The following is a 576,716-nucleotide window of genomic DNA, read 5'->3' as shown; positions in this document are numbered from 1 at the left end:
TTTTTAAGGGCAGGCAGTGGTCCCTGGGACCACTGCCTGCCTTTAATAATATTTTCGCCTGCATTTGCAAAAGGAAAGGGGTCCCCTGGGGGCCCCTTCTCTTTTGCGACCCCATTACCACCCTCTTGAAGAGGTTGGTAATTTGCTAATGTTTTACAACCGCAATTGCGGTCACAAAACATTTGTAAATGGGGTTGCGCTCACTATTAGGAAGGGAACACCCCGTCCTAATAGCGACTCGCAATTCCAAAACAGCGAGTCGCAAATAAATTGTGACATGCTATTTTGGTATGGAACATACCCCTATTGGTTTTTGAATGCACAAACGGGTTCGCAAACCCATTTGCGCATGCAAAGACCATCGTACATCTGGCCCCTAGTTTTCTCAGCAGATCATTTCTCATGCCATCTATAGCACTCAAATAGTTCTCAAAAATACGAACGCACTGTTTCCATTCTATATCTGGTCTACCATTCCTTTGAAGAAAAGGCAGAGGCTAGACTACATTTTGACTATTAGCCATTTTGTTTAAGTATTTGATGAACAAATAGTATTTACCCAACACATATCTTTTTTCATAAATCCTCCTGTGTTTGAGAATACACCAGCATGCGCGCAACACCCATTGGACTCAAAGGGCTTCAGCCCCCGTGGTGTGTGGCAGCCCGGGATGAGGCAGCTTTCCGGGTACACACACACCCGCACCCGAGTACTTCACAGGTCTTTAAAAGACCATTTGCATGTTAATGAGGCCTTGCTGTTGTTTCACCCCTTATAAGACCCCCTGCAGCTCCACTCTGCCTATTGCTCACCCCTTCTAAGATCCCCTGCAGCTCCACTCTGCCTATTGCTTAAAGATTCAGCCCCCCCCTGAAATTTTTTATTAGCCCCCCCCCCCGAAATTTGGCTCTAGTTGCGCCAGTGCTTAATTTGTGCCGGTGCTCGCCGGTGCTTAGCACCGGCACTTAAATATCAGGGCCGGGTCTACTCTACATGGATTGCTGCACGCACTTCATTGATTTTTATTTTTGATATGGCACAGAATGTTATGTTTTTCAACTTCTCGTAAGCACTCCCGAGTGACTCAGTCTCACTCCCAGCACGAAGCTGTGATGAGCGAGCCGCCTGCCCTGGCTGAGACAAGAAGAGAATGGAGATTCATGAAGGAATCTCAATCTTATTAATGGCGTGGCAGCTGCGGCCCCTTAGTTCAATCACAGTGTTGAAGGTGGGATGGGGACACTGATTTTTAGCTGGATTTTGGACCTGCGGAAGTTGGAGCTGTGCGCAGTAGGCGCGTGCGCAGATCTTTTCAGATTGCGCCCATGGAAACGCGGCCACGCCACACCCAGCATATCCACACGGCCACACCCCACCACCGAATCCCCAACGGCCATTCAAGCTAGCCAGCGCGACCTCACCCGATCGCCCGATGTCAACGTGAGGACTGGCAGCAGTACTGGCAACAGCACCAGGTGAGGCAGGCAGGCTGGCAGGCCAGGCCTAATCAGTTATGAGAAGAGCAGTGTGAGTGGCGTGCAGTCAGTGTGTTTCCGGGCCGCTCACTGGGCCCACCACGAACGAACCAGAACCAAATTTAAGCAAGCATGGCAGACCTGCAGTGCAGTACTGATGAAGTTATGTAACTAGTAGAGGCGAGGTAGCGTAGCCGCCATGCCACGATGTCAAAATTGCAATAATATGCCGTGGATGGGTGGCGGTGTCCCATGCCAAAGCAACGCTGCATTTTTGGGGGGGAGCATGGTTGTGGCGTGAGTCAACGGTCGTTAGGATGTTTTTCAAGGCTTGATAATTTAATAATGTTGATGCATCGTTATGTCTCCATTATGTCTGTAGGAAGACTGTGTCATTTATTTTGAATAGATCTTAACGGTGCGAATGTTGCAGAAGTAAATCCGTAGGAATAGCCCACCTCTTGTTTTTGCCAGGAGCTATAAAGCTTTTATATGTGGGAGTACTGCCATGTTCTGCCCCTAGAAGGCCTTTGTGTTTCACACATGCCCACGGTAATGGCTGCGCTGTTTAGAGAGTCAATGTAAAAGTTCACACATGAGTGACCCGGCCAGATCGAATTGTTGCTTGTTCGTCGAGTAATTAGTAGTGTTCATAGACGTGGAAATATTCGCACCAGCCAGGTTAAATTACGCCTTGCCAAAATGTATAGATATGTTTAAGAATCCTTTTAGCCCGTTGAGCAATTTTAGATTTAAACCCTCCTTTAAGAGCCTTGGATGTCTGTCTGTGTCAGTGTTTTTTCACCTAACAAGTGTCACATCTAAATGTAAAGGGGGGGCCGCTCGGCCCTCCCGCCCACATGGCGGTGCGGCGCCCCCCCTCCCCCGGCCTCTCGGTGGTGGGGGTGCGTCGCGGGTCTATGACGTGCGCGGCGCGCCCCCACCACCGATAGGCTGATGCCTCCCCCGTGACCCGGAAGCAGCTGTACAGCTTCCAGGGCAGGGGGGCGGGTCGGCCGGGGGGGCGGGCCGGCTGGGCCGGCGACCCCCTGGTGGCACAGTCCCATAAGAGGCCCGGGGAGCGAGCTGGGCGCCCTCTTGCCCCTGGCTCGCTCCCCGCATACCTCGTGTGCCTCACGCTCGGGCGTTTAATTTTCTTTTGTTGTTCAGGTGGAGACGATTCCTGTACCATTCCTGTGCTGGAGGTGAGCATCGTTTTTCCACCATCCTGCGGAGAAGGAGGCGGCGGCGGGTCGAGCACGGAAGCGGAGCTCCGAGTGCGGCAGTAGCTGGGGGCACGATCGGAGCCAGAGGCGGCAACGGGATCGGTGTTGGCGCTGCCGAAGCTTGCAAGTGTTTTGTGCGCCTGGACGATTTGGTAAACGCGTCGGTGTGACCAGTGCTGCGTGGCCCCCTCTTCCCCTCACCCCTGTAGCTCGCTTTTTGACGGTTTGGTAAAGCGCATCGGCCGCTTGCCCTGCACCTTTTACGAGGCCTCCTACCACGCGTCCTCTGCCTGGTCTGCTCGGGGTGGGGACAGGGAGTTGTTGGTGCCGGCAATAGTTGTGTTTGGGGACGGTGGTGTTATCTGTCCTTGGTGCCTCAGTACAAAAGAGTGGGATAGGAAGCATTTAGTATTTTCCTTGTTCACTTCCAGGACACTGTTACTCAGTGTAGGGGGAGTGCGTAAGGTTGTAGCTGCGAATTAACTGGGGCTCCAGCGCTGCGCAACTGTTTTAATTTTGTGTTCTACAGCTCCAGCGTTCCCAGGCACCGGGAATGATTCCACAAAGTATTTCCAGGTTATTAATATTTTGTTCTCTCGTAGGAAGCTAGACTCTGGTGCTTCTTTCCGGTGGCAGACAACAGATCACGGGCGCAGAACACAGCAATGGGCGGAGGACACACGTGGCATCGTTGGTAAGGGGAGTGAGGCGGGCCTGCACTTCATTGCTTCTGGGGGGCCGCAGGGCTTGAGACCTTCCTACGAGGGGTTGGCGCTCGCCCACACGCTAAGACTAGCTTGGTGTGTTTGCGGTCACAGTTGCATGGTGCTTACGGCCATCTTCACATCCTCCATCTGAAAGAAGGTACAATTGTCGGTGTTTGGCTAGGATTAGATTGCATTGCGATTGTGGAATATGCCGGGGGCACAAGTTAATAAGAGTTCCCGCATGGAGCAAATGATGCAGGCTATGATGCGCAGGATGACGGTGATTGATAGGCACTTGGGTAAGGTGGATGAGTTAGGTAGGAGTGTACAAGAAAAGTAACAAAGCTGTTCCTAAAAGTGGGTGAGACAGACCATGTAGTGTTCAAGGACAGTTTTTATTTGGATATCGGGGCCCTCACACAACCATCAAGATGTCGTGAATCACGTACCCCTCAGGATGTGGAGAAGTGTGGCTCAGGGGTTAGAGGCGTTAGAGGCGGCAGACCTGGAAGCTGAGATCGGTCCTGGACCAGGGTTCAATTCCCCGCCTCGGCGGGTCTTGGGCTAAAAATTCCACGGACTCGATAATTGTCGCCCTGGTGCCTCCTCGACTCACGGGTTCACACTCTGCGACTCTGAGCAATAGCTTGCTTAATCTCCACAACGGCCCCTCGCGGCGGGATGCCTGACTTTCACCTTGTGGATACCCTGCTATCTCACAGGGGAATACCAGGACGGGTTCCCTAAGCAAGCGCCGGGAAACCCACAGCGGGTAGCTGTGCGCTATATAAGCTCAACTACATTTACATTTACATGTATCGTGTCATCATCGGGCTGCTCCTGCGTCGAGTGGGCTGGTGCAATACTATTTTCTTCAACCACTTGTAAAAAAGACCGCATCTTACATACAAGACACCTCAGATCTGCTCAGACTCCTAATCGGGCTGCCCCCTGTGGACGAGATCACACTTCTAGTAACCCTAGATGTACAGGCCTTATACACCAACATACCCCAGAGGGCAACTCTCGATGTGGTAGAAAGTGCCTTGAATCACGAACTTTGGGAACACAACACCCCCATTAGCTTTGTCATGGATTGCACAACTTTAGCCCTTACAGAAAATGTATTTGAATTTAAAGGCCAGATTTACCAACAAACACAAGGAACTTGTATGGGCAGTACATTTGCGCCAAGTCTAGCGTGTCTGTACATGTCTGATTTTGAGACTCGCCATATTTTTCATGACTCAAATCCATTTGATGCTGACATATACCTTTGGAAGAGGTTTATAGACGACATCTTAATACTATGGAAAGTAGAGATGGCAGCTTGCATTGAGTTTTGTGGTTGGATCAACACCCTTGACCCACACCTTAAATTTTCCCATACGGTGTCTGAAAACAATATCTCTTTTCTAGACCTAAACATCAATCTGCATAGAGGTACACTGTCAACAACGTTGTACAAAAAACCAACAGACCGTAACAGCCTGTTACTCTACTCCAGATTGTTTGAAAATGGCCATTTTCTTTTTACAATAGATACACTTCTTACCTAGTGCAAGACAAGCTGCAACGAAGATGTCTCTTTGAGCCACATCTATAACAACAACATTGTCTACTCTTCGGTTTACTCATTTTAGTATTCATAGCACACACCGAGTTATCATCAAAAATACAAGCAAAAGGGGAATGACTCTCAAAGCCTTTGAAGAATTATTATGTCTCTCGATACCCTATGCTATGTCAATGACTTCAGACAAAGATGGATTTCTTCAAGTCAACAATCGATTTTATGTTTTCTTTTAGAAACAGTTGAATAAGAACTGATCTCTTATATATGTTTCAGAATTATTTTCAAACTCACACAAAGCAAGCCCACATAGTGCTGCTATGAACTGGTCCATCACTACTCTGTTTGCATTTAAATAACTTGTGCCATTCTAAAGCACACCAGATTATTCTGAATACTACCTTTGCATTATTTCCTTAGCTTCAAGGTAGAAATACCAAGTCATATCCTGTCTGGTAAGAGTTTCTACTTTTGGGAGGTTGTCAAAAACAACTGGCCTGCTAAGCCTATATGATTAAATAAGAGTCCTAGGGCCAGATGTACGACGCCCAAAATAGCGCCTCGCATATTGCGAGTATTTCGCGACTCACAATTTGTGAGGCGCTATTTTGGATGTAAAACAGTGTGTAACACACTGTTAGCGATTCCCAATGGGCTCGCAAATTGAGAAGCTCATGGATATTAATGAGCCTCTCGCAATTTGCGACCCCATTGGGAATGGCAGGCCCACCCAGGTATGATGGCCTGCTGGGCTCAGCAGACCACCATGTCTGGGACTGCTTTTAAATAAAGCTGTGTATTTTAAAAAGGGCAGCCCGTTTTCCTTGAAGGAAAACGAGCTGCATTTAAAAATTTAAAAAATGGAACGTTTTCGTTTAAGTTTTTTAAGGGCAGGCAGTGGTCCCTGGGACCACTGCCTGCCTTTAATAATATTTTCGCCTGCATTTGCAAAAGGAAAGGGGTCCCCTGGGGGCCCCTTCTCTTTTGCGACCCCATTACCACCCTCTTGAAGAGGGTGGTAATTTGCTAATGTTTTACAACCGCAATTGCGGTCACAAAACATTTGTAAATGGGGTTGCGCTCACTATTAGGAAGGGAACACCCCGTCCTAATAGCGACTCGCAATTCCAAAACAGCGAGTCGCAAATAAATTGTGACTCGCTATTTTGGTATGGAACATACCCCTATTGGTTTTTGAATGCACAAACGGGTTCGCAAACCCATTTGCGCATGCAAAGACCATCGTACATCTGGCCCCTAGTTTTCTCAGCAGATCATTTCTCATGCCATCTATAGCACTCAAACAGTTCTCAAAAATACGAACGCACTGTTTCCATTCTATATCTGGTCTACCATTCCTTTGAAGAAAAGGCAGAGGCTAGACTACATTTTGACTATTAGCCATTTTGTTTAAGTATTTGATGAACAAATAGTATTTACCCAACACATATCTTTTTTCATAAATCCTCCTGTGTTTGAGAATACACCAGCATGCGCGCAACACCCATTGGACTCAAAGGGCTTCAGCCCCCGTGGTGTGTGGCAGCCCGGGATGAGGCAGCTTTCCGGGTACACACACACCCGCACCCGAGTACTTCACAGGTCTTTAAAAGACCATTTGCATGTAAATGAGGCCTTGCTGTTGTTTCACCCCTTATAAGACCCCCTGCAGCTCCACTCTGCCTATTGCTCACCCCTTCTAAGATCCCCTGCAGCTCCACTCTGCCTATTGCTTAAAGATTCAGCCCCCCCCTGAAATTTTTTATTAGTCCCCCCCCCCCGAAATTTGGCTCTAGTTGCGCCAGTGCTTAATTTGTGCCGGTGCTCGCCGGTGCTTAGCACCGGCACTTAAATATCAGGGCCGGGTCTACTCTACATGGATTGCTGCACGCACTTCATTGATTTTTATTTTTGATATGGCACAGAATGTTATGTTTTTCAACTTCTCGTAAGCACTCCCGAGTGACTCAGTCTCACTCTCAGCACGAAGCTGTGATGAGCGAGCCGCCTGCCCTGGCTGGGACAAGAAGAGAATGGAGATTCATGAAGGAATCTCAATCTTATTAATGACGTGGCAGCTGCGGCCCCTTAGTTCAATCACAGTGTTGAAGGTGGGATGGGGACACTGATTTTTAGCTGGATTTTGGACCTGTGGAAGTTGGAGCTGTGCGCAGTAGGCGCTGTGCGCAGGGGGCAGCGTGCACAGATCTTTTCAGATTGCGCCCATGGAAACGCAGCCACGCCACACCCAGCATATTCACACGGCCACACCCCACCACCGAATCCCCAACGGCCATTCAAGCTAGCCAGCGCGACCTCACCCGATCGCCCGATGTCAACGTGAGGACTGGCAGCAGTACTGGCAACAGCACCAGGTGAGGCAGGCAGGCTGGCAGGCCAGGCCTAATCAGTTATGAGAAGAGCAGTGTGAGTGGCGTGCAGTCAGTGTGTTTCCGGGCCGCTCACTGGGCCCACCACGAACGAACCAGAACCAAATTTAAGCAAGCATGGCAGACCTGCAGTGCAGTACTGATGAAGTTATGTAACTAGTAGAGGCGAGGTTGCGTAGCCGCCATGCCACGATGTCAAAATTGCAATAATATGCCGTGGATGGGTGGCGGTGTCCCATGCCAAAGCAACGCTGCATTTTTGGGGGGGAGCATGGTTGTGGCGTGAGTCAACGGTCGTTAGGATGTTTTTCAAGGCTTGATAATTTAATAATGTTGATGCATCGTTATGTCTCCATTATGTCTGTAGGAAGACTGTGTCATTTATTTTGAATAGATCTTAACGGTGCGAATGTTGCAGAAGTAAATCCGTAGGAATAGCCCACCTCTTGTTTTTGCCAGGAGCTATAAAGCTTTTATATGTGGGAGTACTGCCATGTTCTGCCCCTAGAAGGCCTTTGTGTTTCACACATGCCCACGGTAATGGCGGCGCTGTTTAGAGAGTCAATGTAAAAGTTCACACATGAGTGACCCGGCCAGATCGAATTGTTGCTTGTTCGTCGAGTAATTAGTAGTGTTCATAGACGTGGAAATATTCGCACCAGCCAGGTTAAATGACGCCTTGCCAAAATGTATAGATATGTTTAAGAATCCTTTTAGCCCGTTGAGCAATTTTAGATTTAAACCCTCCTTTAAGAGCCTTGGATGTCTGTCTGTGTCAGTGTTTTTTCACCTAACAAGTGTCACATCTAAATGTAAAGGGGGGGGCCGCTCGGCCCTCCCGCCCACATGGCGGTGCGGCGCCCCCCCTCCCCCGGCCTCTCGGTGGTGGGGGTGCGTCGCGGGTCTATGACGCGCGCGGCGCGCCCCCACCACCGATAGGCTGATGCCTCCCCCGTGACCCGGAAGCAGCTGTACAGCTTCCGGGGCAGGGGGGCGGGTCGGCCGGGGGGGCGGGCCGGCTGGGCCGGCGACCCCCTGGTGGCACAGTCCCATAAGAGGCCCGGGGAGCGAGCTGGGCGCCCTCTTGCCCCTGGCTCGCTCCCCGCATACCTCGTGTGCCTCACGCTCGGGCGTTTAATTTTCTTTTGTTTTTCAGGTGGAGACGATTCCTGTACCATTCCTGTGCTGGAGGTGAGCATCGTTTTTCCACCATCCTGCGGAGAAGGAGGCGGCGGCGGGTCGAGCACGGAAGCGGAGCTCCGAGTGCAGCAGTAGCTGGGGGCACGATCGGAGCCAGAGGCGGCAACGGGATCGGTGTTGGCGCTGCCGAAGCTTGCAAGTGTTTTGTGCGCCTGGACGATTTGGTAAATGCGTCGGTGTGACCAGTGCTGCGTGGCCCCCTCTTCCCCTCACCCCTGTAGCTCGCTTTTTGACGGTTTGGTAAAGCGCATCGGCCGCTTGCCCTGCACCTTTTACGAGGCCTCCTACCACGCGTCCTCTGCCTGGTCTGCTCGGGGTGGGGACAGGGAGTTGTTGGTGCCGGCAATAGTTGTGTTTGGGGACGGTGGTGTTATCTGTCCTTGGTGCCTCAGTACAAAAGAGTGGGATAGGAAGCATTTAGTATTTTCCTTGTTCACTTCCAGGACACTGTTACTCAGTGTAGGGGGAGTGCGTAAGGTTGTAGCTGCAAATTAACTGGGGCTCTAGCGCTGCGCAACTGTTTTAATTTTGTGTTCTACAGCTCCAGCGTTCCCAGGCACCGGGAATGATTCCACGAAGTTTTTTCCAGGTTATTAATATTTTGTTCTCTCGTAGGAAGCTAGACTCTGGTGCTTCTTTCCGGTGGCAGACAGCAGATCACGGGCGCAGAACACAGCAATGGGCGGAGGACACACGTGGCATCGTTGGTAAGGGGAGTGAGGCAGGCCTGCACTTCATTGCTTCTGGGGGGCCGCAGGGCTTGAGACCTTCCTACGAGGGGTTGGCGCTCGCCCACACGCTAAGACTAGCTTGGTGTGTTTGCGGTCACAGTTGCATGGTGCTTACGGCCATCTTCACATCCTCCATCTGAAAGAAGGTACAATTGTCGGTGTTTGGCTAGGATTAGATTGCATTGCGATTGTGGAATATGCCGGGGGCACAAGTTAATAAGAGTTCCCGCATGGAGCAAATGATGCAGGCTATGATGCGCAGGATGACGGCGATTGATAGGCGCTTGGGTAAGGTGGATGAGTTAGGTAGGAGTGTACAAGAAAAGTAACAAAGCTGTTCCTAAAAGTGGGTGAGACAGACCATGTAGTGTTCAAGGACAGTTTTTATTTGGATATCGGGGCCCTCACACAACCATCAGGATGTCGTGAATCACGTACCCCTCAGGATGTATCGTGTCATCATCGGGCTGCTCCTGCGTCGAGTGGGCTGGTGCAATACTATTTTCTTCAACCACTTGTAAAAAAGACCGCATCTTACATACAAGACACCTCAGATCTGCTCAGACTCCTAATCGGGCTGCCCCCTGTGGACGAGATCACACTTCTAGTAACCCTAGATGTACAGGCCTTATACACCAACATACCCCAGAGGGCAACTCTCGATGTGGTAGAAAGTGCCTTGAATCACGAACTTTGGGAACACAACACCCCCATTAGCTTTGTCATGGATTGCACAACTTTAGCCCTTACAGAAAATTTCTTTGACTTTAAAGGCCAGATTTACCAACAAACACAAGGAACTTGTATGGGCAGTACATTTGCGCCAAGTCTAGCGTGTCTGTACATGTCTGATTTTGAGACTCACCATATTTTTCATGACTCAAATCCATTTGATGCTGACATATACCTTTGGAAGAGGTTTATAGACGACATCTTAATACTATGGAAAGTAGAGATGGCAGCTTGCATTGAGTTTTGTGGTTGGATCAACACCCTTGACCCACACCTTAAATTTTCCCATACGGTGTCTGAAAACAATATCCCTTTTCTAGACCTAAACATCAATCTGCATAGAGGTACACTGTCAACAACGTTGTACAAAAAACCAACAGACCGTAACAGCCTATTACTCTACTCCAGTCATCATCCTCGGAGTTTGAGAGACAACTTACCTATAGGACAATTTCTTAGGGTGAGACGCAATTGCAGCAACCTATCAGATTACAGGGTGGAAGCAGAAAAATTGGCTAGCAACCTTAGGGCACGTGATTACCCAGCCAAACAGATAGCTTTAGCCAACAAGAGAGCTCGCAACAATCATCGAGAGGCATTGTTGGAACCTAAAACACAAGCCCCGACAGAGACCCTTACATGTGTCACTTCATTCACCTAATCAGATTACCAAAATAATAAAAAAGCACTGGAACATCTTGAATACAGGCACAATGAATCTTGAGGTCCCAAGGTTTTCGTTTAAACGTACAAAAAACCTGAAGGATACTTTGATTCACACCCGTCCACGCTTACAGGGGCAACCAATCCAAAGACAACTATGGAACCTACCACCTGTGACTGGGCACTACCCATGCGGCTCCTGCACAGTATGCCCCCTCACTGCAACTCACAAATCTGTCCTATTTAGCAGTAACTTTAAATGGGAACTACGCCGCCACACGAACTGCAATACAGCCAATTGCGTGTATTTGATCACATGCCCTTGCAAACTACAATACATAGGCATGACAACTCGCCCAGTCAAAACGCGCATGACTGAACACCGCAGTAACTTTCGTTGCAGAAGAATCAACACCAGAATGTGCGTACATTTTCTAGAAAAGGGACACCCCCCAGATTCGTTTAGATGGCTAATTTTGGAATCATTCTCCAACATCACCAAAGAAGCCTTACTAGTTAAAGAACAAAGGTGGGTGTACAGATTGGGCACTCATGTTACATGTCCATCCCTTGGTCCTCCCTTAAACCACCTTGAGAACAACCCTCTCTGCGACAAGCCATTATTCGAATCGTATTATTCCCCAACGTCACAAAACAAGCCTTATTAGAACAAAGGTGGTTTTACAGATTGGGCAATCCTGTTACAAGACTCTATCTTTGGTCCTTTCTTAAACCACCTTGAGAAAAAAGAAAGAGAAAAAAATCCCCGGCCCTTCGATAAGCCAATTATCGAGTAACCTTCTTCCTGAATGTTATACCCATACATGAATTTCTAGCCTCAAACATATACAACCTTCCTCATTTGTAATTACATCACCCTACCAATTTGAGTATGAAATTCACCCTCACTCAACTGTAGTTCGCTATCACACTAATGCTTGGGCGGTGCAAAGGTTTATGATTTCATAAACAAAAACCTTCTCTGTTAGGTTAGATATTTAATCTAATCGAAATTCATACTTGTTTAAGTACCGTCTTCCAATAGTTAGACATACAGACGACCACACCTGCCAACGAGTTAACGACTTGTATACTCTGAGTCCATCCCCCATTAGATAGATCCTCATTCAAGATGGCGACCTAATTGAACCGCCAACGCAGCTTGTCACGTGCGAGTGGTTTCACCACTCCCATTTCCGCTACTGAGAGGAAAACACCTCTTTTATATATCCACGCGACACTTGAAACGCTACCACCCAGACCTGGTAGAGCGGGGTAGGTTTACTGGAGACACGGACTCGGTGTGTCTGTGAGTATATGTTGGAGCCGGCCTCGTGGCGTGGTCCTGTTCCCCCTCGCCAAGCCGCACGAGGTCCCCTGCACCTCAGGGCTCCTCCATTTTGGATTGTACGTGACTCTGCGCACCAGCCTACGTGACCCCGCTTAACCCGGCCTCAGCCCCAGCAAGCCCCGACATCAAGGCACCAACAACTGGCCAGGGGGTACCACGTGAACACTTCCCCACTCCCGGCGGAGGGCAGTATCGATGGGACCCCCAACCGTCCTTCCACACCTAGGTGCGATCGCCCCACAGCTCTCCTGGGCCTGGCGCCTCTCCTGCTGAGCATCAGGCCGCTCCCGACCCGGCCTCTCCGCCCCCCCGGGCGCAAGGGTCCGGACATCAAAGGGCTCCAGACCTATATCTGGGGCGACCCTGCAACAGGACAGCAGTTGTATCCCGGAGTCAAGAGCCCTGCTGATCGGATCGCGGCTGACCCTACGGAGAAAGGCTCATCCTGGAACCACGCTCTGAGCCCTGCTGACTACGTCGCGGCTCCACCGTGCTTAAAGACCTTCACGAACCTTTGGGGCCCTGCTGACGCTGTCGCGGCCCGACCTTGTTGAACTTGGCATCAGAGCCCGGCTGAACTCGTCGCGGCTCGACCGAAGCGGACCTACCACCGGAGCCCTGCTGACTGTGTCGCGGCTCGACCCAAGCGGAACTACCACCCGAGCCCTGCAGACACCGTCGCGGCTCTCCACGTCCGAGCTGCTTTGAGACCAGCACCTGCCGCTCTGATCCCCGGAGCCACCTTCGGCCTAACGCAAGGTCTGGCGCAGAGCTTCCCCGCACCAGGCTGGTACTAAGACTGTCCCGCTACCCTGTCCCTACAAAGACATTGAGACTCTTTCTGGATCTCTCGATCCCCCTGTAAATATTTCGAATGTGCTACTATTGATAAAGTACCTAGATGAGCAACTGATACGGAGTCCTGTGTGGTGGTGTTACTGGGCCTAGTACGATCATAGGAGAAAGACCTCTCCTAGGAGGCTTCTTAGCGGCGCTCGGCTATAACTTTGCGGTAGGAAGGTGCCCCGGAGTGGGCCCCCTGACTCCCCGGTGGTCCCCCCTCCAACATTTGGTGGCCAGCGACGGGATCCGAGCCAGACGCAATCGTACAGGCAAGTAACGCACCCGCTGCCTAACCAGACGGAAAAAGAAAGAGAACCATGAGCAGCCAAGAAACAACCGTGGCCGCAACCTTCCAGCAAGAAAGGTTGGAAGAATACACCCACAAAGAATTGAAACAATTCTGCAAGGACAAAGGGATCCCAACCACAGGATTGGGCACCAAGGAAGAAATGCAGAAAGCCCTGAAAGCCTGGGCAGAATCCGAGGCCACTCCACCCCAAGGCGAAGGGACCTCGGCCCGGGACGAAAACCTGCCGCCGACCATGACCCCGGCAGATGGGCGACGAAGCATCCCGGAAGCCGGCCTATCCCACGAAGAAATGCGAGAACGGGAGAGGGTCCGGACACACGAATTGGAACTCGCACGACTCCGGCTGGACGGTGAACTCCTGCTGGCGGAGAAAAAGTTGGCCTTGGAGCGACTACGGCTGCAGGAGGAAATCGAAGAAAAGAAACGGCATCGAGAACTAGAAGAGAAACGGCTAACCCTCGAGCACGAGAGGGGCCTCAAGGAACTCGAACTGAAATCCAAAACGGGGGAGACCAGCACCCCCGGATCCCGGGACGCTCTGCCACTGACCGAGCCAAAGGTTCATATCCCCAAGGATGTCGTCAAGGAGTACTATAAAAACGACGACATCCAGCAATGGTTCCGAGCATACGAGGTAGCCATGACCTCCCATCGGGTACCCCGGAAGGATTGGGGTGCCGGCCTATGGGGGAGGTTCCTCAGCGAGGGCCGGGATACCCTGCTGCAACTCCCCGACGCGGTGATGACCTCGTACGACCACATGAAAGAGGCCCTACTCACCCGCTACGGACTATCAGCCGAGATGTACCGGCAGCGCTTCCGGGACTGCAAGAAGCTCCCCGGTACCACATGGGTCGAATACGTGGACTTCTTCAGCAGAGCCTTTGAAGGGTGGATAAGAGGGAGCAAGGTCACCTCGTACAACGAACTGTTCGACCTCATTGTCTGGGAGCACCTCGCCAACAACTGCTTTGTCGAACTAAGGCAACACCTCCTTGACAGCAAACTGACCGAGCCCCGGAAGCTCGCCGCCGAAGCCGACCGATGGGTCAACACCCGGGTCCCCCGGAACCCCGTGGGGGACTACCAACGGAGTACCACGGGACCTCCTCGCCAGCGGGGCGGAGGAGGAGGGTCCCACCGCAGTCGAGAATTCCCGGCCGGGCCGCCCCGAAGCCTGCCACGAGGCCAAGCCGCCAACCACACGTCCCCGACCCTGGTCCGTAGGGGGACCCCCATCGCCAGGCCTGGACCCCGACCAACAGTGACCTGCTTCGGCTGCCAACAGACAGGCCACTATGCGAGCGACCCGGCCTGCCCCGTGAACCGACGAAACGGGACCGCTGGGCCCCCTCCCCGACAAATAGCCGCCGCAGCCCTGGGGGAAGGAGAAGAAGAGGAGGAAAACCGCGACGTCGGGTCCCCCGAGTGGGAACCGGCTGCCATGTCACTCGTATGCCTGGGCACCCGAGAAATGGTGCCCCGAGCCCCCATCCCGAGCAACACCCAGAAGTATCAGCAGTGGGTCACCATCAATGGGCAACGGGCCGAAGCCCTCCGTGACACTGTGGCCAGTGTGACCGCTGTCCGCTGCCACCTGGTGACCCCCGAACAGATCCTGCCGCATGTCCTATGCCCTGTCCGGACCGCGGACAACACCGAAAGCATGTGCCGGATGGCCCGGATCCCCTTCGAGTGGGGAGGAGTGTCAGGCACCCTGAAAGTAACTGTCCGCGACGACGCTCCAGTGGACTGCCTCCTGGGGAACGACCTGGAGAGCTCCCCCTGGGCCCAGGTGGAGCGCCGAGAGCATCTGGGGATGCTAGGGCTGCCCGAATGGGCCTGCGCCACCACCCAGTCCATGACCGCCCAACCAGCCGCTGCAGCGGCCCCCGTCGAGCCTGCGGGTCCAGAACTGCCACCCTCCTCCGGCACGGAGGAGCCTGACGATGAGGCCGGGCCATCCGAACTTTCCCCCGACGAGGCCGCCTCCCTCAGCGAGATCCCCGAGCTGGCCCAGTGGCGCCACGACAGGGGCCCCACCCGCGAACAGTTCCAACAAGAACAGAAGGCCTGCCCATCCCTCGAGGGGGCCCAACAGCAAGCGGCCGCCCAGGCCACGGGGGACCCCACGGGAACCCACTGGATCTATTGGGACAATGACTTGTTATATAGCGAACAGAAAGTCGCCGAACTAGGAGCCGGCCGTGTGTTGGTGGTTCCCCTTCCAATTCCGAGAGTTCCTCCTGAACCTGGCGCATGACGTGCCCCTCGCCGGACACCTCGGGCGAGACAAGACCTACAGCCGCTTGGTGACCCATTTTTATTGGCCCCGAATGTGGAGAGACGTGGACCACCACTGCCGGTCCTGCCAGACCTGCCAAGCCAGCGGGAAGACTGGGGGTCGAGTCAAGGCCCCCCTCCAACCATTCCCAGCCATCCACACCCCGTTCGAACGGGTAGGGATCGACATCGTGGGGCCCCTCGACCCCCGAACCGCCCTGGGCCACCGCTTCATCCTGGTACTGGTCGACCACGCCACCCGATACCCAGAGGCCATCCCCCTCCGAACTGTGACAGCTCCAGTGGTGGGCCGGGCCCTGATGGGCATCTTCTCCAGGGTGGGGTTCCCCCGAGAAGTGGTGAGCGACAGGGGTACGAACTTCATCTCGAAATACATGAGATCCCTCTGGCAACAATGTGGGGTCACCTACAAGTTCACCACCCCTTACCACCCCCAGGGGAACGGACTGGTCGAGCGGTTCAACAGCACCTTGAAAGGAATGATCAAGGGCCTGGAAGAGCCCCTGAGGAGGAGATGGGACGTCCTTCTGCCATTCCTCCTGTTCGCATATCGAGAGGTTCCACAGAAATCCCTGGGCTTCAGCCCCTTCGAACTGTTGTATGGGCACCCCGTCCGAGGGCCCCTCAGCCTGGTCAAAGAGGGCTGGGAGGCGAGCGTCCAAGATGCCCCCCCGACGTCTACAGGTACCTCTTGACCCTGCGGAACCAGACTCGGAAGTTCCGGGCCCTGGCAAAAGCCAACCTCGAAGCCAGCCAAGAAGACATGAAACGCTGGTATGACGAAAATGCCTCGACCATCGAGTTCAAGCCGGGCCAGCAAGTCTGGGTCATGTCGCCCGTGGACCCCTGCGCCCTTCAGGACAAATGGACCGGGCCCTTCAAGGTGGTTGAGAAGAAGAGCCCCGTCACCTACTTGGTCGACATTTAGTCCCCAAGGAACCCCCTCCGGGTCCTACACGCCAACCGGCTCAAGCCCCACTTTGCCCGAACCGAACTAAGCCTGCTGCTGGCTACCGACGATGGGGGCGAAAGCGACTCCGAGCCCCTACCCGACCCCCTGGGGTCCTCGGACCAAGACGGCTCCATGGAGGGCGTCAAACTCTCCACCACCCTGACCCCAGAACAGCGCCATGACTGCCGGCAGCTGCTGCAACCCTTCGCTGCCCTCTTCTCTCTCATGCCCGGGGTGACCCCCTGGTGCGTCCACGACGTGGATACCGGGGACAGCCCCCCTGTGCGACACCGCCTACAGAGTGCCCGACCGGGTCCGAGCCTGCATACAAACGGAGGTCTCCAAGATGCTCGCCCTCGGAGTCATCGAGCCATCCGACAGCCCGTGGGCCAGCCCTGTGGTCTTGGTGCCGAAGGCCGCCGCCACCGGCACCCCCCCGGAACTCAGATTTTGTGTGGACTACAGGGGCCTAAACGCAGTCACGAAAACCGATGCCCACCCCCTGCCACGGGCAGACGAGCTGATCGACCGCCTAGGGGCCGCCCGCTACCTAAGCACTTTTGATCTCACCGCTGGGTATTGGCAGATCAGGCTCACCCCCGGCGCCCAGGAACGACCCGCCTTCTCCACCCCCGATGGGCACTACCATTTTCGGGTGATGCCCTTCGGTATGAAGAACGCCCCAGCGACCTTCCAGAGACTGGTGAACAAGGTCCTGGCCGGACTAGAAGCCTTCAGCGCGGCCTACTTAGACGACATTGCAGTCTTCAGCAACCACTGGGCCGCGCACCTAGGACACCTCCGAGAAGTCCTGGCCGCTCTCCAAAGGGCCGGGCTCACGATTAAGGCCAGCAAGTGCCAGATCGGTCAAGGATCAGTGACCTATCTGGGCCATCAGGTGGGGAGTGGCCAGGTGGCGCCCCTCCAGTTGAAGGTCGATGCCATCCAGGCGTGGGAGCCCCCCGCCACCCAAACAGCTGTCCGGGCCTTCTTAGGCCTCACAGGCTACTACCGGCGATTTATCAAAGACTATGGCAGTATTGTGGGCCCCCTCACGGAGCTCACTTTCAAAAAGCAGCCCAAGACGGTGCACTGGACACCCCGCTGTCAGACCGCTTTTGAAACCCTCAAGGCGGCAATGTGCGCTGCCCCTGTACTACAGGCCCCTGACTACGGCAAGGAATTCGTGGTTCAGACAGATGCCTCGGAGTACGGGGTTGGGGCGGTCCTCTCCCAGATGGACACCGAGGGCCTCGACAGACCTGTGGCCTTCATCAGCCGCCGACTGCTGCCCCGAGAACAGAGGTGGAGCACCATCGAGCAGGAGGCCTTCGCCGTGGTATGGGCTCTCAAAAAACTCCGGCCCTACCTTTTCGGCACCCACTTCCGAGTCCAGATAGACCACCGGCCCCTGCGGTGGCTAATGCAGATGCGGGGCGAGAACCCCAAATTGTTGCGATGGTCCATCTCGCTGCAAGGGATGGACTTCACCGTAGAGCACCGGCCCTGCAACGACCACGCCAATGCCGACGGCCTATCCAGATTCTTCCGCCTCGGCGAGGAGAACCCCCAAGGAGATGGGTGACTCTCCATGCCTTCAGCTGGGGGGGACGCTTGTTGGAGCCGGCCTCGTGGCGTGGTCCTGTTCCCCCTCGCCAAGCCGCACGAGGTCCCCTGCACCTCGGGGCTCCTCCATTTTGGATTGTACGTGACTCTGCGCACCAGCCTACGTGACCCCGCTCAACCCGGCCTCGGCCCCAGCAAGCCCCGATATCTGGGGCGACCCTGCAACAGGACAGCAGTTGTATCCCCGAGTCAAGAGCCCTGCTGATCGGATCGCGGCTGACCCTACGGAGAAAGACTCATCCTGGAACCACGCTCTGAGCCCTGCTGACTACGTCGCCGCTCCACCGTGCTTAAAGACCTTCACGAACCTTTGGGGCCCTGCTGACGCTGTCGCGGCCCGACCTTGTTGAACTTGCCATCAGAGCCCGGCTGACCTCGTCGCGGCTCGACCGAAGCGGACCTACCACCGGAGCCCTGCTGACTGTGTCGCGGCTCGACCCAAGCGGAACTACCACCCGAGCCCTGCAGACACCGTCGCGGCTCTCCACGTCCGAGCTGCTTTGAGACCAGCACCTGCCGCTCCGATCCCCGGAGCCACCTTCGGCCTAACGCAGGGTCTGGCGCAGAGCTTCCCCGTACCAGGCTGGTACTAAGACTGTCCCGCTACCCTGTCCCTACAAAGACATTGAGACTCTTTCTGGATCTCTCGATCCCCCTGTAAATATTTCGAATGTGCTACTATTGATAAAGTACCTAGATAAGCAACTGATACGGAGTCCTGTGTGGTGGTGTTACTGGGCCTAGTACGATCATAGGAGAAAGACCTCTCCTAGGAGGCTTCTCAGCGGCGCTCGGCTATAACTTTGCGGTAGGAAGGTGCCCCGGAGTGGGCCCCCTGACTCCCCAGTGGTCCCCCCTCCAACAGTATAAGAATACTTTACCTAATGGCTTGGTTTCTAACTGAGAGCATGACCGATTATATGGGATAATCCGGACTAAGTCCGTTGGTATGGGGATTCTCACGACAAGAAGGGCACACTAGAAACATAGGGTTCGAAGCATTTCAAAGTGATTGAATCTCCATTTTTCACTACGAGAGGACTACACTAGAGACACAGGCTCCGAAGTATATTGAAGTGATCCAGTCTCCAAGTTTCACTACGAGAGGGGACACACGCATACACAGTAGTTTGACTTATACAACATCTTCGTATATATGGGGTGAATTTTGGAATAACAATAGAAGAGAGAGAAAAAAACGACAAGCTCCAACAAGTCTAAACTATATTTTAACCAAACGAACATCCTCAAATATAAATGAGACATGGGGGTTCTTCGTAATTGGGAGTCTGATACAAACCACAGCTTTCACGTGCTCTTTGGCACTAATAGTTGTGACTCTTAACCTGTGTCAGTTGAACATGCCATATGTTGTTTGAAAGTAAGAGACTAGGGGCTATATCATTCTTGAGCCTTACAACTCTGAATCTAACTTTTACCGTTTTACGATCTCTCAATATGACAATATCATTCCATCTCTGGTTTTACAAATAAGAGAAGGGGCTTACATAAACCTGGAGTATTGTGGTTTTAATCATTTTCGATCCATTAGCTCTCTCACTATATAATTACAGAACGTGAGGAACTCCTTGCATAGCCTACCAGGAACTGCAGGGTACTATCCTATGGATTTCTTAGGGTAAGTTCACCAATAAGTTCTATTTCCAGTTCTAGCATGTATTTTATCACCTGTCAGAGTGATCACTTCACGTGGCTCTTGCTCACTATGTATATATATTTTTTCACTACGAATAGAGTGCACCATTACCATAGCTACACTCAATTGCTCACGAGATACACCATGTAAATATACAGTGACTGTTTATACGCATTCTATAACCACCTTGGTCTTCCTCTCCAATCACAGGTAGACCGAGCTACAGGTAAAATACCAGCTATGTTTGAGAATGCTCACTGTTAGTTAGGATATACAGTTTAGATTCAAATGTAGATAGAAAAAATTTTTGGGTCCTGAAGAATCGCAAGAGTATTCCTCTATCTGAGCGAGAAACATGTCGACCCCAATGAGGCAGTGTATATAACCTAGCCCATTATCCTAAGTTACTAACACTCAACCTCACAGTTTTTAATTAGGCGAGGAGGCTTCCTAATAAATTGATTGAGAAAGCACTCCGACCCCTATTTTAGCAACTATTGTCTTTCATCTACATCACTAAAGAACCCCACACTCCCACCTCACCCAGCGGCTGTATTGGATAAAAAGATCTCCACAAGAGTGCTCCCTTAACAAGAGCCCATCGGGTATTGCACCAGCCCACTCGACGCAGGAGCAGCCCAATGATGACACGATACATCCTGAGGGGTAAGTGATTCACGACATCCTGATGGTTGTGTGAGGGCCCCGATATCCAAATAAAAACTGTCCTTGAACACTACATGGTCTGTCTCACCCACTTTCAGGAACAGCTTTGTTACTTTTCTTGTATACTTTAGGGCATGCTCAGCTGGACCTCCCTCGCAAAGCCCACTACGCCCCCCCTGTTCATTCTTGATATATTAGGTAGGAGTGTGGCAGAAATTAATCAGAGGTTGGACGGGCCTCCTGGTCCACAAGGCAGGCCAAGAAGGATAGTCAACCCACCACAGCCTAGAGGTGATTTTGTCACCCCTCCTAAGAGGGGCAAGCCCAAGAAAACTGCACGCACAACGCCCAAGAATACAGCTGAGGGGGAGGGTATGCCAGGGGGAGTGCCTAAGGATGCTCCTGTGATGCCTCCAATGGCACCGGCGGGGCCAGCTCCTCTTATGCCAGCATTGCCGGTTGCCCCACTCGGGGTCCCCCTGCCACCCCCGTGAACATTGCCCCCGTCGGGGTCCCAACCCCCCCGAATAATGTTGTCCCGGTGGAATTGGCATCCCAGATAGCCGCCTTTTTACCCTGGTTACAGTTGGGGGGGGGTATTGCCATCCTCTCAAGATCATTCAGCAGAAGCCTTGAAACTGGTTGAGATGATTAAGTTGGCCAGGGCGGGGGAAGGGGCACCATTGGCACCAATTACTCCCCTAACAGGTTCCGCCAGCGAGCAGACGGCAAAGAAGGATGGTGCTACGTCGCAAGGCATTGACAGTAGTAAGGAGGTGGCTTTGCCATTACTTAAAGATGGTGCTATGCCCTCAACGAAGGAGAATTTGGGGCAGCATGTGTCTCAGGCTGTGAAAGAGATGATCTGGGCGGGCAAATATATCAACATTTTCTCCTTGCTGCTCGATAATAGGGAACTTGAATACGCCAAGTCACAAAAGGAATGGATGTTGCCCAGTGAATGGAGAACAGAGTTGGTTAAGTTCAGAGTTGAGGAGACATTTGTTAACTGGATGAGGGCCTTTTCCGTGTTTAGTGCCATTACAGCTGAAAGGTCGCCCAATTTACAAGCTGAAATGGCCTGCTACCAGAGCAGGATTGCCATGTGGAGCGAGACACAAGTGGGGAATGGGTGGAAGGAATATGACATTTCATTCAGGAAAGCTAAAGAATTCAATCCCTCTCTAGCATGGGATGTGGTGGATTCCTTGTCATGGTACTGTAGTAAGGACTCCCTTAATACGTACATACATTGTTAAGTTAGCATAACCACGTTAGATGTTAGAAAGCCATCTTGCTGCTTTTGCGCACGACACTGCGTTTACATGTTATTGCTTAAACAAACTGCTGACTTGAGCTTCGCCTCACACGAGAGCAATCTGTTGTTACCATCCAGAGCTCTGCGCAGCGACCTTGGTCTGTACATGATGTGACAAACAGTCTGGGTTGTTAGACAATGCATGTTTTCCACTCTAGGTTGATCAACCCACTATTTAGCCATAACACACAGGCAGCTGCAAATACCTGAAAGTTGGTGCTTTTAATATCGCAGACATCATATTTAATATTCAGACCGAAGACGAGCCTTCCTGCAAGAGGACTCCTGATGCTCCTGTGATGTGATTTCACTAAGCTGATCTTTGAGGTATGGGTTCCCCTATTCAAGCCTAAGAGACCTTCTATTAGCATAATAATAATATTAGCTTCTTAGTAAAGGGAAGGTGGTAGTATCCACTGTCATTGTAACATGATAACTCCTTTTATATTCTATGGTATTGTAATGATGCTGATGGTTTTGATAATAATCATTTGTCTGCTTGTATTAGCCAAAGTACTGCATATGAGGACACGTGGTCTATAAAAATAAACTCTTTTTATTTTCACTGTGTCTCTGTTTTATTCTTGTTGTGGACTGATGTAAGAATAATATACGAACAGGTATTTCCGATTCCCACCATTCCTGAGAGTACACTAAGTAGCTTGTTCTGGGTTGTCTTTTCATTGGGATCGCCGAGCCAAATCTCGGATAACGAATGGGACACTTATGCTAGCCGGATACTGGGTTCTGGGTTCTGAGGTGAGTTTCTGGTACACCACAATTCACTGAGGTCCTGGGGTTCTACGCATAGTTCTGTGTATAAGCAGAATCCCTGCAACATGGCGCACCTAACGTTTGGTCTATGAGTTGAAACGCCCTAGTAGTGCTTATATTAGTCCACAACACCCTCATTCTTGTTTCCGGATAACAAGTCTGATGGATTTAAACCTACCTATTTCTGTTGATATAGGTTTCTTCAAGCTTGATCATTATAAAGGTTATTGGACCCTTGTGCTACTGATTACTTCGAGTGTAGCTTGTCCTTATGTCGGTCGATATTGCGGCGCAGAGCCATGCAGCTCTGAAACGTCATTTGACGCAGTATGGAGTGCCGGACACTGGCATGAACGTCATCTTTGTGGTAGGAGCCGATGCGGCATATCCTTATGAGTTATTCTACTCTTGGGTGACGATTCCGGCAGTGAGTGAGGACGATAATACCTTTCATACTTACACTGCCACTGCCGTGCCAGCGAACTATACGCCGTATAGGACACAGGAAATACCTATATCTGCTTGGCAGCATCATATTTGGTTTAATGGCGCCCTTCCCCATGTGGTTATACCGCTGAGAATGGGCCCTTTATCAATTGCAGGGGCCACTTGGCCGGTACTAGCGGATTTACGCCTCATCCCCGTTACCTCACGGTGACGGTGGCTGAGTTGCGTGTACTGCACACTGCCCTTATTACGGTATATAGGGCGTTGGTGCAGTACGTGTCGCGCAATATGCAGGCGGGGGCACCTGCTGTTGCGGGACAACCTACTGATCACCACGCGGTGGTCATTAGTCCTGTTATGGTTAATTCTGTTATGGGCAAGCGCCCCCAAACTAGGGATGATTTCCCCTTTTGGCTTGCTGAAAAATTTGACCAAATAGAAGCGGTATACCCGAATACATCTCCTGTGGAGAAACACAGGATCCTTACCATTAGTTTGCCTAAAGACTTAGTCCCCGACATTGATGATTGTGTAAACTGGGGCAAGGTCTTTGCAGCGACGTACTCGCAGTGCTTTGGCACTCCGTTTATGTCGGTACTACCCTCCGTTATTAAGCGTGTTCAAGATAACCACGGTGCGGAGTCTGCGGTAGAATTAGGAATGCGGCTCCTCGGACAGTTTGACCTGGTGGCTTCCATGATGATGTGTAACCTTAAGGGTGATGCTATGCAGTTCCAAGTTCGTAATGAACTGAAGAAGGTTGCTGAGGAGGATAAGCCGCGGGAATTTGCAAAAATAATCTCGTCTGCGTACAGAGATTTGGGTCGTAGCTCTTTAGGAGTTAAACCTGTGGTCAAAACTCCCGAGATTAAGCAGCAGGGTAACGCGGAAGCCTCTGGTAAGGATGACCGTCCAAACTTTCCAAAACAAAGTTGGCGGTCAAAACAACAGGGAAAGCAGCAGCAGAAACAGGGCTCTCGGCCTGCCTCTCCGGTTCAGTCAAGTAGTGAACGCACTTATGATCTGCGAGATCGTGCTACTATTAAGTCTCCTGATAGATTTCAGGTTTCTGAACAACGTTCTCCTCGTTCTTCACAGGAAACATCGGCTTCACAGTCCGGTGGCGGAGGCGGTGGCAAAGGTCGGGGTGCTCCACAAACACGTGAACAGCCCCGACAGACTGAAGGAAAAGGCAAGCAGGACGAATTTGCACGTCAAAGACCCCCGTTTCAGAAGAAGAAAGTGGCTGCTCTGACGGCAAGATATGCCTCAGATAGTGCGGACACGGCTTCGGAACCGGACATGGGCGCTGACGCTACTGGACAGCGCAGCGGAAAGTACCATAGTCCGTCAAGCTCTGCGTCCATTTCTGGAGGTGACAGCAACTGATATATTGGTTGCTGTTGAAACAGCTGATACCAGAGTGGCTCCCCCTGACAGACTTTATGAAATAGTCTTATTAATTGAGGGTGACATACAACGTACAATAAAGGGGATTTTTTGGGATAATCTGACTACCACATATGATATCCTCCTAGCGGAGGCAGATTGGCCCCCAGCTTTCATTTTAGAAGCTCCTAGAGGGGAGGAGGTAATCCTCCCGTCCTTTGCGCACACAGTGCCTAAGGACCAGGCTGAAGTGTACGCTGGGGAGTGGGCGCTGGCGCTTGCGCCGGCGGTGTATCGTACTCAGGTGGGATGGGACCGGTTGTCCCCCTGCCATGAGATTCCATTGCGGTCTATGCCCCAGCCTCAACCCCAATATCCCATGCGTCGTGAAGCTAGGCCACACGTCGCGGCAATCCTTGAACAATTGGAATATCAGGGTGTTATTGAAACTTGTGTGTCTCCTATGAATAACCCTTTATTCACTGTAACGAAGCCTGACGGCTCGTACCGTTTGGTTTTGGATTACCGGCACCTAAATTCCCATTGCCGGACCTGCGCGGTACAAAATACTCACAGCTCGGCTCTAGTCGACAGTCTCGTGCGTAAAAGATTTAAAACGACACTTGACATTTCCAATGGCTTTTTTAGCCACAACCTGTCCACACTGAGTAGCCAGTGGACGGCGTTTACTTCGGGCGGCAAACAAAAACAGTTTACGAGATTGGCCATGGGCTACAAAAATAGCCCTGGCGTCTTTTCCGCTCGCGTGGTTTCTCTCTTAGAAAGAATAGACCCCGACGCATACTCCTATGTTGACGATATATATCTTACGGATGATGAGCTGATGCCACATCTGTCTCGAGTCGAGAATATTATAGTGAGTTTTGCTGACTATGGCTATAAATTCAATTTTGCGAAGTCTCATATCGCGGAATATACAGTGTTGTTTTTGGGCTACGAGCTCAACAATGAAGGTAAGGGATTGGCTCCTCACTTTCTGGAGAAGTGCGCATGCTTGCGTGCTCCCACAACACTGAAAAAATTACAATCTCTGCTGGGCTTTCTGAATTTCGGCCGTACGTATATTCCTGATTATGCCCAGCGTATCAAGCCGCTTTACGCATTGGTACAACCTTCTTTTTCGAAGTCTAGCTGGCAGCTAGAACACTCTGCTATTTTACAGTCTTTACAGGCTGATCTTCTTGCTTCACAGTACTTGCTGACGCGTGATAACCGCACTAACCTGGTAATAAGAATAGTACCAGGCGCCGTGGGTTTCACGTATTTGACGTTTAATGAGGGCGATACAGTCCCCATTGCGTATAAATCACACTTGTACACCTCTGCTGAATTACGTTTTTCCACAGTCGAGAAAGTTCTGACTGCGGTACAGATGGCGATCCTTAAGGAACGCGCACTGTCGCATGGGAAACAGATTCTGGTTGTAACACCGTATCCTGCCCTAGAGGCAGTGACTAAAGCAAGTGTACCAAATTCTAAAGCTTTGCATCCACGGTGGATACAATGGGCCACAACTCTGACGTCGCCAGATGTCACTTATATCTTTGACGCCTCATTACAGACTCAAGAGTACTTGCAGTATGAATTCGTTCATCCGGCTCCTCTGTCTTTGCGCCCGCTCGAAGAATACCATTGTGTCATATACACTGACGGCTCGGCGCAGCCCGCGATTGGATCGAAGCACGCTTATTCTGCGGCTTGCGCAATTGTCGTAGGTACATTCGTAAATGGTGAATTCCAATCTGATGCAGTGCATACGCAGTCATTGGGTGATTGTACCGCACAATTGGCGGAGCTTCGGGCTCTGGTGCTTGCACTGGAGTTTGCTGATCCCCGAGTCACGACTCTTATAGTAAGTGACTCTTTTTATTGTGTCCAGTCCTACAATGACAACTTACACTTCTGGTCTCAAAATGATTATCGAGATACCAAAGGTAGCACAATTAAGCATAAGTTGCTTTGGGTTCGAGTGGCAGACTTTAAAGAACGTCTCCCTCTCGTGAATGTTATTCACACTCTTGGTCACCAACGACTTGGTGTCCATGCTGTCGGTAACAGCTTGGCTGACGAGGCAGCAAAAACCGCAGTGGCTACATACTTTGTGGCAGCAGTTACAAGATCCAAAAGTAAGATTGATGATGACATCTTGGCAGCTATTGCTGCTACAGAGAAGGGAAGTGATTACCCGAAGGGTTTTCCTTCTCGTTATTTTTATCATTTAAGTCCTGATAACGTCCCGTTAGTGAGGATTAACGACGTTGGTGACAGAATTATTCCCAACGCGGACTGCAGACCATCTCTGATACTAGCGGCGCACGAGGGGTTGGCGTCAGCCCACGCCGGTGTGTCCGCTACTATATCTCTGTTACAACAACGTTACTGGTGGTTTGGTTTATATAAACAAGCGCGCGCTTATGTTCTTGATTGTGACATTTGCCAACAGATTAAACCTTCCACTGTTGCGCGCCCACCACAAACACAGTTGTATATATCTAATAAGCCATTTGGTTGTGTTTATTTGGATCACTGCGGTCCTTTTTCTTCTGATACTGCGTACAAGTATATCTTGGTTGCAGTGGATTCGTGCACACGTTTTCTCTGGGTATGGCCACAAAGGAGTGCTGACTCACGGACTGTCATCAGGGATTTGCGTGTCTTTGTGGGAACTTTTGCGTGTGGTACCTTCCATTCTGATCAGGGCCCTGCGTTCGCCTTTAAGGCTTACAAGGAGGCTATGAGAAATTTGGGGGTCCTAGTCAAATTTTCGTCCCCCTACCGACCTGAGGGTAATAGTGTGGTGGAGCGAATGAACCGTGACTTAAAGCAATCATTGACAGCACGTGTTTTAGGCACAGGCCGGAACTGGCTAGCCCATTTGTATAACGTCCAACGTGCACTTAATAATCTCCCTAGAAGGTCTCTGGGTGGGCGGACCCCATACATGATGCTCTTCGGAATCAGAATGTTTGTTCCAGACCTTGATGGTCTAGACATGGCGGCGTCGACCGCACCCTTTGACGTAGATGATCACTGTGCTGTTTTGCAGACTCTACAAGAAGCCAGAGACACTCTTTCGAAGGAACACTTGCCCTCCACGTCTGAAGCTGAGGTTCAGATTCCGGTAGTCGGCTGGCTACCCCGAGTTGGAGACCTGGTCCGTGAGAAGGTGGAGAACAAGAAGGAGTTTGGCCCCTCTTATCGTGCACCGGTTCCAGTGCTTGGAGTGCAGGGTACAAGAACAGTCATTTTACCTCCACTTCCTGGTCGAAAGGAAAACAGGTACATCTCTATTGACAATGTCAAACTTCAGCGAGTGGCCGATTCTTCTTAGTCTGACTCCAACAGTTTCATGCCAGACGATGCAAAGAAATTCAGTGTTGGTTCCTGCTTCTAACACCTTGTCTGATGTTGCCTTCGAGATGCAGTCAGTTACTGATCCCTTGTTACTACCACCGGCTGGTGGTCTGCCCGAAGAGACTGAGTATGCTTATCCTACAAATGGTCACTCGCCTGTTTTACAATCTACGGCGCTTGATCAGTCCCGTTTCTCCTTTGACTCTAACTCATTGCCCTCCAATCCCCCTTCGAACATTGCTGTTTTTGCTAGTTGGTTTAAAAGACATTTTTTGGTTACCCCTTGGACATACATCTGGCTGTTGCTTTTCAGTGTTTTTTTGTTTATGTCCATTGGTTTTGTAATAGTGTTTTTCCGTTTGGTGGATGGACACTATCTCAAAGAGAGATCAACAATTAGACTTATCAATGGAACTTTGGCCCCCCACTCCTCGTCCCACATCATGAAAAGGGACCAGACTTTTGTGAATATTACTGCCTGGCCCGTCTTGGATGGAATCGCGTGGGATGCTGTTAAATTTCAAATTCATGGGCCTACAGAGGTCATTAATGTACCTAATGTATTTCGTGTTTCTATGGGTGATGTGGTTAAGCAGAACATACGTTCTGATGATTGGGATGTTCACGCCATTGAAGCACTGTTTTCAGATTTGAAATATTATGCCGCTTTTGATGCTGAAGATTTATATGAAAATGCGGCTAACTATGCGGAGCAGTATTGTTTTCAGCATTATGGAAATCACTTCCTGCATAAAGCAAATACGTTTAGGAATTTTGTAAATTTTACCCAATGGGAACACTGTCCCACCCCCTCTTTTGGCAGTTCACCTACATTAGTTGATAAGTATACTTATTTTACTGATTTCAGTGTTTCCGACGCGGCATCCTTTTATTTTAAGGTTATGCCTGAGTCTGCCTCGAAGGTTAGACTGACCCACACCAAATTACTTTATTCTAAATCCTTTATGGATGAGTTGTCAATCAAAGGTTATGATCTATGGAAGGCTACTATTGATCTTAAGTCGGTTTGGGGTTCCAAACCGTGGCAGGTTCAGGGAACTGAAGCTTTACACCGTGCCTGTCTCGTGCCAAATCATATGTTGTTTTTAAATTCAACCATCTTCCAAACCACCTGTTTCGGATTGGCCACTTCTAAAAAACTAAATTCACCTTCTGTGCCGGATCTGGGCGCTTACCCCAATTGGGATAACCACACAGATCTGTCCCTTCCTGCTTTGCAGTCATTGGTTTCTAATACATCTTTCAATATTTCGAAATTTAGTAGTGAGGGATGGTTAATTTGGCAAAGCAGTTCTGATACCTGTCAACGTCGTTTTCTAGGGCTGAAACCTGGGTATACTAAGGAACGCGTAGACCCTAGGTTTGAGTCGTCACATACAGTAACTACATACTCTGTAGGGAAATTATGTCAGTCCTGGCTGCGACATTCCACCTTGGCATCTGTCAAAGTTCATTTATCAAAATTACATGACAAAATAGATTTGAATGATTTTGTTAAAGGTCCTGTGGGTGGCAGAACCAAAAGGTGGGCGTATGCTATTTACAACGAAGTATGGAAATTGTCGCAAATTGAGGCGGCTTCCAGATTGAGAGCTATTGATCAGGCTAATATGGAAAAGGTATTAGCGGTTATTGACAACAGCATTAGCACTTTGTCTTCTCGAATTTATACATTAGGCAATATTGTTTCTTCAATTGTTGATATTGTGCATGATGATATGTCTGTGTTGTATCATGGTCAGAACCAGTTGCGTTCAGTTATGCAGTTTGCATGGACATTACAAACGTTAAAGGCAGGAAAGGTCCCCTGGGACTATCTGAATACAACGTCTTTATTTCTTCCCTTTAACCTTACTGACAAACAGCAGTTCATGTCCATGAAAGATGCTACATATTCATTGTTACATATTGAAAAGTTGGAGCCGTTACCTTTTTCTGTGGCGGAATTGGATTCAGCCGTGTGGTTATTACATGGGTTGATCACTCTCCCGTTCGCGCTTTTTAAGTTTACGTCCTGTATGAAACACTATGCTCTGGGTAGATATGAAAAACTGGGTACCGCTTTCATACATGAGGTTTGGTCCCTCCCTTTTACGTATCGATGTACAAGAGACGGTACTGAGGTTTATCTGAAAGGTGAGGAATGTACAACGACACCGGATCATTCTGTCGTGTGTAGGCACATTCAGTTACACGGTGCATGCAATGTACAAGCCCCGAATTTGGCCTGCGTCCTAAAAGGTGTCCCAGTGCCAGTGATTACGCCATCTTTCACGCTGCTTGCAAACGGTAGTTATTTAATTTTGAATAATGAAGCTTGCTGCGGGATGTTAGTGGGAATCCCATATATAGTAACTGTATCGCAGAGAGTTGTCTGCTGCAATAATGTTCTATTTCCACCCCCGCATGGGCGGCTGGATGTTTCCATCTGGCCTTCGATTCCGACCTTGAAAGCAGAGTTCAACAAGATGAGCAGAATAAGGGCTCTATTGTCCCAAAAGGAGGTGCCATTGACTTCCTCCCGAGAAACATTTGTCCTTCACGTAGCAAATACGCGCACTGAGGTACAGGCGCTTTTGAATACTGATCTTCCCCTGCATTTTGGAGCTTTGATCCAAACAATTTTCAATGCCTCGTCCACAACCGGCCTGGCTCATTTTTTTAAACTTGTGGGCTCGGGCCTCGTGACCTCCTTCCAAACTATTTTTGGTGTGATTCCGGCATATTTTCATTCTATTTTCTCGAGCATCTTTGGAGGTGTCTCGCTGATTCTGGCGCTGGTGGCAGGTGTGCTGCTTTTGCTTTTCATACTACGAAATGGCTGCTCTTTCTGTGCCACACGACGACCTGTCCCGTCTGCATCTTCTTCGTGACAGGATGCTTGACTTTTATGGTACGCTGCCATTGGCGACTTTGAGCCTGGCGTATGGATTATCCTTCCGGTACTCCTACTTCACCTGCGTACAGCCTGTCTTTCACTGCCTAGATTGTCCCTTTGAATGGCCTCTGGATTTGTGCTTAACCAACACGGTGTCTCCGGTGCCGGATTATGATCGACTGATGAGGCCCTTAGTGTCTCACGAGTTTGCCTGTTCTGGTGTTCGGATTATGGCCTGTGGTGCGGCGCATGGTATCCTGGGTAATTGGGACATCGCAAGGGCTGCCTATGACTTCTTGAATATGAGCTATCTGGAGGAACAATTCGGATGCCCTCTGATCGTGCTAGAGGCTCCGCTCATTGAAGAACATGTATGTTCCTTTTCTTTGATTAATTGGATGGCTGAAACTTTTAGTGGCTCTGCAAACGATTTCTTGTTGGAAGCAGTTGCCACGTATGCTGCATATACGTTCATGGATTGAGTGAACTGTCGTCCACTGTGTTTTGCTCCCATGTCATTACCTGTGCCTTTGGACTGCTGCCCGAAGCAACGTTTTTTTATTTTTTATCCCATTACACGTTTGAGGTTTTTTGATTTTTTCTCCCCTTTTCGTTTTTGATTTTTTCGGCCTTTGCCTGAACTGAAACTTGTTTTTTAATTGAATACGCCTTGTTCTGCTCTGTCGAAACTGAACTCTGCGTTCTCTATTTTCTTGCCTACTGTAGGAGAGTAGGGTCTGCTATCCTATAGTCACCCCAAATTTTTGCTTTTTGCTTCACTGGTTTTTGATATATTGAGGCTGTGGGCCTGCCAATCAGACCCCCAGCCTGCTGTTCTCTCTACTAAATTTACACTATGCACCCTAGGTGCATAACCAATTGGAAGTAGATCACCCTGTGAGCCCCTGTACCAGTGTACACTAGGTACCCAGGGCATTGGTGTATCTAAGGCCTGCCAGGGGCTGAAGCATGTATTATGCCACCCCAGGCTTGGCCTAATAAATTTGACACAACTGGCTGATCACTCAGCTGGGGTAAGTTGGTGTAACCACCTCTTACTTAGGTTGAGGAAAAGTAGGTCGCACACCGCTCGTCACACCAGCAAGTTGCCCCAAAGGACTGTGGGAAATGTAGTGGCGACGGCGGGTACGCCTATGCCACAAAATGTAAATAGAACAGTATGTGTATGCGTTAGCCATCCCTGGACACGTGTTTCGAGGTAGTTGCCTCTCGTCAGCAGGGAGCAGGTCAGTGTAAAGGGGTGCCGCGTGGACTGCCAAATGTAATTAAAAGCAGGTCAAGTACCTCTCCTGGCGCGCAGGTGCAGACTCAAGGCTCGTCAGCCCGTTGGCTTAAGGAAGCCGTTTAAATTGAGGAAAAGTAGGTCGCACACCGCTCGTCACACCAGCAAGTTGCCCCAAAGGACTGTGGGAAATGTAGTGGCGACGGCGGGTACGCCTATGCCACAAAATGTAAATAGAACAGTATGTGTATGCGTTAGCCATCCCTGGACACGTGTTTCGAGGTAGTTGCCTCTCGTCAGCAGGGAGCAGGTCAGTGTAAAGGGGTGCCGCGTGGACTGCCAAATGTAATTAAAAGCAGGTCAAGTACCTCTCCTGGCGCGCAGGTGCAGACTCAAGGCTCGTCAGCCCGTTGGCTTAAGGAAGCCGTTTAAATTGAGGAAAAGTAGGTCGCACACCGCTCGTCACACCAGCAAGTTGCCCCAAAGGACTGTGGGAAATGTAGTGGCGACGGCGGGTACGCCTATGCCACAAAATGTAAATAGAACAGTATGTGTATGCGTTAGCCATCCCTGGACACGTGTTTCGAGGTAGTTGCCTCTCGTCAGCAGGGAGCAGGTCAGTGTAAAGGGGTGCCGCGTGGACTGCCAAATGTAATTAAAAGCAGGTCAAGTACCTCTCCTGGCGCGCAGGTGCAGACTCAAGGCTCGTCAGCCCGTTGGCTTAAGGAAGCCGTTTAAATTGAGGAAAAGTAGGTCGCACACCGCTCGTCACACCAGCAAGTTGCCCCAAAGGACTGTGGGAAATGTAGTGGCGACGGCGGGTACGCCTATGCCACAAAATGTAAATAGAACAGTATGTGTATGCGTTAGCCATCCCTGGACACGTGTTTCGAGGTAGTTGCCTCTCGTCAGCAGGGAGCAGGTCAGTGTAAAGGGGTGCCGCGTGGACTGCCAAATGTAATTAAAAGCAGGTCAAGTACCTCTCCTGGCGCGCAGGTGCAGACTCAAGGCTCGTCAGCCCGTTGGCTTAAGGAAGCCGTTTAAATTGAGGAAAAGTAGGTCGCACACCGCTCGTCACACCAGCAAGTTGCCCCAAAGGACTGTGGGAAATGTAGTGGCGACGGCGGGTACGCCTATGCCACAAAATGTAAATAGAACAGTATGTGTATGCGTTAGCCATCCCTGGACACGTGTTTCGAGGTAGTTGCCTCTCGTCAGCAGGGAGCAGGTCAGTGTAAAGGGGTGCCGCGTGGACTGCCAAATGTAATTAAAAGCAGGTCAAGTACCTCTCCTGGCGCGCAGGTGCAGACTCAAGGCTCGTCAGCCCGTTGGCTTAAGGAAGCCGTTTAAATTGAGGAAAAGTAGGTCGCACACCGCTCGTCACACCAGCAAGTTGCCCCAAAGGACTGTGGGAAATGTAGTGGCGACGGCGGGTACGCCTATGCCACAAAATGTAAATAGAACAGTATGTGTATGCGTTAGCCATCCCTGGACACGTGTTTCGAGGTAGTTGCCTCTCGTCAGCAGGGAGCAGGTCAGTGTAAAGGGGTGCCGCGTGGACTGCCAAATGTAATTAAAAGCAGGTCAAGTACCTCTCCTGGCGCGCAGGTGCAGACTCAAGGCTCGTCAGCCCGTTGGCTTAAGGAAGCCGTTTAAATTGAGGAAAAGTAGGTCGCACACCGCTCGTCACACCAGCAAGTTGCCCCAAAGGACTGTGGGAAATGTAGTGGCGACGGCGGGTACGCCTATGCCACAAAATGTAAATAGAACAGTATGTGTATGCGTTAGCCATCCCTGGACACGTGTTTCGAGGTAGTTGCCTCTCGTCAGCAGGGAGCAGGTCAGTGTAAAGGGGTGCCGCGTGGACTGCCAAATGTAATTAAAAGCAGGTCAAGTACCTCTCCTGGCGCGCAGGTGCAGACTCAAGGCTCGTCAGCCCGTTGGCTTAAGGAAGCCGTTTAAATTGAGGAAAAGTAGGTCGCACACCGCTCGTCACACCAGCAAGTTGCCCCAAAGGACTGTGGGAAATGTAGTGGCGACGGCGGGTACGCCTATGCCACAAAATGTAAATAGAACAGTATGTGTATGCGTTAGCCATCCCTGGACACGTGTTTCGAGGTAGTTGCCTCTCGTCAGCAGGGAGCAGGTCAGTGTAAAGGGGTGCCGCGTGGACTGCCAAATGTAATTAAAAGCAGGTCAAGTACCTCTCCTGGCGCGCAGGTGCAGACTCAAGGCTCGTCAGCCCGTTGGCTTAAGGAAGCCGTTTAAATTGAGGAAAAGTAGGTCGCACACCGCTCGTCACACCAGCAAGTTGCCCCAAAGGACTGTGGGAAATGTAGTGGCGACGGCGGGTACGCCTATGCCACAAAATGTAAATAGAACAGTATGTGTATGCGTTAGCCATCCCTGGACACGTGTTTCGAGGTAGTTGCCTCTCGTCAGCAGGGAGCAGGTCAGTGTAAAGGGGTGCCGCGTGGACTGCCAAATGTAATTAAAAGCAGGTCAAGTACCTCTCCTGGCGCGCAGGTGCAGACTCAAGGCTCGTCAGCCCGTTGGCTTAAGGAAGCCGTTTAAATTGCTTTTAATTACATTTGGCAGTCCACGCGGCACCCCTTTACACTGACCTGCTCCCTGCTGACGAGAGGCAACCACCTCGAAACACGTGTCCAGGGATGGCTAACGCATACACATACTGTTCTATTTACATTTTGTGGCATAGGCGTACCCGCCGTCGCCACTACATTTCCCACAGTCCTTTGGGGCAACTTGCTGGTGTGACGAGCGGTGTGCGACCTACTTTTCCTCAATTTAAACGGCTTCCTTAAGCCAACGGGCTGACGAGCCTTGAGTCTGCACCTGCGCGCCAGGAGAGGTACTTGACCTGCTTTTAATTACATTTGGCAGTCCACGCGGCACCCCTTTACACTGACCTGCTCCCTGCTGACGAGAGGCAACTACCTCGAAACACGTGTCCAGGGATGGCTAACGCATACACATACTGTTCTATTTACATTTTGTGGCATAGGCGTACCCGCCGTCGCCACTACATTTCCCACAGTCCTTTGGGGCAACTTGCTGGTGTGACGAGCGGTGTGCGACCTACTTTTCCTCAATTTAAACGGCTTCCTTAAGCCAACGGGCTGACGAGCCTTGAGTCTGCACCTGCGCGCCAGGAGAGGTACTTGACCTGCTTTTAATTACATTTGGCAGTCCACGCGGCACCCCTTTACACTGAATTGCTCCCTGCTGACGAGAGGCAACTACCTCGAAACACGTGTCCAGGGATGGCTAACGCATACACATACTGTTCTATTTACATTTTGTGGCATAGGCGTACCCGCCGTCGCCACTACATTTCCCACAGTCCTTTGGGGCAACTTGCTGGTGTGACGAGCGGTGTGCGACCTACTTTTCCTCAATTTAAACGGCTTCCTTAAGCCAACGGGCTGACGAGCCTTGAGTCTGCACCTGCGCGCCAGGAGAGGTACTTGACCTGCTTTTAATTACATTTGGCAGTCCACGCGGCACCCCTTTACACTGACCTGCTCCCTGCTGACGAGAGGCAACTACCTCGAAACACGTGTCCAGGGATGGCTAACGCATACACATACTGTTCTATTTACATTTTGTGGCATAGGCGTACCCGCCGTCGCCACTACATTTCCCACAGTCCTTTGGGGCAACTTGCTGGTGTGACGAGCGGTGTGCGACCTACTTTTCCTCAATTTAAACGGCTTCCTTAAGCCAACGGGCTGACGAGCCTTGAGTCTGCACCTGCGCGCCAGGAGAGGTACTTGACCTGCTTTTAATTACATTTGGCAGTCCACGTGGCACCCCTTTACACTGACCTGCTCCCTGCTGACGAGAGGCAACTACCTCGAAACACGTGTCCAGGGATGGCTAACGCATACACATACTGTTCTATTTACATTTTGTGGCATAGGCGTACCCGCCGTCGCCACTACATTTCCCACAGTCCTTTGGGGCAACTTGCTGGTGTGACGAGCGGTGTGCGACCTACTTTTCCTCAATTTAAACGGCTTCCTTAAGCCAACGGGCTGACGAGCCTTGAGTCTGCACCTGCGCGCCAGGAGAGGTACTTGACCTGCTTTTAATTACATTTGGCAGTCCACGCGGCACCCCTTTACACTGACCTGCTCCCTGCTGACGAGAGGCAACTACCTCGAAACACGTGTCCAGGGATGGCTAACGCATACACATACTGTTCTATTTACATTTTGTGGCATAGGCGTACCCGCCGTCGCCACTACATTTCCCACAGTCCTTTGGGGCAACTTGCTGGTGTGACGAGCGGTGTGCGACCTACTTTTCCTCTTACTTAGGTGTAGTATACCTATACCTAACCTTAAATGGGACACATGTTAACCTATAAGTCACTCCTATGGCAGGCCTTAACAATCCTGAAGGCAGAGTGCTTGGTTCCATGTGAGATGGTGCTCTGGCATGAGCTGAGCCTGTCTGCAGTGGTCGGAACAACTTCCTTCTACTGTTTCCAGATATCGTCATACCATATACTCTTAAGTGCATTATGAACCTCGCGGTTAAATGCTAACTTTGGTTTGGCTTTATCAAAACATGTCGAGTAAGGTGTCATACGAATTGGAATACTAACCCCTCGCCAATTCTGGCGACGGGGTTAGCATTCCACCCTTCTAGAGGGACACGACATGTACAGTACCTGAAACCCGGGTAAAATCAGACATAGCCTCAGCTCCACAAAATGGATGCTGCCACCACAGACACAAGTCTGCCCTCCTGCTGCTGGGAGTCCTTCCAGCTTGGGAGGTGTGGACAAAGGGTTTCCTGCCAGGGGAGGTGCATGCACCACCCCAGACAGGATTTTGTGTATTGGTCAGGTAGGGCTTGAAAGAAACCAGACATGCCTGAGGCTCACAAGGAGCCTCGGTGCATATGCCAGTTCAATCCGGTCCTGGGGCACACCAGTCCCGGGCCTGGGGCGAGCTGGACAAAGGATTGAGGGTGTAACCACCCCCCTTCCTGGTCCCACCCTTAGGGAGGGACCTAGCAGGTAGTCCGGCCCCTAGAATCCGCTTAAAGGTAGGAGCTGTGTCCTAAGACTTCAGACATCCTGGAATCAACTTGAAACTAAGAAGAAGACGGGAACTTCGACGCTCTGCCGCACAGAGGACTGAAGCCAATCTCCCCTGTGGTCAGGGAGTGACCACCTTGCTAATGCAAGCACCATCCAGCGAATCAACGTCTGCTTTGCCGCCGCCTCCCGCCGGAGCCCGAGCCCAGAGACTGACAAGACCTGGACCTCCAGACCTCTCACCGCCCGATCCACAGTCCCTGAAAAGAGGAGACCCGTGGAGGCACCGAGACACGTGGAGTCAGCCATCTTGAAAAGACCATGACAAGCTGCAAGCGCAACAACCGAGGCTCCCTCCAAGTTGTGCTTTGGGATCTGAGAAGCCCAACCCTCGAGCAGCATCTGCACCAAAGGTGAGCCCTCCAGCATCTCCACGATCTGCGTGGGGCCCTTCTGCATTTTGCCACTCGACGCGCCTAACCGGTTGCTGGCCTGCTGGCTAGTGGCCATCTTGGCGACGAACTTCAAGAAATACACCACTGGTCTGGTTGCTCCAGACTGGCCCTTGCTCCCCTCCAAAGGAGCAATCCCTCTGACCTTGCTGGTCAGAACCATCAGCTTATTTCATCTTCCCCAACAATTGCTTTTGCCAAGGCTTGTTTGCTTCGATCAAGTCGCCGACACCGCCGACAGCGAGAACCTGCGTGGGACAGCTCGTGAACCGACTCCTGGACGTCGTCGACCTTCAGGGACCACGTGGCTGCAGAGACAAGCTACACCTTCCTTCCTGTTTGCACCCGACATCGCCTGGTACCCACCTGGTGCCACGCTGGTCACTGGCTAGTGACTGTGAACACTGTCCCCTCTGCTTACAGGTCTTCAACATCTCCGATCCACTCTGGGATCCACCGCATCTCTTCCGGACCGGCCGCCTGCAGCATCTTTATCCACAGGCTCCATTGAACAGATAGAAGAAACCCGACGCACTTCGACGCCTATGCACCCGCTTCCTGTGGGTGAGGTAAAGCTGGCACTCCGGTGCCCAAGTGTAGAGAATCATCTCTAGTGTCTGTGTTTCCAATCTTAAGTTCCTAGTCCATCCGGAAGATCCTCTTTGCAGTAACATTGTACTTTTTACGCACCCATTGAAAACCTATGGGAGCTCGCGTGTGACTATTTGCTCTGCACACGCAACCCGTGGACCTCCTGGTCACTAACTGAAGTTAGCTCCTTGTAGGCCCAGCGATTCTAGAGGCCCTAGGCCTTTTCCCTTTTCTGTTCGTGGTACTTATACCACTATTTTAGTATATGGTTTGAGCGGCCACCAGGGCCTATCCATATAAAGTGCAACTTCTGTGTATTCTACTGTAATCTTGTTTGACGATTTGTGCTCCTGTGCTCATAAAGAGACTAGGGGTTACTTTGAGAAATAAATACATATATATTTTGAATATATATCTGTGTGGTGTCTTTTCATTGGTATAAAAGGGGGTTGCATTTGGTAAAACAGCTTGCTTAACACGTTTCACGAGTTTAGCCTCAAAGACTGCTTAGCCTACGCTACCACTAGGGCAGCTAGTCCGAAAAGGTTGACTTACAACCACACCATAAGGGTTGCTTGGCATGGTACAAGGTGGTCACTTTAACTAGTGAACATCATATACCAGGCCAACTTCTCACACCTACAAAATAGTGCTTCGATCAAGGGGGCATGTAGTAAGGACTCCCTTAATACGTACATACATTGTTAAGTTAGCATAACCACGTTAGATGTTAGAAAGCCATCTCGCTGCTTTTGCGCACGACGCTGCATTTACATGTTATTGCTTAAACAAACTGCTGACTTGAGCTTCGCCTCACACAAGAGCAATCTGTTGTTACCATCCAGAGCTCTGCGCAGCGATCTTGGTCTGTACATGATGTGACAAACAGTCTGGGTTGTTAGACAATGCATGTTTTCCACTCTAGGTTGATCGACCCACTATTTAGCCATAACACACAGGCAGCTGCAAATACCTGAAAGTTGGTGCTTTTAATATCGCAGACATCATATTTAATATTCAGACAGAAGACGAGCCTTCCTGCGAGAGGACTCCTGATGCTCCTGTGATGTGATTTCACTAAGCTGATCTTTGAGGTATGGGGTCCCCTATTCAAGCCTAAGAGACCTTCTATTAGCATAATAATAATATTAGCTTCTTAGTAAAGGGAAGGTGGTAGTATCCACTGTCATTGTAACATGATAACTCCTTTTATATTCTATGGTATTGTAATGATGCTGATGGTTTTGATAATAATCATTTGTCTGCTTGTATTAGCCAAAGTACTGCATATGAGGACACGTGGTCTATAAAAATAAACTCTTTTCATTTTGACCATGTCTCTGTTTTATTCTTGTTGTGGACTGATGTAAGAATAATATACGAACAGGTATTTCCGATTCCCACCATTCCTGAGAGTACACTAAGTAGCTTGTTCTGGGTTGTCTTTTCATTGGGATCGCCGAGTCAAATCTCGGATAACGAATGGGACACTTATGCTAGCCGGATACTGGGTTCTGGGTTCTGAGGTGAGTTTCTGGTACACCACAATTCACTGAGGTCCTGGGGTTCTACGCATAGTTCTGTGTATAAGCAGAATCCCTGCAACAATACAATCAGATATCTGGGGGGGGCAGCAGCGATGGGGGCAACCGGTTCACAGAAAATATACCCGGCCAAGCCGGAACAGCCCTTTCGGCATGCGCAAGGAAGTGAGGTACCAGGAAAGGGTAAGGGTTGGGGGGATAAAAAGGGCGTATGTTGGGATTTCAACAAACGGTCCTGCACTAGGGCAGCGGGCACATGTAAGTTCAAACACGCCTGTTCCTTGTGTGGGCACCCCTCACACCCCGAGACCTCCTGCAGATTTAAGGGTGGCAACCAGGGCTCCAGGGGGAGAAGGAAACCTGAATAGACTAGAGGAGGGTTTAGTATCGCACACTCCCATTGATGTCATGGCAGTGATTCCCTGGCTGAACAGATACCCAGATCACGCAGCGGCTAAATTACTTCAGGAGGGATTTTCTTGGGGTTTCAGGATACCGGCACGAGGGTACACAGGTAAGACTGAGTGTAGGAACCAACTGTCTGTAAAGCATAACCCAGGGGTAGTGGCTGCAAAAATTGAAAAAGAATTACACCTGGGTAGGTTAGCAGGACCTTTTGACGAGGTGCCAGTGCCCAACTTTGTTTGTTCCCCACTTGGTGTTGTCCCTAAAAAAGAGAAAGGCGAATATAGACTCATTCATAATCTCTCAGCCCCAAGGGGGGCATCCTTGAATGATGCTATAGATGAGAATGTCTGCAGTGTAAAATATGCCTCTTTTGACCAAGCGGTGGTGTTGCTTAGGGGCCTGGGTTCAGGGGCATTGATGGCCAAGTCTGACATAGAGTCTGCATTTCGTCTTCTCCCCGTGCATCAGGGGGATCACCACCTTTTGGGGTTCAAGTTTGATGGGAAGTATTACATGGACAAATGCATGCCCATGGGTTGTTCGATCTTGTGTACCTATTTCGAGGCGTTCAGTTCCTTCTTGGAATGGGTAATGAGGCAGGCAACCGGGCATCAGCAGGTCATGCACTACCTGGATGACTTTCTCTTCCTGGGCGCGGCTGGGTCCCAGAAGTGTGCACGGGCATTGCAGGAATTTTGCGTGCTCATGCAGGCTTTTGGGGTCCCGCTGGCGCCGGTGAAGACAGTGGGGCCAGCTACTTGCTTAGAATTTCTGGGCATTGAAATAGACTCTGTTGAGGGTTGTTTCAGGCTCCCAAAGGAGAAGGTGTCTAAATTCAAGGCGGCACTACACGCGTGCCTGGCCAAAGAGAAGGTCTCGTTACAACAGCTTCAGGAAACAGTGGGCCAGTTGAATTTCGCGTTGAGGGTGATACCAATGGCTCGCCCCTTTTCTCGCTCAATTGCGCAGGCTATGAAGGGCCTGCGAGAAAAACACCACCGCACTAGACTGTCGCTTGAGGTACGCCAGGACATGCAGATATGGATGGCATTCCTGGAGGACTTCAACGGCAGGGTTGTGTGGTCCGGCCCCCCCACTACTTCAGCAGAGTTAGGTTTATGGACTGACGCTGCTGGGAGTGTTGGGTTTGGTGCCATCATTGGAAACAAGTGGGTCACCCACAGGTGGCCGGACGAATGGGTGTACAGTGAGTTGACAACCAACATTGGTTTTCTGGAGCTGTTCCCCATTTGGGTTGCATTAATGGTCTGGCCAGAACTTCTGCGTAACAAATCAGTGATATTCTGGTCAGACAACATGACGGTGGTGGAGTGCATCAATCAGCAAGCGGCACGCTGTAGGTTCATACTCCGCCTCTTGAAAGAGATTGTGTTGAGATGCTTGAAATTGAATGTTATATTCAGGGCAAAACATGTACCAGGTGTCCTTAATAATGCAGCTGATGAACTCTCTCGCCAAAAAATGCAAGTATTCAGGGAACATCTTCCATCAGCAGAGCCTACACCGACACACTTCCCGTCAGCGCTCTGGCAGATTGGTTCCCCAAATTACAGGACCTCGTGGCTGCTAGCTTAGCCCCCAAGACAAGGACAGCGTATGAAGGGGCGTTTGGTTCATATTGCACTTTCTTGGGGCGTGACTGGGAATCCAAATGGGCTCTAGAGAATAGTTTTACAGATTGTCTGGGTAGATTGCATCAGGAGGGTTGCTCAGTGGCCAAAGCGAACAGGCATAGGGCAGCTGTCTCCTTCTACGCACAGGCAAAGGGAGTAAAAGACCCAACTAACAGCTTTGTGGTGCGGAAGGGTCTGAGGGGCTGGCGCCGCTTACAGGGCAGCACGGCTGACACTAGGAAACCAATAGGCTTGGGGAGGCTGACAGCATTACTGCCTGCATTGCATGACGTCTGTAGCTCAGACTGGGAGATACAATTGTTTAAAGCAGCTTTCACATTAGCCTTTTATGGAGCGTTGAGGCTGAGCGAGTTGGTGGCAGCCTCCAAGGCAGATAGGCAGTGGGGTATCCAATTCCTGAACACAACAATACAGGGAGACACATTGTGGGTGACAATTTTGAGATCAAAAACTGATCAGGAGTCGCGGGGGGAGACTGTGGTACTGCACAGGGCGAGGGCTAATCCTTGCTGCCCGGTGCATCATGTGGAGAATTTTATCAGGCAGCGAGGTGGACTGTTGGGTGGGTCGCTCCCATTACACGCTGACGGCACCCCTTTAACCAAATACCAGTTTAGAAGAGTCATGGAGTTGACTATTGCCAGGGTGGGCCTTGACCCGAAGGAATTTGGCACACACTCCTTTAGGATAGGCGCAGCCACTGAGGCAATCACAAGGGGTTTGCATGTGAACAGTGTTAGAAGAATTGGGAGATGGTCACCCAATTCCAATTGCTACAAAACGGTATGTGCGGGTACACATGTTGTAAAGTACCTAGGATTTTTGCTGACATTGGGTTGTTTTTTCTGGTTTTTGCAGTTCCTTCGCTCTGTGACGCAGGCGGAGAGCTTGCTTCGGGTCATCATCAGGATTCATCGGCGACTCATCGCGGCGTGAACAGTCAGGAACACAGGACGCGGTCAGGCAGGGTTTGGATTGTTGGTCATTCATATGTTAATCGTGCTAAAAATGTCTTTTTTACAGGCAAGGGTAGAAGGGAGCTAGAGCACAAAGGTTGGTCCATCTCCTTCTTTGGGAGGGGGAGTCTATGCCTCAGTCAGTTTCGGGGATTCTTTGCGGAGTTGGTCGCCCAACATGCAGCACCACCGGCGGTGGTGATTCTTCATCTGGGGGGAATGACCTTGCTAGACTGGGTAGGAGGGTCCTCCTGGAAGAGATCATCTCAGCAGCGGGGTGGGTAAGGAGGGTGTGCCCTGACTGCACTGTAGTCTGATCCCAGCTGATACCGCGGCTGCAGTGGCATGGGGGTGATTCCGTCAGGGCATTGAATCACTCGGTAAAGAGGATCAATACCAAGTGAGAAAAACTTTTCCGAACCACGCACTTACAGACCATCCCACACGGGACTATTTGGGGGGATGAATTGTACTTACAGGATGGGGTCCATTTGACTGAGGCAGGGAATACAATATGGTGTGATAATATCCTAGCTTGGTTGAAGGGCTTTGTGAGGTAGGGATGACCTTCAGGCAGGAGTTGTGGGGGGGGCCAGATCGTCGGGAAACAATGCTGGCCTGTGGCGGTAAGGTCATGATCGGTGAGCAGCAATTTAAGGTCCTAGGGGGGGCGTCACCATCCACGGAGGGGGCGGCCCAGGGGGAGGGGCCACTGGTCCCTCCTAGAACTTCAGGGGCAGGAATATCCGCTAGCTGCTAAAGATGCGGGGGAGGGAGTCACGCTTTCCTTAGGCTGGTAGCCACCCCGCACATACATCATGACGTCAGCAAATGACGCAGAGTGTAAGGGCCCTCCTTTTTGGTTAAATGGAGTTCACAATGCCGACGGGGTAGGCGGCCCCCTGTCGCGCATGCGCACCTGTAGGTAAGGGCGTGGCTAGTAGGACTTGACACCGGTTAGCGACCTTGCCGTCGGGCCAGAAATGTTAGAATGCAAAATTCAGGCAGGATGTTAGATTCGGATAGGAAACACGCTGTATTAGACTTTTGTTAAGGTTAGCCTTTGATATTTGTCTTCAATACTGTAGATCTAATGTGATGAATTTTGCTTTTCTTAACATATTGATGTAATGTTGATATTTCATCCTTTATTGTTTTTGTATAATAAATACGGCCGGGGGGTCCCTGACCCCCCGCCTTCCAAAGACAACTTGCTGATGTCAATCCTTCAAGGTGTGGTGTGGGAAGCTGGGAGGGGAGGGTAGCCAGTCACGGACCATGTGCGTGTGTGATGGAGGGCATGACAGAGAAGGAAAACAAAAGTGAGGTGCAAAAGAAATGACATTTCTATAACAGGACATGTAGTGTCATAACTAAACCAAAGCGAAAACGAAAAGTGTCAGTTCAGAACAAAAATGTGGTTAGAACAAGAAAATAAATGTTAAAAGCACAGATACAACTTCATTGCACCATATTTTTTTCACACGTGCTGAATGCGGGTCCTGTATTGTTTTTGCAGAGCGCAGTCAACCCTTGACCCCCAAAAATGATAATTAAATACCAATTACAATAAAGCACTTAGAACTAATGTGATTCTTTCCAAAGTCTCCAAAGGGCATGATTTGTGGCAGCTTTGCGTTTGTGCTGAACTGGTTGGTGTAGCAGCAAGTAACTGTTTTTAGGTCGAGTAAAGCTTATTTCCATCTGCTTCCGGCTGGTGGAAAGTGTGCACAGTAAAGCATTGGGGATTCTTATTTTTTTGTTTTATATAGTGCGAACTTGACCCAGAGGTATCAGAGCACCTTACATGAGCACCAATTGCATTACAAACAGACACATTATTTTTTGTTGTTAGGCACGGGGAGATTAAGTGGTCTGCTCAGAATCACAGGATGTTGAGTGTCATTGCCGAGACTCAAACCCGGTTCCCCAGCTTCGAGGTCGACTACTCTAGCCCTTAGGCCACATCCTCACTATGTTCCTATACCCAGAGTTCGACTGGATCAGAAAATACACAATTAGGGGTGTGGCCGATATCATGCAAACTAGATTATTGTGCTTAAGAAATTCATAAAGTTGCATTTAAAAACGGAAATTAAAATAGCAAAATGTTACATGAGACCTGTGCACAGCACAGCCAGGCAAGACACACAAACTAGCATGCTTAATCAATAGTGATGTAGGGAGTGTGTCATGGGCCCTAGTAGTCAGTGCAAGGAAGGATGTGGGTCAGCACTGAGAGTGTCTATAAGGGAAATAACTTTTTGTTCTCGCAAACTGAAGCTGCAACTAAGTACTTATAGAGTATGAAAGCTTGCAAGAGAAGCAATGGTGATGATAAGACTTAGGTGTCCCGAGGGTGTGTAGGTGACTGTCCGTATGAAAAATAATGTGCTTAACAAGTGCAGCTTTTTGGTGTTCTAACCCCAGTCTGGTAATTGGCAAGCTATCTGTTTTGGTCACCTTCCAATGTGCTCTCTCAGGTGCGAATAAAAACAAAGTTTACAAAATATTTATTAAAATCTTTAAATGTCTTTAAACTCAAATAGAGTTGTTATTTTGGTAACAGTTGTTTTCCTAAATTCTGTTGTGGAAAGAAGACTGCTTATTCTCTTTGCATCTGTTATATAACACAATTGCAATTAAACCTTATTCAGTTTATTTGTTTAGAGTGTTTTCAGAACATTTTGGTTTATTTTGTCACATACGCTATGTCAAAGTTGTATCCTTGAACTCGTAGACTCTGTTAAAAATGGCATACCCCAGTATTGTCCTTTCCCCAAATGGGCACATAGAGCACTGAAATTGTCCCTTTTCAATGCATTAGTGATTTTAGCTAATTTATTCCAAAATTGTGCTTGAGATGCACTTTTGATTTAATCTTTTTCAAAATTATCACAAGGCAGGGGAATCTCCTATCAAAACCTTACTATGAGGAAGGCTCCTTTGCTGAAATTCAGATCGGTTATTACATCTGACTTTTAGCAGTGCCTAGTTGAGGATGTGGGTGGAGCTAATAAAGTAAGTGGGCGGAGCCAGGAGAGGACGTGGGTGGAGCTGGGGAAAGTAGGTGCGGCATCTGACAAACATTTGAGCACCTGCACTTCATATTTTACAAATTAAGCACTGAGTTGCGCCTCTGTACAACAGTATATATAAAACAGACTTCTCACTGTAACTCCTATCAGTTTTGCTAAAAGCAAGTTAAGTAGATTGGCCCAAATACGTGTATACAAAGGCTCGACAACATCGGCACTGAGGTAATATCCGTTAAGCGTTGGATTTCCAACTTGAAATGGCCACCGATATCAGGGCATTGAGGTAATGTGCTGTTCCACGTCTCCAGCACAAATGAGTGTGACGTACACCTGACATCACAAAATTCACACCAGAATGGGAGCGCACAACCACTTTCACTTCGAACGCTACTCACATGCGCGCCTATGTGCATCAGAGCATGACGTTTGGCTGTTTGCTGGTTTTTGGACTATCTGGGAAAGTATTATCCGTTCCGGAGTACCGCGGGCTCCCAGGAGGCGGCCCCGTGATTGCCTGCACCTGCTGCTTGTTCTCAGCGCTATAAAGCACAGTCAACTGGCCTACTGCGCAGGATCCTTTGTGCCTGTTTACTGGACTATTTGGAGAAGGACTGCTCGTCTCAGAGTACCATGGGGTTCCAGGAGGCGGCTCCGTCATTGTTCGCTCCGGCTGCTCGTTCTAAGCACTATAAAGTGCAGTCAACCGGGCTGCAGCGCACATCCTTTGTGCCTGTTTGCTAGACTATCTGGAGAAGGACTACTCCTCCCAGAGTATTGCGATCTACCCAGAGGCGGCCCTGTGATTGCCCACACCTGCTCCTCGTTCTAAGCTCTATAAAGCACAGTCAACCTGCACGCTCTGCAGGACATGCCTGGTCAAAGCCCTGGCCCAGGGCAGACCCGTCCTTGCCTCTCATTGCCAAGAAGAGCCAGAGCAGGGCCAACCCATTGGTTTACAATGTGGAGATTTTTTTAACTTGTTGGAAAACGTAACTGGTATTTTTTTATAGTTGATGTGTATAAGTCCCCAAGTAAACCAAACAGCTGAAATAGTGTGTGCGGAATTGTGATATTCTTTGCACTTCTACACAAAAATCAAAATGTATTATCCAGGAAGTGGTAAATTAGAAACATAGAGGATAATTTAGGCCTACCATATGCTGTTGCATAATTGTTTAGTTATAAAAGTTCACCTAATTTCAGTAATATCACCTGCACCAGCGATTAATTCCGAAGGTTGGATATGGCAAGGTCTAACTTGTTGAACGTGAGGGTTACAATTGACAATGGTTAAAAGGAAGTTAATTGGAGGCCCGCGCTAGACGCAATAACTTACGCTTCGTGGGCTTCCCGGAAGGATGCCAGGGCACCTCCATGACCCATTTTGTTATGCAGTGGCTCACAGATCTCATGCTGGAGGATATGCTATCCACCTGTTTTCTGGTGGAGAGAGCCCACAGGTAGCTGACAAAGAAGCCACCCCCTTGGGGAAAGCCCGAGACCAGTGATCGCTAAATTGCTGAACTATGCCGATCAAGATGCCGTCTTGCAATTCGCCAGATCACACAAAGATAAACTTCTGTTTGATTCAAGGCCCATAATGATTTTCCCGGACTGCACAAGCCTGGTGCAACATCAACGTCAATCCTTTGAGGCTGCGAAGCATAGGTTGAGAGACCTCAACATGCAATACATGCTTCTATATCCAGCCCGGATGCGAGTCATATTCAATTGCAAGTCTCACTTCTTTGACACACCGGAGGCTGTCTTCACCTGAACAGATGAGCGGGCTCACCTCAAACCGCACGTCACCGCCACCGGAGTCGGACTCATCCCGGGGCTCACAGCGTAACAGATCCCGAAGGGCCAAATCAAAGAGGCGACATAGATCTGGTTCTGATCGGCGCTCCTCCAGTCCAGAAATTGTATCCTGAACTCGACGGACTGACAATGCTCTATGGCTCTCATTTAACACGGATTATGCAACATTATGATTAGCCTGTTCCTCGCTGAACACTGAACCGGCGTGGACGCCAAGCCAGGGGGCTGCCTTGCCCCAGACATTTACATCCCCCCTGTTAATGTTTTGTGGGTGGTTTGGGTACTATTGGCGGAGGGGCCCTAGACCCCCCTATTGGGGGCCAGGTGTGTCTTTCGCCGCAACACATGCTCCTTGTTTATGGCAGTATCTACATGGGGGAGTTTTGGGAGGTTGTTCATTGGGATAGTTTCCTTGTTTTCACAAGGGCAGACTCACTACCTAGATTCCGACAAATTAGTTCTAGCGATTACACACACAGACATTAGATGACGGCACAAACTGGCTCCTCCCCACTCGGAGACCTAACTGTGGTATCCTGGAATGTCAGGGGTTTACCCAATAAAATCAAAAGGGGCGCTATCCTTCGCCTAAGAGATACGAGGCCGACATTCTGCTCCTACAAGAGACCCACCTCCTTGGCACCAAACCCCCCTGCCTGGCCAGATTTGGGTATCACACTATATACCATGCAGGGTTCACCAGAGGGTCTGGGGGAGCTGCCATTCTCTTACATCGCCGAGTCCCTTTCGTACACATAAATCACTGGGAGGATTCAGGTGTACGATACATCATATTAACGGGCACACTGCATGGAGAACATCAACATTGGCAGTATTTATGCTCCCCCTCCATTAGGGAACACCTTCATCGACAGGATCTCCAGGCTATCGGGAGAACTCCCAGAGGGCTTGACCCTCCTAGGCGGCGAATGGAACAATACCAAGTCATCACTAGATAGACAGCGTAGCTCAGACAGCAACCCTCCAGTGGGTCCCTCCAAATTGAACCTCCTTGCTACTACACTGGGCTGGTCTGATATCTGGCGTGAATATCATCCTGCCAAACTAAATTATACCAATATGTCCACTGTGCATGGCTCTCAGTCCCGACTGGACTACTTCTTTACGCCTCGTGCCTACATCCATAGGTACGCACATCTATCCCATCTCCCAAGAGGGCTTTTAGACCATTCCCTGGTTACTCTCAAGCTCCACACCAGCTCCCGTAAACCCCCCTTTAGGTGGCGGATGTCCCTGTGGTATCTTTGAGACTCTGACTATCAAGAAATGCTAACCAGGGCAGTTTTGGATTACCTTGATGCTAATGCAGACTTGGTCCCAACTAAGGGTATCCTCTGGGAAGCCCTAAAGCCCACAATCCGCAGTGCGGATATCAGCTATTGCACCAATGAGAAACATACACAATTAGCGCAGCTGGCTGACCTGGAATCACGCCAGGCCAATCTGGATCTCTGTCCCTCCCTCCAACGCAATTTGCTACAGGAACTATAGAACATACAGCAATATCTTATCGGTGAGGCAAAGGAAATCTAGCTGGCGTCACAGCATCGGATATATCAATGAGGGGACAAATCAAGTAAAATGCTTCATAGGCTTTGCCAGGTAGACAAATCCCACGCTAACGTCCCCACACTTCGCTGGCCGACGGTGCCTTGTGCTCATCTCCAGAAGCAGTGGCCAAAGAATTCACACATTATTTCTCAGCATTATATGCATGCCATGAGCAGCTTTCAGAGGCTCAGATAGCTGAATTCCTCAGAGATATCCCACCCGAAGACTTACTGACCAAATGCGAGACCAACTAGACGCCCCCATCACAACAGATAAATTAAGCGCTGCCCTACTTGCCATGCACCCAGGGCGGGCCCCAGATCCCAATGGATTCCCCATGGAGTTCCTTAGACCGTATATGCACACACTAGGCCCACATCTATTGGCAGCGATACACAAGGCCCAAGATCAAAGTATGTTACCCCAGGATTGGTGCCACATGGAGATTGTCCTATTCCTCAAGCCGGTTTGCCCACTGGAAGATCCCTCTTCGCACCGTCCCATTTCGCTTATTAATTTTGAACATACACTTCTGGGCAAGGTCCTTGCAGACCGCCTACAGACTTGCGTATCCGATCTGATTCACCCAGATCAATCTGGCTTTATGCCTTACCGGGCCACTCCTCATAACATTCGACGGGTGCATAATGCCATGGCAATGGCCCTAGTATTATTGGCCGACATCAACAAAGTATTCGATTCTCTTAGTTGGGTATACCTCTTCCAACTCCTTGAAGCTGTCAATTTTGGCCCGCCCTTCTTAACATACATCCGTTTGCCTCCACATAGCGGGACATCGATTGGCCCTCTTCCCTATCAATCGTGGTACGAGACAGGGTTGTCCCCTGGCCCACTCTTATTTGCCTTGGCCGTGGAACCTTTAGCAGCATGGGTCTGCAGCAACTCGGTACTCCTTGAATTTGAATTGTCCCAGCCACGATCATATCGCATCATGCTACATGTGGACGATGTCCTCTTCTTTTTGACCGACCCGTGGATCTCGGGACCACGTATCCTACAGATCCTCTGAGTATTTGGGGAAACCACGGGGCTCCATGGCAACCCCACCAAATCAGTGCTTTTCCCGGTGTGTGGGGACCAAGGATGTGGCAATTGGGCGACGCAGTTATCTCACGCGACTGGGAGCTTCAAATACCTGGCCATTTTCATGTCACCTTGCCAAAAGATTTCATGGGCGCATAATACCAATCCGCTAATTACTAGTCTGGGGAATTAAACAGCAATATGGTCCTCCCTCCCACTCTCATTATACGGGCGCTCCGCGATTTTTAAAATGGTCCAGAATTCTTTATAGATTACAAAATTTCCCTTACAACATACCGCGAACTTGGTTTGCACAAATCAAAGCCATATAAATAAGTTCCTGTGGAACAGAAGGGCAATCCGCGTGGCGCTACATACATGCGCACAATCCACGTACTTTGGTGGCATCGCAGCAGCAGACGTATATGCATACTATGCCCCTCCCACCTGCTCATTATAAATGAATGGTAGTATAATTCCCCAACAGATCCGGCATTTGCGCTCGAGCATGCGGCAACGGAGGGGTTCCCCTTCTTCAACTCCTGTATAGCTCACAAAGCCAGGACTTTTTACCAGTGGTTCGACTCTGGCGTTACACGGTTGGGAAGAAGGGGTGGCACAGCCGCCTGACCCAGACAACCCCTCTGTGGCATGGTACATACCTATGCCCGGTGACGGCCCTGACAGAGTTCCACAAGTGGGACTTGGTGGGCATATCCACTCTAAGAGACGTGAAGCAGGGCACCATTTTGAAATCCTTTCAACAGCTACAAGAAGTATTCCAGCTACATAGGACACAATTTTACAAATATCTTCAATTGTGCCATGTGCTGGGCCCTCTGATTCTCACTCTGGAGACCCTGCCTGAATTCCATCCTCTCGAGGGCCGCCTGTTAATGGGGGACTCATAAAATCCGACAGATCTAGCAAACATTGACAACGCAAACTCGAACAACACTTCACAAGACTAGGAAAGCATTGCAGGATGACATACCAGACCTGACGGACGATGACTGGGCTGAAGCCATAGCCAGTCCACGGGGTGCGGCAGTGCCCTCACGCTACCGCCGCATACAATTTAAGTATATACACCGCGTGTATTACACTTGATCCCGACTCTGGAAGATGGGAGTTATCCTATTCCCCATATGTCTGTGATGGGAGAGGGAAGAGTGGACGTTTCTTCATACAGTTTGGAGCTGTACAGCACTGCAGCCATTTTGGTGGAGGGTCTCGTCCTATCTGGGCAATATACTATCATGGGATCTCCTGCTTGACCCGAAGCTCTTCCTCCTTCACAGTACTGATAGGATAGGTGGAAACAGGTACAAACAGCACTTACTCTTTTTGGCCCTTACTATCACTAAACGTGACATTGGCCAGTTGGGGGAGGGGACGTCTCCTCCGACAATAGGTAAATGGAGCAAAGAAATGGACAGGTACATGGGTGCTGAGATTGCAGTGTTTCAGGCCTGAGGTTGCCCCCAGAAACATAGGAACATTTGGACCAACTGGGCGACATAGCGTGGTATAGACCTACCCCCCCTTCCATCTTTAGACCCCTGACAGGAATTGCCACACACACAAATGACTACTGAACTACATTATGTTACTGTCTGTGCCTATACCTATGTAACTTCTTCACAATCACTGGGAATTAGAAATGTCTGCACTATGTTCATGTTGATTTACCTGCAAGTTGTGCAGGAGTTGAAAATGTTTATATGCCATGGTACTCCTGATTTACTTTATTTTCTAAATGTGATTACAGGGCTATGGCCCAGACTGCATCAGGAAAACCAAATAAAATAAGATATTTGAATAAAACGACAGAAGAAAACTACTAATGAAAATGCCAACTATCTAATGGATGCTGTGGAGCTAATTGAAAGTGAAACATTTAATGTGGAAGAAAGGCTTGCTACACCAAAACAAGCTGTAAATTAGATTTTATGTAACTCTGCCGTGGACCCTGCAGAGGATACCATCCCTAAAGAGCCATCTGCAGTACTAATACCTTTGAAACCTTTTTTTACAGATAAATAATCCCCATGTGTACTTAACTAATCACTAGACCTAATCGAGCTTTCGCCTACTCAGCAATCAAACTCACCACCAGCTAAGAAAAGTAAGCAACCAGGGGGATTGCCAATAAACCAACCTAGGCCCCTAGTATTGCAGGAAAGAATGATATCCCTAAGGGGGCCACAAAATCAAGATGTAATCATAACTAGGAATTTAGAGCCACTCATAAAAAAGTTATGAACAAAATGTGATAATGTAGAGCGGAAGGTCCTTGTGGAACCCAAAGAAATTAAAGAGAGGGTGGTTGCACTTGAGAATATAGTTAGGAATTCAGAATATTACAGAAGGATGATGTCACTAGTTCTATTGAACAAAGTATGAACAGAGCAGATTACCCCACTAGGTTTGAACATTCTACGATGACAAAATTGGCTCAAGCGCCTTGCCCCTCCGCAACACAAAGACTTTGTAATAGTGAAACTGGCATCATGGTGGGCCCATTGCTTGCGTCCTCACAGGGAAGGAAAGTGATATCTTATCATCATAGATCAAACAGGGTTGGGTCCTGTTCATCTACCCCAGCAAAAGTTTATTGACTCTCTGATGCTTTTCCCTATGTTATTGTCCTGAAAGGAGTCCTTAAAATAAAACTGTACATTAAAGAAACCTGGACAGACCTGGTCAGACCTAAGAAACAAAGTAGCCCACTGGATGTTGAACTTCGGCCTAAACATTAATCTTCTTTTCCATTAAATTATCATGGTCAGAAGGGCGAAATGGGTGCCCAAAAATTAGGAGACTGGGATTGTGTTGCCATAACCTTTCAGGACTTTGGAACATTACGGGGATTAGTTATAAAATGAATAATACTGAATAACAGGGCTATATCGATTCTGCGCAACTACAGTGCTTACAGTATACTTGGCGCTCACAACCACTTTGTATTGATGGTTTTGCCACCATATATACACCAGCAGTACCATCACTTCATGGGCTGGCCAAAGGAGGCTTGGCAATTCTAATATCCACAACAGCTCCAGTTTCACTAAAAAAGACTTACACTGAGTCACCTATTTTACAATTGGCCCTTTTGGAAATTCACAATAAGCAATTATTTGTACTGATACATTTTTATGACAATATTTTTAACACTACAAGCTTTACAGTTGTGGAGGAGTTTGGCACTGAGCTTGCTGATTTTGTAAAGGGATGCAATACTGATTGTGTTTATATTTGGATGGGAGATTTTAACATCTGCAAGTGTCGTTACTCCGCGCTGTGTATTTGGCTTTACTGACACCTTAGGGAACAATCAGGCCCACTTACCACATGATAGATATGGGAATCAATCAATGAATTTCTGCGTAAATATAATCTAGAAATACTAGAGCCAAATGAAGATGAAGAAAATATACCAGTATCCACTTTTCAAGGGAACGGAAGTTCATCTTGTATTAACCATATGAGAATGTCATTGAATGGCATGGAGCACTGTCGCTGTTAGAAGCCCTTCCCCATGGAGGACAGTAGCGGGATTTGGACATTGGCGACGAAGGTTGGGGAGCTTTTCCAGGATGGGGAGCTTCTCTCCTTTGAGGATTTCAGCGTGGACTGGGACATACCAAAGGGACATTTCCTACTATTTGGAGCGGTTACGGGAGCGATGAGACGACATTGGAGTACGGGATAAACGGAACCGCTGCGACACAACACCTGTGAATACATAAGCCTGGTGGGTGGAACCATCAAGGCCGTGGCGTGCCTCTACAGAGCCATAGGGCGAGACTCCATACAACCGCTGGACAGATTAAGACACAAATGGGGTGACGACATTGACAGGCCACTAGACAACAAGGACTGGGACAATATTTTAGAACGAATCGCCAAAGTATCTCGAAACGCCCGGTTTAGCTTGATAAGTTGGCGGACGCTCGATGCCCGAGATGCCATGCGCAGGGGGCGACTTTCGCTCATATGGTGTGGAGCTGTCCCTCCTTAACACAATACTGGCAAGAAGTTACACAGGTGACAGCGAGGGTGACGGAGAGGGTGGTCCCCTGCACACCTGCCCATGTACTGCTCCACTTGTTCCCACACACTGCCAAACTCAAGAACACAGCTAGGTTTCAGTACCTGGCATTTATCCTGGCCAAACGAGAAATAACCAGTAGCTGGAAGAAACCGGGGGGCCCCAACATGCACAGAAGGAAACGAGAGCTGGTGAAATGGGCGGGATGCGAGGGCAGGGTCCTGCTTAGGAATGCACAGCGCGGAGTGGGCAAGCTGGAACGAGCTCAGGCATGGGAGGGGCTGATGGCGGACTTGGCAAGAGATGGTGGGGAATCGGAGGCTTCCACCCCAGAGAGACCCCCATGTGGGAAGTTGGCCTGATACATGATGTCACTAATTCTAGTGTACACCTTGTATCAGTCCAAACAACCCTTATGGTGATTGGTTGTAAAGTCAACCTTATAGACCAGCTATCCTAGTGGTAGCATGGACAAGAGCAGTATTAGGCTAAACTCTGAATGGCATGTGAAGCCAGCTGTTATACCATATGTAATCCCTTGAATACCAAATGAAAGGACACCACAACAGATATATATCTAAAAATAGAAAGTAAGTGGTATAAGAACCACTGTCACGATCACAGGATAGGCCTCGGCCTAGGGAATCGCTGGGGCTACACTATACTACCAAAGGTTAGGAAGTGGGAGGCCCACGGGATTCAGGTGCAGAGTGGAAACACTCACGCGTAATGCGTAAAAGTCGATAGAAATAGTAAGTATTAGAATTAAACAGTTTTAGGACACTTCTGGAATAGCTAGAAAGTCGAGACTTGGAAACTAGACCCTAAGATAGTCAATACCCTTGTGAGCACCGGAGTACTCAAGTTACCTAGCTCACGGGCTGCGGGTGCATAGGTGTGAACTTGCGTCGGGTTTAGTCGTTGACTTCTATGGATGCCTGAAGGAAAGTTGCTGACAGGCAGTCAGTGAAGAGTGTCCGGTGGATCCCAAGGATGGGATCAAGAAGGAAGGATACCTGCAAGCAGAAGGGACAGAGTCTAGGTCACCAGCCAGGAGCCAGGAAGGAACCAGGCGATGTTGTGAAGATGTAGGTAAAGAGGTGAAGCTTGTCGCAGCAGCCACGGGTACCAGGAGGCGTCGAGGATGACCAGGACCAGGAGGCAAGCTGTCCCATGAAGGCTCTTGCTGTCGGTGGCGTCGATGTCGAGTCAGGACCCAACAAGCCTTGGCAACGGAACCTACGCAGGTTGGAGGACTTGCTTCTGGTGCAGACCAGGAAGGTCTGGGGTGCTTCTCTTTCACAGAGGAGCGGGTGCCAGTCTGGAGGAGCCGGACCAGCAAGATGAAAACAAAGGTTCGTCGTCGCAGAGGCTACTAGCCAACGGGCCAGCAACCGGACAACACGTCGAGCAACTCAGGTGCAGAAGGGCCCCACGCAGAACACGTGAAGTGTGGGGAGCTGATCTTCTTTGCAGATGGTGCTCGGGATTGGGGCTTCTCAATTCCCCAAGCACAGCCTCGAGGAAGCCTCAGAAGTTGCGCTAGTCAGTTACTAGCCACTTTTCCCAAGTCGCTGGTCCCACGTCTCTCGTCACCTTCACGGGTCTCAGCTTCGCTGCAGATGTGGATCTGGGTCAGAGGTGTCTGGAAGTCTCGGCGCTGGTCAGTCTCTGCAGTCATCCCTCGTAGGATCAGTCGCAAAGCAAGCAGCGGTCGCTGGATTGTGCCTGGTTGCCCAGGGTGGCCACTCCTTGGCCACAAGGGAGATTTCTTCAGTCTTCTTCCTGAGGTCGAATGTCGAAGATCCAGAGTTTCTGTTCAAGTTGCAGATTCAGGATAATCTCCTTTAGCAGGGCTCAGCTACCTACTGATATACTGGGCTAGTGGGCTGGGCTGCAGCCGAACATTGGCGGATGGGACCAAATAGGGACATCAACTGATATATTCGCCTGGTAATACTCTATTCTGTTGCACATTGACATCCTGAAAGTGGATATAATGTTTGACATGCAAAAGGCAATAAAATGTGTTAAAAAAAAATTTGAATGGCATGGAGCTTTTTAGGTCTCTTTCTGTAGAATTTACTAGTTTTAGTGACCACGCTTATCTTACTTTAACTCTAAGCATTAAAACCAGGAAACGTGAAGTCACCCCATTAGTATCCAATATTGTTGTAGCAGGAAATAATGGAATATTTATTAAATGGACTGGGATTGATGAAGAGCCCATGCTAGAAAGGGTGATAAAAGCTAACAGTTCAAGATACACTATCTGTACCAAAGCTGAATCCTCCCCGACATGGTAGTGGCATCGTTTGGAAAGATTACATCGTCCATAGCTTCTATCCTAAAATGGTAAATAAGAGTACTGAGAAGATTAGCAAAGATTGGGTTGACCATTAATGTACATGGGCTAACCAAAACTTAAGAAAAGCCTTACAGTTGGTCCCTAGGGACAAAGCTGAGGTCAAACAGCTCAGACATATCTATAAACAGACCTTAAACCGGAGAAAGAAAAACTTGAAAGAGCAAGCATGGGCTAACTTGAATCAGGTGGTCGGTAGTAGGAATTCCACTTTATTCTGGAGGGTAAAAAATTCAGCTTTGTAGCTATGTAGAGACATTGTTTGATCCAAGGGATTGGATAACTCACTTTGAAAATATTTTTCATGCAGGAAGTAAAAACTCAGATTTAATCACATGCAAATCTACCCTCATCCCCCTAAAGTGGGTTAGTATGGAGAAGGTCACATTTGCAATTGACAAAACCGCACTTGGAAAAGAACCAGGCCCTGACGTGGTTCCAGTGGACTCGTACAAAGCGTACATGACTGTAAGGAAGACCGAGTCAAGGAAAACAGGAAGTGCCCGACGGGTGACTGGGACGCCTCACACAAACCGGAAACACTCGGCGGTCTAGTGTCAGCAGACCGGACCGGGGAGGAGTTTCTGATGTCACAAGCAGGGGACGGCCTAAGAGACGCAGAGACGGACATCGGAGGAGACGAGGAGCGCAAGAGGAGGAGCAGAGGAGCGGAGGAGGGAAGGATGAAGAAAGAGGGAAACCAGAGGAAGAAGGAGGATGGGATCGAGTGCACCGGAGAGGAGGAGAATGAGAAGAGTGTCCTGCATATTACCCCCAGGCCCGGTGACTCACATGACGGTGTGGACGCCACAGCCCTGGACACGGGTCGTGACTTAAGGCAAGTACCCTTGAGGGGCTCGTTCTGGTGGGGGTAGTGGGGAGGCACGTGGTGAAGAGCACCTGTGTCACTGGCTGAGCTCACACTACGGGCGATACCCTCACGCTTCGCCTCCCTCACTTCCCGACGACTGGTGAAGGTTGCACCATATAGAATCGCCATAAGAATCCCTCTGGTAACCCCAGTTTGTGTTTTATTTTTTCCACACTGTGACCTGAGAGACAAGCCGTGTTGCCCTGTGGACCCCAAGACCTAAGGAGATCCTAAGGAAGGACAAGGAGGAGCCTTGGGAGAGACTGTCCTCATCTTAGTTTCCCGTTGCAGTATTTTTTTTTTTTTAGGGGGGCTGACCTTAGGGAGTTCTAAAAAATCATTTGTTTTTTCCCAGGATAAAACTTGTATCCAGTTCAAAGGGTAAACAAGCCTTAAGATAATCCACAAAGCATTGTTTTTTTAGGTGAGATTCTAGGCATAATTAAAAAATGTAAGCTATTGTAAGAGGACATATGTGATTGCTATGATCAATGCATGCTACTGACTGAACTTGCCAACAAGTTTCTGCGCATTTAGTTGAGCTGAGTGGTCTCAGGCATTTATCAGGCCCAGGTCTAAATATAGCCTCACCAATAAATTAAGAGTGCAGGGCACCAAAGAAAGTATATAGGGCCATATGTAGGTAAGTGAAATACCGAATTTTACCGAATCGGTATTTAGAAATCGGTATTCCGTATGTACCTAATTTTTCGGTAAAGATTACCGATTCGGTAAAATTCGGAACATGGTTACCGATTCCACAATACGACCGGTATTCCTCAATCGGTATTTACCGAATCGGTATATACCGATTCGGTATTTACCGAATCAGTATTTACCGAATCGGAATGTACCGATTCGGAATTTCAAAAACACATCAATTGAGGAATCAGCCAATCATGTGCAACCAACACCCCTCCCAACCAGGAAGTGGCCACACCCAGGCAGGTGCACATAATCAGAACCCACTGAAGAGGCAGGGAGTGCTGAGGAGTGCAACAGAGCCAGTGCCTGAACATTGTTAACTGATCCTGCACAATGGCCAGCCAGGACACAGATGGAGGTGAAAGGAAGAGGAAAATGAAATTCAGCCAGAAGGAACTGCAGGTACTTGTGGAGCAGGTGGTGAACCAGCACAATAAGCTTTTTGGAAAGCAGTCCCTGCAAGTTGCAAAGTCTGAAAAAAGAAGGATCTGGCAAGGAATCCAGTCGCAGGTAAATGCCATTGGAGTGACCCCCCGGGACATTGATGTGCTGAAGAAGCGGTGGTATGACATCCGGATCATCACCAAGAGGAAGATGGCTGATATTAAAAAACAGGCCAGCCAGACAGGAGGAGGAAGGAACAGGGCACCTGCCCTGACAGACCTGGAGCAGCTCGTGGAGTCCACGATAGAGCCTGAAAGTGTCGTTGGGATTGGTGATGCAGACAGCTCAGCCAGAGCTGCTACCAAAAAAGGTAAGAAGCATGCGCAGCATTGTGCCCCCCCTTCCCCTATCCCAAATCCCCAATTGGGCAATGTGATTCCCACTCCAGTACAGGTTTTTGTTCAGACCAGCAATGCATTATGGGTGATGTAGTCAGGGAAACCCCAGGAATTGCACCAAACAACAAGGCATGTGACACACATCTGCGATAATCAGTCAAAGGACAATGAGATAGTGTTGCAGAAATGTATTATGATGTGAGCAATGCAGGGCTGCAGGTACACTGAGCTAATGTAAAGTTTCTGTCCACAGGCGACACATCGCGCAGGACTGCTCAGGAGAAGGGAGAGAGGGCACCCCGGAAGCACATCACTGAGAAGGCCACCACGAGTGCAGGGCACACAACACCACCAATGCCAGCCTCACCACCACAGCCAGCCTCACCACCACAGCCAGCCTCACCACCACAGCCAGCCACGCCACCACAGCCAGCATCGCCACTACTGCTGGCCTCACCAGCATCAACACCACCTGCAGTGGTGAGACCTAGGAGGCGTGCTGTTGCCAGACTGCATGTGTCCGAGTCCTCCTCAGAAGACTCGAGGGGGGATGAATCAACCACCGTGCCGCTGGATGATAGCAATGCTGGGGTGCTGTCCACCGTTGAGGGAGTACACACAGGTGCCAGACGCCGCCGCAGGGCTCGTGTGAGCAGTCCGCCTCCACAGGGTGAGAGCCATGGTGTCTTCGGAGGGCTGGAGGCAACCATGGTGAAGGTGCAGCGCCTCCAGGGGAAGGCAATACAGTCGGTACAACGACAAATGAAGTGCCTCAATGATAAAATGAGCAACATTGACAGGGGCATTTCCTCAATGGCTGAGGGCATGAGGGAGATGGCTGCGGGCATGCGGGACATGTCCCAGTCTGTGATGCTGCTGTGCAGTAAAATGGAGGAGGACAGAGCAACACGGCGAAGGGAGAGGCAGAAAATGGAGCACCATACGAGGGAAGTGAACCGACTAGCTACTGCCACTTCTCTACTCTGCAGGCGCTCCGTGGCCATGCAGGAGGGGCTTGCACACTGCAGCACTGATGTTTCTAGGGGGCTGGTTAAGGTGACCACTGCTCTTGAGGTGCTGCTGACGAGCCAGTCTGCCAATACTGGTGCTGTGGTGGTGTGGACAGCGAGGACACGACTAGTCGGAGCAGCATTACCCCCCGTGTCTCAGACACATGGAGGAGCAGCAGGCGGCATGGGGCTGCCACTGGTCCCACAGCCAGTGAGGACAGTCAGTCACTGGCATCCCACACTGTTATGCGTGGCCGCAGACGCTGATGCAGGCCACACGGCCAGGACAGAGTTGGGTGAAGTAACCCATGACTTCCTACAATGGATGTCACCAATTTGAAAGCCCCGTTTGGCTGTTTGTGTTATGGCGTAGTGGCTACAAATTAAAACTACGTCATTGCATCCAACAACTGGCTGTGTCTCCTTACTTACTTAGAAATAGTTGCATGTGATCTCTGCCCGTCTCTCTCTCCCATCTGTTGCTGCTGGCACTCCTGCTGTGTTTGGCTCTGGCTGTGCAAAATCATCATCATCCTCCTCAAAATCGGTTATTTCCACTTCTGTACCTTTCTTTGTGGCAAGGTTGTGCAGCATTGCACAAGTAGCAATCATCTTGCAGCAGATGATGGGTGTGTACTGGCGTGTGCCTCCGCTCATGTGGAGGCAGCGGAACCTGCTTTTCAATAGTCCAAACGTGTGCTCCACCACGTTGCGTGATGATTTGTGTGCCACATTGTATCGTCTCTCACTCAGGGTTGATGGGTGTAGGTAGGGAGTGAGGATGAATGACCGCATGGCATATGCACTATCGCCTAGGTGAGAAAGAGGGTGCTATTAGTCACACACACCAATACACATTCATCTGCGGTAAGTATTAGGGAGTGTCACAGTGATTTACCTAGCAGGTATCCTTCTCCAAATTCTCCCGCAACCAGGCGTGTGTAGATCCCACTGTTCTGGAAGATGTAGGAGTCGTGGGTGCTCCCAGGAAATTTGCCTATGATGTCAGTAATTATGTTGGCAGCATCGCAGATTACCTGCACATTTATGGAGTGGGTGGACTTTCTGTTCCTGTAGATATACTCAGTGGCTGCTGGTGGGCAGATTGGAATGTGTGTGCCATCGATGCATCCTATGACATGCGGGAACTGTGCCATCTGGTAGAAGTCTGTCTTGGTTTTCAGCAGTTCAGCCTGTGTGTTTGGGAAGCTAATGTAGTGTTGCATTCTCTGCATCATGGCATCCAGGAACTTCCTGAAGAAACGGGACAGGCAACTCTGGGATACCCCGCCTACCGCAGCTATCACCCCCTGGTAACTGCCAGATGCGAGTAGATGGAGGCTACACAGCACCTGCACATGTGGTGGTATGGCGTGCGCCCTTGTTGTTGGATGGTCCAGGAGTAGGTGCAAGTCCCTTATCAGGTCCATGATGGTTTGGGGGTGTAGCCTGTACCTTTCATGTATCTCAGCCTCAGTCTGTTGGAAGAGTGTGATGCGCTGTCTGTAAATGCGCTCCTCCCGTATCCAGATCCTCATTCCTGCTGCCTGTAGACGTAGGCGCCTTGCAATCACATACAGGGCCGCCATGGTGATCACGCTGTTGCATTTTGGGATTGCTTATATGCACTTTAGCTGATTACCACCTGCTTTCACTCAGTGTTAAATTCCGACTCTTAAATTCCGAATTTCATGCAATTCGGTAATACCGAATTTACCTACATCTCTTTTCTCGTTTTACCATTTCCTATTTACCGATTCGGTAAATAAGAATTCGGTAATTCCGATTCGGTAATTTAGAATTCGGTAAAGATGAATCGGTATTTACCGATTCATAATTACCGAATCCTGCTTTTTGGCCTCCTACATTTCAGTCGCCGAAATACCGGTCGGTAATGTGATATTTACCGAATTTCGGCCGTTACCGACCGGTATTTAGCTACCTACATATGGCCCATAGAGATGACCACCCTCTCTTATCTTATAGAAAAACATCAGGCATATTAACCTATTCAGTTGGGAGATAAATAAACATATATGTAGCAACAGTGGTAGAAAGAGACACATAGTGCAGCCCTTATTGGGAACTTTCCCATCACGGCAGCATAGTTTTTTCTGCACGACAGTTCCTAACATGAATACTTAGAAACAGTAACAAACATGACATAGTGACAGAAATGCAATCATTCAAAAAAAGCATGCATGCAAATGCGAAACAATTGATGTGTGTAGGAAAGTAAGATCTGCTTCTTATGGTTACCCCCACTTTTTGCTTGATGTGATGCTGCTTTTGACTAGTCTGACTGGGATCCTGCTAATCAGGACCCCAGTCTATCTGCTTTCTCACTAAATAGTTGCATTCAGTACTTAGGTACATCCCAGATTGGATACTGGGGTACCCTTATAAGTCCCTGGTATATGGTACCCATGTACCCAGAGCCTAGGTACCCCAGAGGTCTCCCATGGGCTGAAGCATGCATTATGCCACCCAAGAGAGCCATACAAAACGGAACCACAGACCTGCCATTGCAGCCTGTGTAAGTTGGTGCATATATCACTTATTAAAAATATAGGTTTACTATTTCTAAGGGTCCCTGAACTTAAAACCTATAAGTCAGCCCTATAGCAGGCCTTTAGAATCCTGGGGGGAGGGTGCTTGGTTCTAAGTGAGAGGGTGCCCCTGCATGAGCAGGACACCCCTGCAGCCTGCGGAGTCCATTCTCCCAGGTTGTCAGTGATGCAGCCATATGCTATATAGAGGGGCACCGCATAAATGCCCGGTGACCATCTCGAAAACAACTGCAATGAATCCTATCATGTTTGGTATCGGTGTGGGAGGTATGATTCCAAGCACTGAAAGAGCCCTGTTAGGCTCTCAGTGTGCCCGGTACAAGCCTTCTAGTCACGGACAGCACAAAATTGTTGCTACTGACCAGGGACACATTTCGTCCCTCCTGCTGCTGAGCCAAGCTTGAGTAGGGAAAGGTAGAACAATAGGTATCCTGTCACAGGGAGGTGTGACTACCTCCCAGACAGGATTTAGTGTATAAGGGCTGGGTGGGTGCGCTTGCCAGCACCTGAAAAAACGCACGAGGGGCACATTTGGTGTCCCTGTGCATAGTCCAGTTCAAACCAGCCTTGGGAGCCGTTGGCTCCCGCTCTAGCACGAAACCGGACAAAGGACATGGGAGTAACCTCCCCCCTGTCCAGACACTGCCCTGGGAGGGTCCCCTGAATCTTTCCAACCCTCTGCTTTGGGTACTTAAGGGCTTACCTGGATGGGATAAGATTCAGAAATGACACCTCTGCAGTTCTACCGTCTGGGCACTCTGGACTTTGCTGGACTTGGGCCTGACTTCATCTCCCTTCCAGTCTGCTGCATCATCCAGGAACCTTCCAAGGCCTGTGAAGCATCAAGGACTGCCGAAGTAATCTCCCTTGGAGTGAAGGAGTCACTCCCCTGCATTCGCAGGCACCGCAACTAAGTCAACCGGTCTGCAGATCCTGAGCTCCTCTGGAAACCGTGGACTCTGCAACACAGCTGGTAGTTGTCCCCAGCTCCTGAAGCCTGCTCTACCCTCTCACCAAGTTTGAGGTCAGTAGTCCTCGTGGGTGTTGAAATAACCGAACCCCTGAGTGCTGCGTACCCTTTGCAGTTGCACAGGCTTGTTGACATGTTTGAAAGAAGATCTTCGGGCTCCAAGTAGCCCCAACCTCGAGCACCACCAGTGACAATAATCTCTGGCCACACTGCATCGTGTGCACCGTGGCCTACATCTTTTGGTGAGCTTCTTGAGGCCTCTCGCGACTCCTGTGCCTCTGACCTGTGGGTCCATTTGAGGGTCAACTTTGTTTTCCTTGAGCTCCCCTGATTACACGAGGCCTGCTCTGGCTCCCCTGCTTGTGGTGAGTCCCCTGGACCTTGCTTGTCCCAATTGTTCACCTTCTTGACTTTCTGCGTGAGTTGCATTTGCCAAGGCATGTTAGTGCTCCCGCTGGACACAGGCCCCTCAGCACTCAACATCCTTCGTGGGACAGCTCGTACCTGATTTTCCTGGGATAGGCAGCTTGGGTACCATGGTATCCATGGGTGGGGGGGCTCTCCAACCTTCTGTCTTCCACGAGGTTTCTTCAGGGTCCTCTGGGAAGGGTCCCTAATCTTTAAAACTCCAACCGCGACTTGCACGGAGCATGCAGTCGTGTTCACACACTGCACACACACTCCGTGGGGTCCCTATCTACTTACCTTGAATGGTTCTGCGTGTCCCCAGCAATTCTACGTCCTCTCGACATTGTCCTGACTCGAGTCGTGGTCCTTATACCACTTTCTTAGTATATGGTGTGCCCCTCCCCCCCCCGGGTCACACTAGTGCTATTTACTGTGATTTCTTTGATTTAGTATGGTGTGCTTTGTGTCTATCTCTGTGTGGGAGATACTGTAACGTACTAGATAGTGTTATTTAATAAATACATATTTTTAGAAATACTTTGTGTGGTTTTTTTTCATTTAATCTATAGCATAGATTGCATTCTGGTAAAACAAGCCGCTTTACACTTCTTCAAGACTAAGCCTGAAGGCTGCTCTCTACAGCTACCACTTAGATAGCTTTCTAAGGTTGTCTGAGACCTCTTAAATCACCATAAGGGTTGCTGGACTGGTGCAAGGTGCCCACTTACATTAGTGGACATCATATACCAGGCCAGCCTCTCACAATCACATCGAATGGTACATAATTCAGAAGCTAAAACAGAGGCATGTAGATATGAGCAAAGCACTGCTGAAATATGAGCAGTGCTGGGTATTTCACCTCCACACAGATAACCGAGGTTTGAATGATGATATTGTGTGGGGTGCTCTGGTAAAATATAATACGTTGGAATAGGTGGTCCCAAGGTGGGGCCTCCGTTGATTACCCCATCAGCTGTGCCACCACCTTATGTTAAACCCCCTTTATTTTTATTTTCTGCTCACCTGAAAAACTGGCCAGATTTATAGTCCTACGAGGGCCTGAATTTGCATATACTAAAACCTCTAGGAATCTTCAATATCTAACATATATGTGTTCAAAAAGTTGCGTTTTATTTTTGGATAAACTTCAACTTCCAGCATCCTCTCTAAAGAGGGCACGCACTGCACATACTATGATGCGGACATGCCAGTGAGTGCAGTGGGCAGAAGGAGGAAGTTTCCTCTTTCCTACTGATCGAACCCACCCTTTTGCCCCTGGCAGGATATCCAGTTGGAATCAAATGGACAATCCCACTTTCTGGGATCACAGTCCTGCTCACAGTTGGGAAACGAAAACCTCATATCGTACGCTCTTGCGGGCGGGGCAAAGTCTAGTTCGGCTCCGTGTTTACCACAGGTGGTGCTTTTTTTGGTCAATTAACAGAGAGGGGAACCACCCTTTTGCCTTCAAATAGCAGTAGCCGCTTGGTCCATAGTATGCATACCACATGCGACTCGCTCCCCTTACAAAACACTCACTCCCCATACCTGTCACATATTGACTAAACAGCCACTGTGATTGGCCCATGGCATAGGTTTATTTCACATAAAAAGTGTTTTCATTATCCTCTTGAACATTAATACTGCATAATGACATAATCACTTGATTAGACCTATAAACAATTACATGATATAGCAAGGATGCAAGCTATGCAGAAAGTTAGGAGGGGGGAAACTGGCTTTACATTCACATAAATATTGCATTAACCATGAAAACACGTTTATTGTGTAGAACACCCAGTGCTTGCTGTGCTAGCAGGCCCCAACTTGCACAGGCCTCTGGGTACTCCCCCCACGGGCATCCGAAAGCATAGTAGTGTCACATTGACCAGGAGACATTCGTAGCAATTATACCAACCTCTATCCCAGAGGCCATACCACACCAGGGCGCTGCATAACGCATTGGCCCTACCGGGGTTCCTGATCACATGTGCTCCCCCAACGTTCCTTTAAAACACACAGGCATCTCGGGTAGGGCAGGAGAGTCCAGGACCACCAGCAGGTCAGTCCCCCCTCCCGCCAGCCCGAAACCCCCACTGAACGCACTCCCTGCCCAAGGGTTAGTCATTCCGTACCAAAAAGTCCACATCTCAATGTCTCCTGCTACTTTTCTGCCAAAGAACCCCGCCACAGGGTGGGAAGCTCACTGGCCCACTCGCCCTCCCCCTCCTTTAATTTGGCCGCAATATACCTCATCAATGGCCCCTAGAATAGTCTGGATGAATAGTTCCTGGCCCTTGGGAGACATGTGTACCCCATCTTTGTGGTAAAGCTTGGCATCAGCTACCTGAATCAACTTGTGCCTAATAGTGCGCATTGATGAGCCAGCATGGATTTTAGAGACTGCGTGGTTCAAATTTTTAACTGAGTCGTTAACCGCCTGAATGGGAGCACCCCCGGCCATACCTGTTGTGGTATTACCTCCGACCACAGAATGATAGTAGACGGCAACAGCTTCCGTACCTGAGACAGCCTGCAGAATAAAGCCTCTTTTACTCCCCTCCGTCCATAGGGGATCATATCATTGCCGCCTGCATGAATAATATGGACGTCCGGGTTGGGCAGTTCACTAATTTCGATAGACTTTCGCAAGTGATCAAGGAGGTCTTTTAACGCATTCCGCCAATGCCTACCCAGTGATGCCTGAATCCTGCTGCCAATTGCGTACTTTCCAATTCTGAACCGCGGAAATAATGACCACACCAACATACTTGTGTCTGTGGACGACACACCGCTGCAGGTGAAGAAAGACAAAAGGTGGGAGAAGTTACCAAAAGGTCAAGCACAGGGGAGATTAGTAGTGGAGCCAAGAACCCCTGCCCTACCTATGCCAGATGGGGTCTTCCATACCGCTAAAAGCACAATGACTTCCACCTGCCCACCCTTTTGAAGGCCTCCGGTAACAAACCCATCGCCGCCCATTAAGGCCAGGGAGCGTTGGCATATGCGTGTGAACTGGAATCGAGTCAGCGGGGCGCCATCAGCATGCAGCAACAGACGTGTTTCCCCACCCTCCAGCCGCAACCGTAGGAATGCTTGTGTCAGAGCCACTGGACAATAGGGAGCCCCGAAGCCGCACGCAAACATACCCATGCCCATTTTCCCAGCGGGTCTGTCTTGGATCTCTTAACTTTGACCTGTAAGGTGTCCACTGTTACTATCAAATCCGACACATGGAGCCCTGCCCCGGGACCCCCTTTTGACAGTGCAAGGAGTTCAGAAATTCTGAATGCCCCAAAGAAGGCACGCGAGTAAGCTAGGCTGAACAAGCACACCTCATAGGTTGATATGCAGTCCCGGGGTAATATCCTCAAAATACGGGACAGCCTATCCACGTCAATAGGCCTCCTGCTGTCATCGACCATTCCCTTCATGGCCCGGCGCACCCTAGGATCCTTAGTTCGGTCAGCTACCCCTTCCAGCCCTGCGAAGAAGGCTATGGCTGATAAATGCCTGCGCACTAAAGACAATGATTTGCCAGATCCCCGCTGCTTAATCAAGAACTGCAGTACCCCTTGCGGTGTAAAACGACTATCCGCCCCTGATGGGCCTAAAGATGCCATATGCACCTGCCATGCATGTTCGTACATGCACTTAGTCTTGGGAGCCAATGAAGCTGCTATCAATTTGGGAGCAATAGGGCACCAAGCTTCCACAATTCTTCTGGACATTCGTCATCCTCATGTCTGCACTAGGCCACTGCGCTCGGAATTCTGTCAACTTAGTACATGACAGGGCATCAGCTACCACATTGTCAACACCTGGCACATGCCTAGCAGTAAAATAAAAATTACACACAAGGCAGCATATGATGAGCTCTTAAAGCAAACAAAGCACCAGGGGGCATTTATCAGACTGATTGTTGATCACTAACACTGCAGACATGCTGTCTGACCAAAACACTACCCTTTTGTTAGCTAATATAGGCCCCCAAACGTGCAAGGCTACTACGATTGGGAATAGCTCTAGGAATGTCACATTGTGAGTCAGCCCGGAGGACACCCACCCTGCTGGCCAATGTTTCATGCACCAACTAGTGCCACAGACCGCGCCGAACCCTACGCTGCCTGCTGCATCCATATAGAGCTCGATCTCCGCATTGGATTGGGCTAGCTGCTGCCACAGCAGGGTTCCATTAAAATTGGACAAGAACCCCTTCCAGGTGAGCAGATCCTCCTTTACCTCAGCAGATAATCTAGTATGGTGGTGTTTTGCCTAAAACCCTGTCATAGCCCTCGCAATGTTCCTGGAAAAGACCCTGCCTATGGGTATTACTCTAAGCACAAAGTTTAGCTGCCCCGCTAACACCTGTAGTTGATGTATGGTAACCTTCTTGGCGTTCAGACAGGAGTCAATGGAAACCCTGAATGCTGAGACTTTCTCCTGCGGAAGCCTACACACCCCAGCCACCGTATCAATCTCAATACCCAGAAAAACCATACAGACCCTCCGTCTTATCTCCCGCCAAGGGAACTCCTAAGGACTGAGCTAATTGTTCGAAGCCCAGCAAGGCCTTCCCACAAGCTAGTGAGCCCGGAGAGCCCAAAAACAGATAGTCGTCCGGGTAGTGCACTATGTCCTGTGTCTGCACCAGATCTTTAACCGCCCACTCGAGGAAACGACTGAAAGCCTCAAAGACAGAGCAAGCAATAGAACACCCCATTGGCATGCATAGATCAACAAAGAAGCACCCTTCAAATGTAAAACCCAGCAAACGGGTGTCATACGGATGTACCGGTAAAAGGCAGAAGGCGGCCTCAATATCAGATTTTGCCATCATGGCCACTTTGCCAAACCCCTGCAGTTTGTGGATAGCAGTGTCAAAGGTAGTGTACCGAACTGCACAAAGGCCGGGGTCCAGCATGTCATTAACTGATGATCCTGGCGGGAAAGATAGGTTATGAATGAGACGGAATTTCCCAGGTTCCTTCTTAGGGACCAAGCCTAATGGCGAACACACCAAGTCCTGACGTGGTATTGAACAAAAGGGGCCAGTGACCCTTCCTGCCCGTACCTCTTTCATGATTTTTTCTCTAACAATCTCAGGGTGACGAAGTACTGACAGCTGGTTTTTGGGGGGTACTAGCGAAGGGAAGGCACTGGACGGAATGCGAAATCCATGCTTGAAACAGTCATACAACAGTCTAGCGTCTTGCTGAGAACTATACCTGCCAAGAAGATGAGCGAGCACATGCAAACGGATGGGTGTGGGTACTTTGTCAGGCTGAATAGAACTAGCGGCTTTTGGGGTGCTGCTCTCGAGCTTTTGCCAGCTTCTTGAAACACTTGGCCTTTGGGTGACCTTGGGTCCCACAAAAGGAGCATAAGTGCTTAAATTTGCATGCAGAACCCCTATTGCATTCCTTCTTGTTGTACTGCCAGCAACCCTGCTTCTTGTCCCCAGCCCCTTTGTCAAAGCGAAAGGAATGTGGGGGCTTGGCTGCCGTTGGTGCCATGCAGAATTCAGCATGCCAAATGTTTATCTCTCTTTGGTCCCATGCCATTTCAGGCCTAACTGCCTTCATCTGTCTGAACTTCATGTCATATTGCAGTCAAGCAGTACCAGGGAAGTCGGAGGCTGCAGCATGGATCATAGCCATATACCGGAACAGCTGCGCGGCCACTGCTGGGAATTTTTCTACCAGGATAGCTGAATAAATAGAAAACCCTGTCACCCAGTTCCTGATGGACCATTCCACCCATACCTTTTTGTGTTTGGTCTCCCCTTCCTTACCAACCTTGCCTTTTCCCTGAACTACTCCTGCATTGATTAGGTCAAAAACATTGATGTATTCCCTCCTGAAGATTTTTTCTTTTGTTTCCGCTGTTACGTGCCAAGTAATAGCTGCGGATGGGGCTAGCGCGGGTGTTGTAGAAACGAAAAGCATTGAGCTCACAGTGAGGGAGGCCTGCGTAGTAGGGATTGGTGTAGAGGAAACCACTGGTAGTGGCGCTGGAGTAGGAATAGCAGGACTGCTGACAGGCAAAGCCTGCGACGTGGAGGAAACAACGAGTGGTGAATGGGCCGCTCCGGCTAATTGGACCCACACGTTAGTTGCCCCGCTGCCATATTGGGTTACTGACTGAGTAGCAACCTGACCAGCAGGCTGAGACCCTACTGAAACACCAACCTGCGCTGTCAAGGGCAATGGCTTGGTCATAGGAGTTGCAGTAGGATGATGAACTTCCCCGTTCACCTGTGTGCCCCCTGTCCTGGCGCACCGGGTGCTGGGTCCTTGCCCTGAGCATCACCTGCTGGCCTTGCCTGAGCCTGCCCCGTCGATGGGCCACCCTTTGTAAGTACTGGGGGGGGGGTTCCCTGTAACGGGCCGGGACCTTTCTCTGCCGCTTGGTTGGTGAGGCTGCCTGTGGAGGCCTTTCTTCCGGCCCATGCGATAGCTTCTGGAGGGCCCATTCTATTCCATGCGTCTTTGCTACTTTCAACAATTTATTGAGCAACCTAAATTCCTCCTGCGTGGCAGTCACGTCTTTGGCAACCCGGGAGCGCTTTGGTGCCATGGCTGGGATTGAGCGTCTGCTTATGAAAGCACTACATGGAATAAAAGAAACATGACATTAGACAAAAACTGCCATGGCAAAAGCTTGCTGTGGTAACCCCCATAGCGCAACCCACGTCCTCTGAATGTCCATCATCAATCATATACCCTGCCGGCCTTTAAGCTTGAATAGAAAGCCTTACCCTGTCCTAAGCCCTGGAAAAACGAAAATCGGCGCCGAAGCTACAACATGAATTGTACACTCAGGTCTAAAAATGGCCTAGCAGTTGTACTGACATAATGTATCTAGGTGGATGAGCACATTTTAAAACTACATCAACCAACACTTCAGCACTTCAAAGGAGGCTTAGGAATCTAGCTGACTGTAAGCAACGAAAGGTCGCAAATGCGATCACCCCCCTGACAGCCTTTCCTCACCGTCGTGTTCACATAACCTTTAGGTGAAAATTCATTTATCTAAGGCCCACCAATGAATTCCGGCGGGAATTCACCACCGCTCTAACCCTTTATCAACAAATCCTTCCTTTCCGAATCCTGTTTCTCACATGCAGGAAGCGCGCCACACGCCTTTCTTGGAAGCTCTACAGTTGAGATTTACACTCCTCTGTGCAGGGTCATAGTATCACCATTGGCATCCTTTCCCACCCCTCCAACATAACATATATGCAAATAAATAAATACACAACACATTTTTTTTGTTTGGGTAAAGTTGCTGCAAGTTTATTACATACACCGTTATGTAATAGGTGGGTTATCTTACGGACGATCCAAGGGCAGGCAACCAGCTGGGCCGAGTGCCCGCCTGATAAGCCAGGCAGCACTGGGGCGAACCCCACCTGTGCTGCCCTTACAGGTGATCCTCTTCTCGGATCACGTGACACTTGATCCCTTATTACTCACGCCCCTTTCAAGGCGGAGCGTAGGATAGCAAACCCCCGGTTGTTCAGGCCCACAACCGCCCGGAGGACTAAAGGGGTGCCGACACGGTTTTCCAGGAACCTCACATGAGGCTCCTGGGATTTGGCTCTGGCACGCCCTATGGTGCCGCGCAGAGGTACCTTTCTGTAACGCCCTGCTTCCAGATCGCCCTGTAACTCCGCCTGCAACGATAAAGAAAACATTACAACATTCTCTTCCTCCTGCCTGCCACAAACCACACCGGGTAAGCAGTAGGGAGGGAGACGGCGTGTCAGGCACGCAAAAGAGGGTGCTAACATGGTGGGGGAGGCATATATACCCTCCCCCAAGTCCTGGCGCCCAGGAAGTAATGCCCCTAGCGCGCCCCGACCAGGCTGGGGGGACCCCACCCGGTGGGCCCGATTCACAGAACTAACTTAAGACAAAATCCTAAACTTACTACCATTTTCGTATTCACAGAAGGCACTTACTCATTTTGGTATTCACAGAAGACACTTACTCATTTCGGTAATTACAGAAGTTAGGAGTCCTAACTTTAGGACTCCTAAATGCCTTCTGTGAATACCGAAAGTCTTAAAATTAGGATTTTTCTCAGTTTAGGAGTCCTAAAGTTAGGCCTCCTAACTTTACTACTACTAAACAGAGAAAAATCCTATTTTTAAGGCTTTCGGTATTCACAGAAGGCATTTAGGAGTCCTAAAGTTAGGAGTCCTAACTTTACTACTACTAAATTGAGAAAAATCCTAATTTTAAGACTTTCGGTATTCACAGAAGGCATTTAGGAGTCCTAAAGTTAGGAGTCCTAACTATACTACTACTAAACTGAGAAAAATCCTAATTTTAAGACTTTCGGTATTCACAGAAGGCATTTAGGAGTCTTAAAGTTAGGACTCCTAACTTCTGTGAATACCGAAATGAGTAAGTGCCTTCTGTGAATACCAAAATGAGTAAGTGCCTTCTGTGAATACCAAAATGGTAGTAAGTTTAGGATTTTGTCTTAAGTTAGTTCCGTGAATCGGGCCCCAGAGTCCCTGCCCCTGATGGGGATGGGGGTGTGGGGTGCCCAGGTGACACTAGAGTGCTAACCTCTCTAGTGGCCCCCTGTGGGGGCCTCGGCCAGCCGCAAGTTGCGCCCTCTGTAAACTATTCACGATTCCTACCGAGTTCCCACAAGTCTCCCAGAGAACAGGATAAAGCTATCGCACCACAAAGAACAGCAAATCAACGTGATAAAGATATCACACCAAGAGTAGATAAAACAAGGTAACAGGTATCAAATCAGTAACATATCAAAATACAATGATCAGCGAGCCAAAACAAGCCTGCCTGGTGCATGCTGCTCAGCGGGGATACTCACCACCCTACCGGCAGCCCCAAAACCAAGCTCTTTGCATGCAAAACCGTAATTTTTTGCGACAAAACAAAACCCCCAGCCCTTTACTACATGCAGCTTCTTAAGCTGAACAAAAACATGCACAGCGCTTCCCGAGGATACTTTAAAAAAAACCCTGGTCGCGCCAACCAACGGTTGGTTGCATGTACTCACCTCACGCAACCAACCTTAAACACACGAAAACAAAAGGAAAAGAAACCCAACGCCATGCGCCCCCCTCCAGACTCCCCACGCGGCAGACCGGCCTACCGACCTGAGCCGAGTCGTGGCAAACCAAAGGACGCCGCTGCAGAATCCTCGACCAGCTGCAGATCACTCTCCGCACCCCGATCCTTTGCCACACGAAAGGACGCTGCTGCAGATCCCTCACCACACCAAAGGAAGCTGCCGTACCAAGTTCTTGCGAAAATGCCGTAACTGGCTGCCGATCCGTCTTCAGTAGTCTCTGGAGGGGACAAAGAGGAAGGTTCTGGAACTGCTTGAACTTTTATCCCCATCTGGGAGGGCTAGCATGCCCTGATGATGTCAGCGACAGCCCCCCTTCCATGAACTGCTTCCGGGGCACCCAGCCGAGAACGTCACTCCTGCCCGAGATACAACTAAAGGCGCTACCCCCCAAGGTGCGGGTGGCGCCAACTCATTTGTACCAGTGGGATTTTCTACGGAGGCACTGTAGGACCAATGAGGACGTTTTAGCTTGATGCAGTAAGTCACTCGAGATACAAGTAATTTAGAGAAAAAGTATGCAAAACTGCTTTTCTCGCATTCCTCACTAACGGATAGGGTTATTAACTAACATAAGCCATAATAATGTGTTTACTCACTTGTCTGCTATAATTTCTCACTCCACTCTTTCTTTACTTTTACCCTACAATGGGATCACACCCACAGAGAGTGACTGGAGAAGGTATCCACCCCGAACAGACCACGAGGTTTAGCCTTTAATAATTTGCTAATAATAAAAACATGTTGAGGGATGACACTTGGGGTCCCAACAGTTACGAGTATTTTCATATATGCATTCGTGCCCAGATTCTGATGTAGAAAGCATTTCCGTAATCAAGTCTATTTGTGATAAGAGGTTGGATGACCAAATGCCTGGTGATTAGTGGGATCCACTTGAAAATCTTGTGTAGCATTTACAGGATGTTGAAGCATGATGAGGAGATGGCATTGATCTGTCTGCTCATGGAGAGGTTGGTGTCAAGGATGTGAGGAAATTCGATTTTCGATCTCGCTTGTATTCAGCCACCATTTTTTTTTGTGTTCCACCGCCATTTTGTGTTGCCCTTACTCAGGCAGCACAATGAACGAAGTTTTTCTGCTGATCTTACTGCGACGTGTCAAATAACCTTCTGCCTCTGTTTATGAGACTGATGTCAGGGACTGGCTGAGTCCACTAATCCTCGTCTGGTTTGACTAAACCCTGTCTCAACTGTCTGTCGGTTCACACCATTCTTTCCTGACTTTATCTTATCTTCTGGCCTTCGCTATTCTCTACTAGTATTCTCTCATTTCACAACTGTCCTACAAAGCATACAAATATGTCCTGCCACCTGCAAGTTGAGTTGTAGACACTACCACTGATTAACTTGTGGGGAGGGGTGACAAAAACAGTTGGAAGAGAGGTTTATTTGGGTTACTTGATATCTTGTGTTCAAACTTTTCTGATTGGTTATATCTTGTTTTCAAACTCTTCTCATTGGATAACCATGTATGCATTGGGAGTGTTCTTGGTGAATCTATGCGCTATAAAAGATTGTGCGCCACGGAGTAAAGTGGCAGTCTCCTAAGAACATACTGAGTGTACTTCTGGGACAACTGTACTTAGCTGCAGCTCATAAACCTGATCTTCTACGCTCAACAGAATGTCCTGTGTCTCTGTTCAACAAAGCATGTGAACTCAGGTGATTAAGGCGTGCCCTGCGCCGCCAGGCCCATAAGGCCCTGGTTCTTCAGATGATCGTTAGGTTCTAGGAATGATCTGCAGAGGTGGGGGGGGGCTGAGTTCAGAGGTCCACTAATAGGCGACACAGGGGGAGTGGTTGTTGCTGAAGATTAGGACTTCGGTTTTGTCTGTGTTGAGTTGGAGGCAGCTGTTTTTCATATAAGGGTCGATGTTGCTCATGCAGTGGCCGAAGTTTGCTTTGGTGGTGCTGGTTGAATTGGTAAGGGAGAGGATGAGCTGTGTGCTGTCAGCGTAGGATACTATGTTGATGCTGTGGGCTCCAACAATGTCCATGAGGAGCGCCATGTAGACGTTGAAGAGTGTTGGGCTAAGCGACGATCTCTGAGAGACTCTGCAGATGGGTGTTTTTGGGTTTTGAGGTGTGGGGGGGAGTCTAACTCATTGAGTTCTGTCAGTGAAGAAGGAGGATATCTACTTGAGGGCTGGTCTGCAGATACACAAGTACTGAAGCGTTCTGATGATTGACGTGTGGGAGAACGTATTGAAAGCTGAGGAGAGGTTGAGGAGGATGAGTGCAACCATTTCTCTTCCGTCGAGGATGTTTCTGATGTCATTGATGGCCACAATGAGGGCTGTCTCTGAACTGTGGTTGGTGTGAAAGCCTGATTTAGAGGTGTCTAGGAGTTGATGAAGTTCTAGGTGGTCTGCAAGTTGGTATTGATGGCTTTCTTCATCACTTTAGCTGGAAAAGGCAGGAGTGAGATGGGCCTGTAGCTGCTGAGTGTATTGGGGTCCGCTGTTGGTATCTTCAATAGGACACTGACTTCTGCATTTTTCCAACAAGATGGGAAGGTGGTGGTTATGGAGGTGCTGATGGTAGCGGTGAGCACTGAGAAGATGATGGTACTTTCAAAGTTGTACATGAAGTGAGGGTATAGGTCTCAGGGGACTCCTTAGTTGATGGTTTTCATCAAGGCAATGCTTTCTTCATTCAAGAGGGGCTTCCAGTTGCTTAGCTGCTGTTTGGCAATGAAGGAGGTGTCCGGCTGGTTGGGGGAGTTTGTATTAGTATGCTATGGGTCAAAAGGGTTGTAGCTCTGTAGATTCTGTTTGAGATCGCTGCAGAGTGCTTGGGATGGGATGGTGTTGTTGGCAGCTGCGGGTACGAAAAACTCCTTCACAATGGTGAAGCGTTTTTTTGCTGTTGTTGGAGCTGGCTTTGTGTCTGAGAGTTGTGGCCTTTTTCTTTGCATCTCCTAGTTGTTGGAGATAGAGGTTTAAGGCAATTTTGTATGTGGATCTTGCAGTGTTGTCTAAATTTTCTCTCAAGTTGTATGCAGTTGTGCTTGTACTCACTGAGGTAGTGTGTTCCAGCTGGGCCTTTTGCTGTTTTTGTAGGTCTTTCTCCTGGTGGGAGTGGTGCGGTTGGTGCAGTTGGTGAGCCATTTATTGAAGAGCTTGGTGGCGACATCGAGGTTCCTGGTGTGGTTGGGTTGGGTGGGTGTTCCTTTAGAGTCTTGGTCCAGAGATAGACACCCTGCCCAAGCAGGAACCACCACTCTAGTCAGGGTAAGCTAGATACCCACTAAAAGATAGCCTGTGCTCACCGTCTGGTGGCTTGGCACAGAGCAGTCAGGCTTATCGGCTTATCTAAAGAGGCAATGTGTAAAGTGTTTTGTGCAACACTCACACACAGTAAAACAATGAAAACACCACACAAATACTCCACACAGGGTTAGAAAATATATTATATTTTTATGAATAAAACAAGACCAAAACAACAAAAATCCAATTAGTAGAACCAGAGTTATGATTTTTTAAAGGGTAAATCAAAAAAGTAGTGCTTAGTAGCAAAGAGCGATTTGGGGTTACTAGAGTTCACGCTGGACTGGGATAAAGCCAAAATTCAAGCTGACCGCCATGTATCAAACCATTATTGAGCTAATGACCCCTGAGCTGGGGTGGTAACTAATTTACAAAGTGGAAGAGTTCCCTTTAGGACACCTTTCTCTTTGTAAATCGTGTTGGCAGCCTCATGGGGGAGAAGTTTTCCTAAACTGAAAATACATTTTTAAACCAGCACTGGTTCCTTTAAGGAATGGGCTGCTTTGGAAAAATAAATGGTTTCCATGTTTAGGTCTTGTATATACTTTAGTATATACTTATATATTAGTATATACTTATATGTGTATGTACTTTGTGGGCTCTGGAGATCAGCCCTTGGATTTGTTGTAGTGCTAGAGGCACTCTTGTGGTTTGACACCCGGTGATACCTTTGACTACCATTATTTTAACTGACTTTAGTGTGTTATTTTATCCTAGACTGTCCTGCATATGCCTGTTTCTCTTACAGGTTTCTTTCTTGTAATCTTGCTGTCTTTAAGTTGGAGCTTTCACAGAGTAGCCTTGCCAAGAATAAAACGTGTGGAATGTGCATTTGAAAGCATGAAAGGGAGAGAGAGTTGTGGAATGTACTTTTTGGTTTCGAAGTGCAGTGTTGTGGGCAGTGATGAACACGTGCTCGGTGTTGTACATTGAGAGATGAAGTGTGTGAATCTCTAAGCAGTTGTGCACAATTGTGCATTGTGTTGTACATTGATGAGAATGGTGAAGTTCTTACTATTGGCTTTGACATGGCCACATGTCATCCTTTTTTCCTGGCTTTGCTTTGCTTCAGCTTTTCTGCGTGCACAGCAGCGCCTGCATTGCTTGGGTTATTCACGTTCAAGGTCTTTTTGTTTTTGTGAGGGATTGTTTATGTACCCGGAAGGCTTCGTGTGCTTCGTCAAGATAAAGGCTGGAACATGCGAGTTTTGGAGAAGGTGACGTGAGAACTCCTTCCTGCCATGGGAATGCTTCCCAGGAACCTGGCCAGTTCTGGATAAGATTCCTCTGGCCCTGGGGGAGGTCGTTCCCAAACCTTCTAATGTGTTTAAAGCTGAGGGTTGCTGACTCGGAAACCGAGATTTTAGAATCTGAACGAGGACGGACGCATCTATTTCGGGACAACCTGGTTGCTGAGCTCGGAACCCCGGTTGTGACTCCCCCGGTCAGAAGTGGGCTAAGATGCAGATGCAGTGTTTTTGCACCATGTGAAGTGTTGAGTTTTTATTATTGCCATTGTGATGTGAGCGAGTGTGCTTTCTTTGTGATGTGTGAGTGAGTCAAGGTGCACCTCTAAAGTTCTCATTTGATCTATTCAGTGTATATATCTTTCTGATCTTTTGCAGGACGTCCAGTATATTTGCTTGAGTATTATCTCATATTATTTGCTGCTTGGTTATTCATCAGTATTATTCATGCATTATATTTACCAAGTGTGTTATTATTGCTTGCATATAAACATATATATCTCTTTGTGTATTTGAATCTTGTGCATTTGACATCTGGGAAAACCTTTCTTTTAGAGAGCATTGTGTAAAATAAAACCCCAAGCCTTATTCTAAGAGAGAGAGTCCTTGCATTTTGTGAAATAAAACCCTTTTCTAAAGTATTTGCTGCGCTGGGTGATGGGCTACCGTGTGGAAGATTCTGTATTATCTGATAGGCTCAAGAAAAACACTTGTCTGCTTCTGCGTAGGGACTTTTTCTTTCTGTTCAACTGCCTCTATTTAACTTTCTTAATAGAAAAGGACCAGTAGAGGTCAGTAAAATACCAGAATTTCTTTCTGCTGAGGGACTTTCTTTTTAAAATTTTTCTGGAAACTGCCTCTATTTAACTTTCTTGATAGAAAACAACCAGCAGAGATCAGTAAAATACCAGAATCACTTTAGTATTCTCTAGATTCCAGTCCATAGAAATGGTCTTCCACGAGCACCCGTAGACAATAATATTTTTTTCATATCTTGTATTTTCAGCGATATGACCACCGAAGGCCCTGATTTTGTAGTAAAAATAGAGCTTTGGACTATACCATTTCCCGCTGAAAGGCAATATTTCTCTCCGTGTGTTCCCATACCTGGCAGTGTCACGCAGTTTTGTGCTTATTTTCCCTCCATGTTAAAGAACAGTAGATGTTTCAGCACCCTGGCTAATGTGCTGCATAGCTAAATACATATAAGGTCCCAAAGGCGAAACCAATTGCATTGCAAATGCTTGTTTAATGCAGTCATAGAGATGGTGGTGTGCTGTCCCCTGCAAGCCACCATCCATGTGATTACAACCAATCACAAAGGGTCGCAAATTGGCACTTGCCTAATGGTTTTTAATTAGCGATATTGTTCTACAACCCCCTGTCAATCAGTATTTTGTGAACCAACTTAACAGTACATAGGTCAGTTTGCAAAATACTATTCCATTCGCAAAAAGTATGCGCAGAATTTGCAACCACTTTTTGTACGTGAAATAATACATCAGGACCATCACATTCATAAAGAGATGGTTGCCAAGGGTGTTGACTCCTTGTTTGCAGTTTTACATGGTGTTAGGACATGTTGAAATCTACATTAGGTATAACAAAATTAAATTTTTGCTGTTTAGACAGCAGTCGGGTAAATAGTGAAGTAGCTCTGCTATTTGCCTGACTACTGGCCAAGTTATGCATACTGTCTACTATTTATTCAGCTACTTGGTGAATATTTATCTTTCAAGTTATTTGCAAGACCAAAGGCAATACAGGACATCGTTTCTGCTATTTAACCAGCTGCAGGGTAAATATTGAAATTTCTTTGGTACTTGCCAGGCTAATGTTCAGCTCATCACCGCCCCCACCCACAAGGCAGGATACAAGCTTGACCCCATCTTGGCATGAGGGATTAGCATCCACTTCAGCCACATCACCCAACCCCCTGGACTGACCACCACTGTGTACACTTCTCTTTCAACAATGCCACCGCTCACAAACCCAAACCACGCCCACCGCGAAGGAACTGGAGCAAGGTCACAAAGGAGCACATTAACTCCACCCTCAACCACGAACCCCCTCCCGCCTCGACCGACGCCAACTCAACATCCAAAGAACTACACCAGTGGATCACTAACTGCGTAAAAAGCTTGCCCCTCCTTTGCAACCCCGACAGTCAGCGCCCCATGAAGGCCACCTGGTTCACCACCAACCTTCAAGAATCCAGACGCACCTGCAGACGTCTCAAGAAGCAATGGAGGAACAGCGAAACTACTGAAGACCAGACTACCTACAAGAACGCCATGACAGAATACCACCAACTCATGAGATCCACCAAAAGGACCTTCATCTGGAACAAAATTCTCGCCAACTTCAGCAACTCAAAGGAACTCTTCAGCATCATCCAGGAATTCACCAAACCCCCCAGCGAAGCCACAGACGTCACACCCTCCCAGGACCTCTGCAACAATCTTGGCTCCTAATTCCATCTGAAAATCAACGCCCTCTACAATAACTTCAGTTAACAGACTCCAGAAACCACTCCTTCACCCAGCAATGACAGCCAGCCTACCATCGCCGCCTGTACCCCGGGACCACTGAAGATACCGCCACGACCATGAACAGCACTCACTCAAGAGCCCCCACGGACCCATGCCCGCCGCACATTTTCCACAGAGCCTCCACCGCCATAGCACCCGAGTTACGATGCACCATCAATGCCACCTTCGAATCCGGCACATTCCCTGCCACTGGAAACACGCAGAAGTCAAAATCATCCTCAAGAAACCCTCTGCAGACGCGACAAACCTGAAAAACTACTGACCCATCTCTCTCCTTCCCTTCACGGCAAAAGTCACTGAGAAGATCATCAACGCCCAGCTGACTAACTTCATCGAGGAGAACACCATCCTTGACCCTACCCAATCTGGATTCCGCAGCAACCACAGCACCGAGACCGCCCTCCTTATCCACACATTCCTCCCAAGGCCACACCGAGGCCCTCATCCTACTAGACCTATCCGCAGCCTTCGACACAGTCTCCCACCGCACTCTCACACCCAGAGTCCACGACGTCGGCATACAGGGAACCGCCCTCGACTGGCTCCACTCCTTCCTCGCTGGCAGAACCCAAAGAATCAGACTCCTGCCCTTCCTCTCCAAACCCACAGAGAACAACTGCGGAGAACTCCAAGGATCATCGCACAGTCCCACACTCTACAACATCTACATGTCCCCCTCGCCGCCATCGTCAGACAGCATGGACTCAGCATAGTATCTTACGCCGACGATACCCAGCTCATCCTCTCCCTCACGAAGGAACCCGATGCCACCAGACTCAGCTTCCAGGCAAGAATGAAAGATGTTGCATCCTGGATGAGCAGCAGCTGTCTGAAGCTCAACAGAAGTCCTCCTCATCCTCGGACCCACCCCCTCAGTTTGGGACAACACATGGTGGCCCACCACCCTCAGCAACCCCCCCACCCCCACGGAACACGCCCAGAACCTAGGCATCACACTCGACTCCTCCCTCACCATGACCCGCCAGATCAATGCCGTCACCTCCACCTGCTTCAACACCCTCTGCATCCTTTGCAAGACCTTCAAATGGATCCCTCCGAATCCGGAAAGGCCGTCACCCATGCACTCATAACAAGCAGACTGGACTACGGAAACGCCCTCTATGCTGGATTCAACAAATCCCTGCTACGCAAACTCCAGAACATCCAGAACACCGTGGCCAGACTCGTCTTTGGCATCCCACGGCATAAACACATCACCCAACACCTACGATACCTCCACTGGCTCCTTGTCGAGAAGAGAGTAACTTTCAAGCTACTCACCCACGCCTACAAATCCCTCCACAACACTGGACCAAAATACCTCAACAAAAGTCTTCTTCCACGCACCCAAGAGAAACCTCCGTTTCACCTACTTCACCCTTGCAGAAACACCACGCATCCGCAGAACCAGAGCAGGCAGAAGAGTTTTCTCCTACATCGCGGCAAAAGCTCCAGATCAACATCAGATGTTCCCCCACTGTGCACACCTTCAGGAAGAGCCTCAAGACCTGGCTCTTTGGCTGCCTCGGAGCTGCACCCCTCCCCCCAAGCACTTTAAGACCCTCACGGGTGAGTAGCGCGCTTCATGACTCCCTGATTGATTGATTGAATGATCAAATAATTTATAACTTCTGCTATTTAACTAGCAGCCACATAAATAACTAAGAATATTTGCCATTTGCATGACTGCTGGCCTAATTGTACATGACTGCTGTTTTGCCAGCAGCTTGGCGATGAGTGAAGTTTTTTTGTTTACTTGACTGCTGGCCAAATAGTACAAAACCTCTGCTATTTAGCCAGTAGCCAGGTAAAAAGTGAAGTTTGCTTGTTGTGTGCACAGCTGCTGGACAAAGTACATAATCTCTATTATTTAATCAGTGGCTGATTAAACAGTAGAGTAAATAGTGAAGCTTTTCTGCTATTTGCACGGCCGCAAGCCAAATAGTGCAGAATCTCTACTATTTAGCTAATGGTGGGTAAACAGTGATGTTTTTCTGCTACTTGCACGACTACCAGCCATATAGAAAAAGAGGCTGGGTAAATAGTGAAGTTTCTCTTCTATTTTCAAGGCCGCTGACCAAATAGTAAATCATTTCTACTATTTAGTCAGCGGCCAAGTAATTAGCAAAGAAAATTCACTGTTTACCTGGCAGCCGAGTAAATAGCCGCTACCAGTGAACTGCCTTCCACCAGGAACAATTCAGTAGCAAAATAGTCATAATTGGGAGTCAGAGGCCGCCCTCACACACCTAGGCCCCAATGTACTATTGACACCTACGCCCCTGCTTAGAGGACTCTTGTTTCATTTTGCCCCAAAGGAACAGTAAGAACAGACAGGAAGGAGGCTTTATCACACAAACAAGTCCACAAGTATTTATTTTATAAACAACTGTACAAAAATATAAGACATTATGTGAATAAGCAAGAATCCGAGCCACGAGAGGAATTGAAAGTGGAAAGAACTATAAAAGTGAATTTTTTTAATTGCTGCAGATGTTTCAAGAAACTATTGGGACAAGGCCCCAGAAATGTGAATAGCGTCCATATCAGCCTACTGGCTGTTATCACTCAGTGATTACCATTTGTTTATCTAGGGTACAGATAAAGCAACTTACACATGGACATTGGTGTGCTATGAGGATGTAGGATTTGAACCCCAGAATGCCCATTTCCAGCCCAGTTTTTTTCAACCATTGCAGCCCATTAAATCATAGGAAGATGGCAAGAGGCTGGCACATACCCACTTTTATTTAGCTTTATCTCTACGTGATAGCAATGGCTGTATGTAGATGCCTTCTGTGGACCAGGGGGCCTAGATGATTTATGTACAAGTATATTTTTTAAGGGAAAAGCATCAGTTTATGTTGCAGAGCTGGTAGTTTTATTTGACTTCCTGAAGAGATAAGTGTTCTTGGCGCTACCAATCTAAACAAGAGCGAACTGAATTATGGACTCTGCAACATCGCAACTTGTTTTAGGCCTTTAAAAAACTAAGGGGCATATTATCAAGCACGGCGTTAACATTATCGCCGCTTTAGCGGCAGAAAACTGCTGCTAAAGCGGCGATAATGGGCTTGATAATATGCCGCAGAGAATTCCAATAGAAGCCCATGTTGACACCAGAACATGGGCTTCTATTGGAATTCTCGAGGGCATATTATCAAGCTCATTATCGCCGCTTTAGCAGCAGTTGTCTGCCGTTTCTTGATAATATACCCCTATAATAAATTCCTTCCCGTTAACGCTTTTATTTACAGGCGTCTAGAGAGCAGCAGCTTATCGAGGTCTTGGCGGGGGGAGGGTATCCACTTCCGGGTTGCTGAGAAGAGATGGGTTATCACAGTCCAGGTAAGGAAGGTGATGCCGGTGCTCATGCAGGTTTTCGGGCCAGCACACAGTAGTATTCGGCAACAAAGTCCACCTTCGTGTCCATGGAGGTGACTCCCAAAGTCTCCAGAATCCTGTGATAAGAAAACAACACAAATGGGCGTCAAGATGTGTCTGTTGGGTCAATGGCATTGAGATCGGGCACCATATCAGACAGACGAAGCTCTTCTGGAGGGAAAATTCAAACAGGATAAGAGGCCCTGCACGGAGAGAAAACTGAAGAGAACAGAGAACCCTGCTCTGATAATTCATGTTAACAGAGCTCGTACCAAGACCGAGGAACCCTGGAGAGCTCTAGCATTGATAGAAGGAGAAATGTACATACATCATAATCAAGGCTCCCAGTTTCCTATTTTTACAGCTAAAGACAGACAGAAAACCACCAGTGTTTTGTCTGTATTTGTTCCTAAATGAAGAAAAAATAAGGGCCATATGTAGAGTTTGAAGAATGGGATACTGTGTCACAAATGAGGTGGAAGACCATCTGCTGCATAACAAGTGCATTATAGCCTATAGCCCAAGTAGGACAGTCATGATTTCCAGGCCAAGGGCTCTGCAGACTGAGTGGGGAGTATAACAGGTTTTCTAATGCAGCTTTAAACAGCCTCAGATGACCATGCATATATACCACTATGGGAATGTTTTTCTATGAGAATATTGCATATGAGTGATGCATCGTTGATGTCTTCTTTTAGCACTAAAATGCTTCAAGCTTTGAAGTGCTGCTGTGCCCTCATCAGATAAATAAAAATAGAAATACACCGGACACAGCTTCATTTTTTCAAACATAAAAAATAGATATGAATAAAACCAGTTGAAATCAGCAAAAAATAGATGTTGATAAATATACGTGGAAAAGTTTACAAAATAAATTCATAGAACCCGGAGCCCTAATGATAATATTGGAGAGACAAAAAAATTGAGAGTTTCACAAAATGTAGAGAGTGCACTGGCTGTATCATGCTGGATTGTTTAACTTGAAGTCGATGAAAAACCAGCAGCCTATATACGTACTTTTTATGTATATTGGTGAACTTTTCTTTATTTTTTTATTTGGCTGGTTTGTATAGCGCCATCACCTCGCTTTTCTACCAGCACTAAGAGCACTAATAGACCGTGGGGGGACTCACTGGGTTTGGAGCCTTGGTAAAGAGCGGTGCATCGGCATTTGAGTAATGGGATTGTATGTGCTCATTGGGCTGAGTACTTTGCTTGATGGTAACACTTCACACAGACCCCAAAGGGGCAATAAGACTACTAAGTCTTCCTTCAACCTTAATTACCAAAAGGAGTGTCATATTAGACAGCTAATCCCAGTCCTCAGAACAGCCTTTGGAAGGCTTTCTAAAAGGAAATCATAATAAGATACTTTTGAAGAGCCACATTTATTTATGCAATATATTTTAAAAATGACAAATACCTGCTGCCAAAGCAATTCTTATAGTTCCGGGGGACTGGAATAGTCTGAATCTGAATTGTCACTGTCAATTGTCTCCTGCAGCACGGGCTGGGGCAATGGGATTGCACAAGCTGCCAAGATGCACTGAACTTCTGACAAGGGACCCAGCGTATGTTTTTACAAATTAAGCACTGTATACAGTAGAGCTGAAATTCAAATTCTTACTATTTTCAAATGTGGAGTGTTTCAAAATATCCCTTTTTTAGCCAGCCTTATGGACAGTTAAGTTTATAGTTTGCCTTTTGCCAGGTTAACTACACCTCCAATTAAATCATATGTTAAAGTCTGTGTATCCACCTGAAAATTGACCGCAAACAAAAACAGAAAACCTTTGTTGCTGAAAGTTATGGCACCAAAAGCAGCTTTTTTTCTATTCCTTAGAACTTTTTAAGGGATACATACTGATGTATTTGGGTAAAATAAATATATGGTGAAAATAAAGTTAATCTGCCTCATTATTGTTATTTTAAAATTGTTGAATTTCTGTTACTCTTAACTAAAAACACAGTTTTTGAATACTCAATTTCTTACTTTTTTTGTGTTTTTGGCAAGAATTCTCTTGCTCCCTCTGGGTCGAGAGCCTTGTAGGTCTGGTACATGTAGAGAGACTCAAGGAAACCCATCAATTCATTCACTGTCATAGGAAATGTCTCAGAAATGTCATCAACTCTGCAAGAAAACATCTCGTATAAGGATAGTCAACAGGCTGATTCAACAAAAGCAGTGTAACAACAATCATTCGGTGCGCCACTAAAATGAGAAATGGGATGCACAACATTTCAGTGATATAAAGCAAGGTTTGGAAAAGGCAATTCATATTATTTTTAAACGTTTTTGCATATTACATGATTAAAAAACTGAAGAAATAATATACATTCATAGATTATTTGATTTAAACAAAGTGGTACTCGTCCTCTTTATTCTTAGGTGAAACAAACAGGACAGGCACAGAATTACAAAATGACTGCTGTGACTGAGTACCATTCCAAAATGGCCTCCATACTATCTAAGATGGTACCTATATTTCGGCGCCATTCAAAGTTAGCTCATATGGCTACATTTTTACACTGTAATTTTGTGACTATTACTGTTCTGAGAATTTGTGACATGCCTGCTCACTAGGAGCTTTGCCTAGAATGTACTACAGGGCATAGTGGCTGCCTGTGGTGAAGCACATAAACCAACGTGCACAGACCTAGGGACACTCAGACACATATACATGGGCACACAACGTAAATTCTCTAACCTCTTTTTGTCTGTATATGGTACGGCTTCAAATATCAGCTGGTATTTGTTTTGGATATGGATAAAACATTCATGGGCATACTTAAAGAGGAACTCCATGGCCTGTAGAGAAAAAAGCAAGGCAGTCAGTGTGCTGCAGCCTTATGATGTTGCATTTCCTCAGCATTCTCTTTACTTCTAATTCTGCATATGAAAGTCTACATGTCTAAGTCTAAGTCTACATGTTGTCACATATACTATTATAATACAGTTGAGTGCACATTGTGTGAGAGAAAACAGCGTGCATTATTTAATACATTTACATTTGAAACTACACTCCATAAATAACAAGCATTTGCAATGCAATAGGTCTCACATTTGCAAAAGTTTGAGCTATTGGCATTGTAAATGACAAACCTTTTATCTATGTGTTGGATTTGAAAACAGATAAATAAATGGCATTGTCATTTACAATGCCAATAGCTTAAACCCTCCCATTGTAAATGACAATGCCTTTTTTATGTTTTTAATAAAAAACATATAAAAGGCAGTCATTTATAATACCAATAGCTGAAACTCGTGTAAATGTGAGACCTATTGCATTGCAAATGCTTTTTTTTTTAACTTTGCTTATGTGATGGCAAAAAATATCCAGCATAGTGAAACACTAACTTAAACGCTGAGCCTTCTTCCAAAGACCAGTTCCTGCAGAGTCTCCCAAATAATTAGTGGCTCTTATTTGCATTGGATATTTCTCGTTCACTTTACACCCTTTTGTGGGACACTCAGAGTCAGAGGCGCAACTAGAGACAAAAACCAGCTTGCGATCCACCAGTGGGTCGCGACTCACAGTTTGGAAAACAGTAGGATAAATAGTGCACAAATACAGCACCTGCACTTGTGTGAACAAGTCATGAAGATGTTAGGGTTGTTACTATTACTTTTGAGTTGAGGCTGGCACAACTGTTCTTTTGGGCAGCAAACACCACCGACAGAACACAGTAACCCCTTGCATGCCCGCCCCTTTCCCCGCCCAGTGCCGCGCCTTCCATTAGCGGGCGGAGTTCATGACGAGCTGGACTCGTCATGGGCACAGCGCCACCGCAGCCCATGACGAGTCCAGCTCGTCATGGGCACTGAAGGGGTTAAACAAAACACTGAATACATATCAAACTCAGATGCAATATACCATATAGCTAGGTATCACTGGCCAAGGCACCTCCTTCTTTCCCTCTCAACTGCTTAACTTCATTTGACTTTGGCCTGGGTAAAATGGGCCCTGGCACATGCAATTTGGTCCGCTTGCCGCAAGTATTTCCAGAACTACCGGCAAAATGTTTAGTTTTCCACTTGGGTACTCACTCTTCCAAAGACGCAGGGCACTTTTTAAACTTCTTCATTGCAGTCTGATGCTCTGCATTTGCCCTTTGAGGTGGTACCCTGAGGCAGCTGCCTACAGAGGTTTTTATGGAGCACTGGAACCGAGTCTATTGGGCTAAATTACCTTTTTTTTAAAGTTGAAAAACTTTAAGTAAAACATGCACAGAGTGCAAAATACTCATGTATTACCGTTGTTGGGTGTGGGGGTCCTTGACCTGTGAGAGGCAAGCCTCGAAGAGGGGCAGCTGGACACTGATAGGGGAAGCAGCGCTGCTGAAACATGATCCGATATTACAGCCTCTCTCAGTTAAGAAACAAGTCCCAGCGGGCCGACCGTGTGAAATAGAAAGAGATAAAAAATAAAATAAAGTATAAAATGGTCACCTCAGGATGAAGCATATAGCTCTTGTTTGTTTCCCGTCTGCATATATTTATTGTGCAAAGACAAAAGCGTGGTGGAGCGTGAAATGACCACGCTGGCAAGGAGGGCGGTGTGTTGCTTCTGTAGCAACCACACATGCCCACCCATCTTCCCTTACAGAAGAGTCAGTCCATGACCACAACGGAAACAAACAACACAAAACTGACCACAACAGAGTGCAGCGGCTGACCGCTGCATGAGCCACAATGCACCAACAGTCACACCACGCATCGCAAGATCAAAGGATTATTTGGTGCTCGCCAAGGGATCGAAGCTTACTGTGATTTTTTGACCGAAGATGTTAAAAGTCTGCAAAGGTGGCAAGATTAAGCTACCACGCAGTTGAAAGATACCCCGTGCACACCGTCTTTTGGTGGAAGGTGCACCCACCTGCCGTGAGCAGAAGAGTTTTTCAGCTTTGTGCTTTGTTGAACCTCTGTCCTCTCCACGCGTCTGACGTGTACTTGCAAAACAAATCCCCCGCCTGCAACTTTATATTCAAAGTCAGCGCTCACGACGCATTGCCTTCTCCAACACCAACAGCGACACTTAACTGCTGGATGCTAAAACGCGAACGAAACGGTTTAAAACAGGTTACTACTTACCGAAATGGATAACTTTCGCAGGACAACGCTTCTATCGTTAGTGCACGTAATCGCGCATGGGCCAGCGGTTACTCCCCCTCGCAGCTGCTCTTTAGCATATATTAGCTTACGCATCGTGCTTATTTGCATAGACAGCCTGCCTACGCCGCCATGTTAGAATACGAATCTGTAGTGAGTAAGGAGCATTAGAGTGAAACGACGCAACATCATGTGACGTATGCCAATAACGTCTTAGTTGCCTGCATGCTGAATGCTTTTACTTTGTACGAGCGGGAGCAATAATGCTGGTGATTAGTTTCTAGTAGACACAGTAACCCAACCATGCGAGGCTGTGGCTACACGTGCACGCGCCAGTGGGCTGAAGCGCTTCCCCAAACGGATTGCATGGCGGCACGATGCACGTGATTGTGCGCGTGCTCGCCATGCAATCCACTTTTGGGAGCACTTTGAAATGCCCCTCTTACTAGAGTCTCGCCTAGCGATTGCATAAACGCAATAGCTAGGCGAGACCTAAAAATAAAAGTAACAGACCAGGTGCAAGCCTCTTAAACAGTTTTGCCACCTGCCATTAACACGGTGGTCCAATTTGAAGTTTCCATTCACAGTTTGGAGTAGATTAATATTTTGGCGGGTAACAATAGTTCGGTTTTTTACATAAAAATGAGTTGAATTGTAAAAAGCAGGATCATCTGTGAGCTATCCATCTGAAGCTTGGGTTGTGATTTGGGACATGATAGAGTACATGAGTACTACATTAAGTAATCTGTTGTAGTGCCTGGTTTCGTTTAGCAGTCATCTGTAGGAACAGATAGTTATTGGTTCCAATCCAAGCAAACTGGACTGAGACGTCATTCCAAAGCAGATGTACATGCAAAACAGTTAAAAAGTAAAAATAAAAGTAACCTAATTTTCTAGTCTGCATTATTAGAGGACTTCATTTTTTTTGAGTGCCGTCAGCATAAGGGACATAATGTTATGCTGTATCACCATTTGTTATTACCCTTTGATTGTACACTTTTATCGTTTAACTACTGGGTGTCATCTTCATAAGGCTCTAGGATTTTCATTGGACAGCTGTGTTTGTGTGTAGTTGTATTTGAGTTGTGAAGATTAGGTAAATCTATATATTATGCAGTAATAGTTCATATTTTATTCAAAATAAAATGTGTCCAAGCCTGTCAGAGACCTCTGTAGTGTACTATGTGTATGGATGGATATGCCATAGGAATTGGCAGTTTATTTTTTTGCCTTGGAGTTGCCTATTGCTCAGCTTGAGAAGAGGGTTACCCAGAAGAGCATTTCAACCGAATAACACAGCTTTAATGAATTATTGTGCACTTAAGGGTGTGACATGGGTAAGCTAGCTTTTTTCTAAATTATTATAAAATGGAAAGAGTTCAGAAACCTCCACCTCAGACCCTGTCCTACATGTTTGTAAACTAAAGATTAAGAATGAGTTATGTTCTAGCCCTCACCTCCTTGAAGACGGCAGATATATGCTCTGATCGGTCCTTATAGTGCAGAGGAATGTACCCTGACAAGGTGTGCAGAGCTAGGCAGCCATTTGGTTTGAGTACACGATCCGCCTCCTTCATGAACTTCTCGAAGTTGAACCAGTGGACCGCTGTCGTAGACGTGACCACATCCACTGACTCATCTTCAAATGGCAGCTGGTCTGCTGCGGAGATGCTGTAAGAAGAGGTGAGCAGCTCAGAATGTGAACACAAGAGCGTTTACACCAATCATTATTTAAAATGTAACAAGACAAACAGATTTCTTGTTTTCACATTTTGGATGATCTCCAGGGATGGTGAGGTAGAAGTTATAACTTCCTAGTCTTAATCTGTATATATGCATTGTACGTGTAGTACGGTGAGAGGACTTGAGGTTTTATCTTTTCGGGGCCTTTAACAAGTTTTTGCAAACTGCCGTTCCACCGCTCCACCAAAGGTCGCCCTGCCTGCCAGATTATGACTTTTTGGTAGTCTGGCAGGAGGGCAGCATGGTGGTCCTATGGTGGTGCCTCTTTTACATGCGGCAGTGCCAATAAAAGAAGCACCGCAATGGGACCCTACTACAAGGTTCCTGCACGGCATGGACTCAAATGACCATGCCGTGCAGGAATCAATGTGCATGCATACGGGGGGCACATGTTATGCCCTCCTGTGTGCATCCACATATGTTTGAGCCACGGGGAGGGGGGGGGCTGTGGGTCCCCTTTTGTTTCCTCTCCGCCAGGGTTTTCATGGCGGTAGAACCGCCATGAAAACCCAGACAGGGAAAAAACTCGTAATATGCTTGGCAGGACCATGGTGGTCCCGCCAAGCATATTGTGGCCTCTGACCACTGCTCCTACACCAGGGAATGGTGGCTCCTTGGTGAAGCTGGCAGTCCCAGGGAGGTGTGGCTGCTCGAGTTGTAATCGGGCAGTCGGACCACAGGTGTGCCGGTGGCTGGATCTGCCACCACCACGTCACCATGAGTCTGACAGTCCTCGGACCTCCAAACTCATAATAGGGCCCTTAGGGTTTTGCAGAGTACGGCATCCTCAAAAAAGTGGTCCTGTCTGTTGTATTTAAAATACCATGGACAACAATGCACTTGTAACATAGTAAAAGACAAGAAATCTGCAACTTCTTGGGGGGGCATTCTGCATCCACCCAACTCTAAATAGGCCCCTTACTGTCTTTGAGGATTCCATCATAAGACTGGACTTACCAGTAAGTAATGTTGGACTCCAGGGTGTTCTGTTTTGCTTCCGAGATCTGAGCTTTGCTTACATCAACTCCAACCACTTTCTGAAAGTATGGTGCCAGGCCTCTTGTGCTCTGTCCGGAGCCGCAGCCGACATCAGCTATGAGAGCAAAGGGGGGCTGTCTCTGTAGATGGAAAAAAGAACACTCCATTAAGTTTCTTTCCCCTTTGATTTCCCTTCAACCTTCTTGAGGCCGCTGTGACAGTTGTACACACATTAAATACTTCCTAACATAGGGCAAATTCACAAACTGTATTTTGTAGTTTGTTAAGTAGTATTACAGTAGTACTACTCATGTGCTATCAAAATGTAAAGCACAACCCTAAGGCATGAGACCTGAGCTTCCGCCTGTGCTCTCTATTGTGGGTGGAGATTTCCACCACACTACTTGAGATCTAGTACGCATAGGCACGTGAATTGGTAATAAAAGTTAGGGGACACCAATGGTAAGGGCGCGAAAATGTGGAATAAGATTTACTAAATGAAATGGGTTAGGGAAGTTTAAGGAGGAGTTTGAGGTTATGGAAGTTTAAGGAGGAGGTTGGGGGGACATTCTAATACTGAATCCACATTCTCAAAAGAGTAATATAAATGCAGTTCTCAAATATAAACTTTTACAGTTACTACTACCCTACCTTGAAGTAAGTCAAGAATCACATATGGTCAACTACTGGTACTGCAACAAAACTCCCATAGAAATCAATGGAGGGGAGAAATTTAAATAACATCCCATATAAACAAATGTTAAATAAATTAAATTAGATAAGTATTTTTAAAATATTGAATTATTATGTTTATTTTTTTTATCTAATAATAAAGCTAATTTTGTATGAAACTTTTAAAGTTTAAAAATGAAATATAAAACGTTTTTAAATTAAATACATAACTTTTAACCAAGTTTACTAAATATTAAATAAAAATGTTCGTGAGGGCAAGCACATTTTTAAATTATTGTTGAAAATGTATATTTATATTTATGGATAGTATTTATGGATGACATTATTATATTTAAATTACGGTATTACGGAAAGATTTGTCCCAATGACATGGAGTAATCAGGAAACTTGAAATGTATTTGGGCATACTGTTGGGCAATCCAAAACAATACACCCTTTTGTTTGAGTTGTGTAATGTGTATGTGAAAATGATTCTCAGAGGCAGAACGTTCGGTATTTTAGGGCATTTTCTACGGTGAATTGCAAACATCCTCAATAGTTATAGTCTTCCACACAAATTGTTGTTCATGACTCACTGGAACCAATGGCCCATTTTCCAGCCAGATACCTACTATGGATTGTAGTGGTAGAATACTTCATTTAACTACTTTGATTAACAGGTAAGAAAATAATATTTTATAAAAGGTATGCAGAGGCCTGCAGTGTGATTTCCCTGCTGCCATGGCCCTACGCATGCAAAGTAACACTTATTCCACAAGAGAGAAAACACCCTCTCCCCTGGCTGCCATCTCATCCTCACTTCAGCCAGTTCAAGGTAAACTGACCCTGCCCTGAAGGAGGTAGCCCATTTTCGTTTGTGTTGGGGATTACCAGTGACTCCTTATGACCAAGGAGGCAGTGCTATAGTTCTGGGGATATTTTATACAAAAAGTGTTAGCTCCATTAAAATCAACCAGGACTACACCTACCAGAATCCGTTTGACTGTTAAATGAAAACCTAGAACTGAAGCATTATGTCCTTGGTGACAAGGAATAATCTACTTACGTTAACTTCTCTCTTCCCCAATCTCCCTTTGCTGCAAGTACATACAAGCTTTGGTAATGTGTTGCAGCTCATAAGTCAAGAACCTGTGCTCTTTTCTCTGTTTAGATCCCCACAGGGGCCCAACACATGTATTGCAAATCTCTGTGTAGCAGAGGCACCAAGAGTGCTCATTGGTTGAGATTAGAAGCTTCCACTTGTCACATTAGCCAGTTGTAGTACCTGTATAGTCTTTTTTGGGAAGGAAAGGTGCCATGATTTGCACTTTGGGAGTCCAGCGCTGTCCTCCAATCAGTTTAATGGCTAAAAAACGAAATTGCGTTGTTCTGCTCTACAGGGAAATGTGAAGATTTCCCTCTGTCTATTTTGCCTCAGTCCCCTCTTGATTTCCCTCATCTGCCCTTTAGAACTCATCCTCAGCTCACCTTTTCCTTGAGGTAATTGTAGACCATTTCAGGGATCTCCGGCGAGGAGGCGAACCTGTACTTGTGGTAGAGTTGCGCATGTTCTTCACCCTTGTGAGAGTGGATGCTTGGGTTGGAGATTGCCTGCTCCTGAAAGGTTAAAAAAAATAGTCTTATTTGTGTTTTCATGCTTTACCAGTTACAACAAATGCTTCATTTATTTTCGCCATTTCATATTTTTGCAACAAATTTGTCAACATATTCACAAATATTGAGCTTGGCAAAGGAGTATTTCATCCCATTGGTTCCTGTATTGTACGGGATGCAGCACAAACCTAATCACACTAGAACTTGAGATTCATCCATGGTTAAGGTAGCTGTTTAAACTATACAGACCACTGCTCTGTGGAAGAGGACCCCGCCCAAGATGTTTTTTCCAGCCTCAGGCAGGATGCATGAGTTCTGGCAGAGGCTTGACATTGATCAAGCGTTACTTTTATGTTAGAACTACCAAGTGATGCAACATTGTTATTATCTGGCTAATTGGTCAATAATTAATGTATTTACCTGCCTTTTTTTGGAACAAGATCTGTAGAGTGTACATTTATATACTCCCTTGTCGGTTCCTACTGGTTCTTGTCAAAATAACAGAGATGGGAAAACAGTTGGATTTAGCAGACCTGGTTAGGTGTCTTCTTTTGGCTATTGTAGCTTACGAATATTTATATGAAGTGCACCCAGTGGAAAATGGATCCCCATTATTGATAAAAATATAAGATGACATAATATGACAGACTTTCATCCTTCCAAAGTCCGAAAAATGAATAGCATTGCAATGAGTGACAGTATTATCTACTGTTGAAGCACCTGCTGTGGGAGAGAATAGTTTGGGGTTGCGTGCTGTACAAAACAAGGAGCTAGGACACAGCAACAGATTTTGCTCTGTGTGTGATATAAATTATTAGTATTACCGTATTATTTCTTCCAGCATGCGAAGCACAGCTTACCTTTGGTACATAGATTTCAGGTTGTGGGAAGAAGCGATCTGGGTGTGCTCGGATCTCAGCGCCCAAATTCTGCATTCTGAGGAGAGATAGTGCTTCGAGTGGTGTCTGCCAGGCACTAGAAGGTGAGACTGTGCCATCCTGCCGTTCCTGCAGGTATATATGGGTAAGGGAAGGTAGGGCGGCCCCCAGAATGAGTGGGATTGCTTGGGTGTGGGCCCAGTGGCTCTGGGAAGATCAGCATTAGGCACCCAGCCAGGAAAACAAGCCCTCAAACTGGGGCTTTCCCAACACGCTATCAGGGCTCCTGACAAGAAAAGACAGCTCACATTTTTCTTGTATTTACTTCCGCTGACATGCTCTGCATAGATTTGTCCTAAGGCATTTTAAGTCTTTTTTAAAGGCACTCTTCTTATGTACTTAATAATGTCATTGCAAATTTACTGAGCTGACAGAGTGCAAAAGAAGCGAAAGTCATCACTGCAGAAGATCATTTTATTTCATGAGAATAAATTAATGATATCACAAAAGTTAACATGCATTTTAATGATGTTAGGGGAAACAATCGGTCCTGGTCCGAAAACGCTGTGATTGGGCTTGTTCTAGGAGAAGACACAACTGAAAGTATTGCATCCTATTTCAGCTCTTTGGGGGCTCAGTGCGTTAGAAATATGCTGGAGACATTAGAAGCAGTTACAGAGCTCTAGAGAATCTCCTGTGAGTTACAGGCGGTGAGATAATATTCCTGAGTGACAGAAGGTACTGAATACAGCTGAATATAGCTCTTTTCAAATAAAGCTTTCATCAGACTGACTGCTGAGGAGTGTCAGTCACAGGACTACCAAGAGACTGAGAAAGTATAACTGCTTTGCCACACACTCCAAAAACGACACTGACGTCCCCTGCAAACATGAACACCTCCAAGAACTGCTGCACATCCAAACGCCATGCATCTGGCAGATAGATCCCTGATGGTGAAGGACACACAACAAGGCTGGATATTGCCAAGCTTGAAGTAAAGAAAGCAATGACCAGAAGGCAGCTCCCCCATGCTGCACACCAGAACTCTGGAGTTTCATCACAGCATAGACCTGGCATATAGCTCCCCTCCACTTCTGGAAGAGGGTGAAGACCCCTATTCACAGACGCCTCATCCATAAGCAGATCCACTGAGTACCCATCACGGGAAGAGCTGATAGCCAGTCTTACCCCACCTCTCCTTCCATTGTAGGGTGCTCGGTTGCTGTATAGATACTTTCTGACTATATGAACACCCATAAACTCATACAAACTTATATAGTGAAAACAGTCATATAGTAAAGTGAGTTTCAAAGTCTCATATGCCAGTTATGTCTGATCACTAGTAAAGGATGCAGAGAGATCCACTGCAGAGAATTATTATAGCTCATTCATGAAGGAATTTCAGCATATAAGAAGATGCCATGTAGGTGGCATCCACATTTCAAGTTGGATTTGACACTTTAACATGTTAGCAGCCATTTTCAATACATTGAGTGTACTTAAGGATTATGTGATATAATGAGGATATGGAACTATTATTGTGGATTTTTTACTTCTAGATTAGACGTGGTAGCAATACTGCATCAAAGCATAGGATTGGGTAGACACTCAATAGGTTACACCCACACGCTGAATTGGTTTTCCAGGCCACCCAGGCCTTTGGCCACTGTGAAGCCTTCCTTCTTCGTTGTTTGGGACAGTCCCTGGTTTATGAGTAGTATTTGTAGTGAGAACTGTCAATTGTCACCAGTGTAGCAACACAAAAGGATAGTGGACAGAATGCTGAACATTTTCAAACATTCACCCCCAGTCACAAATCTAGGTTAAACCCATAGATTTTTTGCTCACCACACCAATCCAGTTTGGACTCAGCCATATGCAAATTAGTCTTGACCCTGCTCCCCATGGGAACAGTCAAGCAGGAACTGCCAATCCAGGACCTCTCTGCAACATCAACCAGAGTTTAGTTATTTTGACGCTGTCAAAAGCAGTTGACAAGTCCATGGGAAGTCAAATGCCCAAAGAGAGTTTTGTGATTAACCAATTGGAGAACACTAGTACTTGCTGAATTAATGTGACAGGAAAGAACCAATTTATGTGGCAGGACTGAATAAATTATGCAGCATCAAAAGATAAATTATGTGGTATAATGCAACACATTTTGTAGTAATTTAACCTTATCAGTTTGCCATATTTACACATGTTAACACTGTTTGGGCAAAGGTTTCACTTTCTTAGTACAACTTTAACACCCAAATACAGTAATAAGCAACTGAAAGATGACCAGTCAACCTTTGCGAAGGACCTTCCTCTGCGTAACAGCTCGTGTTGGCTCATTTGTAGTAACTTTTGATCTGTTTTAGCTAGAAACTATTTTTTTAAATCTGCAAATTACAGCAGAAGGTGGATTATGTGCCAAATCCATAATCATGCCTAAAACGCTACCGCTACTGATTCACATAATTCCAGTTGTCCTATTTGTATTTGGTAGGTGGGATAACTGGAGATCTGGAGGAGAATTTGAATGATTTAGGTGTTAATGGGATGGAATTAATCAGGAGAGCTGGCCTGCTGTAGAATCCAGGCATGCTCAGCATATAAAGTGGGTGGGAAAGTCCAACAGAAGGAATGTGTCACCTGAGGTATTTGCTAATTGAACTTGAAGCTTGAACTGAAACTTCCTCTCCCCCTGCCTAGAAAACGAATCTGTCCTTGTTCAATATAACTGGTGTTCATGTAAGGTTCTCCAATACCCTTGGGCCACGTTCATTTACAATCTGTGTTGATAAATGCAACCTCCTAAAACCTGAACATTGTCTGAACCAGAAGATGAAATGAGCCACTGAATGGTTCTCATGCATGCACAGAGTCACAAGTATTACCTTATTTATGTAAACAATTTTATGTACCTCTCTACAAACCTTTTCTCTAAATCTAGGAGCTTACATCACAAGTTCTTCTTGCTCTGCCTTCCACCTCAGAGTCCATGACTTCTGAAAGTGTTCATGTCCTTTCCATCCTGTAGGAGCAAGTGATCAGGGGTGGTATTTGGTTTTCAGCCATGTACACGGAAGCTGCACCCTTCACTATAGTCTTCTCTTCTATTCACTTTTTCCAAGTCAAGAGGGATCTCGTCTTCGACGGACGAGCTAAGATGAAGCTTATCTTTAAGAAAAACAATGCATTTTAATATTCAGATTACCATGTGACCAACGGGAGCCCTGTTTGGCACATTTAGCCTAGATTTGTCGAACCCACATGCTCGAATCTCAGTTAGAATGATCTGCCATTTGATCTGTTGAGGATGATAGATTGAGCATCATATATGGGAGTAATAATAAAACCTGTTGATAACATTGTGAAACAGCACATGTTTCTGGGCTACATGTTGGGTGCTATAGCCTCCAGGAAGTTCAGGGTATGTTGGAGGTGGATGTGAACCATGCTTCCAAGATGAGAATTGTATATAGGTTGTACTGGTATGTCTAGAGCATCAATGACTATGGATTGTGCATTAACGAGCAAGAGTTGCACTACTTTTACTACTACAGGTAAAATGCCTGTGTTGGTGAACGGTATATAGATTAGGGTATTGGTGTTATGGATGCAGATGGGTGTTGATTTTTATTTTGTCTGTGTGTGAAGAGTGGTTTTTAAGTAATGCCATGTATGTGCTGCAAACGGTGCTAATAGATTTCTTCGAAGGATTGGGATTTTTATCTTGGCCCCTTCCTGGCCTGAACAGGCCCAAACAGTCAGCACAGCAACCTTGGCTTTATTCGCCCTTAGGCAAGAGCAGCCAAGTTTTCTCTAAGTTGCTTTCTCTTAAGTGAGGAGAAATCTGAAACTTCCTGTTTTAGATGCTTTTAGAGTCGGGCACCATCCTCCAACCCTCTAAATGTCCCAGGATGCCTCTTAATCTGAGGGTTGAATTAGGGCACCAGGGTCGAAAATTAGAACAGTTGACCTTAATTCCGTCCTTTAAAGGTGTGCTGAAATCATGATCTGTCTTTTCTTTTTTATTTCTCCAGGATTGAGGTTCATCTGAAAAACACCCTTCCTCAGTCAATTCATATTGTGCATTTCTCCACACTTAGGGCCATATGTAGGTAATTTATATTTACCGATTCTTAAATACCGAATTTTACCGATTCGGTATTTATGAATCGGTAAATATATTGTAGGTAAAAAAATCGGTAAATTTTACTGATTCGGTAATATTCGGTATTACTGATTCGGTATTAACCAAATCGGTAATAAGGAATACCTTCCTATACATTCCTATGGGCCCGGAGGCCCATAGGAATGAATGGGAAGCCATTGACTATTACCGATTCGGTAAATACCGATTCGGTAATAGGGGAAGCAGATTCAAGGGTGGCAGGGTGTCACATTGACACCCTGTTGCACCCCTGAATCGTGCATGTGTGCACATGTGGCGCACATACATGCCCTAAGGGCATGTATGTCTGCCACATGGCATATCTAGAAAAGCACATTAGTGCTTTTTAACAGGTATTCAGTATTTACCACCAACCTGTAGTTGGTGGTAAATAACGAATCATTGAAACAAACAAGCACTCACTTGAGTGCTCCCTACATAGGATTTGAGGATTCGGTAATTTACCGAATCGGTATTTTACCGATTTCTTAAAATACCGATTCGGTAAATTACCGAATCCTTAAAACCTGCCTCCTACATTGGAAAGGGCTAAATACTGGTCGGTAACAGGAAAATTACCGATTTTCGGCCGTTACCGACCGGTATTTAGCTATCTACATATGGCCCTTAGTTCCAAAGTGGCTGCTGCTATTTTGAGAGCGGGACATCTAGTTTCAAAATGGTACCCAACTGACATCCTGCCCTCCCCAAGCAACTGCCATGGTGTCACTCATCATTAGCATCTGTGTTTCTCTGGATCAGTCATCCCAGACTGCAGCATCTCCATTACAGACCGCTCAGTGTGGTATCTGCCTGGTGGCAGTGTGATGCAGGAAGGCTCAGAGAGCCGCAGGCTAATGGAAGCTGGGGAATTGGGAATTTGGGCACACTGGCCACTTCACTGCAGTTTCAGCATTGTCAGCTCTTTGCCTCAGCTGCATCCTGCTACTCTCATGGCTACATCTCCTGGTGGGCCCGTCATATGTGCGTGGCAGTCCACAAGTATTCAGATTATCTTGCTCCACAGTATTAACTTACCCATTGATCCAACACTCTTTAATATTAAGTATACCATACATTCATACATCCCACAGTAACTCTAAAGAAGACAAACATGAACAAGGAACTCATTTAGATTTCTTTTTCCAGACAATGCAGAATTGCGACACATACTTTCTTCTTAATATGAAGCTATTACCTCAGATGCTTCCAGCACTGCCTAGTTCTCCTACACCATTGCACCAAAAGTTTTACATTGTAAACACACATAAGTGGAGGATTAGGTGGTGTGCGTCCTTGAGGTTGCTGCAGGTGTGGGCGTCACCTCTCGAATAAATGATTTATGTAGAGAGATAATAATTAGTTGTCAAGAAGCAGGTTCGAAATTTCTCTTTTGCTCAACTGGTGCTGGAAATAGAACATGTTTTAAATGTTTCCGTAACATCGGACAAAGGACATCTGTCTGAGGGAGCAGCAATTAGTGCCAATATCGGCAACTGTTGTCACAACACACATAAGTACATAAATAAACCACACGACACATATGTAGGTGGAGAAATATTGCTGCAGGTTTATTAGCATAACCAATATGCAAACATGGTGGGTTATCTTACGGGCGATCCGATCCCAGGGCAGGCGAACCCCTATGCCGCCTGCCCGTCTGATAAGCCTGAATCACACCGTGGCAGTCGCCAATTGGTGCATACCAAACCTTGGGAGGGGCCCCCCCCTCCCATCAGTGGACCACCAGTCCACTTGCTTACTCACGCCCCCCCGGTAAGAGGTGGGCGGAGCGTATTATGGCAGCCCCCGGTTGCTCAGACCCACAACCGCCCATAGGACTAACGGGGCGCCGTAGTTCTTCCAGGGGACAACGCTAGACATCCCTGGGTATCCTGGCTTAGCACCACGCTGTGCTGCTGCATGAAGTACCCCTTGGTATCTGCAGACTCTGGATCGCCCTGTAACTCCTCCTGCAACACAAAGTAACATGTTAGAAAGCCTAACCCCCCGTAGTACCTCCGTCTGCTGGGTAAGCGGAGGGGCGGGCAAGGCGAGACGAGAGGGACAAGAGGGCAAGGAAGGGGCAGGGACAGCCTATATACCCCTGCCCCCTCCCCCTCCCGCCGGAAGTAGCCATTGCCGGACGTCTTCCCTGGCCGAAGACCAGGAACTAGACCGGCTGCCCCAAGTGCCTTCATGCGGCACTAAGGCGGCCGCCCTTTTAGGGGGGTTGCTGCGCAACTCCCCCGGGCAGCCTTGCATAGTACCAATATCGGCAACTGTTGTCACAACACACATAAGTACATAAATAAACCACACAACACATATGTAGGTGGAGAAATATTGCTGCAGGTTTATTAGCATAACCAATATGCAAACATGGTGGGTTATCTTACGGGCGATCCGATCCCAGGGCAGGCGAACCCCTATGCCGCCTGCCCGTCTGATAAGCCTGAATCACACCGTGGCAGTCGCCAATTGGTGCATACCAAACCTTGGGAGGGGCCACCCCCTCCCATCAGTGGACCACCAGTCCACTTGCTTACTCACGCCCCCCCGGTAAGAGGTGGGCGGAGCGTATTATGGCAGCCCCCGGTTGCTCAGACCCACAACCGCCCGTAGGACTAACGGGGCGCCGTAGTTCTTCCAGGGGACAACGCTAGACATCCCTAGGTATCCTGGCTTAGCACCACGCTGTGCTGCTGCATGAAGTACCCCTTGGTATCTGCAGACTCTGGATCGCCCTCTAACTCCTCCACAGCCTTGGGAGTGGCCACCGTCACTACCAGGGCCCCCCACCAAGATAGACCTATTACTTACAACCTGTTGCAGCCAAAGCTTCCCCTATGTCCAGTAGGAAAAGATCCATGCCTAAACTAGAGAGGTGCACCCCATCTCCCTCCAGGCACCCTGTGGACTCGGCGTGTATAAGACCATGCCTGATGAAGCCAAAACCTCTTATTGTCGGGCTTCTCCCAGGTCCAGCCAAAACAAGTCTTAACCAATACAGGACCGGAGGCCAGCATGCCCCATCAGGACAGGTGCCCCCATCCATTCTAAACTCCCCATGGATTTATGAATGAATTGACCTGCCTAAAAATAGGCGATGGTCCAATGATACCTTTGCCTGGCTGAAGAACAAAACCTATGCCAAGCCACTCCTGCCAGGAAGTGCCAATGCGAGTGTAGTTAAGAGTTGACAAGCTCGCTCTACTTCCTCTTTCCTCAGTTATCTGAGTCTAGCACTAGTCGGAGTATGACCATCACCTTCCGACAGTCACCACCCTATGTGAAGCCTTGCCCTCCCAAACTTCTGCTAGCACACCAGGGAGCAGACAGGACAGCGTGACCCAGGGGGGAACCAAAGCATAAATACCTCTCTATGTTGAATACTGGGAATGCCAATAGTTCTCCTGCTACTTTGTAGCCCAAATATGTTTCCCAGAAGTTTCCCCCAATCATATGGACCAAATCGCCCCTGTTGGAAGGCCACTTCCACAGCCTGCATAGCTGCCAGCCAGTGCTGGAGGGCGGGAGAAGTTGCCCGTTACCGTTACTCACATCAATGGTACCTGTTTCATCGAACTCAAGGACGGGCTACTAACTGAGCTGACCAGGCTCCGTCCTTGAACCAGAGGTCAGACCCAAGCCCCTCTAAGTTCTGATGCTTCACCTGCCCGTTAACACGAATAACTGAAGCAACTGAACCACTTATCGCCGTGCTACATGTCCTCTTGGACAGGTGCACGGGCACCTGTCCAAGTATCCAAACGCAACCAAAAAGTCCAACCGTACCCAGAACGGTAACCCCCAACTGGCCTGGAAGCGAGACAGACAATGCTACTGCATCAACACGGTATGTCCTTTGCCTATTCCATGTCTGGCTGTAAGAGTTTTATGACATTGCCAGTCCCAGTCCCGGGTGAAAATAGGAGCTTTACAGCTGCTGGTGCTAATGATGGAACACGTGGCCTGATGAGGCAGAATGTAATTCCCTTGCTACTGCTGTGCACGAACCCACAACCATTGGCTCTCCATGGTACAATATCTTCCTGCTAATCATGGTTTCCTGGGAGGATGTTGACAAGTCTATGTTCAAGAAGTCTAACCGTATCCTGAACAGTAACCCCCAACTGGCCCTGATGCGAGACAAACCATGCCAAGGCACATAAGTGATTTTAATAACTAATAGCAGGTCTAACAGCGTCAACAGGCATCCTAAGCTTACAATAGGAGTGTTGGAGTAAGGGTATCCAGTGAGAATAAAGATGACAGCCTCCCATCTGACCAACCGTGTTGGGAACCACTCCTGTATATTCTATTTCAAATGGTCCCTGTTGACCTGTCACTGCCTGATGTACGTGACCTAGGTACATGGTCCCTTTGCATGGCGGCATGCCATTGAGACAAACATCCAATCCCCGATAAGTACCACTACCTGCCTACGCTACAATCTTGCCTGGCATTCCTCCATGCCCGGATATACCATGCGATGATTGCTCTCCTCCGTCACTTGACCCGACCATACTTCGAAGAACAAACACAGCGTGTAGAAGCGGCCTGTGACCTGCCCCAAAACTCAACGGAATCATCCTATGAGCCGAATGATGCGCGAGCTCGCCGCCAACCTCTGTCAAAGCCTGCCAACCCCACCAGTATTTGGACCCCTATTGCTCCAAAATTTGAGGGAAGGTGGGGGGAGGGGGCAGGGAGGGGCAGTCTTGTCTGGAGATGTGTGTAATGGAGGACATGTGTCCTAGAGTACCTATTGTTTGGGTGCAAATATCAGTACCACAAGTACCGGGTGTGTTTAATACTAATAACAGTACTAACAACTCAATCATCGTCTTAAAACCGTGTGTGACAAACAGGGAGATTAAAGGCAGGCTAACCCCAATGTGACACAGAAAGACCCACCACGCGGCTGTGCCCCAAAAACCACCATCCCGCATCAAACAGACCTGATGGAAAGACAACAAGAGCATAACGCTCTACACCCGCGGATAACCCAGGAAATAACCAATCGTTTCACAATCGAGTAAATAACAACGGACATCCTTTCAGCGTCTGAAGGCCTAGCCATTTCAGAAGTGACCTGGGGACCCAAGGCCAGGCATCAGTGCAGGCCTCGGCACCTGTGGTGTGGTGTGGTCTGTGGTGTGGTCTGTGGTGTGTGTGATCTTTGCCCACTTCAGTGTGAGCCAGGTCCCGCGATGCATACTGTCTTCAGGATCGCTAAAGCACACGTAAACTGCCCTAGCTGTTCCCTGCCGCTAGGTCATCCTATCCTAAGGAGCCCCAATGAACGACCCGGGAACATTAAAACTCCTTCAACACTAAGCTTAACTCTTTGTTTAGCATAGGTGCTGAAGGCAAAGAGACACCTCCCACCTGCTCCCGACCACAGCAGTGAAGCATCCCAGAAGCACCCGGCTAATATAAAAGACCCCGACAAAACCGGGGGAGCCCTGCGCAAGCTACAATTGTTTTGCAGGGTTAAAACTGGTCTGCAGGGCTACCCAGCTTCCTCAGGCCTGGCTATGGCATACAGACCGGCCACCAGCACACCACGCATTTACTAGGTGTTCCAAGTCCACTCGGTCTCATTTGCCAATTAAACAAAGCATTGCAACCCAGCCTCCCCAAACCCAGGCCCAGTCCCCCGCTGCGGCACGAAATACTATCAACCAACCTCCCATCTCTCCTCACGTGTCCCTGCAACCAAGGCCCCATCTGTTGGCTACGTCACTGCTTCTTAGATGCCTACTATAAATGCTCCCCTAGCAGCTCAGGCAGAAACTATGGCATGCAGGCCGGCCACTGGCACACCGCACATATACTAGGTGTCCCGCTCCTTGAAAGCCTGCATGGTCACCATTCATGGCGTTACTCTAATGCGCATAGAGAAATACATGTTGGTTATACAAATGTCTGTATGTGAGCGCAAAGGTGATAAACATGAGCTCCAGTTACATGACATACTGCGCACCTGGCATCGCATCTCTATATTTACTACGCGAAGAGCACTACCTACCCAAGCCCATCTATCGGCTGATCAGTGCTTATAATTGCATATAGTGAAATAATTCCCCATCATAACTCAGTGGCAAGGCCCACCGAGTGCTATTCTACCTCATGTCAGCCTGCCTGCGCGTACGACAGCTGGGCTGTCCCCCCACACCAGTAAACAGGCAATTCTCTTAGGAAAGACACCAACGGCGCCGAGTGCGCCCTGCGCAAGCTTCAAGTATTGAATAAGAGTTAAAAAACTGGTCTGCAGGGCTCCCCAACTAGCTCAGGTTTCCATAGCAGGGAGACACAGTAAGACCTGCAGCCCACTTGTAGCAGTTAATTTACAGGTCCTAGGTACAAATAGCACCATATAATAAGTACTTCTTAGTAAATAAATGTGCGAAATAGGTGTATTGAATTTTACCAGGTTTAAGTGGGAGATCACAAACCTATACTATTGGATAGCAGGAGTTGAAGTGTACAGTGCCCTGTGGCCGACTAAAACAGGTTCTGTTCCAGAAGGCAAAACATATAAGGGAAATAGAGCTGAAAAAACCTATGGTAAGATCGCATTATGGGCTAGTGAGCTCACCAGGATTGGAACATTACCTTAAGATAGTCACACGCCCTTTTCATCAGTACCTGTTAATTAGATTCCGATTTAACATAATTCACCTTACATTGGGAGATTTCCCAAAATGGGGAATACCGGATAATGCTGAGCCCTGTAAGTGTGACAATTTTTCAATACAAGATACTCTGCATTTTGTCATGTTCTGCGAGTATTACGCAGACATTAGGAAAAAGTATTTGATTCCAGTCTTAAAGGGAGCAGGGTTTGTCCAGGTTAGGCCGGCACTTATTTATCTGCAACTGTTGAGTAGTGCCCGGATTATTTTTCATGTTGCAAATTTCCTAGTGGCAGCCGTGCGGATTAATAATACGAAGAAAAGAGCAGGCCCTATGGGTGCTGTAGTTTGTTTATGATTATTGCAGTGACTTATTTTTAGCTTATTGTATATGGAATTGCTCACTACTTTTATGTGTAGTACGTAGAATGGATTTTAAAAGAAATTTTAATGTATTATTTTAATTATGGATTTGTACTATTGTGATAAATACTGTATTTGTGTCTTTTTATGATCTTAAATTATCGAATAAAAGTATGTGACTGACTGACTGATATAAGGGATGCCACACAATGGTCATGTCCTATAATCTGCCGCATAGCCATTACTGGTATACAATTACCATACACTTATCAAAAATTGTTCAGAATGTCGCTGTGCTAAGTATGTCACATCTTGATAAAGAAAATGGGGCACTGCCTTCCAATGGAGCCATGGTATGAAGCCATAAATATTAGAGATATTCCAAGTCAATCATTATGGGGAAATTAGGCAGGTAGACAGGGAAATGCAGTTCAGTGAATCCTGCTAATACTAATAACAGTATGAACCTAGTTCAGGTATTTTAATGCTGAGTTAAATCACCTCCATTGAGTGACAATTCCAATCAATGATAAGGTGCTACATGTGACGGTGCAATGAAAATGAAGGTAAATGATAAAATAGTACAAGTACAAGTATAATACATATAAAATATCTGTTTCCCAAATAGCAAGATTGCAAGAGTCGCAATTTTAGGGGTGACCCCCCAGTAACATAGCGCTGCCTGCCTTAAGAAACTAATTTGCCCGCAAAATAGGCCCTAAACTCGTTGCGAAGGCTGCAGCATCCTGGTGTCCCCCTTTGGGCCTCCCATCCAAGTACTAACCAGGCCTGACCCTGCTTAACTTTCAAGATGAACCATGAACGTGCAAATTCCAGAGGAGCCGGCTGCCTGCGAGGTTGCCTGACTAACGCTTAATCACGATCCTCAGCAAGCGCAAAGGGTCCAAAGAGCAACACTAACAAGCCTTGCAGATTCCCCCGAGCCAATAGCGTAACATCGTGCCCCTCCAATGATCGATAATGAGCGGTAGACAGTTGTGGCACAACGCAAATCTTCCTTTACTACATAAATTTGGCAAGCCTCGCCGCTTCCTTGATCGATAGTGCGTTGTACGAGATGAACAATCGAGCGCCCAACACAAAATAAGTTACTACATAACAGCAGCGAACATGCTCCGCTGCTCATCATGCCTCCTGTGCGTGGAATGACTCAAATGCTGTAGAACTCACACTCTCGCGGTGAAACGGCAATGCTGTGGCAAAGGGGCAGAGCTTCACGCTGTACTGTAAGACCGTGGGGGGGGGGGGTTGCGCAGCAGGCCCCCTCCTAAAAGGGCGGCCGCCTTAGTGCCACAGGAAGGCACAGGGGTGAGAGGTCTAGTCCCTGGATCCACCAGGGGAGACCCCAGCAGATGGCTACTTCCGGCGGGGGCGGGGAGGGGACAGGGGTATTTATATGGTCTCCGCCCCTTACTCGCCCTCTTGTCCCTCTCGTTCGCCTTGCGGTGTGGTCGTCGTCGGGTCCGGCTTTGTTTGCGGTGAGTGCTGGCCAGGAGGGGTCATTGCCGAGTTCTGTCTTCCTCCTTATTCTCCCCCTTTGGCCATGCCCGGCGTGGTTGTCCGGGTAGGGGCAGGCGGTGTTTCAGTGTTGGTCGTGGGGTTCGAGGCCGGGGCCTGACCTGCGTCGATTATTGTTGGGACCCATGATCGGGTCTCGTTGTCGGCTCGTCACATGTTTCTGGGCATGTCCTGCCTCTGCCTTTGTGGGGCGGAGGGGTAGTGTGTTGGCGGCGTGGGTTGTGCCGCATTGCGAGGTGCGGAGCCTCTCCTTTGATTTTCTGGTCGCGCTGACCCCGGGTTGTGACGGGTGTGGGTCGGCTCCGGTGCTGGATCGCGTTGTGCCACTGGTCGAGTCCGAGTTCGGGCAGATTGCGTGAGGCGGCTTGTGCTGCGGGTGTGAATTGTTTCCGCGGCAATTACCAGGCCTCACATAAATGCCAAGATAACTCGTGTGATTCATTATCTTCATGGAGAGCGAGTGGGATTTTGTATAGTTGAGGCTTTGACTTCGGTGGAGTCCGTGCAGAGGGTTAATGTGCCTGCTGCAAAGAGCGTGTGCCGAGTAGATTACAGAGTGCGTGTGATGTAAGTGGGTCAGCGGGTTGCTGTTTTCAAAAGAGGCATCCTTTTGTTACTTGCAAATTATAAGTTAAGGTCCTAATATGCAACAGTGAGCTACAAGCGTTCACCTGGAAATGCGTACACACCGCAAAGCTTACATTATTAGAATGTTGATTAATGTTGCAGAAAGGGTTAATTTGGCTAGAGATCGACTAGGAGCTTCTGATTCTTCACAACAAGCAACCTTGAACTGTACTGCCTGCCAGTAGGGATGGCATGGTAGTCGGGGGTTAGCTCTGTTTTTCGCGCGCTCTTCTGTGTCGGGGGGAAGCGCGCCTTTACCGGGCCAAATGGTTTCTTCTGAGTGCTCGCTGAGCCGAGGTTTAACGGCGCCTCCTGTGCCAGAGTGTGCTTGGGACCACGGGACTGTGCAGCGTGTTCGTGAAAGCGCCTGTCTTCCTAGGAGAAGGTTGGGGGTTAGAGTCCCTTGTGTGGTCGGGCTGCTTTTCGACGGATTTCAATACCGGCATGAACGGTGGCACGTATATTCTGCCTTCCTAAGTCCTTAGGACGGTATTGTGCACATGTATGTCAGTATTAAGCATTTATCCGGTGCTTAGCGCGCTCACAGGTGGACGGAGGCCGGGGCCGATGGCGGAGCGCGTATGTAGTTGCCTGGCAGGGCACGCCAACACCGGGGCTACGGACGGCCGGAGCGGGTTTGGTGTTGCGTCCGCGCGGCCATCTGCGGGCCGCGCTCGCGCCTTTCAATAATATCGCTCCCCTTCCTGCCCAGCCACAAGCTCGAGCGTGCCCCAGGCGGTACGGCAGCAGGGCGGTTCCTGCCTTCTCCAGTGGGGCTGTGGTCACTTGCTGCCTTGCCAACACTGGTGCAGGCACCCCAGGCTCGGGCAGCGAGGTCCCGCTAGCTAGCGGCGACATTGCATTTTTTTTTTTTAGAAGCCCCCTATCTCCCGGTGTATGCCTGTGTAGTGCCGCACCAGGGCAAGGCCAAGCGGGCATTGCTGGGGCCACCTGCATGATGCCCACTTTTCGGATGTATGTTGAATGACGCTGGCAATCCACGTGTTGGCCCCGACCCGACGGTGAGAGGATCGGGTGCCATGAGGCGTTCCTGTGCCTCCGGGTAGCGCTCGCGCCACATGTTGTGTGCACCCATGTGAGCGGCATATTCACTTTGCCCATGGTATCCTGGGCTAGAGTGCTCGATGGCGGGTGCCCTGCCAGGCGCAGCATTCGCTCGGGTCGCCGGCGCTGCGTGGTGGATCCGCACTTTGCAGTGCTGCGGTCCGGGTTTCGAGCGTCGCGGTCGCCTGGTCTCTGGGCATGTCGCTTGTTTCCCAGGCCTCATTGCATTTCCCAGGCCTCATTGTCATGGATGGCACGGCTCGCCTACCGCTTCGTGTCCTGCTTATGGTTGTGCGGTGCGCAGGAACTGGGCTCCATCCTCCGGGCCATGGTGCGGCGGTCAGTGGGGACTGCATCTCGGCGACGTGGGCCGGGACGGATTTCCCCCCTTGTGCTGGGTGCAGGGAGGAGGGGTGATAGAGATCAGGGTGTGTATAATATTCCCACTACCACGGGTAGAGTAATCTCATAGTTACACGCACATGCATACATCATACGCTAGGGCCCATTTCACTACACTAACATACGCTCAAATACTCTACCAGCAATAAACCTGTGGAAAGAAAAACTCCTAATCACCCTGCATCTATATCGAGGTCGATAAGATCTGGTTTTTGTGACTGTCCTTAAACATAATCTATACAACATATACAGCAATGATCAAAAATGTAAACCCAATAATTGACAAGAAAGAATATCCAACACCATGTTTAAAAATTATATTGCTTTATCTAAATTAGTCAAAGGAAATCAATCAGAGTAAATCATTTTCTCATAGTTACCTATTCTAGCTAAATGTCAGAACGGGTCAGGACAAGTCTCTCGGTAAATGTCTCTCAAGACGAAGTCCCTTCAGCATCGATCCTCAGCAACGCAGATTCGGTACGCGGCAAAGGCAAAATGGCAAGTGGCAAAAAAAACCCTCTCTAGGCTAACATTACTTATAGTGTCTTAAACAATGGAAAGATACATTGGAAACATAGAAAAGGTTGTAATGTCCGCCGGACCTGCTGAGCAGAGCGAGAAGGAAAGGATGTAACATCGCTACATTTTGAAAATCTCCGCTCAGGAAAAGTTCACATAATAAAGACTACGGAACAGGAACCAAGAAATAAAACATGTATCTTATTAGTTCTACTTCTCCTCGGCAATCGAGCCACAGTTCAGAGTTTTTCTCTAAGGCTCCTTTGTTTCCCAAGGCTGCCAAGGACATTTTCATTTCACTTGGAGATCTCCCAAAACTGCTGCTGTCCTCATGGAAAGTTTTCAAACAAGCAAGCAAGGACCATGGTCAGTTAGCTTCAGGACCATTTCCAGCAGGGGTCTCCCTCGTCACAGTTTTCATATTATAAATCACAGCCAGGCTTACAAATCGGCCATCTTTTCTAGGCCATCATAGGCCTCAATAGACCATCTTAATTAAAAGAAACAAAAACAACGTTACCACAGCAGAATGATTAAACAGTGTTAACCCCACTAATACCCTTATGTGTATGCATCTATCTAGCACTTGCAACATAGAAAAGCATTAATTCGGAAAGCATTTTGTGCTCAAAAATAAACAGCACATAGCAACGTTTAAACATGAAAACACGCACGTTAATTTTAAACAGCACATTTATGCGCACCCACGTGTAACTCTCTCTTGTTAGGACAAACGGATTGATTAATATAAACGCACTTGCACAAGACAAATAATTAATTGCTAGTAATTAATAAAATTAATATGACAAATAGACATGCCAGAGCTTCAAAAGCCACTGAATTTTCAAACTGAAAACTCTGCTCCAGCAATCCCCCCTTTGGTGATTTTATCACCAAATAAACCCAAAAAAAAAAAAAAAATTAGTGAAAATTTAGTCCCATTTTAGGAGAAATCGGAAATGTCTTTTTCCCCTTACACAACATTACACACCAGTCACTCTTTCATCATCCCTTTTTGTCTCTAAGTAAACACTCTCCCTCAATTCTTCTAATTCAATTTCTTGAGGTTCTCTTTTCAACCTCTTATTTTTCTTTTCTTTATTCAATTTCTTCCTCCCTCCCCTGTTTTTACAACACACACACACCAATCTTATTATCAATAAAGCAACAATTATACAAGTTAAAGGAAACAATATTCTACCTATAATAGTACTACCTATTTTTGCAATAAAATCCTTAACAGCTATCATTTTATTAGCTATTTTAGTCCATAAACTCTCAGCTTCAAGTGGTACTAATTCTTCATGCAAATCAGTAATATTTTTGATATAGACCTTCAGGTCTTTGCTTTCGTCTGGAATGTAAGTGCAACAATGTTGAACTTTCAGCATTCCACAGACTCCACCCTCCTTGGCCAATAGAATATCAAGGGCAAGTCGATTTTGCATAGACATGGCACGTACGGCACTTAATTCCGTATTCACCAAAAGAAACCCTCCAGCGGTATTTGTCGATAAGCGATCAACCACTGTGGACAGTTTCCGAATTCCATAAGCATTCAAAGAAATTCCCACTGCTGGAATCAAAACCCCAAAAATGTCACCCACTATTTCAGACCAAGTTTCTCTCTTAAAACGCATTAGTAAATTAATATGTTCTACATCTGTTATTTTATCTATATGAAAAATCTTTGGAAAAACCAGGCCCACATAACACGTGCCATACCAATGGTCAGGCAACTTGTAATAAGCCTTGTTCCCACAAACATAGTACACTCCTGGAAAAATTGTATCTTCTCCACCTCTGAAACCCCAACCTGTTGCAATGAAGTATGTATCATGGCACTCACTAGTCCCAACAAAATATGTATCATATTGGGATTTCCTTCTTGTAATACAACGATTACCTTTCTGTGGTGCATCTAAAGCTCAAGTTGGACTAGCCCCATTCTTCAATTCTTTTCCCATCTCAATGTCCCAAATTGTCTCACTCACTTTATATTTTCCCGCTTTCTCATGCATGTTCAATCTCCTTTCCTCTACCATATCCAGAAAAGCTTTCTCCTCTCCTTTCAAACTGCAAGTTAAATTATTCTTAAAAATGTAATCTAATGTTAATCCTTTTTCTTCAATAAAAATCTCACCAAAAGTGTTAGCTTCTTTAGCTGGATTCAGCTCTTTGTTCATTGGCAAGTGCCCAAAAATACTATCTCTGTTAGACATCTTATAATCTACTTTCCCTAACAAATAAAAAACACTACCTAAAATACTACAGGAAATACCATATGTAGCTGGTAAATGATGATAAGTAACACCCTCTGAAACGGATGCAGGTAATTGCATACAGACGTAGCAATCCCTTACTTCCATTGTTTTCACATATTCATATAACAATTTTGAAAAAACATTACTAGAAAAGTTATTAATTGACCTATCTTTGTGTATGTAAGTATTACTAATTCTAATTGGAACTACTTTTTGCGAATTCTTCTCTACATTTGTCATATTCTCTGTATGCATCTCAAACTCTACTTTAAAAGTAACTAATAAAACTAAAACACCCCATAGAAGCATTAATAATCCAGTACAGCAGCAGCACATTCTACACCACCTTTTAAAGAAGGCACATCTATTTCTATTATCCTCTATGTTAGCCATTTTACTACTTTAGTTTAGCCTCTACTACTCCACTACTGTTGGAACTTTTTCAATTCTTCAGCAAATTCTTCAGCTTTCAGTTTTTCCAAATGATCTTTTCGTTCACTTAATCCAAGTGAATCCTTCCTTTATTCAGTTTGGATACTTGTCATTCTTCACTTCAATTTCTTCAACATCAAATTGTATTAGATCTCCGACATCAAAATCCTCAGTACTCGACTCTTCTCCAATGTCAGTCAAGAGTACTTTCAGAATTTCACCAGTATCTTCCTCAACCACTTCTCTCAAGATCTCTTCCGGATTATCTCGAGTCACTGTTTCTTCTTTTCCTCCTTCAGACAGTGCCACATAAGACCATTCCGGTGATCTGTACTTTTGGTTGGGTCTTCTTACTCTTTTTATTTCTACTGGTTCTTTTGATTCCTTTGATTCTTCTCCTTCAGCTTTTGAACTTTGACTCGAAACTTCATTCACTTGTTCAGCTTTCGATGTACTTGCTCTTATTATTTTGTATCTCAGCCTCTTAACTCTGTTGTTAGGCCAACGATCTCCTCTTAACACCTTTTTCGGCTTTATTTCTTTATTACTTCTTTCTCCAATCCAAGTTCTCTTTCTCAGAACTCGACCCTCTGTTTGTTCATCCTCATCATCTGTTTCAAGTGCCTCTTGTTTCTGTTTTCCAGCAGCTTTCTTCTTTTCCACAGATTTTTTCACCACTGTTTGAGATTTCCCTACTTTTGTCCCTCCTCGAGTCTCCGACACGCAATCTTCTTGCTGTCTACTTGTCCCTTCACCTGGCTCATCAAGATTGTTCCCTACACCTCCTCGGGGGTCTTCCGCAATCTGTCCCTCTCTATCTTCTTCTGACCCTACTTCTTCAAGTATAATCTCAAGTGGTTCTTCAATCTCCTCCTCTTCTGATTCAGGAGTAGTCTCTGTGTGATTTCTTTTTTCTTTTCTTTTTCCTTCACTGCTGTTTGAAACTTCAGGCTCTCTTACAGAATCTGATCTCTTCTCTGATACTCGCAGTGGTTCATTCGAAGCTTTTCCTACTTCTTTCCCCACTGATTCTGTATCTTCATCATCACTGGAATCTGACTCTTCAAAATACTCTTTACCAGTCCCTTCTTTTGGGTTTGGAACTCTCAGAGTATGACTTGCATGTACCCAGTGTCTCACTCCAGCACACTTTACTGCAGTCGTCGTAGTCAGAATAACTTGTCTTGGCCTTCCCCACCTTGGAATCAAGCAATTTCTTCTTCTGTGAACTTTTATCCTCACCCAGTCTCCTGGACTCAGATCATGGGCTTGCTTCTTCTCAAGTGTGGTAGCTTCTTCTCCAACCTGGTGAAACACAGAATGAACTGCGTCAGCCAGGCCTTTACAGTAATCCAAAATCATGTCATCAGTTATTGTCACCAACTTATTGACAGGCACGAATGCATGGCGCATTGCACGTCCCATGATTATTTCGTGCGGACTCAAACCAGTAGTTCTATCTGGAGTAGATCTCATAGTCATCAGAACTAGAGGTAAAACATCTGGCCATTTCATGCCAGTGGCTAAGCACATTTTTCCAATCCTATTCTTGATTGTGCCATTAATCTGCTCAACCACACCAGAAGCCTCTGGTCGGTATGCACAATGTAGCTTCTGCTGTATTTTCAATGCTTCACAAATCAAACTCATAAGCTCATTTTGAAAGTGTCCACCTCTATCAGACTCAACCGTTACTGGAAACCCGTACCTAGGAATCAACTCCCTTAACAGTAACTTTGCCACTGTTAATCCATCATTTCTTCTAGTCGGGTAAGCTTCCACCCACCTTGAAAACAAACAGACTACCACTAAAACATACCTCAGTCTGTTTACTTGGGGCATTTCAATGAAATCAATCTGTATTCTTGTAAAAGGACCTCCTTCTCTGCCTATTGTCCCCAGACTCACCACTGTCTTTTTTCCAGTGTTAAATTGCTGACAAACTAAACACCTCTGACAGATGCTTTCTGCAATTGTCCTGAACTTTGCATTGTACCAGGTCTGCTTGAACGACCTAACCATCGCATCCCTCCCCAAATGTCCCTGGCCATGATACATCCTTGCCATTGACGACAAGATGGAGTTGGGCATTACTGGTCTGCCATCTCTGTAGACCCAAACATGGTCTGTTTCTCTTGGAGCACATCCTGCCTTAATCCAATCTTTTTTCTCTTCCTCTCCTGCCTCATCTTGCAACTGTTTCACTTCATCCCATGTCTCTAAAACATTAGTAAACATCACAGAGAGTAAAGACATTTCCCCCTCTCTATCCCGATTGATGGACTGATTTGTCTTGGCACAGTATTGCGCAACATCGTTGGCATAACGGTTTCCGACCGTTATAAAATCCTCCCCTTGTCCATGGGCAGCACATTTTACAACTGCTAACTCCTTAGGCAGCTGTATCGCCTCAAGCAATTTACCAATCATTTCAGCATTCTTTATCGGAGTTCCACTCAATGTCAAGAAACCTCTTTGTAGCCAAAGCTGGCCAAAATCATGCACCACTCCAAATCCATACTGACTATCAGTCATTACAGTTGTCCTCAAATCTTTCCCAATTTCGCAAGCTTTTGTCAATGCCACCAATTCAGCAACTTGCGCAGATTTCACTCCTTTCAATGGTGATGCTTCCATGACCTCTGAAACTTTGCATACCGCATATGCTGCACATAGCACACCATTATCATTTCTCAGGCATGATCCATCCACAAACAACACATGATCACTCTCATCCAAGGGTAGATCCCTTATGTCTGGTCTCGGTTTTGTACAGTAATCAAGCACATCCAAACAATCATGATCATCTTCCATTTTCACACCCACATTTTCAATATCTGGCAAAAGTGTCGCTGGATTCACATTTACACATCTCTCGAGAGTCACATTTGATGCTCCCAGAATCACTTTTTCATATTTAGTCAACCGACTATGTGACATGTACTGAGTTCTGCTTCTTGTCAAAAGAATTGCCACATTGTGAGGTACGAATACCCTTACAGGATATCCCATTATGATTCCCTCACTCTGTTCCAGGCTTCTGCATGTTGCTGCCACAGATTTCAGACAACCCGGTAAACCCACAGCTACAGGGTCAAGTGTCGATGAGAAGTACGCAATAGGCCTTCTCAGTAATCCATGTTTCTGAATTAACACTGAAAGTGCACATCCATTCCTCTCACTGCAGTACAACTCAAATTCTTTCTCATAGTCAGGCATACCCAAGGCTGGAGCCTCACACATTTTATTTTTAAGCTCTTCAAATGCTGCCATTTGTTCTGCATCTAGATCCAATGGATCTGTCATCTCACTTTTTGTCAGTTTAATCAGTGGCTTTGCTATCAAGGAAAAATTAATTATCCACTGACGACAATAACCCACCATACCCAGGAACATTCTCACTTCTCTCTGGGTTTTTGGAGCTTTCATTTCTCTGATTATTCTGATCCTGTCATCAGTCACTTTTCTCAGACCCTTTTCAATATTGTGTCCAAGATAATGCACCTCTTTCTTGCAAAATTGCAATTTGGCTGGAGATACCTTTAACCCTCCATCTGCCAGATGATTCAGTAAAGCTATGGTATCTACTTCACAAGCTTCACGTGTCTTTGATGCCACCAGTAGGTCATCAATATACTGCACTAGCACGGAACTCTCGGGCATGATCAAACTTTCCAACGATTTCTTCAATAACTGATTGAATATCGAAGGACTCTCCGTATACCCCTGTGGGATACGACACCATGCTAAGAGTGGCGTAGCGGAAGCGTGCTGGGTCGGTAATCCAGCTGACGATGAATCGAAACCATCCTCTGCTACCAGGAAATTGATAGAGATCAGGGTGTGTATAATATTCCCACTACCACGGGTAGAGTAATCTCATAGTTACACGCACATGCATACATCATACGCTAGGGCCCATTTCACTACACTAACATACGCTCAAATACTCTACCAGCAATAAACCTGTGGAAAGAAAAACTCCTAATCACCCTGCATCTATATCGAGGTCGATAAGATCTGGTTTTTGTGACTGTCCTTAAACATAATCTATACAACATATACAGCAATGATCAAAAATGTAAACCCAATAATTGACAAGAAAGAATATCCAACACCATGTTTAAAAATTATATTGCTTTATCTAAATTAGTCAAAGGAAATCAATCAGAGTAAATCATTTTCTCATAGTTACCTATTCTAGCTAAATGTCAGAACGGGTCAGGACAAGTCTCTCGGTAAATGTCTCTCAAGACGAAGTCCCTTCAGCATCGATCCTCAGCAACGCAGATTCGGTACGCGGCAAAGGCAAAATGGCAAGTGGCAAAAAAAACCCTCTCTAGGCTAACATTACTTATAGTGTCTTAAACAATGGAAAGATACATTGGAAACATAGAAAAGGTTGTAATGTCCGCCGGACCTGCTGAGCAGAGCGAGAAGGAAAGGATGTAACATCGCTACATTTTGAAAATCTCCGCTCAGGAAAAGTTCACATAATAAAGACTACGGAACAGGAACCAAGAAATAAAACATGTATCTTATTAGTTCTACTTCTCCTCGGCAATCGAGCCACAGTTCAGAGTTTTTCTCTAAGGCTCCTTTGTTTCCCAAGGCTGCCATGGACATTTTCATTTCACTTGGAGATCTCCCAAAACTGCTGCTGTCCTCATGGAAAGATTTCAAACAAGCAAGCAAGGACCATGGTCAGTTAGCTTCAGGACCATTTCCAGCAGGGGTCTCCCTCGTCACAGTTTTCATATTATAAATCACAGCCAGGCTTACAAATCGGCCATCTTTTCTAGGCCATCATAGGCCTCAATAGACCATCTTAATTAAAAGAAACAAAAACAACGTTACCACAGCATAATGATTAAACAGTGTTAACCTCACTAATACCCTTATGTGTATGCATCTATCTAGCACTTGCAACATAGAAAAGCATAAATTCGGAAAGCATTTTGTGCTCAAAAATAAACAGCACATAGCAACGTTTAAACATGAAAACACGCACGTTAATTTTAAACAGCACATTTATGCGCACCCACGTGTAACTCTCTCTTGTTAGGACAAACGGATTGATTAATATAAACGCACTTGCACAAGACAAATAATTAATTGCTAGTAATTAATAAAATTAATATGACAAATAGACATGCCAGAGCTTCAAAAGCCACTGAATTTTCAAACTGAAAACTCTGCTCCAGCAGGGGCACAGTTGTAGATGGTTTGTGCATTGGGGGTCGGCGCGCCACTGTGGGTCACGGGTGACTGTGGGGCCTGCTGGTCTGATCTTCGCCGTGTAGAATGAACTCTTGTGGCCCTGGTTCAGAGTCACAGAAATATCAGTTAACGCTGTTTTCTCTATTAAAAGCAGGCATAGTGTCCTGATAAAAAGGGGGCCCAGAAGCGTGGGGAACATGCGTGTATAGGGGCTAACTTCTTTAAGGCTCGATTTCAGCACCCTGAAAGTATCACTACCTGTAGTATTTGTACTTCGTGTGTGTATAGACCAATGCTAAAATCCTGCATCAGTTGTAATTAGGACTTCAGCCCGCCTGCAAGAGATTGTTTATTTGTTGTTACTATGCAGGATATGGTTTAACTTGGTTGAAGACTGTTTAGTTATCACCATCTGATTATGGAGAGGAGCATAGTTGAGGACTGCCTCAAGTCTTTAGTTTTGACTAGGCCCTATTTAAGAACTCTGCTTCATGGGTGTGATATGATTTTCATCTGGCAAGGAAACATATGGAGAGGGCTTTTAGGGGACAAGATAAGCTGAGTGGCACAAATTGGCAACACAAGCAAAGGTATATGTGTCTTTTCAGCTCATTTAGGTGCGGGCGGGGTCCGCACGGGGGGCCTGTCTTTTTTCCAAACTGCAACACGGCAGCAATAAGGGCCCTTCAATTTCTGGTGTTTCACAACAGGGGTACGATCTTTTGGGTTTGTTGCGCGAACTGGTGCATTTTCGGATATGTATGTTTCATTGGCTTTATTATGCTGGCGATAAGTGTCACTCACACTTGGGTTAACTATCACTCTTCACACTGTTGGCGAAAACGTCACACATAGCAAAATTAACCTTTGGCAGTATTGTTCAATGTGTTTGACCCCACTCTGGTGCCATCCATATCCGAACTAGTGCATCCATGGGTATGTTAAAAAAAAAAAAAAAAGTCAGGACATCATGCAGCGAGTCTGGTGATTTGGGTCTCGGCCACGTGCGTGCGGGCAGCCCTTAGGGCCTAATCTTCGCCTACTGGTCAGACAGCTGTGGATTGGTCCCCTGAGCAGCGGTCTGTTGGGAATGTCTGCGAATGTGTTAGACATAGTGATGGAGGCCATGTTCGGGAACTGAACCCTGGATATGGCCACGTAGCCCCCCTTGTCATGAAGTTATCCAACTTCACCATCCTAGGTGACCTAAATCTCCATCTAGAGGACCCATTGAATCGTTTAAGTGGCACATTTTTATCTGACTGCGAAGCTATCAACTTAACACTCCTCAATAAAGGTCCCACCCATCAGGCTGGTCACCTACTTGACCCTGTCCTTTCTAATATTCCGCTTGACTGTACCTACCCCGCCCTTCCCCTTGACTGGTCTGATCACTATGCCATTCATTTTACCTTGCCTGCTAATTTCAATAGGTGTCCGCCTCTCCCCGGCACGAAAAACCACCTCAGAGCCTGGTCCAGGCTAGACATTCCGGCCTTTAACGCCTCTTTGACGGCCAGCTGCCCCGATATCAATCTCGGGTGCATTGCTCTGGCTCAGGAAGTCTCGCATTGGCTTACATCCAATATTGACCACCACCTTCCACCACGCCTCAGGCCATCCATCTCGCATCTCGTTCCCGCCCCTTGGTTCACAGATGCCTTAAAAGCCACCAAATCTAAATGTAAACATCTGGAGAGGTTATGGCAGAAATCATACGCACCAAATGACAAACTAACTTATCGTGCAGCACTCAGGCAATACCATCAAGCCTGCCGAAAAGCAAAAGCACTGTTTGTCTCACAGTCGATTAATAAGGCCAAAAAACCGACCAAAAGCACTCTTTGCTATGGTCAAGAAATTAGCTGGCTCTAATACTGTCCCCGCACCACCCGCGCTAGGGGAAGCAGAATGCAATGAAATTGCTGACTTTTTTATATCTAAAGTCGAAACTATCTACAATACATTGTCTCTTGCTTCCTCTACACCTTTGTCAGACTCCTTCATCCGAGCCTCACCGATCCCATCATCCCAGGACATTCTAATCTCTGAATGGCCTTTGCTTGACCCTAATTCTTTGTCTGCTAAAGTTAACTCAGGCTCTCCCTCGGACCCAATTCCGTTGAGCATTCTTCGACAACTCTCGCCTGATGCTCTATTAATTATTCAAGAGCTCCTAAACTCTTCTTTGCGGGAATCTATTGTCCCTAACGAATGGAAAAGGGCCTTGGTAGTACCACTTTTAAAAAAACCTGGTGCCGATCCCAAAACACTCTCCAACTTCCGGCCTATCTCCTTATTGCCCATGTTCTCAAAGATCCTGGAGCGACATATCAATCTGCATCTTACTTCTCATGTGGAGTCCACTGGGTTTTTACATCCTTCCCAGTCAGGCTTCCGTGCCCAGTTCTCCACTGAAACCACTCTATTGGGGGTTACTGAGAATCTTCGCTTTCATCTTGATCACGGTCAGACCACGGCGCTTATTCTTTTAGATTTAAGCACCGCTTTCAATACGGTCTCACACTCCATCCTTCTGAAAGCACTGAGAACTGCTGGGGTGTCTGGCCCTGCTCTTGACTGGCTGGCCTCTTTTCTTGACCATTGCACTTTCCAGGTTGTCTCGTCTGGCGCCTCTTCCTCTGTTCGCTCATCGGCGCATGGGGTTCCGCAGGGGTCTTCACTTAGCCCTTTGCTTTTTAATATCTACGTGAAACCCCTTGCTTCCATCGTTGAAGACTCTGGTCTTTCCTTGTACTCATACGCCGATGACACCCAGATTCTTTTCTCTCTCTCTTCTGCCACTGCCAACTCCCCTTCCGCTCTTAAACTAGGACTTGTTCGAGTTGCAGAGTGGATGCAGGCGAATCTCCTGAAACTGAACGGAGATAAGACGGAGGTGCTCATTCTGGGCAAGCAAAAGCACCTCTGGGGCCCTTCACATTGGCCGGCTGAAATGGGCCCCTTGTCTGTTCCAGTGACTCAGGCTCGCAACCTTGGATTCATCATGGATGATGCACTCTTCATGCGACATCAGGTGGTTAAGGTAGCGGCCACTTGTTTTTCTATTCTAGGGTGGTTGCGTAAAATCCTGTGGATGCTCCCAGTAGGATCAAGACGCCAGGTGGTCCAGGCTTTAGTCACCTCTCGCCTGGACTATGGCAATGTGCTCTACCTTGGCATCACCCATGAGCTCCAGCACAAACTTCAGCTGGTTCAGAACTCCGCGGCTCGCCTCCTTTGCAGGGTCCTGTGGAAATCCTCTATCTCTCCTTTTCTCAGTGACCTTCACTGGCTCCGCATTATTAACCGGATTAAATTTAAGGCCCTCTGCTTTCTGCACAAAATCAAGCAAGGGCGGGCCCTCGGCTATCTCATGGCCCTGGTCCAACCTTACTCTCCCCTACGTGCCCTCAGATCGTCTACTCAGGGCAATCTTGTAATCCCCCGCTAGAGAGGTATTTATGCCTTGGTCTCTACCCCTGGGTAACGCTGTCCTGTCTGCTTCCTGGTATGCTGGCAGTGGTTTGAGAAGGCTAGGCTTCACATAGGGTGGTGACTGTCGGAAGGTGATGGTCATACTCCGACTAGAACGGGACTCAGATAACTGAGGAAAGAGGAAGTAGAGCGGGCTTGTCAACTCTTAACTCCACCCGTATTGGCACTTCCTGGCAGGAGTGGCCTGTCATAGGCATTGTTCTTCAGCCAGGCAAAGGCAATATTGGACCATCGCCTAATTTTTTAGGTTTCAGGTCAATTCGGCCAAAATTCCACGGGGAATTTAGAAAGGATGGGGGCCCCTGTCCTGACGGGGCATGCTGGCCTCCGGCCCTGTAATGGTTAAGACCTGTTTTGGCTGGACCTGGGAGAGGCCTGGCAATCAGCAGGTTGTAAGTAAAAAGGCCTACCTTGGTGGGAGGCCCTGGTAGTGACGGTGGCCACTCCCTAGGCTGTGGAGGGCGATCCAGGGTCTGCACATACCAAGGGGTACATCATGCAGCAGCACCGCGGGGTGCTAAGCCAGGATACCCAGGGATGTTTTAGCGTTGTCCCCTGGAAGAACGACGGTGCCCCGTTAGCCGACAGGCGGTTGTGGGTCTGAGCAACCGGGGGCTGCCATGTATGCTCTGCCCACCCCTCACGGGGGGGGGCGTGTGAAGCAAGTGGACTGGGGGTCCACGGATGGGAGGGGTGGCCCCTCCCAATATTTGGTATACACCATTTGGCGTTGCCATGGTGACTTTAGGCTTATCAGACGGGCAGGCGGCATAGGGGCTGGCCTGCCCTGGGATCGCCCGTAAGATAACCCACCATGTTTGCATATTGGTTATGCTAATAAACCTGTAGCAATATTTCTCCACTTACAATACAGTGTCGCGTGGTTTATTTATGTACTTATGTGTTTTGTGACAACTGTTGCCGATATTGGCACTAATACAAAACGCCTACAGATCAGAATGGTCACACCCTATAGATCCTTGAAGACTACCCCTTCTGCTGTAGGCCTGCAATGACATACCCGCCGAGACACAAAACAGGCCTCCCATCCAAGTACTAACCGGGCCCAACCCTGCTTAACTTACACACAGTGCCCTGGAATCACCACAAGACTAGTGACTGCATATGAGAGCGATGCTGAGGGAAGAACAATCGTGCGCCCAGCGCTAAAGATATCCGTCCATAAAGCAGCAAACCGCTCTGCTGCGCTGGGGAGCGGGCGAAAGCGCGCCCTGGTGGCCTGGCTTTAGGCCTAGTCTCGTGCAAACACTAAATACCCCAGCCCCAGGTGCCGGTGCCCCCCGACAGGGCCTGCAGGGAGCCTCTTGAGTAGCTTATCAGTGATACGCTTGAGCAAAGCGCCGCCACCGCGTATACAACGCCAAGATCCGTTCTTCATCACACTGACGGCGGCCCAACCCCTATCGAGCACGCGAGCGAGCTTCCCGAGTAGGAGCAGGCCCCCAAAATCTGCGGCCATCGCAAACAGCCCACAGGAATATCAGTGCGCCATGGGCCCGAAGGTATGGGAGCGCTTTACATATCGCCGCATATACATTTACACTCATAGGCGAGGAGTATATTATAATTGCCCCTAACAATCGTGAGCCCAACCCAACATAAGTTACTACATAACAGCAGCAAACACGCTCCGCTGCGCATTTTGCCTGCTGTGTGTGGAATCACTCAAGTGTTGTAGAACTCACACACTCGCGCGGTAAACGGCAATGCTGTGGCAAAGGGGCAGAGCTTCACGTTGTACATACAAAGCACCAACGGATCAGAATGGTCACAACCTTTAGACCCTTGAAGACTACCCCTTCTGTTCTAGGCCCACTATGACATACCCGCCGAGACACCATGGGCGGGGGAGGGGGGCAAATGTGCGCACTGATGACCGGGCTGCAGGTAGGGCCTAGTCCCGGGTAACACTCATGAAACTAGCCCCACAAGTCAAAGTTGGCTAATAAATATATAGATTGCATGTTATATAGCGTGAACTCGACCTGAAGGTAGAGGTGCGCTTACATGAGTCCCCCGGGGCAAGAACAACATGCAGGTACGGGGAGATTAAGTAATTTGCCCAGCATCAAGGGATGTTGACACGACTTCGAGGCTCGAACTCAGGTTTCCAGCACCAAAGTCGGCCAAACCACTCGGCTGCTCCAGGTGAGGCCCGAACTACAACCTCGGCTTGGCTGAAAGCAAGTACTGCTGACTAAGTTCCACGCGCTAACCGATTGCCCCACTGGAGCTCACAGCGTAGCCGACGGACCACATCCTCCCCACCTCACCGTAGTTCCCGTACTAAAGCACTGCCCTTGCGGGCTTTTTTTTTTTTTTTTTTTAATCACGCGTTCGGGCAAATAACGCTGGGGGGACGAGAACCTGAATCGTGCATGGCACGTCGAGGCTATGAGGCCTTTATGATCGTTACCGATAATCAATGAAGTCCGGTGAGATAAGTGAAAGCCTATTTCAGCCGACATCTGGAAAACGTACATCTACAGGGGGGCGGCCCATCCACGGAGATAAGTGCGGCCATCTCATGTCATCCCTACTGGTAGGCAGTATAGTTTAAGGTTGCTTGGTGTGAAGAATCACAAGCTCACAGTCGATTTCTAGCCAAATTAACCCTTTTTGCAACATTCATCAATGTTCTAATAATGTATGCATTGCGGTGTGTATGCAGTTCTAGATGAACGTTTGTAGCTCCCTGTTGAATATTAGGACTTTAAGTTATAAATTGCAAGTAACAAAAGGATGCCTCTTTTGAAAATGGTAACCAGCTGACCAATTTACACCATACGCACTCTGTAATCTACTTGGCACACGTTCTTTCCAGCAGGCACATTAACCCTCTGCACGAACTTCACCGAAGTCAAAACCTCAACTATACAGAATCCTGCTAGCTCTCCAGGAAGATAATGAATCACACGAGTTATCTGACATTTATGTGAGGCCTGCTAATTGCGGCGGAAAGAAACGCAGCATCCCCAATAACAACCAGTCACAGGGGAGGGTCGCTCAAAATTCATCCTAACCGGCCTCACGCAAAACCTGGACACCTGTGGTACCAACGAACCACGTGAAACGACACGGCGTGGAGGCTCTGCGAAAGGGGCAAAACACACCCGGACTACTCGGACTGTGCTGGATTGCTACACCCCCGCCACCAAAATCCCCATCAGGGGCAGGGCATGCGAGACGGCCATACCAACAACACAACCTCCGAGCTACAAGCTCCACGACTCACCGCACACAGAAGAGGGGCACCAGCCAGACCAGCGGGCCACCCCGTGGAACCTCGCGAGCAAACGACGGACGGCGAGTGGGGCCAAGGCGCGCGAGTCACGACCAGGCCCGGAGATACTAGCGACGAGACGACGCAAGCCCTTCAAGGCGAGACGAGAGGGACAAGGGGGCGGGGACAGCCTATATACCCAAGTAGCCATTGCCGGACGTCTTCCTTGGACTAAGACCAGGAACTAGACCGGCTGCCCCCAGTGCCTTCATGCGGCACTAAGACGGCCGCCCTTTTAGGGGGGTTGCTGCGCAACCCCCCCCATGCAGCCTTGCAGAGTACCTGGAGCCGTATTACACAAAGTGCCCTGGGGGCGTAACGGGTGTTTACAGAAGATGCTTGTGCGGCCCCTTCTGTAATACCAATAGCTCTGGTGCACGTAAGGCGACAGCGCTATCATCAGGGGGCGTTCCCTCAATTGTATGGGGGTCTGCCCATGCAAAATATGGAATCCCTTTGCCTCTGTGCCCGTGCCGTATTACAGACGTGGGTACAAAGTCAAAGAAGCTCTCGGGAGGCACACTGACAGTGTGCCACCTAAAAGGTGGAGCATTGTCCGTGCACCCCCTGACAGCAGTCGTCTGGAAGGTTGAGAGAGGGGCCCATGGACCCTGCAGACAATCCCTTGCAGGTGGGTGCAGTCACTGACTGCACCTGCCTGCAAGGGGATCTCTAATTCCCCTTCCAAGTGCAGGTGTGTTGTCGCCTGCACTGTGAAAACACGGAGTGGCTTTAAAGCAGCCGTTCCATTTTTCACAGGAATTGCCAGCCCTGGGGGCAGCGCAATCATGATAATATGGCGCATTTTCATTGTCTGCACAAGGCGCACCTTTTAAAAGGTGTAGGGAGGTCTTTGAAAATGCACCTGTAGTGTAATACAGCCCCAAGTCTCCACGCCACTCCTGCCTATGCTTAGCGCCAGTGTCTAAAGCCTCGCCTCTCGCTGTGAGACCCTAGTCCTTCCGGGTTCAAGGCCGCGTTCCACCTCCTAGTGCTTGCGGTTATTGTAATTGATTTTTTATTGGCACCCAGCATAGTAATTGTAATTGGTTTTTGGTATCGGCATACAGCATACTGAAGTTATTAGTTCACATTTGCCCTTCTATTTCATAACGGTGTTTGTTCTCTTCTGCTCTCCAGAGGTTTTTCTCCAACCTGCTGGTTCCCACCCCCAGCCTACCACCTCCCTGACAGCCCCTCCCATCTCCCAAGAGTACTTATGAAGGCGACTGTGCAGTTGTGCCACCGGCGAAACAAAGTGGTGCCAAAGGAGATCCCATCTGCGCCCATCCATGCCTGGACCGAGCCCAGAGCCAGAACCCCTGGCCCTCCCACCATCCACTGCTACACTACCGCCGAGCTTCTGATTCTGTACCCTGGTCACCGCAACAACAGATGCTTCATGGCATTTCCGTGATCAACACAAGGACCTTTCACCTGCTGCCACTGCACTTTCACCTGCCACACAGGACCTGCTACCCACACCGAGCCCCCCACCGCGCCCGATCAGACAACAAAGAACAAACCGGAACTACTCTGATGCATCCTGCTCAGCGACCACTCCCTCTGCAAACATTCTACTAAAATCTGGGATACCATCACCACCCTTTTCCAGGATGTTGCCTTCATCACTGAAACGTGGTCAACCCCTCTTCGGACCAAAAATTGCCACTGCCACCCTGATGGATACCAGATGTTCTACTGAGACCGCACCTACAAACACGGTAGGGGCATCGCCATCATCTTAAGGGAAAACATCTGCTGCACTGCCATCAGCGACGAACAGACGCCTCTCATGGAACACCTCAACTTTTATCTGCAGACTGACGCCAAGATCACAATAAGAGAGACCCTCTCCTACAGGCCCCATGACCCCATCCAGTTTTCTGCAAATCCATCTCCAACCTCGTCACACCCCTGGCCATTGACTCCCACCACTACATCCTACTCAGCTACCTCAATTTCCACATCAACAACCCCGCCAACACCAAAGCCGCCACCCTCCTGGAGAGCCTGAACAACATTAGCCTCACCTAACTTGTCGCTGAACCCGTGCATAAAGCCGGACATACACTGAACGCTATCTTGACCTCCAGCGACTGAAGCAAACTCACCTGGACCAACCTCACCATCATTCATTTCATCATCTCCAATGCCCAGCATACCATCACCATGCACTAAAGCGCAACCTACCGCAGCTGGGGAAAGGTAACTGATACACAATGGATACAAGCCCTCAGCAACACACAAGCAGACCTTGACCAGGCCGTCCAGAACTTCTCTGCCTGGATCACCAATTGTGCCGACAGACTCGCCCTGCTGAAACCAGTGAGACCAACCAAACCTCAAAACAAGCCACTTTATACACCCTAGAGCTCATAACTGCCAAGCACAGCTGTAACTAACTCAAGAAGATATGGTGCACCACCAAGAACTCATCCGACAGGGCCGCTCACAAAGCAGCCACCAGCCACCACCACCAGCGCCTCAAGAAAACCAAGAGAACAACCATCATTGCACAAATCAACACCGTGTCCAACCACACAAAGGAGCTCTTCAGAATAGTCAAGGAATTCTCCAACCCAACAGCAACTGAGAATACCATCCACCCCTCCCAAGAACTCTGTGACACACTCTTGGTTTTCTTCCACACCAACATTTATACCATCTACAACAATTTTGACATTCAACCCACCTTGCTCAGCCTTGACAACCTCAACATCCGCCTCCCAATGAACACCAGTTGACTGATTACCACCTGGTCACCACTCACCACTCACCAACCACAGCAATCTCAAGAAGTACCGGCCGATCTCCCTGCTCACTTACACAGCAAAGATACTCGGGAAAGCCATCAACCAACAACTCATCAAATACCTGGAACGTAACCACCTCCTCGATGCCTCTTAATCAGAGTTCCGAACCAACCACAGCACTGAGACCCTGCTGATTACTGCCACAGACGACATCAGAACTCTCTTTGACCGTGTAACAACCATGTCCCTGATCCTACTTGACCTCTCTCTGCTGCATTCGAAACCATCTCCCACCACACCCTTATCAACAGACTCCACATCGGCATACAGCAAAACGCCCTCAAGTAGATCACCACCTTCCACACAGGATGCACCCAGAGCACCCAACTGCCCCCCTACACCTCTGCACCTAAGGACATCATATGCAGCGTATCTCAAGGATCATTCTTCAGACCCACCCTCTTCAACATCTACATGCCCCCGTCGTCGGATCCCACAGACTCAACATAATCTCCTATGCAGACGACAGTCAACTAATCCTCTCACTTACCAAGGACCCCTCCAAAGCCCATTGCTGGAATGCCATGTCTTATGTATCCAAATATATGAGAGACAACTGCCTCAAACTCAACTCCGACAAAACAGAAGTCCGATCTTCAGGATGAACACTTCTGCTTGGGACCTCAGCTGGTGGCCAGCACAATTCGGACCTACACCTACACCAACCAACCATGCACGCAACCTCGGTATTATCCTCAACAGCTGACTGACCATGAAACAACTCAACACAGTCGCCTCCTCCTGCTTCCACACCCTTTGCATGCTCCGAATAATCTTCATATGGATCCCTATCAACACCAGACAGACTATCACACTGGCCCTCGTCACCAACCACCTCCACTACGACAACGCTCGCTACGCCGGAATCTTCACACAGCTCCTCAGAAGACTTCAGACCATACAGAACGCTGCTGCCAGACTCATCCTAGACCACCTCAAACGGACACATATCATGCCATACTTCAGAAACCTCCACTGGCTCCCCATCCAGAAAAGATGCCAGTTCAAGATCCTCCCACACGCTTACAAAGCTCTTCGCGAACAAGGACCATCCTGCATCAACCACTGACTAAACTTCCACTTGCCCTCAAGGCACCTGCGGTCTGCCTCACTTGCCCTTGTACACAAGCCCTGCATCTGCCCTGGAATGACCTCCCCTTACCCCTCTACCTTCGAACAGCACCCTCCCTAGTGGACTTCAAAAAGAGCTCAAAACCCGCCTTTTCGACTGGCTGTGACAGAGACACAGCTCCATCTGAGCCTAGATACCCTTAGGGGGGATAGTGGTGTGCTTAACAAATGATTGATTGATGAATGATTGAGTATCCAACTCTTTTACAAACGTGCACTTAAAATAATTTAGTCACCAATCTCTGCTTCTAAACCTGTGGCAGAGGTAAATATGCAATAGGAAAAATCTCTAAGAGAAGCTCTGCACAGATATGGACCAAAATGTGGAGTTGATCTGTGATTGCACTTGAAAGATATACGCTCAGGACTCCGGCACTCTTGGAGATTGCTCACTGGTTCACTCATCACATCCATGAATGCCTACCACGGACACATACATTGCTGCTTCTGTTGAATTACCCCACAGTTTATGAGCAGGTCATTGAAGCACGCCAGTAGGCAGATGGGCTTCACATGGGGCTTCTATCATGGCATTCGGGCATGTCTATATTGGACTATTAATGAAAAAGGACATACATTTGTATGGTGAATAATCATAATGAATCATGTAGTATTTTTATGTGAATAATTAGTGTTCAATAAATAAAAGATGAGGTTTGGTATATTGTATAAACAAATAAACACGTTTTACTCCCTCTAGAGTAAAATTTGCAGTGCATGCAGGACCAGGAACCAGGAAAGCATGTCATATTTTTGATGCAACATGTCCCTGTCCACCAAACCACTGGACTGTAACAGAAGGGCATCACTTTCATTGGTGCAGCAGGTGCAGAGGCACCGGCGCCCACAGGCCTGGGGGGCCCACTGATCCCTGATTATTTATATAATTTATCATTCAAACAGGAACCAGTGAATCTATGCCCTTCCTTGCACTAGGGTCCACGACATACTACCAATGCTATTACTGTAAACATTTATTTGTCAGGAATACCTGAGAAATTCGCAATGTTTTCCATCCTCACCTTGGGTTATGGTACTTTCTTTGTCTTTTATGTATCTCTATCACCCTCTTTTGGGGGTGCTGTGGTAAGGCCCACTGTGGAGACTTTGAATGAGTGATTTATAACAGGATGACCATACTAGAAATTCCCTTGAGTCCCTCATTTTTGACAGAACTTATGGTAAAGTTTGTGTTTCGTCTCTTTGCTGCCGGTTTGGCACACCTGCAGGACTCTAGATTCTCATGGAATCACGGAGTTCATGCAGTGAGCATTTTGATTATCACAACTATGAAGAGTCCCAATGTCTGGATGTGATGCTGTCCAGTGCCTTTCCTGCCTGAATGCGTGACCGCAGTCTTACTATATGCAGACGATGCAGTTCTGTTGGCAAGAACTGCTAGGGGACTGACGTCTCTGTTGAATGCCTTTGTCCACTTCATGGAAGAGTTAGATCGTTTGATGAACGATAAAAAGCTCCACATGATTTTTGTTGGCCTGCGTTCCGCAAAATCGTTCACATTCAACGTTGGGCCTTCTCCTGTGCCAAAGACCATTGTGTTCTCTTATCTGGGCCTGTTGTTCGATTCTGCCTTAAGTTGGCATCTTTTGGTTACCAGGAAGATGGAGGTATTTTGTTAAGGCAAACACTGCTGTTTTCAACTTTGCATCATGGCTGGGCAGCAGAACCACTGGGGCTGTTTTACAGATTTATAGGGTTAAATGTATCTCTAGAGTTGTATATGGGAATGAGATCTGGGGATACACTAAACTGGATGAGCTGCAAACGGTTGAAAACACCTTCTTGGGACATTTCTTGTGTGTCCCATAAACTGCCCCAACATTTTCGGTGCACGAAGAAATGGGAGTGGCCTACATAACTGACACTATGGCCTTTCAACCTCTTTCTCTCTGGGTGAGCATTTGGTCCGGGCCTGGAATCCAAATGTGTAAGGAAATTATAAAGGATTTTCTGTCTATTGACCATTTCATTCAGATCCCTTGGTTTAAATATATTTGAAACTCCTTTTTAGGTCTCGCCTGAGCCAGCGCATGCGCTGCTCTGCAAGACATTTAGTAAGTGGGGTTTTCAAAGTGCTACCACACGCTTTTGCTGGCCTAGCACTTGCGGTTCCGCGCGCGTGCACACGCGCAGCCGGCAGCTTTCAGCGCCCGAGGCGCCATCTGGAGCACGATCACTTTCACTTTTGCCGCTGCTGCGCACGCACCACTAGGGTGCTTTTTTGAAATGTCCTTTTGGCGATTGAGGTCCGACATGCATTCTATACGTAGGCGTCCCTGGCCGCACCCATCCACTTCCGCCCTGCTCACCATGGCAGCATGTCACATTTTCAGCCCTTGGAGTGAGCGGGCTTACCCATCAGACTTTGGGTGTGTGTATGGTCATGTTAATCAAATTAGGCAGAGCCAGCAACTTCATCGTTTAAGAAAGGACTCTTTCCCAGGAGCCCTCTTAATGCAAAACTGCTGTGTTAAGTAGGGGAACGTGGGCTATTGATCTCCTGCGCCGCCTGTCCTACATTGAGCAACCAGACTTGCGAGAAAAAAGTATCTTTTCTTTCACACGCATGCTCCCCACTCCCCCTAACAAAAACTACCTTTCTCTTTTCCTCCCTGCCGCACCCCGCATATTCACCGCCTGATCAGATCAGGCGGCAAATATGTGCATTAAACGCCGATAATTCCATGTCCACACAGTTATTCACCATTCCGAGGGATTCAACTCGTCATAGGAGAAATTCCATGAATCGATACCGGCCGGTAACCAAGGCACGTCGGTTGAAGTGAATTATCGTGATCAGCTGATTTAATTAGAGATTAAAAACGTAGGATTTCATTTCAGAACCCATCGTTTTCAGGAGTCTGTGTGTATATGTGTATGTGCACACAAACAGGCTGTACCCACATAACAGGTGTTACGTCTTCTTTTGCATTCTTTTTCAGTGAACTTCCCATTTTTATTGGCCGGGTAGGGCATTTTTGTTGTTTTACATGTTTTTGGCTAGTTTTGTTACTTTCTACATTTCCCCTTAATACTTGGAAAAGGAAGAAATGTGACCACGGTGATACATTACCAACTGCACAACTAGTGATTTTTACCTAGCTGATTTTTGACCTGAGTTTTAATCCTAGCTCTCTCTGAAAACGTTGTCATCTCGGTTACAGTACTGTTGTTACCTTATGTCGCAGTTTCCATATCTGGCAATAATGAGAGCCCGAGAGACACGTTAATGAATTCCGGAATTAAAACATGAATAGAAATACTGGATATTACTAGCTACTCTCTGCCTAACCCTTGGAACAACTGTCAAGTCCTTTAACTAATTCGGCGCTCTGCTCTAGATTCACTGATGTGACCTCTTCACTGACACATCACAGGATGCGCTGTTTTATTGCGGGATCACCACAGCGCCACCGAGATCAAGCATTGGCATAGCCAATAGGTCTCACCTTTGGGAGATAAGTGTTTAGCCATGCAACAGTTGATGTTCTTGCACCAAGGATATTGTGCTGCATAACTAAATACTTATAAGGTTCCAAAAGCGAGACCTATTAGTTATGCCAATGCTTGTTGAGCCTAGGAATGGTGGATCTATTTAGCAACCCAGATGGGATTTGTAAGAAGGATTATAAACTGGTGAAAGAATTTTTTTTAGATGAAGGTTATCGGTTAGGGTTGAGGGTGCTTTATTAAAGACCATTGTTCGCCTGTGCCCTTCACTGAGCCTTAACTTTTGTGTGTTAGAAGTAGGTATGATTGGTTCTTATTATTAAGGTTTCGGCTGGACCTATTGCCTTTTCTTGTTAGCCTACCCTCGTTGTGGAAATTGGGGCCATTATCTTTTGTCCTGTGGCTGTAACAATAGGTCCCCGCAGGACACTCTACATTTTACCATGTTTTGCATTTTTTATGCTGGTTCCAGGAAATTATACCTTTTCCCTATATTGAAAAGTGCCAATTTTAATGAGATTTGACCCACTTTAATTTATTTGCAGATGCTTATAGGAGATACCATTCTTAACCTCCATAGCTTTTCAAAAGTTGCTGGAAGGTTGAGAAAGAGCTGTGATTGATTTTTGGATGTATAGGGCTGTTTTAAATAAATTGTGGGTTTTTTATATGTATTTTTATATTTTGTATGTTTTTAGGTTGCATTTTATTGGATGTGTTATCCGAATTGTTTGTACGGATTTTATGGTTTTTATTCTTAAACCCGAATAAAGCTGATATTGATTGTTTGATTGAGTCTGCAGTCTTGTGAAGCCCCCTAGATCCAGATCACATATTGTGCATGACAGCTTCAAAACGTCCATGAAAGTGCAAGCAGTATTACATTTGAGCTGTTAATAGATGACAATTTTGGTATGTGTCGTAAATCGGTATAGTGTGACGAAAGGGCAAAGGCAGATATCAATGGCAGAGCAATCCCGGACAATAGAATATTTGACTGATACTTCAACATGCACGACCACCATGGTTATACCCTGATGTTTTTCCATGATGTTGAGTCAGGAACAAAGTGGGGATCTGTGGTCAGAATGGGGCACCAAGCACTCACCTGTTTGATGAGCATGAGTTTTATCATGTCACCAGACTGACAGTGGTGGCAGCTGGATGATTGTAGCAGTGCAGCCTTTTTACCTGTCATCAGCTATGGAAAGCGGCCTACCAGAATATTCCATATTTTTTAAATTGCTCTTCCAGTCCCCTGCATGTCCCTCTGGGACAGGGATGTCTTGAGTGTGTACATCACTTGCATGTTATTTATATGGAGGCATATGACAGATGTGACTGTGACCACATTGGTTTCTAATTTGTATTGGCTTAACTTTACTGGTGTATAAGCTGGAGTTTTGGATCGAGAGCCTCATACAGCAGACGTGGACTGCATGGCTCTTCCCAAAACATTCCTAGGATCTTTTATAGTGGGTCATACTGAGGAATGTTACGGAAGGAGACAGAGACCCCCTTTGAAGTTAAGGAGTTTTCACCTATGCTATACTGACCCATTGTACTCTGGAGGAGGCTACCTTCACAAATTAACAGCTACCTAAGAGTAGCAGCCTAACTTGCCATGTGCTCCTATTTTTGGGGTGCTTCTGCCAAGTCCCCATGTATTCCTGCTCATATTTGTGACAAAAACCATGGCAGGACCTGAATGCATGGAAATAACAAAGAACAGAACTGTCTAGAACCGGCCACAGAACTGAACTGATGGAATAAACTAGGACTGGCTGCAACTGGCGTATAAAGATGGGAGGGAAACTTCCAGTCAGGATGCCAAGATTTACTAAGCAGAGCACTGTTACATGAAGGTAGGATCTATGCTAGTCCTGTAGATATGTCCAGATACCTGATTGCAGTCAGTACAAGCAATATAGCAATAAAGAACAAGTTGTATAGGTCCTTTTTTTTTTTTAATTTTTTATTTTCATTATCATAATTGACACATAGATACAATAAAGCAAACAACATACAGAAATATACCTCGATCATATAAGAAAAGGAAAAGAAAAAAGGAATTGGAAAAAGAATCGGAAGAAATAATAGCAAGGAGAAGGAAAATAATAGTCGTACAATAATACAGTAAACATGAGGGACCATATAAACACAAGTAAATATAAGCACAAAATGATATAAAATTATATAATCAGAAGGCCATAGGTCGCCACAATGCTTCTAATTTAACTAAGGAACGAGTTCCCCTAGCCTTTGCCAGAGCGGCATCTAAGCCATAAGTTTCTTTGATAATAACCCAACATTCATCAACCAACGGAGGTGTGGGAGAAATCCAAGACCTGGCAATAGCCAGTCTTGCAGAGGCCATCAGAATTGAAAAAAGACGTGCTATATCTGAATGATTCTCCTTGTATCCCAACATAATTTCAAGATCAGTCAGTGGTTGATCTAACCCAAGTTTGACCTGAAGTAACTGTTCTATTTTCTGCCAGAAAACCGTAAGTGCTGGGCATGAAATAAACATGTGTAATAAATTAGCAGCATATAAACCACACTTAGGACAATATTTTTTATCTCCTACAATATTTCCTTGAGCCCATTTAGCTATTCTAGACGGTGTATAATATAACATACAAGTAGTACGAAATTGCTGAAGTTGCAGATTCACGGAGTGCACCGACTCCTTCACATTACCTAACGCTTGTTTAATCATGTCGGATGAGACCACTACACCCAGGGTTTGACTCCAGCGTTCGGCTAATTTTTCATTACCATCTACTTTGTAACTATGTAAATGTGTGTACATCATACCTATTAGAGATTTGGTCTTTCCTCCATATATACAGTCCCAAACATTTGACTGAATGAACTCAATTGCCCCAAAGCTTGTAGTCAAGTAGTCTCTTACTTGCAAATATTTTTTTAAAAAGTTTATCGGTAGCTTATACGTTACACGCAAGTTTTCAAATGATTTGATTCCTTTCACATTATAGATTTCGCCCAAGTATGAAATTCCATACTTAGCCCAGGATTTGCCAGCCTGATCCTGAAAAATCTCAGGAAACAATGGATTCCCCCACAATGAAAGTTTATTGTGAATTATTGGTAGTTTACACTTAGAAGACATATCTCTCCAAATATAAACAATATCCCTCAAGGCCTTAAACTTAACTCTCTTGAAGTAATTTGGATCGTTTATTCCATATAAAAACATGTCCCTCTGATTACCTAAAGTAAGCTTAAATAATGAATCATTCTGGTCTAGACCCAGCAAACAACGAAAACGACCAGTAAATGAAGCCCAGAAATACATTTTGAAATCCGGGAAGCCTAGTCCTCCTTGTTCGTACGAAGATTTAAGTAGCTCAATCGCCCTCCTAGGTTTTTTATAGCCCCATATAAAGCTACTACATATGCCCTCTAATTTTTTTTAAAAAATGTTAGGGATTTTCAAAGGAATTGAACGGAACAAATATAGAAATTTGGGAAGTATTTTCATTTTGATTAGGTTGCATCTTCCAAGCAATCCCAAAGGAAGCCTATGCCAGATTTTAAGCACCTTAGTAGTCGCCTGTAAGAGTGGTACATAATTAATATCTATAATCTGATTAACTTAGCTGCTATTTTAACCCCCAAGTAAGTCACAATTGTATATGCCCCAAGAGTAGCTTTTTGAATCCCGGGTGTAGTTAGCACTTGAGTTTTATTAACATTCAATTTATACCCTGAGACATTGCCATATTTCTCTGCTTCGTCGTTAATCCTAGCCACGGCCACACCTGGATTAATAGCATAAACCGCTATATCGTCAGCGTATGCCGTGAGTTTAAGTTTGAAAGAACGGGATTCCAACGGATTAATATGTACACATGATTGTAAAGTCCGTAAAAATGGCTCTATATACAAAGCAAAAAGCAATGGAGACAAAGGGCATCCCTGTCTAGTCCCGCATAAAATCCTAAATGGTGCTGATCTAGATCCCATATAAGAAAGATTGGCTTGTGGATTGCGATATAAAGCCTTTACACATGACTGAAACTGCATACCTATACCTATCTTAGATAACAAAGCCCATAAGAATTCCAACCTTACACGATCAAATGCTTTTTCAGCATCTAAAAGGATCATACCAAAGTCTATTTTCTTTTGCTCTGCATAATCAAATGCGCTAATAGCCATATTCACATGAGCAGTAGTATCCCTCCCTAAGATAAACCCGTGTTGACTTTCAGAGACTAAATCCGACATAAGCGGAGCTAAGCGGACTGCCAAGATCTTTGAGAATATCTTTGCGTCCGCGTTAATAAGGGAAATTGGCCGGTATGATCCACATTCAGTCGGTGATTTGCCCTTTTTTAGAAAGAATACAATCTGTGTCCTATTCCATGATGCTGGAACCTCTCCGCTAATAGCCACAGATTGTATTACTCTAGTAAGTGGTAAAAGTACAATCTTTTTGAAGGATTTGTAAAACTCCAATGGTATTGAATCAATACCGGTAGCCTTCCCAGTAGGCAATAATGATAATGCCAACTCGACCTCCTCTAGCAACACCGTTTCTTCCAGAGTAGCAATTTTCTCAGAATCTGCAGCTTGGAAATCACTATTATTAATATACTTTAATACCTCGTCTTGGTTAGAGGCCCATGTCAAAGAATATAACTGTTGATAAAACTGCGAGAATTGTTCTAAAATATCTGAGGGTTCCGTATACGTTATCCCATTCGCTCCAATGATAGTGTTAATCTTAGTTTTAGCTTTTGTCTCTGCGGTCTGGTAAGCCAGTACATGTCCTATATGCTCCCCATATTCGTATTTTTCTAAACGATGCTTACAGTAATTTACAGCTATTTTTTCTCTTAGAAACTTTTTTACTGCAATTCTTGCATCAATTAATAGTAAGGACATGCTATCCTGTGCCACTAGATCCTTATTCTTAACTACCTCCACATGTTGTCTCTCAACATTACGCAGATTAAGTACTAGAGTCTCCGTTTCATTTTTTCGTTTTTTATTCTGATAAAAGATGTACTTTTGTGTAATGCCACGAACAAACGCTTTCATAGCATCCCATACAATTATTGGAGATGCAGTCCCTGTATTAATTTAAAAAATTTCCTCTAGTAGCTGAGTCGTACTTAACAAATATTCATAATCCGTCAGCAAGTACCTAGGGAAGGAGAATGGCCTAAGTTCTTTTTCTGCAGTTTTAACCCCAAAAGAAAAAATAATAGGATTATGGTCAGAAGTCACTCGGGGACATATCTCCATTTTTGATGTTGTAAGTAAACTGTCAGACACAAGGACCATATCAATCCTAGAATATGATTTATGAGGGGCCGAATAATAAGTATACCCTGGTATTAAAGGATATATATGTCTCCAAGCATCCTTAACAGACTGAAGCCTTATCATTTGTAAAATTGCTCCCCGGGTTCTACGCATTCTTAGATTGAGCCTTTTCCCCGTAGAGTCTATATAATAATCTATAACACAATTAAAGTCCCCCATAATTAATTTATCCCCCTCCCAATTTAACAATTCCACATTGAGAAACTCAAAAATAACAGGGTCATCCACATTGGGGCCATATAGAGCACAAATCACATATTTTTTAACCCCTATCTCCAGCTGGGCTAATGCCCACCGCCCCATTGATCGGCTTGCTTTTTCATTACTTTGCAGTTGAACCTTTTATCTTTTAAAATAGCCACCCCCTTTATAGATACTGTTTGAGTAGTACAAATGATTATATCCAACCCTAAATCCATCAATAAATTTCGATCTTTAAAAGACAGATGTGTTTCTGTTAGAACGACCAATTGAGGCTGATACATTCGTAGCTCTTCTCGGACTAACCTTCGTTTGATTTTGCTATTAAGACCGGCCACATTACAAACCAGACACTTAACCCAACTCATACTTATTTGCTATCTTTTGGATTAATCCTCCTCCTCCTTCTGTTATTGTCAAAATAAAATGAATTAGAGTATATACTGTTTTTAATCCGCTGTTTTGTTTATTTCGCTTATTAATCAAAACAGGAAAAGCTAACAAAAACCTTCCCCTTTCTTTAGACCCACAATGTCCTGATGATGATGATTTCCTCCCCCCATTCAACCCCATACTCCCACCCTCACCCTTTCCGGATATCATTAAGTTCTGAGATCTAAGAGTGACACCTCACCCTGTCTCTTAGAAGAACCCTCACCCTATTAACAGCTGCCGCTGGAGTGGCAGCCCTATAGAACAGCAGCAATGTTGGTCAACCCACCCCCTTTCGTTTCTTAACACAATTTCTGCAATTCTGGTTAAAAAAAAAAAAGAAAGCGTGAGAGAGAGAAAGAAAAAAGAAAAACCAAGGGTATCATAGTATAGTATTAACACTATACATACATAAGTATCACAAAAAAAACCCAGTCTATCCCTGTTCGGCAGCTTCTGCCCGCCATTTAGCCACTGCCAAACTAGTTTCCTTTTCTTCCAAGAAAATATAATTATGACTACCCTTAAGAACTTTCAGACGTGCAGGCTCTTGTAAGAAGGCTTGGGCGCCTAGAGCTTTTATAGGGTCAATAAATTGACGTAGTCTCCAACGTCTGTCCATTGTAGCCTTGCTTAGATCTGATCTAACTAAAAAGGTGAATGAATCTACTGATACCGGTGTGTTAGGTCGTGCTTTTGTTGCCACTGCCTGTCTCAGTAAGAAGTTCCCCAAGTAAATCAAAAACGGACGAGGGTATTGCCCACCCTTATTCTTCTGAGTTGATGGTAATCTGTGGACCCTTTGAAGTTGGGAGTCCCAATCCCAGTCAGAGAGATCAGGAAAGGCCTTTTGAAATAATTTGACCATAAACCCCCTCGGATCCGCCCCCTCCGCGCCTTCTGAAATACCAAAGAGTCTAAGATTCTGTCGGCGCTGGCGATTTTCAATATCCTCCAGTTTGATTTGTATGCCTGAGATCTGTTTCTCGTGTTTTTTAGCAGAGACATCAGTAAGTCCTGATAGTTCTTCAGTAGCTAAAACTCTCTGCTACAGCTCCGTGAGATCTTGAGTTAGCCCACCAATTTTATCAGTCATCTCCTGCAAGGATTGTCGGATCTTATTATTATCCTCCCTAACCTGCATATAGTGCATCTGTGCCTCTTGCCTTTGCTTAGTTAAAGACTGAAGGATCAAAGAAAGTGTTGGTGCCGCACACTCTTGACTACCAGTCGCCATTGCCTCGGGTAGAGCCCAAACGACATGGGCTTCCTCTGAAGGATGTATGTCTCTATGATTTAAAGATGTAAACTGCCCTCCTTCTGGAGTCCCCTGCTCAGAGCTAGCTACTGCTGTCGAAGCACCAGAATGGGGTTTCATTGTATTATCCTCAACAGAGCTGGCACCTGAGAGTCGTAATGCCATGCTTCTCACACCACCCTTTGCTTGCACCCATTTCCTAAGAGGACTATTATCCGAGATAGCTTTTCCTGATGCAGGTACAATATGTGTAGGAGGTATATTTTTTTTAGATTTGTTTTTAAGTTTGCCTTTACCTTTTCTGGCCACAAATGATTTGCCCGCGGTCTGACCTAATGACTCTGCTGGCTCCACTACATCTTCAAATGAGCCTGAATCATTAGCTTCGCCGTCATCCTCTCCTTCTTGCATGATACTATCCTTTAGCAGAGCCAAATTATGCTGCTCACCTTGACCATCTTGACTTATACTAGCGAGAATGCTACATGGGCTCGTCAAACTAGCTGACTCCGGTGTATCCTGCTCGTATCTACTGAGCCCCTCAGCAGGCTGTGCTGCCCCTGACGTCTCAATTAGATGACTCCCAGCAACCTCGCCACTACTAACACTGAACAAGTTACCATCACCATCATTGTCCAATATTTCCAAAGCTGAATCCGAATGGAGGGCATCAGTACTCATCCCGACAGTGTTAGTATTGCAGTTTGAAATCGCAGTAAGTAAAGTCTCAGTAACATTGTTGCCAGAAGAGCACTTGCCTGCCAGAAGCTCCGGCACTCTCCCCGTCTGCAGTAAGTGCGAGAGTGGCTTGCTAGTCGTAATGCCCGGTTTTTCCTTCGTGACGGTTCCTCCAAGTAAGCCTGTCTCTCCTCTTCCAGCAAAATTACGGCCAGTGCGAGTGCTCCTCGGTGGCACTTTCGGCGGCGTCATCCTTCCCCCGTACCCGAGAGTCGAAACAGCTACCTCGGGCGAAAGACCAGACCAGTTGAACGCCGAGTGAGCAAACGAGCACCTCGGCGAAAGACGATAAACTGCCAGCAGCCGTACTAGTGACCCCCGGCCAAGTTTTAACAAGAGAAGCTGCCACATTCGTTCGGCTCTATCGTTGCTAGATCTCTTTCTCCCTCTCTCCTGGAAAAACGCTCAGTAAACCTCCAATGCGCCCATTACTGCAGAGGGTAAAGGGAGACCATCAAACTGCTGCTGCTCTCCGTGGCGGCTTCAATCCGCCATCTTGGTTCTCCCGCCGAAGGTCTGACAGAATACTACAGGACGTATAGGTTCATATATTCATGAGTCTGGTGAGCTTTTAATACACCTTATTTACTGTGCCTCTGGGGTGGTGGTTTGATTCCCAGCTTCCTGAGCAGTGATGCTCATTTTGATCTGGGCCTGAAACAGAGCACAACAAGAATTGCAGCTGATTCTGAGTAGACAATAGTGAAACATAAAACAATGGGAGCCTATTTCACAAAACTATTTGCATACTTAAATTTAATTTAGGTGCACAATTGGTTTAATTTACTTGCATGAATCCATATTTGGTATTCCAAAATATGGATTTACACTTGTAAATAGATTTACCCACAGATACATTTTTGAGACAGTCGATCTTTCTCCTGGAGTAAGAAAACAGAGTTCAAGTGAGTGAACGCCCTGTTAAGTTTGTACACACCCATTTACAAGTTTCCCTCCTGTCCATTTCCACCCTGAAAATGATTAGGTACTTACTTATTTCAACAGCAGGAGTAAATCGTTTATTATCAGGGGTGGAACTGAGAGGCCGCACCACCAGGTGTTTGGGGAGTGGGTCTTCAGGAAGAGGTTGTCTATCAGAAAAAAGAAAAAATAGTGTTGCATTCACTCATGCAAGACTGCTTTGGCATAATCGTAATTTGAACTCACAAAATAATTTCAGGAGTACTCCAGGCACACTGTGACAGTTGCAGCTTCCCAGAAATGCTTGTGAACTACTGGTGAATTCCAAAATTCAAAACAAAGGCAGACTGGTAGAATGTTATAGCCTTATAGCCCACCATAGAGCTATACTGGTCATTAAAGACCTGCTCCAGCGTTAAAGGCCTGAGCTGAAGGCGATGGACTTTAACAAGGGAGCGGAACCTTAATGCCAGTTGCCCAGCTACAGAGGGCTATAAGGCTATTAGAACATTTTGCCACTAGAGGGCAGAATGTTCTAACAAACAAAACAAAGACCTCACAGAGCCCAAAGGGATTTAAATCCCATTGTCTTCACTTGCGCTCCTAACATGCCAATGTGCTAATAGGTATTTGTGAATCTTTGCTTGCCTGTGGTGCCCATTTGCATATTCCTCTATTCAAGCCAGCTCTAGGGAAAGCAATCAAATAAACGATAAATAGAGAAATACAATCCAAAAAAAACAGAGTATGGCCGCTTGTCCTGTATTCTTCAACTTCAAGGGGACAGCCTGTTGGAAAATAACTCACATTCCTTTAGCTGTTGGGGTACATTGTGACATGCTCGCTTCATCCTGGTTTACTGTGCCCTCTACTGTCAATTGTCATTGCCCCAATCTTTATTTTATTGTTAATACCAATAATTATGAGTTACGTAATACCAAAAGTGGAGAAAGCAGTGGTGTAGCTTTCAGTAAGTATCAGATAAATGCATTTTCTATCATTTATTTCCTGACAGGTGATTAATGGTGCCCAGAAGCAGCAGTGACAAATCTCTGTTATTCAACTAATTCAAGAAAAATGCCAACATGATTTCAGCATATGCATGGACTGGTTTTCATGCACTTAAAGCACTCCAGGCAGGGTTAGTCATCAGCTTTTTCATCATCAACACTAACGTTTGTGGTTTAAGGTGGTGGCAAGAACCCAAGCTGAGTTTCTGTAGTCTGTAGTCTAGCAGGAGGATTTATTTAGCTTCTAGCAGGCAGGTGCAAGTGAAAGCACACACGGACAGACTCCACCATAGCAGAAGTTAACCAGTAGCTCAGCCCAAATCTAACTGGAAGGTCTATCATCCCAGTGTTTCAGGGCATCATCTCACAGCCTACACTAACCTAATACACATTATTTACTCACCGCTGAACGTTCTACTAGAAGGATTGAAACGGGAATATTTTCTTTTGGATACGACTAGGCGTCCATCATTTTACAGTGCGAGTGTGCTCGGTGCTTAATAAGTTGGCTTTGCAATAAGATGAACGTACTCCAAATTCTCTAAAGAAACCCGCATCTGATCCTGGTCAGCACCCTTGGTCACCCTAGGGATTCTAGAATGGACAACTATAACTGCCTAAAATAAGAGACAACCTCACATCACACCGCCTCTGGATTTTAGCTTTTGCATTCATACTTTACATGGCTTGGCACTGTCCCTGAAGGTCCATTTTTCATTTAATATCTAATTCCAGGTATTTCCATGGGCACATTTGTTCCAGTGGAGGAACCCTTGGCTGATGAAAAGCATATTGTGGATCGTCATCTGTGAAACAATAAGCTTGAAATGGCTTCTTCTACATCCAACGGTCACTTAGTTCAACCAGGTGAAGAATAGGACAAATGTCGGTCTTGTAAGCATGGAAGGGGCACCATGCCTGAGAAAGCATTGCTGGAGTATCTGTCTGCATCCGCTCATTTCTATTTTGTAAATGTGGGGCAAGCAATATGTATATAGCTGCAATCTATTTATATAAAATAATATGTTCTCCTTATCCACTGTGTCCTAACTCACATTTTGGCCTATCATGGCAATCTAATACTTATAGACACACAGCTCATTGCGTAGCCATACATTTCAGCCTACACAGCAACAACCCCCATGATTACCAGTGGCGGCTCCTCGGCTATGGCATATGAGCATCGCTCCCCCTGCCAGCAGCCTCAAAACTTCGAAAAATAAAACAATAATTAAACAGGTTGATTATTTAATTTTTCTTTCCCGGGCCGAGTCATGGTGGCATGGCCTAATCGGTAACAGGCTGCAGGAGAAGTGGTACACACTGCTGTCAGTGCACGTAGGTTTGGCTGGCCGTCTTAGAATGGCCAAACCACATGCGCACTGAGATCTCTCCAACCTGAGCTACTTTGCCAGGTTGGAAACAGCAGGAGCAGTTTCTCTGGAAGTGCAAATCCACGATGCACAAACCAATCCTGATGCTGATCTCATGCTACAAGCAGCATGAGAACAGCGTCTGGATTGGCCACAGGGGAGTCTGGGAGCCTGTGCTACAGTGGACTGGAGCTCCCCGCCGCTGCTCCCCTGCAGCCCGCCCCCTTCCTTAGTCCCGATCCCCATTCGCCGCCCCGCTCCCGCCTCCCAGCTGCTCCTCCCTCCCACTTGGTCATATATGGCGGGGACCACGCGTACGCGCAGCGGGCGCGCCGATTGTGCGCTGAAGGTGCCCCAAAGGCAAGCCCGTCTGCGCCCGTCCGCGCCTGGACCGCGCCCAGCGCCAGGACCCCTGGCTTCCGACGATGCCAGCCCACCCGACGGACTTACGACGCCACCACCCTCCACACACTCAACGCCGGCCGGAACCCCACCTGCTACCGAGCCACCGCGAAACGCACCCACGGACCCTTCACCTGCCAAGCCTGCAGATTCACCTGCCTCCGAACCTGCACCGCACCCGCCAAGCCAGGCACCAGCAACGATCACCTCAAGTGCATCCTGCTCAACACCCGCTCCGTCCACAGGCACGCCGTCGAACTCTGGAACCTCCTCGACACAACATCACCAGACGTCGCCTTCCTCACAGAAACCTGGATGAACGCCTCCTCAGCCCCCGACATCGCCATAGCCATCCCGGATGGCTACAAGATCGCCCGGAAGGACCGTGTCGACCAAACTGGAGGAGGCATCGCCATCGTTCACAGAAACACCATCCGCATCACGACCAACTCCGACGACACCCTCACCGCTGCCGAGCACCTTCACTTCCAGATACACACCGATCCCAAGACCACCCTCAGAGGCACCCTCATCTACAGACCCCCAGGACCACGCACACAATTCAGCGAAGCCATCGCAGACTTCGTCAGCCCGCACGCCCTATCCTCCTCAGACTAAATCCCCCTAGGAGACCTCAACTTCCACTTGGAGAACAACAATGACAGCAACACCGCCGCTCTGCTGGACAAACTCGCCAACCTCGGACTCAAGCAACTGGTGAACACCCCCACCCACTACGCCGGCCACACGCTTGACCCCGTCTTCTCCGCCAGCAAGCACATCACCTTCAGCCACTCCAACGGACTACACTGGACAGATCACAGCTGCGTCCACTTCAACTTCAGGAGAACCACGACCCACCACCACCCGCAACAGGTTTCCCGCAGAAGCTGGAGCAAGATCACCGCCGACCAGCTCACCACCTCCCTCAGCCAGAACCCTCCCACCAACACGACGGACCCCAACGAAGCAGCCCGCAACCTCACACAGTGGCTCACCAACTACGCCGATGACCTCGCACCACTGAAGAACCCCCCCAGCAGACACGGCAGCAAGAAAGCCTCTTGGTTCACCGACGACCTCAAAAACTCCAAGAAAACCTGCTGCACCCTCGAGAAAGCCTAGCGCCACGACCAGACAACAGAAAACATGACAGCCCTCAAGAACACCACCCGCAAACACCACCAGCCGATCCGCACCACCAAAAGGACTACATTCAAAGAACGACTGGACAACAACTGCCACAACAGCAAGGAACTCCTCAGCATCGTTAAAGAGCTCTCCAGCCCCAGCGCCTGCAACAACATCATACCCTCGCAAGACCTCTGCGACTCACTCGCCTCGTTCTTTCACCGCAAGATCGCCGACATACACAACAGCTTCGGCACACAGACCACGAATCCAACCGCCGATCCTGCCCCCCCACCACCACCCTTTGCACCTGGACCTCGGTCAGCACCGAAGACACCACCCGCACGATGAACACCATCCACTCCGGCTCCCCAACCGACCCCTGCCCACACCACATCTTCAACAAAGCCGACTCCATCATCGCACCCCAACTCCGGGACATCATTAACAGCTCCTTCGCTTCCGCCACCTTCCCGGAGAGCTGGAAACACGCCAAGCTCAGCGCCCTCCTGAAGAAACCCACCGCAGACCCCACAGACCTCAAGAACTTCCGCCCCATCTCGCTCCTCCCTTTTCCGGTCAAAGCCATCGAGAAGACCGTCAACAAACAACTCTCCGCCTTCCTCGAGACAAACGGATCCCTGGACCATTCGCAGTCCGGTTTCCGAGCAAACCACAGCACCGAGACCGCCCTCATCGCAGCTACCGACGACATCAGGTCCCTGCTCGACAACGGGGAAACAGCTGCCCTCATCCTCCTGGACCTCTCAGCAGCCTTCGTCACCGTATGCCACCGCACCCTGATACAGCGCCTCGGCAACATCGGAATCCAAGGAAAGGCCTTGGAGTGGATCATCTCGTTCCTCGCCGGTAGAACCCAGAGAGTCCGCCTCCCCCCGTTCCGGTCCGCGGCCACCGAGATCATCTGCGGCGTCCCGCAAGGATCCTCGCTCAGCCCCACCCTCTTTAACATCTACATGAGCCCCCACGCAGTCATCGCACGCCAACACAACCTTAACATCATCTCCTATGCAGACGACACCCAGCTGATCCTTTCCCTCACCAACGACCCCGCCATCGCCAGAGCCAGCCTCCAGGAAGGAATGAAAGACGTTGCGGAATGGATGAAGCTCAGCCGGCTGAAACTGAACTCAGACAAGACGGAAGTCCTCATCCTGGGAACATCCCCCTCCGCCTGGGACGACTCCTGGTGGCCCCCTGCCCTGGGCACAGCCCCCAAGCCAACGGACCATGCACGCAACTTGGGCTTCATCCTGGACTCCACCCTCACGATGACCAAGCAAGTCAACGCCGTCTCGTCATCCTGTTTCAACACCCTGCGCATGCTCCGAAAGATCTTCCGGTGGATCCCCGCCGACACCAGGAAGACGGTCACCCAGGCCCTCGTCACCAGCCGACTGGACTACGGAAACACCCTCTATGCTGGAACCACAGCCAAACTTCAGAAAAGACTCCAGAGCATACAGAACGCCTCTGCACGACTCATACTTGACATCCCCCGCCACAGCCACATCTCGCCCCAGCTGAGAGACCTGCACTGGCTCCCCGTCAGCAAGAGGATCACGTTCAGACTCCTCACCCACGCACACAAGGCTCTCCACGACATGGGACCCAAATACCTCAACAACCGCCTCACATTCTACACACCCACCCGCCAGCTCCGCTCTGCCAGCCTCACCCTCGCCACCGTCCCACGCATTCGTAGAACCACCGCCGGAGGAAGATCCTTCTCCTACCTGGCAGCCAAGACATGGAACTCCCTCCCCACCCACCTACGAATGACCCAGGACCAGTAGCGGTTCTCCACCCCCCCCCCCCCCCCCCCCCCAGCGCCTTGAGACCCTAACGGGTGAGTAGCGCGCTTTACAAATACCCCTGATTGATTGAGAAGAAGAGAGGCGATGTGGTGGGCAGCAAGTAAGATCTTTTTTTTTGTTTTTCGTTTATATGTTCATCATTATCCATAGTCTCTCTCCCCGCCCACCGATCTGCCCTGAGACCAGCTGCTACTGATGATTCTTCACTCTCCCTGACGCCTGCATGACATCAACCATGCTGTGCAGCCTCCACAATAAATGCCGTTTGAAACTATGTCTCCTTAACCCAGCGATGACCGCACACTTTGACAGCTGACTACACATGTAGGCTCCCCTGAGACCGGATATTATTATTTCAACCCATTGCTGGTCTTCCGTTAAGCCCTGACCACAGACTTGACCGACCTTACATACTCTATAGAGAAGTTTACATATACATGTAATCTGATAACAATGCTATTTTTCCTGCTTAATTTACTTTTTCCTCTTTTCTCCTAAACAAAAGGTTCATTAATGCAGACTCTGTTTAATACTGACAGGTGTTTTCTTGCAGGTCTGTTTGTCTTGATGGTGTTATTTGAGTGTCTTTATGATGTGTATTTTAATATGTCTCATTACCTTTGGCTATAGCTTTGTCCATGCTCTAACTTGATGGTTATGATTTGAGGCACATAGCCCATCGTCTGTGGACAAGCGTCTAACTCAGGCACCCACCTGTCATGATTATTTGCTGAGATCACATTTTGCCACTTCAACAGAGTGGTTTCGACAAAATGTGAGTCCAGTATAGATTGAGTCACCATTTTATCATTTCTCAATGTTAGGCATGATGTAATGACAACAAATACATTTTTTCTTATCATTACGTTTGTGTTTTCTCTTTAGATTTTTATCCCTGATTTCTTCTGTCTCGATACTAGTGGATGCTTGCCAGTGTCTTCACTATTGGTTGAATATTTTTTCCTCTTATTTTTTCACTTATTTAGTTTTTTGCTGGCACAATGACATCAGTAGTGCTAATGAATGCCTTCTCACTTACTTTAAGGGTATAATATTGGCAGGTAGAAACATTTTGACCTTCTTCCAACCTTTGGGATGAAGTATCCAGCTTTCGCTTTAACCTCTAACCCTTGGGCACATGTATTAGATATTTTGATTAGTTCCACCAACAGGTAGTTTTAATCAGTTTTCTGTACACTCCACTCTGCGTCCCACACAAATACCATTAACTTCATCGGACTACCCCAAGGTGTACCAACTTATGTGCTCCTCTTTCTACATGGAGAGTTGTAGCCCACACCACCAGCATCCACCAGTGGTGTGAAAAGAGCCCCTAAGATGAAGCATGACACCACAGGGTAGGTGAGGGTGTTGTCCTTTAACTTCCAAGATCTAGCCATTCACACTTACACCTCTGTTAGAAATGGGGTTTCTAGTTGTCTAGGGCATACACCTAAGCCATGCATAACCCACCACTCTAGCCAAGGTAAGTCAGATACACACGTAAGATAATCTTTGCTCACCCTCTGGTTGCTTGGCGCAGAACCGGCAGGCTCATCAAGGAGGCAATGTGTAAAGTATATGTGCAACAAGTTAGTACACTAATACAGTGAAAGATACCACAAAACAATCCACACCAGTCTTAGCAAAATAGACAATCTTATTTAAACAAGACCAAAACAACAAAATTTGAATCAATACTTCTAGAGTTATCCTGAATTAAAGCAGGTATGCAGTTGTATTGCTTTGTAGCACAGATGTGTTTCTTTAAGGGGATTTACGATAATTCTAGTTCAGGAGTAGGCATTCAAAAGCTTGTGTGTAGCCAATGCACGTGGGAGCGCTGGTTCACTTCTATTCCTGTACTTGTGGTAAGTTCCATGAGGAATGTAACAAGTGATTTTCCCCAACTGCAAGGAGCGCAGTACGGCAACACTGGGACCGCTTGGGTCTGATCCAAGGAAGCAAAACAAGATATGTGCAATCCGCCGCATGGAGCGCAGTACAGTGATACAGCGACCGCCCGGCTCCAGTTATTGGCAAAGATAAAGCAAAAGGGTATTCAGCTACGAGGAGCGTAGCTAATTCCTAAAGACCGCTCTGGTCTGATCTGATATCCTTCAAAACGGTACATTCAGCTGCATGGAGCGTGGCAACCAAACAACAATGACTCTCGGGCCCAGCCACCATACTAAGATCGTACGGGCACTGTTAGAATCCAGATTCCCTGGTTGGCACAGGTAGGTACTTATACCAAGCAGGGGACCTTTCCTCCAGTCAGGGTAAGGGGTTACACTCTAACAATAACCCCTGCTCACCCTCTAGGTAGCTTGGCGCGAGCAGACAAGGCGTTATCTCAGGCGTAATGGTTAAGCATTTGTGATCACATACAACAACTTAATGACTCTCCCACAAATGGACTCCACACTGAGGTATCAAAAATGGACTTCTTTATACAAGCAGACGTAATACAAGACCCAATAACGTGTAAAACGGGCCCACAATACTATTTGTTCAAAGCGTTCTTGGTTACAGTTCAGTTCAGGAGGTCTGTGCGCTTCGTGCGCGTTGGCAGGCTCTGGTGGCGGTAAGAGGCTTGCGAGCGGGGCTCACAAGTGTTGGCAGCCGCTCCGGGTGACACGCGCACCTTGCGGTGCGAAGGGGGCACAGTACCTTAGTCTTTGTAGAAGTTCAGCACGGACAGCGCGGTGAGTCCTCAGCACGCGTGTACGGCGCGACGTCCTTTCAATCGCGGTGCGAGCTACGGCTCGAAGGGGGCCTCAGTTGCGGTGCTCAGGGGGACGGTGCAGATGTACGGTACACTGGCTCTTCGTTGCGACGTTCGAGCCAGACCTTTGAGGACGCGCCTTTGTTCTCAGTACGATGCGAAGCAGGCAGTGCGCTCTGGTGGGGAGCCACGTACCAACCACTCTATGGGCCACAGTCTGCCCTCAGCAAGGGTAGGGGGGCACGCAAAGCGGCACGATGCAGAGAGGCAATTCGAGTGTCACGAAGTCCTTCCTTTGCGTTGCGAGCTACGGCTCGGGGGCCTTAGTCACGGTGCTCGGGCCGGGCAGGGGGGCACAGGTTTGCCAAAGTACGTGCCGAGTTGGGAGGGAGGAGGCGCACACTTCTCTCGGCGTCAGCTTCACGGGGAGAACGGCGGTTCTCAGAGGGGGTGAAGTCCACTGGTCCTGGGACTTCATTCAGGGGGCAAGCTCAGCACAAGCCCTTGGAGACCTTAAACAGCACAAGATGAAGCAAAGTTTCTCAGCAATCTTTCTCCTCTCCTTCAGCAGCAAGGCAACCACTGCAGGACAATCCCCCAGGTCAGGGACAGTATTCCTCCTACAGCTTTTCTGGTTCCTTCTCCTCAGGCAGAGGTTCGTCTTGTAGCAGGATCTAATTTCTTAGGAGCAGGGCTCCTACATTTATACTACATATCTTTTGTTCTCCCAGGCCAGGGGGGCCCTTGCCTAGTTCAGTCCAGTTCTGGAGCACTTTGTTTATGCGATGCAGGCTGCTTCATTCAAGGTGCAGGGCAGAGTCATCAGACGCTCCACAGGGGGCGGAGCTGGCATTGTGGTGGCAGAGCACAGTCCTATTCAGAGCCCAGGTGCGCTCCTCCCACCCATCCCACCCATCTACCTGCCAATCGTCCTATTCCCCACCAGGCTACCTAGCCCTGCCCATCTGGGTTTCCCCAGGCCTGTCACTCACGCAAGCCAGACAGCAGATACACATCACGCAGAGGCGAGCAAAGGCCAGCTTTCTAAAAGCGGCATTTGCAAACGCGGAATATTAAAATAAACCTTACTAAAAGGTGTACCTTATTATTCTGAGTTCAGGGATACTAAACTCGATCTTCTACCATGTTCCCTGGGCCTGTTAGGATCATAGGATGTAACAATCTTAACAGCCCATTCTGGCCATGAGAACAGGGTAGCCTTACAATAGTGAAAAACGAAAATGGCTGTAATTCACTATTAGGACATGCCACACACACCAGGGCTTGTCCTACCTTATGCTTGCAAAGCACCCTGCCCTTGGGCCTACCATAGGAGTGACTAACATGAAGATAAGGGAAGGTTTAGGGACTGGCAAGTGTGTGCACTTGCCCAGTCATCATGACAGTACCAGACTGCACGCAGGTTCTGCAATGGCAGACCTAGACACAATTTACCAGGCCGCTTCTGTGGGTGGCACAACCCGTGCTGCGATCCCACCAGCGGTATTTGTATTTACACGCCCTGGCACTCCTGGTGCACTTTACTGGGGTCTGATAGTAAACCAAATAAGCCAATCATGGAATCCAACCAACATATACATTTGACATAGGGAGCACTTGCACTGTAGCACTGGTTGGCAGTGGCACAGTGCTCTGAGCGGCCAACACCATAAAACCACATGAGGCACAGTGACAAAAAGTGGAAGGGAGACTCACGCCAAGGTGCCAGGTCTAACACGTGTCCCCTCCAGCTGAAAAGTGGGGAGAACTACCCTACCCCAGGGAGTTCCTCATCACTAAGGCGGAAAAATCTGGACAGACCGTCAGCATTGGCGTGATCTGTACCAGGGCGATGTTCCACCGTGAAATCCATACCCTGTAGGGAAATGGACCACCTCAACAGCTTTGGATTCTCACCCCTCATATGCATCAACCATCTGAGGGGCCTGTGGTCTGTCTGAACCCGGAAGTTAGACCCAAAGAGGTAGGATCTTAGCTTCTTCAGCGCCCAGACCATAGCAAATGCCTCGCGCTCAATAGCACTCCATCTCTGTTCCTGTGGAAGTAACCTCCTGCTAAGAAAGGCTACAGGTTGATCTAGGCCCTCTTCATTAATCTGTGAAAGAACAGCCCCCACACCATGCTCTGAAGAGTCTGTCTGAACGATAAACTCTTTGGAGAAGTTGGGAGCCAAGAGCACGGGCGCCGTGCACATAGCAGCTTTCAGGGCCTCAAAAGCTTTCTGCCAGGTGTCAGTCCAAATCACTTTCCTGGGCTGCTTCCTAGAAGTCAGCGCTGTCAAGGGGGAAACGATGTTGCCATACCCCTTGACAAACCTCCTGTAGTACCCGGTGAGACCTAGGAAGGCTCTCACCTCTGTCTGGGTTTTGGGCGACTCCCAATTCAGGATGGTTTCTATCTTAGATTGAAGGGGCGCCACCTGGCCGCTCCCAACCTGGTGCCCCAAGTACACCACGGATCCCTGCCCGATCTGGCACTTACTCGCCTTGATCGTGAGGCCTGCCTTGCGCAGCGCCATCAACACTTCCCAGAGGTGGCGCAGGTGTTCTTCCCAAGTGGAGCTGAACACTGCGATGTCATCCAGGTAGGCTGCGCTGAACGAATCCAGTCCAACCAACACCTGGTTGACCAACCTCTGGAAGGTGGCAGGGGCATTCTTCATCCCAAAGGGCATGACCCGGAACTGGTAGTGCCCATCTGGGGTGGAAAATGCTGACCTCTCTTTGGCCCCATCGGTCAAGGCGATCTGCCAGTACCCAGACGTTAAATCAAACGTGCTGAGGTAGTTGGCAGCCCCTAGCTGATCTATGAGCTCATCAGCTCTGGGGATGGGGTGTGCATCAGTCCTGGTCACCGAATTGAGTCCTCTGTAGTTCACACAGGACCGGAGTTCGGGTGTGGCTCCCGGCGCTGCAGCCTTTGGGACCAAGACCACTGGGCTGGCCCAAGGACTGCTTGAGGACTCAATTACCCCGAGGGCAAACATCTTGGAGACCTCCTCCTTGATGCAGGCCCTCACCATGTCAGTCACCCTGTAGGCCTTGTGCCTCACGGGGGTACTATCCCCAGTGTCCACATCATGGACGCACCAACCAGTGACACCGGGAACCAGGGAAAACAGATCAGAAAATTGTCCCAGCAGCTGGCGACAATCATTCTGTTGCTCAGGGGTCAGGGCGGAAGAGAGGATGACCCCATCCACTGACCCATCTTGCTCCTGGGCTGACAGGAGGTCAGGAAAAGGCTCGGTCTCCTCTTCCATCCCAGCATCTGTTACAAGAGCATGCCCACTTGGGACCTCTCCAAGTGGGGCTTGAGGCGGTTGACATGTAGGACCCTTAAGGGGTTCCTAGGAGACTTCAGGTCCACCACGTAGGTAACAGGACTCTTGCTCCACAACCTCAAAGGGACCGGTCCACTTATCCTGGAGCGCACATGGCTCCACGGGGGCCAAGACCCACACCTTCTGTCCAGGCTGAAGCTCTACCAGAGTGGCATTCTGGTCGTACCACTGTTTCATCTCCTCCTGGCTGGCTTCCAGATTTGCCTCAGCAAGTTGCCTGAATCGCCTAGTCTGATTCCTGAAGGCCAGCATGTAACTATATACATTCTGGGGAGGTTTCCTGGGAGATTGCTCCCAGCCTTCCTCGACCAGACTTAGAGGTCCTCTCACTGGGTGGCCGTACAGTAGCTCAAAGGGACTGAACCCCAGAGACTTCTGTGGCACCTCACAGTAAGCAAAGAAAAGGCATGGTAAGAGGACGTCCCACTTGCGCCTCATGGGTCCTTCTAGGCCCATTATCATGCCTTTGAGGGTTCGGTTGAATCTCTCAACCAACCCGTTTCCTTGGGGGTGGTAAGGTGTGGTGAACTTGTAGGTTACACCACACTCTTGCCAGAGAGATTTCATGTATTTGGACATGAAATTGGTACCCCGGTCAGACACCACCTCTAGAGGGAATCCCACTCGGGAGAAAATTCCCATCAGTGCACGTCACACCACGGGGGCCGTCACTGTCCTCAGAGGGATGGCTTCCGGGTACCGGGTGGCGTGGTCCACCAGGACCAGAATGAACCTATTGCCCATCGCTGTCCTGGGGTCCAGTGGCCCTACAATGTCAATCCCCACTCGCTGGAATGGGGTACCGACCACAGGGAATGGTTGGAGTGGAGCCTTCTGCTTCCTTCCACTCTTCCCACTTGCCTGGCAAGTCTGGCATGTCCTGCAGTGAGTGTCTAAACTCCTGTGCATTTGAGGCCAATAAAAGTGGGTGACAAGCCTTTCAAAGGTCTTGTCCTGCCCCAAATGCCCTGCTAATGGCACATCGTGAGCCAGCCCCAGTAGGAAGGCTCTGAAGTCCTGGGGTACCACCAGCGCACGGGCTGAGCCAGGCTCAGCAACCTTAGGCTCTGTATACAGGAGGTCGTTCTCCCAGTAAATGAAATGTGACCCAGACTGATCACCTGCGGCCTGGTCTGCAGCCTGGTGCCACATACCCACGAGAGAAGGGCATTCTTTCTGTGCCTTGCAAAAGTCCTCCCTGGTCGGACCCCCTTCCTGCTGCCAATGAGTCAGCTCAGGCAGGTCTCCCAGTTCAGCTATCTGTTCCCCTGTAGGTTCCAGGGCATCCCCCGCAAGGTCTGCTTCCTCCTGGACCGTGGGAACTTTAGGGGCCGGTTTCCCGCGCCTCCTGCTCCTTCTCTCTAAGGCCGGTCCTTGGGCCTCCCTCTCAGGCTCCAGGACCTCTTGAGCACCTCTACTCGCTGCCATGGACCATGTGGTGATACACGCCCAATCCGGCATACCCAACATCGCCAGGTGAGCACTCCGCTCCACCTTAGCCCAAGGTGAGATCTCCAAATCGTTCCCTAACAGACAGTCTACAGGCATGGCGGGCCTCACAGCTACCTGAAGAGTACCAGAGACCCCCCCCCCACTCAAAGGGAACCTGAGCCACCTTGCAGTGACTCTCTGTGTTGTCAGCGGCAACAACTGGATAGAATGCTCCTAGGACAACCTGCTCTTGAGACACCAGGTGACACTTGACAGCTGTCACGCTGGCTCCTGTATCTCTCAGAGCTTCCACCCTATGGCCATTTATGGTCACCCACTGCCTGTACTTCTTAGTGTTATCAGACAGCTGGGTTTGGGGGACCACTGCACAGTCTCCTAATGAGACAAGGGACATCTCTGTGGGACCCCACCCACCTTGGACACCCATCTCCGCCCCCAAGGCTACACTAGTCACCTGCCGGGGTGGAGCACCAGTGGGTGCTGGTTTACCAAACAAAGGACATTTTAAATAAGAGGCATAATGCCCTATGTTACCACACTTGTAACATTTGACGGGCCCCTTCTGAACAGGAGGACCTGTCGGGGCCCCGGTCGGTTTCTGGGGTGGGGGAGGCTGAGAACCTTTCCCTTGGTTCCCTTGGGGATTACTTTGGGGCCTTTTTGGGAACTCCCTCTGGTTACCCTTGTCCCCCCCACTCCTCTGCTGGGGACCCTGCCCACCTTTAGCGGAATCCCCCACGTGACCCTTGTGGACCCTGGTACTGATCCAGCGGTCCGCCTCCTCAGCAAGCTTCCTAGGGTTAGTCAGCTTACTATCAATCAGGTGTTGGCGTAGCTCAGGAAAACAATTACTGGACAAGTGCTCCCAAGCCATTAAATCAAGAAGCCCTTGAAAATCATCAACCTTGCTACCCTTCACTCAACCATCCAGTGCTCTGCAAAAAAAAGTTACGTACTCCACATACGTACTGTTAGGAAACTTAGTGCAACCCCTGAACCTTTGTCTATACAACTCAGGGGTCAACCCATACCTAGACATTAATGCTGCCTTCATATGGGGATAGGAATTATAAACATCATAAGGTAAGTCTAGCAGTGTGTCCCGCCCCTCACTAAGGAACCGTCCCCACAACCCCGCTCCCCAATCCTTCTCAGTGACCCGGTGGGAAGACATGGCTACCTCATAGGCCTTGAACCACTGCCCTATGTCATCATTCTTAAAAAATTCCTTAACCACATCCTTGGGTATGTACACCCTTGATTCTGCCTGCACTGATGGTGTGCTGCCACCAGAGGGAGTGGACTCTAAACTTTTAGCTTTCAGATCCAATTCCCTCAACTTCATTTCATGCTCCATTTGGATTTTTCTCTCTTCCAGAGCCAGCTTTTTGATTTCTAGCTCCAGTTGCCCACTCAATTTAAGTTTTGCCATCTCCATTTCATGCATCCTGGTTTCTTTCCTGTCTGCCAATTCTCCTGGCGACAGGCCTCTTCCAAAACTCCGGACGCTTTCTGCTGGTTCAACAACTACCACATCTCCAGGTGCCCTTGACTCAATCCAGGCTCTCAGTGCCTTGAGTAGATCTGCCTTGAGCTTACATCCAACAATGGGGACTTTGAACTTTTTACAGAAGCCCATCAGCTGGGCCTTGGTGTAGCTCTCCAGTCTCTCCTCTTCCCAGTCAACATCCTCAATTTCAGGGACGACAGATGCTGCTCTCTCCACAATTACTGAATCAGGCATGGTTTCTTCCAACAATGGCGATTTTCAGCAAAACAAAAATTAAAAAGTATGTGGCTACGTAATGGGTCTGAACTCACTATGTGGTGTTTCAAAAAACTGCTGTACATAAATCACAAATGCAAATTCAGGATCCTCACCGCTGACAACCAATGTTAGAATCCAGATTCCCTGGTTGGCACAGGTAGGTACTTATACCAAGCAGTGGACCTTTCCTCTAGTCAGGGTAAGGGGTTACACTCTAACAATAACCCCTGCTCACCCTCTAGGTAGCTTGGCGCGAGCAGACAAGGCGTTATCTCAGGCGTAATGGTTAAGCATTTGTGATCACATACAACAACTTAATGACTCTCCCACAAATGGACTCCACACTGAGGTATCAAAAATAGACTTCTTTATATAAGCAGACGTAATACAAGACCCAATAACGTGTAAAACGGGCCCACAATACTATTTGTTCAAAGCGTTCTTGGTTACAGTTCAGTTCAGGAGGTCTGTGCGCTTCGTGCGCGTTGGCCGGCTCGGGTGGCAGTAAGAGGCTTGCGAGCGGGGATCACAAGCGTTGGCAGCCGCTCCGGGTGACACGCGCACCTTGCGGTGCGAAGGGGGCACAGTACCTTAGTCTTTGTAGAAGTTCGGCAGGGACAGTGCGGTGAGTCCTCAGCGCGCGTGTACGGCGTGACGTCCTTTCAATCGCGGTGCGAGCTACGGCTCGAAGGGGGCCTCAGTCGCGGTGCTCAGGGGGACGGTGCAGACGTACGGTACGCTGGCTCTTCGTTGCGGCGTTCGAGCCGGACCTTTGAGGACGCGCCTTTGTTCTCAGTACGATGTGAAGCAGGCAGTACGCTCCGGTGGGGAGCCACGTACCAACCACTCTATGGGCCACAGTCTGCCCTCAGCAAGGGTTGGGGGGCACGCAAAGCGGCACGATGCAGAGAGGCAATTCGAGTGTCACGAAGTCCTTCCTTTGCGTTGCGAGCTACGGCTCGGGGGCCTTAGTCACGGTGCTCGGGCCAGGCAGGGGGGCACAGGTTTGCCAAAGTACGCACCGAGTTGGGAGGCGCGCACTTCTCTCGGCGTCGGCTTCACGGGGAGAACGGCGGTTCTCAGAGGCGGTGAAGTCCACTGGTCCTGGGACTTCGTTCAGGGGGCAAGCTCAGCACAAGCCCTTGGAGACCTTAAACAGCACAAGTTGAAGCAAAGTTTCTCAGCAGTCTTTCTCCTCTCCTTCAGCAGCAAGGCAACCACTGCAGGACAATCCCCAAGGTCAGGGACAGTACTCCTCCTACAGCTTTCCCGGTTCCTTCTCCTCAGGCAGAGGTTCGTCTTGTAGCAGGATCTAATTTCTTAGGAGCAGGGCTCCTAGATTTATACTACATTTCTTTTGTTCTCCCAGGCCAGGGGGGCCCTTGCCTAGTTCAGTCCAGTTCTGGAGCACTTTGTTTATGCGATGCAGGCTCCTTCATTCAAGGTGCAGGGCAGAGTCATCAGACGCTCCACAGGGGGCGGAGCCGGCATTGTGGTGGCAGAGCACAGTCCTATTCAGAGCCCAGGTGCGCTCCTCCCACCCATCTACCTGCCAATCGTCCTATTCCCCACCAGGCTACCATGACCTGCCCATCTGGGTTTCCCCAGGCCTGTCACTCACGCAAGCCTGACAGCAGATACACATCACGCAGAGGCGGGCTGAAATGGTTAGGCAAGCAAAGGCCAGCTTTCTAAAAGCGTCATTTGCAAATGCGGAATATTAAAATAAACCTTACTAAAAGGTGTACCTTATTATTCTGAGTTCAGGCATACTAAACTCGATCTTCTACCATGTTCCCTGGGCCTGTTAGGATCATAGGATGTAACAATCTTAACAGCCCATTCTGGCCTATGAGAACAGGGTAGCCTTACAATAGTGAAAAACGAAAATGGCTGTAATTCACTATTAGGACATTCCACACACACCAGGGCTTGTCCTACCTTATGCTTGCAAAGCACCCTGCCCTTGGGCCCACCATAGGGGTGACTAACATGAAGATAAGGGAAGGTTTAGGGACTGGCAAGTGTGTGCACTTGCCCAGTCAGCATGACAGTACCAGACTGCACACAGGTTCTGCAATGGCAGACCTAGACACATTTTACCAGGCCGCTTCTGTGGGTGGCACAACCCGTGCTGCGAGCCCACCAGCGGTATTTGTATTTACACACCCTGGCACTCCTGGTGCACTTTACTGGGGTCTGATAGTAAACCAAATAAGCCAATCATGGAATCCAACCAACATATACATTTTACATAGGGAGCACTTGCACTGTGGCACTGGTTGGCAGTGGCACAGTGCTCTGAGCGGCCAACACCATAAAAACACATGAGGCACAGTGACAAAAAGTGGAAGGGAGACTCACGCCAAGGTGCCAGGTCCAACAGGCACCTAGCGGGAAAGGAAGCGGCAAGGTCACTAAGACCGCTCGGGTCTAACCACAACACCAAGGCAATCACAAGGCTCAACATAGATGCGGGCGGTCCCTTTATGGGAGTTACGGTAAACTTCTTGCTAACACAGTGGCTGTCTCACTCTCAGCCTCGACCGGTAGTCGGCGAGCCGCGCACATGGGACCCATGTTGGTCAGAGGTACAGTTCAAATGTGCAGACAGGGCTGGGGGATCAACCCCAGTAGAAGGAATTTCACCACTGTTTGGCCCTGGGGAGCCTGGAGAGGGCATGCTCAGCTCGTTGCAGTTGCTAGTCAACCGGAAGGGCACCCACGCCGCTCAAGGCTCCCATCGTTGACTGTGGCAGGGCGTCAATCCTCGGTGCTTGGCCCACAAAAAGGTGCTACTTACTGGCTCTCAGAGCAAGAGCGCTTGGTAAGCAAAGAACAATAACGCAGACTCGCTGCAGGCAGGAGGGTGCAGGAGCTGCAATGAGGCACCGCGCTCGATCCTTTGGCCTTACCAGAGCTGGTAGCTTGGAGCGCTGGTGCTGGTCACTGAGTGTTTCCAAAGTTCGAGAGGTACCCTTACAAAAGTAGGGGACACGGTTCACTATAGTATGATCATAAAAATATCCCCCACATACCGATTATTAAACCTTATTGAATTATTCACATTAATCATAACTCAATCACTCTCTGGACTCATAACACTGAACTCAAAGATATGCAAAAATGTATGATATTTATTACATTATCCCAATGTACATATACAAGATCATTAAAACAATTCAAAAATACTACTATTAGACTTAAATATTTGACTTCACTTTCCACGTTATCTGCTTGTCCCTTCTACATCAGTATATATATATATACATCAACAGGCATATGCATCAAACATGTCATTTGCGATTCCTTATTAGCGAAAAATAAGGATTCGCTAATAAAGAAAAAGTGATTCCTACAAATTCCTTAATTGCGACTCGCAAATTGCGACTCGCAATTAAGGAATGGCTCCTCATTCATTCCTATGGGCCGACAGACCCATAGGAATGAATGGGAGATTGCATGCGCAATTTGCGAGGACCGATCGGTACTCGCATATTGCGCATGCAATTTCAAGGGTGCAAGGATTTCAAAATGATACCATGCTGCACCCCTGAAATAATGATGTGCACCCATGTTGCGCACACACATGCCCCAATGGCATGTGTGTGCGCAACATGAAACTTTGAAAAATGCACTAAAGTGCATTTTTCAAAGTTTTTGCAAATTACCATCAAGTTCAACTTCATGGTAATTTGCGCCCCCTATTAGCGAAATCGCTATTCTAAAGTGGTTCCTACATTGCATTTAAGGAATCGCAAATTGCCGATACCCTAACCTCTTCGCTGCGGCGCAAATTCCGCCGCAGCGTGCTGAACATTCCAATCGCAGGCGTGGTCATGACGGCTCCCAGCCGTCGTGCGCACACGCCCACCGTGACTCATGACGGCCGGGAGCCGTCATGAGCATGGAAGAGGTTAAATGCAATCGCAATTTGAGCAATCGCAAATAATTGCGAATCCTCAAATTGCGAGTGCCTTGAACCTTGATGCATCGCAAACGTCCTTTTTGCCGGCGCAAACGGACGATTTTTGCGAATCACACCGTTTGCGCTCGCAAAAATGGTTGATGCATGTGCCTGCAAGTGTCATAGGATAAAAAACAATTTTGTAAGAATCAATTAAAAAAAAAAACATATACAGTATGCAGTTAGTCAAAAGAATACAAATATCACATGCATTTAAAAATGCTAAACAGCATGTTGTTGTCGACGAGGCATTTAGATGGATGAAAATTGATATACCACCTTTTTCAGGACTCTAATAAATATAATATAGAAAGGGTACACCCATATCTTCAAAAAGACTACTATGAGAGAGTGGACGAAGAAGTAGAACAACCTAGAAGTAACTTTCACCCTAAAAGAAGATCTGGGAAAAAAACGTGAGTTTCTCTGATACCTCTTATACTAGTTCTGAGTCTGAACACGAAAACTAGACAATCAAAGGCTTAACAAAGACAGAAGGGAAGGTGGAGCTAGTACCAGCAGAGACAATACACTCACTTTTTGGGGCAACACCAGAGGAGATACAATCTGAACCCAAAAGGGAGGGGAAGAGGACGGGGATCCTATCAACCCCAACCTGGAACTCGGCGAAATCAATATATGAGAGCAAGAAGCCAAAATAATTGGGTATACTAAAGGATGATAAACCCCCCATAATCAATCTTTCATCTAGAAAATTAAACCAAGAGAAGTTCAGGTTTCGGAAAAGGGGTTAGGCTTCGCACCCAGCAATAGACCTAATAACTATGAATAGAGAGGGATTTAAATGACCTATTCAGAAAGATTAGTTACAAATAATTCTTTGAAGGTAAGGATCCACAACCTATAGACAATAGGTCTGGATTAAAAACACGGTCCACTTAGACCCCACAATGAAACCTAATAGGTAAAGCGGTAGAAATGTTTGAAAAGGTAGTCAAAAAAGGTATAGAGGACCTATTTGCAAAAAATTTCAAAACTAGTAATAATTTACCCAAAGTTCAAAGGAGAAGCCTTAAAAACCTGCCAATGTAGGTTAAGCCTGGGGATAAGGGAGGAAGTATTGTGATAATGAATACTGAGGACTACAATAGGAGGAGGTACTCACTCCTTGATGTAGAAGCACATTATAGGAAATCCAGCTATAATGAGTGGATAGAGTTGGGCAATAAGATAACTAGGTTACTGAGATTTGCTAGGGATGATGGGATCATCTGTCAACAAGTAATGAACGCCCAATAACACCAGCCCTTAATGGGTTACCATAAGTTCATAAAAACATCAGTGATCCACCGATGAGACCGATCATTTCCAGTATAAACTCTTTGACGGAATCCCTTAGCAAATATGCTGATCACTTTTTGAGACCTTTAGTATCTGAACAATCATCATATATAAAAGATACAACTGATATGATCACAAAATTGAAGGTACCAATTTTGACCCAGAGCAAAAATGGTTGGTCTCCTTAGTGATTGAGTCATTATATACTAATATACCTCAAAAAGACACAAGAAATTATCGGAAAAATGCTTGAAGACAGTGAGGGATATTTGAATCCACATGCCAAATTCATATGGGAATGTGCAGAGATGGTTCTGAACAATAATATTTTTTTATTCAATGGGGATTACTTCTGCCAAACTAAAGGGACCAGCATGGGGGCTACATGTGCCCCAAGTCTGGCCTGTTTGTATGTAGGTAACTTTGAGGACAAACATGTTTTTAATGAAGCTACACCATTCTTTGAGAATGTGAAATACTGGTCATGATTTATAAATGATGTTTTTTTTCATATGGCAAGGCGAGACGAGTACTTTAGATGAGTTTATTCAATGGATTATTTGTGGAGATGTGAACTTCCACTACGAGTCAAACAGTCTGCAATTTCCTAGATAACAATATTAAGGTTATTGATAAGAAACTGGAAGTAGAATTCTATACAAAACCGTCTGATAGGTACACTACCCTGCATTATATGAGTAATCATCCATGCTCTCAAAGGATAATATACACTTGGGACAGTTTTTATGATTAAAAAGAAACTGTACCAATTAAAATGACTTTGAACATCATGTATATCTCTTTAAGATGAAGCTGCATAACAGAGGATACCCAAATAGGCTGATTAGGCAGGCTTACAAACGCGCTAAATATTATAACAGAGAGAACTTGTTTGTAGATAATGATAAGAAAGAGAGTAATCAAGACCAAAGGATAGTTGCCGTTACTAACTTCTTGAGTGCAAGTAACAAAATTAAGAACTTTATAAATGATCATGGACTCTACTGAATGGGGATGGAAAATCTAGTCGTCCTAAGCCCATATTCCCATTCAGGAGGAATAGAACTATTCGGAATGAATTGGTTCACACATATAAGGAAACAAGGGTGTCCCAACAAACAAATCTTGTAAACGGCAAAAGAGTAGAAGGCAATTTTCCATGTGGGAGTTGTGTCAATTGTGAATCCATGATTAAAGGTACCTGTATTGAATACAATGGCATGAGACATCAACATAAATCTCTAATGAAATGTAGAACTAAGAACATTATCTATTTATTAATTTGTCCTTGTGGAAAAGGCTATGTAGGGGAGACCAGCAGAGAAATGAGGACCAGACTAAATGAACATAGGTCAGCCATTAGAACCAATAAAAAGAATGCACCCTTGACTGAACACTGGCAACAAAATAAGCATACCGTAAAAGATATTAGATGGGCAATTTCGGAATGTATTAGATGCTCAAATAGAGGTGGTAATGTAGAAATAAAAAGAAAAAGAAGAGAGCAGTTTTACATGAGTAAATTTGACACTTTTAGGTCAGGATTAAATAATAGAGAGGAATGGGAGTGTCTGATACTTTAGAGAATATTGGTTTAATTTCTATGATACCCAGTATGAGTGGCCCCAACTATATTAATAGAGCCTTTAGTAATCTTGCAGGAAATCTGTTAAAAGGGATGGAGCAAGGGTTCATAAAGAAGAAACTTGCTTGGATGCAATCCTCTCAAAATAACGTGTAACACTTTAATCAACCTGTTTGTGAATACTAATAATTGCATTACACACATTATACAGTATCTAGGGGATGCTTGCCTATGTGTATTACTAACCAGTAACCCGAGTGTCATTTAAATGGCCGACAAAACGCGGGAATTTCACTGCGCATGCGTCTACTGCATCTACGTAGTATGACGTTTTCTATGCTTGGAGGGAAACATTTGCAGCTGCGCAATAGCTTTAAAAATGGCCGCTTGAGACTTACATGTTAATGAGCATGTTTCTGTTTAAACTTAAATTACGTGTTCTACTAATAGCTAATGCGAAAGATATATATAAGTAAATGGGATTAGAGTAGAAATAGGTGGTATACAGTGAAATCATTTATTTCCGTATTCTAACATGTCCTTCTCTGACTTTATTATTAGTTCGTATTTGGGCCTTGAAGGGTGACTGAAATCCCTACCCCACTTGGTCTGTGCGCACGCACACTGAATCCTGCCCGGAACCATGATGACACTGTTGAAACCCAACCAAGGCCAAGCTGGGGAAAAACTCATGAGAACTTAACCCATCGACCCGGACAAGAGCAACAAATATTACAAATTGTATAAATTGTATTGATCATAATATGAAATGCAGGTGGGAATACAGCTTTGGGAAAGTAAATTAAGGGGCAGAAACATAGAACAAAGAACCTAAAGTAAAATATTACATTTAATATGGTGTGATGAACTCACCTCCTTGCCCTGTCCAATCAGAATAGGGGAAAACACAATATTGAAACATTTGGGGGTGGTACACGAACACAGAATAGTATAATTGGGGCAGGTTAGTTAGTTAGATGTCTCAGATCCGTCATTGACTCTATGCAGTCAGAGTCACACAGGTCAGACCCGTCATTCCGACCCATCACAGACCCGACGCGTATGCTGCCACAGACGCTGTCCGAGACACATTTTCTCAGACCCTGCAGATGCCAGAGACCCTGCGCGAGAGATCGAAATACTGATCGATAATCAAATCACCTAGAAGGGGAGTTGCGGAAGAGAACATCGAGGAGAGTAGTGCCAGAGAGGGGTACGACGCTGGCGTTTCACTTGGAGGAGGTCACCTTCCCGGTCCTGAACTTATCCTGATCCTCTGTCTTCCACCTGTCCCGGTGGACTCCATCCGGCCCATCTTCAAGGAGTTGGGTTCATCTATTACCCTAGATAAATATAATTGTGTGAAATCTGTCCTTGTACCTGCTCTCTCTTTCCTCCCTTTACAGGTACTGTCATCACAATATTTTATTGAGACTTATTATTGAACAAAACTTCATTTCTTACCTGAATGAAACTCGATGTTAACATGTATTTGATCTCTGACTCGCCAAATTTTGATTAGATAAAACTTTTAAAACTCATTTAGTCTGTGGTTATTTGAGAAAAACTTTAAATGTTATTTTCTACCTATTCTAATAGCTACTAGATTCATTGACCAGAGGAAATTCATTGTCAAGGAGAGTTGAGTGGTAAGATTTGGGTAAAGATAACAACATCTTGCAGGTAAATCAAAATTGACTCAGGCGGTACTACTAGCTATTGTATGAACATTTATGGGCCCAGGTGAGTATATGGTGTGTGAGTAACCCGAGCTGGTAATCCGCCGGATCACCAGATAGATAATAAACAGAATATAGTTGGTCCTGTATCACATAGGGAGCATATTTAAGGATTATCAATACAATTTATTAATGGAAAAGAAAAATAGATGCAGCAATCACGTTAACGGAGGGAAGTAGCTGTCATGCATTTTGATTTATTGGCAAGCAAGAAATTCACTGCTACAATGACAACTAGAGGCCACTAATAAAGTTACGCTTAGCCTGTAATGCAAGAGAGGCATGAATAAAGATCTTAGAAAAAAATGATACACGTAAACCGTGATCACGTACAAGTAACACTGAAAACAGAAATAAAAGAAGGACTGCAAATCAAACACTGTTTCAATTGAATAAATAGAAGCACCCGATCGGACGGACGGGAGCTAAAAGGCAAAGTAAGTGTTGTTTAAGTTCACCGCGCTGCGTTTTTTAAATTAATTCTCAGCTTACCGTATTTCAAGCATATGTTGGTAACTGCCTCTGGGTTTTAAATATAACGGCATTATGCAAGTCGTTTGGAGATTCTCCCCATAAATCTCTCTGATAATGTGAAAAAACCCACCCTTAACAACTGGGATAAGTGTGGCTGTGTTAAGTAACCCCCACATTGAAATGAAAAGTTTGTGTTACACTTCCCAGTTTTGCAAGACAAGGTGGTACCAGGCCTATACGCATAGTACCAGACACTCTGCATGAAATTAAGCAGTTTTATAAAATAATCGAGTAAACAATTACACACAGGAGAGTTCTGTGCAGAAAGTGTCTGTCCAATAGGGGCCATTAAATTATAAACTAATAACCTCCTATCAAATGCAATATTAAACATCTAAATAAGGAATGCTGAGATTAGTGAAAGTTTATATAAGGTGTGTAACTCTGGAATAAATATAGCTTTGGATATTGTCCATTGCCTTTAGACACCGAAAGGGTGCTACAATCAAAATAGGAACAACCACTGCTGATTACCCATAAAGTGAGGTTTTAAGGAGCCCTAATTCACCAACCATGACAAGTTCAAATACGTGGTGAAGAATTTGAATAAAAGGTGAGAGACATAACCATTTGAATGTAGTGTATGTATAACAACCAAGGGAGTAAATTTAACACACGCTCTTGAATCTCTTAGGCTACACTCTCCACCCTTAGCAGAGCAATCTTGAATCAAGATAGATTCATGAGTATTCTTATGGAAAGCCGTTCATGTCAAAATTACAGATCCCCATATAAGGCACCTCCTGAAATGCATAGAGTGCTCCAAAATAAATTTCACACACACCAGGATGAATGTAAATTGTGTCAAAACAAATATGAAACCTGGCAGAGTGAATGTGCTACTTAGTGATTAATATGAATAACACTCACTCAGAATTGAATAAGAGATATAATGAAATATATATCAGTCAAACTAAAATGAATATGGCCCTCACTGTAAATAATATAGCTATCACTGAAGCGAATGCAATAAGCATCAAGAAGAATTGGACATTTCTTGAATTGACGTACATATGCCAAGATGAATATGACGTACATTGAAATGTATATTACAGATTGAAATGGCTATAAGTTAATCAAATGAATATGTTATATTATGAAAATAATATTATGCACATTAAAATAATATAACATACACTGAGATGAACATTACACATGTTGCAATGAATATGAATTGCTTTGAAATAATGTTACTCAGATTGCAATGAATATGAGAGATACAGAAATTAATAGGAGATGATTTAAAATAAATATGGCTTGTGTTGTAATTAATATAATCCCTATTGAATCGAAATTGGTAAGCCTTAAAATGAGTATGACCAAAGCTGAAATTCTCATGACATCCATCACAATTAATATGGCATGCCTTGAAAATAATATGATATATATTCAAATGAATATAATATATATTAAAAAGGGTCAGTTGCATCTTAAAATGAACATGACAAATGTTAATATGAATATGACATCCATTGAAATAAATATAACATTGATTGAAAGAAATAGGACACATTACAATAAATATGGCATGTGTTGATATAAATATAAGCTTTATTAAAACAAATTTGACATGATTTAAAATGAATATGAGTAATGTTGCAATTAACATGACATTTATCACAATGAATATGGCTTGCACTGAAAAAAAGTATGATTCACATTAGATTGAATATGATATGTGTTGAAATGGATATGACTCATGTTAACATTAAAAAAAGAAGTATTCATATGAATGTGACATCCAGTGAAAGGAATATGTCACATGCTAAGATAAATGTGACATGTGTTGAAATGAATATGAGTCTCATTTGAATAAATGCAACTTGCTTGAAAATGAATATGACCAATGCTGAAATAAACTGGCCTCTGGCAAAATAAATATGACATGCTTTGAAATGTTTATGATAAGCATTGAAATGAATATCACATATTTTGAAATGGATATGACTCATGTTAAAATTAATATGACACGTTGTATTATTAATATTACATCCACTGAAATGAATATGACATGAGTTAAAAGGAATATAACACATATTAAAATGAATATAATATATGTTGAAATGAATATAAACTTTATTGAAATGAATTTGACATGTTTTAAAATGAATATGAGTAAAGTTAAAATAAACATGACATTTATCAAAATGAATACGGCTTGCATTGAAAGTAATATGATACGCATTGACACGATCATAATATGTGTTGAAATGGTTATAATTCATGTTAAAATTAATCTAAGATGTGTTAATATGAATGAAACATCAATTGAAAGGAATATGACACATGCTAAGATGAATATGACACACATTGAAATGAATATGAGCCCCTTTGAAATTAATTCAGCATGCCTTAAAATGAATATGACCCAAGCTGAAATTATAATGAAACTTGCAAAATGAATATGGTATGCTTTAAAATGAATATGATACACATCAAAATTAATATTGCCTCTATTTAAATGAATATGGCCTATGTTGAAATGGATATGACGCATGTTAAAATTATTATTGCAGATACTCCGGAGCTCTGCATCGTCAATGAGACCTCCAGGAGTTTACTGAGGGGCCCCGCTGGACAAAGCCACCGTCATTGACACCAAACATTGCCTGCTGACGAAACCCGCATGACATTGAGAGAAAAAGAACCAAAAAAGTGACTACGTCCAAAGGTAAAGTTTTGACCGGCCCAAACCCCCAAGTGCATCTGATCCGCTCTTCATCATGGTGGGCCTGAATTTTGACTTGGTCCTGGTCTGGTGCATCCACATAGCTGCAATTGGCACTTTTAACTTTTTGGCGCTAGAAAGCACAGTTTTACATTTAATCTTTGAAAATGTATGTCTCCAGTTCCCTACATTGGATCTTTGTCATTTTGGTGTCATTTTAATCATAAAAATATTTCCTATTTTAATAAATTGGCGTTGGACTTTTATTGTCTGTAGTGTCTTTCTTATTTAGTGTATTGGTGCTTTACACACCTGTCTCCTAAGATAACTTTGCCTGCTCGTAGCCAGCTATCAAGGGTTGAGCAGGGGAATAACTTATCAAGACCTTGACTGGGCCTTATATTGTTATTGTGGTGTTGATACTAGCAGTAGATACCTACTTTCACCTACTACCAAACCACCATCCAACAATCGCACACCCCAATCCATTGGTGGCCTTGCTCGGCAGGCCCCACGCTGCAGCCAAGGAGGGAGAGAGTCTGTGGCATGCACACAGTTGGCATGGGAGAAAATCTGTAGAAGGCTGGGTTGCCCAATACTCTATTCCACTGAACAATCCTTGCATCACTTCACTTTAATACTGCTGACTAAAGACAAAGTTGTCCTGTAGAGGTTGACTAAATGGGGGATCCACTGACTAAGTAAGCTATTCCATACCATCCAATTTTTAGGTTTCCCAAAAGCTGATTTGCCCCTGATGGGCACAATCACCTACTTTTGCTTTCGTGCATTGAGTGGAGAGCACTATCATCTGTTTCCTGAGACGCTGCTGAATCCAAGATATTAACCATGTTCTTAAATCAGGCGTGCAATGTCTGTAGGGCTAAAAGAGCTTTAGGTCCCTTCTTTCGTGTGTCTCAGCCCGGGCTGCTGCAGCTCCAGCTGCTGGGGCAGATAAGTGCTAGAAGTACTGGCTTTAGGTGATTCCACTTATTTCTGTACTGGTTGGGACATCAAAATGTTATGTTATGTTATGTTATGTTATGTTATTTATTCATTTCTATAGCGCACGGCTACTCAAAAAGAGTGTCCCGGCGCTTTAATGGAGAAAGAGACAATACTGCAACATAAAAAACATAACACCAGATAAAACTAACAGAAGAATGGGCCAGAGATTCACGGAGGACCGGCTGCCGGTAGACATCCTGTCAGCTGGCAACCCGAATCAGGAGACTGAAAGTTTGTTGCAGGATCAGCACTTCATTTATTTACTCCATTCTCAATCCCTGATTGATGCCATAATAGCAATAGTTTAGCTTATATCTGAAACCCTACGGCAGCCGTCAATTCAAAGGTGAGTTACTCCAGGTGCCTGGGATTACATCCTGCATTCAGACAACTCGCTCCTCATTCTCACCCTTCACTTTTACGATCACCCTGCACTCACAGCAGTCCCACAGCACTCACACTGCTCACCAGGCACTCAAACTCCTTCACCCTCCTCCTACCCTGCACTCACACTTGCACACCGCTCACCCTGCACGTACATGACACTCCACTCACTTGTAACTTTCACTGCTCACCCTACACTCACAGTGATCACACTGCACTCATGCTGTCACCCTGCACTCATACCATTCACCCTGCTCCTAACCTGCACTCATACTTGCACACCGCTCACCCTGCACGCATATAACACTCCACTCACCTGTAACTTTCACTGCTCACCCTACACTCATAGCAATCACACTGCACTCACGATGTTACCCTGCACTCATACTGTTCATCCTTCTCTTACCCTTCAATCACACAAGCACACTGCTCACCCTGCACTCACAGCGACCACACTGCACTCATTCTCCTTGCTTTGAACTCAAGCCGTCCTCCCTCACCTTACCCTGCGGTCAAATGAGCACACTGCTCACCCTGCACTCACAGTGAATACACTGCACTCATGCCACTCACCAATTACTCACGCTTTTCAGCCTGCACTTACACGATCACACTACTCACCTTGCACTCATTTGATGCTTCACTCACCTGTCACTCTCATGGCTCACTCTGCAATCTTACTCAAACAAGCACATCAATCACTATGCATTAATTCCTCTCACTCTGTTCTTTCACCTGCACCTAAACTCATCTGTCACATCACTCACCCTGCAGTCACTCCTCTCACCCTCTTCTCACACTGTCACATCGCTCACTGTGCACTGATAGGTACTCCTTTCATTCACGCAGCTCACCATTCACTCACATGGGCACAGCCCTCACCCTACACTCACACCATGCAAATAAGCACAGCACTCACTCTGCACTCACACCACTCACCTGCACTTCCTCTTCTCATCCTGCACTCACACAGACAAACCTCTCAGCCTGCATTCCATATAGGCAATCTGTTCATCCTGCCTGCACACACCACTCACTCTGCAGTAACTCCTCTCACCATGCACTCACCCGTCACTCTCACAGACCACCCTTCATTTTCACCGCTCAACCTGAACCACACACAGGTACACCACTCACCCTGCATTTAAACTGCTAATACCACCCTGCATTCACTCCTCTCACTCTGCACGCACTCCTCTCACCCGACACTCACATGGGCCCTCCTCTAACATTGCATTTAGCTCACCCAACCCTCACATTAGCACATTTTTTACCCTACACTCGCACCACTCACGCTGCACTCCTTCATACTATTCACCATCACCAAGCACTTAAATGAGCATACCTCTTATTCTGCACATATGAAAATGACACAACTCTCAAGAATATAAACATATTTCTATAAAGGCACCCACAGAATACCTGCTCTTTCCAAAGTAGTAAATGCCTACTAAATTCCATCTGCAACAACGGGGCTGGTGCAAGAGGGGAGAGCGGACTGAGAATGTGGGATTGCACAAGGTTTGGCACACAATCCTCAATCCAGCACCATATCCATAGCCTCAGCCCTACAATGGGAGGCTTTGAGGTGTGATTAAGGATTGTGAGACATCTTCAGCCATTCCTAGTTTTCCATTCACCACAATGCTTCATTCTGGGACATGTGGTGTTTCTTTACATTGTAAGTTGGGTCTCAAAAACCCAAAATGCAAAGTGTTACATGATAAAATCCATGGTTGCTGAAGAATTCAAGCATTTTATTGGATGCTGGGATATTACATGTTGTATGTAGATTAGTTATTTTCCAATACTGTAACTGTTTGATCCACACGTGAAACCAAATATAAGTCCTGTACAGCTATTTTAAGGAAGTGCACTTTTCATTCACATCATACTTGTACCAAAAATTGACAAGGCAATATATTATCATTTTTGGATACCGTGTAGAGAATATGTTTTTATTAAGCTTCACTTAAAGGAAAGGCAAGTATAGCAGAAGCAGCCGAGCAAGCTAATCTAACACAATAAAAGCAGATTGACTAATGGAAGTGTGAGTGGCAGTGTGTCTGTGTGTGAGTGTGACAGAGTACATATGTAGGAGAGAGTGCAAGACATATTATGAGAATGTGTGTGTGAGAGAGTCTGTGAGTGTATATGTCTTATGTGTGCAAGTGTGTTTCTGGAGATTATTCTTGCCTTATTGACAAAGGCACTAACAGCATATGGATGGGATGTGTTACCTATGGCAAACTGTAGGCCCCGATATGCTTCTATTAAGACACCATCATTGGCTGAGGGGACTTGAACTGTCTAACTGAGAAAGCCGATTGCCCATTCATACCCAGCGGCTGGGACACAGAAAACACGCCGCCACACCTGGCTGAAGACCTTGACATGATGCATGTGATTCTTAGCATATGGGGTACCCCTGACATGACATGAAATTCTGTCACTGTCATATTGAAAGTACTCCTTGGCATAAGGGGTTCACCCATGAAATAATGATGACCTTGGTATAGTGGAAGTAATTTCTGACTTAAGACATTTGAAAAAAATGTGATCTGCTATGAGGAAAGGCCAGGTTTCCCTGGTGCACCATGAAAGTACTGGAATATTTCATGAATGCCCTATAAGGGTCTGTGGTGTTTTAGCAAATTTTATCCCAAACCTTTCAAAAACATTCTCAGACCAGAAATCTACTCTCCCTTAAATCATCTACAAGAAATCTGTTAACTTGTTTTTGCTTGCTGGAATTTGGGGGAAGTATCACACCTCACCAGTAACATAGATCTTTTCCCTCATATAATGGCTAAGAGGTTAGCTCTGACCCCATTTCTGGAAATGCTTGTCCTGCCCAATTCCTGGGGTCAGGACTGGTGTTAGGGCGAAGGGACTAATGCAGCTGCACCTGGCGTTAACTCTGGTGGGGGCGCTGAATTTTTTGTCTAGTGGCTGTTTTGACTCACTGCAAAGTAGCGCAGAGGGTTAATGTGCCTGTTGCAAAGAATGTGTACCATGCAGATCACACAACTGAGTGTGAGTGAACCGTGAGTTACACTATAAAAAAATGAAATGTACATCAGAGAAAGGCTAATGAAAGATGTAGTGCAGTATTGGAGAGTGGTAGTGAGGGAATAGTTTGAGAAGGATGTTATAGGAGCGGAGATCACCAAAAAAGCCTGTGGTAACTGGTGCCACCAGTTCTCGAGCTGGCCCTGGCTGGGAGTCTTAGCTCCCCCACAGTTTGGGTCTAGTTGCGCCCCTGTCTTAAATGCACAGATGGCTAGACAACTGGTAACCAAGCTCTACTCCTCCATACAGGCCAAGCTCTCAACACTAAGGCCTAGTACCAAGGTGATGTGGGATGTGGACCTGGCAGATCTAATTACGGATAAGGAGTGGCCTTAATGTTGTAGCAAAATTGAGGAGCTATCTCCGTCAGCATATTTACACCGGACATACCATACTCTCCTCAAACTGATTACTCACAAATTACAGGCCACTCCAGGTGTGTAAGGTGTAACGCACTATAAGTGGGCTTCCTGCACCTGAACTGAGCATGCCCACTGCTTGCTAGCTACTGGGGCTAAGTATTTCATGTTCTAGGAGCTATACTAAGGTCACGCCGTGTGACAGTTCACATTGATGGCACTACTGTTGGCAAAGAGGCGTGTGTCATGTATGATGGGTAGGGATCACATACCTACTTTGAGGACCTGGTCGCATTATATGATATACTACAATGACCAACTGGAACTCTACTCTTCCACTATTCTCCATTGTGTCCAACCCAACAACATGTGGGGCCCATTGCAAGCTTACTTGTTAACTCATGAAATCAATGTCATCGAAATCCATTAAAAATGTGGCCCAACATGCAGAATGGGGGAGGGATGGATGCGTGATGGGAATGTACATACACATTGATTCCTGGACAAAAGCTCTAAATGTAATAGTACCCGAAGCGCCATCTTGGCCCCATTACAGCTTTGATTAATGCCACTGTGCTTTGGAGGTGCCATCCTTATGTGTGAAAAAGATGTTCTGGGAAAAGAAGGATCCTGCTGGACTGTTAATGTATTAAATGACATGCTGTCCCATGTGTTAAGGTGCTGTCATTTACTACAGGAAAGTGTACTGTTTTGCATACAGTTGATATAACACAAAAGCTAATTTAAAAATGAATTAAAACATTTTCGTTACAAATGGTTTAAATATGTCAAATCTTGAAATTTATATAACTAACAATGAAGCAAATAATACTGTTGTCAAAATTAATATGGGCATCACTGAAATAGGATATGAATCACATTGAGTTGCATAGAGTACTGAATGAACTGGATAAGGACGTGAATGAATTGGATATGGTGAGCTGTGTGTATAACATGTACTGAAAAGCACATGACACTGACAGCCAATCACAGTGGACTTCAATGCAAGTTGCAGAGCTCACTTTGCACACTGAACAGGGTGCTGAGCAAGAGGAGGGGTTTGGACAGGAGCATATTGAAAAAAATGTGCAGAAACAGTAGCAAAAAGTCCAGTCACACCCTTCTCTCCTGTGCTGTTTGGATCACAGAGCAGTCAATCTCCTAGAGAGGAAACACCTACCAATGATGGCCCTGTATGTGGTCCTGCCCCCACCCTTGCACTCCTTCCCATAATTCTTTGCAGGCCTTCTCTGTGTACGCAGCACGTGTTTCCTTTCGTAGGCCTCGCTAATTGTGCAGAGGCTTTTGCTCGAAATTGGCACTGGCACTGATCAACTGCGTGCCAGTGCCCAACAGCCACTCCAGTCAACAAACCCAGCCCCTCCCAGACTTCTGAGCCCTGCAGCCCCGGTGCTCCGTCACAGCAGCAAGAACAGAAATCGGACTGCAAGCAACGGGTATGTAGACACAGAGCAGAGGCGCAATTAGAGCCAAATTTTGGGGGAGGGGGGGTGGGGGGGTGGGGGGGGGGGGGGTTGGGTGCTAAGAAAATTTTTCGAGGGGGGCTGAAACTTTAAGCAATAGGCAGAGTGGAGCTGATTTCCGGGGGAGGGGGAGCTGAATCTTTAAGCAATAGGCAGAGTGGAGCTGCTGGGGCTCTTGGAAGGGCTGAAACAACAGCGAGGCCTCATTAACATGCAAATGGTCTTTTAAAGACCTGTGAAGTGCTCGGGTGCGGCTGTGTGTGTGCCGGGAAGCTGCCTCATCCCCGGCTGCCACACACGGGGGGGGGGCTGAAGCCCCTTGACTCCAATGGGTGTTGTGCGCATGCTGACAGGTGTAAAAACAAACGGCAAATTCAGTTGTAAACTAACGCTTACGACTGGATTTCGATTAGGGACCTCTTTCAGTGTTTTTAGTCGTAAGGGATGAGAACATTCCATTTGTGATGACGGACACCCTTCGTTAGCCTTTTCTGGCATGTGCGTCGGATAGCATAGATATCATTATCATTAAAGTACCTGAAAGAAAAATACATTTTGAAAGTGTGCAGACGGAGACATGCTTGGAGGAGGAAGTGACGAATGAATGATGGAGCTCTGGCATACGTGGCGTCCTGCAGGTCTGTACTCGGATGCCACCGCAGCACAGCATGCTTTTCTCAGCGCTTGGAAAAAAAGTCGGCGACTTCTTTTTGGCCTATATTGAGGTGCATTGGCAGCGCTATGTTTGTGGTCCCAGTAGTGAAATAGCAGCAGGCGTCGGTGTGCATTGTCAGACCTATGCTATATGTTGGTTTCAGATAGGCAAAAGCAGGGGCTGCTGCAGGCCTAGACCCAGGAGCCCTGGCAGATGCAGAGCAGTGTGTGAGTTATCAGCACTGGAATAGCAAGGGCTGCTGCAGCCCTGTAGTGGGGGTGCACTGACACAGCTGTGCATGAGAACTCAGTGCTGGAACAGCAGTTGATGATGCAAGCCTGCAGTGGGGTGCTTTAGCAGAATTTGGGGTGACAGACGTCCCAGATTTGCAGTCACTCCCAGTTGGAGAGGGCACATTAATTACAATGTAGTACAAGTTCACGATCTCACCAGCCCTCTCCTCTGGGACCTACGGCCAATTCTTTAAAGAGCCGTGTGTGCTCCCTCGCCCCATTCACACAGCAGGATTTAAAGAGGGGTGAATCTGGGTCTCAGGAGCCCATCTGCCAAGGTCAAGCCTGGCCCTGGCACGCATCACCCTATTGGAAAGGGTGCATTTCATTGGATGGGTGTCAGAGGTTTGCACAATTCAATATATCCATTCCCAATTGAGGAATGCAAATCATTCCTATCACAGGCCCATGGGCGCCTCCCCGCAACCTTCTGCTCCCCATCATAAGATATCATTCCTTTTTTGTCATTTCCTTTCTGATACTTGTAGTATACCTTTGTCATTACAAACACAGGACTAGAGCTCCCAGAATGCAAAAAAAAAACTGGGATGCATGTGTGCTGTTAGACAACTTGAAATTTCAGTTCTCTTCTTATGGCTAGCCAAAACCTTTTTTTAATGGGAAAAAGTTTGCAGCCCCTAAAATGCAGGCCTTTTTTGTCTTTCTTATGTATGTAATATTGCTTATGGGGCTTCCAGAGGGTGAAGTGTAATCTTTCATTTTTCGGTGCCAACAGTAGTCCTACTCTAAATTGGTGACTTTACACTCATTTACAATTATATATACCACTCCTCATCTGAACTTGTTATACAGACTCAGGCAGGCAACTAGAGCCAAATTTCGGTGAGTCCAATGGGTGTTGCGCGCCTGAATGTGATTTTTATGATTTCAGTAATCTACAGCAAACAGATAACAACACTGACACAAGGCAGGTTCTATGCCAATCCCGGGAGCCTGGAATTATAAAAATGTAAGCCCCGGTTTATTTTCTCCCTGCTCAATAATCCAGTGCTTCTTATCATTCTCTTTCAAATGCTCTTTCCTCCTTACTCGCTCTATTCTCTTCTTCGTTGTTTCCTCTCTCTTTTTCACTCCAATTTTCTGCCTCGGTTCTTTTCAGTGCACGGCTGTTCCTTTCATGCCTTTCCCTCCTGCTTTCAGTTTGTCCTTCCTGCCTCTCTGACACATTCACTTCCCGCACTTCTCCTTTGTCTTCCCATCTCTTCTATCTTTGTCTCTGGTTTATATTCCATCTCCCCACCTCTCCTCCTCTTCTCTTCCCTCCTCTTTGCCCCCCTCCCCCACTTCAGCTCTCAAGCTCTCACCGCCCGATCTATTTCCGCTCGGGAACCTTTCACTCATTCTCCTCGCATCTCTATTCTCCTTTCCCACCGCTCTCTACATCTTGTACTCTTTCTCCCTTCTTCTCCCATCTCTTCTGCTCCTCTTTTCCCCATCTTAACCTCGTTCTGCCCCCTCAAGGCCTCTCCCTTCCTTCCCCTCTTTAGCCTTGGCCTCCTTTCGCACACCTAATTCTTCTATCCCATCTCTCTTTTGCCATCTCTATCTTCCTTTCCACCCTCTCCATCTCACACCTTCCATTTCTTTCTGACCTTTCCCTTTCTAGCTCCTTCACTCTTCCTTCACATCTCACACTTCTCACCCCTTCTTGTCTCTTCACCATTCCTCTTCCTCCAATCTCTCTTCCCCTCACCTCTACATCATCCAGCCCTCCCCCGTTCGCGCCCCCTCACTCTTTGTCCCTTTCCCTCTCCATCGCTTCCAATCCTCATCCTCACGTCTCATTCGCAGCTCCCCCTCTCCACGCTGCACATCTTTCCGTCCCTCCCCCCACACCTCCTTCGCCTGCTCCCCCACAGGATGCGCAGGTTGGACGAAATCTCACTTTTCCGTCATCTACCAGAGATTCACCATGGGTGGGAGGGGGGGCGGGGGTTACTTTTATGAGTGAAGCCGCGCCCTGTTCCCCACGAGGGTGATGTGCAGGAATACACATGTGGGGCCAACATTCCAGCAGGTTGGGCGAGATCTGTTAAAAAGAGACCTCCCCCCAGCTCCTGAAACATTAGACATTGTTGTAACGTGTATCTGCTGATGCCTGCAAAGGCCTAACAAATATGCCACACATATTGACATTGCAGACAGCTGTCCTGTCAGCACAGACACCTAAAAGGAGCCTCCTTCCAAGAGCTGCCTAACCGTCCAAATTTCGCGGGCAGTTTTGTAAAAATCGCGGCATTTTTACAAAACTGCAGATTTTGCGATTTTTTTGCAAATCGCGAAATCCTGGAGGTTCTGAACAATGAAAAGTAATAGAGGTACTATTTACCAACCAATGACATTCATTTTATAGAATCTAGGAGGATGAAAGGCTGAGTGAGCCCTGCTGGGATTCTAAAGGGTGGCCCAAAGACTTTAGTGGCATTTCTACAGGTGCGTACACTAGCCCAGCACTGATGATAGCCCTTGGCGCTAGGTGACAACTCTCTGTACTTCTAGCCAGGGTGGAATATTCCAGAGTTCATAACTTTATCAAGCCTCCCAAAAAGTTTACACTGCCCCACTACCAGAAACAATAAAGGCGCATATATATTATGTCTCGCGCACCAGCTATCTACCAAGCGCCTTCTGCATCATGGGCTCTCCCCTCCTGCCATATCTCTTGTGTGCTCTGTACCACACCACCTTCGGCCCTCCCTGTCCTTTCATGTCATGCTTCCTCACCCTTCTACGGTCTTTGACACCCTCCTCCGTACCCCTTGACATGCTCTCTACCCCCTACCATGCTTCTTCCGTGTTATGCTTCCTCTTTTCTGCCAAGCGCTCCTTCAATAATATCCTCTTGCCTCCCTCCCTAAAATGTTTTTTTCCTGCCTCATTCTCCTTCACTCCCTTTACCTCGAACCTCAGTGCGTGCCTCACCCCGCTCCAGCTCCTTGCCAAGCTCCAGCTGCCCTCCCACCCCATAACCCACCAGGATCATGATTCCCCCGCCAGACCCCACCGCTGTACTTCATCCATTCCTGATCCTGCCTCATCAGGTTTCTTCTATAAGGACAATGTTCCACCCTCCTTCATGCCCTCCCTGTTCATTCCCCCCTCATTCTCCTTTACCGTATCTCCACTCACTCCTCTCTCCACCATACTTTCTCCTTCATTCATTTCCATGCTGTCACCATTGCTCCCCCTATCACCGCTCTCAGCCTTTCTTCCTCACAAGCCCCCCTTGTGCCCCTTCTCTGGCAATTCCTGTCACCTCGCCGTCCCTGAGTGCTTAATTTGTGCCGGTGCTTAGCACCGGCATTTATTTTTCAGGGCCGGGTCTACACTCTACACAAAATATTGATAATTGGTTGAACTGCACGTTGCTTACTACGTTCTGATATGGGTCCCAGTCTCCCCGGGGAAGAGCTCATATCTCATGTGACTGCGTGTGTTTAAAATATTTCAAATTGGAGGACGCTGCTTGCCGCGGCCCAGTTGGCCGCCTTATTGTGAGCCATACAGTACTGCCAGAAGCTGCCTGAGCCCCTGTCTCGGCGTAATTTAGGTCACACCCCATTTTGAAATTGTTCAATCAATGGTGAAGGTTTGCAAGTTCGCCCCTGCTGGCGAATCGTCAAATGAGTACCCGGAGTGGCCCAATGAGCAGTGTTTTTGCTCACGGCCCGCCCAGCATACTGTGCAGCCGCAGGCCTATTCAACCGACGACAGAAGTAATCATCGTGTCGAGCAGCAGGCCTCCTTCGTAGATCACTTAAAACTAAAAAGGCTGTCCAAGTAAGTAATTAATTTAACTTTGTAACATGATGGTAGTGGTAGTGTATACGTAACAGAGCAGTCAGAGAGTCTGTTTTTAGACAAACTGTGGCATTTACAGTTTATCACTCTCATAGTCATTCTTTAAAGCTAGGTTTTATTTTATCCTGTTATTTGCTTGCACTGTATAAATGAAAATCAATATGACACTTCTAAGCTGCACTGTTTTCTATCGAGATAGCACATGTGCTGGAGTCAGCATTTGTGCATCTGTGCAGAGCCATGATTATGTGAAACACATTTTCAATCTAGGATATTTCACCATTCATGTTTGAACTGCTCTTGTGGAAAAGGGCAAGAGAAGTTCTGATGACAGAGACACCATGGCTCGGAGACAGATAGCTTGTGATTCCACTTTTGAGCGTATGTGGGACATTCTGTGATTGGGAATGTATCCTACTCATATTAAACCTTTAATAAACATATCCATCCATTGTTTGGATTAAATAATGTAATAAACTGTAACTGGTCAGTGAAATACCAAACAAATACTAAAAATTGGATAGTTTGCTCTTTCTGACCACACCTCTGACTCCGTCCACTGGCCCAATCCTTGGGTTATTCCCGCCCTCTGATTCTCTGCCTACAGTTCCCCTACTTTTTTTTCCCCACTTCGACCACAGGTTGAGTTCAATTATGTTCTCTCTTCAGTTCTCTTAAGTGGGTGCTGCTTTTATTCAGGGACCTGTGCCCCGGGTTTGCTTGCATGCCATTTGCAAGACTCTAGCTACCACAAGCCATACACCCATCATAAAATAAGCCTTTCTTTCGCAACATTTTGCAGATGTCAGCCTGCGGCCCTACAAGGATATTTGATTTATTAATGCTTCTTTATTGGAGGGTCCGGTGCCTCCGGATGGGGTGTAACACATGAAAAACTTGACAGATGGCTTTTGCAACAGATATTCTCCATTACAGCCTGCTGGGAACTATGAAAGCGGACAAACAGCAAGTCCCAAATGTCTTGAACCCCATGCTTCCTCTGGAGGAGCAGTGTTCTGTTAATATGACAATGTTAATTTTTCACTTTGTTGAAAATACCCAATCGTGCTTCGCAGCCACACATTCAGAGTAAATTGTGCATGCCCCTATTTCTTTTTTCTGCAGCGTTTGTATGTATATTAGGCAATACTTCAGTGATTATTTTTCCTCAGCATTAAAATAGCATAAGCCCCCCCGAGTGCAGAGCTCCAGGGGACCCCCTCAGCAAAAGTGGTAGGTGTTGGACAGGGGGCCCCCTCCCTGTACTTTGCAGGGGGGCCCCCTCTTGTTTCGTTACGCCACTGTAGGAACCTCGACTCGTGGCATTGAAATATTTGTTGACCGGGAGCCAGGAGGTCTTCCCTTCCTCTTGTGGGAGGAAGCATCAAACCACGGAGCCCTCTCAGGGAACAAACCCTGCTTTTCGCCAGTTTTAATCAAAATATGCATTTGGTGGCAGTCCACCTCGGGCGGAGGTGTGAATCGGTTTCTTTTAAATGTTTTAACGTGAGACTACTGGGGTGAAACAGGTCGATGAGAAAGAAAGCCCTGGGTGCCATCTGTGTTTGAATAAACGCCGATTATTCCTAAAGGGAGAGTATTTCGGTACCTGGAACTAGAGAATGCAAGACAACGTACATATTGAAATAACATAACACGTATACTTGCATCAAAAGCTGTGTTTTCTGTATGCACTATTACCTGAACCACGATTATATATTTCGAAGTCACTGTATCGTACTCTGGATATACATATTTCAAAACAAACGGGCACCCGGGCTTGACAAAGAACTTTTATTCCCTGAGGCAAGCAAATATTACCTCCTGAAACTCAGCACAAAGGCCAAGAGCGTGGTTTATGTGCTGTGTGGGGGATGGGGTCGAAGAAACAAAGATGATTCAGCACTAAGAGAAATACTATTTTACAAAGAAATATTAACACTTGGGCAGTGAATGCTGGTGAACGTTTGTCTTTACCCCCTCTGATTTCATGTTCTGTTACTTGGGAAAATGTGTGTATTATATGTAAAGATGACCCCCAGGGAAGTGACCATTTCTTATCACCTTTAATACCTACCTGTGTTGGGGAAATTATGTAATAATTGCGACCCACTCAGCTCATGATACGTCCTTAAGACAAAGGCATCTACAACTTCAATATTAATTAGTGACACATTTATTAAAAAACTTAAATTGCCATTTACAAATGTGAATCTTTAACTGCATGTGTGCGCAACACATATACATCCTATATGCTACTCAGTAAAATTAATGGGGTTTGGAAATAAGGTTAAGGAACTTGTACAATTGCAATGCATTTTAAATGTGTAAGGATCTATTAAGTTTCCAGCTCAAACTCCAATGTTATGTTTTGAAGGAGGGGGGAGGGCCAAAAGCCCAGTAAGTACTGGATCCACGTGTGACGCCCACTCTGCCCGGTAGCGTGATGACGTGGGCGTTGGTCCCTAACATAAGCAATGCCATTTGGAAATTCAAGAAACAATGGTAGGAATAAGCTGTTGCACCAGGGTGGCCAAGCTCATATCAATCCCTCTACTGTACAGTGTATGGGACTGAGAAGTCCCTATTTAGCTCTCTGATTGATTAGAACAACCCAGGGCTGTTTGGGAGTGCGAAACTCCTTGTTATTGCCATCTCTATGCCGGCCAAACTGAAAAGCTCTTCACTTGCCCCTGAGCTAAGCTAAGAGGACTGGACCTAGGCTGGATTCTAACACGGGCGGATGACACTGAAAACGAAAGAGCCCCAGCGGTTCAATAAAGCGTATACATCATGGGTCTTCTCAATGCAGAGAAATTCCAAATTCGGACTATAAATTATCCGCTGGAGCCCGCACCTCCCTTATGTCATTGGGTAAATAACCCCAGGGTACCCCAAACTCAGCGCAGGCCGGGCGCTCCCCTGCGGGTGAAAAAACAACAATTGATGGACAGAATGCAGAACAATGTCATACATTCACCCCAGTACAGAGATCTGGGCCTAAATCCATCGTTTTTTTGCTCACCATGCCTTTCCAGTTTGAACCCAGCCATATGCATATCAGTCTTGACCCTGTGCCCCATGGGAACAGTCCAGCCCGAACGGCCAAGCCAGGTCGTCCCTGGACTGGAAACAAGCATCCTAGGACCGATTTCGGGCTTTCAGCCCTCGTCAGCCAGGATAGCTTGATTCCAGTGGCATGGTGAGCACGGGACTCACGTCTGAGCATACCCGTCCCACTCGGGGTGACAAATACAAAGACAACAATTGATGGACAGAATGCAGAACAATGTCATACATTCACCCCAGGACAGAGATCTGGGCCTAAATCCATCCCATCTTTTTTTTGCTCACCATGCCTTTCCAGTTTGAACCCAGCCATATGCATATCAGTCTTGACCCTGTGCCCCATGGGAACAGTCCAGCCCGAACTGCCACGCCAGGTGCCCAGGGATGCTTAGGTTTGGCAGCAGAACCGACTTTCATGCGTGTAGCAGGTCACCGGCGTCGTTAGGTAGCCCACCCTGTGGGTGTTGGGATCAAGACCGTCACAAGTCGGTATTACTTGCTCCCATAACTGATGACGCATGTACACCTCATGGCTGTATGTGATATGGGCTACCAAGCGGTGTGGGCCGGGTCTGAGCACCGGCAGTTACTTCCAGGGGGCCTCGAAACGGGTCTCTATGGGGCTCTCTTTTCTGGCCTCGCAAAGGTAGTCCGGTTTCTTTTTTTTTTTAATTGGAGTGTAGTGAGAGCTTGCACGTCGCTCACTACTGAGAAGTGGAGACGTCATGCCAGGTGAGCCGTGTTGTAGGGGAAGGGAAATCCTTTAAAGAGAGCCATTTTCTCTCAGGATTTCCCTTCCCTTCTCCTTTTGCAGCGCATTAGCAACATCATTGTGGGGTGCTTAGGAGAGAGACGACCAGGCGCGCAACGCCCATTGCCCCGGGCTGAGACAGCTTCCCGGGCACACACACAGACGCACGGGAGTACTTCACAGGTCTTTAAAAGACCATTTGCTTGTAAATGAGGCTCTGTTGTTTTTCACCCCTTTTTAGAGCCCCTGCATCCACACTCTGCCTATTGCTGAGAGAATTAGCCTCCCCCGAAATTTGGCTCTAGTTGCGCCTCTGGAGACAACCACAGGCAGCCGACCCTGCTCTGACCTTTCACAGTGTCTTGTTTTAGTACTATGAAAACACACGCTTTGCCTGGCTCATTTAGTTCTCACACCCCTCTTTAATATGAAGATAGTAGTGTTGGAATTACCTTTATATTCCTATACTGTGCTTCACATGGAAATATAGAAGGGCAGGTTCTCACCACCCCAAATTAGCTGTTTGGTATGCTCTCTAAAATGTAAGAACTACAGGTATTCAGTATCTGTCAGTTACGGCCAATTTAAATCAGTGTTCCTATATAGAAATGGACAAAAGTTTATGTTTCTGAATTAGCGTCTTACACTGAAAAGCTGGTTTACATTTCTTTCGCTGGATCAACCTTTGTTTAAAACAAAACCAGAGAAGGGGGTGTACTATGGTCCACAAAGAGCAACTGAAAGCTTTCTTGTTCTTTATCAGAAACATCTGCCTGTCAATGGTTATCACCAGCCTTTTCGGCCCATTAAGAGGCTGGGTGGATGAGTATAATACGGGGTGTTTAGTATCGGGGGAGGAGGGTGCACGGAAAGAAGGACAGATAGGTGAATTAAGGACGAGTGGATGGATGGCCAGATGGATGAATGGATAGCTAGATGGATGGAAGGATGAATGGATGCATGGACCAGTACTTAGGATAGTAGGGTTGGCTGATAGATGCTTAGGATAAAATCTGGGACAGATGTATGAATGGATGTATGGGCGTATGGATGGCACAGTGCTTAGGCTAGGCGGGTGGGCTGATAGATGCTTAGGATAGGTCCAGGGACACATGTATGTATGTATGGATGGATGGATGGATGGATGCATTAATGAATGGATTGCTGGCTCGATGAATGGATGGATGGAAGGATGAATGGACCAGTACTTAGGATAGGCGGGTGGGCTGATAGATGCTTAGAACAGTTGCAGGGACAGATTTATGTATGTATGTAGGTAGGAATGTATGGATGGATTCAAAGATGTTTGGATGGCACAGTGCTTAGGATGGATGTATGCAGGGCTTTAAGTGGACCGGGTCTGAGCACCGGCAGTTATTTTCAGGGGGCCTCGAAACAGGTCTCTATCGGGCTCTATTTTCGAGCCTCGCAAAGGTAGTCCTTTTTCTTATTTTTTATTGGACTGCAGCTAGAGCATGCTCATTTTGTGGAGACCTCATGCTAGGTGAGCCACATTGTAGGAGGAAGGTAAATCCTTTAAAGAGAGTGTTTTCCGAAGGTAGGATAATTAGAGGGGATTTTCTTAAGCACACAATGCTAGTTATCTTGATTTAGACCACACCCTACTTGGATAGGCCACACTCCTTTAAGAGGTTTGCCCCGCCCCTTTTAGAGCACCCCCAGTTTTTTCCCCCACTTAAAGCCCTGGGTATGGGGCTATAGACGTGTTAGTCCCCCTTTAGAAGGGGTCAGTAATTAAATATATAGACAAAAAAGAGAGACAGATAGACAGACAGACAGACAGATAGACAGATAGACAGACAGACAGACAGACAGACAGACAGACAGACAGACAGATAGATAGATAGATAGATAGATAGATAGATAGATAGATAGATAGATAGATAGATAGATAGATAGATAGATAGATAGATAGATAGATTGGAATGCTTTACCATAAATGATTTGGACCTTGCACATGGTACACCCTTTGTCGAATAGCCGTACGTTGTCTAATTGCTCTACCAACAGGGTCAAGAAGATGAAGTCTATTTCTCACTCTCCATCTTTGAATTCTTAGTCCTCTACCTCTCAAGCTTCCACTTACATAACTTTCTCCCGAATCAGGCGTTGAACTTAGAATGTTTATGATTTGTTGATCAAGCTCTGCATCACTTATATTGGTAAATCTATTTTCAGAAGATGTGCACAAACCCATTTCAACTCTTCGTCTGTAAAGAGTTGAGGAACTTATGTTCATACATGATGCAATCGATGCCCATGAAAATCCAATCTCCCATAGGTACTCCATATTTTCTTTTGAAACAAGAAACCTGCAGAAACAGGATTAAAATAGACTGTAAAAAGCCAGTTGCAAAACACTGTGACTGAAATAATAAAATTGAACTTACCTTGGCCTTCCTACTCCTTGATTTGCTGCAGGTGTATGGAAAGTACTCGCAGAAACAGCTGACAAACTGGTGACCTTGTTTTCAATGTTTGTAATGGAAACAGAAGTGAGCCTACACAACTCTTCCAAAATGAAGCTCACAGTGATGGTCGCACTTCCAGAAAGATTGTAGGCCGTTAATACGGCAATTAAAATTTCCAAATGGCTCTCCAGTTTTCTCTGCAGGTGTTCCAAACAATTTATATCAACACACAACAAAGCTCTATCTAAAGCAAAAAAGCATGATTTTAAAGAGGTGAGATAGTCTACAAGGTCATCTGATAATGCCTCATTTAAGAAACAAACAAGCAAAATTAGCAAAAAATTAAATGTAGAGGCATTTGTTAAAGCCATGATCTCTAAGGGCTAAAAACTGAAGGACTGAGCATTTTCAGAAGCTGGTTTTCCTGTTTGACTTGTCCTGCATTTTGATTGGGCCACAATGTCATGTGCCTTCCAGTGCTACTGAATCAGGCACCTCAGTATTATTTATTAATCTAGGCAGTTGTTGGTTAACTGTAGCAGTCCCTTTTATTTTATGTGCATATCATATTTATCATAGGACGTCATTGTTGATTAGGTGAACTACACATTAATTTCAGTCCATGCTATAATCATGTCAGTCCAGATTTTATTTAATTCATTTGACTTTATTATTTGTTTGGTGTGTGATACACTAATTCTAAAATGTGTCAAACTGATGTTAATGTAGGTCATAATAATTTCAAAATGTGTCATACTCATTTCCAATTAGGTCATATTTATTTCAATGCATCCGATTTAATGTGCATCATGTTAATCTTAAACCAGGCCATATTCATCCAAGCCTAGGTCATATTATTTTAACAGTCATTTTAAAAAGTGTCACATTCAATGTAATATGTGCCATATCGATTCCAATGAATGTGGTATTCAGTGCAAAGCTCCTCATATTCATATCAGTGTGGGCCATATTCATTTAAATTGCACACCAAATGTATTTCAACTAGAATCATATTTATATTAACGTGTTGTATTCAGTTCAGTGTTAGTCATATTCATTTTGACACTAGTCATAATAATTTCACCTTATATTGTATTCATTTGAACATATGTCATATTCATTTGAACATGGCTTGTATTCTTTGCTGATTGTCTGACATTCCTTTCATGTCTGTCACAGTCATTTGAAAAAGTGTCACATTCAATGTAATATGTGCCATATCGATTCCAATGGATGTTGTATTCAGTTCAAAGCTTCTCATATTCATATCAGTGTGGGCCATATTCTTTGTAATGCACATCTAATTCATTTCAACTGCAATCATATTAATATTAACATGTGTCATATTCAGTTCAGTGTTAGGGATATTAATTTTGACACTAGTCATATTTATTTCAAATGATCTTTTATTCATTTGAACATGGGTCATATTCATTTAAACATGGCTTGTATTCATTGCTGTATGTCTGACATTCACTTCATGTGTTTCACAGTCATTTTTAAGAGTGTCAAATTCAATTTACTATGTGCCATATTTGTTCCAGTGTGGGTCAAATTCATTTCAGCACCGGTGTATATCATTTCAATAAGATTTATATTCACTTTTTTTCTTTTCTTTATTCTGCCATGTTTCATTGATTCCAATGCATGGTGTATTCAGTTTAAAGCTTCTCATATTCATTTCAGTGTGGGCCATATTCATTTAAATTGCTCACCAAATGTATTTCAACTGGAATCATATTTATATTAACGTGTCATATTCAGTTCAGTGTTAGTCATATTCATTCTGACACTAGTCATAATTATTTCACCTTATCTTGTATTCATTGCTGTATGTCTGAAATTCATTTCATGTGTGTCACAGTCATTTTAAAGAGTGTCAAATTCAATTTAATATGTGCCATATTCGTTCTGATGTGGGTCATATTCATTTCATCACCAGTCTATATAATTTCATTAAGGTTTATATTCACTTGAGATCTTGTTGTATTCTTTTCAGCAACAGTCATATTCATTTCAGCATAGTTGCTATACATCTTGGTATACATTTTATCAAATTCAGAGTGTGTATTATTCCTATTGTCCACTAAGTATTATATACACTCTGCCATGTTTCATATTTGTTTAGACACATGTTACATTCATTCTGGTGTGTGTCAAATTTATATTCACTTGAGATCTTGTTATATTCTTTTCAGCAACAGTCATATTCATTTCAGCATAGTTGCTATACATCTTGGTATACCTTTTATCCAATTCAGAGTGTGTATTATTCCTATTGTCCACTAAGTATTATATACACTCTGCCATGTTTCATATTTGTTTAGACACATGTTACATTCATTCAGGTGTGTGTCAGATTTATTTAGGAGTACTCCATGCATTTCAGGAGGTGTCTTATATGGAGATCTGTAATTTTGATATGAACGGCTTCCCATATATTCTTCAGGAGGTAAAGAAGTATCCTTATATCTAAATAGATAGGAACTTTCTATAAAAATAAAACTAAGTGAAATAAATATAGTTTTTGTATTATAGAACCATAACTAATTGAGAAGTATGAAACTTACCATGTGCTAATCCTGAACAATCAGACGAAAGGTAAATAGTGAATATTTTCCTGAGGCTACATGGGGATTAATAAAATATTAGGCTATTTATATAAACATAGAGACTTGTGAGGAGATCAGAGAAAGAGACAGTATAAACTTCCTTGGTATAATAGTCATGGCTGTCAATAGGTTAGGAATCAGGGTAAATTTAAGGTTATCCTGACAGGGATATTAGTGCGATTGAATATACTGAACTCTGTATATGTAAGTTTTTTTGTATAAACCAGATAAGTAATTATATTTTATGTATATCCTTGATAGATGCTTGTTTTAATTTATTAGAAGAAGGTGGTATATCGATTTTCTTCAACCGAAACGCTGTGTCAACAACTACATGCTGTTTAGCATTTTTAAATTCATGTGATATTTGTAATCCTTTTGACTAACTGCATACTGTGTATGTTTTAAAAAAAAATTGATTCTCAAAAAATGCGTTTTATCCTATGACACTTGATGTATAAATATAGTGATGTAGAAGGGACAAGGAGATATCGTGGAAAGTGAAGTCAAATATCTAAGACTAATAGTAGTATTTTTAAATTGTTTTAATTATCTTGTATATGTACATTGGGATAATATAATAAATATCATACATTTTTGCATATATTTGGGTTCAGTGTTATAATTCCAGAGAGTGATTGAGTTATGATGAATGTGTGAATTGAATATTTCAATAAGGTTGAGAAATCGGTATGTGGGGGATAATTTTATGATCATACACTGGTCACTGAGTGCAATGAGTTGGGCACTAGGTCTTTGACGTGCCAGAAACCTCTAGGAGAACTGGGGGCAAGCCAGCAAGGCCTTGGAGTCACTTAGGCTAGACTAGAGGTTGTAGAGGGTATGTTCAGTCCTCCATCACTGCAGAGGTATCAGGCAGCAGGCCAGCACAGCAGAGCACAGTGCAAAGTGGCAGTCCCTCCTGGCAGCACACCATTCAGCATGCAACAGGGTAACACAGCAAAGCAAGTAACAAACTGGCAGCCCCTCCTGGCAGTACAGCTCCTCTTAGCTGCAGAGTCTCTTCAGGACCCTGAAGTGAGGTTTGGGTGTGTCATAGGTCCAGTACATATACTAAAATGTGTCTCTGAAGTGGAGGAGACAACAAAAGAGGCCTTTGATCCTCAAAAGGTCCCTGCCTTTCTTCCCTGGCTCCAGACACACTACAGGGGAGTGTGCAGCTCTTTGTGTGGGGACAGGCACAGCCCTATTTAAGTGCAGATGTCAGCCCTTCCCTCCTATTCTACCGCAGGAAGGCCCATCAGCATGGTGATCGGCCATCAGGATGCAAATGTCAGCCCTGCTCCCTTTGTGTGACTGCCTAGAGGGAATGCCCAAAACCCAGCTGTCACCCTAACCAAAACGAGTATTCAGAGACAGTTAGAGACACAGAATGGTTAAAGTAAGAAAACTCCAACTTTCTAAAAGTGCGATTTTCAGACCTGAAATTAAAAAAACATCTTTATTAGAAGATGTGTTTTTAAATTATGACTCCAGAGACACCAAACTCCAAGTTTCTATATGCTCCAAATGGAAAGTTATGCTTAAAAGATGTCTTGAGGCAATCCCCATGTTAACCTATGGGAGAGATAGGCCTTGCAGTAGTGAAAAACGAGTTTAGCAGTTTTTCCCTACCAGGACAAGTAAAACTCAACAATACATGTCCTACCTTTTAAATACACTGCACCCTGCCCTTGGGGCTGCCTAGGGCCTACAGTAGGGGTGACTTACATTTAATAAAAGGGAAGGTTAACAAGTAGGTTAACTTGCCAGGTCGAAATGGCAGTTTACAACTGCACACACAGGCTCTACAATGGCAGGCCTGAGCCATGTTTAAAGGGCTACTGAGTGTTTGGCACAATCTGTGGTGCAGGCTCAGTAGTGGCATTTCATTTATAGGCCCTTGACACACATAGTGCACTTTACTAGGGACTTACAAGAAAATTACATATGCCAATTGTGGCTAAGCCATTGTTACCATGTTTAGAGTACAGAGCTTATACACTATAGCACTGGTTCACAGTGGTAAAGTGCCCATAATCCTAAAGCCAACAAAAAAGAGGGTCAGAGAAATAGGAGGAGGAAGACAAAATGTTTGGGGATAACCCTGCAGAAATGGTCAGGTCGAACAATCTCCATAGATATTTACCTCTGGATTGCCCTGCATTCTTTCAGAAACCAAGCATTTTTTGTGTGGTATTAGCAGCTATATTCAGACACTGGCAAGAAACATGACCAGTTCCCCTTATTTTAATAAACACCACTAAATGGTTTACTCATATTATTTGTTCTTTATCTAACCGTTTGAATGCAGGAGGAAAACATATGTAACAAAGCGAGAGACAAATTGGGCCACATTGTCATGCATTAATGTAGATATTTTCCCTGTACTTCTTTTATAAATATGGTGCAGCAGTGCCAATGCTGGCGTTAGAGCCATCAGTGCAATTAACTGAGATATTATGGAAAATTCAACAACCACGGAAAATCTACAGTCTTATCTCAAACTTAATCTAACAGTTAATAAATTACATTCACCTGATAAAAATGATTAACATGTTTACCATAATACCATTCTACTTTTTTATGTTTTACACATAGACATAATTTTTCAAGAAAAAGTGAGTGGCTCCTGTAGGTAAGGTACATTCTTTTGCAAGCTTTCATGTATTCAGAGTTCAAAAAAATATTTATTTTGAGTTTTCCAGTGTGTTTTGAATCCTCAAGGCATGGCAATAGAGCACAAAACATGAGGAGCCCTTTCAGTTGTTGTTTTTTAAATGTATTTATTGATTTTGAAAGAGTAACTTTTCGTTTTTTCAAAGTTATTAAAAATTCCAATTTTAGTTTTGTACAGTGTGTTTTAGATCCTCAAGGTATGGTGCCAGTGCGCCAAAAAGAACTGTTTAGTTTTTTAAAAAAAGAAAACGTATTTTTGATTTTCAGAAAGTAAAATTGTTATGGCAATCCGGTGCTTATAGCAGGTCTTTTGCATATCAGGCAGCTAGGCACAAATACAACTTTGAGGATTTATCCAAGCAATCAAGTGAGAAGCACCTTAAACTCGAGATTTTAGCAAAACCATAAAGCTAAAGGATGGTCTTTGTTTTTAGAAGAGACACACAGACGACGCTATGCGAGTGATGTATCGTGAAGAAAAAGCGCTAGGCAACTCAGACCGTTTGTACACACCACAGCAGCTGGCATTGCATCACAGATCACCAGGTTTAATAGCTGAGATGGTGGTCCTCTTGAAGATGTTAAAAGTGTATGTACACTTGATGTGGGTGGGAAAACCATTCTAGTTTTTTGATGAATTTCCAGATTAGGAATATTTTAATGTAGTCTTCTTTGTGTGTGTTTTCTTAAATGAGGTAACTCAAAACATCAGAGGGGTTCACTGCTCACTGTGGAGAACATGGCGGCCGGCTAGAGGTAGGTCGCGGGAGCTCCAGAAGTCAGGAGTTTTTTTGTGCCCGGAGGGATGTGACAATGGGAGAGAATTAGCATACCTGTGGTGACGAGATGGGGACAACGTGATTTCTTCATCCAGGGAGGAGGGGGGGGGTTCCTCAAGCCTCCTTTTCAGCAGGGTGGCCATGGCGCCCGCTGCGATTCGCAGTTGGTGAGAGCGGTGCACGAGCTCCACAGGGGCCAGAGGCAGAGGTGCAACTAGAGCCACATTTGTTTTGGGGGTGGGGGGACCCAAGAAATGTTTTCGAGGGGGGCTAATTCTTCAAGCAATAGGCAAAGTGAAGCTGCAGCGGCTCTAAGAAGGGCTGAAGAAATAACAAAGCCTCATAACAAGCAAATGGTCCTTTAAAGTCCTATGAAGTACTCAGTGCGGCTGTGTGTGATTTGAGAGTTCAGAGATAAACCAAAAAGAAATAAGATCGGCATGTGACAGGCTGGAAAAAAAGTTTGATGAGTTAACAGGAAGGACTCAGGTGTTGGAAGAATCAGTCCAGGAGTTAACACTCCACACTGGGGCAAATAAGGAAGGCATTAGATCCCTGAAAGAAAGGTTGGCTGGCATTCAAGAAAAGCTGGAGTCCTTTGAAAACAGCCAAAGAAGAAACAACTTGCGCTTGATGAAAATACCGGAAGGGGCAGAAGGAGACAATCTTAAAAACTTTGTGGTGAAGCTAATTAAAGCTGGGGCTCAAGATAATTGCTCAGAGCAGGATATCTTCAATGATATCCAGAGGGTACATAGAGATCCTTTTAACCTAACCCCCAACAGAACAAAGCCCAGGAAAATCTTAGTCAACTTCCAAACGTATAATATGAAAGAAGAAATCCTCTCTTAAGTCATTTAAATTTAAAACGCTTAGGGTGGATGGTGTACGCTTTGAAATAAGGTCAGATATATCAAACATTACAGCAAATAAGCAATGGGATCTAGGGAAAATGCTGGAACCCTTGAGGAAGTTAGACACCACGGCACAGTTGAAATTCCCTGCTACGTTGTGAGTGATGTACAAAAATAAAATGCAGAACTTCAGGTGGGCTGAGGAAGTGGAAGAATTCATAAAAACCATCTCCAAGGCGGGGATTAGTTAAATCTGCGTAAGGGCTTGGGAGGGGGGTCTGAACTATCTTCTGTTTTGTCTGGTGGGCCTGGAGGCTGGTATCTCCCCTTCCGTTACCCCCACCCCATTTGTATCATATTCATTTTTCAATCTATCACATTTGAGTTATATTACACTCTTCTTTTATTTCATTTTGGGTGTTTAGACAGTATAAGAGATCCCAGTGGCACAGCCAAACCTTTTTTTCTTTTTTCTTCTAAGTTTTAATCCCGACTTCAGGGGGCCCCATAGGCTTAGGCCATGAGGAAGGAGGGTTCTCCTGGTTGGGTGAAAGCAGGGGCTGTGGGAGTAATAGGGTCACGGGGTGGGGAGCATCGGGGAAAAAAATGTAAAAAGTGTCCTCTTCGATTAGATACTGGTTATGGTACCTCCAGTCAGATTAAATTTGGGAACAAGGAATGATCAGTGGTCAGACAGTCCAAGTTGAAATTTTATCTTGGAATGTAAATGGCCTAAGAGTTAAAGCTAGGAGAAAAAAGATTTTGCAATATTTGAAGACGCACCAGCATAGATAATTATCTTACAGGAGACGCACATTACTGAAAGTGAAATGGGGGAATTATTTAAGTCTAGAGGCTGGGTTCAAAGGGTCATCTGTACTAGTCAATGACTGACTACAAAGGGGCTGGCTATCTTGACCAAGAAAAATTTGCATATTACCATAGAACATAGCAAAGTAGATAGGGCAAGAAGATGGGGTGTTGTGAAGTCAAAATGCTAATATCAAAGGTTTACCTTGGTTGGATATTGTGGCCCAAATACAGAAGATCCAAGTCCATTCAGAGGAATGTTGACTGAGCTGTTGAATTTTCCTGATTTCTTCATCCTGGCCGGTGGTTTCAATGTTTATTTATTTATTTAAAAGGTTTTATATAGCGCTGGCTGGACCCAAGGGTATCAGAGTGCTTTACATTGGTTTAATGACTATCAATCAATCAATCAATCAATCATTCGCATTTATAAAGCGCGCTACTCACCCATAAAGGGTCTCAAGGCGCTGGGGGGGGGGGGGGGGGGTCAGTGCTCGAAGAGCCAGGTCTTGAGCTGCCTTCTGAAGGAGAGGTGGTCAGGTATGGCGCGGAGGTGGCTGGGCAGCGAGTTCCAGGTCTTCGCTGCCAAGAAGGAGAAGGATCTTCCTCCGGCGGTGGCTTTGCGGATGCGGGGTACAGCTGCCAGGGCCTGACCGGCGGAACGTAGAGTGCGCGGAGGGGTGTAGAAGGAGACGCGGCTGTTGATCAGTTTGGGTCCGAGGTTGTGGAGGGCTTTGTGTGCGTGGGTCAGGAGTCGGAAGGTAATCCTCTAGTTGATGGGGAGCCAGTGGAGTTTTCTCAGGTGTCCGGAGATGTGGTGGTGGCGAGGGATGTCCAGGATGAGTCTCGCGGCGGCGTTCTGGATTCGTTGGAGTTTTCTCATCAGCTTGTTGGTGATGCCGGCGTACAGGGTGTTCCCGTAGTCCAGGCGACTGGTTACGAGGGCGTGGGTGACGGTCTTCCTGGTATCGGTGGGGATCCAGCGGAAGATCTTGCGGAGCATGCGGAGGGTGTTGAAGCATGCCGAGGTCACCGCGTTCACCTGCCTGGTCATGGAGAGTGATGAGTCCAAGATGAAGCCGAGGTTGCGTGCGTGGTCGGTGGGTTGGGGAGTGCTGCCTAGGGCGGGGGGCCACCAGGAGTCGTCCCATGCGGTGGGAGTGGGGTCGAGGATGAGGACCTCCGTCTTGTCTGCGTTCAGTTTCAGACGGCTGTCTGTCATCCAGTTCGCCACTTCCTTCATTCCTTCGTGAAGTTTGGTTCGGGCTGCGGTGGGATTGTTAGTGAGGGAAAGGATGAGCTGGGTGTCGTCGCCGTATGATATTAGGTCGAGTCCGTGGTTGCGTGCGATGTTTGCCAGGGGGGTCATGTAGACGTTGAAGAGAGTGGGGCTGAGGGAAGATCCTTGGGTTACGCCGCAGATGATTTCCGTGGCTGTCGATCTGAAGGGGGGGAGGCGGACTCTCTGGGTCCTGCCGGAGAGGAAGGAGATGATCCATTCGAGGGCCTTGCCTCTGATGCCGGGGTTGCTGAGGCGTCGTATCAGGGTGCGGTGGCAGACCGTGTCGAAGGCTGCAGAGAGGTCCAGTAGTATGAGGGCCACGGTCTCACCCTTGTCGGTCAGGGCTCTGATGTCGTCCGTGGCTGCGATGAGGGCGGTTTCGGTGCTGTGGTTGGCTCTGAAACCGAACTGTGTGGGGTCGAGGGAGTCGTGGGTTTCCAGGGCGTTGGTGAGTTGAGAGTTGACAATTTTCTCAATCACTTTGGCGGGGAACGGCAGGAGAGAGATGGGTCTGAAGTTTTTGAGATCGGTGGGGTCTGCTGTGGGCTTCTTCAGGAGGGCGTTGAGCTCTGCGTGCTTCCAGCTCTCCGGGAAGGTGGCGGTGGTGAGGGAGGCGTTGATGACGTCTCGAAGGTGTGGTGCTATGATGTCGTCGGCCCTGTTGTAGATGTGGTGCGGGCAGGGATCTGATGGGGAGCCGGAGTGGATCGAATTCATGGCGCGGGTGGTCTCCTCGGTGGTGGTTGGGCTCCAGTTGAGGATGGTGGTGATCTTGTTGGCGGGTTCTGGGGGGGGGGGGTTCGCGTCGGTGGTCGGGAAGCTGTTGTATATGTTGGTGATTTTCTGGTGGAAGAAGGTCGCGAGGGAGTCGCAGAGGTCCTGTGATGGAGGGATGGAGTTGTTTTCTGCGTCCGGGTTGGAGAGCTCTTTGATGATGCAAAAAAGTTCCTTGCTGTTGTGGGCGTTGTTGTCCAGTCTATTCCGGTAGGCGGTTTTTCGTGCGGCGCGGAGGTGTTGGTGATGTTGGCGGGTGGCGTCCTTGAGAGCTGAAAGGTTCTCTTCGGTCTGGTTGAGGCGCCACGTCTTCTCTCGGGTGCGGCATTCTTTCTTGGAGTCTTTGAGGTCGGGGGTGAACCATGAGTTTTTCTTGTGGTTGTTGGTGCTGGCTTGAGTCTTCAGGGGGGCCAGGAGGTTTGCACAGTCGGAGAGCCAGTTGGTGAGGTTGTTGGCGGCTTCGTTTGGGTCGGTGGTGTCGGTGGGTTGGTTCTGGGAGAGGGTTGCTGCGATCTGTTCTGTGGTGATACGGTTCCAGTGTCTTCTTGGTGGTTGCTGAGTGTGGTGATGCACGGTGGTCTTCTTGAAGCTGAAGTGGACGCAGCTGTGGTCCGACCAGGTGAGTTCGGTGGTGTGGTTGAAGGTGACGTGTCTGCTGGAGGAGAAGATGGGGTCGAGTGTATGTCCGGCGTAGTGGGTGGGGGTGTTGACAAGCTGGTTCAGTCCCAGGTTGGCGAGGTTGTCCAGGAGGGCGGTGGTGTTGTTGTCGGTGGGGTTCTCTAGGTGGAAGTTGAGGTCTCCTAGGAGGATGTAGTCGGTGGAGGAGAGTGCGTGAGGGTTGACGAAGTCTGCGATGTCTTCGGTGAACTTGGAGCGAGGTCCTGGTGGTCTGTACATGAGGGTGCCTCTGAGGGTGGTCTTGGGGTCGCTGTGGATCGTGAAGTGGAGATGTTCGGCGTCGGGGAATGAGTTGTCGGTGTCGGTTGTGACTCGGATGGAGTTTTTGTGCGCGATGGCGATGCCTCCTCCGATGCGGTTGGTGCGGTCTCTCCGGATGATTTTATAGCCGTCGGGGATGGCTATGGCGATGTCGGGTGCCGAGGAGGGGTTCATCCAGGTCTCGGTGAGGAAGGCGATGTCCAGGTTCGTAGAGTTGATGAGGTTCCACAGTTCGATGGCGTGCCTGTGGACGGATCGGGTGTTGACCAGGATGCAGTGGAGGTTGTTTCCGGGGGCGTTGTTCTCGGCGGGAGCGGAGTGGGTCCGATGGCAGGAGAAGCGGCAGTTGTTGCAGGTGAAGGATCCGTGGGTCCGTTTCGGGGTGGCGCGGTAGCAGCCCGGCGTGCGGCCGGGGTTGAGGCTGGTGAGGATGGCGGAGTCGTAGGTCAGGCGGAGGGGGTGGGGACCAGGGGTTCGGGCGCTGGGCGTGGTCCAGGCGCGGACTGGCGCAGACGAGCTTGCCTTAGGCGCGCCTGCGGCGCGTCCGCTGCGCGGCCTCGCAGCGGCCGCCATATAAGGGGGTAGCCGGGGGGGCGGGGTGAGCTGGGAGGCGGGAGGAGGGCGGGTAGGCGGGAAAAGCGGCAAAAGGCGAAGGCGGAAGAAGCGGAGCAGAGAGGCCTAAAGGACGAAGCGGCCTCAAAAAAGCGGGAAAAACGGACGGCGAGGGGGGGGGGAACGGCGAGTGGGACAGAAGGCACAGTCTTACAGGGGTACAGAGGGCAATAAACGGGGGGGCGCAATCACACGGGGATACAAAATGCAAGAAGGGGGGAGAGGGGAGCACAAGCACGCAAGGATACAGGAAGCAAAAGGGGGGGCGCGATCACACTGGAGTACAGAATGCAAACAGGGGATCACAAGCACACAGGATACAGCAGGCAGAGGGGGTAACAGGCGGATCAGCAAGCAGAAGGAGGAGAAGGCAACACACAAGAGCTGGTGGCGCTGCGGGGACAGGGGAGCGACCTACCCTGAGGTCAAGGGTCACTACCACTACCTCGCAGCGGCCGCCATATAAGGGGGTAGCCGGGGTGGCGGGGTGAGCTGGGAGGCGGGAAAAGCGGCAAAAGGCGAAGGCGGAAGAAGCGGCGCAGAGAGGCCTAAAGGACGAGGCGGCCTCAAAAAAGTGGGAAAAACGGACGGCGAGGGGGGGGGAAAACGGCGAGTGGGACAGAAGGCACAGTCTTACAGGGGTACAGAAGGCAATAAACGGGGGGGCGCAATCACACGGGGATACAAAATGCAAGAAGGGGGGAGAGGGGAGCACAAGCACGCAAGGATACAGGAAGCAAAAGGGGGGGCGCGATCACACTGGGGTACAGAATGCAAACAGGGGATCACAAGCACACAGGATACAGCAGGCAGAGGGGGTAACAGGCGGATCAGCAAGCAGAAGGAGGAGAAGGCAACACACAAGAGCTGGTGGCGCTGCGGGGACAGGGGAGCGACCTACCCTGAGGTCAAGGGTCACTACCACTACCTCGCAGCAGCCGCCATATAAGGGGGTAGCCGGGGGGGCGGGGTGAGCTGGGAGGCGGGAGGAGGGCGGGTAGGCGGGAAAAGCGGCAAAAGGCGAAGGCGGAAGAAGCGGCGCAGAGAGGCCTAAAGGACGAGGCGGCCTCAAAAAAGCGGGAAAAACGGACGGCGAGGGGGGGGGAAAACGGCGAGTGGGACAGAAGGCACAGTCTTGCAGGGGTACAGAAGGCAATAAACGGGGGGGGCGCAATCACACGGGGATACAAAATGCAAGAAGGGGGGAGAGGGGAGCACAAGCACGCAAGGATACAGGAAGCAAAAGGGGGGGCTTACAATAAAGCAAAAGAACAATGAGGTAGCATTCAAAACCAATTAAAACAATTAAAAACAACGCTATTTTTACACAATCTAATTACATAAATTTCAATAGGCTACAGCAAGTAATGCGAAGTTAAGCTAGCGTGAAAAGGAAAGGATAGAGAAGGGGGTTAGGATGTAAGAATGAGGGGAAGCTATGGATGGGGGTGGGTAAGAAAATACCAAGTAGGTCTAAGCAGGGCCAATGAGAGGCATTAGTGGGAGAGAGGTAATAGAAAAAAGGAAGGTGTGAAAGGAGGGGGAGAAAGGGAGTCAGGAGATCAGTAGGGGGGACCCTAAACAGTAGAAAGCTGAGTTGGGATAAGTGCCCGATGAAGGGGGTAAGGACCCCAGTATTTGGTGAGGAGGTGTAGTTTGAGTTCTTTTTTGAAGCTGAAGTAGGAGGGGTTGCACCAAAGTTCTTTAGGGGGGGAATTCCAGATGTTAGGCGCATTTCCAGAGAAGGAGAGTGATTGTGTAGATTTCTTGTTTAACAGAGGAGGGACAAGAACAAGAGTGTTGGAGCTCCTCATCTCTCTAGAGCAGCCCGCTTTGTGGAGTTTATATGAGAGATACAGCTGGGTGTTTAGATGCAGGGCTTTGTGCGTAATGCAAGCGGTCTTGTAAGTAGATCTGCCTTCAATGGGAAGCCAATTGAGGGCTTTGAGGGCAGGGGAGATGTGATCGAACCGTTTGAAGTCGGTAATGAGCCTAGCAGCGAGGTTAAGCACAGATTTGATTGGGGCTAAGTGGGCTTTAGGTGTTCCAGAGAGAATAGCATTACCATAGTCAATTTTCGACAGGACCAGTGATTGGATGACTAATTTAAAGTCATGAGCAGGAATGAAGGGTTTTATCTTCTTGGGGTGATGGGGAGTGAAGAGACCGCTTTTGGCCGAATTTGTTATGTGGGAGATAAGAGTAAGGTTCTGGTCAATGTTAATTCCGAGGGATTTAACTGAGTTGGATATGATGAGAGAGCAGTTGAGAGCTGTAAGGTCAGAAATCCAAGATTGAATGGGGAGTGAGTTGTTTTTAGGGAAGAAAAGAATGATTTCAGCTTTTTTAGGGTTGAGTTTGAGGTGGTTGTAGTAGAACCAGGATGGAATCTTAGTCAAGGCGTCATTGAGGTGAAGAACGCCAGAACGGGATTGAATTTTATAATAAAGTTGAGTGTCATCGGCGTAGAGGTAGTAATTGATTACCGCTTGCTTAAGAATAAGGGTGAGGGGTTCCATGAAGAGGTTGAATAGAGGGGGGAGAGAATAGAACCCTGGGGGACACCCAGGGAGGTGGGCATAGGTTTGGAAAGGCAGTTGTGGATTTTAATTTGCTGGGTTCTGTGTTGGAAAAAGGAGGTGAACCGTTTGAGGACTGAGCTGTTGAGGCCAAAACGATCTTTAAGAGTGTTAAGTAAAGTAGAGTGGTTAACAGTATCGAAAGCAGAAGAGAGATCAAGGAGAATGAGAAGGGAGGACTTGCCCTTGTCGAGGTAGTGATGGATGTCATCAATTATATTGAGCATGGCCGTTTCAATACTACAGCCCTTTCTGAAGCCTGAATGTAAAGAGTCCAACAGATTGAATGTGTCAATGTGTTTATCTAATTGGAGCAGGGTGCATTTTTCAAGGGCCTTAGAGAGAAATGGAGGGATAGAGATAGGGCGAAGATTATTTAGGTCATTATGGTCAGCAGCAGTATTTTTGTGATGTGATCCTAGACAACATATTGGACCGCTCGATTAACAGCAGGGCAGCTATAAATAGTAAGATGTTGTCCTTAATGAAAGTCTCCAATAAACAATTGGGATTGTGTGATATATGGAGGGAGAAGAAGGGAGCCAGGAAGGGGTTTACGTACAATAACAAGAAAAATGGGCACCAATCGAGAATTGACTTCTTTTTAATTGATCAGAGGATTACAGAGTTTGTGCAGGATATTACCCATGTAGGGGTCCATCTGTCAGATGACTCTGCGGTAACACTAGTCCCTATTTACAAGTTTAAATCAGAGGAGGTGGACTGTGAACCGTTCTCTGCTGCTGGATGAGGAAGCCACTAAAAAGCTTAGACTGGAGACCGAGGAAGTTTCCTACATTAATGCAGATAGCGCCCCAAAGGGGATAATATGGGATGCTTATAAGGTTTTCTGAAAGGGAAATAACTTCCATACAAGCTTTAAGAACAAAAAAGTTAATAGCAGAACTAGGGAAGCTTAAAAGTAGTATTCAGTTGCAGGAACAGGAGCTATTACTTGCTGCAGGGGAGAGTGAGAAAGCAAAACTACAAACCTCTCTTCATGCCTCACAAACGGAACTCTCTGGAGTAGTAGAAGACAGATTAAGGAAAATGGAGAGGTTTGTGGGAAATTACTAACCTAGAAAGTCAAGTCCGAACAAACAAGGGGTTCATAAAAGAAATTAGCTGTGAGACATCTGGCAGACTTTTTACTAATGGCAAAGAAATAGAGGAAGCATTGCACAAATATTTTGGGGAGTTATTGCAGGAAGGAATGGGAGTTACGGAGGAGGAAGTAAAGACTTGGCTGGATCAGGGTGCCCCATGTAGCATCAGTGAAAGCAGCAACAAAATGATTAATAGCACCATCACTCCTATAGAAACTAAGATTGCAATTAGGGCAGGGAAGTCGGGCAAAGCAGCAGGTCCGGATGGGTGTCCATTAGAAATATACAAACTACTGGAAGAGGTCCTTTTGGCATTTATGACAAAGCTGTTTTTGAATATTTTGAGAAGGGAGCAGAAATGCCAGCGTCCTGGAATGAGACCATAGTAACTAATTCTTAAACCTGGAAAGCCCGTAAATGTATGCAACTCTTACAGACCCATTCCCCTACTAAATTGTTATTAGAAAATCTTTGCAGAAATGTTGGCAGAGAGGCTGAATGGTATGGTGGGGGGCCTTCTGCATAAAGATCAGAAAGGGTTTGTAAGAGGAAGGGGGATACATGAATTGACACATAACTTGGTAGGGGCAGCTGATATAGCTACTACCTATGGGCCCCTCTTGCAGATATCATGCTGGATGCTACAAAGGCATTTGATCGTGTAAATTGGGCCTATTTGCAGATAATATTGAAGATGTGTAATCTAGGCGAAAACGATTGTAGGACCATAGCAAAGATATATCGAGAACCCAGAGCCAGAGTTTTGGTAAACGAAAATCTTTCTACGCCCTTCACTATTTCGAGGGGATCTAGACAAGGGTGCACTTTATTTCCTCTGCTTTTTAATCTATATATTGAACCCTTGGCAACAAAGAGTACGAAAGAAAATTGAATACTTCCTTCCTGGTATAACGGCTGGGAGATAAAGGTGGCCTTATATGCAGATGACCTGATGGTATATACCTCAGACATGCAAGCAACGGTTCTGCTACTAAACGATTTAACTTTACAGTTTGGCTGCATTGCAGGCTATGCAGTAAATAGGGCCAAAACAGAGATTATGGCTTGGAATTTAGATACAAACCCTAACACCGTCAAAAGAGAGATGAGATATTTAGGCATAAGGATCACCCAAGGTAATAAAGATCTCCTGGAGGCAAACTTCTCCAGGGTGACGAAGGAAGCATGCAACCTGATGCTAAGCTGATCGCATCTACCCTTGACTGTGCTAGGAAGAGTACATATGGTAAAAATGTCAATTCTCCCCAAATTTACTTTCCTATTCCAGGCGATTCTATTGACCTTTAATGTGGAGTGGCTCAAAAAAATGCAGGCTAAGATCAATAGTTTTATCTGGGCTTCAAAAGGTCCTCAGATTGCCTGGAAAAAGATACGAAGAAAGAGAGACCAGGGGGGTCTGTGTTTGCTGGACCTGTTCTATTACACCGAGGATTTTCTTTGGAGGAATGGGAAGGTGCTTTTAAGTGAACCTGATGGCTCGGAAAATGGCAAAATATTTAGGTCAATGTTATCAGATATTGCGGGATGAAAACAAGGATTTATGTTTAAGTTTGAAGACCCTAAGTATTTTTAAAAAGTGAGACTTAAGGTCTTACAGAGTCTGGCAGAGGTATGGTATAAGATCAGAAAGGAGACAAAACTCACCTATTATAGCGGGCTGGCCCCAATATGAAATGCCCCTGTTTCCCCTGAGTGGACTAAGAACAATCTGGCTGCCCCATTAAGGCAAGCAGGAGTGATGAGATGGGATCAGATGATGGACAGTTAGTTTCCTGGGTTAAATGGACAGAGATAACTAACAGTAACATTTCGAGGTCTAAATACCTTCAAGTCAAAAGCTGGTATCAGTCAGCTGCGGTGGAGATAGGCTCCTCAAATGAACTAGAATTTAGGCTGATGTGAGATGTGCCAAGGAAGAAGGAGGTGGCCAGATGGTACTGGTTACTGGTGGATCTAACGGACGGTGTTTTCAGACTTCCAGTTGACCTGTGGAGAAAGAGCTTGCCGGGGATGCAGCCTGAAGATTTATGGCAAGTATCTTTTAATATTTTGTACTCCATTGTGCGTCCCGCAGATTTAAGGGGGAACCACATCTTTTGTCTACATAGGGTATATTGGACACTCCTTAAGTTAACCAAGTTGGGCAAAGGAACAACGCCGAAGTGTGCAAAATATAGCCTAGAGAAAGAGGACGATAGCCACATATTTTGGGAGTGTCCTGTGATCCAACATTTCTGGGACGATGTGAGTAGATGCATCTCAACTCTACTTGGCACTGCACTTCAGGTAAGCTGGGCTCTTTGGGGTTCCACCGCAGCACGAGAATCTGTCAAATGATGAAAAAAAGACATTTTTTTATTTGATCCTTCTTGCTTGGAGAGAGATTTGCAAGAAATGGATAAACAACCTACCTCTAACCGAAGCAGACTGGGTAAACTCTGTGAAATATATCATCAGGTTGGACACAGCATTGGTAAAAAAAAGAAATTCATTTTGATCCCCTATTCTAAATTGGCTAGATCATTAAATGTTAGGAACCCATCCGGGGCAAAGACACGTCCAATTATTATGCCTTTTACATGTCTTGTCCTTATACCTCTCCGGGGTGGTCTGCAGTCTGCCATATGGCAAGAGCAGATAACGGAGGGAGAGGTTTTATGGGATGTGATGATCCTTGGGTTTCAACGAATATCTCTGGCAGGCACTGGTTGAGGGGGCCCCCAGAGATCTGACTCCAAGGTGCATGAGGACATTAAAAAATAAAAGAAGAGGGATTCACTTCTTGCATCTCGACTACGCTTATAAATTGTGCCTTTGTGTGTCTGGTAATTGGGGTGGAAGTATGAAGTGATGTATAAAAGTAATACTTTTTATCCAGTTAACGCAAAAACACACCTTTGTGGTATGGGTCTACCAACCATTATTTCATTGTACAATCATATGTGCTCTGGCATACTAACAAGTATACTAGTTTAGAGCTACAAAATCTTGCAGATCCTCGTATTCCACCAGAATCTAGACCCTAGTTGCTCTAAAATTTGCTCCTTTTCCAGTTTTAGTTCTTCAGATGCAGAAGATACCTAAAGAAGCAATCTAATATATTGAAGCACAGTGTGGCTTCTTCGCAGGGGTATGCAAATGTAATTAGGAGCCACACACTATTATGTTAATATTACCATTGCTAAATCATGAGCAGGATAGTTATAGTTGAATAAAGGGAACGTTGGAGTTACTAGTTTACCTACAACACTTATTGTGCCACCCACTCAAGTATTGCTTTTAAACAAGTCTCAGGCCTTACATTGCATCGTATGTGAAGTTTTAAACTGCTAATTCAACTTAGCAAAATAACACCTTTGCCAGGCCTAAAGCATCTTTTCTAATACATCTGAGTCACCCCTAGGGTAGGCCCTAAATAGCCCTTAGGGCAAGATCCAGTGTTTTAAAGAAATGTTGGACATGGTCATTTAAGGTTTATATGTCCTTGTAGTGGAAAACTCCTAAATTTCGTTTTACACTACTGCAAGACCTACCTCACCCATAGGATAACATTGGGGTATCGTATTACATTTAATAAATGATGACTTATTATCACTGTCAAATTTGGCCTGTAAAGAATTGCAATTTAAAATCCTGTTTCATGGTGGTTGGACTGTAGTTCACAATTCTGTAAATCCCACTTTTAGAAAGTTGGCATTCTATTTGGTGCCTGCAGCCTATGATCTGGCTCCCGTTGCCAATTGGCCTTTGTGTATTTCTCCCAGACAGTGTTACAAAGGGGGACTGAGTGTTGGCAGGATGGGCTAGGCTGGGAGAAGTGGGGTTGCACAGCCCCCACTTGCAATTCAGAAGAGGTGTCTCACCGCACACACAACTTCACGCTGGCCTTGTGTTACTCCAGACATCCTTGAGGCAGGAAATTCTAGAACCATCTGATAGGGAATTTCCAGACTTTTCTTCCACTTCAAAGCTGATACCGGATATAAAAATAGGACTCTTAGACCCACTCTTCAGTTCACTACTGGACTCTTAGATGACTTCCCTGCTGTCTGAGGCCTGCTGTGTACTTCAGAGGACTACCCTGTTGCTCCAAGAGGTCTGCCTTGCTGCCTGAAGCCTGCCCTGTGTCTTTAGAGGACTGCCCTGATGCTTGAGATCTGCTTTTTGTACTTGAACCTAGGACTCCCAGAGTGACTCCAAGGGCTAGTAGGTTGACCTCCTGCTCAGAGCAACAGGAAGGGAAAAAGGCTCCAACCATATTGAGCCTGCACCTGGACAAAGCTAGAGTGAGCCCTAACCCTCCAAATGGTGCCCACCCAGCCTAGGACACTTGGGAGTGGTGATAAAGGAGCTCAACAAGCCAAAAAACTAAACTTTGGACTTAGAAAATAGCCCAAAAGAACTCTGAGAAAAAAAGAAGAGACCGCTCATTTGTCGATCCACCCAAGGTGCATCGCTATTCGGCTCCCGCTATGTTCTTCTTCACAGCAGTGGTAGCCAACTCATGGAACTCTTGTCAGCTACAGCCTGTAGCCTTGTTCTGCTGGAGATCTTTGACTTCCCAAAAAAACGGAGTCAAAATGAAGAAATCTTCTCAGCAACCTCGTCCAGTGGCTCCCTGAGAACCCCTCCTCCTCCTCAGGCACTGCTGACTGCCTTGCCCTTCTGAACTTTACCTTTTCAGACATGTTTCTTCAAAAATTCTCCCACGTCCAAAGGTAAGCCGAGACTGGGCCCAATCCACTTTGTGTAGCCAATCCGCGCTCCAGTGCGGCAGGTCTTAACTTTAAGCTTTAACATTTCTACTGATTCTATTTTTGTCGTTTTGATCCCAAGCTCTGGGGGCATAGGGATATTTCTGCCTTGCTTGTTAGTAAGAACTGCTTCTTACGTCAGCTATTGGAACTACCAAATAGAACACCACTACTACCACTTAGACTTGACCTGGGAGTAAGGCCTATCGCGGAGGGGGGGGGTGGGGATCAGGACCTTTCTTTATTGGAGATGGATCAGGACCTCGCCAGAACTGTATTCCTATTGAGCTGGCCTAAAAAAAGTGTTAGGGATCTCAGGATCGGGAAGCATACCTTGGATAAAATATATCAAAGATACTTTGACCAAAGTAGGGTGTGCGGATCTGTGGATAGAACCAGGGGTCACTCTGACAGTCAGTAAGTCACTGTTAAAGAGGAGGTACCGGCAATACAAAATGGACCAAATGCTGGCATTCTCCTCACATGGCTCCCTGACTGACTGTTTCCTTATGATTAGGTGGACTACAGCTTGGAACAGTTTTTAGATGAAATGGAGCCTCCCTTGGCTCGAAAGTTGTACATGCAGTTTAGCTACAGCACCCTACCAATAGCCTCTTTTACTGGCAAATGGGTAAGTAAACAGAGCCATACAGGATACACCTGCTTTAGTTGTGGGGCAGATGGGGAGGCAGATGGAAATGTTCTGTTTTTCCGCCCTGCTTATGTCAAAAATAGGAAAACATGGATTATTCCTGTTTATCACCTTCTAGGTGCCAGGGATCATCTAATCACTTTCCAAATTTTAAAAACAGGGGTTAGGCAAAGTTTGGTTATCGCTGTACACCGTTTCTTATTTGCAATATGGAAGATTAGGCAAACGATGTGCCTCTAGATGTCTGTTTATTTAAAATGTATGTATTTATTATTCATATCCATTTTTATCCTGTTTTACGTTTACTGTATGTATATGCTTTTCAATATTTCATGGGGTGTAATTCATATCATACAAATGTATTTCTTACTTTTATGGCATACAGCCGAAATAAAGTTAATAAATGTAAAACAAACAAAAAAAAAGAAATGTTATTCCTGAAATGTTACTCTTCTTTTCTAAATTAGTGTAGGATTTTTCTTGTGTTGTGTTTTCACTTTATTGCTTTTTGCGTGCTGCATAAATACTTTACAGATTGCCTCTAAGTTAAGCCTCATTGCTTTCGAACCAAGCTACCAGAGGGGTAAGCAAAGGTTAATTTACTGACTTTTGTGGTTCACTCTGACAAGAATTGTGGCAGTTGGTTGAGAAGGGCTCACAAAAGATTAATAGTGCTGTTAACATTTGTATTAAAGCTATAGTAGACATAAGAGCAGCGTGGGAAGTCCAAGGGAAGGGTTCTAGCACCTATTAGCAACATCATGCCAATAACTTTATGAGTCTTGCTCTTTTCCCAGGCTGCTCTCAAGAATTTTGAAACCTTAATAATCACACTTAGGTTGGTTGTTGACTGACAAAAGCATTCAGCATTACCGACATCGCTGACCTTATGATTCCAAAGCAGGGAGTTTAACCAATATGACCTGTGACTTGTATGAAAAGGCAGATAAGCTGTTAACACAATTCTTTTTTTACTGGTAATGCAGGCAGGGTAGCTATCTACAAGAGATTTTTTGACAGGGTCCAGTAGAATTTTACTGTGGAAATGGGCAGGGTCCTCAATCTTAATTTATTACACAAAGTCTTGTAAATCAGCTGTCAGATTACATCAAGATACTCCTGTTTACCGCCTTTGAATTTTAATTCCTTATGATGCATTTCCACACCACAACCTCATATTTCCAAACTTCATCCCAGTGTGGCTTTTTTACCTTAGATTTTGCATCTCTTTGATGCTGTGCCTTGTTAAACCAATATAGAGCAAGACCAAGCTTAAACAACAATCATCTTATAGAAGCAAATCATGAAAGAATGTTGAAGTCATCCATTCTCAGAATGTCTCATAGATTTTTAATAGAGCTCCAAGTATACACCTGTCCAAATGCAAACCCAAATGACTAGCAGCTTTAGATCAACATAAGCAGTAATGTGAAGGAATTCCAATTCTAGAAGAAGGAGGACCATCTGCAGAGGAACGTACCTCTGCTGTTTAAACTTCTACAGTGGTAGAAACAACATCTCCCCTTACTAAAACTGAGAATTGCACCATATGTTTTCCTTTGAATCATTTCAGACTTGGTTAGATGGGGGTTCAGCAGGTCTTATATGGGGTTTCATTCAATACACAAGTCAAGAAATAAAAGATTTGAATATCTTTACAGATAAATGTAATGGCGTATGGGAAACTGACTTATCAAGGGTCCCTGATATTAGGCGTTCTTTTGTGCCTATTGGCCATAATGCGCCAAAATGCTCTCACGACCTCAGTCAACATAACACGCCCCCCGGATCTCTTAGAGCGATCTAATTTAATGCACGCTCCATCTCTAAACATCCCATGGAGATATGGAGCGTATTAGATCTAAAGGATCCTGATATATGTTTCGTTACAGAAACCTGGCTTCAGGAACACGCCTCTTCGGATGTACATGTCGCCTTCCCTTCACAATATAAAATCTTCCGAATTGATAGCAAAGAGAAAAGAGGGGGCGGTCTGTTAATTGTCCACAAAGATGTTTTAACGGTCACCATTTTGGAAAATATAATGAGCACCCTACTAGAAATATGTATCGTTAAGATCACTGGCCTTTCAAATGGTTCTTGGTTAGCGGCATTGGCCCATCGACCCCCCGGTGTAAAAGGAAACTTCCCAAACCAGCTATTAGAAATGATTGCGCCCCATGTCTTGGCCTCTGATCATTTCTTTCTGATTGGAGACTTTAATTACAATGCAGAAATGCTATTAAACCCAGACACTGACAAATTAATTACTAATATGAGCTCTCTTGGTCTTGCTCAGTTGGTGGTTGGTCCTACCCACCGCGCCGGTCACACATTGCACCTTATATTCACGAATGCCTCTGAAATATCTATGGAACCCCCAGAACCGTTGATATGGACCGACCATCATCTATTGAAATTTGCCATTCCAACTGTTTTAAAAGAAAAAATTTACTTAGAGAGCGAAGTTGTCTTGCGCAGATCCTGGCGCAAAGTCACCCCTTCCCTTTTTCAAAAAAACTTCTGCCCTGATCAGATTGTTTTAGCAGCTAGTATCAACCAAATGGCATTACAATTTAATAAAGACATTCTGACCACCCTAGACAAAATTGCCCCTTTACATAATGTTAAACCTAAGACTAGAGCCGCCCCTTGGTTTACTGATCAACTAAAAACCATCAAGAGTCCGTGCAGAATGGCTGAAAGATTATGGCGGAAAAGTAGAAGCCCTGCCGACTTTGAAGGCTATAAAAAACAGCATCATATCTATATGAACGAAATAAAACAGGCAAAAAAATCCTTTCTGCTGAAGCGGATCACAACGGCAGAAAATTCCTCCAGGGATTTTTTCCATATTTTAAAAGAATTTACTGCTCCTACAAACTTGCCCACTATGTCTGTATCCCAAAACTGGACAGACTCTCTATCTGAATTCTTTGAAGAAAAAATTATGAATATCCACCGGACGTTTTCTCCCATACCTAATTATACTTGTCCTGAAGAACTGCCTTGTTTTTTACTGGACCCTCCAGGTTTTTTAGATAAATTCATCGAAAGTGACCACAAGTCTGGCACTTCAGCTATGCTAAAGATAAAATCTGGCTCTCCTGCCGACCCTTTTCCCTCAAAATTCTTTTCTATAATGGTACCCACAGTTTTAGATGGCCTGATTGCACTTTTTAACAAATCTTTTTCCGAAGCGGATTTTCCTTCTGTTTGGAAGGTAGCCAGAGTCAGACCTATTCTAAAGAAGCCGACAGCTGATCCTAAGGTGCTTCTGAACTACCGACCCATTTCATTACTTCCCTATTTTGGGAAAATACTGGAGTCCCTTGTAAACCTGCAACTGGTAAACCATCTGGAGAACCACGGACTCTTAGACCCCTCTCAATCCGGTTTTAGAGCATCACACAGTACAGAAACGGCATTGATTGAGGTCACTGATAATATCAGATTAGCCTTAGATAAACACCAATCGGTTATCCTCGTCCTGCTATTTCTGTCTGCTGCCTTCGACACCATAAGATCCTTGAACAAAGTCTCTGGGAGGTGGGTGTCAGGGGGAATGCTCTTAAATGGTTTATCAGCTATCTATCAGAACACACAACTACCGTCCAGATGGGAAACTTTGTTTCCTGTGAAAGACTGGTAAAGATGGGAGTCCCTCAGGGCTCTATTTTGAGCCCCACCCTTTTTAATCTTTATATGACCCCTTTGGCTGAGGTGATCAGATCTCATGGATTTGATGTCATATCCTACGCTGATGACACGCAGATTCTGATCACCTTAGGTCCCGACCCAAATGACACCAAGCAACGTTTTAAAAACTGTCTTGCCAATGTTGATAGTTGGATGAGATCAAACCATCTCCAGCTAAATGGGGGCAAGTCAGAGATCATGCTTTTTGGTAAAGCTATCAACCACTGGTCACATGACAGGTGGCCTTCCAGGCTTGGCCCTTGTCCTGCCCCAAAGAACATGGTCCGTAACCTGGGTTTCTATATGGACGACTGTCTATCCATGCAGAGCCATGTAAACAATGTCGTTGGCACCTGTTTTGGTGTCATGCGCAGCCTTCGAAAGGTTTTTAGATGGCTCCACATGGAGGCGCGTAAACCCCTTACACAAGGATTGAAAATAAATAGAATGGACTATGGCAATGCATTATTGCTGTCAATAAATGAAGATCTCATAAATAAACTTCAGGTTCTACAAAACACTGCTACAAGGTAGGTTCTTGACCGCCCTTATAGATCTCCCTCTGTAGCTTGCCTAAATACTCTCCACTGGCTCCCGGTAAAAAAGCGAGCCCTTTTTAAAATACTATGTCTCACTCATAAGTATATGTATGGAACTGGTCCAAAATACTGGCGAACAAAGCTACAGTGGTATCATCCGTCCAGGACACTACGCGCCAGCGATGCGGCATTGCTGACTCCCCTTAGAATTAATACCGTCAGGCAAGGGGGCCGTTCGTTCTCCTTTTTGGCACCATCGTCCTGGAACAAAATGCCTTTCCATCTTCGTAGCATACCAGAACATAGTAAATTCCGTAAAGAGTTGAAAACCTGGCTTTATGCAAATTAGATCTGGTCCGTTTATCAGAGCTGTCTGCAAGCGCCATGAGACTTATGTGAGTGATATGTGCGCGATACAAATGCCCCTGATTTGATTTGATTTATATGAAATGCATATGACCAAAGATTAACAAACATCTCTGTCCAATATAGTGACCTCATCTTCTGCAAGATAGCATGATCAGCTTCTTCTCCTTCTCCTGGGCTGACCACACCATCTGTATCACTTAGAAACTTAATGCAAGATAACCCTGCTACGTTATGCAGATTTGTAGCGTGCACTATCAGCCGGGAGGATATCATGGTGTGAGCAGGTGTGAGTCTAGTCAAACCTAGTCCTAGTGGGACTACTCAAAAAGCCAGATCTTGCGGAATTCTAAAAGTCAGGAGGGGGCTCTTACATATAGTTGCAGGTTATTCCATGCTTTTGGAACAATGTAGGAGAAGGCTCATTCGCCGATCTTGTTTTACGAGTGCATGCTACCTCTGGATCTGTTTTCCGTATGTGTGGGATGTGCACAAGTAGGTGTACAGACGAGAGGAGGTGTCTGGAAGGTTTGTGAAATCAGATGTTATTGTTGAAGTATGCTGGGCCATTTTTATGTAGTGCCTTGAAAGAGTGGGTGAGGAGTTTGAATTGTGCTTGTTTGCATATGGGGAGCAAGTAGAGCTCCTTCTGGTGTGGTGTGATGTGAGTGCAGGGTGAGAGTAATTCTGGCAGCCACATTCTGAATGGTCTGCAGCCTTCTGCTGAGTTTTTTATTGATCCCAATATAGAGGGTGTTTGCATGGTTCACCTTGCTTGCGACTAGGGTGTGTGATGTTTTCTAGATGTTAATTGGGAGGCATTTGAAAATCTTCTTCACCATCTTCAGGGTATGGAAGCATGAGGTGGTGAAAGGGTTGACTTGGAAAGTCTTGTCGCGTTTGCTGTCGATGACGATCCCAAGGTTCTTGGTGTGGGTGGTGGGGGGTCGGTCCTAGCTCTGTTGGCAAGGAGGCAGACTCCCACAGTGAAGTGCTTATCCGAAAGATCTCAGTTTTGGTCTTGTTGGTGTGCAGCTTCAGACAGTTGGTCTTCCACAAGTGGGTGATTTCAGTCATGCAGGCATTGAACTTGATCCGGATACTGCTTGTGATGTCAGTGAGGAAAGGAATGAGTTGTGTGTCGTGGTGTAGGAGAGGACATTGATGTCATGAGAGCAGTAATGCTGGTCAGAGAGATCATGTATGTGGCGAAGAAGGTCGGGCTCAGAAAGGATTCTTGCAGAACTCTGTAGATGAGGTCATAGGTGTCCATGGTGTATAGTGCCAGGTTGACAGGGTCCTTCTGGACAGAAAGGAGCAGATATATTGCAGTGTGTGCCCTTGGATTCCAATTCTGTGAAGGCATTGAATGTGTATGGGTGGGAGTGCATGTCAAATGCTGATGTGTGGTCCAGAAAGATGAGGGCGACCGTGTCTCCTTCCAGAGACATGCAGATGTCCCCCATGGCAGTGATGAGGGCAACTTCTCTTCAGTGGTTGGGTCTGAACCAGACTGGGTGGTGTTGAGGAGTTGATGGTCATTGAAGTATTTGATGAGGAGTCAATTTACTTTAATATCTTAACTGGTAATGGTAACAGGGAGATCGGTCTGTAATTAGAAAGCATTGAAGGGTGGGCAGAGGGTTTCTTAAGCAATGGGAGGACAGTTCTGTGTTTCCAAGCATCTGGGAAGGTCGCAGAAGAGGTGGAGGCATTTAAAATGGGTGTGAGCATTCACTGAAGGAATGCTGTCTTCTGTAGTAGGCCTGGTTGGGGTAGGGGTCCGATGGGGCCCCGGAATGGATGGACATGATGATGGTGGTTTCTTCTAGGGATATGATGGGTCATGTGGTTAGCATTTATTCTTTGGATAAGATCAGGAGACATGTGTTGAGATCTGTTCAGTCTGGTTGCAGGTTGTAGTTGCTGTATATGGCAGTGATTATGTTGTTGAAGAATTGAGAAAGATTGTTGCAGAGGTCCTGCGAAGGAGTGGTTGAGTTGGAGGCGGCCGCTGGTGAATCTTTCACAATGGCAAAGAGTTTTTTGTTTCTCTTGGTACTGGTATCAATGCGGTTCACCAGAGCGGCACATTTGGTGGTCCGGATTATTTGGTGATAGCGTCTCGGGGCGATTCGTACATGCTTCTGTCTGCATTGTCCTGGCTGATCTCCACTTCTGCTCCTATTTGTTCGAAGTGGACTTTCATCAGTCTCAGTTCCTCTGTATACTAACTGGCCTTGGATCTAGATATTGTTGTATTGCTGTGTTTGAAGGTAGCCACGGAGTCATTGCAGAAGGTGATCCAATTCTTGAAATTCGTTTTGCCTTTAGGGAGGCTGTTGCCCTGTTCGGGTTGGTGGGTGTTGAGAGTGGTATTCCAGTCCTTGTCTTCCAGGTAGAAATTCATGTTGAGCTTGAACTACAAGTGTTCTGTATTGGAGGATGACATGTCTGCAGAGGTGGTGCAGCTGATAGCGTTCTTGTGGATGATGGAGATTCCACCTCCGGGCTTGTGAAGAATGTCTTGGCTAGTGATCTTGTAGCCAGGGTAAGGTGGGGTGGTTGTGGCAATGTCATGTGCTGAAGTGAGATTCAGTCAGGTATCCTTGAGGAAAAGTAGGACTGGGGCACAGTCGTGCAGCAATTCCAAGATCTCTGTGGCATGTTTGGTGAGTGCGCAGGTGTTGAGGAGCAGGCATGTGAGTGCAAAGTGTTGTGTGGGTGGTTGCAGGACTGTGTAGTATGAGGGAGTGGGTGTTGGGTGCATTCCCTGTAAGTGCAATGAGTGTTGGGTGTGGATATCTTAATATGGAAATTGATGCTTTCATCGATAAAAATGAAATCTTATACTTATTAATGGAATCGTTCATTTTAAACTCCACATCAACCTTGACTCGCAAATATGTGGCCAAGCAGGCCCTGAAACATAGGCCCGGGATTACTGATTGATAAGTCACAGGTGGGAGGGTGCATTGCTGGCAGGCAAACAGTTGGGCAGGAAACTATTGATCGATCACACACATAAGCGCAGCGATATTACAATGGTCTGGGGAGATTGTCCCAATAAAGCACACATGGGAGGGGGTATATGCGCTCCTGAAAACACCATAAAGTCAGATGCCACATGATTTAGGAACACATAGCCTATCAGAACCTAGCACAAGTAATGACAATGTGCTCCCCATGCCGGACATCTGGACGCGGTGTCCACTGGCCACACTGTGCCCACACAAGCTTCAGACCCACCTATAGTAACCATTTGACCATTAATTTATTACTTCAGAGGCAGCAACCAGCATTCCTTACCATATATGGTACACCGGAAACTTTTAAGACCTATCATGTTTTGCATATAGAATGGGCATCTAATGATTGTAAATTGAGTCAGTCCTCAGACCTTGTGCCTGTAACTGTTCTCCCTGCCGAACATTTCATTAAATAAACTGTTCATGTTTTGCCAAACGCCTCTTTTCTTCAGTTTTTTTCTAAGGATTTTAACTCAAGCAATATTTTGGCGAGCCACCCTAGGAGGATCGGAACCTTGTACCGGACTGCAGTTGAAGGAAGGAGACCCCACTCAGACAGATTCACGTTTGCACAAGAAAGGTGGGTAGACACCGTAATTGATTGGAAGTTCTGCTGAATCACCGGGGCAGAGGTCCTTCCTGAAGCAGCCACACAGAGGGTAAGAGATTATATACAAACCTAAAACATAGTCGAAAGCATTTGGCACATGGAAAACTAGGGAAAAGCCTAAAAAGATAACTTGAGCACCCTGCCACTGACAGGGACTGGCATATTACCTATTTTATATGCCTTAACTGCATCAGCCATAAGGCGGCCTTGGAGGCATTCCCATGGAAGTCACCTTTTTTTGATAGCGGATGCTAGCTAAGGTGAATATAGCTATTGATAACTCACAGGACACAAATTTTTCTGACATAGCTATCCTGATTGGGCGGAGTTGGCAACTCAGTCTCATCGTTTTTTAGTTCAATATTTTCCCAGTGCTAGAGAGGTTTCTAAAACACCCATAGTATCTGGAAGGAGTGTGGAAGGTGCATCTTGCTTGACCCTGGGTGATACAGGGCGGAATTCAGATAGCGAAAAATTGGACCCAGGTAGCTGGGAGTAACTTGTGTAGCCAAGAGGGGCTGGTGATTCCAGAGTTATTATGGCACGGTTTCCATGATTACCACCTTTGACTAGGAGCGGATAGTGGCAGACTATCCAGTTCCCTTAGGAACGTATTCCACAGTAGCCTTCTCTTGATAAAGGATAATATGTGATGACAACATACAACGTTTTTTGACACAGTATTTTTTTCTGTAAACCATTACTGAACTGTATTATTGTATGTGATGATGTTGCATTCATTGTTTATTGAAAACGGCATAGTGTGAAAAATTGAGATCGTGCAGATGCTATTCTCACATATTGCATATTCGCCCTATGTTACAAAACGATATACGCATTGTATCTTGTTCTGATTTTAAATGCTCATTCAAACTGTTTGATATAAAATTGTCAGTGCTGAGCTCCTAGTACATAATTTGTAAGAATGCACCATGTACGATTGCCCATACGATTAGACAAACAAAACTAGAAAAACATCATTTGAGTTGTAGTTATTTCCAAATTAGCTAACATTGCAATGTAAGTAAGTAAGTAAGTAAGTAATTTTTATTAGCATAGTTACTTAAAACCATTGCTGTACAAAGTTGATTAAGAACAGGTATGATAAAAATACAAAAATGACAATTCTAAATAAAACAGAATATAATTTGCACGCTTCATGTTAGTAAGGTAATTTCTTCTTTCTTTATTCCCCTCATGAGTTCGTATGGTCAGTAATGTCAGTCGACAAGCAGTGTTGAGTCAGTGATACAAGGACCATTATAAGATAATTTTTGGCATCTTTCTTTCCACTGCCTTCATAAATTTTACAAAGCTGCAGTTCATGCGAGGATCGTGGGAGGAAAAGCAAGCCAGAATTGCCTTTCTACGTGTACGAATCCCTTGCTGGTTGAAGTGATGTTTCAACAGGAGTTTTCGTTCGTCACGTAGTTTCTCACAGGAGCAGATCAGGTGCAGCATATCCTCTTGCCCTGATCCACATAGCCGACAGAGTGGCTCGATTTTTTTTTTGATCCAGGTTGGAAGATTTTGAATGCAGGGGAGCAGGCCTAACCTGTACTTTAAAAAGCTCATTTTGGTGGATTTAGGATATCCCTCGCCAAAATAGTGCTGTGGTACCTTCTTTAAATACGAATTTAGGATCATCCATCCATGCGTTCTTTTAGAAAGGGCGGCCTTGTCGTGAGTCCATGAAAGCTGTTTGATCGATTTTTTGACCAGTTTTTTGAAAGTTGTATGATTTGATGGGGTATCCCAAAGCTGCTCTAAACCAGTATTCTTCAGGCTGTCCCGTAGGAACTTGGCTGCCGCCGAGGACGGGTGTTGGACTAACTCCTTCCACAAGTATTCATTTAATGATCCTTGTGTCGATTTCCTCACTTTATCCCAGGCTATCATGTAGGCTCCCTGCCTTGCTAGGATCTGTTGGTCAATGCCAAATTCAAGCCTAATTTGAGCTGGTGAGGTTTGCTTGGGCAAGCTGAAGATGATCCTGTAGGCAGCTGTTATGGTGTTATCAAGGGTCTTGGCGTCTCTTCCTCTAAGCACCTCACTCCCGTAGGTAATTGTTGGGAGAAGTTTAGCGCGGATTACTTGCGTCAAGGGCAGGAGAGACGGGCCAGAAAGTTTGTTGTTTAAAGATTTTAGAGAAATTGCCAAAGAAATCCCTTTCCCTCGAATACTTGTTTTTTGGACTGAAAACTGCCCTCCGTTATCAATCTTCACTCCTAGATATTTGTATGTTGGCGTGTCTCCGATTCTTGTTTTATCCCAATACCATGGTGTTGATTTATTTCTTTTCTTGCTGATGGTCATTGACTTGGTTTTCTCCAGATTTATTGTGAGATCGTTTTTGCTTGAATAGCATTGTGTTGCGTTCAGGAGGTGCTGAAGTCCCACCTTGGTGTGGCTTATAAGGACGATGTCGTCAGCATAAAGTAGGCAAGGTAGTTGTAGTCCTCCTAGTTTGGGGCGTGGGAGTTGCAACCATTTAAAATAGGGACAAGGTCACTTAGGAACAGATTGAAAAGGGTGGGGGCCAGGACGCAGCCTTGTTTCAGGCCCTTGTTGGTCGGTATGCGCCTGGACAGGACGGAGCCATCCCCTACCTTTATCTGTATCCAGGTCTCTGTGTGGAGATTAATCAACAGGTTCAAAAGGGGTCTAGGTATCCCCCAATCATTTAGTTTAGACCATAGAAGGTTCCGGTTTATGTTGTCAAAAGCAGCCTTGTAATCAATGAAGCAGAAGTGTATGGGCATTTTGTTGGATTCTGCCTTATCTATTAGCAAGCCCATGCTCAAGATGTTCGTCGTTGTCCCTACTGCTTTGGCAAAACCAGTCTGGTTTGTTGGGATTAAGGATCTCTCTGTTGCCCAAGCCGTCAGCTCTTCTAGTAGGATGCCTGCAAAATATTTTGCCTCAATGTCAATTAGGGCCACCAGTCGATAGTTTTGGGGGGAAGCCTTATCTCCTGCCTTGTGAATTGGGGAGATAATAGAGCCCTTCCAGGAGCTTGGCAAGATGTTATTGTGACTTATCTCCAAAAAAAGTGGTTCGAGGGCTGTTGCCCAGCCTGCCACATCTTGTTTGTAGAGGATTGGCGGAATACCGTTCGGCCCTGGTGCTCCCTCTCTTCTTCCCTTCTTTATTAAACGCTGAATGGTGTTTTGTAAGTTCGGCAGATTCTCTCTATCATTTTGAGGCTGCCCTTCTGTATAATTTGTGCTGTCCCTCATTAGTGGTTTTTGCGTGACAAGCTCATGGTCCTGGTTGTGACCCGCAGCCTGTTGAAAGTGGTTGCCAAGATAGTTTGCCCATTTGTCCTCTGAGATGTTAGATGAGACCCCATGGTGCATAGGTCTTATGAATGTGTTGATTGATTTCCAGAACCTTGCCCCATCGTTCCGTTTGATATCAGAGTGTAGTCTCGCCCATAGGTTGTCTTCAGCGGATTTGTTTGCTTCCCATTTTGATTTTTTCAGTGTTAATTTTAATTTCCGTAGTTGATCACGCTTTACTAGGTTCGTAGAATACTGCTGAAGTTCTCTCATTGTACGATAGATTGAGGTTTTTATGCCTCTGATTTTTCTTTTATGTTCTCGGGAAAATTTGCACGATCTTCCATTGCTTAATTGTGGTTGTATTTTAGGTCTTGTGGCGTACATTGAGATGGTATCAGTAAAATGTTCCCAGTTTGTGATTTTGCTGTATCCAGTATAACTACCAAAATGCTGTATTGCTCTTTCCCCTAAAGCTCCGTCTATTACTGCTGAATACTTGATTTTTTTGAAATTGACAGTATGGGTTGACTCTTTTGGTTCTTTTGAAAGTTCGAAGTTGGGTTTTGCAATTATAAAGATGGTTTCTTGGGGGCAATGATCGCTGTCTCCGCTGCGACCTATCTTATATGATTTTAAAAATTGAAATAAAGGAAGTGAAATGAAGGTATAGTCTAAAATACTGCTTGCTCTTGTTGAATGAAAAGTTGCAGCTGGGGGATTGTCTCCGGATGTCCTTCCATTTAAGGCCCTGATGTTGAAATGGACCAGATCTTCCAGAATCTTATTACCTAGCTTTGTTTGCTTGGAGATCTGTGAAAACGCTTGTGGAGGGATGTCCCAATTTGCATTTTGAATTTGTAGGTCAACTTCTTGCGTAGCGCCCATGAGGTTGAGATTGAAGTCCCCAGTGAGAATAACATTTGTTGTGGGTCTTTCCCTCATGCAAGACTCCATGAAGCTGCAAAGATTTTTAGCTTCTTTTCTTTTCTTTCTCGGGTGAATGTAGACATTGATTAAAGTAATATCATTTTCGGTGGGGCCTGTTGTAAGTTGTGGCAAGTGAATGTTTACCGCCAGCAATGCTGTGAGGGTTGGACCAACTTCTTTTGCTGTCAAAATGCTTGTGGCTGCTATGTAAGTTACTAGACCGCCTTGAAGGTGCCCATATTTGGCTGTCCTTTTTGCAGCGGTGAAAAAGCGTAAGTAGCCGTGTAGATGCGGGGGGTCAGCAAGCCATGTCTCTTGGAATGCCACGACGTCGAAGTTCCTGATATATGTCATAAACTCTGAGTCTGATATTTTGGCGGCCAAGCCATTGATATTCCATGAACATGTTCTTAATGAGTCGGGTGCGGCATCCCTTAACTTGGGCCCGGTTTGTCATTCGTTGTTATTTAAGGTTCTGGCTATCCATCTTGGGTCAAGCAGTCCCGATGATTGTGGGTGTTCGTCTACTATGCGACGGGCGCTCTCGTTGTATTGATCAACCTTTTCACCTTCTGGCCCTGCCGCGCCTCTCAGGACCGAGTTTCTGAGGCTATTAGTAGTAGTTGATTCTGCCTTTTTTTCCACCGGGGCAAGAATTTCAGGGTATCTAGGCTTTACGTATGGTTCTATTGTGATTCCCCAGTTTTTGAAGGTTTCTGCCTCAGCGTATATTTTTTGTGAGGTTGCCAAGGTTGTCCAAGTTGCTTTTGTTTTTTCTCTTCCTGTGTGCTCATCGACTACAAATTCAATGGATACCAGGTCTGAGCTTTTTACTTCTGCCAGAGAGGTGACATGAGATAGCAGTCGCAGGATGTTGCCCCTATTCAGTATGTCATGTCTTCCTTGCGAGTTGTAGTTCGGATTGAACCAAACAACGCCAGTTGTGTGACCTTGTTCGCTTGTCTGCTCGCTCTCTGTTTTTGGTTGGCTGGATCGCATGTCCTCTACTAGTCTTATTGCAGTTGTTTTCATTTGGCAAGGGTTAGATGCAGTGATTCTTAGCTCTCGACCAGGTATTTGGCTTCGTACCAGAGCCTGAGCGATTCTTTGTTCATTTGACTGTCCACCCTCCTTTTTGAGGGGGCTGAGACGCTTGTCCTCTACTAAGCGTTTTGCGTTTGTATTCGCCTGAATTGCGTTGGGCGCGGTTACTCTTAAGTCACGACTGATTATATACTTGGTCAGTACTGGATGCCCGGCTGAGTGGCGCGTTTCGCCTGGCCTGGAGATGTTACATGCTGAATCCATTGGCCCTATAGTAGATGTTGTTTCTTCTTCTCTCTTCGTGGGCGATGCTCCTTGGGTTTTTTTCAATGGATTACTTGCTGATTGCCTTATATCTATCTCTGCCTTTTCTGATCCCTGATTGCTCCCAGGATGTTCTTGGTTTTTTGTTTGCTGTAAGTTGGGATCGTGCTGTCCGCCACTTTTTTGTGCTTGATTCACACTAGATTCACAGAGAGTTTTGCGAGCTACACCGGATTGGAGATGTGAATTTTGTGTACCTATTTCGAGCTCTTTTTGAATGCGAATCCCGGGTGGTTCCATGGTTTTTGTTTTGGGGTTAATGTGCCTCCCCGTCTTAATAGGGGTTTTTGCCTTAGTGGGAGTCTCAGATGTGCTAAAGGCTTCATCACTTTCCGGTGGGCACAAGGCATGCTCAGATTGAGCTGCGCCTTGTTCCATGGTTGGAACATTCCAAAAGAGGTGCATAAAGCCTTTACGTTGAGAAGCAATTTTTTGTTTCCTGCCTTTACGTTTTTTTGCTCGTCTTTGTTTGGCGTTCGTTATTGGGCTTTCTTTTTCTTCCTCGGGGTTTGCAGAGAGTGGCATTTCTGTTGTTCCGGGTGCACAGATCCCTGTGTTTATTGCTCTTGGATTGCAAATGCCTTGTCTGTTGCTCACCGGCGTTTCATTAATCCTTGAGTTGTTTGTGTCGGCCACAGTGGAGCTGTTACGAGGGTTGCATTGTCTGTACTTGGATGGCTTTCTAAGCTGTGTGCACAGATTGCTCAAAATCGTCGGTAAGGTTGCCAATTTGTTGATAATTGGGCTGCATCCGCACCCTTCTATTGTATTCCCAGATCCTTGATTCGGCTGAGCCAAATTGTTTTGAAGAAGCGTGTTTAGCGTGCCCAATTTCCCGTCAATGGCAACCACAAATACAGCCAGTGTGTCAAGTAGCGTCAGTTGAGTGTCCATTTTATCCGATTGATAATTGAGGGCTTCTACTAAGAGTTGTATAGTATTAAGCAGACTGCACCAGGCATTTTCATGCTTTGGAATTTCTTCATGAGTGTCAGAAGTTGTGGGGCTTTTTTGACCCATCTTTGGTGCCTCCTCGTCCGTCACTGGATGTTCATATGAAATATCGCTTATTGTGATAGGCGTATTCAGCGTTTTGATGATTGACTTGCTTTTGCCTTTGTCTTGCGTATATGCAGCTAGAAGATCTTCCCATTCTTCCTTTCCCAGGAATGAGGATAATTCGGTTGCCTCCAGTGGCGAGGTTGATAACCTATCTGTGCGGGCCATGTTCTTGCCAGGCCTCAACATGCTTTCATGGTCCATTACTTGTTCAATTTCAGTTAGGTTTTGGTTTCTCAGAATTGGATCATTTATTTCCCAGCACTCTTTTTTTGTATTTTCATTTGGGTAGTTGTAGTTGCTGGGATGCTTTATAAGTTCTTTGTTTTTTGCTATACTATTCATAGAACCGTTGGCTTCGTCTCCTGTGCCAACTGTATTGCCAACTGTATTGCCCTCGCAAGAGGTTTCATTGAGATGGGTGCAAGGGACTGTGAAGCTTTTGTAAAGAATATCTGTTGGACAATCTTTTTTGTTGTTGTTCTCTGCCCTATGCACTTGGATCAGATTTGCTTCTAAGAGGATTTTTGTTCCTGACAGAGGCCCTTTGGTTATCCTGCCCCTTGTAGTGCAGCTTTCGTCACGCTGAGGGGTTGATGTCACTTGTAATAGCCCCCGAACCGTATGGCAGGGGCTTCCGTTGCTTCCGTTGCTGTTATTGACTGGTTGCAGGCCAGAGCACTGCACAGGCTGAGTAGGCTGAGATGGTTCGATGGGTTGCTGTAAGCCTAAAGATTCATTGGTGTTTGAGAGAAGTGTGTCCGCCGCATTTTTTAAGAAATGAAACTTTGTGTAGATTTTCGGTTGGAGCAGTGCAATACTGGTTTTTGTTCTGCTGCCTTTTTTTCCCTGTGTCAATTGCTCACTGCACAGGCTATTAGAATTGATGTTTGTTAAGTCAATTAGTGAGCCTTCCTTCTGGCTTAATTGCCTAGATTTAGACAATGGCTTTTCGCTTGTGCCATCCAGCTCATTCTGTGATGCTTTGCCTTTCTTACCTTTCTTCATGCGGTTATTTGCCCCCCCTTTGTTCATGGGGCAACCGCGGATCCGCCCTGATCTCATATCGCTAGGGCTAAGCGTGTTAAAAGCGTGTTAAGAGAAGCCCAATAACAAGCAGTCAGGGGAATGTCCGAGCAGGTTAAATAGGATAAATAGTGCTTAGCAGTTAACTTGACAAACGCCCTTCAGTGGTTTTAGTGGTATCAGACCACTATTTACAACCAGGGCTGCTGACGCCTTAGTTCGCTGCGCCTCTCTGCTCTGCACCTCCTGCTCTAGTTTACCCCCTCTGCTTTTTTTTTTTTTTACATGGTCCTCACCGCACTTCCAATAGCTAAGCGTGAGGGTAGAAAGGTAGAAGCAAGACCCGCTCCTTAGGTGAAGGAGTATCGCTGCGCTCCCCCCTTTGCGCTCACCGTAAAGTACAGATTCACCGCTGTGCGTTCTCCATCTCCAATGATTTAGTGGTTTAGTGGATGCTTGATGCAAGTCCCGTTACTGGCCGTCGCTGGCTCTGCGGGGCTCTACGGAACAATGGCGCTGCAGCAGTGATTGATAGCAGCTGGTGGTAACGGTGTCTGGTGGCGATGCCTGTACCGGTAAAAGCGGTAACGGCGATGGAGATGACGGCACCAGCGCCGCCTCAACTCTGCTCAGCTCCGTTTCTTCGATGTCCGTAACTAGCGGTGGCAGTAGCGGTGGTGGCGTCGGCGCTGGTTCAGCGCCGCGCTCTCTCTCTCTCTCTTGCTCCTCCGGCTCCTCTGGCGTGCGACGTGCGGTGTGCTGCAAAGCGTGAACTGGATCGCCTCAAGAAGAACTTCTCAATGTGACAGGCCGCAACCGTAAGAAGCAATGGCTGAAGTATATGTGTGGACTTCTTCTGCCACTGCGCACTAAGGGGTTGTATTCTGCTGGTTCCGAAGGGTGCTTTCTCTCACGCGCTCGTCTTTCTGAAGAGGGTCTGTGTTTTTGTGTGACGGTTACAGTCTTTTGACTAGAGTCCTGCTGCTGCACTGCAATTGCAATGGATTACCCATTAAAGCATATCAAAACTAGTTTCCCCAAATAGAAAAAGAGAATTAATACATTTTGCCAAGAGTGGCATTTACACATGAAGGCACACACATTTCCCTTGACTAAGGAGGAACATTTGACACTAATAATTGAACACACTAAAACACATATAATGACTAGAAATGCAGGACAGGCAGCGGCGTAGCTAGGGGGGGGCGGTGGGGGTGGTCCGCCCCAGGCGGCACTGTTTTGAGGGCGGCGGCGGCCGCGCGGCACTGGCCCGTTGCGGCGGCCTTTATAATTTATTTGGGGACACTGACAGGTGACGCAGGGAACGCAAGGTCACGGGACACGAAAGACTACGACCCCTACATATACCCATATTTATGAAATACGTTTCAGACAAGAAAAAATCCACCAAGCAATCACCAGTGCCTCTAGGCTCAGTGGAACCTTTTTATTCAGCAGACGTTGTTAGCAAAAAAATCTAGACAACTGTCGGGGAAGCCAGCTTCAAGTCCAGCACTCTCTCCTGAGAAGAGAGTGATATAGAAAGCAAACAACTACAACTAAGGTAAGGAATAATCAATGAATATCCGCAAAAAGGCTTTTTTGCAGAAGTCCAGTGTTTCTCAATTTGTGGTGCTCTTAGAGACAGAGGTCATAAAGAAGGTAATCCACAAATATTTGTCGGCGTCCCCAAACGTTCACTACGCAATGTGTCTGTTTAGATAGCTTCAACAATGACTCATTAAATCTCACCATGGAAATATATTCATAACACGATATATTTTTCTGTGTTCCGAAATGTTTTCAAAATAAACGCTTCTTAATGTATTTAATTGTATTCATCAAATTTGTTTAGTCCGTGTATTCATGATTACAGTAGATGTTCCTACCCTCGATCTGCCGTGCATGCAGAATTAATGTGCCATGCATTTAATTTAGGGATCTGCAAATCGGCAACGTTGTGTTCTTGCAAATTTACCTAACATCTATGTACAATTTTGCAAATTCCATCAAGCTGTGAAGTTTTAAGTTTTATACTGTCACAGATTTGAAGATCCCGGCTTTTGCAACGAGTTATATAGCAGATGGCGAATTTGCAGTGACAAACTTCATACATTTGTCATTGTGCTTATAAAAGCTCCGCCAAAGGGAATCTTTTAGAGAAAAAGTTTGCCTGCATTTTTCACCTTGGCTGAGTTTCAGCAGAGTGTAAAACGTTTCTCGGGGCTATGAAAAATTTCTTGCACGGCACAGAAACAGATTGCATGGGGAAAGGTAAATCAGGGACTTTGCAGCTTGTGTACAAACCCAATCTAATGGGGATTCATCCAATCATGTGTGCTCATCCCAAAAACTTTAAAAATCAAAAATAAATTTTGTTTTAATGGTGCAGAGCATGATGGGGTCACCTTCCTTTGAGCATTAGAAGCCTATGAGGACATGTTAAGGAGGAGGAATATGTGATATACTATAGTGAAAACGTATACATTATTTCGATTTAGTTTTAGAGCTGGGCACCCTGAAAAAAATAAAGATCTGGGTTGAGATATATAGATCTATTCTTATGCCTCTGGTCTTTGATTAAACTTTTGTACTACTTGAAATTGAAGTGTTATATAGGGAGAGAGGGAAGAGACGATATGGGTGGGGTATTGAGGATGCATTGTGTGTCCGACGAAAGACAATGTACTGTGCAATCTTGGACTGTGCACTTTCGGAAAGGACTTGCAATGGACATTAAGGTAGATACCATTAAAGTAGTTTAATGGGCAGGATGTGACCCCTGCTAGGTCTAGGGCACTGCTCTGATTGGGGAGACGCTGACAAAAGACACATTGACAGGTGGGTGATAGAAGGTGTCCTTTAGCACTACATTAATCGGGGATCAGTTTGACAGGACTTTGGCATTACTACACTTTTTGAGGGCAGTAGTGACACAAAAATATGATATATCAATTGATATATCAACGTGGTGTGTGTGCTGCAGGCGGAAATTTCAGCGGCGTAGCTAGGGGGGGGGGGGGGCGGTCCGCCCCAGGCGGCACTGTTTTGAGGGCGGCGGCGGCGGCCGCGCGTCACTGGCCCGTTGCGGCGGCCTTTATAATTTATTTGGGGACACTGACAGTGTACCCAAATAAATTATAAAGGTCGCCGCAACGGGCCAGTGCCGCGCAGCCACCGTTTGAAGTACAAGCACTGCTCACATGCTTGCAAAAAAGCAACAAATTGCCGCCTGCAGCACACGCACCACGTTGCGAGATTGGGCTACGGCTATTTGGGCGCGCGGTGGATCCCCGATGACGTGGATGAATCAGCTAGGGTGCCTGACACCCCTTGATGGGACCCGTTTACGAATATAAAGTGTACTTTAAAGGTAGGAGAGCACAGTGGGTCTGAATGGGCAGTTTTTCAAACCGGAGTGTAGTGCAAGCCCGGTTCTAGGGGGTGGGCCGGGTGGGACTTGGCAATGGCAATGAATCTGCAACCGATGTACAACAATAATAAAAAATGTTCAGATAACTGGTGATTTATGATCTTGCTGGAGAGCAATCATTTGTCTGTTGCTAGTTTTTAAATGCAGATAAACTGTATTTTATGTGGGTAGCTCGGTGGGTTACAGCCTTTGTCACAGAGATCCTTGTGTTCCTTGCCGTTCAGAAGTTACAATCCTAAAATAGGACAGTGACCTCAGAACTGTCATCAAAGAGCTGCAGACAAACTTCACCTTTTTTTTGTGTTGTGATATAGTTAGAACTTCTCCAGTCTTTCATTATTCTAATATTGCTAAAAGAGTTTGTTTGGGCAGTTATACATTTTTATCAGTAAAGCCAACCCCCAACCACTGGAGTACTCTTTAAATCCTGAGTTTGTGCGTCTCCAGACCAAAGCCTTGTAAAATATATTGCCCACCAGTATGGATGACATGTGACTCCTACACGTGTAATCCTCATTGGCCTATGTGACATTCCCCGTAGACTGATTTATTGTCTCTGTGTAATGTGTGCGTTATGTAAAGTACCGTGACACCCTACACTGATATGAGTAGCGCAATACAACGAATGGAATGCATATGAGAGAGGGGCAACAGAGATGAGGGGCCCTGGTTAAAGGTGGCAGTGAGGGAATACGAGGAGCTGGTCATGGGGTGGGGCAACTACAGAGAGATGAGGGGTACTAGTGGAGGGTGGCAGTGAGGGAAGCCAAAGAGGAGGTCATGGGGTGGGGGTGGGGGGGAACTACAGAGAGATGAGCGGCACTAGTGTAGGGTGGCAGTGAGGTAAGCGAGGAGGAGGTCATGGGGTAGGGGGCTATGGAGCGATTAGGGGCACTGGTGGAGGGTGGCAGTGATGGAGTCTGAGGAGGAGGTCATGAGGGGGAGGGGCTGCGGAGTGATGAAGGACACTGTTGGAGGGTGGTAGTAAAGGTATCTATGGAGAAAGAGGTCATTGTTAGGGCCCCAAAAAAGACTTTTGCACCAGCACTAAATCCAACCCTGTCATGGCCTTTCTTTTTTCGTATATTTAATTAACAGTCGGGTGATTAGGAAAACTGTGAAGCATACTTTAAAGTGCATGCTAATTACATTTACTGCTATATTCAATGCTTCAAGTTTGAAGGTGATTTCACTAATGTTTTTTTACCAGGAATAATGAAAATGCAACTGGATGGTGGCTCATATGGGGCTGGGGCCCAAGGTCAGCTGTGAGATAAGATGCACTGAAGAGGGGTGGTAGAAAAGTCAATAATCAAGCCTGTAAGAGAGCACGCTGCAGAGTCTGGGGTCAGGTGGAGGTAGTAATGAAGAGGGATTCTTCCTGAAGGCTCGCACGGAGGAAGCCTGAGTAGTGTCACTTGCCTGATACTCCCACCTTAGAAATCTCCTCTTCCCATCAAAGGGACAATACATGGAGAAAAAAACACTTTTTGAGAGTAATAACATTTAGAAAGAGATTTGGAAAAGAGTGTGTTTTACTGGGCCTTGGTAGACTAAGAAAAGATAAAGGAGGGCTGGAAGCAGGCCTGGCTAGACATATAAGCGACAAATCGGGCCTGTAGTAGCCCACCCGAATGCACCCTTGTCCCACCCAAATAAAAGTTCCTGGAGCCGGGCCTGGTGTAGTGTGTGAGTTTTGGTGATATAATGTGAGGGTAGAAGGAGTAATTTAAAGGTTGGATAGTTTAAATATAGGATGGGTTAATATAAGGCAGAGGTAGTAGGAGTATGAAGTAGTTTGGGTGTTGAAGGGGTAATTATGTTTGTATGCATTTACTGATCTAGCACGTTCTAAATTCAGTACACTTGTGAGCAGATTTACTAAGATTCACACTATGCAACTATGTGCAATAGTCTCCCTTGCACAACCAAAATTAGCATTGCATTGTATTTACTGCGCATTGTGCCACAATGATGGCATCAGCCACACACATTCAAATAACTCTGTTATTTGTGACAAATATGATTTTTAATTTATGCAAAGACAGAGAAACAATACTTTGTATGAGTTTTGTGTTTTGAGTAAACCCTTGAATGCAGTTATTTTGTGCAGACAGCCTCCTAAGGGTAAATTGGGCCCTGTGTGTAATTTTAGCAAATATCACACCTAATATGCTTTGAAATATTTTGGCATTTCCCATTGTCTGTTGTTTGTACTGGGCTACGCTAGTTTGTATGGCTTTAGTTTAGTTGATATGGCTTTGCTTGGAGTTCTAGGCCTGTTGGTGTGGTTCCCACCCCATTACACCCACTTTGCAAGAATTCTAAGGGGTTTTGTGCTACACGACTAGAATTAGATTACTCAACATTATGTTGTTACATATATATTATAATTTATGGAATAATAAAATGTAAGAGGAGAGAGGGTGAATTTCAATATCCGTAAATAAGACCAGTTCTAGAAATCCTTGGTATAGTGAAAGGGAAGGGGCATGGGGTATTGAGGCTGACATTGTGACATCGAAGATTTGCTCAGGTAAAATGGGTCATGCTGAGTGCGCAGGGTAAGTTGATACTGGGAGACTGAGTATAGGAGTAGTAGGTAGGAAGTGGGGACAGTTTGAAAGTTGGAAGTATTTAGAGGTCAGGAGGGATGTGACAAAATATAGGGTAGCTTTGGTGCTGGGGAGGAAGTTGGAAGGGAATAGTTTACAACTGGAGGTAGTTTCAGCATTGGAGGGGTAGTTTGAAGGTGGAGTTCGCATGAAGGTAGGGGTAGTTTGTTTGAAGGGGTGACTTTGTTCTAGAAGGTAGTAAATGGAGATACTCTGACTGTAGGCAGAGTTCTTTGACAATAGGAAGTAGTTTGAGTGGAGAGGTAGTCTAAAAGTATGGGGTAGCGAGAAGATGGGGTAGTTTTGGTGTTGGAGAGGTTGTTTTGGTGCAGTTTGGGTGAAGGAGGTTAGGTTCAAAGGGGGGATCATTTGAGCATAGAAGTGCTAGATTGAAGGTAGAAGGGGACAGTGTGAGGGAAGATTGGGATATCTGATGGTTGGGATAGTTTAAGGGGCAGTATCGGGTAAAAGTGCATTAGCCCTGGCTGTGTATTAGTGCCATTTAAAATTAGTTTTAGCCACACTGCAAAGCATCTGCACTGCTGTACAGCAAGGCTACAAAGCATTGCCAAAGCAATAGCTCTCATAAGCAAGACCTTTTGGCTTTGCCAGTGCTTGTTTTTGATTACAGCGTCAGCTCAGCAAAGTAAGTCTGTGCTGAAGTGGACATTTACAGCTGAGTGAATGTGGCAAGCAACACCTGTGTGTTCTTAGTAACACACACAAAAAGAGCGCGGGGCGATATGAAAGTGCAGAGACCTTGGCATTACTCACGTGCTAACGAGAGATGTTTGTGAGGACAGGCACATACCATGATATCAGGACTCACATTCAGTTACTTTGCTTTCTAAACTTTCAGGAATATTGAAACGAGGCACCTTGGGTGCAATTCATTTTAATATTACATTGGGAAACTAAACTGTTATTAGTATACATTGCCACGGTTCCTTCTGCAGATTCCGTGGGTTGTCCCCTGCTAGTATACCCTTTCCCCCCACAAAAATATGAAAATATTTCTATAGATTTTTACATCTTTTTTGCGGGCATGGGGCTGTCTGTAGTGACAGGTGCAGGGTCAAGGCTGTCTCTACGATGGGCCACGGGTCAGATCCCCTTCTGGCCTGGTAAAAACGGAATTTTTCACATTCTACTGCATTCTCTGGCCTGACACTCCAGCTTATTGAAATGCTTTCGGAGCACTGACAGTCTTTAAAAACTCACATTACTATACTGTAGTGACCGTAGGCGACACTGAGTTGGTGTTGAATGCTCTCTGTTTGGCGGGAGGGAGGAGTAGAATGGTTACACTGCTCTCTCCTGGGATGGGTGGGGTCAGGGTATGTAGTTCTTCCGCGGCTGGGGCAGTGGATGGCTCCACTGCTCTCTCCTGGGAGGGGCACGTGGGATGGCGTCTACTGAGCTCTCATGAGGGGCTTGGGTGGAGTGAGAAGGCTTCCACTGCAGGGCTAGTACTGCCAAAACTGCAGAACTCAAGTTAGTCTAGTGATCAGGTGCATTGGACTCACCTGTAGTATCCTGAAGGTCCTGCCAGGGGAATCGTGGTTAAACCCAGTTTGGTGGACCGGTCTGCAGATATTGCTGAGGTCACGGACGGGGTAGATAGGGGACAGGGGACAAGGGTCCTGCACAAGCTGTGATGTTATGAGTGAGATGTCACAAGCAGAGTAGGTAGAACTGATGTAAGTTTTGGGTTTCCTTCTGCTTTTCCTCAGCGGCGTAGCTAGGTGTGGGCCGTCCGCCCCAGGCAGCAATATTTTGGGGACAGGGGCTGTCTAGCCCTGGACCGTGTCATGTATATGCATGTAACTTTCATGATCGAGGTAACTATTAGCGGCGATACTACGTGTGTCTCGGACCTCTTTCAGGTGCTCGCTGTCCTTTTTCTCCAGCACCCCCCAGGGGGGCGGCAATCTGAAGGATAGCCCAGGGCGCCAGAAGCTCTAGCTACGCCTCTGAGGACAGGAGAGAGAAAAAAAGAATCAGTGTTAGAATTATCGGCCATCTTTGAAGAGGTTCAAACCGATAACCCCACAATGCAGATAGCGAGCAAGGTGTCAACACCTCCCCGAGCATATGCAGGGATGGATGTAATCACACCAGCTCCCTCTGCATTAGGCTATTCAAAGCCAGCAAAACGAGGAGCCCCCCCCACCGAAAGAATGTCATTTAGGTCTAAGCCAAAGAAATACAAAAGCAAGCAAGCCTAGACATCTCCTGCACAGCCCAAGTCCCTAGGGAAGGTACCCAAAAGCTCAACTCTCTGTCCACCATGCTCAATATGTGACAACTCCAAGTGGAGTAAAGTACATATTCCCACTGGTTCAGGCGAGCGTAAGCGAGTGTCAGGAAAGTTTGTGGCGGTTCTCGATAGCGACTCAGCAAGCTCGGGGGATGAAGGGAGCTCCAGTCCCGTGGGAACCAATGACGAGGGTGGCACTACAGGGGGTGCTCAGGTAGCCGAGGTGGAAATGAGAGCGAGTTTGAAAGCGAAGCCAGGCTAACAAACCAAAGAGACAGGCCTGATGGCACCAGGAACAGAGGCATGTACTGATGCTCGAGAAAGCATGCAGAAACAGGAGTTAGAGCGAGTGTACAGGACAGACCACTCTTTTCATGAGGAAAGCGGGGCCAGTTCAGGGGACAGCTCTGGGAAGAGTTGGATGCAGATTTAAGGCTACTAGTAGGCTTCAGAGCCACATCGTCCAATCGACATAGGGGAGGGGCTGACCAGGAAATAAAGGATTAAGGCAGCCTGGTGGTTACCCACCAGTAACACAAGAAAAACAAAACAGCACCTGTGCGTGCATGTGAGGGAAGCAGCAACAAGGATACGCATTGCTCCTCATGGGTGCACGACAAAGGTAAACTAACCCCGAGGGCGATAATAGCTAAAAAGGATGACAAGACTGTTGCGTACCATTTTGCGAACTATTTGCAGATTGGACTGAGGAGAGGGACCAATATGACAGTTCTTGGGCGAGGGAAGGATCGTTTAAGCCAGATGGCTGTAGCGGAGGATTGCATCAAGCATGAAGGGGGAAACCCTAGTTGGGACTTCCTCTACATGCAGCAATGCCTCGCAAGATGGGAACGCTATGTTGAGGAGAAACACAGTCACCTAGAATGAGAGTGTGCCCGCTACTGCAGAAAGGCGTGGCGGGTATTTCTATATGTGCCATGGGCCCAGATGGACAAAGAGGGGTTGAGAACAAAGTTACCATTATTGCTGGATGGGGCAGGGAAATGGAGTACATGCTTTGAGAAAAACACTGTAGGTATCAGCCTAGCGATTAAGTGTCTGCTAAGCAGTTTAATTGGGGAGCAGACTAACACGGTGTTCACCCAATTTCGCATTCCAGCAATCACGCTAACAAATACCCAGCATGACGGGCCACATTTAATACACATAGGCACTGGATCTGGACTGCCCTGCGAGAAATTTTCCCTGACCGCCCAGATGTAGGAGGGTTAATGGTAGAGACCATGAAGCCAGAGGAAAGCATAAATGATTTCGTAAATAGAATGAAGAAAAGATGGGGGCAAGAAACTGAACAGCCATGGGCCAATATGGGCCCACAAGTCATATCTTTCTATGACATTTTGAAGAAAGGGTTACTGTAGGAGAGTAGGGTCTGCAATCCTATGATCACCCAGATTTTTTGCTTTTGCTTCATTGGTTTACGACTTTCTCCGGCTGTGGGCCTGCCAATCAGACCCACAGCCTAGCTGTTCTCTCTCGAAATTAACACACCTGTACGTTAGGTGCATCCACTAATTGGAACTGGGCCGCCTTGTCAGTCCCTGTCTCAGCATACCACAGGTATCCAGGGCATCGGTGTACCCAGGGCCTACCAGGGGCTGAAGCATGTATTATGCCACCCCTGGAATGGCCGCCCAAATCTGACACAACTGGCTGCACGACAGCTGGGGCCACGTGGTGTAATCACCCGTTGCTGTAGGTGTAGTATTCCTACACCTAAACCCTAAAATGGACACATGGATTCCTATCAGTCACTCCTATAGCAGGCCTTATCAATCCTGAAGGCAGAGTGCAGGGGATCATGTGGGACGGTGCTCTGGCGCGAGCTGAGCCCGTCGACGGCTTGCGGAACCAAGTCCTAATAGCCGTTCCATGGTGACGCGGGCCAACTACTTTTAATGCAATTGCTAACTTTGGCCTCACCTCACCTATACATGTCGAGTAAGGTGTCATACGAATGGGAATACGAACCCCTCGCCAGTCCTGGTGACGGGGTTAGCATTCCCCCCTTTTAGAGGGACACGACATGGAAGTAACCTTGAACCCCGGTTAAAGTTGACTCAAGCCTCAGCATCACAAAATGGATGCTGCCACCAGACACAAGTCTGACCTCCTGCTGCTGGGGGACCTTCCAGCAAGGGGAGCTTGGACAAAGGGTTTCCTGTCGAGGGCGGTGTTAGCACCGTCCCAGACAGGGTTTGTGTATCCCAGGTAGGCAGGGCTGAAAGGAAGGTGATTGCAAGTGGCACCCCGGTGCTCACTGTGCATAGCCCGGCTCAAACCAGTTTCGGGGGCACACCAGCCCCTGAGCTGGCGCGAAGCCGGACAAAGGTTAGGGGTGTAACCACCCCCCTCCTGGCTCCACCCATAGGTAGAACCTAGTCACGGGCCAGCCCCTTTTCTTAGAATAAAGGTAGGAGCGAGTCCCCTTCCCAAATTGGATAATCAGATAATCGGATAACTCCGAATCACGAACTACTTTCCACGAAAGGAACTCTTGACTATTTCTGAAGACTCTCCCTTGTGGCTAAGGAGTAGCCACCCTGCACCAGCAGGCACCACCTAAGCGCTTGCGGTCTTGCTGTAAGTCTCTCCTACGGATCAAGACTGCCCAGCTCGACGAGACCCGAGTACCCTGCCATCTCTGACCTTTTACCTACCTCATCAGCCCAGCTGAGAGACGTAGGTGTGACGAGACCTGCGGGACCGGCCATCTTCAGAACCTGCACGACGCTTATCTAGCACGCCCACCGAGGGACCCTCGAGTGAGTGCACCTAGGGTTTGAGAAGCCCTAACCCTGAGCAGCTCCAGCATCGAAGTCTGCCTCCCCGGCATCCCCGAGATCTGCGTGGGGGCCCTTCCGCTCCTTGTTGTTCACCGCGTTGTTCGACCACTTGCCGACCGGCTTGTGGCCCTCTTCACGACGCACCACGATTGTTTCATCACTAGTCTGGTTGCTCCAGACTGGCTCTTGCTCCCCTTCAACAGAGGAGTACCACGGACCCTCCTGGTCCACTCCCGACGCCATCTTGACTCCCCCGCTTGGGTTGCCACTGCCAAGATCCGCTGCCCCTGCCTGGGCCCAGCATCATCGACAGCAGACACCTTCGTGGGACAGCTCGCCCTCCATCCTGGTCGCCGCCGCGCCTCCTGGCCCGAGGAACAGCCGAGTCCGATGTCACCCACTCACCTGGTCGAGGTGACTTCAGCCGGTACCCTCCTGGTACCCACACGATCGCTGGCTAGCGGTTGAGAACTGAGTCCCCTCTGCTTTCAGGTTTCCTTCATCACCGATCCAGGCGTGGATCGCTCTGAACATCGTCACTGGTCGCCTGCCAGCAACTGCTTCTTTCAGGCTCCTGAGACTACACGAGGACTCCCGACATCTTGCCGAACTTCACGCAGCCGCAGCCTCCGGGCTAGGTAACTCGAGCATCTCGGTGCTCCATCGCAGGTTCGCTCTACAAGTGTCCAGTTCCTTTTTCGTTTAGTCCCACTGATCGGATCACTCCGGAATCAGTACCTCCAGACTCTAACCATTCGCATTTCACTGTTAGTGTAGATGGTTTCTCGTGCCCCTCGGGCATTTGTGTAAATTGTGCAACTGAAGTATTTTTCCTAAGAGTTTTGTAGTGTGCTTAGCTCCCTGACTCATAAAGAGCCAGGGTAGTCTTGTTATAAATAAATATCCTTTTATTTTCATAACAACTTGTGTGGTGTCCTTTCACTTGGTGTTCAAGGGGTATATGTGATGGTAAACAGCTGGCTTAACACGCCCTCTAGAGTTTAGCCTAAAGACTGCTCGTATCCACGCTACTAGGATAGCTGGTCTAAAAGGTTGACTTACAACCAATCATCAATAAGGGTCGTTTGGAATGATACACAGTGATCACTAGAATAGTGAGCACTACATATCAGGCCAACTTCTCACAGTTACCCACCAAAATTCAGAGTGGGCTAGGCAGCATAGTTGGTTTAGATACCAAACCCAGGTGGGACATATGAGCTCACATACTTCACTTACACAAGAAAAAGCAAGAAAAGGATAGAGAGAGGCAGGAGCAAACCCAAAAGACACAGCAAAATTAATGCACCAAAAGTTGAAAAAGACGGCGCTTGAGGGAGCAGCAATGGCTGCAGTCATGCACATGGTACCAGTTGTAGCCATGCAGATGGCACCAATCACAAGGGAGGCTCCACCGCAAAACTTTAGAGCAATTCAAACCTGTAGTTCGGGAGCAAGAACAGACTATAGCAGCAGGCTGGTCGCAACCGGACATTAGTGTTACTATTGGAACGCAGCGTCTCATGTTGTTCTAGCAACCCGGAAACACACGACGTGCTGCTACGCAAAGGAGCCATTGTTTTGACGTCTCTCCGTCTGGAACACAGCGTCTCCTGTTGTCCTAACAACCTGGAAGCGCACGACGCGCTAATACGCAAAGGAACCATTGTTTCGACGTCCCTCGTTCTGGAACGAAGCGCCGTTCACAGGATCAGTGAAGAGTGCGGCGAGTTTACTTTGCGAGGGGTCCTTGCCTTGGGCTAAGCAGCGCTGACACGCACAGCTGTTCAACAGTAAAGGCATTATTCAGCGTGTCTTTTGCTAATCTATTCGATAGTAAGTACGTTATCCTTGCCTCAGGCTAAGCAGCGCTGACACACACAACTGTTCAACAGTAAAGGCATCACTCTGTGTGTCAAGGGTGTCCTTGTCTAGGACCAAGCAACGCTGACACACACAGCTTTTAACAAGAACAATTAATTATATTGACAACAGCAACCCTGATTCACAACTTGGGAACACATAGAGCGCATTATTCACAGAGCGCAGAGAGCAGAGACATTATTCAAGCAGCGCTGACACACGCAGCTTTTCAACTGTAAATGCTTTAATTTGCGTGTTGTTTTGCTAAGTTACGCTGATACACACAGCTTTTAAGTGCTAGGAGTTTCTTACAGTGTTGGTCAAGCCTTGCGTATAATAAAAATCATCTTTTAATGTTGGCCATGCAGCGCTGACATGTACAGCTAAGTAACATTAGGAACAATTCTATGTATACTGCAGGTGCTGACACGTACAGCTTCATTAACATTCACATTCTCATTACTCAACTTAAAGTCATTTGTGCAGTTTGCTTGTTGTACTTATTCGACATAGCATATTCGGCGTGTGAAGTGTAGTATGTGGTGAAGTGTATTTTGTTAAATAAGAGGAGATCTGTAGTAGTTATAAAAAATATATATATATATATATATATTTTTTTTTTTCTTGAGTCATGCAAAATGTTACGGCTGCACCGTTTTTTTTACAATCTCCTGGTGATCCACCTATTAAATGGTCTAAGTGGAAAGAGGTTTTTGAGCGATATGCTCGAGTATGTGGCACTTCTCTCAGTGTTGAGAGGAAAACGGCTCTACTAATGCACTGTCTTGGATCTGAGGGTCAAGATGTTTTTGATCATCTTCCTGATGTCCCAAGCAGTGCTGCTACAGGTCTGAATGAATTTGAACAATGTATGTATAAGCTTGATGCACATTATTTGCCCAAAGTTAGTACTATTTTAGAACGCTATCATTTTGGTAGACGCATGCAAAAAGAGGGTGAAAGCATAGAAAATTATGTGACTGATCTCAGACGTCTAGCCTCCACTTGCAAATTTGATATCCTGATTGAAGAAAGGATAAGAGATCAATTTATGCTTGGTTGTATCTCTGAAAAAGTGAGAGATGAGCTTTGGCTTAAAGACGAACCGTCTCTTGATGAGGTCTTGGTTATAGCTAAAAGAATAGAACACTCACTTTTTAAATTGAGCTCGAGATTTGATATTCGACTTGTCTTTAGTCTGAGATTTCATTAAAGAATCAGTAGGCTTCCGAGACACATTTGTATTAACTACTGTAACCTCCGGTTGGCTCTGGTAGTAGCTGCTAGAAAACCTGATGGGTCTCTGAGATTGTGTGTGGACCTGAGACAGCTTAATAAGTGTGTACTGGTTGATAAGTATCCTCTCCCAAACATATCTGAGCTGTTGAGTATGGTGGCAGGGGCAAAGGTTTTTAGTACTATTGACCTGACGTCAGCGTATCATCAAATACTGCTTGATGAGTCTTCTAAAGATTTGACGGCATTCGTTACGCCTTTTGCGACATTCAGGTTTAAAAGACTTCCATTTGGGCTGGTTTCCGCCGCTTCTGTATTTCAACGGGTCATGGAGAAGGTATTGGTCAATATACCTGGTATTTGTATATATCAGGACGATATTTTGGTGTATGGTTCTGATGTGTCTGAGCATGGGAAGAGAGTTAGACAAGTGCTAGGTAGACTTGCTGCCCACAACCTGACAATTAAACTTGAAAAATGCAAATTTGGCTGTGTAAAGATTGACTATTTGGGACATACCATAAGTGCTGATGGTGTGGTTCCAAAAGCCGATCTGGTAAATACTATTAAAGATCTGATGGCTCCAACTTCTAAGGAAGAATTAATGCGCTTTCTCGGCATGGCTGAATAATACAACAAATTCATAAATGTTGGACAGGCCACATGAAGGGCTCGCTCCCCCCCCCGCATGACAGGGCCCAAGCCCCGGACCCCCAGGTGTTACCCACAAAAGCAACCCGCACCCCGTCTCCCGACGGAACTCCTGCCTCCGGACATCCATGTATCATGGGGCCGAACCACTACCGGCTCCCCCGGCCGGATCAGCCGCCATCTTGGACACTGCACCACGAGGCCGCGTGGCCTCAGCTCGACCCTAACCCTGGGCCTGGCCAGGCCCCGACATCCCGGCACCACCATCCACCCAGGAGGTGAACGGACCACTTGGCAGGTCAATGGGAGAAAGAACTGTCGATGGCTCTCCCCCGCCAGGTGCCGATCGCCCTCCAGCTCCCCCGGGCGCTGGCTCCACCCCCCTGCTGGGTGTCTGGACTCCCTCATCCCGGACCTTCCGACCTCCAAGCGCGAGGGTCCGGACATCAAAGGGCGCCAGACCTATAACTGGGGCAGCTCCAGAGCAGGAAGGCAGTTGTATCCTGGAGTCGAGAGACACCGAGAGAACTCAGCCTTGACGGACTACCGGCGCTGCCGTAGCCCTGCCTTGTGAACTATCGTCCTGCCTGCTGGCGCTGCCGCGGCCTTCTACATCCTCCATCCTCGTCGGGACCTGCTGGCGCTGCCGCGGACCGTGTAACGACCACCTTCATCGGGACCTGCTGGCGCTGCCGCGGACCGTGTAACGACCACCTTCATCGGGACCTGCTGGCGCTGCCGCGGACCGTGTAACGACCACCTTCACCGGGACCTGCTGGCGCTGCCGCGGCCCGTCCAAAGCTAGAACATCGAGCTCGAGGATTGTGAGCTATCCATCAGACCATCTCAGCTACCAGATTGGTAACCAGACTGTCCCGCTACCCCCCTTTCCCAAACCAAGAGACTAGAATCGAGGGGACCCCTGAGTCCAGACCTCCTTGTACCATTCCAGCGTACCTTAAGAAATCGCTTATAAAGAACGTTAAATCCTATCCTTGTGTGGTGTATATCTGTGGGGGGGAAGTTACGCATCTGTACGATCGCTGGAGACGGCTCTCCCCGGAGACCTCTCCCCTTGTCCTCGGCCGACCCTCCCGGTCCGTCTAACATTGGTGGCCAGCGGCGCGATCCGAATCAACGCGTAATCGTACAGAGAGTAGCTCACCCCACGACAAAACCACGATGTCAACCAAAGAGAGCGGATCCACCGAGAAATTCCAGATGGATAAATTGGAAGAGTACAGCCATCGTGAATTGAAACAATTCTGCATGGAACTAGGCATTGCTACCACCGGCCTGAGTACCAAAGACGATTTTAAGCACACCATTGAGTCGTGGGCAGAAACCGGGGTCGCCAGATCCCCAGACCAAAACGGTGCAGCATCGGAGAGGAACGCCACGGCTCCCGAGGAGCGAGGAACGGGCCTCTCGCAGGAAGAGATCCAAGAAAGAGAAAAAAACAGACTACATGAGTTAGAAATGGCACGACTCAAAATGGACGGTGAACTAAAATTAGCCGAGCAAAAACTGAACCTAGAACATCTGCGGCTCCGAGAAGAACGGAAAGAAAAACAGAGGCAGAGAGAGCTCGAAGAAAAAAGATTAACATACGAACACGAGCGCAAACTGGCAGAAATAGAACTACGGAAGCAGAACAAAGAACCGGAGGTGCCCGAACGACCGCGCACCCCGGGAGCGACAGAAAAGAAAGTCCACATCCCCAAGGATGTCGTCCGAGAGTATGTCCGAGAGGACGACATACAACAGTGGTTCAAGGCCTATGAGATCGCCATGACCTCCCACCGGATCGATTGAAGTGACTGGGGAGCCGGCCTATGGGGGAGGTTCGTCAACGAAGGCCGCGATGCCCTGCTACAGCTCCCAGACCATCAGATGTCATCCTATGACCACATGAAGGCTGCCCTCCTCACCCGATATGGGCTCACACCCGAAATGTACCGCCAGAGGTTCCGAGACTGCACCCGGATCCCGGGTACAACTTGGGTGGAATATGTCAACTATTTCAGCCGAGCCTTCGAGGGTTGGATCAAGGGAAGCCACGTAACGACCTACGAGCAACTTTTTAATCTCATGGTGTGGGAGCACCTATCTAACAACTGCTTCGTCGAGCTCAGGCAGCACCTCCTTGACAGTAAATTGACTGACCCACGGCAACTCGCCGCCGAAGCTGACCGGTGGGAAAGCACCCGAGTGGGCCGGAGAGGGCCACACGAGCAGAACCGGAACAACCAAGGTCAGCACCATCCCCGAGGAGGAGGAGGAGGCCAGGGGCGAGGGAGAGACACCGTCCCGGCCGCTCCCACTGCCAGCACCCCGCCCCCGGCCAGCCGGGGGAACCCCCCGATGCGCCCGGGGTTCCGAGCCAACGTCACGTGTCACCGATGCCAGCGAGTCGGCCACTACGCCAATGACCCGAACTGTCCACAGAACCAAACTCCAAAACCCCGCCAGGTAGCGGCCGCCGCCCTGGGGGGAGAACAAATCTCCGAAGAACAAGAAGAATACGAGCAGGCACAACAAGAGTGGGAACCGGCCGCCATGGTTCTAGCGTGCCTAGGGGGAAAAGACATGGTCCCGCGGGCCCCCCTACCCGCCAACACCAGAAAATATAGCCAGTGGGTGAACATTAATGGGCGCCGGGCCGAAGCCCTACGTGACACAGGGGCCAGTGTGACGGCCGTCCGCTGTCACCTGGTAAAACCAGAGCAGATCCTGCCGAACATTCTCTGCCCCGTCCGCTCAGCCGACAATTCCAAGAGTCTATGTCAGATGGCCTGCGTCCCCTTCGAATGGGGAGGGGTCTCCGGCATGTTGAAGGTGACGGTCCGGGATGATGCCCCCGTGGACTGTCTCCTGGGGATTGATCTTGAGAGTTCCCCGTGGGCCGCCGTCGAAAGAAGAGAGCACCTGGGGATGCTGGGCCTCCCGGACTGGGCGTGCGTAACCACCCGGTCCATGGCCGCCCGTGCCATCCCCCAACCGGAAGAACCAGAATGGCCTGCACCTCCCCCCCCGATCGCTCCAGTAGAGGACACCGACTATACCGACCCCCCAGAGCAAAACCCCGAAGGGGTCGCCCAGCCCCAGGACCTTCCCGGCCTGGCTCAGTGGCATCCAAAAGGGGGGGCCCACCCAGGAACAGTTCCGCCAGGAGCAGAAGACCTGTCCCTCCCTCGAGGGACTCCGCCAGCAAGCCGTCGCCCAGAGCGCAAGGGACACCACCGGAGCCCATTGGGTCTATTGGGATAACGACCTGCTATACAGTGAACAGAGAATCGCGGAGTTAGGGGCCAGTCGAGTGCTGGTGGTGCCCCTCCGTTTCAGAGACTTCCTGTTGAATTTGGCCCACGATGTCCCTCTGGCTGGACACCTGGGCCAGGACAAAACCTACAGTCGCCTGGTGACCCACTTTTTCTGGCCGAGGATGCGAAACGACATCCTCAACCACTGCCGGTCCTGCCCCACGTGCCAGGCCAGAGGGAAGAGCGGCCGCAAGCTCAAAGCACCTCTACAACCCTTCCCAGTTGTCACCACCCCGTTTGAGAGGGTGGGGATAGACATTGTGGGGCCCCTGGACCCCCGCACAGCACAAGGACATCGGTTCATCCTGGTGCTGGTGGACCACGCCACCCGCTACCCCGAGGCTGTGCCCCTGCGAACTGTAACAGCTCCGGTGGTCGGCCGGGCCTTAATGGGGATCTTCTCCCGGGTGGGCTTCCCCCGAGAAGTCGTCAGCGACCGAGGCACAAACTTTATTTCGAAATATATGAAGTCCCTCTGGCAACAGTGCGGGGTCACCTACCGATTCACGACCCCCTATCATCCTCAAGGAAACGGACTAGTTGAGCGATTCAACCGCACGCTCAAGGGAATGATTGGGGGATTGGAAGAGCCCCTCCGTTGCCAGTGGGATGTACTACTTCCGTGCCTCCTCTTCGCCTATCGAGAAGTTCCCCAGAAGTCCCTCGGTTTTAGCCCTTCCGAACTCTTGTACGGGCACCCTGTGTGAGGGCCCCTCAGCCTAGTCAAAGAAGGTTGGGAGATGGCCCCCCTAAAGACCCCTCCAGACGTCTTCAAGTACCTCCTGGCACTACGCAATCAGACCCGGCGATTCAGGGAAATGGCAAAAGCGAATCTTGAGGCCAGTCAGGAGGACATGAAAAAATGGTACGATCAAAATGCCTCCTCCGTCGAATTCGAACCTGGTCAACAAGTGTGGGTGATGTCCCCCACCGAACCATGTGCCTTGCAGGACAAGTGGACGGGGCCCTTCAAAGTGGTCGAACGCAAGAGCCCCGTCACCTATCTCATCGATATGGAGTCTCCCCGGAACCCCCTCCGGGTCCTCCACACCAACAGACTCAAACCCCACTTTGTGAGCTCGGAACTCAGCCTCCTGATGGCTACAGACAGTGGAGCGGAAGAAGACTCCGAGCCTCTCCCTGATCTCCTGAAGACTCAGGAGAAAGATGGTTCCGTGGACGGGGTCCGGCTCTCCGAGGCCCTCACCCCAGAGCAGCGCCAAGGCTGCCGGGACCTCCTGCTGCAGTTTGCTACTTTGTTTTCCCTCACCCCAGGGGTCACCCCCTGGTGCTTGCACGACGTGGACACTGGGGACAGTCCCCCTATCAGACACCGGGCATACCGCGTACCAGATCGGGTGCGGGCCTGCATCCAAGAGGAAGTGTCCAAGATGCTCACGCTCGGGGTCATCGAGCCCTCGGACAGCCCCTGGGCCAGCCCGGTCGTGCTGGTCCCCAAAGCTGCTGCCCCCGGCACCACTCCTGAACTCCGATTCTGCGTCGACTATCGGGGCTTGAATGCTGTCACCAGGACCGACGCTCATCCCATCCCCCGAGCGGATGAATTGATCGACCGCATGGGGGCTGCCCGCTACCTCAGCATCTTCGACCTGACAGCGGGCTAAAGGCAGATCGGTCTCACACCCCGAGCCCAAGAACGGTCCGCCTTTTCTACCCCCGATGGCCACTACCACTTCAAAGTCACCCGACGGAACTCCTGCCTCCGGACATCCATGTATCATGGGGCCGAACCACTACCGGCTCCCCCGGCCGGATCAGCCGCCATCTTGGACACTGCACCACGAGGCCGCGTGGCCTCAGCTCGACCCTAACCCTGGGCCTGGCCAGGCCCCGACATCCCGGCACCACCATCCACCCAGGAGGTGAACGGACCACTTGGCAGGTCAATGGGAGAAAGAACTGTCGATGGCTCTCCCCCGCCAGGTGCCGATCGCCCTCCAGCTCCCCCGGGCGCTGGCTCCACCCCCCTGCTGGGTGTCTGGACTCCCTCATCCCAGACCTTCCGACCTCCAAGCGCGAGGGTCCGGACATCAAAGGGCGCCAGACCTATAACTGGGGCAGCTCCAGAGCAGGAAGGCAGTTGTATCCTGGAGTCGAGAGACACCGAGAGAACTCAGCCTTGACGGACTACCGGCGCTGCCGTAGCCCTGCCTTGTGAACTATCGTCCTGCCTGCTGGCGCTGCCGTGGCCTTCTACATCCTCCATCCTCGTCGGGACCTGCTGGCGCTGCCGCGGACCGTGTAACGACCACCTTCATCGGGACCTGCTGGCGCTGCCGCGGACCGTGTAACGACCACCTTCATCGGGACCTGCTGGCGCTGCCGCGGACCGTGTAACGACCACCTTCACCAGGACCTGCTGGCGCTGCCGCGGCCCGTCCAAAGCTAGAACATCGAGCTCGAGGATTGTGAGCTATCCATCAGACCATCTCAGCTACCAGATTGGTAACCAGACTGTCCCGCTACCCCCCTTTCCCAAACCAAGAGACTAGAATCGAGGGGACCCCTGAGTCCAGACCTCCTTGTACCATTCCAGCGTACCTTAAGAAATCGCTTATAAAGAACGTTAAATCCTATCCTTGTGTGGTGTATATCTGTGGGGGGGAAGTTACGCATCTGTACGATCGCTGGAGACGGCTCTCCCCGGAGACCTCTCCCCTTGTCCTCGGCCGACCCTCCCGGTCCGTCTAACAATAAAGAATTTTGCTGAAGTCACATACAACAAGGGGGTGAGATTTTGTTGGGATGAATCTTGTGAGAAGGAGTTTTGTGAGTTAAAACAAAGGTTACAAAATGCACCTAATCTTCGAAATTTTGATCCCACCAAAACGTCTATTATTTCTACTGATGCAAGTTTAAAAGGGCTTGGTGCGGTCTTGTATCAAGGGGGTACTGCTCCTGAGAACACCATCATGTTTATTTTGAGAAGTCTGAAAGGGGCTGAAGCCAGATATTCAGTTATTGAGCGAGAAGCTTTGGCAGTTTATTGGGCTGTTAAAAAGTTCAAAAAGTTTTTGTGGGGTACATCTTTTGTTGTAAAAACTGACCATAAACCGCTGTGTGAAGTGTTAACTAGCAAAGGCATTGATTCAATATCGCCGCGAATTTCAAAATGGGTTGTTGGTTTGCAAGGATTTGACTTTGTTGTCAAGTATGTTCCTGGTAGTGAACATTTTGTGGCAGATACGCTTTCAAGATTGGTACCGACGGTTGAACCAGAGTTATTAGACTCTCAAACGGATGTTGACTTTATTAATTCTCAGGACTTTGTTTGTGGGGTAGATTATGAGGTGATTTCTCACGAACGGTGGCTAGATGCTTGCAAAGCTGATGCTACCATCCAAGAGGTGTTGAGTCTCATTTGTAATGGTTGGCATCACAAGGAACAGGGTGGTTCTTCAGTGAAAGATTTTTGGTCAGTGAAGGATGAACTTTCTTGTTGTGATGGTTTATTGTTGAGGGGCCATAGATTAGTACCACCCTTATCTCTAAGAAAAGAATTACTAAATTTAGCTCACGTGGCGCACTTGGGTATATCCAAGACGAAAGAAAGGTTACGTTCTAGTTATTGGTGGCCAGGTATAGATATTCAAGTTGAACATTTAGTTAGAGAGTGTGTTCAATGTACTCTCAGTGAGAAAGGACTTAAGACTAGAACTCAACCCATGGAAAAAAGATCTCGTCCTAGTGGTCCGTGGAAAGATATAGCCTTGGACATTCTAGGACCTGTGCATGGGGATGGTTTGGACACTTTTGTTATTGTAATCATGGATTTGTTTTCTAGGTGGCCTGAGATATTTTGTGTTAAGAATGTAAACACAGTAACTGTTATTGATTGCTTAAAGAAGCTCATTGCTAAGGAGGGTATTCCTGAAACTATTCTAACCGATAATGGGGTTTAACTGGTTTCTAGTGACATGGAAAATTTTCTTAGTGGGTGTGGAATTGTGCATAAAAAGTGTGCTTTGTATCATCCAGAGTCAAATGGCACTGTAGAAAGATTTAACAGAGTTCTCAAAGATACTATCTCTTTAGCAAAACAAAATGGGCTTGATTGGAAAGAAGAAATATCAAAAAGGGTTTGCTTATATCGTTTTGCTCCCCACACTACAACGGGGAAATCTCCTTTCTTTTTGTTTCGGGGAAGGAATCCTGATACGTTCCTAGAGCCTCCTTGGGTAAACAAATTTCTTTCGGCTAATGGGGGGATTAACGATGACACTTCTTGGAAGAACAAGAAAGATTTGAAGTGTCTTAAAAGCAAAGAAAACTATGATGCTAGACATGCTGTCAAAGCAACAAAAGTTTTGGTTGGTGACATGGTTAGGATTAAAAAACCTGGGTTTTGTGTTGCTGGTTCTAAATATTCCAAACCCATCAAAGTGATAAAAGTTTTTGATAATGCAATAAGAACTGCTGATCACAGGGTATGGAATTTGGGTCGTGTTGCGGTATGCAATAAGAAAGATGATGCATATTTTTCTCAAGATTTGTCTAGAAAGAAAACTGTTCCTCAAGTCATAATGAGACCTAGCAGAGTTTCACGCACTCCCTTTTATCTGAAGGATTACGTTGTGTGATGTTTGATTGTTCATTGTATATTTATGCAATATGTAAAGGAGGGAGATATGTTGTAATATGCTAATATGGGTGATGTCACTCATGACATATTGGTGAGGTGTTGGGGTTCTAGAGTGAACTCATCATGAGCTGGTGAGAAGAATGTTGTGGTGAAGAATGTTGTAGAGATCTGGTGATGGACCTGCAGGCAGTTGGATGGATGAGCTGTATTACCTGCATCTTCAATTAAACCTTTATTCATGACTACAAATGGATTCTGGATCTTCATTCAACCCATGAAGTGTACATTTTAACACTCCTTTTTACCAAAATTTGTATTAGACCAGAAAGGACTGCAGACAGCATTGGAGGGGGGTCAAAAATGTTTACTTGCTTCCAGGAATTCCTGGTTGTTGTGGGCTGTGTCAATCCGGTGTCCACACTAAGTTCGGCATCGATAGTGATTCCAAGGGACCACAGAATAATCAGGTTGCCTAAAAGTGCCTACAAAAACTAGGCTCCAGTCTGCTGCTGATCTCCCAGAATGGTGTTCACTGGCCACACCCAACGGGAAAGGCATTCTGACAAAGGGGACAGGAAATTGTTTAAAAAGCGGACACCCAGGTCCCGCAGCCAAAGTTAAGTTGGACATATTCCAATCACCAAGCCAAAAGGTACCCATTTTCGGGCATTATACCTACCCTTAACAATTCCTTCATGGCGTATAGTCCAGAAAGTACCCCTAAATGCGCTAAAAGCCTCTGAATCAATGAAGGCCTCCCTTTCTGAATAAAGCCTCCTCGGCGATGGGAACTATGTTCTTCTTGCACCTGGGATGATGGCACCATTAAACTCCACAACCCCCACACACGAGAGTCAGTAAGCTAAGAGGTCTCAGTGCAGGGTGACGAGACATCTCAGATTTGCCCAGATAGTCACTTTTTTTTGGTCATCTGCCCTGGCAGATTTTCTTGGATTTTTGAGAGGCCCCACTGAACCAGCCTTTATGAGCCCATAGTTCATTTATGTCCCGTAGTGTCTATGGGTCTGTGTTTGCTCTGTTGGTGAGCGCTGTCTTCAAGGAATTCTGCATGCCTCTGCGATGTGAAATTGTAAGCCCTACTATTTTTGTGAAATGTCCTGATTTTTGGGCTTTAGAAATCTGGTCAACCTGCCGCTGTGGGATGCCAAGCTCAAGACACCAGTTGGGGGTTCAATCAACCTATCAAGGCGGAGTGGGGTACAAGGCTTCCCAGTCTCTACCCTTGCTTCCAATGCACTGCAGGTCACAGGGTGTGCCCTTTCCAGGATTAACCCCATTCCAAGCATAGTCTACTCACATTGCTCCAACCTTGCAAGGACCATCCAGGAAATAGTGGGCCGTGACTGCCGATCCCACAGGGGCGGTATAGGGCAGAGGGGAAGATTCACAGAGCAGCCTCTGACCCTCTCCCAGCAGGCAAGGGAAACAATGAATGATGTCGCTCAAGGAAACGCCCAAAACTAAAAGTGCAACCATCTAAAATTAGCCCAAAAAGAAGATTCCAGATCAGAAGGCGCGGTCGACATCAGCCAAAGCCAGGTATCTGAGGCCACGAGGAAGGGCCATGTTGCACACTAAATGCCGGGAACAGGGAGATGCACAAGCACAAAAACGTGTTCACAGGGCACGTGACAAACACCAGCAAAAACAAACTGCAACACGCCCCTCTTCCCACATTTCCACCCACATATAGCAATCACATAAGGACTGAAGTACACAACTCATAGCGAGTGCAACTGGGGGTAATATCAAAAACAGGTAGCCTCCCAGCACCGAGCGTGGTGCCTTTGGTAAAACTAGTGACACCCATAGAACTACTGCTAAAACCACAAATCTATCCCTCTCTTCACAAACCTACCAAACACCGATCTGACTGCCCAAAACGAAACCGCCAGAGAAGGTCTGAAAACACCCAAGTAGGATTCATTCCCAAATGACTATAAGATGTTTCTAATGGGGGTTGCCTTCCAATACCTCACTAGATCGCAACTAGTAGGTTGTTGGGATTACACCCCTGGCGTAAAATACAGGGACTCCGAAACCAGTAAGAACGGAGCATATGTAACTAGCTAAATTAAGGATCATACAAGTTCTTTAAAAAAAACAGGTAACCACAAAAACAACAAAGTGCACCAATGCTGACTTGTTGTTAAACACCATTGCCCAAGAAAAAGGACATTGCCAAACTTGCGTGAATGTAAGGAGGAAAAACCCACTGACCCTCAGCGAGGAGGTCTGCTTAACCCCTTCGGTGCTCATGACGGAATGGTTCCGTCATGACCCACGGTTGAGCTGTGCTCATGACGGAACCATTCCGTCATGACCACACCCGCGCAAGATTCCGTCAGCACAGCGGCGGAATCTGCGCAGCATCGAAGGGGTTAACACCGGTGTGGGTGCACCGTTCCAATGTGCAGTCGAGGCGTTCCATGGCGATGACACCCTTGAACTAAATAATGCGAGCATTTTTTAACTGGTCAGAAGAATCACAGCCACCAGAGAAGCACAGCTGACTCCCAGATGACCCATACCTTGAACTGCAGTATCGCGACAACAGTTATGTATATGGTTCTGTACGATCTGCCTACGGTCGGTAGCCCCACACTTGAGGAAGTGCTGAGTAAAAAGAGATTCGCTAATGGGGAACTACACCACCTGCATAGGGACCTCTCGTACATCACCTACAATTCCACTAAACAGAACACCAGCATCCCACATGCACTGCAGAGTGCCTTTCTGCATAGCACATGGTACCAGCGCATGATGACCGTTGGTTCCCAAGCATCTGCCAGGTAATTATGTCTGCTCATTGATCTCACATGCTGTAAGTGCAGATAGACTTTACTTATCTCAAGAAGTAGCTCCCGAAAAAGCAAAATGACTCATTCACCTCTATCTATACAGAATAAGAGCCAAGATCCAACCCAACAAGATAGAACGGCACAATGTAATTGTAAACCTAACCCAATACAACACCAACCCAACAGCGCTATACATCCTCACTGAACCCACTAAATCATATCATAGTCATAATCATAATCATATCATAGCCAGAACCTTGTCTTGGAATGTCAAAATGGATATCAAACAAGCAGAAGTACGGGGGACTTATTAGATGGCTAACTTCTTTTTCCCCACAAGTTTTATTTCTTCAGGAGACCCACCTTAAATGCAACTCCCCAAAACATTGTATTCCTAAGCATTACTCAAAGACACATTTCGCTTCAGCTGAGCTGGCGGTTAGGGGGGTAGCCGTGTACCTAGGTAAAGAGATAGAATGGCTGGTTTCTCAAGTTATCAGGGACCCTAAAGGTAGATGGATCAGTGTAACTGACAATCCCATGATTTTATGTTTTTTTAACATATTTGATTTGTCAAATAACACATATAAAGCAGAGCGCTGTACCCCAGAGACTTCTGCAGCATCAACAAACACCATTTTGACTTTGACTATTTTTATGTGTATACAGGAAAAAATGAAAAGCAATACAAATGAAACATTAACAAAGTGGCTATAACCTCCCCAACCGCCCCCATTGCACTGCCGTCCACTCCAGAGCACCAAAACAAAGCAAGAGCTTTATTTATACAGGTATAATGTGTTATCACCCAGAAAGCAACTTTTCTGCCTCTCACTAATAAAAAGAAAACAAAAGAAGAGAAAGGAAAAGTTAAACCGGGTCAAGATGCCGGGCCAGCGGAGCAGGCTCTAACTCCAGGCCACGGTAGTCTGCCCAGCGCTTCTAAATTTTAAAGTGCTTACGTGGGCACCCCCTGGCCACAAACATAGGAGTCTCCAAGCCCATACAGAAGTCCAGGCCGTTTTTCCATGTAGAGACGGAGGGCGCCATCGTCACTTTCCAGGCCCTGGCAATACGGCAATATCCCTTTTAGCTAGGGTAAATCCCAGAAGCATGAGATGGTGTTTGTAAATATTGCCCCCAATTCCGTCCATACCGTGCAGGAGAACCAATTTCGGTGAACAGGGAAGGTCCCAACCCAAAACTTCAGAGAGGAAGGCTATTACTCAACTCCAGAATTGCGCCAATGCGGAACAGTGCCAGACAGTATGTAGCAGGGTACCCTCCTCAAGACACACCAGGGAAGCCACCAAACCTGCCCTCCACAGCCTAACCCTGGTATAATATACACGATGGAGGTATTTGAACTGGATAAGCCGTAAGCTCATCGCAATAGCTGCCCATCTCAGGGAGGCCAGGGCCTCTGTCCAGTCTTCCTCCTCCATCGGGCCTACATCTCCCTCCCATGTCTCTCTAAGATGCTGCAACGAAGGGGAGCTCTGTGTAACTAGGTACTAGTAGATTTTGGAGATCTTGTGATCCCGGAGATCCCCCATAAACACCTTTGCCTCCGCTGGACTGAACTCTGCCAGCGTCTCCAACCCCTCTAGACTAGGGGAAATAGCATGCTGGAACTGTAGGTATTAAGAAAATTGTGTTTTAGTCATATGGAAGTCTTTTTGTATATCTTGGAAGGATTTCAAGACAGGGCCCGCATAACATCACCCAGGGTAGAGATCACGATATTATCCCAATCGCGAAAACCAGGCAGAGCAGCCAACTGCGGCAGGCGCCCATTGTGCCAAAGAGGGGTCTCCCGAGTCAACCTATTCCACTAACCCATCCTCCGTATCGCCTTCCTCCAGATCTGGAAAACAATCCTCATGGCAGACGACAGGGAGTGTCTCAACTGTGCAGAGTAGAGAATTGTGTGTAGGGTGTGGTCCCCCATGCACCTCCGTTCAACAACGTACGCTGGATCAGTCCTATCCCCATTCCACCATTCTTTAAGGACTAGCAGATGCGAGGCCATGTAGTACAATAGAATATCAGAGGTTGACAACCCCCCACAGTACGAGGACTGAAAGCAGGCCTGCAGGGCCACCCTCGCCACCCCACCACCACAGAGAAACTGACCCAGGGCCGCATTAACCTGACGGAACCACCTTGGAGAAATCGGATATGGATGGTTTTGCAATTGTTACAGCAATCGCGGGAGTGAAACCAACTTGAAAATGGCCGACCGGCCATATATAGATAGGGGCATGTGGGACCAGGTACTAATATCCTCCCGTACACGGTCCCATACAGGTGCCAAATTTCTATCCCAGGATACGGTAGGTGAATCCGATAGGAACACTCCCAAGTATTTCATCCCCCCATACACCACCTACACCTCAGATGCCCAAGAGCCGAGATTCCCCTCTCCACCCAGGACCCAGAGGGTAGACTTCCGAGGGTTCATGTATAGGCTGGAGGTCTCCCCAAAAATCTGCATGATGCGTAGCAGCTGCGGTCCCGACCTTTCCAGATTAATGAAGAAGAACAGCACATCGTCCGCATATAGGGCAATACGATCCGACAGTCCGTGTGCCCATTCAAGACCAGTCACTTGAGCGTCGATACGCACCCTGGCAGCAAGGGGCTCCATCGTTAACGCGAACAAATAGGGAGACAGTGGACACCCCTGCCTGGTGCCCCGACCAATGGAAAACGTAGAAGAGACAGAACCCGCCATGCGCACAGATGCGGTTAGATATGTATATAGTAGGGTTAGATAGGACAAGAAACGTGGTACTATGTTCAACTTGCGAAGAAGTGCGAATAGGTACACCCAGGTTAGAAAATCAAATGCCCTGTCCATATCTGGCAGCAAAAGCGCCGCCCGCTCCCCCAATCCCTGGACGGTTGCAACAGCAACGTGCGCCCTGCAAATATTATGACGGGTGCCCGTTGGGGCATAAACCCGGCCTGGTCGGAATTAACTAAGGAGCTAATATACGGCAGGAGACGGTTGGCCAATGCCTTGGCCAAAATCTTGGCCTCAACGTTTAAGAGGGAGATCGGGCGGTACGACGCATGTTGATCGGGAGGTCTACCAGGCTTGTGGTAAACCACCACTTCCGCATGTCTCCAGTCACTAGGCAAGCGACCCCGTTCCCTGGCCTCTTCCACCATCTTGCGGTATTGGGGACCCAGCTGCAAGAAAAAACGTTAAAAAAATTCATTCGGAAACCCTTTGGTCCTGGGGCCTTTCCGGGGTGCAGGTCCCCTAGGGCGGCTCCCAATTCGTCCTCTTGAGTGGGCGATCTAACTCCACACTCACTTTGTCTGAAAGGGCCTTAGGCGGAAGGTCATCTAAGAAGCGGCCTATCACCTCTGCCGATAAGCATTCCTTGGGGGCATAGAGATCTGCGTAATACGTGGCAAAGCTCTCGGCAATAGCCGAGGAGTATGAAATGGGTATCCCGTCCGGTCCTACAATACTAGGGAGAGCCTGGGGGCAAAGTGACCCCTGACACAGTCTGTGCAGCAGCTTGCTAGATTTATCTCCCCACTGATAGATCCTGATACGGGTCGCCAACCATGCCTGGCGGGCCTCGTCTAGTAGGAGATGCGAATAGCCCTGTTGCACTAGTAGCAATTGGCGGTGAACCTGCCAGCCCCATCCTCCCGACTGCGCACCTCCAGCCCAAGAATTTCAGCTTCCGCTCGTATGAGGGAATCCCTGTGCGTTCTACGGGCCGCCGTACAGAAGGAAATATCCACCCCACGAATTGTGGGCTTCATTGCCTCACAAAGAGATTTGGCCCCAGTTACCGAGCCGACATTAAATGTCAAATATTGATTGATGGCGTCTTCCATATGTTCCCTATAGTCCGTCTTCTGGAGGTTCCAGGCCGAGAGGCGCCACCTAAAGGACCCATGTGTCGTCCCCCCCCGCATAGTGATGGCCACCGGCGAATGGTCTGAAAGCCCACAGGGAAGAATATCGGCTGCCACCAACCTGCTGTCAACCGCCCGGGGAACAAATAAGTAATCGATGCGGGAATATGAGCTGTGTTCTGCCGAGAGGTAGGTGTATCCCTGTGTTGTGCCATATAGCCTACGCAAAGGGTCCACCCAGCCAAGGCCCATCGCAAGGGAATGTAGTTTGGTAGGGTGTTTGGCCTCCAGTGAACCCCCTGGCCTCCACCGATCTCTGGCCTCATCCATCACATCGTTCCAGTCCCCACCCACAACTGCCAACCCATCGGGTAGATCCACCCACAAGGTCACAAGTCTCTCCACCAACCCCCAGGACAGTGGCGGTGGGGCGTATACACTAACCAGTACCACAGTTTTGTCACAAACCTTACTCTGCAAGAACAGGTACCTGCCCTGAGTGTCCCCCATGTCTTAACATGCGTGTATGAAACCCGGCGATGGATCAGAACTACGACCCCCTCGAGACCCCCTCACGAACCCTGAGTGGAAGACATGAACATAGCCAAAGCGTTGAAAGCACAGCGCCTTTGTCCCCATGAGGTGCGTCTTCTGCAACATTAGAATGTCTGTGTGGGTGCGCTTTGCCTGTTTAAGGATAGCCCCGCGTTTAATCTTGTCAAGCGCCCCTCTGACGTTCCAGCTGATTATCTGAAGGGACCCAGGGAGATCTTGTGAACTACCCAACATAGCTGCCATTGGATGGCTCTATACAGACCAGCGACACAGATGACATCATACAATAGGCGCAAGATGACGCTGAAGTAATTTAAGACAGTGCAATCGAAGAACAAAAACCCCCCAAAACAACCCAACAATTCCCCCCCACCCTATACCTCAATAACAGTGAAGTACCTGTCGCGACAAGCAGAGCAGGCTGACCCCAACGGGAGGTCCCACCCCTCACCCGCCAATGGATCCTCAACTTACAGCCCATTGTCTGCTGGCCCTCTCTCTGTTCGTTAAGGTCCCAAAGAGATACCGGCCTTCTTCTGTTCTTCTCCGGTCGAAGCAGCATACCAGAGACCCTGAGACCATAGTCCCATCCATCGGCTAGTCCGCTGATGCATGCTGCCATGAGGCCGACCCAGCCCGAGAGGAGGCACCACATGACCGGGAGCGCCGTCTGGACCTGGAGCGCCTGGTACCCCTCCCCTTCAATTTGGGCTGATTCCGGGCCACCCTGCTCGAGGATGAGTCAGACTCCCTCCCGGGTGGTGTGTGGGGACGCAGCCGCACTGTCTCATTGGTCCACAGGAACACCTTCTTCGGTGAGCTAAAGAAGTGAGTACGGGATCGATACACTACCCGCAATGTGGCTGGATAAAGCAAAGCATTGGGAAGTTTGAGCTCTCGGAGGCAGGCTTTAGCCGCCAGGAAAAACTGCCTCTGCTGCTGAACCAATTTTGTATAGTCGGAAAAGATCAGAATGCAGGCATTGTCAAATAGTAGCAGTTCTTTGACCCTAGGCTGCTTCAGGATAGCGTCTCGATCATGATAATTGAGCAGCTTTGCAATGATGGGCCTCGGGTGAGCTTCCGGTGGGGGCTTCTGCATTAAGGCCCTGTAGGCGCGCTCCACCACAAAACATTTGGATAATAACTCCGAGGGAAGCCAGCGCTCCAGCCACTGAGTAAGGAACCGCTCCATATCCTCATTTTCGCATCCCTCCAGAAATCGTACGAAGTGTAGATTGTTGCGCCGAGCCCTCCACTCGGCGTCCTCCACTCTCAATGCTAGTCCACGTTGGGAGGTCTCCAAAGAAGGCACCCGCTGCTGCAGGGTGGCAACTACATCTTCCACTCCCGAAATTCTTGTTTCAGTCTCAGTGATGCGTGCAACCTCATTCCGTAGGTCCTGCCGCAACAGCATGACGTCGGAGCCAACTGCCCCAATTTGGGCATCGAGAACGTCCCTGGACTGGGTGATAGCAGCCATGAGAGCGGCATTGTCGGGCACATCTCCATGAGTCCCCCCTGACGCCGCTGCAGAGGCCCCCGGACCCGTGAATTTGTCAATTGTGCTCTGCTTGGCCGATCCTCCTCCTGGCTTATCTTGCGGGTAGCACACCTCCCCTCGCCTTGGACAATGTACTGCTCGTGGTCAGCGTAGCGCCGTTAGGATATGGTAGGCCATCTAGTCTGGTCAGAAGCAGCAAGAGTATGGGAGCACGGCCCAAGCGGCCCAAACTGACCGCCGATCACAACACCGTTGACGAGGAATACAGGTGAGGGTCAAGGAATCCAGATCCACCAGGGCCGCAGGCACAGACCACGCCCATCTACCAGCCTACTCCTCAGCCCCAGGGACCCCTCTCACTGCCGCCTCCAAGTCAGAAATCAGGGAGGACCCGCACCGGCCCCGCTCCACCTCCCTGCGGACCCCTCACACTAGGGCCAGCACACTGTAATGGCCCAATGGAGAGGTCCGGAGCCTCGTTGTGTGCCCATGCTGCCCGACCGGTCACCCCTGCAAGGAGAACGCACCACCAACCAGGAGGGGAGCAGAGGGCCTCCCGCCGGGCTCCAAGGATCTATAGGCACCCCAAGGAGCGCAACTGCTCATGTCCTCTGTCAGAAGCCCCAGGAGACGCTCGCACGGGCCGACTGACCACCGATGCAGGCGCTCTGCGCAGCGGGAGGAAAAGAGCACTATGCTGGGCACTTGCCGGGCGGCAGGATGCGTGAGCGGGCACACCCTTTACCTTGCCCGAACTTCGGGCCACGTGTGTTGGCCCCACAGCACCTCCAGGCGGCACCCCCTGCAGCCCGACAAAGCCGCTGAACCCCCCGATTCGTTCGGTGCAGGGGGAAAGGCAGAGGCACCTGGCTAGCAGGAGGGGCGTCGGTAAGTGAAAGGCCCCGATCTCTGAGGGCCCCGGAGGTTGCTGGCGTGGCTCGACAAGCCGCCGATGCGAAGATGTTGCTGGGCGGGGGAGGAAGGTATGCACATGCCGAAATCCAATGGAGGGCCGCTGGCACCATCACGGTTTGGGACCCAAACAAGGACCGGTGGCTCACCAATACCGCCACGCGCTCCCCCGGCGCCTCTCCCTCGCGATCCGACATGAGACAATGAGACTCTCCCTGTAGATGCTGAAGAGGTGGCGAGGCAGCCAACCCCCAGCAGGAGATGCCCGGCTGGGAGGCACCCTCCAGGAATTGACCAGCCTCACCCACGCAGCGCCGGGAGACCCAGGTAGCGCCTTAATCCAGATCCTGGCTCCCACACCGCCCACAGGCCCTGCCTTTGGCGGTCGCCGTTCTGCCGCTCCAGGCCACGTCACGGGTCGGGACTCAGCCCAAGTGTGCAGCGCCAGTTCGTGTCCCTCCCAGCGCAGCTTTGAGGCATAGAAACAGACCGGAGAAGCAGGATATTGAAGGATAAAGTTTGAGGCTGGACGGAGCTCACTTAGCACACGTTAGCCATGATAGCTCACTAAGCCACGCCCCCCAATCCCATGAATTTGGTGAATTATTAAGCCCAAATTTCAGATGAACCGGACGCAATCAGCTAGATCAATGATATGGCTATGGAAGCAGTTAGGCCCAATAATTATAGGGGGAGATTTTAATGTTATCCAGAACTTTGTCTTGGATACATCTTATAAAACAAAAAAACAATTAAAGCTGAAAACAAAAAAGGTGATAAACATAATGAAGCAGGACTACCAATTGATAGATCCATGGAATACAGACCACTAGGGAATCTCGCAATATACGTGCTTTCCGTGCAGTTTTCATACAGCTTCCCGTATTGACTATTTCCTCATTTCTCTTTCCCTAACATGTGTTGTTTCAGATATTTGGGCAAACTTATTCTCGGATTACTCTTTGGTTATCACTGAAGTGGAGTTGGAGGTAAGGAAAAGAGAGAGGTCCAGGTGGCAGATGGATCGTAAATGTCTTGCTAATCAGGAGTGGTTAGAAGGTATGATAACATTTAATGGGGAATTATTTCAGTTGAATAAAGGTACAACATCATTGTTTGCAGTTTAGGGAGCTTTGAAGGCAACTGCCTGGGGGCAGATAGTTGCTTTTATCGCTCAACAATCTGAAAATCATGCAGAATGTATAGCTAAGCTCCAATAGGCAGTGGAAATTGCTCAACAGAAGAGGAATAGCTCCAAGGGGCCTAAGCTTTTAAAAAATACTCAGCTAGGTAAAGCTAAACACTTATTGAGGGAATATTTTATTCTAGAGGAGATCATTAGCTCAAGAAGTTTCCAACAGCGGGTTTATGAGGAAAGCCAGCTGATTGGTAAATTTCTTGCCTGGTAAATGTGGGATAAACATGATGCAGCGCTAGTTACCGAGCTACAGAAGCCAGGGACTGGGGTAATGGTTTGTGACAGAGACGAAGTGTCAAATGTTTTCTTACAATATTATAAACTTTTGAACGAAAGTAAATACTCGGTATCTCATGAAAGTATATCTCAATACTTTCAGTTTATTAGCTTACCACAGCTGAGAAATGCCCAGGTAGAAAGAATGGTGGTGGACATAGAGTGGTGTAGCTAGGCACTTTACTGCCCATGGTGGTCCCTGCCTTTGCCGCCTCGCGACAGATAGCAAAGCCCCCCCTTGCTACGCCAATGTGGACATATGCCTAGTGAGAAGGCTTGTGGAAACAATGGTCTTCCGGCAGAGGTTTTTAAATCATTTGCTGACGAGCTTACACCATTTTTGATGGAACTTTTTAATTTCATAAGGGAAGGAGTGGAGGTTCCTTCTGTTTTTAAGGAATCAACGGTTGTTACTTTTTTTTTAAAAGGGTATAAATACAAGAGATGTCAATTCATATCGACCAATTTGTTTATTGAACACATTACAAGCTTTTAGTGAAAATATGGGCAAATAGTATCACTTGGGCAGCCCATATTGACCAGAAAGGGTCTGTGGCTGGTAGGGTGATGTCAGCTAATACAGGCTTTTTAGTGCATGCACTAGTTTATTTTGAGGTAAACCAGACCCATGCAGTCATAAAGATGGTTGATGCAGAGTAAGCATTTGACATGGTAAATTAGGATGGTCTAAAAAGGGTTGGTTTTCCTTCTCAATTCACCGTAATGCTCTGGAATTTATATCAAGGGACTCAAGCAAAGGTTTTGGTAAACTCTAATCTAGCAGGGGTGGTCGATATAAATAGGGGAACGTGCAAGGGGTGTCCTCTGTCCCCAGTTTTATTCAAATGTTTTATAGAACCATTGCCAGTGAGGATTCGGAAGGATGAGGGGATAGAGTAGTAGGGATGTCAACATTTTAAATATTTGTGTCTGATATTATTAAAAACCCTGGGCCAGAAGAGCAGGTCTTCCAAAAGCTGTCAGAAGAGTTCAAGCAGTTCCAAATGATCAGTGAATATGAAATCAATCATAGTAAAACAGAACTGCTCTTATTTAATACCTCTGTAAGTAATTTCTCCTATTCTCTTCAGCAGCAGGCTCATTCTCTCAACCCAATACGATATTTAGCGATACATGTAACAAACCGCTATTCCCAGCCCTACCAATTAAATTAAAGAAGATTAAGGATTTATTGGACAAATGGACACTTCTTCCTCTTACACTAATAGGGAGGGTAGTCCTTATCAAAATGTCCATTTTACCTTTGTTGATATTTCTTTTTTCAAATGTCCCTATAAAAATTTGCAAGGCCTATTTTAAGGAGCTAGAGGCACTCTTCCAGTGCTTTCTTTGCAACAAGAAAAGCCTTGAGGGTGAAACTCTCAGTACTTCAACTAGACATAAGTCAGGGCGGACTTGCATCACCTCAGATGAGGACCTATAATGAAGAATCTATTGTGGATATATTAGTAAGAGCAATTGGGGCTAAGGGGACGGTAGATTGTTTTTTTCTAGAAACAATAGCCCAGAAGGCGGGATCTCAGCTCCTGGTCTTTAAGAAAATGGCAAAACTCCCAAAAAAACAAGATAGAAAATTGTGAAGGAATTTCGTGCGAGACTTCAGGCATTCTACATATCAAAACGTATATCATCAGGCTATGAGTACTTAGTGCTAAATGAATGTAATTATGTAGACCTAAGAATACCATACATTCATTTAAGATTTTGGAATGCAAACGGTTTTAAAGAATTAGGACACTTCTTGGTGAGGGGTAAATATATCACCTGCCAAGATCTCTATGCTAGGTGTGGTGATCAATGTAACCATTTTTTCTAGGGTTTCACCAGTAAATTCCGTTTTTTTAAAAAAATTGCCCTGTTTCTAGCTTAAATTCTCACTGGCAATATCTGCTCTGCATAGGTCAAAACATAGGGGGATTGGTAACTGATATAGATTATTCTGAAACCTAGGAAGTAGTCACCAGGTGAAAAGTGTGATAGAAAAATACTGTATGTCGACACAATGCACATTCTTAGAGGCAGAGTGGCAGTCGTCATCACTATTAGGCCATAAGGCGTTAAGAGCAGCAAATTTTAAGAGGATGTCCTTTTTATCCCGCTGGATGGCATACTACACTCCAAAGTATCCAGCTGTGGATGATCATTGCCTTTGCTGCCAGCAACAAGGAATAGGTGGTTGGTTGCACATATTTTTTACCTGCCAGAGGGTTGCACAATTTTGGGAAAAGGTGTTTTTATTTGCCCTTAGCCTTGGTTTCCAGACTAGGATCGATCCAGAGGCCAGTGTGGCACTCTGCAGTTATTTATGTCAGTGGCAGAGCATCGTGATAGGTAAAGGGGGTCAAGTGTTTATTGTGCTAGCCTCTTTAAATTGCTAGCTCATTGATCCACAGGAACTGGAAGACATCTAGAATACCAAGATATCAAGAGTGGCATAATAAAACAATTTGAATGGAAAAGCTTGAAGAAGCATATGCAAAGAGGGCTGGGGGTATACAAAAAGATTTAACGCCTCGTGGCAGTTTGTGGAGGCAAAAGAAAATGCGAGAGTAACGGGGTAGTTATTAAAAGCACAACTGCACTTTCAGTGAAGAAAGTTGCTGTACATGTACTATGTAATATCCTTTCATTTGTGCTGATGGCAGCTATATTACGATTATGAATGCACCGTCGCACTTTGTGTGTGGACTGTTTTTTAAATTGGTACCACACAAATCCCCTATGGGCTCTGTAGTGGATGGCTGCTATTGCATCTGTATCTTAGGCACAATTGCACTTTTTCTTTGTTGACTACTGTAATACGAGTATCTTACAAAAAGATTGCTTAGTTTTACTTTAGGGAGCTGCCCCTCCTTTCTCCCTATTTTTGTAGCTACAAACTATTTTTCGGTAGTCATTTAAGGGCAAGGGACTAGCGAGGCAGCAAATGTAGCTTGGTGTGAAGGTACTTTATTGTTATATGTATGATATGGGTGCTTTAAATGATTGGCCATTTCTGAATAATATTTGATCCCAATTTTTGTAATTGATGAGTATGACATTAACAACTATTTATTTATTTTCTATATTACTGAATTGCCTTCTCTGTGATTGATTGATCTATGAATCTGCTCAATAAAAAATAATTTTTAAAAAAAGTATACCATTAAATCATACTTTCCTAAATCCCACAGTAATTATAAAGAACAGAAACCTGAACAAGGAACACATTTATTTTTTATTTTTTGGACAAACCAGAATTGGGACATGTATGTTCTTCCTATAGTGAGACTTTTACCTGAGATCTCTTTGGGAACGGCCTAATTCTTTTACACCATGGCACAAGGAAAATTAAGATCGTGAAAACACATAATTGGAGTAGGTGAGGCAAAGCTTTCAGGTTGCTGCAGATGCGGGCGGCGCCTCTCGACGAAGTGATTTATTTAGAGATAATAAATGCTTGTGCTGAAACAGCTTCGAGACTTTCTGTTGCTTTACATGTGCAGGAAATAGCAACAAGGTTGAAATATTTCCAAACCAGATGTAATTATTCTTTTCCCACACCACCAAGACGGGAGACACAAATATATTGAGCAGCTAGGCAACGCCTTTTCTCTTTGAAGTCTGTAGGAATCCTTCCAAGCTTTTCCTGAAAGGCAAGTACCAGTAAAAGGGGAGTAGATGATTAGAGAAATGGAGAGTACTGGCATGGACAGTGTGAGATAGTGGATTCATTGTCTAACTTTATCTGGACACCTGTAGGTACACCCAGCAGCAGCCTGTGCAGGTAAGAGTGGTGGGGCGGTAGGGCTGGGTGTGGGGGGATTTCGACAGACGACCACTAGGGAAAATGAAATAATAATGAATTTTCCCTCAGCATTGTCTGTTGAAATCTCCCCCCCACTCGGCCCCACTGCCCCACCGCTCTTACCTGCACGGGCCACTGCTGGGTACACCCCTTTCTACATGGGATCCACAATATCGAGGTGCCGTGGCATCAAAGGACGGACATCAGTTTAATATCAAACTCTTTCCACAAGCATTTCCTTCAAATCATGTATTCACTAGTCTCTGCTTCTAAAACCATTGGCAGAAGTAAATATGCAATAGGAAGCCTCTGTAAGTGAAGCTCTGCATACGTCTGGACAACAAATGTGGAGTTGCTTTGTGATTGCAGTGGACTCCACCACACATTGAGATCGTGCACTGGTTTACTCACCACATTCATGAGTCCTGCCGCAGTAAAACATATTGCTCCTTGCTTTGTATTATCCCATAATGTTTTAGCCAGCCAGGAGGCAGATGGGTTTCACAAAGGGCCCCCGTCGTGGTATTGTGAGTGGTGGGCTTGTCACTTACCTCCTCCTGAGAGGTGCCCCTAGGAGAGTTACTTTCTCAAAGATCAATAGTCGTGAGATTGGTAGTCTTCATCCTCTGGTGTGCACTTGCTGCCAATGACAGTGACTTTCAGCATGTGTAGACTGGCCTTTACAGTGCTGTGAATGGCTTAATGACATGCTCTAGTATGTTAACCAACAAAACATCTTGTCCCAACTGAAATCTATTAGACAACAAACTATTTTCAAAAACCTATCATGAAATGAAACACGAAAGGAAGGCTTTACGAATTGCCTGTTACTCAAAACACTTTTGTTTATTTCATATTCTTATTTTTGTGTGAACAGCAATTTTAATTTACAAAAAACTGTACATTGCACATACAAATATATTCAAATCCAATGACAACAAACTAAATAAAACCCTAGCGGATTTTTACATTCAATCATCAAACATTCTTGGCCAATCCATTCATACCAAAAAACAACATACACTGAACTAAACGGTCCTTTTGACACCTCTCCCTTTTAAACAAAAATTGTTATCCCCACTTTATGCGTATTGTAACATGTTCTTTCTTCATATACAATTAAAGAACAACAAAAGCATTTAGGGCAGAGCTTTTAAAGAGGATGTGCGAAGGACCGACTGGTCGACGCGTTTCGAACCTCTATCTTTATGAGGTTCTCTCCTCAGGACCAATGCACCGCTAGTAAGCCACTGGATCTTGATGACACACCGTGAAGAAGACTTCAAGTGGACAGTGTTGTCCAAAATTGAGAAAGACCCACGGGGCGGTGACCTGGAGGGACTCTTGAGCCAACGAGAGGCTTTCCTTATCATGAAATTCAATACGACAACTAATGGTCTCAACGAAACAGCTGAGATCTACAGACCAATCCCAACTTGATTATGCCCTTGTGACCGTCCTTATAGTAATGGACATAATAGTGCCTCAACAATTGCGCAGCTTTGTTTCACCAAGTTCACCGTTTTTTAAAAAAATGCCAGGTCGGCATCATTCCGGCAGAGAACTACATTTCCCACTTCTCCGTTAGAAGTGACTACAGTTCCCATGAGCGAAGGGCAACTTTTGAACCCGGTGAAATCCATCGCATTCACTTCCTGATCGGGTGAGGTGTTCCTGATTCGTGTGCACGGGCTCGCGGCACGCCGTTAACTGTGAGGAAATCAGGTAAGCGAAGGATTGAACCCTTCCCGTTTTTTACATCTTTTAATCACAAGAGTCGTCAGAATCAGTTGAACATTCGTAATGACGACGTCCTTCATTTTGATTTCGCATTTCAGTTCATGTTGGAAGCAAAAGGAAAGGGACACGACTAACTAAAGTCAAAACTACGGTGGCACGAAAAATTACATCAGCCCCTTTGATGAATCAGACCACAGATTGCAGGGTGAGCGAATATTAATGTAGCTGTTGTGATGTCCGTATTTGTTTGACATGTTATAAGAAAGAATGACACTATGAGTGGGTACAGTTTTATATTTGGTTTTTCACAGCTCCGGCTCTAGCTGGTTGAATCGTATGAAGGCCAAAGCAGGTCAAGGTTCCATGCTGACACTTGTTCGTAAGGTGGGTGAGCTAGGCCGCTGGTGGGGGCTGGCTTGAGTTCTTAAACTGTCCACCGGTATTTTTTATTTATGTTTGTATTTTTGTTTGTATTGCAGAAATTGATTGGTCCTGAGGAGAACCTCATAAAGATAGAGGTTCGAAACGCGTCGACCAGTCGGTCCTTCGCACATCCTCTTTAAAAGCTCTGCCCTAAATGCTTTTGTTGTTCTTTAATTGTATATGAAGAAAGAAAATGTTACAATACGCATAAAGTGGGGATAACAATTTTTGTTTAAAAGGGAGAGGTGTCAAAAGGACCGTTTAGTTCAGTGTATGTTGTTTTTTGGTATGAATGGATTGGCCAAGAATGTTTGATGATTGAATGTAAAAATCCGCTAGGGTTTTATTTAGTTTGTTGTCATTGGATTTGAATATATTTGTATGTGCAATGTACAGTTTTTTGTAAATTAAAATTGCTGTTCACACAAAAATAAGAATATGAAATAAACAAAAGTGTTTTGAGTAACAGGCAATTCGTAAAGCCTTCCTTTCGTGTTTTATTTCATGATAGGTTTTTGAAAATAGTTTGTTGTCTAATAGATTTCAGTTGGGACAAGATGTTTTGTTGGTTAGTTTATTCGGCTCAGTCCGGCTGATTATTTGAGCCAAAGCCCAGTTTTGGTTTATAGTGGTTTGTGCGGGCGAAGGCCCGCGAGGCTGCACTAGTGGTTATAGCTAAAAAGAAACCACGATATTTGCACAACTTTTGTTGTCAGAGATAGGTGCGGTGTGTGAATTGGACGTTTGTTTAACTGTGTGTTATTTGTTGTATTGTGTTTAATTACGTCATTGGTAGTCACTTTAGTTTTAACTCTAGAGTTATTAGTGCGATGGCAGAAAAAGATGCCTTCGCCTATAGTGAGGAACATATCCAGAACTTAATTCGAGAACCCCCAGTCTTTGCTTCAGCCACCTTAAGTGTCACTGCAAAAACTCAGAACGAATCTGACAAACTCATTAGATTACGCAAAAAACAAATCAGGACGGACTTACATGGGCATTTCTTATTACAACATCTAAAAGAAGGAACAATTCCATCGGGACTGCAGATACGAAATATCCCAGTAGTATTCATCGACGATCCGATATACAAGAAAGGGTACAGCTGCATTGAGACGAAATGCAGCCGGGATTTAATGGTGTTGACTGTTGAAACAGCTCACAGGCTGTCATTGTTACAATTACAAGAGATAGCAGACCTGGAAGCAGAAGTCAAAAATAACCAAAGCCTAACTGATGCCAAAGCTCTACTAGAAAAAGTTGAAAAGGAGATATCGGACTTTAAAGACTATACAGTTATCCAAAAAAGTAACAAATTCGAGGTTGATAAAAAGAATTTCTCTTTGGAATCCACCTATCCGTATTTAAACAAAGATTTTTACATCAACAACGAATCGAGAAATTATCTCCAAAATTACCGAGGACGATCAAGAAAGAAATTTATCACCTTTTCTGAAACAACATCTTCGTCTTCAGGCGGCGAGTCGGATGACAATATAGGGACAAACACAAACCCAAGATTAAAACAACAAAATCAGGATCAACAAATAACAAATCAAGGGTCGCATTTTTTAGCACGAGGCCAACGACAGGGCAGAGGACGCCTACGTTATTCCCAACCGTGGGAAATGCGAACTCGCCGTCAGTACTACAGGAGTTAGTTCCCTCACCGGTGTTTAATTTGTCCGATAAAATCCTAACAGAAGCTGAATTGTCTATATCAGTGGTTCCCAAACTTTTGACTCCTGAGGACCCCCATTGAGTCACCACTGGAAGCCGGGGACCCCCAAGCAATTTGTAGGATTTAAATTTCAAACATTAAAACAGTAATTCGAAAAAAATTAACACACGTGTACACACAAAACAAATACTCGATTAACTAATGATTTTAGATGCATATTTACAAGCCCCTATCACCATGGGAACATCACTTTTTTGAGACGTTCCTGTGGCGATAGGGGCTTCGCCTTATTTACAAGGCAGCGTTAAGCCACTTAACGTGGCTTAACGCTGCCTTGTAAATAAGACTCCCTTTCACCCAATGCTTAGTGTGAAAGGGGTGGGCAGTGGGTGTTGCGTGGGCGTTTCCCCTGCAACACCCATTGATTTTGACGCGGCCCCCTATTTACCAGGGCAGCGTAAATGGGAGGCAGCGCCAAAATTAAGAAGAGAGAAAACCTGGTCTTAACTTGGCGAAACAAGGAGAAATGCTTAATTTCTCCTCGTTTTTGCAAAACGCCTTGGATTGTTTATATTCAGCAAGGTGACCCTTACTGCACATCAACAATCAGCACACATAGAAGTGACAAAACGAAATTTCAAGATTATTTATGTGCAGGAAGGGGGACCTTCCTGTACATAAACAATCTTCCCCTGTTAAGTGTAGCGCCAGCGCAGGGTAAACGCAGGGCTGCACCATATTCTTGTAAATATGGTGCAGGCCTGCATTTCTGAAGTGGCGGAGTGTGTTGTTAAGCCAAGGATAACAACACTTTCCGCCACTTCTCTTGTATTTTATATTGAAAGAATTTGCAGGAAAACAAAAAAAGTTAATGGGAAAGTTGGTGCTGCATCTCCATGACTAACTTTTCAATGGTTAGTTTTATTTCACAGTATGAGGCTCCTGCTCCTGCCAGGGCCAGACTGGAAATCCAAAGCAGCACCGACAAATTATTTCAGACCAGTCCCAATACGGTGCACATCAAGTGCAGTGAGTGAGCCTGGCCACTTCAAAGGGGGCTTTGGGAGGCTCTCCCCCCAAAACATTCAGGAAACAATGGTGCAGTCTACAACACATTTATCATTATATATTGAATTGTATTAGCTTTTAAAGAATAGTAAATAAAGACCTGATTATGCACCAGAATACGACAATATTTCTGGGGGGTCTTCAATGATTCCCCCACTTTCACCCTCCAACAGTGCTTCTCATCTCCCCATAGCCCCTCTGTCACCTGTATTTCATTTTTTATAGCATCTCTCATACCATTGTAGGTTGTCAGAGCACTTTACATCACACACATATTGAGACAGTGAATCATACGTGTAAATCAGTGTATAGATAATGTTACATAAGGAAAAGGGGACTACAAGGTGTAGAATTCACATGTCATTCATACTGGTAGGCATTGCTAAAGAGTGCTTGGTCTGGAGAAGCACAAACTCAGGATTCAGAACATAACACAGTGGTTAGCATTGACTTTAACAATAAAAATGTATTTCCACCCAAATAAACCTTTTTAGCAGCATCAGGATAATGAAAGACTGGGAAAAAACATAAGTCACTAAATTGTACCTTGCAGTTTGCAAGCAGCTGTTTGACGACAGTTTATAGGTCACTGTGCTAGATTACGATTGTCCCTTATGAACTGCACAGTAACAAAAGGATCTCTCTGACAAAAGCAGTAACCCACTGACCTATGCATATAAAATACTGTTTTTTAAAATGCATGGTACACGTTCTTTGCAGTAGGCATATTAACCCTCTGTGCTACATTAGATAAGTCAAAGCTGCCACTGGACAAAACTCTCTTCTCTCTCCAGCAGGGACATTAATCACTGGTGTTATCTTGACACTTTTATTGTTCTTTGAAAACTGCTAATTAAACAAGATACTTTGCAGTGCTTTCAAAACTGCTGCCTGCGGACCCCCTAGGAATGTGTCAGGGACCCCTGGGGGTCCGCGGACCACAGTTTGGGAAACACTGGTCTATATTATCTAAAGGACTAGGATTCGTACCATCCAGACCAACGGACTTCGTCAAACTAAAGTTGGAAATAATTGAATTCTGTCGGAAAGTTCGGCTCAAAACGTTTTTCCAGGATACCCCTGAAACATCTACAACAGAGATAACAGGATTAAGGAGAAAATCCTTGTTTTGTCCATCAGGCCCTAAAATCCCCAAGGAGATCAGCACTTTTGAAAAGACTATCCTATCTGGGATACAAGCAATGGAAAAGAAAAAAGGCTATATTAAATATAATCTAGCCAAACAAGAGAAAGACGCTTTGATAGCCCTCAAAAACGACAGATCCGTGGTGGTTAAACAAGCGGATAAAGGGGGCGCAGTGGTTATTTGGGACCTGAATAAATATAAAAAAGAGGCGTTGCGCCAGCTAGGAGATGTAGACTGTTATCGAAAAATTTCCAAGGATCCAACCAAGGAACTTCAAAATCAACTCTTTCAAATTATTGAGGAAGGGTTCACACAAGGCTTCGTTGGCCCAAAGGAACGGATTTTTCTAGAAAATAAGAATCCTAGGACGCCTGTCTTTTATGTTTTGCCTAAACTACATAAGAGTGAAGTTGACCCCCCTGGCAGACCCATCGTTTCAGGGTGCGAGTCACTTATTGAACCAGTCGCGCAATACATTGACTTCTTTTTAAAACCTTTCATCAGCGACATTCCGGCCCACCTGAAAGATACCACAGCCTTTTTGAACAGAATAGCGTCGGTAAAGTTTGACAACAAAAATCAATTGATGGTGACACTTGATGTGGTGTCGCTTTACACCCAAATACCCCAAGATCAAGCGTTAGAGACACTTACGTGGTTCCTAGACAAAAGAGAACGACCAGTCCAGGTGCCATCGGAATTTATTTTGGCACTTGCCAAATTCGCACTGTCTAAAAACTATTTTTCTTTTGAGTCCCAGTTCTTCTTCCAAATAAGAGGCGTGGCGATGGGGTGTCCATTCGCCCCAGAGCTAGCGGTGCTATTTATGGGACTTTACGAAAATAATTTCATCTATAATAACAACCCGTACTCGGCAAACATTTCCAACTACATGAGATACATAGATGATATCTTTTTAATATGGTCTGGAACACAACAACGACTAGACGAGTTTGTAGGATGGCTTAACGAACGATCAAGAGATATCAAATTTAGTTGTTCGGCATCTAATCAATCAATCACATTTTTGGACGTCAAAGTAGAGAATTCTGAGGGTCAACTAGAAACCACACTTTTCAGGAAGTCAACTGACAGAAATAAGGCACTCCATTACACCAGTAATCATCCTCGAAGCTTGAGACAGAATCTACCATACGGACAGTTCCTACGGATCCGTAGGAATTGTTCACAAAAAGATGAATATTTTGTCCATGCTAACAAGCTCAAAGAACGTCTGATGGATAGGGGATACCCGAAAAAATTACTCAAACACTCCCTTAAAAGAGCTTGGTGGACCCCAAGGGAAACTCTGTTAGAGAGCAAAGGAAAGAAGATGGTTAATAGGCCAGTATGCGTGACAACGTTTTGCCCTAACTCACACCAACTTCGCAAACTGGTCCTTTCGAATTGGCACCTGATCAAAGACCTCCATGAGGATTTCTCTACACCACCTCTCTTTGCGTTCAAAAAAGAAAAAAGCATAGCAAATTTCATTGTAAGAGCAGCTTTGACCAAACAGCAGCCCCCTACCTTGAGAGGTCTGCTAGCCTTACCTCCAATCGTTGAGCATCACAGGTGCGGGTCGTGCATGTGTTGCGAACAAACCCTAGAGGGAGATGTGTTCACCTTTGATAGCATCAATTGGAAACATAATACATTCACAAACTGCAGAACCAAGAATGTCGTGTACGCAGTAACATGCCCATGCCCAAAACTTTATATAGGAAAAACCACCCAGGAAGTAAGGCAGCGCATCACTCAACATAAGTCGAGGATTCGACGGAGAGTTGAAAATGCACCGCTAGTAAGCCACTGGATCTTGATGACACACCGTGAAGAAGACTTCAAGTGGACAGTGTTGTCCAAAATTGAGAAAGACCCACGGGGCGGTGACCTGGAGGGACTCTTGAGCCAACGAGAGGCTTTCCTTATCATGAAATTCAATACGACAACTAATGGTCTCAACGAAACAGCTGAGATCTACAGACCAATCCCAACTTGATTATGCCCTTGTGACCGTCCTTATAGTAATGGACATAATAGTGCCTCAACAATTGCGCAGCTTTGTTTCACCAAGTTCACCGTTTTTTAAAAAAATGCCAGGTCGGCATCATTCCGGCAGAGAACTACATTTCCCACTTCTCCGTTAGAAGTGACTACAGTTCCCATGAGCGAAGGGCAACTTTTGAACCCGGTGAAATCCATCGCATTCACTTCCTGATCGGGCGAGGTGTTCCTGATTCGTATGCACGGGCTCGCGGCACGCCGTTAACTGTGAGGAAATCAGGTAAGCGAAGGATTGAACCCTTCCCGTTTTTTACATCTTTTAATCACAAGAGTCGTCAGAATCAGTTGAACATTCGTAATGACGACGTCCTTCATTCTGATTTCGCATTTCAGTTCATGTTGGAAGCAAAAGGAAAGGGACACGACTAACTAAAGTCAAAACTACGGTGGCACGAAAAATTACATCAGCCCCTTTGATGAATCAGACCACAGATTGCAGGGTGAGCGAATATTAATGTAGCTGTTGTGATGTCCGTATTTGTTTGTCATGTTATAAGAAAGAATGACACTATGAGTGGGTACAGTTTTATATTTGGTTTTTCACAGCTCCGGCTCTAGCTGGTTGAATCGTATGAAGGCCAAAGCAGGTCAAGGTTCCATGCTGACACTTGTTCGTAAGGTGGGTGAGCTAGGCCGCTGGTGGGGGCTGGCTTGAGTTCTTAAACTGTCCACCGGTATTTTTTATTTATGTTTGTATTGCAGAAATTGATTGGTCCTGAGGAGAACCTCATAAAGATAGAGGTTCGAAACGCGTCGACCAGTCGGTCCTTCGCACATCCTCTTTAAAAGCTCTGCCCTAAATGCTTTTGTTGTTCTTTAATTGTATATGAAGAAAGAAAATGTGACAATACGCATAAAGTGGGGATAACAATTTTTGTTTAAAAGGGAGAGGTGTCAAAAGGACCGTTTAGTTCAGTGTATGTTGTTTTTTGGTATGAATGGATTGGCCAAGAATGTTTGATGATTGAATGTAAAAATCCGCTAGGGTTTTATTTAGTTTGTTGTCATTGGATTTTTTATTTTTTTTTATTTTTTATAAAAACCTTTATTTTCAAAAGTCTGGACACAGCTATTCAGCCGACAACCCGGAGGTTCGGCAGCTTCGATAAAGAGGAACAGAGACGCGTCCACAGTACAGTGAAGGAGGAGTGCAAAGATTCCATTTTTTAAATAAACACAAAACACACAACAACCCCCAGCAAGGCAAGAACACTGAATGCCCATGGTGATAGCCCCCCAGGGGAGGCAGGACCCCAATCATCTACCATTTACAGTACTGTGAAAAGAGGAAGAAGGGGGACAGCAGAGGCCAAAGGAAGTCCATTAACCATACTGAGCTGGAAAGAAGGTTAGGAGGAAAGCTGTTCCTCGGGGGGATCCAAATCAGGGGCAAGACAAATTCCCCCCCTGTATTGATTCCACCGCCCCCAGATGGCGTGCCACTTCCGAGGGCGGCCTCTAGCGCAATATACCATCTTCTCCCTTAGCATACTCCAGTCCATATTTTCTTTCCACGCGGTCAATGTGGGGGGCCCCACGGATCCCCACAATCGCGCTATATCTCTCTTAGCGACCATGTTACCCAGAGTCACCCATTGGGTCTGCGCCGCATTATGATCAGTGGGCCCCCAGACATTCAGGAGACAACACCGCGCTTCCGGCTGCATAGCAATGCCCGTCACCTCCCCCATCACTGCATGGACTCTCCTCCAGAATTCCGTGATGACACCACATTCCCAAATGATATGCAGGAAAGTACCCACCATACCACATCCCCTCCTGCATAGGCCGTCCTCCGAGAATCCCATGTGAACCAGCCTTGGCCCCGTCACATACACTCGATGCAGTATTTTAAGCTGCACCAGCCTCAGACGCGACGGGATCGCAACCTCCTTAGGAGAGGAAACAGCAGACTGCCAATCCTCGTCATCCAACTCGAGGCCATCCCTAGACCACTGGTCCCTCAACCCCAGAAGCATATCCGCCCGGACGTTGATCAGTTTCTTATAGATGAGCGAGATCGTGCTCTCGGGCATATGGCCATCAAGGACCCGGTCCTCCAAAGGAGAGGACTCAGGCACCTTCTCACCCTCTATGAGGACTGATCGGAGGGCGTGACGCACCTGAATATAGCGGAAAAACTCAGATGGCCCCAGCTCATACTCCTTCTGCAACTCTTCAAAGGACTTCACCCTCCCCTTAATCAGGACATCTCCGACCCTGGAGATGCCGATCAAGTCCCATTTGTCAAAGCCTTTTGTGTGCCAAAGCCTACCCAGTCTCTCAGATTCAAACAGCGGGGTAGCGAGGGTGAGCCTATCCTTCCAGCCCAGCGAGTCAGTTGCCATCTTCCACACACGCACCGCCACACCAGTGGGCCCCGTGAGGGACGAGTCCAGGGACCGCGAATACAACGCCCTGTAATAGTTACCACCACGCAGCAACCACCTGTCCATGGCATACCCAGGGCTGAGGGCAGGGCCATAAAACCCATGATTAATCGCACTCAGCTGGGTGGCCCAATAGTACCGTCGGATGTCTGGAAGCGCAATACCCCCGTCGTACCATGGAAGCGTCAACTTTGCAATAGCTATTCGCGGCCGCCCGTCCCACAGCAACGTTCGTTGGAGGCCTTCGACCTCCCGAAAGTAGTTGGCCGGTACCCAATCCAAAGTATTCTGCAGTGCGTAGAGGAACCGGGGAAGAGACATCATTTTGAACAGGGCCGCGCGCCCAACGAGGGAGAGCGGCAGCCTCCGCCAGCCCTCCACATCCCGCCTCAGGCGCGCTAGGGGGGGGAGCAGGTTCCTCTCATATCGCACGGCAGAGTCCATGGAGATAAAGATCCCCAGATACACGAAGTCCTGCTGAGCAACCTGGATCGAACAAGTTCGAGGGATCGGTGGAACCTCCCCACTAAGAACATATAAATACGATTTACTCCAGTTGATAACGAGACCCGAGTTCCTACCGAAAGATGTGAGTACGTCACAGACCACTATAAGTGATTTCTTGGGTGAGGCAAGATACAACAGGATGTCATCAGCATAGAGCGATATACGGTCCTCGTGTTCAGGCGACCATCTAAGTCCCCGTATATCCGGGTGCCAGCGTATCCACGCAGCCAGCGGCTCAAGGGCGAGGGCAAACAACAATGGCGACAGGGGACAACCTTGCCGAGTACCCCTCCCAAGCTGAAACAGAGTCGACCCCCGGCCATTTACCACCACACTCGCGAGAGGGCCCTCATACAGCAACCTCAGCCAGCTCACAAAACCGTGGCCAAAGCGAACTTGGTCAACACGGCCCACAAATATGCCCATTCCACCGTGTCAAAGGCCATCGTGGCATCGAGAGACGCCACAATAGCTGGTTCACGCAGCGTGCCCGCCCTGGCGATTACACCATGAAGGCGCCGAAGATTTAACGCTGTGTTACGGTGCGGGATGAATCCGGATTGATCCGGGTGGACCAAGTCACCGAGTACCCTAATCAACCGGGCCGCCAGGATTTTAGCCAGAATTTTCGGCTCTGCGTTAAGGAGTGAGATAGGCCTATATGAGGCGCACTTATCTCGGGGTTTGCCCTCTTTGTGTATAACCACAATCGTCGCCAGTCGCTGATCCAACGGGAGGGCCCCACTCCCCCGCGCCTCCACGAACATGGCGCGCAGGTGAGGGGCAACCCTATCCGGAAACAGCTTGTACAGGTCGACCGGCAAGCCGTTCGGACCCGAGGCCTTGCCGGAGTTCAACGCGCGGATAGCCCCCGTTGTCATTGGATTTGAATATATTTGTATGTGCAATGTACAGTTTTTTGTAAATTAAAATTGCTGTTCACACAAAAATAAGAATATGAAATAAACAAAAGTGTTTTGAGTAACATGCAATTCGTAAAGCCTTCCTTTCGTGTTTCATTTCATGATAGGTTTTTGAAAATAGTTTGTTGTCTAATAGATTTCAGTTGGGACAAGATGTTTTGTTGGTTAGTTTATTCGGCTCAGTCCGGCTGATTATTTGAGCCAAAGCCCAGTTTTGGTTTATAATGCTCTAGTATGTTGGCATCAGTTATTCCTGCTTAATATTACAGGAGTCGATTTGTTTTACTTATCTATTTCAATTGCACAAACCGATGATCGTAATGATCTAGCATCACAATGCACCTCTGGTACTGACTTCGTGCAAAGCACAGTCTGATATGTTGACGATTGGTGTGAGACCGAGCATTCAGCCCAGACCAAAATAGTCCTTCATGTCAATGCAGAGTATGTACAATTAAGTACTGTACAGCTTATATCTACAAAAATCAGGGCAATAAACTTTAAATTATCTTTAGATGCAGTACTTCTCATGTTCTGTTTGTGCAGCTTGTATTTATTGTACTGTTAATGAAAACGGACATGAACATGCAAGGCAAATCTCATAATGAATGACAGGTGGTATATTTCTGTGACTGCATGTGTGTTCAACAAATCAAAGATAAAGTTTGGCATGTTGCTGTAGAAAATAAAAAACTACGTTCAAACACAAGACTAACATTCCCATTGCATTCAGGTCCAGGAACCAAGTAGTGCATGTTATCCTTTTTATGCAAGGCATTTTTGCCCACCAAACTGCTGCATTATAACAATGAAGTGAGGAAAACCTGGGTGATTACCGTTGTTTACCATCTTGCCCTTTGGGTATGGGCCTTCATTCTCTGCTATGAATCTCTTTCTCCCTCTTTCGGAGTGCTGTGGTAAGACCCACAGTGCGGCCTTTGGGTGGGAGAAGTATAGCAGGATGTACATGCTAGGAATTCATGTGGATACCACATATGTGATTGAACTGACGCTAAGGTTCGTATTTTATCTCTTTGTTGCAAGTCTGGCACACCCGCAAGACTCTGCAATTTTCATGAAATCAGACAACTCATGCGGTAAGCATTTTGATCATCACAACTATGAAGAGCAGCAATGTCTAGGTGAGATGCTGTCCAATAACTTTCCTGTCAGAATGCAAGTCTGCAGTCTTGTACAGTGTCTCAGATCCTAAACTCATACTGAACGCAAGAGTTCATGAAGGTGCAAGAAGTATTGCATTTTAACTGTTAATGGATAATCATATATTATGTGTGTGTGTGTGTGTCTGTGTGTCACAATAGGTATATTGTGGCATAAGTAAATATCAAAGGCAGAGAAATCATGTGTAATGGTTAAGTAATACTTTTATTGTCATTTACAGGACAGAAATTTAGGTGGGCAGTGTTAGAAATTGGGTTGTAGGTTGACTGGGTTATGAGCCCTAGTCAAGCAGCAACCACAATCCTAGTCAGGGTAAGAAGCAGGCAAATCCTAAATTAACCTGTGCTCACCCTATGGTAGCTTGGCACAGAGCAGTCAGGCTTAACTTAGAGGCAATGTGTAAAGTATTTGTGCTCCTTATGTATCGGTCTGCAAAGCATAGTATCAGACCGCAGTCCCCACATCTGTTAGAATCGGGAAATTTGCCGCTCGCTCAGGGATCCCTATTTTCAGGATGTTTCCTTTTTTGGAGTCTTTTGTGTCGTTACTTCTTGTTGTCTGCCTTTTAAAATCTGTGTGTTATTTTTATGTTGCCGACCTGGATTGGTCACTTATCCCGGGACTGCTGGCAATTCCACTCGTCTGTTCAACTGCGCATCGTGTAGGTGAGGAGTTTTCCCTAGTTGAGCAGACGAGAGGAATTGCCAGCAGTCCCGGGATAAGTGACGCCGCAAGGGAAGTGCCCGCAAAGAAAAGGGAGTTTAAAAGTTCACTAGTGCTCAAGATTTTTAAAGAACAGATGGAATCCAGGTTGGCAACATAAAAAAACACACAGATTTTAAAAGGCAGAAAACGAGAAGTAACGACACAAAAGACTCCAAAAAAGGAAATATCCTGAAAATAAGAATCCCTGAGCGGGCGGCGAATTTCCCGATTCTAACAGATGTGGGGACTGCGGTCTGATACTATGCTTTGCAGACCGATACATAAGGCGCAACAATCCAAATGAAATAAGGAGTTGATTTTATGGTAACCACACAGTGCCAATAAGAGTGAGCTAAATGGTGTCTTGAAAAAGATGGAAAAATAATTGAGCCATCGAAACGCGTGAACGCTGCTGTTGCATAATCTGTGGAACAAGCTTATCCTGCAGACAAAAGATAATACAGTGTATCCAGGAGTAGCTAGAAAAGTGTTCCTATCGGATATGCTATTTTATGACAAAGTGTATTGTCTTGGTGTTTCTCTCTAGTATTTGTAATGGTGCAATGAATGTTATATGTATATGAATTTTACATTTGTACTATTGTGATGTTATATGGTGTTTTTATGATACAGTGATTTATGGGATGTTTTAATAAAATTAATTAAATTTTATTCTTGATAGATTTTATGTCGTTTATGTTGTTGTTAGGCTCTACCATATGGGCTTGACTTGGTGTGGTGAGATGATGTGATGCAGGGGTGACATGACAAAAAAATATCTTTTGTGTACCCAAGCATTGCACTAAGTGATCCTATTAAACTCTCTAACAAGGGATAATTTTTTCTACTGTTCAGTAGCACCCTATTCCCCTGGTTTGGCTGAATGGGTCCCTCTCTCTTTTCTTATCTAAAGTATTTGTGCAACACTCTAAGCAGTAAAACGGGTGAAAACACCATACACAAATATTTTACACCAGGTTAGCAAAATAGAACTTAATTTAATAAATAAAACAAGGGCAAAACAACAAAAATCCAATATGTAGAACGTGAAATATGAATTTTTAAAGAATAAACTGTAAAATAGAGCTTAGATGCAGTAAGCGCTTACTTAGGATATCCGGTCGCCTGACTTGGACCTAGACAAAGTCAAAAGTTTAGGCCGACCGAGGTAGTGCGTGTGCCGGATACAGCAATACAGTTAGGGCCACTGAACCAAAGTACCTTGATCTTGGCTGCATCAACACTGAAGATGCAGCGTGCAGCCGTAGTGTTAATTTGGTATCGATCCACGCAGTGAAGGTGATACACGGTCCTGATCCGCACAGCAGCTGCCATGTATCGGCTCCGATGAGCGAAGAGCTGTGATACGGAGACTCATTGTCGAAGATGCGGACAACAGAGATGCGGAGAACTTGAACAGTGGTGATTCCGAAAGGCGATGCGTTGGGGCCGAACCACGCAGTGAAGGCAATGTGCCGGTTCTGGTCCTGCAACAAGAGCAATGCGCTGGTTCTGATCCACGCAACAGGGGTGATGCGCCGGATCTGGTCCACATAATGGCGTGAATGTGCCGGTTAGACAGGAAGTGTGGAGTTTGTTGAAGCAAGAACTTCAGGCCTCACTTACTAGGGTCCAGGACTGGAGTGGCACCACTTGGCACGGCAGACTCACAGATGGCAGAAGCAGGTACATTGCAAGTCTTTTATGTCCCTGACACTTCAGATCAGGAGGCAAGCCAGCTAGCTCTTGAAGTCACTCTGGGTTCAAGTGATGCAAGTCCAGCCATCTCACCTAGGGTGAGGAGCTGCAGGCAGCAGGGCAGCACAGCAAGGCAGGAGTCCAACAAAGCAGCAGTCTAGCGGAGTGGCAAACCTTCAGCAGCACAGCAGTCCTTCCTGGCGCTGGTCCTGAAGCGTACTAAACTGGCGGTGTCAGGGTCTAGTACTTATACCCAGTTGTGCCTTTGAAGCGGGAGAGACTTCAAAGAGATGCCTCTGAAGTGCACAGAGGTCCTCCCTTCCTGCTCCAGATGCACTACAGGGATGGTATGCTGCCATTTATGTGGGGACAGGACACAACCGTTTCAGGTGTGAGGCTGGGTCCAGCTCTTTGCCCATCTTCCCAGGGTGGCCCATTATGTCACACACAAACTCCTTTTGTGTGTGGCTGTCTAGGGATAATACACAAAGCCCAGCTGTTATTTTCCCCAGACGTGTATCAGAGACAAGCAGCAGGCACTAAATGGCTTAAGTAAGAACATGCCAACGTCCTAAACGTGGCATTTTCAGAACTGCAATTCAAAATCTGACTTCACTATAAGTTGTGATTTTAAATTGTGATTCCAGAGACACCAAACTTGAAAAGTCTATCTCTTCATAATTGGAAATTACACTTACACACTGTTATAAGGTAGTCCCAATGTTATCCTATGGAAGAGATAGCCCTTGCAGTAGTAAAAAACTAATTTGAGAATTTTTGACTACCAGGACATGCAAAACATAAAACGACATGTCCTATCTTTTAAAAACATTGCACCCTGCCCTTAGCATTGTCTAGGGCCTACCTTGGGGGTGACGAATATGTGCAAATAGGGGAGGTTTAGGCCTAGCAAGAGGTTTATCTTGCTAGGTCAAGATGGCAGTGTAAACTGCATATACAGGCTCTGCAAAAGCAGGCCCGAGCCATAGTAAGAGGGACACTTAAGTGTGTGGCACAATGAGTTCTGCAGAACCACTAGTAGCATTTAATTTACATACCCGGGGCACATGTAGTCCATTTTACTAGAAACTTATTTGTAAATTAAATGTGCCAAATGAGGATGATGAGAGAGAAGAAGCACTTTAGCACTGTTTAGCAGTGGTGAATTGCACAAAGTCCCAAAGCCAGCACAAACGAGATCAGAAAAATGGAGGAGGTAGGCAAAAAGTTGGGGGGAAGACCACCCTAAGGCTGTTAGGTTTAACAGGCTGACAGAACCACAAACATTTGGTGACTTTTGCTAATACTTATCTATACCATTCTGTCAAGGTTGTCCACCTCTCTCTATCATCATCAACAATGCACTTTTGGGCCTGGGCATTTTACCTACAAACTGTTGCTATTAAGTTTGTTAGTCTAATTAGTTCAACTGAAGCAAATATAGACCTCATGACCACAAAACCAGTAGTTTGACACATAAAACCCCATAACCAGAAGCAGAATGTGTGTAATGACATGATGTTGGGATGAGAGCCTACAACCGTGCCTCAAATTTCCCACAGAAAGAAATAGAGTTTTTGATGACCACTTCAGTATGCACGACCATCATGCTTGTGCCCTGATGCCTTTTCATGATGTTGAGTAAGGTCCAAAGCAGGTCTCTATGGTCAGAGTGGTACACCAAGCACCTCTCTCCCTCTTTTGATGAGAATCACTACTTCCACCACACCAGAGTGGCAGTGGTGGAAGCAGGACTATTGTAGCAGAACAGCTCTTTTTACCTTTCAACTGCTAGTGAGAGCAGCCTACCGACCTCTTCCATCTTTTTAAAATTGTTCTTTCAATACCCTTCATGTTTCTGCAGGACATGGACGGCACATTCGTGTACATTAGGTGTGTTTTAGAGGATACATATGGGAAGCATATGAAACGTGGATGTGGCCACATTGGTTTCCATTGTGTATTGGTTAGGCTAAGTGGTGCCTAAGTTGGAGGTTTGGATCAAGAGCCGCAGACAACAGATGTGGGTTGCAGGGCTCCTCCCAGAACTTTCCTGGGATTTTTGTTATAGTGGATCATGTAGAGGAATGTACAAAAAGAAGACCGGGTCCCCCTTTGAAGCTAGGGAATTTTCACCTCCCCTTTCTTGGCCCATTGTACTTTGGAAGATGCTACCTTCACAAATTAACAGGTGGTTAAGTGTGTCAGCCTCAATTGTCTTTGTGCTCTCGTTTTGAGTTGCTTTTTAATAGAGAGTCCAAGGTCCCCCTGTATTCCTGCACATACTGGTAACAAAGTACATGGTCTGACTGGTCTGATGGTCTGTGTGGAAAGAAAAAAAAGCAGAGCTGTCCAGAACCAGTCACAGAACTGAACAGCTGGAGTAAAGAAGAACTGTCTGCAAGTGTGTTATACATATGAGATGGAAACTTCCGGTCAGGGTGCAACGATTTACAGGCCAAAGCACTGTTACAGGGAGAAAGAATATGTGCTACTTCCGTAGGAATGGCCAGCTACCCCATTACAGTCAGTACAGTTAGGCCTTGGTACTAGGTAAGAGACAGTGGAATGGGAAACTGGTGGAGGTAAGCCTAATAAGATAGAAAGAAAGAGTTGTATATGCTGCTCATATGTTCAAGAGTCTGGTGAGCTTTTGAATATGCTGTCTTTACAGTGCCTCTTGTGTGGGAGTTTGATTTGCAGCTTCATGGGCAATGATGCTCATGTTGATAAGGGCATGAAATGGAACAAAAGCAGAATTGCAGGTGAATCCGAGTAGGAATAGTGAAACATAAACCCCATATCATAAAAATATTTGCGTACTTATTTAATTGCAATTTAGGTCACAAATGGCTTGATTTACAAACATAAATCCAAATTTGGTATTGAAAAATGTCAATCAGACATATCTGGGACAGGTTAGATAACTACTTTGCCACAAACAAACCACCTTGACATGTTTATAGATACACTCTAGCTTAGTTAGTCCCCTTCACAATATTTCCATTACACTTACTAACACCCGTAAGTGGATTTGTCTCCTACTTCCACTCACGTGCCACGATAAACTAATGCTTAATTTTAAATCATACAAGGGAAAGTAATACGTACATGCTTAACTCAGCTCTACCTGTTTTTACTTCCGAATATAAAATCGAAGTTCAACCGGTATGCATAGCTTCAGGCCAGCTATTGTTTCGATTTGTATTATTATCACTTTGTAGCTGTATCGTTTATTTATTATTTTGCAATTGTTTTTATATTTTTGTATCTCGCTATTACTGTGTATCATCACCAATTATAAGCAAATCTGTATCTTTTATTTTTTCTTCCTGTACACTGCTTGTTTTCTGAAAAGTAATAAAATCTTTTCAATGAGAAAAATGTGGATTTACACTTTGAAAAAGATTTACTCACACATACTTTTGTGTGAGTAAATCTTTCTCCTGGGGTGAGGAAACCGAGTTCAGGGGAGTGAATGCCCTGGTAAGTCTGTAGGAACCCATTTATAACTTTTTCTACTGTCCATTTCCACCCTGGAAATGATTGGGTATTTATGTCTTTTATGGCAAGAGCAAGAGGTTCTGTACCCGAAGACATTTTCCCAATCGACAAAAACAAGAAATTAGGCAACCCAGACTGCTTTGGCATGGTCGTAATTATAAAACAAAGAATCTCAGGACTACTCGTGGCCCACTGTGATTGTTGCAGCTTCCCAGGTGTGCTAGCGAACTGCTAACGAAGACCTGACTAGGTAATAAAGTAGGTTTTTACGCAAAATAAATTTGTGCATCGTTATTGGTCTGTGGTGTCCATTTCTACACTCCTCCATGCACGCAAGGGAAAACAAACAAATAAAGATAAATAAATGCAGTCCAAAATACTTCGGAGAATTGCCTCTTGTCCTTTATTCTTCGACTTCAAAGGGTCCCCCTGAAGGGAAATAACTCGAAGCCCTTTCCTTGTTGGGGAACATTGTTTGCGGGATGCTCTCTTCGTCATGGCTTCCTGTGCTCTCTACCAAGAGAGCAGCCAGAAAAATATAATACCCTCCACTTGGAACCATATGGCAAATGGCAAAAAGCGAGCGAGCGAGTGCGATGAGTGAGCCCTACTGTTGTTCAGGGGACTGCTCCCCGGGGGAATTATGAAATGTCCTTCATCCCTCCATCCTTTTTTGCATTTTTTCCTTCCTTCTTTGCTTCCTTCTCATCTCTCTTTATGTCCTTTTTGCAACCTTCTAGCCATACTTCATTTTCGCCATACTTTTTTCACCCATCCCTCCTTCCTTCTCTCTACTCTTCTTTCTCTTTTTCCGTTCATCAATCCTTCAATTCATCCTTCTCTCCATGCTTTAATTCATACATCCATCTTTCCTTCTTTTTAAATCAGTCCATCTAGCCATGTCTTTATCCATTCATTCTTCCCTGTATTTGTCCTCTCTTCTTTCCATTTACTGTTCAATTCATTCACCCATCATCCATCCAGTCTTCTCCATCCGTTCGTCAGCCATCTCTTCATCCATCCACACTGTCTTTATCTCATCATCCATCCATCTTTCAATCCATTCATTCTTCCACCCATTCCTCTCTCTTTCATTCCTCCATCCCTTCCATGCTTTCTTGTTTCTTTTGATTCCCCACCTCATAACTTTATAATACAATCTCCTAACACTGGAATTTATGAGATTCTATTTGAAGACCAGCGTTCTGAACAAAGAAAAATGAGCTATTAATAGAACGTTTAATATTTTATGTTAATCAGAACTGGCCAGTGGTGTCCTGGGAGGGGGGGGAGAATTTCGGAACAGCAATAATCTTGTAGGGGAGACATACCCCAGCAAGAAAAAGATGGCGGGATGAGGACAAAAAAAAAGAACTGGCCAGTGGTATCCACCTCTGATAAAGTTCATGATGCCCCTTCTCTCTGCTGTCAGTTAGTCTCGCCCAAATATTTATTTAATTGTAAATACTAAATAAATACATTACAGAATATAAAAGTGGAGAAAGAGATGGTGTGACTTTTGGTGTGCAGCAGATAAATGCATTTTCTACCATTTATTTCCTACAAGGTGATCAATGGTACCCAGAAGCAGCAATGACACATCTCTATTAATAAACTAATACAAGCAAAATACTAACATGATTTCAACATATTCATGGATTCGTTTTCATGCAGTTAAAGCACTCCATGTATGGTTAGTCAGAAGCTTTTTCATCTTCAGCACTAACTGCTGTGATTTAAGTTAGTAGCAAGAATACAAGCTTACACTCTGTAGGCTAGCACAAGGATTTATTCAGCATCTAGCAGGCAGGTACAGGTGAAAGGAGAAGTTGACAGATAGACCCACCAGAGGCAGAAGTTGGTCAGTAGCTCATTCCATGCCTAACTGGAATCGCTATCATCTCAGTGCCCCAGGCCATCATCAGATAGAATGGGTGACAGGACACCACACTAACCTAATATATTTTTAAATTACTTCCTCTCCATTGAATGTTCTGCTAAAAGGAATATACAGGCACATGCATCAAGAAAAGCTTTTGCGAGTCCTTAATTGCGAATTTTAAGGAATCGCAATTAAGGACTCGCAAAAGCCTATGCATGTAGGAATCGCTATTAAAATAGCGATTCCTTAACATTCATTAATTGCGACTCACAAATTGCGAGCCTTCAGGCCCATAGGAATGCATTGGAGATTGCGGGAGCAAATTGCGAGTACCACTAGGTACTCGCAAATTGCTCCCGCAATTTCTAGGTTTCTAGGGTGTCAGAATGACACCCTATTGCACCCATGTATTTGAACTCTGCACACATGTTGCATACACACATGCTCTAAGGGCATGTGTGTGCGCAACATGAAACTTAGAAAAATGCAAATAAGTGCATTTTTCTAAGTTTTTGCAAATTACCATGAAGTCCAGCTTCATGGTAATTTGCTCCCGCTAATAGCGAAAACGCTATTTTTTATACTTTAATGCATTGCATTTAAGGAATCTCAATTAGGGATTCATTAAATGCAATCGCTATTTAAGGAATCGCTATTTTGAGATTCCTTAAATTGCGATTTTTGCATTTGGGATGATGCATCCCAAATGCAAAAATGCCGGTCGCAAAGGGGCAGATTCTGAGAATCTGCCCGTTTTGTGGTTGATGCATGTGCCTGATAGTTGTTATTTTTTCTTTTAAATGTGATTAGACTTTCTGCGTCATACAGTTGGAGAGTGCTCAGTGCTTAATGAGCTGCCTTGCAAAAAGATGAACTTTCTCCAAGTTCTCCAAAGGATGCCACATGTGATCCTGGTCACCACACTTGACGATCCTAGTGAATCGTTATAGGACAACTGTAAGTGCCTAGAATAAGAGTTAAACTCACATCACACCATCTCTGGGTGTGAGCTTTTACACTCATCCTTTACATGACTTGGCCCTATTCCTGATGGTCCATTTTTAATTTGATAGCTAATCCCAGGTATTTCTATATGCACTTTCCTTGCATTGGTGGGACCTTTAGCAACTGGAAAGTATATTGTGGAAGGTCATCTGTAAAACAATAAACATGAAGTGGCTTCTTCTTCATCAGTCTGTCACTTGAGTGAGGTGGGGTTAAGAATAGGATGAATGTCAATCTTATACACATGAAAGTGGTGCATGCCTGAGAAACATTGATGGAATATTTGTAGGCACAAGCTCATTACTATTTTACAAACATGAGGTTTTACATTAAAAAAACAATTTCTCTTTCTCATGTGGGGCCCCTAATCAAATTTTGGCCTATCACTGGCAATACAAAATTGTGTAGCTTACGCGACAAGAATTTTAAATTATATTAAGGAAATGGAGGTAAGGATTATGCTTCTCTATTTTAACTGCATCAAAAACATAGCCATTTAAAAAATATTAAACTTAAAAACTACATATCCCATTAACACCCCATCCACGGCAACCATCACATGCTCCACTCAAAAGGGAAGCTGGCCCTTTAAGTACTGGAACCGCTATCTTCCTTCCTCTTCCTTTTTACTGTAGAATCACATGCAACATTCTGACTCAACTGAAAAACTCCAACATGACTAGAGTTCTCCCAAGAACCAATGTTCCAATGATAAACCGGTCTATCTTCACCAAGGCCCCGAACAACGGGCCGAACAGAGCTTGTGCAATGTGGCAAGCACACATTGCAGAACTGGACCACAACTGCCATGTTCATCCATCAACCAGTGGCCACTGCAACCGCCGTCTTTTCAGCCTTGATTCTGATCTTTTCCTTAAGAACAGAAAAATAAGTCATAAACTCTAACCTACAACAATCATTACAAGAATGTCATTTGTCGTAACAGGGTAGGTAAATCAGTTATATTGGCATATACCAAAATACAATAACATTGTAAAACAGGATAATTATGCGGAACTTAAGATAAACTACGGGTGGGATAATACTCATCTCAGTGTCCTTAATAGGATTGGAAATTCTTGTAGCATAGGCTAGAAAACATTTTATTCTATGTCAGGACAGGAGGCTCTGATTATGCATGTTTAAAGCTGTGATACCATCAATGAAGCAACATCCACAATAGGCTTGTACTAGAATACCTTAAATGTAGACTCTGACGAACAGTCAGCTGCTCTCATAATATCTTTTAAATGGGAACCTAAAGCAAAGGATTTGGAGGCCATACCGACCCTAGTGGACTGGGTGCCAAACTTAGAAACGTCAATACCTGCTTCAGCTAGAAGCCAGCGCACCCACCTAGCCAGCATTGCAGCCGACACTGGTTTGAACGGTTTCTGTGGAGGAAGTAACAATTGCCTATAATGATCTTGTCTCAACTCGCTAGTACATACCTCATATTCTTTCAAGCAGCACACAGCACATAATTTTGCATTATTAGGGAAAGCTGGATAAGACAGAGACCTGGAATTCGACTTAGTGCGCCTAGAAATAGAAAAAGAAACTCCATCTAGACAAAATACTCTACCTGAAAGATCCAGGGCACGAACATCAGAAACCGTCTTACAGGAGATCAAGCATAATAGAGCTGTAAGATTAGCTGACAGCTGTTTAATAGATAAGGCAGCATTATCTGGCCGCTGCCCCACCCACAAACCAAAAACAACATTAACATCCCATAAAACTGTGTACTTTGGAAGAGTTTTTTTTTCAGTTGAATGCCACGCATTAGCTCACACTCCAAAGGGTGTTCTCCAATTTGTTTGCCCTCAACCTGACAATGACCTGCTGAAATCGTGGACCAGAAATTATTTACTGACCTGTAAGCCAGACATGAATCCACCAAGGAGGGAAGAAAGTTAATCACCAAGAAACAGATTACCTCAAGGGATTAACACTTAGGTTCTTACACCAGCCAACCTATCTCAGTCTTGCCGAAGCATAATTCTTATGGATAATTGCTGACCAGGCCTGCTTAATATAGAAACCAGCATGCTGCAAAAGTCCTGGCATATTCCATATTTCCCTGAAGCCTTCCAGGCTAGCTGAGTGAATTGCTTGGACAGGATCAGTGGGTGAGGGTGGCCCACAGAGTCCAACAACAGTTTTCGATGGTGAGAAATCTTGATCAGGCAGGCACACGCCATCTCCAACAGAAACAGAAACCACGATTGAGCCTTCCTCAGTAAAGCATGAACTCTGCTGCTTGCATATGAACTTGGGAAAGGACTCTGGGGATCATTATGAATGATGGAAACGCATAACCCCAAGTCAAAGACCAATCTTGGAGAAATGCATTTGTAGATTGCGCAACAGATCCGGGAGCCGATTGAAGAAGGTTGGAATCTGACAGTTGAGTTGAGAAGCAAAAAGATCCACCTTGCAAGGCACCCAGAAGCGATTAAGGGTTGTGAAAACTCTCGGATGAAGCCTCCAATTATTGTTGTCTCTGAGTTACCAGAAATGTCAGTCAGCTATCACATTCTTCTGACCTGGCAGATATTTGAACAAGATCAATATCCGATGATGAAGACAAAAAGACAAAAAGTCCTTGACTATCTCTGCTCAGAGACAGGATTTTGTCCCTCTCAGCTTGCTGACATAATGGACCGCTGAGATGTTGTCCATCCATAGAAGGACACGACAATCTGGCGTCACCAGTGATAGACTTCTGATGGCAAAAAAGCCCACAAGAAGCTCCAAGCAATTGATGTGAAGCCGTAGATCCATCTCCGACAACGACCCCCGTTAAAACCCGGTCGCATCGTGCTCCCCAGCCTCATCTGCTGGCATCTGATTCTATGACGACTTCCATCGAGGTACCGAAAATGGCCCTGTCGTTCCAGGACTCCATGTGGTCTTGCTACCACAACATCTCCATCTCCTGACAAATTGATTTGATCCGCATAGGAAATGCCTTTCTGCATTATGAATCTACAACCTTTCCAGAGCTCTGTAATGGAGGGGTCCCAGGAAAATCACTTGTATCGACAAAGCTAACAGTCCCACAATCCTGGACAATGATCTCAGAGAAACAGTCTGCCTGTTCAAGGCACACCTCTATTCCTTCTAGATTGTTCTTATTTTCTGAGCGGGGAAGAATCAGGAGGGATTCAATCGAGTCTATATGCGAACCCAGAAATTAAAGTTGTTGACCGGGAGATAGAACAGAATTTTGCTCATCGATGACAAACCCCAGATCCTGTAACAGTTGAAAAGCACATGAGACGTGAAGGATCGCCATGGCCGGATATTGGGCTGAATGAGATAGTCCAAAGAAATGATCAGGCAAACTTCTCTCGCTGGCAGAGTCTCCACCACTAGTCTCATCAGCTTAGTGAAACACCAAGGGGCAGATGAGAGACCGAAGGGACGGACCTTGAGCTCTAAACAGCATAATTACCAGAGGAACTGGAAGAACCTGCTTTGCGAAAGATGGATGCCCTCCATCTTGAAAAAGTCTGTAAAGAACCCAGGCATGGAAATCCCTCAAGTTCAAAACAAAACCAGAGTCCCCACCTTTTTTTCTTTACCATGAAAATGGTGCTGATGAACCCGTTGGCGTGGGTTTGGAAGGACAAGTTGCCTCCTTTTGGAATAGAGTTTGGATCTCAGAATTTATAAAAGTTTGCTTGTGAAGGGCAAAATACAGCTCTTGTGGGATCTGGAACTGGCGTGTGTTCTCGTAGAACTTTAGTTTGTAATCCCGGACTGCATCCCAGACCCAAGGATCCTTTATTTTGCAAGTTGTCCAGTAAGAAACAAATTCAGCGCCTCAAGATACCCTCTGAAAGAGAGAGGATTCTCACATGAAGTTCTCAAGTCTTGTTCTGCTCCGTGCGAGCCTCTGTTGTTTCCTTTACAAAGCGGCCTCTACCACCTCGATGGTTCGAAAGTGGTTCTACTCGAGGCATCGTACCACCTCCCACTGCCATGGTGGTCATAATCTTGCAGGGAGCCCTGGAAGTGACCATGGGCTGATGCACGCCCCCAGCATCATCCGACCTTACCAAAAGGGGTCTTCTTATGAGAAAATTGAGCTTCGTGTAGGGCACTATAGGTAAAAAACAAAGTTTGTCAAATCTTTCAAAAACGGGGCCACCAAAAAGGAGTTCTTCAGCCACCAGCCCTGCTTCGGAAGAGGGCAAACCATTAAGTTTGTGGTTAATACAGCAAACGTATGGAGAATCTGTGCTCAGTAGAGATGGTACAATTATCATTGCCTAGTTGGTATATTGCTCTTTGGGCCCAGCCCAACAGAGCATCTAAACCAATAGGCGAGCCAGTGTATTTTGCATGATATGCGATTTCCAGGATCTTTGTAAGGGGTCCTGACATGTCTAATAACTTATCCTGGCAGTTACGCCACACTCTATCCAAGTCGTTTTTGGGATCCTTTGAGTACTTCTTCATGAGGTGACCATTGTGGAGTCTACCTCAGGAATATCTGTGACCTTGCCTGGAAGATCCGGTATAGGGCACTCTGCTCTTAAGCGAGCCCTAATCTCCTCCTCAAAACTGCGCAGAATGTGCAACTGCACAATGTCATTAGGTTAAAACCTAGCACTCTCATCGAATTAGAGTACATTGACTGTCCACTCCACAATTCAGAGCGTTTTCTTTTGCTTGGTCCCGGTTCATCCTCTTGACCATCAGCATCCGAGTGGGATGAAGAGGAGATAGTTTCATCAAGGACCTTGCCTGAGGGCAATGCAGTAGGCGGCGGGGTAACAAACAGAGGGGGTGCACTATAGCCGTGGTCGCCCGCCAATGAATTAAACAATTTTTCAAAGGCCTCAGAGGCATTCATAGACTTGGCTTTACCCTTTTTGGGCCCAGTGATGGACGGGTCACCAACGTCCGACCTGTGTGGACCCTGAACCTGGTGCAGAGCGTAATCATGCAATTGCTTAGTAAAAGGTTCCAATGCTAAAGCCAAGGCCTTGCTCACAGAATGTGGGAAAGGCACCTTTAGACCTGCTGCAATCGCTGTGGTCGGGTATGCACGGCTGTTTGAGGCCCTTGTGCCAAGCGTGCATATGCACTGGCCCAGTAAACAACAAAATAGGGCTGCACCCATTCCCAGGGATCGGTGCAGTCAGCTCCTGCTCCACTGCAAAAGCCCAGGCATCATCGGGCGACAGCCATTGGACAGATGGCTGAATGTGCGCTCCCAATAACACCTTGAATCAAATTAAATGAAAGGTGCGTGACACCTGCAAAGCGCTGCTATCAGAAAAGGTCAATAACATTAATACGCCAAAAGAGCAATTGTCAAAGGCGGTGCTGATTTTATTAAACAGGCATAAATTGCACAATATAGTAATAGATATATGGAAAGACACTTTACTGACTGCTTAGCAGCAAAGAAAGAGGAACGAACCATGGCAGTTCCAGTAATTACTGGGCTAGGTTTCCTGTTATTGGAGCATGTAATGGTTGCCATGGACGTGGTGTTTATGAGATATGTAGTTTTTAAGAATAATGTATTTTTATTGGCTGCTATGTTTTTGATGTAGTAAAAATAGAGATGCACAATCGGAGCGTCCAGGCATGACATAGAATCCAATATTTGTAGACACACATGGTTCATCACATAGCTGCACTTTTCAGCCTACCCAACTACAATCCCCGTGATCCTTTACTTCTCCTGACACCAGCAGGATGTCATCCGTGCCTTCTGGTTGGCTCATTAAATACGGTACGAGAGACAGAAACTCTCTCTCTTCGACCCGGCGGGCCCAGAAACTTTGACAGCAGAGTACACAGGTAGGCTCCCTTGACAGAGAAGATGAACATTATTTCTGCCCGTTGTGGGCCTTCCATTAAGCCCAGACCACAGATGTGGCTTATACATGCACTACATGCCATCTGTAAGCAACCTAGTTTGTGCACTTTTCCCACTTATCTTACTTTCTCCTCTTCTCCGCTTAACAAAGGATCAATTGATACAGACTGTTCAGTACTAACCAGTCTTTTGTTGCTGGTCTGTTTGCCTTAATGGTGTTATTTTGAGTGACTTTATGATGTGCATTTTACTATGTGTAATTATCCTAGGCTACAGACCAGTCCATGCCCTGACTTGAAAGTTTTGAGTTCAGGTACATGGCCCATTATCTGTGTTTAAGCATACGTTTCAGACTCCCACTTGTCAGGATTCTCTACCGTGATCACATTTTTACACGTGCACAGTATGATTCCATCAAAACAGGACACCAGTAGAAATTGAGTCAACATTTTAACATTTCTCAAAATTGGGCATGAAAAATTACAAAAATTACGTTTTTCTCAAGGTTATGTTTTCATTTTGCATTCTTATCCTGGATTTCTAAAGACTCAATATTTATGGATGCTTGCCAGTTTCATATTACTAGTTGTATATTTTTTTCTCATATGAAATGCCAGTGATGCCAATGATCCTGATGAATGCCTTCTTACACACTTTAAGGGTACAAAATAGGCTGAAACATGTTGTCATGCCTGCCTATAGCAACAGGAGCCAAGCTCGCCACAGGAGCTGTGCACGTTCATAAAGACAGGCACTGGTGGACAGGAAGCTGCTTTGCGTTCTGGTCATTCTAGCGTGCAGCTTCCTGCCGTTGTGTTCACTCAAGTTTGTTTTAGGTTCCGTCACGTTGTTTTGGCATCCTTGGCTGCTTACCTCCAGGTCGTCTCGCATTCAGAATCCTCTCGTCCATTTTTTGTCAGAGTCTTCCATGGCTACTCTCGTTTCTGCATTCTTTGGACACATGTAAGACATGAAGAGGAGAAACACTATATCGACACTCAGTAAAAAACAGTTGTGGGTAACGTGCTCTGCGCAATATCTTATTTTAAAAGTACCATTGTTATGTACTTATCTGAAAGTGGATTCTATATGATGAACTCTAGCTTCTGATGACTACACCTGTGGACAAAAAATATAATCAATGTATTTGCTTTTTTCTAAGGGATAGAAATAAGTTTAATACTGTTTTTTGTGCACTATTTTCAAGGCTCTATATTTTTTATAATTTTGTATATGGTTTTCTTACTAGACAAGAAATACATGTAGGAACGTATTCATTTTCCTTTCGCTTCATTTCTTTCTTTTTTCTAAATTTCCAGTCAGTAGTGTGAGCCTTCTTACTACCAGAACAGTATTATCTGAGGTATGCCTTTCTAGAGAAAGTACATGTTATAATTGCATCTGTTGCTGTTATTAAATCTAAATATACATCCATGTACTCTATCTCTTTCTTTAGATATGCAAAGCATAATTTAAGTGCCGCTTACTTTTCAATTGATATTTGGAAGAGGGGAATCATACAGGTATATAGCTATACGCAAAGAGACATATGTATATTGACACACACACACTAGCGATATCTTCTATTGTTTCATATTAGGAGGAGTCTTGAATAACCCCAGGCTAGACATTCCCACCACAACACTTGTTCTTTCTCTTCCCTTCCCCTCTTCCCCATTGATCAGAGTTAGCTATGACTATTGTTGGGCTGACTTGGTCGAGTGTGAAGTTGGGAATAAGCATTGTGGCTTCATATTGCTCCTGCAGAAAATAAGGTGAAATTCTGACAGAACGCCAAGCCCTCATTGAGTTTCTGCCTGAGCGATATGTGGAGAGAGTAGGATCTGCTTCTTATAGTTACCCCCACTTTTTGCTGATGTATCACTACTGTTTTCGACTTAGATTGACTGGGATCCTGCTATCCAGGACCAGTCTTGCTGCTTTCTCCTCTAAATTGATTGCATGTACTTTAGGTACACTCCAGATTGGATTCTGGGGTACCCTTATCATTCCCTAGTATATGGTATACTATGTACCCAAGGCATAGGTACACCAGAGGCCTCCCAGGGGCTGCAGCATGTATTATGCCACCCCTTAGAGACCATTTAACCTGACACCACAGTTCTGCTACTGCAACCTGTGTAAGGTGGTGCATGCACCCCTTACTTAGATACAGGTTCCCTATATATATTCTAAATCACTGCACATATAACCCTATCAGTCACCCCTATGGCAGGCCTTATCAATTCTGAAGGCATGGTGCTGGGTTTTATGTGAGAGTGTGTACCTGCATGTGCAAAGCCCCTCTGCAGTCTTCGGAACCTCTTTTCCAGAGTTGTTTGTGATGCAGCCAACCATATATATTTAAGTGCATTATAACCTCGCGGTAAATGCTTACTTTAAAACGGCTGCATATAAACATGTCGTGTTTGGTGTCAAACACCTTGGAATCATACCTCCACCCCAGTAACTGGTGTGGGAGGTATGATTTCACCCTTCTAGAGGGACATATGTGACACACCGGGCTACCCGGTACCAGCTTTCTCGACCTGGGCATCACAAAATGGATACTGCCAGCCGTAGACACGAGTCTGCCGTCCTGCAGCTGAGCCAAGCTCGAGCAGGGGAAGACTTCACAATAGATTTTCTGTCACAGGGAGGTGTGACCACCTCCCAGACAGGATTTAGTGTATTGGGGCTGGGTGGGTGCACTCTGAGAGTGCTTTGAAGTTTTCACTGGGGGCACATTTGGGGTTCCTGTGCATAGTCAAGTTCAAACTGGTTGCAGGAGCCATATGGTCCTGCTCTGGCGCGAAACTGGACAAAGGACATGGGTGTAGCCACCCCTCTGTCCTGACCCTCCCATAGGTGGGTCCCCAGAGTCTTCCCCACCCCTTCCTTGGGTATAAAGTAGGACTACAGGACTTTAGATTTTACCTGGACTAAACTCTGCTACAGAAACCAAGTACTTGGCTGATCTACACTACGCTGGATGACTGAAGAATCTCCCTTGGAGTAAAGGAGTTACTCCCCTGCAAGGCAGGTACCTTTAACGCATCTGACCGGTTTGCATTTCCCGAGCTCCTGAGGACTCTGAAGATTTTTGCAACATAGGAGGTGGGTTCTCAAGTGTCCCTGAGGTTGATCTGACTTCTCAGCAATTCTGAGACTAGTATCCCTCGTGGGGACCGTGCAACCTGAGCCCCTGTGCACCTAGTGCTTTTGCAGCAGCATATGCTTTTCAGCAACCCTTGAGGCTGTGCTTTGGGCTACTTGTAGTCCTAACCCCGAGCAGAAATTGCACCAATGATTTCCGGCCTACACTCCACGAGTGTTCCGTGGGCTGGTATTTCGTGATTCAGCTTGAGGTCCCTTCGCGATCCCTGGTCCGTTGGCTTGTGGGTCCCTGTGAAGGTAAATTTTACTTTCCGTTGGCTTTACGGACGTGCCCTGACTTTCCATAGCTTGGAGAGTCCCCAGGACCTTGCTGGTCCTCACCGAAGCTTATTTACTCTGACCGCGTAGGTTGCAGTTGCCAAGGCTTGTTGGTGTTCAATCCCGACACTGACCCCCCCAGCACTCGACATCCTTCGTGGGACAGCTCATCTCCGGACTTTGGTTGTCGTCGACATCTCCTGGTCCCCGTGGCTGCAGAGTCAAGCATCGCATCTTTTCACCTAAAGCACCAGACATCTGTGGGCATTTGCCTATCGTGCCCCAGGTCACCCTAAAGTGACCCAGACTCTGTCCCCAAAGCTTTCAGGTTCTTCTCACCGTGGATCCAGGCTTGGATTCCACCGGACACTTTTCATCTTCCCGGCAGCAGCACTTTTCAGCATCACGCCATTGAAAACGACGAAGGTTCCTGACATCACTTGAACCTATGCACCCGGTTCCTCTGGGATAGGTAACATGGGTATCTCAGTACACTCAAGGGTGCTGGCCTTAGAACCTTCTATGTTTGAAAGGGTTTGCTTAAAGTCCTCTCCAAAGTGTCCTCAATCTTTAAAATTCCAACCGCGACTTTCCCATAGGATTGTGCGGAGCTCGCATCTGTATTCACACACTGCACCCGTCCTCCGTGGGTCCCCTGTGCCACTAATTTGGGTGTTTCCTTGGGGGTCTCAGCGATTCTACGTGCTATAGGCACTGTGTCTAGTCAAGTCGTGGTTGTTATACCACTTTCTTAGTATATGGTTTGGTCTCCCCCTGGAGCCCACTGTGTATTGTGCTATTTACTGTCGTTCCAGTGATTTCATATTGTGGGCTTTGTTCTCTAATCTCATAAAGAGGTTAGTAGAGAGTGTTTAGTAATAAATACATATATTTTATAGATCTCTTGTGTGGTTCTCCTTTCATTTGGTCATTCAGGAGGTTCTAATCTGGTAAAAGAAGCTGCTTTACATTCCTTCGAGACTTAGCCTGAAGGCTGCTCTCCATAGCTACCACTAGGATAGCTTTCAATAAAGGTTTTCTTTAACCTAATCATCAATAAGTGTTGTTTGGACTGGTACAAGGTGCCCATTTTAATTAGTGGTCAGCATATACCAGGCCAACTATCACCTTAACTGATCTTAGTAATTTACAAAAGGAGACACAGGCATTAACTCAGAAAATATACGCACTACAAGCATGGGAACCTCTAATCCTGCATCAGGGACCAGTGTGGGGGCCTCAGGTGCAATGTTTCACACATCCACTACTTCAGGGGCTGGGACTAGTGCGGGGGCTCCAGTAATACATGTTACTACTCCTCCTTCGACTCCTTTGGCACCATACGAAAGATTTGCAGGGGATCCTGTGAAATTTGCTATGTTCATAAACCAAAATCAACTGCATGTGCAAAGCATCATCCTTTCCTACAGATCAGTCAAAGGTAGCTTTTGTATTATCGTATTTAGGGGGCAGCCACCTGGTCCATTCCATTAGTGGAAAGTAACAATGCTTTGCTGTATAATTATAATGCTTTCCAATCTGAGCTAAAGGGATTATTTGATCGTCATTCTTTTATGCAATCAATAGATTCAGAGTTACTGAATTTACAGCATGTTAGCAAAGATCTTATTTAATATATTTCCAATTTTAACCGACTATGCAAATAGGTACTGTACTTGGACCCTTAAGTGAGGAATAACAACAAAGACGTAGTGATATGAAACTTTGTTTATATTTAGGCTGTCTGGTTTTAGGTTTAACCCTATAATAACTGATAAAACCCCACCAAAAGGAAAATAGTCATCACCAGTGTAAACATATGAACACTGAAAAACACCTTCGCAACCACAAACTAAGTGCCATTCAAAGAAAGGAAAATATGAGTGAAAGTCATTTATATTTCTTCCTGAAGTGGCCAATACAATGCAACTTTGTTATACAAGGCAGCAGCAAGAAAGAATGGGCTAACATTAAGCTGCTTGAGTTTTGTTGTTTAGGGATGTCACTAAAATATTGCAGTGTTTCGAAGCATGTTTTAGGTCTTATTTAGTTATTTTAAAAACTGTTGACAATCAGGAAATATCAAAATCATATATGATATTTTGGCTCCATTTGATATCACTGATAGGTAAAATGGTTGGTTTCATAAGAATCTTTCCCAATATGTACCATCACATTTACCCACAGACAGAGAATGGGTGAAATCCGTTGATACATCAGCCCCCTTTTCTAGCAAGTCAGTATTGATTGTAGGTGAACTGCCAAACACCCCAGGCTTTAAACATTCAATGCAAGGTGTAGTGACAGGTATATGTGAAAAGAATGTTGTCACCAAGCATCTGAGATAGTGGTGAAAACATGACACCAGACGTTGGAAAACATGGAACTCAGTGTCACTTGGAATGCTGCTGGAAAAAAATCCCACCAAGTTCAATAAAGATTGGAGTGATATTGTTTGTATTTGCAGTAATTCAGCTACATATATGAAAAAGTTGTATGATGACCTGTCAAAATCTCTACCTGAGCTGAAGTGCTTCCCTGTAAGAGATCCTGGTAACTTGCTAGATGGTATGCTGAAAGCATCTTTACAATCTTCAGAGTTATTGAAGAATGCCATTGACTTTGTAGTCCATTCTGTTACATTGTTTCGTTATGCCCGGCAACTAGAATGCAAATATTTCTCATTTTGTGCTTTGTGTGGCATCAAAGAAAGAGTCATCCTAACTGTGTCATTTAGCTGGTGGTTCTCAGTCCTAGAGGCAGTGAATGCCATATTATCCATGTGGCGACTATTTACGGAATTTTTGCTTAGTGATGACGCCAAAGGCAAGAAATGTGATGATCTTTGGTCACATATTGATAGTGATGTGAAAAACAGTACTGTCTACTGCATGCTTAGGTTTTTACAGGAAAACATGACTGCTGTAGTGGACTTAATGAAAATACTAGAGTCTGAAAACACCCTTGTCCACCAAGTGTTGAGTGTAATTGGTGTAGATATGAAACATCTCCTTGAGAGTAGGCTGGGCGACACTTTTAGTGACTTTGGCACTGCAACGTGCTCCATGTTTGAATTCTTGCCACTTGGTAAGAAAAGAAATGTTGAGGAGCAATTCAAGAAATTTTATTTTACAGTCTATGGGAAATGGTTTGCATGATGCATAGAAATGTCCCTTCACCAACCGTGGCATTTGAAGTTAAGGAGGCCTCACTGAGGTACTCTACACAAGTTCTAGATCCCTTCTGAATTTTCTCCAGACTTTGAAAAGTACTGCTTCATTTTTGACCGCTTCAACATCTGAGGCCATATGTGCCCAATTCAACACATATGTTGCAGAACATGTCCTAGACAATCACAATCGTCAGGTGCACCAGTATTGGTAAGAAAAATTGTGTACTGACTGTTTTGGTGTTGCCAGTCTCAAGTGCCAATGTTGAGAGGGCCTTTTCACAGATTCATTTACGAAGGAAGGAAAGACTGAGTGCGCATGACCAAAGATACACTAAATAAGTATTGTATAGTATACTACAATAAGTTTGATTTGTAAAAATGTATTTGGACCTCATATAACCTGTACACATGCTATGTATATACATGCAAGATCAGAGCAGAAAGCAAGCAAAACATTCCATAAACACCGGAAAAACACTGATTCTGTTTTTTTTAATGGGGCGAAAATGTGTATCCACTGATAACCACTGTTTTTTTAAGGTATTGAAAAAACTGAAAAAACCCCACCAGAATTAACCAAAAATATAAACTGAAAACAGGAAAGCCTATTTATATTGTGGGAAAAAGGGTTATTCCCTACCTGACTGTGCATTGAAGCCAAAGAAAAGAGGGGAGTTGGGAGACTAACATCCCAGAAGCCTGTTGAGATGAGTGTTTCAGTGGGTCTAGTCTCATGGTCTCAAACACTTTGGCACAAATCACTTCTATGCAAACTCCTCACCATTTTGTTTATTAACATGCATATATCAGGGGAGGAACATTCTTCTGATGTACACATCATGGTTGATTCAGGTGCTACAAGGGAATATTATGGATTTGTTGTTGGCCAATCACTTAGATATTCCTACCTTGCCTAAAGATGTCATAGATGAAGTAAAAACCATAGATGGAAGTACCATCAAGTCAGATCCTATTACTCATTCCACTATGGATCTATGTTTGATTGTACAATATTTCCAGAAGGAAACAGTGCAGTTTGATTTGATGCAAGCTCCTCAGTTCCAGGCTAAACTAGGCATTGCTTGGTTCACTAAACACAATCCAGACACTGATTAGGTTAAACACACCATTACATTACAATCTGATCTTTGTGATAAACATTTTCGGTAGAGTAATGAGGCACATAAGGAATTTATGGCTACAGTGGAAATGACTGCTTCAATGTTACGCTCATGGAACCACAACCGTGCAGAAGTATTCGATATAACAAAGGCTACCGCCCTTCCTCCTCACCGACCCTATGATTGTCAGATTGACTTGGTGCCTGGGGCACACATTCCCTGCAGCATGCTATATGCCTTGACAGAAAAAGAAAATATACAGCTCCATGAATATCTTGATGAAATCTTCAGATTAGTGTTTAACAGACCATCACGTTCTCCAGCCATTTCGCCTTTGTATTTTATCCCAAGAAGGAGGGTGATCTTTGGACTTGCATTGACTTTAGAGCCCTCAATAACATTATAATAAAAAAAATGTATCCCCTGCCTCTGATACATTCACTGCTCGACCAAGTGAAAAGTGGCAAGATATTTACCAAATTAGACGTAAGAGGGGCATACCACTTGGTATGGATGAAGGAGGGGAACGAGTGGAAAACCGCTTTTTGTACCAAGTTTGGGCTATATGAGTATGTGGAAATGCCCTTAGGGCTCTAAAGCTCCAGCTGCCTTCCAATTCTTACATGAAGTTTTGAGGGAATATCTGGACATTTGTGCAATTGCTTATGACATTTTGATCTACTCAACTTATGTTTCTGAACAAGAAAAACATGATAGAGCAATTTTAGAAAGACTGAAGGAAAATAAGCTGTGTGTCAAGTTAGAGAAATGCGAGTTTCATGTCCCTTCTGTTTCCTTCTTGGGGTATGTATTATCAGCTCAGGGCATTAGCATGGACCTACAAAAAGTTGTGGCTGTTACCCAATGGAAATCTCCTCAGTCAGTTGAAGCTGTACAGAGCTTGCTGGGATTTGCTAACTTTTATTGTCGCTTCATTGAACATTTTTCTGCCTTAGCTTCTCCTATTACTCGCTTGTTGCATAAGGGGATGAAGTTCCAGTGGACAGAGGAAGCAAAAATTTCCTTTTGACAATTCAAGTTAGCTTTTACTGGCGCCTCAATTATACAACATCCAGACCCTACCCAACCTTTCATTTTAGAAGCAGATGCTTCTCAGGTAGCAGTGGGGGGAGTATTGTCACAAAGAGATAGAATGTCTGGTAAGCTACACCCTGTTGCATTCTTTTCCCATAAATCGAGTCCCGCAGAAATTAATTACGCATTTGTGGATGGGGAATTGATGTCTACAAAAAAGGCATTTGATTAGTTGCGTCATTATTTGTTAGGTGCCCTCCATAAAGTTAGCGTTGTGACTGATCACAGAAATATGAAGTTCTTGAAGTCTGCACATGCCTTGTTGATGACAGTTACGTTGGACACAGTTCTGAAATTGTTATCCAGTTCCAATCCAGTCTAAAACACGGGAAAGCTGATGCTCCCTCACGTTTGGAGTATGAGATACTTGAAACACGAAACGAACATCCGCTCATAATTCCAGGGGATCGGATACTTAGGGGCTCTATACTCATAAGAACAATTCACTCACGAAGTGTTACAACACAACAATCCAAAGACGCAAAAGCTATTGCTCACATACATAAGGGACAAAAGGCACTGGATTTGATATATGTCCAGAGTGGTTTGTTTATTCCTATGGTCCTTTTGCAAAAACAAGCATTAGAGTGGTACCACTTGCATGTACTCACTGAACATCCAAGGGAAAACAAAACTCTGGACCTACTTAGGAGATATTTCTGGTGACCTACTCTTCTTACTGACACTGAGCAGTATATACAGAAATGGAGTCCATGTGCACAAAGCAAAAGCTGTCAACAGGGTTACTGACTCCTTTGCCTACTCTTCCTGCCCTTTGATATGCTATTTCTATGAATTTAATGGTGGAACTGGCAAAAACTGAGCAAGACTTTACCATTAACTTAGTTGCTGTGGATCTTTTGACTAAAATGGGACATTTCATCCCCCTGAAAGTGTTAACTACCTCCAAAGAGTTATCTACTGTTTTCCTACAAAACATAGTATGCCTTCATGCCCTACCAGCTGTCATTATTTCAGACCGGGGTCTCAAATTGTCTCTAAACTGAGGAGAGGGTTGGGTGTCACATTGCAGATCGACATGTGTCTGTCCTCTAGCCATCACCCTCAAACTGATGGCCAGACAGAAAGGGTGAATCAATGCCTTGACCAGTATCTACATTGCCAGGTATTGCATACTGCCACTGATTGGGATATTTACTTGTGGGCGGCTGAATTCGCCTTTAATAATGGCATGCACAATTCTACAAAATCTCTCCTTTCTATTGTAGTTACAATTTTCATCCCCATCTTTTGCTCCTTCCTTCCTCTCTCACATCTACAATTCCTGCTGCACAGGAATTAGTAGATAGCATAAACAATATGCAGTGTACAGCACAGGACAACCTAGACAAATCCAAATAAGTCTACAAGAAATATTCTTACCTCCATTGTCGACTCGGCCCTGATTACACTATTAGGGACATGGTGTGGTTCACCACTCAAAACATTGCATTGAAAGGGTTGCACAAATTCATGCCCCGTTACATAGGTCCTGACAAAATCATTAAGACGATTAACTCTGTCGCTATGAAACTAGAACTGCCTTCTACATTGCGGATTCATCCAGTGTTTCACGACTCACTGCTAAAACCCGTCATTACTGGTACTCAGGGGCCAGCGAAAACCTTACCTGTGGTGGTTGATGACAAACCTGAGTTTGAAATGGAAGCTATTCTGGACTCCAGTAGGGTTTGGCGTAGGCTGCAATATCTCATTCATTCGAAAGGGTATGGTACTGAGGACCATATGTGGGAAACACCTGCTCTTCTCCATGCTCATCGTTTGCCTCGGCTGTTCCAGGCGGTTTCCTGACAAACCGAAGAAGGTTGGGGTGCTCTTGGGGGGCTGTACTGTCATGCCTGTCGACCATGTTAAGAGCCAAGCACACCGCATAAAGATGGGGCCGGCACACAGGAAGCTGCTTGACCTTCCAGTCGTTATAGTCTGCAGCTTCCTGCCATCGGTTTTTGTTGGAAGGCGGACCCCGAGGAGTCGGCGAGACCACCAAGGGGGGGGCCCTCACACTGCACGAAGTAGCCGAGCGCTGCCGAGAAGCCTCCTGAGAGATCCTTCTCCTATCACGTACTAGCACAGTAACACCACCACACAGGACTCAAGGAGGTTGTCTCAAGACGAGCAATTCTTTATCAGTATTTAAAGGTTACGAGATCAATATTTACACGAAAGGGATCGAGGGATCCACCAAAAGTCTCAGTGTCTCTTTGGAAGGGTAGGGGTAGCGGGACAGTCTTTGGCAGGAGCTCGGTACGAGGGTACCTGGGGCCCAGTTCTTATCCTCGAGCTGGAGGACCTCCGGATCTCGGAGGGGTCGAGCCGCGACGGCGTCAGCAGGGCTCTGGCGTTCAGTTCGTGGAGAGCCGCGATCAGATCAGCAGGGCTCTCAAGGTGGTTTCTGCTCAGCTCGAGCCGCGACGTCGTCAGCAGGGCTCCGAGGGAGGTTTCAGCGAGGTTGGGCCGCGACAGCGTCAGCAGGGCCCCGATGTTCCGGGGGGGGCTTCAAAGTGTTCACAAGAAGGAGCCGCAACGCAGTCTGCAGGGCTCGTGATAGTTCCAACAAGAGTTCTTCTCCGTAGGGTCAGCCGCGATTCAATCAGCAGGGCTCTCGACTCCGGGATACAACTGCCGATCTGTGGCGGGGTCGCCCCAGATATAGGTCTGGAGCCCTTTGATGTCCGGACCCTGGTGCCCGGGGGGGGCGGAGAGGCCGGGTGGAGGTGGCCAGACGCCCAGCAGGAGAGGCGCCAGGCCAAAGAGAGTTGCAGGGCGATCACACCTAGGGATGGGAGGACAGTTGGGGGTCTCATCGATACTGTCCTCCGCCGGGGGCGGTGAATGGTTCCTGCGGCGCCCCCTGGCCAGTTCTTGGTGCCTCGATGTCGGGGCTTCATTGGGGCCGAGGCCGGGTTGAGCGGGGTCGCGCCGGCTGGTGCACAGAGTCACGTGAATGCCAACAAGATGGCGGAGCCACGAGGGGTATGCGACCTCGTGCGGCTCGGGATGAGGGGTCTCGGTGCAGTTCGGAAGGGTGGCCCGTGAAGGCCGGGGCGGGGAACGGGCACAATCCACGGGGGTACGGACCACGCCACGAGGCCGGGTCCAACAGGCGTCCCCCCCAGCCGAAGGCATGGAGAGTCACCCATCTCCTTGGGGATTCTCCTCGTCAAGGCGGAAGAAGCGGGACAGGCCGTCGGCGTTGGCGTGGTCATTGCCGGGCCGGTGTTCAACATCAAAGTCCATCCCTTGCAGCGAGATGGACCACCGCAGCAGCTTGGGGTTCTCGCCCCGCATTTGCATTAACCACCGCAGGGGCCGGTGGTCGGTCTGGACCCGGAAGTGGGTACCGAAGAGATAGGGCCGGAGCTTCTTAAGGGCCCACACTACAGCGAAGGCTTCACGCCGATGGTGCTCCATCGCTGCTCCCGGGGCAGTAGCCGTCAGCTGATGAAGGCCACTGGTCGGTCGAGCCCCTTTTCATCGGCCTGGGACAGGACGGCCCCGATCCCATACTCGGAGGCGTCCGTCTGCACCACAAACTCCTTATTGTAGTCAGGGGCCTGCATCACAGGGGCAGTACACATCGCTGTCTTGAGGGTTTCGAAGGCTGCTTGGCAGCGGGGTGTCCAGTGCACCTTCTTGGGCTGCTTCTTGGACGTGAGCTCTGTGAGGGGGCTAACAATGCTCCCATAGTCCCGGATGAACCGCCGGTAGTATCTGGTGAGACCCAGGAAGGCCCGGACAGCTGTCTGGGTAGTGGGGGGTTCCCAGGCCTGGATGGCATCGATTTTTGGCTGGAGAGGGGCCACCTGCCCGCTTCCCACTTGATGGCCCAGGTAGGTCACGGATCCGTGGCCGATCTGGCATTTGCTGGCCTTGATCGTGAGCCCGGCCCGCTGGAGGGCGGCCAGGACGGCTTTGAGGTGAAGGAGGTGCTCCGCCCAGTGGTTGCTGTACACGGCAATGTCATCTAGGTAGGCCGCGCTGAAGGCCTCGAGCCCGGCCAAAACCTTGTTTACAAGTCTTTGGAAAGTGGCCGGGGCGTTCTTCATTCCGAAGGGCATCACCCGAAAGTGGTAATGCCCATCCGGGGTAGAAAAGGCGGATCTTTCTTGGGCGCCGGGGGTGAGCTGGATCTGCCAGTACCCGGCGGTGAGGTCCAGCGTGCTCAGGTAGCGGGCGGCCCCTAAGCGGTCGATGAGTTCGTCGGCCCGGGGTATAGGATGGGCGTCCGTCTTGGTCACCGCATTCAGGGCTCGGTAGTCTACGCAGAATCGTAACTCCGGGGGGTGGCCGGGGGCTGCGGCCTTTGGTACCAGGACGACAGGACTGGCCCACGGGCTGTCGGAGGGTTCGATGACCCCCAGGGCCAGCATCTTTGCTACTTCGGCCTGGATGCATGCCCGCACTCGGTCGGGTACCCTGTAGGCTCTGTGTCGCACGGGGGGGCTCTCCCCGGTGTCGACGTCGTGTACGCACCAGTGGGTCACCCCCGGGGTGAGGGAGAAGAGGGCTGCGTAGTCCTGCAGCAGTTGTTGACAGTCGTCACGCTGTTCCGGGGTCAGGGAAGAGGCGAGTTGGACACCTCTGATGGATCCGTCATGGACGTTGGACTGCAAGAGGTCGGGCAGGGGCTCGGAGTCGTCCTCGCCCCCTCGTCGGTCGCTAGTAGCAGGCTCAGTTCGGTCCGGGCAAAGTGGGGTTTGAGCCTGTTAGCATGTAGAACCCGGAGGGGGTTCCGGGGGGACTCCAGGTCGACTAGGTAGGTGACGGGTCTTTTCTTCTCCACTACCTTGAAGGGCCCGGTCCACTTGTCCTGGAGGGCGCCGGGTTCAACCGGGGCCATGACCCAGACTCTCTGGCCTGGCTCGAATTCGATGGTGGAGGAGTTCCGATCGTACCACCGCTTCATGTCCTCCTGGCTGGCCTCGAGGTTGGCTTCGGCCATGGCTCGGAACTTGCGGGTCTGGTTTCGGAGGGTCAGGAGGTATCGGTAGACGTCAGGAGGGGCGCCTTGGAGCTTCGTCTCCCAGCCCTCCTTGACCAGGCTGAGCGGTCCGCGGACCGGATGTCCGTACAATAGTTCAAACGGGCTGAACCCCAGGGACTTCTGCGGGACCTCCCGATAGGCAAACAGGAGGCACGGCAGCAGGACATCCCATCTCCGCCTGAGGGGCTCTTCCAGGCCCTGGATCATTCCCTTTAAGGTTCTGTTGAACCGCTCAACCAGTCCGTTCCCCTGAGGGTGATAGGGGGTTGTGAATTTGTACGTGACCCCGCACTGCTGCCACAGGGACCGCATGTATTTGGAAATAAAGTTCGTGCCCCTGTCGCTCACCACTTCGCGGGGAAATCCCACTCGGGAGAAGATCCCCATCAAGGCCCGGCCTACCACGGGGGCCGTTATAGTTCTTAGTGGGACCGCCTCCGGGTACCTGGTTGCGTGGTCCACGAGGACCAGGATGAAGCGGTGGCCCAGGGCGGTCTGGGGGTCCAGGGGCCCCACGATATCGATTCCGACCCGTTCGAACGGGGTGCTGACGGCTGGAAAGGGCTGAAGGGGGGCCTTGACCCGACCCCCCGTCTTCCCGCTGGCTTGGCAGGTCTGGCAGGACCGGCAGTGGTTGTCCACGTCCCTCCGCATCCGGGGCCAGTAGAAGTGGGTCACCAGACGGCTGTAAGTTTTGTCTTGCCCCAAGTGTCCGGCGAGGGGCACGTCATGTGCCAGGTTGAGCAGGAACCCCCGGAAGCGGAGGGGGACCACCAACACTCGGCTGGCCCCGAGTTCTGCCACTTTTTGCTCACTGTATAGCAGGCCCTCGGCCCAGTAGACCCAGTGGGTGCCGTTCTGGTCCCCGTTGGTTTGTGCGGACGCTTGTTGTCGGACCCCTTCGAGAGTGGGACAGGACTGCTGCTCTTGCTGGAACTGCTCCCGGGTGGGGCCCCCTTCGTGTCGCCATTGTGCCAGTTCTGGTAGGGCGCACGGGGAAGCAATCTCCTCGGGGGAGGATTCACTAGGTCCAGGGTCGGTGTCCGCCTCCCCCTCGCCGCCGGCGGGGGGTGGTGCGAGCCCCTCGGGCTGGGCGGCACCGGGGGGGCCGAGGACGAGCGGGGGGCCCGGGCGGTCATGGACCGGGTGATGGCGCAGGCCCAGTCGGATAGTCCCAGCATTCGGAGGTGCTCTCGTCGCTCTACTTGAGCCCAGGGGGAACTCTCCAAGTCGTTCCCCAGGAGGCAGTCTACGGGGGCGTCATCGCGGACCGTCACCTTTAGCAGGCCGGTCACCCCTCCCCACTCGAAGGGGACCAGGGCCATCTGGCACAGGCTTTCGCTGTTGTCGGCCGTCCGGACGGGGCACAGCACATTGGGTAGGATCTGTTCGGGGTTCACCAGGTGGCAGCGGACAGCGTTGACACTGGCGCCGGTGTCACGAAGGGCTTCGGCCCGTTGTCCATTGACGGTGACCTGCTGCCTGTACTTCTGGGTGTTGCTTGGGATGGGGGTGCAGGGCACCATTTCTCGGCTACCCAGGCAGACCAGGGACATGGCTGCCGGCTCCCAATCGGTGGTCCCTCGGTCGAGGGTTTCTTCTTCCTCTTCTCCCTCTCCCAGGGCGGCGGCCGCCAGTTGTCGGGGCGGGGGCCCGCCGGCCCCGCTTCTTCGGTTCAGGGGGCAGACCGGGTCGCTGGCATAGTGTCCGGTTTGTTGGCAGCCGTAGCATGTTACTGGTGGCCGTGGTCCGGGTCTGGCCGGGGTCGCCCCCCTTCGGGCTAGGCTCGGGGAGAGTTGTTGCTGCGGTGGCCCTCGAGGGGGGCTCCTGGGGGCCCCGGCGGGGGGGTCCCGGTTCCTGTTCTGCCCTCCCCCTCCACCGCGTTGGCGGGGGGGTCCGGTGGGGTTCCTCTGGTACTCCCCCATTGAGTTCCGGGGGACCCGGGAGTTGACCCATCGATCGGCCTCGACGGCGAGTTTTCGTGGGTCGGTCATCTTGCTGTCGAGGAGGTGTTGTCTCAGTTCCACGAAGCAATTGTTGGAGAGATGTTCCCACACGATGAGGTCGACCAGCTGCCCGTAGGTGGTGACTTTGCTACCCTTGATCCACCCTTCTAGGGCCCGGCTGAAAAAGTCCACATATTCCACCCAGGTGGTACCCGGGATTTTTTTGCAGTCTCTGAACCGCTGGCGGTACATTTCCGCGGTTAGCCCGTAGCGGGTGAGCAGGGCCTCCTTCATGTGATCGTAGGAGGTCATCACCTCCTCCGGCAGCTGGAGCAGTGTGTCTCGACCCTCACTCAGGAACCGCCCCCACAGTCCGGCGCCCCAGTCCTTTCGGGGCACCCGATGAGAGGTCATGGCCACCTCGTAGGCCTTGAACCATTGTTGGATGTCGTCATTCTTATAGTACTCCTTGACGACCTCTTTCGGGATATGTACCTTGGCCTCGGCAGGCGGTAGGGTGTCTCTAGTACTGGGGGTGTTGGTCCCCCCGTTCTTGGCCTTGATTTCGAGCTCTTTGAGACTGCGCTCGTGCTCAAGGGTCAGTTTCTTTTCCTCCAACTCTCGGTGCCGTCTCTTCTCTTCTATCTCCTCTTGAAGCCGTAGCTGCTCTAGGGCCAGTTTCTTTTCCGCCAGCTGGAGTTCGCCGTCCAGCCGCAGTCGTGCGAGCTCAAGTTCGTGGTTCCGGACCTTCTCCCGCTCTCGTATTTCTTCTTCGGAGAGGCCGGTTTCTAGGCTCTTTCTTCCTCCGGTTGCCGGAGTCAGTGCGGTTGATGTGGCCTCAGTCAGGGGCAAGGGACCTTCTTCTTGGGAGTGGCCCGCCTCGGCCTCCAGCCAGGTCCTCAGAGCTTTCTGCATCTCCTCTTTGGTACCTAGGCCGGTGGTTGCAATGCCTTTGTCCTTGCAGAACTGTTTTAATTCTTTGTGCGTATATTCCTCCAACCGTTTGGGCTGGAACTCCATGGTCGCGTTGTTTTCCTGGCTGCTCATGATTACTGTTCGCCTGGATGGGTAGCTAGTGGGTACTGGCTGGTACGTACTGCGTTCGGCTCGGATCCCGTCGCTGGCCACCAAATGTTGGAAGGCGGACCCCGAGGAGTCGGCGAGACCACCAAGGGGGGGGCCCTCACACTGCACGAAGTAGCCGAGCGCTGCCGAGAAGCCTCCTGAGAGATCCTTCTCCTATCACGTACTAGCACAGTAACACCACCACACAGGACTCAAGGAGGTTGTCTCAAGACGAGCAATTCTTTATCAGTATTTAAAGGTTACGAGATCAATATTTACACGAAAGGGATCGAGGGATCCACCAAAAGTCTCAGTGTCTCTTTGGAAGGGTAGGGGTAGCGGGACAGTCTTTGGCAGGAGCTCGGTACGAGGGTACCTGGGGCCCAGTTCTTATCCTCGGGCTGGAGGACCTCCGGATCTCGGAGGGGTCGAGCCGCGACGGCGTCAGCAGGGCTCTGGCGTTCAGTTCGTGGAGAGCCGCGATCAGATCAGCAGGGCTCTCAAGGTGGTTTCTGCTCAGCTCGAGCCGCGACGTCGTCAGCAGGGCTCCGGGGGAGGTTTCAGCGAGGTTGGGCCGCGACAGCGTCAGCAGGGCCCCGATGTTCCGGGGGGGGCTTCAAAGTGTTCACAAGAAGGAGCCGCGACGCAGTCTGCAGGGCTCGTGATAGTTCCAACAAGAGTTCTTCTCCGTAGGGTCAGCCGCGATTCAATCAGCAGGGCTCTCGACTCCGGGATACAACTGCCGATCTGTGGCGGGGTCGCCCCAGATATAGGTCTGGAGCCCTTTGATGTCCGGACCCTGGCGCCCGGGGGGGGGGGGGGCGGAGAGGCCGTGTGGAGGTGGCCAGACGCCCAGCAGGAGAGGCGCCAGGCCAAAGAGAGTTGCAGGGCGATCACACCTAGGGATGGGAGGACAGTTGGGGGTCTCATCGATACTGTCCTCCGCCGGGGGCGGTGAATGGTTCCTGCGGCGCCCCCTGGCCAGTTCTTGGTGCCTCGATGTCGGGGCTTCGCTGGGGCCGAGGCCGGGTTGAGCGGGGTCGCGCCGGCTGGTGCACAGAGTCACGTGAATGCCAACAAGATGGCGGAGCCACGAGGGGTATGCGACCTCGTGCGGCTCGGGATGAGGGGTCTCGGTGCAGTTCGGAAGGGTGGCCCGTGAAGGCCGGGGCGGGGAACGGGCACAATCCACGGGGGTACGGACCACGCCACGAGGCCGGGTCCAACAGTTTTACTCACCTTTGCTTTCAGGTTCAGTCACGTTGTTTTGGTGTCCTCAGCTGCTTCCCTCCGGGTCTTCTCGCATTTAGAATACTCTCATCCATTTTTCGTTGGAGTCTTCCATGGCTACCCTCGTTTTTTTGCATTCTTTGGACACCTTTCCACAAAACAGAATGTCTACCCATCTCATTTAGAGTCAGAACACCTTCAATATTGGAGACCACTCTCCGCCGCTGACATACACCCGACAAGGTAACGGCCATCTGAGATTTTGCCATTTGTCCAGTGCGCTATTTAGAGTGGCTGAACAAACGGCCACAAATGCGTAATTAATTTCTGTCATGTCCTGTAATGGGCAGCAAAAGATGCATAATAAACCCCGAAGTCATAGTTCTTATTTTTTATTTCAAAAACAAATCCTGCTTTGGGATATTATTTTTTTTAATAAAAAAAAGTGTTGCATGTTTGACGTACAAGTTGTCTATCAAACTTTCAGTGCACTTACAGGTATTGCGAAAACAATAGTTCATGGAAATTCAAGAGATGTCTACTGGGCTGGGGAACATCTCTATATTTGGTGGGCAGAATACCCTCACCATGGTGAGAATAAAGTACTCCACCACAGCGACAATACGTACTCCATCCGCCAAAGCCTAAATAAGGCCCTAACTTTTTAGATCTCAACTAAGCCTATAGATTGTGAGGTAATTAGGGTGCACATGTGGAACATTTTTTCTCGATAAAGCAACTTAATTGATTTTATAAAGTAAGCACAATTTGCAAATAAAACACTTTGTTCCCGCATCTTGAGACAAAGTACATAGAGACTTCTCAAATCTGTGTTTAGTCATTAAAAAATTAATCAATCACCATCAAGTCCAATGTAATCCCCCCATCTACCCCAAATCTTGATGTGCTTCTGAGGGCAACCTCTGGCTTGGTAAATGGGCCGTTCTTGCTTCACACACCAATCTGCCCATGATCACCACTCCTATAAAGTAGGGTGATCTGGGGATTTCCATTTGCGCACAGAATCTCTCTTGGTGACCACTGTGGCCACCCCCACTGCTATACGTTGACCTTGGAGGCCCCCAAGGTCCCTCAATATTTTCAGAAGAGCAACTCTGAGTGGTACATCTATCAGTCTTATATTTGAAAGTATATATATAGGAAACTTATTCAAACGAAATAAAATATTTTAGACAAACTGACAAAGACAAATATCATTGTGACCAAAGATAACCCTAGAAACAACTCAATAATTTCTCTATTTTTATTTTCTTATTTGATCAAATTTCTTCTTTTATGTACATATATACAGAATATACAAAATATCAATTCTTGTCTCTTTCAATGCTCTCTCTTATGCAGACTATTACTCTAATAGAAACTAAGTCGTTATTCTTTAAACAAATTCGTTCTGTTCAGTCTTGGCCAAAGAAAAAACCTTTTTTGATATGGCTCTATTCAATTGAATTGATTAATTACTTTACACTTGATATCAACAAAAATGTTCATTGAAAACATGGCTTTGTTAGATCTACGCGCGTTTCGGCGTTCAGCCTTCCTCAGGTGGCCATGATTCTTTAGCTCCTTAAGGCTATTGCTATAATGACGATGTTATACGACAATGTATTCAGGCGCGCAACGCGCGCTTTGCCGTCTGTTATTTGGCGCAGGTTGACGAAGGTCTATATCGGCATCTAACGTTCTGCAGTTTCACAGGCTCCTGAATCTGGTTGTAGTTGATGCAGTATTATCGATTATTCCAAACGAGTTTTTTTCAGCTAAGCATCATTAGCAATTTGCGAAGAATCACAAAGGGTAACACAAGAGGTATCGCATAACTAGTAGCCCAGGCACATATAAAACTCAATGTCGAGACGTAATAATAACTGTTATGGTTGCCCAAAGCTGTAATATCGAAGTGCTCACACAGCGCTTTGTCTAAAAGTTGCCATTTTTGGGCTGAAGTACCCCATCACAATCTAGTTTTGTCAATACTCAAACGAACTCGTAGCCGCTGTGTCCGCTTCCGTCATAATTCCAGATTCAGGAGCCTGTGAAACTGCAGAACGTTAGATGCCGATATAGACCTTCGTCAACCTGCGCCAAATAACAGACGGCAAAGCGCGTGTTGTGCGCCTGAATACATTGTCGTATAACATCGTCATTATAGCAATAGCCTTAAGGAGCTTAAGAATCGTGGCCACCTGAGGAAGGCTGAACGCCGAAACGCGCGTAGATCTAACAAAGCCATGTTTTCAATGAACATTTTTGTTGATATCAAGTGTAAAGTAATTAATCAATTCAATTGAATAGAGCCATATCAAAAAAGGTTTTTTCTTTGGCCAAGACTGAACAGAACGAATTTGTTTAAAGAATAACGACTTAGTTTCTATTAGAGTAATAGTCTGCATAAGAGAGAGCATTGAAAGAGACAAGAATTGATATTTTGTATATTCTGTATATATGCACATAAAAAAAGAAATTTGATAAAATAAGAAAATAAAAATAGAGAAATTATTGAGTTGTTTCTAGGGTTATCTTTGGTCACAATGACAACATAATGCACAGTCACGTTTATTTGTCTTTGTCAGTTTGTCTAAAATATTTTATTTCGTTTGAATAAGTTTCCTATATATATACTTTCAAATATTTACTTTAGACCCTGATATAGGAAGCTAAATTAGGGGTACCCTTGTTATAGTGCATTATATACATCTATCAGTCTTTCCAGGACCCTGGTTAGTACCTTCTCAACATCCTGCCAGAACCGGGCAATTTTGGGGCAGGCCCAGACCATTTGTAAGAAATATGTGTCCGCGCAAGTGCAACGAAAACAGTTGGGATGGGGAATCATTCCTGCATACCAAAGATGACAGGGTGTAAGATAAGTGACATGTAAGTTATTCAGTTGAATTAACTGAAGTTGAGAGGGAATAGAAGTCTCCTGGTGGACCATACGGGTGTCCCACCAGTCAACATCATTAAGGGGTCCAACCCACCCTTCCCGCTTCTGCTTGAGGATCACACATTTATTGGGAGCTTAGTGATGAGAGTACGATATAGCTGAAATATAGCTCCCTTACCAATTGGTCCATCAACAGCTTAGCTTCTACTGGGTTGTACTTAGGTAATTTTGTTTTCCCTTTCAGGGGGCAAGCAAGTGCATGTTGAAGCTGCAAATATTTATGGAAATGGGCTCACGATAAAGAAAAATGAGTTTTCAGTCCTTAAGAATAACACAAATTTGCACCGTCATACGTCTCCCAGACATTGAAAAATACAGAGTACCAAACCCCAAAATGCCCAAACAATGGAGCCTGGGTATACTGGATTATTGAACAAATGGTTTTCTAGGTCTCAATCGTGATTCCACATGAAGTTAAAGTGCACTCCAATTTTGATCATCTACATTCATTACAATTTATTAATCTACCAAAAGGTGCTAATTAATTCAAAAAGTGCAGACAGCCAGTGCTCATAAGTGAGGTGGTGAAACAATTAAAATATGATACATACAGATTGACTCGGATCTCGCCATGAGCTACCAGATTTGATCGGTTACCGTGGCCTGCTTTGTCCAACTTCGAAAGCTGCGTAAGATTAGAAATTCTTCAGCAGAGAGGCTAGTACCCAAATCATTATCGCCCAGATTCTTTCCAAAATTGATTATGGAAATGCATTGTATCTTGGCCTCCCGCAACATCAGAAGCAGCATCTACAGATGATTCAGAATCAAGCAGCTAGAATCATCTATCAAAAAGATAGACAATGCCATATTAGCCCACTGCTGAAAGAACTCCACTTTCTTCCGGTGGAGCAACGATCTATGTTTAAAACAGGATGTATCCTTTTTAGAGCCATTCGGGGTACCGGTCCCAGATTTATTTCGTCAAAGACTCAGTAAGTACGCCCCCCAGCGCACCCTTAGATCTATGCATCTGAATCAATTGGTTGTACCGAGATGCAGATGCAAACACACTGGAGGGTGGGTTTTCTCTATACTGGGCCCGAAACTGTGGAACTCACTGCCGATTATTTTGAGACTTGAAGAAGGTTATGTGCGGTTCAGAAAATAGCTCAAAACTTGGCTTTTTACTTCAGCTCACAATTAGACTGCTTCGGCTTCAGACCGTCCCTATTCAATTCATAGCGCCAAGAGACCGTTGGTGAACGTGCGCTTTAGAAATACCCACCTAACATAACAGAACAGAACATATTTATAGCGTGGGTATCCACAACTTCAATATTGTGTCCAGTATAACTACTGATAAAGTATTAGAAACTATTCCTACTGAATAATTCACACTCCAGTGCCAGTCTCGTCCCACAAACAAATTTCAGTGGGTCCCCTCAGGACAAATATCTGTCAGACCAAATACCTCTCAGCTATATGTATCTTGCACCTGTAGAGGTCTCATAACAATCTCCCAGAATCGTGACATCAATTTTATCCCATTTTGAGAAGCCTTCCAATTGGGCAGTATGGTACAGCCCACGCATCTCCAGTGAGTAACTAGTGAGCTACTGGTAGCTCTCCAACTACCTGCAAGTAGCTCTCCTGAGTGCATCTCAGCTGGCTATATTAAAAGCTCTTGTTTAGTTGAATTAAGATGTATACCAACACTTAGTGTGAATTGGAGACAGGAATGTTTGTATTTTCAGAATTCGTACTTTGATGTGTATAGAAAATGACTATTTCTACAATATATTTAAAACTGATTTCGGAGTGATAAATCATTTGGCATTTGGGAGATTTATAATGAACATTATTACTTTGGTGCCAGGGGCATTGCGGCTATGGATGTCATGTTTATTACTCATGCAGAAGCACTCTAAATTGACAAATCCTTTCTGCTGACAACCCTTTATAAAGCACTGAAGTGATCAGTGCTGGTAATCTTGCATATGGTGACAACTAGTGTAATTTTGTCTGTTGTCACTTTTACAATACTATTAATATTAGTAGCTCTGGATGATTTTCATTCAACATAAGTAGCTCCTATTACAGAAAAGGTTGGAGACCCCTGGTACTGCCATAATGGGGTGCTGTGTCAGTACCTAATCCCACCAAGTGAATTGTAATACTGCTAATCACTTCAACCTGTGGGAGATCTTGGGGAAATAGGAGTGCCATATGACACACTTATTGCTTTACTTTAACCCAGGAGAGTATGCCAGATCGTCTCAGCCCCCGCTAAACCAATTATTTACATCCAACACTTGTATGGCCCAGTAGCACAAATGGAGGTCCACCATTCCCAAACCCCTGTCGTACGATGACTGCAGACATTTATCCCAAACTATGCAGGGAGGGCGACTCTCCACAAAAAAGATTGAACTATGGAAGTGAGGTTTCTAAACCAGTGATTTGGGATCTCCAACAGGAAATTCTGGAGGACATACAGGAAACATGGGAGCACCACCCTTTTGAACGGGGTCACCCTGCAGAATACATGAAGTGGGAACTGGTCACTTTGTTGGGAAATTCTTTATCATTCTGGCCACCAGTGGGGTGAGATTAAGGTTCCACATTAGGCCAGGTTCTCAGGAGATGTATAAACCCATGTACTGAAAGCTTTGTAGTTTTATTGGGATGAAAGTTTGCCAGTATGTAATCTTCTTGTCACCCTAGAGTGGCACCAGTAGGGACTTGCTCCAGTTTACTTGGAGGTCCGATGCTTCCTCATATAGGTCTAGGATTTGCAATCAGCGAGGGCCTGAGAGGCGTGGATCGGCCAGGAAAAGAACATTGTCAGTGTAAAGCACTAGTGAAGTGATTTGAAGGTCCAGTTAACGCATAAACCTTCCATTGTGATATGCTTCTACTAAACATTACTCCATTGAGCAATCACTTTAGAGCTAAAACAAATCGTGTGACTATTTATTTCACTAGAATCTGGACCCAAGTTGCTCTCACGTTTGCTCTTTTTTCAGTTACAGTTCTTCCAAAGCAGAAGACACTACAAGAAGCAATCTGAAATACTGAAGCACAATTGGGTCCTTTAAATGGAAGTAAGAAGTGAATACATTAAATTAAGAACCACACTCTATTATTGTTGGCATTACCATTGTTATACCATAATCAGGATAGTTTATATTTTACTAAAAGGAATGTGGATTTTTTTTATATATTTTGTAATAAATGTGACTTTTGAAATGTATTGGGCAACTTGGTTATGTCTCACCTGTACTACTAATACACGTAAAATTGACTAGACTGACAGGATAAGCAGGAACATAAAAAAGATCAATTTGGATGTTCTTATAGACTTTCTACGGTATGGACTAACAAGCTTCACATTACTCTTGGCACTAATCCTCCCTTGGTGGAACTCTTCTACCACTGGAATGTTTTGCTCAGTTACAAAGAAAATATCAAACATGTTTCTTGAATCACTGGAATCTACCTGCATTCTTAACTTGACTGAATGTTCGTAATTTTTCTTAATCAATATTTTATTTAGAACGCAAGATCCATAAACATAGCATGTATAATACACAAATACACTCGTAAGAACAATGAAAGCTAAGGAACATAAAGTGCACTACGGTAGGATATGCACTTGATGCATCTGTGATGTTGGGGCATAGAAAGAACACTCCCATACACTATGCAACATGTGGATTGTTCAACCTTCAGCTGATGGACGTTTTTTTATATATCTTTATGGCATATATATATACCTGTATTGTGAGTTTATGTAATAACAGAAGATATGTAGATTCCCAATGGATCTGGACAGGCCCCTAATTCATCTGCAGGACGTGATCTTAAGATCCTTCGACCAAGGTGCACTTTATTTGAGGAAGTGTGCCCCAAAACACCATGTTTTGCCCCACTTTAAAGAAACTCAAATGAAGACTGGTGACAAATTAGGTCAAGGTGGAGAACAACCTACTATATTAGATTATTTTGGTTCCCTGGGATCCACTAATCACATCTGGAGCCATGAGTACAATTTAGCAATCTCCCAAAAATATTTCACAGGCTGTTCAGAAATCACATCTTCAGCTCCAGAATTAAATATATTTCTGGAACAACAAAGGCAGCTTTGCACGACCATCAAACAACCATTCTTCAAACATGCACTAATGCCCGTAGCAGAAATCACACAGATAATAGTAAATTCAATTAAATGATTTAGGGCTCATTCACAAAGGTAAACTTACTTTTTGAGTACGCTTATTAATTTTAGGTATTCGCAAACTAGTTTTACGACTCTGCACTCCCTATACTTCTTTGTTCGGATCTCTGCACGTCGAGATTCTGCAATCGGAGAGGAGAACTCCACACACATAACTACAGGAAGTGCAGAGTCATAAAACTCTGCAAGTTGTTTGTGAATACCTAAAAGTAGAAACTTATACAAAAATGTACGTTTACCTTCGTGAATGAGGCCCAAAGTGGTTTCGCTTGTGAAACACCCACCCTCCTCTCCAGAGAGCTGAAACACCTTTATCTGGAACTTCCTCTACGTTTGTCCACCCTTCCTTGCCTTTACCAAACCTGCTCAAAACATCCTAAATATTACACATTCAAAGACTTACAAAGTCTGGGAGGTTTGATGTATATTGGTCAAGGGGGAAGAAAGTTATACAACATCTTAAATTGCTGTTCTCTTGAGTGTAACCTTAGCTAAGCGTTACCTTTGCCAACCGATGATCTGTTATTGGGATAATTATATGTTTTCATGGGTGTTCACTGATTGCTGGCATGGACATAGTATCTGATTTAGCGAGGCAAATGTTCTGACACCTACAACATGCTATTCTCAAACGAAAAACATCACTTTGAGCGGGAGAGAAGCGCAAGCAACAATGCAACGCCTATCTGCCTTTTCTAGCAGAGGACTACTGTTCTATAATGAAATCATGACATTTCCCAAAAGACCGTGCGTGCCTCTGAGAAGTTGGCCAAATGCCTGGCATGTGACTGACTGTAACCTTTTCCTACAGGCCTGAAAGTAATCCGGCTGCCAGGTAAGCTAATTATTTTCCAAAGGTATCATGGAAATTGGGTTTTTAACTGACGGGGGTGTGAACCCTTCTCAAGCAACAACCACAATCCCTGTCATGGTGAGCAAGTTAAGTCACTCAATTAACCTGTGCTTTAAACTCTGGTAGCTTGGCACTAAAGCAGTTAGGCTTAACTTAGATGCAATGTGTAAGGCATGTATGCAGCACAAAAACCGTAATAAGGTGAAAACATAACAAAAGATAATTCTCACACCAATTTAGAAAAACAAAGACCAATGTAATAAATATTTTGACACCAAACCAACAAACAGCTAATCAGCAGAACCAGAGTCATGAATTTTAAACTTTAAAGTGAAAAATACCACCAAAAAGGACAAAGCTCCAACCGCGAGTATCTGGACGTGCGAGACTGGGGCAAAGTCATACATTAAGGTTGACCACTATGGAACGCTGTTTGGATAGGCAAGGTGCATTGGGCTCCGAATTTTGGTTGTTTTGTTTTATGTAGCGCGAACTTGACCCGAAGGTATCAGAGCGCTTTACATGAGCACCAGTTGCGATACAGATGGACACATTCATTTTGTTAGGCATGGGGAGAATAAGTGACCAGCCCAGAATCACAGGATGTTGAGCATCCCTACCAGAAGAATTTTTGAAGAAAAATGTCTGATACGATAACGTTCAGAGGGGCATGGCAGTCGGCGGTGTCCAAGGAGGAGGCGTTGTGGGGAACTGCTGGAAGAAGTTGCGGTGAAGAGTTCTACGTTCAAACTTTGTCACTTATTTAGAAGTTGAAAACCTCCAGGGGGAAGCTGCAGGCTGTAGCAACAAGGGCTCTATGAGGCCCAATACCCTTCCTGCAATGAACTGCTGAACATGATATGTTGCTGCGGAGAACGTTGTGGGAGCTCCTTCAAAGTCAGGCCAACTGGCAATGCACCTAGGGCAAATCGGCGAGCAGGTAGGTCGCGGTCTCCTATCGTTTCTCAGGTCACTTTTCAGCTGAGAAATAAGCAGCAGGGCAGTTCTCTGGTAGCAGCACAGCAGTCATCTGAGGTACAAAGCACGTCTCAACCAGCTTGGCATTCCTCTGAAGTACAAGGCGGTCCTTCTGAGTGTCCTCCCCAGGTCCAGAAGTGAGCTTAAGAGTGGGTCTGAGGGTCTTATTTTTATACCTGGTGCCAGCTTTCAAGTGGAAGAAACTTCTGGAGGTTTCCCCCCACAGATGGTCCTGGAATTTCCTTTTCCGCTGCCCAGGCCCCAAGAAGTCTGGGATGACAAAAGCATGTTGTCAAGATCTTTGTGAGTGTGCGAAGGCAACTTTTATGAACTGTAAGTGGAGCAGGCAACAGCTCTGTCCCACTCATCCTGGCAGGGTGGTCCATCCTGCTAACACCTTGTACCCCTTTGTTACAGTTTCTAGGAGAACTACACAAAGGCCAACTGCCAGCTACACCAAGTCATGAGAGCCAGGACACAGGCTGCAGGCACCAAACCATTAGGACAAGAAAATGCTACATTTCTAAAAGTGGTATTTTCAAAATTGTGACAAAAATCTGACTTTTCCATTAAAGAGGAATTTAAATTAAATTAGAATTAATTTGAGACAAAACATGACATTTCTACCTGTTCCCAAACAAAACGTATTGCTTATTAAATGTAATAAGGTATGTAATAAGGTATTCCCATGTTATCCTACTGCAGTGGTAGGCCTTGCAGTAATAAAAAACGAATTTAAGAGTATTTCTATATGAACATGCGGAACTTAAAAGTACATGTCCAACATTTTAAATACACTGCACCCTGCCCTAAGGTCTGTTTAAACTTTAGGGCCTACCTTAGGGGTGACATATGTATGAAAAATAATGGTTTAAGCTTGGCAAAAGAGCCACATTGACTTGGCAGTTTAAAACTGCACACAGGCTGCAATGGCAGGTCTGAGACATATTTTAACGTGCTACTTAAATGGGTGGCACAATAAATGCTGCAAGCCCACCTGTATCATTAATCTACAGGCCCAGGGTAAATGTTATATCACTTTACTAGAGACTTATAAGTATATTAAACATGCCTATCGGGGGTAAGACAATGTTACCATGTTTTAAGGAGTGAGCACAAGCACTTTAGCACTGGTTAGCAGTGGTAAAGTCCTATGGCCAAACAGGAGGGAAGAAGGCAAAAGGTTTGGGAGAAGACCACTCTATGGCAGACAGAGCTAACAGATAGTTAGTCTCATTTGCCCAGTCCTAAGCTCTGATCCCATGGCTTGACGTTCACATTAAACTAAATTAACATCAGGGGCTGCAAGCAGAATAGTCATCATCACTACTCCTATGGCATGCCTGAAGTAACTGGAGTCTGGATAAACAGCTCTAAAGGAGGCCTTGCCGGGAAGAGATGAATGGGGAAAAAGCTGCTGGCAGCCAGAAATTCTTCATTTCAATCAAAGTAGAGTTATTTCATGTCTGAACTACCCATGTACTGTGCATGCAACCCTACTGCTTTCCCTAAGCGCTGGAGCTTGGACCTATGCCATGCCCTACCCAGAGGATCTCCCCAACTAAATTATATCCTTTGGCTTCCACTCTTCCCTGCTGTCCTTGTTTGACATACCTCCAGAAGTTTCTATCTAGCCCTGTCCATAATTTAATCTATTCTGATGTCTTCCAAATTACTCCTCACCACTGACAGCTGTCTGACACTCCCAATGATATAATTATAGGTGCCCAGCGCACTCTCACTTGTTGATCTCTCCTGGACACCCACGCACATCCATGGCACATGTGTCACTGCCAATTCTGTGCATCATACTGTCCTTGCTGGTTACCTTCACTCTTGACCAAGTACGTACTTTGACTGAGCAGTCTGTCTTCTTAAGAATTGCATTCAGAAACAACTAGGACAAGTAATTTTATGAATCACATTCTTTAAGCCATTCAGGGAGTTTATTTGCTTACATATCTCATTAAGGCACTGTGAGAAGTTGGCCTGGTATATGCTATCCACTAGTTATAGTGGGCACCTTGTACCAGTCCAAACAACCCTTATTGATGATTAGGTTAAAGACAGCCTTTATTGAAAGCTATCCTAGTGGTAGCTATGGAGAGCAGCCTTTAGGCTAAGTCTCGAAGGACTGTAAAGCAGTTTGGTTTACTAGATTATAACCTCCTGAATGACCAAATGAAAGCAGAAACACACCAGGTATATATAAAATATATGTATTCAGTACTAAACACTCTCTACTAACCTATTTATGAGATTAGAGAACAAGGTACACAATATTAAAGCACTAGAATGACAGTAAATAGCACAATACACAGTGGGCTCCAGGGGGAGACCAAACCATATACCGACTTGACCAGACACAGTGCCTAGAGCACGTAGAAACGCTGGGACCCCAAGGAACCACCCAAGGTAGTGACACAGGGGACCCACGGAGGACGTGTGCAGTGTGAGAACACAGCCGTGAGCTCCGTACAACTCTATGGGAAAGTCGCGGGTGGAATTTTAAAGATTAAGGACACTTAGGAGAGGACTTCAAGCAAACCCTTTGGAACATAGAAGGTTCTAAGGCCAGCACCCTTGAGAGTACCGAGGTACCCGTATTACCTATCCCAGGAGAGCCCGTGCATAGGGGTCAAATGGTGTCGGAAACGCTCGTTGATTTCAATGGCCTGATGCGAAGAAGTGCTGCTGCCGGGAAGATGAGAAGTGTCCGGTGTGATCTAAGCCTGGGTCAGAGCTGAGAAGAACCTGAAAGCAGGGGGGACAGAGTCTGTATCACTTCACAGTGACCAGGGGCACGATAGACGAATGCTCACCAATGTCGGGTGTTTCAGGTGAGATAAGGTGAAGCTTGACTCTGCAGCCACGGGGACCAGGAGACGTCGACGATGACCAAAGTCCACAGGTGAGCTGTCCCATGAAGGATGTCGAGTGCTGGGGGGAGTCAGTGTCCGGATTGAACACCAACAAGCCTTTGCAACTGCAACCCACGCGGTCAGAGAAAAGATGCTTCGGTGAGGACCAGCAAGGCCCTGGGGACTCCCCAAGCGATGGAGAGTCAGGGCACATCTGGAGCAACCAGAAAAGCCCACTGAAAGTTAAAGATCCCTTCTCAGGGACCCACAGGTCGATGAACCAGGGATCACGAAGGGACCTCGAGCTGAATCACAAAACACCAGCCGTAGGGGTGTAGGCCGGAAATCTTCAGTGGAAATATGTCTCGAGTCTGGACTACAAGTAGCCAAAAAGCACAGCCTGAGGGATTGCCAAAAAGCATATGCTGCTTCAAATGTACACGGTGCCCAGGGGTTCGGGATGCACGGTCACCACGAGGGATGCGGACCTCAGAATTGCTGAGAGCATGGATCAACTTCAGAGACCACGGTAACCCACCTCCTGTGTTGCCAAAATCTTCGGAGTCCTTCAGGAGCAGCGTAGATGCATACCTGTCAGATGCGTTTCAGGTGCCTGCCTTGCAGGGGAGTAACTCCTTTACTCCAAGGGAGATTCTTCAGTCATAGAGCGTTCTGTAGATAGTCGAAGTACTTGGTTTCTGTAGCAGAGTTTTGTCCAGGTAAATCTAAAGTCCTTTTGGCAGGGGTTCCTACTTTATACCCACGGAAGGGGTGTGAAAAACTCTGGGGACCCACCTATGAGAGGGTCTGGACAGAGGGGTGGCTAAACCCATGTCCTTTGTTCAGTTTCGCGCCAGAGCAGGAGCAAATGGCTCCTGCAACCGGTTTGACCTGGACTATGCACAGGGACACCAAATGTGCCCCCAGTGCAGACATCAAAGCACTCTCAGAGTGCACCCACCCAGCCCCAATACACTAAAGCCTATCTGGGAGGTGGCCACACCTCCATGTGACAGGAAACCTATTGTCTAGCCATACCCTGGCGGAGTTTCAGCCAGCAGCAGGAGGGCAGACTCGTGTCTGTGGCTGGCAGCATCCATCTTGTGATGCCAGGGTCGAGAAAGCTGGTACCGGGTGAACCGGTGTTGTCATATTTCTCACTCTAGGAGGGCGGAATCATACCTCCCACACCAGTTACTGGTGTGGAGGTACGATTCCAAGGTGTTTGACACCAAACACGACATGTTTCATGCAGCCGTTTTAAAGTTAGCATTTACCGTGAGGTTTTAATGCACTGAAGAGTATATGGTTGGCAGCATCACAAACAACCCGGGAATAGAGGTTCCGAAGGCTGCAGAGGGTCTCTGCTCATGCAGATGCACCCTCTCACATAAACCCCAGCACCCTGCCTTCAGGATTGATAAGGCCTGCCATAGGGGTGACTGATAGGTTTATATGTGCAGTGATATGGAGTAGATATAGTGAACCTATATCTAAGTAAGGGGTGCATGCACCACCTTACACAGGCTGCTGTAGCAGACGTATGGTGTCATTTTGAATGGTCTCTCAGGGGTGGCATAATACATGCTGCAGCCCCTGAGAGGACTCTGGGGTACCTATGCCCTGGGTACGTAGTATACCATATACTAGGGTACCCCTGAATCCAATCTGGAGTGTACTTAAAGTACATGCAATCAATGTAGGGAGAAAGCAGATCAACTGGGGTCCTGATTATCAGGATCCCAGTCAAACTAAGTCGGAAACCAGCAAAACACCAAGAAAAAATGGGGGTAACTATGCAGTCAGATTCCACCTTCCTACAGGCACTATTTAATTCTTCCACATATTTGAAAAATAAGCAATATGCTAAGTAAGTGTTAATATTATGAAGAAGTGTAATCGTTATGTAAAAATTATCAAGTGTGAATTTCACCAGCAATGTGAATATTTTCAAGGCACATTTTGCCTCCAATCCCAGGACATAAATTAAGCTTTTCGAGTTTGGCCTGTCCCGAAAAGAGTAAAAGAACATAAATGATTCTTAGGCCCTGCTGACATCTCTATGAAATTCTTTCTTTGACTTTCTCCTTATATTCAAGTAATGATCCCATTCCCTTGGGAAACTTGCGCCATTTAAAATACATTTCTCCATCTCGAGTGGGATGTCTAATTTTACAAAAGGCCTACAAACAGCAGCAATAACATTGTCAAACCGTTAAGCTACTAGAGCTTAGTAGGCCTGCCAACATCAATTATTTTTTTATAGTGTGAAAGAGGAAGTAGAGTCAGGGAGTGGAGCTTTCAGCCTATCAATGTCTCATAGAAGAGATGGGTCTACGGGAAGGGGGAATGGTTTAGTGCCAGTCTCGGGCAGAATAGCTGTGAAGGGTCAATTAAGGGGCGATGCTGGTGGGAGGCAGTGGGCTTAAGGACTGTCCTCGTTGGGGCGGCCTTGACTCCCTCCTCAAAATACAGAAATGAAGGCTTTTTAAGCTGCAGCTTCTGTCCTGGAAAGGATGTAACCTGTAAGGCAGTTTGTAGAGATGCTGAACCTCCACAAACTAGAAGTTTCCAGATCACCTTCCTTTAGCGGAGTGACATCAGTTCTTCACTTGATGACTATGTGAAGAGAGGTGACACCACCATGTGAGTTGGCAGGCCTGACACTGAAAAATAATCGTGTTAGGAACATGTTATGTGTATTTGTAAAGCGCACTATCACCTACAAGGGTACCCTGGCGCGTGAAATTCACAGGTAATATTTCATTATTGTGCAATGATTGTAAAGAAAATGTCATGCTTCAGAAGTGTGACCTTTGCTGCATTCTTCTTTCGGAGGCTCAAAAAGCCTGGGTGATATTCTCCTATAATATGGAGGCTTCAGATGCGAAACACTCCTGCAGTAAGATTCCGATGTACAGTCAAACAGTGTGTGACATTACATCTGGAGTCAGTTTGATATTTACAAGTGGGAGGGGTGCATGTAAGTAAACTTAATTCGACTCTACATAGCATAAATTTCAGTTGCATGAGTCATCCTGATTCTACACTGGCGACGTGTATGTGATACAAGCACCCAAACCAAAACAACGAAAGCAAATAAGTGTTTGAGAACTTGGTGGTTGTTAAAAAAACCGTAATACAAATATAAAAATAAAGCAGCAAAATGACAACATCAAGAAAGCTAAATGCTTCCTAAAATATCTTACTAGGTTCGTGATAAAGTTGTGCCTATATAGGCTGACCAGAATGGCGGCTCTAGTGTTGTCCTATGCAGAGGGAATAAAATGTCAGATATACGTGGAAGTTGCAATCATAGCAGACCAGAGAGCAGATGGAAAAGGTGCAGTGCAGTAAATATAACAACATTGGGCAATAGAGCGTCACAACATGGAACAATTACAATATATAAATATAAAATAAACCAGTAAAGTCACAACCTTAATAAGCATCACAACCTTAATAAGCATAATATCTCCTAAATACCTTAACACGTCTATGCTGCAGTCGTCCATTTGTAGGTCAGAGGCAGTCTGTCTGTCATGGCAAATTAGAACAAGCATTGGCATAGCCAATAGCTCTCCCCTTTGGGACCTTTTAAGTGTTTGTTTAGCCATGCAGCACATTATCATGGATGCTGTGCCACCATGGATTGAAGAGTTATGCAATTACTACACACAGGGTCCTGCACTTCGTAATAAATATATTGAAAAAGACGCAAAGTGTGGAATGTGTCCACAAATGCTTGGCACGTACCTCATGGGTGAACTGTCGCCACACATGCACACCGTGGTGCTTTACTAACGCATTAATAAAAGTAGTGCTTACAGACTAACCAACGTGATCGGGATAGAAGCATGTGAATCCGAATCCCGGCTTCTCTTTCATTTTCTAGACTATTTGACTCACTCTCCTGCGTCTTGGTTATCCCCCAAACACTGGGAGGCAATTAAGTTTGCCAAGGGGGCAGGAGGCAGGGGGGCTTCGGGGGTACATGAAAATTTATTCATTGCCTAGTTGTCAAAGGTCACCTGGTGCTATTAGTTAAAAGTGTGCAGATTTCAATAAGATATTAAGAGTACTTTACTCGCATCTATGAGAAAATTGACATTAACTAAACAAAATGCCAGAATGCGTGTCAGTTTTCACAGTGTTTTAGACAGTACTGGTTGCTTAGTTTCATTGCATTAATTTTTGTATTTACTCTTTTCAACCGCATCCAAAGTAGGTTACCTAACCCCAAAGCCCAGAGTTGTTAAATGACCCATAGAAGGGAGTGTTTTACAGTTGAGCAAATGTGTCCAAATGTAATTTTGGTAGTGCCATGGAATGATCAGCCAATGAGGTACTCGATGTGCAGGTATTTAACTACACATTCAAAATGTACGGTATTGTGGCTGTTGTTTGTTTGTATACAACCACTTCTCTGAATACGTTTATTAACACAGAGCTCCATCTACCAGACATTGCTCACAGAGGGGCGACTAAAGCACAGAACAAAATGTATTCATTTATCCTTAGTGTGAAGGCACGCGGAAGGCTTAGGTGCCCGCCCGGAGAGGCAAGGGATCCCAGCGCTTCTACAGACTCTGCCGTGCTCCTCTGCACCAGCAGGGCACAGCTCAGAATCTATACGAGCCAGTGGGCAAGCTGTGAAAATGATCGGCATGTTAATCATACAGTAAACATGATGTAAATGTGCGATAATGTCTCTTCAGAATCCAAAAAAGTGCATTTCTTTAGCGCGTCACCTCAGTACACAAGATTATAGCACTGAATTGAGAGGAAGTTATTAAAAGTGCTTGTTTTAAGCTTGAGATTAAATACTGTCGCTCCTCCCGCCTGACAACAATGCCATTTGTAAACTAAAAGGAGTAAGTTGCCATGCATACCCCGAATGTTGCCTAGAGTCTTATTATATTTAGAGTAACATTAAAATCTAGTTCATTAAACACGAGAAGTTTTTGTACAGCACACATCTTGAACTCGCATATTTCAAGGTGGCAATAATAATGATGAAAACGGAAGTGCCGGCAGGCAAGAAAACACAAACTGGAGTCTGGGAGCGGGGGAGGGTGAGAAGTCACAGACCGAGGGAGGGGGCGGTGGGGTGGGGAGATAGATAAGAAAATAGTGTTTGGAGTAAAGGGGCCAATAGCCGTGGAAGGACACAAATGATGAATGAGGAGGGACTAACAAGCCTCAAACCAATCGGAAGGCAGCATTTAAGACAAAAGCCAATGGGCAGAGAGAGGTCGGAGCTTCCACACTACAGTATATACTGCATGCCTCACAAAGCGATGGCAGCACATTTGCGCTGCAACGCTAGGCGAGACCTAAAAAGGGCGTCAGGCGCAGTGTTGATAAATAATACACTATGGCAACGTGGCCACCTTATTAAAACATGAAGGGTGTCCGGTGCCTGTTTGAAAACAATTTCTACACAAGTAATTAATTGTTATAAGGCGGGCTGTTGTCGCATTTTTTCTATTTATATGCTTTGGTAATTTTCACATTACAGCCCGCTTTAGAAGTTTAAAGCTAAAGCGCGGGGTGCCGAGATTGCTACAAAAGTAAATAAATGGAAAAGAAATGCGGCGTCTGCCCACTTATTTTTCCATTTATTTACTTTTGTAGCAATCTCGGCAGCTTTAAACATCTAAAGCGGGGCGTGATGTGAATACTACTAAAGCAAATAAATAGTAAAAATGCGACTGCCAACCTAATAAGTAATACTATTTTAAAAATGTCCCTCATAATGCCACAGAATGTGACTTTTCTTGACACATAATTTAGTCAACCTTGCTTCATAATTTGGTGCTGTCTTGCTGTGTAATTCCAGTGGCCCTAATGACAACTCACCCTCCCATCTAATGATAATGGCAACTGAAGTCTCCCTCTCTCGTCTTCCAGTGTTTCCTTCCATCTATCTAGACATGTTCAGCATAGTTCCCCATAAGCTCTCGAGCTCACATTGCCAGACTGTGAGTGTAGCAGGAGGAGCCCTTGTCTTGTGATATTTACGAAAGTGTGTCATTATGTGTGAATTTCTACGTTGGCAGATTGCACAACGGGTGAGTGCATTGTGGAGTGTGACTGAGCTTGGCTCCCGCTGCGGCCAGGGTCAGTGTGTGTCACGAGTTTATTGCTTGCAGAAATAAACAGTGTGCATCAGGGAGATATGACGGATACAGGCCATGAGCTCAGGGTGCGCAGCGTGCATCAGTAACACTCGCACTCGGAGCCAAGAGGAGGGGGAGGGGATAGACACATGGGAGGGGAGACAGAAGGGACGCCTTCAATGGAGAGGAGAGGGGAAAGCAAGAGGGTGAAAGAAGAGGTGACAAGTTTAGAAGCGGTAAAGGAACAAAGGAGATGAACGGTAGTGGGGAGAGGAGAAGTAGTAGGGCGGTGAGAAAATGAAGAGATGGGAGGGTTAGGATAAAAATATTTGCATTGCAACAGGTCTTGCATTTAAATGCGAGACGTATGGCATTGGAAAGAGGTGGCCGCCATTGTCCCGCCAGCTTGAAAAGAGAAAGCGCCCATGGCGCGCTGAATGTAAGCAAAGCACGTCGTGCCTGCAGAAAGAGAAACTCAATAAAGAAAATAGTGCTTACAGACTAAATAACACATACAGTGTAACTACCGAAGTAAAAGGGCCAGTCGCCATGGTAGGTTACAAATAAAGACAAGGCATTACTAAGAAGGGACTAACAAGCCTATTTACGAATCACAAGCCAGCATTTACGAAGGACAATGACACAAGCCAAATACAAATATGGGTGGAGAGTGGGCGGGGCTTCTATTCCATTCTCCAGTACAACAAGTCTCGCAGAGCAGCGCATGCGCGCTGACTCTAGGCAAAAAAAGGGAGGGCTCTTACTCTTTTTTTAAATAAAAAAAACTCTGGGGTGCACCACGGCCTGGAGGGGTCAGCTGAAAATTAATTTTCAGGAAGGAGGATGAGTTTGCCCCCTCTCTGAGCCTTTCAAAGGCCCTGGAGACCTCATTACCTAGGGCCAATATAATTTTTATGAAGAGACTGGCATGCAGCCCCCAGCCCAAGCCAGTTGAAGGCCCTAGGGCCGATTTAATTATTTTGAGAAGAGGTATGCGGTTCCCCATGCTGAGCCAATAACCCCCCCCAGGAATGCCATCCCATGGGGGCAATACCTATTATATAGGGAGAGGGGTGTGCATTTTCTGGGAATGCGGCTTCCCTCCCCAAACCATTACGAGGCATTTGAGACCCCATCCCCAGGGCCAAAATAATTATTTTAAGGATGAGAGCATGCATTTCCCCTCCCTGAGACACAGGACAGCCCTGGGAACCATATCGCACAGGGCCAGTTAAGAGCATGCATTCCCCCTCCCTGAGACACAGGACAGCCCTGGGAACCATATCGCACAGGGCCAGAAGAGAGTCCTAGGGACCCCATACCCTGAGACACTGCCTTGTTTCCTGCCAAGAGAGTGGGGGGAGGGAATATAAATTGAATTCCTTGCCTGCACTCTCCCGTGCAGGGAATATAGCTTTGCTCCTGCCAAGCGGGAGCAGAAACAAAAAGAGGAGGAAAGCAATAGAGCCAGCTCTCCCTAACACCCAGGATGGATGCTGATAGGGGAGCCAGCAGGGCCGTAGGGTCCATGGCTCCCCCCACTGTGGCCCCAAGGTCTGGGGTTGTTGTGGGTGCACTGGGTCACCCACAGAAAAAAAAGAAAAATAAGTTGCTGGCTCACACCTGCCCCCAGGATGGAAGCAGGCTGGGGAGATGATGGGGCCGTGGGAGACTTGGGTCTTCCTGGGGCCCTGAAAGAAGAACGTACTTTTTGGGTGAGATCGGGGCACCCATAAAAAAGGGTACCCACAAATAAACATATAACAAAAAAGACCAGGCAGTGAATATGAAATGAACAGAGTAGCAACTCATTTCATATTCACTGCTTCTGTCAGTGGAGAACCACATAATGCCCACAAGGGCTTGTAATACAAATTTTTGGTTTGATTTTGTGTCCCAAGAAGGGGCAGCGGCATCATCAACCATTTTTATACCATAAGTCTCCTGGGTCTTTCAATAGATGACCCCAGGAGAGCTTACAATATTTTCTTAAAGCGCTCCAAGCTGGAGCTGTATTCTCTTCATCTGGAGCATGGGCCTGTTGTGGTTGGTCCTATGGGTGCATTGTGTGCCCTGAATGGTGTTAAAGAAAGCCTCAAAGACATATTTATGGCCCGCTGGTTCTGGAAATTGGGAGTGCAGGGGAGTCCCTTTTAAAGGACGGTTTCCCTCACCCACCCACCCGTAGATGGCATGCTTCATCATAGGGTAACCTCCTCGCACTGCAAACCGAGTTGCAGTGCGGGCTACAACCCCCTCTCTGAGAGGGAGGAGCTCAGGGATGTTTTGAATATAGCAAAGAGGTATCCTAAAACCTTGAGATGAGCAGGGCGTGGAGGGAGTGAAGTGAAAAGTGAGCTAAAACTAACTCTCTGGTATGTCAAAGCAAACTTTATTGGGACACCCTGAGGTCAGGATTAAAAGAGTTGAACTATGGCAGGAGAATAAACAATTTGCTAGCATTCACACCAATAATTTTCAATTCTATTAAGGACATGGAGGTGAGGATTATCCTTTCTTTTTCTTTACTTAAAAAACACAGCAGCCAATGAAAAACTTTTAACAAATCAACTAAAACTACATTCCCCATAATACCTAGGTACTTCACCAATAACCATAGAGACTATAGTCCTCTATGTGAAGTCCCCAAACACGAGCACTTCCTCTTTCTTTGCCCTGAACGAGCATTGTCCATGTATTAATTGCAACTTGCCCAATGATGGCAGAACTTGTAGAAACAGGAAACCAATAACATGGCAGACTCAACGCAGACTTTGCAGGTGATGACTTTACAATACGCCTTCCAAGAGGTCCATATAAGCGATCGTCTATTCGCCTTTCTGCTCCGATCCTGAAACAGACACATCCACTTGTAATAGCTGTGATAAATATTTGTATCAGGGTGGGTGATATCTCACAATCATCAACATGAATTGCAAAATGGGTGGGATAATTCTCGCCTCCGTGTCCTTAATAAGATTCTCCTGAATATCAACCCTTCCAATCACTTCAGTGACCCGTTACCCCCATCCATTTTCAAGGAAATCAAGAACGCACTCATCCCGACCTGCACAAGGATTGTAAACACGTCTCTGTCACAAGGCACAATCCCTGAGTGCTTAAAAGCCGCCCAAGTATCCCCCATACTAAAAAAACCTAATGCGGATAGGACTGACCTCAACAATTTCCGACCTATCTCCAACATACCCACCCTTGCGAAACTCCTTGAAAAATGCGTTCAATTCCAACTCTGTGCTCACATTGAGAACTACCAGCTCCTGGACCAACATCAATCTGGCTTTCGGAAGGGGCATAGCACTGAATCGGCACTCATTCTTGTGATTGATGACATTCTAAAGATTCTCGATCAAAATGAATTCTGCCTCCTGATCCTTCTTGACCTCTCCTCTGCCTTCGACACGGTCAACCATTACAACCTCTTAACCATCCTGCAAAACAGGATGGGTTTTGGCGATCAGGTGTTACAGTGGTTCTCGTCCTTCCTCCATCACAGATCGCAAAGAGTCAAGGCAAATCACTCTCTCTCCAAGCCCTCGCCTGTTCTCATGGGGGTCCCCCAAGGATCCGCTTTATCCCCTATCCTCTTCAACCTTTTCTTGGAACCATTAGCTAATGCACTGAACTCCATGGATATTCATTTCCACATGTATGCCGATGACACACAACTCTACTTGAAAATTTCATCCCCTGAAAACCTAATATCACTCAACTCCATCCTGACGTTTACTCAAAATTGGCTAACTGTGAACCATCTCCTGCTCAACACCTCAAAAACAGAATTCTTGCTCGTCTCCTCTCTGAATTACACCCCCAACCTTGACCTCTGGATGAGTCACCTCACTGCGTTCAACTGCACTCCGCTCATCGTAAACTCTGCCAAATCTCTGGGAGTCACCTTAGACAAGAACCTGAATATGAAAAATCATATCAGCAACACATGTAAAGGAGCAAACCACTTGATAAGAACATTAAGAAACATCAAACCTTTCCTTCCACTTAAGGAGTTCAAGCAGGTGGTTCAAACGCTTGTCCTACCGAGGCTAGATTACGGCAGTGCTACCCTTTGTGGCCTGCCCAAATACACTCTGGCTCCGCTAAGGGCCTCACTGAATGCTGCTGCGAGATTGGTTACAGGCACCAAACGCAATGAGCGCATTTCGCCAGTCCTAAAATCTCTAAATTGGCTCCCCTATGAAGCACGAATCCAGCTAAAAATTGCCACGATGACACACAAAGCTATCCACTTCAAGACGCCCAGGTATCTGGCGCAAAAACTTGAACTATCTTGTGGTGTAAGAGACTCTAGAAGCGCTACTACCTTACTCTTAAAACCACCTATCCTTAACAAAAAAAGAACCTCTAACAAAGCCTTCTCTGGCGCGGCTCCTAAGATATGGAACTCTCTTCCTCCAGAAATACGCAGAATCACCAGAACAACGGTGTTCAAGCTGGAAGTCAAAAGATTCCTGTTGAATAAACTCCTCCAGTAATTGGACTAAACCCTGGGCCCGTTGACATTGTTCTTTCTTCCTTGTCGTTACACTGTACTGTGCTTAACATATCTTCCATGTGAAGTCTCGTGCACTTTATGATTCTTTTGTGTATTTTACTTGTGATTGTTACGTTATTAGCCTTTCTGTTCTAATGTGATTGTTAAGCGCTCTGATATCCCTTGGGATCTTGTTCGCGCTATATAAAACTTTATATAAATAAATAAATAAATAAATAATAGAATTGAAAATTCTTGGCGCGAATGCTAGCAAATTTTGTATTCTATTACAGGACTGGAGGCTTCAGATTATGTTAATTTAACGCTTTTCTAAACCACAGAAACAATATCACCTACAGGTTTATAGTAAAACAGTTTAAATGTAGAGTCAGAAGACCAATCAGCTGCTCTGACTATATCTTGTATACTGGCACCCAAGATAAAGGATTTTGAAGCCATAGCGCCTCTTACTGAATGCGCTCCAAACACTAAAGTGTCAACACCTGCCTCTGTCGTTATATATCTGAGCCATCTGGCAATAGGAGCAGAAGTAACTGGTTTAAAGGGTTTTTGTAATGCAATTAAAAGTCTTGAACAACCGACCGGTCTGAAAGGTCGGGTACATTCCTCATAAGCCTTAAGACATCTTGCTACACACAATTTATCATTTGTCGGAAATGTGTTGTAGTCAATAGATCGTGAAAAGGTCTTTGTCCGTGCAGAAAGTACAAAGGATACCCCTTCAGGAGAAAAAATCCTCCCATCTAAATCTAGGACTCTAACTTCAGAGAATCGTCGACAGGCAGATAAACAAACAAGCATAGCCATTTAGCAGATAGTTCTTTTCTGGATAATTGATCATTCTGAGGCCAAGTGTCGAATAGAGCTAGAACCTTAGACACATCCCATTTAGCAGAATACTTAGCCTTAGGTGGATTTGCCACACGTATTCCTTTCAACAGCTTACACACCACAGGATGCATACCTACCGGTCTCCCATCTATCTGCGCATGCTCAGCTGAGATAGGGGATTGGAAATTGTTAACCGACCTGTAGGACAACCTTTCAGAAGCTTTTTTGGATAGAAAGTTCAATACTTGTGAGAGATCTGCCTCCACGGGATCCACATATTTCTCCAAGCACCAACCCAACCATGCTTGCCCTGCTGAACAGTATAGTTTTCTAGTAGAGGGAGCCTAGGCTTGCTAGATGAAGCCTCCTTCGAAATTCCTGACAACGACCACTGTTGCCTGAAAGCCTCCAGGCCATCAGGGACAACCGCCCCAACAGAACTAGAGGATGCAGTTCTCCCTGAGGGACCCAGGGCATCATCCGCAACAAAGGAAGGAAAAGAGTGAAGTCGCAAGTCAGTTCCAGCAGAACCGGAAACCAAGGTTGTGCCTTCCACCAGTAAGAACTCTGCTCTCCCGTGGACTATCTGATTCGCTACTCTGGGAATGAGGACAAAGGGGGGAAACGCATAATTCAATGTGTTCGATCAATCCTGCGCGAAAGCATCCGTGGCTCTCGCCAGAGGATCTGGTCTCCAACTGAAAAATGTCTCTAGTTGATGATTTAGTCTGGAGGCAAAGAGATATATTTGACAAGGGCCCCAAATTGCATGAATCATTTGGAAGAGGGAAGGATGGAGCTTTCAGTCGCTGTAATCCTTCAAGTGGCGGGAGTTTCAGTCCGCTATTGTGTTGTCTTGCCCCAAAGGTATTCCGCTATCACCGTTATTTGATGGGCCAGGCAGTAATGCCAAAAGTCCTTGGTGATTTCGGCCAACATCGGGGATCTCGTCCCCCCTAGCTTGTTTATGTATCTCACTGCAGAGATATTGTCCATCCTCAGGAGGATGCAACAAGATACCTTCTTGGGAGAGAGAGAGTGCGAATTGCAAAGGATCCCATCAGAAGTTCGAGACAGTTGCTGTATAATGACAACTCCTGGAGGGACCATCTGCCTCCTGTGGAAATCTCGCCACATTGTGTCCCCCAACCTGACCAGCTGGCATAAGATTCTATTACCAACTTGGGCGAAAGCCGAAGATTGCTCGGCCGTTCCACGCATCTACGTGGGCCAGCCACCACTTGAGTTCTTCCCGGACTTCGTCTGTAAGGGGAACTTGGTCTGAGTAAGAAAGAACTTTCTGCAGGTGTTGTATTTTCAGACGTGGTAGGGCCTGGTAGTGCAATGGTCCCGGAAAGATTGCTTGTATTGAGGACGCTTGAAGCCCCACCAAGCGAGCAATCGCTCTCAGAGACATAACCTGCTTGGTTAATGTCGCTCTCAATTCCTTCTTCAGATCTCTCAATTTGGATTTGGGCAACTGGAGTTGAGTTGTCTGAGAATTGTTCACAAAGCCTAAAAACTCCAGGGATTCCGTGGGGCACAGAACTGATTTTGCCTTATTGATCACAAAGCCCAGATTCTCTAAAAGGTGCATCGTTATCTGAAGATGTTGAACTGCTAGGGAGACAGACGGAGCCAATATCAGTATGTCGTCTAGGTAAATTATTAGACGAATACCCTGCTCCCTGAGGTGAGAGGTCACTGACTTCATCAACTTGGTAAAGCACCAAGGAGCCGAGGAAAGACCGAAAGGCAGGAACAAATATTCCAGCCATCTGTCTTGCCACGGGAGCTGCAAGAAGCGTCGGTGAGGGGGAAAAATCGGGATGGTTATAGGCATCTTTGAGGTCCAGGCAGACCATCCAATCTCCTTGTCTCAAAATGTCCGTCAGTAAATGGATCCCCTCCATTTTGAAATGCCTGTATAGGACGAATTGGTTGAAGCCCTTCAGAATTAGAATCAGTATGTGGCCCCCGTCTCTCTTCTGTAGTAAGACATTGCTGCAGAAACCCCCGGGTTTGCTGTCGCAATAAGCATCCGCACGTTTCTCCAGCAAGTCTCCTATTTCTTACTCTATAAAAATGTTGTCTTGTTGGGAAATAACTAGAGGAGGTGGGATAAAATCTTGCATTGGGGCTTGAAAGAAACCTATGTGAAAACCTTGAACCGTTTGTAAGACCCAAGCATCTTGAGTAATTATGCCCACTTGTGCAGAAAACGGCAAATGCGACCTCCAGAGGATATAATGGTAAGTTTAGTGTGCTTACGTGATGTAATCTGGGGCTGGAAGTTTCCCCCTCAGTGAAAACGGCGACATGTAAATCGTCTCATTGGGTAGAATGTGCCGCTTCTGGCGCTATCTTGATAGTCTCCTCTACCACAACCGCATCCTGCCCTTGGAGGGCCTTGATACTATTGGCAGCCTGGCGAGCGGCCCCTGCCTCGTCCGGCCCGACCAAAGAGGCCTGCCTGGAAAATCTTCCTAATGTTTGTTTGGACCTTGTCCCGGGAGGTGAAGGTTCTGACATATTTAGATACGTCCTTGATTAATCTGTCGCCAAAATGTAGCCCCTTCGCCAAGAGGCCCGCTTCCGTGGAAGCCAGCTCTGAGAGGTTGTTGTCCATCCTCATCAGAAGGGATTTTCGACATTCTGCCGAGATGGCACAATTCGTATTTCCCAGGAAACAAACGGCGCATTGTGTACTTCCTGCAAGAATGTCCAGGTCTATCGGGGAACCTGTGTCCTTGGCTTTTAAGGCCATCTCTAAGGTCTTCGCTAAGGGACCAGTGACATCCAGGAGTTTGTCCTGGCAGCCGCGCCTGGCCTGGTCAATGCCCTTTTTGGGATCCATGGTGAACTTTTTTCAAAAAGGTTAACATGTTGGAGTTGATCTTTGGGGTATCTGCTACCTTATACGGAACGTCAGGGCGTGGGCATTCCGACCTCAATCTACTACGGACTTCTTTGTCAAAATTCTTCCTTAGATTCTGGTGTAAATAACCCACTTCCTCCGGAGGCGGAGCCCAGTCCAAGGATCTCGGATGGACACTGTCCTGCGGATTAAAATCGAAGGGGGTTGCGGTTTGGAAAGAGGTGGGGGCTGGCGGAGCCAAGTGTGCCCTCTTTTTCTTAAGAGGTGAGGCGTGCCCCATAGAATCTGTGTCGGTGTCTGCTCCCGGGCCTTGCTGGACGTTGGGGCTGGATGTGCAGACAGAGTATTGATGATCCCCAGAGGAAGCTGGGGGTAGCTTTGCCAAAGCCTGCGCAGGCGGCCAGCTCAATGACTTGGCTTTACCTGAGGCTTTTCCCACTGAGGTGTTCCACGGTGGCCCTGTAGGATCCTGGGGATGCGGTCCATGCCTCCTAGCAAAATTCTCAAGTTGTGCTGTGATGGGTCTGAGAGCATTTGCCAGAGCTTTGTTGACCGTCTGAGGCACGGCCGCCTCCACCGCTTTTTCAACAGATTGCTGCACTGATGCATCCAAGGCATCCACCAGTTTGTCTTCGAGGAGATGCCCCTGCTCTTCCTCGTAATACCCATATTTGTCCTCCTCAAAAAAGGCCCAGTCTTGCATCACTAAGTATGCAATGGACTATACACTGGTCGACAAAAATGAGCCAAGTCAGAATTCCTCAGGAGTTGGTAAAGAGGGAGCAACCCTTAGTGCACAGTCAAACCACACTGCTCCTCAGCCCTGCTGTAATCAAAATTATTCCAGCCCCCAGAGGGCATCCAAGAGCCAAACTCACATAGAATAAACCTGCACCCGGCTTGGGCTTTCCCTATTTTCCAACCCAGGAAAGGCGTTGATTCACACAGCCAAGGAAAAACAACTGTCCTGTGTGATGTTCCGCTTTGAAAACGGCACGGAACGAGGAGGAACTGTCATTGGGCGTTGCGTAGCCCACAAACAGCCCAATTGGGCTACGCGATGTCAGGCTCTTCGATTAGGCTGGCCCGATCAGGGGTGGCACCGCAGAAACTGTTGATGGGATGTGGTAAGCAGGCCAGAGCAGCGGGTGAAGTAATAATCCGGTGGGGGCGAGCAGCAATGCGATAACCCCGTTGGTCACGCTTGCCACATCCCAATCACACACACTAACGGCACCTGCCGGAAAATCGCGCTGCCGCTTAAACGCGGGCACACTAGTTCAAGACAGCGAATTACCGCTGTAGCAACCACATATATTAATAACCTCAATAATCACAATAATATTTTCAATAACCATAAGCAAATATTCACGATAACTAAAAGCAGATACTGAAAAACAATAATAGTAATGAAGCACTTAACTCGGCGACGAGCAGCAAAGAAAGAGGAAGTGCTCGTGTTTGGGGACTTCATATATAGCGCTATAGTCTCTATGGTTATTGGTGAAGTACCATGGTACTATGGGAAATGTAGTTTTCTTTGATATGTTATATTGGCTGCTGTGTTTTTTAAGTAAAGAAAGAGAAAGCATAATCCGAAGCCTCCGGTCCTGTAATAGAGGTTAGTGGTCGACATATTTCAGCCAAGTTCGGCTTTCTTCAGGACCAAACCATGGAAAAGTGAAGTCAAAAACAACCATACATACCAAACTGAGTAGGTGGTAAGAAAGGTATACAAACAGCTTTTGGGTATGTTAACCACTCAAATTAGTTGCTGGTCAGTGTCTTCCCCGCATTATCAGGTAAACTTATGGCACCTTAACCTCGGCACACACACTCTAGGTGGCGTCCAGTTCCTATAGGATACTTTCCTCGGGACCAGCAAGCGTGCGCTTTGGAAAGGACCGATTGATCCACCAGGCCTTTGCTGGAGAGCCTGGCAGATTTTTCCGAGAGCCCCGTGGCTGCCTTTCATGACCCGCTCAGGAAGAGAAAGTGTGGGTTGAGGTGTGTGGTAGGCGAGGGACCCCTCTGAAATAGCTCGAAAACAAACGTCGCTGCAGCATGCCCAGCAAGCCGCATCCTTAATTGATTGTTAAGCGTGAATTTGACGCGATCCATCAAAACTCGAGCGAAATCACAGGCACTACATGGAGCATTCATTCGCAATTAGGAAAAATGTAATGCTCTTATGACAAATTAGCACCCTCCTGGCACTCAGCTACACCAAACCCATTTGACTCTGCGTCAGTAGTGTGCAGGCCTCTCGGTGTTAATTAGCTACAAATGATCACACACAGCAGGATATATCTTTGAATGAAAACAGTGCTGAGGTTTTACCCGTGGTCCTGTGCTGGAAAGAGTAACAAGAAACGGAAGAAATAAAACATACTTCCTTGTTTTCAATTAAGCACGGGGCACAAGTCCTTAACAAGCGCTAGTGTTCTGTTGTAATCGAAGAATGATGCTTCTGCTTCTCACTTGCTGGCTAATCGTCGCCATTTGTTGTAATCGAAGAATGAAATCTCCCTACACGGTTGAGGTATCACAATGTAGATGTTTTATTCAGAGCGTAGAAATAGCGTTGGTATCCCCCTAACAGCCAGCATACAACTGGAAGTCTAGGAACACCGCTATGATGCTTCCCATAGCAACGCTAGAACACAAAGTAGAATCCCACATTTAAAGTGCCATAACATACATAACATCATGTAGTAATAACCAAACATAACATGTTCCACCTGCAGAAATACATACTCCTGTAGTGGGGAGCTGTCGGAGCGAAGCATGCGTCCCGCTGCAGCAGCCGGCACTGTGCGCGCGGCTGCTCACTCCCGTGGCAATACTCCATGGGAGGGAACTTTGTAAAAAAGGTGGAACATACACCCACCATTAACCATTTGCAGGCTGCGATTTTTTAAGGACACATGCAAAAACCTATCCAAAGCGTGGGAGGAGTCAGACCTCACAAACTACCTACACCAGATCGCCTGAAAGCGCAAGCGCTGTACAGGCTCGACCTAAAAGGGAGGGATAAAGAGGTAGGATTACCCACTAGCAAATAAGTGTTTCTGAATGGCAATCTAAGGGACTAATAAGGCAATGGGCAGGCTGTAAGCTCACTAAGTGAATACAGCATGTCTCAAAGAAACAGTGCAGGCGCTGCATAGGCTCGACCTAAAAATAGAAGTGTTTGTTGACCAAAATAGTGGCTATAGTGTGGCCCAGTACAGAGAGGATAAAATGGTAGATATGCCTACAACGGGCTCTCTCCACAATGAAAGGGAACCGTTTAGGAGCGAACGGTTGCATATTTATTAGCGTGTACTGATTTAGCTCCGCAAACATTTAAAGTCAACATTTTATCTATGAAGTAACAAGCATTTGCAATGCAATAGGTCTCGCAGTTACACGAGTTAAAGCTACTGGCATTGTAAATGACAATGCCAATAGGCATTGTTAATTGCAATGTCAATAGCTCAAACTTGCGTAAATGCGAGACCTAATGAATTGCAAATGCTTGTCTAGGCAATGAAGCCTGTAGGCCCTTCTCCCGCTGAATCATCCATCGGGAACCCAGACAGGCCTCCGGAAGGTGCCCTTGGTGTATGCTTGCAGGCACTGCAAACATCTCCTCCATGAAGAGGCTAGAGTCAGAATTAAATACATGTAGAAGAATTTAGTCAAGCAGAAACCTCGCCGATGCCGTGACATTTCGCGCCTAGGGCTTGCAGACGGACACCATTTCACACTGCAGAACGGTCTGCAAATATCACAGCATTGTTATAAGGCCGCTCGTGGACGCCAGCAGTTCCATAGGAAGCGCACGGATCTGTGCATGCGTGTTGCTTGTGAAGTGGGGGGCATGCTTGGCTGTATTTTCTAGGACCACAGTGAGCGGGGATGTTTTTTCTAGGCAATGAAGCCTGTAGGCCCTTCTCCCGCTGAATCATCCATCGGGAACCCAGACAGGCCTCCGGAAGGTGCCCTTGGTGTATGCTTGCATTTTTTGGTGCTCTGTATAAGAACGCACATGAATAAGGCGGTGGGAGCCGTTTGGACAACACTGCAGTTAAGCAAATCGTAAAAACACAGTCCGGGGTGGCTCTGCTTAGGCGACAAGATTGTTTTTCGTCCGCGCAATCACGGAGGTGGTAATAAGCCACGGCCCGGCTGTTGGGGACAAAAGGTAAAATCATGAAAAGGGAACGAGAGAGAAACAGGTAGGAGTGACAGAAGAGTCACAGAGGCGAATATGAGGCTAAGTAGAAGAAACGTCTGAGAGTGGAAAACACGAGGGGTTAAAGATGAGAAATAAAGACAGGGAGCGAGAAGTACGCGAAAGTGAAAGCAAATGGTGTGCACTTTCGCGTCCGCTTTGATGTCCTCAGTGCCCGCGAGGCTCACTGAGGACATCAAAGCAGACACGAAAGTGAGCACGCAGGCTGCCAAATGGTGCCTGCGCCCGGCGCACATGCACTGTATTTGGAGGCCTGAAAGCACTCGTTTGCACTTCCAGATCCCCCATTTACAAAAGCTCTCGCGAGAGCAGCGCTAAAGCGCTGACTCAGGCGAGACCTAAAAAGGGGAGGAGGTACTCATCTGGTGGCTGGAATTGCACATGAAACAAGAAATTCTATTACAGGACCGGAGGCTTCGGATTATGCTTTCTCCTTCTTTACTGTATCAACTCACAGCAGCCAATAAACATACAATTAGTAACACAACTACATTGTCCATGTGACTTTGCGTCAGCCACGCCTCCTTAGCCCTCCATAAGAGCCCTGGTCACTGTCCCAGCCTCCTCTTTCTTTGCTGCTCACAGCATGAGATAAGTACCCCTCGTTTTCATTATGTTATATGAGACGATTTAGTCGCAATATTGCTTCAGTGCGCTGCGCTTTGCCAGGTGTCATTGCTTACTTGTAATGGTTGGTAGCGAAGTTTGTTCATACGCGATTTCAGCGTTGGTGGAGGGGCGCACTGCGCCGCTAGCGGGGGATCGATGGTAATCCTCTCCCGATGTAGATTGCAGCATTAAGGAGCGCGAGCTTCACACGCTTGTACCGCGCCGCTGGGCGACATAAATTCGGGCCGTTTAAGGCCCAGCGCGTTCAGCGCGGTGTCGAGAGCTTCCCTCATCTCAGTAGGATTTGGGCTCGCGTTGGGCTGCACACGCCGATCTCGGCTTCCGGGGGGTTTCAGGAGCGCATTTTCGCTCCGTGCTTGTGACGCCTGACTGGCTGGAAGAATAGTCGCCCTAGGAGTGAGCACACACTCCAGAAAATCGATAAAATTGGCTCTGACGCCTGAAAAGGCTGTAAGAATATTACATACAGCATCTGCTGAGGGGGCTAGGTACAAGATTGATTGTGTGCACCTGGGCTGGCCCCCCCATTACTCCTCCAGGAATATATAATTATTGGCTCTTCTACCGCTGGTGGATTGGTTCAGTTCCTCCACCTTGCAAGCATGAATGAGTGGGTACGGTACGAGGAGGATGAGGAGGATGTCTATTATGAGGGACAGCAGGAGACTGTCCTTGAGGAAGATATTGTAGAGGCTCTGGACGCGTCGGTCCAATCCTCTGTCAACAGGGCACTGGAGACTACAGTTCCTTCGACTGTACATCAAGCATTGGCAGCTGCTTTAAAACCAATTACCAAGCAGCTGGAGAGCTTTGCTAAACGCCATGGTTTCACCAAAGGGAAACACGGGGGACGCTCGAGCACAGAGCTGGCAAAAGTGCGCCGCTGGCCACATGCCACGACCCTGGATACTCTTCCTCCACCCGCGGGTGGCGACCACGCGTATTCGGCTGGCGGAAAGGCCAAAAGCAAGCAGAGAGTCTATGAAGACACTGATTCCACCACCACTGATACCGATACCAATACCACGGACGAGGAGTCTCCCCCTAAGAAGAGGGCTAAGAAGGTGGTTCCGGCTCCTCCGGAGACGGCGTCCACTACTCCTTTCACTTTCAATCCTAGCGAGATAGTGCACCCGAGGTCTACTGACTGGGCACCAGCACCGGAGGTGATCGACTACCTACATGAGAATATTCGAAAAGGGTTTGACAAGGAGGTCAGGAATCGACTTCGGTCGGAATGCCCTCGGCCGGATCTTCCGGATAAGGTAGCAGAGACACCGGAGATAGACGTAAGCTTGCTCACGTTTTTGAAAAAGTTCGCAAGAGACCCCAAGAAGGGGATAGACAGAGCCTGGAGAGGGTGTCAGGATAAACTGCTTGACGTCGTGGGTCCCCTCGCGAAGATTCTAGAAATGGCTTTGGTGGCCAAAGAGTCGGCAGCTCCAGTGGATCCGGATATCTTAGCCGGGTGGGCACAGAGAGCAATCTGCCTGCTGGGTAATGCCAACTGTGCCATATCAACAGAAAGGCGCAAGTCCCTGCTCATGCGCATGGACACTAATCTCACTGATTTAGCCGCGGCTGAGCCAGGCCCGCTTGCGGAGGGCAATTTGTTCGGAGACCGTTTCGTGAAGGACGTGTCAAAGTATGTAGGGACTTTCACGTCGCTGGACAAGGCTCAATCGGGGATAAAGAGGGTGTTTACCCAGGGCCTTTTCAATAGGGCCGGACGAGGTAGGGGACGCTCGTCAGGCCGCTTCGCCAACCAAGGTCCCCCAAGAGGTGATTTCGGACGAGGAAGAGGTGACTGGGATTCTACCAGAGGGGGTACCTTCTACCCCACCCGCCGCCGCTTCAACAAGCGCAGATTCCAAAGTGGCGGGAACAGAGCAGGCTTCCACGCACAAAGTTCCACAGGTGAGTGTAACAGATTTGTCTCTTCTGCCATTGGGGGGTCGCACTCAGTATTATCTACACAATTGGCGCACTCTGACCCAGGATGCGTGGGTGCTTCAGACGGTTCAGGGATTCCATCTGGAATTTTACGAGTCTCCCTGTCAGGACACATGGCCCAGGCCTCTCCATTTTTCCCAACACGAATGCAATTTTATAGACGAGGAAATAGAGGCCTTGCTGCAAAAGCGCGCAATAGCTTTGTGCGATCACAAACCTCACGGCTTTTGCAGCAACGTGTTTCTGGTCCAGAAAAAGGGAGGTGGATACAGACTAGTCTTGAACCTGAGGGATTTCAACCATTTTCTAGTATACAAACACTTCAAGATGGAAGGGATACACCTTTTGGCAGACCTCTTGAAACCGGGATATTGGCTGGTCAGGCTGGATCTAAAAGATGCTTACCTGTCCATCCCTATTTTTCCTCCACACCGCCGTTTCCTACAATTTCAGTGGAAAGGTCGGTGGTTCGAGTATTTGGCCCTTCCTTTCGGGCTTTCCTCGGCTCCCTGGTGCTTCACCAAGGTGATGAAGCCGGTGGTCGCGCATTTGAGAGAGCAGGGGATTCGCATGATCATTTACCTGGACGATATCCTGATCATGGCTCACAGCCCGACTCTAGTTTTGCAGCACTTGCAAATGACAATGTCTCTCTTACAGAGTCTAGGATTTGTAATCAATCAGTCCAAATCTGCTCTCATTCCGTCCACCAACACCGAATTCCTGGGGTTTGTGATAGACTCCAAGAAGGCGCAGTTGCACCTTCCCAAAGCGAAACTCAAGGATCTCAGGAAAGAGATAGTAGCCATGTTAGACAGGCAGATGGTGTCCCTCAGGACCATAGCCAGAATAGTGGGCTTATTGGCATCCTCCATACAAGCAATATTTCCGGGACCACTGCATTACAGGGCATTGCAGAGACTGAAAATTCAGCACCTTCAGAAGGGTCTAGCTTATTCGGACCTGGTACCGATCTCTCAGGAGGTTCGAGACGAGATGCAATGGTGGCTGGGGCACGTAGAAGCGTGGAACGGCAGGGCCATCTTCGGCTCCTTACCGGAAGTAGTCATCGAGTCCCGACGCCAGTCGTTGGGGCTGGGGAGCGCGTTGTGGCGACATCTCCACAGGCGGAAGATGGTCTCCCCAGGAGTTAGAGTTGCACATAAATTGTCTGGAGCTCCTAGCGGGCTCCTTTGCAATTCGGACGCTGTCGCCCAAACAGACAGCTTGCTGCATTCTGTTACGAATGGACAACGTGTCAGCCGTGAGATACACAAACAAGCTGGGGGGAACGAGATCGCCCCTGTTAGTGGAGATTGCCAAGGATTTTTGGCACTACTGCCTGCGTCACCAAATAACAGTAATAGCGGAGTATATTCCAGGGCAGTCCAACCTCATAGCGGATTGGAATTCCAGACATCTGAGGGATTACAGCGACTGGAAGTTGATGCCGAGCATGTTTCACTGGCTGCAGAGGCTTTGGGGGCCGTGTCAAACGGACCTGTTTGCCTCCAGGTTGAATCGACAGATTCCCCACTTCTTCAGCTGGAGACCGGATCCAGTGGCGAAAGCCATGGACGCGTTCCTCCAGGATTGGTCGGGAGCAGTGAATTATGCCTTCCCGCCATTCCTCCTCATTCCGAGAGTAACCTCTCATGTTCTCAGGCAGCAAGCGGAGGTGATCTTAGTGACACCACGGTGGAAATCGCAACCATGGTTCCCGATACTGCTGGAAATGAGCTGCGATCTTCCCAGGAGACTCCCTTGGTTGGAGTCTCTCCTCCTGGGACCTCACGGGGAGCAACATCCTCTGATCACATCGGAGAGGTTGTCGCTGATGGCATGGAGAATTTCCGGCAACAGTGGGAAATGCCGGGAATTTCGGAGGCAGCTTCAGGCTTCATCAGGCAAGCGTGGGCTCCTTCCACCAGGAAGCGATACTCATCAGCCTGGACAAGCTGGATGGGTTGGTGCGTGGAACGGAGTCTGGATCCCGTGGGGACCGGACTATCCGATATTGTGAATTTTCTTTCGGAAAAGGCTGCGAGTGGCCTTGCCTATCGCTCTGTAAATAACTTCCGATCGGCCATTTCGGCGGGGCACGCACCGGTGGATGGAAAACCGGTGGGCATGCATCCTATGGTATGCAAGCTTCTTAAGGGTATTCGGATGGCAAATCCTCCCAAGCCCAAATATTCGGGCTTATGGGATGTGTCCTTAGTCATTTCTTTGTTCAACAGTTGGCCAGTGAATAGTCAGTTGTCAAGAAAACAGCTTTTCGCAAAATTGGCGATGCTATTGTGCCTATCGGCCTGTAGACGTTCATCGGATGTGCGGGCATTGGATATTACAGGTAGAGTATTTACTCCAGAGGGAGTTTCCTTTACTATCACGGGTCGTACTAAAACACTGTCTAGACACATTGAATATAATGCTTTTCCGAGTAACGAAAAATTATGTGTGGTCCAATGCTTGAAAACCTATGAGGAATGTACCTGACCTTTGAGGTCTGAGGGTTCTACGCAGCTCTTGCTTGCAATACAAAAACCTTTTAAACCAGTGACTGCTGCAACTATAGCCAGATGGCTGCGTTATGTTATGAAAGAAGCAGGTGTTGATGTTCAAATGTTTGGCGCACATTCTGTGCGAGGTGCAATGGCTTCAAAGTCATTTATGCTAGGTTCTAGTATTCAGGACATTATGCATTGTGCGGATTGGTCTTCAGAGTCAACATTCAAACAGTTTTATTATAAGCCGGTGGGAGATATAACATCTGTGGTATTTAATAAGCGTTAAACTAGCATAATCCGAAGCCTCCGGTCCTGTAATAGAATCAAAAATTAGCTAGCATTCGCGCCAAGAATTTTCAATTCTATTAAGGACACGGAGGCGAGGATTATCCCACCCGGCTATGTACAATATGATTGTTCATGTTTACCCACCCGTTGATGATTATATGAACCTTTGTGGTAAATGGAGTTTACGGGTTGTTCATGTTTGGTTTTTCCTAGGTGCAGACAAGAAGTCTGAATGAAGAGGCCTTCACATTGAAGCTTTTTGAAAGGAAGTTGTGTTCCGGTTAATCGTTCAGATCAGACGGAAGGTCTGGAAGCGGATATCTTCACGTTGAAGACTGCGCGGAGGACTTGGGTTCCTGTTAAACTTCCAGGTTGGAAGAGGTTGTGAAAGTTGTGGATTATTAGACTTTACACAGTTCGAGCAAAGAAAGAGGAGGCTGGGACAGTGACCAGGGCTCTTATGGAGGGCTAAGGAGGCGTGGCTGAGGCAAAGTCACATGGACAATGTAGTTGTGTTACTAATTGTATGTTTATTGGCTGCTGTGAGTTGATACAGTAAAGAAGGAGAAAGCATAATCCTCGCCTCCGTGTCCTTAATAGAATTGAAAATTCTTGGCGCGAATGCTAGCTAATTTTTGATTCTGTGTCAATCCCAGGTTCCTTGGTTAACTGCTGGTGTGCTCCTCAGCAATTAATACCTCACTGTACCTTTTACTGAATCATTGCGTTTGAGTGCACCTAGTTGAGGATGGGAGCTGTGATGTTTATAAGTTTATAACGTTTCTCCAGCTGATTTGTTTAAGTAATGGGATAATACAGTGAGGGTTCGTTGATTTTTTTTCCTAGGTTCACGTTTAGAAATGAGCACTTCTAAATAAAGACACTCAATGTAACAAGACAATGACCTAAAATGAACCGTTCTTGCGTTATAAAGAAATACACTTGACGTTTTCATCCTATGCAAAAGTGACGTTAGTTGTACGATTTACCTGCCAGAACATTTTGATGGCTTGGCTCGTGCTCTTATTATCAACCTAAACCCTCGGCTCTGCAGTCCCTATACATTTGCTGGCTCGCCCGTGTTGACCAACCCTCCCATTTAACACTTCTCCCCTTCCTTCCAGCTCATAAAGAGCGGCATGCGCGCCAGCATCCTAGCTTGGCATGCACGGTACAGCTGTTCACGGTCTGGTTCACCCCCCCTAAGAACTGAACGACACCCGCCCAACGATTGTAAGATCCAAAGGGCCAAAGGGCACGTGCGGACTCCACAGCCAACCAGCACTTCGAAATGTTGTGGCGTGCACTCCCATTGGCTGGTGTGCCTTCAATGCTACAATCCTAGGCCCTCTTACATTTTAGCAGTACCACCCACTTACAGACGACTTGCAGAAAGTGTTGGGCAGTGACATTGGTTGTTTTTGCACCCGGAAATTCCGAAACTACATACAAAAGGCATCCGTTAAAAAATATCCACAACAGAGAGCGGTTGTTAGGCTGAATTGCTCGAGTAAGTAGTGGACGGATGAATCCCTCAAATCCAGTAAACCTCTGGCTACATCCTTTTGTGTCGAATGTCCGTAACTCCTAACTGTGTAGGGGAAGAAATCGCCTATGAAGAATGCATTAGGATGCTGAAAACTAGTTGAAGTTGGCTTGTTTTCGTACTGTACAAACGTGTGTCGCGACCTCCGGGTGTATACGGCGGCTTATTTACTAAAGGACAAAATTGTATTGTTCATTTTACTCTTTTCTTTTAATTTTTGATCGACCCTGAACTATCTAATCACTTTTTGTGTGACTAAGTATTTATATTGTAAACAATATTTAAGCGTTGAGTTTTTTTTCTCTGCCTCCAGCAATTTGTCAGATATTTTTTAACGCGTAATAACGTTACTGCAGATTCGCAACCATTTTTAAACCAGACTCGCTGTTACCAGGTTTGAGAGGCTTTCTGACACCTGGATTGTATAATTCTAGCACTTCGCCATCGCTGTGTTTTCAAAGCTAACATCTGATTAAATCAATTTCCATTATAGTTGTGATGTTTGTGAGATTCTTTTTCATCCAGCTTTGACTTTTCTGCAGAATTTGGATTTTTGATACTATGCAAGTCACATTATATGAAAACAAGTTGAAAAACGCAATAGCCGCCACATAGCCATCTTAACTACAGGTCGTTTTTTAAAAAATTTCCTTTCTCATCAAATACAGACTACATGCCTTGGGCACATTATGTCGCAGTCTTGCATGGATCAAGAACGAAAGTTGGGAAAACCCACTTTGTACATCGCCCTGTTCACTGTCTTGGAAACTATCCAAAAAGCAGAAATATCATAAATACATAAACTGTAATCAAAACAACACTTTGTTCAATAACATGATTCAGTCATATATTTGGTTGAGCACATACATATACACAATAGTCGATTCTTCGTTTTAACATTGATGTTGAAACAATAATAAGCTTCATCACATTAATAATTCTTAATGGCATGTACAATAACAATTGGAAGAAAACGATACACAAAATGGAATAAAAATGTTATTTGCTTCAAGTAGTTGATGTAAAAGCCCGGAAGTGCCCAATGCATTTCGGGATCTTAGATCCCTTCGTCAGGGGCCAGCCTAAACAAGCATTTACAATGCAACGGTCTCGGCATTGTTAAAGTTAGAGCTATTGGCATTGCTCGTGACATTATTTTTGTTTGTTTTTAAAACATTTAAAGAAACGGCATTGTTATTTACAATGTCAATAGCTTAATCACTCTCAAAAGCGAGATTTATTATGCGAGCATTATTTGGGAAGTTTGGCAAATCCATAATTATGAGGAAAACGCTGCAGCATCGCAAAATGCCAGTGGCCCAGACTAATATGCATGATTAGTATGTGGATTCCATGCCCATTCCATCTTTGTCCTCTCTGCTGAAACTGCTGTCTGAAGTGTCAAATTTTATTAATACTAAACAAAAATCGCACTACCGTGCCAGGGCCAGACTTGGCGTTGATAATGATTGTTTGAAAAGGGAACTTTGAAAGGATACGAACTTGACCAATTCTGGTTTCAAAATATAAGAGAACACTGTAGAGGCATGCGTCTACCGACTGTTATATATAATTTGGGATATATTTCTTAATCTGTCGAGTTCAGCCACTGCATGATTATATTGTTGTCTCTTTTTGAAACTCATGAGCAGTAACATTGTCGTGGTGTCACTAGGGCTTCAAGTGGATGCTTTTTCAATATTATATACAAGCCACAGTTACTGCTAATTTATCTTATGCAACTAACAACGATTGACAAAGCCAATAGTCCTAACTTGTTGTTGGTATCATGTTACTTGTTGTATCATTATGCCTGGATGCAATGACAAAAGAGACAGCAAAATACAAGTCGTATAGACCCCGCGCAACACCGCCCCCCACCCCCACCCATTTGTTTGTATCCCACTTAAAGCCCTGGGTAGGATACTCAACAACAGGGCCGAACTGGAACCCCAAAGTAGGCCTGGCAATTATGTCGGACCAGCTGGAGGGTAATGGGGGAGGTTAACTGTGAAGCACTTTTGCTACAGGAAACGCCCGATGCCCGGGCAAGCCAGCCCGGCCCTGCTCAACAACCCCGTTCTCTCCCGCATTTACCTGTGATCAGGCGCGCAACACCCATTGAACTCAAAGGGCTTCAACCCCCCCCCCCCCCCCCCCCGTCGTGTGTGGCAGCCCGGGATGAGACCGCTTCCCGGGCAGACACAAAGCCGCGCCTGAGCAGTTCACAGGTCTTTAAAAAGACCATTTGCATGTTAATGAGGCCTCGCTGTTGCTTCACCCCTTCTAAGTACCCCCGCAGCTCCACTCTGCCTAGATTCAGCCCCCCCACCCCCGAAATCAGCGCCACTCTGCCTACTGTTTAAAGATTCAGCGCCCCCCCCCCCCAATTTTCGCTTACCCCCCCCGAACATTAACTAGCAAGTGATTTCGCTGGTCGCTTTTTCACAAGCTCTGAACTTTGGCAGTGATGTTTCCCCTTGATAGAGAAGTTTCAGTTTCTGTATTTGGATTCCATGCCCATTCCTTCTTTGTCCTCTCTGCTGAAACTGCTGTCTGAAGTGTCACATTTTATTAATACTAAACAAAAATCGCACTACCGTGCCAGGGCCAGACTTGGCGTTGATAATGATTGTTTGAAAAGGGAACTTTGAAAGGATACGAACTTGCGAGTGCTTGCGGCCTGAAACAACAAGCGAAGTACCAGCAGCAACCCCAGAGGACCGAAGTTGCTGCGGGACCTGGAGAGCAAATTACCCGAGTCACCTCGAGGTGCAGGCATTCAACGCTGACTCTACAGCCTCGAACGGCCGAATGTAAAGCTATCGGCTGGGCCTGCCGATCCCGGACTGCGGAGCTTGTCGGATCCGCACTGAAGTGCACTAGGGGACAGTGCGGGGACGTGCTGGTCCCGAGTCATGTAATAACCCGGACGGATTGGCCATTGCACTCGGAGGCTGTGGTGGAAGTACGCGGTTCGTCGCAAAATGGCGCCGAGTTGTAGCACCACAACATAAAATGAAGTTAAGGAGGTCGAAGTACTGTTTGCCAGAGCGGAGACCATAGTCCAAGCACGGTTCATTGTGGCAGAGAAACCAGAGTTCTATAAAATAAATGTTCGTGAGGGAGGGGGTGGTTTTCGTAAAACGTGCCTGGCGCTCGGTAAAACAGCTTGAATTGAGTAACGATGACCCGCGAGCCGAGAGAGCGTGCACAAATGTTGATGTGAGAGACTGAAGACATTGAGAGTTACAATCTGCAAGCGACAATTACTTTTATTTTCTTTGCTACATAAATGATCGAATTTAATGGAGGGCACCGAAAGACACCACTGCCTTTCTCCGAGGCACAGCAGAAATGCCTCGGAGAAAGGGAGCGTCCTTTTCGGATTTGGGGGCGTGTTTTGCTGTTGTCTCCTCCCTGAGACTTCTCGCAAAAAACACGCCCCCCGATCCGAAAAGGACGGGGCATAATCGGAGTGACTGGACCTCTTCTCCAGTGGCTGGCCAGCATTTAAGAGGCCAGCCAATGGAGAACAGGAGAGAAGAGGGGCGGGTGCAAGCCCCTCTTCTTAAAGTCATTAAATCTCGCGAGCGAGACTGCGCAAGCGCAGCCATCGCTAGCCGAGACCTAAAAATGAATATGGACATAATGAGTGTTCTCTGCAATGTGTAATTTAATCTAGGTAGATGTTTTGGTGGTAATGTTAATCAAGAATGGTGGTCTTCATGCGTTATCCATGTTGATAATTTTGCGTGTTTATGTTAATGGATTTGGTGAAAGTAGTACATAAAGCAAGTGCATGAGTGTCAAAAAGAAAGTAGTAGAAAAAGGCCTACGTAGGAGTAAGTATTGTAGGGTGAAGTAGGAGAAAAGGAAACTGAAGAACCAGTGGTGTGCGCAGATTAATTAAAAAACTCACGTGATATGCCGGGGGTGCTAGTAGTAACACGTTATCCTCAAAAAGAAAAAAGGCAGTGGTGGGTAAAAAAAGAAGAAAAACGTTGACGCTCACCTTTGTGGCATATATCAAACAATAATGAGATGGACCAAAGCGGTTGAGCAGTCAATTGCTGGTTTGAAAACCTGTGTGAAGATGTGGCAGGAGGTAAAGTGAAAAAGGGTCGTAAAGAAAGTCTTAAAGGGCATAAACTATTTCACGATGAAGAAGGCTTACCTTCTGAGATGGGTGATAAGATGTGTCCTAACGTTAGCGGTATGGAGTTCAATTTGATCGTGAAAACTGGATTTTCGTGCCGGACAGGGAGTACTGCACGTAGAAGAATAATGGCGTGAGTCTACAAAAAATAATCAGTGGGATTAGCGCTGTGATGTCGCGTGAGAGTAGTGACAAAAATCCATCTGGAAGTGAGGCAGGGGATAAAGTGAAAAAAGGGTTATAAAAAGAAACTGAAAGACCAAGAAGGCTTACCTTCTGCTGTGGATGTTAAGGTGTGGCCTAACGTTGGCGGTGTAAAGTTCCCTTTGATGAAAAAAACTCGGTATTCATGTCGAACATAGAATACTGAACCTCGGGGAAGCGTGAGCCTGCGAAGATAATCAGTGGATAAGCACTATGTAATCGAATAAGAGGTGTAACTCAAACGGGAGTATTGCTATGCGGCTTACCTGCTTCAGTTATACGGAGGTGTACGTAAACGAGGTGCGAAACCGTGTCGAACGGGAACGTCCCAATAATACTCGCGGTGATTGGATAAGAGGCCGCGCTATATTTGAATGGTGAAACGGATGTGGAAACCATGTGGTTTTGGTAATCAGGGAAAGAAAAGAAATACTGCGTACTGAATAAATATACTGTAGTGGAGTATTTATATAAGAGGAAACGAAAAACAATAAATAATAATGCGGAATGCAAATAAAAATAGTAAGAATACATGTGCATAAGACTAGTTAAAGAGTGGTATATGTATTCAGATAGAACCCAGGAAAAATGGAAAAAAGAAAAAACAAAACGATTGGGGCTATTTCATGAAAAACCAATAATGAAATAGTGTGGATGAGGTACCCGTGAATCAAAAGACTAAAGTGCTATATGTTAATGTGGGTAATGTCATGATGACAAAAATAGGGAATATAGGAGCGATCCAAAACAAAGGGCTCATGTTCTCAAATGAGTGTTGAGAAATGACTGGAGTAGTACTAAAAGGATATCTGTCAAGTGTGAGACCCTACGAAATGAGTTCGAAAATTATAGAAAAAAGTGTGGAAATGATTCATGTATAGAAGGGACTGGTCGTGGTTAGTAAGCAGGTCTATAGAAAACAACTCATGTCTATTCGATCATTAAGACCAGATGGAATCATGGTGTCAAGAAATTTGATCCAGTAGATTTCTCTTTGGAGAAGTGTTTTAGTGATGTCTAGTCCTGGTATGGGTTTGACAGATTCAACAATCTGGAACCTAAGTTGTGATATAGCATGGTGTGTTTCAATCCAGTGAGTCGCTAACGGTGAAGTGCTGTTCATATTCCTGATTTTGCTTTTATGTTCGGTGATTCTAACCTTAATTTTTCTTTCAGTTTTGCCTATGTAGGCCTTGCCACAGGGGCATTTAATACAGTAAATGACGTTCATTGAGTTGCAATCACATGAGTGTCTCAGAGTAATGGATTTTCCAGTGGAAGGATGGGTTAACTTGTTGCCTGTAATGACATTGTTGCAATGAATGCAATTATTGCATTTAGTGGTGCCTTTAAATTTGACAGTAGACAAGGTAGTAGAGGAGGCTGATAATAATGCTTTCAGATTTTTGCCCCGTGTGTACGCAAACAATGGTTTATTGGCAAATAAATTATTGAAATCATCTTCAGATGCTAGCCTCTCCCACCGAGAGTTGATAATGTCACGGATGGATTTGGATGCTGTGGTGAACCTGGATACAAAAACTAGACGTTCTGAAGGTTGTTTATCCAATTGTTGCAATAACTCTTCTCCCCCAAATCGTTGTGCTCGTTGGAGGCAATCTTGCAAAACACTGTCAGGATACCCCCGTTCCTTGAAACGTTGTATGTATTCCTGTTCTTTGACTTTAGTGATAGCGGGATCGGAGCAAATACGTCTCACTCTGAGTAATTGGTAGTAGGGAAGATTTCTTAATAGACTGTTTGGGTGGAAACTATTGTAGAATAATGTGCTATTACGATCTGTTGGTTTCTGGAAGACAGATGTTTCAAAATTGTTGTTATCTGAAGACTTGGTGATAAGAACATCCAGAAAGTGAATTTTTTGTTGTTGGATGTTGTGGGTAAATTGTATTCTGGGGTTGATTGTATTGAGCTCAGTGATCATGGCCTCTAAATGGGTTCTGGTGTCTGTCCATAATAAAAAAATGTTGTTGATGTACCTGCAGTACATTAATACATGATTCCACCAATCAGGATTCAACATGATGTTCTCTGATTCAAAAAGTGCCATGAAGGTATTCGCATATGCAGGAGCTCCTGACAAACCCATAGAAGTTCCAGTTAATTGGGCATAAAAATTACCCCCCCATTCGAAATAACTGTGATTGAGACAGAAATGTAAAATTTGCAAAATGAACAGTCTTTCAGTTTCAATATTGGGTGTTTGAAGTAGTGCCCATTCTGTGGCTTCGAGTCCAGCTTGGTGTGGTATGGATGTGTATAGGGCCGTCACATCAATGGTGCATAGGGTGATGTTGGTGAGATCCATGTTGACCGCGGTCAATTTTTGCAAAAAGTGAGTGGTATCTTTCACATATGAGGGCCAATTTTGGACAAATAGTTGTAAATAATGGTCCACAAATTTGCCTAAAGGCTCAAAAATTGATCCGCATCCCGAAACAATGGGACGAAAAGGTGGGTCCTGTGCGTTTTTATGGATTTTGGGAATCATATAGAGTTTGGGTCGTCTGGCATTTTTGGTAGTCAAGTAAAGTTTGGTTTGGTCGGTGATCCACTCTTGATCGATTGCATTTTGAAGTATCCCGGATAAAATATTTTCCAACTGTGTGGTGGGGTCCTGAGGTAATTGCATGTAGGTATCAGTGTCTGAGACATGATTGTTAACTTTGGTTATATAGTACTGAGTGCACCTTTAACCATTATTAGCAGTCTTGCATGGAGCCAACCTTTCTCCATTTCCTACTCCACCATCATTGATGAACATTTTTTACCATTTTATGAACTTCTGGGAAATATGTCTGGCTTTTAATGACGTTTTTAGTTCTTAGGAGCATAGCTACTGCATTAATTTGAATGAACCCGTAGGCATTTTGTTTTTCTTGTAATCCGTAGCTATTGCACCTCGTTTTTGCACTTTCTTGGCTTGTCCTGTGGTTCTTTGATCTACGGGCCGGGGCCACTTGGGTTTAGCTGGCAGTGGAAGGTTAGTGCCTTACTACAATTTAGGGTCTGTGCTTTGTATTTTTTTGGCTGGTGCCCAGGGCTGGACTGGCCATACTGGGCATTTCCACGGGAGGCTGGTAGGGTGGGTAGCCGGTTTTGGTCCCCAGTACTAATTTCAGCAGGCCTCCACTCATTTTCCAAGCTACTGGGGTATCTGGCGTCAGTGCTAGCTTTATAGCAGCACCATTCACACTCTGAAAGTCCTTGTCGGACCGTACTAAACCACTATTGTCCGTCTTTTCATTTCCAGGATGTCAGTTGTGGTGGAAATAAGACAGACCGTGCTCTGCACATACGAGGTCGCTTTAGTGACCAGTCAACCTGCAACAAGCTGAGAATAGACTGTGCTTGCCTTTTACAAACTACAGACCTCGCAAGCATATACAGTGAGTATGTGTGCAGGCCTCGAAAAATCCTAAAAATGTTACTAGACCTGCAGGTCTAGTGACTTAAAAAATCTACTTGACCTAATTATAATGCTCTTGACCCATAAACTGGTTTCAAATTATGTGATCCTGGGAAATATTTTAATTCAGAGACTCCATTTTCTTCTTTCACATATGAGAGCACCTTCAAATATGCAGTTCAGCATGTCTCCTGTACAGAAAACTCTTGTTTGGTTTAATAGACTAAACGCTTGCCCCATATATAACACAAATCTAGACACATAGGATATTTTTATTTATTTATTTTAAAAGTTTTATATAGCGCTAGCTTGACCCGCAGGTATCAGAGCGCTTTACATACATACAGTAAAGAAAAACAGATGGTAATTGCATTACAAAGTAGGCGGGCAGTAAGGAAGCAAAACCAGGGATAGAAAAAATACAGCATGGAAGATAAGGTGGTTAACACAGTCCAGTCACTAACTATCCTTGAATGTCAAGAGAGAGGAGTAAACTCGGATATTGAAGTCTAGATTAGTTGACGTTGGTCAGGAATGTATTTAAGGAGATGGATTTTCAGGTCCCTTTTGAAACCGGAGAAGAAGGGGTTGCATCTGAGGACTCTAGGGAGAGCGTTCCACATCCTGGGAGCGTTGCCAGAGAACGATCGGTATTGTGTGGTTTTCTTTTTCAGTTTCGGAGGAATAAGGAGTGAGTTGGAGCTTCTCAGCGTTCTGGATTGACCTGCTCTAACCAGTTTGTTGTTCAGGTAGTTAGGGGCCGGAGAGTGAAGGGTTTTGTGTGTGATGAAGGCCAGTTTGTAAATCCACCTCCCTTCCATAGGGAGCCAGTTGAGGGAGTTGAGAGCTGGCGTGATGTGTTCAAATCTTTTTACTCCGGATATGAGTCGAGCTGCCATGTTCAACACTGCCCTTAGAGGAGCTAGGTGAGCTTTTGGAGTCCCTGTTAGGATGGCGTTCCCGTAGTCGATTTTAGAGAGAACTAGGGATTGGACTACTGTCTTTCATCATGGGGAAGAAAAGGTTTCAATTTCTTGAGGTGTTTTAGAGAGAAAAGCACTTTTTGCAGAGTTTTTGATGTGGGCCTCCAAAGATAAGTTCTTGTCAAGGATGATGCCTAGAGACTTAACCGAGTCGGATAGGACGATGGGGCAGTTTAGGGCGACCAGATTCTTGAGCCACTCTTGGATTGGATGATGGTTGCTTTTTGGAGAGAATAGGATTAGTTCGGTTTTATCTGGGTTGAGCTTTAAGTGGTTAGCGTTGAACCAAGTTTGGATCTCGGTTAGAGTGGCATTGAGGTGTTGGATGTCGCTGGGAGACTTGATTTTGAAATAGATTTGGGTTTCATCAGCGTAAAGGTGGTAATTCACTCCAGCTTTTTTCAAGATGATTGTGAGAGGCTCCATGAAAAGATTGAAGAGGGCCGGGGAGAGGATCGAGCCTTGCGGGACCCCAAGTGCGACTTTTGTTGGCTTCGAGAGACAGGAGTTGATTTTAATTTGTTGCGAGCGGTGTTGAAGGAAGGAGGTGAACCATTTTAGTACTGAGCCATTGATGCCGGAGCGCTTCGACAAGGTCTCCAGAAGCGCTGGATGATTTACTGTATCGAATGCCGCAGATAGGTCAATAAGGATGAGTAGGCAGGCATCACCTTCATCTAAAGTCTTGTGAATATCGTCAGAGACGTTGAGCATAGCTGTTTCCGTGCTACAGCCTTTCCTGAATCCTGATTGAAAGGTGTCGAGGAGGTTGAACTCATCAATGTGTTTGTTGAGTTGGTGGAGAACGCATTTCTCCAATGTTTTTGCAAGGAATGGGAGGTTGGAGATAGGTCTGAGGTTGTTGAGATCATTAGGGTCGGCCCCTGGTTTTTTGAGAATGGGTGTGATTCGTCCAAGTTGAAGGGAGTCTGGGACACAGCCTGAGGTGAGAGAGGCGTTGATGATTTTGTCCAGAAAGGGGAAATGGTGTGGTTAAGTTCTTTTATGATTGTGGATGTGATGGGGTCCATAGTGTGGGAGGAAGGTTTGAGGTTAGAAATGTATACTGAAAACCTCGTTTTCCGACATTTGCTCAAAGTCGGACCAATGCGCATTGTTTTTTTAGCTGGAGGCAGACCTGTTTGTCCTTGGTAAGTTCTTTCTGAATGATCAGGGGTGGTTAGAGTGGGGCAGGTTAAGAGGGAAGGAGGGTTAGAGGTTTGGATGAAGGATTGATCAATTTTCGAGACTTTATTAGTGAAGAAGGTGGCAATTCCTTCACAACGCTCATTGGTGGCTTTGATTTCTTGAGAGGGAGTGCAGTTAGTTTGGCTTTTGACAATGTTGAAGAGTTCTCTCGGTCTGTTTTTCGCCAGATCTAGTTGGCTGCGGAAGAAAGACGCCTTTTCACTGAAAATGTGTTTTTTGTATGCTTGCTGAGCAGATCTAAGTTGCGCTAGATGTAAGGTCGAGGGGTTTAGTCTCCAAGACTTTTCCGTTTGTGTGAGTTGACTCCTTTCCTCATTCAGATCCACGTTAAACCAGGGTTTAGATTTAGTTCGCCTCAATTGTTTGAGTTTGAGAGGAGCTACTTGGTCTAGAACCTCTGTCATTTTTTAGTTAGTGTATAGTGAGGTCATCAGCCGTTGATGATGAGGGTTGGAGTTGAAGATGGGCATGAATCCTGGATTCAAGTTCGGATAAATGGATTGCTTTGATATTTCTGGTCCAGTGTTTAGGTATGTCATCACAAATAGGTTGGTGGAAAACAAGTGCATCAATCTTGAACAGAATGAGGTGGTGGTCGGACCAGTCAATGGGAGAAATCGCTCTCAGAGAGACCAGATCATTGTTGGTAATGATCGCATTCAGTGTTGGACCTTTGATGTGAGTTGGTTTATTGCAGAGTTGTTTGAGGTTATATATTTCAAGTAGGTTGGATAGGTTCAGGGCAGTGGAGTCCTCTGGGTCGTTCCAGTGGATATTGAGGTCACCCAGGAACACGTCTTTAGTGTCTGTCATGGAGAACCGTGATATTAGGTCTGTTAGTTCTTCGGAGAAAAGGGTACGCTCTCCAAAAGGATGGTAGATGGTGTGGAATTTGATGGGTGAGGTGCCCTTGGCAGTGAGTTCGACACCCAGGTATTCAAACGATAGGTATTCTGCAGGTTTAAGTTTGGTAATCTGTATTCCTGCCTTGTGGATGATGGCTAGTCCTCCCCCCGTTTTGATCGGTCTGTCCTGTCTGATGATGGTGTATCCTGGAGGGGTGAGAATGTCAAGAATGAGGGTGGAGTGGACATTGAGCCAGGATTCAGTGGGGAAAGCGATGTCAATTTCTTCAGCGAGTAGAGCTTCAGCAATGTCTGTGGCGTGTTGTACTTCTTATCTGCAGTTGAGGAGCATGCAAGAGAGAGGACGGGGAGCCTCGATGATGGGGGGAGTAAGGTGGATAGAGGAGTATTGAGCAGGAGGTCTAGGCGAGTGGACATTTTTAGGGATTCTGTTAGTGCTGATAATAACAGGGATGGGGAAAGGGGCTGACTTCTGGCTCAAAGCGAGGTAAGAGTCGTTGATGTCATCAGGTTTAGGTATCGAAAAGGGTTGGCGATCCCGGTTGGGTCAAAGTGTCTGACTTGCTGACGGACCGGAGGGACGAGGGGTGCACTCTGGGGCCAAGGGAGCGGTTTTGAGTGGGGTGGGAGGAAATCTACCCAGGGAAAGGGAGCACGGCGGCTTGGTCCTGTTGAGAAGATCTTGTTGTAAGTATAGGAAATCAGCAGCAAGGGAGTTAATTTTCAGCTCCATTCTGTTCAGTTGCTGTGCTATTGAGCTGAAAAAGTTTAAGTTTTTAGGCCGGGGCCGAGAATGACTTGTGTCTTTGGAGGGAGAGTGGACAGGGGTCGGGGATTGGACGGAATCAGTGGGATTGGGAGAGGTTGGACGCGGGGAGCCGGATTAGTAATGCTCCCATTCAAGGAGTTCAAAGGAGGAGTAGAGGGTCTACTGTTCAAATGAGGAGGGAGAGAGATTGTAGGTAAGAAGTCAGAGTTCCGGGGAATGTCAATGAGATTAGCGGTGGAGGCAGGTTGTGTATGTGGGTGTGTGGAGGGGGAGCGTGTAGTGATAATAGGGGGGAACGAGTTTATAGGATTGGTGACGACGTTGGCCATGGGGATGTCACGGGGTTGTCAGTGAGGTAATCGGTTGAGACCGGTTGTATCTGTGGATGAGGGACATCGGAGGGGGACTGTGCAGTGGTAGTAGGGGGAGAGTGACCACTGGATTGGAGATGACGTTGGACATGGGGGAAGAAAGGGTCGGGGGAAAAGGGTCTGTGTTGGAGGAAGAGGTAGTTTGTGAGGGAGGGTTCAGATTATCAGGGGTCAAGTGGAGAGTGCCTGTGGGGATTTCGGTCGCGGGAGGGCAGAGGTTAGAGTCCGAGCTGTCAAGATCTAGATCGGTCTTGTGGTGTTTGTTAATTGTGAGTTTGTTGTTCCTAGTGTGCTCATTAGATGTAATAGTTGTGGGTGTTTGGCGGCGGAGAGTAATGATAGGGGTAGTGTGATTATAGTGAGTGATGGTTGATGTCCATGAGTTGAAGAGAGGTTCTTCAGGGCAGGGAGATTGGATCAGTTCCACGTTATTAGTAAGGGTGATGGTGGGTTGGGGAGATATGGTTTGACGGCTCAGTTGAATATACTTATATAGTTGATATACATGACCGTTGACTTGCTTCAGTTCAGTAACCGCATTGTTATCCGTGCAGGGGCAGAAATGTTTCTGAACTTATGTTTAAAAACTGCGACTTTTAATAAATACATAACTAAAGAATGAGGTAGCAGCACAATGTCATTTTCAATCAGCAGATTTTGCATTGAAATGCCCACAGAATTTCCCACTGACGTGGTTTTAAAACTATATAGTGTACAATGTCTGGAAATCTAGTTTCTGCAAATATTTGTCATTTCCACATCACCTAGTAAAGTGTTGTAATTTGTTTTGCTACTTTGTAAATCTTTCTATGCATCACACTTCTGAATTACAAAAAAAGTTATTTCATACTTCCTGATATATTTTGAAGTAACTGTACTATTCATTTACAAGCTGTTTAAATGTTGTTAGAGGAAAAAACCTGACAGTTCACACTTTTTTTCACAATTATTTTCAGATAACACTTGACAAAAATCATTAACTATGATAGAAAGAAAAGTAAAAAACATTTTCCAGGAACGGATAAGCAACAATTAGTAAAAAGAGACACTGACATTTGACCTCTGTCCTTGAACAGATGGGAAAAGTGACAATACAAAACAAGATTTAAAGGCCTCTATTGCTCATTCACTTTCTGAATGAACAGAACACCTGTTCCTTCCAGTTTAAATTAACTTGCCAGCAAGGTCGAGAAAATGCAAAAAATAGTTCGACCTGATAAAATCTCACTTGACATTGCGAGTGGATTTTTCGAGACCTGGTGTACCTAGTCACAGATAGGCTCCTGAGCTATAGGGTGAGTGAAGCTGGGCCCATTTGGGATGAGCCTGCCACTGGGTTCCTCCTGACAGGATGGCTTTTCAAAGAAAGCCCATGCAGGTTGTACTCACTTGCAAGAGCTTCATTGCTGCTCAATCTGTGGGGAACAGAAGAGTTATGTAATCCCTGGTTTTGGGGCATTCTCTGACATTAATGCAATGTAGGCTGATAGCTGGAATTGCTGCTGGGTGGGAGGGGACCAAGCACTTTCCACAAAGCACTTCATCCTCCCAGAATGCGTTTTGACAGTCCTTTCGTACTCAGATGGATATTTGGCAGAAACCTTTTTTTGTATCAAAGTGCTGAAGCTCCAACAAAAGTAAATGAGAAAGTGAAAAAGTGCCCTCTTTTAATAACAAATCTCTTTTAAATGTCAGATTTTGATAAAATTCCTGTGAATCATGTTTGTGCTGATGAAATTTCTGACCTTTACTACATTCCATGCAATATTCTTTCATATGTTATCCCTTCCTAAACCTACATTGCTCTGTCAATACAAATCTATCCTCATCTGTGGTACCGCTATGCACCTTGACAGGAATGGGTTCATGATCTCCAACACCTCTTTAGGAAAGTAGGATCTGCTTTCATGGTTACCCCCTCTTTTTGCTGGTGTCATGGTTTTCTGACTAGAATCCTGCTAATCCGGACCTGTCTCTGTGCTTCTTCCCTAAATTGGACATGGTGAGTACTTAGATACACCCCAGATAGGCTACGGGTGTACTGTTTTACGTCCCTAATATATGGTACTAACCTACCCAGGGCATAGGTACACCAGGGGTCCCCACTGGACTGCAGCATGTATTATGCCACACATGGGAGGCCACTCAAATTGTGATCACAGGCATGCCATTGCAGCCTGTGTAAGCTGGTGCTAGACCAGAGACACGATTCTGCCCTCTTGCTGCTGAGCCAAGCTCGGGCAGGAAATGGCAGGACAATCGGTTTCCTGTCAGGGATGTGTGACCACCTCCCCAACAGGACTTGGTTTATTAGGCCAGGGTGGTGGAGCTTACCAGCGCCACTAGACTGCTTTAAAGGGCACATTTGGTGCCATCCTTGCATACTCCAGGTGGAACCAGTTCAGGGAGCCATTGGCTCCCGCTCTGGCGCGAAACTGGACAAAGGACATGAGAGTATCCTCCACACTGTCCAGCCCCTCCTGTGGAAGGGACCCCTGAATCGTCCAAACCCTTTACTTAGGGTACTTAAGGGCTCACCTGTGAGTTGTTCCTTAGATTTGGCATGGGACAAGATTCAGATCCGAAACCACTTCATCTTCAGCCGTTTGGGGACTTTGGACTTTGTTAGACTTCACTGTGGGAACAGAGACGGCAACTCTGAAGACTCCTGCTGCTCGACGTCTGTGCCTGTGCTCCAAACAGGTTCTTCACAAGGCCTGTGGACATCCAAGACACCCATAAGGAATCTCCCTTGGAGTGAAGGAGTCACTCCCCTACATCTGCAGGCACAACAACGAAGCTGACCGATCTGCTGTTCCAGAGCTCCCACAGACTCCGAAAGGTTCAGCAACACAGGTGGTGGCTCTGCAACTTCCTTGAGGCCTGCACTGTCTTCACAGCAAGTTTGAAGCCAGTATCCCTCGTTGGAACTGCTGGAGCAGTACCCCTGAGCACCACATCAACTTGGCGTTGCCAAGGCTTGTTGACTCCTCCAGAGATCTACAGGCTCCAAGAAGCTCTAGCATCTTCTGCAACCAAGATCTTCATCCTCACCGCATCTTCTGCACCGTTGGCCTTCACCATTGGTGAGCTGCTCGAGGTCCTCTTGCGACTCCTGTGGATCCTCTCGAGGGTCTTCTTTGGCTCCAGTGGGCTTCCCTGCTTGCTCTGGCCTGCTCGGACTTACCTGCTCGTGGTGAGTCACTTGGACCTTGCTGGTCCTGACACCTCACCTTTTTCGTCTGCTATGTTTGTTGCCGTTGCCAAAGCTTGTTGGTGCTTCTGATGGACACCGACCCCCTGGCTCTTGACATCCGACGTGTGACAGCTTGTGAACGGCTCCTGGTCTTCCTAAGCGTCATAGCTGCAACGCCATAGTCACCGTCAACTCTCCTGCAGCTACCGACATCGGTGGACATTCGTCTTCCGTGCCTCTGGGTCATTCCTTAGTGGCATACACTCAGTCCCTTCTGCTTGCAGGTACCTCTCATCCTGAATCCACCTTTGGGTTCCACAGGACTCTTTTACCTTCCTCGCCAGCGGCATCTTCACTGAAGTCCTCTATCGTGATCTGCAGCAGTTTCCGACGTCTCTTCGCACCTGTGCACCTGGCTTCCCTGGTGTAGGTATCCTGGTTTCTGGGTTATCCACGGGTGGGGTGACTCTCCAACCTTCCTTCTTCCACGATGTGTCTTCAGGGTCCTCTGGGAAGGGTCCTTCTTAAAAACTGCAACCGCAACTTATCCGTTGCCTTGTATTGAGCACAGGGACGTGTTACCACTCTATACATGGCCTCCATGGGGTTCCGCGACTTAGGCATTTACTTATATTGTTCCCACTCTGTTGCGGCCTCCGTGGGGTTTCTTGTGTCCCTGGCTCTTCTACGTCTTCTGGATCCAGTCTCGACTTGGGTCGTGGTTCGCATTCCATTTTCTTAGTATATGGTTTGGTCTTCCCGTGTAGACCACTGTGTATTTGTGCTACTAGTGTGTTCTATTACTAAAGTATTGTGATTATATCTACGGGTAAGAGATAATGCAATGTGTTAGTGAGTGTTTATAATAGTGTTTATAATACATAGTTTTATACCTACACTGTGTAGTTCTTTTTCACTTGCACTGTTTGATTAGTACTGGTAAAACAAGCTGCTTTACACTCCTTCTGGACTAAGCCTGAAGGCTGCCCTCCACAGCTACCACCTAGTGAGCTTTCTGTGGTTGTCTAAGACCACTAAAATCACCATAAGGGTTGTCTGGATTAGTGCAGGATGCTTTACTTAAATAAGAGTGCACCATATACTAATCCAGGCTCCTACACCCCCCGTCCTGAAACACTTCCTGGCAAGTCCCTGAGCTCAGTACTTTGGGTACACCTCCTTAATGCAGTTTCCACTTTTTGGCTCCTGTGAGTAAGGCAAACACATTTCTACTTTGGCAGTGCACCTGCAATACAGTAGAGCTTCTTTTCTGGGGGCCACAGATCCTGACATGAAACTGCAGTGCCAAACTCCAGGCCCTGCTGCTAGTGTATTTGATTGGTGAATTACAGTTGTGTGCTTTCTACAAATATTAAGATATTAGTACTGTTTGTCCTGCGGTCCTTCATAATCTTAATCCTACCTTAAAATGTTTCCAACCATTTGTTGTTGGTGATGGTGATAGTAGGTCTAAAACTGGGCCAGCTACAGGGACAAGGAAACAGCCTGTGAAGGATGGAGTGGTTTCCCCGCTTTGTGGTCTGGAGCATAATGAGTTCCAGCTTATGTATGATATTAAATGTGCACTTATCAATGCGAAGCCTTTGGTAATGCATGCACCAGAAATGTGCGTGTTAGAGATAATAAGCTGAATTGCTTGTTCATTGCTGAAACCTGGATTGGGGAGGACTCTGATCTTGTGATAGCTTTTGTTCTACCTTCTGGATATATTATTTATAATGTAAATAGGCAAAACAAGGTAGGAGGGGTTGCTTTGATTTGTAAAGAGATATTTCTATGCTCCCCTTTGCTGGTACCACATGCACAGGATGCAGAATTACTTGCCTTATCACTAATTGTAAACCATAAACGTTCAGTGACGTTTCTATTAATGTACAGACTTTGGGCCACATGCATCAACGAGAAAACTGGTCGCAAACGGGCAGATTAGCAGAATCTGCCCCTTTGCGACCGGTATTTTTGCATTTGGGATGCATCATCCCAAAAGCAAAAATCGCAATTTAAGGAATCTCTAAATAGCGATTCCTTAAATTGCGATTGCATTTAAGGAATCCCAAATTGAGATTCCTTAAATGCAATGCATTAAAGTTAAAAAATTAGCGAGTTCGCTAATAGGGGGAGCAAATTACCATGAAGTTGAACTTCATGGTAATTTGCAAAAACTTTGAAAAATGCACTTTTGTGCATTTTTCAAAGTTTCATGTTGCGCACACACATGCCCTTAGAGCATGTGTGTGTGTGCAACATATGTGCACAGATCAATTTCAGGTGTGCAATAGGGTGTCATTTTGACATCTTTGCACCCTTGAAATTGCATGAGCAATTTGCGAGTACCTACTGGTACTCGCAATTTGCTCATGCAATCTCCAATTCATTCCTATGGGCCTGGAGGCCCATAGGAATAAATTGGACGGCATTCCTTAATTGCGACTCGCAATTTGCGAGTCGCAATTAAGGCATTTGTAGGAATCGCTATTTTTATAGCGATTCCTACATGCATAGGCTTTTTCGATTCCTTAAAAATCGCAATTAAGGAATCGCAAAAGTCTTTGTTGATGCATGTGCCAGATGGCCTGGTAAATACTTCATTAGCTCATTTGCTATTATCAACTGATTATTTGGTTAGTGAATCATTAGCGGTACTGAGGGACCCGAATATTTACTTTGACAATGATCTAGACGTAAATACTTCTCAGATTGTGAACATCTATTCGGCATTGGAGCTGAAACAGTTTGTTCAACAGCCTACCCATAAGGCAGGCCACATATTGGCTGAAAGAGTGGCACGTCCTCACGCACCACCTACTGTTCGCACAGCCATCAATCAATCAGGGTTGGAAAAGCGTAAATACTCTCCCATGACGGTCTCAAGGCACTTGCGGGTGGTGGTGGGGGGGGGGGGGGGGAGGGGGGGAGGCGGCAACGTTGAGTGCTGGGGGTCATCCGAAGAGCCAGGTCTTGAGGTACTTCCTGACCTGGGGCAATGTTGGAGATTGATGAAGGCAAAGGGTTTTCCAGGCTTTGGTTGCGAGGTAGGAGAAGGACTTTCCTCCCATTCTGGTCTTGTTGATACGTGGGACGGTGGCCAGAGAGAGCTGGGCTGATCGAAGGTGTCTTTTGGGTGCGTGGAATGAGAGGCGGCTGTTCAGGTATGCAGGTCATATGTTGTGAAATGCCTTGTATGCGTGGGTGCAAAGTTTGGAGGTTATTGTTCTTTCGACTGGAAGCCAGTGGAGATCGTGGAGTTGTTGGGTGATACGGCGTTGATCTGGCAGTTCATTGTGAGCGATGAATCTAGTATGATGCCTAGATTTCTTGCGTGGTCTCTCGGGTGGGGTAGGATTTCCGAGGGTGGAGAGCCACCAGGAGTCATTCCATGCGAAGGGGGTGGAGCAAAGAATGAGAACGTTAGTGGTTTTTTTTAGGTGAATTTCAGGCAGCTGTTCTTCATCCAGGTGGCGACTGTTTTTACTCCTTCTTGGAAGTTGTTTGTTGATGTTGGGTTCGTTGGTGAGGCAGCAGATCAGCTCGGTGTCGTCTGCGTGAGAGACTATGTTGAGCCCGTGGTTCCTGACGATGGTTGCGAGGGGGCATGTAGACGTTTAAGAGGGTGGGGTTGAGGGAGGAGCCCTTGGGCACTCAGTTGGTCTCTGTCGGTTCCAAGAGGTAGGGAAGGAGTCTGACCCATTGAGTTCTGCTGGTGAGGAAGGAGCGTATGCAGTTGAGAGCCTTGTCACGGATGCTGGCATCTTGGAGTCTGGTGGCTAGGGTGCAGTGGGAGATGGTGTAGAATGCAGCCAAGAGGTCCAGGTGGATGAGAGCTGCCGTTTCACCCTGGTCGACGAAGGTACAGATGTCGGTGGTGGCGAGTAGGGCAGTCTCGGTGCTGTGGTTGCTTTGGAATGCGAATTGGGAGATGTCCAGGATGTTGTTAGCGTTCATGAAGTTTGCTAGCTGGGTGTTGACGGCCTTTTCAATGTCCTTGGTTGCAAATAAAGGCAGGGAAATGGGCCTATAGTTCTTGAGGTCTGTCGGAAACCCAGAGGGTTTCTTCAGGAGGAGGTTGATTTTGGCGTGTTTCCAGTCGGGGAAGGTGGCGATCTCGTAGGAGCAGTTGATCGTCTGACGTAGTTCTGGTGCGATGGCAGATGTGACTCCGTGGAGGATGTGGTGTGGGCAGGGGTCTGAGTACACTCCGGAGTGGATGCTTTTCATGGTCTTCAAGGTGTTTTCTGTTGTGAGCGGGATCCATTTGAGCAGGGTCTGTTGGATGCTATCGCACGAGGGGGGAGCTGGTGAGGTGGTCTTGGTTGTCGTAGATCATCTTCATCTTATGGTGGACGAAAGTGCAGAGTCTGTTGCAGAGGTCTTGGGAGGTTGGGAAGTCCATTTCACTGCAGGGTTTGGCGAATTCCTTGATGATGGAGAATAGCTTCTGAACAAAAGTCTCATTCACAATAATCACATTTTCGTCTGGTAATCCATGTGTAATCCAAATTATTAATCCAAACTTTTTTTCTATATTTTCTCCATTCACTTCATAGACAATGTTATTCCAAATTTTTTCAAATGTCACAGGCATGCCCATCCAGGCCTTACCTGTGGCACGCAGGAATCCACAGTTCATCCTGGGCAGCCTCATACTTTGCACCCAAAATGTTGTCTGACGTTGTCTATGAATAAAATTGAGTAAGTATTGAAAAGTGTGGAGTAAAAATTTGGGCTAAATGTGGATTACCTGGCGAAAATGGGATTCTCCAGTATTGGGGTGTCTTTCATAGATTCACATGCTTGAATATTCCCCGTCGTCGGAGTGGGAGTCCCACGGTAAAAAATATAGCAATATATACAGCCATAATATATATATATATACATAAGTAATCATATAAAACAGAGATATAAGTAAGTAATAACATCAAGAATGTCCCTATATGAAATTTCCATAGAGATACATGGAAAGAGAAAAAAGACATTCGTAGTCTATCTCTGTCATTATGTTAGTCCGAACTCCGGCCAATCAGGCGCCAGCTCCTCTCTAGAACCTTCTCCTCAGAGCTCCTCACCTCAGATTTTCTACCGCACGTCGTGTGAAAGGGAGTCTCCCTGAGCTCTGCTCAGTTTTTTCTCTTCAGGATGACTTCAAGTAAGAAGTCTTTGTTTAGACCTTGTTCTTTTGTGGAAAGCTACGTTATTCTCAGAAGATCCACACAGTAAGTGTATTTACTGTCTTTACCCTACCATGAAGTGGGTGAATATAAATTCTGTAGAATTTTTTCTACAAAAACTCTGAAAGACAGGGAAGGCCGTCTCTTGTTGTGGCTCCAGAGACTTAAGGATAAATATGAAGTAATTTTCTGAGGTAGAAAACTTTACTTCTGGCCGTTCCCACACAGCCTCAAAACGCAGTAGTGTACAGGAGTTACCTACTCCTTCCTTAAAAGAAGAAAATGTCTCTGACTATGACATCTGCCACTTCTTCTTCTTTGAATACTGCTGTGTCGCCCACGAGACATAGTTCTCAGGCTAGTGAGGTTTTCAACTTTCCAGTTTTTTCAAAGATGGCTGCTCCGTCTACGATGGCTCCGTCTACGATGGCTCAGTCTACGATGGCTCCGTCTACGATGGCTCCGTCTACGATGGCTCCGTCTACGATGGCTCCGTCTACGATGGCTCCGTCTACGATGGCTCCGTCGACGATGGCTCCGTCGACGATGGCTCCGTCGACGATGGCTCCGTCGACGATGGCTCCGTCGACGATGGCTCCGTCGACGATGGCTCCGTCGACGATGGCTCCGTCGACGATGGCTCCGTCGACGATGGCTCCGTCGACGGTGGCTCCGTCGACGGTGGCTCCGTCGACGGTGGCTCCGTCGACGGTGGCTCCGTCTACAGTGATTCCGTCGACGATGGCTCCGTCGACGATGGCTCCGTCGACGGTGGCTCCGTCGACGGTGGCTCCGTCGACGGTGGCTCCGTCGACGGTGGTTCCGTCTACGGTGGTTCCGTCTACGGTGGTTCCGTCTACGGTGGTTCCGTCTACGGTGGTTCCGTCTACGGTGGTTCCGTCGACGGTGGTTCTGTCGACTATGGTTCCATCGGCAATGAATCTTTCGATGGTGGTTTCCGTCGACGATGGTTCCGTAGACGATTCCGTCTACAAAGATCTCTTCAATAGCCTTCTATGCCTCAGAGCCCGTTGACTGCAGTCTCATCGGTAAAAATAAGGGTTTAAAAAAGACGACTTCTGCACAGAGGTCATTAAAAATCCAAATCTCTTCGACATATACAGCGACTACTTCGTCCTTTGCTGCTGTTCCTTTATTACCATTACCACCGAGTACTTGACAAAGGTCGGGTGAAGTTATATCGGTGGAGGATTCCCGCCTTCCTTAACCATTGTTTTACCACTGACTCAGATCAAGATTCAGAAGAAGGTTTAGCTGAATCGGTTGTGACAACTATAATCGGCGGTTTTTCCTTTATCACCACAAGTGTCTGTGGTTCCGCTTACTCCAGTGGTGCCAACAACTATATCGGAACCGGTACCGGCTCCAATACTTTCTGTGGTAATACCTACAGTACCGCTGAGACATTCTTCAACTCGGACAGTACCTCCTCATGATACTGAAGAAGAAGAAATTCCTCAGGACAGGGAGGATGGTGAGATTCTCGATGATGGTGGCGATGCTGATGATGATGATGATGGTATGGCGGAGTGGGATAACTATCATGCCCAAACACCATCTCCCTCTCCGGTGCTACCTGGTGACTCACCACCTGTTGATATGCAAGTTCCACCAGTTAAGGGATAGGACAGCACTAACGTTCAAATTAACGAAGGATTATTTCCTGTACGATTTCAAAGATCAGCCTGTTAAACACATACAATCCCTATAATCGAATTTATTGGGGAGGAAGGCAAAAAGATTATGGAGGCCTCATAGTCTTCCAGCACGGGTGCCTAGATTGGAGAAAAAGGTACAAATCACCATTAGGAGCACCAGCGTGCCTCACTGGTCAAGCGAAGCCAGATTCTGTAGTCACACAGGCAGAGCAACGCCGGGCTAGAAACCCTGCATCTACGATCACTGCACCACCTGATCGTGGTGGACGTCGTTTGGATGCCATAGGGTGAAAATTCTCTTTGATGGCTTCCACCATGGTGAGAGCGGCTAATGCTTTGGCCATCCTGGGTCGTTAGGACCGTCAAGTATGGGCGGATATGTCAACACTAGTTGAGCAACTGCCGGAACCGTCAAAGACCATGGCATATGACGAAGAAGAGGTTTTATTCGGAGATCAGGTGGATGAAGCTCTCCAATCGATAAAGAAAGATACAGATACTGCTCGCTCTCTGGGCACATTGCAATTTTGATAACAACCCTTTCGGGGTGCACGCGGACGCGGCACCTCTATTTTCGAAGAGGAATCAATCAATATCGACCTTATAACCAGGGTTCAAACCGATATTCCTCTAACCAACAGCAAACTTCTCGACAGCAGTCTTCCAAGACTTACAGAGGAAAATCCTCTTACAAGGGTTACACTCCTAAGAGACATGACTTCCATCAGTCCCAGAAAATTGGAGATCGAATCTATCGGTACTATTTTCAATGGTCCTCCATACAAGGAACCGTTGGGTTTTGGAAATTATAGCAAGAGGTCACACTTTGGAGTTCATCGAATTCCCTCCACCCACACCACCTACCGGACTGCCACCGGCTCATATCAAAGAACTGTTACAACAAGTTCAATTTCTATAACACAAGGGAGCCATAGGAGTAGTACCAAGATTTCAAAAGAGGGAAAGGATTTATTCCCGATTCTTCCTTATCACCAAAAGGAAGGGGGAATGGAAGCCCATTCTAGATCTGAGGGCTCTCAGCAGGTATCTAAAGAAACATTCTTTTCGTAGGCGAACGCATGTAGAGATCTTGCGATTATTTTCACAAGGAGATTTCATGGAAACAATCAACCTCCAAGATGCATATTTACATATCTCCATACTACGACAACATCGGAAATTTCTTCGTTTTCGAGTGGGTCGAGGGGATTTTCCAGTTCAAAGTTTACCATTCGGACTGCGCTCGGCCCCTCGAGGGTTTACAAGGGTGCTAGCCCCTGTGGTAGCGTCCTACGTTCCAGGGATTTCAGATCTTTCCATTTCTGGACGACTATCTCCTAAAATCACAATCGAAAGTTCAACTTCTACAACACACACATCTTTGACAGGAGGTGGTTTCGCGCCTTAGGGCTCTCCATAAATACCACAAAGTCCCATCTACTGCCTTCTCATCGCACGGATTTTCTGGGAGCAACTTTAGACACAGTGTCAGCAAGGGCACTTCGCTCCCAAGACCGTCTTCAAAAAATTCTCCGACTGGTAACCCTTATCAGATCAAAAAGACCCGTTTCTGTAAGAATATTGAAGTCCTTTCTGAAAATGGCGTCATCATGCATTGCATTGATCCCTCATTACAGATTACAGACACGCCCCATCCAAGGAGTACTGGATGTCCAAGAACGCCAGGTTACAGGTTCTTTGAACGATGTTGTAAACGTCACAGATCGGATGAAGTTGGCGCAAAGGTGGTGGACGCAACTGTTAAATCTAACGGAAGGCATTTCTCTTCTGACAATGGTACCAGACATGACAATAACAGACGCCTCTCTGGAAGGATGGGGTGCTCATTTGGAGGTTTTATCAATAAAAGGAAAATGGTCAATATGTCAAAAAAAAAAAAAAATAAAAAAAATAAAAAAAAAACCTGGCACTTCTACAGGTTGGATCTCATGGCTATATATTGCTGGCTCTCAAAGCTTTTCATCCTTTAATCCAAGGAGAATCAGTCCTGATACAGACAGACTATACAACCTGCATGCACTATATAAACAAGCAGGGCAGGATAAAATCTCCGAAACTGTCTCGACTAGCTCAGTCGATTTGGGATTGGTCTATCAACCATCGCATCACGATATGCAGCAGTTAATCGACCGGGGGTATCCAATATCCTGGCGGATTCCCTGAGCGGGTCCTCCTCATCGACCCATGAATGGGAGTTGCATCAACCAACTCTAGAGAGGATATTTCAACGATGGGGTCGCCCACAGCTGGATCTCTTTGCCACACTAGAGAACCGGAAATGCCGTGATTACGCAAGCTGGCTTCCCCACAAAAGATCTCTGGGCAATGCCTTTTGATGGACTGGTACGATCTGTTTGACTACGTTTTTTCTTCCCCCAATCCCACTCGTACCTCGAGTTTCTGTGGTAGATGCGGAGGCAACCTTGCCATCTACTTCTATAGCCCCCCGTTGGCCTCGGCAGGCATGGTTCTCAGAACTACTCCTATTGTCTCAATCCGAACCAATCATTCTACAGCCTCGTGCAGGTCTACTCACGATGGACAAGGGGAAAATTGGTCATCCGAATCCCTCCTCACTGAGCTTATCAGCTTGGAACCTGAGCACTGTGAATTTGCCCATTTGGATACTCCACAGGACTGTAGAGACATTTTAGCTCAGGCGAGGGCTCCTTCTACGGTGAAAACGTACAAATTAAAGTGGAAAAGTGTTCCCCACTGGTGTGCATCTAATGGGGTGCACCCGTTTTCACTCCACACCAGAACAATTTTTACCGTTCTTCTTGCATTTAGCTAACTCCGGGTTTCTCTCATGCAACCTTTAGGGGTTTTTTCTGGCGGCAATCTTCCGTTTCCGTCAGGATGGTTCAACTTCCCTTTTGTTTCTTCAAGGATTATCCATCAATTCGTCTAGGGGTTATTTTGTAAATCTCCTCCATTGTGGCATCTGAACATCGTATTGGCTCAACTAATGAGACCACCGTACGAACCGATTCACAAGGTCGAGTTGTAGTATCTAACATGGAAGGTGGCTTTTCTTCGGGCGCTAACGTCTTCACGTTGCGTCCGTGACATTCATGCATTTACAATAAATCCACCTTTTTCCTACAGTTCAAACCAGATTCTGTAGTAGTGCGTACAGATCCAAATTTCTTGCTGAAGGTGCCTTCAGACTGTCATATTAACGAACCAGTGATTTTAAGAACTTTCTTTGCTATCCGCAAACTCCTACGGAGCAGAGATTACATTCCCTGGATGTGAAACTAGGTTTAACATTCTACATCAGCAGAACGGCTGCTTTACGAAGGATTGATCAACTATTCATAGTTTATGGACGCTTTCACAAAGGTCGTCCAGTGACGAAACCAACTATTGCACGTTAAGTTTCAGCTGCCATCGTCTTCTGCCATCAAAAGGCAAACAAGCCATTGCAGTCACCAGTGAGGGCTCACTCCACCAGAGCAATGTCTTCCTCAACTGCTTTATTTGCTGGAGTGCCTTTGCATCAGAGCTGCAGAGCAGCTACGTGGTCGAGCAGACACACGTTTACAAGACACTATTGCTTGACAACTTTAAACGAGGAGGATGCTGCAGTTGGGCAGGCAGTGCTTCGCAATCTTTTTAAATAAGATGAGCCTCTTCCTTCCCTCCTCCATATTGTTTCCATTTATAATTGACATAATGATGCATTTATACTGTTAGTTATTCAGTACTGTCATATGCATAAGAAGATTGATTGTCATTACAATTTCGAAGCTGTGTGATCATGGAAACAATTATATTGTTACTGCTAGCTATTCTATATTCAAGCATGTGAATCTATGAAAGACACCCCAATACTGGAGAAGAACAATTGTTACTTACCTGTAAACAGGTGGTTCTCCAGTATTGGTGTCTTTCATAGATTCACATGCGACCCTCCCTCCTCCCTTCAGAGGCTCTCTTCTCCTCATACACTCTGAGTCACTATGGTGCTACGAAAATCTGAGGTGAGGAGCTCTGAGGAGAAGGTTCTAGAGAGGAGCTGGCGCCTGATTGGCCGGAGTTCGGACTAACATAATGACAGAGATAGACTACGAATGTCTTTTTTCTCTTTCCATGTATCTCTATGGAAATTTCATATAGGGACATTCTTGATGTTATTACTTACTTATATCTCTGTTTTATATGATTACTTATGTATATATATATATATTATGGCTGTATATATTGCTATATTTTTTACCGTGGGACTCCCACTCCGACGACGGGGAATATTCAAGCATGTGAATCTATGAAAGACACCAATACTGGAGAACCACCTGTTTACAGGTAAGTAACAATTGTTCTTATTGTGAATGAGACTTTTCTTCAGAAGGCTGTGCAACCCGTAGATGCTGTGTGAGGACGTGCCACGCTTTCAGTGAATTGCACATCCGTGCCATTGGGGCAGAACAAGGTACCGGTCTGCGCGCCATAACTTTGCCACGAGCTGTTAAAAAATCTTTGATTACAAGGAGGAGTGCATCTTATTTGCTTTGAGGCCACAAATTGGACCACATTTATGTTACAGAGGGACTGATTATCGTGTAGGCTGTGGAAGAGGTTGTTTGATCTGACCACAAGATTATTCATTTCCTTTTGCATAAATTGGAGGTACTCCTCTCGCAACATCCCACGAGTACTTACAATCATGCCTGGGCTAAATTGGACCATTACAGACTGATCTGCTTAAAATAATTGTAACCAAATATTCAGCCTGATATTTTCGATTTAATTGAGCAGTTCAAGTCTTGGATTGGGTGAGGGGGTGCTCGTAACGAAATGTTGCTACTTAAAACTAAGATTACATATCATAAAACTCCTTTGGCTCTCTGGTATACCCAAGAATTGAGTCCGGCCAAAAGGAAATGTAAAAGGTTTGAGAGAAGCTTTGGAGACATTATTACACAGAAGACGGGAGAGAGGCTTATAAATTAGAACTTGGAACATACAAAGAGATTTTAAATGCCTGTAGGGGAGCTACTATCACAATCAAATGGTGCCTGCTAAAAGTTCTACTAGGAAACTTTTTGCGGTTTATACATCTGTGGCAAAAAGTATGCATCATTTGCCTAAAGCCCTCCCATGCAAATACTTTGCTCAGATTTGGCTGATTCATTTTATTTTTTTCTTTCAGTCCAAGATCTCCTCTATTTAATTGACATTTACTCCTGCTGGGATTTCGGCAGAAACGCTGGAGCAAAGTATCCATCTGTTGAAATAGTGGTTAGATTTTAGTCTTCTCACTGAAGAGGAGGTGATATCTAAAATCTCTATGATCAGATCATGTTCTCCCCTCAACCCCTGCCCTATTAGTATTTTTAAAGAGCCTACACCCTTTCTTTTTTCCTGGATAACTATGATGTGTAATAATTCTCTAAAGAGTGGGGTGGTACCTACTTTCTGAAAAACTACATTAGTTATGCCACTTTTGAAAAAAGGAAACACCAGATCCTAATGTTTCCTTCAACGACAGGCCAGTCTCTCTTATCCCAATTTTATGCAAAAATCCTGGAAACCTGTGTCATTGCGCAGTTAGCGTCTTACTGTGAGTAAATTGGTGTGTTTTATAATGTAAGATTTTGGATGCTGGAACCTCAGGAGCACTTATCCTTCTTGATTTGTCTGCTGCCTTTCATACGGTTTGCCATGCTGTCTTATTGGAAAGACTTTTCTCTATTGGCCTGAGAGCCAAGCCACTCAGATGGTTCGAATCTTTCTACGAGAACAGAACACATGCAGTTCAGATGGGAACTTTTCATTGAGTCTTTAAAGACATTACTTGTGGTGTTCCTAAGGGGTCTGCTCTCAGCCCCTAAGCCCATTTAGCGATTGCAAATTCTTGTCATTTGTTAAATAACAGGGTTTGCAACTTCTAAATGGCTTTTTGGTATTTACTAAAACCGATTTTGCAATTTGGTAAGTTCTTACAGAAATGCAAAATGGGTTTAGAATGCATATTGAATTGCATTTTGATAGGGGTGTACTTAGGGTGCCCCTTTCAAATTGCCTTTTGAATTGATGTATATCGGTGGGTTGGAACTGCAGTTTGTCAAAAACCATTGATAGGTTACTCACTCCTGCGAGGAGGTTGTAATTTTTTTGCAAAGTCTAAAGAGTCCTTTTAGCTCCCCGTCTCCTTTGGAAATGTAAACAATTTCTTTTCAATTGGGCAGTGCTCCCACTTAAACCTTTTTAAAAAGTTTTTTACTTTTCAATGAAACCTTTTTCCTTAAAAAATTTTTTAAAAAAAAAAACTTTTGTCATTGTGATCCTACGCATGATCTGCTGACCCTAGAAGGCCATAATTTCTGTTAACTTAAATGGTATCCAGTCGGAGTAAGTTGCAATTTGCGACTTACTTCATGAATAGTAATGAGGTAGGTTGAATTGCAACCTACTCCGAATGGTACATTTGTGTGAATCGACCTATAAACTAATGGGTCTGTTCAGAGAATCAATTTGCTAAAATTCAGAAGTCAATGCCAATTTATCACCATATTTTTGCGCATCGATTGTGAGGAAGTCTGAGCCCAAATTACATTTGCAGTTGTGTTTTTGTTTGAGAATAACCTATTCTAGATTGAAAGTACTCAAATACATAAGTGCCCCTACTGCCTTCCTCTGCAATGCCAATGCACTGTGATTTGACCGCACCAACTTTAAATAGTTATTGTAACTTACTGCCATACACTCCAGTCTTATAAAGCAGTTTAAAATGGTACCTGTACCATTTGTAATCCTTTTTCAGATACTCAGCTCTTTAACTGAAGGAATGATTCCTAGTTCCAGATCTGCCCGCGGAAGCACTGATAATCTTTAGATGGTGCAAGTTCTCAGAAAGAACTCTAAACCTATCTTTTTGTTTTCGCCCTTTAGCCATCTTCCTCACAGAATGGCTGGAACTGTTCTTGGTGTTGGTACTGGCGTCTTTGTCCTAGCTATCCTCTGGCTGTTGGCTTTGCTGCTGTGTCTGCTGTTATCCAGAGCTGCAGGGTTTGCAAAGTAAGTGGTTTGTCAACAGCATGTTTTTATTTCAATTAATCAAACAATAAAGCTTTTACACCATGAACCAGAAGTTCCTCAATCAATCAGGAGTTTGTATAGTGTGGCTACTCAACTGTGCGGGTTTCAAGGCGCTGGGGGCTGCTGCTCCATCTGAGCGTGGGGTTCAGTCGAAGAGCCAGGCTCCTTTCTGAATTGAGTCAGCGACAGGAATAGCTTGAGTTGGATGGGCAGGGTAGGGTGTTTGAAGTCTTGGTGGTGAGGTAGGAGAAGGATCTTCCTCCAGTTCTGGTCTTGATAATCTGTGGGACGGTGGCCAGGGCAAGTTGGGTGGAGATAATGTGTCTGGCGGGAACGTGGAATGAGAGGGGGTGGTTCAGATATGTTGGTCCTGTGTCGTGGAGAGCTTTGTAGGCATGTGTGAGGAGCTTGATGGTGATTCTCTTGTTGACTGGGAGCTAATGGGGTTTTCTAAGGTGTTGTGTGATATGGCTGTGGCCGGGGATGTCAAGGACCAGTCTGGATGTGGTGTTTTGAAAGTTCTGTAGGTTCCTGGGTTGTTTCTGGGTGACGCCGGCATAGTGCACGTTGCCGTAGTCCAGTCTGCCGGTGATGAGTGCGTGGATTCTGTGGGGGTCCATCTGAATGTCTTTCGAAGCAGGGGAAGCAGGATGAGGATACGATGTTGATCTCGCGGTTCATTGTATGATGCCGAGGTTACGTGGGTGGTCTATGGGGGTGGGAGGTGTTCCCAGTGTGGCGGGCCACCAAGAGTCATCCCAGACTGAGTGAGTTGGTCCCAGGATGAGTACTTCGGTTTTGTCCGAGTTTGGGCTTGATCTTTCATCCAAGTGGCAACGGCCTTCATCCTGCTGTGTAAGCTGGTTTTGGCAGCAGTGGGTTTATTAGTGAGGGAGAGTCTCGGCTGGGTGTCGTAGGCGACAATGTTGAGTCTGTGGTTTCTGACGATGGCCATGAGAGGGGCCATGTAGACATGGAAGAGGGTGGGGCTCAGGGAGGATTACTGGGGCACTCCGAAGCTTATCTCTGTAGGCTCTGAGAGGGATGGAGGTAGTCTTACTCCATGTTCAGCCGGTAAGGAAGGGGTGGATCCAGTCCAGGGCCTTGTCGCGGATGCTGATGTCGTGGAGTCTCGTGATTGGGGTGCGGTGGGAGACTGTATCAAAGGCGGCCGAGAGGTCCAGTAGATTGAGGGCTGTGGTTTTGCCGGGGTCGAGAAGGGAGCGGATGTCATCTGTGGTGGCGAGAAGTGCGGTCTTGGTGTTGTGGTTACTTCGGAAGCCGGATTGAGTGATGTCCAGGACATGGTTCATTTCGATGAACTCAGAGAGTGAGCGTTGATGGCCTTCTCGATAACCTTGGCTGGGAAGGGGAGGAGGGAGATGGGTCTGAAGTTCTTGAGGTCTGTTGGGTCGGCGGATGGTTTCTTCATCAGGGGTTGATCTCAGCTTGTTTCCAGTCGTCAGGAAAAGTGGTGGTTTCAGTGAAGCAGTTGATGGTGCTGCAAAGCTCTGGGGCGATGGAGGTGGCTGCTCTATGGAAGGTGTGGTACTGGCAAGGGTCTGATGGGGCTCAGGAGGGGATGCTCTTCATGGTCTTGAGTGTGTCGTTTGTGGAAAGCGGAGTCCAGTTGAGCAGAATCAGTTGGGGTGCGGCATGGCTGCGTGCCGTGGTGATGATTGTTGTAGCAGGGTCTTGGGTGTCGAAGCTGTTGTAGGTTTGGCTGATCTTGTGGTGGAAGAAGGTGCAGAGTTTGTTGCAGAGGTCTTGGGAGGGTGGGACGTCTGTGGTCTCGCTGTTGGGCCTGGCGAACTCCTTGACGATAGCGAAGAGTACTTTGCTGGTGTGTGTGCTGGTGTTGATTCTGTCTTGGAGGGCGGTTTTCTTTGTAGTTTCGAGGAGGAGGTGGTGAGCGTTGACAGCAGTTTTGAAGGTTGCGTGGGTTTCTGGGGTTGTGTTACTCTGTTGTAAGTAGATTAGATAGGCATCAGGACACGTCTTCAGGTTACAAGATAGATGTATTAAGATAGCACAGCAGAGATAAAGCACTTCGCTAGCTGACCAGACCATCAACTGCCAAGACTGGAACAGTCACAAACCAGATAGAACACTCATAGGTAGTGAGGGAGGTTGAGGAGACATAAACACAAAGAATGGACTACTGACCCCAAGTAGCCATAACAAAGCAAGCACAAATATACAACATATCTTCTTCCTTTACAGAAAACACAATAAACGCTTCAAACACCCAACAAAAGCTTAAAGCATGAAAAGGAAAAGCAAGAAAACATAAAACATGTAGGAGGTCAACGACCTCTTGGACTTCCAGATGACAAAAGCAAAGGGCAGGATAAGAAGAGGATCACAATGAGAATCATGACGAAAATCACGATGACATGACCACCTTCTCTCCTTCGATTGACGAAAAACAAGAAGAGACAGTCTACTCTCTACAATCCGTCCTTGTGGCCATCAAAAACGGGAAGAGACAGCTTACGTTCTCCAATCAGCTTTTCGTCTGTCGCGGCTTACTGCACACAGTTGAAGATATAAAAGTTCAACAAAAGCCTCTAATGCTCAACAGTTCTGGAAGAATGCTCCCTAAGAAAAATTTTAGCCAGATTTCTTACAGACTAAAATGGCGTTCTTGTTCTTTTCTTGGGTTAAAGACCTCTCGATGTAGTTCGGGCCTCTACATTAGACTTAAAATTAAATTTCTTTGTTGACAAACTGTCTCAGTACTAAGGGCTAAAAAGCCCAGCTCTAATCGCGGAACATTTGCCCCGGTAGAAAGAACCTCCAAGTCACGATTTTGTCTCGTGGTACTGGAACTCTTGTCGTCACAACTCTAGGTCGTGAACTCTGCTGGTCAAATGACGCATTTTTCCTTTCTTTTCCTATCCCGGTACTGATTTTATGACATCTGTTGTCTCCCGCTAGATAGGTTGGAACTTTAGTTCTCACATTTTACCCCCTTTTCCTTTGTCTTCGTCTCCTTACGGTGCTGGGACATCCTTTGTCCTCTCGCAGTTTCTGGTTTCGCCGGTCCTGGGACACCATCGTCCTCTCCCGGTCGTGGTCCAAGGCTCACTTCCTTAGTCCTTACTTTTCCCTAAAACAGGGTTAGGGTTGCAAGATCTTCCCTAAACAAAAATTTAAATAGGAATTCCACTTTGCAATCATTCAATACTTTAAAAGATGGCATCTTTTCTTATGACTTTAAGTCTATATTTTTTTTTCTTCTTCCATCTGCCACACCTGCTTTTTTGAACTGCTCTGTACCTATGCTGGAATTAAATGAATACACTCTCCACAAGTTGACGCTACTTGATGAAAGTACTCCTCTTTGCGCCTCTTCGCTACTAATAAATATATGTGCTATTGAACATCACATCCAAACAATCACTGTTCCAGTTCTTAACATACAAGGTTTTAGATCTCTAGCGCTGTTCTCACTTTTACTCTTACTGCCGTAGTTTATTCCAGTTTACGAATGCAGATCAAGAGAGCAATTCAGCCATAGGTTTTTACTATTTCCACGGATTATTTCCATGTCACACTCCTTCAGCCAAATAAATAACAAACCATGTTAAAGAAAGTCCCACGAAAATCCACCAGGTGGCAGCCTCGTAACTGTATTAATCCTTAAGATCGACTCATCTGTGCTTCCATATGACGTTTTACAAGTAATGTGACATAAATTTGCTAAAGGCATGGGCACTCTAGGACTCGTAATCTTTTGAGTAATACGCATGCGACCAAGAAAACGGAAACACACCTGCTTCGAGAATCCCAAAAAAATAAATAACATTGCTTGCATTCAAATTGCTTTTAACTTTTAGACATTAGGGTGTCTTACTCGTTCACCGGCGAGATTATGATGAACTGCCGATAGCGTAGTGTCCCGTAAGATTATGATGAACTGCCGATAGCGTAGTGTCCCGTAAGGCCCATCACCATAGGAACCAACAACAACACCGATGCTTCCTGACGTTACGTGTTGCGCGGTGACGTGCACACGCTGGCAACACGGAAAGAATACTTCAGGATTCCTTAACCGTGACGGTGGACAGATGACGCCCACATGGAATGCGCCCTCCGCCGACACCATTGGAGATTCCAAGACGTCATCATTTTCAGGATGGCAGCGATGAGGGAAGTGTTAAATGGTAGCGGCAGTTTCAGTCGATAACCTTTCAAGTATTTGCCCGGCGGTAATCGCCTCTCATACCACTCGATAATTTACCAATAAAAGAGGCAGGCGCCGGAGACTGGAAGGCAGGAAACAAAGTTTTATTCCGTCGGAGCAGAACACATCAGATCAGACAGCAAGGTATCGTCACGAGGTGCTCTAACTGCATCTCTGAGACCTGGTCTCTTATACACTGGTTTATTGCTTTATTATACATAGTATATTCTTGAGATTCCCTTGATGCCTGAAAGAACATCCCCTGAAGCCCCCGGCTCAGATCTGATCCCACACATGGTTACAGTAGAGGTTCCCACCCTACCCGCAGTGGGAGATGGCTATCGCGCAGCAGGGAATTCCGCTAATTCCCGGGGGTGTGTGCAACCGGCCGGGTCTCAGGGGGTAGGGGCTTTGATCTACTGTAATCCCTTTGATGTGGGGTGTTTCCCTTACAGTAGGGGCAATAAACTGCATCCGCAGGGCTAGGTGATGGCCTGGGACTAGTTCAGACAATGGGGCGCAGAGGAAGGGGGTTATCAAAGGAGAGGCATGACCATGTATGGGTTGTCGGTCGGAAGTGGTTCCGTAGCAGGGTCGCGCAGAAGGAGAGGGTTTATGGCCTGTATGAGAGAGCGGGGGTGGCCGGCGCACGGGGGATGCTCGCAGCGCCGGGGGAAAGCGCTGGCGATCGAGAGTGAGCGGGGGGAGAGAGTGGGGTGCCTAAAACGGCGGCCGTGCATTTGCTATGTGTGGCGCTGGGGAGAGGCAAGATGGCGCAGATAATGTTCAGTTTGCACGCTAAATTTCCACAGTCCTCCCTTTTAACATGTCTCGCCAGCTTGCCTAGTTTGGATCTATCCCCATAATACCCCGTACCTCCACCTCATTCAGAGCTTTCATCCGCTCAGTTTCAAAGTCCAAAGTCTTAGGGCAGATGCAGTTCATAAAAAGCGAACATAAAGGTGGCAGACACTGAATCCCCAAGCAACATCCACATAGTATCATGATTGGTATGAGGATAAATGAAAACAGCCTCCATCCCCAACCTTTAATAGCGTCCCAAAACCAACTCCCCAGTGACCATTCCTCTTGTTCTTGATGGACCTCTGTGGACAGTCTGTGGAGGTGTTCAATTGCTTTGTAGACTGAGGGTGAGTTATCCGGTACGTAGGTACAACAGCTGGACCCAATGATGCGGCATGCTCCTCCGCGGTCAGCCAGAACCACATCTAGAACAAGGCGGTTCTGGAGAGCCACCAGGCGGACGGCCTGAAGCTCAGCGGTGTTGTTGGCGAGGGCGCCAGCTGTAATGTTCATTGCTGTTTCGACTGCCTGGGTTAAGTGGCGGATGGCACGGCTGTTTGCCATCGGACCCCAGAGCGGAACAAGACCCTTTACTGCGTCCATGAACTGTGCTCTGGTGGAGTCGGTTTGTACAATGTCTTTGGCACGTTTCTGTCGGTGATGGTTTGCTGGAGCCACATACGTCGGAGGAAGGACAAAGGCGATGTAGCAGGTGCCTCCCCAACCTTTCGGGAGCCAGGTGTAGGCCTTAGTACCACACACGAAGTACATATTCGGGGAGGCAACAAAGGAAGGTGGGTCAACTGAGTCCAATGTTTGGGTGATGAGGCAGGAGCTGTGGCCCACCAGCTGTGCCCCCAGGCCTTCGAGGCATACAGATCCAGTGATGTTGATGACGGACAGGGCCACTGTTAGGGTGGCGGCCGTCCGTTTTCGGAGGTAAGAGAAGGTGGGTCTGGCTGGATTGTTGAACACTTGCATTTCAACTCGTTCTTTGGCAGGGATGTCCATGTGAAAGGAAGTGTTCGATCTCAGAGGGCAGAAGAGGGCGGAAGTTCTACCAGTTTTGTTCAGCCAGAACCCATGGTAGAAGTGTGACATGGTTCTGCCGGAAGTGGTATTGTCCTTGTAGCTCTCCTGCAGGAGGATCAGCCAGGCGAGGCAGGAACCATGGACAGAAAAAGGTGAAGGGATGAAAGGGATTGAGTGCCCAGTGGCATGTGGTAGCAATCCACAGATCCAGCAGTTAGTGGCGTTGGTGGCAAGATTGTGTTGGTGGAGTAACTGCACAAAAGAGTTATTCCAGAACTCCTTACGCCTTTCTCGGAGTTGGGGTGAAAGTGAGATCAGATGGTGTTCTTTCGTGGTGGTAGGTTGAACGGTAGTCAGCAATGTCTTATGAGCGGGTGTGCTCTCCTCCATGATCCAGAAGGTAACCACGAGGAGAAGGCAAAAGAGAAGGGAAATGAAAAGTGCTATTGTCTTAAAGCTGTGCATTCGGTCAGTCTTTGGGTTTTTGAAGTGGATCTTCGGACGTCCGGTTGCTTCCATCATCTTCATGTCGGGCGCTTCCATCACCTTCAAGAGACCCGGTAGCGGGCAGAACCACAGACTTTGTTTTAGTTTCTCTCCTGGTGGCCTTTGAGGTGACTAGGCTACCGTTCTGAGATTTCCACTTAGCCTGTGGTCTGCTTAGCCGAAGTTCTCTCCTTTCGTCGCAAGTTATACCCTTCTTTGGATGGCACAGTGGGATCGGGATATTCAATCAACTCAAGTGTCTCTGTATCCGGGCAGCGGCTCAGGGATGGTCGGTCTTTGTCCAGTAGTTCCTCTTGGGCGGTGATGTTGTCCGTGGTTGTCAGGGTCGGTGATACCTTCTTGCAGTGGTGTGCATGCAGCCAATTGCGTTTCCCCTCCACTCGAAGAGCTGTTCGGGTGGTGATCAGGACTTGCAGGGGGCCCGTCCACCGGGGCTCCAGACTCTTGGTGCGCTGGAAGTTACGCACTAAGACGAAGTCACCGGGTTGGATGTCGTGTCCCGGGCCCCTGGAAACATCGGGAATGGCGTGCAGCACCTGCTGATGGATAACAGACAACGTCTTAGTTAGGTTATACAAATAGTCAGACATGAGGACGTCCGGGACGTCGTGGATGGATGATGGTTTTGGTGCAGTCCAAAGGTTCATGGGCCGCCCAAAGACGACCTCGTAGGGGGTTAAGTGGTGTTTGGTGGGGGTGGAACGCATTGATAGCAATGCTAGTGGGAGAGCGTCTGGCCATCTTAGTCCTGTGGTGGCGACTATTTTTGCTATCTTAAGCTTCAATGTGGCATTGTGTCGCTCAACCAGGCCTGCAGATTGGGGATGGAAGACCGCATGGAACTTCTGTTTTACACCCAACCCTTTTAAGATGAGTTGGATAACTTCGGCTACGAAGTGGGGGCCATTGTCGCTCCACAAAATTCGACAAAGGCCGTATCGGGGGAAGAATTCCTTCAGTAGTACTTTTGCAGTAGTCATAGCGGTGTTGTCATGGGTCGGGTAGGCTTCCACCTACTTGCTGAAGGCACACACAACGACAAGCACATACTTTAAACCTTGGCACCTTTCTAGCTGGACATAGTCCATTTGTAGGACTTCAAAGGGGTGATTGGGGACCCCAAACCCTCCCCGGGGTACAGCAGTCCCTTTCCCAGGGTTGTGTTGGAGGCATACTAGGCATTGTTGGACCAGACGTTTGGCTGAGTCTGGTATTCTGTCGTTATGCCAGACTTTGGAGATGAGTTCGATCATGGGGGCAGACCCTATGTGTGCGGGGGAGTGTGCCATGGTCAGCATGGGGATCAAGTATGAGTCGGGTAGCAACCATTTGTTCGAGTCTTTAGTTCGCCAACAACCGTCATCGTCCTTCAATCCTACCCGGGCCCATTCAGTTAATTTGTGTGGTGTGCTGGCTAGTTGGATATCCCTAATCGTTTCCCTAGCATCCTTCCATTTCTCAGTTTGTGACCTGGTCACGTACATGCGGGTCGTGGACCTATTCTCGGCTGTGGTTCGGGCAGTAATGTCAGCTAGTGCATTTCCCTGACCTATAATGTCTGTCACCTTCTTGTGTGCCTGGCATTTGATCACAGCTATCCGTGTGGGGAGGAGGACTGCTTCGGTCAGGGCAGAGACTAGATCTCCATGCAGGATGGGTGTGCCATGAGAAGTCAAGAATCCCCTCTCTTTCCATAAGAGCCCGAAGTGGTGAACTACCCCAAAGGCATACTGACTGTCTGTGTAAATGTTTGCGGTTGTCCCTGCTGCCAGGATGCAGGCTCGTGTGAGGGCAATTAGTTCAGCCGCCTGTGCGGATCGCTGTGTGATGCGGGCTGTCTCAACAACTGTTCGAGCTGTGGTGACTGCATAGGCAGCTGAGGTGGTGCCATCAGGGAGCTTGATGCATGAGCCATCCACCCACAGTTCTCCGTCAGGGTCCGGGAAGGCAGTATCCCGGAGGTCAACCCTACTCTTGGTTTGTTCGTCGGTGAGGGTCACGCAGTCATGTACAGGGGATGCATTGGGGTCAGCGTCAGGGAGAGGTAGTAGAGTAGCTGGATTCAGAGTGGTGCATCGTTTCAATGTGATATGGGGTGCAAGCAGAGTCAGTTCATACCCAGTCAGTCATGCGCTAGTCAGGTGTTGAGTCTTGGTTTGGTTCAGGAGGGTATCAACAGCATGGGGTACCAATACTGTGAGGGGGTTCGAGAGCACGATCCCCTCACTTTGTCGGATAGAGACAGCAGCGGCGGCTACTGCTCGAAGGCAGGCGGGCAAGGCTCTGGCTACGGGGTCGAGAGTGGCAGAGAAGTAGGCACAAGGGCGTTGCTTAGGGCCTATGGACTGGGTTAGGACAGACAACGCACATCCCTCCCTTTTGTGGGTGTAGAGGGAGAAAGGTTTAGTGTAGTCTGGGGTACCTAGGACTGGGGCCGAGCAGAGGGCGTCTCGTAATTCTTTGAAGGAGGATTGGCATTCGGGTGTCCAGGGGAGGGGGAAGGGGACATCCTTAGCCAGCAGGGAAAGCAGAGGCTTTATGGTGAGACTGAAGTTTGGCAACCACTGTCGACAAAAGGAGGTGAGGCCCACTAGGGATCGTACTTGCTTCTGAGTTTTGGGAACAGGGGTTTCTAGGATGGTTTGAATTCGGTCAGGGGTAAGTTTCCTCCCGTCTTTGGATAGTAGGTGGCCTAGATAAGTTACCTGGGGCTGGCAGAATTGCAATTTCTTTCTGGAGACCTTGTGACCGTTCTCCGCAAGGAAGCGGAGGAGGTGAATGGTGGCTGTGACGGCAAGAGGAGTGGTGTCGGCCGCCAAAAGAATGTCATCGACGTACTGTATCAACACCACTCCATCGGGTAGTTGGACTGCATGCAGTTGCCTCTTGAGGGCTTGGCTGTAAATACTGGGACTCTCAGTGTAGCCTTGGGGTGCCCTGCAGAATCTGTACGAACGGGCTTTTAAAGTGAAGCCGAACAGGTAGCGGCTGTCTGGGTGGATGGGGATGGAAAAGAATGCGTTCTTGAGGTCAATAACAGTAAAGATGGTGGCAGTGGATGGAATCAGGGTGAGGATGGTGGTGATGTCTGAGACTACGGGGTACTGGGGTATGACTACTTTGTTAACCTCTCGCAAGTCAACAATGAAACGGTAGGCTTTCTCATCCCCCTCGCCTTGCTTCTTTACAATGGGTAGGATAGGGCTGTTGCAAACATTACTGACTACTTCTTCTACCACTCCTGCCTCGACCAGGGACTCGATGATTTCCACCAATGCCTTCTCGCCTTCGGGCGATATCCGATACTGTGGAAGCTTTGGGAGCACTGCGTCCGGTCGGACGGTTATGTGTACCGGGTCGATCACCATGCGCCCTACATCTGAGTCGGTTTTAGCCCATAGATGTGAAGGTAATGTGTCGAGTAGGGACATATCAGCATCGGTTATAGAGAGCATACGCCGTGTGTGACAGGGTCTGGACAGATCTGGGTTATCGTGTAGGATGACTCGAACTCCGTCTGGGGAGCATCTGATGGTGGCTCGAAAATGTTTTAGCAAATCAAGTCCCATAATAGCATCGGGGGTGTTGGAGGAGAGCAGAAAGGTCGTGTCAGTGGTGTTATCTTCTAAGTCAAAGGAGATTGGTGCTGATAAGGGGTTAGTGGAGGGCGTTCCGTCAAAGCCTATTGAGGTTACGTGTGAGCCAGACAAGGGTGCCCTAGGAATCAGTCGTTTAGATAACGCACTACGTGTCGCCCCAGTATCTACCAGGAATGGAGATTTTGTGCCCAAGACCTTAGCGGTGACGTAAGGACCTTGCTGGTCAACACGGAGTTCGACTGGATCCCTCCCTTGCCCCTGGCGGTCCTATGCGAAGTCATGAGTGCTCTCATAGTCGGACTGCTGACACTGGTTTTGGCGGGGGCGATCAAAGGTGTTTGGTCTGCCTGGCCTGTCGTTGATGGTGTTGTTCGTGTGCCCTCGTCCCTGTCCTCTATTTCTGGGGTCATATGCTGTGTCTCTGGGGTCCCTATTCTTGTTCATTTCCAGAAGGACCGGGCACTGGGATTTCCAGTGTCCGAACCCTCTACAGAACGCACATTGATTTCCATCTAAGTCTCTCCGTCCGTTGTAGGGTGTAGGGGTATGGTCTCTAGGGGGTAGCTTTCTAGGGGCGGTTGGTTGGTAATTCTCTTTTGGGGGTTCCCTTCCTATGGTCACCCCTTGCAACTGTGCTATCATCACCCTCTCCTTTAATTCCTTTTTCTTCTTCTCTGACGCCCTATCGTTCTCGTTCTTCTGGTTTTCGTAGTATTGGGCCATCTGGAGAATCGCTGCGGGTTTGGAGGCTGCCCAACTGCTCTCGCTGGTCTGTAGCTTCTGGGAAACTTCTTGAGACAGACCCTTTACGTAATTCTGGACAAAGAGGTGGTGTCCGGTTGCGGTGGTCATGTCTTGGCCACTGTAATCGGAAAACACAGTCTCGAATCGGGAGAAGTATTCAGACACATCCTCCTGGGGTTTCTGGCGGCAAGCCGTCACTATCGACCAGTCTACCTTTCTTTCTGGGATTAGAGTCTTCAGCTTTTGTACAATCTTGTCTGGGAGCTCTAAGATGGCTTTCGGGGGTTTCTGTCCTGGTTCTCGCTGTTTATCTATGGTATCGAGTTGTATCCAGGTATATCCGAACGGCTCAGCGTGGTCAACTTTCCGGATTTGTTTCCACACATCAGCCGGCAGGCATAGCCCAAAGAACAAGTCGATATCTGCTAACGTCATTATCGTTGAGCCTAAGGCTGTACCCAATTCAGTGTAGAAGGCAGTCGGGTTCTTTCTCAAGTCGGGTAGAGTCTTTCTAAAGGTCAAAATATCTTGCCGGTCCCACGGCTGGTAGACCCAGTTATATACAACCCTTCCCTTCGCATCTTGGTGGTTGATGTCGTCGTGTGTTCCCTGACCCCGTGGGGGGACCCAGTAGGGGGCAGCTTCTTTAATGGGCATCATGGCATCGGCCCTTCCTCCCTGGGGCTTAGTTGCTATGGGGGTTTCTGTTTTGGTGGTCTGTCCATGTTCTTTAAGGTGTCGGTAGACCTCGAGTGTACGAGTGAAGAGGTTCGTTACATCGCCCTCTCCTTCTTCCCCAATGTCTACCTTCCTATATAGGGCCGCTAAGCCTTCGGGACCTTTATCGTGGTATCTGTCCTCATATGCATTCAGGGCGTGATAACAGAGCCGTACGACGAAGTGTCGTCTGCGGCTGTCGGCATACGAGCTATACACGTCTGTTATATACTCCTCACTTTCTTTTCGCTCCACCAGCGTCCCTACTATCCTATCGATTCCTGCTCGTTCATCCTTAGTTAATCGATTCATTCTGGTGGACTCTTTCTTTCCCATCTCATGGTCATCTGGCGTTGTAGTCGACATTGGGTTCAGTACAAGAGGCTCAGCCGGCGCGGAGGCCGTGAGGGCCGAGGCCCCTGTACTGCTTTCGCTCGTGTTCGGGGGTTGTGGGTGTTGCACTACTGATTGGGAGGGTGCATACGGAGGGGGCATGTAAATGATCGGGGGACCTAACAGTAATTCGTCATTCGTTCGCTGCTTGGAGGACAACTCAGGGTAGAGCAAAGAAGGGGTCCTAACAGCGTACTGGCCTGAGGTTTCGGGCTCCTGTCTTAGTTTAGTTTCCCTTCTCTCCTTTATGTCTTCTTCTAACTTTCTAGCGGCAAGGTGAGCTGCCTTTCGTAATTCCTTTTCTGCTTTTACTTCTTCCCTCTTTTTCCGTTGCGTCGCTTCTTTGCGCCACATGCCAATACTGTCAAGCATAGTAGGCGTCGTCTTATTGCTACGCAGAGCTACTTCTAGCGCTTCTATCTTGTGGTCGTCGAAGGATCCCATCAGTGGCCACTGACTTTCGGGGTCCTTCTTGGTATATTTATGCCACAGCTTGCTATAAGCTACGGCGACTAGTCCATATTTAGTGAACATGTCCTTATTAGGGGTGCCTTCCAGTGGAGCCGGGTGGTTCACCTCTAATAAGCGGTCCGGGCAGAACCAACTACCAATCAGTGGGGAGAAGATAGGCATGACGGGTTTCAACGGGGACAAAAGTCAGCACTACCTATCTTTTCACTGCTTGCAAAGACTAGACAGAATATCTCTATTCTTCGTTATTTGTAAGCAGAGAATACCTCCAAAGAACCAATATCGAACAACTAGTGTTCGGACAATCAATCAATCAATCAATGGGGAGATAAAGATAGGCACGACGGGTTTCAACGGGGACAAAAGTCTGCGTTACCTACCCTTCACTATTTGCAAAGACTAGACAGAATATTCCTATTCTACGTTATTTGCAAACAGAGAATATCTCAAAAAGCACTATTCTTCAAAACAATCAATGTTCGGACAATCAATCAATGGGGAGATAAAGATAGGCACGACGGGTTTCAACGGGGACAAAAGTCTGCGTTACCTACCCTTCACTATCTGCAAAGGGAGAGAGAGAGAGTATTTCTACTCCTCCCCGTTTGTAGACCGCGAATATCTCAAAGAGAACAATCAATGAGCAATACTAGTATTCAAACAATCAATCAATTATTTCGCACTTTTGTCGTATTTCACGACCTTACCCGGACCGCGTGGACAGTTTCTCGTCTTCCGCCTCCAGCGCCCGATCGTCCTCTACTCTCCGTATTTGCCGCGGCACTCCTGATGGTTCCCAGTCAGGACCGTAGATCACTCGAGAGAGGTCTGCTCGGAACCAGTGAAGTTCGGATGATCGGCTGCCAGACGAGGGTCTATTGGGCAGGAGCTCTCCCGATCGTTGCAGTCGTTCACTCTGTCGTCGGGACCTCTCCCACTGGATCCACGTGTCGCTGATGGGCCCCACGTTTGGGACGCCAATTGTTAAATGGTAGCGGCAGTTTCAGTCGATAACCTTTCAAGTATTTGCCCGGCGGTAATCGCCTCTCATACCACTCGATAATTTACCAATAAAAGAGGCAGGCGCCGGAGACTGGAAGGCAGGAAACAAAGTTTTATTCCGTCGGAGCAGAACACATCAGATCAGACAGCAAGGTATCGTCACGAGGTGCTCTAACTGCATCTCTGAGACCTGGTCTCTTATACACTGGTTTATTGCTTTATTATACATAGTATATTCTTGAGATTCCCTTGATGCCTGAAAGAACATCCCCTGAAGCCCCCGGCTCAGATCTGATCCCACACATGGTTACAGTAGAGGTTCCCACCCTACCCGCAGTGGGAGATGGCTATCGCGCAGCAGGGAATTCCGCTAATTCCCGGGGGTGTGTGCAACCGGCCGGGTCTCAGGGGGTAGGGGCTTTGATCTACTGTAATCCCTTTGATGTGGGGTGTTTCCCTTACAGTAGGGGCAATAAACTGCATCCGCAGGGCTAGGTGATGGCCTGGGACTAGTTCAGACAATGGGGCGCAGAGGAAGGGGGTTATCAAAGGAGAGGCATGACCATGTATGGGTTGTCGGTCGGAAGTGGTTCCGTAGCAGGGTCGCGCAGAAGGAGAGGGTTTATGGCCTGTATGAGAGAGCGGGGGTGGCCGGCGCGCGGGGGATGCTCGCAGCGCCGGGGGAAAGCGCTGGCGATCGAGAGTGAGCGGGGGGAGAGAGTGGGGTGCCTAAAACGGCGGCCGTGCATTTGCTATGCGTGGCGCTGGGGAGAGGCAAGATGGCGCAGATAATGTTCAGTTTGCACGCTAAATTTCCACAGAAGGATCGGTCTAAACAGCAACGGTAAGGCGGAGGCTATGACACGCCTCACTTCTCTCTTCAAAAGTCTCGTTTTTCAACCAGATTAACACCGCTTGTCACAAGAAGTCTCTTTGAGAAGAAAAAAAAAAAAAATCTCATAACATGCCTCAGCCAAGCATATTGTTTACCGCGACACACAGTTCCTGCTAGGTTTAAAATATGTCAGTTTCAGGACAACATACACGCTTCACGTTTGCTATTGCTGACGTGTCGCCTGGTATGAATATGGTTTAACGGAGATGAGCTCTTGGCTGCGCTTAATCAGAAAAATGTCCCACATACCCGTCAGGTCGTGTTGAGACAGGATAGGCGACAAATGGAGTAGTTTAGCTGATTTCTTTTAGTTTCTTTTTTCCTTTTCCGATTTTCAAGCGTTACTCAGGTTTTCAGTTTCTCAGGTTACCAGTTTCTTTCACCTTTTTATTTAAATAACTTGCAGCAGATATCTTCTTGCTTTCAACGTTGTTTATTTAAATAACTTGCGACAGTTTTTCTTCTTCTCTAGGTGATTTTGTCGGTTTCTTCATATTTTGGTTGAAAATTTTGTCCATACAGCAGGTTTCTTTAAGTTTTGCGGCATACCAGAGGTATCTTGTTTACTTTTACTGTTGCTTTCAGCCGCAGATGGATGACAAGGTGTCTTGGGTTCTTGATGCGAAGTGTTTCTCGTGCTGCGCTGTGCTTCTGCCTTGGTCTGGTCAGTCAATTCGTCGCCAAAATGTTGTAAACAGATTAGATAGGCATCAGGACACGTCGTCAGGTTACAAGATAGATTTATTAAGATAGCACTGCAGAGATAAAGCACTTCGCTAGCTGACCAGACCATCAACTGCCAAGACTGGAACATTCACAAACCAGATAGAACACTCATAGGTAGTGAGGGAGGTTGAGGAGACATAAACACAAAGAATGGACTACTGACCCCAAGTAGCCATAACAAAGCAAGCACAAATATACAACATACTCCATCTCTTCTCGACTCGTCTGCAGGTGCGTGTGTACTTGTGGAGGGTGGGACTGAACCAGACGGCTTTTTTGGAGTGTTGATTGCCTGGTTCCTTCTTGAGAGGTGCCAGAGTGTTGGCGCAGTTTGAGATCCTTCAGTGAAGGTTGAGTGCTGAGGTGTTGGTGTCTGCTGATGTTGGTGGTGTGATAGTGCTGAGGAAGGCGATGAGATGTTCTTCGGTGGCCTTCTTCCAGCTACGAGAGGGGTGGCGGGGGGTGGTAGGTGGAAGTGGCGAAGGCAAAGTACACGCAGTGGTGGTCTGATTTGAGCGTGTGTGTCGGGCGGTGATTAGCTGCTTGAGTCTGATATTGACCAGGTTCTCCAGAAGGGATGCAGTGTTTTGGTCACTGGAGTTGTCCAGGTGGAAGTTGAGGTCACCGAGTAGGATGTAATCGGTGGATGCGAGAGCCTGGGGTGCGATGAGGTCTATGATGGCATCGGTGTAGGGCAGGCAGGGGTCGGAGGCCTGTAGACGAGGATGGTGTTGGGGATGATCTCGAAATGGAGGTGTTCCATGGTGGTCGTTTGAGTGAGTGGTCAGACTGAGGGTGTCCTTGTGGACAATGGTGATGCCTCCTCCAGGTCGGTCGACGCGGTCCTTGCGGGTGATTTTGTTGCTGTCGGCAGATGGTAGTGGCGATTTCCAGACCAGAGCAGGTGTTGGTCCAGGTTTCCATGAAGAAGGCGATGTCTGGAGAGGCAGCGTTTAGGAGGTCTCAGATTTCTGTGGCGTGTTTGTGGAGGGAGTGCGTGTTGAGGAGGATGCAGGTGAGCCGGTCAGGTGCACTGTTGGTTGGCTGGGTGGTGAGAGGAGCAGGTGTGTTTGGGTAGGTGAGGGTGTGGCTGCAGTTCCGGCAGGAGAAAGGTCCTTGGGTGTCCTTTGGTGAAGCGAGATGGCATGCGGTGTGACGTTCTGTGTTGAATGCGAGGAAGGTGGTGCTGGCATCGTATCGGCGGAAGTTCTGAGAACCAAGGTCCCTTGTGCTGGGCGTGGACAAGTACAGACGGCTGCTATTAGGTAGTGTGCGGGGGGCTGGGCAGCTAGGATGCAGGAAACGCGGTGAGCGTCTCTGGAGGGGGACAGAGCCATGGGGGTCACAGCGGCAAGGCAGAGGATAGCGAGATAGAAGGGCAGTCAAGCAGTGAAGCTCTACCACTAGACCACCAGGGATGAGGCGCAGGTTGGAGCCTGTGGGTGGAGGAGGACCTCGAAGTGATGTCACTGACTATGTCATGAGTGATGTAATATGTGAGGTCGTAAGCAGTGCATTGTGGGGGCATAAGGTATAGTTAACACAGGTAACTACAACGGCTGAATTTCTCTGGTTTTGTACGAGGGAAATGTGAGCCAAACTAATATGTCCCTGTAACCTTTGTTTTTTTTTTCCAGAGAATTTCTTTTTGAAAAAAACAGAACTTTATTTCCCAACTATAATGTCCCTGGTAACCTTTGTTTTTTTTAAGTGAATTTCTAAGGTTTTTTAATGGTCTGTGAGTGGGTGCATGAGTCTGAGTGGGTGTGTGCGCGAGTCATAGTGGATATGTGAGTGGCTCTGTGAGTGGATGTGTGAATCAGTGGATATGTGAGTGGGTCTGTGGTCTCTGGTGCGTCAATGAATGAGTGCATGACTGCCAGAGTGGGTTACCAGCAGAGATCTGATGTGTGTGCTTTTTAAAGAGGTGTATTATGCTGCTGCGCCAAAGGGGCTGCAGGGGCCTGTATTACGCTCCCAACTATTCTCCACTGCTCCAATCAGGATTCAATTGCGTGTCTCTCTAGTTAGAATAGACCTCTGCTTTTTAAATTTTTATTAGGGTCGTGGGGGGGCACGCAGCCCCCCTCTCTGGGCCGATTTTGGCCCCGTGCACCCCATTCCCCAGGTCCTGGCCATTCTTCTGTGGGGGAGGTGGGCCTCGTGACCTTCATCCCTGGGCGATTTCAGCCCCGGTAAGCCCATCCCCAGGGGCCTCGCCATGAACATATGAGGGAGGGGGCAACGCGCCCCCCTCCACAGGCCTTTCAGCCCCGGGCACCCCATCCCTGGGGCCCAGCCAGGTCACCTGGGTGCCCCAGGGCACCCTGTATGCAATAGTACAGCGGGGGTAAACCTCAAAGCCCCCGCGGTCCCAACCGGCTGCATGCCACTTGCGCGAGCTTGCATTGCTCTGACAGACAGGGAGCTGCTGAAAGGCAGCTCCCTGTCTGTCAGAGGAAATGTTTTTTCTTCTGCTTCCCTGCACACACATTTGCTTGCAGGGAAACAGATGAAACCTCTGCTTTCTGAAAGCCGGAGCTGTCTGACAGCTTCGGCTTGCAGAAAGCAGTTATGTTTGCTTTTGCTTGGTGTAAGCAGTCAGCTTCCACCAGGCAAAAGCAAACAGTTACCCCCTGCGGGTAAACACCTCAGGAGGTAACAGGAGCCTACCCTGGGGAGGGGGGATGGTCCCAGGGCCATAAATGGCTCCACGGGGGGCTGTACAGCCCCCTCTTTCGTAGAAGTTCGCTCCGGGGAGGTGGTGGTCCCCAGGGCCAGGGGTCTGCGACAAACTCCATACATTAATTTATTTCAGCCGCAGGGAGGTGGCAGTCCCCAGAGCTGCAGGGGAGGCCGTACGGGCCCTCCCAGCATTTTATGTTTAGCCCTGGGGAGGTGGCGGTCCCTGGGGCTGCACCCGTCCTCTCGGGTTGGGGCTCGCAGGTGGGCGTCACCACCATATATTGCAATAGAATTCCTCCATCAAGAAGTACGAGCCCTCCTACTGGTATATAAGCGTAAAACTTCATTTATTTCAATCATGCCACAGTACTGCATAGCTGGAATAAGACCCTTTTGGGGTCTTATTCATATGCAAATGCAGGATAGTTGATCATTGTTCTTTTAAGCAAATGGTAAACCGATATTGAGGAAAGACTTCCTTACAGGTAAGTTCCAATAATACCAATAGTGTTGTTTTCAAATAACCTTTTTTCATGTTTTATCAGCAATTCTAGTCTGCCTTATCACAAACATATATAGTTCTCATTTCTTGCAGAGACATTCTCATATTTTAAGTGTCAAACTTCCAGTATGCACTATGGCACTTTAACATCCTTTTCTTAATGCTTAATAGGATCAAAACAACTCAAGGCATTTTAGTTGGTGATGCACAAGTGATAAATATTCACTGAAACCAGATTTCCACACTTTATTTGTGTGCAATATAGTTATTCAGTAAAACTGTACGTCTGCAAAATTTTGTGCCCATTTAAATGGAAAATGTGCTCTTTGTAAATGACAGTTTTACGAAATTTGCAGTAAGGAAAACAAGCATTTGGAAAAGTGAAATTAGATTATTTCGTGTTCTCATACTTTGTGATTTCAAACTTCAATTTATAATGATTTCTATTTTCCTTTTAGACTGTCTGTTATTTTAGTATTTTTCCTTGCTCTTATCATCACGCTTACCCTGGTATTTTTTCCTCGAGCCACTCAAACTCCAGATCCAGTAAAGGAGACTCAGGTAACGAGATGCATTTTTACGTTCTTTCATGGGCATTATGTGCAGGTGTGTATATATACTAGTGTTTAGGTGAATTTACTTTTATTTCTTTTTCACATAACCCAATACATGAAGATATTCATACTTTATTGATGCTAGTCTTGAGAAGGTCTTTTGCTTTGTCTTTTGTCGCATTGTGCATTATTATCTGTGATTCTTATTGAGCACAGCTATCATAAATACCCAATTGTAAATCTGGTTATTCACTGCTAAGACATAGCAACAGTGGGAAACAAAAATGTTTCTCACTGTTGCTGTGTCATTAAGGAATTTCGGCCTGCTCTGACAGGTCCGAGAGTACAGCTTCAGAAGGGAAAGCGCCGACGTGATGGGCCAATTGTGTGGTTTTTTTGGGGGTGGGGGTTTGATCGAACTGAATCCTTTATTATAGTACAAAAATATAGAGAACAGTCTACCAACAAAACAGTCATGACTGAAGAGATGTTCACAGCATTCAGTGCAACTCTTCTAGGTTACATAATTAATCGTAATCCTCAGTCAGCTACCGACTAATGAATATATATTAGGGCTTAAAACAACACGACGAGCACAAAGAGAAAAGAAAGTAAAAATTGAACACCTCAAATCCAAGTGGAAATGTAGTCATAAAATCTTATTACCCATTTTTCTCAGCATAGTTGCTCATACGAAGGAGTGAGAAAATCACACCGTCCTATCTAGCCTGAGTTTTGCTATTCTTGGCCCTAGTGCTACCTCCTAGCACTGTCCCTGCCTTACCACTGGTGAGTTGTGTTGCTGCCTTATACTGAGAGCCCTATATAATATTAGTCTTCTCCCTAAAATGTGTGAGGTGTACACTGGATCCCACTGTCCTGCACAAACACCTGATCGGTTCTATTAAATAAATTCAGATATTACCACTTAAACTTATTGCTGGGGTGTCTGCATTACGTAAAGTATAACACTTATTAAAAAATGATATAAAAATGTTGACGTTTCTCCGTTTATTCATTACAAATTCTTTGGGATGCTATGTTTACCTTAGGGGTCCTTGGAATGGTTGTTTACCATACACGCACTGTAGTCCCCACACACAATAAAAGAAAAACTCAAATTGTGCCCTATAAAGATGAAACGCCGAGTATGCTAACAGGAGCGTCTCATTCACACTGAATCAGATTTCAATAGGCATTCAGTCATCCATGTGCAAGCACCTGCTCACACCGTTAAATTAAATGGCTCTTAAATGCCTTCTTTCACTTAATCATCATGGAGTTACCCAGTTGAAATGTTTTCTATGAATGTAATATATTTTTGTGATGTGTTTTATACGCCATATAAATTGTGATTCTGTTCATCGAATTTCTTCAAGGCAATGGGCAAGGTCAAATTATTACCTAGATATTTGTGTTCTTAATTAGTCTGACACTTGTCAACGTGATTTTTTATGTTGCGTCAACATTATTTTTAGAAATAGCAAAACAGTGATGCCACATTTTATACCTCCTGGTATCAGCAGGCATAAAGGTTTCCAACTCCCTCCCCCACCCAGAACTCGCAATGGTGACAGATGCGTCACTTCTGGGCTGGGAAGACCACCTGAGAGAGGTGGAGATCAGAGGCCTCCACATCAGTCTGTTGGAACTGAGAGCGATCTGCCTGGCTTAGAAAGCCTTTCTTCCTTTCATCAAGGGAAGGCTGGTTCAGATGTTCATGGACAACACCAGTGCCATGTGGTATTGTAACAAGCTGATTGCGATCGTGAACTCTGTTAGGAGGCTCTATGTCTCTGGACATGGCTGGCACATCAGGACTTACCCCTGGTGGTTCAGCATCTGGTAGACTCTCTGAAGGCCAGAGCAGAAAAAGTCGGCAGTGGATGCCTAGCCGATTACGAATGGCATCTTCATCCGTAAGTAGTACAAGGCCTCTTCCAAGATTGGGGAGAACCTTGGTTGGATCTGTTCGCCTCTGCCGAGAACTCACAATGTCAGCACCTTAAACGAGAGCCGCCTTGCAAACTCCAGTATACAAGAGATTCATTTTGTCCCAAGTAGAGCTCAGGACTCTTAAAAGCCTTTTGCTGGTACTACTTCTTAAGAAGATCATCTTAGTGGCTCCAGTCTGGGCACGGAGAGAATAGTATCCCGAACTCCTGAGCTTTAGCATCTGTCCTCCAGTCAGGTTGCCCCTTCATGAGGGTCTTTTGTTGCAGCAATGAGGCAGAGGACTTCACCCAAATCCATCCACCTTCATGCATGGAGATGGAGCAGTTACAGTTGCAGGTGTTTGATCTACCTCCCGAAGTATGTAATGTCATTCTGGCAGCCAGGTATCTTCTACCAAAACCATCTATACCTGCTGATGGGAGAAGTTTGTGGCTTAATATACATCTAAATCGATCGATCCTCTCTCTGCATCTTTGTCTGAAGTCCTTCTGTTTGTCCTCTCCTTTGCCCGGCAAGGCTTTGCTTTGGGCACGGTTAAAGGATATCTGTCTGCCATTTTCGCCTTCCTACAGTTGCAGGACCAGGCTTCCCTGTTTTAGGTCGCCTGACTATATTTTTTTAAAGGTTTGCAGCATAAGGTTCCTCTCACTCAATTCATTATGTCCCAATGGGATTGGAACTTAGTTCTTATCTTCTTAATGTGTTCTCCTTTAGAACCGATGCACAGCTGCCCTCTACAGCTGTTAACACTCAAAACTGTCTTTCTTATGACAATAACATCTGCCAGGAGGGTTAGCCAATTGAAGGCACTTTCAGTTAACCATCTCTACACTTCATTCTTCCAAGTAAAGCTGGCTCTTCGAACTATATTGTCCTTTTTTGCCAAAGGTCACACCTTTTCACATTGGGCAAAACATCCCCCTGTCTACCTATTTATTTCTCTCCTCATCCTTCAAATAAGAGGGGAGACTCCACTACCTGGATCCCAAAAGAACATGATTGTACCGCAGAATTCTGGGTGGACGTTCAATGCTTTGTTGAATTTATAAGGGCAAAGAAAGGGAAGGCTATTTGGGAAAGAACCATCTCTTGATGGATCATCCTCTGTATTAAGATCTGCTACGCAATGGCCAAGAAACAGCCTCCTAAAGGCAATTGAGCTCGCTCTACCAGAGCTACAGCTGCGATCACTGCATTGGCTAGAGAAGTCGCAGTCCTGGGCATCTGTCAGGCAGCTACCTGGTCATCATTTCACGCTTGCTAAACACTACTGCCTTGATAGCCAGGTAAGACGAGATGGGCATTTTGCCCGTTTGGTCCTCCAGGACTTCTTAGTGTAAAACAGTCTGCAGACCCACCTCCTGGGAGTGATTGCTTTGGTATGTATTCCAAGGTAAGGAATCTGCGGCTAGAAGTCGCTATAAGATGAACAAGTTACTTAACTTCTGTAACACTTTATCTGGCAGAGACGCTTATCTAGCTATAGATTCCTTACTGGCCCTCCTATCCTCCCCATTCTGCCATCTCACTTTCAGAGATCTTTTTGGACCTCACAGGCCCACTAGTCATTCTTCCTCAGCTTGGCACAGTGCTTCTTATGCTGGGAAAAAAATTGTCAAAAACTGAGGTCGACGTGCTTGGTTGGCCACACACATGCATCTATGTATGCAACGTGTTTGTCACTACCGGCGAGAATGATGGCACGCAGTTGTGCAGTTCCTACTAAGTAAGTAAGACTGTGCATTTTGAACAACATACGTGTCAAAATATGGGGACAGAGTCCACTCATATATTCAGAATATGTTGGTGCAATTCCTGGATAGCTCACAGTGCGCCATCTGCACCGCTAAATCTGACAGGGTACCGCATGGTGTCTTCAACCTCAGAACATGACCACTCTGTTCCACGCCCCCAAAAAAGAAATCGTGGAAACAGATCTACTATTTTGTTGGTATCTTATGCATGCCCAAAGCCAAAGGGAGACACAATAAATAAATAAATTGACATTTTAAACATTTATTGAAGCAATTGGATTCTTGTGTAATAGACATGAGCTACAATTATTAGTATAAGAAAACAAAGCATTGTTACCAGCATTGCAAGAATGGTGAATATGACTAATTCAACCTTTATAACCTTTGCAGTGATTATATGAATATATATCATAATGATAATTCTAACTAACACTAACTCCACTGTAGAGAGCACAGTAAGGAGTGCATTCTGCCAGATCTCTTGGAATAGCCTATCTCCCCATTTACCTGTGTGTGTGTGTGTGTGTGAGGTATCAGGAAGCCTTTCTAGTGTAGAACAGGCCACCGTCCTTTGCAGGATAGTGATAGAAGTCAGCAGGGCTGGCAGTCGGTCATGGACGAACTTCCAGGATAATCCATGGAGGAACTCCTCTGATGAGCTGAGTTTCAGAAGAACTTTATATAATAGCTGGGTCCGTTCTTACTGTGTCTGATGTCCTTTGCGAAGTCATTGTTTGTATTTCCGATTCAGAGCTGTTTCCAAACTGACAAATGCTAGCAGGGGCAGCATGCTCAGTGTACTCCTTCCTTCAACAGAATGTACAGTGTTGTGATAAAATGTTTACAAAAAATGTGCTTGCAAGCAGAACACATTGAGTACGTTATCGTGCCCCAGTGAGACCATCCAGAGTTTCTTTTATCAGCCTTTGGAAGACAGAAGCTGCACTGGCTAAGCCAAAAGGCATCCTACAGGATCTGTAAAGACCCTCCGGTATTATAAAGGCAGTCAAATCTTTAGATTCTTCATGGAGAAGAACTTGATGGTAAGCGCTAGCTAGATCAAGACAAGAAAATATACGTCCATCAGCTAACGTGGAAACCATTTCATGTAGGTTGGGAAGAGGATGAGCATCCACACAGATGGCATTGTTGAGACTGCATAAGTCTATGCACAAACGAAGGTCTCCACCAGATTAAATTGAAATAACAATGGGAGAAACCAATGGAGATGACTATCAGTTCAATTATTTTCTTCATACACATATCATGGAGCATTTCTTTAAACTTGTTCCTATAGGACGAAGGAACATTCCTTACCTTATGACGTACAGGAATGGCATTAGCATGTACCTTTTATGCGATGTTTAAAACCTTTGTCACTAAATAATGTAGGGAAATCATTTTTTATTTTAGCAACTACTACAGAATCATTAGGTTTCTTGATAGAATCACATTTTGTGGCATTAGTATCAATAGAATTAACAGGAGGATCAGCATTAGGATGTAATCTGATACCTAGTTTTTCTTGATGTGGCCAGTCTAAAAGCGATTGCCCTACTTTTGTAACATAAATGTTACCACACGTGCTGCGTTCATGAAAGACTAAATCAGCAATGAAATACCCTATGAGTTGTAATTTGTGACCAGTATAACCACTTGGAGAAATATCGGGATGTGTAAGTTCTATGTCAGGCCAATTAGAACAGACAAGAGCATGAGGCAGGATAGTAAACCAGGAACATGAATCTACAAGTACTTGGGTAGAAATACCATTAATAGTGACTTCACATAAAGGAAATTTTGTAGTGCTTATCTCTTTAGTTACACAAAGTATAGTATTTACATCGTAATCATTTTCACATGACTCCTCATGTTTTTGTACAGCATAGACTCTCCTGGGAGCTGATCTACATACTCTGGGAAAATGTCCCTTTTTGTCACACCTGGCACACACTTTAAGGCAGGACATGACTTTGAATTCCCTAGGTGGTAACTACTACCACATCTAAAGCAGTAAACATTGTTCCACCTGGTATCAGTTTTTTGCCATCTGCTTCTAATTTCAGGTTTATGAAAATTTTCATTCCTTTTGGTTTGGAAATTTGTATCTGTTTGTCATTTTCCTTGTTGACAACATGTACATCGCCTTTATCACTGGATCCGATTTCATCAACAAACTTTTCTGAATGCTCATTGGCCTTTGCTATTTCAATTGCAGCATTAAGAGACATGTCTGAGCTGGTCCACAACCTTTCTTGTATTTTTTTGTTGTTAGTACGCATGAGAATTTGATCTCTCAAAACTTGTTCATAGTTAATATGTTCAAAGTCACATGTAACTGCTAAAGATCTCAAGGCTGATACATAAGTTTCAATGGACTCATCTGGTTTTTGCTTCTTTGAATAAAATTTAAATCTCTCCATAACCACATTGATTATTTTTTTTCCATAGCGAATAGAGAGTTGTTTTGAAGCAATTTGGTACACATTTAAATCGGTCGTGTTGGACAGAGGAGGTAGGTTTGTATATTCCTTGAGACCTATCCTTCCAAGACAGTGTTTCAGTAAAGCAAGTTTCCTGTCAGCTTCACATTCCTCCCCCTCCAGAACATCAGCATAGGCTAGAAACATTGCTTCCCATATGTCCCATTCAATCTGGGGTTCACCAGTTACTGAAAGAAATGAGGGAGGGGGTTGAATACCAGACATTGCTGCACAAATATTATTTTAGATGCGCAAAATTTTGAGCACTAAGCTGTTAATGTGACTGCTAAAGCAAAGGAAAATGTGTGCGTGTCACAGAAAAGCAAATTAAATATGCAATTACTGTTGGACACGCTTGTTGATATGTGTGCGTGTCACAGAAGAAGGAAAAATCAAACCTGATGCAGTACTCTTCCTGCAATCGCCCAGTGGGGAATAAAATGTTCCGATAGCGAGTAGCAGAGAAGAAATATGATAGAGGTTACTTTGTAAATCCGCCTGTTCGCACCAGAAAACGAAAATTAAGGTGCGTGTAGAAAGCAATAAACCGAGGCAAAATTCTTCCAATTGAGGACAGCTGATGTCGTTGAAATGGACTCTGCCTCAATTGCCAATGGCAGCGGTGCGAGTGAATCAAATGAAATTAGCCAGAAAACCGGAAGAAATTTCCTTACGTAGAGCGTGGAAAACGTTTCCGGATCGTCGCCAGTGTAGAGAATTACTGCCGCAGAATAATCCAAAGAAAGGAAGAAAAAGACTCCAAATGTTGCAGATCGTATTTTAATTCAACTTGTCAAGTGACAGGTACAGTTAAGAATAATTCCAACCGCTACCCGCCTTGTCTATACGCCAGCAACATAATTCAAAACAACACATTGCCACGCGGTAGCATTTGTAGTAGACACGAGCCCGGAAGCACTCTTGCCAACTTCAAATGACAACAACATAACAAAAAGTCACTGTCTAAAAAAGATGTCCAGTTTAAATGTTGCTGGAGAGTACAGTTGGGTTGTGATCACTCTGGACTCTTCATCCTGAATCACATCTTGTTGTAGGATGATCCTTTTGGTTGCTGTAAGTTGAGTAGCTGGTCACTGAAGTGTAAGCTAATAGCTGCACTTTGTGCCACTTGAACAACTGTTGAAACTACTCATCCATTTATCTTGCACAGGTCCATTAATTGAATTTATGGAAATAGGTGACAGAATCATGATTCTATTTGATGCTAAGTGCATTGTGTGTGAAAAAATATATCCACAAAGATTCCGTATAGGGCACTAATGTATATGTAAGCTGGTGACCCTTAATTCTATTTGTATCTTAGATGTAAGAGTCCTGGAATTCAGTTTTGACACTTGGGAGTTAGATAAGGGGAACCAAAAAATAATCCCACTATAGAGGTTATATTGTGATACAGTTAATACATATTTTGTGCATTAGAAGAGGCTGTGTAGGTAAGCGGGCACAATACCTCTTGTGATTCTTTTCGTTGATAATTTAATTGTACAGGATATACTCCTTCCGGATGTGCTCTAGTGTTCCCATTTTAACATTACATTTGGTGCTCTATTTAGAAACATTTTTGAAACATGAAATTTCGATCTCTTGTTAATAAATATTTGACTTTATTTTATTGGGACTTACATGACCTCAAAATTTCCAGTCACTATGTATTACTTGCCCATTGCCTAACCACCTCTCTCACTCTTTGCCATGCCTCAGACAACTTACTGGGCATTCTCTTAATGACAGAAACATGGCTGCCTCTCACCTTTGCCCTCCTGAATAACTCCTCCCCAGGACCTGTACTGTCTCACACCAACCTCATGCGAATAGAACAGGCTGTGGCCTAGCCATCATACACAAGTAAACCTTCCATTTCATTTCACTCTCCACTTATTTCTCCTTCAAATACATGTTTACCCAGCAAGTCCTCATCCCATTTCAAGCCATCACCTTCCATTTGATCTGCTGCCTCCCATCATTCAACAAAAACATCTTCCCAGACTTGACTAAACTCCATTCCACACCTGCCATCACAAATGCAAATAACACCTATCTCCCTGACATTAGAATCTCTTGGGACATCACTGACAGCTTGTGCATGACTCCACATCATCTACTCTAGTGAGCGAATGTAACTTCTCCCACCCGTGTCATGAAATACTTTAGACCTAGTTGGGTCAGCTTTACCTTTCTGACCTTTGTAGAATCCATTTTTCTAGACTAGTCTGACCATCACATATTTTCATCTCCGCACCCAAGCCCACCTTCAAAAGACAGCTCAAACCAAATTAGATATCGTAATAAGCTTTCAAATATTTCCATACATTTTCTCCAGCTGCAATCGTTCAACATTTACCCTTTCTACACCTGACAAAGACACTTCTTCACCTTCAGCCTTAAATCAGGCACATATTCCTACCATACAAAAATAGCCAGATTAAAACCATCCATACTGTGGTACACACACAAACGTACCTCAAACAAAAGAGAAGACTTGGAAGCACTCAAGGCAGCATATATAACTCGAAACATTATCAAAACAAAATCTGACTACTGTGATAAATTAATTAGAGGCCACCAACGAAAATAAGTGTTTGTTTATTGGATATATGCCCATAAAACATGGAAAGCTATAACGTCATTAAAAACATATACAAGTAAAAAAAAATAATAATAATAATTGCGGTCGGTGTCGGCTAACATTCACATTTTCTTTTACAAATATTGAAAATTATGAGATTCCTCTTGCCACAGCAAAAAGTGCATATTAGCCAGAAGTGCAATTGCCTCTTATCTTGGCCATATCTGATATTAAAAAAAACAGGTTTAAAAAAACTTTCTTTGGGCAAGAATATAAACATGACATTCAATAAAAACATGACAAATAGAGCATTTAATTTTAAAAAATTAAAAAAAACATTTACACGTACCTGTATTGTCCTGAGTATTTGTAAGCAATTCTAATCGAGAGAAAATCAGGGTACAACATAGTAGCATTTTGAGTAATTCTATAGACCGTTTAGGATCAGGTAAATTTGTAATGTATGGAAAAAAGATAGTCATGACCTAGGGTATTAAATGTAAACCTAATAGAGGGTTTCTTGAGTATGTATTCCATATCCAACCTTTGGAAAACTTAAAGGGTGGACTCTCTGAGTAGGTTTGTTAGGAAATGACACCAACATCCTTAAAGTGGCAAGTAAACTGCATAGTTTCAATTTCATTAACTCTTTTGACTAGACCCATGGCTCGTTTCTTTTCATTTATCAGAATCTCCTCCGAGCATAGTTTTGATATTTTTGATGCCTGTTCACATAAGGACAGCTTATTTGCGAAGCGTAAGAGCTATTAGCTTACCAGATTGTACCAAAATGTAATGTTGAATTCTCGCCATATACTTTGATCCATAGTGCCCTTAGGTAGGCTAAAAACACGCTTTAGTACTGCACTCTCAACAGGCTTCCGAATGTCCCCGGATTCTAAAAACAGAACCTCTGCTCCATACAGGACCAGTGTTGGGATTAAGCTTTCATAAGGGAAGCTAGTAAAACACTCCTGTAAGTGTGTTTGAATTTCACTAGAGAGACTGTTTACAGCAAGGCTCTTGCCCTTATTACTTTCATGTATTCATCCCATTGCAAGTTCTTAAGAAACGTCAATCCTAAGTATTTGTATGAATATACCACCTCATTTTGCTTTCCATCCAGTAACCATTCAAGTTTGCTACTTTTTTCCCAAAGATCATGATCTTTGTTTTTTCTAAATCTATTTTCAGAAAGTTTTCATTATAATACATTGATAATGTATTGATTTTCCTTTGAAGACAAGACCAGTAGCAATAGGTTTATAGCCTTGAAGAATCATCGGAATGTCCGTGGAAAGGACGCATGGAATATGTTGAGAACCCATTTTAGGTAAAAAGGACTGGGTTGTTTATAAGACAGCAGGCAAATCTGACACGCATGTATTGAAAAGAGAGGGCGCCAAGACGCTACCTTTAGTGCAAGCCATTAAAAACGCTAACTTTACTTGATAACCTTTCTGAATTGCCAAATTTCACCTGTGGCAGATTTGCTGTGTGCATTGACTGTATAAGGAATAAAAGATCATGAGGAATATTCCAGGCCCTCAGTTTCTCTCACAGCTACCCTCTTTCAACTGTAACAAAGACTGTGCAGAAGTCAATAAAGCAACAGCACAGCTTCTGATTTACTTCCAAAGAATTCTTAATAATTCAGGGATGTGAAATCTAATAAAATATCTACTTGTCCATGGAGCAGGTTGCTTATAAATCTACTTGTCCTTTAACAAAATCCACTTGTCCCTTTAGTGCCATGTAGTGTAATGACAAATTATGGCAGCAATCTCATTATATAAGAGTTCTGATATTGCTTCTCTGATTATTCCAGGGTTCATACCATAGTAAGGTTTGAATACTAGCAATTCCTTTATTGTGCCACCTTTCCACAGATCTACATACTCGTGTTAAAGGCAGTGGTAAGCAATAATTCCAGGACTGGAATGCCCTCTTGAGTCTGCGTAAATCTACTAACGTGCATGTTTTAAGGGATTTCACCAGCTCGTCTCTGACCTTTTTCCATACTGAGAAAGGTTGGAAATTTACTCCTGAGAATGGCAGACGTAAAACCTCTTCCTGGGTTCTGAAAACAGTAGTTCGGACAAGAGTGAACTTGCAAACGCTCAACAGATTTTCACATGAGTAAATCTACACATGCGTGTTTGCTCGTGCTAAAATGCAGTTCACAGATATTTTCTAGGACTACGATTTCTTGACCTACTTCTGTAAATTCTTGTAAATTCATGAAATCTATAAATCTGCACTAATGCAAGGACATATACCATGGGCCACTTTGAGATTTCTTTAATAATTGGGCCCCTAATTTGGTCTGGCGTTAAGCAAGACTTTTTGTGTAAAATTCTATTGCTCTTTCTATCAGCTGGCTTCACTATGAGTGACAGCATTCTGCTCTTTCACAAGGAGCATATTGGTACACCAGTAGATTTGTTTAGTACCAGGAACTAACTAATGTAGTAGTGTGTGCATTTTGAGATCAAAATTGTTTTTTGCCTTTTGCCAATGCTTGTTATAATGGTGAGGGCCCAGCAGCTCCCACGCCAGTAAGGTTTACAAAAACCATGGCGAAACAAGACCCGCATTGACAAAACCAAAAGTCTAACAACCAATTTCAGACCTACTGACTGAAATGTTTGTTATGTTTCCCATAATCGTGTTAAAACTTGTACCACCAATTTTCCATTAGGAATATCTTTTGGATACTAGCATGCATCAACACATGATACTGAAATGGTACCTAAAAGTTTACAGTAGTTTAGCAAAATGTTTTTTTTCCTAGTTGCATTTTTTGTGAACATTTCATTTTGAAAGCAAAGACTAATCCATCTTAGACTGAAGCAATCCAGGTGTTGTTTATTGGGTACCCCAGACAGGAAGACCGACTGGCCGTCAAGAACCGGGACCATTCCTGGGCAGGCGACGGTGAGTACTGCTAGGATTCCCCCCCATCCCCTTTTTGGCTCCCACCTTGTATTCCTCCCCCCTACAACAACAAAGGGGGTGCACCTAAGCAGCTGCACAACAAGAGCCCGGAGTCATGACGGGCGGGAAAGGTCCTAGTGGTGCCCAGCAAACAAAACTAGATAAGTACGCGTTACCTAGAGACCAAACAGCCCAGAATATCGCTGAAACAGAACCATGCATTAGAACATATCCCAACACAGAGGCGGCAGGACCAACTCTACAAAATATTATGATGGCGCTACAGGTGGTGCGAACGGAGCTAGCAGGCAAAAGGGACATGCTGACAATGGAGGTTTCACTGATAATAGCAGACCTGTGAAACATGGGTTCTAAGGTGAAAGAAATTGAAAATGTAACTAATACGCTGGTGATGGACACAAAAACACTCCAAAAGTGGGTACAGGAACTCACTGGCACGACAAAAGCACTGGAGGCAAAACATGAAGATCAGGAAGGTCGCTCTCGCCTCAACGTCCACATCATTGGAGTACCGGAACGAGCAGAGGGACCCGCCGTAGACCTATATGTGGAAGACCTTGTGGTGAAATTGCTCCAACCCAGGGGCCTGTCTAAATACTGCTCAGTGGAGAGGGCGCATAGAATTCCGGGAACTAGGCCAAGACCTGGGGCCCCACTGCGCCCTATTATTGCCTGTATCTTCAAGTATCGGGACGTGATCCTCCAGATGGCCCAGAGTGCCCGACTGCTCAAAATAGACAATTCATCTATTACCTTCTATCCTACCCTTACCACAAAGTGCAACAGGCAAGGAGGACGTTCCTCGAAGTAAAGAAAGCACTGCGGGCAAAAGACAAAGTAAGCTATGCTTTTCCCATCCACATTCCGGAGGGCAAGGTATTGAGATTTTCCCCCCTGGAAGAGGCATGGGAATGGCTCCATGGATGGCAGATAGCGGGAAGGTCACAACGCACAAACGGAGTTGCTGGCACAGCAGCAGATCAGGAGACGAAGCCGTCTTGTGATACCGCATGAGGCTCCTCGCAACAAGTGGGCACTCAGCCCCAACCAGAGGACTGAGACAGTTGGTGGAATAAAGCTCAGCAACTGGGGCCAAGTTGGACCTTGTAGCGGACACAGGCCAGGGACCCTGACCTTGACACTGAGCGGAGGGGCTATGTGGAGGTGCTGGAAAAATAGATAAGACAATATACTCTAATTAGTACCTTTCTGAGGAACACAGATCTTCTGTACTGTTTGGTGAGAGTACGTCCCTAAAAAATACAAGAGGTGCAGCAGGCCTGAGAGGGGGGTGGGGGGTAGGGTCGAGACCTGTCGAGCACGTGTTTGGCTAAAGCCTGCCCAATGTTTGAAGGTTCAATTATGGGGCGACAGCTGCTCTGAAAATTGGGGTGGGGGGGAGTTCATAGCCCACCATGTAGGGTAGCAGGGAGGGGGGTAGATCTACAGATTGGGGTTTCATGTTTGTATGTTAACAGTTCAGTATATCAGATGTGTAGACACGACACTCACAGGGAACGGGGAGGGCAATGGAAGGGGTAAACACAAAGCCCGTATTCATATTCGAGGCAGCAACATATGTACAGGCTAAGACCCCGCTAAAAAGTAACGATGGCCTCGAGGACCCCTGACAGGCAGCGTCGAGTGACACCCGTGGTACACACCACCCCACCGGGCATGACCTAACGATCATGAACTAGAACGTAAACGGCCTATGCAACAAAATTAGCGAACAATGATGATGCAATATATCAGACGGCACACACCAGATGTCGTCCTAATGCAAGAAACGCACCTGAGAAGGGCAACACATGTAAAGCGTTAGATTTGGTTAAAAAGTATTGGCCTATGCAGGGTTTACGTCTGGGTCCAGGGGAGTGGGAATACTAGTGCCCCAAAATACATGGCATGATTCGCTGGGCAGATAGGTAGCACTCACCGGGGTATGGGAGTGCCGGGTCATTAATTTGTGCTCGGTGTATGGACCACCCAAGATGCACTCTGACACACTACCCGAGCTGAGCTCACTGCTTCTAAAATTTCCAAGAGGGGTGTTGGTAATGGGCAGAGACCTGAATGCAGTGATGGATCCCAGTATGGACAGAATATCAAGGGCAAATAGGGAAGGGGGAGTAGACTCCCTAAAGACACTCGTAGAGGCAATGGGACTGCTAGATCTCTGACGCGCACATAACCCCTTATCCAGACAATATACATACTTCTCAGCATCACATTGCGGATATTCCCAACTGGATTATATGCTGACGCACTGCTCTGTTACAGGCAGCTTCCAAGGGGCACTACATAAGGCATGAGGCCTATCTGACCACTCGCCGGTGGAGATGAGACTGGTAGGACTCACCCGAACGAATATACTACCACCCCACATAGACCCCTGACTCCTTAAAAATAGACGGATACAACACAAGATACACTAAAGATCAGAGCAATATTTCCATGACAACCTGGGGTCAGTGGACTCAACCGTTGTGATTTCGGAGGCATATAAAGTGTTAATAAGGGGAAATGCGCAGGCACTGGCAGGGAGGGTGGGGGGGGCAAAGAAAGAAAGAAAACTCCAAAATGAAACACTTGAGAAGGAACTATTACAACTAGAGAAGGTACTCACAGAATCGACAGAACCAGATACACAAGTTGGTCACCTAATTCAGCTCAAACAGCAGGAGATGCGAGACATGGCGGAAGGGAAGGCTAGAGAATACGCCAGAGCAACCCAGAGGCGAATATACTTAATAGGTGACAAAGCCAAAAAATTAATGGCAGGGCTGGAAAAGAGACATGGAACGAAACTGGAGGTCAAAAAAATCTGAGGTAAGACTCCTGTACAACGGGAGAGAGTATAGCGGAAGCATTCGCGACCTACTTTGAGCAGATATATAAATCTTCTACGACCCGCACCAAGGCGGACTGTGTAGAACTCCTAAAAGACATGCATCTCCCCACACTCTCACAGGAAGACTGGGAAGAACTAGACCGGGACATTTCGGGGGAGGAGGTCTGCGGGGCCATCCGTTTGCTCCAGTTGGGCAAGGTGGCAGGGCCAAATGGTATACCTACTGAGCTATACATGGGAGTTGCGAGACTGGTGGCTCCGCACATGTTAAGTACGTGCGAGGAATCGCTGCAACAAGGTAGCCTGCCGGAAGACCAAAGAACTGCCACCATCGTGGTCATTCCAGAACAGGGTAAACCCTTAGAGGACTGCTCCTCTTACAGGCCTATCTTCCTGTTAAATACAGAAGTGAAGGTCTTAGTCAAGCTCATAGCAACTAGACTCACCAAAGTAATAACTGGCCTTATTGACCCGAACCATCAGGCTTTATGCCTAAACAAAGCAGTAGACTAAACCTAAGACGCCTATACGGTGTGTTGCACGTAACCAAGCTCCAACCGGTGGAGAGCGCCGTACTGCTTTCATCAGATGCCCAAATGGCATTCGACAGCAAAGAATGGCAGTACTTATTTGCGGTAATGAAACGCTTTGGCCCTAAATTTTGTGCTTGGGTACAGCTGCTATATACAGACCCCCTGGCCAGAGTAACGATCAATGGCACATTGTCTAGACAAGTAAAGTTGCACAAGGGTACGAGGCATGATTGCCCGCTCTTGCCCATGCTGTTCGAAATTGCACTAGAGCCATTGGCAGCATGGGTCAGGAGGGTCCCTTTCATAAGAGGTATACAGATTGGAGATAAATGGGAAGAAAGAATCTCGCTATACGCGGATGACCTACTCCTGTACGCCACTAGGCCTCGCCCCACTGTCCATTGTATACTTCATATATTCCAGCTATTCTGCAGCTATTCCGATTATCAAATAAATTGGGGCAAATCGTTAATATTTGTGTTGGCAGGAACAGTGCCTACTCTGTCGACCATAGGGAGTGCACTACCAATCAGAAATAAATGTAAATATCTGGGAATGGTGATCTCCCAAACCGAAAATGAATTTAGGGACGACAATTTAACACCCCCTAGCTACATAGAATGCGGAGCGACGTGGCACACTGGTGAAAGCTGCCACTTTCGCTGATGGAACGTGCAGTCATCTTTAAAATGATGGCACTACCACTCCTAATATATGTCCTGCAAAACACCCCATACAAGATACCAATTGGATTCTTTCAAAAGATAGACTCAGAGATTCAATTGCTATGGGATGGAGAAGTCCCAGTTAGAGTCAATAAGTTACTGAGAGGTCCGTACGATGGTGGGAAAGCGGTCCGAGACGTATGCAAGTACTATTGGGCAACTCCACTGGTCACATTTAATGACTGGGTCTTAGCAGGAAGAGAGGAACCAGCATATCGAGTAGACCGTTGGTCGATGGGACAAAGAGGCTTCCTGGAAGCTCTGTACAGTAAGAAAACAATGGCAAGACTACCAATACATACACAAACGACAGGGAGAATGTGGAGGGAGGCAACCAAATTCCTGGGCTGGGAAGGCAAGTTAACGGAGCGTACTCCCCTGTGAGACGGCAACTTCCTGAGGGAGGTGTGTGAATTAAGGGAATTTCACGCATGGGCACTCCTGGGCATTGAGTATCTGGGGGACATTTGGAAAGGTCAAAAGAAGGTGGACTTTCAGAAAATGCAGATAGACTACCAAATGCCAGACATCAAGAAATTCCGCTACATACAACTAAAACATGCCCTAAATACACATGTAAAGCTAGGAGAACAAATGCCAGACTCAACGCTGTAGGAAGCTGGCTCTGTATATACTATACCAAAATGTGGTATAGTGTGCACAGAGTCCAGTGGAACCCCAAAGGTAGGCAGAGGTAAAAGTAGATAGCACCTTACTCTCTATTTGTGGTAGTGTGGGTGAGCAGTAAGGCTTTATCAAAGGGTAGTGTTAAGCATTTGTTGTACACACTCAATCAGCAAATAATGTCACACACTGAAAGACTGAACTCAGACCAATTTTGTTTGTATGCAAAATATTAAGTTATTTTATTTCTAGAACCAAGCCAGGCCTGGCACAGGTGAGTGAAATAAATGCTTTGCAAAATATTATGCCATGTTTGCAAGTGAATGCAAGTTCAAATGCAGTTGTTTGAAATACGGGTAAGTCAAGGTACTCCTACTCTAAGCTGCAGCAGGGCTTTTCGGTCCTTCTTTTCTTCTTGCTCGTTTCTTTACTGAGGAGGCAAGGCTCGTGGTGACCACTAGGAGCGTGACAGGTAAGTAAAGGTTTGGACCAATTGGTCCCTTCCTTGGGGTGGGTACACCCCCTATTATGCCACCCTCCATTTGGAGGGGGGCATTTGCCTCACTGAGGTAGGCAGGGTCTCCCATCTGCAAGATGGCGGGGACTGAGAGGTGTTTCACCTCGCCTCCCCCACCTGAGGGGTGGGGTTGGAAAAGATGGGCACACCTCCCTTCCTCACTTCGTTTTCCTGTCGATTCTCCCACCCAAAGTGGGAGTCAGAACCGGTGGGGGCCAGTTGCTGGAAGCAGTAAAGGGCCTGGGTAAGTTCACAAAGGCGGCGAGTCTTTGAAGCTTCCCCTTCGTGGACCCTGCCCATCCTGGAGGACGAGGAGGCTTGGCACTTCGTCCCAGGATCTGCATTGTTTCAGACCCCGAGAGCAGCAGGCTCTCGACCCAGGGGTCTAGAAACATGTCTGGTGGTGTCAGCTGGTGAGCAGCCACTCAGCCTGGACACTAGTGTTAGGTCGTTTTTAAGGGAGCATCTCTCAGATGCCCTCTGTGTGCATATTTCATTAAATCCCACACTGGCACCAGTGTGGGTTTAATGTGCTGAGAAGTTTGATACCAAACACATAGCCTCATACAGCTAAACTTTGAAAATGTGTGCACACATGTTTATACTGGAACTGCTTTGTCCGTAGTGCTGTCCAAGCTTACAACATTTACTTAGAACACTCACCCTAATAATAAAGGCTTTGCATTATTGAACCATAAATACTAGTTCAAACTGCATTAACGTGAACACAAAAATTACATTAACTGCAGACAGTGCCCTTCCCTAATCCTTAATATGGTAATGTAAACTGGCAGCCAAGGGGTTTGTGTTGCAGGGGGTTGGGTAGCCTTGTCCCAATGATAAAATACACATAAACTTTTTGTCGTTGACCCAAAACAATATGTCCTGGGCGTCGGGCTATAGGAATTACATACCCCTGATAAATGCATATACGGCAAAACAGTGATCAGTGGTGTTGTGACCCTCCCAGAAATCCTGCTTGTTCGGTGGGCAGGAGACTGTTTGTCGAGACCCATTCTTCGAGGTGAGTCAGTACAATTTTAGAAAATACTTTTTTCAAATACATCTAAAGGCTTAATAATTAGTTTGTAGTTCGATGCCAAACTTCCATTACTGACGTTTAGCTGCTGAACGCACATTCGCACCAGGCTGTCATTTCCCACCTCCAGGCTACAGTGAGCCTCTGGCATTTGCTGGGGTCCACTATTAACATGCCGAAGTCACACCTTATTCTCTCTCAGAGGCTCCCTTTTAATGTGAGCTGTTCTGGACACAGTACAGTTTAGCGCTTATCCTCCCCAAGTGGTGAATCCAGGATATTTAGGCTATGATACCAATGTTTCAGCCTCTATTCTAAGTTTCGGTGAGACTGCCTCTGAGGCTGCTGGGCCTCATGGCCTCTTGCATCCTGCTGGTGATGCATGCCAGATGGCGTATGCAGGCTTTGCAGTGGGACCTGAAACTCCAGGGGGCGCAACATCCGGGGAATCTCTTCGACATGGTCCAGATCTCAGAGGGAGCTGCAAAGGACCTGTAGTGGTGGCTAACAAATGGCGAATGGGTCAGAGGTAGACCTCCCGTCCCCAACCAGATCTTACAGTAGTGACAAATGCATCACTTGTGGGCTGGGGTGGCAACCTGGACGAGGTGGGGATCAGAGGACTCTGGTTTCTGGTGGAATCCAGACTCCTCATCAACATGATGGAGCTCTCAGCAATCCGAAGGTAAGGCTAGTGCAGGTATTCACGGACAACACCACCGCCATGTGGTACTGCAACAAACTGGGTGGTGTCGTGGACCCTCTGTCAACAGGCCCTGCATCTCTGGACATGGCTGGAACAGCAGGTCATATCTCTGGTGGTTCAACAACTGGCAGGTTCTCTGAACGTCCGAGCGGACAAACTCAGCCGTCGATGCCTAGCGGATCATAAATGGCATCTCTACCCAAAGGTGGCACAAGGTGTTTTTCAGCAGTGGGGAGAGCCTTGGTTGGATCTGTTTGCCTCTGCTGAGAACGTGCGATGTTAGTCGTTTTGTGCGCTGGAGCTTCCAAGGCTCCGAGACGCTTTTTTCCCCGAGTGGAGCTCAGGTCTCCCGTGTGCCTTTCTGCCCATGCCACTCCTTTCCAGAGAATTCAAGATGACCAGGAACGACCAGACCAAAGGCATCCTTGTGGGTCCGGACCGGGCACGGAGAGTCTGGTATCCCGAGCTTCTGAACATGAGTGTCCGATCAGGCTGCCCCTTTGGTAGGATCTTGTTTCAGCAGCAGGGAAAGGATTTCTACCCGAACTTGTCAACGTTCTGCCTTCTTGCATGGGATTGAGCAGCAAAAGTTGATAGCTTTCATCTTTTCTCCAAAGGTGTGCAATGTTATTCTGGCAGCCAGACGTCCCTCCACCAAAACACTGTACACCTGCCATTGAAAGCAATTTGTTTCATATTGTATAGAAAAATAAATTGACCCACTTCTGCCTCCCTTTCTGATATTTTGCTTTTTCTTCTTGCCATTGCCCAGCAGGCCTCTTCTTTGGGCACTCTGAATTGTTATCTTTCTGCTCTGTCTGCCTTCTTGTAGCTGCCTGATCAACCCTCTTTATTTAAGCCCCCTATTGTAAATCGATTTTGGAAGGGCCTTGTACATATGTTCTCCCCTTTTCCTTTTATTATGACTGAGGGGGACCTTTCGAGCCTCTTCACAATTGTCCCCTCTGGCTGCTTACCATCGAAACAGCCTTTCTTGTGACTATTACATCAGCTCGGAGGGTGAGTGAGCTGCCGGATTTATCCTCCAATCTTCCCTTCCGATCAGTTTATCCGTACAAACTGGTGCTTCGCACTAGGACCTCTTTCCTGCCAAAAGTGGTGACGCCATTTCATGTGCCCACCTTCAGTGCTCCTCCACATCCCTCTAAGAAAGAGGAACGACTCTACCATCTGGAACCAAAAAGAGCATAGGTGGTCGGCCTTGACAGTACACAAGACTTCTGGGTGGATGAACAAATCTTCAAAGGGTATGTTGGTGCGAAGAAAAGTTGGGCGGTGCAGAAACGAACCATCTCTTGATGGGCAGTTCTCTGCATCAAGATCTGCTGCTCTCCGGTAAAGAAGCAGCCTCCTGAAGACATACAGACACATTCCACCAGAGCTAAAGCTGCTACAACTGTGTTAGCATGTGGAGTCCCAGTCTTGGACATCTGCAAGGCAGCAAGGTGGGCTTCCCTGCACACGTTTACCAAGCATTGCTGCCTGGACAGCCCTGCAGGACTTCCTAGCTTAAATTTGTCCACAGACCCACCACTGGGGATGGTATTGCTAGGGTATCTATTCAAAGGTAAGGAATCTACGGCTAGAAATCTCTATCAGATGAACAAGTTACTTACCTTCAGTAAAGCCTTATCTGGTAGAGACAATATCTAGCCGCAGATTCCTTACCGACTCACCCATCGTCCACGTTCGGCGGACAGACTTCCAGGGTCAGGGAAGACTCCTTTCAGGGCCCTAGTTTGGTCATACTAGTGTCAGTGCAATTCATGGCTCCGCGCTTCTGGCGTGGAAGGTTCTGAAATGTAACTGAAGCCAGCGTGCCCAGGTGGTGCCTACATAGGTGAAGCAGGCATCTCTTCTGGTGAGGAGGATGACAGCTACCGGCGCGCAGGGGTCCTGCTCACTAAAAATCTTCTGGATCCAGTCTGACGCCTGGGGAAATTCAAAGGTAAGGAATTTGCGGCTAGATGTTAACTCTACCAGATAAGGCGTTATCAAAGGTAATTAAATTGTTCATTCATGCATGATCTGAGATTTATACTCTTGAGGCCTGGTAATTGGCTAACTGAAAACAAAACTGGAGCTTGTTGCACGAGCAAACGTAGTCCACTGTTTTAATCTGTCTCATAAAAATTACCTTTGGTGTTAGCAGAATGTTTGTGCCTTCACAGGAGCGGCAAGGATAGAGCTCCAATTATTAAAAGGGATAAACTCAACTGGAGCTCCAACTTCTTTAAGTTTCTAGCATTAGTCTTCACTCACTTCCTTTAAGCCTCTTCAAATAAAAGTTTCGCTGGTAGTGATTTCTTATCTCTAATAACAGATGTTTGTTACCCAGGTCAGTGATGCTCACTTGATAGGCTTTGGCAAGATAAAAAGCATACTGAACTCACCAAAAATAAACTTCTGACTGCAAAATTAAACACATGCTTAGGGTTGAATGCCCCATCCCAATATTAGCAAAAAGCCTTAGGCTGATTCCTGCTCCATTATTGTTAATGAGGTAGAAGGTTGGTGAATTTATGCAGCTCGCCCATGGTGATGTGAATTCTTTGATCAACTCAAAGTCATCTGGTTAGCTCGAAAAAGAACCCACGTATAAGCGATCTGACTGGTTTCTACCCATGCACGAAATGTAAAAACAGTACCAAAACACTAGCCTACAAAGTACTTGGGTTCAAGAAAGAGAGGAAAAATAACTACATTTCTCACTTGTAACCCTCCATATTGCGTATACTGTTTATCTTGCCCATGCAATCTCCTATATATAGGAAGTACAATCCACCCCACCAAGAAACTAATTCTAGAACACGCCCGAGCAATAGAGAAAAAGGATCCAACGTATCCTATTGCCAGGCATTTTGCCAAATCGCACTCCAGTAATAGGAATCTCCTACGATTCTTTTGTATTGATCATGTTCCACCTAATGAAAGAGGGGGTAATAGGGAACGCCGCTTACGCAGATTAGAATCGAGATATATTATTGATCTGCAAACTAGGGTTCCAGGGGGTCTGAATACAGAGGAAGAATTGGCCATCCATATGGGCTGAGAATCTCCCTTCAGCCTGTTCTGAAGATATATTGCTAGTGATGTGATCTTTGAGCTAGTAAAAGATAGACATGTTTAAATTTGAATTCTGTGTTTTTGCTCTAGCTAATTGTGTGGTTTTTTTTTCTGAAGGAATCTGAGGATAAACGCTCAAGCTTAAATTTAGTTTTAAGGTAGAATTTCGTGTGGTTAAATAGCAGATAGTCACCAATGTGATATTGATGATATGCATATAAAGTAATGATCATATAGAGCAAGATTGTGATATATGCTATTCCCATCAGAATGATAGCTCATTCAGAGCGTAATCAACCAGGCCATATAAACATGATATTATATTGAATGTTCACTTTAAGTATCATTAGAAATTAGATTGTTGCTAATGAATTGAGAAAATTATAAGTTGAAAATTGGTATTTTTGTTGATTGACCAGTTGAAGAGATGTGTTTTCAACGTATTAATGAATTAATATTATTTTCGAGTGGAAATTGATCTTCTAAACCCACTCAAAAATGGTGCTCATCGTCAGTTTAGGAAAAGTAATTAACTCCGCTTTACACTGCTATGATGATATGCATATGCACATGCTTGAATGTTTAATAAAATGGCGCGCTGTTTTCGGTAAAAAATGTGGGCGAGAAAGGCGCAAGCCGAAACGCGTTCTGCCATTATAGTCAAATAAATGGACAAATTCACCCTTGAGTGCGGAGTCTTCTTTTTCCTTGGATTCAGAAGCATGAGCTGTCATTAATTGGTGGACCCGCCGCCACGCTAAAAACGCCGCACCCATTCCAGAGTGCTATACGCGCATTTGGGTGGACAGGAGCTTGAATATATAACCTATTGCCTCACCTAAAACGCTATTGCACTGCTGGCTTGCCTGCCTTAACAAACTGTCCCATTTTAGGAAAGGATCATCCCCTCAATGACCCAGTTAAATAATTTCCAAAACAAAAGAGGCCTTGGAGCTTGGACGAAGTTTGTTTCAAAGCTGACAGTGCTTCAGATAGACTTTTGCAGTGTGCAGCATGTCTTTTGAGAGACATGTTCTACCGCTGTTTGCTCTTCAGTTTCCACTCCAAACTCTGGGGGAGGGGGTGGGGGCAGATATTGCCCTTTGCAGCATTCCTGCACGCCAAAATCTGTGGGGATAAAATCCCCCACCGTCCCTACGCCTGTGTTTAGCTGACATTTTGTTGGCAAAAAGCAAACCATTTTCCCCTAAAACCAGTGTATTGTCAACAGGCATCCTCTCACTGCACTAGCAGCTAAGCATTAAGTCCAGTGATGGTCTCATAATTGCATGCGGTCTTATAACATAGTGATATCCAACAGATTATATCATAAGGAATGTCTTGAAGTTACAAATGTGGTACCAGAAACAAGCCCAAAAGAAGCTGCCATTCTTTCTCACCTGCTCCTTCTTTCAACTGCAAATTACAAAGAACTCTTACTCCTAACTTATTCTACAGGATCACTACATCAACACCACCTGTACCAATAATAATACATTGGCAGTGTTTCAGAACTTGTCGATACAAAGTTAAAGTAATGTAAATCCGCCTTTAATTGACATTTATGTTCTTTAAATGTTGCAAATAGTGGAATCGTATAGGCAAAGTTAAGGCATTGTTTAGAGCTAACGAAATTTTTACTTTTATCAATGCCATGTATTTGCATGAATTTATATTTTTTACGCTGGTTAACTGAACCTCTTTCTCATTCTTTCCAGATTGTGGACACTTTCTTCATAGGCCGTTATTTCCTGGTCTCAATTCTAAGTTTAATTTTCCTCGGAAGCCTCTTCTTGGTGCTTATTTACCACGTACTTGAACCGATACACGCAAAACCACTTCCAATTCGCTGACGACAACTAGTTAGCAAGAACAACAATCACAGCAAGCTGCTAACTGTGGCTTTGGTGCAAGTGTTGGGACTACAGCTTTGTCTATTGTAACTTGTACAAAAAAAAAATAAGACGGTTGGTACCCCTGCAGTCACAAAATAGGTTTCTAATTCCACAATTTGTAGGTGAACTGTAGTTCAAAAGATATAATGCATTTTGCAGCGATTTTTGTAATGCCCTTTGTCATTTCTTGAGCATAAACATTAATATTGTATGAAACGATTCTGTCTCCCATGTGATAGGATCTAGATTAGCACATTTCTACCTTTCCGCGCTGTCAGCAAGTGAACCATGCCAGGAAATGCTTGTGGAATAAGCATTTCGGGGTTTGATGTTCTTTTGGAAGGTTGTGGTTGGGGGGGTGTATCTATTTAGCTACATTATCCTCTGAATAAGTTGTGTGGCACAATTAATAGTGCTGATCACACATAATAGTAGAATGCTGGAGGTTTTAATCCCATTTCTCCAGAATTGAATCTTTTATAGGTTTACATGCTTGAACCTTTCCCAGTCGTTGAAGTGGGAGTCCCACTGTAATTTTATAATAGCCGTATAAGGCACTGGCTGTCTGAAAGCCACCAGAACAGTAATCCTCAGAATGGACGTCATTGGGAAAAACTAGATGTCAACCTAATAGGTGGGAGATGAGGTGAAAGTGCTCTCAGCCTCCCCTTCCCAGAGGCTATATCTCTAAAGATTATTGCTGCACATCGTGTCGAAAAGGAGTGCCGGAGCTTAGTTCTCTTGGATAAATCCAACTTTTTTCTTCAGAAGTATTACTTTTTTGTTTTTAAACACTCCTACCTCTGGTATAAGCAAATTTATTGAATTTTACAATGGAAAAATTGTGTAGAAAGAGCCTATTTACGGTATGTGTTTCTGAGGAAAAACGAGGGTGTTAACTGATGACCTCCATAGGAAATACTTTTCTTGCCTTTACCCTGACCATATACCTGTTAGTGCAAAATATGCAGAACATTCTTTGCCAAAACCCTCAGTGACCTAAAAGGAAGACATTTGAGACACTTCAAAATTATACTGAGGATGAAAACCCATCCTTTGAGAATGAATATGATTGAAATTTGAAGTCCTGAAAGAAGAAAAAAGAACTAAAACATAATTTGGGAACATCTAAGACAGAGGCATCGTCTTCTCTAAATCTGCCTGAGGAGAAAATCCATACTTTTGAAACCATCATCTCCAACCCTGAGCTTGGATGGGCAAACGAAAACCATGTCAAAAAACTTGCCACTCACCATCCAATAAAATGAAGAATTCAAAGCCTGTTACACTGTTGATGGCAACAGAAAACTCTGACCGTGGCTCCCACAAGCGTCATAGGGAAGTACGGCCTCAGTCAACAAGGCCACAGTCTACACCATCACCAGTGAGTACCCCTTCAACGATACAACCAAACACTACTCTGTTGACACAGTCTCCAGTAATCCAGTCGACAGAAGCACTGTTGACAAAGAAGTTCGGTGTAACCCTATTTATTCTGGTGCTTAGTGATACATGAGTGGGGATTGGGTTGTATTATTTGTGGAAAGTATTCAGATCTGACCTTATAAGTGCCCCATTTCTCATATACCTTACATAAATACGCGCAAAGAGGCTGCTAAGTGGATGTTTAGTTGCTTCCCACCATTATACAGTTAACATGAAGTTTAGTCTGCTACTGTCAACAAATTCTGCACCATCTAGCTCAAGGAATGGCATAAATGATGAAGCTTCAAAAAATGAAAGGCTACCATTCAAGGCACCATTTGTGGCTTCATTTTAGCAGATATACTGCAGCTGACCCGCTAAAATGCTGTACATTTGTTTCTCAAGAGAGTATTCCCGCTTATTGAGATACATACATGACTTGGGTGTTTTGTAATTCCAGTTGATTCAAAAATCACAAAATAGTTGGTGCACTTGGGAAAAAGCTTTTAACGTTTAATTCCTGTGGATTGGCAGTGTGTCAAAGCCTGCATGGAACATTTAGCTGCTTTTCTAGGATGACCATTCAATCACCCGTATCCTCTCGACAATCACACAGATACACCTCTTTTCAGGAACTGAGTATAATCAAAACTAAGGATTGGGTAAAACGTCATAAGGAAGTGTTTAACTTAATGTTATGGTTGGTTAAAAAGAAAAACATCTTAAATGTCATCCTGTAAATCAGATTGTTGTCCATAAACCTCAAAAATAGGATATTTAACTTAAGACTTGACACATTTTCAGAATGCTGCAAGCTTGTTGCATACTCTTATTCAACTAACTCCTCATTGATCTGCTTTATCGGGGGTGGCTTTAAAATGCAATAGAATTCCTGATTTTCAGCTGGCATCTTAAGGTGCCATGCTGTATGCTACCGGTCTCCCGCATCGAGCGACATGAAATACCGATGTAAAATATGTATTCCACTGCTACTGGTAATTTTCCCTCTTATGCTTGCATTAATGGTGGTTTTTCAAAACCAGAGCAAACAATCGGTCTTCTAACAAAAACCTAATGCAAGTTAGTCTCCTCGTCATGACTTGCATAGGGGTTGCTTTTGCCACACTCAAGTCCAAGAAAAGAGGACAAGCAGACTTCAGAGGTGTCATGAAGGACGAGAAACTCCACAGGGGATATCAGCCCCACCACAATCCATCAGAATGTCACACTGTAATCTGACAGATACTTAGGGTGTAACTGCAAGGCATCACTGGGTGCATTTGCTACACATCAAAAAACAGAGCTCATGTAAAAGTCTACGCAAGAAGTGGCTGCAGAATATGGTTTGCATATATTTTCAGAATCACTTAAAAATGTAAACAAATAAACATGATGTTGATTATTAATTGAAAGTGAAACTGTACAGTTCATAAATTTGAAATTCCGGAACCATGGAATCATAACAAGGTTCATTTACTTTAGCTGTCACATGAAATGTGGATTGATGAACAGAATACTTATAATGATTTAATAATTAATATTTGATTGTTTTCTCATACTACAATCACAGGTAGTTGCATGAAGCAATCGCCAGGTTCTTTGGATTTTATTTATGCATTCAGTGTTAGTCATGTCCATAAATTGTGAAATTGCTTCCCTCTTTTAGTTTACGTGTTGGCAAGATGTGGATCCAGTTTTGATAGCAGAATGGAGGAGACCTCCTCAAGCATTTTTAAGTCTAGCATTCGAAACCTCTTGTATATACTTTAGTATATACCTATATGTGTATGTACTTTGTGGGCTCTGGAGATCAGCCCTAGGACTTGTCTGCTTCCGCTTAGGGACTTTTTTCTGTTCAACTGCCTCTATTTAACTGTTTAATAGAAAATGACTAGCAGAGGTCCGTAAAATACCAGAATTGCTTTCTGCTTAGAGACTTTCTTTTTTAAAATTTTTCTGGCAACTGCCTCTGTTTAACTTTCTTGATAGAAAATGACCAGCAGAGGTCAGTAAAATACTAGAATCACTTTAGCATTCTTTAGATTCCAGTCCATAGAAAGTGTCTTCCATGAGCACCTGTAGACCATAATATTTTTTTTCAAATCTTGTATTTTCAGTGATATGACCACAGAAGGCCCTAATTTTATATTAAAGACAGAGCTTTGGACTATACCATTTTCTGCTGAAAGGCAATATTTCTCTCCATGTGCTCCCATACCGGTCGTGTCACACAATTTGGTGCTTGCTTTCGCTCCATGTTAAAGAACAGTAAATGTTTCAGCACCCGGGCTAATTTGCTGCATAGCTAAATACATATAAGGTCCCAAAGGCGAGACCGATTGCATTGCAAATGCTTGTTTTCTTTTGTTTTTACCATAGAGATATATTCTTACCTCTTTCTGTGGACTTTTTCCTTGTGAGTGAAGCAGAAGGTTGATTCAAGCATTTGCATAATACATTGGATTAAGTTCAAGACAAGATTTCTTGAGACTGAGAATTTCCTCCTGGCATTAGTATGGAGCCTGTTCTCCAAAGCAGTGTTTTTTGTTGATGTGCCAACAATGAATGCAGAGATTTCACCAAGTTTAAAAAAAATGAATCCTATTGATACTGTTGCTATGTATCCATTTTGCTTTAGGGCTGCTACTAACACTAAACAAAAAAGACTATTTTGCATTAATTGGCATTCATTGTCTTGAGTCCTCGAGGTGGAAAGCAGTGGACGCTGGCTGCCCCAGATTTGTTTTAGTCACAGAAGGTCAACAAAGAGAACTATGCAGGGGTTACTGTAGGCTGGTCTCTAAATGAAAAATCTAAGCTCTGATACAAAACCTCACTGACATCGGGGCACACTGCAGACAAGCTCAAGTTGCCTCGAGTTAACTCAGATGGCACATCTAGGAAAGATGAGATGGTAAGCTAGAGGTTCAAAGAACTGACGCTGGCCAAGAAATATTCGTACTTTCTGGTTGTGTTTACATGCCTTAGTTCCTTTCTAGTGAAAAAGTTATGGCATTTGTTTCTATGGTTTTGACTGATCTTTTGTTTTAGGAAGGCGGGTTTTTGCCTCATGTACAGATAACTTTTTTAAATGTATTTTGCTTTGATCTTTGTAAAATATAATTTTGTGATCAAGAACACAATCTGCATGTTTTGTCACACATTACTTTTAAATATGATTGACTCGTTTATGTTTAGGTTTTGGTGATAAACAGCAATCTGAATTTACAATGCACGTTTGTTTTCAAAGACACTAGCAATTTAGAGATATACAAAACAAACTGGAAAATTCACATGAGACGCTTTATGGTTACAACTGATAGTTGCAGAACAGTTACAAATGTTATGTAAAACTGATTTTATATTTGTTAGCTAAATACATTTTTCTAAAAAAACCTTTTGTTTTTCTCTCTAAATATGTACATATATTCACTAATAACTAAAGTGAAATGCGAATTAAGGTTGACGAAGTGTAATGGGTGTTTCACTACAAAAACTAAAAATATGTTAAGTTCTAAAGTTAAGGTCTTAAATTGAGCTTAGCTCCCTCCTCTGCACAACCCCTTTTGGAAGGAGCAAAGGACTTGATAAGCAAAGACAAGATGTATGTGGATGAGTGTGTAAGAGTTTCTAAGATGACTTGACTAAATAGCTGAAGTGGCAGATTTGAAAAGGTGGCAGCATATTTTTTGTGTAAATGTGTTTGTATTTTGTGTGAACATCACAAGTATGTTGTTTGTTATGACCATGAGGTGTAATTATATGTCTTAAAATGCTCATTGTGAGTATATATTAAAGAATGTTTTTTTATGATGGTTGAGGTGTTCTTTGCTGAAATCTAAGTCTGTTTTTGAATATTACCGAATTTATTATTGTATTTATTTGTGTGAAAATATGTTTGATGTTGGCGGGATGGGAGTTAAGGATTGACTGAATCTGTCATAGAGGGTATTGTATTGATAATGTGCTTACTCTACCCTGACTGGGTGTTAAAACCCTTTTCTCAGCAGTTGGATGCTACTCCGGAACCCAAGGTTTTTGGTTAATTCAGTGTTATAGGTTACTTTTAGTTATTGTTTATTGTTGGGTTTAGGGGCTGGTCTTATAATCCCAAGGAACTATACTTTATTCAGCATACACTAATCTGCTCGTCCAAGCACAATGTTTATAAATGGTCCAATCCTGATGCCAGATATTCTGTTTCATCCCTACTGCCATTTTTACTCTGAGAACATTCAGGAGCACTATACTGCCATAAGCTAGCAGCTGCGGTTCAACTTGCTTGCACACTCGGGTCTTCTGAAAATTCTCCACATTTTTTAACACTCACTTAGTGTTCTATGCCATATCACGTCCCTAAGTCTCTCTAACCAAAGGTCTCACATTTGGCAGGGCCTTTCTAAGGCTGGGAAGCTGTGGAAAATCCCACTTTTTATGAATAAGTGACGTTGCCTGCACTAGGCTTTTTTAGGTTGTTAGAAAGTTGCCACAACAGGCCACTGTAGTATCGTGCCCACATTCCTGCATGCCAGCACCTTCTCATGAGCCCCAGTTTATCATGACCTTGGTCAGCTTTTTAGTTGTAGGTAGAATAAATAATGGGCATGAAGGGGTTCACTGAGTTGTTCATCAATGCATAACGCACTCAAAATGGCACTAAAACAGAAGAGGTACTTTAAAATGATTATTTTAAAATCCTAGTCTAGTGCCTAAAATGTGAATGGTAACCACACAGAATTCAAAAACGAAAGCAGCAATGCAGGTCCTGGTCAGTGTTGGACTTTGCCCTCTCTGCAGAGTCACCTCCAAACTTTTTGCCTTCTCCCCTCCTTTTTGTTAAATTAGTTTTCATTGGCCTTAGGACTCTGTTCTTTACCACTACTAACCACCGTCTTTATAACATGGTAAAATTGGCTACACCTTATTGGCATATTTAATTTATTTATAAGTCCCTAGTAAAGTTGTATGCCATGTACCCAGGACCAGTAAACGTTACCCCTTCCTGACTAATAAAATACTCTTTACAGCTTTTTCCGCTAATGCACACAAAATCACGGCCGTCATAGAACTAGATGGTCTCCCTCCAGGTGGAGGAAGGTTGACTGCCTGGAGAATGGGAAACTCGGGTGGAAAAGGACCCAATGAAAAAAACGAGCACCTAACATCTTACAGCGGAGAACCAAGATATACCGCTATCCACGGGTTAGAGTGTATGAGGGCATTTGTACAACACTTATAGACCTTGGCATTACCAAGACACGTGATTCATTCCCTTTTGATTATTAACTAAGAACGAGCATGTTGGACAAATGGGCGCTTTAGATTATGCAGCAGGTTTTTGCTCTCTCTAACAAACACCGCCACCGTCCTCTGATCAGTTGACAAAGGACCACCTTTCGCTCTTGCAACAGAAAGTACAGGCTCATCTGACCAAAGTAGCCATTGAAAGGGTTTTTCCATCAGAAGTAAATCGTAGTTGTTATCCCTGCTGCTTTCTGGTCCCAAAACGAGGTGGGTGGCCTTCATACAATTTTAGAACTGCACCCTGTCAACTACTTCCTGAAAAAGGAAAGGTTCAACATGCTCACTCTAGCTCAGGTTCTGTCTGCCCTGCATCCCGGAGATTGGATGGTAACACTGTTCTTGCAGGATGCATACTTCCATATTCCTGTTCTATCAGCCCACAGTCATTACCTATGGCTCATGATAGGTCAGGATCATTTCCAATTTGCTGTGCTCCCCTTCGGCCATACCAGTGTCCCTCAGTTGCTCATAAAGGTGATGGCGATTCTCACAGTCAAACTGCGGAGGCTTGGGATTTCAGTCTTCCACTACTTCAACAACTGGCTGTTAAAGGCGGGCTCACCCCAAGCAGTCGTTTCCCCCCACTCTCCCTCCAGACTATGATGAACTGCCTGCATTTGCTTCGGTTCTCTTTCAACAAACTGGTCACCCCTGACTCCCGGTCAGAGGCTCCCTTTCATCTCAGGCATTCTGGACACATTGCAATTCCGTGCTTACCCTCCATAGCAGGGAGTACAGAATATTCAGGTTATGATACCGATGATTCTGCCTCTATCCTAGATTTCAGTGAGACTGAGGCTGCTGGGACTCATGGTCCCCTGCATCCTGCTGGAAAAACCATGCCCATTGGCATATGCGGGTCGTGCAGTGGAACCTGATGTTTTAGTGGACTGCATCAATGAATCTCTTCAATCTGGTCCAGATATCTGAAGTAACTGCAACAGGCTTGCACTTGTGGCTGGCGAACTGAGTTTGGGTTGAGTGGCAGACTCCTTTCTCTTCCCCACCCAAAGCTAACATTGGTTACAGGTGTGTCATTTCTGGTTTGGGGTGCCCATTTAGGAGATAGGAGGCCACTGGTCGCCGTCAAAGTCTCCGCTACACATCAACCTAATAGAGCTGAGATTGATGTGCTAGGTAATAAAATCCTTCTTTCCATCCAGCAAGGGGAGGGTGGTTCAGGTATTCATGGACAATACTGCCATGTGGTACTGCAGTTAACAAGGCAGAGTGGAGTGCTGGTCCCTGTGCCAGGAGGCTCTATGCTTCTGCATGTGGCTAGAACGTCAGGACATCTTCCTGTCATGCAGCACCTGGTGGGCTCATTAAACACTGGGAAGGAAATACCCAGCTGGCAATTCCTTGCAGTCCAGAATGGTGTCTCCATCTGGAGATGGTACATGGTCTCTTCCACGACTGGAGAGAACCTTAGTTAGATCTATTTGCCACTGCAGAGAACGTGCAATGTCAGCACTTCCGTGTGCTGGAGTTTCCAAGACGGCTCTCACTTGGAGACTTTCTCTCAATACGACTCCTGCCCAGGGTTCTCAAGAAGATTATGAAAGACAAGGCCCAAGTAATTCCAGATTGGGCACATAATAGTATGTTATCCTGAACTCATGAGCATGGGCCCTCTGATCAGGCTGGCTTTTCGAGAGCCTCACCTGTTGCATCAGCAGGGCAGGGTTCTGCACCCGAACCTACATACTCTACAGCTCCATGCGTGCACATTAAGTGGCCACAGCTGGGATTTTTTTTTTTTTTTACCTTTCTTCCGAAGTGTGTGAAGTCATCTTAGCAGCCAGGAGTCCCTCCGCTAAAACTGTGTATGTCTGCAGATGGGACACATTTGTGGCTTTGTGTGCTGCCAAATCCATTGATCCTCTGTCTGCACCCTTATCTGACCACCTGTTGACATTATTCCTCGCCCAGCAGGGTCTTGTTTTGGGCACAGTTAAAGGGTACCTTTCAGCCATCTTGGCTTTCTGGCGTTTGCCGGATCGACCCTCCCTGTTCAAGCCCTCCATTGTGACACAATTTCTGGGACGTTTGCAACACTTTTTTTCCCCCACCCACCCCTTTCATTAATTCCCAATGGGACCTTAATTAAGTTCTCACTTTCTTGATATGCTCACATTTTGAGCCGTGCACAGCTGGCCTCTAAGACTACTTGCCATCAAAACAGTTTTAGTGAGGTGCAGACGCTTTGTCAGTATACTATATACTGCCTTTTTCCTGGACAAGAAAAGAACCATCTCCAGGTGAATTATCCTCTACATAAAGATCCGCTATGCACTGTAATGGAACATCCCCTGATGGCTTGTGAGCTTGTTCCCTCAGAGTTAAGACTGTGACGACGTTAGATTGTGGAGTCCCTGTCCTGGACATCTGCTAGGCAGTGACTTGGGCATTGCTGTATGCATTCACCAAGCACTTCTGCCTGGACAGTCGGGTCCGGCATTATAGGCATTTTGCCTGCTCGGTCCTCCAGGACTTCTTAGTATAAACAGTCCCCATACACACCTCTGTGGAGACATTGCTTTGGTATCTATCCTAAAGTTTGGAATCTGAAACTAGAAGTCTCTGTTAGCTGAACAAGTTACTTACCTTCCGTAACACCTTATCTGGTAGAGTCTCTAGCTGCAGATTCCTTACCCCCTTTCCAACCTCCCCATTCTTTGGTCTGTCAAATCCATCAAAAAGGTCCCTTAGGACCTCCCTTTGGCAAACTGGTTCACACTACCTCAGTATGGCTCCTCGGTTCTGGCTCGGAAAAATAGTCACAACTGAGATTAGTGTGCTAGGGATGTGCCTATACAGGCACCACACATGTCACTTTCAGCACGAACAACGCTGATGCCATGCAGAGATGAACAATGCCACCTACTGGTACGCAAGAAGACTTCTCAGAAAAATATCCAGATTCAGTCTGATGCCTGGGGATAATTCTGAGATAAGGAATTTGCAGCTAGATAATCAATACTAGAAAAGGTTTTACCAAAGGGAATTAAATAGTTCAACAGCTCTTTAGGAGCCATGATCTGAAAGGAAAGCTTTTCCTAAACCACACTGTCCGGCACGCAATATGCAGTAATGTTCACAGCATGATGATCCCAATGTGCTGTGTGAGAAGGTGACTGCTGTTACAATTCCTGAACCACAGGCAATGGCAGTTTCATCAGGAATGTAATGTCTATTCAGTAACACCAAAACCATCATCAGAATGATCCAGTTGGAATGCACAAGTAGGACTGTAGTAGAAGATACTAGTCATGAATATAGTGGTAAATGGCAAGTCATCAGTGGCTTTGAGCAGCTGTGGAACGTGTTGGTGTGTCATCTAATTCAAAGTCAGAATCATTTGCATGAAGCGTTATTTCTTGAGCTGACCTCATTTCAATGTATGCTGACTTGGGGAGGCTCAAAATACACTGCCCCAGTAGTTGAGAGAGTTGGGATTCTTGGAATTGCAGTATCTGATAGACTTCTAGCCACAGATTCCTTACATGAGAATATTTCCCAGGCATCAGACTGGATCTGGAAAGTTTTGAGCAGTACCTATGCACACTGATAGGTGGTGCCACTTACCATTGTAGGTGATGTCCGTTCCGTATGTGACACACACGTGCCTATATTGGTGCCACTCCAGTGTGCTGACATCAGTACTTTTCTTTCCACGCAATCAGCGCAGATTTAGAAGAGATATCTCAGCCACTTTTAAACAAGTGCTTCACAGAGCCCGAGGATATTGAAATCCCCTCGGGTCAGTGAGGCTTTTGTTCATCGCTGTGAAGGACAACATTGGAATGTTGGCGCTCCGGGATTCTACTGGCTATTAGAAGCCCAGAGCACTCCATTGTTTTCAATTGAACTCCCAGCATTCCATTGTTATAATAAATATGTAAATGCCTTGCGGAGTATTTTTTATTTTAATTCTTTTTATTGATATAGAACAAACAAAAATCAGCACTGATACACAAAGCATATTCAGAAGTTACAAGTAGGAGGAGTTGATTCAATGACATTTTGGTAAATCAGAGCAGCAATCAGAATAGAGCCCTAGAGCACGGTTATCACAAGTCATGGTGTGGACAGGTCATCCCGATTAATGCTACAAGGTGGACTACAAATCTTTCCGCGGTACGTGTTCCAGGCACCCCAAGTTAACGACCATTTCTTCGGGCACCCCCTTGCAACATAGACAGTTTTTTTCCCAGAACATGTACCGGTCCAAGTTTTTCTTCCATTCCGTGAGTGTAGGGGGGGTAAGTGGCTCCCCACTGAGTTATGTTTTCTTTTTACCAGCATCAGTCCCAGTGTCACCCAGGTCCTGCCCATTCTTTCCAAATCTGTAGGTTCCCACACATTCAACAGGCATTTCTTCGCCTCAAGACAGATATCAAGTCCAAATACTTCGCTTAGCACGGTATGAATTTGACGCCAGTATCTCTGAATGAGGTCGCACTCCCATATTGTATGCATGAACGTTCCCTCAGAGCCACACTGACGTCTGCATTCACTCCCCTCAGCCCTCCCCATTCGGACCAGACAGGGCCCTCTTACATACACTCTGTGGAGGATTTTAAGCTGAACTAGTCGCAACCTGGCCGATATGGCCACTTCCCTTGGGGAGGATAAAGCCTCTTGCCATTCCTCATCATCTAGCTCGAGGCCATCCCTCTCCCACTTTGCCCTGAGTCCCTGGAGGGGTTTGGCCACGTTGTTAATGAGTTTTTTGTAAGTGAGGGTTATCGTTTTTTCTGCTAGGTAACCATCCAGCAGTCTGTCTTCGAGAGGAGTATAATCTGGGAGTGAGGAGCCTGTGGGTATGTGTGTCTGCAGTGCATGGCGGATCTGGTGGTAACGGAAATATTCTGTGTTGGCAAGTTCATACTTCTGTTGTGAATAGGCAAAAGGCACCACTGCCCCTTTAACCCACACATCTCCAATGGTCGAGATCCCAATAAGGTCCCATTTGTTGAATCCCTTTGACTTCCAAAGATCGCCTAGGATCTCTGAGTTCCAGAGAGGCGTGGCTGCCGTCAGTTTCCGTTCCCAACCCAAACTCCTAGTGGCAGTGTGCCAGACTTGCACCGAGTGCTTCGTTGGCCCAGTCAGGGGGATAGTGTTTTGGTCTGGAGTAAAGTGCTCTGTAGTAGTTCCCACCTGGGAGAAGCCACCGGTCCATTGTGTAACCCGGGTCATCCATTCTTTGGTACGTACCATGGTTAATAGCTGCAAGGTGTGCCACCCAATAATATTTCTTGACGTCTGGGAGACTGATTACACCATCGTACCAGTTAAGGCAGAGGTCTTCAAACTTTTGTCGGCCGATTCGGTAATGGGGGGAGCATATACAAGGGTGGCAGGGTGTCACATTGACACCCTGTTGCACCCCTGAATCTTGCATGTGTGCACATGTGGCGCACATACATGCCCTAAGGGCATGTATGTCTGCCACATGGCACTTGTACATCTGCTTAATATCACGTTTTGCAATGTATTCGGTATTTTCCACCAACCTAAATACCGAATTCTTATTCCTAAACATCACTCCTTAGAGTGCTCCCTACATATGGATTCAGGATTCGGTATTTACCGAATCGGTATTTCTACCGATTCGGTAAATACCGAATCCTGACATATGCCTCCTACATCTCAAATAGCTAAATACCGGTCGGTAACGGGATATTTACCGAATTTCGGCCGTTACCGGCCGGTATTTAGCTACCTACATGAGGCCCAAAATGTTGTAATATTTTTTTTCAGTTTTATATAGCGCGAACATGACCCAAAGGTATTGGAGCGCTTTACAGGAGCAACTTTTACTTTACACAAGCACACATTCATTTTTTGAAAGCACAGGGAGATTTAGTGATTTGCCCAGAATCACAGGATGTTGAGCAGACATCAAGAATTGAACCTGGTTTCCCAACTCTACAGTCATCAGCTCTGGCTGTTGTGCCTCATTCTTGCCCCTAAACAAGATATCAGAAAAAGAAGTTCCACAAAACATGCTTTCTAACACAATTTAAAAAATCCATGATTATCTGGAGTATGGCCAGGTGTTGCCATGTCAGTAGGAGGCCAGCCACCGTTTTCCAAGAAGGCCTAGGGGACATTTACATCATACACATGTGATATAAGTGATTCAAGAGGATATATACATCTTTATTCTCTAGCAGCATCAAGAGTCAATTTACTAGCATAGTTGGCTTATAAAGATCGCCTTCCAAAGCTTCAGAAATAGCTGCACAAGAAAACATTTAAATTTGGTCTATGAAAGAAGCAAGCGAGAACAGATGGTAGGCATACTTGACAATATTTGTTATATTAGGTTTGTGGACTCCGCTCTAGGGATTGGAACATGTTAAACAAGCACCAGTGACTTTAATTAAGGTCAAATTCCTTTTTCGTAAGTCACTGGTAAATTAAGTGATTTTGCCCAGGATCACAAGATGTTGAGCCGATACCAGGACTCGAACCCAGGTCCCCAGAACTAAAGTCAGCACCTATGGCATTAACCTCTTCGGTGCCCGTGACGAGCTGGACTCGTCATGGGCCGCGGTGGCGCTGTGCCCATGACGAGTCCAGCTCGTCACAAACCCCACCCGCTAATGTAACGGCCGGCACAGGGCAGGGAAAGGGGCGGGCACCGAAGGGGTTAATGCCAAATCCGCTCCTCCTTGAAACATCCAACGTTTCCACTAGTATTGGGGCGAAGGGGAAAGGAGTGAGGCTTTAAAAAAATAATACAAAAAGCTCTTCACTCTTACCTGCCAGAGAATGGACTCTTCAGGAAGGATACAACCGTTGTAAACTCCTTGCAGTGAAACTTACTTCTGACGTGGAAAGCAACATGGGGTGCAACTAGACCTGAACTTCGGAGGGTGGGGGGGGGCAAAGACTCCCAGCCAGGGCTGGCCCTAACACTGATCGCTTCAGCACATGTTGCAGCAGAAGGCCACGCGTCCGGATTTAGACGTCACATGGATCGAGGAGAGCTCCAGTGGCCAGTCTTCCCCTGTGAGCTGTCCCATTTCAATCTCTGCCCTCCCTGCAAGTTTCAACAGCAGCTAGGGCCGTGGGGTCTGATCGCATTGCTGAACACTGATAATCCGTAGTCTTCCTTTGTCACTCACCTCCACACAGACATGGCTGAAGAGCATGGGTACTGAGGCAAGACACAACAGTAAGATATGTTATGGACACAGATTTTATCATGTGTGAATTGACAGTATCTGAATTGGTGCCGGCAGCCATGTCAAAGGCCTTAAAAAACATACAGGACCTCCTGTCTGACCACATTTGACCTGCAAAGGGTCGCAGTTCGGACACACCCTGTGGGTGCAGGCGGGTCCCCAAAGTGCGGATCAGAGTTAAGAGAAATACAGAACAAAGACATACTCTGTTGACAAATTGCAGTTGCGAAGACCAGAGGGATGAGGTAGCTGCTGGGCCCAGTGGTGTATTTTGACCAGAGAAGGGTGCCGCCCATAAAGGGGCTTCTGACTAAGAGCTGGGGATACAATTGCCTTCACATCAGGTGCGCAACGCCCATAGGTCTCAAAGGGCTACAGCGCCCTCACGCCCCTGATCCCCAAACCCACCCGTAGTGTGTGTTAGCCCCGACTGAGACAGCTCCCCGTGCACACACACACACAAAATCCGGAACAAAGACATACTCTGTTGACAAGTTGCAGTTGCGAAGACCAGAGGGATGAGGTAGCTGCTGGGCCCAGTAGTGTATTTTGACCAGAGAAGGGTGCCGCCCATAAAGGGGCTTCTGACTAAAACCTGGGGATACAATTGCCTTCACATCAGGTGCGCAACGCCCATAGGGCTCAAAAGGCTTCAGCGCCCTCTCCCTCCTGGCCCCCAAACACACCCGTAGTGTGTGTCCGCCCCGACTGAGGCAGCATCCCGGGCACACACACAGTTTTGGAGCTGCGAGCCGCACCCGAGTACTTCACAGGTCTTTAAAAGACCATTTACGCGTTAATGAGTCTTTGTTGTTTTTCACCCCTGCTTAGAGCCCCTGAATCTCCACTCTTTCTGTTGCTGGAAGAATTAGCCCCCCTCCCACTCCACACCACCTCCGAAATCGTTGCGCCTCTGGCCTTTAAAGACGTGTGTCTCCTGACACTCTGAGCTGAGCCCCCAGCAGCTGGAGCTGCAGCTGCCCGGGCTGGGATACAGGACTGGCGCCTGAAAGCAACAATAGAAGGTGAAGTGCGCGCCCCCTCTGGAGGGAGGCGTGCCCCACAGTTTGAAGACCTATGAGTTAAGGGCAAGTTTGTGGAGTGCTATCCTAGGCTTCCCTCCCCATAATAAATCCCTCTGCATGCCCTCGATTTCTTTAAAATAGCTGGTAGGTACCGGGTCAGGGAAGTGTTTGTAGTGCATATAGGAAGCGAGGCAGGGACATCATCTTGAAGAGTACCGCTCTGCCCAGCAGTGATAAAGGGAGCGCCCTCCACGCTGTAGTATCTCGCTTCAGTCTTTGTAGGGGTAGGAGTAGGTTACGATTGTTGCAGAGCTGGGGGTCGGACGTCTCATATTCCCAAATATTTAAAGCCCTCAGTGGTGATTTGGATTGGACAGTCCGTGGGGACAGCGGGGCGGTCCCCATTTAGAACGTATAGAAGGGATTTGCCCCAGTTAATGGAATAACCGGAGAATCTCCCAAAGATTGCGAATATATCCAACACTGCAATCAATGACTTCGTGGGAGCGGCTAGGAACAATAGGATGTCATCGGCATATAGTGAGATGTGGTCCTCCCATGACGGAGCCCACCTCAATCCACGTATGACCGGGTCCCTCCGGATCTATGCCGCCAGGGGTTCCAGCGCCAGGGCAAAAAGGAGGGGGGAGTGTGGACCCCCCTGTCTGGTAACACACCCCAACTCCAAAAGCATACACCTCCTGTTGTTCACTACAACCTGCGCTAAGGGTTTGAAATAAAGGAGCCTGATCCACTGGATAAATCCCTCCCCAAATCCCATCTTCGTAAGCACGGCAAAAAGGTAGGGCCATTCTATGGTGTCAAACGCCATTGTGGCGTCTGGTGAGACTACAATTGCTGGCTCTTGTAACGTGCCCAGCTGCCGCATCACGCCATGTAGCCTCCGGAGGTTCATGGCTGTGTTGCGGTGGGGCATGAAGCCCGACTGGTCTGGGTGCACCAGGTCACCGATCACTTTAACTGGACGGTTAGCAAGTAGTTTAGCAAGAATTCTGGAAACTGCGTTAAGGAGGGAGATGGGTCTATATGACGTACAGTTCGATCAGGGTTTGCCCTCTTTGTGGATTGTGACTATTGTGGCTATGTGCTGGTCAAGCTGTAACTCCCCTCGCTCCCTACTCTCAATAAACATAGCCCTCAGACACGGGCCAATCTGTCAGGTGCCAGTTTGTACAGTTCGATTGGGAGGCCATTGGGGCCCGAAGCCTTGCCTGCCTGGAGGCATCAAACTGCCGTCGCAATTTCATCATTTGTGAAGTTACTGTCTAAGAGCGCTCGCTCCTCAGATTGCAGGAGGGGAAGGGCAATGTCTCTGAGCAGGGATTGGGAGTCTTCTTCCGAGTATTGAGTGCGCGTGACGTATATGCTGCTATAGTGAGCTGCGAAGGCGTTAGCAATGGCTTGTGGGTCTGTGAGTGATTGACCGTCGTTATTGATCATTTCCGGCACCAGTCTGGATGCCATCTCTTTTTATGTCCAGCCACGCCAGGAACTTCTCGGCTTTATCACCAAGGTCATACACCCTACCCTCGGATTCCCTTGCAAAGGTTTTCGCCCTTTCCGTGGCTATCGCCTTGTACTCATCTCTTTTAAGCTGCAAGGCTGGAGTCTTTTCCGGCGTCACCACCTCCTCTAACTCCTTTTCTAGACCGAGGACTGCGATCTCAATTTCCACCAGGTCCTTCATTCTATCTTTGTGCTTACCAGCTATTAGGGAGAGCGCCTGCCCTCAGATCATTGTTTTAAACGCTTCCCACAACGTCTGGTAGGAGTCTACTGTACCCTCGTTTTCCTGGAAGTATTGATCCGTAGCCAACAATAGGGCCTTGCGTATTGCAGGGTCTCTGAGATACCACGGGTTGATGGGGGCCACGCTACCTACTCCCCCCGCCCCATTGCCACCTGGGTCCATACTGGGGAATGGTCGGATATACCTCTTGCCAGATGTCTTATTTCATTGATAAATGTTAGTTGTGTAGCTGGGACAATGACATAGTTGATTCGTGAAAAGCTGTTGTGCGCACCCGAGTGAAACATGTGTTGGACCCTGTCGGGGTGGAATGCTCTCCCTGCATCGGCTAATCTAAGTGCCTCCAGAAAGTCCGGCAACCATCTAGCAGCTGTACCAGTGTCCCGTGGGGGATATCTGTCTAACATTCCTGAGACCACTGAGTTAAAAATCCCCTCCCACCAGTAGTAGGCCTTCTGGCAGTGAGAGCAACACTGACCCAAGGTCCTTGAATGTGCGAGACTGCAGTCCAGGTGGGACATAGATTGACAAGCAAGTGACTGTGCGCGCCTCCCATTGTCCTGTGATACCTATAAAGTGCCCTAGGTCATCTGCCCATGTGGATTGCATCATAAAGAGAAGGGAATTCCGCATCATTATACCCACCCCTCGGGAACCAGTAGTGAATCCTGCGTGCGCTACTAATTTGTAGCCCAATCTGTTTAGTGCCTTGCAAGTATTGTCCACCAGATGGGTCTCCTGGAGGAGATCCACATCTGGTGCATGTCTCCTGATGTGTTGGGAGCACCACGCTGCGCTTGATCTTGACCACAACCCATTTACAATCCAGCTCAAAGCTTGAGTGCAGTCCCCGTGCATGTGTGTGAAAGTGATCGAAAGCTATCCGCTCCTCCAACGAAAAGATACTTTTTTGTGCTGACTTGTAACAAAATTAACAACATTATCCTGATCCCAACATTCCCCCTCCCTGCCCCCCTGTACTTTGGACCTTAAACTGCCCATAATTCTAACTTGCAGAGTGCCTGTCGCCCAACTTGAAACTAACAGTAGAAATGTGGGTATGAAAGGGTCGCTACCTCCCCCTTCTGCCCCCCCACAAAAACATAGTGTCTCTTCTGCTCCTCGAGATGGCGAGTTCCAAGAGTCATGCCTCTCCAATCACTGTTAAGCCTCTTAAATCAATGGCCACCCCCATGCCTTGATACCGGAGGCCCTCACCGATGCTGAGAGCCATAGAGTTTTGCAGGAAGGTCCTTTGCGCCCCAGTCTTTCGATCATATTGTGTCCAAGGAAGTGCGATAGCCGTCAGAGCTGAGGTTACGTTCCCTGACTCCCCGCCAATTCTCCAGCCAGTCTGATGCTGAATCCGGGGTGTCAAAGAACCAGGTTTTACCATAGTTCTCCACCAGTAGGCGCGCGGGGAACAGCATGGTGTATTTCAATCCTCTGTCTCGGAGCATCTTCTTTACCACTAAGAAGGATCTGTGTTGCCGCTGGGCTGCCTGCGTGAAGTTCGGGCAGAAGGTGATCGTGCATTTTCATACTTGAGTGGTGGGCCTGCCCTGGCATTCTGAAGGACTATGTCTCATTCGCGGTAGTTTAATACTCGTGCCAGCATCAGTCGCGGGGGAGCAGGTTTCGGCCGTCCCCTGGGACTCTGTGCGCTCTTTCTATCATAAAGAATTTGGAAAGGCCTTTAGGTTGGATGTGAGTAAGTATTAGGTCCTCAACAAATAGGTCTGGGGCCTGTCCCTCCGCTTGCTCAGGCACTCCCAAAATGCGCACGTTATTGTGACGAGTTTGCCCCTCATAGTCGTCGAGCTTACTCTCAGCAAACATACGAAAGGTCTGTAGCTCGCGTATCCCAGTCTGCAGCTGGGAGGTGTCATCCACCAGGCTCGTTGCGGTTACCTTTTCGTTTATCTTCAACAGATCTGCTCATATCAGCATGACGTCTGTGGATAGCACATCAATTCTTTGTTCCAGAGACGACCTCACTCCAGATATAGCCTCCATGACGTCTTTAAGCGTGAGCTCCGTAGGGTTGTCCTCAGTTCCACTGCCCACCTTGTCTCTGGTCCGCTGGTCTTGGGGTGAGGCCTTCGGACACTTGTAACGGTCCAATTTATTGTGCTGGACCAACCTGGACCCTTTCGAGCTCGACATTTTGGATGGGGTCAGTGTCGTCTCAAGTTTGTTACAGGAGGTACCACTCGCGGTCTTCGGGCCACCCAGGCAGCATCCCGTTAGTTGGGATACCCAACACTCACTAGCGCCCTTGTCACCAGTGACTGAGCTGAGATGGGGGCCGCAGCGGCCAGCAACAACAGGTTGGTGCAACCAGTTCTTCAGGGTATGTAGCCAGCACCTTTGGGCCCTTCAGCGCATGCAGTTCCCGGCCTCAGGTTGGAGCAAGCTGCTGGGGGTCTTTCTGCCCTGTTATTTGAGCACCGTAACTTCCCCCTGCTGTGCCACTTGCCTACTTGTTCAGAGTGCGTAGGTTGAATTCCGCATCAGCCACCACCATAGGTAGGAGTATGTCTTCAGCCCAGATCGAACACAAAGACCGGGCGCCAGGCCAGGAGGACATGTCTGGGTTGGCCGATATGGTCCGGACGTCCTCGGTGGAAGCGTGGGCGCCTCGGGGGTGCAGGATTTAGCCACAGCGCAATGCGCTTCATTCACTTGCAAGAGTGTGAGCGAGTGCCCTCGCCGTGCGTAGAGCTCCTGATGACTGGTCGGACCCAACGGTTGAGGTCCCTTGATGGCGCCCGGTCGGCGCCGCCGTGAATAGTCACGTCGTCAGCCGCTCCAGCAACTCTACTGCCCAGCTGCAGTGCGTGTGGAGGCCGCAGTCGGCGGTCGCTGGATCTCTGGATTGGGGGGGCGCATGGCTGCAATTGAGGTATTGGCAGAGTCAGTGGAGACTCCGGTTTCAGATTAGGAGCATTGAGACCAGATAATTGTGCCGGATAGTCGTGGCGTAGGGGCTTTAGGTCGGAGCTAGTCTAACCAGCAGCCGCCATGTAACGCTGCTTGGCCAAGCCCCTCGCGGAGTATTTCTTGTGTATTTCTTAAGGTATGCATGAGAGTCCAAATGAAGGGGTTCTAGATCTGTTACCACAAATTCCTTGGGGGATCAGTGTTGTCATGTTTTTAGGTTGCAAATACATTTGTTACCCTGTAAGGCTAGTGGTGCACTGTGGGCTAGCAGGACTGTTTGCCAACATATCCTAAGGGTGTGCACGGAATCAGTCTGGCACAATCCTGACATTTATGATGTTTAACAAACACACAGTTTTATCGGAGAGGTACAAGCCATGTGACAAATGCTTTCGGACTAAAAACTTTTTTTTTTTTAAATAACAGGTTCAGCCATGATGTGGAAAATATATTGTAGACTGTAGTGAGGATGCCACGGCAGACAGGTTTGCATTGAACCCATAATCATAATGCCAAAAGTGTAAATGAGATAGATGATGGATTGTGTCAAAATCGTACGAGGATATGAGTGAGTTACACCAAAATCATCAAACATATCGAAAACCATCCAGATATAATTTAAAAAGTAGTAGGGTGTAGCAAAGACAAACTGTGAGCCCTTGGTTAGTTAGGGCCTGAGTCACAAAGGTAAACTTACACTTTTGTATAAGTTTATGATTGCTTGCTATTTGCAAAGTTATTTTACTAGTAGTATATTTACAACTGGGTCGTCTCCACATATAAAAAGACAGGCCTGTCTTTTGTGTGAATCAAGGTGTTGGTACTTGCTTGTGGGGAAAAGAAAGATAATTAAAACATTGGAATGTTGGGAGCTCTATTGAAAACAATGGAGAGCTCCGGGATTCTAATGGCCGGTAGAAGCCCGGCGCTCCCACATTCCAATGTTGTCCTTCACAGCTGTTGCTGTGAACATAGGCCTCATGGAGTCCGAGGGGATTCCAGTCCCCTCTGGCACTGTGAGTCCTTTGTTAGAATATTCTGCCCTTTAGGTGTGGAATGTTCTAATTGCCTTATAACCCTTCATAATTGGGGTATACCGGCATTAAAGGCCCGCTCCCTTGTTAAAGGCCCTTGCCTTCGACTCCGCCCTTTAATGCTAGAGAGGGACTTTAATGCCCGGTACAGCAGGCTATAAGGCTATATTGGAACACTGCAATGTTGGAAGCTCCATTGAAAACAATGGAGTGCTCCGGTCTTCCAAGGGCCAGTAGAAGCCTGGAGCTTCAACATTCCGCTTTTGCTGTGAACAAAGGCCTCACGGAGTCCGAGGGGATTTCAATCCCTTTGAGCTCCAGAAGGCCTTTGTTTTATTTGTTAGAACATTCTGCCCTGTAGTTGTGGACTGTTCTAATAGCCTTATAGCTCTCTCTAGCTGGGCTAAAGCAGCATTAAAGACCTGCTCCCTTGTTAAAAGGTTGAGCCGACGCTGGAGAAGGCATTTAATGGCTGGCATAGCCCGCTACAGCGGGCTATAAAGCTATAGTAGGTTACAGTCTCAGCTTCTAGCTATCACTCTCCAGCTTCCTTCTGCTGCCTCTTATATACCTCCTTAAACTCACCCTTAGATTCTTATTTTATTTTCTGAGTGGCTTGTTTTGAGTTGATGCTTCGTCTGTCCTCCTTATGCGGTGAGATTGTTTGACCCTTTTTTTATTTTTATTTAAAACCTTCTGTTTGCATTGTAAGGTTCCTACGACCTCCCTTCTATCCGTGCTCCATTGACTCCCACAGTATTGCTCTCTACCCACTTTTGGGCATGATTAAGTGCCATGCATTGTCCTTGGTGTCTTTTGATTTGCACCAGAGGTGTTCTCCCTTCTTGCGTGCTGCTAGAGGATCCTACCTTACCCCCACCCTTAAGCCGACATGCCACCCACTTTGCCAGGTCTCTTTCTGACCTTTCTTTTATCTCCTCATGTTCAGTCATGGTGAGTCTGATCCAAATTGGGGGTGAGCAAATGACATCATTTTTATAATACATTTTCTTTTGCCATTCTGTAGGGTCAGTGGCTACCTCTTCTCAGTTATATAACATAGCTTGCTTAAGTCATAATTTCTTGCGTTCGCTAATTTTACCCCCAGAAAATGTCCTTCTCCGATGTTGAGCTGTTCCCACCTCTTGCGTCCAGAGTCGAGAAAAGTAACGCTGGTTTGTTCAGGCAATTGTTATCTTGCTATCACTATTTGAAGATCATTTTACTTGTTCTCATGATTTCAGCCTAGACACCAGCTTGTAATCTTTTGAAGGATCAATCTTGTGACCCCATGTGTGCTTTACTGTCACACTACGAGCTGGCTCCATACAGCCGTGCATGGAGGAGTTCCGGCCGCTTGATCTACAATTCAGACTATTCAGTGTTCTTTGTTAATAAACCCTTCAAGACTTCGATTGGCATGTGAGATGGTTTTCTTTGATACCAGCATGTAAGGTTATGTCAGGATCCATGTAGCATTTTCTCATTAAAAAAAAGCAAGTGGTATGAGTGTAAGTCATTAGTTTCTCTGAATGTATATGGTTAAGCCAACATGGAACTTCACTATCTTTGTGGTGTTCTTTGTTGAAGCAATTCCCTTTAAAATAAACTGACTGACAAACTTGCTGGAAAGGTTTATGGTGAGCATTTTGTAGAATATCATGGCAGTGGGCCCTAAATGAGTTCCCATTCTGTATAGTTTTTCCATTGGGCCGATGTTAATTTTGACACATCCTTGGAGCCGTTTTTCAAGTCTTGACTACCTTCAGGAGCTCCTGACATTTGGTTCAACAGCCCACATAAGAAAATCATTTCTCCACGGAAATGTTAGATACAGTGAGCAAGTTGTATGGGCCTTTCATCGGCTCAAGTGCATGACTGAACCAGTATGCTTTGGAAATTGCAGGAGGCGAAGTGACTTTTCTCTCCGCGTTTATTTTGAGATAAAACTGATATTTACATTTTAAGTTGAAGGGAAACTGAGAAGCAGAAAGGATAGGGCCACCATCTTTCTTCAGCCACCAGTCCCAAGATGACAACGCACATGTCTGTGAACAGTAGACATCCAGCACCTACAGATGGGGGCTAGTGATTTGTTGATTTCATCAACAGGGAGTGCAGACTCTAGTGTGGGACGGCAGGGACGCTGATCTCTGGTTTGAGAGCCATTGCTTCTTTTTTAGGTCTTGCCTGAGCCAGCCCATGCGCTGCTCTGGCGAGACATTTAGTAGCTGCTTTAAAAGTGCTACCTTGCCGGCCACCAGCTTGCTATTACGCGCAGAAGCACGCGTGACGTGCACAGCACTGTTTCCCGTCGCGCGCACCACTCGCATCACCACTCGCATTGCGATTATAGCAAAAGTAAATAAATAGATGTTTTTTTCTGTTTCTTTACTTTTGCTATAATCGCGGCACCCGCGTTTTACTTTTAATGTTAAAAGTAAAGCGAGGGTGCCGCGATTATAGCAGAAGTAAAGAAATAGAAAAAAACATCTATTTATTTACTTTTGCTATAATCGCGGCACCCGCGCTTCAATGTTAAAAGTAAAGCGCGGGTGCCGCAATTATAGCAAAAGTAAAGAAATAGGTGTTTTTTTCTATTTCTTTACTTTTACTATAATCGCGGCACCCGCGCTTTACTTTTAACATTGAAGCGCGGGTGCCGCGATTATACACTGTGGTCTGGTTGCTATCCCTACAGCTGTAGTACCAGAAAACAAACAGTTTTGTGTAGAAGGGGTTAGGCTATGCAGTGAAGTCCAGTGCATGATCTCAAAGTCAGCGGCTTCCTCTATATAGAGGATATTCTTAGGTAGATGGTATTTTAGGACAAAAAAATACTATCACTGCCTGAACCTGTAAGGTTTCCATCCCCTGTGAGAAAGCACTGCTATACAAGCTTATGAAGTCTGGTTAGCTGCATAATTCTACCTACGAACACAACATTGCCATATTATATTTTTCAACCCTACCTATTCAATGTAGGTGCTTTGTCAGAATATATGACGGAGTTTTGACTTGCGAGCGGAAAAAAGAAATATGAAATGTAGAAGTTTAAATAAATAACATGGTAGAAGGCAGACAGTTTGAAGGTGCAGTTTCTCAATTGTCTACTTCACAGATTGCCGTTTAATCATATTAGGAGAAACTGTTTAAAAAAAGTGCATAACCGATCGTTTTTTAGCAAAGCACATTTTGTGAACATTTTCTTGGGGGATAGATAACCTCCCCAATCTACTTTGCTTGCTGAAAATTCATTTCAGTCACTACACCGGACCCCTTTCAAAGATCACCAGTTGCCACTGATTCCATCCCTCACCTGGCTGCTCTGTATCTCCACTTTGCGGCGATTGCTAACCTATGCATTGTAGATTGGTCAATTCTTATAGGGCTCTATGTATACCTAATCCCAAGTTTGAATACACATTAACAAACTTGTTATTTTAAGTTTCTTTCAAAATCTAAAGTAACAATTGCTCAAGAAACAAAAATATGAAGGCGTCTTTGATATTCTAAGTAAAAGCAGTTGAGACTCCATACACCAAAACAGGAGGATAAAAATTCACAGTTGCACAGCACTGCCTCCCTGACAGGCAAACGTAGTCGCAATACTGGTATGATCTTCATGTCACTTGAGACGTTTTATTACCACATAGGGAATCAAAAGGAAACAAGCAGTCTAAAGATGTTCGACCATTAGTACCTTATGAAATCAGATAGTATACAATGAACTATATCAGAAAATATGGCTACGAAAAATAGACATTTTTCCACGTTCCATGTTCTGCTATGTGCAATTGCCTAGCGCCTACTTCTCATGTATAAGGCCTCGAAGGGCATTTGGATGTTTAGCGCTCCTCGGCGTTCTGATAATCGTTATTGTGAAACATAAGTAACCAGCAGTGACATAGTCAATAGGTCTCGCATTTGGGAAGTGTTTAGCCATGCATGTTGTTGCACCAAGGATATTGTGCTTCATAACTAAATACTTATAAGGTCCCAAAAGCGAAACCTATTGGCTATGACAATGCTTGTTATAAATGGCAGTGCAAGGTGCAGAGGGAGAGGGTCCTCCACTCCAGGATGGGTCCACTCTCAGCTATACTTGTTTAAGCTGGTTTCTAGAATGCAATGCAGACCTTGGGGAAGATGTGTTGCTGCAGTTCCTGATACCTCGGCATAGAAGGTCAAAGACACACAAGTGTTTAGGAGAAGCAAAGTTAACTAGAGATCAAACAACTCTCATGCGAAAAATATATTTCAAAATGGAGGTTCCAACTGAGTCCAAGGAAGGAAAATGTGCTGAACATGAACTTCACGATGGCAGATGAAGAGAAGCTGGAAATGCCAGAATGTGTTAATGCCACAATAGTTTTATAAAGTTTGCAGGTCTTAGAAAAGAATATCCAGATAAAAGAGGTTTGTGATTATTCTAAAAGCTACCAAAGAGGCTTTTTTTTCGAAGAATGTGTTCTCTGCTAGGGACCCTGACTAGTCTGTCAGTGTTAATTAGAATGCTGAATTCAAGTGCTTTGCTGTAGTAGGTTGGGGGTGTTGTGGTGGCTTCATGGCTCAGTTACCTTTTAAAAACTCAGAGAAATTGTTTTGTCTTATTGTTGTCTGCCTTTTCGCCCCAACCCACTCATGTTCTCCACCTTTTATCCGAAAATTGCAAATGGGGTATTTTAATAAAACATTATACAGGGTGAATGGGGACAATTGTACCAGGATGAGTGCATAGCTAAATATGGAGCTATGCATATTGCTTTATTGTATGATGCATTCTTTAATTTCTCAATATAAAGACAGGAAGAGAAAAGCCAGCGTCCTGTCCTGGAGTAATGTGTTGTATGCGGTGAAGCTGCACACAACTTTGTTATTGTAAAATTCAATTACTTCCGCCCTCTGGGCCTTGCCAATCTGTGGCATAGTCAGTGCTTAAATTGTGCAGATGTTTGCAGGTCATGGGCATTAAGTCATTTTGTGTACCAGGAAACGTTTTGCATAATTGGATTTTGACCAAAGAGAGGGAAAAGAGCAGGAAAGAGAGGAAGGAGAACACAGGAAAACAATAAAAAAGGAGGAAAGCAAGGATGAATCATAACTTTTAAGAATGAGATAAAGACACAGGAAGAGAAGTGTGGTGGAGGAAAGATGCATGTGTGGATTCAACTAATTAGTTTTTGTATTCGTCGATCCCATAATTCAATTGTGCTGTCTGCCGGCTCGACTGGAATTAAATATTGGCTATCGCAGGAGCACCTTTCATGCCCATGCACTCAAGAGTTTAGTCAACCTTTTCTTTATTTTGTCATACACAAATAATCCTATGTGCCATAAACGTTTAATTTCATACACACAGCCATCTACAGGCATATCTACTTCAATGGGATCATTTTGACCTATCTGGTGAAATGAGCAGATCAATACAATTCTGAGCTCTCATACATTTAGTAGCACTCGGTACACCATTGAGAACTGTAGTACAAACCTAGACATTCACAATGTTCCTGTCAGATCCTGCCATGCCTAATCTTGTCTAATAGACATACATTCCAATATCAATTGTAAACGTGTGGAAACATGATCATTTAGGGATCGCCCTATGTAAACCCCTCATATTCAAATTATCATCTACAATTGATTTTTCTCTATCCTTGTCTGAACATGTCACTATCATTGATCCCTTCAGCCTTTGCATGTTGGCACTGTTTGACCCCGTAGCACCCCAAATAGGTAGTTGGATGACTTCGTGTATATTAGATTCTGCCCTCTCAACTACCCTGACGGTGATACCCACTTAAATAATCCTCTGCACTCGTTTTTTCATTGGACCATTTAGCCTTGGCACCTTTATGCTGTCGAACCCTTCTTTTACTTATTAGCAGTAAAGTACGGTACCGATTGTCTGTACTTCCACCTCATGTTACCAATGGAGAGTACCCCAATTGGTCTTTGAGACACACCTGACTTAGACCTAATGGCTATGACAATCCACTTAAAAACCTTTACCGATTTAAAGCTTAATGGCCTATATTAGTAGGTGCTGCTGAGAGATTTCCCATCTGTCATTCAATTCCTCCTTTTTAGGTCTCACCTAGGCAGCATACGTGCTGTCTCTCGAGACATGCTGTATCTACTGCATGGGCTTTCAGCACTCCCATCAATTCTCTTTTGTTCCTTCATTTGCCTTTCGAAATTCCTTTGCTTATGCTGGGGAATAGTAAACATTTGTCCCTCCTTTGACTGTTTTGGTCACGCCCTGGAGACTTGCCCTGTTACATGGATCACTTCACTATCGACAATATATGGTAGTTTTGGCGCACTACTTTTTCTTTTGCTTTAGCTTGTTTGACTTTCCGAACGCGCTCAGCCGAGACTTGAAGTCTTTGGTTTCATGAGTGCTATGTTGTTTTTCATACTATAATATTTTTCGTTTCATAAGCTTAAATGTCCAAACCTTCATAAATATACTTACTTAATGGAACTGTAGTTTAAGAAGATGATTAACAGTAGGATCAATCTATTTAAATTGTGCATGATTATTTGGATACGATTAATGAGGTAAACACACTGTTATTGCTCTGTTTTATGAAAATGGAAGCCGTTTGTTTCATGATTTCCACTTTTGATGCTTTCATTTAGGTTTCAATCATTGATGAAATAAAACCAATATCAAGAGATGCCTCCTCATGCTCTCCAAATGCGACATGTAAAGTGAGGTTACTTACCAATATATCCTGCAAGTAGACAGTGCAACACCACCTCAGCATCAGCACAGCACCATTTCAGCACCAGTCAGAGTCATTCAGCACAACTTCAGCAGCACCACCTGGACATCACTCAGCAGCATCTCAGCACCACCACAGCTCTACCTCTGCATCACTCAGCTCCAGCGCAACAAAACCTTAGCCCAAGCACAACACCACCTCAGCACTAGCGCAGCACCACCTGCGCACCAGCACAGCATCACGTCTACAACAGTGCAGCACCACCTGACTACCAGTGCAGCACTACTTCAGCAACAGTGCAACACCACCACCTCAGCATCAGTGCAGCACAAGCACAGCATCACTCTGCATCACTCAGCACCACCTAAGCACCAGTGCAGCATCTCCTCAGCAACATTCAACATCACCACAGCACCACCTCAGCATCATTGCAGCATCAACTCAGCACCACCTCTGCAGTAACTCAGCACCAACACAGCACCTCTTCAACATTAGTGCAGCACCACCTCAGCACCAGTGCAGTATCACCTCAGCACCAGCACAGCACCAACTCATCACCTGAGCACCACCTGAGTATCAGCACCATCTCAGTATCACTCAGCACCACCTCCACACAAGCACACCATTACCTCAGTATCACTCTACACCACCTCAGCACCAGTACAGCACGACATCAGCACAGCATCACCTCAGCATCAGTGCACCACCCCCACCTTAGCATCTGCTCAGCCTCACCTCAGCACCAGCACAGCCCCACCTCAGCAGCAACTCAAAAACAATGCAGCACAAATTCAGCATCCGCACAGCTCCACCTCAGCACAGCACAACTCAGCACCAGCACAGCACCACCTGAGCACCAGCACAGCACCACCACTTCAGCATGACTCAGCAACACCACAGCATCATTCAGCACCATTACAACATCACTCAGCATCACCTGAGCACCACCATAGTCCCAGCACAGCACCATCTCAGCATCAGCACAGCACCACCTTCTCATTAGCACTGCACTACCAGAACAGCACAAACAAAAGCATTAGTATAGCACCAGTGCAGCAGCACCTCAACACAACACAGCACCACCTCAGCACAGCACCACCTCAACTTCAGTGTACAACCACCAGGGCAGCCCCACCTCAGCACAGTACCAAACTCAGCTTCACCTAAGTACCAGCTCAGCCCAGTGTAGCACCACCACCTCAGCATGATGCAGCATCACAACAGCATCACTGAGCATTTCCTCAGCATCTACCACAGCACCACCTCATCATCCGCACAGCAGCACCTCAGCATTAGTGCACCACCACTAGCACAGCACCACCTCAGCATCAGTACATCCCCTCCTCAACACCAGCAAAGCACCACCTCAGCAGCAACTCAACACCAACACAGCACCTCTTCAGCATTAGCGGTGCACCACCTCAGCAACAGTGCAGCATCACCAGTGCAGAACCAACTAAGTGTCATTTGGCACCACCTGAGCACCAGCACAGCATCACCTGAGGACCACCAAAGCATCACTCAGCACCACCTCAGCATCAGCACAGCACCATATCAGGATCAGCACAGCACCACTTCCTCAGGGCACCACCACCAGTGCAGCACCACCTCAGCACCAGCACATTAGCACAGCACCATCCCAGTATCAGCACAGCACCACCTTTGCATCAATACACCACCACTAGCATAACCTCACCTCAGCACCAGCGCAACCCCACCTCAGCAGCAATTCAGCACCACTTCAGCATTAGCACAGCACCACCTTAGCATCAGTGCAGCATCACCTCAGCACCAGCGCAGTTCCACTATCTCAGCATCACTCAGCACCATCTCAGCACCACCTCAGTATCACTCAGCATCACCTGAGCACTACCACAACATCACAATTCATATTGTGGGTGCTGCCATCAATGTTACATCACTGAACTAATAGTGATTCTGAAAAACTCAAAGCCTCTCGCAAAGAACAAGTGGCACAAATGAGCCACATCCGTTTAGCACGAGTGGTAAGGGTGTAGTAGGTAGCTGGTGTTGCATTTAAGAGCACATTGACGCAAATATAATACTAGATCATGGTGTGCTAGCACATATGTACAGACAGCACAGTTTTCAATAAAATTACCACACATTTTCCACAGACATACAGTTTTACTGATAAAACCATATAGCACAAATGATAATGTTGGGAAACTAGGTTTCAGTGAATGTTTGTCATCAGCTCATTATCAATTAGTGTGTCTTGATTTGTTTTGATCCTATTAAATTCTTTGGCCCTCATTGACAATATTTTGACACAAGCCAGTGCAGCAAGCCTGCCTTTTGTGCTGCCATGCATCAAAAGAAAAGAGCAGGAATGCGCCGTATCTACAAGATACGGTGCAATCATGTCCTTTACCCATGCGCTGGCGCACAATGGGCTGCCACACACCAACACAGGCACCATTGCGCCATGGTGCAAGGGTGTCTGCATTGTAGGGGTGATTGTTTTTGTTCAGGAAGGGACACCTTACTGCACAAAAAAAATCACGAGCGGTGTTAACCTCTGGATATGTATGCTGCAGAATGCAGCTCACATAGAAAAAGGAAAAACGAGGAGAAATAAAGGTATTTCTCCTCGTTGAGCCTCACTTAACCCTTCCCGGTTCCATGGCTGTTGCATGGGAATACCCACAGCAACACACTCTGAATGCCCCTTTCACATAGAGTAATGCATGAAAGGGGGCCATATTTGCAAGACCATGAAAGACCACGCAGGGTGGCTTTACGTAGTCTTGTAAATATGGGGAGGCACACTGCACTGCCGGTGCTTGAACAAAGGTGATGCACCGGCAACACAATTGTCTTGTAAATAAGCCCTCTTGTTTCCATCATACTTTAGAATGAGATAAAACCACTTCATTTGTGCTTTCCGGTTAATTTATTTTGCTATATTTGTACAGTTCATTTATATGTATTTTTGTATTGTTAGAAGAACACATCCTACAGCCTTTTTTTTCCAAACCAGCAAAATTGTTCTACAGTTCGCTTTGCAAAACCTTCACACTTTGCAGTAAAAGAAAGAAAAGTAAACATCAGTCTCCATGTTAAAAGAATACCCTGCAATTTGTCAGAAATCTGGATTGACACTTCACCTCTGTCTTCAAGCACACATCAGTAGTGACAAGATAAAAACAACATTTAAAGTCATCATTAATGCACATTCACCTTTGGAACTCCAGAATGGTTATGTTGGGGTTGTTCCTGCACCAGTGCTTCCAGAGCTGCCAAGATCCCGATTGGTCTTTACAGTCTTGTGGGATCCTGTATAAGCCATTTGAAATCCTTTGCCATCTAATGATTAGTATCTGGCAGCTCACTTCCCACCTCTGCAGATGCGAAGAATAGGCTCATTACATCTGCAAACATAGGTTTTGTTTCCATCTGAACCAATATCTCTATAAGAGAAGAAGAGGGAAAGCTGTGAAGCTATACAGAATTAAAAGAAAGTAACTATCAAGGGACATGCCATAGACCCAAGTGCTAACTCAATCAATCAAAATATATCTTTATTTAGACCGTAGGCCTTTAAACAATACACCAACTTATATCCTTAACACTATATACAAATGCAAATCATTTTAAAGCATTTAAAGTAAACACAAATATTCATCATTAAATTTCATCCAATAGAATCTTCTACTCAGTAAAATAGCTTTCAAGTGTAATACCTAGGACTATCCAATAAAATACATAAAACGCCATTCTTACTAAGAGTCAATAAACGCATTTTTGGCTGCCCTCATGAATCTCCGTATGGCACATGCTATATCCAGAAAACGCATATCAGTTAAAAATTCTGCGGCTTGCCCACAGGTCTTAATTCCATATATTAAAAGTATAGGGCCTAAAAACAGTCCAACTGGATGTGCAACATATCACATTTACTATTCAGACCACAAGTGCACTTGCCTCCTGGTTGGATCATTTAAAATTTTATCATATTGTTTATCTTACAGGGATTGATTACAACCCTTATTCTCAATACTTCACTTGTTACCAACTGATTTGGTTATATATCCACATACGGAACTCTCTCTTTAGTCCACCAAGATTTTAACATAAATTGTAGCAATTTTTTTCCCCACTTAAATGGTGATAGTCGTATTCATGGGACATGTCTTTACCTAGCGCCTTTAACTCACTCTGAGATTTCACTCATCACTGTTGAGCTTCCAGGTTGTGTGTGGCACTTCCCTGGCATTTTAGTTAGCAATAGCACAAATAGGACATCTGCACCCGCAGTTCCACACCTGGCAAAAGTTTGTGCATTGGTTTCCCACTGCTGTTTCAAGTTTGCACTAGGACTTTTTCATTCCCATACTTTGTTTTTTTTCTCCAAATGTACTGTAAGTTTTTTCCCCGCTGGCCGCTTGAAGTTAGGCTACTTCCTCCCTGCCTCTCTCTGTGCTTCTTTCTTACACTTTCAACCTAGGGATCCGGAAAGATAGTGTGCTATCTTTGTTATACCTTTATATACCTTACTGTTAAAACTCCCCTAAAATATTGTGTTGTGTTATAGCGCGAAAATTCCTAGAGTGACTACTATGAGAAGCATTTCCTGATATTTGACTGCACCTATATTATATCATATCCCTTCCACAATTTCTCTGAACTCCTTCTGGTAGTGTGATGATATTCGGCGGGGGAAAGGGAACTGGGAAGGTGTGGCTTCTTATCAAGCCCAACTACAGGGTACATGATTAGCTTCACAGGGGAGCCCTGCACTACTACCTCGATTGCCCATTTCTCACACTGACATTTTGGGGTCACCACCAAATATCATGTGACTGCCTCCTTGTAGCTCCTATTTGCTACTTAAAATTTATTTTTGTTCCATTCTGGGGGGATTTTTTGCTCTATTCTTCTGGGTACTACTGACCTGCCCACTGCTGGAGAGACTCATGGGGGTATTTCTCCTCCTGCCTGCTCTAACTTTTCCCGGAGGTGCCTGAGGCCTAAAATGTGCTCTGCAGATGGGGATGGTAGAGTGGGGAAGTAATAGGTGGGAGCTGACGGTCATTGATAGGCCCTAAGTGTGGGTGTTGGGGTACGAATAGTGCATCCCGATAGTTTCACAGTTTTGCAAAGTCAAGGATGGAAGTGCCCCTGGTGCATGTTGATATCTGCCAGGGTATTAGACTCTTTGCCTTTGTGACTCCAGTACATGGACGGAAAATGCAAACCTTGTGGGTGGGCGGTGCTCGGAGTGTAAAGATTTGCATAGAGTAGGGTTGCCTTGGAGTTACAATTTTGCCTATGGCATTTAGAAGGCGAGCCATTGAGAGTATGCTTTTGAAGCATCAATCAATCAGGGTGTTGTGTTCCGCGGCGCTTGCCGTATCCCAGCAAACGCACACACAGAAGAGCCAGGAGACTCACTTCCAGTTGGAAGTCGAATCCCGGTCTAGTCTTCCGCAACAACGAGGGTCGCAGAAGCACTTCCGGGGGAAACGCTTAAATCTCGCGTTTCCCGTCGGCTCTGTGCTTCGGATTCTCGCCTGGATTCTCCGGTGTCGTGAGTGCTGTCCCCGAGCTGAGCAGCGTCTAGGAACCTGGTGTCGTCCACGCTGAGGTGGAACCGGATCACCCTCCTCGCCGCCGGAGCACACCTCGAGGTATTGAACCTCCCCCGTTTCCTGAGTCTTTTGTTTCCTTAGCGCAGGAGCGCTTGGGGAATACTTTACTTCCATAGCGCAGGAGCGCTCGTGGGAGCACTTTGTTTCCTCAGCGCAGGAGCGCTTGGGGGAGTACTTTGCTTCCATAGCGCAGGAGCGCTCGTGGGAGTACTTTGTTTCCTTAGCGCAGGAGCGCTTGGGGTTTTCCGTTAATTCCATAGCGCAGGAGCGCTGGTGGAATTACTTGCTTTCCTTTGCGCAGTGGCGCTTCAATAGGGAATAACTCCACAGAGCTGGAGCTTGTTCTCAATCCAACCCTTGCCTTTCAGGGATGCCACTGTTTTAGCTTGTCTAATTGTTCAGCAAGATTGCGCAGGAGTGCCATTGCTCATGATTATTGGCTCTTTCTTTTGGCACGTTGCGCAGGAGCGCTTTTCTTTGGTTTTACTGAGGTATCCATGTTCTGGAGCACCTCGCCTGGAGTAGCCTTCTTTGGAGCTGCGCTCATTCTGGGTGCCGTGATCCACAGAAGCATTGGTGAGTCCCCGGAAGGAATAATTCTGTGTGTGTGTTTTAGGGGTTGCTTTAGACCAGGTGTTGGGGTTCTCTACTGATCTGGTCCTTCCTGTTTTCCTTAGGGCACCGAGATCCCCACACACCTAGCCATGACGTCCTTTCTGGCTCCCTTCCCTGCGTCCATCTCATCCCTGCTGGGTTCCTACTGTCCACGAGGGTCAGGTGGGTACAGGGACGGGCGCTCTTGTCGTCTGCGGAATTGCTTCACAAGCAGCGGTAAGTCTTGTGTGGCATCTGACACAGGGTTGGTAAAGCGCAGCTACTCACCCCTGAGGGTCTCAAGGCGCTGGGGGGGAAGGAGGAGGCTCAGTTGAGTGCTGGGGTTATCTGAAGAGCAAAGTCTTGAGATCCTTCCTGAACTGGGACAATCCTGGAGATATCCGGAGGTGGAGGGGGAGGGTGGTCCCGGCTTTGGCTGTGAGGTAGGTCCTCCCGTTCTGGTTTTGTTGACACATGGGTTGGTGGCTAGAGAGAGCTGGGTTGATCGGAGGTGTCTTTTGGGTGCGTGGAGGGAGAGGCAGCTGTTCAGGTATGAAGGTCTGGTGTTGTGAAGGGCCTTGTATGGGTGGGTGAGGAGTTTGAAGGTTATTCTTCTTTCAACTGGGAGCCAGTGGAGATCACGGAGGTGTTGGGCGATGTGAGTACGACGGGGGATGTCGAGGATCAGTCTGCCTGCGGTGTTCTGGACAGTCTGGAGTTTGAAAAGGAGTTTCTTGTTGATTCTGGCATAGAGAGCATTGCCGTAGTTCAGTCTGCAGCTAATGAGTGCGTAACAGTTTTTCTGGATTTGAATGGGATCCATCTGAAAGTCTTTCGAAGCATGCGGAGGGTGTTGAAGCAGGTCGAGGATACGGCATTGATCTGGTGGTTCATTGTGAGCGATTACTCTAGTATGATGAGGATTTGTGTGTGGTCCGTCGGTGTGGGGTGATTAGATATTGCAGGTAATTTTGGACTATGTTCAAGGGAATGTTTCTTTTTTATTGAAGATTGTAGTATTTGGAGGGGACAGATTCATAGTGGGGGTCAGTGAATTAGTGGTTATGGGATCAGTTTGAGATCAAGTGGTTTGCCATGTGAGTCAGTAGGGAAAGAGTGGGTATTGGACCATGAATGGTCGGATGGTTTTGTTGAAGAGAGTAAACAGCTTTTGTTGTTTCAGGTTAAGATCAAAGTCACAAAGAACCATTAGATGGGTAGAGAGAGAAGCAGTGTCTAATATCAAAATGAGTTCATCAAAGAACATAGTGGTGGTTCAGGCGGGCATTAGGGTGCCACAACGTGAAGCCTGAAGGGACCACTAATAGTAATAGCAATATTTTTAAGCCAGTATGGGGAAGAATTAAGGCTAGCTGGTGGTTTGAAGGTGAGGGATTTACTTAGGTTTTACATTGGATGATCCCCATAAAATCATCTTCCACACGTTCACCATTAATATTTGGGTGGTATGGCTATTAGACAGTGATGATAATAAGATAAAGATTAGCAAATTAATTGCATTTTCTGACAGGAGCATTGTGAACTTTATATTGGGCTACAGGACACAGTGGTGCATTTGGTGACAATATAATTCACTATGGTGTTCTATAGATTCTTGTGCAAAGGGATTTTGATGGTAAAGTTAAGCAATGTTTACGGCATGTGAGTAATAAGACATAGAAACAAAACCTAAAATATTCTTATGCGGTGGAGATGGAGAGTGACTCTGACTATGTCCTGAGTTGGTATTGCAAATATTATATTTAAATGTATTGTTTAAAGAGAAAACAAAATGAGAGGCATAGAGTTGACCAGGACCAAGATTGCTACGATTACTTGAGTCTCCTGGTTGCCTCCCTGTTCTTCGGATGTGGTGTGTGAATGAAGTTGCCACAGAGCCATTGTGAACACTGAGGAGAAATGGGAATGTGGTGTTCCTGTGTGGGAATAGAGACTCAGTGGCAGCGGGAACTGGTGATTATGACTTTTGGCCTACTCTGACCTCGGGAAGTTCTCAGGACACTGTGAAGCCAGAGGTGGCGCTCCGTGTCTGGTTGAGCCCTCGGATGGAAAACTGGGGCTGACTGGGGTGGCAACAACATTGTTGTAGCTAGAGAGGCAGACAGGAAGAGTACATGGAAGTACTTTGATGGAATTGAGTACTGCCACCCCTTGTAGGTGGTGTTCTCTTGCGTGCAGTGGATAGGGAATTAGGTGGAGGGACGAGGCTCTACTCCCATAACTGGTGGCTAACTGCCCAGTGTAATCAGATACAGAAGACTTCACTTATCCAGAGCAATATGCACGCGCAAGGAGTACGTGTTGGCATATTTTGGCTTCTCCTGTGGCTCAGGGATATTCCCTGACTGAGGGGAGGATTTGACACAGATTTTTGCTTGTGTTGTTGAATTGGAGTTGATTTGCTGTTGCAGCCCTGACCTGGGCAGTAAGAAGAAAGGAAGGAGGATTTTTTGCGTCTAATATACCCACCTGGAGAGGTGACAGGCAAGAGACTTTTGGGGAAGCTTTAGACGAGGTGAGGTGGTCTTATGATCTATCAGCACGTTACAGATGGACTTGTGGAATAAGATGGCCACACCGAACACTTGGCAAGCAGAGTGCAAATGGCGAACACAAAGTAGAAGCTAGAGAGAGAAGAATGCACATGCTGTAGAGGCAAGTGGTGGTGCTTTCCCTCATGAAAGAGATGCAGTTCTTCAGTTCACATGCACTGCACCCCATGGTAAAACTACCTGAACGCTTGGAGCTGCTTGATAACATGAGGAGGGGGACCCTACTGCATGCGTTTGAGAATTCCCTTCCATTTCAAGGACATTTATCGCAATTCAGTTTGAGCTGCAGAAGTGGATTGACTGGTGGAAATTATCTATAGATTTGGGATTAAGAAACAGATGGAGAGAGGGAGTACAGGGGGCACAGTGATGGTGGCCGTCACTATAATGGTCTGGAGAGAGCAGGTTTTCCAAGGGGCCATCTGAAAAAATACAGTGATGCTGGCTGGCCAGCGGTTGCTCTTGTTTCCTGGCTTGAATTCTGCAACCTTGGCAAGGAAGTCTACTTTTCTGGAGATCATATTTGCCCTGGAGGTGAAAGGATCAACAGTTTCTAGGGACTTCCATATAAAGTTGAAGATTCAACACAATGGGGAAACATTTGATTTCTACTGGACAAATCCATGAAGGAAATTTTGAACAGTTTGAGCTCTAGTTATGGCAGTACCTGCTGTTGCTGTGTCTGGGTTAACATTGGGGATAACATTGATTGGTGGGGTGTGATTGGACCCTGAGGCTGGTGTGGTCTTAGAAGTTGTTCCTCTGAAGAGGGAGAGACACATAACATAACAGAGCAAGATGAATGTATGGTTCTTCCATTATGTTTTTTTGTCTCTCAGCTGCTAGTCTTCCCTACTAGGCTACTACGAGCAGGAGAGATAAGAGGTACTTTAGATTATGTTGGTTGTCTCTGCCAGTTGCCCAGTTGGATGGTAGGTGGTTTTAGTGTATTCAACACATACAAACTGAAAAGGAAACATAGCTTAAATCAGCAAAGACGTTTTGGCGGACATAATTCAACAACAAAAAGTCTTCTTCAACTTGACCTCATGTGGATGATAGATTATTTTCAGTTTTTTTTTTTAAATAGAGCAATAAAACAATGCACCATACAATTAATAATGTAAGAATATACTTAATTCTAGATTTAACAATGCACTCACCCTGTTAGAATTATATTCATCCACTTAATGTACTTTTTTATTGAGTGACCCAATTTGATCTTTTAGTTAAAAGATAGGGCTTAGTTCTAGTGGAGAATTGTATAAGATAGAGGAGGAAGAATTAGTGACCAGAACATGTTTCTCCGGGGGAAGAGGGCATTATTATACAAAGTCAATTGATAAAAGCTCCACCATTTTTTTATCATTATTATTATTATTTGTGTATTATCTGACTGACAAGATGTCCTTGAGACCTCCATCACATGACACTAGTTCACATAAACTAATAAAACCAATTGCCAAAAAGAGGCCTCTGGCACAATTGTGGGAGCAGGGAGGCAAAATAATGGGGAATCAGAGACCAGAGCATGACAGCACTGCAGAGCAAGGAGTATCAACACCAAGATACATAGGACAAAAAGCGCTAAAGAAGAGGGCAAAGAGTTTGAGTAGCTGGTATATAGTAAAGCCCCTATTGGCCAATTGGAGAAATTGGGGCAGCAGGAAATTGTGGGACGTAGAAAAAGGAAATGAAGGCTGAGAATAGGGCTCTGAAGATGGTGGGGTGAGTGGTTCACTAGGCAAATTGCCAAATGCCTAAAACCGTGTAAAGGGTTTTAAGTGGTTCGCATGGGGCAATTGCTGTTACTTGCACCAGTTTCAACTATCTATGTGTTAGGAAACAGTCAACCCCCAACATCACACCTTCTAAAGTGGAGTCAGTAACAGTCTTAATATGGTCTCCTGATATAAACAATTTCTTATACGTAGGGATTGTCACATGACCATTGCATCATTTACAGGTTGTCCAAAACATGGCTGCCGGGAGGTCTTCTGAAATTCATCAGTAAAGTGGGACACGACTCCTACTTGAGAGCTCTTCACTGGGTTTCCATCCAATCCAACTTCAGATATGAAGCAATGTACTCTGTGCGTGGAGCAGCTTAAAGAACTGTTAGTTATCTATTATCTCTTTGAGATGCCTCCGATGATTCACCCACGTATGTGCTTTACTGACTCAGACATTGCCCCATGCACTTCACTCTGGATAGCCAGAAACTCCACAGTGTAACTCTTTTAGGAATGCCATGATAACAAGGCTCTTCTGACCAGGCGGTATGTGAGTACAGTAGTAATATGATACATATGTATTTACATCAGAATTTTAACTATCTGTGAACTTAAACTGCTCCCTATGCCACTTCCTTCATCATCCCACTCTCTCGGTTGCTATTGCCAACGATCCACCCCTAATTAATAAGGAAGAGTGCAGTGTGTTTTTAAGAAAGTGAGCAAGCACAGCACATCTGTCAATCAATCACAATATTTAATAACAAGCAGGCCTAAATACAGAAAGGGCCACAAGCATCTATCGCATTCTAAACAATAAGCAGGAAAGTGCGTCAGCAAAAGTCTTTCTTTTTCTTAAAAATCACATTTTTTAAAATAATGACCTGTACAAAGAAACACAAATATTAATAGCTTGATTTTACAGAGAGAGAGGCAGCACTAAAATATTACTTGCACAAGAGGCCAGCCAACGGTTAAATTCAAAACAATATGCACTTGCACATTATTTTCATTGACTGTAATTACATTATTTACGACAAACGAAATTGTACATTTTATGAATGCAAAACACAATAAAACAAATAACTGCGTCTGCACATTCGTGACAGAGGTTTAGCTCATAACCTTGCTATGTTGCAACATAATTACATACCTTCCTGAGAAAGCTGGGGATAACTTACGTTTGTGCACAATGACTTGGATAATGGTTTGCAGATGAATTTCGATGATTTTCTGGTGGAGCTCGCGCACAATTATTACACATGCACTTTCTTTGTAGTGTTGTAAAGTGACCTGTCAAGATGTCAGTGCGGGGCAGGCCCTCTCCCCCCTAGTATACGATTGGGCTTGATCAGCTGTTGGCTGTGAAGGAGCAGTCCGCAGCACTCGCGTGTTCAGGCTGCATGGGACCTACTGTGCCTGCGGACTGCATGGGTGAGAACGCGCCTTAGACCCCATACATGGTGCACTGGCGGATCCCTCCTCCCACCCCCACGACTGTGAAAGGAACAAGACTCACACCGCAGTGGCGCAAACGTACAGATTATACAGCCGGAACAGATTTTGATAACCAAGGAACCATGCGCTGCGCTACACGATGTAATCACTTTATTTCCCAAGCAAACTGATTGCCCACCTACAATGACTAGCAACCATTTAGTCGAACATTAGATACATTTCTAAATAATTGATAGGCAATCAAAAAGATATCACGCATTATCGCAAAGTAAGCCAATGTAAACAAACAAATCAATCCTCTGCTTGACTGTGTTCTTTTATTTGTGCTTTTTTTTCTCCACAAATAAGTGGAAAAGTGAAGCCAACACATTTAGTCAGCACAAGGCTTTTTTAAGGCCTAGAAAGTGTATATTGGTAGTGGTCACCAATTTTGACTACAGTGTCACAAAGAGTAATTCGAAGATATCTGATAATCTGTTTCCTATGTTCAGTCTTTTTTTTTTTTTTAAAACATTTTATTAACACATACAAAAACAAAAACGCACCTTTCATCATTACATAATATTCCAACGCAGTACCTCTAGTAGCATAGTGTCCTTTCCAGACAAGCCACAAAAATCAGTATCCATACACACCCCTCCTGTGATAGCCACCCCCCGCCTCCCCCCGCCCTCACATCCATCCCACATCACGTCCCTCCTATGTTCAGTCTTATATCAAAAATGTCAAGGTAGGAGTCCAGACGAAACGTCTTTCAAGATAAATCCTTTTCAGGTAGCACAATATCAGTCGTAGAGCAGTAGCCAATCCAGGTATTATTAAATAGTAGAAGGGTTAAGCCATTTTCAGCATTGTTGTACAGCAGCCAGTCTTCTATTTAATACCCAAATTGACTATTGCCAGGTGAGTCCCAGTGTTTTAGCTTTGATGCACATTGACAAGCTCCTCTGGCTCCCCTCCCCGTGCATGGTTCTGGTCTGGACAGCACACCTTTCACTGTGACACGGGCAGCCACATTATCGAAGATGGGATGGTGAGGTGGAGGCAGAGCCCAATCGCTGCAACACCCATAATCAGCATCCCCTGCCCGACCTGACCAGCAGATGCTGAGAGGGGACACAACTGCATCCTCTCCTGTTGACAAACTGAACAAGATCCTAGGTGGAATATCCGACACCCAGCAGGATCTATGCAACCGGGTTGCTGCAGTAGCTGTAGAGGTGGGACTACACCGTGACGACCATAAAACAAATGTGGTTCGTGTTACCAAATGGAGTGCACATTAGGTGAAACCTGACCTGTTGTCACTGATCATGAAGGGCGGATGCGTTCTCTGGTCACTTTGGTCCAGGAGCTAGACAATAGGGCGGAGAAATCTGAAGAGCAATCCTGCCTCAATAGCTTCCGTATCATCGGATTCAGTGAGGGGGCAGAGGGCTCAGACCCAGTAACCTTTAAAATGTGGAGACAAAGGTACACATGTGGGGGGGTGCCTCCTCCCTAGCCCAGGCCCAAGAGGAATGGATCCAGGTACCGCCAGGAGTAATCAGCTTGGCCATAAACCGCCCTTCCCCCCCAGTGCAAATCGCTGATGACTCCTTTTCAGAAACCAGCCTTAACATTTCTACAAGTAGTGCCCCCTCAGTGGTCCTACCAGCAGTTAACACAAACTGCCTTTACACTAGTCTGAAGAGCATGAGCGGCCGGCGCGCGATTGCCTAAATGTCTCTACAAGAGTACTCTTGCAGGTTACCCTTGTAACGCTCAGTGGAAATTATTTTCCTCAAATCCTACACCTCACAAAGTCACAATGGGTCACAGTGCCAGGCTCAGTGACTGTTCACACCGCTCTACACCTGTCCGCTGACTAGTGACAGATCAAGCCCTCCATCGTCCTCTCTGGTCAGAGTCCCTTACGTGGCTCTGCCTTCTAGAGTTTCCCACAATTGGGTCTGTTAGTTAAAAGGTTGGGCAATTATAGTTCCCGCAACAGCCCTGGGCGGGGAGTTGGAAGTTTTGTTACCCAGATTCAACAGGTCATACAGTGCGACACACACCTGCCCTGAGCCACGCACCCTTCCCATACTATTACGGGGCCATGACCAAGTTGCAGATACTCACGTGGAATGCTTGGCGTATGAGGACAGCACACAAGAGACACACTATACAGCAATACATTAAGCATTGAAAAGCACAGGTAGCATTTCACTAAAAAACACACATTGCAGGCGGGGAAGACTTCCGGCTACAGAAGCGATGGCGCGGCCAATGCTACTGCACTACATATTCGGGCTTTGCCCACCATGACCTTGTCTGGATCTGCCCAGAGTCCCCTTGCACTGTCTTGCCACAGAGATGGACCCAGAGGGACTATATGTCTTGGTGGAGGGAACATTTTCTGGCCCGCCTCTAAGTCATCCTCACCAGATGGGCACCCTGTATTATTGGAAGCGATTTCAATTGTATACTAAACCTTGGTCTGGACTGCTCACACCCTCCGCTGCTGATCTTTTCTGTTCTAGTGGCCGCAGGATGGCGCACACACTGGTCTCTCCTAGATAGCTGGTGCACTATTCACCCTCATACCAGGGACTTTTCCCATTATTCACTCCCACACAATCTACACGTACACCTAGATCACATCTTCTGCCATCTGATCATCCACTCACAAGATATCAGCGTAGAGTACTTGGGGAATACCTTCTCCAACCACAACTCACTCCAGCTCCACATGGAGTGGGGTGTGCCCCACCTACCCCTTCCTACAAGGCAACTCCAGCCGGCCATGCTGGAGGACACTGCATTTTTATGACACGACTAGGGAGTGACTCACTGTTTCGAGGAGAACTTGGACACGGTCACTACAAGGCCTGTTTAATGGAAAAGCCTAAAAATAGTGGTTAGCAGGCACTGTATTAACCCTGTGGTAGAAGCAAGAGCAGACCTCCGTAATTATCTATCTCATCTAGAAGTGCCCTAGAAAAGTAGGCCTGTGGGAGTCCTCCGGCAGTGCACACATTGGAAGAGGCCAGGGTTTGTCATGCTAGCCTGATCAAGCAATTTAAATACCTTGACTTCTAAGCTTATCAGGCACGGATGCATGAAGAGGGCAATACGTCTGGCAGACTGCTGAAGTGGTTGCTCCCCAACATGACACAGGCCGCCTTGATCACCACAATATGCCAATCCCTGACCAGCCTCCCCACCTCCTAGGCAGACATTCATGCAACATTTCAGCCCATTACAAACTGTAATTTGTGCCCTAGTGGAAGATCACCTCCCCTAACACTTCGAGAATCCCTGATTGTCTCCTTACCCAAAGCAGATAAAAAGCCCCTAAAAGTGACATCATACCACACACTCTCTATGCACGGGACCGACTATAAAATATTCAGCAAAATCGTTGCTAGGCGCATCCTAGAATGCTTGCCCCATTTGGTTCCCAAGGACCAAAATGACTTTATTCCTAACATCTTGACTACCCAAACGTACGTAGACTCCACAAGGTAATGGAACAAGCACTGCTGCACTGACCTTACGCAGCTTGCCTAGTATTATACCTAGAGAAAGCATTTGATACGGTGGATTGGGAGTTTATGTTTGCGACGCTGGTCGAGAATCAACATCACGGAATATGTCCTACACCTCATCCACCTTTTTTACGCAGACCTCATGACTCAGCTGCGGAATGCGCCAGGGATGCCCTCTGTCTTTCCTCTTCTTTGCTCTAGCAATGGAGCCGCTAGCATAGCAGCTGCGACAAGCTGGGTTGGTCATGGGCATCCCAGTAGGTGATAAGCTACAGGCTTAATGCAGATGATTTGCTCATTTACATTTGTGACATCTGTCAGGGAATTGAGGAGATCAGAGTGGGAATCATGCACATTCTGATACCTGGGCATCCGTATCTATCATAGAATGCAGGACTTAATCAATGGCATTCTTAGTAGGGCCATTGCCTCCCTCTGCACCCAATTAACATCCTAGAGCATGCTCCGCTCACAACTGTGATTCTCCCTCTCCTTATCTGCTTCTTCCATAACCTTCCAGTCCATATACCCCGTAACACATTCCATACTTTACATGGCAGGCTGGGGAGTTTCCTCTGGAATAAAGGCTCCCAGTGGAGAGGGGAGCCTGCGGTTTTGAACTTTATCATTTGACATTGCAATTGCAATGGCCATCCTGCTGGCTAGCGGGCTGCCTCTTGGAAGAGTTGGGATCCCCACATTAGACCGAGCTAGGGGCTTGGTGGGGGATGCATTTTTGCCACAGGACAGGCTCCAAGATAGGCCAAATAAACTTCTTAAAATAGCTTGCACCAGCTACCTCTGAAGCCTGCACCTATTGCAGGTCCTTGCACCATACACGCCGGTGATACCGATCAACTATATCCACCCCTTCAGGGACCTGGTAGGGAGAGAGGGCCTCGAGACATGGGAGACGGCGGAGATCGCTACTCTCGACACACCATTCCAAAACACAGCACCCATGCCCTTTGCGCAACTAAAGTCCGATCGTAATTTACTGTTGGGCCACTTCCTGGCATACAATGCATTACTAGCTGAAATGCAACGCCTCTTGAGGATAACAGATGCAGAACCGCAACACATTCCTTGGTGCACACACTTCACACCATAGGCATTGGTCGCAGACTATGTGGTTCACTCAGGCCTTGGTCTACACCCAGAACAACCCTCTACAATCCACTTGACAGAAATGAGAGGAAGACATAGGATGGGCCCTGATGCAGAAGGAATAGGATAGGGTCATAGCATATCCTCGCAAACTCTCCCTAAACGCAAAATTCTAGTTCATTCAGCATAACATACTACACAGGGCATATATCACCCTGGTGCGCTTACACAGGATGTATGGCACCACCTTGAACTATCCTAAATGCAGGACCCAACTCTCCGACATGGCCCATATCTTCTGGAACTGCTCAATGGCGGCGAAGGTGTGGCCGGATGGAACAGTTTTATTGACAGATTTCACTGGTCAGGGGGGCTGTACTCCATGTAAAGTATTCAATTGTGTCTTTTCCATTTAGCATTTGCTATTGCAATGGGATGGAACATTTTACTAATAAGTTACAATTATCAATGGACGAGCCCTAGTCTGATCAACCTCCCTAAGGCGAGTAAGCACCTATTGCGCTCATGCGATATTCTGTTTGTATCCTCAGTCTAACTCCCCCCCTTGCATTTACCAATGCTTGTGGAATGTCATAAATTGATTTCTATGTGATGTTTACCTTCATGTTGTTGGGATAGTTTCAAGGAGTTCATCCCCTGTGGCCGGACGGGACCACTGTTTTTTTCCAGGGCATAAGTATCCTAAAAATGACTGATTGGCCTGGTAGTTCATGTTGATCTTTTACTTACACTTTGATTGAACCATGCCTCCTGTTGTACCATCTCTGCTGCCAAAACATGTACAGATCCACCTCGGTAACGTTGTTTTCTTGTCAATTTAATATATCTGCATATGATGTGTATTTGTAAGGCTACATGAAAATCAATACAAATTGGTTGAAAAAAAACTCATGTGTCACAAATAATCATTGGATATTTCCGCATTTAAAAAAGCAAATTTTTATTGAGTTTTATAAACAATAAGTGAACATCATACAGCAGGAAACAATGACACCCCAAAACAGTTTACCAGAGCGTATTGTGTCTTCAGTTCTCACTAGTTTCACATCTGCAGCCTCATATAGTACTATGACGCATAACATTCAGGAACTCATGTCGCATGCTGAGCCGTTTAAAGCACAAAGGGGGCCCATATGTCTTTGGTTCAACAAAAGCGGCGAATGACCAGTCGGAGAGCCATCTTGCACGTCCTAGCCGGTGTGCAATAGGTTTGGAGACGGTAATTGGGGAGAGCAAGCCTGTGGTAGTACAGCAGTATTTCCATTTCTTCTAGGTGAAGTATTCCCCAAGATCTTCCCTCCATTTCTCATAGGTGCGGGTTTTAATCCCTGGGGCCCTCTACTGCATGGTAATAAACAGTCTGGTAATTAATTTCTATGGGGAGGGGTTCGTAATGACATTATCTAAAGCATGCAAAGTTTCAGGTTCTTGAGGAAACGTGGGGTTTGCCGCTACACAGGTGCTCTGCAGCCTGTAGCAGATGAAGATATCTAATGGGGCGGCAGCCAGGGCGCGACTGCACATCCTGTAAAATCAGGAACTTGCCATTGGGATACAGAACTCCCTACTCCCAGTGTGTCCATCCTCAACCTCTTTAGCTGTCGTTGTACTGTCTTCTCTTTCATGGAGGGGGAAATGGGAGGGATGCAGCGTCAGATTGGTAACGCGGACACTCGGGCAATGCCCGAGGGGACGGTGCCGAGTTCCAACTGTGGGATGTTTTTTGGAGCAGTCTGGGGGGCAGATTTGAGCTGTGTCGCTGTTGTCCGGATACAGCCAGCGGCCCAGTGGGTGCCTGAGTGGCCTTTCTGGAGGCAGATGGGCGCTCATGACCTCATGTTTAGCAACAGGCAGAGGTGTCACTTTCTTTCTCTCGCAGGGCCAGCCCATTAATGTATGCATACCTAGCGGAGGCAGGGGGCCTGAGCAGAAGTGGCCTCACTTGTTTTCAGTCACCAGTGTAAACTAATACGTGCATTTCTTTGTATCCCCCCCTTTTTTAAATAAAATTTCGCCAAAGCAGTGTTTTGAGGAAAGGCAATATGCAAATGTGGGCCACTTTTTTTTAGCGTGCCCGGGCCGAATTTGAATCCCAATCCAACCCTGGAGGGATGTAGGTTTATGAATGAGGCTTAATCCAGCAGAGTAGAGTCTGGGCAACCGCGCCCTGCAGCACAACCATCTCCGTGCCCATGTTTTGCATCTGACTGTATTGATTGCAGTGGTGGGTCTGTTCGGTGCGTTGCATATTACTGTAGATAAAGGACAGGGGTTGGCATTATCAGCCTCCACCGCAGTGCGGGGGTAGGCATTGGGTAGGGCGGAACCAGTGATGGGCATATTGGGCCTGCACGCAGTAATAGTATAGTTCAATATCAGGGCCACCGAACCCCCCTGCTCAGGGGGAATGTTGAGTGACCCCCAGGCGAGTCTGCCATCCCATGTCAGTTAGATCATAATGGAGCACAGGTGAGTGAAGAAAGCTTTGTTAAGGGTCAAAGCAATATTTATAAATAAGTAAAGGAATTTGAGGAGAACAAACATTTTAGCACTTGCCAGACTTTCACTAAGGACAGAGGCCAGCACCTCCACACAGGTACACTCTCTTCCAGGCATGCCACGGCTCTTCCATAGTTCTCTTGCCACAAGAGTGTCATATCCTTACTGAGTTGGTCCCCAAGTATCGCACAGACTCTTGTGCCTACTCCAGTGGGAAGTCAATTGGGAATTGATCTACTGAATCAGTCAGGGGGAAAATTACAGAATTTGTCCAATAGACTGAGACCCAAGTTAAGTCCGCAAAGAACCTAGCGAATTTTGGGGTCCGCATTTTGCACTGGGTTCCTGTTGAAGACAGTAACACCGTCGGCATACATAGACACCACCCGCCGTCTGGCCAGGGAGTTGATGCGGCGTTCAGAGTGCTGCTGTCTCAGCTGTGCCACGAGGAGTCCCATAGCGATTGCATATAGGATAGGAGAACGTGGATATCGCCGCTTCGTTCCCTCGCCAGTCGCTATGGGGTCTGATATCATACTATTAACCTACAATCGAGTTGCCACCGCCAGCAGTTGTGGGTTCAGTGTGTGTAGAAGGGAAATAAGGGTGCAGAGGTGGTATGAGGTGTGGTGCCCTGAAAGAAATCCTACCTGTTCCGGCCAAACTAAGGTAGGGGGTAGTGGTAGTAGCCTCGCTGCAAGCATGTACGCCAGTATTTGATTATTTATGTTGTAGGAGAGTAGGGTCTGCTTTCTATGTTCACCCCCACTTTTTGCTTTTGCTTTACTGGTTTTCGACTTAGATGTGGCTGTGGGCCTGCTAATCAGACCCACAGCCCTGCTGTTCTCTCTCTAAATTAATACTATGTACTTTAGGTGCATAACCCATTTGGATAGGATCACCTTATTGGCCCCTGTACAGTGTACCCTAGGTACCCAGGGCATAGGTGTACCCTAGGCCTACCAGGGGCTGCAGCATGTATTATGCCACCCCTGGCCTGGCCTTCCATTTTGACACAACTGGCTGATCACTCAGCTGGGGCAAGGTCGTGTAATCACCCCTTGCTTAGGTGTAGTATTCCTATACCTAACTTACATATAGACACATGTGTACCTATCAGTCACTCCTACGGCAGGCCTTGACAATCCTGGAGGCAGAGTGCTTGGTAACATGTGAGATGGTGCTCTAGCATGAGCTGAGCCTGTCTGCAGCTTTCGGAACCTTGTCCTTATAGCTGTTCTATGATATAGCCTACCATATACTCTTAAAGTGCCTTATAATCTTAGACGGTTATGGTAACTATGGTTTGGCTTTATCGAAAAATGTCGTGTAAGGTGTCTAACACTGTGGAGTAATACCCCCATGCCATTTCTGGACATGAGAATATTATTCCCCCCTTCTAGAGGGAAAGACATGTTAAAATCATACTTCAACTGTTAGCCTCTGACCAAAGCCTCAGCATCACAAAATGGATGCTGCTGCCACGACACAAGTCTGACCTCCTGCAGCTGGGAGTGATCCCAGCCAGGGAGGCCTGGACAATAGGTTTCCTGCTTGGGGAGGTGCTAGCACCTCCCCAGACAGCCTTTAGTGTATTGGGGCAGGGTGGGCTGAAAGGAATGAGACATGCCTGGGGCACACAAGGTGTTCCTTGCATAGTCCAGTTCAAACCGGCGCTGGGGCACTCCAGCCCCAGCTCTGGCGCGAAACTGGACAAAGGGAAGTGGGTGTAACCACCCCCTCCCAGGTCCCACCCATAAGGCGTGACCTAGCAGGTATCCCAGCCCCCCAGATTAGTATAAGAGTGGGAGTTGGGCCTCAAGACTTTAGATTATCCTGAACCTGCAAAACTGAACAGAAACTCTGGACCTTCGACATTCGACGAAAGAAGAAGACTGAAGAATCTCCCTTGTAGCCAAGGAGTGGCTACCCTGTGCAAACAGGCACCATCAAGAGACTACCCTTTGCTTTGCCCACGTTCTACGAAGAACCGACTGCAGAGCCTGACCAGAGCCTTGACTTCCAGACTTCTCCGACCCTGATCCACATCCACAGCAAAGCTGAGATCCGTGGAGGCGACGAGCGACGTGGGACCGGCTACCTGGAAAAAGTGGCTAGTAACTTAAAGCGCAGCTTCTGAGGTACCCTCGAAGTTGTGCACCGGGGATTGAGAAACCCCAACCCCAAGCACCATCTGCACCGAAGATCAGCCTCCACACTCCACGAGTCCTGCGTGGGGCCCTTCAGCATTTTCCTGCTTAGCGCGTCTGTCCGGTTGCTTGCCCGCTGGCTAGTGGCCTTTGTGACGACGCACCCTGAAATCTTCTGCGCTGGTTTGGCTCCTCCAGACTGGCTCCCGCTTCTCTGCAAAGAAGAAGCACCCCAGACCTTCCTGGTCTGCACCAGAAGCAAGTCCTTCGTTCTTCGTGGGTTCCGCTTGCCAAGGCTTGGTGAGTCCTAGTCCAACTTCGACGCCGCCGACAGCAAGAGCCTTCGTGGGACAGCTCGCCTCCTGGTCCTGGTCGTCCTCGACGCTTCCTGGTCCTCCTGGCTGCAGCGACAAGCTTCACCTTCACCTGCAATCTTCACGACATCGCCTGGTTCCTTCCTGGTTCCACGTGGTCACTGGCTAGTGACCTTGACTCTGTCCCTTCTGCTTGCAGGTTTCCTTTCTTCTTGATCCCAGCCTTGGGATCCACCGGACACTCTTCACTGACTGCCTGTCAGCATCTTTCTTCAGGCATCCATAGGAGTCGACGACGAAAACGACGCATCTTCACCCCTATGCACCCGCAGCCTGTGGGCTAGGTAACTTGGGTACTCCGGTGCTCATCAGGATAGTGACTATCCTAGTGTCTAGTTTTCAAGTCTCAACTTCCTAGCTACTCCGGAAGTGTCCTAAATCTACAGTTTTCTAAACTGTACTATTGCTATTGACTTTTACGCATTACGTGTGAGTGTTTCCACTCTGCACACGAATCCCGTGGGCCTCCCACTTCCTAACTAACGCTAGTGTAGTGTAGCCCCAGCGATTCCCTAGGCCTAGGCCTATTCTATTTCCGTGACAGTGGTCCTTATACCACTTACTTAGTATATGGTTTGCGTGGCCCCTAGGGCCTAACTGTATTACTTACCTGTGTGACTTAATGTATGCATAAATAAGACTGTGTTGTACTTACCTCTAATCTCATAAAGAGTGCTGAGGGTTTGCTTAGAATAAATACACTTTATTTTATATATATATCTGTTGTGGTGTCCTTTCATTTGGTATTCAAGGGATTATATATGGTATCACAGCTGGCTTCACATGCCATTCAGAGTTTAGCCTAAGACTGCTCTTGTCCATGCTACCACTAGGATAGCTGGTCTATAAGGTTGACTTTACAACCAATCACCATAAGGGTATTTGGACTGATATAAGGTGTACACTAGAACTAGTGACATCATACATCAGGCCAACTTCTCACATTGGTGAGCAGCGGTTGGGATCTGAGCTTGCTGTTGTAATACCATTGTAATCTTGAGATACTGAATTGAAAGATCACACAGATATTGTCTAGGTACATATAACATAGATTATTATACTTAAGTCCTACTGGACTTTGTAGTTGTAGGTTGAAGGGAGTAACACACCCTGACTACAACTACTAGAGAGGTTTAGTAGATACAACTAGTGTAGGTAGGTGCACACACCACACCCTCACTAGATCATGTCTCTGAGAGGAGATCAAGTAGATGCTCTCTCAGGAGGATCAGGTCTGCAAAAGATCCCCTCTAGATATGATACCTTAACATTCCAGGAGATGAGACACTTGTGTACCTCCAGAGGAATAAAACAGGGTGCAAACCCTACCCTCCTTCAGTTAAGACAACTCCTAGAGGAGTATGATGCTCTTAGGGCATCTCAGGCAGGTGCCCTAGGCACAGAGGAGGGTCTACCCACCACAGAGGAGCCAGATGGGGCATCAGATGGAGAGGTAGACAGCCAGGGCCAAGTAGGAAGACTTAGCCAGGCTAACCTAAGTTTACATGGGAGTTTGCATGGGGTCCCCCATACAGACCCACAAGTAGGCTTACACAGAAAAGCAGGAGGGACAGATCCCCTTCAAGGGAATCCATCCACTCCCATGTCTCTAGCATCTCTAATGCTTCCTCTCACAGGGGAATGACTTCACCTGAGAGAAAGGAGCATGCAGCCAGAATGAGGGAGGCTAATCTGAGGATTCAGAGGGAAGAACTTGCCCTTGCCAAAGAGAAGCTTGCTCTGGCTAGAGAACAAAAGTTAAGTGGGTTAGAACCCACTGGTGGCAGCAACATTCCTAGAGATAGAGACAGGCACTATGATAATAGAAACCTGAGCAAGATTGTCCCTCCCTACAAGTGTGGGGATGACATCCACAAATGGATAACTGCTTTGGAGAGAGCTTGCAAAGTACAGCAGGTACCCCAAAGTCAGTGGGCAGCTATCTTGTGGCTCTCCTTCTCTGAGAAAGGAAGAGACAAGCTCCTCACAGTTAGTGATGAGGATGCAGATAATTACACTGTCCTGAAGAGTGCTCTGATTGATGGGTTTGGCCTAACCACTGAACAATACAGGTTGTTGTTCAGGGATACCCAGAAGACACAGACTCAGGACTGGACTGACTTTGTAGATTGTGCCACTAAGGCTCTGGAAGGCTGGCTAATGGGAAGTAAGGTTAAGGACTATACAGGATTGTATAATTTGATCATGAGAGAGCAAATACTTAACAACTGTCAAAACCAGCTATTGCATCAACACCTGATTGATTCTGATCTGACTTCTCCCCAAGAATTGGGAAAGAAGGCAGATAGATGGGTCAGGACTAGAGTTAAGCAGAAAAACCAGAACCAGGGCGGTGATCAGAAAAAGACAGACCAGAAGGGTAATGAGCAGAAACAAAAAGACCAGAAGTCTTCACCAGGCCCCCAAAAGGCTCAGGGGGAGGGTGGTTCCAAAAAGGATAAAAAGAAAGATGGCCAAAAGAAACCATGGTGCAACTATTGTAAGTCCAACTCACATTGGTTTAGTGAGTGCACCAAAAAGGATAAGCCCCCAGCCACCATTGCCCCTAAGGCAACTGTACACCCTAGTTCAGCTGTAAGTGGTGATTCCCAGCAAAAGGGTGTAGTAGGGTTAACCCTGGGAACTGAGGAGGATTCTGGCCTAGTCAGAGTACCTACTCAGGCTGTTCTGATCTGTGATGGGGACTTAGCTTTGTCCTCTACTGTAGGCCCCAGTAACCTGGGCAAGTACAGACAGACACCTTTTATCAACCAAAGAATGGCTCAGGCCTACAGGGACGCTGGAGCTAGTGTCACAATGGTGACACCTGCTTTTGTGGACCCTGGACAGATCATACTAGGTGAGAATTACCTAGTGACCAACGCTAGCAATGCCACTACCTCCCATAGTGTGGCTATTGTTAACTTCTCCTGGGGAGGGGTAACTGGCCTCAAGAAAGTTGTTGTTAGTTCAGACCTTCCTGTAGAGTGTTTACTGGGCAATGATCTTGAAACTTCAGTTTGGTCTGAAGTGGAGTATAGGACCCATGCAGAAATGCTGGGGATAGATGCACATGTCCTTGCTGTGACCAGGTCACAGGCCAAAAAGTGCACCACTGAACAAGTGCTGGATCCTGAAACTATGGACCAGTCACAATCCAAGAGAAAGAGCAGTAGGGTTAAGGCTGTGCCTTCCCCCCTGCCTCAGGTGGTGGATCAGCCCTCCCAGGAGGATGATTCTGAGAGCCCTGAAGGAACTGTCCTAGAAGAACTTGAACCTGATCAGGTTGAGTTTCTTGGGACAGGGGGACCTTCAAGGGCAGATCTGAGGCAGGCTCAATTAGACTGCCCCTCTCTTGAACCCCTCAGACAGCTGGCTGCTGCTGAGGCTGCAGGGAATGCTCAAGGTACCCATAGAGTGTATTGGGATGAAGGGCTACCGTATTCAGAGGCTAGAGACCCCAAGCCTGGTGCATCCAGGAGGTTGGTCATACCACTGAAGTTCAGAGGCTTCCTTCTAACCTTGGCCCATGATATTCCCCTTGCAGGACATTTAGGCCAGAACAAGACTTGGGACAGGCTTGTCCCTCACTTTCACTGGCCCCATATGTCAGAAGATACTAAGGAGTTTTGTCGCTCCTGTGTCACCTGCCAAGCCAGTGGCAAATCAGGTGGCACCACAAAGGCCCCCCTCATACCACTACCAGTGGTGGGGGTCCCCTTTGAAAGAGTGGGCATAGATATTGTAGGACCAATGGACCCACAAACAGCATCTGGGCACAGATTCATACTGGTGATAGTGGACCATGCCACCAGGTACCCAGAAGCAATTCCCCTGAGGACCACAACAGCTCCTGTTGTGGCAAGGGCCCTGCTTGGAGTATTCTCCAGAGTGGGCTTTCCAAAGGAGGTCATTTCTGACAGAGGTACCAACTTTATGTCAGGATACTTGACTGCAATGTGGAAGGAGTGTGGTGTCAACTATAAGTTCACCACACCCTATCACCCACAGTGCAATGGGCTTGTTGAGAGATTCAACAAGACCCTAAAGGGAATGATAAAAGGATTACCAGACAAGCTTAGGCGAAGATGGGACATCCTTTTACCCTGCCTTCTGTTTGCTTACAGAGAGGTCCCACAAAAGGGGGTTGGCTACAGCCCTTTTGAGCTTTTGTTTGGGCATCCTGTAAGAGGACCCCTGTGTTTGGTGAAGGAAGGATGGGAGAGACCTCTCAGACAACCCAAACTAGACATAGTGGATTATGTACTTGGTCTCCGCTCCAGGATGGCAGAGTATATGAAGAAGGCTTCTAAAAACCTTGAGGCAAGCCAAGAACTCCAAAAAGCTTGGCATGACCAAAAGGCTGTACTGACTGTTTACCAGCCAGGACAGAAAGTGTGGGTGTTGGAGCCAGTGGCCCCAGCAGCACTCCAAGACAAATGGTCTGGACCCCACACTATTGTTGAGAAAAAGGGAGAAGTCACCTACTTGGTGGACCTTGGGACTCCCAGAAGCCCCCACAGGGTGCTTCATGTCAACAGATTGAAGGCATATGTTGACAGGGCAGACATGGGGCTACTCATGGCTACAGATGAGGGGCAGGAGGAAGAGAGTGACCCTCTCCCAGACCTGTTGACTCAGAACCCTGATGATGGCTCAGTTGATGGCGTGGTCTTTTCTGACAGCCTCACTGTCCATCAGCAACAGGACTGCAGACAGGTTCTGCAATCCTACAGACATATGTTCTCTCTGACCCCAAGTCAGACAAACTGGTGCACCCATGAGGTGGACACTGGTGACAGTCTGCCTGTGAAGAGTAAAATCTACAGGCAACCTGACCATGTCAGGGACTGCATAAAAGTTGAGGTACAAAAGATGTTGGAGCTGGGAGTCATTGAACCTTCAGAGAGCCCTTGGGCTAGTCCTGTAGTCCTTGTGCCAAAACCTCACACCCAAGATGGTAAGAGAGAGATGAGGTTTTGCGTGGATTACAGAGGTCTCAATGCTGTCACTAGGACAGATGCCCACCCAATACCTAGGGCAGATGAGCTCATTGACAGACTGGCAGCTGCTAAGTTTTTGAGCACATTTGACCTAACAGCAGGCTACTGGCAAATCAGACTAGCTGAGAGTGCAAAGGCCAAAACTGCTTTCTCGACCCCAGGAGGACATTATCAATTTGTGGTAATGCCCTTTGGTTTGAAGAATGCACCTGCCACTTTCCAAAGGTTGGTGAATCAAGTCCTTACTGGGTTGGATGATTATTGTGCAGCTTATCTTGATGATATTGCTGTCTTTAGCTCCACCTGGGAGGATCACCTGGTCCACCTGAGTAATGTTTTAGAGGCCCTGCAAAAGGCAGGCCTCACTATCAAGGCCACTAAGTGCCAGATAGGGCAGAGCAAGGTTGTATACCTGGGCCACCTAGTTGGTGGGGGTCAGGTTCAACCACTGGAGAGCAAGATCCAGACCATAAAGGACTGGGCTCCTCCAACTACCCAGACTCAGGTCAGAGCTTTCTTGGGCCTGACTGGGTACTACAGAAAGTTTGTTAAGAACTATGGGTCCATAGTGACACCACTTAATGACTTGACCTCCAAGAAGATGCCAAAGAAAGTTCAGTGGACAGTAAGCTGTCAAAAAGCATTTGATGACCTGAAACAGGCCATGTGCAGTGCACCTATTCTGAAAAGTCCAGACTACTCCAAAGAGTTCATTGTCCAGACAGATGCTTCTGAGTTAGGTGTGGGAGCTGTTCTTTCACAACTGAATGTAGATGGTCAAGACCAGCCCATTGCTTTTATAAGTAGAAGGCTGACCCCTAGAGAGAAACGTTGGTCAGCTATTGAGAGGGAGGCCTTTGCTGTGGTTTGGGCCCTGAAGAAGCTGAGGCCATACTTGTTTGGCACTCACTTCAAGATTCAGACAGACCATAAGCCCCTCTTGTGGCTAAATCAGATGAAGGGTGAAAATCCCAAGTTTCTTAGGTGGTCCATTTCCCTACAGGGGATGGACTTCACAGTGGAACATAGACCTGGAACTGACCATGCCAATGCAGATGGACTCTCCAGATATTTCCACTTAGAACATGAAGACTCAACTGGTCAAGGTTAGTTTAATGTCCCTAAGTTTGGGGGGGTTGTGTAGGAGAGTAGGGTCTGCTTTCTATGTTCACCCCCACTTTTTGCTTTTGCTTTACTGGTTTTCGACTTAGATGTGGCTGTGGGCCTGCTAATCAGACCCACAGCCCTGCTGTTCTCTCTCTAAATTAATACTATGTACTTTAGGTGCATAACCCATTTGGATAGGATCACCTTATTGGCCCCTGTACAGTGTACCCTAGGTACCCAGGGCATAGGTGTACCCTAGGCCTACCAGGGGCTGCAGCATGTATTATGCCACCCCTGGCCTGGCCTTCCATTTTGACACAACTGGCTGATCACTCAGCTGTGGCAAGGTCGTGTAATCACCCCTTGCTTAGGTGTAGTATTCCTATACCTAACTTACATATAGACACATGTGTACCTATCAGTCACTCCTACGGCAGGCCTTGACAATCCTGGAGGCAGAGTGCTTGGTAACATGTGAGATGGTGCTCTAGCATGAGCTGAGTCTGTCTGCAGCTTTCGGAACCTTGTCCTTATAGCTGTTCTATGATATAGCCTACCATATACTCTTAAAGTGCCTTATAATCTTAGACGGTTATGGTAACTATGGTTTGGCTTTATCGAAACATGTCGTGTAAGGTGTCTAACACTGTGGAGTAATACCCCATGCCATTTCTGGACATGAGAATATTATTCCCCCCTTCTAGAGGGAAAGACATGTTAAAGTCATACTTCAACTGTTAGCCTCTGACCAAAGCCTCAGCATCACAAAATGGATGCTGCTGCCACGACACAAGTCTGACCTCCTGCAGCTGGGAGTGATCCCAGCCAGGGAGGCCTGGATAATAGGTTTCCTGCTTGGGGAGGTGCTAGCACCTTCCCAGACAGCCTTTAGTGTATTGGGGCAGGGTGGGCTGAAAGGAATGAGACATGCCTGGGGCACACAAGGTGTTCCTTGCATAGTCCAGTTCAAACCGGCGCTGGGGCACTCCAGCCCCAGCTCTGGCGCGAAACTGGACAAAGGGAAGTGGGTGTAACCACCCCTTCCCAGGTCCCACCCATAAGGCGTGACCTAGCAGGTATCCCAGCCCCCCAGATTAGTATAAGAGTGGGAGTTGGGCCTCAAGACTTTAGATTATCCTGAACCTGCAAAACTGAACAGAAACTCTGGACCTTCGACATTCGACGAAAGAAGAAGACTGAAGAATCTCCCTTGTAGCCAAGGAGTGGCTACCCTGTGCAAACAGGCACCATCAAGAGACTACCCTTTGCTTTGCCCACGTTCTACGAGGAACCGACTGCAGAGCCTGACCAGAGCCTTGACTTCCAGACTTCTCCGGCCCTGATCCACATCCACAGCAAAGCTGAGATCCGTGGAGGCGACGAGCGACGTGGGACCGGCTACCTGGAAAAAGTGGCTAGTAACTTAAAGCGCAGCTTCTGAGGTACCCTCGAAGTTGTGCACCGGGGATTGAGAAGCCCCAACCCCAAGCACCATCTGCACCGAAGATCAGCCCCCCACACTCCACGAGTCCTGCGTGGGGCCCTTCAGCATTTTCCTGCTTGCCGCGTCTGTCCGGTTGCTTGCCCGCTGGCTAGTGGCCTTTGTGACGATGCACCCTGAAATCTTCTGCGCTGGTTTGGCTCCTCCAGAATGGCTCCCGCTTCTCTGCAAAGAAGAAGCACCCCAGACCTTCCTGGTCTGCACCAGAAGCAAGTCCTTCGTTCTTCGTGGGTTCCGCTTGCCAAGGCTTGGTGAGTCCTAGTCCAACTTCAACGCCGCCGACAGCAAGAGCCTTCGTGGGACAGCTCGCCTCCTGGTCCTGGTCGTCCTCGACGCTTCCTGGTCCTCCTGGCTGCAGCGACAAGCTTCACCTTCACCTGCAATCTTCACGACATCGCCTGGTTCCTTCCTGGTTCCACGTGGTCACTGGCTAGTGACCTTGACTCTGTCCCTTCTGCTTGCAGGTTTCCTTTCTTCTTGATCCCAGCCTTGGGATCCACCGGACACTCTTCACTGACTGCCTGTCAGCATCTTTCTTCAGGCATCCATAGGAGTCGACGACGAAAACGACGCATCTTCACCCCTATGCACCCGCAGCCTGTGGGCTAGGTAACTTGGGTACTCCGGTGCTCATCAGGATAGTGACTATCCTAGTGTCTAGTTTTCAAGTCTCAACTTCCTAGCTACTCCGGAAGTGTCCTAAATCTACCGTTTTCTAAACTGTACTATTGCTATTGACTTTTACGCATTACGCGTGAGTGTTTCCACTCTGCACACGAATCCCGTGGGCCTCCCACTTCCTAACTAACGCTAGTTTAGTGTAGCCCCAGCGATTCCCTAGGCCTAGGCCTATTCTATTTCCGTGACAGTGGTCCTTATACCACTTACTTAGTATATGGTTTGCGTGGCCCCTAGGGCCTAACTGTATTACTTACCTGTGTGACTTAATGTATGCATAAATAAGACTGTGTTGTACTTACCTCTAATCTCATAAAGAGTGCTGAGGGTTTGCTTAGAATAAATACACTTTATTTTATATATATATATCTGTTGTGGTGTCCTTTCATTTGGTATTCAAGGGATTATATATGGTATCACAGCTGGCTTCACAAGCCATTCAGAGTTTAGCCTAAGACTGCTCTTGTCCATGCTACCACTAGGATAGCTGGTCTATAAGGTTGACTTTACAACCAATCACCATAAGGGTATTTGGACTGATATAAGGTGTACACTAGAACTAGTGACATCATACATCAGGCCAACTTCTCACATATGTTAATCAGAGATAGTGGTCGGTAAGAATCACATGAATTGGGGGCTTGCCAGGCTTCACCATCCTAATTATTCGAGCCTCATGAACACAGGGCGGTAAGTGGCCTGGTTGCTTTACCTCCTCGACAATTTCGCCAAAAAATGCGGCACCAGAAGGTCAGCGTATTCCTTATAAAATTGGGCAGTCAGGCCGTCTAAACTAGGCTGAGAAACAAAACAGTTCAAAGAGGAGGGTCCAAGGGAAAGAGTTTAAAGACCGCTAAGGATTATATCCCCAAGTAACTATTATCAAACATAGAAATCCTAGGGTCTACACACGTAACAACAGTAACCGTGAGTGGATAACACTACCTCCAAGACATTCAAAGAATGAATGGGATAGACATAAAACTCTTAATTAATAATTAATACTTATGATTTCATGTAAGGGCAGATCCCTTTTTAGGAAGTAATCCCTCACTCACCAAAGGTGACATGCTTCATCATAGGGATTTTCACAATCCTTTTTTTGCGCTGCGACCTCACTCACTACATTTTTGCTCATCATATGTGGATTTAGTAAATCCTTTATACCCTAAATAAAACATCCCTGAGCTCCTCCCTCTCAGTGATGGGGTTGTAGCCCTCAAAGGAACTAGGGTTTTCCTTTGGGAGGAGAATCCCTATGATGAAGCATGTCACCTTTGGTGAGTGAGGGATTACGTCCTAAAAAGGGATCTGCCCTTACATGAAATCATAAGTATTAATGATTAATTAAGAGTTTTATGTCTATCCCATTCATTCTTTGAATGTCTTGGAGGTAGTGTTATCCACTCACGGTTACTGTTTTTACGTGTGTAGACCCTAGGACGTCTAAACCAGGCACCGTTGATGACCAGGGTGACATCTTCCTCTGTAAACAGTACGTCCAAGTATTACCTATGTCCACTCTCCAGGCATAGCAGTTGAATGGAGACAGTAGAGGCATTAAGCCTGTCAGGTGGGATATCGCCAGTAGAAGCAAAGAGGGCAGTATAATAGCCGAACATTACTTGGTTTAAAAAAAATTCTGTATGTAGGAATTATTTTTCCTCAGGTCTGAGAGAGCCTTACCCACCCTGTCTCCTTCATCATAGCCCGTGCTACAGCCTTCTTATTCAGGAGACTTCTGGATATTCCTGCTTCATTCCACCCTCCACTGCATAACTTCATTCAGCCTTTTCACCACCTCTCAGCCTCTGCATTTCACCTCCCCAATACTCTCCCAACAAACCACCCCACCTCATTCAACCCAACCTCCTTTAGACTTCAAAAGGGCCCTCAACGTGTGTGATCCGTTCTTTTCTTCGCACAGGCTATTTCAGTATGTAAGAACACCTGATATCTTGCTGACTTCTGCAACTCTATATTCCACTTTTATTTCTCCGCAACCTGTGCAACATTTCATTGAATTGAAATTGCATTTATACAGTGCTTTAAACCCGTACAAGACACTGAAGCGCTTTACGGTGAATAGCACCTGAACTTAAAGTTAGTGGCTAGATCATTGTTCGTTGAGATTAGACTTGTGCCCTCAAGGTTTGCCATTCCAGGTGACTATCCAGTTTATTGACGGTGCATATATGAGATAGGTGTGACCATTAGTGGGGGCTATGTGAGATGCAAATGATTGATGGAATGAATATATATATATATGTGTGTATATATATATATATATATATATATATATATATATATATATATATATATATATATATATATATATATTCAAGAAATCACCAAACTTCACATCCGGCAGCAACAGGTATCCACAGCACCCCAATCAGGACTCGAGGCAGGTTTTGGATTATTTGTAAGTTTTATTTCATCATCATGGTAGGGGATACAGACGGTCTACGCGTTTCGGCGATGAGCCTTCAACTGGACTAATTTTGAATATTGGTGCATTCTGGGTAATGTGGTTTTTAATTGAGCCAGAAGACCACTGGGTTATTATGAGACTCACCTGTGAACAAGGCGCATGCGCGCCGAAACGCGTAAGGTACAAGAGTTGATGCTGCCATGCACAGACCAAATAAAGTGTCCGCAAGAGAGGATGTCACAGCTGTGGGCTCCCCATTCTTCGTGTTGTTGTTCAACAGGATTCTCCATTCCTGCTTTAGAGCCTGCCCTGCAGAGTTGGTGGCCCCGGCAAAGTGGAGAAACATGTGGTGATTCAATGGAGGGGCATGACTCGCTCGATACCACACCAGCTTAATGGACTTCCAAATTGATTTGGTGATGGCTAAGAGAAAGGGAGACGAAGGAGGTGTTTCCTCTTTCCGACAGACTGCGATCTTTCATCTCGAGCAAGTATTTTAGTGTGTGGCAGCTAAGAGCACTAAGCTTGAAATTTTAATAACCTGAGTGCATCGTGAAATACAGAGGACTTTCCGTGATACTAATTTTGAATATTGGTGCATTCTGGGTAATGTGGTTTGTAATTGAGCCAGAAGACCACTGGGTTATTATGAGACTCACCTGTGAACAAGGCGCATGCGCGCCGAAACGCATAAGGTAAAAGAGTTGATGCTGCCATGCACAGACCAAATAAAGTGTCCTCAAGAGAGGATGTCACAGCTGTGGGCTCTCCATTCTTCGTATATCTATCTATCTATCTATCTATCTATCTATCTATCTATCTATCTATCTATCTATCTATCTATCTATCTATCTATCTATCTATCTATCTATCTATCTATCTATCTATCTATATATCTATATATCTATCTATATATCTATCTATATATATATATTCACTGAAAAAACCATAGGTTTCACACATGTTATAGTTAGTGGAAATTTTACTGATAAAAAACCAATGAAATTGGCCCGTTATAGTTAGCGCAGGCAACTATAACTCACGCGACCACAATCCTCTGCTGATGCTAATACTGTATTTAGACACTTATTTGCCCATGTCTTCTTCCATACATTTTTAGCTATACATATATTACAAATATTTTTTTTTCATAAAGACACATATGTCATCAGCAGAGGATTGCGGTCGCGTGAGTTATAGTTGCCTGCGCTAACTATAACGGGGCAATTTCATTGGTTTTTTATCAGTAAAATTTCCACTAACTATAACATGTGTGAAACCTATGGTTTTTTCAGTGAATTTGCAAGGTTTTTTAAATGCTAATTCCTAACTATAACGTGTGTGAAACCTATGGTTTTTTCAGTGAATTAGTACGGTTTTTTAAATGCTAAGTTTTTTTCCCTTATAATAAGCCCTGTACATTTGGTGGCCTACGGCCACCAAAAGCACAGGGGGTGGGGTAAGTGTGGATAATGTTTTTTTCCATTGTAATAAGCCCAGCACATTTGGTGGCCTTCGGCCACCAAAAGCACAGGGGGTGGGGTAAGTGTGGATAGTGTTTTTTTTATTTTTATTTTTTTACCGTACGCTTACCGTAAGCGTACGGTAAGCGTACCCCGCGAAATTGCCGAAAAAAAAATAAAACCGTTTTTGCACTTGGGGGATGTTTGGGGACTCCCTCAACATGACTATGTGGGAGGGAGTTGTCAAAACAGCCCCTTTACATGTTTTTGGGCTTCCGATTTTAAAAATCTCTCTCAGTGCGAGAGACAAAATGGCGGCCGCCGCTTCCTGGTTTCGGCCGATTCGAATGTTTACTAAGATCTAAGAGCCAATCAGAATCGCGCTCGCGCACGCCACCGTACGCTTACCGTAAGCGTACGGTAAGCGTACCGTAAGCTGGCTCAGATATATATATTGATTCAAAGGCTATTTTCTCAGAATCTACTGAACAGATTTACACCAAACCTACAAAAGGCACTTCCTTGACCTAGGGACTACCTCTCTGCCAAATTTTGAGTAATTCTGTTCAGCCATTCGGGCTGTAGCTCGTTCTAAAGGTCCTATGGAAAAATGCATGGGAAAAACGCGTTTTGGGACCCCCCTTTTATCTCAGCCCCCGCTTGACGAATCCCCCCGAGACTTTCAGGGTAGGAGCGGAGCGTAGCGCCCCACCTATTTTGAGAAATTCGCGAGGATTCGTCGACCGGCGCCAAAGTTATTCAAAATAGAATGTTGCGGATTTCCTATGGAAACGTGGTCCTAACTATAACTACCTACTGGCGACCGCCAGTAGGTAATATATATTAAATGAATCCGCAGCGCCTCTGCCTTAATTAGCCACACACGGACACGGACCACATTCCTGGTGCAAATTGCGTGTTTATTTCGTAGATGCCTCCGCCATTACGCGTTTCAACTCCTCAGAGTCTTGGTCACATGGTATATATATATATATACATATACATATATATATATATATATACATATATATATATATATGCTTTAAAAGAAAGAGAGATTAACGGGAAAAAGGCATGCAACTTAGAGTAGTCTATATACACAGAAAAAACACTGAAGGTAGAAGAGAAGGTGAGGGGCATCCCAAGGAATTAAAAGAGAGAAAAATTGTAAGTTAAAATCAAGGTCAATGCTTCGTGCAGGGTTTAGGAATATAGCGTGTGGAGTTTCTGAGATAGCATGCAGTCTGTGGATGTAAACTGTAGAAAGAAACAAACTATCTGCTGCAAGACACAACTACAGTTGTAAATTCTGTTTCAAAAGAAGGTGACTTTTAGCAGTCTTTCTGCAGACACTTTAAGTAGCCTCCCCACAAAAAGCATTGTTAGTGCTTTTTGAGACTCCTTAAGCAGTGACTGTCAAGCCGTGCCAACATTTAAGCACATCCCAATACTTGTAATTACAGTTTGCCATACCATTGAGAAAATTAAGGTCTAAAACCATTTGTTTCCAGCTCTTGTTTTTCTCTGTATGCAATGCAATCAATACTTTCAAACAAATAAGGAAGGACCCCTGTTTGAACCTACTAATGTACCAACAGCACATGCAATGATAAGCATTGCTACAGTTTATGCAAACAGTTTTACACCATACATAAAGTACGCATGTGAATGTAAGCACCTGCCAACTTAATATAATGTAACACATAAGACTGCAGTTGATAAATATGTTGCAGCAATCTTCATTAGTAAATTCAGTGCATGGTTATTTGACCCCATTCATCAACTGGTTCAGAAGGACGCCAGTCATTACAGGCAAGTGCTGTCTCCTGACAAGCCTGAAAAACTCTAGTACCACCTTGCCTTGAAGTGGATGGATTGACCCACAGGACATGGTTACACTAGCCATCTCTCCATGTCAACCATCCTGCCTACTCTCATAGCCAAGTAACGTCCCACCATGGTGTCAGAGTCAGCCTGTTGCTTACCAAATCTAGTTCATCTGTTGAGGCTTTTTTCCTAATTTATCTGAGTTATGTTATTACACTCACCACTCTCTACATTTTAAGGCACACATCATGGTACTGGCACAAGTGATGTATTCATTATTGATCTTAGCTCTTGAAATAATCCTAGATGTCTTTATAATTACCCTCTGCTGATCATTCTAGAAGCCTTCACCTTTAACCTCAAGATGTGGACATGTAGGCCATGAGGCACAGGGTCAAGACTGATTTGCATATAATTGGGTTTGAACTGGGGTGACGAAGTGAGCTAAAGAACGATGATGGATTCAATCCAGATGTGTGACTGGGGGTGAGTGTATGAAAAGTTTCAGCGCTCCGCCCATCATCTCCTTGTGTTTGCTTTGTTCGCTCTAAGATGGCAGGGTAAGCCCAAACGTGGGTCCCTTGCTCACTTTGCCACTGGATTCAAGCTAGCCTGACTGATGAGGGGTGTTAACCCGAAACCGTTCCCAGGATGCTTGTTCTGGTCCAGGGAAGACCTGGCTTGGCTGTTCGGGCTGGACTGTACCCATGAGGCACAGGGTCAAGACTGATTTGCATGTAGCTGGGTCTGAACTGGGGTGGCGGAGTGAACTAAAGAACGATGATGGATTCACCCCAGATCTGTGACTGGGGGTGAATGCCTGAAAAGTTTCAGCGCTCCGTCCATCATCTCCTTGTGTTTGCTTTGTTCGCTCTAAGATGGCAGGGTTTGTACAGACGTGTGTCCCTTTCTCATTTTGCCACTGGTTTTAGGCTATCTTGGCTGATGAGGGATGTTACCCCGAAACCGGTCCCAGGATGCTTGTTCTGGTCCAGGTAAGACCTGGCTTCGCAGTTCGGGCTGGACTGTACCCATGAGGCACAGGGTCAAGACTGATTTGTATATAGTTGGGTCTGAACTGGGGTGGCAGAGTGAGCTAAAGAACGATGATGGATTCAACCCAGATATGTGACTGGGGGGGGGAGTGTCTGAAAAGTTTCAGTGCTACGTCCATCATCTCCTTTGTGTTTGTTTTGTTCGCCCTAAGATGGCAGGGTATGCCCAGATGTGGGTCCCTTGCTCATTATGCCACTGTATTCAAGCCAGCCTGACTGATGAGGGGTGTTACCCCAAAACTGGTCCCAGGATGCTTGTTCTGGTCCAGGGAAGACCTGGCTTGGCAGTTTGGGCTGGACTGTACCCATTACGCGCAGGGTCAAGACTGATTTGCATATAGCTGAGTCTGAACTGGGGTTGGTAGCCATGGCTCTCCCATAGTTTTCTTGCCACAAGAGTGTCATATCCTTACTAATTTGGTCCCAAAGTACGCACAGACTCTGTTACCCACTCCAGGGGGAAGTCATTTGGGAACTGATTTACTGAATCAGTTAGGGGACAAATTACAGAATTTGTCAAATAGACTGAGACCCAAGTTAAGTCCGCAAAGAATATAAACTAGTAAATTTTGGGGCCAAACTTTGCACTGGGTTCCTGATGATGACAGTAACATCATCAGCATACATAGACACCACCCGCCATCTGGCCAGGTAGTTGACTTGACATTCAGAATGCTGCTTTCTCAACTGTGCCATGAGGAGTCCCATAGCGATTGCAAATAGTACAGGAGAATGTGGACATCGCTGCCTCGTTCCCTTGCCAATCACTATGGGGTCTGATATCATACTATTAACCCACAATCGAGGTGTGGGTAGCATATATAGGAGAGCGATCCACTAGAGAAATGGCTGAACCCTAAGCGCAGGAGCAGCACATATAGGAAAGGCTATTCCAAGGAGTCTAAAGCCTTAGTGGCGTATAGAAAGACTACCACCGCGAGCAGATGTGGGTTCAGGGTGTGTAGAATGGAAAAAAGGGTGCAGAGGTTGTATGAGGTGGAGTGCCCTGAAAGAAAGCCCAACTGGTCCGGCCAAACTAAGGTAGGAAGTAGTGGTAGTAGCCTCGCTGCAAGCATGTACGCCAGGATTTGATTATTTATGTTAATCAGAGATAGTGGCCGGTAAGAATCATATGAATTGGGGGCTTGCCAGGCTTCACGATCATAATTATTAGAGCCTCATGAACACAGGGCGTTAAGTGGCCTGGTTGCTTTACCTCCTCGAAAATTTCACAACAAATGTGGCACCAGAAGGTCAGCGTATTGCTTATAAAATTGGGCAGTCAGGCCGTCTAACCCAGGCACCTTGTCTCCGGTCATACCACGGATGACCAGGGTGACATTTTCCTCTGTAAACAGTACATCCAAGTATTACCTATGTCCACTTTCCATCCATAGCAGTTGAACGGAGGCAGTAGAAGCAAAGAGGGCAGTATAATAGCGGAACATTACTTGGTTTTAATAATTCTGTATGTAGGAATTCTTTTTCAACAGGGCTGCGAGAGCCCTACCAACCCTGCCTCCTTCACTATAGCCCGCGCTACAGCATTCTTATTCAGGAGACTTCTGGATATTCCTGCTTCATTCCACCCTCCACTGCATAACTACACTCAGCCTTTTCACCACCTCTCAGCCTCTGCATTTCACCTCCCCACTACTCTCCCAACAAACCACCCCACCCCACCTCATTCAACCCAACCTCCTTTAGACTTCAAAATGGCCCTCAACGTGTGTGATCCGTTTTTGTCTTCTCACAGGCTATTTCAGTATGTAAGAACCCCTGATATCTTGCTGAGTTCTGCAACTCTATATTCCATCTTTATTTCTCCGCAACCTTTGCAACATTGCATTGAATTGAAATTGCATTTATACAGTGCTTTAAACACTGACACTGAAGCGCTTTACGGTGAATAGCACACTAATCCTGAACTTAAAGTTAGTGTCTGGGCCATTGTTCGTTGAGATTAGTCTGGTGCTGTTGGACTTGGCCCTTTTTACAGGGTCATCCCTAAACTTTTTGCCTTTCTCCTAGCCTTTTCTCTGACATGGTGTTGGTGGTTTTAGGACTCTGGGCACTTTAGCACTGCTGTCCAGTGTAAAGTGCGTGTTCCCTCTGTGTTACATATGGTAAGATTGGTCTACACCTGTTTGGCCTATTTAATTTACTTGTCAGTCCCTTGTAATGTGGTATCTCATATACCCAGAGCTGGTAAATTAAATGCTACTGTTGGGCTTGCAGCGCTGATTGCGCCACCCACCAAAGTAGCCTTGTAAACCTATCTCAGGTCTCTGCAATTGCAGGGCTTGTGCACGCAGTGTTACTGCCGCTGTGACGTGACACCTAAAGTGCGTGGCATGTCTGTGACCCCCCTTTTACTGCATGTCAGTCACCCCCTGAGGTAGGCCCTAGCTAGCCCTGTGGGCAGGTTGCATTGTAGGTAAAAGATAGGACAGGTACCTTAAGTGTGTGACATGTCCTGGTAGTGACAAACAGCTATTTTGGTTTCTCACTACTATGGGGCTGCCCTCCCATAGGAATGCATTGGGGATTCCCTGATAAGTGTTTCAGTGGTAATTCCTGATATGAAAGGAGGAGTGTGGTCAAGTTTAGTATATTTGGAATTGTAATAATAAATGCTGCGCAATGGTGTGCGCAGATTTATTATAACTATTTCAGAAATGCCACTTTTAGAAGTTGTCATTTCTGTGTGCTATGTGTCTGCCTGCCTGATGTGAATTGCATGTCTGGCTTTTGAGTGACAAGGGCTGGTGAGGTGTGTGTGACTCCAGGAGGGGCAGGGTGAGCCAGCACTAGGCTGAGTGGGACATCTACATTTGGAGTAATGAGAGGAGCAGTCCCCTGTCCCTGAATAGGATTGTGCCTGTCCTGTACAAGGCTGGCTCTGCCCCCTGTGGTGTGTCTGATCACTGAGCCCCCACCTGACAAAGGGGAAGAGGAGCCTGGTAAACAGAGTGCTCCCATTCCCCCCCTGAACCAGATGTTGCTGGTTTCCCAAGCCCTGTACTGCAGACAAAGCCAAGAGGTAATATAAATATAGGGGCTGTGACCCCATGATGTTGTGCTGTCCCTGGACTTGTTGGGGGCTTGCTGCTGCTGGGGGCCCAGGAGGAACGACCATGAGGGCTTGCCTCCCTGCTGGAGGGCCCTGTGCGCTGGCCTCTCTGGGCCTAGCCATGCCCCATGGACCTAAGGACTTATTGTTGCATCCAGCGCCTCGTGAGCACTGTATTTTACTTGCCCAGAAGGAGGAAAGCGTGGGCTTTGCAGCACGGAGCTGCAAATCAGTTAGAGGGAATCCTGAGGTGGGGATTCCCCCGCATTTGCCGCTTTCTAGCGGGAGCCCACCCCACGTTGTGGTGCCGAGCGGGAGCCTACCCCGCTTTCTGAATATTTAAAGTAGCGGGTGCCCACCTCGCATTATGGTGCCTTTTGAGCGGGTGTCCACCTCGCTTTATGCTTTTAAATTATCGCGGGTGCCCACCCCGCTGATGCTGTGTTGGCGGGTGGCCACCCCGCTTATGATATTGACTGGCGGGTGCCCAACCCGCACTTTGGTGTTACAGAGGAAATCATCGCCGCGACCCGATTCGGCCCGACCCGGAAGCCAGACGGCCTTGCCCGACTGGGGGCGGGGCCACTGTTGCCGAGGGCCGGGAGGAATTGGAGCCAGAAACGAGGGCCCCGTGAGGAGAGGGAGAGCCCCGTGCCTTTGCTGAAGTCCCCTGGGGTCCTGAGAGGCCCAGGAAGAGCTGCTGGCCCAGACACGGTGTCGGTGCCTGGGATCAGCTGCGAGTGAAGCTTAGAGGAGTCCGGGAGGCAGGGCTCCCGCAGCCTAGAGGGGACTGGACTGTGAGAGCCCAGTTGAGTGGGGCTTCACGATGGTCCTGTTGGTGCTTTTCGAGGCACATTGCAGGTGCTTGTCTCTCCTGAGTGGACCCGCAGGAGAGCGGGCCACTCCAACGTGGGACACATTGCTTTTAGGGCCCCATGGGGGTCCAGAGGGCCCAGGGGTGCTCGTGCCCTTTTTTTTAGATATGATTCCAGCTGTCCCGCTTGACAGTGGGTAGCTGCAATGTTGGGGCACTTTTTCTTTCTACGAGACCCAGAGGGGGGCTCAGGTCATTTTTCACAGCTGCCCCGCCTGATAGAGGGCAGCTGCAATGATTGGGCACATTCGTTTAGAGGGCACAGTGAGTGCCAGTGCCCCCAGTATCTTCACAGCTTCACAGCAATTAGTGGTAGCTGCAACGTTTAGGCCAGCGCAATTGCACACTTTTGGATTCTGCTGCATTGGCAGCATGCCCTGACATTTGGGACATTGGGCATTTGAGCCCTCTGAGAAGGCCAGTTGGCCAGGGGGACAGTGTTAGGTTGGTAGGGCGCCATGCCCTAATATGATTTATGTGCTAATATGCTAAATGTGTTTTATGCAGCATGATTTATGCCTCTGATGTTTATGTTTAGGAGGTTATTCCCTAATCTGAGCTTAAGGCTTATGAGGTGATTGGCTAATGTGATTTCTGCTTATGAGGTTATTGCATACTGTGTTTATGCTTGTGAGGTTATTACGTAATGTGTAAGGATGGGCGGAATTTGCATAGTCGCGTTACGCAAAGTTCCGCGAAACAGTATAAATCTCCACGAGCACGTGTTATTTCCACGTGGAATTGCTTGTCCCGCCCGTTCACGATGTGTTTTTGCGTGCTCGCGGGGAATTATCTCGCTAACTTGGCCATGCGGTTGCTAATGGGCATGGCCATCTTGTTTTTCACTTGTCCCGCCCGTTGGCAATGCTTATTTCCTGTTCTGGGTCGCGTATTGCGTGCTCCCGCCTGTTCGCGATGAGTATTTCCTGTTGGGGAACGCGCATTATGTGTCCGCGACGCTTTTTGCATGCTCGCGGGTAAAATATCGCGCAAACTTGCCCATGCAGTCGCAATGGGCGCGGCCATCTTGTTTTTCACTCTTTGCTATGGTTCTGGGCCTGCTTTTCTATCCTTCCTCTATCTTTGCAATCTTTTGTTTCTGTACACTTTTTTAAAAATCGTTTTTCTTTATTATCTATCTCTCTACTTTCCTGTTTCTATATTTTGACTTCTTTTCTACTTTTTGTGACTTTTTTACTACTTTTTCACTCTTTTTCTATAACTTGCTTTTTTCATTTCTTTTACTTTCTTTTCGAATTCCTCCCTTTTGTTTTCCACCCCCCGAGTCCCAGAACCATGGCCAAGGGTGTGGGCAAGTCCAAGGGCAAGGGCAAGGCTGCTCGTGCTCGCAACCGCAGCCGCGACCGCCGTCCCTCCGGGGACGGCGGTGCCCACACAGGGTGCAGGCATGAGCCTTATTTAGTGAGGTGGAGGTGGGTGCACTTGTATTTTTTGTACAGCGCCACCTCCCCTTAACCCTGGCAGCATGCGGCAGACCTAGGTCCGGGTACGGGTTCCGGGAGCGTCGCTAGCGGTGGGGAAAGGTGCGCCGGGCAGTGTTTAACTGCTCTGTGGTCTGGTGCACCCCTAACGAGCTGATGCACCGGTGGTCCGATATCCTGAACCGGGAGCAGGACCTGCTGGACCTGCTAGGAGTGAAGGTCCCAGGGCTTGGTGAGTAGCTATTTAATATTACTACTTTGTGTTCTTCTGCTCTGTGTTATATATTGCGAATATATTTTTTTCCCGAACAGCAAGCATGCTGCTGTTTACATTGCAGGTAAATTACGTTTAAAAATCTTCTGTGATTGTTAAGACACAGGTGCTCGGCGCTACTAATTTTACTTGTTTGCAACTTTGCGCTCGCTTGGCATGATTATGTAAGTTTACTTTAGAGAACTTAAGTTAGGTAATGTTAGAGAGACTCTAGTCCTTCCTTTGTCCTCCTGCCACTAAGAAGAGACAGTGGTAGATTGATAGGTTTAGTTACTTATTAGTAGGTAATTTTTTAGTGGTCTTCGTGACGAATCCTCTGTCACGTTATGTGTGGCTGAGTGCTGCTTACCCAGTCCTTAGTAGAACCTTTTGTAGTTTGTTTAGTGAGTGGTAATAGGCTTTTCACTAGCAGAACATCAGCAGCAACCAACCAACAATTTGGTGTATGCTAAAATGTATGCATGTGTCCTCCATCTATGCATTTTTGAGGACTAAAATAAATGAAAATGCAGACTTAGTGAACCATTGGCCCATCTGGAATAGGTAGGCTAGGTCAGGTGGTACTTAGGCTTAGTTAGTATTCTGGAATCAGAATGGAACACTGGATTAGTGGTCATTAATAATAACAAGACGGACCGCGAATCCCGCAATACTAGTCGACCAGATTAGATGGGTCAATTTTATTGCAATTGTTGTTTTCATATATGTTTTGGAGCATTTTAAAAAATATTTTATTTGTTTCACTTTCACACCAATCATCCATGTTTGTCTCTTTCTTTCTTTCATCTTTCATGACCAGCACCCAGGGGCAAGAAGACTGGGTCGGAGTCGGTGGGAGCTGTAGAGGATGCCTCCCAGGGCCAGGGACGCTCCTCTACCGAGGGCTCTGCTGCTGGCCCCAGTAAGTCCTCCTGTTGTTAATATTAATAATTATACTTCCCTAACTTTTACTGCACCTTATTTTTTCCGAACAATTATTTCGATTTCCTAATTCTATTTTTTACAAAATCTTGATCGATCTAGACAATCTGTTTCTAAATTCTTGTTATCCCTGCCTCTAACTGCCTCTGCTATGACTCTCTGTACTACTACTATTAGTCTGTCTGTAGCTAAGCTTCCCCAGGTGGCCACTCTTTATGTAAAAGGTTTTAAATAAAACTCAGATTCACCAATCACTCACTGAGTCCAGTCCTGTGGGTTGTCCACTTCTAGGCTTCTTAATCTTGAGGCTTTTCGACAATTCCCACCAAAAAAATGCCCAACCAGATACTTTACTATTTTTGATAGGATACATTGGACATACTTCAACTGTTGTAGGGATTCTGCACATATCGAACTATGCACAAGAAAATAGGACGTTGGTGATAGGAGGTTGGACATTCCTCACACCGTCCTCACCCGCAACGCCTGCCCTGACCGACTAGCTATAGTGTCTCATTAGCTCCCCGAACCCCTAAAAGATACCCAATGATTAGACAACCCAAAATATAACACTACACTCCCGACCTCTCACATCCTTTCGCTCGCTCACTCACTCGTTTAAATCCACACCAAATACCACAGAGTCTATGTAAATTCAAAAGGTTTATTTTCAACTAACAAGCTCTGTATGTTGTTCTATAATGCAGTATGATACGAGCCAGCACCAACAGTAAAATGCATAAGATTAAAACAATAAACATTGTTACAGCTACAAGTCCATAGAAGACAAAAAGGGAAATTAATCATGATGATAACTGAACAGTGATGGAAGAAACACCCTCCCCTTGGTAGGAATGGAGGGCCCAACTCACAGAACTAACTTAAGACAAAATCCTAAACTTACTACCATTTTGGTATTCACAGAAGGCACTTACTCATTTTGGTATTCACAGAAGGCACTTACTCATTTCGGTATTCACAGAAGTTAGGAGTCCTAACTTTAGGACTCCTAAATGCCTAACACTTTCAGTGGCGGCATGGATACATTACTTTGTTTCCAGCATTAACCTACAACAACAACACAATCATTTTTTTTTTTTAATGATGAAAAGTACCAACATTGTAGTTGAAGCAACTGCAATGCCCCAATCAAACAAACAACAACTCCAACTTACTTGTAAAATCTCAAATCCAAAAGTCCTCAAATCCAATGATATATGATGCAGCAGACACTAAGAGAGATCCTTCCAGCTCCAAATCCAAATGAAAAATGTACAGGAGATGGACAAAGCACTGGGAGGAGCCTGCTGGGCAGGAACAGGAAGTTGGAGAATCTGTGGCACTTCCTTCCTCTCCAAAAAAAGTTTTTAAAAAAAGGACTCCTTGCACAAAAAAGTACAGCCAAATGTCAGTCTTAGGAGTTTTTTTCATCCAAATCATCATTTTAAAGAAGGTTTTATGCTGCTCGAGATATTCTTCTTCTCCAGATTGCAAATTTTGCGTGTTCGGCATCGCAAGCTTCACCAAACTTCCGCCGGATGTCCGATGGCGCGTCCGAATGACGTGTTCGTGATCGCACACTCTCGCAGTGTCCGTTGGCGTGCCGAATAACGTGTTCGCGATCGCACACTGTCCCGGGATCGCGCGGCCGGCTACCAAAATCTCGTGGTGCACGCGAACAGATAGGAAAACTCATCGGCGAACGCGGGAATCCCAATAAGTTGCTATCGCATTCGCGAAAACGCATTTTTCCGATAATTACGCGTTCTCCGCGTAACGCGGAATTGCCTAAATTTCGCAAATTCTGCGAGTTGTGCGGATTTTACCACCCAGGGTTGGGAATGTGTTTGTGCTGGTGAGGATATTATTACCTAATGTGTTTAGGCTTATGAGGTTGGCGCATAATGTATTTTACGCCTGATGTGATATTGATTGCATAATATGATTTATATTGCAGGATATATAATGCTGAGTACAGTGTTTTGCCAGTAATTACTTGTTGTGTTCTACATTTACTATTTGTGCTTTGTGATGGTTCTGGCAGTGGCCCAATTGTTCCTGTCATGTGTATATTATCCCCTGTAAATATTGCCTAATGCCAGTTGGCACAGTGTATATTGTGTGATTACTATTCTAATGTGTTTTGGATAATACAAAGGCTATTTTTATATATAACCTTGTGTGGAGTTCCTTTTGTGGTGTGCCTAATGTGTTGCTGCTGTGTGTGTGTTGCACAAACGCTCTACACATTGCCTCTGGGATAAGCCTGACTGCTCGTGCCAAGCTACCAAGGGGATGAGCAGGGGTTATCTTCAGCGTGTAACTCCCTTGCCCTGACTAGAGTGGTGGTTTCTGCCTGGTTTAGGCGCAAGCCCAGGCCAACCAGAAATACAATTTCTAACATGTGCCTACAAGGTAGCTATTCCAGGTGACTAATCCAGTTTATTTGTGGTGCATTAAGGAGATAGGTGTGATGATTAGTGGGGGCTATGTGAGATGCAAATGAATGATGAAATGAATATTTTGTTAGGTTGCAGGGATATGCTTTAAAAGAAAGAGAGATTAAGGGTAAAAGGCATGCAACTTAGAGTAGTCTATATACACAGAAAAAACACTGAAGGTAGAAGAGAAGGTGAGGGGCATCCCAAGGAATTAAAAGAGAGAAAAATTGGAAGTTAAAGCCAAGGTCAATGCTTCTTGCAGGGTTTACGAATATAGCGTGTGGAATTTCTGAGATAGCATGCAGTCTGTGGATGTAAACTGTAGAAAGAAACAACAAACTATCTGCTGCAAGACACAACTACAGTTATAAATTCTGTTTCAAAAGAAGGTGACTTTTAGCAGTCTTTCTGCAGACACTTTAAGTAGCCTCCCCACAAAAAGCATCGTTAGTGCTTTTTGATACTCTTTAATCAGTGACTGTCAAGCGGTGCCAACATTTAAGCACATCCCAATACTTGTAATTACTGTTTGCCATACCTTGAGAAAATTAAGGTCTAAAATCATTTGTTTCCAGCTCTTGTTTTTCTCTGTATGCAATGCAATCAATACTTTCAAACAAAGAAGAAAGGACCCCTGTTTGAACCTACTAGTGCACCAGCAGCACACGCAATGATAAGCATTGCTACAGTTTATGCAAACAGTCTTACACCAATGCAAAAACAACAATTGATGGACAGAATGCAGAACAATGTCATACATTCACCCCAGTACAGAGATCTGGGCCTAAATCCATCGTTTTTTTGCTCACCATGCCGTTCCAGTTTGAACCCAGCCATATGCAAATCAGTCTTGACCCTGTGCCTCATGGGAACAGTCCAGCCCGAACAGCCAAGCCAGGTCCTCCCTGGACTGGAAACAAGCATCCTAGGACCGGTTTCGGGGTTCTAGGATGTTTTGCCATTGTGCAACATTCCGTCCATCATCTTGTGTGTTTTGCTGTTCACCCTATGTGGGAAGGGTATGCCCAGACGTGGGTCCCGTGCTCACTACGCCACTGGAGTCAAGCTATCCTGGCTGATGACGGCTGATAGCCAGAAACCGGTCCTAGGATGCTTGATTCCGGTCCAGGGAAGACATGGCTTGGCAGTTCGGGCTGGACTGTTCCCATGAGGCACAGGGTCAAGACTGATTTGCATATGGCCATGTCTGAACTGGGGTGGTATGGTGAGCAAAATAACGATGGATTAAACCCAGATCTGTGACTGGGGGTGAGCTTTTTGCCATTGTGCAACATTCCGTCCATCATCTTGTGTGTTTTGCTGTTCACCCTATGTGGGAAGGGTATGCCCAGACGTGGGTCCCGTGCTCACTACGCCACTGGAGCCAAGCTATCCTGGCTGATGACGGCTGATAGCCAGAAACCGGTCCTAGGATGCTTGATTCCAGTCCAGGGAAGACATGGCTTGGCAGTTCGGGCTGGACTGTTCCCATGAGGCACAGGGTAAAGACTGATTTGCATATGGCCATGTCTGAACTGGGGTGGTATGGTGAGCAAAATAACGATGGATTAAACCCAGATCTGTGACTGGGGGTGAGTGTTTTGCCATTGTGCAACATTCCGTCCATCATCTTGTGTGTTTAACAGTCTTACACCATACATAAAGTACGCATATGAATGTAAGCACCTGCCAACTTAATATAATGTAACACATAAGACTGCAGTTGATAAATATGTTGCAGCAATCCTCATTAGTAAATTCAGTGCATGGTTATTTGACCCCATTCATCAACTGGTTCAGAAGGACGCCAGTCATTACAGGCAAGTGCTGTCTCCTGCCAAGCCTGAAAAACTCTAGTAACACCTTGCCTTGAAGTGGATGGATTGACCCACAGGACATGGTTACACTAGCCATCTCTAAATATCAACCATCCTGCCTACTCTCATAGCCGAGTAACATCCCACCATGGTGTCAGGGTCAGCCTGTTGCTTACCAAATCTAGTTAATCTGTTGAGGCTTTTTTCCTAATTCATCCGAGTTATGTTATTACACTCACCACTCTCTACATTTTAAGGACATCTTCATGGTACTGGAGCACCCCTGGAGCAAGTGATGTATTCATTAGTGATCTTGGCTCTTGAAATAATCCTAGATTTCTTTACAATTACCCTCTGCTGATCATTCTAGAAGCCTTCACCTTTGTCCTCCAGATGTGGTAACGTAGGCCATGAGGCACAGGGTCAAGACTGATTTGCATATAGCTGGGTCTGAACTGGGGTGGCGAAGTGAGCTAAAGAACGATGATGGATTCAACCCAGATCTGTGACTGGGGGTGAGTGTATGAAAAGTTTCAGCACTTCTTCCATCATCTCCTTGTGTTTGTTTTGTTCGCCCCAAGATGGCAGGGTAAGCCCAGACGTGGGTCCCTTGCTCATTATGCCACTGGATTCCAAGCTAGCCTGGCTGATGAGGGGTGTTACCCCGAAACTGGTCCCAGGATACTTGTTCTGGTCCAGGGAAGTCCTGGCTTGGCAGTTCGGGCTGGACTGTATCCATGAGGCACAGGGTCAAGACTGATTTGCATATAGCTGAACTGGGTTGGGGGAGTGAACTAGAGAACAATGATGGATTCACCCCAGATTTGTGACTGGGGGTGAGTGTCTGAAAAGTTTCAGCGCTCCGTCCATCATCTCCTTGTGTTTGCTTTGTTCGCTCTAAAATGGCAAGGTATGTACAGACATGGGTCCCTTGCTCACTTTGCCACTGAATTCAAGCTAGCTTGGCTGATGAGGGGTGTTACCCCGAAACCGGTCTCAGGATGCTTGTTCTGGTCTAGGTAAGACCTGGCTTTGCAGTTCAGGCTGGGCTGTACCCCTGAGGCACAGGGTCAAGACTGATTTGCATATAGCTGGGTCTAAACTGGGGTGGCGGAGTGAGCTAAAGAACAGTGATGGATTCAACCCAATCTGTGACTGGAGTGAGTGTCTGAAAAGTTTCACTAAAGGTATGTGCAAGTATTTACAAGAGTGGTTGAGACTCACTCACGAGGATGGGAAGAAGCCCTTTCATGAGCTTGGTACCTTTGATACAGAAAGATTAGCAAACGTCCAGGAGAAATTGGAGGTTGCCAAAAACAAATAGATGCGGAGCGATGTCCTATCTTCCTGCATTGACATGAGGAGGCACACAAGAGTAAGCATGAATCCCAAGATTGAGGTATGAAAGATACCCAGGGGGGGAGATGCAACTAGAACGCCAAGGGGATATGACACACAATTAAGATTTGCTACTCCATTTATCCCTTGCTCCTAGAACCGCTACAAGTGCCTGCTGGTTGTGGACAGTGAGGAAGAGCGATCGGTGGGACTGACGACCTCCAGGGCAGTCTCCAACATTCTGTTTGCTGCTGATGGCAGCGGTAAGCCTCAAGCCCATGACAGTGGCCAAAATGTATTGGAAGAGCCAGGGCACTCACCAGCTTTATGGAAGCAACCCAGGGCAGTGGGAGCACAGATTTGGGCTTCACTTTCCCTCTGCCTTCAAGAGGATTGCCAGAGCCCCAGGAGATGTGGTATATGCCGCTGCAAGCTACGCCTACACCAGAGGAGGCTGGGCTGCAGTCCATGCCATTTTCGGTTCTCACCCTCCTGCCCTCATCTGGGCCCTGGGGATTGGCCTTCACTTACTGGAGGAGCACGGGGTGGATGGATAAGGGCTGATGCAAGGGCTGAAGTGCCCCCCTTTCCCTATCATGCTTGGTGGATACATACATGCATGTGGGGTATCTGTTTGGACTGACAATAGTGCCATTAATCTCCCAGCTCAGAATCCTGGAGATGTGTGTGTCTCTGCTGACTGTTCCGCCATCGTCTGAGATAGGGGTCACAAGGTGGCCCATCCTAACTGCCTGGACAAATATGGCTCCAAAAGAATTGCACAGGCCAGTAGAGGGGGGCATCCAGGATAAATGTACGGTGCAGGTGAAGAGGACTGAGACCTACCACATAAAGAATTCCTGAGGGCTGGGCTTAGCACGCCATCTAGCGCAAGTCGATGTAAAGACTTGCGTTGTAATGGCATAGCGTAGTAACATCGCAGTCGTTGTAACGACCGCGATGTAACTGCACGCGTTGTAATGACTCGCGTTGTTATGTCATACATCCAAAAGCAGAGGGTGCAAATGTGGAAAAATTCATTGAAGGCTTTGTGTCCACCAGAGTGAATGCCAGAGAATGATCCCCGCACTACACAGTGGTAAGAGCGCACCGGGTGCTTGGGTACTGTCCAGACTGGGCTTGAGACCTTGATCAATATTAGCCCACTTATTGCATTTCAAAGACCAAAATGCTCTACCTCGAGAGCTCGGCAACAGGGCCCACTGTACTTTGAGAAGAAGTACAGGCCAAAGGGCAATTGTTCGATAAGGTCAAGCAAGAACTCAGGAAACACAAATGACAATACTCAAAGCAATTCCCAGCAAAATTGAACATTTTGGACAATGAAAGATCATGGAGACCTGGAGACCTGGGACTGCCTGAAGTGATGGCACCCACAATGAAATTGAGACAGGGGAGCCCCTGAAATTCCACCACTGCCATGGACCACGTGACAGTGCCATCAGGAGGTAAAAGTGGGACCCAGAGAGGAAACAACGCTGTCAGTGAGAAACATGAGGAACAAGGGCCGTGAAGACCAGAGGAAAAACACGTGCTGGGACTTCTGATAGCACATTAGATTTTGAGCTGCTAGCCCAACCCTAGAAGGAGGGGATTAAGACTAGTGGATATTAGAATCTAAAATAGGTTTGATGTTGGGCTTTGGGAGGACAACAGACACTGCAGGAAATGGAGAGGTGGGTAGTTATATACTTGCGCCCTGGGGCAGTAGAGTGGGGGGAGTTGGGTAAGAGGATTATGACAGTTCAGCAGACACATGTGGGGGCGCAGACCAGAGCAACCAAAGGACACCATATGGACCTTAAATGATGCAAACAGGAATGGAGCCTGACAGTCGGAGACAGGAACATATACTCCTCTTCTGGAATGTAGACGGACGGGGAAATAAACTAAATAGAGGTGTGGTGTTCAGACATAACCCAATCATAATATTTCTTCAGGAAATTCACTTAGTGAGCAATGACTGTGCCTTCCTGGGGAGGAGCATAATGGGGTTCACACTGGGCTGTGGGTATACTGGCCAAGCAGTTTCTCCCATTTATGGTCTTATAGACCTGGACTGACCTAGGCGGGGTGTTACGCAGCACTTCTGGGAGAAAGGAATGGGGGGGGTGTTGTCATAGCTTCCTGGAATTTCCCACCTGGACTACAATCTCAGATACTCCAGCAAAGGGTGACAGGACTGGTGAAGGCCCCACATGCCCTTACCAGGGGACCTCAATCTTACTATGAAAGGGGAGTTAGATAGACTCACAAGGAGCGAGTATCACTCAGGGGGTGACACACAACTACACACATTCACAGAGGCAATGGGACTGCTTTACCAGTGCAGAGACACACCCTGGGGAGCGTCAATACTCTTATGTGGCTCGGTCAGCTAGATCTATGGGTTGACTGGATTATCTCCTGGTTCCTCGAACACTAGGTGGCCGGTACAGAGACACAAGCTACCTATGGGTGTTTCTGATCAATCCCCAATTTATACACGTTTGCAGCAATAGTCCCCAAGAGGACTGACTGCATGGGGGTTAGACCCATGGGAGATGGATGCCTGCAACACTAGACGGTTGTTGATGATCAGAGTCCTATTTTAGGGAGCCTGCTGGGTCTGTGCTATTGGAAAGGGTGTCCTGTGAGGCCTACAATGAGGTCATAGGAGGGAACCTAATATTCCACATAATAGGGAAAAGGAGAGAGAAACTAAGGGAGATAACTGAACTGGAAGCCAGACTGACAGAATGGGAAGGGGTGTAAACGCTTCAACCCTGTCCTGAGCTCCTACACCTTATCTTCATCATCAATCAATCAATCACTCAGGATTTATAAAGCTTGGCAAATCACCTGTGAGGGTCTCAAGGCTCCGGAGTTGATAGTTGCTTCACGGTGCTCTGTTCATTTGAACAGCCAGGTCTTGAGTCCTTTCCTGAATTCCCGGAGCAATAAGGCAGTTTTAAGGTGCAGGGGGAGGTCATTCTAGGCTTTGGCCTCTAGGTCAGAGGTTCGTCCTCTGCTTTTGGCTCAGCGGATCCGGTGGTTGTCTGCGAGGAAGAGGTAGGTGGATCGCAGGTGTCATCAGTTGGTGGAAGGTCATTCGTTTATTCATGTATGCTGATCCTTTGTTATGCAGGGATTTGTATGCGTGGTTCAACATCTTGAACTGGCATCTCTTCTGGATCGGGTGCCAGTGTAGCGTCTTGAGGTGTGGAGTGATGTGAGGCTGACTGGGAAGGTCGAGGAAGAGTCTTGCCGCTGAGTTTTGTATTGTCTGTAGTCTCTTCAGGAGGCATGCAGTGATTCCTATGTAGAGAGTGTTCCTGTAGTCCAGCCTGCTGGTGAATAGGGCCTGAGTAATGGTCCTTCTGGTGTTGAAGGGAGCCACCTGAAAATCTTATGAAGCATGCATAGGGTGTAGAAGCTGGCGGACATGATTGCATTTACCTGTTTCTGCATAGATAACTTGCTGTCTAAGATGATGCAGAGGTTGCGGGCTTGGTCTTTTGGGATGCAGGAAGGGCCGTGTTCAGCAGGCCATTAAGGGTGGATCCTTGGTGATGTGTTGTTCCCAAAGATGAAGACGTCTGTCTTGTCTGTGTTGTGATTGAGACAGTTGTCCTTCATCCAGTCAGTGATGTTCATCATACATCTGTGGAAGTTAGCTCTGGTGGTCAAAGGGTCTTCTGACAGTGAGAGGATGTGCTGGGTGTCATTGGCATAGGAGGTGACGTTGAGTCCGTTTGATTTGACGATGTTGGTCAGGGGGGTCTTGTACGTGTTGAAGAGGGTGGGGCTGAGGGATGATCCTTGTGGGACAACACTGCTGATCTTCTGAACGGTGGGAGACTGATTCTCTGGATTCTTCCGGTCAGGTATGAGGCGATCCATTTGATAGCGTCTCCCTGGATTCCGATTTGGTGGAATCTGTTGATCAAGATGCGGTGAGAGAGGGTGTTAATGGCAGCTGACAGGTCCAGGTGGATGAGGCCTGCTGTTTTGTTGCAGTCCAGGATGGCCCCAATGGCATTGCTGGCTGCTTTTAGGGCTGTTTCGGTGCTGAATCCAGATTGAGAGGGGTCCAGTAGTTTGTAGTGTTCCATGTGTTTGGTGAGTTGCTGGTTGATTGTGTTTTTGAGAATCTTCACCAGAAAGGAGTGCAGGGAGATGGGCCAGTAGTTCTTTGGTTCTGCTGGGTCAGCGGATGGTTTCTTCAGGAGGGTCTTCAGCGTGTTTCCAGTCCTCAGGGGAGAAGGCCATGGTGATGGAGGCGTTCAGGGCTTTCTTGAGTTCATCGCCAAATATCTTGCTCCCGACATTGAAGATGTGGTGGGAACATGGGTCCATGGGTCCTCCCGAGTGTACGGAACTAATGATGGAGATTGTCGCTTGAGTTGTGATAGGGTCGCGACAGGTTAGCAGGTGTTCAGGGTTTATGTTTGTGGGTCTTAGTAGGCTGATGCTGTCAGCATCATGGGATTGGGCTTTGAAGTTCTGGTAGATGGCTGAAATATTGTCATGGGAGAAGTCCGCCAGGGTGTCACACAGTTCTTGAGAGGGGGTGGTGTCATTGCCGGTGACTGTAGATTTGGAGAACTCCTTCATTATGGTGAAGAGCTCCTTGCTTTGGCTTGTGCTGGCTTCTATGCGGTCAGCTACAGCGTCTTTGTTTCTTTCAGGAGGTGGAGAGGGAAGAGTATAGATGAGGGAAGAGTACAGATGTTTGGCAGAGGAGAAAGAGAAGGCTCAGTATTGATCCTAACAACTTAAATGGTATGAGGTAGGGAACTAAGCTGGTAGATTGTTAGCATGGTTGACAAGGCGATAGGAGGGGGAGATGCTGGCTACATGAGGTGGTGAATGGAGAAGGAATGTTGGTGCAATCCGCCGAGGAGTTCTCAGAGGCCTTTGAGCCCATCTTGCAGAACTATACAGCCCCACGTCTAGAGTGTAGGGTGATGACCTCTGGGGATTTTTGAGGGACCTGTCGACCTTGGTTCTAGACCGCGATGACTCAGAGGCACTTGATAGGGAAATCACTACCAAAGTAATCAGGGATACCATATACCAGCTTCCAATGGGAAAGACTCCTGTGCCCAAGGCTTCCCACTCTTGTTTTCATTGAGTTGGGAGATTAGTGTGCGACCTGCTGTGCTAAATGCTGGATGAAGTGAGGAGGGGAGGGGTGCTTACCCTAGGATCTTAGTACAGCCACTATTGTCCTTATACAAAAGAAGGGAAAGCCGCTGGACCAATGTGTCTCCTACAGTCAATTACCCTACTGAACACAGAAGTAAAAATCCTGGCCAAGCACTGGCCAATCACCTTAAATAGGTGATTGTTTTTCTAGCATTTCAGGGGGGGAGAGAGGCCCTCTGCCACGTTTGGGAGTGGGTAGTTTTAAATCCACTTGCAGGGGGGCAGGGAGGGGGGCGGCTGTTGAGGGGTTGGGGGTCGTGGTGGTTTGAAAGGGCATCGTGCTATGGACCGGGGGGCAGGGAGGGGGAAGGGAACCAGGAGGCCTGGAATTTGGGGATGTTTCTTTCTTGACTGTATTAATGGGCAGCAATGTGATATTGTGTATCGAAAGCGTAAAGTAGCCATAGTGAACATTGGATGGCAATTGTTGAGTGGGCAGGTTCAAGTTTTTTCCTACATAGCGATGATCCGAGTACTGGAAATTGGTGTGATACATGGCAATGGGGAGGGATAGAGACTGAACCCTTTCTATAATGTCCTGGAACGTCGATGGTGTTGGGGATAAGATTAAACGGGGGATAGTGCAACAGTACCTAAAGAGACATTCACCTGATGTGGTCTTGCTGCAAGAAACGCATCTTGTAGGTCAGAAATCCAAGGCTCTCACTAGGTGGGGATACAAACTTCTAGTACACGCGGATTACACCACTGGCTCGAAGGGGACGGCCATATTGGTAAGGAAAACTACGCCCCTTATTGTTCATAAGATATGGGCGGATACGGGGGGCCGCTTTGTGGGGGCAGAGGCCCAATAGGATGGAAAGGAGATCAACATACTCTCAGTGTATTTACCGCCCGCTCTGGGCAAGACGGCATTGGAGGATCTAGGAAGTAGGCTGACGAGACTCCGGGAGGGCACACTTATCATGGGGGGAGACTACAACATGACCTTAGATGACACTGTTGATCGCCACCCACTGAAGTCTAGGGAGAAATCTAACGACCTAATGGCTGATTTTGCAAAGGCACTGGGTTTGACAGATGTAGGTCATGCGCTTCACCCTACTGATAAATTATTCACGTATTTCTCTAGTGTCCACCGTAGTTTATCACTTATTGATTACTTTCTCACGCATCTGCCCTCGATAGGTAATTTCGCCCAGTATAAAGTTCTACCCAGACGCATTTCGGACCATTCCCCGGTCTGGATGGAATATACGCACTGGGAACGACAAGTACGCACCACTATTGTCCTTAACCCATGGCTCCTACACATACCGGATATTAGAGAAGAACTCCGCACACAAACGGAGAAATATTTTACTGAAAATGTGGGCTCAGTCGACTCCGCACAAATAATCTGGAAAGCATACAAAGTGGTTCTTAAGGGGCAAGCTCTGTCATTAAAGACGGGTTAGATCACCAAAAGGTGCAAACTCTTGGTCCAGGTAGAGTCGGACCTCCTCGAACTAGAGCGGGAGCATTCACAAGATCCCTCACCGACAACAAGTCATAGACTCCTACTGAAGCAAGATGAATACAGGATAAAAACCAGGGGACTGGCGGTGACTAAACACCGTGCCACCCAACATAGACTCTATGAGCTTGGGGATAGGGCTGGCAGGACACTGGCGTGGCTGGAAAGGCGAGAGCAGGGGTCCAGATGGGTACACAAACTGACAACACTGGGGGGTGAGGCAGTGATTCATCCACAAGAAATAGCGGAGAAGTTCGCTGATCATTTTGAAACTGTGTACTCCCCCTCCACACACTACACGTCTGAGGGCTCCCGTCAGCTCCTCCTGGACAGCAAGGTGCCAAGCCTTTTGGATGTGCAACGGGAGACCCTGGAGGCGGACCTTTCGAACGAAGAAATAAGCAAGGCCTTAGGGCAGATTAAGTCCGGAAAGGCGATGGGGCCTAACGGCATTCCAATACATTTTTTGAAGGCCACTGCCTCTCTGACTGTGCCACGCTTGAGAGCCATGTATGAAGAGAGTCTAGAAGTGGGTGGGCTACCAGTAGATCAGCGGCTAGCCACCATCGTAGTCATTCATAAAGAGGGTAAGCCAGCAGATGACTGTGGCTCCTATAGGCCAATTTCGCTGATTAACATGGAGACAAAGGTGTTGGCAAAAGTCTTGGCGAATAGATTGGTGACAGTTATTACATCATTGGTCCACCCGGACCAATCTGGCTTTATGCCAGGTAGAAATACGGCACTTAATATACGGCGTCTACATAATGTGATGGCTCGTAGGAAATATATTGACGAGGACGCGGCGGTGCTATCTCTCGACGCTTCCATGGCATTCGACTCTATCGAATGGCCATATCTGTTCGAGGTCCTGGGGAAGGTGGGACTGGGCCCTAAATTCATAGCCTGGGTAAAGCTTCTGTATACCGGTGTGTTGGGACAGGTGAGGGTTAATGGTTTTACATCTCGGACGTTCGAGCTACGGAGAGGTACTAGACAAGGGTGCCCGTTCTCCCTGCTGATATTCTCTCTTATGCTGGAGCCTCTTGCGGCCTGGGTGCGTAGAGACGTGATGGTGCGTGGGATGCGCTGGGCAGCTGAAGTGGAAGATCGAATATCCCTTTATGCAGACGACATACTGCTATACCTAGCATCCCCGTACAAATCGATCAGAGTAGTGCTAGACATATTCACAAATTTTGGTAAATATTCGGGATACGCGATCAATTGGCACAAGTGCGTATTGTTTATGTTGAGGGGCAAAGCTCCCCGCCTTCCGGCAACTGCGCTATAGCGGTCGCGACGGAGGGCTTTCGCTATTTGAGATCTTTGTCACTTCAGATCCAGCTTGTTTTTACAGCTCCAATCTGGCCCCCCCTTTGGCTCGGTTACGAGCGGATGTGAAGCATTGGAGGTCTCTGCCTTTAACACTGGTGGGGAGGGCGGCACTCTTTAAAATGCTAGCCCTTCCTCGTTTTATCTATATACTACAAAACTGTCCTCACAGGGTCCCAGACTCGTATTTTAGAGCTGTCAAGGGGGAGATCCGCTAGCTGCTGTGGGATGGAAGGCCCCTAGAATCGCACTGCAGAAATTGACAAAAGGCTGGTATGACGGGAGCATAGCACTCCCTGACCTACAGCGCTACTACTGGGTGGCGCAATTGGTGACCGTCAATCACTGGATATATCATCCCCCGGATGACCCAGCATATGCCCTTGTTCGATACCAAACTGACCTCTCTGGATATCTGGGGGCCCTATACACTACTGATAGGAAAAATAGGGGGAAGTTCTTCGGAACTACCCAACATACATTGGAAATTTGGCGTATAGTTACTTCCCGGCTGGGGTGGACGGGCGTCCTCACGCAAGCTACACTGTTGTGGTTTACCCAGAAGCTGGGCATACTGTGCTATCAGCCTGGGTTTGATAAATGGGACCTCATCGGGGTATCAGCGGTAAAGGACCTGGTTAAGAAGGGAGCAATACTTACCTTTGGTGATCTCCAGAAACAATACCATCTGGCACAAGGAGAAATGTACAGGTATTTGCAGATAAGACATGCGATCCAGGCGGCGTTTCCATCTCTCAAAGATATACCGGAATCGTCACCTTTGGAAGACCTCAGTTCGAGGGGAAATATCTCTAACTTACAAGAAGTTGAGTAATAACCTGCCAGACACCTTTCCGAAACTCAGGGAGCGGTGGCAAGATGACATCGGTCTTATAGATGACGAGGACAGGCAGACGGCACTTATGTCCCCTTGAGAAGCGGCTATCACACAGAGATTTGGGCTGATTCAACTTAGGATACTCCACCTATCATACATCACAGGGAAAGTTTTTGCGAGAATAGGAGCTAGACTTGATGACCGTTGTATGAAGGGATGTGGTCGGCAGGCCACATTTTACCATACCCTGTGGACTTGCCCAAAGGTACGTGCCCTTTGGGAGGGAGCCTCAGACCACATGCGCACAGCTTTGGGGAAGGACATAGTATTAACACCACAACTGGGACTGTTGAACATATGGGAGGCGACTGATCTCACGGAAGTTGAACAGCAGTTTACGACACTGGGATACACGCTGGTGAAACGAGAGCTGGCTAGAGGTTGGGGGGAAGCGTGCCCACCACTCGTCACCATGTGGGCCAAAGCAATGGATAGATGCATGTTGACAGAGACTGAGGTTTTTAAGGCTCGGCGGTGTCCCAAGAAATGGGATAGGAAGTGGTCACACTGGAATAAACATGGGGGGGATCCCTGTGTGTCGCCTACTGTTGAAATGGAGATGCATAGACAAGCGAGTCCTGTAGGAAATGTCTAATATGCAATTACAATTAATGTCTGCTCGATTATTTTGTTGACAATCTTGAACATGTCGTCCAATCATGTATGTATGGCTGTGATTGAAACCAATAAACAAAGTAAAAAAAAAAAAAAAAAAAGGTGATTGGTAAATGAGTTGCTCCTGACCAGTGAGGATTCATGCATCTAGGATCCACTCAACACAATTTGCGGTGGTCCTTTTGTTGCCTGGTGAGAAGGCAAACCCTTAGGGAACCTGCAGTATTGTTGCCCTAGATGCTGCAAAGGCCTTTGATTCGGTCGATTGGCGGTTCCTACTGAATGTGTTGGGAAAGATAGGATTTTGGGGGGCATGTCTTGGATACCTCTCTTATACATCAAGCCATTGGCTCGAGTGTGGGTCAATGGGTCCTTGTCGGGGAGTTTGCCTTGGGGAGGGGGACAAGACATGGCTTCCCAATTCCCATTTATTGTTTGACTTAGCACTGGAACCCCTGTCTTGCTGGGTGTGAACAAATGCCCAGCTGCAAGGACTGTGCTGGGGCCTGGTTTAGGAGGATGTCATCTCTATCCTACAGGTATGGCTTAGGAAGCTATAGGTGCTGATTTTGTGTAGGGAGTTTTAGGAGTCAGTTAATGGCTATCTGCATCAAATGGCTGACTAGAAATTGGTTGAGTTAGTGAAGATTGCTAACCATTGTATAGCATCACAGGAGAGAGAAAGAAAGATAATGTAAAATTGATCCCGATGTAGCTGAAATTCAAGACTATGCACAGAAATGTTAGGGTGTGGGATGGGGAGTCCCGCAGAATAAGAGTAAAGAGGAGGAAAGTCTGCCCAAAGTCCGACTAGGTAGGTGACAGCCGAGGGGGAAGTCCACACGTAAATTATACATCAAGATATTCCTGCAATTACTTGAATTGCCTCTGTTGAGGCCCTATCATTTTTTGTTTTGTTTAGCAGTTTTATGTAGCGCAAACTCGACCCAAGGGCATCAGAACGCTTTACGTGTGCACCAGATGCATTAGAGACGGACACATTCTTTTTTTTAGGCACGGGGAGATTAAGTGATTTGACCAGATGCTTGACCTGCCTCCAGACTCGAACCTAGTTCCATGCGTCAAAGTCGGCCGCTCTGGCCGTTAAGCCACCCCTCCCCTTTGTTCAAGAATTCCGTAGTCGGCATCCATTAACTACACTGGCATACACAAAAATAGAAAAAATAATAGTTAGATCGGGGTATTTTGTATAGATTCTGTCCAACAGATTGTAAACGTTAGAACTTGTACGCTATTCGGAAGGATTCAAAACGAGTCGTTTTTGGACTGAACAACTATCATCTCAACATGTGCTGGTGAGAAAAGTTCTTTTTCCGTAATATGATCCTGATAACAGAAGTATCCTGTCTACATAAATTGCACCCAGAAGCCCGTTTACAGCTGAAGAAACACCTTTGCAGCAGTTTTAAATCCGCTCGTGAATTTTGAAAGATGCAGTTAACCCAATTAAAAGCAAGAGTGGCAACCATGGAGATCCCAATGCCGTGATTATAACATATTATTTTAATTAGAAGTTATCGATAGTTACTAATTAACTAACCACCATTATTCTTGCCCAGGCGTACGCGCTGCCTACATAAACAGAAGAAGTCCCCAAACGAAGACATAAACACCTAAGGTGTAATAATATAGTACTTAGGCAGTGCTGCATCCGGCCAAAACGGAAACTAAAAGGAGGAACATAAGGGGAGGATTACCCATTGGCAAACAAGTTTTCATGAAGGACAGTAACAGAGCCAAATAGCAAGCCGCAGGCAAGCAGCAGGCGGGATTACTCTTGCTATACAGATTACTGTATGGCTCGGAGAGACAGTGCATGCTCGCTGCCTAGGCGAGACCTAAAAATGGGATCCCGAGCTAAAAGCATCTCCTACTTTGGCGGCCATTTTGCACAGCAAGCGAAGCTGGGCTGATGCAGGGATATTCCCAAAAATGGGATGTTACATTAATTAATCAGACATTATCACCATCATTAATTTAGTTATCCATGTTGTGTATTGCTTTTACATGGTGATAATGTCTGATTTATGTAATTGTAAATGACAATGTCTTTTATTATTTATGTGCTGTTTTTTAAAACATAAAAAAAAGGCATTGTCATTTACAATGCCAATAGCTTAAACTCTGACAAATGCGAGACCTATTGCATTGCAAATGCTTGTTTAGGACTTGCGCCCTGGTTCCTTGAGCCTTTTAAGCACAAAGACATGCGTCTAGTACAGCCTCTTTATATCCTTTTATATGGTTTCCCACGGGATGCTTGAACAGGCCTGAATATGCGCAAATATGTCCATTTGTGTATTCAAGCTGGAAGCTTTCATTGTTGTTTTTTCAGGGGGCCATTCTATTTAAATAAATTGTACGCAGGCTTTGGAGGCATTCTGAAACCTAATATTTGGATCAGATCAAAGTCGGATCAAAGTCGGAGTGGTTGTTCAGCACAAGTTTGCGCTTTCTAATTTGTTTATCACTAATGTGTATTTTAGGTCAGCTGACTTTTCTCTGCTTTCATAATTTGATTGAACAATGTTTCTTTAGCTATGGCCTAAATGTTTATCTGCACAAAATATTTATGTGCACCCTGAAAAAGTTAATTTTGGGCTATTGGTGACATGCCTTTAAATCTTATATAAATGTAGTAAAAAAAAGAAAGTCTATTTAAATGGCTTTTGTGGGGTTCAATTCCCAGAAGATTTATTTGACTTTTACTAAACATGGAATGTAATGATGGTAGGGACTGTGCAGAAAGCATAACAGAGACTGATAAAGGGTTTCAAAGAAACATGAGTTAGTTCCCAGATAATTCAGTCGCAAGCTACTAAGACAGATCCTTCCACATTTAAAAACTTTGCCTCTGATGTTGGCAGTTCAGTGGCCACTGCCATAAATGACTTACTGAATGATCGCACTTGGGGCAAAAAGTAATAAAAAACTAGGAACTTGGCGGTGCAGGATGATGATGATATTGGTGGCGGTTCAACACCGCATGGAATGTCTAACAAAGTGTGTTACTGATTTAGCCCATACCTGGGTAATGATGGTTGCCATTTGAAGATGGCTTATGATGTCCTTGATGACCTGTGTCTAGATGATCTTTATTAAGATGATGTGGGGTATAATTAATATGCTGGATGTAATGCACCTTAGAAAGCTAAATTGGATAAGTCACAGGATGTAATTTTAGATTACGAAGGGAAGCCTCACTTTATTGAGGGGTATATAAAGTTTAAAATGAAAACCTCAATGGAACTGTGCCTCTGGATGCCTCGAATGGCTGAGCAATCTTACCTCTTTCCCAGATATTGTATTGGAATGAGATGCAATACTATGGGAATGGGATCCAAGGTGTGGTACCTTTTGTACAATTGTTTAGAGCTGCTTGCAGGATCCTTTGCCATTCAAAGTCTGGTAAAAGGCAGGGTTTAATGTGAGGTCCTACTCTATATGGCAGCCTGACAGCTTGCAGACATATCAACAGGTTGTGAGAAAGGAGGTCAACACCATTAGCAGAATTGGCAAAGGCACTGGGGGAGTTCTGTGTGAGACAGGATATATAGCTGATGCCACAGGCATCAAATCTATTGGAAGATTGGTAGTCAAGGAAAATGTTAGACAGCCGCGATTGGACGTTACATTCCCATGTGTTCAAGGTGATGGAGAATCTCTCTGGGCTCTTCTGCATAGATTTGTTTTCATTCAGACTTGCAACTAGGTTGGACAGATGTTTCAGTTGGAGACCAGATCTAGAAGCTTTGGCCACATATGCATTCCTTTATGAGAGATTGGGATGAGTGCATTATGGGATAGACTTCCATGGTGAGGGGGGATTTAGCTTTTCTTATTTCCAATAAGAAAATCTCACTTCAGGATTTTCTTTTTAAAATAAAAAAGAAACTAGTTTGGTGAAAGGCTTCATAATGTTGATGGAGCCCTACACCAAAGTGCAAAATGCATTGACAGGAGCCGCCATGACAGAAGCTCCTGCCAATGCTTTATAAAGAATGCCAGCTTGGCGGTCATTTATAAATTAGGCAAGTGGCATCTCCATCAGGGCAATGGAATGATTTACTCCGAACCAAAAACCAGATGAATTGAGATTTTTTATCAGTTCCCTTTCAAACCAGATGGCCAAATCCAATGCTTTTTCTCAGAAGAGGAAAAGTATGCATTCTGCAGAAGTCAGAGATGTTCTATTGAAAAAGGGAATCAAGCTTTGTTCCTGGCATCCCAAAGAATTTTTCATCAGTATTTTTCTAGTACAAAAGAAAAAAATATTCTGGCCCGCTTCGAGTTGCTCTGGGTCAAACAGAGAGGGCAGGAATGCATCATATTTACTAACAAATGGCACATTTCTGTTATCTTTCTGTGCTGGCATACTTGTGGTGCAAGGGTGCCTGAGTTACAGCCAGGAATGTTTTTGTGCAGGAAGGGACACCTTAATGCACATAAAAAATCCTCAGAGACTTTTTTCTTCAAGTGTGCTGCAGAATGCAGATATTTCACTTTGTGAGACCTCGGCTACTGATACACATGTGCTCTGGATGAGCTTGATATTAGCAGATACAGTACAGCACTTAATTTGACCGGTGCTATGCTTAAATAGAGCCTACCTGTTGTTGGCTGTAAGGATGGTGCTATTTATTCGAGAAGCCTTAAGTTGATAACACTGGTTACCTCTATTTGATCCCCTCATTTTTGGCAAACAGTGTAACCTTCAATTTGAAGATAATTTTTCTGACTCTGCCTTTTCCTGGGATCATAATTGCAGCAGTCACTGCGTTGCCATATTAGAGCATTCCTTGTTATTTTTCTGGAAAAGTGTGGAAATTAGTGTGGGGATGTTCAAGGTGGCTTTTGTAGGCCTCTAATTATTACATATTGTTTGCACCTGTTTTATCATGGCACAAGGTTTTGGCAATATTTGCTACAGTGCTAACTAGTGCCACATTGTAAAAGGTTTGTAAATGTAGGTTTGAGTTGATGAGACTTAGGGCCGTATTATGGGTTTGGTGGTGCGGGAGCGAGACCACCTCACTCCTGCACTGTCAAACCCATGTTTGAACCGCCCACCAGATTAGGAGTTTTCTCCTGTCTGGTGGGCTGCTTTTTGGTGTACCCACGGCAGTGAAATAGGCACCGCAATGGGAACGTCAAAATCAGTACCTGCATGACATTAACTGCTGCAGTCCATGCCCTGCAGGTACTGGTGTGCATCCACACAGGGAGGCACATGTTGTGCCCCCTTTGTGTGCATCCACATGGAGTGCGGCACCAGGGGGGAACTGTAGGGCCCCCTTTGTTTCCTCATCACCATACTTTTCATGGTGGCAGCAACTCCCCACCAAGCATATTGCGGCATCATGACTGCCGTGCCACCGCTAGGGATCTCTGATCCCTGGAGGTGGTTCCAGGGCTGCCCATGTCACAATAGGGTAGTTGGAAGACCTCCAGTGCTGCGTCCCCTCGAGTTTGGTGATCCATGGACTTCCAAACTGGTAAAAAGGCCCTTTGTACTGCACATCCACACTTTGCATGCATTATCTGGGATTTGGCACTATGCAACTCAATGTTGTTTTGTACAGTGTGTTTTGATGATACTATATTAGGCCTGATAGTTGATTGATGATAAATATTTAAAATGTTATTACATATTTGCTCTGTCCTTGCACTGATGCTGTCTGATAATAAATCTAGGCCTCTCTGTGCCTAGATTCCTTACAAAACACACCTCAATCAGTTTGTGAGATTCAGCCACCTCATTTCCTAGCAACAATGGTGGTATCTGCTTTTCTTCCCTCAAGAATAACTCAGAGAGGAATAAGTGTACCAGACATGCAGGTCACCAATGTGGCCACCAATCCTGTCAGTGGGTCAAGCAACAATCTAGTCCTTTTACCTTCTAGCCCTGGATGGGACCCAACCCTGGAGGTCTGCGAGATCAGAGATGTCTTAGCGGAGGCATCAACTGTAGCCCATTCTTCATGTTGCCACCAGAGAAAGTAGATGGGAGGAAGAATTTACTTTATAATGTCTCTTTTTTGCACTCTACCTAACTTGATTTCTCCCAGGGGCTATTACTCACGGTCCTGCAGGGGTAGAGGTGGTCCGACCACCGCCACCCCTGCAGGTCTGCCCAGTCTAATAGGAGTGTGGCCGTCAGACTGCCACAGGACCACTGCCACTACCAGGATCCTGCGGCGGTGCGGATTGGAGGCCAAATTTGCTGCAGTGCAGGTGCCGGCACAGCTGAACGAAATACGACCTGCCTTTCCACCAACTATTTCATTGTGGTGAGCCTGCAATGAAATGCTTGGCGGAAAGGTAGGTAAAGGGGCCCCCAAGCAAATCTGCCCATGGGGTGGAAGCAGGGGGCATTAGATGTGCTCCCGACAGGTCCATGCTCCTGCGTGCACTGTGTCACATGTGTTATATGGTGCCTGCCACACAGTTAGGGGTGGGCGGAGCTGGTAGTGCCTCTACGCGTAGCTCCACAGAGTTTGAAAAAAACTCTGTGGAGCTATGCATCGCTCCCCTCCTCTCATTACCTGCTCCCTTCCACCTCTGCTGCCAAGCCGCTCTCCTTTCTCTTCCTTGCCTCCTCGCATCCTTGTTCATTGAAAAAAACACTACGTTGTATGTCTTGCGCATGTGTACTCGCAAGACGTACAACGCAGTGTTTTTTTTTATATACAAGAACGGCGAGAGGAGCAGGAAGGAGAGCAACCAGGCAGGGGGGGTGACAGAAACACAGGTAAGTGCCTTCTTTTTATAACTTTAAAGCATTTGGGAGGGGGGAGGGAGCGGCTAACTCCGCTCTGCCACAGAGGCAGAGTTTTGCCTACCTCCGCGTTCACCACAGAGCGCGGAGTTGGCAAATCTCCGCCCACTCTGCTGACAGAGCAGAGTTACCCACCCTGGGTTACACACAGTGCACACAACGTGGCAGCAGTCCCACGGTGGCGGCATGACTGCTGGCAGTAATCCGCAGCCAAAGAATTCTGCAGATGTGGGACCACCCCCGCACCACCTCCACACCGCCCGCCCTGGATTCCACTCAGAATCTGGTAGGCAGGTGCACCACAGGCTTGGCTTGCCATGCTGCGGTATTGGTGCTACAGGAGAACTGCCAAACTGATCATAAGACGCTTAGTCTTTCAGTATGTGCAGGCTGAGCCTGCTGCTGCCGGCAAAGTGGTGCCTGCTGGAGATGGTGTGCTTTCTGCAAAGCCCACCAAGCAGTATCGTGCTGACTCTGCCCTTGCTCTGCCACCCTCATGTTGCCTCCAACACTCACACACAAGTCTCTCAATTATAGGGGGAGGCAGTCTATCCTATATATGACATCAGTCAAGTAAACCCCACTGTGGAAATCTTCCTCGAGTCCAGGCAAAAGCCCACCACCCAAACAACGACAAAAGCTGGTTCCAGGTTAAGATAGGGGATTCAATGCAGATGGTGACTGATATTGTAAGAGAGAAGCCTCCCAAAGTGCGCTGCTTCCAAGCAACCCCAGAGGAGTTCCCTGCACTAAGCTATCCCAGGTACTAGTAGATTGAGCATTAACTGGGGCTACATTGTCTCAAGGCTTCGCTACACAGCTTTATCAAACAAATCCTTCCCTGGACTGCAGTGGAGAGCATCTCAAGAACATTTCCTCAGCAATCGGTCACTTCTTTCTCTCAAGCGAGGCTCTAGGCAACTCGTTGAATGGCAGGTTGGTGAACTTCCATCATCCTGCAATCAAACCTGGCTAAGGGGAGTTGGCAGTCAGCAACCCTAGCCCTAAAGCACTGAAGAATTGCCCAGACTCCATAGTGTTGTACTCTGGATCCTGGTGTAGACATATCTTGGCACACAGGCTGGTAGTTTCTGCCTCATTTTTATACTAAGGTGGAAGACAAATTTTGTGTATTGCAGAGCTCCAGCTCAGGGGCTAGTTTTGGACAGTTCTTGCTTTTTGCTTATTCCTCTCAGCCTGGTCCAGTCATAGTCTTTGTATTCAGGTATCAGCAGGAAGGTGACATAGAGCTGCTAGTCTCTTGTCAGGGAAACACAAAACAAGGGCACAAAGAAGGGAGAAACTGTCCCACCTAAATACTTGTTAACTTGTTGTATGGTTAACACTTCCAGGAAGTAAACAGCATATAAGTCAAGGCTTTCCTGACATTTTAGAAAGGACACTCAACCTCAGGAATGTTTTGGAAAACCCTGCAATCTGCATTTGCGCTCTTTCAGGATCCCTGCTTCACTCCTATCCTCTATTTTGTTTATGTCAAAAAAAAATATTAGTTTCCAGATAGACATTCAATACAGTTATATCAATGGAACAATTTCCCACAAGAGAACACAGCTAGTTGGAAGTACAGTTTTTATATTGTAAGAGCTGTCACATTGCATTGCCACCTTTAAGGTCCACTGTATAAACAACTCAAAATACACCTGTATCCTCCCCTTACCACCCTTAAAGTCCCCAAAACGTAACATTTGGTACCTGGGCGCTTCGAATTCCGGGTATTGGATTATCAGCTGTACACTTCCCTTCGGGGGGACAAGAAGGGGCAGAAAAACAGAGATGGTCAAGGTTTTCACCCCAGTCTCCTTCAAAAGAATAAACTCGGTTCAAGACTGGAGGTGTAGAGCCCTCGTGAGGGTGGGGCATGCATACAGAGTCAGGCCTATGGAAATATAGCTCACAAATGGGACCCAGATATGTTCTAAGTTTTTGTAGGAGTCTGCACCAATGTCAGCCATTTTGCCATCGCGACTGCACGCCACAATCTACCGTGCCACTGCGTCAAGAAGGGTGCTGGTTTACATTTCCCTGCAGCCACCACTGCCCTTTTCGAGGACCCCAGGAACAACCACATCACTGATCTGTCCCCTCTCATCTGATAACTAAGAGTTTCTCTTCGCAACCCCAACAACACAGACCCTGGGTCGTCGGGTATCCATTATCCCAATATGACATTGATTTGGTCGAGGATTTCAGCCCAGAAAGGGCTGATGGTCAGGCAATCCAACCAGATGTGCTTAAAGTTGACCAACATTCCGCAGCCCCTTCAGTATAACTTTGACGTCTGGGGAAAGATTCTCTGGAATTTGGAGGGGTATAGGTACCAATTGTAAAAGAGTTTTTACTGCACTTCACTCAGACTCATTAAGTGGTTGAACCGCAGGCTATCTTGCCAGGTGGACTACTAGATAGGTTCACCCAGGAGTTGTTCCCAGCGCATCATGTACTGTTGCCTAGGTGTAATTAGCAACTCTAATAAGAGTGCGTACAAAAAGGTGATACGGCCTTTCGTCCCACAGCCTCTCTTTGCAAATTGTTCTAATGGAGAGAGGTCTCTGGTGGCTGCCTCCCTCATGCTCGACTGGAGGACCCAGTGTTTAAGATGGGTATAGCGGAATAGCTCTCTGTCAAAGAGGTTTAAGTCTTGTTTACATTGATCAAAAGTTTTAATATCCAAATTGCGAAAGAGATCAGATACCGTCTGACACCATAGTCGCCATGCCTTGAAGGGTCCCAGTGGGAGCGCTGGGGGGAATGCAGGATTAAAGTGTATGGAAATGAAGGGGGATGGAAAAGTAGTCCAGCCTGTCTGCCTACTTACGTCGTCCCATACACTCAGTGTGGTCCGTGTGCTAGGGCTCAAAAACGTTCACCGGGCGGTCACTCTTTGACTTCCAAATCAGATCCCAGGTATATTTCCCCACCACTTCTCTATCCATATGCAATCAATGTTTGTCAGTTTCCCTTGCAGACTATTCAGGGATCCCCCGTAGTTGAGCTACCTTATAGTATAGGTTAAAGTTTGGCAGCGCCTGACTGCCAGCTGATTTAAGCAGCCATAGCACTTTAAAAGATAGGTGGGCTCTATGTCTTTGCCATATAAAGCAGATCACCAAAGAGCACAAAGCTGAGAGGAACTCTCTTTCCAGCTCGATCGGAAGGCCTTGAAATAGATGTAGGAGCTTTGGTAATACAGTCCTCTTGACAACCTGAATGCGTCCGACCCAAAACAAGTACAGTGGGGCCCACCTTTTAAAATCCGATCTCAATTGGTGTAGTAGCGGGGGATAGTTGTCCTTGAATAACCTGCCAAGGCATGTGGTAATCTTGATTCCCAGGTATGTGATGTATTTCTTGGGCCATTGGAAGGGGATATTCTTCTCCAAGGATTCACTCTCCACTGTTGAGTCAAATTGAGCAAGAAGGATTTTGTCAAGTTGATTCGAAACCCCGCTACCCATTTAAATTGGATTAATTCCCCCATGAGGGCTATCAACGATGTCCGAGGAAAGGTCATAGATAGCAGGATGTTGTCCGCAAATAGAGAAATCTCATGCTCCATGGAGCCAAAATGGACACCTTGTACTGCGCTGTGGAGCGTATTTTGGCCGCCATGGGTTCAATGCTCTAGTAAAAAAATGGAATGAGGCGCACCTGATGTAAGAATCGAAAATGTGATGTATCTTCAATGTAAGTCAAAATTAGGATGCAAGTGGGTACTACCCTCTGATCATGGGGCAAATCACAATGACATTCAAAATAGCGTTGTCTAAAATGAGAACAACGTTCCCACTCTGCACTCCTGAGACAAACGTCAACAATGAATCTATTGGTTTAGAAGAATTTTCATATAGTCGTCGTAGATAGATCATGAAAAATATTCATTATTTTAATTTCATCCTGTGTTTGAAATGCATCAATGTGTCCTGTTATATCATCACACGCTGCAATATTGTAATTACAACATATCCCAATGCCTTTTGGGTCTGGCCCTTTATCGGAGGAAATTCTGCAATATGATGGATAACTGATATTGAAATATTCGAAGATTCAAGAAAAGCCATTAGTGTCATATAGTGACCATTAGTACAATTGAGTGTGTTGGACTACTAGAAAAAATAAGTGTAGGTTAATAACTTAAAAAAGAACCATATGTGGGAAAATGGAACCAACAGTCATCACGTTGTATAAAAGACCTCGTAAAAAGTGTGTATTGAACGTAAATAAAATGCAGTGGACAACAGTAAAAAACGCAATGAGAAAGAATTACCCGTATCAAGTGACTTAAACCATATGATAAACAGAAGCATTACGCGAATAGTGAAAGTTAAAAAAAAGGTATCTAATTGCGGAGCCACCGAAATGCGCGTAGACCTGTAATACACATGTGGAGAGGTCCTTGAGGGACAAACACAGCAGAGGCATCTGATGGGTGAGATTTATATGACCCACAACCCCAGAATCTGTCCCCTTCACACAAATACCGGATCTCCCCTATGCTTGAATCTCTTTTTTTTGTATGTGTGTAGGTTCCAATGAGCAGGTTTGAATGGTGAGAATTTTTGTTGATGGCCTCTGTGGGGTTATGTATTTATTTATTTATTGATTGGTATTGTATTGCATCTAATTTTCCGACTAAATACATGCGCAGACAATGTTGATTTTGGTTGTTAATTGTTGGTATAATGAAAAAATAATACAAAAAAACTTTTGTACAAAGAAATACTAAAGAAAATTATATTGAAAAAATTATATACTAATTTTTGTGATCAATTGTTTTGTATAACAGTGATGTTGGGTTTATGACAAGTTTGAGCCAACCGTGGCCATACCAAAAGAGATATAGGTCAGTTTAGAGGTTTTCTGGTTAGTAAAGATCGTTCAACCTGAACCCATATAGGTGTGAAACGGGAGATGTCTGTAAGAAGCCATTTAGATGCCTGTTTAAGACAAAAGCATGTATGATAAAGTCGAAAATCAGGAAATTTTACTCCTCCATTAGATTTTGATTTCCTTAAATGTGATAGGGAAATTCTATCTTTCTTATCATGTCATAAAAATTTAGAAAGAAGGAAGTCAATCTGTTTAAAATACATGGACACAATGTGAATGGGTATCATTGAAAGAATTTACAACAAAATAGGAGTAATCATCATCTTAATAGAGTCAAGACGACCCCACCATGAAAGGAAAAGAGAGTTCCAGGAAGAGAGGAGTTAAGAGATGCGATCTAGCCCATCTTTCATATTAATTTTAACTGAGTCTAATATGGAATTATTAAACTAAATTCCTAAGTATTTAATTTTGGAACTATTCCATCGGAATCCAGTCAAATGAAAAGATTGCTTAAGACAGAATTTGGTAATGGGAAGGATTGTTTTTATAACCAGAGACCAAGGAAAAATCAGAGAACTCTTGCAATAAAGAGGAATAGAAGTTTCAGTATTAGAAAGGAAAAGTAAAATATCAACTGCATAATCGGACAACTTCAAATGATGATGACCATAGAGAAATACAGAGATAGAGGTATTCTGGCGGATATGAGACAAAAAGGGTTTAATAGATAAAATAAATAAAAGAGGGGATAGGGGACATCCTTGACGCACACCTCACTGCAATGAAAAGGATTGAAAAATAAGACCATTAATTAAGACATAAGCTCTAGGGGATGTATAGAGCAAAGAAATAAGAGAGATAAACTTGGGACCAAAACTATGCCAATGAAGTGTTTTAAATAAAAAAGACCGGTCAATAGAAACTGCAGCTAAAGAATAAGAAAGAGTGGGAGCCTTTTTCAAGACGTTGAATAACAACCGACAATTATCTGAGGTTAATCTACTTTTAACAAAGCCACATTACTCTGGGCCAATTAGAGCAGGTAAGAGAGGTTCGAGACGTAGAGCAAGTAATTTCACAAATACTTTTTAATCAACATTTACAAGGGAGATAGGGCTGTAATTCTTACATAGTTTAGGATCACAACCTTCCTTATGGATTAAGCATATTGTGGCCTCTAATAAAGTACCATCTGCCGGTAATGCAGAAATGTTGGAAAAGATGCAAGAGTTTTGAGAGTAATAAGTTTGAAATATGTAAATAAAATGCTAACTTAAACCTATCCGGACCCGGGGTTTTATCTTTTTTAGGAAGACTCAAGGATTTGGATAATTCTGTAATTGATCGATCAGACTCTAGAGATGCAAAATCAAGATATCCACGCAAAGGGGGGGGTGAGGGGGCAGATTGACCAGTATCAGGTATCAGTTAGAGATAGAGATAGAGATGAGGGCATTTGGGCGTACATAGAGTTTTGTAAAATTTCCTAAATTCTTCTAAAATGTCTTGATCTTGAAAAAGATGCTCTCCTTCTGAAGACTGAATAGAATCTATTAACACAGGGTCTTTTCAAGATTTGAGATAATTAGCCAAAAGTTTACCTACTTTATTCCGTCAACCATAGTAACGACCACTACTACATAGAAGAGTAGATGAGGCATTATCTGTAGTTAGTTTGTTCAAATCTAGCTTCGCACAAACAAGTTCCTGTAAAGTAGAGTCAGAAGAAGAGGAATAAAATTGGTGCTTCAGATGTTTAATGTTGGCTAGTTTACTATTATACTGAAGAAGGGATTGTTTCTTTTTCCCGCAAACTAAATTAATAATGTAACCCCGGGCGGTGGCCTTAAATGCATACCATATTAATGTAGGGGAAGTATTCGGATCTGCATTTAAGGAGAAAAATTCCTCAGCAGATGGAAATAAAGGGAGAGGAGAAAATCGGACCTTGTAAGAGAGAATTATTAAACCTCCATCTAGGTGAATTGGGCTGTGGTTGGAGCAAATCAAAATACTCAACAACGGGATCATGATCAGAAATTACAATAGGTTCAATAGAAGAGGAGATGAGATTTCGAGATATAGATTTAGAAAGAAAAATGTAATCTAACCGAGTGAGAGAACCACGAGGAAGGGAGAAAAAAAGAAAATTCTGTTACATCTGGGTTACACAGATGCCAGGCATCGTCAAGGTGTGTCAGAGAAATTGTGTTATGAAATTGTTTATGGGCTTTGTGAGGGGTAAAGTGAGCATGGGATTGGTGGTCAATAAACGGATCCATGATATTGTAATCACCCCCTAGAATGAAAAATTCATCTTTATGCGGGATACATTTTTTTGCGATATTATGCCAGAAAGAGTAGTCCGGTTGTGAAAGACCATAAACATTAAATACAGTCAAAGATATATTGTTAACAAATAACTTAACTAATAACCATCTACCATCTGAATCTATGTCTTGAGAGACAACAGAGCAATTTAACTTTATGTTACATAGGATATTTACACCATTTTCCTGGAGGTGGGAGAAACAAGGACTAAACCAACCCGATTCCGTTTCAGCTTTAAAGCCTCCTTCAAATGAGTTTCTTGTAAGAGAACTAAGTCTGGGTTATAGAGGCTAGATGAGATAGTATTGTCTGCCTTTTTATAGGATTAATAAAACCTTTGACATTCCAAGATATGACTCTGAATGTAGAAAAATCGAACCAGATATGAAACAACACGATCAACAGTAATTAACGGAGGGAAATGAAGCAGAGAAAGAGGGAAAGAGAACTGTGAGAAGAAAGGAACCAGAGAAGAGAAATAGGAAAATGGGAAATGGAATAGGGAGGACGTTAAGAGAGGAAAGTACATGCCAACAGCAGACAATAAATATGACTGCAAATAAGAATAAAAGGAGGACTGCCAACTGTAATACGTACCTTCAGGGGAGAACAATAAGAAAAAATAAAAAAGTGGTGACACACAAATGAAGATGACACAGCCAACAGTGGAGAACGCACCACAGTGGGAACCGTATAGAAGGAGCAGGAAACAGATAAATAAGGGATACAAAAAATCTGTAAGAATATGAAGGGAAAGAAGTAAGGTTAACATGTTAGAAGGTAATTATTAAAAACAACCTGCAAAAGAAAACAGTAGATTAAACCAAGTGTACCAAACATGGTTATAAGAAAAAGAAGAAAAATCAAGGTATTGGAGTCACAGAAGGGGACGAGTAGTGTCCATAGATGATGCAGAGTGCGAATGGATGAACTTCCTAAGATCCACCGGATTCCCAAAAGTAGAGGTGTTGATTTGAAAAGTAACCTTAAACAGGCATGGAGGAAATAACCCATAGCGCGCAACCAATGTGCGTTTCGCTGTTGCTGTAGAGACATCCGGAGAGATAAACAATTTAGAACCAGTCCAAACTAGCTGTTTTTTAAGTCTAGATGCAGAAAGTCAGTAAATTTAAAAAATAGAGGGATCACACCTTGTGGCTTCGAAGGAGCAGATGATGAAGGCAAGCGAGGACATTGAATATTCAGATTTGTAGACGCAGGAAGGTCCAGAAGCTTTGGAAGAAAGGCAGTGAAACAATGGACGGGGTGGTCGCCTTCCAAATCCTCCGGGAGACCATATACGCGAAGATTATTGCGTCTATTTCTTTTCTCAAGGTCTTCAGCAGATTTCTATAACAGGAGGACCTCCCTCTCTAAGGTAACAGTTTTGATGGATACGTCCTGTAATTCACCAACGTGCTGTTCCACCAGGGATAAATGGGTTTCCATAGACGACCACTTAGTGTCCAAAACTTGCAATCGGGAATTGGCTTCCTCAAAGAATGAACGTAAAGCGCATACTTCCTCTAAAACAGTGCACAAGGACACAGGATAAACAGTCTTCGGTGGAGAAGGAGGGTCCTGTTTAAGATGTTTATAAGCAGAAGATGGAGTCTGCAATTTGATGGAAGAGGTTGGCGAAGCTGTCAGTCAAGAAGAACCAGATTGAGCCATATTACTGGTATTATGCATTGAAGAGCCAGTATGGGAAGAATAAGATACAGGAGCGTGAGCGTATGGCTTCTTATTAATAAGCAATAATTTCTTACTTCTACCCATACGTCAGAGAAGAAGACAATCCGCATGAGTAAGAGGAATCATAAAATGACAGATTGAAAATCTGTAAAAACGCTCCAATAATCTTCCTCTCGGAATGAGAGCAGTAGGGCAACCAAAAGATATTAAAGGACAATAGAAGTAGAAGTCCAGTAAACCACAGTTTGAGAGATTATTAAGGAAGTACAGAAAGAAGACAGTACCTCAAACAAACAGCTGCGTAGGATCTCCACATCTGCTGAAACTCACTGGTCCAGAATTAAAAAGAAAAAGAAAAAAGATGACTAGCAAGGCAGGAGAAGATAAGCATGTGCAGAATATTATAATGATAGTCCCTTCATTATTCATGAGCCTAAGGAAAACACCCCATCACAGAAAAATTTAGGAGAGCTCCTGGAAACTATTGTCAGTTCTCCAGGCAAATAGCAAGAGGAATCCTGTCAAGAAGAAAGACCCACACAGGGGGTCCTCCGAAATGAAAAAATCTCTGTTTCAAGGAGGAGAAGGTGCAGGAACCGCAAAATTCACTGTGGCATTTCCCGCTGCGGTACGGAACTCCAGAGTCAGGTGGCCATCTTGGTCGGCGCCGTGCCCGCTCCTTCCTCTAAGCCATTTTTAACATTTTCATTTTCATTACAAGAGATTTCATAAGCACATCGTAAGCACTGTGCATGCAAAAGCTAAAAATGACCAAAGTCTTGTTATTGGTTATGTCAGTGCAGTGCAGGGGTGCACACTCTTCTGGGCACTCTACGTGCATGTCTCCCCTGTCTACTGAGCCAAGCAGGGGACCTTGTCCATGCTAGCATTAGGGTTTTCGTTTCCTACCTCAGAAAAAAGTTCTTACAGCAGTCCATCAGCTGGAGATGATCATCTCAATAAATTGCAAAAATTAGAAGCGGGCAGAAAGAGGGAAACAGGGCGTTACCCAACCTCCTCGTATAAAGTGTCACAATCAAGTAAGAGTCAACCTCAAGTCATATAGGGTGAGGATACTGGATAAAGGTAAAATAACTTTTTTTTAAAGGAACCCTCACTCACTAAATGTTTTCCAGGGACACACTCCATCATGAACCACCGAGGGTTGCAGCATGCTAAGACCTCTTTCCTTACAGGTGTGTGTTGGAAGGCGTTCCCCGGGGAGGCTGCGGAGTGTGTTCCTGACCACCCTGAGGCCCACCTTTCCCAGAATTAGGCCGAGCAAGAGCAGAGAGGCCCTTCCTGGAAGGGTCTCGCACCTAGGATCGCGGACGCTGCGCTTACTCTCTCTTCGGATAGAGGGACACCACACAGTAGGTCGTTTACAAGGCAATTAGTTTTTATCGGTAGTTGTCAGGGATCTTTATGATCCGGCAGGCAGGTGCAAAAGTGAATGCCCCAAGCGGCAGCGATCTGGTGATGAGGGAAAAGGGGTAGCGGGACAGTCTTTGAATCAGTGTCTCTGCGAGTTATCCGGCGCACAGCTCTCAATCCTCGAGCTGAGGGGATGTTGCTTCTCTCGGCGATCTCTGCCGATTCTCTTGGAGGAACGGGCCGCGAGTCACTCAGCAGGCACCGGAGGGTCTTAGTTCAGGGAGCCGCGATGGCGTCAGCAGGGCTCAGATGGATCAGAGTTCGGGGAGCCGCGACGGCGTCAGCAGGGCTCAGATGGTTTCAGAGTTCGGGGAGCCGCGACAGCGTCCGCAGGGCTCAGGTGGTTTCCGAGTTCGGATAGCGATCTTCTGTTCGGTGAGAGATCGAGCCGCGACCAGGTCAGCAGGCTCTCGTCAGTCCAGGTCTTCCTTTCTCTCGTCCCTTCAGCACCCCTTGTTATACTCCCCCTCCTCTTTGAAGTCCGGAGTCCTCGCGGAGAGGGGTCTGGTGCCTGGGGGGCGGTGTGTCGGGGTTTCCTGTCGCTCAGCCCCTTGATCTGTTCAGATGTGTCCGGGAGGGACTCCAGACGCCCAGCAGGAGAGGCGCCCGCTCACCGGGGGCCTGGTGGCCGATCGAAACCTCCCTCGGGGAAGAGACCGGAGGTGTGACAGAGTCGGCGCCTCTCGGTCTGGTTTGGGGGGGGTGTCGTTCTCCCTCGGCCGGGCATGCGTGTTGGGGATCTGGTCGGCCCTCGGGATGTTGGTCCACGGAAGCCGAAAGGCCGTGCCCACGAGGTTCGGCGTGTTTGTAGTGTGACTTGCTGGTCGGGAGGGCCCACGCCACGAGGCCGGTCTCACAGTGTGTGATCTATATAAGGCAATATTTAAAATTGCCTAGGCAGTACCTAAATTACAATTTATTCACAGGCCCATCTGCGAAGGTTAAAAACTGGAGAACAAGCAAGTTGGAGTTACTATCACTCCTTGGCTCTTAAGTGAGATCATCTAGTTTCTGCCACATACCCCTATCCATTGGCCTTCATCAGAATCAGTATGTCCCTATTAATACCCTTTTGGGAAAGGGTGTCTAGCTACTTAATTAATCATTCATACCATGCCATACACATACACGGCACACTATCATAATATCCTCTCTCAGTAGTGAGTCCACCTAATTAGATGTTATCTGGTGCCCCATAGGGATCTCCGGAGGGAAGTGTACCCAAAAGTCACACAGTCTGATTCATGCAGGGTATACTGGAACTAAATTGTGATGTTTCTGTATGTGTATAGGTGTACACAGGATATCCAAATTTTTGAAGTGTGCGTTGTATTAGCAGTACATACCTGTACAAGGTACTTGCCAAACAAGGTTGACAATCAATTGTGAACTAAGGGGAAAGTGGGGGCTCATTCCTTGAATGTGCTGGGGAAGGTTTTTAGATTTGCTATGTTCTGAAAAACTATTGGACATGCTTCCATTGGTACAGCCGCACCGAGCATGAGAGAAAAGGGGTTTGGAAGCTATGTAGGATGTGTGCCCAAGCTACATCGTACGGGTTGATTTATGTAAAGTGCTGGAAACTGTATATGTTTGTTCAAAATACTTTGTACAATAAATACCTTTTAGCATTTATGGCTCTGCCTTCTATGCATCAGGTGAAGCAAGGGCCTCATGTCAATCTAGAAATAGAATAAATGGAAATAGATATCCAGCTCAGCTCTGTCTTATGAGCACTATTAACAGGGAAAAATGGAGGTTCCATGGGGATACTTGGTTGACCATGCCTGGCTTTTTGGTGTGATAAGGTAGTCTGGCATTATCTATAAAGATTGTAGATATTGAAATGTATGTACACCATGTGGATAGCTAAGATGCACCACAATCTAAGGAACCCCGTAGTATAGTTTTTTTTACAAGCCAGGATTTAATGGGGAAGATGAAAAACACAGGAAAGACACTCCCCGTTCTCGAGTTTGAGGACTACTAATTTCTTCATCTTCAAAGAGAACTTTAAAAATATTTCTTAAACAGATTTTTCTACACAATATAGTAGAGAGACATTCATGGTGGACACTATTCTTCAAGCAACACCGTTAGAGACAGAGGGGCAACTATGCCCCATTGGAGTTCTAAAAAAAGAGGAAAAAAAACTCCTACTGCTCTGAGACATACTTGGTCAAATGTGGGCCTTCAGTGTCTTTGCCTAAATCGTCCTCACACATCCTGGATACAGGACGTACTGCGATGGATTGTGGCTTTTAAAGCAGCTGGTAATTAGTTCAAAAGTGTTGCATGATGGTGCATTTGGAAGCACGCAAGTTACTCATGGAAAACTTCCTGAATGTTCTCCCTATTTAAAAAGCAACATGGATGGTTATGCATGTTGCCGTAGATGTAATGATGAACATAGACGTTACGTGTTCCAGGGGGCGTCGCTAAGAAGCTGATCACGTTGGCTGCTCTCTGAAAGAGCTTTGTGCCAAGATCACAACCCCTACTGAAATATCCATCTATAGATCCGTCCCTGCCTGGGAATTCGATATACCACAGTGAGGAGACCATGGAGAGGTTGATGGGGGAATGCTCGGTGCCTCTCCCCCCTAAGAGAACCCACGCACCAAATAGTACCAGCGAGCATCGAAGCTAGGGAATTAAGAGGCCGTGACATGGAGCAGCAAGATGGGCACAAGTGATACTGAAGCCTGAGCAGTTGAACAGTGCTGGAAAAGAAATGGCCAGTGCACAAACCAAGGGCGCAGGAGACCCTGGAGGTAGGAGGCATCCAGCGAAACAGCCAAAACTGGCAGATTTCTACAGCAGGCATTGGTGAGGCGGGCAACGGTACGCGGCCTGTAGGCGAGTGCAGCACACATACAATGCGGGCTGTGTGGCCCACATAGACGCTGGGCACTACATATCCAGTTGCAAGCAGGCCTCAGAGGTGGCGGCAGCCCAAAGATATACTGATAGCGACAAGGCGACTTGGATGATGGGTGGAGGAGAGCCCGAGGGACTCACACCCAGAGAGTGACACAGTCACGGGGGTCTGAGGCTGGAGCCGATACTCCACACCCGCAACTCAGAGCTAGGCCCAAAAGGTGGCGTACACTATCGAGGACCCCTGGGAACACCCGAATTCCCAGGGAACACCTGAGCCAATGAAGAAGCTGAGGCCAAGAATACGCATAGAGCAGAGCAGCCCAGGCAACAAGCCCAAGGGGAAAATAATGGACCCAGATAGTGGCCCAATCCAAAAAATGGACAAATACACAGTAGCTAGACCATCTGTAGAGACAGCGGGGAGCCAATCAGTCCTAGTGGGGCCTATAGAACACACCCATGGGGAAATAATGGCGGCCATAGCAGACCTAAAGGGCACCTAGAAACTGGACTCCGAGACAACAGATGTGAAACTGCTCACAGCCACAGCCGTAACTAACATAAGCCAACTACAGCATGCCTCCAAGAGTCTAGAGGAACGAGTTGACCAATTAACCAAAGCACAAACTACATCCTACTCGGGGGACCTGAACTTCCACCTCGACAACCAGCACGACCCCGTCTCCATCACTCTCCTCGCCAACCTCAGACAGAAGCAGCTGGTTAACATGCCCACACACAGAGCTGGACACACCCTTGACCCTATCTTCGCGGGAGAAACAAACACCCATTTCAGCCACACCACCCAGCCTCTCTGGACAGACCACCACTGCGTCCATTTCACCTTCAACACCACCACCGCACCCAAGCCCGCCCCTTGACCGCCACGAAGGAACTGGAGCAAGGTCACAGAGGAAATCCTCATCACCACCCTCCTCCGAGACACCCCCCAGCGCCACGACCGACACCAACTCCGCAGCCACAGAACTCCACCGCTGGATCTCCAGCTGCACCGATGAACTTGCACCACTCCAGCACCCCGCCAAACAACGCCCGTTGAAGGCCGCCTGGTTCACCACAGAACTACAGGAAGCCAGGCGCTCTTGCAGACGCCTAGAGAAAACCTGGCAAAACCAGAAAACCACAGAAGCACGGAACAACCACAGGAGCGCCCTGAAGGAATACCACTAGTGCATAAGAGACACCAAATGTACCTTCATAAGAGACAAAGTCCTGACCAACGTGACCAACGCCAAGGAACCGTTCAATGTCATTCAACAGTTCACAAAACCCCCAGCGAAGCCATGGACGTCACACCTTCCCAGCGACTCTGCGACAAGCTCAGCTCATACTTCCATCTGAAGATCAAGGCCCTCTACGACAATTTCAGCGAACCTACGCCAGACATCACCTCCCCCCCAATGGTGCGTATAAGCCTACCATCTTGACCTGAAATCCCGCTACCGTTGAACACGTCTCCGCTACCATGAAGAAAACGCACTCAGGAGCCCCAACGGACCCTTGCCCACCGCACATATTCCACAGGGCCGCCGCCATCGCACCCGAACTGGAACTGACCATAAACGCCTCCTTCACGTCCGGCATTTTCCCAGATGACTGGAAGCGGACAGAGGTAAAACCCCTCCTCAAGAAACCCACAGTCGACCCAACGGACCTAAAAGACTACAGGCCCATCTCTCTCCTCCCTTTCGTGGCCAAAGTTGACGAATACAGGCCCCAGCTAGGCCCGCAGAATACAAGGGTTCGCTCTCCTGTAACAAAAACTAGAAGGAAGTTGGCACGGAAACTGCAAATACAAAGACAAAGTTTATTAACCCTTAAGGGTGGTCCTACAGCCCATACAACACTCTTCAGTATTGCATAGAGTAGCACACAGAACTTGCGTACACGGTCCCCTTTTATACACAACAGAGGGGCTCATAAGTGGGTGGATACAACATGAGGCAAGGAGTATTACCTTTTATGGACATTTTCGATACAGAATCAATATGTGGGCAGAGTTAACGCACTCCTAAGCCCGCGAAAACATGTTCAAGCAAGGACTAACTAATAACAGATGTGGTCAAGTCTGGACATGCGCCAGACGGACAAAGGAGCTATTTATAGACTGTAACTGGGCAGATTACAAAAGCAACTAACACAAAGATAGGACTCTTCTCGTGCTGAGCACGTGGAGACATGACAGTACAAAATGGAGTCCGGACATTAGTCAACAGAAGACAAGAAACATGTTCTAAGGAAGGAGAATTCATGTCTCTAGTGAATGCTTAATCATATCACTGTTTTAATTTTCAACAGACGACCCTTTCAGCATTTACTGAAGACATTCGGCTTATTAGGATAATCATCATATATGTCAATTTTCATCATCTCTTCCACCTCTCTGGTTAAATGTTTCTGATAGGTGACATTGGCAATAGCTTTCGTATCAGAAATACAAAATGACACACATAGAGAACAGAGTAAAGGACCACACTGGACACAGATGCAACAGGAAAACAGAAGTGCTACAATAATGCAGAGACCAGTCAAAACCTTCCACCCCCATGTAGTGATCAATGCCCAAAGCCATCCAGAAAAGGTCCAAGTGCCATTTTCTGTATGAATCTTAGCTGCGATTTTATGCAATTTATTAATAGCATTATAAACTGATGGCGTATAGTCAGGAATAAACACACAACAACTACTTCCGATAATTTTACATGCTCCACCTCGGTCAGCTAACATAACATCTAATACCATACGATTCTGTAATGCAACAATTCTAGTAATTTGTAATTCTTCCGTAAGATTCCCAAGAGCAGCAGCGGTTTGATTCGTCACAGCCTCTACAACTCTCGTTAACCTTTGAACCTTCCTACGATTTAGGGCAGCTCCAACAAAGAAAAACAATCCTAAGTTAAAATCGACATACTGCTGCAAGCTAGTATCAGTTTGATCAACATCATCAATAGATAGAGTACGTTTATACCTATTTACAGTCACATTATTCAACAACTTCAAATCTTTATGATAAGATGCAGGTGCCAAAAATACAGGAGGTAATAAGAATGCTACATAGCATACTCCGGACCAGCCGGCTGGCAAACGATAATAACCCTTATTCCCACATACAAAGTATGTGTTATGGGAGGCTAAGAAAGTACTATTATTTAACCCATCAATATTCAGAACAATAATACAATCACTAACACCAACAGGAATATAACCCACACTCTGGACACACAGGTCCGCTTGAGCTTGTGCCACTTGAATCACAAATTGTTCATTCCTTGTAGTGTCTCTGGTGTTCATGAAAATGTAGGGAATCGATTCATTGTCTGGCCGATATTCTTCCCATTCCCATATTGTCCCATTCGCTTGTGGATAGCCATCTTTATCCTGATGACATTCCTTATTAAGTCTGAAAAGTAGTCGTCCCACTGTAGGTTTCCGTGTGGCAAAAAGCAAAGTGTACCATGCTCTACAAGAGCCATTATGAGAGAAAGGAAGAGGTATGAACGGCGTTCCTCCTTTCTTCTGATGAGCTGGCATCATACCACATATCCAACAGTTCGTAGCATTTGTAGCAACATGGGTATGATGCAACATCTGGATGAAAGTGTTATTCAAATAAGACTGACGATGCTTCAATTCTTGATACGGAAGTGTATAAAAGTAATGCTCCTCAGTCACTGGAGTGGTCAAAACAAGCAACTCACGGGCAGGAGTCACATCTTCAACAAACCATGTGGTTATACCAACAATAGCCACAATGATAATAAAACTCGTCGCACAAACAATCTTCTTCTTTTCCATCTTATAGTAGAAAGTCAATATCTTCCTGAAACTAAAAAAAAAAAAAAAAGGGTTGTCAGAACTCTTCCCCTTAGGCAGCCGGGGATTTCTTCACCAGCGGGCCAAGACGGGTGTCACTACACTAATGCAGGGCTGATCCCCCCCCCCCTTGCCACATTGGCTCTCCGTTTCACTAACCTAAGGGCCGTTCTGACAACGTCTTTGGATACAAAAAAAAGAAAATCACTTCCTTGGTCTGAGATGATATCTTCCTCCTCCAGGAATGGATTGGTCCGGGAAGAGCTCCTCAGTATCGTTCGGTTCCACAGCACGGCCTTTCTCTGCAGTCAGGATTTCTCGATGGTCGGTCAACACAGCAGGCTCCACCAATCCAGGCGGCACTTTACGACAGTGCAAGGAGTGGATCTAGTTCTTCCGATTGGAAACCCGCACAGCTGTTCTCGTTGCGAGCAAGACTTGCTCAGGACCAACCCATCTCGGCTCCAGACTGTTCTCCCTTTCGAAGACTTTGATCATGACCTGATCGCCAGGTCGGAGATTATGACCTTCACCCGTGGACCGATCAGGGAGCGCTTCTCGAACCTGTTGATGAATAGAAACCAAATTATCCGTTAACTGTGCCAGATAATCATTCATCATCACACAAGGTACATCATACAGTGATTTCGGTTTTGGTGGACCCCAAATATTCATTGGGCGTCCAAATACAATCTCGTAGGGTGTGAGACCGGTCCGAGAATGCGGTATCGATCTAATTGACAATAACGCCAGCGGCAAGGCGTCTGGCCAAGTCAAAGAAGTCGAAGCTTGGATCTTAGCGATCTTAAGCTTCAAAGTACCATTATATTTCTCAACCAATCCCGCAGACTGAGGGTGAAACACTGCATGAAATTTTTGGGTAATTCCCAGGCCTTTCAGGACATACTTGATAACGTCTGCTATAAAATGAGGTCCATTATCACTCCACAACAATCTGCAAACACCATATCGAGGGAAGAACTCCTTCAATAGCATCTTGGCTGTAGTCATTGCAGTATTGTCTTTCGTAGGGTATGCCTCAACCCATTTGCTGAAGGCACAAACCACTACTAGAACATACTTCAGATTGTTACAGCGCTCAAGCTGGATGTAATCCATCTGCAAAACCTCAAAGGGTGCAGTAGGTGTCGCAAATCCTCCTGCTGGAGTTCGGGTACCCTTTCCCGGGTTATACCTCAGGCAAATCATGCAGGTCTGCACTACCCTCTTTGCCGTACTAGCGATCTCCGGATGCTCCCAAACTCGTGTGCGTAATTTAACAATTGCGGAAGCTCCGACATGCGCTAGTCCATGTGCCATCTGAACCATAGGTTGTACGAAGGCTGTGGGTAACTTCCACTTATCCATCTGCTTACTTCTCCAACACCCTTCATCATCTATTTCTCCATCATTGGACCATTGCTCCCGTTCCTTATCGGAAGCGGTCCTTTGTATTTCCAGCACTTCTCTCCTTGCATCGTGCCATCTTTCTGCCTGCGACTTCACAACATACATTGCAGTAGCACCAGGCTGCATCGCAGTCTCTCATGCCACCCGGTCTGCTAAAGCATTCCCTTCTCCAACTTTATCAACCACTTTCTTATGGGCACTACATTTAACTATAGCAATCTTCTTTGGATATGTTAATGCAGTCAAAAGGTTGTGAACTAACTCCCCGTACATTATCTGTCCTCCATGTGACGTTAGAAACCCTCTCTCCTTCCAGAGTAGGCCGAAATCGTGCGCTACTCCGAAGGCATAGCGGTTCTCTGTATAAACATTCACACACAATCCTGTACTGAGCTCACATGCTCGTGTTAATGCTATCAGTTCCGCTGCTTGAGCTGATTTCTGCGGTATGCGTGCAGTCTCCACTATTGTTTGTAATGTGGTAATTGCATACGCTGCTGAAGTCGTACCATCTAGTAGCTTCAGGCATGATCCGTCCACCCACAGTTCTCCATCTACATCTGTAAAGGGCGTATCCTGGAGATCAATACGACCCTTTGTCTGTTCCTCAGTTACAAGAATACAATCATGTGCTTTTCGTGCTTCAGACTGAGTTTCCGGGAACGGCAACAATGTGGCTGGATTTAACGTTGCACACCTCTTTAACGTAATATGAGAAGCCAAAAGCGTCAACTCATATCCCGTTAAACGGGCATTGGTCAAATGTTGCGTCTTTGTCTGATTAAGCAGGGCATCAACAGCATGGGGGACTAATACCAACAGCTTATGAGATAACACAATTCCCTCGCTTTGGCGTATTGACACAGCTGTCGCCGCAACCGAGCGAAAACAACCAGGCAATGCTCGGGCAACAGGATCAAGTACAGCCGAAAAATATGCACAAGGGCGCTGCTTGTCGCCGTGCATCTGCACTAACACTGATAATGCACATCCATCTTTCTCATGCACGTACAGCGAAAAGGGCTTCGTATAATCAGGGGTACCTAACACTGGTGCTGAACAAAGGGCTTGTCGTAATTGCTGAAAGGCAATTTCACACTCATTTGACCAGGGAAGAGGGATTGGTGTGTCTTTTGTCAAAAGGGCTAACAATGGTTTAGCTATGTGTGAAAATCCCAATATCCATTGCCTACAGAAAGAAGCAAGACCCAAAAATGCACGCACATCCTTCTGTGTGGAAGGTACTGGTGTGTCCAAAATTGCTTGAATACGATCTGGTGTGAGTGCACGCCCCTCCGTAGACAAAAGGTGACCCAAATAAGTCACCTTTGGTCTACAGAATTGCAATTTCTTCCTCAACACTTTGTGATTGTGAGATGCCAAAAAGGAAAGCAAGGATAACGTACACTTCTCACACAACTCAGGAGTGTCGGCCGCCAACAAGATGTCATCGACATATTGTATAAGGGCGACACCCTCAGGCAGAACAAAGGAATCCAATTGCCTTTTCAATGCTTGACTGTAAATGCTAGGGCTTTCTGTATAGCCCTGAGGGACTCTACAAAATCTATAAGACCTATTATTCAGAGTAAAACCGAAAAGGTATCGGCTATCAGGGTGAATAGGAATCGAAAAGAAGGCATTTTTCAAGTCAATAACTGAAAACGTGGTCGCCGTTGGCGGGACCAGAGTAAGTAACGTCGTGATATCAGAAACCACTGGATACTGAGTGTAGGACCTGGGGTCACCGGGCCCTAAAGGCGTAGCGTGACTCGAGCGGTCGGGCACCCGAAGGCTTACGTGTGAAGCAACCATACAGCACACACATCCCCTGAAGCAGAAAGCGCACACAATAATTGACCTCACACAGTAGGTTCACTTAAAAATCAATCAAGTTTATCTAGTTCAAATGCAATTCATTAGATTCTCACTGGCAGTACCCTTATACATTCAAAGGCATTTCATTACCCTTCAAATTGGCAACATCTGACTACAATAAAACGGCAGATTCAAAAGCATGGCATTATACTTTAAATTGGCAACACCTGACTACAATAAAAAGGGCAGGTTCCAAATCATGGCATTATACTTTAAACTGGCAATACCTGAACGCAGTGAAAAAGGGCAAGGTTAAACACAGCGCCGCAACTAGCAATTCCCAAGCGCTCCAAATATGTCATTTGACCCAGCCCTGCACAGATCCCATGAATAGCGCTAGGAATCAGGCGGGCTGCACATGGCACTGCACTTAGCAGGGTGATAGCCCCAGGACCCAGGCTCTTAGAACGTAGTGCTGCACCTAGCTATGGACCGGTGCTTTGGCTCAGGCAGTTCGTGTGGCTCGGTACCTCTGGTGCTTTACAGGGGGGCAGTCTCACCCAGCGCTGTCCCTGGGAGGCAGTCCCACCCAGCGCTGTCCCTGGGAGGCAGTCCGGGGTCCGACAGTCTCGGGCAAGCTTAGTGGGGCGGTGGAGACTTCTCTGGGGATCTCCCCGGGGGAGGGGCGTGCTCCGGGCCTCGTGGGGCCTCCCGCCCTCCTCCCCGGCGATTACCTTAGTCTTCGGCCCTTACGCGGCCCTGGCGACGGGTTCTCTGGTGGGAGGGGGGTTCCCTCCTCCTTACGTGCCTCGCGCTACTCAGTGCTTCTGCCCGGCGGGGACCTCGCGGCGGGATTCCAGGCCGCCCGGCGATGTCCGGGCCGAGGGCCTCCCTCACGGACTTCTGGAGTGGCACGGGGTACAAAGCGCGGGGCTCCCGGTCGGGTCAGACGTGACCGGGGAGCTCCGCTGGCCTCACTGGGGGTTCTGGGGATCTTCTTGCGGCTGCAGGGGTCCGCGCTCGCAGCCGCCAATGGCAGGGCGGTCTGCGGGGGCGCGGCCCTATCCACCAATGGCGCTGCGGCGGGGGCGGCGTTTGGCAGTCCGCCCCCGTCAGGTGATGCGAGTGCTTGGCCTCAGGCCTACGCGGCCGCGGCGAGACGCCTGGGCCCAACGAGGCCTTCCCGGTGCCGGGGATCGCGATTCTTTGGCTGCGACGGCAGCGGCGGGGCCCCGGGCTTCTCCGCGGGCCCCGGTGATGACAGGGAGGCAGTTTCCCGGCCCCGGGCCGCAGCGGTGAGTGCGCCTCGAATTCCCCAGGCAGGGGGGGCTGAAATTAAGCGGCGACTTCGGCGACCAGCGCCTGGCACAGGACTGACTAGGGGGATCCCAGGCAAGGTCGGGGAGCGCAGGGGTCACAGCGCTAGTACCTGGTTGATCCCCCAGCAGTCCAGCAGGGAATTTTGAAGAGAAAGTTCCAAGATTAAGTTTCAGCAGGAATTTCAGCAGGAAGTCTCAGCAGTAACTTCTAGCAGTAGTTTCAGCAGTAGTTTCAGAAGTAGGTCTTTGCAGTCTTGGTGGCGCAGTTGGTTCTCGCGCCCTTAAAAGTTCTGTTCCTTGGGGGGGGGGGGTGAGCTGGTGACTAGTTCCCTCCTAGTCAGGCTTGGCAGGTCATTCCGGGGTCTCCCTATCGCTGGGCCAGATCAGTGGGTAGTACAGGATCCCTCACTCACTTAAAGGGCAGTGCCTAAACCCTGTCACCTTCAGAGGCATAAGTCCCTGTCTAGGCCCTACCGCCTAAAACTCCTGCGTGGGTTCCCCAGGTCTGCTTTACCCCAACTAACTAGAAAAAGTTCCCTCCCTCTGTTAAGTAGCCCTAGGTCAGGTGACCACCTCCTAAGGCGGCAAAAGTAAAACCCCACCCTTCTTCTAGAAGGTTCCAGCACATTCCAGGAGCTTCCCCACTCTAGGTATAGGACAAAAAAAGGCGGGCTGGTGTCGCAACATTGTTGTGGGGTCCCAGCCAGCTCCTGGCAGCTAGGGTGCTACTAGAAAGGCCACTCCGCAGTAGCAGGGGCCTGTGGCAGCCATCTTAGGGGAAGGGAGCACCTGCACCTTAACACTGATTGGCAATGAAAAGGCGCCCGGAGACCTAAGTCCAACACAAAAATGAGGGTGGAAAAAATGAGGCACGATGAAAAATACAGGGGGAGACCACCCTAGGGCTGACAGGTCTAACACGCGTCCCCCCCAGCCGAAAGAGGGGAGAGCTACCCAACCTCTAGGGAGTTCTCATCGCTAAGGCGGAAAAACCGGGAGAGACCGTCAGCATTGGCGTGGTCAACTCCGGGCCGATGTTCCACCCGAAAGTCCATCCCCTGTAGGGAAATGGACCACCTCAGCAACTTGGGGTTTTCGCCTCTCATCTGCATGAGCCAGCGAAGGGGGCGGTGGTCCGTCTGAATCAGGAAGTGAGATCCAAAGAGGTATGGTCTCAACTTCTTCAGAGCCCAGACCACCGCGAAGGCTTCCCGCTCGATGGTGCTCCATCGCTGTTCCCGAGGGAGGAGTCTTCTAGAGATGAAGGCCACAGGTTGATCTTGGCCTTCTGTGTTGAGCTGCGAGAGCACCGCACCTATGCCGTGCTCTGAGGCGTCCGTCTGTACAATAAACTCTTTACTGAAATCTGGGGTGGCGAGTACTGGAGCGGTACACATCGCTTGTTTCAGCGTTTCAAATGCCTCCTGGCAAGCAGCTGTCCATATGACCTTGCGAGGTTGTTTCTTGGACGTCAATTCTGTCAAGGGGGCTACGATGGTGCCATATCCCTTGACAAACCGGCGGTAATACCCAGTGAGGCCGAGGAAAGCTCGGACCGCAGTTTGGGTCTTGGGGGGCTCCCAGGCCATGATGGTCTCTATTTTGGCCTGGAGGGGTTGCACCTTACCTCCGCCCACCAGGTGTCCCAGGTACACGACAGATCCCTGTCCAATCTGGCACTTGCTGGCTTTAATGGTTAAGCCAGCGCGTTGCAGCGCCTGCAATACCTCCTGGAGGTGTTGCAGATGGTCCTCCCAGGTGCTACTGAAGACAGCTATGTCATCCAGGTATGCCGCTGAGAAGGACTCCAGGCCAGATAGTACCTGATTCACTAACCGCTGGAATGTGGCCGGAGCATTTTTGAGCCCAAAGGGCATCACTCGGAACTGGTAGTGGCCCTCGGGGGTGGAGAATGCTGTTTTCTCCCTTGCTCCATCGGCCATGGCAATCTGCCAATATCCGGACGTCAGGTCAATGGTGCTGAGGTACCGGGCTGCTCCCAGCCGGTCCACCAGCTCGTCTGCCCGTGGGATGGGGTGAGCATCTGTCTTCGTGACAGAGTTCAACCCCCGGTAGTCCACACAGAACCGAAGTTCTGGCGTCGTACCCGGTGGGGCCGCTTTCGGCACCAACACCACTGGACTAGCCCACGGGCTGCTGGAAGGTTCTATCACCCCCAGCTCCAGCATCTTTGTCACCTCACGCTGGATGCTATCCTTCACTCGGTCAGAGAGCCGGTAAGACTTGTTCTTCACTGGGGGGCTGTCCCCTGTGTCCACATCATGGGTACACAGATGAGTGATTCCAGGCGTGAGGGAGAACAACGAGGCGAACTGTCCCAGGACATGGCGACAGTCCCTCTGTTGCTCCGGGGTCAAGGATGGGGAGAGGACTACACCTTCTACCGAACCATCCTTCTCTTGGACCGCAAGGAGGTCAGGAAGAGCTTCACTCTCTTCCTCCTCGCTCCCATCCGTCACCATGAGGAGGGCAAGCTCCGATCGCTCATGGTGCGGCTTCAGGCGGTTGACGTGGAGCACCCGATGGGGCTGACGGGGGGTCTTCAGGTCAACTACGTAGGTGGTCTGGCCTCGTCGCTCCACAATTTCGTACGGACCAGTCCACCGGTCCTGGAGGGCACAAAGCTCCCCAGGTTCCATGACCCACACCTTCTGTCCAGCGTCCAACTCTACCGTCCGAGCGTTGCGGTCGTACCACTCCTTCATGACGGCCTGGCTAGCCTCTAGATTCTCTGAGGCCGCCTTCCACAGCTTGGCCATCTGGCTGCGGAATGCCAGCATGTAGCTGACAATATCACGGGGAAGCTTCTGCGAAGTCTTCTCCCACCCCTCCTTCACTAGGCTGAGGGGCCCCCTAACGGGATGGCCATAGAGCAGCTCGAAAGGGCTGAACCCGACTCCCTTCTGCGGCACCTCACGGTAGGAGAACAGCAGGCAAGGGAGGAGGACGTCCCACTTACGCCTCAAGCCCTCTGGCAGGCTCCGGATCATTCCTTTCAACGTCTTGTTGAAGCGCTCTACAAGTCCGTTAGTCTGGGGGTGGTAAGGGGTGGAGAACCGATAGGTCACTCCACACTCCTTCCACATGGCCTGCATGTAGGCCGACATGAAATTCGTGCCCCTGTCCGACACCACGACCTTGGGGAATCCCACTCGGGTAAAAATTCCCAACAGTGCCCGCGCCACCACCGGTGCAGTGATGGTCCTCAGAGGAATAGCCTCTGGGTACCTTGTGGCGTGGTCCACCAAAACCAAGATGAACCGGTGTCCCGCTGCGGTCGGAGGGTCCAATGGCCCAACAATATCGATACCGACCCTCTCAAAAGGGGTCCCGACCACGGGGAGCGGTTCCAACGGGACCTTCAACTTAGTCCCAGTCTTGCCACTGGCCTGACAAGACTTGCAGGTCTTACAAAAGGTGTCCGAGGCAATCCTCATCCTGGGCCAATAAAAATGGGGGACTAACCGTGCAAAGGTTTTGTCCTGGCCCAGATGTCCGGCTAAGGGTATCTCGTGCGCTAACTCCAGCAGGAAGGCCCGGTAACATTGGGGGACCACTATGGCCCTCGAAGATCCATGTACCGGCACCCTGGGCTCACTGTATAGGAGACCATCCTCCCAATACACATGATAACCCCCCAGTTCCTGACTGGCCACTTGGGCTTCGGCCTGCCGCCGCATGCCTTCAAGAGTGGGGCACGTCCTTTGTGCCTGACAAAACTCCTCCCGGGTAGGTCCTCCTTCCACATGCCAGTCAGCAAGGGTCGGCAGGTCCTCCACAGGAACGACATCTACCTCCGCGGACTCCGGGGGCACCTCTGCAGCCTCCCCATCCATCTCACGGGGCATGTCCTCCACCACCTTCTTCCTTCCATGTTTGGCTTTGGGTTGGGCCATTATTCCAGGCTCCAACCCAGGGTGAGTTCCATGCCGGGCAGCCATGGACCGCGTGCTTACGCAAGTCCACCCTGGCAACCCCAGCATCTCTGTATGAGCTCGGAACTCTACTTCTCTCCACTCGGTGTGCTCCAGGTCGTTCCCTAGCAAACACCCCACAGGCAAGGCAGGGCTCACCGCAACTCTCAGCAGGCCTTTGACTCCTCCCCACTCAAAGGGAACTTGAGCCACTGGATAGTGACTCACACTGCCGTCAGCCAATACGGCCGGATGGAACTCCTCTGGGATTACTTGCTCTGGGGACACCAGCCGCCTCACGACAGTGGTCATGCTGGCCCCTGTGTCCCTCAGAGCCTCCACCCCCTCCCCGTTAATTCTCACCTTCTGCTGGTATTTAGCAGTATTCGGGGGTAGGGACACTACGGGAACCATCTCTCTATCCCCGAGTGAGACCAGGGCCAGGCCTGTCCACTCCCCTTCCCTATCTAAGGGCAGCTCCATCCCAAGCGCTACACTACTTACCCCGGGGCTCTTCCCGCCCGTTGGGGCTGGGGGTCGCTTGCGACACTTGGGATCTCCCTTGTAGTGTCCAATCTCCCCACATTCGTAGCACCTCACAATCCTTGGCTGCTGACTCCTGTCAGGGTAAGTGGGTCTTGTGGAATTGGACGGGGGTGGGGTTCCTACTCCTTTCCCAAACTTATTTTGGGGACCTTTCGAGAACTCCACCTTTTTATCTCCCCCCTCTTTCTTCTGGGGGAAACCCTGTCCGCCTTTCGAGCCATCTCCCCCGGGGCCCTTGTGAGACACCCGGGTGCTCACCCAAATATCTGCCTCCTCCGCAAGCTCACGGGGGTCCGTTATCTTGCGGTCCACCAGATGTTGGCGCAGCTCCGGAAAGCACTTATCCAAGAGGTGCTCCCTTAAAAAAAGATCGTACAATCCTTGGTAGTCCTGCACCTCGCTGCCACGCACCCAACCATCTAGTGCCTTCCTCGCATAATCAAAAAAATCTACCCATGTCTGGGTGGACAGCTTATGGCTGCCACGAAACTTCTGCCTATACCTCTCGGGGTTGAGGCCAAATTTCTTAAGCAGGGCTTCCTTCATGGGGGCATACCTGACCTGATCTGCCTTGGCTAAATACAGAAGGGTGTCCCTGACGTCGGGAGGTATGTAGCGATACAGGCCACCCCCCCAGCTACTCTCAGGTACCCCATGGGCTGTCAAGGCCACCTCGTATGCCTCCAGCCACTTGGCGATGTCATCCCCTCTCGTGTAACTGGCAATCACGTCTTTGGGCAAATAGAATTTTGACTCCTGGGGAGTCTTTGGTACGCTGCCACCATCGTCCCTATTGGACGCCTTCAACTGGAGAGCGCGCAGCTCCAACTCTTTAAGCTGAAGCTCGTGCGCCAGCTTCTTTTCTTCCATTGCCCATCTCTTGTTTTCTCTTTCCTGATCTAACTTGGCTAGCTCCCACTTCAACTGCCTCTCCTCCCTCCTGTCCTCATATTCCTCTGGAGACGCGCTTCTCCTGGACCCTGCCCTACTGCTGGCCCCAGAACGTCTCCCTGGTGGCCCCTTTTCGGACACATCCCCATTGATCAGGTCTAGTACCTCCTGCGCGCTCTCCTCCTGAGGGGCATCCTGCGCCTCCTGTCCCTCATCCCCTCTTCCCTCTGGGTGGGCTTCTACCCATGCCCTTAAGGCGGTGCGGAGTTCCGGTCCTTTGACCTTCCGCACCCCAGGCACCCCCATCTCCTGCCCGAATTCCCTCAGTTGCCTCACGGTGTACCCCTCGAGGTCGGCTAACCGGAACTCCATCGTGACAGGCGGGGACCTAGATACTAAGGAAGAAAAAAAAATCCTAGGATATGGGTGACAGTTTCCGGCTACTGGGATTCTACACCCTCAGTCTGGACAGTGGAATTCAATCAAGGCAGTAATCAACAGTTGCAGAGCTTAACCACAATAGGCGTCTAATTGCGGCGCCCTCCGCTTCACTGGAGGGTGCTGTATGGTCACAGGTCCTTATCCCACCGCTGCCACCAATGTAGGACCTGGGGTCACCGGGCCCTAAAGGCGTAGCGTGACTCGAGCGGTCGGGCACCCGAAGGCTTACGTGTGAAGCAACCATACAGCACACACATCCCCTGAAGCAGAAAGCGCACACAATAATTGACCTCACACAGTAGGTTCACTTAAAAATCAATCAAGTTTATCTAGTTCAAATGCAATTCATTAGATTCTCACTGGCAGTACCCTTATACATTCAAAGGCATTTCATTACCCTTCAAATTGGCAACATCTGACTACAATAAAACGGCAGATTCAAAAGCATGGCATTATACTTTAAATTGGCAACACCTGACTACAATAAAAAGGGCAGGTTCCAAATCATGGCATTATACTTTAAACTGGCAATACCTGAACGCAGTGAAAAAGGGCAAGGTTAAACACAGCGCCGCAACTAGCAATTCCCAAGCGCTCCAAATATGTCATTTGACCCAGCCCTGCACAGATCCCATGAATAGCGCTAGGAATCAGGCGGGCTGCACATGGCACTGCACTTAGCAGGGTGATAGCCCCAGGACCCAGGCTCTTAGAACGTAGTGCTGCACCTAGCTATGGACCGGTGCTTTGGCTCAGGCAGTTCGTGTGGCTCGGTACCTCTGGTGCTTTACAGGGGGGCAGTCTCACCCAGCGCTGTCCCTGGGAGGCAGTCCCACCCAGCGCTGTCCCTGGGAGGCAGTCCGGGGTCCGACAGTCTCGGGCAAGCTTAGTGGGGCGGTGGAGACTTCTCTGGGGATCTCCCCGGGGGAGGGGCGTGCTCCGGGCCTCGTGGGGCCTCCCGCCCTCCTCCCCGGCGATTACCTTAGTCTTCGGCCCTTACGCGGCCCTGGCGACGGGTTCTCTGGTGGGAGGGGGGTTCCCTCCTCCTTACGTGCCTCGCGCTACTCAGTGCTTCTGCCCGGCGGGGACCTCGCGGCGGGATTCCAGGCCGCCCGGCGATGTCCGGGCCGAGGGCCTCCCTCACGGACTTCTGGAGTGGCACGGGGTACAAAGCGCGGGGCTCCCGGTCGGGTCAGACGTGACCGGGGAGCTCCGCTGGCCTCACTGGGGGTTCTGGGGATCTTCTTGCGGCTGCAGGGGTCCGCGCTCGCAGCCGCCAATGGCAGGGCGGTCTGCGGGGGCGCGGCCCTATCCACCAATGGCGCTGCGGCGGGGGCGGCGTTTGGCAGTCCGCCCCCGTCAGGTGATGCGAGTGCTTGGCCTCAGGCCTACGCGGCCGCGGCGAGACGCCTGGGCCCAACGAGGCCTTCCCGGTGCCGGGGATCGCGATTCTTTGGCTGCGACGGCAGCGGCGGGGCCCCGGGCTTCTCCGCGGGCCCCGGTGATGACAGGGAGGCAGTTTCCCGGCCCCGGGCCGCAGCGGTGAGTGCGCCTCGAATTCCCCAGGCAGGGGGGGCTGAAATTAAGCGGCGACTTCGGCGACCAGCGCCTGGCACAGGACTGACTAGGGGGATCCCAGGCAAGGTCGGGGAGCGCAGGGGTCACAGCGCTAGTACCTGGTTGATCCCCCAGCAGTCCAGCAGGGAATTTTGAAGAGAAAGTTCCAAGATTAAGTTTCAGCAGGAATTTCAGCAGGAAGTCTCAGCAGTAACTTCTAGCAGTAGTTTCAGCAGTAGTTTCAGAAGTAGGTCTTTGCAGTCTTGGTGGCGCAGTTGGTTCTCGCGCCCTTAAAAGTTCTGTTCCTTGGGGGGGGGGGGTGAGCTGGTGACTAGTTCCCTCCTAGTCAGGCTTGGCAGGTCATTCCGGGGTCTCCCTATCGCTGGGCCAGATCAGTGGGTAGTACAGGATCCCTCACTCACTTAAAGGGCAGTGCCTAAACCCTGTCACCTTCAGAGGCATAAGTCCCTGTCTAGGCCCTACCGCCTAAAACTCCTGCGTGGGTTCCCCAGGTCTGCTTTACCCCAACTAACTAGAAAAAGTTCCCTCCCTCTGTTAAGTAGCCCTAGGTCAGGTGACCACCTCCTAAGGCGGCAAAAGTAAAACCCCACCCTTCTTCTAGAAGGTTCCAGCACATTCCAGGAGCTTCCCCACTCTAGGTATAGGACAAAAAAAGGCGGGCTGGTGTCGCAACATTGTTGTGGGGTCCCAGCCAGCTCCTGGCAGCTAGGGTGCTACTAGAAAGGCCACTCCGCAGTAGCAGGGGCCTGTGGCAGCCATCTTAGGGGAAGGGAGCACCTGCACCTTAACACTGATTGGCAATGAAAAGGCGCCCGGAGACCTAAGTCCAACACAAAAATGAGGGTGGAAAAAATGAGGCACGATGAAAAATACAGGGGGAGACCACCCTAGGGCTGACAGGTCTAACACTGAGGTATCACTATCTTATTCACTTCCCTTAAGTCAATGATAAAACGGTAAACCCTGGTATCGGTACCTTTCTTCAAAATCGGTAAAATAGGACTGTTGCAGACATTATAGGGAACTTCTTCCACTACTCCCACCTTAATCAAATCCTGCACAATCTGTATGAGTGCCTCCTCCCCCTCCTGGGAAATACGATACTGAGGGAGGTGCGGTAACACCGCACCCTCCTGGACACTAATGTGGACAGGCGGAATCACCATCTGTCCCACATCAGTATCCGAAGTAGCCCACAAAGAATGAGGAAGGGAAGCTAATACAGTATCCTCCGCAACCACACACATCCGTTCTGTCATGGGGTGATTATCATTTAAGATCACACGTACTCCAGTAGGGGAGCAGCGGATCGTTGCTCTGAAGTACTTGAGCATATCAAGACCCATAATATTGTCAGGCGTGTTCGGGGCAAGCAGAAACGGACAGGACGCAGAAAGGTTGTCAACATGGAATGCAAGGGGTCGGGAAAGAGGGCTTCGAGAGAGTGTACCATCAAACCCTACCGATGTAACCATTAAGCCAGATGGGGGAGCCCTCGGAACCAATTGTTTGGACAGCGCACTGCGAGTAGCTCCTGTATCGACGAGGAACCGATCAGTAGAACCCAAAACATTTGCTGAAACATAAGGACCCTTCTGATCAACCGGCACTTCAACTGATTCAAACCCCCATCCAACGCAATCCTACGCATGCTGTGAGCCATGATACCCAGAACAGTCGTTCCCAGACATTTGATACTGGTGTTGCCTATCAAACACATTAGGCCTATCCCGTTGCTGTACGCTAGGCTCAAATCGAGTACGATCATTAGAGTTCCCTCTATAATTCGAAAAGCCCCCTCTACCTCTCGGTGGACCCTGACCACGTCCCTGACGAGATGCATACAACACCGGACAATCTCTGGCCCAATGACCCGACTGTTTACAATACGCACATTGATTTCTATTAACATCTGACCGACCCGAAGGGGGACCATAGAATCCTCCCCTACCTCTCTCTACACCCCGACGAGGCGGACCATATACTTGTGCTAACATCACCTTAGTTTTCAGATCTTTCGATTTCTTTTCCTCATTCCCCTTCGCTTCTTGTTCCTGACGCTCATAATACTGAGCCATAGTCAGAAGGGATGCCGGAGACGAGGTGGACCAAGAACTTTCACTCGCTTTTAAACGAGCTGTTATTCCCGGTAATAAATTCGCCACATATTTATCCACAAAAAGATGTCGGCCCGTATCGTCCGTAAGTGACTGACCACTGAAATCATGAAAGGTCTCCTCAAAGCGTATAAAGAAATCTGAAACTGATTCATCAACCTTCTGTTTACACGAGGCTAACATATTCCAGTCAATCTTTTTAGGGGGGATAATCGTTTTCAACTTGGTCAAGATAGCAGCAGGAAGATCTAAAATAATCCGCGGTGGTTTTTGCGCGGGTTTTCTCTCCCTATGCTCATCCTCAATCTCAGACCATTTGGCCTTAAAAACGGCTTGATCATCCACCTTCCGCACAGATCGCCACATATCCGGTGGTAAAATAAGCCCAAAAAACAAATCTATATCTGCTAAAGTCATGGTACAAGAATTCAAGGCCCCTTCGACTTCTTCATAAAAGGCCGCTGGATTCTTGCGGGGGTCAGGCAATGCATTCTTTAATGCCATAACATCAGCCCTATGCCAGGGAGTATAAACCCAATTATACACAAAATATCCCTTAGCATCGGCGGAAGTAATATCTGAACTATTTCCCGCTCCTTTAGGAGGAACATACAAAGGTGCCGCCTCTCGCATCGGTTTAGTATGCACTAATTTGCTCTTATCTGAGTGGGAGGTAGATGATTGGTCACCGCCGATACGGGAATCCGACTGCTCCTCCTCTCCTGTTTTTAGGCGCGCTCTCTCTTTAAGTTCACTCGCCGCGTCCCGCAATGCAAACAGCCGCCGGACCGCATCGGGTGCCTTAGAGGGAGAAAAAACACCGTTACGTAATGCTTTAGCATCTAATACTACATCATCAGGCTCAAAAACTTCTGAATATTTCCGAAAGGCAGTAATCACTTCATCAGAAAAGGTTTCAAGAAAATACAACTTCTCTCTATCCCGCCACTTTTCCAAAGAGTCCAACAATTCAGCAAGGGATAACTTGCCCTTAAGTGCACGAAGAGAAATTTTGCGAAGCTCACCCATACGCTCAACTGATAACATGGACCGCGTGTCTACCTTATCCGAAACTGATCCAGACTCCCGTGATCTTGGGGCAGACGCGCCAACATAAGGGGGCGGAGAACGATCTAATAAATAAAAATCATCGTCAAGATTAGTAAGGACAGGATAAAGTGGCTGGCGGACAGCATATTGACCCGAGACTTGCAACCTACGTTCTTTCTCTTGTTTCTCCGCCAGTTCTCTTTCCTCCTGACGCTTCGCTTCCTGCGCTCTCACATGATCATTTTTCCGTTGCTCTTTATCCAACAGCGCTTTCTCACGTTTCTCTCGCTCACGCACTTCCTTCACCCATAACCGTACACATTCAAACATGTCTTGGCGAGCACGCCGTTTACACATACACTGTTCCACATACTCAATCTTTCGCATATCAAACGATCCATACAAAGGCCATCGTACCTCAGGATCCTTTTTGGTATATTTCCTCCACACTGTGCTGTACATTATAGAGGAAAGACCATGCTTCACATACATATCCCTATTAGGAGTCCCCTCTGGGGGGGCTGGAGCAGATTCCTCGAGGTTTAACCGGTTTCCAAAGCAGCAGCACCACTTACGGAGTGCGCTAAAGCAGGCATGCTCAAAAATAATGCAAAATATGCAGTATTATCAAAAATGGCACTTAAACTTTGCGCCTTTCAAATTTACACAGTTCCGGAGAAATATCTCCACATTACCTACCTATATGTGTTGCAACGCATATATTCTCACAGTAATCAATACAAAATATGACCAGTCATCACAAATCAAACTCAAATAGCCAACCCAGGCTTCAAAACTCGGAGCAAGTACCGTACAACGGTTCTTACCAATCAAGAGTGTCCAGGTTCCAACTGCCAAGTTCCAAAATTCGCCCAAACGGCTGTCACGGCATACCGACAGAAGAGGTCTCAGTCGATGACCGGCGCCACCCAGAAGGTCAGTTCGGAAGGGAAGGAAGAAAACCTCGGGATGCCAGGACTAAAAACGCCGCTGGCAGTGATCACATCCCCGGCCAAATTCCTCACCTTCGTCACGACCAGTCCTTCGAGCATCCGAGTCGCCGATGAGCCCCACGTGACGGGCGCCAATTGACGAATACAGGCCCCAGCTAGGCCCGCAGAATACAAGGGTTCGCTCTCCTGTAACAAAAACTAGAAGGAAGTTGGCACGGAAACTGCAAATACAAAGACAAAGTTTATTAACCCTTAAGGGTGGTCCTACAGCCCATACAACACTCTTCAGTATCGCCGATGAGCCCCACGTGACGGGCGCCAATTGTCGAATACAGGCCCCAGCTAGGCCCGCAGAATACAAGGGTTCGCTCTCCTGTAACAAAAACTAGAAGGAAGTTGGCACGGAAACTGCAAATACAAAGACAAAGTTTATTAACCCTTAAGGGTGGTCCTACAGCCCATACAACACTCTTCAGTATTGCATAGAGTAGCACACAGAACTTGCGTACACGGTCCCCTTTTATACACAACAGAGGGGTCCATAAGTGGGTGGATACAACATGAGGCAAGGAGTATTACCTTTTATGGACATTTTCGATACAGAATCAATATGTGGGCGGAGTTAACGCACTCCTAAGCCCGCGAAAACATGTTCAAGCAAGGACTAACTAATAACAGATGTGGTCAAGTCTGGACATGCGCCAGACGGACAAAGGAGCTATTTATAGACTGTTACTGGGCAGATTACAAAAGCAACTAACACGAAGATAGGACTCTTCTTGTGCTGAGCACGTGGAGACATGACAGTACAAAATGGAGTCCGGACATTAGTCAACATAAGACAAGAAACATGTTCTAAGGAAGGAGAATTCATGTCTTTAGTGAATGCTTAATCATATCGCTGTTTTAATTTTCAACAAAGTCACTGAGCGACTCGCGAATGCCCAGCTGGCCACCTTCATCGAAGAGAACTCCATACTAGACGCCTCCCAGTCTGGATTCTGCAGCAACCACAGCACCGAGACCACTCTTCTCGCCGCCAATGATGACATCCACATGCTACTCGACCAGGGACACACCGCGGCCCTCATCCTTCTAGACCTCTCCGCAGCCTTCGACAGACTTCACAACGCAGGGATACAAGGTGCCGCCCTTGACTGCATCCAATCCTTTCTCTCCAGCAGAACCCAGAGGATCAGACTCCCCCCCCCCCTTCCTCTCTGAACCCACCAATATCAACTGCGGAGTACCTCAAGGCTCATCACTCAGCCCCACACTCTTCAGCATCTACATGGCCCCCCTCGCTGCCATCGTCAGACAGCATGGGCTCAGCATTGTATCCTACGCCGACGACACCCAGCTCATCCTCTCACTCACAAAGAATCCCGAAGACACCAGACTCTGCTTCCAGGGAGGAATGAAGAACGAGCAAGCCTGGATAAAAGACAGTAGTTCGAAGCTCAACTCAGAGAAGACGGAGGTCCTCATCCTCGGACCCTGCAACTCCGCCTGGGACAACACCTGGTGGCCCACCGCCATCGGGAACCCTCCCACTCCTACTGACCACGCATAAAACCTCGGCATCATCCTCGACTCCTCCCTCTCCATGAACCGCCAGGTCAACGCCCTCGTCTCCACCAGCCTCAACTGCCTGCGCATCCTCCGCAAGACCTTCAAATAGATCCCCCCGACTGCAGAATGACCGTCACCCACGTACTCATAACCAGCAGACTGAACTGTGACAACAGCCTGTACGCCGGAATCAACAGAGCTCTACTACACAGACCCCAGACCATCCAGAACACCGCTGCCAGACTCGTCCTCGGGACTCCACGTCACAAACACATGACCCAACACCTACGAGACCTCGACTGTCTCCCCGTTGAGAAGAGGGCCACTTTCAAACTCCTCACCCACGCCTACAAATCCCTCAACAACATCTAACCCAAATACCTCAACAAGAGAGTATCCTTCCACGTACCCAAGAGGAACCTCCACTCCGCCGACCTTGCCCTGGCCGAAGTTCCACGCATCCGCAGAAACAGAACAGGTGGGAGATCCTTCTCCTACATCGCAGCCAAGACCTGGAACAAGCTCCCCGTGAACATCAGACGCTCCCCAACCCTGCACACTTTCAGGAAGGACGTCAAGACCTGGCTCTTTGACTGATCCGGAGCTGCCCCCCCCAAAGCGGCTTGAGACCCTCACGGATGAGTAGTGCGCTATATACACCCCTGATTGATTGATTGATTGATTGACAAACAGAAATGGCTACCAAGCAAGAAGACCAGGAAGGCAGAGCATGGCAGAACAATATCCGAGTGGTAGGGGTCCCTGAGGGGGTGGAGGGACCCAGTGTAGACCTCTTCCTGGAAGATCTAATCCTGAACCATCTATGCCCCTAGCGACTGTCCAACTTGTTCACGGTGGAGGGGGCACAATGAGCGCCAATACTAGGACTAAAGCCCAGGGCCCTACCCGAAACGATCATAGCAAGGACCCAGAACTACAGGGATAGAGACGCATTTCTGCAGGCAGCGCGTTCATACAGTGACTTGCAATACGAGAACACAACATTCAAATTCTTTCCAGATCTTACACTGCAGGTCCAATGCCAGCAATGGAGCTTTGAAGCAGTCAAAAGAGAACTAAGTGCCAAGGAACTCAAATACATGGTGCTATTCCCACCAAGACTGAGGGTAGTGCCCAAATGGAAAACGTGGCACTTCACTACACGGGAGGAAGTCTGGGAGTGGCTAGACGTTTGGCAAACGGTGGGGGGCCGCACACCAAGAAGACCGGATGGTCGTCACAAGCCAGAGAGACAAGTGGGCGAGGACCAACGGTTGGCAGAGGAGTCCAGGGACGAGAGATGAAGACTGTGCATGATGGACAACTGCCAGGATCAGGGCACAGGACTGAGAAACCACCCATATGGAGTTGGAACTGACCCCTAAACATATCCTTTTATATATTTGAAAGTATGCAAGTTGAGGGGGAGGAAGAGGAGTGTAATAAACTGCTGCCCAGGCAGGGGGCACACAGACATTGATGCATAGTGCGATGATCTCAAACGATATTGCGGGCCGAGAAGATGACCTTGGCCCGCCCTTCATAGGTTTATGTCAGTTTTTGAGCGACGGGCACTTTGCAAGTTGGGGTGATAGATGGTTCTAAACCCACAATGCAAGTTACGAGGGAGGGGGAAAGTTAGAACTTGAAACGGTTAACAGGTAGGATTTCCAATTTACAATGATAGAACTGCGAGTGACCAGGAACAATTGAAACATAGGCTTAGTCACACACGCGAAAGTGGTGGGGAGACCTCCTCTTTTAAAGGCTAACTTGTCCTGGAGATGTAGGGGATCCCATGTGGACTGGAGTTGGAATAGCATATATGGGTGAAGTCTCGAAGAAAATTCCCCATCGAAATCTAAGGGGGAGAGCGGGACTGAAGATTATGTCCTGGACCGTAAATGGACTGGGGAGCAAAATTAAGCGCACAGTTACACTTCAATACATTAAAAGACATACCGCGATATAGTTATCCTACAGGAACCCCACCTGTAAGGGAATCATTAGAGAGCATTAGACTATTGCGGGTATGCCCTAGTTGCACATGACAGCTAAACAAGCTGCTCAAGAGTAGTGGGAACAGTGCTTAAATCCTCTACCCTATTCATTATAGGACAGAAATGGCAAGATTCATCATAGTGACGGTCACATGAGAGAGAATGACAGTGAATCTCTGCTCAACATACATTCCATCCAGGTTACATGGGGACGCACTACCAGCACTGGGGTGGGAGACTTTAATGCAGTCATGGACCCAAAGAGTGACAAAGAAAGGAGCCTCGGGGGAGAAACAGCAGATAAACCCCTGAAGTGATTTGCGGACGCACTGGGCTTGATTGATATTTGGTGAGAACATATCCCTTCACAGCAACAGTATACTTTTTTCCGATCCCCACAGCAGTTGTTCCAGGTTAAATTATATCCTTACACACCGTAAGCATGTGGAATCTTTCCACTCGGCGACTCACTGATGAAGGCTTGGGAGTCAAATCTGGGTTTACTAGAGGACGACAACTGGATCGAAGCAATCCCAAGCCCAAGGGAAGTGGCCATTAGGTCCCGCTTCAGGCTGATACAACTAAGAATCCTACATGGGTCCTATATGTCTAGATCAGCTTTACACAAACTGGGATGTAGCGAATCAGACCAATGTGCAAGGGGCTGTGGAAAGGAGGGGACATTCTTTCATACATTGTGGGAATGGCCTTGCATTCGGGCCTACTGATGAGAGATTGCGAGGGTCATGACTGAAATCACAGGGAAAAAGTAACGCTGGAAGCAAGATGGTTACTTCTGGGCAGAACGGACGAAGAGGCCTGGCCTAAATACCTGACAAAGTGGCTTTTGTCAGTATTAGTGACAAAAAGGAACATAGCCAAAGCCTGGGGTGTAACCCTCCCACCCACCTTGACAGCCTGGGAACGAGACTTAGACTGGTGCAGCCATGTCCCAAAAAATTTCTTATGCCACAGCAGGGGCTGCCCCAGGAATGGGGAGATAATATGGGGACCGTGGGAGGAATACAGAGGAAATTAGTGGAGCTCCACAGGGAGAGTGTTTGGCCCCGGTGTACCTTGGTGCACTGGAATGTGTTGACCAGGATGGGAAGTACCCTTGCTGAACCAAAACTGGGGATATTATGGTACCTATGATCAAGCACTCGTTGATGTGAACGATCCTGTGTTCATTGCAATGCTTAATATTTCTATGTACTTTGCCTGAGCGAAATGTTAAATAAATAAACAGAACATTTAAAAAAAAAAGTTACCTGTTCCTTAAAGTTACCGTAGTCTGTCTAATAAAGTGGTCAAATGGTGCAGTGACTTGGTTGTCGATTTCCTAAATTTGCTTATTCGGTGGAACAAGTAGCGCTAGTTTATTTATTGAAAAAATGGTAGCACAAGTTTATTTTTTGAAAGAGGGGGGATTAAATGTTCCCCCTCTATGAAGACGAGCGACATAGTTAATAGTCCCGGTTATGACAATGAACAGCGAGGATGAACTATTCTCAGTTCCCTTAATTTCTCTGTACACCTTGCCATCTAGTGGAATTTTTTAAGGTAGAAAAAAGAAAGTACATTAAAAAAAGAAATATTGCAATAGGTTATACTATGTGCTGGTCGCTAGAATACATTTACCATGGAATTTATATCGTTAGAAGCTCTAAAAATAAGCGAGTGTTGAAGTTTGGTGTAACTGTGGGTTTTTATACCGTATGAATTATCGCTACTACTGTCTGAAAGTTGAACTATAGTCGCTATCTGTGGGTATATTCAATGAGACCTCTCAAAGTTACTTAGGAGGCTAAGCTCCGAGACGCTGTAGGCTATAGTGACAGTACCAGGAGAGATCTTGTTTACATGGAGTGTTAGGTGAGAGTGTCTGGTGGTTAGACCTGCCTGTGAGAGGTGCAAAAAGCAGAACATGTCCTGGTTGCTTATATGCCTCTTATTCTCCGATGCTATAGCTATCAGTAAGATCATGGGAAGCCATACATTCATTTGTGGTGTTATGACGCTGGTGAATGTTCTCATGTGGATATGGCTTCTTTGTTGGTCTTGAAAATTCATATTGTTTTCTCAGTCTCTGGTGTTCATTATGCAAGACTACTGTGAACTTTTAGCTCATTATTTTGATTTTGTGCTCTTTAACGGTTGAGTGCCAACCAGGGGATATTGTCATTCAGGCCTTTGTTTTTTTTTTTTTTTTTTTGAAACCGTTTATTACAATCTCAAGAATATACAGGTATGGGCCTACAACCTTCCGGCCGGCCGCTAGAATGACAGGAGCATATGACATACATATAAAAACACTTGGCGTTGCAGAGGAGCAAAATCAGGAGGTATCAGCGTCGTAGGCCACATCACTCCGACCCCACAATACGGTTTCATTTTACACAAACAACACAAAAACCACACCCGCAAGGCAACCTGCAATCGACAGTAACAGCACGTGCTCCCCAAATGGGGGACCCCAGCCATCCACAGGAGTCTAAAGAGGGGAAGGGGAACAGATCGAGGACTGGGGGAATTCCGTGCTCGGGGCTAGGAAAGGAGTCAGCTAAGGGGACGGGGCTGGTGAGACCGCAGGCAGCAGTGGTGGCGCGCAGATACCCCCGCGGTAGGCGTTCCAGGGGCCCCATACTTTCACCCATGCCCCAGGCTTACCCCTCGCCACATACACCACCTTTTCTCGGAACATGCACCAATCCATGTGTTCTTTCCAGGCCGACACCGCCGGGGGCCTCTGGGATCCCCACAGTTGGGCAATGTCACGCTTAGCTATCATATATCCCAGAGTCACCCATCGCGTCTGCGGAACCGAGTAGTCAGTTGGTTCCCACACATTCAGCAGGCATCTCCTCGCTTCAGGCAGCAGCGCGACATGCGTGACCACTCGCAGGACCTCATGCACACCACGCCAGAATCGCTCCACCTTCGGGCATTCCCACAAAATATGCAAAAAAGTCGCCAAAGCACCACACCCACGCTTACACAACCCATCCTCCGCATAGCCCATACGCAGAAGCCTTGGCCCCGTCATGTAAACCCGATGGAGTATCTTAAGCTGGACGAAGCGAAGGCGAGCCGGTATGGCCACCTCCTTCGGAGAGGCCACCGCGGAAATCCAGTCTTCGTCGTCCAACTCCAGCCCGTCGGCAACCCAAGCCTCGCGGAGGCCAGTCAGCAAGCCCGAGCGATCATTAATCAATTTTTTGTAGATGAGGGAGATCGTGCTGTCCGGAACATGGCCATCCAGCACTCTATCCTCCAGGGGGGAAGACTCCGGGATGGAGGCGACGTCTGGGAAGACTGAGCCCAGCGCGTGACGGACCTGCAAGTACCGAAAGTATTCACTGCCCTGCAGCTGAAACTCCGTCTGCAGCGTCTCGAATGTTTTAAATCCCCCCCTCGTCCAGAGGTCCCCCACTTTACTGATGCCGATCGTGTCCCACTTCTCGAAGCCCTTCGAGGTCCACAGGGAGCCCAATCTCTCAGACGCGTCAAACGGTCCTTCCACCCCATAGCTGCGTTAGCCGCGTGCCATACTCGTACCATGACACGCGTAGGTCCCGTCAGACGGGGTCCGAGCGCGCCAGAGTAGAGCGCTCGATTATAGTCGCCACCAGGCAGGACCATCTTGTCCATTTCAAATGCCGGGTTTAAGGCCGGCCCGTAAAGGCCATGATTAATTGCAGCTAGCTGGGAGGCCCAGTAATACCGTTTAATATCCGGGAGGGCAATCCCCCCGTCGTACCATGGGAGTGTCAACTTCGCCAGGGCAATACGCGGCCTCCCGTCCCAGAACAGGCGGCGCTGTAGACTCTCCACCTCACGGAAGTAGCGCGCCGGGACTAAATCCATAGTATTCTGGAGAGCGTACAGGAAGCGTGGCAACGACATCATCTTAAACAATGCCGCCCGGCCGAGCGGCGAAAGCGGCAGGCGCTGCCAGCGCGCGACGTCCTCCTTCAAGCGCTGGAGGGGGGGAAGCAAATTCCGCTCGTAGCGGGCCTCCGGGTCCAGAGTAATGTAAACCCCCAGGTACCGAAACCCCTGCGAGGCAATCTGGATCGGACAGCCCCGCGGGAGGACGGGAGCCTCCCCGGAAAGCACATACACACATGATTTAGCCCAGTTGATGACAAGGCCTGAGTTGCGGCCGAATGAGCGCAAAACATCAACCAGGACAATCAGTGATTTACGCGGGGAGGCTAGGTACAAAAGGATATCGTCAGCGTATAGGGACACGCGATCCTCATATTCGGGGGTCCAACGGAGACCACGGATGGAAGGGTGCCACCGCAGCCACTCCGCCAGGGGCTCCAAGGCCAGCGCGAACAGGAGCGGCGACAAGGGACAGCCCTGTCGTGTGCCCCGTCCCAGCTCGAATGGGACCGATACTCTTCCATTCACCACCACCTGCGCCAATGGGCCCGAATACAACAATTTGACCCAGCTGATGAACCCCGGGCCAAATCCAAACTTCGCCAGCATGGCCCAGATGTATGGCCACTCGAGCGTGTCAAACGCCATGGTGGCGTCTAAGGACGCCAATATGGCCGGCTCCCGCACAAACGGGACACGCGCGAGCACCCCGTGCAAGCGCCGCAGATTAAGGGCCGTGTTGCGATGGGGAATAAAGCCGGACTGGTCTTGGTGGACCAGGTCGCCCACCACGCCGACCAGCCGGTTGGCTAGCACCTTGGCGAGGATTTTGGGCTCCGCATTCAAGAGCGAGATAGGCCGGTAGGATGTAACCCGGTCTCGAGGTCTCCCCTCCTTGTGGATCACCACGATTGTAGCCAGACGTTGGTCCGGCGGGAGGGAGCCCAGCGAGTGGGCCGCCAGGAACATCGCACGGAGGTGGGGTGCCAGTACATCCGGTCGCAGCTTATACAACTCGATAGGAATGCCGTTCGGGCCCATGGCCTTGCCGGATGCGACCGAGCGTATGGCGAGGGCAATTTCGTCGGAGGTAGGAGCGGCATCTAACGACACCCTGTCCGCCACCGAAAGGGAAGGCAGCGCGATATCCCGAAGCAGGGCATGGGAATCCTCCTCCGAGCAGGGAGAAACCGGGGAATACACCTCGCGAAAATAATCCGCGAAACAAGAGACAATGTCTTCTGGCTCGGTGACACGCACACCATCCATCCTCTCAATCAGCGGGACCACACGACTCGCTCTCTCCTTTTTATCCAACCATGCAAGCAGTTTACCAGCCTTATCACCCACATCATACAGTCGCCCCTGTTGCTCTCTATAGAGGCCCCTGGCCGCCTCCGTGACGAGGGCCCTGTAGGCCGCCTGCTTAAGTTGTAGGACGTGTAGTGCAGCATCCGTCACCCCACCCTCTAGATCACCCTCCAGTTCAGCGATTTCGGCCTCCACCCGGGTCACCTCCTCCTGCTCGCGCCTCCGGGCATGGGAAATAAAGGAGAGGGCCTCCCCTCTAAGAACTGTTTTGAAAGCTTCCCACAGGGAGATAGCCGAAGGGACGGACCCCACGTTCTCATCGAAATACCGCTGCAAGGATTTAATCAAATCAGCGCGAATGGTGGGGTCGCGCAGGTACCAGGCATTGATTGGAGCTACTCTGCCCTCCCCCCACGGGAAGACATCAACGTGCAACAGGAGCGGGGAGTGATCTGAAATACCCCGCGCCAAATGGCGCACCTCTCCTACCCTCCCAACATAGGCCGCAGGGACAAGGACATAATCAAGCCGTGAGAGGCTACCATGGGCACCCGAGTGGAAAGTGTACTGCAGCTGCGTGGGATGTTTTAAGCGCCAGCAGTCCACCAATCCCAGTGTATCTAAGAAGCCGGACAGCCACGCCTGCGCCCGGGGGAGGTCCCTAGGGGGGTGACGATCCACAGTCCCAGAAACCACCGCATTGAAGTCCCCCCCAACCACCAGAAGCCCCCCCGGAAGGTCAAGGAGGAGGCGCCCTAGGTCTGCAAAAGTCGTGGACTGTAACCCCGGTGGGACGTACACTGATACAAAGACAACTACTTTACCCTCCATTCTCCCCACTAAGACAGTGTAGCGTCCCCTCTCATCATGGCGCACCTCGTCTATTTCCAACGGGAGTGAGTTCTTCACCATGATGCCCACCCCCCGTGAGTCCGACGTGAAGCCCGAGTGGGCCACCAAACGATAGCCACGCCGATTCATGGCACAAAAGGAATTACCAATAAGGTGTGTCTCCTGCAGAAAGACCACATCTGGCGAAAGTCGTTTCAAATACTGCAGGACCACACCTCGCTTAATCCTATCCCCCAGTCCGTTAACGTTCCAGGACAATAAAGTCAGGTCCCTACCCCCCATCACATACAGAAGCCATCATTCGTCCCCCGGAGAGCACCTTAAAAACACAAATACAATAAAGGGTTTGCCTTGCGGTAAAAACAAACAACACCCCACCCCAACCCACCCATCCCAACAGAACTCCCCCCTCCCTGCACCCCTGCATGAGCCCAAACAGCCCCCCCAAAGTGCAGTGTGCCTGTCGCCCCATGAATGATTAAACTAACTAGTCCCCCAGAGGAGGAGGGAGAGCCCCCAAGAGACCCCGTACCACCTCCACAGGAGGGAGACTTAACGAACAGTCAAAAATGACGACAATGTTGTCCAGAGCAAGGCCTACTATTAGTCCCTCAGTCCTGATCCGGCGAGCCCTCCCCTCCAACCGCGCCCCCCCCACCCCCCCGGCCCCGATCCCCGGGCAAGGAGTCCAACCAGTCCCCGGCTGCCTCGGGACGATCAAAAAAGTGCGTGCGGCCATCCACCTCCACCCGCAACTTAGCTGGAAAAAGCATCGCATACTTGAGGTTCAGGTCCCGTAGACGACGTTTGACTCCGAGAAAGCTCAGTCTCTGCTTCTGGACCGCTGGGGTGAAATCAGGATAGAAGTTCACATCCATATTGTCAAGTCTGACCGGTCCTTGTTGCCTAGAAGTCTGAAGGATAGCGTCTCTGTCCCGAAAGTTGAAAATCCGGGCAATGAGAGGCCTCGGAGGGGCTCCGGCCTTAGGTCTTCCTCCGGGAACCCTGTGGGCACGTTCCACCGCAAAGAATTTACTCAGCCCCCGGGGCTGGAGATGGGTGAGAATCAGGTCCTCCACAAACAGGTCCGCCGCCGCCTCCTCACGTCCCTCCGGCACCCCGACAATGCGGACATTGTTCCTCCGGGCCCGACCCTCGGAATCCTCCAGTCGACGATCCATCAGGGCGCTCTCCTGGCCGAGCCGGCGCACCTCCTTTTGGAGGGCCGCCACGTCCGCCGTAAGGCCCGAAGTGGTGTGGGCCAAAGAATCGACCCGGTCATTGGTCTTGGATAAGTCGGCCCGCACCAGGCCAACATCCACGGGGACCGAGTCAATCTTTTGCGCCAGTGTGTCAAAGCGCTGGTCCACGGGCAGCGAAGGAGCATCAGTCGGGCCCTCAGGGGACCTATGCGGCACCTCGGGAGATCCCTTCTGGAGGGTGTAGCGGTCCATGTTGTTGGACTGATGGGCCGCGCCACGGCGGGTCGATTTCACCTTTGCCCGGTCGCCATCTTGCTTTGTGGACATGGTTTCAGTCCCCAAATCGTGCCAATCACCTCGGAAAAGGCCAACAAACCAGTTCACGGGCTCCGGGGGGGGGCCACCACAGGTCCGCAAGACGGATCACAGCCGGCGGGCCAGCAGGGCACCCCAACAAGGCCACACCACCGCACACCGCCCCGCAACCCAACCTCGCCCGAGCAGCAAGGAGGGTGCAAAAGCGAAAGTGAAAGTGCGGGGTACGCGAGTCGCCCAGCCCTGCCCGCCGCTGTTGATCACTTTGTCTCCGGATCGCCCCGCAACTCCAATCCGGGGGGCCGGCGTGGAGAAGGCCGCAAACCTCAATCGGTGCTCCCGCCGGTGTCCGAGGTCCAATTTGGAAACGGAAAACGGGTGACACCTCAGCTCGGGCTCACCAACACAGTCCCCTCATCTAGGACAGGATATTTTCAGGATTTATGTAGGAGGTCACGGAGGTCCTCGGGAGCCTCGCACCTACGCGGCCATCTTGGTTGCGCGCTAGGCTCCTCCTCATTCAGGCCTTTGTTAAATGTTATGCGCCTATATATTCATTGTTGCTCCTTTTAGAAAAGGATTATCAGCATTTGCATCAATGTGGTCTAGTGTCTTTAATATTATCCATTCCAGTTTGTGCCCTGTATTTTTCCCTGTAAGAAAATGGGTGCTAATCCCTGTGGTTATTTTGCTGTGTCTTACTTATCCGTGTTCCCCTATTCGGATATTGGTCTTCCTGCAAGTCATCCCTATGTATCTTAGCTGCATGGGAAGGTAATCATATAGATTGCATGGGTAGTGTTGCAGTTGGGGCACTTTCTCACGAGCCATTTAATGTTGGTGTCTAGATTGATGGTTTTGGTTATTCTCTTCAAGTGGCATACTGAACATGTTCCACATGGGTAACGCCCTGTGATGGATTGTAGGTCCCAAGCCAAGGGCACTGTGCTTTTGGTCAGTGGAGTTGTGTTGGTCTGGTATGGACCAGGTAGTCTTGTATGCTCTATCCACGTTTATGGGAAAACCTTGGTTTGGGCCAATCTAGAGTGCGAGAAGTAACTATACTCCAAGTTTATTGATGGCCTTCACATGATTGGATGCTGCGCAGTAAGTGGTGCTGCAGGCCGAGATATTTGTATTGGGAATTCTGTTTGTTTGTTTCAAAAGGTTTTCCCTGTTTTGATATCTTGCCCATTTGTTGCACTTTTGTATAATCTGCCTTGTATACTTTCTAGCTTCCAGTTTCCCAGTTAGGTCATGTGCCTGTTTTTTGTAATCCTTGAGGTTGCTGCAATTATGGTGAATTCTTAAAAATTGATCGAAGGGAGGGTTCTCTCTTAGTGGAAGCGGATGGAAACTTTCAAAGGAGAATAAACTGTTCCTATCAGTGGGTTTTTAATAGGATTCAGTCTGCTTTAAAAGCCACAATCCATCGCAGTGCGTCTTCTATTCAGGACGGGTGAGGACAATTTTAGGCAAAGACGCTGAGGACATTTGACCAATTAAGTCTCACAGCAGTTATATGTTTTTTTCCTCGTCATTTCAGAACTCTAATGCGGCAAAGGTACCCCTTCTGTCTCTGACGGTGTCGCTTGAAGAATAGTGGCCAAATAGAATGTACCTCTACAATTTTTTATAGAAAAATCTGTTAAAGAAATATTAGTTCTCTTTGAAGTAGAAGAAACAATCAGTCCTCAAACACAAGAGTATCTATACGGTCTTTCCCATCTTCCTCCTAATTTTTTAAAAACACTAAACTATGGGGTTCCTTAGATTATGGTACATCTCAGCCATCCACCGGGTGTACATACTTTTCAATATCTACAATCTTAATAGATAACACCAGACTACCTTAGCACACCAAAAACAAGGCATGGTCAACCAAGTATCAGCATGGAAACTCAGTTTTTCCCAGTTAACATTGCTAATAAGACAGAGCTGAGCTGGATATCTACTTCGAATAATTCTATTTTTAGCTTGGCACGAGACCCTTGCCTCACCTCATGCCTATGAGGCAAAGCCACAAATACCAAAAGGTATTTATTGAACAAAATATTTTGAAAAAGCATGTACTGTTTCCAGTATTTTACATAAATGAACCTCTACGATGTAGCTTGGCAAACAACCTGCATAGCTTCCAAATTCCTTTTCTCTCACTCGCGATGCAGCTGAACCGATGGAAAATGTCCAATAGGTTTTGCGAACAGTAGCAATTCTAAAAACGTTCCCCAGCACATTCAAGGAATGAGCCATTCCTTTCCCCACCAGTCCACATTTGGTTTTTACCCTTGTTTTGTAAGTGCACTGTAAAGTTATGTATGGCTAATGCACGGCACACTTCCAAAATTTGGATATCCTGCGTGCACCTATACACACTCACACATCATGATGCAGTTTCATTATACTCTGCATGAATCAAATAGAGCTGTACAAGCACTTAAGAGCACAGTAATGACACAATGTGTACATAGTAATCCTTGACCTTTATTTTTTTATTTTTCATTTTCTTTGAATATTTTCTCCCCAAAGTTACAGGCTCAACACAGGCATGTACAACATCTCATTATACAACCATACCGAAGACGCATGAGTAGACTAACTAGACTTATAACGAACAATTGCAGAAGGGATCTGACTACAACTACAAAGGTCCTGATGAAGGCCTAGGACCCCTTAGGGCAATGATGTCCAAAACATGTTGACCACTCATATGTGATGTTAGGGACAGTTAGCACATCCAAACAACATCATCACTTCACCTTTTAACTGTACCCCTATAATCTTCATCCACATTAAACTTCACATTTAAGGTATAGGAGGTAATTTTATATTTCACTGCACAGATCCCACCAGTGCCCTCCTTCTGATGGAGGCGGTACTCACCTGGGGCAGAGAGTACCCAGGTCTGAAACCCAATGATGATGCCACCCAATAAGACACCATAGTGGGGATTACTTACACCACCAGTGGCAATTACTAGTTGAGGACCCAGGTCACATGTACCAGTGCAGTTCACTCTCCCTTTGATTGATAACAATACACTTATTGAAGCTGAGTGAACTTCCCCCATGCCTCCATTTCCCCATTTGGTTTTTGTGATTAAATAAATAGCCAGACACACTTTTCAAAAGGGTGATTAATAGGGACATAGTGATCCTGATGAACGCCACTGGATTTGGGTACGTGGCTGAAACTAGTTGCTCACACTTAAGGGCCAAGGAATAATAGTAACTCCAACTGGCCCATATTCCCCAGTTTTTAACCTTGTCAGGCAGACCTGTGTATAATACTGATTTGGGCACCGTCTAGGAAACTTTAAAGATGACCTCATATGGATTCCACGCCCTTTTTTCTTAAAAATTGCTCCCTTATAATGAAAGAGATTGCACCATGCGCCAACCCTCAGACAGTCGGGAAGAACTTGATGATGAAGTATGACACTGGATAGCATTCAGTGAGTGAGAGTTCTTTTAAGAAAAAGCTATTTCCCCTATTTCCAGTGGGCCCACCCTAGATGATCTGAGGTTGACTCTCTCTCAATTACCATCTCTTATTTGCCTAAGTCCAGCAATCTTCAAATGAATGGCAACAGTCAACTGTGTCAAAGTGTTGAGAGCTGTGTTGCACTCCATTTGCAACATATTTTAGTAATTGAAACTGCATATTTTGTGGAAGAAGGAAAATAAACATTTATGGTGAAAATGCTGCACGACAGACTCTGGTGAATCCAGGGCCACGAACACAATGCCTTATCCGTCAAGTTAAATGCACTTTTATTGAAATGGTAAACTACAAGGACACATTGAATTCAGCATATATTATCTTTTTGTTGTTTGATATTTTTAATACGTTGTTTTAATGTTTACTCTTCATTATATTAAAACGGTTTGCGTTTGTCATGATGCTCTCGCTGTAAAGATGGCTTTGGACTGCAATTCAACAATGTAAGCAACATATCTAAACTATGTATTCCATCTTGGTAAATTTCCCGGGTGGAGAAGAAAAATAGATGTGTTAAATGCAAGTGATTGTGACATGTGAGCCAACATGATCTACATTTCCCATAATCATTAGGTGAGTCATGGTAATTTGTGAGTCTTGCCCTATTACTTACAGTCACACAATGACACATAGTCCTGATTCCTCACACCTGCATCCAAAATAGGATAAGGAAGTCTTAAAGTGATGATGGGGAAAATACCATCTATTGCATTGCTATTGCCTGCAGGGGGAATACAGTGCCAATGGGGTAAAAGAAAGTTACAGAAAGTTTAGACATGCTACTGCTCCAATGTACACTCCCAAATATTACATGAAGAAAAAAATGCAACATTCCTTAGTCATTTTACGCATGGGAGTGTTTGATCGGGTCTTGCTCAACCAACTTGCTTTCCATAATCATCTCTCATTTTTGGGCCCTGTGCCAATTCAGTATTTGCATGTGGTGTACACTTATAAAGGGCGAGTGTTTTTAATTTATTGCTGGAAGTTTGTAGTCTCGACAGGCCTGCTTATGAATGGGTGTTTTGTGAATGATTAGTGGTTATGATGCAGCTAGCTGTAGTTTTACTGACGAGACGATTTATGGGCATATTTAATAACATTTCAATCAACGCAACACAGCCAGTGAAGTTGCTTCGCTGCGTTGCATGAAAGGAAGAGCGTGGAGCTGCGCCACATTTTCAAACATATGGCCCAGTTCTGCTCTCTCCTAGCACTGACACACTTGTAACTGTTTAGGGCCAAACCAGTCATCCCTGCGTCATGTCACCATGTGCCTGCTTTGTGGTCAGGATAATTTCTTTTTTTTTTTAAAAAAGGAATTTTATTGATAGCATAGAATGCACAGTTACAAAGAACAAAAGCTACAAGCTTCCTTCTTTTTTAAAAAAAATATTTTTGTATTATTTTAAATCACAAATGACAACAAAAACCATAAAAAACATCTATAGCACAGAGAAAAAATAACATATGAAGAGCGGGAAAAAGAAAAACGAAAAAGAAACACAGAGTACACAGCAGGATAAGAATATCATATCCCGAATATATAAAGGAAAGATATATACAGATTAAACATGAGCATAATATTGTCAGATCCCATTTAAGAGTAATTAGAAGAAAGATTGTCGACGATTCATAGTCAGAGTAAAAACAAAAGAAGTACGAGGCAGTTAGTCCCACTGAAGACTTGACCAAACCCTTCCAAATTTCACCCTTGAGCGTGGACCCCGAGCTTTAGCTAGAGCCAGCTCCATTTCGAAAACCCCCCTCAACAATACCCAAAAATCAGCAATCTTAGGAGGCAGTGCGTCGATCCAGACCCTGGCAATAGACAACCGGGCAGCACTGTTAATGATTGAAATTAAGGAGATGGATAAATAGCCTGGGTCTGCTACCAGACCCAATACTATGGCTTTCTCATTTAATTGACTCTCCTTACCGGCCAGCCTACTCAACACACATGTAAATCATACCAAAATGAAGCTAGTCGAGGGCACGTGACAAACATATGTCTGAGATCAGCAGCATGCTCATTACATTTAGGGCAATATGACTTCGATGAATCATACGATATAGTCCATTTCGAAATAACCTGCGAGGTGTAGTATAGCATAAACACAGTGCGATGTTGTTGTAGCTTTAAATTGATTGAAGTAACAGCAGAATTGATTATGGCTATTAAATCAGTGATTTCTTCTGTGTTAATGTCCATTAAGAACATGTGAGTGAGTTTAGCCACCATCTGCGATCCGTCACTTCTATTTACAGACAAAAAGCTCTGATACATTTTCCCAATCTGACCCCGACCTGAAGTCTTAAAGATAGCCCGTAGTAGCTCTGTAGTGTAAGGGAGGGCAACTAAGCCCTTCCCTTGTAGAAAATAATCCCTAACTTGTAAATACTTAAAAAAGGAGTTATGGGATAACCCATACTCCTCCTTTAGTGAAGAGAACGACCTAAAGCTACATTCATCATACAATTGCCCTAACAGTGTGATTCCACACTGTTGCCATGACCTACATACCGAATCCGAGAATATACCCGGAAACCTAGGATTGTCCCACAGAATAATAAATTCATATAGATCTGGTAAAGCGAAGTTTTTACCGATGTCCTGTCAGATATGGTGAACGTGTCTGACGATCAGCTACAAGCTTCCATTTGCAGTGTACAGGCACATATTGCAATTTCCATCAGTCGTAATATTATAACAAACAGTTCAACTCCCCCATTATACTGGTGAATTTGTCCAGAGATAGTCAAGTAGATACATCCAGTAATCTCTGGGTTTAGACCCCGTTGGCAGTTCTTCTTCATATGTCTTGAGAGTATCTTTACAGTAAGCCATATCTTTAATCCATAACTTAACCTTTGGGATAATCCTGCTACACCAACACATTGATATCCTGCACTTGGCCAGAAGGAGTGCAACGCTACAAAATTTACGCTTCGTGGATTTAACAGTAGGGACTAAGCCTAACAGGCATGTGCAAATTGAACAATCAATAGACACTTCCAACATGATACTCAAGATCTGTATAACCTCGTTCCAATATGCCCTAATGGAATGGCAGGCCCAGGCAAGGTGAATAGATTCAGCGTCTTCTACACCACATGGCGGCCATAGCAGACCTAAAGGGCACCCTAGAACCAAAACTGGACTCAGAGATAACAGATGTGAAACTGCTCACAGCAATAACTAACATAACGCAACTACAGCATGCCTCCAAGAGTCTAGAGGAACGAGTTGACCAATTAACCAAAGCACAAACTACATCCTACTCGGGGGACCTGAACTTCCACATCGACAACCAGCACGACCCCGTCTCCATCACTCTCCTCGCCAACCTCAGACAGAAGCAGCTGGTTAACATGCCCACACACAGAGCTGGACACACCCTTGACCCTATCTTCGCGGGAGGAATAAACACCCGTTTCAGCCACACCCCCCAGCCTCTGTGAATGGACCACCACTGCGTCCATTTCACCTTCAACACCACCACCGCACCCAAGCCCGCCCCTCGACCGCCACAAAGGAACTGGAGCAAGGTCACAGAGGAACTCCTTATCACCACTCTCCTCCGAGATACCCCCAGCGCCACGACTGACACCAACTCCGCAGCCACAGAACTCCATCGCTGGATCTCCCGCTGCGCTGATGAACTCGCACCACTCCGGCACCCCTCCAAACAATGCCCGCTGAAGGCCGCCTGGTTCACCACATAACTACAGGAAGCCAGACGCTCCAGCAGATGCCTAGAGAAAATCTGGCGAAACCAGAAAACCACAGAAGCACGGAACAACCGCAGGAGCGCCCTGAAGGAATACCACCAGTGCATAAGAGACACCAAATGGACCTTCATAAGAGACAAAGTCCTGACCAACGCGACCAATGCCAAGGAACCATTCAACGTCATTCAACAGTTCACAAAACCCCCATTGAAGCCACGGACGTCATACCTTCCCAGCAACTCTGCGACAAGCTCAGCTCATACTTCCATCTGAAGATCAAGGCCCTCCACGACAATTTCAGCGAACCGACACCAGACATCACCTCCCCCCCCCAATGCTGCAGATAAGCCTACCATCTTGACCTGAAATCCCGCTACCATTGAACACATCACCGCTACCATGAAGAAAATGCCCTCAGGAGCCCCAACGGACCCCTGGCCACCGCACATATTCCACAGGGCCGCCGCCGCCATGGCACCCGAACTGGGACTGACCATAAACGCCTCCTTCACGTCCGGAAGTTTCCCAGACGTCTGGAAGCGTGCGGAGGTAAAACCCCTCTTCAAGAAACCCACAGCCGACCCAACGGACCTAAAAGACTACAGGCCCATCTCTCTCCTCCCTTTCGCGGCCAAAGTCACTGAGCGACTCGCAAATGCCCAGCTGACCACCTTCATCGAAGAGAACTCCATACTAGATGCCTCCCAGTCTGGATTCTGCAGCAACCACAGCACCGAGACCGCTCTCCTCGCCGCCACTGATGACATCTGCATGCTACTCGACCAGGGACACACCGCGGCCCTCATCCTTCTAGACCTCTCCGCAGCCTTCCACACTGTTTCCCATCGCACGCTTGCAGCCAGACTTCACGACGCAGGGATACAAGGAGCCGCCCTTGACTGGATCCAATCCTTTCTCTTCGGCAGAACCCAGAGGATCTGACTCCCCCTTTCCACTCTGAACCCACCGATATCAACTGAGGGGTACCCCAAGGCTCATCACTCAGTTCCACACTCTTCAACATCTACATTGCACCCCTCGCTGCCATCGTCAGACAGCATGGGCTCACCATTGTATCCTATGCCGACGACACCCAGCTCATCCTCTCACTCACAAAGCATCCCGAAGACACCAGACTCTGCTACCAGGAAGGAATGAAGAACGTGGCAGCCTGGATTAAAGACAGCTGTTTGAAGCTCAACTCAGAGAAGACGAAGGTCCTCATCCTCGGACCCTGCAACTCCACCTGCGACAACACCTGATGGCCCACCGCCATTGGGAACCCTCCCACTCCTACTGACCACGCATGAAACCTCGGCATCATCCTCGACTCCTCCCTCTCCATGAACTGCCAGGTCAACGCCCTCGTCTCCACCAGCTTCAACTGCCTGCGCATCCTACGCAAGACCTTCAAATAGATCCCCCCGACTGCAGAAAGACCGTCACCCACGTACCCATAACCAGCGGACTGGACTACGACAACGCCCTATACGCTGGAATCAACAGAGCTCTACTACACAGACTCCAGACCATCCAGAACGCCGCTGCCAGACTCGTCCTTGGGACTCCACGTCACGGACACATGACCCAACACCTACGAGACCTCGACTGTCTCCCCGTCGAGAAGAGGGCCACTTTCAAACTCCTCACCCACGCCTACAAATCCCTCAACAACATCTGACCCAAATACCTCAACGAGAGAGTATCCTTCCACGTACCCAAGAGGAACCTCCGCTTCGCCGACCTTGCCCTGGCAGAAGTCCCCCGCATCCGCAGAAACAGAACAGGTGGGAGATCCTTCTCCTACATCGCAGCCAAGACCTGGAACAAGCTCCCCGTGAACATCAGACGCTCCCCAACCCTGCACACTTTCAGGAAGGACCTCAAGACCTGGCTCTTTGACTGATCCGGAGCTGCCTCCCCCCAAAGCTGCTTGAGACCCTCACTGGTGAGTAGTGCGCTATATAAACCCCTGATTGATTGATTGATTGACAAACAGAAATGGCTGCCAAGCAAGAAGACCAGGAAGGCAGAGCATGGCAGAACAATATCCGAGAGGTAGGGGTCCCTGAGGGGGTGGAGGGACCCAGTGTAGACCTCTTCCTGGAAGATCTAATCCTGAACCATCTACGCCCCAAGCGACTGTCCAACTTCTTCACGGTGGAGGGGGCACAATGAGCGCCAATACTAGAACTGAAGCCCAGGGCCCTACCCCAAATGATCATAGCAAGGATCCAGAACTACAGGGATAGAGACGCATTTCTGCAGGCAGCGCGTTCATACAGTGACTTGCAATACAAGAACACAACATTCAATTTCTTTCCAGATCTTACACTGCAGGTCCAATGCCAGCAATGGAGCTTTGAAGCAGTCAAAAGAGAACTAAGTGCCAAGGAACTCAAATACATGGTGCTATTCCCACCGAGACTGAGGGTAGTGCCCAAAAGGAAAACGTGGCACTTCACTACACGGGAGGAAGTTTGGGAGTGGCTAGACGTTTGGCAAACGGTGGGGGGAGCCGCACACCAAGCGGAGAGACGGATGGTCGTCACAAGCCAGCGAGACAAGTGGGCGAGGACCTACTGCTGGCAGAGGAGTCCAGGGACGAGAGATGAAGACTGTGCATAATGGACAACTGCCAGGATCAGGGCGCAGGACAGAGAAACCACCCATATGGAGTTGGAACTGAACTCTAAACATTTCCTTTTATATATTTGAAAGTATGCAAGTTGAGGGGGGAGGAAGGGGAGTGTAATAAACTACTGCCCAGGCAGGGGGCACACAGACATTGATGCATAGTGGGATGATCTCAAACAATATTGCGGGCCGAGAAGAGGACCTTGGCCCGCCATTCATAGGTTTATGTCAGTTCTTTGGTGACGGGCACTTTGCAAGTTGGGGTGGTGGATGGTTCTAAACCCACAATGCAAGTTACGAGGGAGGGGGCAAGTTAGAACTTGAAACAGTTAACAGGTAGGATTTCCAATTTACAATGAGAGAACTGCGAGTACCCAGGAACAATTGAAACATAGGCTTAGTTACACGCGCAGAAGTAGGGGGGAGACCCCCTCTTTTAAAGGCTAACTTGTCCTGTAGATGTAGGGGATCCCATGTGGACATGAGTTGGAATAGCATATATGGGTGAAGTCTCGAAGAAAATTCCCCATCGGAATCTAAGGGGGAGAGCGGGACTGAAGATCATGTCCTGGAACGTAAATGGACTGGGGAACAAAATTAAGCGCACAGTTACACTTCAATACATTAAAAGACATACCGCGATATAGTCCTCCTACAGGAACCCCACCTGTAGGGGTATCATTACAGAGCATTAGACTATTGCGGGTGTGCCCTAGTTGCACATGACAGCTACACAAGCTGCCCAAGAGTAGTGGGAACAGTGCTTAAATCCTCTACCCAATTCATTATAGGACAGAAATGGGAAGATTAATCATAGTAACGGGCACGAGGGAGAGAATGACAGTGAATCTCTGCTCAACATACATTCCACCCAGGTTACATGGGGACGCACTACCAGCACTGGGGTGGGAGACTTTAATGCAGTCATGGACCCAAAGAGTGACAAAGAAAGGAGCCTCAGGAGAGGAACAGGAGATAAACCCCTGAAGTGATTTGCGGACGAACTGGGCTTGATTGATATTTGGTGAGAGCATAACCCTTAACAGCAACAGTATACTTTTTTTCCGATCCCGACAGCAGTTGTTCCAGGTTAGATTATATGCTTACACACCGTAAGCATGTGGAATCTTACCACTCGGCGACTCACTGATGGAGGCTTGGGAGTCAAATCTGGGTTTGCTAGAGGACGCCAACTGGATCGAAGCAATCCAGAGCCCAAGGGAAGTGGCAACTAGGTCCAGCTTCAGGCTGATACAACTAAGAATCCTACATGGGTCCTATATGTCTAGATCGACTTTACACAAACTGGGATGTAGCGAATCAGACAATTGTGCAAGGGGCTGTGGAAAGGAAGGGACATTCTTTCATACATTGTGGGAACGGCCTTGCATTCGGGCCTACTGGTGAGAGATTGCGAGGGTCATGACTGAAATCACGGAGAAAAAGTTAATGCTGGAAGCAAGATGGTTACTTCTGGCCATAACGGACGAAGAGGCCTGGCCTAAATACCTGAAAAAGTGGCTTTTGTCAGTATAAGTGACAAAAAGGAACATAACCAAAGCCTGGGGTGCAACCCTCCCACCCACCTTGACAGCCTGGGAACGAGACTTATACTGGTGCAGCCAAGTCCCAAAAAATGTCTTATGCCACAGCAGGGGTTGCCCCAGGAATGGGGAGATAATATGGGGATCGTGGTAGGAATACAGAGGAAATTAGTGGAGCTCCACAGGGAGAGGGTTGGGTCCCGGTGTACCTTGGTGCACTGGAATGTGTTGACCAGGATGGGAAGTACCCTTACTGAACCAAACCTGGGGATATTATGGTACCTATGATCCAGCACTTGTTGATGTGAACGATCCTGTGTTCATTGCAATGCTTAATATTTCTATGTACTTTGTCAGAGCTAAATGTTAAATAAATAAACAGAACATTTAAAAAAAATAAGTTACCTGTTCCTTAAAGTTACCGTAGTCTGTCTAATAAAGTGGTCAAATGGTGCAGTGTCTTGGTTGTCGATTTCCTAAATTTGCTTATTCGGTGGAACAAGTAGCGCTAGTTTATCTATTGAAAAAATGGTAGCACAAGTTTATTTTTTGAAAGAGGGGGGATTAAATGTTCCCCCTCTATGAAGACGAGCGACATAGTTAATAATCCCGGTTATGACAATGAACAGCGAGGATTAACTATTCTCAGTTCCCTTAATTTCTCTGTACACCTTGCCATCTAGTGGAACTTTTTAAGGTGGAAAAAAGAAAGTAAATTAAAAAAAGAAATATTGCAAAAGGTTATACGTATACTAAGTGCTGGTCGCTAGAATACATTTTCCATGGAACTTATATTGTTAGAGGCTCTAAAAAAAAGCGAGTGTTGAAGTTTGGTGTGACTGTGGGTTTTTATACCGTATAAATTATCGCTACTACTGTCTGAAAGTTGAACTATAGTCGCTATCTGTGGGTATATTCAATGAGACCTCTCAAAGTTACTTAGGAGGCTAAGCTCCGACTCCGAGACGCTGTAGGCTATAGTGACAGTACCAGGAGAGATCTTGTTTACATGGAGTGTTAGGTGAGAGCGTCTGGTGGTTAGACCTGCCTGTGAGAGGTGCAAAAAGCAGAACATGTCCTGGTTGCTTATATGCCTCTTATTCTCCGATGCTATAGCTAGCAGTAAGATCATGGGAAGCCATACATTCATTTGTGGTGTTATGACGCTGGTGAATGTTCTCATGTGGATATGGCTTCTTTTTTGGTCTTGAAAATTCATATTGTTTTATCAGTCTCTGGTGTTCATTATGCAAGACTATCGTGAACTTTTAGCTCATTATTTGATTTTGTGCTCTTTAACGGTTGAGTGCCAACCAGAGGATATTGTCATTCAGGCCTTTGTTAAATGTTTTGAGCCTATATATTAATTGTTGCTCCTTTTAGAAAAGAATTCTCAGCGTTTGCATCAATGTGGTCTAGTGTTTTTAATATTATCCATTCTAGTTTGTTCTCTGTATTTTTCTCTGTAAGAAAATGGGTGCTAATCCCTGTGGTTATTTTGCTGTGTCTTATACTTATCTATGTTCCCCTATTCGGATATTGGTCTTCCTGCAAGTCATCCCTATGTATCTTAGCTGCATGGGCAGGTAATCATATAGATTGCATGGGTAGTGTTGCAGTTGGGGCACTTTCTCATGGTCCATTTAAAGATGGTGTCTAGATTGATGGTTTTGGTTATTCTCTTCAAGTGGCATACTGAACATGTTCAACATGGGTAATGCCCTGCGATGGATTGTAGGTCCCAAGCCAAGAGCACTGTGCTTTTGGTCAGTGGAGTTGTGATGGTCTGGTATGGACCAGGTAGTCTTGTATGCTCTATCCACGTTTATGGGAAAACCTTGGTTTGGGCCAATCTATAGTGCCAGAAGTAACTATACTCCAAGTTTATTGATGGCCTTCTAATGATTGGATGCTGCGCAGTAAGTAGTGCTGCAGGCCGAGATATTTGTATTGGGAGTTCTGTTCTGTTCGTTTGTTTCAAAAGGTTTTCCCTGTTTTGATATCTTGCCCATTTGTTGCACTTTTGTATAATCTGCCTTGTATACTTTCTAGCTTCCAGTTTCTCAGTTAGGTCATGTGCCTGTTTTTTGTAATCCTTGAGGTTGTTGCAATTACGGTGAATTCTTAAAAATTGATCGAAGGGAGGGTTCTCTCTTAGTGGACGCGGGTGGAAACTTTCAAAGGGGAATAAACTGTTCCTATCAGTGGGTTTTTAATAGGTTTCAGTCTGCTTTAAAAGCCACAATCCATCGCAGTGCGTCTTCTATTCAGGACGGGTGAGGACAATTTTAGGCAAAGACGCTGAGGGCATTTGACCAATTAAGTCTCAGAGCTGTTATATGTTTTTTTCCTCGTCATTTCAGAACTCTAATGCGGCATAGGTACCCCTTCTGTCTCTGACAGTGTCGCTTGAAGAATAGTGTCCAAACTGAATTTCCCTCTACTATTTTTTATAGAAAAATCTGTTTAAGAAATATTTGTAAAGTTCTCTTTGAAGTAGAAGAAACAACCAGTCCTCAAACACAAGGGCAGGGAGTATCTATACGGTCTTTCCCATCTTCCTCCTAATTTTTTAAAAACACTAAACTATGGGGTTCCTTAGATTATGGTACATCTCAGCCATCCACCGGGTGTACATACTTTTCAATATCTACAATCATAATAGATAACACCAGACTACCTTAGCACACCAAAAACAAGGCATGGTCAACCAAGTATCAGCATGGAACCTCCGTTTTTCCCAGTTAACATTGCTAATAAGACAGAGCTGAGCTGGATATCTACTTCGAATAATTCTATTTTTAGCTTGGCACGAGACCCTTGCCTCACCTCATGCCTATGAGGCAAAGCCACGAATACCAAAAGGTATTTATTGAACAAAAGTTTTTGAAAAAGCATGTATTGTTTCCAGTATTTTACATAAATGAACCTCTACGATGTAGCTTGGAACACAACCTGCGTAGCTTCCAAACTCCTTTTCTCTCACTCGTGATGCAGCTGTACCGATGGAAGATGTCCAATAGGTTTTGCGAACAGTAGCAAATCTAAAAACCTTGCCCAGCACATTCAAGGAATGAGCCATTCCTTTCCCCACCAGTCCACGTTTGGTTTTTAACCTTGTTTTGTAAGTGCACTGTAAAGTTATGTATGGCTAATGCACGGCACACTTCCAAAATTTGGATATCCTGCGTGCACCTATACACACACACACATCATGATGCAGTTTCATTATACTCTGCATGAATCAAATAGAGCTGTAAAAACACTTAAGAGCACAGGAATGACACAATGTGTACATAGTAATCCTTGACCTTTAATTTTTTATTTTTCATTTTCTTTGAATATTTTGTCACCAAAGTAACAGGCTCAACACGGGCATGTACAACATCTCATTATACAACCATACCGAAGACGCATGAGTGAATTAGACTAACCAGACATATAACGAACAATTGCAGAAGGGATCTGACTACAACTACAAAGGTCCTGATGAAGGCCTAGGACCCCTTAGGGCAATGAGGTCCAAAACATGTTGACCACTCACGTGTGATGTTAGGGACAGTTAGCATATCCAAACAACATCATCACTTCACCTTTTAACCTTTCCCCTATAATCTTCATCCACATTAAACTTCACATTTAAGGTATATGAGGTAATTTTATATTTCACTGCACAAATCCCACCAGTGCCCTCCTTCTGATGGAGGCGGTACTCACCTGGGGCAGCGAGTACACAGGTCTGAAACCCAATGATGACGACACCCAAAAAGACACCATAGTGGTGATTACTTACACCACCAGTGGCAAGTACTAGTTGAGAATTGTGGGTCAATACACAAGGGACCCAGGTCACATGTACCAGTGCAGTTCACTCTCCCTTTGATTGATAACAATACACTTATTGAAGCTGAGTGAACTTCCCCCATGAATCCATCTCCCCTTTTTCGTTTTTGTGATTAAATAAATAGCCAGACACACTTTTCAAAAAGGGTGATTAATAGGGACATTGTGATCCTGTTGAACGCCACTGGATTTGGGTACATGGCTGAAACTAGTTGCTCACACTTAAGGGCCAAGGAATAATAGTAACTCCAACGGGCTCGTATTCCCCAGTTTTTAACCTTGTCAGGCGGACCTGTGTATAATACTGATTTGGGCACCGTCTAGGCAACTTTAAATATGACCTCATATAGATCCCACACCCTTTTTTCTTAAAAATTGTTCCCTTATAATGAAAGAGATTGCAACATGCTCCAACCCTCAGACAGTCGGGAAGAACTTGATTATGAAGCATGACACTGGATAGCATTCAGTGAGTGAGAGTTCCTTTAAGAAAAAGGTATTTCCCCTATTTCCAGTGGGCCCACCCTAGATGATCTGAGGGTGACTCTCTCTCAATTACCATCTCTTATTTGCCTAAGTCCAGCAATCTTCAAATGAATGGCAACAGTCAACTTTGTCAAAGTGTTGAGAGCTGTGTTGCACTCCATTTGCAACATATTTTAGTAACTGAAACTGCATATTTTGTGGAAGAAGGAAAATAAACATTTATGGTGAAAATGCTGCACGACAGACTCTGGTGAATCCAGGGCCACGAACACAATGACTAATCCGTCAAGTTAAATGCACTTTTATTGAAATGGTAAACTACAAGGACACATTGAATTCAGCATATATTATCTTTTTGTTGTATGATATTTTTAATACGTTGTTTTAATATTTACTCTTCATTATATTAAAACGGTTTGCGTTTGTCATGATGCTCTCGCTGTAAAGATGGCTTTGGACTGCAATTCAACAATGTAAGCAACATATCTAAACTATGTATTCCATCTTGGTAAATTTCCTGGGTAGAGAAGAAAAATAGATGTGTTAAATGCAAGTGTTTGTGACATGTGAGCCAACATAATCTACATTTCCCAAAATCATTAGGTGAGTCATGGTAATTTGTGAGTCTTGCCCTTTTCCTTAGAGTCCCATAATGACACATAGTCCTGATTCCTCACACCTGCATCCAAAATAGGATAAGGAAGTCTTAAAGTGATGATGGGGAAAATACCATCTATTGCATTGCTATTGCCTGCAGGGGGAATACAGTGCCAATGGGGTAAAAGAAAGTTACAGAAAGTTTAGACAAGCTACTGCTCCAATGTACACTCCCAAATATTACATGAAGAAAAAAATGCAACATTCCTAAGTCATTTTACGCATGGGAGTGTTTGATCGGGACTTGCACAACCAATTTGCTTCCCATGATCGTCTCTCATCCTTGGGCCCTGTGCCTGTTCAGTATTTGCATGTGGTGTACACTTATAAAGGGCAAGTGTTTTTAATTTATTGCCGGAAGTTCGTAGTCTCGATAGGCCTGCTTATGAATGGGTGTTTTGTGTATGATTAGTGGTTATGATGCAGCTAGCTGTAGTTTTACTGACCAGACGATTTATGGGCATATTTAATAACATTTCAATCAATGCAACACAGCCAGTGAAGTTGCTTCGCTGCGTTACATGGAAGGAAGAGAGTGGAGCTGCGCCACATTTTCAAATATATGGCCCAGTTCTGCTCTCTCCTAGCACTGACACACTTGTAACTGTTTAAGGCCAATCCAGTCTTCCCTGCATCATGTCACCATGTGCCTGCTTTGTGGTCAGGATATATATATATATTTTTTTAAGGATTTTGATTGAAAGCATAGAATGCACAGTTACAAAGAACAAAAAGTACAAGCTTCCATTTGCAGTGTACAGGCACATATTGCAATTTCCATCAGTCGTCATATTAGCGATCATATATTTATAACAAACAGTTCAACTCCCCCATTATACTGGTGAATTTGTCCGGAGATAGTCAACTAGATACATCCAGTAATCTCTGGGTTTAGACCCCGTTGGCAGTTCTTCTTAATATGTCTTGAGAGTATCTTTACAGTAAGCCATATCTTTAATCCATAACTTAACCTTTGGGATAATCCTCTACACCAACACATTGATATCCTGCGCTTGGCCAGAAGGAGTGCAACGCTACAAAATTAACGCTTTGTGGATTTAACAGTAGGGACTAAGCCTAACAGGCATGTGCGAACTGAACAGTCAATAGACACTTCCAACATGATACTCAAGATCTGTATAACCTCGTTCCAATATGCCCTAATGGAATGGCAGGCCCAGGCAAGGTGAATAAATCCAGCTTCTTTGACACCACATCTCTTGCATCTGGAATCTGCACGGAACCCATATTTATATAGTTGTGCTGGAGAGTAGTAGGTTTGGTGTAGGTATTTATAATAGAATATTTGCAGATTACCATTTTGCGTTAACATACTAGTTATGTTGCAACATACCGCCCATTCCTCTTCCGTAAGAGGAGGATCCAGCACAGCATTCCATCTAGCCAAAGCCTTATGTGTAGTATCGTCTATATCTGCTTGAATGTGTGTATATAACCGTGTCACCATATGGGAGCTATTTGTCATCGTAATAAGCATTTGTAATGTATTAAGTGACTTTGGCTCTCTTGGGTAGTCTGGATACAGTTTCTTAATGGCGCCCTGCAATCTATGGGAGGTGAACCGAAAAAGTAGAGTTTGGTTACTAATATACATCAGTCCTTGAGGCTCCACAAAGGTTTCGTTAGCATAGAGGACTCCCATCTTATCAATACCTGCCCTGCATAGCAAGTCCGTTCCCACTGTTTCCTGCGGAATTGATAAATCTGGGTGAAACAATACAATAGTGGCATTGCCGGCGCATACAAGGGCAGTTTTTTTTGCCAATTTCCCCACCTTGTGCCAGGCCGCATTTGTCGTATCTATTGTATTAATTGCACGGGCATGTATTCGGGCTCGCCGATGAGGTAGGATGGCTTTCAGTGGGATGGGATGGGCGTCCCCATCCTCTATAGCAACATGAGGCATGTATAGGATGGGATGAAACCAAAAGTGTGCATATTGCGCCTGGTCACATAAATAATAAAGAAGGAAATCAGGAGCCTTGAATCCCCCCCCTAGCAAATGGCAGTGTTAAAGCTCGCAATTCAATGCAAGCTTGTTTGGCTGCCCATATGAGACGATTTACACCCGCAGTCAGTCTTTGGAAAACTGTTGTAGGCGGGGTGATAGAAATGCTATTAAAAAGATACAAGAACTTAGGAAGTACGACCATCTTTACAATGGCCAGCCGATCCGCCAACGATAGGGGTAGCTGTATCCATCGATCTACTTTTTCTTCTAGACTGTTAATTGCCGTACCATAGTTTGTCCGAATAACCGTTTCTGGATCACGATAATATTAATAATCCACATTTGAAAAGCATGAACAATCACCCGTAAGGGTCTCTAGGCGCCGGGGGCCGTCGGGAAGATTAAGCAAGCTATTGCCCAGAGTCACATGGTGCAGGGCTAATCTGCCGCCAGCGCAGGGGATTGAACCGTGATCCCCAGATTCCGGAGTCAGTCGCCCTGGCCGCGGCGCCACACCTCTTCCACGATGAAACCACGCCCCAAGGTATTTGACTGGATCTGATCGCCATTCAAGAGGTTAGTCTACTTGATGGGGAAGAGTAGAGTCCGTTAAAGAAACAATGAGAGATTTAGACCAGTTAATTTGCAGACCGGAGTGGTGTCCAAATGTAATATATTCTCGAAGCAGTGGGGACAGAGTAGTACTGGGATTTTTAATATATAACACCATATCGTCCGCGTATAGTGAAATATTTAATGGCCGTTGTAAAAATTGAATAGCAGCACTTTTATGACCCTGTCGTATTTTACAGGCCAAGGGTTCTAAGGCTATGGCAAAAAGTAAAGGGGATAGGAGGCAGCCCTCTCGTGTGCCTCTTTCAATGTTGATGGGGTCCGATACATATTTATTAACTTGTATAGGTGCTGTGGGTTTAGCGTATAGTATTTTGATCCACTGTAAAAACATAGGGGGGAATCCCATCCTATATAGTATAGTGTGTAGATACGACCATTCAATGGAATCGAACGCTTTTGCGGCGTCCAACAAAACAGCAATCGCCGGAATTTTCGGGGCCAAGTAGTGCGATAGTGCGAAGAGCGTCCTAGTATTGTGGGCAGTGGAGCGACCAGGAATAAAGCTGGATTGATCTGGTAGGACAAGTTTGGGTAATAATGGTTGCAGCCTTAGCGCAAGCAACTTAGCCAATATTTTTGTATCCGTGTTTGTGAGGGATAACGGCCTATATGATTCGCACTTCTCGGGGTCTTTATTAGGCTTCAATAGAGCAATAATCAGGGCCTCTCGTAACGTGGGAAGGAGAATTTGATTACTGTGGGCATCTCCATACATTTGGACAAGGTGAGGTGCAAGTATGTTGATGTATGCCTTATAAAATTCGCTTGTAAAGCCGTCCGGCCCGGCGCCTTGCCATTGGGCAGAGACTTCACAACGTCCGTGACTTCTTCGACAGTCACCGGTGGCGCTAGATAATCTCTCTGGGCATCAGATAGCCAGGCCAATGCTATATCGTCCAGGTATGTCATAACCTCATTTGATGTGGCCATGCCACGTGATTTATAAAGATCACCATATGTGTTCATGAACGCGGTGAGCATGCTTTGCGTATCATAATGAGTCGCGCCAATTCTCATCTTTTATAGAAAGTACTGGTTGCGCTTTATGTCCCATGCAGATTTTACTAGCCAAAGTGTGCCCTGATCTACCTCCCTCGCCATATGTTCGTGCCACATGACGTTTTGAGATATATCTGAGTTCATCCTCAGCAAAATCCTGGTACTCTGATAAGATTGTCCGAATATCACCGAGAACGGCCATATTGTTCGTCTGTTCATATTCCTGCTGTAAAGCAATTAACGTTCGTTCTCGTTGTGTTAATTGAGCGCGAATATCTCTGAGAATTCCTGCATTCACACTAATGCAGACCCCCCGAATAGTAGCTTTAAATGCCTCCCACAGCAAGCTAGGATCTTCAGTAGAAGACTGATAGTAAAGTATTCAGTGATCGCCTGCGCTATAGCCTCAGAATACAGGGGGTCCAGCAATGCTTTGGCGTTAAATCTCCACACATATGGTGGTGGCGTGTAATGAGGAAACTCAATGCTTAGCATTACTGGCTTGTGATCAGACAGGGTTTTAGGCAAGTGTTTAATTTGCTTGGTCCAGTTTATAATCCCCTCCATTCCAATCCAATAGTCTATTCTAGACCAACTAATTCTGATGGTTGAGTGATACGTGGCTTCTCTATGGTGCGGGTATCGTGCTCTCCAAATATCTACCAAATTGGCTTCTGACATAATAGCCTGCATCACAGTTACCGCTTGCCTATGTGGCTCTCTAGAGGAGTCTGATCTATCTAGGTGGTCATTTAATGATACATTGAAATCCCCGCCCCACAGTATTGTTATGTCAGGGAAATCCTTCAGTTCATTCCACAAAGATTTATAAAATCCAGGGTCATCAACATTAGGGCCATACGTGTTAATTATACCTATGCGATGTCCACGAAGGAACCACACGACAATAATAATATATCGACCCATATTGTCAGTCACGGTATGTTCTACATGAAAGTGTGTACCCTTTTTAACTAAAATCAATACCCCCCTGGACTAGGAAGAGTAGGAGGCTGTCAAAGCAATCTTCGCCCATCTGCGCCCTATTGCGCTATTAGCAGAGGGAGTTAAGTGCGACTCTTGTATTAGAGCTATGTGTATGTTAGACGGACCGGGAGGGTCGGCCGAGGACAAGGGGAGAGGTCTCCGGGGAGAGCCGTCTCCAGCGATCGTACAGACGAGTAACTTCCCCCCCACAGATGTACACCACACAAAGATAAGGTTTTGACGTTCTTTATAAGCAATCTTTAGGTACGATAGAATGGTACAAGGAGGTCAGGACTCAGGGGTCCCCTCGATTTTAGTCTCTTGGTTGGGAAAGGGGGTAGCGGGACAGTCTTGTTACCAATCTGGTAGCTGAGATGGTATGATGGATAGCTCACAATCCTCGAGCTCGGCGTTCTAGATGGACGGGCCGCGGCGGCGCCAGCAGGTCCCGGTGAAGGTGGTAGTTACAACGGTCCGCGGCAGCGCCAGCAGGTCCCAGTGAAGGTGGTAGTTACAACGGTCCGCGGCAGCGCCAGCAGGTCCCAGTGAAGGTGGTAGTTACAACGGTCCGCGGCAGCGCCAGCAGGTCCCGACGAGGATGGAGGATGCAGAATGCCGCGGCAGCGCCAGCAGGTCCCAGTGAAGGTGGTAGTTACAACGGTCCGCGGCAGCGCCAGCAGGTCCCGACGAGGATGGAGGATGCAGAAGGCCGCGGCAGTGCCAGCAGGCAGGACGATAGTTCGCAAGGCAGGGCTACGGCAGCGCCAGTAGTCCGTCAGGGATGAGTTCTTCACGGTGTCTCTCGACTCCAGGATACAACTGCCTTCCTGCTCTGGAGCTGCCCCAGTTATAGGTCTGGCGCCCTTTGAAGTCCGGACCCTCGCACTTGGAGGTCGGGAGGTCCGGGATGAGGGAGTCCAGACACCCAGCAGGGGGGTGGAGCCAGCGCCCGGGGGAGCTGGGGGGCGATCAGCACCTGGCGGGGGAGAGCCTTCGACACTTCTTTCTCCCATCGACCTGCCAAGTGGTCCGTTCACCTCCTGGGTGGATGGTGGTGCCGGGATGTCGGGGCCTGGCCAGGCCCAGGGTTAGGGTCGAGCTGAGGCAATGCGGCCTCGTGGTGCAGTGTCCAAGATGGCGGCCGGGCCGGGCGAGGGAGCCGGTAGTGGTTCGGCCCCATGATACAGAGAGGTCCGGGGGCAGGAGTCCCGTCTGGGGACGGGGTGCGGGTTGTTTCTGTGGGTAACACCTGGAGGGCCGGGGCTCGGGCCCTGTCATGCGGGGAGGGAGCAAGCCCTTCACGTGGCCTGTCCAACATGCGTCCCCCCCAGCTGAAGGCGGGGAGAGTCACCCATCCTCTTGGGGACTCTCCTCGTCGAGGCGGAAAAAGCGTGACAGGCCATCTGTGTTGGCGTGGTCTTGGCCCGGTCGATGTTCCACAGTGAAGTCCATCCTCTGCAGGGAGATGGACCAACGCAATAGTTTGGGGTTTTCCCCCCGCATCTGCATTAGCCACTGCAGGGGTCGATGATCTGTTTGCACCCGGAAGTGGGTACCGAAGAGATAGGGCCGGAGCTTTTTGAGGGCCCACACCACTGCGAAGGCCTCCCTCTCGATGGTGCTCCAGCGCTGTTCTCGGGCCAGGAGGCGTCTGCTGATGAAGGCCACCGGTTGGTCAAGTCCCTCGGAGTTCAGCTGGGAGAGGACCGCCCCAATGCCATGGTCGGAGGCATCTGTTTGTACGATGAATTCCCGACTGTATTCGGGGGCCTGGAGCACAGGGGCAGTGCACATGGCGGCTTTCAGCTTCTCGAAGGCCGCTTGACAGTCTGGGGTCCAGTTGACCTTCTTCGGGTGGTTTTTGGATGTGAGTCCCGTGAGGGGCCCCACAATGCTGCCATAGTCCCTCACGAACCGCCGGTAGTAGCCGGTGAGCCCCAAGAAGGCTCGGACCTCGGTCTGCGTGACTGGAGGCTGCCAGGACTGGATGGCAGCGATTTTGAGTTGCAGAGGGGCCACCAGACCGCTTCCCACCCCTGACCAATTTGGCACTTGCTGGCCTTGATTGTGAGGCCGGCCCGTTGGAGGGCCTGCAGGACCTCTCGGAGGTGGTGGAGGTGGTCGGACCAGTGGCGGCTGTACACAGCGATATCGTCCAGGTAGGCGGCGCTGAACTCCTCGAGCCCCGCCAAGACCTGGTTCACCAGTCGCTGAAAGGTAGCTGGGGCATTCTTCATGCCGAAGGGCATGACTTTGAAGTGGTAGTGGCCATCGGGGGTAGAAAAGGCGGATCGTTCTTGGGCCCGGGGTGTGAGACCGATCTGCCAGTAGCCCGCTGTCAGGTCGAAGATGCTGAGGTAGCGGGCAGCCCCCATGCGGTCGATCAGTTCATCCGCTCGGGGGATGGGATGAGCGTCGGTTCTGGTGACAGCATTCAAGCCCCGATAGTCGACGCAGAATCGGAGCTCAGGAGTGGTGCCGGGGGCAGCAGCTTTGGGGACCAGCACGACCGGGCTGGCCCAGGGGCTGTCCGAGGGCTCGATGACCCCGAGCGTGAGCATCTTTGATACCTCCTCTTGGATGCAGGCCCGTACCCGATCTGGTACGCGGTACGCCCGGTGTCTGATAGGGGGACTGTCTCCAGTGTCCACGTCGTGCAAGCACCAGGGGGTGACCCCTGGGGTGAGGGAAAACAAGGTAGCAAACTGCAGCAGGAGGTCCCGGCAGCCTTGGCGCTGTTCCGGGGTGAGGGCATCGGAGAGCCGGACCCCGTCCACGGAACCATCTTTCTCACGAGTCTTCAGGAGATCAGGGAGAGGCTCGGAGTCTTCTTCCGCTCCACTGTCTGTAGCCATCAGGAGGCTGAGCTCCGAGCGCACAAAGTGGGGTTTGAGTCTGTTGGTGTGGAGGACCCGGAGGGGGTTCCGTGGAGATTCCATATCGATGAGATAGGTGACGGGGCTCTTGCGTTCGACCACTTTGAAGGGCCCCGTCCATTTGTCCTGCAAGGCACATGGTTCGGTGGGGGACATCACCCACACTTGTTGGCCAGGTTCGAATTCGATGGAGGAGGCATTTTGATCGTACCATTTTTTCATGTCCGCCTGACTGGCCTCAAGGTTCGCTTTCGCCATTTCTCTGAATCGCCTGGTCTGATTGCGTAGGGTCAGGAGGTACTTGAAGACGTCTGGAGGGGTCTTTAGGGGTGCCATCTCCCAACCTTCTTTGACTAGGCTGAGGGGCCCTCGCACAGGGTGCCCGTACAAGAGTTCGAAAGGGCTAAAGCCGAGGGACTTCTGGGGAACTTCTCGATAGGCGAAGAGGAGGCACGGAAGTAGTATATCCCACTGGCGACGGAGGGGCTCTTCCAATCCCCCAATCATTCCCTTGAGCGTGCGGTTGAACCGCTCAACTAGTCCGTTTCCTTGAGGGTGATAGGGGGTCGTGAATCGGTAGGTGACCCCGCACTGTTGCCAGAGGGACTTCATATACTTCGAAATAAAGTTTGTGCCTCTGTCGCTGACGACTTCTCGGGGGAAGCCCACCCGGGAGAAGATCCCCATTAAGGCCCGGCCGACCACCGGGGCTGTTACAGTTCGCAGGGGCACAGCCTCGGGGTAGCGGGTGGCGTGGTCCACCAGTACCAGGATGAACCGATGTCCTTGTGCTGTACGGGGGTCTAGGGGCCCCACAATGTCTATTCCCACCCTCTCGAACGGGGTGGTGACAACGGGGAAGGGTTGCAGAGGTGCTTTGAGTTTGGGGCCGCTCTTCCCGCTGGCCTGGCACGTGGGGCAGGACCGGCAGTGGTTGAGGACGTCGTTTCTCATCTTTGGCCAGAAAAAGTGGGTCACCAGGCGACTGTAGGTTTTGTCCTGGCCCAGGTGTCCAGCCAGAGGGACATCGTGGGCCAAATTTAACAGGAAGTCTCTAAAACGGAGGGGCACCACCAGCACTCGACTGGCCCCTAACTCCGCGATTCTCTGTTCACTGTACAATAGGTCGTTGTCCCAATAGATCCAATGGGCTCCGGTGGTGTCCCCTGCGCTCTGGGCGAGGGCTTGCCGGCGGAGTCCCTCGAGGGAGGGACAGGTCTTCTGTTCTTGACGGAACTGTTTCTGGGTGGGCCCCCCTTCTTGACGCCACTGAGCCAGGTTGGGAAGGTCCTGGGGCTGAGCGAGCCCTTCGGGGGTTTGCTCTGGGGGGTCGGTATGGTCGGTGTCCTCTACTGGAGCGATCGGGGGAGGAGGTGCTGGCCATTCTGGTTCTTCTGGTCGGGGGATGGCATGGGCGGCCATGGACCGGGTGGTTACGCACGCCCAGTCCGGGAGGCCCAACATCCCCAGGTGCTCTCTTCTTTCTACGGCGGCCCACGGGGAACTCTCAAGATCATTCCCCAGGAGACAGTCCACGGGGGCATCATCTCGGACCGTCACCTTCAACATGCCGGAGACCCCTCCCCATTCGAAGGGGACGCAGGCCAGCCGACATAGTCTCTCCGAATTGTCGGCTGAACGGACGGGGCAGAGAATGTTCGGCAGGATCTGCTCTGGTTTTACCAGGTGACAGCGGACGGCCGTCACATTGGCCCCCGTGTCACGTAGTGCTTCGGCCCGGCGTCCATTAATGTTCACCCACTGACTATATTTTCTGGTGTTGGCGGGTAGGGGAGCCCGCGGGACCATGTCTCTTCCCCCTAGTGTTAGAAAAGGTAGATGGACCGGGAGGGTCGGCCGGGGTCAGGAGGAGAGGTCTCCGGGGAGAGCCGTCTCCAGCGATCGTACAGACAAGTAACTTCCCCCCCACAGACAGATATCACACACGGATAAGGTTCAGTGTTCTTTATAAGCACTTATTTAAGGTACGGTTAAATGGTACAAGGAGGTCTGGACTCAGGGGTCCCCTCGATAAGAGTCTCGCAAGGTAGGGAAGGGGGTAGCGGGACAGTCTATTTACCAATCAGGTAGTTC

At 46.8% G+C, this 576,716-nt stretch overlaps 2 protein-coding genes across 9 annotated transcripts; one reads left to right on the top strand and one right to left on the bottom strand.

Moving 5' to 3' along the window:
• Nucleotides 1-82,298: 82,298 nt before the first annotated feature.
• Nucleotides 82,299-94,434, bottom strand: LOC146861031 (putative methyltransferase DDB_G0268948). The gene is made up of 7 exons (XM_085645035.1): nt 94,303-94,434; nt 93,317-93,445; nt 91,136-91,296; nt 89,893-90,106; nt 86,034-86,134; nt 85,319-85,456; nt 82,299-83,402 (listed from the first exon to the last, which is right to left on the bottom strand). The coding sequence occupies exons 1-7, from the start codon at nt 94,375-94,377 to the stop codon at nt 83,312-83,314; spliced, it is 909 nt and encodes a 302-aa protein (XP_085501161.1). The 5' UTR covers nt 94,378-94,434; the 3' UTR covers nt 82,299-83,311.
• Nucleotides 94,435-173,664: 79,230 nt separating this feature from the next.
• Nucleotides 173,665-419,086, top strand: TMEM218 (transmembrane protein 218). Of its 8 annotated transcripts, none has more exons than XM_085645029.1 (6): nt 173,683-173,832; nt 213,420-213,547; nt 310,762-310,839; nt 371,164-371,289; nt 390,035-390,137; nt 413,672-414,057. In XM_085645029.1, the coding sequence occupies exons 4-6, from the start codon at nt 371,180-371,182 to the stop codon at nt 413,804-413,806; spliced, it is 348 nt and encodes a 115-aa protein (XP_085501155.1). In that variant the 5' UTR covers nt 173,683-173,832; nt 213,420-213,547; nt 310,762-310,839; nt 371,164-371,179; the 3' UTR covers nt 413,807-414,057. The 8 variants fall into 8 exon arrangements, with proteins under 8 accessions (XP_085501156.1, XP_085501155.1, XP_085501154.1 ...); XM_085645028.1 differs by having other exon boundaries at nt 173,710-173,832; nt 213,420-213,626; XM_085645030.1 differs by lacking the exon at nt 310,762-310,839 and having other exon boundaries at nt 173,665-173,832; nt 413,672-419,086.
• Nucleotides 419,087-576,716: the final 157,630 nt, after the last annotated feature.

The sequence above is a fragment of the Triturus cristatus genome, chromosome 3_1 (assembly GCF_964204655.1).
Source record: "Triturus cristatus chromosome 3_1, aTriCri1.1, whole genome shotgun sequence".
Taxonomy (NCBI): domain Eukaryota; kingdom Metazoa; phylum Chordata; class Amphibia; order Caudata; family Salamandridae; genus Triturus; species Triturus cristatus.
The sequence above is the reverse complement of the archived record's forward strand: the minus strand, read 5'-3'. Positions and strand labels throughout refer to the sequence as shown.

Bases quoted from the DNA above. Each gene is read 5' to 3' on its own strand.
- TMEM218 (XM_085645030.1), top strand. From the start codon at position 371,180: ATGGCTGGAACTGTTCTTGGTGTTGGTACTGGCGTCTTTGTCCTAGCT. The intron at 371,290-390,034 runs GTAAGTGGTTTG...TTTTCCTTTTAG, and splicing joins AGAGCTGCAGGGTTTGCAAA to ACTGTCTGTTATTTTAGTAT. The intron at 390,138-413,671 runs GTAACGAGATGC...CATTCTTTCCAG, and splicing joins ATCCAGTAAAGGAGACTCAG to ATTGTGGACACTTTCTTCAT.
- LOC146861031 (XM_085645035.1), bottom strand. From the start codon at position 94,377: ATGCAGAATTTGGGCGCTGAGATCCGAGCACACCCAGATCGCTTCTTC. The intron at 86,135-89,892 runs GTGAGGGCTAGA...TTTTCTCTACAG, and splicing joins TATCTGCCGTCTTCAAGGAG to GCCATGGAGTTCCTCTTTAA. The intron at 83,403-85,318 runs GTAAGAAATTGA...TTCTTATCACAG, and splicing joins TTGCCAAAAACACAAAAAAA to GATTCTGGAGACTTTGGGAG.